The sequence below is a fragment of the Miniopterus natalensis genome, chromosome 13, assembly GCF_054644295.1.
Source record: "Miniopterus natalensis isolate mMinNat1 chromosome 13, mMinNat1.hap1, whole genome shotgun sequence".
In the NCBI taxonomy this organism is placed as follows: Eukaryota; Metazoa; Chordata; class Mammalia; order Chiroptera; family Miniopteridae; genus Miniopterus; species Miniopterus natalensis.
This window is the reverse complement of record NC_142093.1, coordinates 14,377,134-14,864,500: the sequence shown is the minus strand read 5'-3', so window position 1 is coordinate 14,864,500 and position 487,367 is coordinate 14,377,134. Positions and strand designations below refer to the sequence as shown.

The 487,367-nt window shown below is 38.5% G+C and overlaps 7 protein-coding genes, 2 non-coding genes and 3 pseudogenes across 23 annotated transcripts; 4 read left to right on the top strand and 8 right to left on the bottom strand.

Annotated features, from left to right (window-relative positions):
- The first annotated feature begins 15,598 nt into the window (after positions 1–15,598).
- On the top strand, positions 15,599–17,652 carry LOC107541757 (serine/threonine-protein phosphatase 4 regulatory subunit 3B pseudogene; annotated as a pseudogene).
- A 40,646-nt stretch (positions 17,653–58,298) lies between these two features.
- TTC27 (tetratricopeptide repeat domain 27) lies at positions 58,299–164,230 on the bottom strand. The gene is made up of 20 exons (XM_016218982.2): positions 163,979–164,230; positions 162,632–162,809; positions 160,134–160,263; positions 155,031–155,171; positions 150,300–150,402; positions 139,786–139,950; positions 137,743–137,876; positions 132,256–132,368; positions 131,150–131,216; positions 115,446–115,559; positions 103,426–103,521; positions 100,574–100,696; positions 89,962–90,189; positions 79,328–79,426; positions 76,415–76,467; positions 71,135–71,300; positions 64,973–65,170; positions 63,624–63,735; positions 59,760–59,860; positions 58,299–58,521 (listed from the first exon to the last, which is right to left on the bottom strand). The coding sequence occupies exons 1-20, from the start codon at positions 164,076–164,078 to the stop codon at positions 58,399–58,401; spliced, it is 2,544 nt and encodes an 847-aa protein (XP_016074468.2). The 5' UTR covers positions 164,079–164,230; the 3' UTR covers positions 58,299–58,398.
- Positions 164,231–169,237: 5,007 nt separating this feature from the next.
- Positions 169,238–322,078, bottom strand: BIRC6 (baculoviral IAP repeat containing 6). 11 transcript variants are annotated; one of them, XM_087823450.1, is made up of 74 exons: positions 321,739–322,078; positions 306,597–306,778; positions 303,803–303,940; positions 298,030–298,223; positions 295,174–295,285; positions 293,305–293,387; positions 292,050–292,272; positions 291,811–291,971; positions 288,855–288,913; positions 284,925–286,319; positions 280,180–280,329; positions 277,316–277,541; positions 275,673–275,833; positions 274,544–274,675; positions 273,931–274,062; positions 271,618–271,796; positions 270,066–270,199; positions 268,867–269,028; positions 268,649–268,780; positions 267,897–267,994; positions 266,086–266,233; positions 265,150–265,283; positions 260,231–260,377; positions 254,878–255,065; positions 253,731–254,087; positions 253,397–253,496; positions 251,454–251,668; positions 251,074–251,282; positions 250,395–250,741; positions 249,551–249,770; positions 248,951–249,084; positions 248,081–248,218; positions 246,070–246,197; positions 243,455–243,586; positions 241,480–241,695; positions 240,708–240,891; positions 239,863–240,018; positions 237,885–238,018; positions 237,093–237,246; positions 236,349–236,465; positions 233,956–234,110; positions 232,749–232,875; positions 230,486–230,596; positions 228,708–228,841; positions 226,729–226,856; positions 221,024–221,586; positions 219,873–220,048; positions 218,891–218,987; positions 218,556–218,750; positions 217,586–217,786; positions 215,948–216,227; positions 214,875–215,131; positions 214,516–214,624; positions 213,138–213,359; positions 211,311–212,091; positions 209,308–209,451; positions 208,734–208,863; positions 206,568–206,699; positions 205,439–205,606; positions 204,249–204,422; positions 202,781–202,977; positions 200,900–201,200; positions 198,382–198,599; positions 195,941–196,105; positions 194,576–194,744; positions 191,961–192,171; positions 180,410–180,555; positions 179,699–179,809; positions 178,688–178,929; positions 177,026–177,187; positions 174,805–174,882; positions 172,685–172,873; positions 171,992–172,126; positions 169,238–170,100 (listed from the first exon to the last, which is right to left on the bottom strand). In XM_087823450.1, exons 1-74 carry the CDS (start codon positions 322,061–322,063, stop codon positions 169,921–169,923), a joined length of 14,724 nt encoding a protein of 4,907 aa, XP_087679576.1. In that variant the 5' UTR covers positions 322,064–322,078; the 3' UTR covers positions 169,238–169,920. The 11 variants fall into 11 exon arrangements, with proteins under 11 accessions (XP_087679576.1, XP_016074443.2, XP_087679581.1 ...); XM_016218957.2 differs by having other exon boundaries at positions 178,688–178,905; XM_087823455.1 differs by having other exon boundaries at positions 254,977–255,065.
- Positions 234,504–234,638, bottom strand: LOC148091611 (small nucleolar RNA SNORA52). Its single transcript, XR_015715617.1, has one exon. It is a non-coding gene; the product is annotated as a small nucleolar RNA SNORA52 (small nucleolar RNA).
- LOC107541793 (small ribosomal subunit protein uS8 pseudogene) lies at positions 241,691–243,444 on the bottom strand (annotated as a pseudogene).
- A 23,091-nt stretch (positions 322,079–345,169) lies between the features above and the next one.
- Positions 345,170–362,408, bottom strand: YIPF4 (Yip1 domain family member 4). 2 transcript variants are annotated; one of them, XM_016218995.2, is made up of 6 exons: positions 362,305–362,408; positions 352,940–353,093; positions 351,738–351,909; positions 350,397–350,474; positions 349,214–349,327; positions 345,170–346,277 (listed from the first exon to the last, which is right to left on the bottom strand). In XM_016218995.2, exons 1-6 carry the CDS (start codon positions 362,381–362,383, stop codon positions 346,140–346,142), a joined length of 735 nt encoding a protein of 244 aa, XP_016074481.1. In that variant the 5' UTR covers positions 362,384–362,408; the 3' UTR covers positions 345,170–346,139. The 2 variants fall into 2 exon arrangements, with proteins under 2 accessions (XP_016074481.1, XP_016074480.1); XM_016218994.2 differs by lacking the exon at positions 362,305–362,408 and having other exon boundaries at positions 352,940–353,293.
- An 11,005-nt stretch (positions 362,409–373,413) lies between these two features.
- NLRC4 (NLR family CARD domain containing 4) lies at positions 373,414–391,748 on the top strand. Its single transcript, XM_016218926.2, has 7 exons — positions 373,414–373,642; positions 374,662–376,656; positions 379,979–380,071; positions 382,046–382,216; positions 383,381–383,473; positions 384,049–384,216; positions 391,456–391,748. The coding sequence occupies exons 1-7, from the start codon at positions 373,429–373,431 to the stop codon at positions 391,746–391,748; spliced, it is 3,027 nt and encodes a 1,008-aa protein (XP_016074412.2). The 5' UTR covers positions 373,414–373,428.
- A 586-nt stretch (positions 391,749–392,334) lies between these two features.
- SLC30A6 (solute carrier family 30 member 6) lies at positions 392,335–417,958 on the bottom strand. 2 transcript variants are annotated; one of them, XM_016218996.2, is made up of 14 exons: positions 417,903–417,958; positions 413,517–413,603; positions 412,643–412,727; positions 411,479–411,521; positions 410,384–410,449; positions 408,411–408,491; positions 407,888–407,923; positions 407,076–407,170; positions 403,690–403,738; positions 403,255–403,374; positions 401,882–401,984; positions 400,834–400,881; positions 399,799–399,867; positions 392,335–395,768 (listed from the first exon to the last, which is right to left on the bottom strand). In XM_016218996.2, exons 1-14 carry the CDS (start codon positions 417,903–417,905, stop codon positions 395,268–395,270), a joined length of 1,386 nt encoding a protein of 461 aa, XP_016074482.1. In that variant the 5' UTR covers positions 417,906–417,958; the 3' UTR covers positions 392,335–395,267. The 2 variants fall into 2 exon arrangements, with proteins under 2 accessions (XP_016074482.1, XP_087679575.1); XM_087823449.1 differs by lacking the exons at positions 403,690–403,738; positions 407,888–407,923; positions 408,411–408,491; ... (3 more) ...; positions 413,517–413,603; positions 417,903–417,958 and having other exon boundaries at positions 407,076–407,166.
- Positions 417,959–422,181: 4,223 nt separating this feature from the next.
- On the bottom strand, positions 422,182–463,634 carry SPAST (spastin). Of its 2 annotated transcripts, none has more exons than XM_087823447.1 (17): positions 463,090–463,634; positions 452,894–452,980; positions 450,340–450,423; positions 445,146–445,241; positions 439,633–439,820; positions 438,882–439,015; positions 438,293–438,386; positions 436,989–437,063; positions 435,917–435,988; positions 434,073–434,148; positions 433,742–433,833; positions 433,507–433,586; positions 430,704–430,746; positions 429,661–429,740; positions 428,217–428,287; positions 426,894–426,934; positions 422,182–423,564 (listed from the first exon to the last, which is right to left on the bottom strand). In XM_087823447.1, exons 1-17 carry the CDS (start codon positions 463,496–463,498, stop codon positions 423,442–423,444), a joined length of 1,845 nt encoding a protein of 614 aa, XP_087679573.1. In that variant the 5' UTR covers positions 463,499–463,634; the 3' UTR covers positions 422,182–423,441. The 2 variants fall into 2 exon arrangements, with proteins under 2 accessions (XP_087679573.1, XP_087679574.1); XM_087823448.1 differs by having other exon boundaries at positions 452,894–452,977.
- LOC107541808 (ret finger protein-like 4A pseudogene) lies at positions 441,835–442,686 on the top strand (annotated as a pseudogene).
- LOC148091610 (U11 spliceosomal RNA) lies at positions 454,763–454,897 on the bottom strand. The gene has a single exon (XR_015715578.1). It is a non-coding gene; the product is annotated as a U11 spliceosomal RNA (small nuclear RNA).
- An 8,253-nt stretch (positions 463,635–471,887) lies between the features above and the next one.
- On the top strand, positions 471,888–480,378 carry DPY30 (dpy-30 histone methyltransferase complex regulatory subunit). Of its 2 annotated transcripts, none has more exons than XM_087823446.1 (5): positions 471,888–471,976; positions 472,212–472,283; positions 472,367–472,414; positions 478,116–478,258; positions 480,036–480,378. In XM_087823446.1, the coding sequence occupies exons 2-5, from the start codon at positions 472,248–472,250 to the stop codon at positions 480,106–480,108; spliced, it is 300 nt and encodes a 99-aa protein (XP_087679572.1). In that variant the 5' UTR covers positions 471,888–471,976; positions 472,212–472,247; the 3' UTR covers positions 480,109–480,378. The 2 variants fall into 2 exon arrangements, with proteins under 2 accessions (XP_087679572.1, XP_016074492.1); XM_016219006.2 differs by lacking the exon at positions 471,888–471,976 and adding an exon at positions 472,051–472,111.
- Positions 480,379–487,367: the final 6,989 nt, after the last annotated feature.

Genomic DNA, 487,367 nt, shown 5'->3' with positions numbered 1-487,367 from the left:
GTGACCACCCCGCACTCTGCTGTGATCAGGGGCACAAGCGAAGTCCTCGAGCAGCACCTTTCGCGCACAAAATCATTAGTGCAAAATTTTTTAAAGGGTGGAGTACTAGGACGTCAGAAGGAAAGTGGTTTCAAGGGATAAAGGAAACGCAGATCAAGGGCGAGACGGAGGCAACCTGTAGAAGCTGCCGGGCCACTGTAGCCGGTGCCTCGCACCTAATGCTTGGTTGAAAACGAGAGAAGCTCATCAGGAAAAACCCTTATGTGTTAAAATATCTGACTTTGATCCACAGAGGATGGGAGGCAAAGCAAGAGAACTTGGACTGTTAACCGAAGCTCGGCCAATCTCACCTTGGCCATAGGTGACAGGCGACACCTGCTGCAGTGTAGCAGTGGCAGGAAGCAGCCTTGCATGTGGAACGGGACGCGAGACGACCGCATGGGCCGCACAGAGTGCCGCTCAGCAAGAGAGGAAGCAGGACAGAGTGACAGGAGAAGCAAGAGTCCTTCCCGGGGAGGGGTCCCCACGGGCGCCCGGCAAGATCGAGGCTTTCTGAAGGCTGACCACGCGACCACAAGCAAGCCGTCACAGGGACAGGGCTTGCACTATCTTTATGTCTGTTGGAGGTCGCCTTTGGCTAAAGTAGAGTCACTTATAAAAATTTTTAACATTCCTGGCGAACAATTTCGGGAGAAACTGCCATTCCAGATATAATTTTAACCAACAAGAAAGACCTGGTTTCTGTACAGAAGCTACAGGGACTTTGGGAGAAAGCGGCCATGTCCCTGGGGGTCCTGAGAGTGAGGGGGAGCGTTAGGTAACCGCCAGGGCGCTGCGACGAGGAGGAGCGTTAGCGACGAGGAGGGTAACTGGCTGCTGAGCCGGGGCCCGCAGAGAACCTCCTCGGGAACTCGAGCTTTTTAAAGGACAAGTTCACAAGCGCTAATGAGGGACACGTGCCGGAGGACAATACGAAAAAGGAAGGTTTTCAGCAAGGCTACAGCTCAGCTAACCGGGAGTCCAAGAAACACGAGCGATTAAAAAGGTGTCCCCGAAAGGTTCAGTTCAGAGAGACAGAGACAGAGAGACAGAGAGAGACCCAGAGAGAGACAGAGACAGAGAGACAGAGACAGAGAGACAGAGAGAGACCCAGAGAGAGACAGAGAGACAGAGACAGAGAGATGGAGAGAGACAGAGAGACAGAGAGATAGAGAGAATGGAGTGGGAGGGGGAGGGAGGGGGAGGGAGGGGGAGGAGAGAACAAGATATAATGTTAACAGACAACAAAATGTCCAAATTACCAAATACTCAAATCCCATCTTACGGAGCAGGGAGAATAGATTTTGAATTCTGAATGTGTAAAGACGACCATGAAAGGAGACAAATGGAGCCCACAACAAGTTAGGGAAGAAAAAAACCCTTGGCATAAGAAATGATTTCAAAGCTCTAGGCCCGGATGAATTATATTCCAGAGTGTGAAGAAAAAAAAATTGCAGATATAATCTCAGAGGCACTGGCAGTGAGTCTGAGAAGTCATGGAAAACTGGAAAGAGGCCAGAAACCTTGGGAAATGTTCTATTTTGCAACATGTTGGGGGGAAACCCCAACAGATCCTGAAAATGAAAAACCTATAAGCTAGATATGATCCTCATCAAGGGGGGAGTCCAACTGGCCTCTGTGGTGGTCAGAACACGCTTTTTTCATGAGGGATGTTGTCAAGCTGGAGCCTCCCAACAGAACGTGATCACTGCGGTGAGGACGCTGGAACCCATGCCATACACGGGGGGTGGAGAGGTGTACACAGCGCCGACATCAAATGACCCAGAAAGGTGGCAAAGATTTGAAATGGGATCGTGTATAAGAAGCTGTAGGATCGCTTTATGTTGCCTTAGGAGACGGAAGTAGAACCAATGTTGAAATTTCAGTAGGTGGCTTTTTCTGCAACATTTAAAAGTATTTTCTGTTCCTTCATTCGACAAGTGTTTGTTGAGCATCTACTTTGTGCCAGATATTGTGCTAAGCACTGAGGATACATGAAAAATGACAGATATTAAAATATTTTCAAAATATTATATTATCCTGTTCAAAAAATACATATGTGTGTGGTTCCTACGTTCATTGGACTTACAGTCTTATGGAAGAAAAAACAATAAAGTACCTGAGAAACATAATCACGGGTTATAGCAAAAGCCAAGAAGGAGAAAATAGAAGATTGAAAGTAACAGAGTATCTACTTTAAAGATGGTTTTGGGAAAACTTCACTGAGGAGGTCACATTGTGCTCGGACCCATATGACAACAAGGGTGGAATTATATCAACGGTTTGGGGCGGAGGGAACAGTAGGTGCAAAGGCCCTGAGACTAGAAAGAGTTTGACTTGTGCCCAGAACTGAAAGGAGCTAGGCTGAGAGAGCAAACTGTGAGACTGTGAGAACAGGTTGGAGATGGACAGGACTCAGGGAACGAGGTGTTGCCATCATAGGAATTTAAAATATCCTCTGAGAGATATGGGAAGCCATTGAGAGTCTGAGCAGGAAAGGCATGTGGTCTGACTGAGGTGCGTGTTGATGATGATTCCAGCTGCTCTGTGTTAAATGGATCAGAATGGGGCAAGCGAAGCAGGGAGAGCACTTAGAAGCCTGCTGCTGCGTTTAGATGAGGCCATAGTATGACTGGAGGGCGTGGAGTCAGGTTGGAGAGAAGTTCATTTGACATTTTTTTGAGGTGACAGAGACAGAATTTAATGATGAATTGAATGTGGAGTCAGAGGGATTGGAAGAAAAATGACTAGAATGATCCAAAAATGGACTCAGGTGGCAGGCGTTTACTGGCCACCTGAGAGAACGCTGTGAAATGGGACCTGGAACTGGGCTGATGGGCCGGGCTGGAAAGACTAGGGTTGCATTTGATTTGGTGATGACGACAGAACTCCTAAAAACAGGAGTTGAGTAGCAGTGCCGTGCTGCAGGTCTACCTAAAGCTCCAGAAAACAGGCTTTGCGTTTGGCACAATTCTTTTTTTTGAGATTTTTTTCCCTTTTCTATTGATTTTTTTTTTTTTTTTTTAGAGAGAGGAGAAGGGAGATGGGGAGAGAAAAACATTGATTTGAGAGCAAAACCTTGATCAGTTGCCTCCTGCATACCTGCAACCTGGATATGTGCCCCAACCGGGAATGGAACCAGCAACCTTTCGGTTTGTGGGACAACACTCCAACCAACTGAGCCACACCAGCCAGGGCCACAACTCTTAAACTGTAACTGGTTATAAACTTGACCACAAGCACCAATAAACCATTTCTATGGAAACTCACAGTGCTCCCACTGAAAACAAGAATATAAGAAAAATTGTATATATACTTTGCTATATGTATATTGTATACACATGTATATATTATATATACATACAGCTAATAAAATTGTAGATCTCTGCTCATAACTTAAAATATAGACAGTGCCCATGCTTTCAATGCACATGATGCACATTAATACTCAGCAAACACAAATACCACACATTTTACTAAAGACAGCGCAACATTCTCCTCTTGTTACATCATCAGGAGAAGCCATCTCTTGAAAAGAGAGGTCTTTCAAATGTAATAAAACCTTGAGACTTTTTCATGACAGACTGGATCCCCCAAATCAATCCTCTCATTCCTATTTCACTCCCAATAATCTCACACTCCACCTGTGGAAAAATTCCTACCTTCAAGTACCATAAACATTGGGTACAAACGGCAGAGCACATGAGAATTTAATTGAGGCAAGGATTCTCCTCTCGAGTATAGCAATCTTTAAAAGATCGGCCAGGCCCAAGCCATAGATAACTGCTGAGACTAGATCTGCTGTGTCCTTAGCCGTTGATGCTGCATCTGTCTGGCAATAATTAAACACCAGGGTTTAAACTCCAAATCACAAACAGCTTGACCTCGGCCACACCACTCAAGCTGCGTATAGTTAGGCCACCTAAAATATCACGAGCTGAATTAAGTTCATGTGGGAACCTCACCCTGGGTCCTTTTCTCAACATTACATTCATTTGCCATTTAATTTTCTTTGTTGAGAGAGAGGAAAACTCAGGCCTCGAAGTTGGCCAGCAGGTGGGATTTCGCATGTTTCTCATTCAGGGGCCCAGACTGTGGTTTCAACTGCAAAGGGCTGTTTTGTCTAACTGTCTGGGCTATAACGTGTGTTGTCCCACAAACAATTTGTCACACCGTGAGCGTTGCATATGTGGGGACAGAGATAGCTCAGACCATATGGCAAAATGCGCCACCCCTGTCAATTACGACCCTCGGTGGCAGGTGATTCCTTAGACTGGGCGTCATGAACTTGTCAGAATTCAGTGTCTATTGAGCGCTGGGTGATAACCTCTGCCCGGCAAAGTCCGCCGGGAAGACACGCCTGTTAAAAACCACAAAGTACAAATGGCTAAAGAACTTTCACACAGTAGCAACTTTTGGGTGGGTGTTTTCAGAAAAGGGTGTTTGAAAAAGGAAGATTTTACTAGCAGATGCAGGTTTTGGCATAGATAATCTTAACGATGTTGAGACAGGTCTTAAAAATGTCGACTTTTCATTTTTTCCCATTTGACATTTGTTTTATCCAGCTGTACCGATGAAGCATCCTTACAGAAAAGTGCACAATTTAAAAGATAAAGGAGGCGGCCAGTTGAAGGAAACGCTGGGAAACAATCCATCGGTGGTGGGCGGTGGGGCTGCTCTTTAAAAATCACCCTGCAGCATTCTGCTCACCTTCATCCGTGAGAGAAAAACAATGACCAGCTTTTGAGTGAATGTGAGAGAGAAGCCCAGGAAAAAACATGGGCCTGCCAGTGTGGAGAAACAACAGAGGGCAGGAAAGAGATCCGGAGGAGACGGGGGAGGAGCCAGGACATGGCTGGCAAGGTGGAGGGGCATGTTGAGAAACCTTTAAAAATCATCAGAAAGAAAGTCAGAAAATGGTAAAGGGAAAAATGGAAGAAAAGCAGCCTGGGGCCCCCTGGGAGCTCTCCCTCCTGAGTCATAAAACCCTCTGGTTTCCCCTCGTCTGGAATCGCTGTCCACAAGGGCTAGAAACAGTGGGTTCTTATTTTCAGTTTTGAAAAGACAAACCACCACGAAAACAATCTTAGGGTAGTTTTAGGACAGAGGATAGGAAATGTTCTTTGCGATGCTGAGGAAATGGGCAAAAGCTAGGGGGAGGGGGCCCAGCGCTGACCATGACGGGCTCTGGGTCCCCGCCGTCCATGGGGCGGTTAAGAGCATGTTCGCTTTAGAGCCGACTCCGCTGAACGAACCTGCTTTGAATCTTCATGGCCGCCTCCCCACAGACTCCGAGGGCTGCGTGGCCCAGGCAGATTTCCTAAGGCAGTGCCGACACTTTGATCTTCTGGGGGCTCTGACATCTGTTCCTGTTGTCTGCACATTCATCCGCTCGTATCAAAGCTCAGAGTGAGACCAGGGAACAGCAGTCTGAGGCCCCAGAATCTCTCCAGAGCTAACAGAGCCGAGATTTACACTTTTGAGATAATAGCATCTCACTAATGCAAGCCAAGAGGCAATCGGCCCGTCTGGATTATGAAATATTCTACGTGCTGCAGAACAGAGAACATGGTTTTAAAAATGAATCTGAAGTGGCCCAGGATTGCTGGCTCTCACATGTGGTATTATGGCCCAAGCTATAATGGCTTATAGGCCCCACATGGGACTTAAGCCAGCACCTCCTCAAAGGTTCCCCCAGTGAACAAAGGGGTGCTCGGGAACGAGACTCCCTCCCTCACTAGCTCTAGTCTCAAGCCTCTGTGAGGTGCTGGTGCCACTCAAAGAGCCTGCCCCACAAGGCCTGGCATCTCTGTGGCCCTTGGAATGATGGAGCTGGCCCGTGGATCAGGGAGGCTAGCACAGCCCAATGCCGGATCTTGTAGCCTGGGTCCAGAAGCCACGTGCTCAACTCAAAGATTCCAAGGCCTTCCATGAACACAGCTCCTTCATGTGGGCATGTGTGTGCCAGCCTACCCAGCTCGCTCTTTCCTGTAACCACCGGCTCACCCAGGCCTTCCCATTTGCGAGCTCTGCATTAAGCCAGGGGACTGGCTGCTGGTGGAATTGCAAGCACCACAGCAAGTTATGGGGAGGGGGGTGGTTTGAGGAAGTCAGGGAGGCCCACTCCCCTCTCAGATCCCTCTCTGCGAGGAGTTGTCTTCTCCATGGGAGCACTCCCCCTCAGATTCTTGCACGGCTGATGGCTCGCTCGGGTAAGACTCATGGGGTGAAGGCGTTCACGATGTACATCGAGATGGAAGGAGGTGTGGGAGTTAGGAGACATGGCTCTGTGCCTGTCATGATCACCCCCGGCTGGCTGACAGGGAGCAGTGACCTCACCTCTCCGGGCCTTGTCTGTAGAACCAGTCTCACCCAGAAGGTATCTTAGGTTCCTTCGAGCTCAAAATGGCCTAAGGATGGATGTGATGTTGTGACAGAACAGAGTCCATTTTCTGCCTTTTGATGAGAAAGTTTTATACATGTCAAGAAAGAAATGACAATTTTCTAAGTCAGGATTTTTTTACTGCATTTAAAGTAGACACAAGAACCCAAGAGAAATAAAAACACGACCACACAAAAACTTGTACAGGAATGCTCACAGCAGCATTCCTCGCAAGAGCCAAAAAAGTGGAAACCACCCAAATGCCCGCCAACTGATGAATGAGTAGATAAAATGCAGTGTATCCGTACAGTGGACTGTCCTCTGGCAATAAAAACAGTGACGCAGAGCATCTTATCATGTGCTCATTGGCCATTTGAATCCTGTAGAAGTGTTTAGTCACATCCTTTGCCCACTTTAAAAACTGGGTTATTTTTCTCTTTATTGTTGAATTGTAAGAATCCTGTATATATTCTGAACACTAGACCCTTATCAGATACAGAACTTGCAGATATTTTCTCTCATTCTTTGGGGTGTCTTTTACTTTCTTAATAGTGTCTTTTGACATACAAAAGTTTTTAATTTTGATTAAGTCCAGTTTATCTTTTTTCCTCCGGTTATATTGTGCTCTTGGATCATATCTAAGAAACTATTGTCAAATCCCAGGTCACAGAGATTCGCATCTATGTTTTCTCCTAGGAGTTTTATAATTTTAGGCCTTATATTTAGATCTTTGATCCATTTTTAATTAATTTTCATGGGTGGTGTGAGGGAGGGTTCCAGGTTCTCTTGTTTGCATGTGGATAAGCAATTGTCCCAGACCATTTGTTGAGAAAACTAGTCTTTTCCCATTGAATGGTCGTGACACTCTGGTTGAAAATCAGTTGACTGTAGGGGTTGTTTCTGGGCTCTCAATTCTATTCCATCGGTCCATGTGCCCATCCTATGCCAACACTACACTGTCTTAATCACAGTAGCTTTGCAGTAGGTTTTGAAAATGGGGAGTATGGGTCTCCAACTTTGTTCTTTTTCAGAGTGGTTTGACTACTCTGGGTTAAAAACTTTTAATATACCTTCGATCCATGTTGTGAAACTGGGTTCTCTCTGAGATGCCCCAAAAGAGAAGTAAAGAAAGAAAACAATGTCATTATGCCTTTGCCTGTCTACTCTCACTATACTATTTGGTCTTAAAATACAAAAGAATCTTTCTTTTCTCTCTCTACATTTCAGTCCACAATCCCCACGGACCTGTACAAAATTTCTCCATTTGTAAAACCCAGAATCCATGTCCATGTAAACATGGTAAAAGGCACCTATATTCCCTTCTCGCCAATGTCATGCTTCCTGGGCAAATTCCGTGATGGTTCTCAAAGGCTAGAATCCCTCAGAGGCCTGTATTTCTCATAAAGAACCAGTTCAGGGTCTTGCCCAATTATTCCCACTTGGGGTCAATGTCTCTAAGAAGCTTAACCCTTTCTGGAAAATGAAAACAAATAGTGTACAGCAGTTCAAAGTGAAAGCAAGGAGGAAATCAGGCACTTTCTATTTTCAGAGTCAGAGGCAATGTACATTTCTGCGGGAAAAATAGTTCAAGAACTTTAAGAAATAAAGTTCTCAAACAATCTAGCTTTCGCCGATAAAAGGTTATATGGTCATAGGCCCTGGAGGCGACCGTATGTTTGACGTACGTGCTTTGCAGAACATGAAAACAGGGAAATGTGCGTTTCTCTCTGAACTGATCTTGCAGCCGATACTCCTGCCCTTCTGGTTTCTGATAAATATAAAGAGGGTTTTCAGGGCTATTGCAGAAAACATTAGGCAGCATGCGTGATCTGCTGCAGGGGCACGAGGAGCGCCGGGCTGCCCTCTGAACGCCGTGTGTTTAACGGCTACGTTGGGGGCAATAGTGGCGGTCGTCAGGGCCTTTCTGCTTTAACTGGCTCCCTCAGAACGTGCAGGAAGCTGCTCCCACCGCAGGCCCACCGGGCACAGCGCAAGCCCAGGGGACCCCGCTGCTTCAGCTGCCCCGCCCCGGCGCCTGGCCCACAGGGCCCCTCCGGGAAGGGAAGCCGCTCTGGACGCGGGCCGGCTTAGAGGCCCTGAGCTCACCGGGCAGCTGTGGAGCGTTATCCCTTCCGTCCTGCGCAACAGAAACAGCTCTGGAGAGATTCTCAGCTGAAAATAACCTCAGCTGAGGACCTTCAGTTGGGAGAGACGGGACTGTTCAGGTTAAGGCAGGAGACTGTAGCCCACTCATGCGTGGGATCCCTGCACAGCTCTAACTTAGAGATACAGCCTTCAAGCACCAAGCCAGGTGCAAACAGGCAGAGACTAGCGTGAGACGGGGATTCAGGATTATTACCGCATCCTTGAAAGTGAAAGAAATAGGCGACACCAATGTTATAGTTTCGACCCCAGTCGTAAGGTTAGGGATGATTTAGAGGGGAAAACAGGTATTTTTAGATTCTGTTTCATAAGATATCCAATAATATGGCAAACACTGAGATCAGATGTGATGACAAATAACGCTGGCCGGGCGAAGCAGCAGGTGGTGCGATGCTAAACATGTTTGGGGTGTGTCTAATTACTAAAATATTCTGGAATAGCCGAGAGAGGTCAGTAGAGGTACTGACTATGTCCTATTTCATAGTAACTGTGTACACCTTGGGTTTGCTGCTCTGTGTCCATTTAAACTTTTCTGCCTGAATGTTTTTTCTACAGATCCTTTCTTCCTCCCGGCTTTGACCACACCACAGTCCTTCCTCCAAGTGGGGGGCTGGATTTCCCTCACAGATGGAACCCCGCCACCCTTCCAGCCTCTTCCCTACTCAGCTTCAGCCTGAGCTTCACCCATGAATTTTTTCCTTGCGAGTTTGCTTTCCTTTATCCTTTTGAAAATCACACTCCTGGAGACAAGGTCAAAGCCCCATTACTCCCCGAAAGCCAGCCCGCTGGGGAATGGCCTTCAACTGTGGGTGGTGATCACTATGGGGCCAAGGTAGCAGATTACACTCTTCAGAGCAGCAGGGGAACATCAGCATGAAATGGACAAACGCCACAGGGAGAGCATCCTAACAACCACCACGGCTTTGCTATCATGTTGCACAGGGAAGGTTCTAGAACGTCTCTCCAAACCACGGGCATGTAGTAATGGGGCCTATGAGGTTCAGAAACAGGCCTGTTAAAACGCATGGAAGGTCTGGAGCTGTGCCGTCCAGTACAGTGGCCACTCCTCATGCGGCCACAATGATTGGATTGAGGCACATGATTGGATTGAGGCACTGAGTTGTATATTTTATTCAGCTTCGATTAATTTACATTTTATTTTAAAATGGAAGCAGTGAAAAACGTTTTTCTATTACATACAAACTGGTTTTGGTGGGACGACACTTGGTTCTGTTACATCATGGAAGATATTCATGTTGTGGGGCTCATGTCAGCACATATGTTATTTCTAGTATTTTTTCATATTTTTAAAAATATTGTTTACATGTTGAAAAGATAATATTTTTGATATGTTGGGTTAAATGAAATATATTGTTAAAATTACTTTCACCTTTCTTTTTACTGCCTTAATGTGGCTACTAGAAAGTTTTACATTCCACAGGTGGCTTGCATTATACAGGGTGGGGCACAAGTAGGTTCACAATTGTATGTTAAACAGCTCATTCTTGTATTATTTATTAATTATTGCATTATTTCCCATACGAACAACTGTAAACCTACTTGTGCCCCGCCCTGTAAACCTATTGGATGGTGCTAACCTATGGGACATCTGAAGACCTTCAAATGTAGGAAGAACAGAGCTGAGACAGATCCGGAAGAAGAGGCTGGGAGAGGGGTGACTGTGCCATTATAGCTCTGGTTTTTATCCAAGGGCTTAATTTTTTTTCAAACAACTTGGAAAACTGAAAATGTTTAAAGCTTGAATTTTTCATTGGGTAACAATAATATTTAAAATGTTCATCTATTGCCAACTGGCCTTCTGCCCCTAAAATAAGTTCTTAAACTGGGGAACAGAATGACTTTCGTGTACAGTGATCTAGTGCAGGACTGTTTCACCTGTAGCCCCAGACTCTTGGAGCAACTTGGAGTTATTGCAAAGAGTCCCCAGATCCTTGCAGGCCAAGCACTGTCTGTAGATTGAATAAATAACCTCTGGCATTACAATTTTTCAAAAGGATAGTGTTGCTTGATTAATACGTTGTAAGTTCACCTTAGCGTTACTGAATTCAGAATAGTGCGGGATCATTGTATATTTTTTCAATCAACAGGATCTAACACTCAGCTATTCGCACCTGGGCCCTGTGGGGCAATGGGTGTTTTCTAGCTCATTCGGTGCTTTTGTGCAAATTAGGACAAGATATGCCAGGGACTCAAGCCCTGGCTCATCCCAAGGGCATGACCTGCACCAACAACAGCAAGCTGCAGCCCTGACAGAGCTTAATATTCAAAAAGTCCTTCAGACGTGAAAAGCCTTAACTCTATCCTAAGAAACACCCAACAACTATCAAATAAGAAATGGATGCTCCACCTCTGAGGAACTCTGCCCTTGGCCTTGTCCAGGGTCAGTGTTCATGCTTTGACCTGGAGGCTGGTGAGGTGTGCTCCTGTGGTCTTGGCCAGGTCTAGGGGCTAGGGTGGGCCCACTTAGAACAGGGTTTTTCAACCTCAGCTCTATGAACATTTTGTTAATTCTTTTTTGTAGAGCTGGCCTGCGCAGTACAGGATGTTTAGCAGAATCTAACCCATGAGATGCCAGTAGCACTCCCCTCCCAGTTACAACAATGAAAGATGTCTCCAGATATTGCTAAATGTCCCCCAGAGGGTAAAATTGCCCCAATGGGGAACCACCGATTTTGAATATCGAAACATCACTTGAGGCATTAGCTGATTTTCATAATTTCCATATCACAGCTGCAAGTACGGGGACTTTGGAATCTGACACATCTGAATTCCAATCCGGCCCACGCATTTCCAGCTGCATGACCTGGGGCAAGTTAATAACATCTCTGTGCCTCAATTTCCTCCCCTGTAAGATGGGGCAATGGCTGTGCTGTGCTCATAGAGATGTGAGGATTGAGAAGATAAAGCTCCTAGGAGGGGTCCTTAAGTAGCAGCTAGCACACTCCTTGCCTACTGGCCTAACACCAGGCATCCGGGGATTCGCTCTCGCGTGGTCTCAGTGTTAGTGTGGCAGCTAAGGACCTGGGCTCTGAAGTCAGGGCCCAGGGTTCACGCTCCAGCTAAGGACCTGGGCTCTGAAGTCAGGGCCCAGGGTTCACGCTCCAGCTAAGGACCTGGGCTCTGAAGTCAGGGCCCAGGGTTCACGCTCCAGCTAAGGACCTGGGCTCTGAAGTCAGGGCCCAGGGTTCACGCTCCAGATGTAACGTGGAACAAGCTGCTTAACTCTGAAGCCACAGTGTTCTCATCAGAGGGAGAGAGAGGGAAGGGGGGAGGGAGAAGCCCCTCGCAGGGCTGCTGTGGGAATGAATGACACGCACCGCGAGTAGGAGCTGCGAGGGCCCTGGGCCTGCGTGGGCAGCGCCGTGCGGGGAGAGCGAAGGGAGAGGTGCACTGAACTGCGACAGAACCAGCCGGGCTCTTCAGCTCCCTCCCCTGCCCCTGCCCCACGGGGGAACCGCAGGAGCCCCAAAGCCCCCGCCGCTCATTCTGGAATCGCCTAAGGGCTCACATCTGTCCCTCCCGCTACCTCTTGGGAATCCTCTCTGTGTCTGGAAGTCCTCTGGCCTTGGACTGCGCGCTTCCAGGTTCGCTCCCGTCACCCCCAGGCTCTCCCTGTGGTGCACGAAGCCACATTTCCTTCGGCCACAACCGTTTGAGGGGAGCGGCGCCCTCCCCCGCCAGTGCTGCGGTGTCTAATTCGGCCACAGGCTCTCTGGCGAGCCTCAGTCTCCTCGGCTGTGAAATGGAGCCGTCGGGGCCTCCCTTGCCCCAGGAAGCCTGGCCGCCCTCGGGCCGCAGGTGCCCCTCATTGGCGACAAGCCGGGCATTTCTCTCTCACGGGGACTCCACCCACTTTAAAATGAACCTGCCTCTTTCTCTAAACCTGAACTCCCCTGGGTCAAGGACTCTATCCTGCTCATGCTTACACCCACGACACAGTTCCCCCCGCAAGGCAAGGCCTCGATAAGCGTTTGTTGAACGAATGAGTGGGGGAGAGTGGGTTGTGTGATCACTTTAAACTCTCTAAGTGGCACAGGGCGGGGTTTCCTTTCCTTCCCCCTCCTCTGGCTCCCCCCACACACCCTCCACCCCGCCCTTTGTTGGGAAAATACCCTTTGTCAGACCAAGCAGCCCCCTCATCTCCCCTCTGGCATCTCAACCTCCTGTAGCCCCCACCCCACAAAGTGTTCCCAGCGCCAGCAAGAGGGGCCTGGAGGACGCCAGACGACAGAAACGCCACACGTGAATTCAGAGCCCTTGCACAGGTCCTTTCACAGGCACCCCCTCTACCGGCCCGAAAGGAAGCTGGCAGACTACACAACCAACATCCACCCCGACTGTAAAGCACCCATGACACTTGCCCAACTGTAATGTCAGGGGAAACGAAGGATAGTGACTTAGAATAAAACACGCTTCGCCGCCAGCTCAGGATCCTGCAGTAATGCGCACGGCCGGAGCCTGCACCAGCAGCCCAGGCGACTGTCGCGTCCACGAAGCAGAAAGAGAAAGCGACTCGTGGTAAGGCTCTGCAAAGACAAAACACAGGCCCCACTCCCCCGCTGATGAGGGGCTTGCTTTCCTGGAAAATTCAAAGCATCTATTAAAACCATGCCCCCCCCCAAAAAAAAAAATATTGTCTCTAGATAAAGCGGAATTAGGTCTAAGCTATGAGAGTCACCGAGAGTGCGTTATTGCTGCTCCCGCCAATTCCCCAGACGCCCTTGCTGCGCAGCTAGCCCCCCTCGGGCCCACTGGAGCTCACGAGCACACCTCCCTCGGCTCCTCACCCGCTCTGCGGCTGGCCGGCCTCCTACCCACTCGGGGCCTCTGCACTCACTGTTTCCCTGGGAGAAGCTTCCAGTTTCTCCCACAGACCCACGGGAGTCCAGTTTCTCCCACAGACCCACTGTGAGACCAGGAAGGCGGCGCTTGTGCTCCCCCTGACCCCAGGCCTGCTCCTGGCAGCCTTGCTGGCAGGTGAAGGCTCCCTTCCTGCTTGGCCAGACTGACCTGAGTTCCCAGCATACCTCCTCAGGGTCCCAAACCAATAGAGTGAGTCGATGCTCAATTTATTTGTTCTTTTTCATTGTACCTTGTTGAAGAGGGCAGCATTTGTTTACACAATTTCGGGTATGTTTGTTCAAAAATTAGAATCCTTACTTGATAGCCACACGATATGCCAGCTAATGTCTTTGGCTCTTGGTATTTGCTCTAGGCCATGAAACCTTGGGACTGATTGGCACATAGTAAATCTAGGTGTTCTCAATCATTCACATTCCCCTTCAGAGATCCTCTAAAGGGTCATACAAGCCCGACTACACAAAGGGAGGCATCTCTGAAGATATTCTTGTCTCCCTGAGCTGTCTAATTATGTTTCCAGTTGGCTCACTGAGGAACCACAGCCCAACATGAGATCAATACCTTATGAAATGGAGTAGCTACCTGGCTTTGGCAACTTTAGGCTGTGCCTGTTTCCATGTGCACCAGTTTGTTTAAATGTTTTGTTTTTAAATTTGAGTTTAGTAAAGTCATCTGATAGCTTAGGTCTCAATTGAGGCTGATTTGTATTTTTTTACTTCAGGCTTTTAACACTAAATTCATATTTTTCAAAGGGTGCCTGGGGACTCCTGCATCAGCATCATCTTGGTGTCTCCTGGTGTTTTTCAGAAATATCAATTTTATAAGTTCCTTGGATGATTTCAGATGATTTAAGAACCACTGCAGGTTTCTCTCCCAATTAGAATGTAGAGAGTTGTGAAAGATTGGTGCTCTTGCCAAGGGAGAGGGAATATCTATATCTGTGTCTTTAGTTATTTAAAGCCAGTGAACGGTGAAGAGCTATGGACACAAAGAAGGGTAAATGAACCACATTCCTGTGAACACTGAATACAAGGAAAAAAGCGCTAGAGAATTTGAATACAAGTCAATATAACTGATCTAAACAGAAGCACGAAGGAGGAAAAAGATTAAAAACAAAAATATTAGAAACTCAGGAGGCAATATCAAATAATGTAACATACATGGAATAGAAGTCCCAGGCAAAGAGAGAAAAAACAAAACTGGGCACAATAATTATTTGCAGATTTAATAGTCAGAAAGCCCTCAAATTAATTAAAGACATTAAACCACAGATTCAAGAAACTCAGCGAGGCCCCAGCTTTGTATGAATACAATGACCGACCCCTCCGAGGCACATCTTACTGACAAATCAAAGATAGGAGGAAACTTGTAAAAGAATCTTAATGATGGAATAAAAAACAACAAATGTCAACCTAGAAGTCTACATCCAGTGAAAATATACTTCAAAATGAGGGAGAGAATAAAAGGACATTTTCAAACAAACAAAATCTGAGAGACTGTGTTACCAACAGACCCAAAGCACAAGAAATGTGCTATTTTGTTTACATCACTATAATCTAGAGGTTTTTGTAAGCTAAAGGGAAGTTACCTCATCTGGAAGACTGAACCTACAGGAAGGAATGAAAAGCAGTGGGAAAAGTAAGTATGTGGGTAAATATAAAAGATTGTTTTTAATTTTTTTTTAATTTTTAAAAGATGTTTGAGTGTTTAGATAAAAATAATAGCAAGTATTGTGGGTTTGTAACATATGTAGAAGTAAAACACATGACAAAAAGACCACTAAAGAATGGAGGGGTAAAATGACATATAGTGTTTTCAGGTTATTGCTTTGTCCAGGAAGTGCTGTAGTATTTATTCAATGCTGACAATGATATATTAAGGTTGCATATTGAAATCACTAGAGCCACCACTTAAAAAATAAAACAAAGAAGCACAGCTAAGAATCAAAAGAGGAGATAAAAGAAATATGAAATAATAATCTATGAGAGGACAGGAAAGAAGGAACAAAGAACACATGGGACAAATATAAAACAAAGCAAGATGATTCATAAACCCACCCCATCAGAAATTATATCAAGATGGCACATGTGCAGTAGTTGCAGCAGGTGTCGGGGAGTGAAGGTCTGCACCTGAATGAAGACCTGCAATGGGCATGTCCCTGCCACTTACATAGAGGAGCTCAAGGGGATGTCGCTGCTGGTTCTGGCAGAGAGATCACTACTCTTGGAATCAAAGATAAATCCAAACATTGCATATCAGAAGCAACAGGATACATTCATTGGTCAGAAGCTGAAAACTGTGATCTGGCTCTAAGTTTTTGAGGAAAAAGCTGGGCTGTGATAAGATTTGGGGGGAAATTGGTCAGGTTCAAGGTAAGGATCCATCAGTACAAGTCACACTGGACCTCATCAATGAATGAAAAAAAGGTTTGAAGAAATGCCTGAAACCAGCCCTCTGGTTGGCCTGCCCACATGTAAACTCAATAAACTTGAAGAGATTACCTCAGTTCTCTCCTCACCTATCTGGCCTTGAAAACTGAAGGCTACGTTTAAAAACTACTGCAGCAGTTCCAAGCTTCTGAGAATCTAGAAAACACTGAAGGCTTACACCACTGTATGAAATTATTAGAGGAACCTTGTTCCTAACTAAGGCAGTTCTGTTCGAGGTAATGTTTTCTGCTGAGTGTAACGTGGGTGCCGTTGGATGCCCTGAGTGTGACCCTGTTTTGGCTCAGCCAAAAAGGCGTAGAGAACTCCTGACCAAAACTGCAAAGCTTAAGGAAGTCATACCAATAACCGACTCTGGACTAAGTTAGAAAGTGCATCAGACTTGCACGGTGCGGTACATTCAGGACATTGTTTTGCCTACACCATCCGTTTTTGAAGAGAATTTTCTTTCTACTCTTAGATCTTTTCTTTTCTTCCACAAAGTTGAGATTGTCAGCATGTTGCAGAAAGATGAGGAGTTTTTGTCTGAAGGTTTTGCACAATTAATGCGTGAGGTTACAGATGATGATAAAAGGTTTGAATTGACATTACCACCTCAAAAGAGGGATGCATTTTTCAAAACTTTGGCAAAGTTGGGGATTCTTCCTGCTCTTGAAATTGTAATGGGCATGAATAATTTGCAGGTCAGAGCAGCTGCTACAGATACATTTTCTTACCTAGTGGAGTTTTAGTCCATCCATAGTTCCAGAATTTGTAATTTAAAAAGCCCAGCAGAGTGACTATGATATTCTTCTCATTGGTGTAGTAATTGAACAAATGATCTAGGACATGCTGTTCAGTTAATGAGACTTTTTTGTACTCTAATTGATCCAGAGAACATGCTGGCTACAACTAATAAAACTGAAAAAAGTGAACTTCTAAATTTCCTCTACAACCATTGTATGCATGTCCTCACAGCACCACTTTTGACCAATACTTAAGAAGACAAATGTCAAAAGGATAATGCAGTTGGATCTAACAAAAACAGCATGGTTTATCCTGATAATTAGCAAACAGCACAGCTGCTTACCTTAATTTTAGAGCTACTCACATTTTGCATGGAATATCACACATATCACATAAAAAACCAAATTATGAACAAGGACTTGCTAAGAAGAGTCTTGGTCTTAATGAATTCAAAGCACACTTTCCTGGCCTTGTGTGCTCTTTGTTTTATGAGGCAGATAACTGGCCTTCAAGATGAAATTTATAATTGTTACATCACCAAGGGAAGTGTTATGAAACCAGTTGTAAGTACTCTCTGGGATAATGGAACTGGGGACAAGCTGTTAAACTGAGTTATTTGAATTTATAAGAATAGAAGATATCAAGCCTCTTATTTCTCATATAGTTGAAAATTTTATAAAGCTCTTGAATCGATTGAATATGTTCAGACATTCAAAGGATTGAGGACTAACTACGAACAAGACAAAGGCAGACAAAAGGAGAAACTGATCAGTGTACCATCTGCACTGCATAGTAACAGATTTCACAGAGAAGCAAGAGCCTTGGGAGAGAATGAAGAAAAGTGGTTTAACAAAGGTGAAGAGGAGGCGGGAAAAGTGGCTGTGGCACCAGTGGAAACATCTAAGCCAGAGGATGATTTTCCAGAGTTATGAAAAATTCACAGAGACTAAGAAAACCAAAGAAAGTGAAGACAACGAAAACCTTCCCAAAAGGACATCTTCTGGTGGCTTCTAATTTACTTTCGTCCACTCCGCCGGTGCTGCTGATGGAGAAGCAATACAGACAGTAAACCCGTAGTGGTGCCGACACCACCAGCAAGTTCCAATGGTCCTCTTCCAAAACTACACACTTGGCCACATCAGTAACAGCCACCAACGGAAGTCTGGTAGGTTTAGTGGATTATCCAGATGACGAAGAGGAAGATGGAGAAGAAGATACACCATCCAGGAAAAGACCTCATCTTAGCTCATAAAATATTTACTGGGGACCCTCAACATGTGGTCTAACTAAAATGCCTCAACTGTCAAATGAGCTGAACATCTGAATCAGAAAGCTTTCTCACTTCAACTTTTAAATATACAAGGAGTAGCAAAAGACACTTGGCATACCAGCTAGGAGACTTTAGTTCTGTAAAAAACCAGGCTTCCCAGGAACTTGATCGCTTGTTAGTATTTAAAGGGTCTGCTTTACAGGCTAACAAAAACAACAACAAAAAACGTTAAGTAACCAGAACCTGGGAGATAGCTTCTCAGCAAGGAAATTCTCAGGGTTTTGGGATGATTTTAGGGGAAGTACGAGGTTGATAAAATAATATTAATGCAGGGTTATCCATCTAGAAACAATTCTACAACTTCAGATGAACACCCAATAACATTACTTGTGTAACGGTGCTGGCCATGCTGTTCTTTCAATCAGTTGCCTCTTCTTAAAAGAAATTTTATGGAAAACAAATTCAGCTATCGTAACAAATGAAGTTAAGCTGTTGGGACCATTTCTTTGAAGATTTAACAGAAATTCAGCCTTTCTATGTAGTTGGAGGAAAGTACACCCTGCATTACCGCACATGTTGAGTTTTCTACACCAGGAATTTTCATATGTATTTTGATGGAAACAAACAAGCTGGATTCAAAATGGACAGTTTTGTTCATGTAAATTTAAGATCAGCACTTTTAGAGATAACATGCCAGGAATCAGTCCGGTAGTATTCAGTCCAAAATGGCTTTCTCTAGAAACAGAAGGAGATTGAACAGAATGCTTTCAACCAGTACAGGCTTTTGTGGAAGATACTTTGAAGTTACTTTCTGCTTTGTTAGTAAATTGCCTCTCCAGAGCTGCAGGCAATTTTAAAGCGTAATTTATAAAGACTAATATACAAAGAATCGTGCTGAATTAAGTGGAATTTAATATCTAGAGGCCATTGTGATCCAAGAAGTTACTTCACTGTCGAAGTCAGTATGCAGCACATGAAGCTTTTCCATAAACAAACAAGGGTGAAATAGGAAAGCTGCTTTTTTAAAAGAGTAAAAGCACATTCCATGCACGTAAATGAATTTAAAATAATAATTTGAGGCAAACAGTTAAGAGGTTTTATTTTTAGAACAAGCAAGTTAACTGTAAATATTTTAATGTTAGTTTGCTCATCTATGATCTGACATAATGCTGAGAAAAACATCCCTCAAAATGCATTGGGGGAAAAAGCTAAAAATAGCCATTCCAGCCACAATCTTCAGATCACCCTTGTAATATGTTATGCATCCATTTTTCTTGGAATAGCCTAAACTGAAGCAGTTTTCCCTTTTGGAGATTTTGTAGTTAATTTTAATTTTGACTGTTGCTTGGAAAAGATGGGTTGTCTGTGGTATAGTTTTTCAATAAAACAGATGTTTATCTTGTATTTAAAATACCACTGTACTTGTTTTATACCATTTGTATACATGTGGTGATATTAATGCGGAACTGTAAAACTTAGGAATTAAAAATGTGACCCTGTAAATGGTGATGGAAAGAGACATGACTTGGGATGGTGAACACACAATACAATATACAGATGATGTATTATAGAATTATACACCGGAAACCTAAATCATTTTATTAACCAATGTAACCCAATACATTTGATTAAAAAATATGACCCTGTAAAAATAAGAAATTATATCAAGAGACTAAACATTTCAATTAAGAGGCAGAGACTTTTAGACAATAAAGAAGTGACAGCCATCGATATAAGATATGTACCTCATTCTGCTGTTTGGGGGAGGAATATTGATAGTTTCATTCAGATCTTCTCTATCTTCATTTATCTTCTGTATTCTTACTGATTTTCTTTCTTCTACTTGTTTTATCAATTACTGAGAGAAGACTGTTGAAATCTCCAGCTGAAACTCTCTATTTCTCTATTCTCCTTTCAGTTTTTGTTTTGTCTTTTTCAAATTTCTGTTATTAAGTGCATACACATTAAGGATTGTTATGTCCTCTTGATGAATTCACCTCTGTATTATTATGAAACATTCCTCTTTATCCCTGGAAATATTCCTTGTTATAAACTCAACTTTGTCCCATATTAATGTGTCTGCACCAGCTTTCTCTTGTTTAGTGTTTGATTGGCATATGTGTTGTCATCTTTTTATTTTAATCTATGTCTTTATTTAAAGTGGTTTCTTACATACACAGCAGATACTGGATCTTGTCTATTTTTATTCCATCTGACGATATATGGCTTTTATTTGGAGTATTTAGGCCATTTACAATTAATAAAATTATCTATATGGTTGGGCTTAAGTCCATCATTTGCTGTTATTTTCTATTTGCCCCTCTGTCCTGTTTTTTCTTCTTCACACCTTTCTTCTTGTTATTGTTGCTATTCTACTAGCCTGATTATTTTAATTTTACTAAACTTTAAATTTTATAATCGTTTTACATTTCTAGAGTGTTGACAGGAAAAATGTGTGTCTCCTGAGAGCAGCCTCTTCGAAGACCACTTTTGAGAAGAGATTGTGTCCTCAAGGCCAGCAGTAATCTATGGAGCACAGAGTTGCTTTCACTTGGTTTGCTGGTTGCTTTATCTCAGAAGTCGGAAAACAGTGACTTGGGATGGCTGTGTCCTCAAGAACCGGAGCTGACCTATTGCCGTTACACTTGCCTTTTCTACTTCTGTAGCACCCTGAGCCTTTCAACCCCAGCTGTCCTCAGTGGCAGCTGGTTCCAGCACCTCCTCATCACAAAAGAGCCCATTCCTGGGATTCTCTAATGAATAAGTACTTTCCCAGCCAAGGCTGGGGCTAAAGACCACAAGGCACTGTCGTGAATGGACGGGATGCTCGGTGCTGCTGCAGGATGAAGGCAACACAGAGAACAATCCAGAACCCGCACGGAAGTGGAGCCAGCGCCCTGCTGTGCCTTGGGCCTGCCTGCATTGGGACTTGTGAGGCAAGATCATAAATTCCCTTGTGGGCTAAGCCATCCTGAGTTGGGTCTGTGGTCACTGCCAGCCATAAGCATCCTCACTAATGCACCATCCCCAAAGCCCCCTTGCTTTTAAGAGCATGTATGCTATGAAGCACCCCACTTCCCAGAGCACTAGCCAAGGAATTCTTCCACAGACCAATGACATCCTTGGTCTTCGTGGTCAAATGCTCTCTGTCTGTCCTTTCCTTTTTCTTACCTTTACCCCCTTAGACAACTACTCAGAGACACTGGGTACATTGAAATTGCTCTAGCATTACCAAAAGCTACGGGGAGACACTTGAAGAGAAATAATGCTTTGAACTAGCAGCGTGCTTCCTTGTGTTATTGAATAACATAGAAATAGAACTCGGTCATAGGCCCCACTGCCTCATTCACCCACCCGCTGCTTTGGTGAGTGCCAAAGTGCCTTTGGGGGCCTCCTGAGCACTTCTTTCCCTTCCTTGATTGCATTCAAAGGACTAAAAATAAACAAGGCATGTTCATTACTAAGGGTTATTCATTACTTTGTCCAAAGTCTCAAAGCTTGAAAGAATCAGAACAATTTAGTTTCTGAATTCACTCACCAGAGTTTCCCAACCAGCCAACATGGGGATGATCTTTAGTACTTGTTGAAAATGTCCTTTCACAGTAAACCGTAGTGTCCCTGGAGCAATGCGATGAGATCGTCCTGTGGGCCGGAGGCAACAATTAAGCCTTTTTCAAAAGATGTGCAGATAAGACTGCTTGGGAGTTCTGAAGCAGCTTCATTCTAGGAAGCCCAGCCAACTCTAAATTAACACGATGTTGACATTTCCTTTGCCTGCCCCTGAAGGATAGTGTCCCCTGCTTTGTTAATTCTATAAATTGTATTTATTGATTTTTGTCATAGTAGATCCAGGAAAAGTACAGAGACTAATAATGAAACCAACACCCATATAGCAGTTGTAATGATTTAACAAATGCTAACATTTTGCCATATTTCTGTTACATATAATTATAATGATGGATATCTCTATTTGATTCATGAGATAAATTGTTAAGTTAAACTAATTGTCCCATTTCCATTTTTCTCTTTATGGGCATTTTCAATGAAACCTTTCAATTCTGAGCTCCTTTGTAACCACGCTTTCAAAACAGAAGAGAAGGCTTCAGAAAGAGACCATAAATACTCCAAACAGGACTCCGACCGGGCTTTGCTCCCGCCGCAGCGTGGGCCGTGGCGGGGAGGGAGCCCGCGCGGGACCTTAACACGGGCCATTTCAAAGAGATAAATGCTCTGTAAGCACCCAAGTGGCCAGATCTGAAGATCTCGTGCTTTGGGGAGACTGCGGGTCTAAAACTACACAGGTCTATGTTTTGCTAATTTCCTTTTAATGCATGCCTATTCCAAGATTTCATTTTACAAGCATCTTCATTTTAAATAACATCCATGCACAATTTGAACTGCAGAAGTCTGCAAACGTAATTAACACACACAGTCCTATCTAACCTTTGGGGGCTTGGATAACTTTCCTTGCCTCATATATAAGCATCATAAAGTTCTCCTCGGCTCCTGTACCAGCCACACAGTCCTGCTGAAATCTCTTTTCAAAGCATTTATGGATTTTTGTAGCTTTTCCCCGATTTACAACCGTGCTGGAATAAAAGCGGAGTTCACACAAGGGTTACGCACGTCCTGTTGACGGACACGGGCATCCCTAACAAGGCCGCCTCAGTAATTGTCTTCGTTCCCAGGCAGGAACAAAGCAAACAATTGCTTATTGCTCCTCTTTAAAGCAACATCACGTCTCTCTCCTTCTTTCTGCCTAAGCATTGCATCTTGGAGAAGCTTAGAAAATTAGAAATTGAGCTCTGGAAACAGGCAGTGGTGATGGCTCCACCCCACTGTGAATGTGCTTAATTCTACTGAATTGTACATTTAAAAGTGATTGTAATGGTGAATTTCATTTTATATATGTTTTCCTACCAATTTTTTTAAAAGCAGGTCTCAGGACCCATTCAAGGAATGGTGGAACAATAGGCCAAATGAAATTGTAAAAAACTAAGCGTTTATCCCGCCTTTTGGGCCAACAGCAAGCACTGTCAGGTTGACAGGATGCGAGCCCAGGCAGCGTTCACAAGTACCACGTGCAGTTCTACTTCTCAGACACCCGTGGCCTGAGGTCCACTCGTGCTTTTTGCTTCCTAAACCAGGAAGAGAGCAGGATATCTGGTGATTAAAGCTATAAGCAATTCCAAATTTCAAATATGGTTTTACTCTGCTTCTGGACAAGACCCTCTCGGTTGCTTCCTCCTATCTGGACATCTCCAGTCACGGTCGCCCAAGTCCATATGGCATTATTTCATATTAAAAAACCACAGCTTGAGTCGGTGTTGGGTCATACTTGTTTATCGATAAGCTCTTTCTGCTGGCACATTGTGTGGGCCAGGTTCTGGTGGAAAAGCCCCAACAAAGCCGTGTACAAGTTTTGTGAAACATTTAGCATCTGTTTCCCCAAACCCACTAGCAAAGGACTCAAGAAAGGTAAGAAGATGCTCCGGTTCATTTTCCCACGACGGCCCGTTCCCAGGAAACGTGCGCCGTATGTGCCCCAGAAGTATCTGACCACAGCCCGCGAGGAAAACAGGCCATTAGGATTTCTCCCTGACGTGACCTTCGTTTACAACCAGCCAGTATATGATGAAAGTTTATGCTGCTTTTCCACATAAGTTATTTTTCCAACTGAAAATTGCTCCCAGCTGTCCTGCCCCAGATGTGTTGGCAGCGCACGTGGCGAGGGCCATTTCACAGGTGATGAAGCCTCAGACAATAAGGTCGACACAACTTGGATACAGCGGGTGTCCAATATACCTCTGCGCTTCCAACGCGGTCCCCTCCAACACACAAACAAAGAAAGCAGTGGCCTCCAGAGCTTCACCTGGGGCGCAGTGGAGAGATTTCAGTGCTGTAGGCCCAAACTTGTGTCAGACCTGGACTTAGGAAGAGTAAGATTAATTACCCAGGGTTTCCTTTCCCCTCAAGAATTCAGCTTGCGTTAACTGAAAGCCGATCCAGACCAGGCGAGAGTGATCAGAAAGTGTCCCTGGGCTCTGGCTTCCAGGAGAGCGGGGTTGTGATGCGCAGCGGAGCCCACCGAGCGGCCATTCATCTTCTCGCTCTACGCTGTGCTATGTACCAACCTTGCTCTTTCCTTCACATCCAAATGATAGGTCATTTTTATTAAGTAGAAGTTGTTCTAAAATTAGTTCAATATTATATTTCATCAGGAAGTCACAGGATAACCAAAGCAATGATGGGTAACCAGGGTGACCATGTGTGCAGGTTTTCCAGAACAGTCTTGGGCAGTTTAACATATATCAGATGCTTGATTTAAAAACAGACAAACAGACAAACAACAAAAACCAGCTCTGCCTGGGTGGCTCAGTCAGCTGGAGCATCGGCCGTACACCAAAAGGCTGCAGGTTGGATTCCTGAACAGGGCACATACGTAGGTTGTGGGTTCGAGCCTAGGTCGGGTACATACGGGAGGCAACTGGTGGATGTTTTGCTCTCAAATCGATGATTCTCTCTCTTTCTCTCTCTCTCTCTTTCTCCCTCCCTTCCTCTCTCTCTAAAATCAATAAGAAACAAATCAATAAAAAACAATAGGTAGAAAAGTTACTTGTAGTGCATTAAAAACAACAGAGCACTATTAATAATAATGGAATTAAACACACTGGGATGGGATTAGTTGTCCTCCACGTGACATTCCCAGCCTCCACCCATCCTGAACAGTAGCTATGAGGCACGTGCATAAACTGAGTTCTCAATTTTTCCTCCTGGAACAATCCGAAGGTTGAGCAGCAACGTCCTTTCTTTTCCCAACTGTTCCCTGATAAGGCACGACTACCCCTCCATCTGATGGACAGCATGGTAAAACATGGGGTGCCCGGCCATCAGTGCCTGGGGACGCGGTGGTCGTGAGAGAGCTTGCTGCCGTCACCTCTCACCTGTCCCGGCGGTGGCCTGGGAGGTGGGGGCCACGCGGGCAGGACCCGTGGGAAGCGTGGGGAAGCGCAGGGCAGGTGTAGGTGACACGCCTGCGGGAAGTGGGAGCTGAGCAGCCCTGCGGCAGAGCGGACAGACGGTGGTTTGAATATTCTTGCTCACCGTGGTTCTGTCATTTTCTGCACAGCGTATCTACAACTATTATTTACTGTATTGGGTAACATTTTTCTTTTGCAATAAATCTTTTAGCAGCAACCATCTTGAAAAGATCAAAACACGTTTTTAGGGGAGAATTAAAATATTAATGTTGTATTTAAATGTATATAACTTGCGTAAAATATTTGTTGACACCCAGCATCCAGGAAAACTAGAAAACACAAATTCACTAAGAAGCATCAAATTTACTTCAAAAGTTAGTTGTTTCTCTAAGTAAACCACACTCGAAAGTGATGAATGAACACAAGCAGCTGCACTAGGTATGTTTTCAGATCACTCTGTAGGGCCTAATTTTTCATTTAGATGCAATGACGGTTCTCCTAAACGAATTTTCTCATTTCCAATTCCAAATTTTCTTGTGCAAGCCCCAAAAATGAAGCATTCGCTGCTAGTGAGTCTCGGTCGGCAGAAGTTCAACCATGGAAATAGTGATATGACACCCACTTCATATCAGGGCCATCAGATGCTTCAAATGAGAAATTCGTTGATTCCAATAATGGTTGATTTTTTAAAAACCGAATTCATGGAATAAAATTAAAACTTCGGAAAGTTCCTTCTGTCAAAGGTGGGAAATCTGACATTATTCGGATTGCTATTGTATATCCAGTTTAAAAGTTCATCATTGGAGAAGAGCTTTGTTTTTGAGGTGATAAATGTTCATGACCGGAATCCTGGTAGAAACAATCTTGTTATTAAGAACCTGTGGAGCAGAAATGTACTTGGACTGGGTAGTGGAACATATCTAACTAGTACTTTTGTCCAAATAAGCTCTGGTTGCCTACCAATGGAAAAGGAAGCTGAATTGTCTCTCTCTCTCTCTCTCTCTCTCACACACACACACACACACACACACAGAAGTGGATCACAAAATTCTCCTTCCTGTCCACCAACTGATTTAGAATGTCTGAGTCTTTATGATGAGCTACTTTGTTAATACCAGCCTAAGTGTCCTACAATGCTCTGGATTTTAGCTGCATTTTGTTCAACATCATTTGGAAGTTGTCAACATATTGAGTGAATGACTTTTTTTTAATTCAGTTTTTGAGCTTGAAGCTTTTAGACAATTACAATTGTTGAAAACCAAGCTGACAAACAGGCAGGACCAGCTACATAATTTGCGGAGGCCAGCGCAAAATGAAAACTCAATCCCTTGTTTAAGAATCGTCCTAGTCAGTTTTGCTCAGTGGTTAGAGCATCGGCCTGGGGACTGAAGGGTCCCGGGTTCAATTCTGGCCAAGGGCACACACCTCAGTCACAGGCTTGATCGCCCTGGAGCCGGTGTGGGAGGCAGCCAATTGATGTGTCTCTCTCACGTCGACATTTCTCCCCCAACCCCCCTCTCTGCCTGCCGCTCTGTCCGAAAAAGAAATGGAAAAAATATCCTCAGGTGAGGGTTAAAAATAATAATGAAGAATTTAGTGTAGCCAGTGGTTGAGCATCGACCCATGAACCAAGAGGTCACCGGTTCGATTCCCGGTAGGGGCGCATGATCAGGTTTCGGGCTCGATCCCCAGTAGGGGGCGTGCAGGAGGCAGCCAATTGATGTTTCTCCCACCGATGTTTCTATCTCTCTATCCCTCTCCCTTCCTCTCTCTCTAAAATCAATAAAAATATATTTTTTAAAACCTGGAAAAATGAAGCATTTCAAGATAGCAACAGCAGGGCAATAAAGCAGGTGTGGAGGTCTTCCAAGCACTGGGTTCTGGGCTGCTGCACAAGTCACAAGCCCATAAAGCCAGCTCTGCAGACAGGAAAACTCTGAAATGTATCCTGCAAAGGGGGGGGGGAGGGGTTATAATGAGTGCTTTAATGAAGTATGAGATTTCATTTTGAAATTCTATAATTGTGCCCTGGATAATCTCAACCTGTGAGAAGAATATTTTGATGGAGCTCCTATTTTTATTTAGACAAATTTAGATTCTGTCCCAGAATTGGATGTAATTGAGAAGACCTACAATTTTGAATCATCTAAATTTGGGGAACCATTCAAAAGAATCATAAATAGAAACAACTTACTGGACACTTTATCATAAAAATATTTGTTAAAGAAAGGTAGTCCGAATAAAGGCCAAAATTACTTGGAAAATATTTAGACTGAATTATTTACACATTTCAATATTTTTAAAAATTACCATTGAGAATAGCCTTAATTGAACAGAATTGCTCTCAGCTTACCAAATACTTCAATACCTGGAGAGAGAGAGAATTTTCTCAATGAAATATACTGTGGTCTATAGAGAAGTCAATGAAAACACCAGTGATTTTAAATTTATTTAGCCCAAAATGCAGACAATTTTGTGGAAAAACTTAAAAAAAATAAAACTATCGAGAAATACATTCTGCATAAAAACACTGTGACAGATAGGCTAAAAAGCTGACTACAGTACATAAATACAGGAAGGGCAAAAGGAGTTTACGGTTGTGAGTATGTGAAACACAGAGTTTATTCTTGTACTATTATTTATTAATTATTGTATAATTTTCCATACAAACTGTAAACCTACTTTTGCCCCACCCTGTACCAAAAAACTTACATTCTGCTTAAATATTTTTAACATCCGGATCATCAGCACAAAGAAAGTTTTCAGATTTGCTTGAATGTCACAGATACATGTTCTTCTCTATCGTCAAAAGGATTCTATATTTGAAAACAGTTCCTGAATAGAACCATTTTATAGGTCCACCGATGTAAGAAACCAGTTTGTTGGTCAATAAGTAACTCTTTCTGAAAAGTTCTCATTCGGATTGTTTTTAGGCCTCCACTTCACTGTCAAAGTATCTCAATTTGGAAGACATTATGCGGTTACCCTGGTAATGATAATAATAGTCACCGTTTACTAAGCACCTGGGGTGAGCCGGACCCTTCTCAGCCGTTAGCTCATCTGACCTATAAAACGAGCCTTAACTGTTGAGGAAACTGTGCCTTAAGGTGGTTTGGACGCTTCTCCGAGGTCACGTAGCTGGGAAAGTATCTGAGCCCAGGCCTCCTGCCTCCCAGACCAGAGAGCTTTGAGCTACTCGTTAGATGAGTTCACCAGAGATTCTGATTTTAAAAAGGACAATTGCCCAGTGAAGTTTCCAGGAACGAACCCAGATCTCTGATGTAACCGTCCAAGTCCTCCTGCCTCTAATGGGACTAATTTGCAGTGCTCATCACTGCTGATTAGCTCATATCTTCACTTCCTGGCACCCTTCATGAGGGTCCATTCAGTCTCCAACATTTATTAATCATCAACCATATCTGTGCAAGACCCTCTGGGGATACAGAGGGAAATCAGATCTGGCTCCTGTCCCGCAGACCTTTCCCTCGAGTGAGAGGATGAGGGGTGATACGTGTCATTTAAGTCCCCTGCGGGGCTTGGATAGCTAGCCGAAGAAATGTGCTCCAAAGAGACTTAACAAATCATGAAAACATATTTCAGTTGTCCACCCCAAACTCATGATGTTGCACCAAACATGTCTGCTTTACCTTAACATAAAGTATCTTTCCCTTACAAAAGCAGACATGATACCGTGATCCTCATAGAACAATTGCCCTGGTCAAGCTGAGCTAGGAACCATCGGGATCTTTTTTTTTTTTAACACTTTGGTGAGCAACTTTATTTCTGAAGCAACTCTCTATTATAGTATTCAATCAAGTCATATACATGTTGTATATTATTTTTGTTTGTTTGTTTTTGTTTAAAATATTACAGATGTCCCTTTTTCTCCCACCATCAGGATCTTAAGCCACATCCACTGGGTACTTGAAACCATAATGTGCACTCAGGTGAGTGCTCTCAAAATTCCATCATTTATTCCGTCTCAGGGCGGCCGTGCATGGAAGAAGGCACAGAATGGAATCTTTCTAGCTGGAGACTCGGTGTCTCTGCTTTAGAAGCCCCCATGGGCCTTAGCTCGGCCTTCAGCTATTACTAAACAAACACAATTACTTTATAATGTCACTGATACCAACCTGTCCTTGGCAGGCCGGGAAGGGATTTCTTGAAAAGTCATTAAAAGTCTGCCTCTAAATCTTACTTCAAGGCGAGCCTTACGTAGGGCAGGATCGCACAAGACGGAGATCTTTGCTGGGACTGGCAAGGAGAGTTTTAGGAAATTCCCTGCCGCAGCTCTAAGGAAGAGAGGGATCTGTTGCTTTTTTCTCTCTCCCAAACAAGCTCTTCCAAAAGACGTCAACAGGAAAGGAAACAGCTTTTTCTGGAGTTACCAAGCCATGCATGTGTGCCTGGGCTTAATGCGGTGAACGCGCGGGGAGGATGGCAGACCTGTGGCTGCTTCCCCCGTGACTGGCCCCTTCCTCAGAGCCGTAATGAGGACAGTGACCACAGTGGAGGCTCTGATGCGCTGCCCACGTGCCCCTGCAGAGCGAGGCACTTTCCCGGGCGCAGGGAGGGCTGCTGCCGAAGGCTCCCAGCCGAGTGGGTCCTCAGGCCTTGCCCCTGGCTAAAGGGAGCCCCTGCCTAAGGCTACACCCCCACCCCACCCCAAGAGCCCCCTCCCGCTATAGTGAGGGTACAGGGGTACAAAGGCCCGCACGACTCTAGATGAGGGCCTGTGGGCTCCCCGTAGGTCCGTCCAACGGCCCTGCGCCGCAGCGGCTGTGTTGCAGCTCTTCCCGCCGCCCCGTCTGGTGTCTTGGGGCCCAGGGCGGCCCTGTGAGCGGCCTGGGCGGGAGGTAAGGCCCTGGCCATGGGGAGCGCCTCCGACAGGGCAGACCCTCCCGTGCTCGGTGTGTGGCCCACGCGCATCTCCACCGAGTGGGTGTCGCTGGTTTCCTTTTACAGGTGAGAAAGCCGAGCCTCGGAGAGGTTGCGTTCCTTACCTGAAACGCTTTAACGAACAATTGTTCTGGTTTTACTCATTAGCATTATAAAGCAAAGGGAAGGGTCCAGGCACAGAAGCTCCCGGGCCTGTGCCAGCTTCTTCCAATGGGCCAACGGGGCAGCTGCAGGGCCCCCGCCCACTGCCACCTCCTGGCGCGGCTGGCGGAGGTGCCGGCGCCACGCCTCCCCAGGCGGGAACAGGCCTGGGGCTTTGCTGCGCTTTACAGGTTATAGACGGTTTCTCAACCTTTCAAACCCACGCTCCCTTCTTTAACAGATGTAAATATCTCACACTTTCCTTTAATGTTATTTGAAATTTCAAAATTAATTAAATATTATGACAAAGAGCAAAGCAAAGCCGCAGGACAAAGCACCACTTTGTTTTCAAGCTGCCCGCGCGGCCCCCACGAAGCCCCGGAGCGCGTGCTCCGTGCTCCCCTCTGCTCCCCGCACCCCCCTGAGAAGCCTCGGTTTATAAATTACAAGCCTTTTCATTTCCTCCAAGGTTTTTGATGAGAGATTTGGGGATGCGGCCACCAGGTGGACGCCATGCCCGGCATTTACGAGCCAGTGGTCTGGCTTCCCAGAGGGATGAGGGACTAAGATGCAGACGGACCTACTTTGCTTCTAATAAAACCCAGAACTCCTTCCTTATTAAATAAGCATCATTTAATGGTAATAGCTCCTATTTATTGGGTGCCTCCCCTGTGCCACACACAGTGTGAAGTGCTCCCCTGTGCTCTGTCCCTCAGTCTTACCACAAGCCCCAGTGACGTGGATGGAGTTCCATCGTTTCTGCTGTATGGCCGGTGAATCCCAGGCCCAGCATCCTCAGTGGCCTGCCCAGGGTCTGACGACCAGGATTTAGAATGAAGACCCCAGCTGGGCTAGCCTCAACGTGCACGGCCACGAACTATTTGGCAGAGCGGCGATTTGAACCCTTGCTGCTCAACTCCAGAACCTCCGTGTGGGCACCTCCCAACTCCTGATCCACGGGTGAAAGTGACACCAAGAACCCCCAACCAGAAGGAACTCTAGGAGAGAGGGAGAGGCCAGGCAGGGGACCCCTGGCCCCGGTGCCATGCCAGGCCCTGGCTTGTCTGGGAATGAACTGTGATGGGGACCCATATGGTGGGGCCTCGAGCAGTGCCACTGGCCTTAGACACTAACGACCTGTGTGAGCAGAAGCCAAATGGCAGCAGAACTGGGGCCAGGCCTGGAGGGGGAACCTTCTACTGTCCCTTTCCCTTCCCCCACTCCGAGGAGGCTGCTGCTGTCCAGCAGGGCCTGACAACCACACTGTGTAAGCCACGGGCTTGGGCACAAATCCCATGTGACAGTGAGGCCGATCAACCAGCTCCTGGCCCGCAGGTGCAGCAAACCTGGGCGACGCTTTGGCCAGACAGCCCTGGGCATGGGCTGTGCACAGGGACACAGCCCCACGGTGCAGAGCAGTGCCAGTCCTCCTGCAGGTTCGCTGGGTCCAGCTGGAGCTCTGACTCAGAGATGAGACTGTCCCAGGAAAGGAAAGGTGATACTACGGTGGCCCAAGTTAGTGGATGGTGGTTCAGAATCCTACTATTAGATTATTTAAAGGAATATGACTTTCTTTGTCGCCTAAGATAATGAAGGGAGATACCTGTAAGTGGGTGTCTCAAAATGAATGAATGGGCACACACACACCCTTGTCCAGCGGGGGAAGGAGAAGCTCAGTCAGCTCTCCCGGTTCACGCAGAGGTGGAGGGTCCCTGCGGCCAGAAGGGCTGGCCTGAGGCTTCGGCGGCCCTCCCCGTGAACCAAGGGCCACATGCAGCAGCAGGGGATGAGCTGGCCACACTCCTCGAAGTCACATGGAACAGCTCCAGAGATGGAGATGCCACCGCCTGCATGGCCCTCCCCGAGTGTGGCGTTCATGGGTTCCTGCTGCCGTTTTGGTCAAAGACCTACCACCACACCACCTTGACATTAGCCCCAGGCTACAACTGAACTCCAGGTCAGGATGGGCAGGAAGATCTGCCCCCTCTGGACACTTATCCTTCCTTCCTTGACTTCTACTCCTTTGGACCCCAAACACAGAAGGGAAGCTTCTAGAACAATGGAGGGGCCCGCTCCTCAAACCCAGGGCAGCCATGCTTATTGTCTGGAAGGGTCTCTCACAGCCAGGTGGACTATTCTTTGTGACTTTGACAACAGAAAGCCTATTGGCAACCCCCTGGGAAGAGAGCTACAGTTTGCAGGGGTCAAGCTAGAACCTAAAAACCAAACACAATTGCACCACATGCCAGCTTCTCGACACATTTAGGAGAGTTAAAGAAATAAACACACACAGAAACAACTGTGTCACTCTCACAGGTTTTCAGCTGTTATAAATCATTGCCTAACGTTAGCAAATGTGAGTCATTCTCACTCCCTGCTACTCAAAGTGTGGTCCCCGGACCAACAGCATGGGCCTCCCTAAGGAGCTTGCTACAAATGCAGAATCTTGGGCCCCACCCAGACCTACGTCTTCAGAATCCACATTTTTACAAGTTTGAGAAGCGCTGCTCTAGCTCGCCCAGGCTCCTTTCTTCCTGGCCAGAGTGTTTCGCCAGGCTGACGCCACACACATTGCCCGGTGCCAGGTCCCCGATCCACATGGCCACAGATTTCCACAGACAACCCTCCTTGTCCTACACAGGGGCCCGCCCGTTTCCCGCACACCTGGAAAGCAATGCCCGCCCTTCACGGCCCCTCATTCCTCCTGTTCTCCTCGGACCTTCCTGATCATGGAAGGCCCTTCTGATCATGCCCCCACCTGAACATTCGGATTCACCCACCCCCACCGCCAACTAAATGATGCCAGGCTCCCTGGCCGGAGATTTCTTGACCGATTTATCATTCCCTCTTCATCTCACTGTGCTTCCCTCCCGTGCCCCGAACCCCATTACCCTTCTGCAGGTTTTTGCTCACACGTTTGGACTGCCTTCAACACCCTATAACACACCTCTGCTCTTCCAAGGCTTGGTGGCTAACGTGCTACCCCTGGGGTTCTTTCCAACTCGACATAATCTCAACTCCCCAGTCAGCGTTTTGTACCTGTGCCACTGGTCCCTTTCCACTTGCTATCAGAGTCATTAGTAAACACCCCTCCTGTCCCTGCTACATGTGAACACAATTAAAGCAGAAGTCATGCCTCAGTCATCTTGGCTTCTAACAAAAATGTTAGCACCGGGCCCGGCCGGGCGTGGCTCAGCGGTTGAGCATCGACCTAGGATCCAGATGATCGGGGTTCGATTCCCGGTCAGGGCACATGCCCGGGTTGCGGGCTCGATCCCCAGAGCAGAGTGTGCAGGAGGCAGCCCATCAATGATTCTCTTATCATTGATGTTTCTCTCTCTCCCTCTCCCTCTCCCTTCCTCTCTCTGAAATCAATAAAGACACATTTTTTTTAAAAAATGTTAGCACCCAGCCAAGGTGATCAGATAGTCAATCCTCAAACATGGAACACATAATTCAAGCGCCTTTGGTTTCCTAATTTGGATATTTATAAGAACCTCAAATATTATGACCATAATAAATCACCTTTATGGAGAATATAAAAATTTCTTTCAGTGGGGCTATCTTGAAAAATGTAGACCACGGGATCCCTGAGGAGACAGTGGTTGGTGACTAATGAGCGGAGGAGAGCTTGCTTTCCCTCAGCAGGGCGGCGCGCGGCCCTCAGGTCTCCGCTCTGCAGGCCGAGCTCCGAGGCGAGGCGAGCCGAGCGCGCCGTCTGAGCCCAGCGGCCACGAAAGCGGGAATTAGCAGGAGCCTCTCCCTCAAGGAGCCCCTGGGAAGTGGCTGTGCCCCTGCCGGCTGGCGGTCCCTTCTGCCGCTGAGCAGTCGCGCGTGCCCCCGTCAGACCCCAGCCGCCAGGTGCCGCGGGCTTTCCCCGGGCTGCTTACGCTCCGCCAGCACCAGCTGCCCCTGGAAACCAAGGCAATTCACGAGTGGGGGGCAGGGGGGTCCTGCGGGGGTGAAGGTGCGGGAAGCGCGGCCACGGGGCTCTCCCATGGACCACATTTCAAGTTCATATTTTGCCACGACCCTGTAGAAGAAGCGCCTGTGACCTGTGCAAGGGGAAAGGAAGCTTCTAGGCCTGCCGAAGCAGGGAGAGCTGGGCCCAGGTCTGCTCTCTCAGAAGGGAGCCGAGAGTGGTTCCTAACCTGGGGACAGGCTGGGCGAGGTGGCCCGTTACCCCACCTTGGAAATAGCTGGGGTCATGGGGCTGCCAACAGAAAGCTCGGGAACCCACGATCGACCCACAGGGGTTAGCAGACGAAGATATCAGACTTTCAAACTCACCCTAGTCCTAACAAAATAATGAAGTGAAAGGTATTGGCTTTATCTTTATTTTTTTTTAAAAGAAGATTCTTAAGATACTTCTCTTTTTAAACAATGTTGTAAAACTTGAATCTCTCTTAGCAGCCGATCGCCTGGGAAGAGCCAATAAACAAAACGCCTTCAATATTTTGTCATTGGGAATTCAGCTAGAAAAACAAAACTCAGGCAGTTTTAGTGTTTGGTCACTGAACAGACTCTGGTTTTGATTATAAACACCAGCCGTTTCAAAGATCTGTTTCTAGATGCCAAACGCATCCAGACCTGGGGCCAGGCGCCCTGGCAGAGTTTGCTTTAAGGAGCGTGATGAGCGAACCATGGTGCACGTATTACCTGCAGCCGGCTACCAGCAAACGGGGGTTCTGGGTAATTAGTGAGGAGTTGTTTCCATTAAAACCTTAATGACATTCAAATCAGCTAAATTGACATCCAGAGAAACAGTCACGACTAAATCACATTCCACTGTTTCCAATTAAGTTGGAAGCCTTGGGTGCGGTACCCACCAACATTACAAATTGGGAATCTCTGCCAAAAATGAACTCCTTCAATGTTTCTCAGACCATCAACAACCTTTGCTAATAGAATTAGTTCACTGAATGGGTGCAGAAAAACAGAGTGCAACGAGCCACTTAAAAGCATTCATTTCTTCCTTGAAATATTTCATGCCAAAGGCTGAGCGAGGTGGGGTAAGACGAAACACACCACGTAAGAAGCAGGCAGGTCTCTTGCTTACGGTTTCCGTTGCCAGCCCACGTGAGGAATCCTTGGCCTTCTGAAACCCAAGAGAAAAGCCGTCCGACTGGCCAATGACTTTCAACCCGTTGGCTCCTCTGCCGTTGCTGGTAGCTTTGGGTCACTGAGGCCAAAACAACTATGATGTCAATATTTATAAAGCAGTTTCCAAACCTCATGTGCTCCGTTCTCCAAGAGAAGCATGATCTCCGGGGAAAGGACACAATCTTTGTTCTGTAGTAAGTGTAGCTTGAGTGTCCATTAGGACGCTGTCAACAGACCGCGCTACAGAACACATTTGTGCTTTTAGGGGCTCTGATGCCCCCAAATGCATTCCCCTCCTGCTGGTACATGTCCAGGATTGGGCCATTATAGTTTCATGGCTTTGGCCTGAGGTTCCTCCTAAAGATCCCGTTGAGGAGAGACACCTGGCTATCATTATCTGTGAAGGACTTGAGCAGGCCCCAGTTACTATGGAAACTTGAACAGCGAGTGAGGTAAGTTTCTGACGCTGATCTTCCCTTCCAGCCTGCCCCACCCATCGTTCAATACAGTCCCTTTCTCCCCCACCTTGAGTGCCAAGGCTTCGAAATATCTCTTTTTATCACATCATTAAAGATCACGTCTCTCAAGTCCTTGGTTTGTACGAAGATGTAAATGGCTAATAGAAATTGTGTTACTTCTTCAAGGGACTTTTGTATTTATGAAGATTCAAAGCCTGAATGTGAAAAAGCTCTGGCCACAGATGTTTCAGGAAGCAGCCAGCTATAGGCTGAAAACTGTCTGTTCTTTTGGCCCATAAGCAATGTTGCAGAAGGTGGACTTTGGTACCTGGTCTCCACAGATGATCCCCAATGAACACCTGGTAGTCTCACTCTTGTGAAGTCCCATAGGGCTGCCTGTGATTTGGAAGAATTTGTGAACAATTAGTAATAATTCTTCTTTAAATGTCTGGTAGAATTCACCAGTGAAGCTATCTAGGCCTGAGTTTTTATTTGTAGAATTATTATTATTATTACTAATTCAACCTCTACTTGTTATAGGTCTATTCAGATTTTCTGTTTCTACTTTAATCAGTTTTAGTAGTTTGTGTCTTTCTAGGAATTTACCCATTTCATCTAAGGTATCTAATTTTTTGGCATACAGTTATTCACCGAATAGCCTTTCCTTACAACCCTTTTTGTTTATGTAAGTTTGATAGTTATATTCCCTCTTTAATTCATGATTTTATTAATTTTAGTCTCCTTTTTTCTTTGTCAGTCTAGCTAAATGTCCATTTGGTTGATCTTTTCAGAGAACCAACTTTGGTTTTGTTGACTTTTCTCTATTTTCTATTTCATTAATTCCTACTCTACTTTTCATCAATTTCTTCTTTCTGACAGTGTTAGGTTAGTTTGCTTTTTTGTTCCCAGGGTCTTAAGATTGAAAGTTACATTAATGACTTGAGATTTTTCCTTTTTCCTAACACAGGCAGTCACAGCTATAATTTTCCTGCTGACCACAACTTTAGCCGCATCCCGTAAGTTTTGCTACGTTGTTTCCATTTTCCTTTATCTCAAAGTATTTCCTAATTTCCCTTGCGATTTCTTTTGGACCCATTGGTTGTTCAGGAATATGCTGCTTCATTTTCATACGTTTGTAAATTTCCTAAGTTTCTTTCTGTTAATGATTTCTAAATTCATTCCTCTGCGGTTAAGAGTATATCATTTATATGATTTCAATCCTTTAAACTTATTGTTTTATAGCTTAGAATATGATCTGTTATGGAGAATGTTCCACATGCACTTGAGAAGAACCTATTCTGATTTTTTCAGTGGACTGTTCTACAGATGTTTTGTTCAATCTGGTAGGTTTTAGTGTAGTTCAAGTTTTTCATTTCTACGTACGTTTTCTGTCTAGTTGTTCTGGCCCATGATTGAATTAATCAATAGAAGGTGAGATGATTAGTTCTATTAAAGAACTTGACTAGGCCACAGAGTGCCCAGGGTGGGGCAAGAGTGAGCTTACAGTTGTGAGTACACAAAACACAGAGCCTATTCTTATGTTATTATTGACTATTGTATTATTTTCCATACAGACAACTGTAAACCTACTTTTGTGCCACCCTGTATCTGACTAATACTGAAGGTGTCAGAAGTGACTTTCTGAACCAAACATTAAGATGTCCTGGCAGCTTCCACTGTTGGCCTTTTAGGAGTCCCGAGCTACCATATAAGACCTGATGAGCTTGCTAGAGAGACCACAGGAGAAGAGAGGCCGACCCCATGCGGAGAGAGTGAGGCCCGCATAGGAGGGCGCCCCGGCTGAGCCCCCGGGTGACTCTGACTGCAGCAAACGTCTAATGGAAACCACATGAGATGTTCCAAGTGAAACGAGCAGAAGAACTGCTGGCTGAGTTCAGAACACACAGAATCACGAGAGAATGAAACAGCTGTCACTACGCCCCAAAAGACAGCAACACCAAAAAATCACAAATTACTATTATAATTACTATAGCCACATTCGCCAAGCTTTTTGCTCTCGATTGCTTACACCTCAGACTCCCATTTAGGATGCTCTTCCTTTCGGATAAAGCAGTCACGTGCCGCAGAACACGTCAGCCGAGGCTGGGCGGCGTATACAATGCGGGCCCCACAAGATTATAAAGGAGCTGAACATTTCTAGCACCCGCTGAAGCTATTTCCAACCGGTGAGCCTCAAGAATTTTTAAAACATGCAGTGCCTGACTGTTTAGTCAGAGGCACTGACCTCTTTCCCCTTAAATTGTCAAATAAAAAAAAATGACAACAGCCAACACAATAGCCGTCCGGTGTGAATGAATCAACATTATACCTTTTTTTTTTTTTTTTTTTGGTAAGATCGGCAAAGAACACAATATATTTTTGGGTGTGCTGCAGAATTTTAGTAATTGACTTATGTGTGCCATGAGCTGGAAAAGGTCGCGAATGTCTGCGACACAGCCTGGGTGCGCAGTGGGCGGCGGCCGGCATCTAGGGCTGTGTGCGTGCGCCCTGTGACGGTCGCACAGTGGTGAATTCGCCGAGTGGCACATTTCCCAGAACGCAGCCCCGTCGTTAGCGCTGCCTGACTGTATATTCTTTGGAATGTCTTTTAGTGCATCTCCGCTGGTGGCAAACCACTTTTTGTTGGTCTGAAAACGGCTTTATTTCACCATTATTCTTGAAGGATACTTTCGCTGGGTACAGAACTGACAGTTGTTTTCTTTTGGCACAGCACAGACATCATTTCACTCTGTTCTGGCTTCCATGCTTTCTGTTAAGAAGTCATTTCACTCACGACTGTCTTTTCTCTAGCTTCTTTTAAGATATTCTTTTAAAAAAGATTTCTGTAGTTCTGTTGATGGGTTTGGTATGAATTTATTACTATTGCCTTTCCTTTCTTCATTTGCTATTCAGCTTATTTTATTATTTATATTATTACTTCTTTATTTAACTTAGGATTTGTTTGCCTTCTTGAATCTCCTACTCTCTTTTTAGGGCTTTTTAGCATCTGTTCATCTTTCTCACACTACCCTGGATAGTAGTAATGAGAAGAGTGCAGTATTGGTGCAATAGTCAAGTAGAAGTAGACACAGAGACCCGTGGAACAGAATAGAAATCCAGAAATAAACACAATTACGTGGGCAGCTGATACAAAAACCAATTCTAGATAGTCCTAAAATAACTTTTAGGAGATAATAAAGGAGATTATCTTCCCATTGTTTCAAATTAGGAAGCACAAGATGTCAATTTGTTTCATTTTAAGTGACACTAATTTTTTTTCACTTGGAAAATATTCTGGGAACGCGAAGGCCCTACCGCTGAGACCAGCTTGAAGGGCAAACATGCTCCCAGCACGCCCACCGCCGGAGGTCAGAGTTTGAAGACGCATTCCCCCAGGAAAAAGATGTAGCTGCACCGGACAAACCTGGCCCCGTCTCGCATGGCCCAGGTAAGGTATTCAGAAAGGGCAGGGTAGAAATTTACGGACTTCACAGGAATCCTTCCAGCTATGCCAAGCACAAATAAACAGAAAGTGTTTCTGCACTTTGCCAACTAGCTCAGACAGAATTGAAGGGGGAAAAGTTATTAGTTAAGGTTGAAAGGAAACTGGCAAGAAATGTATATGGCCTGAGGCATCTTTGCTCAAGAGTAGAACTGAATGTCCTTCCAATTAGTATGCTTACCCCACAGAACGACCCTGCCCTGACGTCTTCTGTTTGTCTCCAGCTCACGCACGCTTAGAATCGGGCGTCTTGCTCGGCGCCATGCGGGGCTCTTCTGCTCGGCCCTCCCGGGATCTGCTCCCCTCCCGGCCGCACCGGGCTGCCCGCCTCCAGGGGTGCACCCGGCCCAGCCCTTCTCCAGGAGGCTTCGCTGTGGAAACAAGGAAAGGGGGGCAGCCCCTTGCTCACGGCGGAGAGTCAGACATGAAGCCCGGCCTCTCTCTCAATGGTTGTGTTTTCTGCTGGGTTAGAAATAAAAGCAAAAATCTGAAACTAACACAAAGAGAAAAGGAGAGGTGAGACTGCTGGTGGCCCGCCTGGCCCGGGGTCCATAGGCCAATCGCACGCTTCCCCCTGGAGGCTGGTCATGTGAGTCCCACACTTGCCCCTTTGCCCAGGCCGGCCAGGGTTAAATTTCTGTCCCCAGGGTTCTAACACATCAGACTCAGAGAAATCGGTGGACTCTGAGAGGACGCCTGGGATAGCCCTCTGCCTCCAGGCAAGCGGATCCTTAAAACGAGGCGGCCATCGTGCTCAAGACTCCCCAAGGAAACAAATCCCACTTTTTCTTTCATCTCCTTTCTTCAACAGTTAATTAACTCTAAGATGGAGCATGTCCTGGTTTTTCTGCTAGCCCTGTGTTTCCAAGCTTCCCCTCCAAAGCGGAACCCTGATTCCCCATCACCTGAGGTCAGCAGGTCGGCTCAGAAGTACCAATGGAACCGACAGGCCCTGTTTGCATGGGTCACGGGGCGAACCGCTCCTCAGGTCCCTCTCCAGGGCTGGGCTCTCGGGGCCTTCCCTTCGAACATATTCTTACTTATGCCCAGACGGCCCTACATGGAACCTCATGGGAGACTGGCAATAAAATCGTTTAATTAGCTGATAATAGAAAACAGATCGGCACTGTTTGTATAACCAGCCTTCTTTTACTTAAACACAGAGATTTCATTGTCCTGTGGCTTTCTTCCAAACACATTTAAACATCTGCATAAGACCTAATTCCATTCCTTTCTTTTTGTACTGTGTTTTTTTTTCCCCCTTCCTTCTTCCTTCTTTGGGGAATCTCTTTGGATAGTTTAATGTTTCTCAAAATATAGAGCCCAAACCTCGAAATGTTATGTGGGTGGGGCCTTGAGCGGTGGCAAGAGGAGTGGGGAGTGATTTCTCAACCCATATGCCAGGCCATTAATACTCCCCAGTATCAAGTTAGAGTTTAAAATAGCAGGGTGACCTTACCCTCCACTCTCCCAGGATTTACGTGCCCAGAGCTCCCTGACAATGTCTCAGGAGATGAGTGCCACCCTGTTCATAAAGTGGCCCTCGCAGCCCCTGGTCCATTCCCATTCGGTTCTCACGTCCCGATGCTACGCCCAGGGGTCAGCCCAGGACCGAAGCTGGCCATTCTTTCTGAGGCCCACTTAGGCCCGGGGCTCCTTGGGGCCTCTCTGATTTCTGAGGAGATGTGCTGGGAGCCTCTGGCAGGTTCCTCATTCTTTGGGGACTAGTCAGAGTTGGAATAGACCTGTTTGGGCAGCTGTGATCCCAGGGACATTAGTTCATCATTTCCAGTCAGTCAGGAATTTTCGATACATCTTTGAGCATCCTTTCTATGCCAAGACCAGGCCCTCCCTTGCTCCAGGGAAGGAAGGCTCCGGGAGCGTGAAAGAGATGCTGGTGTCCACAGTCCTTCCACCTCCTGTACCCCCGCTGGTTTCTTCCACCCTGGGGTCAAGGAGGCTCACAGCTGTCAGGAAGCTAAAGATGGTTCAGCTGGAAGGCTGGGCAGCCGTGGCCTCAGGCAATAAGCTGGTAATTATAGGACCTTATCTTGGTAAATGAAGTCAGCCGAGGATGGGGGTGATTTTAGTTGGGTCCAACCAGCAGGTTAAAAATGCCAGAGGCGTGTGTGTCTTTGACAGTGATCAACAAACCTACAACTACAAACCCCTTTAGGGACATAAGAGAAAACAGCGCAACCAGTGACCTTCCCAACCTCCCTGAGGGGCTGGGAGAAATGCAGTCTATCCTAGGGGCCTTCCATGACTTTTTGTAAAAATAATACATTTGATTTCCCACTTAGGTTATTTCTCTAAAGAGCCCCTGGGCAGGTGCGGGCAGGAAGCCGTTGGTAGCTCAGCCGCCCAGAGGGGTGTGTGGGGCCGGCCCTGGGAACTGGGAACCCCTCCCCTTGCTCTCTGCCCCCTGCTGCCGCCAGCCAGCGGGGTAAGCCCTCCTCGTTTATGATGTGAGTTTTCTATATTTGGAAGCACTTCGGGGGGAGATTTTCCACACTCAGTCGTTAACTCTGCGTCTTTAATACGTACATTCGTCCATGCCCTTGCTTTATGCATTGAAAGGTCTACTGTTGAGAATGTTCATTTTGGATACAGTGGAACGAAGGAGATGCGGGATGTCCCCCCTCCCCAGAGGTTCTGGCTCCTGGTGTGGGGAAGATGCTAAATGCAGACCTAAGGGGGTTTCCTCTGTGCCGTGGCAAGTGCCTGGCTCTGCCCTCTGGCAGGTCGTTTATTGTGACTTTTAGGGGGTGGGATGCAGATGGGGGGGCTTCCTTTTCAGAGGTGGAGTGAGTGTTCCCTGTGCTTCCACAGCCAGGAGCTGGGCGCAGACTCTGAAAGGTTTCTCTCCCCTCCCTCATGCTGGAAATGAGCAAGTCATACAAGGAAGTCAAAAGGAATTTTTCAAATTTCTTTCTTATTTCTCATGACAAAAGCAAGACATGTTAATGTCAGGAAACTACAGACAAGAAAAAGCAAAGGCACCCAGAATTCCCTCATCTTGGAGAAATCACCGATACCTGTTAAGGTGTGCAGCTTCCCCACCCTTCACCTGTGCCGCGCCGTAAATAAAGCAGTCACTTAGGGCTGCCTGGTTTACACCCATTATTCCACGTACTCTGCACAAGTCTACTGGTCACTCCACTGTGTCCCAGCACAGGGTGTGGACAGAGGGTGGGCTCCGGAGCCAGACCCCCGAGGGCCGAGCCCTGCTCTGCCCGCCACAGCTGTGTGGTCTCCGGCAGGCAGGTCAGTTAACGCTCCGCGCCCCCGGGCGCCCCTGGAAATGTGGGTAAGAACCGGGCCAGCATCCGACGGGCTGCCCAGAGGACGGCCGGAATCGACGGTGTGTTCACTGCTTGCTACCTGCGCGTGGTGTCGTGTGATGAGCTCCTTTTTGGAGATATGGAAACGTGTTCAGAGAAGTCAGCGACTTGGCTGGGGTCCCACAAGTATTAAGTGACAAAACCAGGTGTGAAACTTAAATCTTTTCTGAATCCAGGTTTTTATGATATCGTGTGTGTGTGTGTGTGTGTGTGTGTGTGTGTGTGTGAGAGAGAGAGAGAGAGAGAGAGAGAGAGGGAGGGAGGGAGGGAGGGAGGGAGGGAGGGAGGGAGGGAGGGAGGGAGGGAGACTGAATCTTCCCACTGGGCTCATTGTAAACATCTGTAAGTGACTGTACAATAAATACTCCCGTCGAAGGGGAAGCTGGGGGCTGGCAAGGGCCCGGCTTCCTTTGGAGCTGCTCTCCAGCTCTCACTGCACAGGAACCCCTGGACTCTCGCTAACATGCAGATTCGGGGTCCAGGGGGCCTGGGACTCTGCATTTCTAACAAGCTCCCCAGTGAGGCTGGTGGCTGCTAGTCTGAGAGCCACGCTGTAGCGAGGCTTTTGAGAATCTGGTCGGCAAATCAGCTTTATCCTGCGCCTTCCTCTTGTTCACACGAGTCACCTCCGATCTCCCCTCCCGTCCTGAGCCTGGACTTCTGAGTCTATAGCGTCGGGGCTCCTGAGAAGGCTTCCCCCCGGAGCAGGGCGCACCCACCGGGAGCGCTGAGTCCCAGTGTCCCAGTGTCCCAGTGTCCCAGCAAGCGACCAGTCTCAACCCCGGGAGGCGGGCTGGGGGAGGCTTTGCACAAACCCGCATTGTCTGAAACACTTCAGGGCTCACTTGTGTTTATGATTCCAGAGAAAACAAATGTTTACTCTGGGGCACGGCATGGACGTGGCAGGGAACACGAGGGCTGTGGGGGGCCCAGCTCGGCAAAGGGATCATCCACCTCCCACCACAGGCCCCAGGCCACTGTCCATCCACAGCCTCTGCTGTCCTGACATCGTCTCTCCTGCCCACAGCAACATGGGTCACTTTCTCCCAAGTTTTCCATCTGGTGCCATCTGCAAGCCCATCTCTCAGACGGGACATCCTTCCGAATGGAAAGAGGAAGTTTCCCTTGACCCCGCTGTGGAGATTCCAGGGAGTGGTCAGAGAGTGAGAGACCCACTGAGGACTCTGAGTGTGGCAACACACAGTAGGTGCTTATGTGGGAGGAACATCTGAGCCACCCAAGCCTTGGACCTACAGGAAAATTCTGTCTGAACAAGGCCTCTCGCTGCGCTTTTCTCACGTGTGGTCAGCTGTGTGTCCCAGCAACACAGCCAGGTCCTGACAAAACCTGAGTGTGGGGAGCACAGCCTGGGAATAGGCATTTCTATTCCCTTTCTCTCGGGATGCCCTGTCTCCACCTCAGGTAGTGCCTGAGGTGCTGGTGGAGTTGGCTGCTGATTTCACCATTTTAGAAGTAGCTCCCTCTCACTGGGGATTTTCCACGGTGACATAAATCTCTAAGCCTCACACAAGCAAAGTCTATTCATTGTTACCTCAATTAGAACAAGCAGACTGTCTGGAAATTCCCATGGCCTTGGCCAAGACCTTAATGGGGTGGGTTTAAAAAGTTCCGGATTCCCTTCTTCCTATGCCAGCCAAGGGCACATGTCCCCAGGACAACATCACATCCCCCTCAAAGTATCAGCTCATCGGGATGGGGTCCCTGCAAGCCCGCCCATTTCGGCCCTGAACTTTGCATAGGAAGACTCAAGGTACAAAAATAAGCAGAACTGCGAGGTTATTTATTAAGCCACGCCGGCCAGTGTTGGGGCAACTTCCTGTTATCAGATATCTGAGAATGGAGCCAGGCCTGGGCCCTCCAGCCTTATGATCAGGACACTGACTCAGAACCAGCAATCTGACCTCGGGCCAGAGCCCGCGCTGCAGGAAGAGAGCCTCGGGGAGTTCACATCAGGTCTGCCCTCCTGGCCCAGACCCTCTGAGCCAGTGGGGACAATGGGCCTGGCCAGGAGGCTCGGCTGGTTAGAACATCACCCCATACCCCAGAAGGTTGTGGGCTCAATTCCCAGTCAGGGCACCCTCTGTTGGGGTGCGTAAGGGAGGCAACTGATTGATGTTTCTCACATCGATGTTTCTCTCTCTCTCTCTCCTTCCCTCTCTCTAAAATATATCCTCGGGTAAGGATTAGAAACAATAAAAATAAAAAAAAGTGGGGATAATGATACTTGCCCCATCTGTTCTCATGGTGTATGGTGAGAGTAACATAACATATGTAAAAGAGACGTGAAGGCTGTTACTCCACGCCTAAAATCCGGGCTTATTAGGAAGATTAAATTCAATGAGAACATATATAAACACACACACAGTGTGTTCCAGTAAATGTTTAACAACTGGCTTTCTAGAGAGGAAAATGCCCAGATTTTTTAGCATTTGCCAATTTCTGTAGTGTAAACATTCCCACAGGGGCTGATTTCAAAGCACCAGTGTGACGTCACCGAAGGTCCCGTTGAGAAGAAATACGTGTGACTGGCTCTTACAAGCGCGCTGAGCCTGCCCAGGCACACCACTGGTTATACACTCTGCCCTCTCGCACACGAGGCACTGAGCGCAGTGCCCGAAGAACAGAAGCGCTGGCTCCTCCTGCTCATGACTCATTCCGTGCGCGGAGGTTGTCAGGTGGAGGAACAGCAGCCACGCCGTCTACTGAATCGCCATCGCTGGGTACCGCACATTCTCAAACTCCAGGGTGACTCTGATGCATGGCCCTGCCTGGGAACCCCAGCACCGGGATGCAGACTCCCCTGTGTCTGCTTTTATCCCCAGTTCTAGAACAGGGCCTGACACATCCGTTCCGTCTCCAAATGAAGTGATAGCAGCTCACTGTCTGCAGCTAAAATGATCCAGAGGAAGGTGAGGCCCGCAGAGATGTGCGAGGAGAGAGGACCTTGCCTACTGCCATTTGCACGGCTGCGTTTCTCTCCCCTGCCCCTCCTGTCATCCCTGCTGACCGCCTTTCTTCTTTCGGTTCCGCCCACCTGCCCCATCCTCGCTGCCCATCCTGGTTCTCCTGATTTCCTTCTTGGTCCTGGGGGCCTGCGCCCACTCACTCCACTTCTCCAAGGTATCGCCTCCAGGCCATCGGGTCCCAGGCCCTTTCCTTCTCCCTGCCCTGAGAGCCCCGCAGGCCAGATGCGCCAGGCTCAGACGAGGCATGGGGGGCGGGGAGCACGTGCCTGCCTCTCCCCACTGCCTCTGCCTCTGCCTTCTTTGTCTGTAGCTCTGTCCCTAGGACAGTGTGTGTCCAGGACAGGCCCTTGGTAAAGGTTCTTTGAGTTAAAAAAAAATAAAAAAATAGCCCAGCCAGGGGTGGCTCAGCAGTTGAGCGTTGACCTAGGATCCAGGAGATCACGGTCTGATTCCAGGGCACATGCCCGGGCTGCGGGCTCGATCCCCAGTCGGGGGCCTGCAGGAGGCAGCTGATCAATGACGACCCTCTCATCACTGATGTTTCCATCTCTCTCTCCCTCTCCCTTCCTCTCTCTGACTCAATAAAGATATATTAAAAAAAAAAAAAAAAAAAGTTACTGGGATAGGATTCCAGGAAGGGAGGAGAGGAAAGCACTCCAGGTGAATTAATTACTCCAGGAAAGACCTGAAGTAATTGGTGCTTCCTTGGCTTGAGTACAATAGCAAAGGAAACTTGATTTCTAAGCCAAAAATGCTCACATCTCCATCCATCACTGAATATGTGTCCCACCCACTTTTATGGGCTCTCTCTGAATTCTGCGTGCCAATGTAAACCACCAACTCCCTTGAGTTCCTCAAGGAAACCTGGAGGGAAATGAGAAGGTGGAATGGAACAAAAATGTCCAAATCACCTGTTTTAGGCACACATCCAATGACTAAAATTTTCTCAACCTGAACAGAATACTAGATACAACGCTTGCACATAGCAGGAGACATTGTAGGAAAATCCAGCTGTAAAAGCCACAATAAATGGTCCTGGCGGCTAAATTCCTGAGCTGAAATTAAATGTGCTTCTCACTCAAAACAAGTGCAACTTCCCTGATTTAAAGAAACAGAGGGAGAGGATTAGAATTCATTAAGCACCAGATACTATGCAGCCTTATGAAGGCTCTGTGCTCGGCACACAAGCACTAATTCACACCCGAATCCATGAACTGTATCTTTCTACCCACTTTAGAGACAAGGTGAACACCCACAGAGCCTTAGGAAATGTGTCCGAGGACACACCACAGATGAGCGAGAGTCACAACTGCCATGGGGTCTTCCTGGCTGCAGTCTCCGACGAACAGAGATTCCAGGGTTAGCTGCCATTGCTTTCCTGTGGGTCCTGCACTCACAGATGAACCCCAGGAAGAGTCGTTAAGACCACAAAAGGAGGCAGGCCCTCTTCATTTCCTTCCTTCCAATGACCCCTCACGGAAACGAAGCACAGAGCACGCGGAGACAGAAGGGAGGGTCAGTGTTTAAGGCACGAGGAGGTCACCAGGGACCATATAGAAAATCTTAAGTTCATAGCTACGAGGTCTTTAGGTCTATGGGCTTAACACCCAGAGGACATTTGCTCTTAAAAAAAAAGATTAAAGGCACGAAATGATTGTTTTAATTAAAGTTTAAGGTATTGTCTGTACACTGGCAACTGATCATACAGTCCTTGGATTCTTTCTGTCCCCATAATCAGTCCGGGTGAGCCTCACCTGACCTCTGCCCCCGCCACCCCAGCTGAGGGCCTGGAGGAAGGGAGTGTGCCCCATTCATCTCAGGACCCTTAGGACCTAGCAGACAGTTGCTGGCAGAGAGCGAATGCTAAAAAAACAAATCTTGAAATGGACTTTCTTTTTCCACCTTTATTCCCAGGGTGATCTTCTGGCACCTTCCATCTAACTCTCAGGCTAGGCCTCCCCTCCTCCCCGGCACCTCCCGCCATCCCTGCTCATGAACCTGGGCTAACAGGGCTTTAGCACTCACAGAATTGCATTAAGAGAGTCTGTTTATGTTCCTTTAGAGCAAGAACAGTTTGTTACCAAGCTCTGTGCCCTAAGCACCTAGCAGAGTGCCTGACCTACAGGAAATGCCTACTAAACATCCATTCATTAGGACTGACTCCAGCAAAGACGGTAAAAAGTGAGTCTCTCAACATCTGAAACGTTTCAACACAGTCTCTGCAACTCGAGCAGAAAGTCCCTTGAGGGCAAGCCAAACGAGCTATCAAACGAGGTTCTCCACCCAGCACAGGTGGCTCGTTCCTACATAGGGCTTAGGTATGTTTAGACGCCGAGTGTCCATACAGAGTACTGTTAATTGAGATAGTTTTGGAATCACCTGTGACTAAGCGAGGGGAATGAATATAGATGGTTGAAGATGATAAACTCACAGCCTTTCCAAGAAAAAAACCAAAGAACTGCATCGGCCGGGAGGTGAGCTCCAAACTGGCAGGGACCCTGTAGCCACCTGTCTAGGCTGCTTCCAACCTCCTGGCCAAGTCACCGCATTACAGAGAGCAGAGCTAAAAGCTGGGTGCCTCTTTCTTTACTGCAGGACTTCTCAGAGACTTTAATGATCTAATGTCTGTGCGGGCTCTTTGTGAAGGGATAGGGCACATCTTGTTCCCCAAACTTTTCCGGCCATAGAGTCCTTCTTCAGTAGAACTTCTATCGACACCCTCTGGGTGATGCGCCACATCCCGATTTGCCCTTCCTTACATTCAATTCCACAGCATCGGCGACCTCCTCCTCACTGTGCCCAGGTGATGTTCCAGGTGCAGAAGGACCACACGGAGATGACGGACAGCCTCTGCCCCGCGGGAGATCAAAGAGGGCAGAATCAGAAGGCAACCAGGATGAAGGCAGCACCTGACAAATACGCTAAGGAAGGCCGAGTGGTGTGGGGTTGTAAAGTGGGGAGACAGCACCCCGCTTAGGGGCAGACGTAGGGCCGGGGAGAGACCTCATGGAGGAGCTAGGTTTTCCACAGCAGACATGAGGAGGGGAGGGCGGAGCAGCACCACGAGGGCAGCAGGAGAGAAGACGCACACGAGGGGAGGGACAGGCCACAGCGCAGGCGCTGGCGGGGAGCCGTGGAATGGGGAGACCGCCTGGGCAGGTGGTTTGGGGTCACATTATCAATGTCACAAGAAGAGTGTGTATTTCATGGAGAACTCCAGAAGGTCTTTACACAGAGGAGTGACATAACTATAGCCACATATTAGAGCACAGAGGCTTCTTAATGCTAACCCCTGTACGATCTCTTAGTTCACAACAACTAAGGAAATGAAAGGGTTTGGCACAATATGGTATACAGGGAAAGCATGTAGAGTTTAATCTGTATGCCATAGGAATAACAGTGGGAAAGCTTTCCAAAGAAGACATATTTTGTGATTATTAGTGAGTACTATGGATTTATGTTACAAAAAAAATGACAGGTGAAACCTACTTAGTTATCTATTGTATGACACAGTGCAAGGCAAACTTAGCAACTCGAAGCACACATATGTTATGTCACAGTTTTTGTGAGACGAGAGTCCAGGGACGCTGAACCAGGTACTCACCTAACGGGAACCAAGGAGTTGGCCAGGGTCAGGTCTCATCTGAAGGCTCAGCTGAGGAAGGGCTTGCTTCCAAGCAAAAGTATTTTTGTCAGAATTCAGTTTCTTGGGGCTGTTGGACTGAGGGACTTCCTCAGATCCTTCCTTCCTTCCAGGCTTTGCTGTCAGCCCAAGGCCACCCTCAAGTCCCTGACCACAAGTGGACCTCCCAACGTGGCAACCTGATTAATCAAAACCAGCAAGGGAGGGAGTCTGCTAGTAAGACAGGGCCACTGTCTTGGGTAATCTAATCCTGGATGTGACATCCTGTCAATGTTGCCAATATTCACTGGTCAGAAACCAATTGTTCAAGGGAAGGAGACTGCAGAATGGCAACAATACCAGGAGGCAGAGATTACTGGGGACCATCTCAGAGTCAGCCTGACTCATCTACAGTTCACTAAAACCCTAACATCAATTTATGAGAAACTCTTAACACATGGTTTGCGGGTAGTTTTTATCGTGTGCTCTACTACCAGTCAACGTAAAACATATAAATACGTTTCCCACATACAATGTGTTAACATTTTAATAATTATATTTCAAAAGAGCCTATAGAACTTGAGGTCAGTGAAGGAAGCAGTTTATTTTGGAGGAAGGCCACAGTCAAGGATAAATACACCTATGTCAATCACTGACCCCCTCACAAATGGGGATTCCATTGTGTAAGAACAACTGTGGAGAGAGAGTGAAGCCCTTACCTGAGTGGACCCCTCTCCCTGCCACCGAGTCTCTGTCCCAGGACCAAGCTCAGCCCGTCTGTTTTCACTCAAGTCCTCAGACGCGTGCGGCTCTGGGGCAGGAAAGACACTCTTTTGTTCTATGCGGATGAAACAGGATACTCTTCACTCTGTCTGGTTCAAGCCCCTTCCTAGGAATGCCTCTTTCACACAAAGGATGTACCAGCTACATTCCTGAAGATGAGAGACCAAAGGCTGTCAGGGGTGATTTGTGATTCTTGTGATTCTCAAAAAAAGAGAGGAAAGCGATAGGTGGGCTTATCTGGACGTGTAACAGGGGAGGACAGTGCGATTGGCTGGGTCAGGAGACGGCGAATAAAATCCAGTGGCTTTGATCTGTAGGTCACCAGTTTACTTAGGGTCGCCCTGAGACATTCCCTTGAAATATGTGTTTTTGGAATTCTTCCAGAAAAGCTTAAAGCCCTGGGTTATCTTTTTCTCTTCTGCAGTGGTCTGGATTTTATCATCCCCTGTGAAGCTGTGGGTGAAATTTCACCTTTGCTCAGAAGCCATCCAGGCGCACATAAGCGCTCGCCCTGAAAGGGTGGTGTGGGGACCCTGCCAAGACACGACTGTCGGGATTCCCGTTACAGCCTCGAGGGAAGTCACTGCCCAGCCAGAGCCGTGAGGTGGAGGGGCCCAGGGCCTTGCTGTTCAACTTGGCCATCAAACATCAACAGGGACTTTTTCCATCAAACTACGGAGCCCAGAGGAAATGCCACAGGATATTAAACATGTCAACACCATGCTTTTCGAGAAGAAATGTGAGAAGCTGGCTTTGGTCACCAAGATGGCCACACTCTATCAATGACTCAGTGCTGGCCGGGTTCCCGAGGTCGGTGCCCACAGTCTACGCAGCCGGCAGCGTGGAAAGCACAGGACCTTAACTGTGTGAGACAGAAGGAATCAAGGCTTCCAGTCTAACGTCAAATTATCCACATTTCTGTCCTAGAGTTGTATGTAACACGTTATGTTTTGCTTAAAGAGGTGTTTGGTAAAGAGGAAGGTGAAGAGGAGAGTTAAAGTTACATGGGGTTAAATTTGAGTTTGCGATGCAGTTTCACGTCGAAAAGCGGTATGCGTTCTGAAGAGTCAGCTTTATGATTTGCAGGGAAAATTCCTCAAGGAGCTGGGTCTCCTCCAGAAGGAGAGGCCCAGAGACAGAAACACGTGAAAACCTGGAATGGGGAAAGCAAACGCTCGGCTCACAGTAAAAGTGGCTCAGCTGCTCCAAATATTTGAAGGTCTTTTCACTACAAAATATAATCCACATTCAGAAAAACGTGCAAAACGGAAATGTAGAGCTCGATGATTTGGCCAAAGAACAATGTTAACCATGACCAAGTTAACCAGTGATCCGGCCTCTGCCCAGAACCCTCACGCACCCTCCCGGTCATCCCCAGTGCGCACAAAAGTAACCACTGTCCTGTTTTCCACCGTAACACCTCCTCGCTTTCCTTTAGTGGCAGCGCCCAAGCGTGCATCACAGTGTAACCTGGTTTGACGTCATCTGCTTCCTGAGCTTCCTATTATATGTATGTTGGAAACCTGCAGCGCACATTTTCTTTTTTAATGCCTGACTTCCTCTGCTCAACGTACTGAGATTCCCTCTGCTGTTGCTGTGGCGTCGCCGTGGGAAATTCATTGTTGTTGCTACGTCTCCCTCCCTTGCACGGCTGTCCCGCCACATCACGTCCACTTACTGCTGGTAGGCATGCGGACTGGCGCTGCTCTACACTCGGGTGAGAGTTCGGTGCAAGCGTGCCGGCCTGCATCTGTGCCTGTGAGCATGTGCTCACCGAGGGGGAACTGCCGGGTCACGGGGAACATTTTGCAGAATGTTTGTCTGTTTATATTCCCATCAGCACTGTTTGTGCTGCTTAACGCCCCACCCTCTCCGGCACGTGGTGCGCAGTCATTTCCGTATCGGTCACTCTCGGAGCATGTGTCTTCTCGTCGTGACGTTCAGGGGCATTTCTTGGATGACTGTTTCTGAGTCTATTTTGTAGTTCTATTAGCCATTTGGTTATTTTCTTTTTGTGAGGTGCCCAGTTTCTTTGTTGGTTTTTTTGTGTGTGTGTTTATATGTGTTTAATTCTTTAGATGATTCTGATTCACAGCCATGATTAAAAATCCACCAGACCTTTTAAAAAAATCCACTAGACAACTCAATGAACACAGCTAGGGCTTGAATCCAAGAATTCTGACTCATAATTAACCACTCACCCCTCCCCTCTCTGAACTAATTTTGAAACCAATTAAGGTACAGGCGCTGGACTCAGATGGAAATCAAAATGTTGGTTTTATTATTCTGATGTGTTGTCACCTTGGGCCCCTGGATACTCCTGAAGTCTGGCTCTGGGGTTAATCCATGAAGGAAGACTTTGGGCCTGTAGAGCAAATGCACATCAACCCAGAACCACTGCCCGTGAGGGAGAAGAGACGGGGGGGTCTCCTAGACAAGCCTGGGCCTCGCGCACCTGTGCTGACATGGGGAGCAGGTGGGGAAGAGAGTGCAGCCTCTCTCTTGGCAGAAAAGTCTTGAGAGAGAGAGAGAGAGACAGGCAGGGAGTCAGCCTTGCCTGGTGCCTTAGGCCGCTCCACTGGAGTGGAAGGAGTGGAGGCTAAGTGGCTAAACTGTCCCTCCATTTCTTTTCCTTCCTGGCTTGTGGAATAAAATTCTCTTCTACAGAAATTGGGGAGCGGGGAATAAGTGTTCCTCCCCACACCTCCTGTATCTCACACCACTTTCCTATCAGTCCCACTCTAAAGCCAGGCAAAACGTGGCTTTGCGGTGGGCCTTTCAGTCTAAAAGGCCCCTCTGTCCCTCCCCCAGCACCCCTTGCTCACAGGGCCAGAGGGATGCATTCACCTAGAGCCTATACTACCCCACCCAGACCATGCTCAGGCACCTGGGACCCCCGAGCCCCCTGGGCAAAGGCCCAAGGCCTGCATCGTGGGGCGCCCCACGATGCAGGCCTTGGGCCTCTTCCTGGGACCCACGCTGCTGAGGGTAGCATGGCTGTTCCGTGTCCTCGCAGGTCAGGGGGCAGCTGGTGGCGGTGGTATGACAGACCTGAGACTTGCCTGCGGTGGGCCCATGTGCACATGCGCACCCCTGCAGGGTGGGGTGGGCTGAGGGGGGCCGATTTCCCTGCACCACAGTCTCCCAGCCTGGAATTCTGAGGTTTTGAGGATCCTAAATTAAAATATGGCCTCCCAAGTCAGTAGAAAGGAGTATTTGTCAAGATGAAAGCATAAAACAGATCTTATTGAACAGTGTCTCAGCTTGATTTATAGCATTCAATATTTAGATATGTGGTGTGTGGGCCTCCCTTTGTCCTCTAGCTCTGAGCCCCACCAGGTTAAAGACAGGCCTACATCCGAGTCCTTTATTAAAAGGCTTCATGAGTTTTCTAAAAGGCCTCTTTCTCTGACATACATATCTCAGTCTACAAGGATGTGCAGAAAAATGCTAACGTGGTTATCTTCCTCAGGGGTGGGATCTGGGGATTTAATTTTTTCCTTCTTGCTTATTTATATTTTCTACCTTTTAGACAGTGACCATGGGATGGAACACATGTGTAACTTATTAAAGGGGGAAGGTGAACATTAAGCAGGGCATACCTGTGAAAACAATAACCCTGTGTCCTGCCGGTTATGGTCAGGGAATTTGCTATGTGCAGCCACCCTAGTTCTGTACCTGCATTTTTTGTGAAAAAGAACTGTTGAGGCATAAGCAGGATGTTTTGGTCACACAGCTGTAAAAATACCAAGACGGCTTTAGCCGCCCTGGAACCAGACATCCTATAGGCCAAACTGATTTCAGTAAGGAGAGCAACAAAGGGCACAGGAACCTGGAAAACGCCCGCAGCATTGCTTCCCAAACCCCAGGGTTATAGCCCCCCGGGGATTAGGGAAACTGGAGCCAAGTGGCTGTACGCCCACCCCAGGGACTCCACCAGTCCCAGGACCTGAAAGACCATCCACAATGCCCTTCTCCTGATCATAACAAGAACTAATTGTGCCAGTTGCTCACAAAACCCTTCACACACATCATCTGATATGACCCCCACGGCAATTCTGTCAGGTCTGTAGGGTGGCTATTTGCATTTTATAGTTGAGAAAATTGAGGCCCAAAGAGACTCAGGGCTCAGGTGTGGTCATGGCTAGGAAGTGGGCATGAAATCCAGGTCTTCTAACCCCGCAATCATTCCAATCAACCAATTCCCATTTTGTCATTTTCCCACGGATTCTTCCGTCTCACCCTCCCTCTTCCCTTCTCCTACCACTAACCTGAGAAATTCCGATGGCAGGAAGTTGGTTTTCTTTCTCCTATACTCCATCAAAATCCATCACTGCCTGTTTCACCCCTTCCCCGCTCTGCACTCAGCCCAGAAACAGGGAAAGATCGCTAGAGTGAAAGTGCTGAGAATCATGACACTGGCCTCATGGCCCAGCAGCACTGAGTCACCCAGCTCCTGGTTGGGGAACAGAAAAGGTGTGTCAATGCTTATTACCCTGGGGTTTCTCAGATCTCTTACCTGTGTTTCTGTTCAAAGCACTGCTCATGCATCTTCCCCACTGATCTTGTTATAACATCTCTGCCCCATGGATCGCTGACAGGCTGCAGAGGGGTAAGGACTTCAGGTCCCGCAGTAATAGAGTCTTCAGCAAACACTTGTCTGGAGGAGCACTGTGTAGTAACTTCTGTCTGCCTATAGATACTGACGCTCATCTGGGCCCTCAGTCTGCAAAGTTAGCAGTGCACAGGTTAGCTCCTAACATGATTTACTGCCACCCACCCCCACATCCTCTTCTGGCGACACCACCACAACAGTTTCAGAAATGGCAGACGCTTACCGTTCAAAAGACCACATTTACCTAAGTTTCCTGCCTCCCAGTCCTTGGCAGGAGTCCCCTTCAGGGATCACAATGTTGGCACAGGGCCAAGAGATGGTGTGGGTGACTCACAGGTCACTGCAGTTTATGAGAAGTCAGAATAATAAAAGGGAAGGCAGGTCTGACATCACTGGCAAGGGACACGTTTGGGTGTTGTGCTAAGCGAATTAATTACAGCCAGCTCTGAATGGTGTGGGAGGAGAGAAGGCCTTGCCGAACAAAGCCAGGCCCAAGGAAGAGAAGGGCCGTGTAAAGAGTCCGCCCGCTCTGCTAAACGTGTGCAAATCTTCTCAAAATGGACATTAACTTGTTATTGATCCTAAAGTCAAAGGAAAAAACAAAATCCACTCAAACTCCTTATTCACCACTTTATTACCCAGGGTGAGAGAAGGTGCTTCGTGATAGTGAGGGCGCTCGCACACACATAATTGGTTTCTAAATTGGCTTTGCTGCAAGCTGCATGTTGAGAGTAAAAAGTACCTCTTTGTCCATTAGGCCCCTGCAATTTATAGAAATAAGGACAGAAAAAATTTCAAGATAAGCTCAGCATACAGTTCACTTGGTGAAAACCTAATGCAGCTACAATTATCCGCAGGCCTTGGTCTGTGAAAGACTCTCCAAGAGTTAAAAGCAAGTCAGCACTACCTTGAGCCCATAAGGGATTACTCTTTTATTAGTATAGTCTTGGGATTAGTGGGAATGTCTGTCTAATGAATGCAGCTACTATATTTGAGCACATGCCTGAATGAGCTACTTGTTGATTGAAACCTATCTATTTATAAGCACTTCTGCACGTCATGAAAACTCCATCTGTATCACCACAGCGTGGCGCCCGCCGCTGAATAAAGGCTCTTTGCCGGTTCACCACGGGCCTGCCGAGGGGCGGGCAGAGGGGAAGGGCGCTGCATCCACTTAACAGGTTTTATTCCTCACTCCTGGCCAGTAAAGCAGCGTCACCTTATCTAAACAGCGATTCAGATTGATGTGGATGTTATAAAAACAGAAATGGAAAAGAGAATACTTTTATTCAGACTCGCCCAGATGGTAAATGTAATAGATTTACCACGATTTGGGGAAATGGTCACCAACAGCCCGAACCGGCCACAGCTCCACTTATGTCACAATCTTTGAATGTCGCCTGGAAAGTAGGTGGGTTTACTCTACATGCTGGGTATCATTTTTTCTCTGCATTTCTGATGACTAGCACACTAATGGCATGTCCAACAGAAACAAGACCAGCACGCAGAGACGAGCCCTGATACGCAATTAAGCAAGTCAATGCTTTCAATGTTTGGGGTTCTCATTACCATCTGAGCCTCTGTTTGAGGGAAGGCCAAGCTCTCCAGGCCCAAACGAGAACCTCAGATTCTTTCTGGGGTTCTGTAGTTCTGCACCCCACCACTCAACTCGCCACCCTGACACCCCCCCATGGTTCTGCTTCCCAGACTCAATGCCACTCTCTAAGCTTCCTGGGTTTTGAGTGTGGGTGTAGAGAAGGGATTTATTATTCCATCAGGATTTATATTAACTCATTTATAGTTTGGGACTCCATTTACTATGCTACTTCTTCAGAAAAAAGGCTAACAAAGAATTTATTAATTTTTTTTTTAAAAGACAATCTTAACTGAGAGCTCCCAGAATTTCTCTCCTTGAAGAACCTTATAAACAATGACAGGCAAGTTTTCCAGGTACCCCACTGTGAGAAGACTGACGTCAGCTGACGTTTGGAAGTGTTTTTAGCCCCAACACAGCAAGGAGAAAGAATGCAGGAGTTCCTGGGCATTGAATTCTGGCCATTTCTCTTTCTAGAATCTGTGACCTTGAGTTTCCCGGTGGTATCACAGATTACCTAGTACACAGTGAGAACTCAATACTGTGTAACCATCAGCATCATAATCCATGAGAGGAACGCAGTAAAGATGGGAAGATCACATCTATGTCTTTTTAGCTGACAAAACAAAAAAAGTAATTTTGAAAACAAAAGTATTACTACTAGAAAACGAAAGTTGGAATTTATAAAAGGTAAGGCGTTTGGAAATAGCAAATATTTAAATCATAATGTAGCCATATGAAGCACCAAGGACGCTCCAGCAAATGAGATACAGCCGTGTACACAGACACTGTTATGGACTCTCAGGCTGGGTGAGAGGCTGCACGAGATTCAGAACCTGCTGGAAGCTGCTGCTGTCACCCCTAGTTTTACAGATGAAGGAATCAAGTTAAACATTCACATAAGATTACTAAATATAACTAATAGGTTGTGTCTTTAAAAGAAGACACCTAATAGTTCTCTCCGCTGTGAGATGGTTCCGAGAGAGAAGAGGGTGTACAGCTGCGTCCTGGAGACTCCGGCCCAGCACGGAATCTGACAACGGGCCTGGAAGGGGACAGGCCTTTCGTGACTCGGTCTGTCAGGTGCCTTCCTGCCTTGAACCCAAAGTTGAATAAACTGAGAACTGAAAATGAAAACTTGTGAGCCCTTTCTTCAATCACTTGTTTCCTGAACTCTTTGTACTCTCTAGTATTTATCTGTTTTCTGTTGGGGTTCACAACTAGGTACTGACAGAGTTCATCTTCAAACCTCGCTCCGCCCACCCACCCACCTATTCCCCAACAGCCGCCATAAAAGCCTGAGTGAACATTTAACGTTAACTCATGCTACCACCTCATTTCTTGGTCTTTCTCATAGTTATTGTGTCTCCTGTAAGAGAAACCGCTTTGGGGCATACGTTGACTTTTTTTAGGCTCTTATGAGATTAGAGAAGCGGGTGGTTAAGAAAGGGATGCCCTGGTAAACATTCATCACCAAAATCGTTGCAAGTTTTTAAAGACTGTTTTTTTTAATGTTCGGGATACTTATATTTATGGATTATGGATTTTTAAATTCCCAAAGGCAGTTGAAACTCTACAAAGATGCAAAGAACAGAAATTATTCACATTTTATAAAAAAGAACATGGAAAAAGGCAAGGGTCAAAAGACTTATGCATGGGACCCAAAATTCACCAAACCAGGCCAGGACTCAAAATTCCTCACTGTGACTTTTCTAGCAAGATTATTAAGCTCAGCTGCTGCCTTCAATACTTGTTTCCATAGACATTACTAAGAAAGCATTTTACTTTGGCATTTTTGTAATATGGCACCGTTTATAGCTGTCTTCACTCATAATACCCTTATTAAACAACCATCTTCAGGGCTGGCGGGATACACGATGAGGGTCGGCCTGGTTACTAGTGGCTAATGGCTGAGACAAAATTTAAGTTATGTCATTTTTTTCTTGCATTTTCTGGATTTAGAAGCTAAACCACGCCCATATTTCTAACTCGGCCAAGCCTGAATCTTTATGACACTGATAAAATCTCAAGAAGTATAAAGGTTTCCATCACCAGAGCTACTCTTCTATCACTTTTGGAGAATGAAGCACACAACCTAATGATTCCACAAACTTGTAGTGTATGATTTCTTCCTGTTTAGACCAAGTTTTTCCAAACAATGATCTAATTCATTTCAGGCTAAGAGAGAATAAACCCCATGCTAAGAAAGAAAACTACAATTTTTTTTGCTTTTTGCTGAAATACCTCAAGAATAATAAAAAATACTGAATTCAACTGTAACTAAGCTAAGGAAATAAGAGACTTTTCACTTACTGTACTTCAGGAAATTCAAACATTTGGAAAAATCACAAAAACAAGAATGTTAGCCATAAAAGAGAAATTTATTTAAAAATCAGTATCTTGTGTTTCAGGTAGAAGGGAAATTCCAGAAGGCGATGGCACCCTTTCCAGACCCAGGATGGTCAATACTGGTTTCGGAACTGGTTGCTTAGGTCTTGGAGGTCTAGTACTAGGGTGTCTAGAGCTGCTATCTCATCAGCTAAATCCCCGGAAAGTTCTCCACTGGCCACATCTGTAAAAAGTTGCTGCAGCATAAAGAACAAAGTAGAACTATCAAAACAACGAAAATCTCTTTAAAATAATATAGCGACAGTACAGAATGAAAGCTCGCTTTGCAGGATGATACGGCAACATTGTAGCAGCAATGGCAGTGTTTGCTCTGCTCACCCCCTGGAAATGTACAAGCTGCAACAAGTAATGGAGTAATTAACAACAGGCCTGAACTTGTAAATTCACATGAGCTCTGCCTTCAAAATTGGTGCTATGAATATTGATCAGTCAGTTCAGTGTCATAGAATGGTTTTTGGATGAAGAGATATTATCATCCAAACAAAACAAACCTATTCATTGTGTATACAAGCAAAAAATATACTTTATATTCATGGTCATATAAAAAGGACCCTTTATGCTAATTATTGGAAAATTAATTATAGCTTAGGATTCAGAGGCCACAAAGATGATCAAGATTTGGTAAAAGCAAAAAAACCCAGCAAAATGAAATAAAAATGAATGAGCCCCCCTCCTGTAAAAGGAACTGCCTTGGGAGGTGCACTGCAGCCTAGTTCCATATGCTCCACGGCCGCCGCTCTAGGATCTGCCTACTGAGCCCAGGAACTGGGTGATTTCCAGGCACCCCATGCTCCAGCCCCCAGCACCCACCCACAGCCACAAGTGTAAGCTGAAGGTATGCACATTCATTGTCAAACCTGAGTCACCCGTCTACCTTAACAATTTTTGTCAAATCCACATACAATCTACTTACTATTTTTTCTTTAATTTTCATATAATAAAAGTCTTGTTCAAAAGAAACATTTCAGCATTACTGCACATGAGAAATAGGCATGACATTCATGATACTGTTAAGTCTAATGTGCCAGTTATGCTTTTTCTAATATGCACTGAAATAAATATATATTAAAATCCTAAGGCTACCCAAGTGCTACCAGTGGCACATATGCCACACTTTGGGAAAAGTCATAATAAACTGAAGAGTACAGTTTTAATTTAATTTAGAGAAAGCATTAAGGGCTGGACTGTAAGTATTAATTTCTAAGAGTTCTAACTTACTCACATTTAGGGTGGTCTAGCCATTGGGCCAATAAAATCCTCACCAGTACAAGTAACTAACTACCTGGGGGTTAATATAAAAAATGTAACGTGGCCCTAAAATTACCCCAATGTAAAAGAAGATTTAGGAGCAGCTGGCTGGCACTAAAGCCTTTTTCTATAGGACAATCCTAATTAATCCACGTTCCACTCTCACCTTCGCTTTAGACGACAGGCCCCGTAAGTTGAGCCGAGCTGAGGAAAGCGCTTGCACAGCCTCTTGGGGGCTGGATTTGTTTTCGCTGCATTTCACAGCCACTGAAGACAAACACAGGGAAAACATCCATAAAAACTACTGCTGATCATTCAGAGGTAAGAAAAAAACAACTCCACAATTATTTATTAAGAGTTTATAATAACAGGCTTTAGAAACATTTCTCCATGGGAAGTTTTTAATTTGGAAGGAGGATATTAATTACGTGCAAAATTCTCCCCTTTAACTTTCTTTAAGAAGGACAACTTATTGGTAAAAGGAGAATTTTGAAGAAAATAGGTAAATGTTGGTGAGTTACAAGATCACTGGGAAGAGACACCCCCCAAACACACACAGAGAGAGTGAGAGAGAGAGAGAGAGAGAAATCAGGCAGAAACTGACAGATGGAATTGAACAGAAGTGCCCACAGATGCATCACTCTTGTGGCTTCCCCAGGACTGAGTCCTTAATGGGGACTCACGACTGCTGATGATACTCGTCCATGGAAGTGGCATGACAAATAGTCAGAGCTCAGTTCCTACTGCAGTTTCACACTCAGGGTTTACATCACCATCTGGGAGAACTGATCTCAACAACCTAGGTGCCTGTACTCAGGATGCAAACACAGCCAGGCTCTGGGATTGCTGAGCCTTGCCTGGCCCAGCATCTGCAGGGAGTGGGGGGGAAGGAAGTCCTCACCCCCAGGACTCTGCCTCCAGCATTCTGGAGAGCCCCTTTTCCTGAAACTTGAAATTATGAAGGGGCGTGATCCTCCCTGGCAGAAGACCAGCTATTAATGCTTTATAAAAACAAGAGAAGGGCTTTGTAAAAACATAATGCTGGTGTTTGTTTCTGTATGATCTGTTCTCATTTTTGTTGCCCTGAATGATGCTAACTATAAGCAGAACAATCACTACACTGCATTTTAAAACTACACTACAGCCTGTAGCTGCTGAAGTCTACTTAGTACTCTAGATCTTAGACCAGGGATAGGAAATGGGTTTCTTTTTGCATGCAAATTTTAATCATTTGGTGGAGGTTACCTGCGCCTGGCAAAATGGTTTGGTCACTAATTAATAATATCTTCCATGGCTTGTAAAAACTGGATTTAACATTACTATTTCAAAATAATGATTAGGCTTTGACATTTTCTCAGCCAAGGAGTGAAAGGATGCATGGTAATCGGCCATGTCAGACTCATTCCCAAAGGGCTGAACCCAGAGGTGGTGAGCAATACGATGTCTGTGTCCCTGAGCAGAGGAAAGCTGTAACTACCCCGGCTGAGGCATTTGGGCTGATTAATGCCTAACTGACATCAGAAACAGCTGTGATTCTTTTTTCAATCCTTTATTTTCATTCTGAGAAAAACAAAAATAGAGCAAAAAAACAAACATACACTCTATTAGTCCCGTTCCCCAAGCCTGTCTCCAAAAGGCATGTGAGATGGAGAAAAACAGACAGACAAATAGACAGGCAGATAGAGAATTAAAAAGAGAAAGAGAGAGAACCTGCTGTTCCAAATCACCAGGAAACCTAGGAGAGCAGTGTTTTTCCTCCAGGCAGATTTTTAGGTAAAATGAAAAACTATTATTTTAAAAGTTCCTGGATGGCAAAGAAAGACTGCACCTTTGCCGGCCCTGCCCAGAAACCGGAACCGCTGAGGCTGTCGGGGAAGACCCTGCAGACAGCAGACGGGCACACAGTGGCAGCGCTGCTACAGAAGGGTCTCAAGCACATAGAGAGGCGGCAATGTCTTATCAAGCTTTCTGAAGCACATGGCTACTCCTAAAAATAGCAATCCAACAAGGAATAAATGATGTGGTTTTTTAATGTTATATTTCCTTTTCAGAACTGGGTGGGTGGAGAGCAGCATTGGGGAGGTATAGTGGTGGAGAGAATGAGAGAGCCAGCTCGTCTCCCGCTGAGCACTGGACACAAGAGCCACAAAGAGCAGATTAGGACTCATCTTCGTAAATCTAAACTGTCACTAGAAATGAAAGCTGAGCACCCACACTCTCTGCTTACAGTGCTGCAGGAGCACCCACAATTCAGAGGAGAACTGAAAGGAAGAGAAAGTTGTTTTTCTCAAAGTATTGCTCTGATGGAAAAAAGTATCAAAAATAGTGTAAAACCAACTTTAAGATGCAAAATAAAGATTTTCCCTAGAGTACCCCTTAAGCTGCCTGTTTATATCTGACAGGCTTAATACCATAACTTAGTGAAGACAGAAAATATCTTGGCCTTAACTGTTCCACAGCCAGCCGTTCACAGAAATGCTTAGGGCTGGCAGGGTGACGTAGGTAAATTCTTCAAAGTAAATGGCACCCTGCTATGATTATGTATGTAACACAGCTGAGCATGGGTCTCCCCAGACACAAGGTCAAAGGCATAAGGCCTGAACTCCAGCTGAGCGCACCTGCCACGAGGCCAGCACATCCACATCCATTCTAGCCAGGCAGACGGTCCTCCCACTGGTCTCTCACAATTGTGTCAGGCTTTCTACACTGAATCTCAGCTACACAGCTACTCAGCTACACTTCTGCCTTATCTGTCAAGGTGTAGGTGACTCAGGAAACTGGATATTTATATATTTTTATCAATGATCTCAAAGGCCATAGTAGAATTATTAACTACTAAATCCATTTCTAGCTTGTTTGAATATTGTTACATCTTTAAAGGCAAGTTAAACTTTATCCTGTTCATTTTTCTCTTTTAGTCTGAGTCCCTTATCACACAGCTGAGATCTTCTGCCCCAGAAGAACCGGGGGGGGGGGGGGGGGGGGGGAGAAGCAAGGGATTAGCATTTAAACCATGTGTAAGATAACGGTAAGTATTTTTTAAATGTTATCTTTTTCATTTATGTTTGTGTTTTCATTTAATCTTCATAACTACAATAGGCTGGCATATCCCCTTTTTCCCATGAGAGCGCTAAGGCTCAGAGAGGTTAGGTAATTTACCCAGAGTTACCCAGCAAGTGTGCGGGAGAGCAGATCCTGGCACTCGGGCCCCCCTGATTCCGGAGCTCTGCCCTTTCCTTCGTCCCTCACAGTCTCTTACTTGCTGTAACTATTAGTTGCAGAAGAATTTAGAGGAGGACTTTAGGATGGCTTCACAGTGCTTGTGATTCAGTTCTTAACATTGTGGTGTCATCATTTTATTTGAACTGCAATCCCAGGGCATCATGCACCCATAATCAAATATAAATATAAAAATGCATCACTAAATTTAACTGGTATATTTTTCATTAATGCATACAATTAAAAACAGCCTTTATCTGAACTATATTTACCCCACAGGTATACAACTTTATATATAAGGTTGCTCCTCCCCTCAAATATCACCCACTACATTTCTCCAAGATATTTGATTATATTTTTAATTTCTTTTATATATGCAATAGCTCTTTGTATACTGCTATGTATCCCAGAAATCTACATATTTTATGAATAAATATTTTCATCTACAAAGGAAGACGATGAGTCAGGAAAATTTAACATATATCCTTAATACTATGTATCAATGCAAACAGACTCTGTGTGACATGAAGGTTAGAGTTGTAAAGATATCTCACATCTCTAAAATTTCTAATACCTATCATTTACTCAAATAAGTATTTAAATATTTAAGCCTCCATCCTATTTCTTCTTGTTGCTCAAAAATGCCTGCTACACAGTAGTTGATCTATAAATGTTTGCTGAATTAAATACAACAATTTCAATATAATGAAAGAATCTGAAATTATTTGTAATGGAACTTTGCTCTTGACTACTGCCTTATCAGTAAAAATACATTCAAATACAGCATGGATAGCAAATGTTATATCAGTACCATGTGCAAGTTCTAAGGCTCTCCGAACCAGCTCCTTAAATGATGCAGTGTCTTTCTCCCAACCACTGGACTGTGTGTCACACTTATAGGCCTTAGAGAGATACTTGAATGCCTGAGGAAAGAAAAAGAATAACATTCAGAACAACAAGCAGAATTCACATTTCAAACTGTTTCCTGGAACTAATTGCAACTGGAAAGCCAGTGTCCATGGGACACAGCACAGTCTCCCTCACTCTCATCAAAGCAGGGGCACGAAGCACATCCAACAGTGATCAGCACCGAAAAGAAGTGATGCATCTGGACAGAGACACCTCCCTGCACACAGAAATACACAAACGCCCAACGTGGAAATCTACAGGAAGTGTACACATGTGCTTACCATTCGTAGCCATCAGCTTAAGAGACCAGTTAAGAGGATGAGGTATGAACTTGGTGAAACTACAGAATTATTGGGAGGTGTGAAAACTCACAAGAGTTTAAGACTCTTCCTTTCACAACCCGGTTCTTGAGGGAGAAGTCACAGATGAAAGAATTCAGAGTACCCTAATTCCATACAGACAAGGGAGCACATAGTTCAGGAAGATGTGGAAGGACAGAAGGCGGGAGTGGGTGCGTGCGTGCGTTCCCCAGCTTAGAAGGTCCTGGGAGAAGGCAGCTGGGTGGACTGAGGGAGGAGAGGGCAGCTAAGGATCCCATAGATCAGCTGTGCTGTGGCTAATTCCAAACTCATGCCGGACTACACTTGATTTGTTGTGGATGTTTTGAAAAGAACACAATCATTCCAAACTTGGAAACCCTGGAAGCTCCAGCACGTTCTAAGCTAAGAGGCCAGAGGCATAACTGCAGTGTAAGCGGTGTGCCTGTGAGACCTCAGGGCAACCTCTGTCAAGGTTTCATGTTTAGACTCTAAAAGCTCTTCTCCAATATTCTTATCTGGCTCCTTTTTCTTTTTCGCTTTCATAGTCCCCATCTCAGATTTAAACACCCTTTTGTCCTGGTTCCCAATCTCCCTTCGTCCTTGCAAGGAGCCTGTAGAAAGGGTGCAGAGGAAACACTGAGCGCCAGCCGTTTGCCGCAGCTCTGATAGGAAAGAAAGCAGCTTAGCGATCCTTTGACAGGAAACAGAGAGCAATTATATAAGAAAAATTCATGGACAGAGAAAAGATGAATGCTTACAAGTCTTAACCTGCCCACAATTCAAAGTGCTTATGTTAAAGACTCAATCAAAACTGAAAACTTGAGCATATTAAACTTATCTTTCCAATCATTCAACTTTTCCTCCAACCACGAGAAAAGCACATCCACTACACACACGTCCAGACAAGAGCCAGGAGTGAAGGAGGACCTACCTTTTCGTTGTCATCAGGCATCTTGCTCTGCCCATTCCCATACACTTCGGCGTACAGCCTCCAGATTTCCCCGTCATTTGTCACTCTTGAAGTCACTCTGCCAAACAACTCCCGCAGCTTTCCTTTGAGGCTGGTTGCGACATCTCCCCTGCAATCAGTCATCCCATCAATCACTGCCCTCACGAGGATTTTAAGAACCTTAAAAAAATGCACAGAAGAAAATGGTAAGCTAGAAGCAACCAAACAATAACACAAAACAAAGGCAACCATCACGATCATCAACGACCATGACAAACCTCATGAGACCTGTTAGAACATCATCCTTACACTTTTCTTTTTTAAATATGTTTTTCTTGATTTCAGAGAGAGGAAGGGAAAGGGAGAAACAGAAACACTGATGAGAGAGAAACATCGATCGGCTGCCTCATGCATGCCCCCTACTGGGGATCAAGCCCACAACCCGGGCATGTGCCCTAACTGGGTATTGAACCAGCGACCTCCTGGTGCATGGGATGATGTTTGCTTAACTAATTGAGCCACACGGGCTCATCCTTACACTTCTTAAAAATAAAATTCAAGCCATCCTGAGCCACTCTCCAGAACTGCAAGCTGACTACCTCTCTGGGGTCCCTTTTCAGGCTCCCTGGAGTGCTCTTCTTTCATAGGGCACTGTGCTCAGGGCTCTTTTCTCCTCACCTTGAGTGCTCTGTGAATGGCCTGACCCACACCCGTAACTTCACATATTTTACCAAGTCTACCCGACAGTGTCAGCACAGCTCCAGCCTGACTCCTTTCCGGACTCCATGACGGTGCACCTCAAACCTTCCAGCATGTCCCATCAACATCTCACACTCCTATCCCAGAGTGAAACACAAATCCATCCCTCTTCCTTGACGAGGTCCTGGCTTTTCCTAACTGCTGAATGATAAACTGCTAACGCACCTGCATCAGGCATGCAGGGTACCCGGAAAGCATCTCGTCCTTCCAACTACCCCAGGGCCACTCACCACTTGGCAACTCCTTGTCATCTTGCTTTCATTTGTTTACACCTTCTGTCCCAGATGCTTAGGTGGGGACAGATGGGTTGAGTCCAACAGCAGGCTACATTGTTATGACAAGGCACATCTATCTACATTAGACAATGTATCTCAAGACAGCTTGCTAGAGGCATAGAAAGTGCATCCTCAATCATCTACTGCTGTGAGGGGGGGCCCACTGAAAGAACCAGCTTGACCTGGCCCACGGGCCAACAGCACTGGCAACACTCAGGAGCCTGTCAGCTACATATCCTGGATGGAGACATCAACCCATCTTGGGCTGAGATTCTGCATTTCTAACAAGCCCCCAGGTGATGCTGATGCTGATGGTCTGCAGACCACACTGTGTTCCAAGAGAGGGTGCCCGTATCTTTATTCGTACTCTGAACTTCAGGGAGAGGACCATGTTTCATCAGCTTTTATCACTGGGTCTAACAGTGCCTGGCACACAGTACTGACTCATTAAATACTTGTGCCTAAAAGAAAGGCTGAATGAACACATCTCTTTCAGAAAGTGTGGCTAACAGACACACAACCAGTGCATCACCCTGCTCATGAGTTCTGACCTATGCACGACATGTGGCAGAGGAAATGAAGCTCCTCTGGAGCGTGAACACTTAAGAAGGTGAGCTCAGACTTACGGTCCTAATTACATGCAGTGATAAAAGTGGACAAGAGAAGATTCAATTGTTTTTTCTTTCTTGTTTGGACAAGGTACATTATCTCTGCCTATAAATTCATATTATAATCCCACATGTGTAGTTTTAAATCTGAAAGGAATGAAATTCATATTACAATTCCATACATGGTTTTAAACCTGAAAGTACCAGTACAGAAGAAAGTGTATGAATATGCACCACTCATTTTAAGTGCTCATTCTGTAAACATTTCAAGAATTAACGTGCTTTGAAAGTGATAGCCTACTAAAATAATCACTAGCGTACAAAAGAAGCATACTAAATTAGTAAAATACTTGATTTTTTTCTGGGATCTCACAGTTGGCCCAACATCCCATCCCTCACTGTAGCCTACATGAGGAAACAGTTGGGGGGGGCTGCATTCTCCCTGAAAAGGAGCACCGCAGTTGTGGTGAGTCGAATAGTGTCCCCCTAAAATTCCTGCCTATAAAGAACCTCGGAATGTGAGCTTTATTTGCAAATAGGGTCTTTGCAAATTTCATTAGATAAGTTGAGGTCACAGCAGACTGGATGGGCCCTAAAGCCAATGACCGATGTTCACGCAGGAAGACGGGAGGACTCAGAGAAGCAGACAGTGATGCCACCACAAGCTGGGGAGCGCCTGCACCACCAGAAGCTGGGAGAGGCCTTCAGAGGGAGCAGTGGCCCAGCCCTCTCGATTTCAGATTCTAGCCTTCAGAACTAATGGAGAGAGTAAATTTCTGTTGTTTGAAGATATCAACACTGTGGTAATTAGTTATAGCAGCCTTAGGAAACTAAGTAGAAAGATCAAGACAAAATGAAATCACTGAAACAAACTCTCGCCAGGGCACAGCATGAATGGCTGTCACATCACAGCCTGCCCCTACAAAGGGCTATGACTTCCAGCATCCCACTCACTGGTCAGTCATTCTTTCCTCACATGCAGAAATTTAAAATATCAAGCCTCTCCATCTTTTCTTTAATGAAGTATGGCACTGTGTCATGACTAAAAATGTTTTCTCCACCCCCAAGCTCATAAAAATATTTACCATACTTTCTTTTAGTGCTTTTATGATTTTACTCTTTCATTAATGATGATAAAGACAGTGATGATGACAGCAGCTGCAATTAAATAGCACTTGTCTATGCCAGGCACTATCCAAGCCTTTTACATATATTATGGCATGTAACCCTCACAACCAGCCTGTGGGGCAGGTACTATTATCACCCCTACTTTATGAAAGTAAATAACAAAGCGATCGCGGAAACTCACCCCAGGCCATATAAGCTAGTGACTGGCGGAGGCAGGCGATAAGCCCAGGCTGCCTAACCCCAGAATCTATGCTCTTACTACAACAGAGGCCTGCTTCTCAAGGCATTTCAATTTAAATATTTTATCCATTTTCGTTTATTTTGGTTTAAGGAGTGACGCAGAGCTTCAGTTTTTGGTCCTAAATGCTTGGCCAACTATTCCAATACATATTGAATCCTCTAATTTTATCCCACAGATTTAAATGCCATCCTTATCACATACTAAATTCTCACACTTACTTGGGTCTGTTTCTGAATCCTTTATTCTGTCCCATTTCATCCCTATAGCAGATGTTAACTCTTTATATAACAAGGATATTCTTAGATTTTTATCTTACTATTTGTTACAAATATTTTTGTAACATATATTTATAATGAAGTCATAAAAATTCCTTTATGCTTCTTTTCTTGTTTCAAAGTTTAGAAAATTTGGTAAGTATCCACTTCTATTCCTAATTCTTCTATGAGATGAAAAAATAGTTCACATATATTTAGTCCATTTGGAATTCATTTGGTATATCACCAAATAATCTAAGCCTACTTTTGAGCCCATATGCTCAGAGGGATTTCATTTTTATCAGTATAAACAGCCCTGCAGTCCGTTGCATCCTACTTAAACCAATGTCACATGACTGATTCCCTGTAATGACTTCTGAATCCCTTACCTGACCTCTAGTTCATTTCGGTGATAAAGACTTTGTTTCATCTCTGTCCTGAGCCTATTTCTCACCCCCATCATAGACCACGCCTGGAGGATGCAGCAAGCAGGCCATAGTGGTGGGGAACCACCACTAGGCCTGAAGAGAGCTGACGTTTTCTCACATGGAGAAGCAATTCTCATAAATGCTGAAGTCTCCACAAAGAGAAAAGTGCAACTACCCTCTTCTCCAACACAAGCCTTGAAATCCTTGGCCAAGTCTCACCTAAATCTTGGCCTAAAGCACAAGGTGTTGGCCTTTGGTCCTGGAGGTCTTCAAAGCAGGAAGGAACTGGGTTGCCTCAGGTCTAGTAACAAAAGCGTCCAGGAGGGCCCAAGGCCAGAAACAAAGCCATTTCCCGCCTCCCAGCTTGGCTAGCACCCTGCTCCACTTGGACCGCTCCAAAGAACTTGCTCTGTTTCCTGGTCTGATAACCCTGACCCCTGCCTTCCCCAAACCCTGGTTATCAGAATGAGGTAGGCAGTTTAACATATTCTTTTTTATTTCTTCAGGGGAAAAAAAATTTTAGTGTGTGGAAAAGGTGTGCACAGGCTTTCGGGTAAACAGGCTGGACTCCAGAGTCTAAGGCTTGGCTTTTACCACTTGCGAGCTATGAAACATTGGCCTTACTAGTTCACCTAAGTGAGCATGTCAGCAGTAAAGTGGAGATAGTACCTACTCTACAGAGATAGTGTTTGTGTAAAGCACATTCCTTCCCTCCCCTCTTTTCCTTCAGGTAATGCTCAGCCACCACTTGTTTCAGGACTTCCGTTTGGTTGGCAACCTGCCCCAAGCACATCAACACCACCTCAATCCTTCCCCAAAGAAAACTCCACAGAGAAAGCCACACAAAGAGCATCGATATGAAAGAACACATAGTATATGATTCTATTTACATGACATTCAAGAAAGAGCAAAGCTAAACTGTGGTGACAGAACTTAGAAAGTAATGCCTGGCTGGGGGGAAGGGTGGTGGCTCAGCCGACTAGAAGGGGCTCTCGAGAACTTTCTGTGGTGATGGCAGCGTCCATATCTGTTTTGGGAAGTGGTTGCATAAGAATATGTAATGGTTCAAACACACCAAATTTACACCCAAGATCTGTGCATTTTATGATGTGCATTATACACCAATTTCTCATATGCACATTAAGATGATGGGGAAATGTGCTTTTTAACATAAATCTTCCCACAGACTTCAAGTCAACACGAAGAAGAAAACGGGCATGCCGAAATGTGATGTCTAGCTTCAGTTCCTACCGGCGGCCATAAGACTGGTCAAGCTGTATAACCTCCCTGGGCTACTGGTCACTGCTGTTAAATGAGAAATACTCAGTATCCTCCTCAAACACTCTATGTCCTATAAAAGGTCACCTGTGTGATGTTCTAAGAACATAGTAAGCAGTCAATATATGTTAACCCTCTTCCTGTCCCTTCTATTTATAAAGGGCAAGTGGGGTATAATAACGCATTGTTTAAATTCTTTACCAAAATGCCAAGTTATCAGAGGAGGAGGAGGAGGGGGAGAGGGACAGGGAGAGGAAGGGGCCGGGGGAGAACTGACATCAGAATCACCCTGAGGACAAGCATAAGGACAGATAAGGGCTGCAAGGAGCACAAGGATGCCCATGGCATTGTTTACAGTAGCAGGAAACTGGAACACTGAACAGGGACTAAGTAGGCAGGTACATGAAAGTTAGTTTTATGATAGATTAACAAAAACATGTATAATCCAGATGTGAATATAGATATGAACTATTATAGAAAAGCATTCTTAAGTTATACTAATTTATGCATTAGTCAAAATTAAGACAGATAAAAAAGGCAGAAAATGAAAAGGTAGTATATCCACTTAGTCTTATTACAAATAGTGGGGAAAAAGAATAATTTGTAGTTAATTTACCCTAAGTCTGTATTAAAATGAGTGTGAATTTACACACACACACACACAAATTAAAAGGACAATAATCGCATCTATAAAGAAGTAGAAAAAGGATAAAAAGAGAATTTTAAAGCAAATTAAAATAGAATGGGGTAAGGTGGTGTCAAACATAAGAATATCAGAGGTTTTTATGAAAGACACCTGTTGCTGAACTTATAGAGTCAAATTAGGTTAAATTTTTTTAGCCAAGATAAAAATATTCCAGACAATCTATCAATCACCTAGGTCCACACTGACTAGTTGTCATAAAGCATGATGACAGAAATGTGCAATGAAGCTATATATGACTGAGCTCATCACTAGCCATCAAGACGTTCCCTCAGTGATGACTTACCCACTATGGAGCGATCCTGCCCACTACTGCCACCAGCATCCTATGGTACTTCTAAAGAGAGTTATTAACAGGGCCTACTGTAAACTGAACATTTTCCTATTTATAATCAAGTAAACAATTTATATCCATTAATCAAGTATTAATGCCAAACACAAACTGAAATAACAAAATATTAATATCCTACCTGAACGTCTTTATATTTGTCTCTTAAGTCCAAGAGCCGGTGATAAGCTTTAATGGCTTCAGAAAATTCCCCAACATCAGTGCTTGTGAGAATGTAGTTTTCCCAGATCTGCCAGTGTTCATAGTTGCACTTGAGGGCTTCTTGTAAAGTTCTGAAAGCTTTCACTCTATTGAAGGTCCAAGTTGAGAGAGAACAACATGAATAACCACAGCTAAATAAGCCATAGCTAAGTGTATAAACATTAATGTGGACTTTCTGTCAGTCCTTAATTACTCATATTAATAAATTAGAGGTTCAAACAACTCCAAACCATCTCAAATTTCACTACAAATTTTTAAAAATTTTAAAAGAAGCAGGCAATTACAAAACAAAAACAGGTGGAAATAAAACAAGAATAGGGAGATGTGAATAAAAACAAACTAGAAATTTTGGAATTGAAAAAGACATGAGAACAAAGCCAGAAAACCTCAATAGGTGACAAAAACTAGACTGCATACAGTCAGAGAGAAAACAGATGAACTAAAAGATAATAGTGAGGAATTCACGTAGAATTCAGAATTAAAAGTAAGAGAGTAATAAAGAAACAAAGGACAGGATGAGAGAGGTAAGCCTCAAACATACATTTGGTAGACATTCCAGAACGAAAAAATGCAGAAAATGGCAGGATACAATATTTGAAAAGACATAGATGAGCCTTTTCCAGAACTTAACAAAGATCTAAATTCTATGATCAAAAGTATACTTTGCATACTGAGCATTATAAAGATAAACCAACACCTAGACATATTATGTGAAATTGCAGAACATAAAGTCAATCCTAAAACCTACAAAACAATGACAATTAGAGAACAGCAGATATTATCATTAGCAACAAAGGATGGTAGAAGACTATAGAATACTACCTTTGATGTGTTGAATGAAAGTAATTGTCGGCCTAAAATTTTACAACCAGCTAAATATACCACTCACGTGTAAATGCAAAAGCAAACATTTTCAGATATAGAGATTAAGAAACTTTACCACCTACTGACCCTAACTTAAAAACACTAATACAGGATCCTCTGTTACAAAAATAAAAGGAAATTCAAAGAGAACAAAAGGGGTACAAGAAGTTATCAATGTTGACAACAGAAATTGATTAAATATGCCAGTAAATTTAAATATGAGAATAAAAATTATGAGTTATTTGTGTTTTAAAAAAGTAACACTGAAAGTATATGGACCATATTCTTTTCAACTAAATAAGAAATCAACAGTCAATAGACAGTTTAAAAATTATATGCCTATCCAGCCGGACGTGGCTCAGCGGTTGAGCGTCGACCTGGGATCCAGGCGATCAGGGTTTGATTCCCGGTCAGGGCACATGCCCCAGTTGCGGGCTCGATCAATGACTCTCTCATCATTGATGTTTCTGTCTCTCTCTCTCCTTCTCCTTTCCTCTCTCTGAAATCAATAAAGATATATATTTTAAAAAAAAAAATTATATGCCTGGTCAGAGAAAGACAAATATCACATGATCTCGCTTATATGTGGAATCTAAAGAACTTAATAAACTGATGAACAGGATAGATTCAATGACATGGAAGCATGGATCAGACTGACGAATGTCAGAGGGATGGAGAAGGGCAGGTGGGTGGAAGAAGAGAGAGTAACCAAAGAATTTATATGCATATATGCACAACCCAAGGACACGGGCAATGGTGGGGAGAGGGACTAGGGAGGGGGATGGGACAGGGTGGAATGGGCCATTGGGGACAAAAAGGGACACCTGTAATATTTTAAAAAACAACAACAACAAAAATTATATGCCTGGAAACTTTAAAAAATGCACTCCTAAAAAACAAACCCACAGTGGAGGAAAACAAGAGATTCACATTAGAAAGTAGAAAATATTCAGAAATTAATGAAAGTACTATTTACCACCATATGCAGGATATAGCTGAAGCAGTATTCAGAGGGAAATTTATGCTCTTATCTGCATTAACTATAAGATATGAAAGATGGAAAATAAATGAGTCAAAACATTCAATTTAAATTTGGTGTAAGAAGAATATCAAATAAATTAAGAAACAAGAAAAGATAAAGAAGTAAAATAGTGAAGAATAGACTAATCAACTAAACCAAAAGCTGGCTCTTTGAAAATAACTAGTGAAACAGAAAAATATCTAACTAAATTCCATTTAGAATGAAAATGGCACAAATAAGAATAGTAATTAAAAAAAAAATCATGAGACCACATGGGCAAATCATACAAAATGAGCTAAAGAAATACAAGCCAAATAAATCAATAAAAATTACAACAGGATATGTAGTTTCACAGGCAAGGTTTGCTAAACCATCATGGAATCTTTGTCTTATACCAGCCACTTCAGAAAATAGAGAAAGACTATTACTTGTCATTGAAAAGGAAATCAAAAGAAGCTCATGTCCCCTATTCTCTCAGCAAACAAAAAGATTCTTAATGCTTTACTCTGCTGCCTGGACAAAGACTATAGTTCCCTTACAGATCATAAATGTTTTACTGGACAGTTACCTTTTTCAAATGTATGCTATCGATCTCCCTTTCCAATAATCATTTCTGAGTTTGCTAACTTAAGACCATATGGTCCACCTTACTTTCCCTGCTGAGCCTCAGAGTGTATCATCGAGGCCCCTCCCTCTTCATTGACTTCAAGGCAAATTTTGGAGGGGAGGATGGTGGTTCTTCTTCCCAGGCCATTGTTCTGAGTCACCCCCTTAAACATTTGCAAAGAAGTGTGCCCATGTCATCAGTAATTTCCCCCAAGAGTCACTGAACATACAAATCATTTGATTACTCTCTAATATACCTATGGTATCGATCAAAATAACTTCCTTACAATTAAGTTCTTTCAGACTTTTCGTAATAGCCAATCCACCAGTTTGGTTTTTTATTCTCTTTATTTTAAAAAAATCTACCTTAAGTTACAGTAACTGAACAGTTACTGCAACTGTTACTGGATAGTTACAGTAACCTTTTTCAAATGTATGCTATCACTTTCCCTTTCCAATAATCATTTCTGAGTTTGCTAACTTAAGACCATAGGGGCCACCTTACTTTCCCTGCTGAGCCACTTATCCCTGTACTGATTCATTTATCTCTTGGCCCACATCCTTTACAGATAAAAATGAAAGTATCCTTACACTAACACTTCTTCAGATTCAGCCACAATTTGTTCCTATGGGATTTTATTCTTTTTTTCTTTCTCTACTCCACTCTCTGTGCCCACTCCCATGTAAGAGCAGCTGCCTTCGGCAATGGTAATCTGAGAGACCCCAGTCCCCCACCCACATAGGAGTGGGGCGAGGCTATCCTCCTGGAAAAGAATTCAGCAAGCAGCAATCCACACCAGGCGGTAGATTCTTCCCGGTATGTCCTTCCATCCTCTAATCACAATTTCCTGGCCTCAAAATTTTTGTGATGAAATTCTTTTTTGGTAAACATGGCTTCTTTATAAGGAACTTCAAGTCAGGATTCACTTATCAAACCCACATGCTAGGAACACTGCATAATGAAAGTTGTGTAGGGAGATGGAAAATTTTCCCAAGGTCAGGACATAATGTGAAGGGGAATCAGATGAAACAGAGAAAAGAACTTCAATGAAGAACCTTGTGACAGCAAAGGGATAGACAAGATAGTTTAAAGAGTCACTTTAAGGCATGGATAGGATTCAAGAGGAACAGTAATAACACCCTTGAGTCAAAAATTAGCTCTTTCTTACAACCCCACTTTTACATAAAAACCTATTCGTGGAGTTGCATGAAGACAAGAAAGCATCACAAAGCAGCTGAGGAACAATGTGTAAAAACTCCTAAGAAGAAAGAATTCTTAGGACTGTTGGGCTGGAAGACAAGGTTGGGTATCAGGAGACTCACTACATGTAAAATTATCAGGGTTACTGGAAAAACCCACTGAGATCATTCCACAACTACAGCAGGGATTTCCTTCACCCCTTGCTTTCAATCAAAAGGGTCTCTAGTGAGTTTTAACACAATCAGTTGCAATCAAGAACATAATATTATTTTCTGAAGAGAATAGTAGAACAAACAGTCCTTTATTTTTGTAGACTGTCATCCAAGAGCAGCGGAAGCATTTCATGATCTCAATGCAATGTGGATTTAACGGTATCTTTAGAAATATCTTGTGAATCCACAAAGAAAAATTAAGTTAAGTCTGAAAATAAGGCCAAATGAAAGTAGAAATATATCCATCCTTTAATTCATTTACTACAATTCTGGTAACAGCAGTCCTTGTCTGCCCTTTCCTTCGCTTCCTGTAACCAGTCAATAAGCCCATCTGGTTGTCCCCTTTATAAACTGGCATCTGCCCCTTCTTTTTCCAGCCTAGTTATCTCCTGCCTGGATTGTTACAACAGCTGTCTCCTAACTGGTTTCCCAGCCTACAGTTTCCTCTCTAGTCTGTCTCACACACTGCCACCAGATAAATCTTCCCAAAAGCTTCTTTCTTCATGAAACTACCCCACTGAAATCTTGGCTTCTAATTCCAACAGAGTAGTCTCAACTTGTTATTCAGGCAATCAGAGCATCCTGCAATCTGACCCCAAATGACTTTTCCAACCTTACCACTCACTGCATCTCTCTGGAGTCTACAGCTGATTCTTTCACTTCCTCTCTGCTAAGGTGTCGCATTCAATCCTGTCACTCTGCACTGGATCAAACCCCTTGTCTGAGCATCTTTCCTCTGTGCCCTCTACCCATTCTTCAAATTTTAGCTTGATTCCAATATTCTCTCAGAAGCGTGTCTGAACCAGAATCATTACACCTGCTCTCTTCTGAGATGTCTGGCACAGAGTAAGTGTTCTGCAAATACCACCCACTATTATTATAGCCCTCTTAGTATTTCTCACTTAATGTTTACCACACACTATCTATATTGTTTATTAATTTTTAAAATAATATGGCATACAGTTTTATTTTTTTAAACCTACACTCCCCAAAGACACTGGTTCATATTTCTATTTCTCAATAATGTCTAGTAATCAATAAGAATCTGTCAGTTGAGTCAACCAACTAAAAAGCATGCTTGCTCTTCTCACGTAATGAAATTGTGGATGCAAAACCTGTAGCAAGGAAGGCTTCAAATAACATTTCTTATTTTATTACATACTAAAGGCTTTCAAGAAACAAACTATATTTAGAAGTCAAAAGACTCTAAGGCCCGATGTTCCAGTATTCAGTTGAAGAAAATCTCATTCACTTATTTTGGAAGCAAAGTTATTCATATTTGTCTGATGTACTTACTTTTGCTTTAGTCGGATATAGGAAGTTGATAAATTGTTCCAGGCTTCCGCGTTCTGAAACGACAGAGAACCCAGTTATAGACTATTCTCATTTAGGTAAAATAATTGCTACAACCAAAATTATAACGTATTTTCCTAGTCTAAGATGTGCTCCTTACAATCAGAATTTTCACTGAGGTATGCTTATAGGTGTATGAGAAAATGAAATAAATTAAATGTAACTTTTATAATTTAACATGAAAAAGTCACAAAAATTGTCAACAAGTTGATACAACTGTTAAGCACTAATTTGAAATTTAGTTAAGATTTTATTTCCAAATTAAGATTTACAAAATAGTGGGACAATTTACAACATACTTTACACAATATATAGATTTACAGCAAACCCAAGAACATGCAGAATGTTGTTTTTCCTATCTTAAAAGGCTCTGCTAGTTTACCATCATCCTTCATCAGAAGAGAATGGAGGAGCATGTGTTCTCCATTGCTATTCCTAAGTATTTTATCAAACGCATTTCTCTACCCATTCCTCCATCAATGGCAAAAATACATTAAAGCTTTTATGTAAATGCTGATTCTAACGAGAACAATATGAGTATGTTTGTTCCTCTTTGTTCTGCTTTTCATAAAATGTAGAGAATATAATTCTCAAGTTCCATACACGATTTAAAAATTACATGGCAATGGACCTCTGCTTGCAGACAGCACAGTTACTACCAGAGTAGCCTTATCACCATAAAAAGCTACAAACTGGACAAAACATAGGAAACTGTTTTCAAGAAGCTGGACAACTGGCTGGATCACAGGACTGTGATCCTTGAGGCAGGGTAAACAAGTGAGGTATCTTAACAATCAACTGAGGCTTCTAATTAGAGGTATTTCCAGAGAGGTAGAAACCAAACAAAGTACAGCAAGTCTAAAAGTTCAGGGCTGAAAAGGTAGCTGGAATTTGCAGGACAAAATACCAGGGAAGAGAAATCTGCACAGAGAATAAGCTCCAGGAATCTCAATAAGCATCTCATTGAGTTTTGGCTGAATACTGAGCTATCCAACCCAATTAAAAATGGGCAGAGGATGTGGCCCAGCCGGGCATGGCTCAGCGGTTGAGCGTCAACCTGGGATCCAGGTGATCAGGGTTCGATTCCCGGTCAGGGCACATGCCTGGTTGGGGGCTTAATCAATGACTCTCTCATCATTGATGTTTCTCTCTCTCTCTCCCTCTCCTTTCCTCTCTCTGAAATCAATAAAGATATATTTAAATAAATAAACAAACAAATAAATAAATAAAAATGGGCAGAGGATGTAAATAAACATCTATCCAAAGATGATACACAAGTGACCAATAAGCACACGAAAAGATGCTCAAAATCATCAGCCATCAAAAAAATGGAAATTGAAACCACAATGATATACTATCTACTAGGATGGTTATAATAAAAAACACAGAAAATAGTAAGTATTGACAAAGATGTTGATAAATTGGAAGCCTCATACATTGCTGGTGGGAATCTAAATGGGTGCTTTAGAAGACAGTCTGGCAGTTTCTCAAAATTTTGAACACAGACTTAACACATGATCTAGTAACTCTACCACTAGGTATATACCCAAGAGAAACAAAAACTTATGTCCACACAAAAATGTGTAAATGAATCTGCACAGCAGCATAATTCTTAATAGCCAAAAAGTGGAAACAGTCCACATGTCCATCAACTGATAAATGGATAAATAACATATAATATACCCACACAATGGAATATTACCTGGCCATAAAAAAGAATAGTACTGATACATGCAACGGGGGTGAACTATAAAAACAATCTAAGTGAAAGAAGCCAGTCACAAAGACCACATAGCATACGACTCCATTTATGTGAAATGTCCAGAATACACAAATCTACACAAACAGAATGTACATTAGTGGTTACCTGGGGCTGGGGGCAGGGGCTATGGTGGGAGGCAGCATGTGACTGGGAGAAATGGGGAGGAGCTACTAATGGGTACAGAGGTTTTCTTTTTATTATAATAAAAATGTTCTAGGGTGGAGGGGGGCGGTTGGGTGGGGGGGGAGAGTGGCCAGGGAATTTGTGTGCATATATGCGCAGCCTGGGGACAGGGACGGTGGTGGGGAGAGGGACTAGAGAGGGGCGTGGGGTGGGGTGGAGCGGGTCATTGGGGAGAGGGGGGAACATCTGCGATATTTTAAACAAAAATAAAATTTTTAAAAAAAAAGAATACCTATGCAACCAGAAAGAAAAAAAAAAGTTCTAAAATTGTGGTGATGGTTCACAATTTTGAATATATGAAAAAAACCACTGAATTGTACACTTTAAATGGATGAGCTATAGGTATGTGAATTACTTACCATCTCAGTAAAGCTGTTAAATATTAAAATATTGTAAACTAAAAGAGCTTTCTAATAATGTAATTAACAAAGGCAGTACATGTTAGTGAGTGACAAAATATATGTGCCACTTTATACTTCAGCAAAGTATGTTAAAAAATTGTTTTATCAAAATTATTTTCTAAAGGAAACCATGAATAACAGCCATTATGAGAAGACATTTATTGCTAGATTTAGAAATCATATGCCTAAATGTGTGACCTTCTGTCCAAGGTAGGCTTTCCTCCAACACAAAAAGAAATGCTGTTCTTTTTAACATACAATATAGAACAATTGAATTTTTTGGCCTTCTTTTTTCTATTTTTTTCATTGTGATGAGAACACATGATATCTTCCCTGTTTATAAAAATGCAAGTGAGCAATACAGCATGGTTAACGTGATACAATGTTGTACCGTGGATTTCTCCAACTAAACCATACACCCACAGGAATTACTAATTTAACTACAGTACAATTTGAATAACTTAAAGAGTACCAACTTAGAGCTGTAATAAGAAAACCAAACACACTTACATCGGGTTCTAGAGTCACACAACGTTGAAACGCCTTCGCAGACCCTCCATAGTCTTCCAAGGCCAAATAGGCACAGCCGAGAGAAAACCACACCCCGAGCTGTAAGACCGAAAGTCAGTCATTCGAACACACGGAGACATTTATAGGATGTAATCTGAACATTATTCAAGATACTATCAATAAACACTACTGTAAAGAACGCAGAGCTATATAATCAATATCTGCCTTACATTTCATAAGGAATGTACATGTATGGAAATTTTGCAAATGGAGATGAATTTTTCCATATAATTTTCAAAGCTAGTATGACACTGAAAGCATGTGCAATATCACTGCACATCTTTTGCTGAGCAAGACCACTCTCTATGTTAACCAAACTCCATGAATGCAATGGAGAGCCCTGTTTATAAACCCTGAAATTGTAAGTGTGGGATTAATCTACTGAGCACCAACTATGTAAAAAGTTTACAAAGTATCAGCAGATTCACAGATGATGAGAGTACCACAAACTTGAGGAAAGTTTTTGCTTTCATCTTTAGACCACAAGCAGTTTACTGCCTACTCTTACTACCCTAGTGTGTATCCGCTGAGGAATGCCTGAAAATAACTGAGGAAAAAGTAGGCTCAGAATCTCAAAATCTGAAGTCAATAAGGTTTGTAAACACAGAGATTTAGAAAACAGGTAAGTTAGGTAGTAGCTATTGAAATTACAAACGAAATCTTTACTTCACAGAGTTTCCTTAAAATTCAATAGCCTATATCAAAGTAAAGATAAAGCTCATAAAAATTCAATGAAATTAGTCAGAATGCAGCTGTCACAGTCAGTTTGCTTTCCTTTCAGATCTGGCCAGTAGAAGGCAGTCCACTTTCTCCCCGACTTCCAGGACAAAGGCAGTGAGCCAGCAGGTGGACTTGGTTGAACACCTCAGGGTGGGAGAGGAAATGAGGTGCTCGGTTATCTGTCCATAGCCTGCCACAGAGGCAGAGTGGGAGGCTACCCCCACATCCTTCCTCCCCAGCAACTCTCACAAAACTTGTTCCCTATGGCTAGTTGAGGCCTGAAAGTTCTTAAGCAGGTAAAGATTCTGAGCTGGTAATTAGAGATAAGGCTTAGAAAGCAAACATCCTTGGGCTGTTTACAACACTTTGCCTTGAATTCACAAGAGGCTATAAAGAGTTCTATGGAGAACAGATTCAGTTAGAGGGTTAGGTGACAGTTTAAAAGGGGGTGGGGGTGTGTTTGGTAGGAGGGGGGAGGAACAGAGGTACCAGGTTGAAACAGAAATTCACCTGTTTGAATGAAAGGACTTACGGCAACCTAAAAATTAGTTCATTACTCTTTGCTTTCGTCTGGTTAGGTATAGAATCAAATGAAGAGAGCTCCGATGCACCAAACCACACTCACTGAACATGACACAACCTGAGAGGGCCAAAATCTGACGCTAACTTACAAAACAACATACCAAACAAGGTCTCTAATTCTAACCAAGTTGGAAGTGTCAAAATCTGTGTATTTATTTCATCAGTTATAAAGTACACTATTAACAGTACTTAAACTATTACTACCAATAGACTGGCATCTTGGTTTGGGATGGTCATGCTGTTAAGAGGAGAACATCATAAAAGAAAAAGCCAAAAGAAACCTCAAAAAACCCCCCCAAAACCTCATGATTCCCCAAATTAGAGTTGTATATGCTTGAGCACCAAAGATCTCTATTTTCTGTCCCAGTGCTATGAGACAGAAACATCATGCTAGCCTTGTTACATTTTCTAGTAGCCACATTTAAAAAGTAAAAATAAATGGGTAAAATTAATTTTAATAACATTTAATAACACGAAACACAAGCAGGCCAACTACTTATTTTGAATGTGATAATATGTATATTTAAAATTAATTTTAATACCATTTCAACATGTTATCAATATACAAAATTATTGAGATATTTTACACTCCTTTTTCATACTATACACATTTTTTCATCTTTGAAATCTGATGCACATCCAACACACATCTCAATTTTAGCCATGTCTCAAGTGCTCAGCTGCCGCATGTGGCCGGTGGGCACCATATCGGGCAGCACAGTTCAACACAGTTTGTCTGAAACACTGGCACAGAGCCTGGCATACCCTGCATCCCTCCCTCCGTCTACAATAAAAAGCTAGCTCTTCTGGCTGAGCCCACCTTTGGGCTCCTACCTGTCACACACTACAGTGCCCTGTTCCTCTCTATACAGCAGCGACCACAATGATCAGCACTTAATGAGCATTTACCTGTGTGCCAAGCACTGGCAGCAGAGCTTTCGGTGCATCACCCCACCAATCCGCACAGCAGCCTCTCAGGGTAGCAACCATCGCCCTCCCAAGAGAGGAGGGCGGGTCAGCCAGCCAGCAAGAGGGTACAGAGATGTGACCGGGTCTGTGAGACTCTGGAGTCCGCATCTTCTCTGCATAGCCACACTGCCCCACTACCCTGTTCTGCCCCCCAGCCATGATTTATGGCAATACCACCCTTGTCACCGACTGAGGTGGGGAGGCAGTGAACAGCTGCTGGAAAACCGAGAAGACCAATTTTTTAAGATCCAGGGTATATCTACTTCCCCCTGCCCCGAAACTCTCGAGTAGGCAGGTGGACAAAGATGATACAGAAGATCGATGACATGTGTGGCTGGAAGGAAAAGCTGAAAGGCGAACCTCTCAGCAAAGGGACTGGGGAAGGACACAGAAAGGTCATCTGACAGAGGCTCTGTCTGAGGTTTCTGCAGGCTTATCTCAGGGCAAACTGGGAGGGCAAGCTGGTCACAGGCTGGGTGATCATCTCTACAAGCTGACACTGCAGCTTTCTTTCCTGAGGGAACCAGCACGAAACACAAGCAGGCCAACTACTTATTTTGAATGTGATAATATGTATATTTAAAGAAGGGTTTTAAATTATTTTAAAATAATTAACAAAGAACAGGAATGGTTAAGAACATGGTCTCTCTTTAAACTTCCCTCATAAATTTCCCTAGAGAAACAGTGAAATGGAAAGATGGATGCCTGGGATTCAAGAGGTTCTAAGTAACTATGTGACCTTGGCCATGTCACTTAACCTTTGCGACTCGGTTCCTCAATTTTTTTTTTTTAAATATATCTTAATTGATTTCAGGGAGAGGAAGGGAGACAGAGAGAGAGAGAGACAGAGAGATAGAGAGACAGAGAGAGAGACAGAGAGAGAGAGAAACATCAGTGATGAGAGAGTCATTGATCGGCTGCATCCTGCACGTCCCCAACTGGGGATGGAGCCTGCAACCCAGACATGTGCCCCGACCAGGAATCAAACCACAATCTCCAGGTTCATAGGGGGGTTGGAATAAACAAAAATTCCAAGGCTCCTTCAGACCGGATTCTGAAAACCCGGAGGTGACAGAGTTCAAAGGTACATTAGTGCCATCTAGTGGCAAAATAAGTACACTGGTTATGCAGATAGAACAGTATTAGGATCAGCAGGTGTGAGGAGGAGATAGGAGGGAATCTGTTCAATTAGAGACCTTAGGAATCAATCCAAAAGAGGCTAAGAGGAAGACAAGGCCTAGAAAGGAAGTAATTTACTCAAAGCCACACAATGGTTCCTGGTGTGCGATATGTGTGCTGAAGAGAGTGACTGCAATGCTTATGAACCCTCGATAATTAAAGTGGAAATGAAAGCTTGCGACTCTGAAGGCTAGCTGAGACTAAGCACCGCTACACAATGGTGTGGATTAGTTTCACAATTAAAAAGTTAATTTTTACAAGGGCATTTAAAGTACATCCGCAATAGGTGCCATTAGCCTGTATGTTACAATTTCCTCTCTTTCATTATGAGCCTCCTGCTCAAATTTCCTTCCTCCTCCAAGGTTTCTGCAGAATGAATGAATAATCAGTTTCCTTACACACTTTTTGCTAATTTTCCTTACAGGATTGACTGAATTTCTCTCAGGTCACAAATAATAAAGTTTAACATGCTTTAATGGAATCCTACAGCCAAGCTTCACGCTCCATTCTCTCCTTTCTACATCCCTGACTCATTCCCATGACCCCAAATGCAGATAAGTTCTTGAATGTGGTTTTGTTAAACAGGAAATGACCGTAGCCAAATCCAAGAGTGATATCAATGTTCTTTGGTAGCTTTTCCTAAAGTGGTGTGGGGTGCTCAGTTTTAAAAAATGTCTACCACCGACTCTTCTGTAACCAGACTTCTCATTTACTAAGCCACCTGCCAGCTTTTCTATTTCAGTGCCTTCCTCTAAACTAAAGGATCGGGGGAATTTTATGCACATGGTTTTCTTTCACTAGACAGGCTATTGATTGTTTAATGCCCTCCTCTTATTCCTGTCCTAGATTTGGTTATCCTGGTTCTTACATCTGCCCACTCTTTCCAGAGAAGGCATGGTGTGAGGTAATATAATACAGGCGCTGGTGTGTCATCCACATTTGAGACTCTCCTGTTAAGAGATGTCTCCCAACTTTTAGGCTCCAGATAAAGAGGCAACAATGATTTTCCAGCACCATTACTACCACACTGTAACAGGTAGGATGGGAAAATCCCACTATGTAACATCGATTACTGAGAACTTACTATGAGCCAGGAATTACATGGGATACTTGACATACCTTAGCTCTAGTTTTCCCAGCAGCAAACTGAGATAGGAATTATAATCTCCACTTTACAAATGAGGAAACTGAAGCCCAGGAAAATGAAGCGACTCACCTTTGTCACATTCCTTGGGATTACTAGGGTTCAGAACTAGGTCTACTGCAGCAAAGCTCCTGCCCTCCTCTCTACCCCCAGTCACAGCTACGGCCCAGATGTTATCCCAGGGCTTATATTTCTTGGCAGTTACGCGAGTTAGACCTTAAGAGTTTCATTTTTTTATTGCTTACCAATATGAGAAATGAAGAACAAAAAGGAAAGAATCTCTTTTTTCTCTACATATTATTCACATATGTTCATCCTGTCTTCTCCACTGGAATGTAAGCTCCAACCTCCTTGAGCCTTCCCACCACAACAAATACAAGTTCACAAGAGAAACTCTCTAATCTATTTCAAAAAACATTTTCTTCTTTCAAACACTAAAATGAAAGATAAAGCTAACCCCTACAAATCAAGAGGGTATAAGCTCCCAGGATCATTAAAGCCATGGAGTTATATCACAGAAGTCTGCTCTTATGTAAGAAGGGCTAGGAATGGCCACCTCAGTTTCTCTAAAATTCCCTGGTCTCGCAGAGACTCACTCCCTGTCATGTGCTGATCGTCCCCAAACACCAATAATCTTCTTTAGTTTCCATGAATCCCTCCCTTGGTTTCCTTCTGTCTCTCTGATCAAAACTCTGGAGCATTTTGGTTGACTCCTGTGTCCCTGGTGCTCTCTTCCCCGGCCTCCCACTGCTGGAGATGCCCCGAGTCGGGTTTTGCCTGGTGGTCTCTTCCAACACAGTTTCTGTACAGAATTCACTCACGCGCATGGCTGCGCCTCACTCCACAGAGAAGCCCAGTCTGTAGGCTTTGTTCTGGCCTCTCTAGGGGCTTCAGTGAACTATCAGAAATCTCTGCTTAGACACAGCAACATGTCTTCACAGTCAACATCCAAAATCACACAATCTTCCCATGCAAAAGGTATTTTCCTGTCCTCCTGAAGTCTCTGTATCTATCAATAGGGACATTTTCCTTTTTAATAAGACAACTGAGCACACTGACATCCTCTTGGATTCCCTCAATCCTGCCGGTTCAATGAGTAAGGCCTAGAAAGCTTCCCTTTACGATGAGGCTCCACCCATTCCATCTTTCCACCCTCACTGTCACAGTCCCTGGCCACTCACCCATGACACTCGTTCTCTATTTAAACACCCTATCATACCACTCTTGTCATTTCACTCTTTTATTCAAAACCACAACAGACTTCCACATCCAGAGGGTTAGATAACCCTGAAGAAAGGCATTTAAGACCCTTCCACAACGAGTTCTGTCCCTATCACTTCCCAGCGGAAACGCTCTGCTCCCTGCTGATAGTTTGACTCGGCCAAATTCGTTCCCACATCCATGCCTAGTACACAAGAGGATCGCGGTAACACGTGGTTAGGCAACCGCATAATGTACTGTTCAAACTGCAACATTTTTGAAAGGGAAACGGGACATTAAAAATAATTAAAATTGTATGACTTAAAAAAGATCTTATTTATTGGCCAACAAACTGTTGATAAATAAATTGGTTTTACTCTGTCAGGGATCTATATATGATCATTACATTTAAAAACTTTTTCAAAAGTAAAATTATTTTTGAAAAATAAAAACACTGTACATTAAAATTAAAAATGTTTTAATGCTGAATACCTGAACATTTAAAACTACCAAAAGGAACATTAATCAAGCTATCCATTTGTGATATCTGCACATTTCTGCAGTTTTACAGAATTAATATTACTTTAATTTTGCTTAGGTATTCATATATTTTAATCAGTTCCTTGGTCATATCTAATTCTAATACCATGTCACTGACATTTTTCTGATGAATTTCTAAGTGAATGATAGCTAGCTATCTCCAAAGCACAAATGCTGTAAATGGTGCACACGTCTTCTGGTTCTCTAACAAAAACACCATAGATGATGCGATTAGTTTTGCAGACCATCCCTGATATAAAAGACCAAACACTCATATTTTTATACCAATTTGATTTCAGAAAGTCATTATAATGCACAAAGGCCATTCAGCTATCACTCTCATTTTGCCTAAATTTTGTTATTAAACCTAACTGCACAGACATGTGGGAGAAGAGAGTAGAATGTTTTAAATTCGGTTTTCCTGTTTTCCGTTTATTCCAGGACTTAAAGGAGATAATAGCATGTAGGAGCTGTCCTTCAGAGACAGTTCAAACTTGGACCACAGTCAGAACAAGTCCGTGGTGTCCAAGTTCGCCTCTCGCAGTAGTCTGTACAACTGCAGCATCAAATGCCTGCACATCTTGGCATGGGTTCCAGCCTGCCTGAATTGGATCCATATGACAAACTGCAAAATATCCTCACATAACATCTGTTTGTACTGCTTTGAACAATTGTTATTTTTTGTCTCGCTAAGTAATTAATTCAAAATTATATAATAAGACGGTTAAGCCCTGTCAAGTCCTCCCTTGCAAATTCCCTCACACCCATCCCCTCTCCTCCTTCCCCGTCCACACTGACCAGGTCATGCTACACTGCCGCCGCAGTCTCCTAACCCTGCCCCATCCAGTATCCTCCGTGGCCATCGTGCTGCCAAGGCAATATTCCTAAATTACCTCTATGTGCACCACATTCCTTCATCCAAAACGAAGCCAAACATAAATCAGCCCTTCAGTGGCCCCTATCTGCCAAATAAAAAGTCAGAGAGGTTAGCCTCACATTTAAGACCTTTTGTAATCTGGCTCCAGTCTAGCTTTCCCACTGGAACTGCTCTATTCCCTTTGACTCTAAAAAACTAGCCTATTCACTTACCCCTCCATTCCTCCAACACACACCCCTTCTTTTTCTGTTTCTAGGGCTTTGCTCATACTGTTCACCTGCCTGGACTGCCCATCACCACTGCCCTTCCCTTGGCCTCTTTAAGTACTATTTGTCCTTTAAGGCCAAGTTCAACATCCTCTCCAATGTCTACTGAGGGCAGAAACATCCTCTGTGGCCTCTATATAACTAGTGCTTTACAAGTAATTCACATGATATTTCTTTGATGCCTCATGTAATTGGCTAGTTTTATCTGTGTTCATTTCACTAGACGGTACCAGAGGGTACAAGCAGAACTGCCTGGTGACCCGTTGTTACGGCTTCATCCTTTGGCGCAACACTGTGTGCACAGCAGACAATTAGTATATATTTCACTGAATAACTGGTTAAAGATATTATTTATTCACTCATTCAACAAACGTTTATTGAATACCTAATATGTGCTAGGCACTGTCATAGCACTAGAAAAATACAAATAAAACTTACAGGTAAAAATTTCTGCCTTCATGGGACTTATTTCTAGTGGAGGAGAAACAAAATTTCTTAAACATAAGCTCTACGTAATATTAAGGGCTCTAAGTGCTATGAAGAAAAATAAAGCAGGGAAGGAAATTAAGGAGTATAAGGCGGTGGTGTGATTTAAAATAGAATGATCACAGAGGGCCTCTCTGAGAAAGTGATATTTAAGCAAAGGCTTGAATGGGGCTTTGAAGCAAGGTGCACAGATATCTGGAAGAACATTCCAGGCAAAGGAAGAGCAGGCACTAAAACCTGACACAGGAATGTGCCTAAAATATTCAGGGGAGTACAAAGAAGTCAACATGTGGAGAGTGAGGGGGGAAATGGGAGGAGGGAAGGGAAGGAAGCAACAGGAGCCAAGCTGGGGAAAGCCTTGAGAGCCACTGAAGGACTCTGGCTATTGTCATCAGGTGATGGAGCAGAGGAATGACACATCTGACTCACATCTGAAAGGACTGATTTGGATGTTTGTTGAGGACAGACAGATGGGGACAAGCATAGAGACAAAGACCAGTTAAAGATAATATATTATTAGGTGAGAGACAGTTAGGGATTTGAATCAGAATGTTGGCGGTAGTAAGACGTAGTCTGATTCTACATGTATTTGGAAGTCAGCTCTGCTAAGATCAGATGTGTGGTAGAAGAGAAAGAGGAATCAAGGATGCCTCTAAGACCAAATGAAGCTGACCTTGGCAGGGAAAGTTTTCAGGAGGGAGAGGACAGTATTTCAGATATTGGAAGTGTAAGTTAGAGTAACAAATGGGGAAATTGGGGAAGCAGTTAGATACAGGAGTCTAGAATTCAGGGCAAAGGCTAGACTGAAAATAAACCTTTGGGAGTCGTGAGTGTAAAGATGGTATTAAGAGCTATGGACTAGATGAGCCAAGGGAGAGAGTGTGGACAGAGATAAGGCCCAACGACCAGGCCCTAGAGCACACCTAGGAAGCAACAAAGACGGAGAAAGAGCAGCCAGGGAGGCAGGAGGAAATGTTAATGCTCAGATGTTGGAAAGAGTGCTTGAGAGAATGACTCATGTCTGTGAGGTGCCTGGCACTGATTTAACTTAGACTATGGGAGGTTAAGGGGGGGAATTCTTTCCCCCCACTCTTTATGGCAGCTGTGGTTAGGTAACAGGCAGAGGTAGCTACTAAGATAAGCAAGGATATGATAGTTTCCCATAAACGTAAAATTTAATAGCACAATATTGAGTTCTATTTTCTACCAAAAAAAAGTCTAGATATAATCAACTTAGTGCAGGATTTTTCAACCTTGGCATGATTGACATTTCAGGCTGGATAATTCTTTACCATGCCACTAGAGCCCCCCATCCATTGCCAAATGCCCCCTGGGGGGCACAAGTATCCCCAGTTGAGAGGCACTGACTTAGAGCAATTTGTCAACAAAAACCAGCCCCTAGCATGCTTTAAGCATCCTTGCTGCCAAATGCAACTGTCAATTTCTGCTGATATTCTGTGCTTACACCTGTCCTACTCTCTTCTCCAGGCTTTTCCCAGCCAGCTGACTTGGAAGATATTCAATACTCAGAGTGAGGAAAGTAAGCAATTAGCTTAACATGTCATAAAAAAATGTACTTCTGATTTTTTTTCAACGTAAAAGACATGCTCTGAGCCTACTAGTTAAAAAATGACCACTTCTGCATACTCATGTTCATAGGAACATTACTCACAACAGCCAAGAGGTTGAAGCAACCTAAGTGTCCGTTGACAGATGAATGACTGAACAAAATGTGGTACATACATACAATGGAATTCAGCCTTAAAAAGGAAGGCAACTCTGACACAAGCTACAACACAGATGAATCTTGAGGACATTATGACAGTCACAAAGGGAAATAAACTGTATGATTCTACTCATATGAAGTACTTAGTCAAATTCAGAGGCAGAAAGAAGAATGGGTGCCAGTAACTAGAGGGAAGGGGGAAGAGGAGATTGTTTTACAAGATGAAAAAAATTGCGGAGATGAATGGTGGTGATGCTCACATAACAATGTGAACATACTTAATACTACTGAACTGTACACTTAGAAATGGTTAAGACGGAAAATTCTGTGACATGCTTTTTACCACAACTTAAAAGAAAGAAGTGCAGGCTCCAGAGTCAGACCATCTGGGTTCAAATACTGGTAAGATGTCCAATGAAGTGCCTCGCTCACAGTCCATGCTTGGTAAACATTTTCTCTTACAATAATCAACAACCCATTCTGTTACCCCATTTGTATAAAAGCTTTTCTTTCATTATTGATTTCAGCAATTCCTTACAGTCCTATACTGTCTGTAATTTTACTTCTGATACATTTCCTTCCTAACCTATCTTTCCAAAATGGAACCTAATTTTAATAGTTGCATTTGCCTTAAGGAAAACTAACAAGTAACAAAATGAAACAGAAAGTCACTAAGAGAAACACAACAGAAACTCAGTAAGACAGAAACAACATAAAGTCCACTTTTGCTGACAAATAAGAAGTGTATCAGAGACTAAGTTCTTAGCTCTCAAAAGACTATCTCACCAGCCATTAGGACAGAAAATGGGTACTCATTCCATAAGAATCGAAATCAAAGAAAACTGTCAGTGTTGAGAGCAGCTGGGGTTTCGTGAATTGTCTAACCTGCATGGGATTGATCTTCACCGAGTGCTCAAAGCACTGCACGCATTCCTTAAACTCCTTGTTTCGCAGGTGAAGGAGGCCTTTGGAGCGCTGAGCACGAGCACTGCGATGCTGGGACAGCTCCCAGGCCTTGTCATAGTAACGGTGGTCACGAAGGACATCTCCAAGCAAGCAGTACAAACTTGGCGTTTCTTTTTTCTGCAGCTCTTGCCTAAGGATTTCTTCTGCCTAGAAATAACAACAGAAATAACTAAACTGCTATTTTTTTTTAGGACATATACATCCTTTACCCCACATGATGCAAAATTTTATTTTAAAAGTTGGAGATGATCAGGTTATTTCATGCATCTAGGACACAGGCCGAACAAGAAAACAACCAAAATAAATAATGAAGTTTTAAAATGTTACCCCTATAATTCCTTTATTTGCAGAAAATACAAGTTATTAATGTATCTAACAATAACTGTAAGGCCACCTCTCTCTCTCTGAATATATATATATATATAGATATATCTCTCACATATATGTAGATATATTCAACCAAATTATGTGTGACAGACTGTAGCCTCAGCAGGACTTTTGCTGAAATACTCCGTGTACTTGAAGGCATTCTCTTGGCAGCGTGGCACTGAAACTTGACACACACACCCTCCCAGAAATTCTGAAGGCTAATTCACTTTCTTTCCTGCTTTAGTGGATTCTAGTGTTCTGTGGATTCTGTGGTCTGCAATTAAACAATGCCCATCATAGTAACTGGTTACTGAAGTGCTCATAGGCCACATACCCAGCAGAAAATGAACATTTGTGATTAGTTATCTAATCTGGTTGGATTTGAAGACAATGAGGATTCAGTGATCTGAGAGTAGAACACTGTTAGACCATGATAATCCAGTGATAACAGGATTACTTAAGTTACCACCTGTGGTTACATAGAATAAAGCACCCAGCTAAGGCAAGGCTTTGTGCTTTGAGTGATAAGACACTGTGAGGGAACACAGGACTGTGAGGTAGGGTGGCTGCTTCTAAATTCATTGCACAGCTCAAACAAAGGAAATGACGCTCAGTGTTTTATTTTTATTTGTTTGTTTATTTATAAATATATCTTTATTGACTTCAGAGAGAGGAAGGGAGAGGGAGAGAGAGATAGAAACATCAATGATGTGAGAGTCATTGATTGGCTGCAGCCTGCAACCTGGGCATGTGCCCTGACCAGGAATCGAACCCTGATCACCTGGATCCTAGGTGGACACTCAACCGACTGCTGAGCCACGCCCGGCCGGGTGACGCTCAGTGTTTTAAATCTTCACAGTCAGAGAACCAGGGAATTGCTATGGTTGCCTAAAAGAATTCTATTCCCTTGTAACTGTTAAGCTGGTATAGACAAAAGACAAATGCAGACACTACTCCTGCAGGACTGCTGAGTCACAGTATAGGATGACTTCAGATTCACCAGTTCTATGTGCAAGGTAAGCCATCTGATTGGGTTACTCAGGTATGTTTTAGTCATTCATCTTATCTTCTATATTGATAAAGACATTATCTCAGTTAATCCCTACAATAATTCTGAGAGGTAGATATTAATATGCCCATTTTTAAGACAAAGAAATAAAAGTTTAGATTCCTTGGTCAACTGGTCAGCCCCAAACCAAAGATACTAAGTTGAAAAACGGGATAATTGGATAGAACACTATACAGAGGATAGAAATAGAAGCCTTGAAAATGCTAAAAACCAACTAGACCTAACAGACATCTAAAGAGCACACCACCCAACAACAGCAGAATACACATTCTTTTCAGGTGTACACAGAACATTCTCCAGGATACACTGTTGTTAGGCTGTAAAACAAGTCTCAGTAAATTTGAAAGGACTGAAATATAGAAAGTATGCTCTTCAATCACAGTAAGATGAAATTAGAAATCACTAACAAAAAGAAATTTGGTAAAGTCACTAATATGCAGAAATTAACACACTCCTGAATAACCAATAGGTCAAAAAAGAAATCACAGGAAAATTAAAAACACTTTTGAGATAAATTACAAATATATATATATATAATTTATATATAAAATATGCCAAAACTTATGGGATGCAGTGAAAGCAGTTCTCAGAGGAAAATTTATAGCTATAAATGCCTATATTGAAAAAGGAAAAAGATTTCAAATCTACCATCTAATCTTCCACGATAAGAAACTAGAAAAAGAAGAGTAAACTGAACTCAAAGAAGAAAAAGGAAGAAAATAATAAAATTAAGGTGTAAAAAATAAAATAGAAAATAGAAAAACAAAAGAAAAAATAAACAAACCAAAATTGGTTCTTTAGACTCTAAAGTACTAAAATCTGAAATAAAAGATGAGAAATTACCACCCTCCTACAGCAATAAAAAGGATTGTAAGAGAATATTATACTCCATAGGTATTCTGCACTTAAAACAGGATCCGAGACTCAGAATATCAAACCATACCCTTAAAGCACCTGTAGGATCAAAAAATACCATTCTACAAATATTTATTCTACTTCTAATTGGACTGTATTATAGACCATGAAGATTCACCAGAGTCCAAAGACATATAACACATCTAGTGTTCGCAACCTTTGTCAAAGAAGACAAAAAATGCAAATGAAAGATTAAATAATCATGAGAAACTTCACATTTGGAAATGCTAAGGTAACTGAGGATTTCAGATACTTCCTCCACCAACTCATACCTACCTAAATGCCTGTAAGAATGAAGAACATAGAGAGTGGGTGGTAGGCAACTTCTTGTTACCAAACAACATCAATTCCAGGTATTTTATCCACTGGAAGACAGGTCTGCAGGGCCAGAGGGAGGCAGCTTCTAAAGGTCAGAAATGCCAGAGCAGTGACTTGGTCTGAACTGGCCTCTTCTTTCCTCAAATTCCTATCCCACACTTTCCTGTTACAAGTCAATTATTCCTCCTTGAGATCCTCCACCTCTTTGTCCTGCCAAGAGAATTATCTTTCCCCTGGGCAATGCTTGCAGGATATATATTTCCTTCCTTCAATTCACTGCACTGCATTCCTCAGTCTTCTTCACGCTCTCCAAATGCTCTCCTACCTCCTCCACTTACCTACTCCATTTACATAATTTATTATCTAATAAAAAATTACAAAAGATGTGCCTAGTGAACATAAATAAAGCACAGGGATTGTAATAGCACTTTTGCAATATTAAATATGGGTGGCCAGAAACCTTCGCAGGATGCAAAAGCTTTGGTGTTTATGGCTATGGGCTGCTGCTGCTTCCCTCTGGGAAAATACAGATGTGCACCCTTACAGGCTATGAGGTTATCACCTAAGTGTCTGTTAAACAGGACAAAAATACACTTCCAGACATACAAAGTCAGAATTACATGGGCAACTGGCTGCAATGCATCTGAGGTGCTTGCAAGAACCTTGTCAGCTGCAAACCCCAAAGATCACTGCCCTACCCACACACATATATATCTTATATATCTAGGCTGTTTCAACAATGTATTATTTTATAATTGTATGGAGCTAATTATTATTCTTAATACAAGTTTGGGGCTATGACCACACAGTGAATCTAAGTTTAAAATTAAGTCAGCCAAGACTTAAGGAAAACCTGCAATTATGGCTGGAATAAATTACACTCAACTTACTTTACCTGAGAAACCTGCACTGCTCACAGCAAGGGTCACACACTCACATGCCCAGAGATCTTTGCCAATTGCTGAGAATGAATAAAGCAGGCTGGTGAGTGAACATACAAAAGAGGAGCCACAGCTCAACTCCAACCAATTAGTACAATAATGTGGGAATTTGACCCAGTGTTTCCACATCAATTGATTCTTTAAGAGAAGCCAAGAAATCTAGATTTTTTAATGAAATAGCCTGAAAATGTTTACTCTGACTTTTTTCAAAACACTCTGTAAGCGAAACAAAATACCTCTTACAACTTCAGACCTGGAGCATTCAACTCCCACCCTACAGTGGACACCAGTTGCTCTTTTTCCCACTCAGCATCCCTTCCCTGATCTGATAACAGAACTCCTCTTGCCCGAAGAGAACCCCTTCCATGTGGTTCTATCAGAGGTGAGGGCACATGACCCCCTTCAGTCTTCAGTAGGACCTTTCTTTTAGAGCCATTGAATTGACTATTTTTCCATTGGGATTACTAAACTTGGGCTTTCTGGGCCCATCTTGTCTGCCTCATGGAGACAGCTACGAAGTCATGATGACATCATCTCAGCCCCTGGATGTAGCTATCACGACAGGTCTACAAGAATTTTCAGTTGCATGAATCAATAAGTCCTCTCCCCCACCCCGTTTCTTTGTGTGTGGGGTTGGTTTGTGTTTGCCTAAGCTAGGATATGTTGGTTTTCTTACAAGCAAAACAGTTCTAACATCTCCCTAGAAAACTGTTGCATAATCCATTCTAGTCTTCCAACAGTAAGAAGATCTGCATGGATGTAGGTGCCTTTAGTCAGAAAGGCACTTCAAATGCCAGTTCTACTACTTACTCATTATATGCCCTTCTTGGCTGTGATTTGTGCCTTGATTTTGTGAATTAGCAGAAGGAAATGAAAATTAATGTATGGTAAGAGTGGTGCTCATCTGACTTTGCCTCTGGTCAGTGTATAGAAATGGAGAATTGGCACACCAACAACTGTAAGAAGCCCTCCTGGCAAAGAATGAAGGGGGAAAATGAGCTCTAGACCCAGAGATGGTACTAACTACAAAGAGTGTCTTTGAGGACTACAGAAATGACAGAAGTGGGTTTAACAGCTAGAAGTTTATACCAAGGGGACAGAAAAATGGGCAGGTTAAAAATTTTTTTAAATAATATTTTTATTGATTTCAGAGAGAGGAAGAGAGAGAGAGAAACATCAATGATGAGAGAGTCATTGATCGGCTGCCTCCTGCACGCCTCCTGCTGGGGATCAAGCCCACAACCCGGGCATGTGCCCTGACCGGGAATTGAACCCCAAGATCTCCTGGATCATAGGTCGACGCTTAACCCCTAAGCCACGCCGGCCAGGCAAGGTTAAGAATTTAATGGAGCACTAATGGTCAAATATGGCCACCTGACAATAGCTTTAGGCTTTAAAAAGTGTGTGTGTGTGTGTGTGTGTGTGTGTGTGTGTGCGCGCGCGCGCGCGCACACTGCTAACTCAAACAGCTTGAGGCACATTTTCTAATTCCAGCATTCCTCCCTGAAGCAGGAAGCAAAGATGGATTCTGGTTTTTGCCAGAGTAGGGGCTGGTGCCCAGAGATGGAGACTGACCCCTGGAAAGGTGACCTACCATCCTTAGCACAGTGAGTAAGGCCCACAGGACAGAGCCAGGAGAGCACAAAGCACCTTCCACTCTGATGGTGCCCAGACAATCCTTCTAGCAGAAAGCAGTCTAAATTCTTTTCTAGGAGCAGCACTGAGAGGTAAAAAGTACAAAACACTCCACTCGGCCCCGTCGGTCATTCCCAGCTAGGCTTCCTCTGCGTGGCGCCCAGTCCTACTCACTCACTCAGCATGAACTGCTCCCGGACTGCTTCTTACATTGATGTGTGTGACGACACCAAGCTCTGGGGCTTGATTTTTCAAAGGCTACTTGGCAACATGAATATTCCAGGCCCAAGATAAAACAGAATAATTAAAAACAGGCAGAGTTACCCAATTAGCTGATCATCTCCTATTTATATTACCAAGTTATAGAGTGTTTTCAGCTACATTGCCTATTTTTAGCATTCAAGTGAGCCCAACAGGTTTTAACTGACAAATGGAATATCTAATTTTTTAAGGGTTAACAAGAATCATGATGGAAGGCAGGTATGGGGAAAAAGTGTGGGATTCAGAGAAAAGAAAGGCCTGAGCTCAGGTTCCAAACTCTGCAACGCACCAAGGCATGGTTTACCAACTCATACTTTATAAGTTGTTACAGATATTATATGACAATGACAAAATAATTATATAAAGAACAGAGTACATGAGAGGCACTCAAAAGCTGCACTCTGTAATAACAGCATGCTCACAGCATCTTTAGCATCTACTGAGCAAGATAAAAATTCTATTCTTAAACGTGTCCCATTTCTATTCCTAAAGTTAAAAGGTTTAACTGGGAGGGGAGTGGTCTCATAATTTGTTTTTGGAAAGAGAACACATGGAAGGGGTTGGAGAGGTATCTTCACCACACGTAAAGTCCATAAGGGGTGTCTACTTGGAGATGTGCTTCAATGCAATAACTATTCAGTGAAACACCTACCAGTCATTCATTTGAAAATACTTTTGAGTACTTACTACATGCTAGGCCTATCCTAGGTTTTGGGGAGATAGCTGGAAACAAGCTAGACGCAAGTCTGGTTGTTAAACAGCTTACAGGCTAGTAGGTGAGAGAAGCCAGCAAGTGGGAAATCAGAGTAGACAAGGTGTCATAGGCGCACACAGGAGAGCACCACCAACTCTGGGAGGGAGGAATCAGGGAAAATTCCCTGTAGAAAGTAGCCACTAAGGAGAACCCTGGAGAAAAGGAAGGAGTCAGCTGGGGGGCAAGTTCCAGACAGACAACAACATGTACAAAGGTCCTCAGGTGAAGCAATGCTGCAAAGTTAAGAAATTAGAAATGGTTTTGTCCTGCTGAAATTTTCAACACAACCAGGATGAGCAAGCACAAACAGGGGTGAAGCAGTGAGAAAAGAGTGGGGGACAATGCAGTTAGCACTGTAAGCAGGAGTCAGACCATCAAGCAGTGTACATTGTGTCACATAAAAGACTTCCATTCATGCTGAAGAGCTCGGACTTAATCCTGGAGAATGTGGGAATGAAATGACCACACTAGTCTTTTAGGAAAATCACTCTGGCTGAAGTGTGGGAAAATAACTTGTGGAAAATCTTTTAAATCATATACAGAAACTATGTTAGCAGAAAAAAACCAAAAAACCCAAACCAACTGCCAAAAGAATCCAAGTTGTGTCTGGCGGGTGTGGCTCAGTGGCTGAGCAGTGACCCATGCACCAAGAGGTCACTGGTTCAATCCCCAGTCAGGGCACATGCCCAAGTTTTGGGCTCAATCCCCAGTAGCCGATCGATGTTGATGTTTCTCTCATCTATGTTTCTATCTCTCCCTCTCCTTTCCTCTCTCTCTAAAAATCAATAATAATGTATTTTTTTAGAAAAAGGAGAAAAGGTGCAACAGTTGGTTCCTCATTCCCTTGAGAAAGTCTTTGTTTACTGAATATTTAAAAAAAAAAAAAAAAAAAAGATGTTAAAAACATTTACTTACAATTTAAAGAAAAATACTTTAAGAGCTCATGGCTACAGTGATCTGCAAATGTAGCATAATGAAAGAAAAGGCTACATAATCTCAGGTAAACCTTGTTTGCTAGAAACAAGAAAACAAGAGAGGTCCCAACCATTCTCTCTCCCTTCCCTTCACCCCCATCCCTTACAACCACCTTATGCCAACCAGTTCAGTCTTTGTCCTTCATTTAGGGACCAAATTTGCTCAACAAATTAAGAAGTTATCCATATGGCTTGGGGAAACTGCTACAGTATGCCAAGTAACTTTTAAAAATTACATGCTATCAGATGAGAACCAGGTCTGACCCCAAGGTCAAGCCAAATTAATCTTAACTGTTTTGCCAATGGTCATTAAATAATGAGAATTTCTGTAGTAGTTTCTAAATTAGAAAATCTGAGACCTTACAATAGCAAGTGCAAAAATGAGCACCAGACACAATGATTAGAATTAGGTAGTTTTCCGAATTTGCCTTTTAAAAAGAAATTATGCCAGTAAGCACTGAATTCGATGATTAAAATTTCACAAACTTCCAGTTAAGTCAAAATGTAGTGACAACCACTGGCACTTGACCAAATCTAAAAGAATCTCAGCTGTTTTAGAAATAAAACATTTGCTTCCAACTTGAAGCAAAACTTTTTAGGAATTATGGTTAAACTGATTTGCTAATATAGCATAAGAAAAACAGGTAAGGGAAGTCTTTTGTGGCAAATAAAATGCTAAAATCAACCTTTAAAATCAAGATTTTGAGAAATGTTTGGCTGTAACTCACAAAAGACTCAAGAAAAAGTAAATAACTATACATCACTAAAAATTAAAATATACGCATTTTCTAGAATAATTAGAAACATGGAAATTTATCATTATTATAAGACATTTCTTACAAGGTTATGTGCAAATTTAAAAAAAAAATAATGCCAGAACTACTTTAGGGACATAGTCAAATCTATTATCTGAAAGAGATGGATTCATTATATTTTTTTCTTCTACAGTTAGAGAAGTTCTCTACTTTCTATATTTTCTAAAAATAATTAAATGAATTTAATATTTCAAAATGGGCTTTGGGTTTTGTGATTCACCAGCTTGCTTAACTATTTCAAAAATTACTGTATTTTTATATGTAGTACTATTTATGTTTACTGACCAATGTAAAAGTCTAGTGCATTGAAGAATGATGTAATGGAAACTACATCAGACTCAAAGGGGGTGGTGTCAAGATATTCATTCGCTGATTCATTCCTTTGTTAAACAAATAGCTGAGTACTAATTCAGTGCCAGACAATGGGCCCTAAAAGATTTTTAAGTCCCGGAAGAAACATAATACTGTATTTCATCAAATTTGAGATGCCATCAATTGCAGGACTAACTCTTTAATGAAGAGAAAATGCTTTCAATAAAGACATACTGCTTGAATGAACCACATCAACCTTTTGCTGCTGTGATATTTTTTCAATCTGTTCGGGTAAATTTGGTAATTTTTCCAGCCTTTGTTCGATATATTGCTTGGCATTTTAAATGGCAGCCTTTCTTTATACATCTCAGTGCAGAACAAAATTCATTTGCTTTGGGGTGTCTTCCTTTCTTGGCTCCCACAAAGCAGTTAGTTGTTTTTTAAGGAAAAGTAAATGGAATTGTGAGGATTTTTCCAATAACAAATGTTTACTTCCCTAATATCAAATTTCCATTTCTCTACTTTGCTTCTGTCCTTTTCTGTGTGTTCAATAACTTTTTGTTTCAGTGCCAAGTTATAATGGAATCTTTCTGAAGAAATTTGAAATGGCAATTACATCCAACCTATGCAGCACTGACACTGTGCACATAATTCAATCAAAACGATGGCATGAAATACGGTTACAACTTAGCTTGTATAAGCACAGGCCATGACAACCTGGTCAGGTGGCCACCTGACTGACAGCAACTGGGAGGTGCCATCAAGTGCTAGATATATTCCAAATTCAGAGATGTTAAAAGGTGAAAAAATATGTCTTAGAATTGCAGCAGTAATAGCAGCAAACACTCATGTAGCACCATGAGGAAACCCCCACTCTATGTATTTTACATACATTATGTCATGTAAACCTGTAAGGTCATAGATTATCTGCCTCTAGATAAGAAAACCGGGGCATGGGGTAAGGGGATTAGGGGGGTGGTACTTTGTCCAATATCACATGGCTCGAATGGGTCAAGGCCAGCATTTGAATCAGGACAGCCTGGGCCTAGAGCTGTGCTTTTAACCACTGTGCCATGCAACCTCTCAAGTTAATGGTCAATAACTGGCCTTGTGACCTGAGGCAAATCATTAGAGACTCCCTTCCTTATGTGGAAAACTAGGGAACTGGAATAGGTAGTCATGAAGCTCTTTCCCAGGATGAAAATATTATAATTACATAACCTTCTACAGTAAAAGTTTATTCCCAAACTAGTTTTTCCTTAAGCCAATACAATTCAAAGACCTCCACTGCCATTAGTGGTTAGTGAAAGGAATGTAACTTTTACTACTACCCTAAAATTGACACACTTTAGAAGGTATTTGTGAAACAGGCACACATGTACTTGTACTGCTATTTCTCTTTTTTACCGTGAGGGGAAAAGGTTGACTATAGACATAAATGACCCAATTTGTGGATTTTACTCTCACACTGTACTTATGATAGAAATTAAGTGATTTCAAATTTTAATTCAAAATTAACATATGATTTCAATGTGCTGGTTTTAATAGATAGGCCCAATACAGAGCTCCTTATTCTTTTAAAAATCTTGCTCATTTATGAGGGGGAAGAACAATAAATTAATAATGGGTGCAAACAGTGCAACATTTTCCCTCCTGACTGAATTTAAAGTGGGATTAAATGTGCATTATACACTTAACCACTCCTCAGCCCCAGGATGGGGGGTGGGTCGGATTTTCTTCTACAGAACCAGCAGCTGCTCTCCTTCCTAGACAACCTTTCTTCAGGCCCACGGCCTCTGATCATCAGAAAAACCAGCAATGATGAAAATAATTCCTAATATTTCCCTGTGAAGTTGTCCTACAGGAGGAGAGTCAGTAAAGGAAAGAGATCAAAATCTGAAGTGTCTTTAAGCTTCAATTACTTGTTCTTAAGACATCAAATACCATAGCAACTTCGGCCGGCTTGTCTTTTATATATACATACCCATGCAGGCACGTAAACAGAAATCATTAAAAAGAAAACATTAAAAAGATTCCTGGGGGGAAAAACGTAGAAAAAGGAATATAAGTGAACTGTTGGCAAAAGTAGGCTTAAAAAACAAACCAAGTGAGAAGATGCTCAAAGACAGAGGACTCTTGCCAGCACACAGGATTTCACCATTACATACCTTCCCATGCTGCCCGGCTCTTTCATAACAAATGACAACATCTTCCCACATTTCTAGCTTCTCAAATATCTGAAGGGCTGAACTGGTACATCCCAACTCAAAGAGTAAACTTGCAAGTTGGCGCTAGAAAAATCAAATTAAAATAATGAACATTTTTTTATGTGAAGACAGATTCCTGTTTCACTTGCATGTTTATCCAATATACCATTTTAAGGGTCTGCTTATTGTAATAAATGCATAATTTATATAATTCAACCTCAACTAATTAGGAATTTGCAATGATTCAATACTTACCTTTACTTTATAGAAAGTAAAGGATAAACAATATAGAAACTGTTCAAAATACTCAATATATCATCCCCCCCCCCCCCCCCCCCCCAAGAACTCAGAAGAAATTAAAAAGTAAACTCAGGTCCTGGCCGGTGTGGCTCAGATGGTTGGGCGTTGTCCCATGCACTGAAGGGTTGCTCGTTGGATTCCCCGTCAGGGCACATGCCCAGGTTGTGGGCTCTATCCCAGTAGGGGGTGTGCAGGAGGCAGGTCACATATTGATGTTTCTCTTCCCCTCTCTCTCAAAATCAATAAAAAACCTAAATAAAATAAAAAAAACCTAATACAATGTTATATTTCATTATATCTGAAACTGGAAAAAAAATAAAAGGAAACTGAACTCAAATAAATAGATCAATAAATAATAAAAATTCCAAGCAGTCAATATAAGTGACATAAAATCTATGTATTAGCTCTTGTGTACTTTATTCATGAGGGCATTTCTGGCTCTTTCCCACTCAGGTCTACTTAGATTTATTTTAAGTACATTCTACAAAACTTAGCTACTCAATTTCCCAGTTTTTGACAAACAAAAATGGACAAATAGTGGAAAGGTCAGTGAAGGTTAAACATATTCAAAATAAAAATATTGTGGTTTATTACTGGGCCATCCAACAGGAATGAAAAAAAAATTAGAAAGGTTTAAACAGTAGGTGAGGCTCTTGAGTAAGTTACGGTCTCGTGTTAGAACTGTATTTTCTCTCTTTGTGCACTTTACTACCCTCTCAAAGTCAGTGCACATTAAGAATTAAGAAGCTAACGGATAAGGAAAATCTGGGACTGACAAATTGAAATAAACCTGAAAATTATAAGTTAATATGTTAACAAAATAAATAAAGGGGATGGTCCAATTCTTTTGCATCCCATGAAGTATAATAGAACTCGGCTACTTTAGGATATCTGACTGGACATTTTCAACAAACAGGCGTGGGATGTGGGAGGCAGAGTAAACCCAGTGCCCGTGCAGTTTAGCAGCTTAAATTTTTCATTTAATAAAGAAAGTTATGGCATCTAAGGATGTGGCTGGCTAGCAGCAGCAGAAAGACTAATTCTCTTTTTACAATAAGCTATGCTACTTCTTGATCTTTAAAAAGAATACATAAAGATAGTGCCACTTCCTATAATAACAGAAAAAATGATTTAATTTCATAATGAAAGAGAATGTTTATGTAACTGCCTAAAAATTCTAAAATCCACAACTTCCTAAGCAGATAAAATAAACATTTAGCCTAAATTCTACTTGAACAGTATTTAATTTTCCTAATGCTTCTGTACAGGAGATTAAAAGCTACACCCTCAACAGACATGTTTTGTCATAATAGCTGAGAGTCTGAGACGTTTATCTACCACAAACCACACAGTACAAAGCTCTTGGAAAATTTCACAGATCATGGTCAGCAACATGCCCAAAAGTTCCAGCTGTTAAACTTTCTTTATGAAGAAGCTACTCCTTCGAGACGATATAACAAAGCTTTTTAGGTGTCTACATTTTACTGGGACTCCCCTTCAATAGACAATGTGAACTCCAATGTGTAATAAACCCCCTGGAACCCCCTGGGCTTAGAATATAAGTGACTCTAAGAAATCTTACAATGGGGATTCTAAGCCACTGAATGGGGAGGTGGCATTTGTAACTCTAAAGCTGGTTCAAATGACAATAGTTACTAAATCATCTAGAAATTTCTGGCTGGCACCATTTGACTCCACCTAACATCTCTGCCAGAGCTCCTTACCTGTAAAATGAGGGTGTTTCACAAAATTGTTGCAATAAAATAAGATAATGTGTGTGAGATGCAGAACAAAATGCATGCCTCATACTAAGCACGTAGTCAAAGCTGGTTGTTATTAGTGGCTGTAATGAAGAGATAAGAAAAGGAGGTAACCTGGACTAAAAGTTGGGAAACTAGAGGTCTAGTTTACAAACAGCTGTGTGACCAACAGTGGTAAGGTGTACTTAATTGCACTGGGCTTCAATTTTCTTCTCTGTAAAATTAAGAAATTGGACCAGGTGCCTAAATCGCCTTCAGTACTAAAAATCTTACAAAATAGGGGGACCACACCTATAACATAGGAGAACTATGGATCAATGGGGAGGGGGGCAGAATCTCCTCCCCAACAAGGGGTGTTAGGAGGAAAGTAGTTCAGGGCCTCACAATGGAGTACGAAGTAAATGCTTTTTTTTACATTCTGCAAATAGCTTGGTTTAAATATTCATTCCCTGGCAGAAAGTCCTTACAGGGCTTTTAAATATAAAAAGTTACTTTGAAAATGAAAGCTTCTGTGGTTCTCCTATTATTTAATTTCAAGGATTCTGTTTATCTAGTTTTAAATTCTTTTTTAAATGTTTTAAAAGCCTAATATCACTTTAATCAAAATAGCTATTTGAAGTAACTGACAATCCCCAGCTATTTTTATTCTTTTCACCAAAATACTGGAAAACAGAGATAAATTGAAAACCATTCTTTTCTAATGCATTTATCTCTCAAATGCAAAGTATACCCGATAAGAAATAACAGAAGTACCTGAATGACCCAGTGAGGTGGTACTTGACAACAGTAGAAAATCTTCAGACGTTCCAATACAGATGTAGTCTTGTCTTCAAATTGGTCTGCAAGAGCCTTAAGAACAAACATCACAATCAGAATCTATATGTATAATAACTTTTTAATATAAACAAGATTTTGATTAAACATTATACAAATGGACACGTAAACAATAAAAAAACACTTTGATAAGGTGATGGATGTATAAATTTTTTCTTGAATTTCTATAAATGTTAAAATTTTGAAAAAACTTAAAATTAATCAACATTTATGAAAACATGTGCATTAAAAATTTATCAAAAAAATGTTTTTAGAACTAAGATTTCCTATAATAGTTCTTTCAAAGAACTATCCTTATTAATCAGCCCTTTTACTTTTTCTATGAAAACTGTCCTTTAGTGTATCTATTTCTCAACCCTAATGTCACTTTGACAAAGGCACTGTCTTAATATGAATCAGAGAAAAATTATATGGAGAACTTCATTTAGGGCTCTTTTCTCAGGAACAAGGTGAAAGTGAAAGGTGGATCCATTTGATCACAGGCAGTGAGCTTTCTTCCTCTTTGGGAACAGAGCTGTAAGGCTGGACATTCATTCATGCAAGACCACCCTTAGGGGACAGTGGACAGCAGCAGCTACATGCACTGAAGCGCCCTGGCTGTACTGAAACACCCCCACGGGTATCAATAGCTGAACATCCGGAAGCTACCAAGAAGACCAGGACGGCTGACTCAGGAGAGACGCCAGAGCCAACTGCAAAGTCAAAGGCCAGCACTATGCAGTGGTCAAGTGATCAGCCATCAAAAGAGCTCACATATTCAGCATCAAAGTGAATACAGACACACTCTGGAGTTCCTAAGCAAACACATGGACAACAGTCCTATTACCATGATCATCTTCACCTATCTCTTAATCTGTCATTCAGTTTAGAGCAAATATATATATATATATATATATATATATATATATATATATTTTCTGATATATACTTAGATCTTCTCTAAACTAAAAGCATTTTTGCAAAATACCATACTGAAATTTTCTTTTTTTGCCAGCTGACTAATTTTCACAGCCCTGTCTCATGAGGACTAGATGGTACCAATATGGCAAGGTTAATATTCTGGTGTTAATACACATACTACAGTTATGTAGGAGAATGTCCTTGTATTTGAGGATGGTGAAGTGCCATGTTGGCAACTTAGTTTCCAATACTTCAAGATACAAATGATAGCTGTACTGTTCTTGCAACTTTTCTGTAAATTTGACATTGTTTCAAGTTTTTACAAAATTAATTTTTAAAACTTAAATTCTAAGAAAGAGAGGGAGGGAGAGAAGAAAAGAAAGAAAGAAAGAAAGAAAAGAAAAGAAAGGAAAGAAAGAAAGAAAGAAAGAAAGAAAGAAAGAAAGAGAAAGAAAGAAAGAAAGAAAGAAAGAAAGAAAGAAAGAAAGAAGGAAGGAAGGAAGGAAAGAAAGGAAGAAAGGAAGAAAGAAAGGAAAGAAAGGAAAGAAAGGAAGGAAAGGAAGGAAAGGAAGGAAGGAAGGAAGGAAGGAAGGAAGGAAGGAAGGAAGGAAGGAAGGAAGGAAGAGAAGAAAGAAAGAAAGAAAGAAAGAAAGAAAGAAAGAAAGAAAGAAAGAAAGAAGGAAGAAAGAAAGGAAAGGAAGGAAAGGAAGGAAAGGAAGGAAAGAAGGAAAGGAAGGAAAGGAAGGAAAGGAAGGGAAGGAAAGGAAGGGAAGGAAAGGAAGGGAAGGAAGGAAGGAAAGGAAGGAAGGAAAGGAAGGAAGGAAGGAAGGAAGGAAGGAAGGAAGGAAGGAAGGAAGGAAGGAAGGAAGGAAGGAAGGAAGGAAGGAAAGAAAGAAAGAAAGAAAGAAAGAAAGAAAGAAAGAAAGAAAGAAAGAAAGAAAGAAAGAAAGAAAGAAAGAAAGAGAAAGAAAGAAAGAAGGAAAGAAGGAAAGAAAGGAAAGGAAGGAAGGGAAGGAAGGGAAGGAAGGGAAGGAAGGGAAGGAAGGGAAGGAAGGGAAGGAAGGGAGGGAGGAAGGGAGGAAGGGAGGAAGGGAGGAAGGGAGGAAGGGAGGAAGGGAGGAAGGGAGGAAGGGAAGAAAGAAAGAAAGAAAGAAAGAAAGAAAGAAAGAAAGAAAGAAAGAAAGAAAGAAAGAAAGAAAGAAAGAAGAAGAAAGAAAGAAAGAAAGAAAGAAGAAAGAAAGGAAAGGAAGGAAAGAAGGAAAGGAAGGAAAGGAAGGAAAGGAAGGAAAGGAAAGGAAGGAAAGGAAAGGAAGGAAAGGAAGGAAGGAAAGGAAGGAAGGAAAGGAAGGAAGGAAGGAAGGAAGGAAGGAAGGAAAGAAAGAAAGAAAGAAAGAAAGAAAGAAAGAAAGAAAGAAAGAAAGAAAGAAAGAAAGAAAGAAAGAAAGAGAGAGAAAGAAAGAAGTAGCAAGTCCAAACTTCCTCAGAAGGAAGAAAAGGACAAGAATCTAACATATCCCAGCAAAAGCACAAGACAAGGAGACCAGTTTCTGCGAGGAAAGTGCTCCTCAGTTGGGGGAATCTCTCTATTACTAGGTGGGAAATATATCTGTCAGCCTAAGAATATCCTGTAGAATGAGAAAATACTCATTACATCACTTGTTTGACAATCCAAGATGTTATTCAATCAAGTCAGTCAGAACAAATTGAGACATAACCGCACTTCTAAACTATCATGGTCAAAATATTTTTAAAACTTTTCTGGCCTTACTTCAGAGAAACTTAATAGCAAAAAGGTTGCATGCTTCTGCCCAAAGCTGTTTAGTTGTAGGAAGGAGCAAAGAGAAGAAAAACTTCTGGCTGAATACATATGGTTACAATACATAAATAAAAGATTCACTGAATTACTTCATCAAAAGGGAGGAAATTTTTCTTTTTATCAAATTTTTTTTCTTTCTCTGAAAGGAAAAAAAATAACCAATGCTTATTTAATAATAATACAAAAGCCAAAAGCAACATCACAGCACTTACTTTTATGAAGTCCTAATTACATGAAAAACATTTTATTTTCAAGCAAAACTCATGTTGTTTGCTATAGTTACTGCATCTAGCTAAAACATATTAAGCACTCAGTAAATACATCCTGATTTATTAATAAACAAATTTGTTATGTATTTCAGATACTCTAAGATACTTTTAGATGATCTCAGAGTAAGTGTCTCTGATAGTCTCAGATACTGTCCAAAGGCAAAGACCACAGGAGAGAGAGGGCAGAGAACCAACCCTCATTTGAGCCGGAGCCCATGAATAAGCCCCTGTGCAAGTACAGTCATGTTTCGTGAACTTGATCAGGCTATACGCATGATAAAGATTAAAAACAGGATTCTAACCTATTTTCTCTCCTGCACAAAATATACTTCTTTGCACTTTAAGCATGACAATCACCAAAGTAAGATCCACCTACCAACAAAACTAAGAACATTTAATTAATATACAAAAGAAAGGGCTGACGGTGTACATCCCCTACTGGATTCAAAGTACTCTTTTCTATTTGCAAATTAATTATAGATACAGGGGCATATTTATAGCACACCTCTAGATTTTTCAGAGATTATTTCAAACAAACTAGAATCCCATACAGGCATGGAAAATAATTTCATTATACAAATAAACTGGAGTCCTTTACAGAAGAAACAGTGCTGGTATGGATTCTGTTCTAGGTGTATCTCCACCGAGCTGTCGTTTAACCACAATGGCACTCGTCTATGAGGTGATTTCCTCCATGATCTCTGCAATTCCAGCATTCTATGAGTATATGGCTTTATCAAGAGTATTCTGTTTTATTTCAAGCACTTGAGGATGTTTGTTAGTTAGTTTTAGGTGCCCTTAGCTGAACACAAGTATCATCAAGTACCCAAGTAGTGTGGAAAAGAATGGTAGGGCGGCGGGTACTAGAAGAATGGGACTGAAAGAAAGTGAAGCCTCAGTTACCACTGTGTATATTTATGTTCACGAACGCGGGCGTAAACAATGGCTCAGGGAGAAATAAGCACTTTGCGAGCTTTCATATACACCCAGAAATTTAGGCAAATGGCCTCTAAACCAGTGTCCCACCCTTTCACCTGTCATTTTCTCTTTCCAGTTTCTAAATGTCATAAATGTTACACCTGAAAGTCAGAGGCACTGGTCATAGTTAAAGCTGGAGGTGGTCTGTAGGAAGAGGGAGAGGGAGGAGGGAGGAGGGAGGAGGGAGGAAGGAAGCAAACAGACCTTAAACCAATCACGAAGAACGGAAAGCAAGACAGTGTAGTCCAGGAGGGTGGCAGAGAGGAGGGCCGATGGGAGTGATGGTGAGCAGAGAGAGGGACTGTCTAGGGCTCAGTCCCGGCACAACCACTGGAACACACCAAGACAACTTCATGGTGCGTCACTGTTGTGATACAAGACTGTCTTCAAGTTTTAAGACACCCCCTTTCAAAAAGCTGTTCTCCCCAAACCTCACCTTGAAGCACTTATACTTCGAGTGTCCTCTGAGAAAAAGTTACTTGTGCACCTGGATTCCCCAGCCCTATGCAATAACAAACCAGCGTTCCAAGAGCCACAGTACACAGGTCAGAGGATATCACTATGAAAGGGGAACGAAGAAATAAACCCCAGAAAACAATGACGTGTCCTCTCTTCTTAATGCTCTGTTTTCAGTAGAGAGAGAGCTTTGCCCCAAAACCCAGAGAATTTCAAGACTGCAGTTTAAAGCTAGCACAGAGAGAATGATTTGGTACAGAAGGGCAATTCTGAACAAGGTCTAGTAGGATGCAGGCTTTGTGTGCTCATATCTAAAAGTATGGAACAACGTATCTTCAAAAGAACAGACCGACCCTTGCACTGAAGGCTACTCCTCATTGTTGCTAGCATGATATCAGTCTTTATCAGCTTTCTGAAGAGCCAAGCAGAAATTAGCCGATAATCTGAAAGGTATGACTGGTCTCATGCCGGAGCTGCTCAAGATTAACAGCGCGCCTCTGCCTAAAGCAGTCTTCTCCGAAAGTGTCCACCGTCACCGCCACCTCCCGGCACCGAAGCTGAGAGCTAGGCTGGAGAGCCCTATGTGAACAAGCAACTTGGAAGTGGTTTGCAGGTTCAGGCAAGTTTGGGAAATGTTGCATAAGGCTATTAAGATGCACACAGGGTGCTCTCCCAGGAAAGGTCAGTGCGTCAGTTCAATCAACGCAATCTGACTGTCCAAGAACTTCATGTGCCCCTGCCTGGAGCCTGACTGCCTTATCGTTTAGTGCCTTTGGGGGGGGTGCTTTAAGTGGGTGCACTTTACTCCGTCCCATTAGTAAATTCCTTGGCTATTACCTATTTTTTTCACTTTCCTGTAACTTACCAGGGTTTTTTAATTTTTTACCATCAATAATAAAGCTTATTTTGTGTTGTATATCACTTGTCCCACTCTTTTACCACTTACCTAAACCACTCTCATGAAGCTCAGATCCTGGATTCAGCCCATCAGCATGACTCCAGCAGCCTCCCCTTGGCTTCTGCGGGACCCAGTGTCCTTTTCCCACGGTGCCACATCCTGATATTCTCTGCACTGCAGTTTCCTCCCCAACCACCTAAATCGTAGGCTGAGAAGCTGAGTTCTGCAACCCAAACCCTTCTCACAGAAGCTTCTACTCACTTCGTCCTGCCTAAGCTCATTCAGCCCCTTTCCCCTAGATGGTGCTTTATACAGGTGATGTCTTATACTGATAGCTTTGTTCTTTTTTAAGCCAGTTTTCACAGCTTCCTTGGAATAATGCAGCCTTGTGGATAAAAGCACGGACTTCACAATCCCAGGTAGACCAGGTTTGAGTTCCAGCCCAGCTATAAGACCCTGAGTAAGTCACTTCAGTTTTCTGTCCTTCTGTTTCTTCATCAGTGAAAATGTAGATAATGCCTACTTACTAGGATTATTTAGCTCCTGGCATATGAGTGTTCAGTAAATGGTAGTTAACCATACACAGTTCTGAATAAACAGTAGTAGCTATAATTATACCAACAAATAAAAGCATAGCTATAGTCACATGAGTCAATACTTGCCAATAACTTTCCAATGCTGCACATGGTTATCAGTGCAGGTACAAACAGAACCAGAACGGAAGACACGTTTCCATGTCTCAGATATTTGAAAGCTCAATGGCATATCTCAGCATACTACACATCATCATCAGAGTGTGGACAGCACAGAGTCCATCCAAAGGTGATAAATCAAGAAACAAAACTATAGTATAAACTATAAAACTAAAGATATATAATAGCAGTGTAAATATTTTAAGTTATAATGGACACCACTAAAATAACAACAAAAGAATGTGCTAAAAAACAAACTGGGGTTCAGAGGAGAATTTATATCTTTCACTTGAGATTCTTCTGAGTGAACTAAGTTCTTTTTTTATTATTATGTGCAGTAATAAAGTTTTTTCTATGCAGTTTAAAATAAAAATATATTAGTTTAAAAGTACCATCAAAAATAGGGGATCGGTTAAATAAATTATATCAGCTCTATTTAACAGAGCGACATGTGACTGTTGGAGTGAATGAGCTAGATGCACAGGAACTGGCTCGCAGAGTTGATCAAGCTGTTATGTTAACAGGAAAAGGGCAGAGCGCAATCCAGACTGTGTGACTGCAGTGATGTTAAAGCATACTTGTTTACTTATGCATAGAAAGAGGTCTAGGAGGGTGCAAACTGTTGAAACTGGAAGGCAAGCGGGGGGGGGGGGGGGGGAAGCTCTTTTTACTTTCCATTTCTGTATTGCTTACATTTTTTCATAATGAGCAGGTATCATTTCTATAATTAAAACAACTAAGAACAGTGACATAGTTTAAAAAACAAAACACACTTTGCCACTACTAACCATATGCTTAGTCCAGATGTTACACATAATGCCCAGGAGAGTGTGGCATTCCATCCATATAAAAATAATCCAAAGGATCTCTGCCTCGAGTTATTCAAACATAAGTACAAAGCTCATGTATAAAGCCTGACAGTATGTTACTGTGGCCAGTTTTTCCCCCAATTAAGGCTTTTGTTATGACATGCCTTTAATCATTACTAAAAATCAAACAGCCGTATAAATTCCCAACTTCTAAAGAGAAATCTTTCAACCTACACAGGAGCAATAATCTCCACAATGGTACCAATCACCCAGGTCTGGGCCCCCTCCCTCCGATCATTAACCATGATAAAAACCTAGATTCTGCCAAAGACAAGTGAAGCTACAGTATCAAGAACAATTTTTTTAATTGCTTAAAAATTGTGAAATCTCGATTAGCTACCACAGTTAAGAAAGTCAAATTACAGTATGAATAGTCTCTAGTGACAGAAAATGGCTATAATCTCAAATTTCCAATTCAGGGCAATGTCCTCCCAGAAATCCAAGGGAGAAGGAATAGGTCCCTGCTAGGTTAACATCTTCAGAGGCAAAGCCACCGGGACATGGGCAGATCTTTCCAATTCAAATTAACAGGTTTAAGAGACAACTACATAACATTCGTGAGCAAGATTATTTGAATAATGAACATACAATAATCGCATAGTAACCCTCCATGACTGAGCTCAGTTTATCGAACACTAAATGAAAGCAGTTAATGTGACAGAAGACAAAGATGACATTTGGTTTGCACAAGCTTTTTGGCTTGGACATAAGAAAGATGGTCCCTTTGAATGTATGTGGTTTCAACTAATTTGCTTCGTATTTGGATTATATGTAGAATATACTGCTTTCACCATAATGAAGGAAAAAAGAAAGACATGAGTTTATGAATAAAGTTAGTATTTAGATTTGGATCAGACAGGGAGGGGAAGCTGAACGACAGTAGGGAATACAACTACTTCATACTCCACTGGTAAAAAGCAGGGTATAAATAAATATTGGACATAAATACTGTGATCTTATAACACTGATTTATTCACCCTGTGCTGCGATGCACCATTTCCTTTTTAAGTTTGATGTCTCACTTAGAAATCCCTTCCAAACCTGCCATCTTTAGGACCTGCCACTGGATCTTTCCATGCAACTGCCTGTCACTGTGTAAGTTACAGTCCAGACCATGTCATTAACCAGTCAGGCAACCTGGGGCCAGTCACCTGGCCTCATCACACCTGCATTTCTCCAACTTGTAATATGACAATTTTATCACTTTATACAGCTGAGGAAGGAAACAGATTTCACAGAAACAAAAACAGAAATTTTCTGAAACACTGTTTTATACACACATGTATTTTTTAAATCATTTTCCTCCTAGTCTTTAGGGACACAGTAACTTCGACACACACGGTAATATCAAACTCTGAACTAGAGGAATCGGCAAAAGTTCAGATTATGAGGTAAATGGCTCAACAATGATAGAAAATTAGACAAATTTCTCATCCATCTTGTTACATGATCTGGCTAATTTCCAAAAATTCTGGGTTGGAGAGTGGAAATATTTTGTTTTGAGATACTATGCTGCAGAGGCAGAAATAACAACTCCCTCATTCTGTTTCACAGGTTGAGAGGTACAACTCTCTCCATAATGCAGCATTCCAACAGCAAGATGAAGAGACTCCAGGTTTAGAAAGGCCGAGACAGGACAGAATGCTAGAGTGGAGAGATTCGGCTCTTCGTTTAAACCCATTTTCCCCAAAGCACATCCTTGTCCATTACCTAAAAACATAACCTGCACAGTTCACAGAATGATGCAGGTTTTGAATTGAAAAGATATATTATATACTTGTAAACAAATGTACTTCTGTACTTTTTAGTTTAATTGCTGCTACAATAGAAAATTGAATGCTGACTCGATTATTTTATATGCCAAAGTTAATGGGAGAGATGAAGACAAAGCCAATCACTTCTAAGTCAAAACGTCCTTCACTGATAGGTGGATGTATTCTAGTGCTTTGTTTCAGAAGGCCACAATTTTAAGACATTTAAACTGTTCCCCCCTCCAAAAAAAGGTATTATGTGACTTCCTTGAACAAGAAGTCATACACTTACCTTAATAAAATATGTACAGTTGGTCATTTTAACACTTTGGTCCTTTCGACACTTTGCTGTGTTACTGTGAAGTGAATTTTTAATAAGTGGAATTCAGCACAATAGGGGCAATTCATCATGAAGTCTGTAAGACGCTGACCATGGAACCACAGCTTCACCTCCCTTCTTGACTCTGTCTGAGGCCCAACTGTGGGGTGTGAGTCAGCCGACTGCCTCAGGCTCCCAGCTGCTGCCGAGTCCCCCCAGCTCCAGAGAGCACCTGGCCCGAGGTTTCACCTTAATCCAGTGGATGGGAAGGGAAGGTTGGAGGTAAAGGAGACAACGGGTGGGAAATGCCTGGGCTGTGCCGGGCCTGTACTTCAGCTTCCTCCCTATCCTGCTTCCTCCCAATTCTCTTCACAGGCATTGAACCCTAATAAGGCTGGCCCCCCTAGCTGTCTCACTATTCTGGAGACAACAAGCTGTGAGAGCAATATAAAGGGGCCTGAAGATGGTAATTAGTAAAAAGAGGTAAGATGACTACAACATGAGACAAACTATGAAGCACATGCTAAGGCCTCGCTAAAATGTTTCCTGATTCTAGCTCTGTGCAGGAAGAAAAGCAAATGGACATGGTAACTGCACAGTATTTTACTGAGAGTGCAGGGTCTGAGAGAGGATGGAGTAGAAAATAATTCCAAGACAAATAGCCTTGCCTCTAGAATGTAAGCTCCTTGAAGTCAAAGATTACGTACTAATTGTAACAGCTCCTATTCCACTATTCAGAACTAAGTCACATGGCCCCTCCTACCTGCAGAGCAGGATGGGAAGGCATCTACCAGATAAAACTCAAGAGGACTGTTATTAAAGGAAGGAATGGGAGAATGGACAATTGGGTACGATCAGCATTCTCTGGCACAGAATCCACTTCTGCTTTTACCATAGCATCCTGCCTGTGGATTTATTTTTAATATGGTAACAAATAATATGCTCTATTCTTAAGCTTATCTTGCTAACATGAACTAACATTCTGTCAAAATAAAAAGAGAAAAGTAGCCCAGCCGGGTGTGGCTCAGCGGTTGAGCGTCGACCTAGGAACCAGGCGATCGGGGTTCGATTCCCAGTCAGGGCACATGCCCGGGTTGCGGGCTCGATCAATGACTCTCTCATCATTGATGTTTCTATCTCTCTCTCTCCCCCTCTCCTTTCCTCTCTCTGAGAGCAAGAAAGATATATTTTAAAAAAAAAAGAGAAAAGTAAATAAGTAATGGTAGTATAAGAATACATCCCACTGAATAAAATAGAAATCCATGAGTCCACACTCTAATAAACAAATGAGTGGAGGAATAAATAAGAAGAGAAAGCTCTTTCCTACAGCACAATACCAATTAATATATCATTAAATAATTAGAAAATTACCACTTGGCAACCATCATGGTAATAACTTCCTCAGGCAGGAAACATATGCTAAAACTAGTGGGTAAAAGCTGGATGACAAACAGGATAATCTCAAAGTAACTCCCGCAAAATGCTTATTAATTACAAAGGGCAAATAGTAACTTAACACTGGGGAGAAGCCCAACAAACATGACCTTACTCAGGTGATCACATAGTATCACCAGGGACAGGACAAACCACGTCATGTGCCACCTGAAGGAGGTGCATAAGAGGAACACAACGACACTTCTATAAAAATGTCAAAACTGTATGAACTGAATCTAATCACAAAGAAACAGACCAACGCGAATTGAAGGACAGTCTCCAAAATAACTAGCGGGTAATCTTCAAGAACATCACACCCACAGAGGTCAAGAAAAGGCTGAGGGAACCTTGTGGACTAAAGGGGACTGTCGGGATGTGACAGCTACATGTCATGCTCGGACGCTCTTCCAACAAAATACATTATTAGGACCGTTACTAAAACCCAAATGGGGCCTTCTAGAAATGGATAGATGGGAGTCTTTGCGCTATTCTTACAACTTTTATGTAGGTTTGGAATTGTTTAAAAAATAAAAAATTTTTTTAGATATTACTTCATTAACCACATGAAATCCTACATCTTTTGCACAATTTTTAATTTTTCTTGCCAATTTGCATCACATGTAGTTTATCAGAAAATCAGTGACAGAAGCTGCCTGCTACTGAGTCACTGGACAGGAACAAACATTAGTACTGAATGGAGAACGATGCCCGAATGAAGATTAACTGTACATGTGATCAGTACATTAATGAATACTTTTGTGCTAGAATGAGTTTTATGTCCTTATACAATCTGTACTTGTGGAGCTGCCTATCTTTTTCAGTTAACTCTTACACTGTCTCTTTTAATGCTCACCATAAACCTATACTGTAAGTACTACTATCATTACCTTCTTTCAGAGGTGACGAAATGAGACTTACAGAAGTGATGTTGTGATTCCTAATAAGCCCCTTTCACCATCCCTGAGTTTATGCTAATGAGGTGATTCTTGGAGGATAGGGGTGGTGGTCAGAGGAACCAACACTAGAGTTGAAACTTTCAGCCCCACCCCCAACCTCTGGGGAGGTGAGAGGGCCTAGGGGTTGAGTTATGACCAAGGCCAAGGACTTAATCAATCATGCCTATATAATGGGGCCTCCATAAAATATCTAAAACAAACAGGTTCAGGGAGCTTCCAGGTTGGTGAATGTACCCAAGTGCTGGGAATGTGCCACACCCTAAGGTACATAAGCACTTAAGCTCCTGTGCTAGGGACCCTTCTGGACCTCGTCCTATGTTCCTCCTCATCTAGTTGTTCATTCATATCCTTCATAATAAACCAGTAATAGTAAGTAAAACGCAGGGCACCCAGCTAATGCACAAAGGGAAGTAGAGAATTCCTTGGTGTGGAAGACCCACACATGTGGTATCAAATTTTAAAATCCATGCTCTAAATAATAACCAAGCATTTGAACAAAATGAAAGCCATCTGACCCTTTCAGATTCATAACATATATGTGTGCTTACTGACAGCAGTAAAGAGTTAGAAGAAAAACAAAAATTGCCATGTGAATTCCTACCTGTGTCTGCCTCATTGCCCGTTCCACTCGGCGTGTGCTTCCTCTCTCAAGTTTTGTCCGCAGGATCAAGGCTGATGTCTGAATGGCCCAGAACTTTGGTTGTGAAAGCAAACACTGATGGGAGAGAAAAAAAATAAACAAAATAAAGACCACAGAAAGAAGGGATAAGCTGGGTGATCCCACTCTGAATAGAACGAAATTAATTCTTCCAAAAATATCAGCATACAGCTGAATGCAGATTTGAAAATCTCAGTGGAAAATAACAAAACGTGTGCTTTCCAACAGTTTTCTGAAGAATGTGGTCATTGGAGCAGAGTCAGTACTTACCTAGTTGACTTATTCTATTGGATAAATCACTTTAAGAATGAAGCAGAATCTTCCCATACTATCAGGTCAGAATATTTCATACATAGTTCTTTTTATCTCACAGATTACAAATATGTGAGATAATAAACTACATAAAAATAAATGTAGAGGGAAAGGGGGAAGGGGTAGTAAAGGGTGAAGGGAAACTGTTGAAGGGATAGCGGAAGAAGACGGGTAGACACAGAATACACAAAAAAGGGAGGAAGCTGCAAAGAACAGGACCCTGCTGAAGCGCGTTTGTTCACTAATTCACTGCTCAGTGCCAGGCAGTGTGTACAAGGCCCCAGGGACAGGGTGGCAGACAGGTCCTGCCCATGAAGCTTACACTCCACTGCCATGTCTACTAGGTATTCCTATTCTTCCATAACTGACTCTGCAAACCAAAATACTTTTATCTCCTTGAAATACACTTTACAAGGTTAGTGCACAACCTTGTTAGCCTCCATTACTTAAATCTACAAGTAGAATGAATTTACCAACATAATAGGTGTACATGGCACTACGAAGGCCTAAAGGGTAAAATAGAAGACATTAAAAGCTAATTCTTTAAAATGTGTAACAATATTTGACAGGTTTTATTATAAAATATGATCTCAAGAATTTTCAAAAGAAAGAACATTTTTCATTCAGTAAATCTGCAAACTGATTCTACTACCCACAGTGGGTGGTGCCACTGTCCTTTTGCTCTCCACCTTATTTGAAGGACTGTCACCTGTAAGCTCCTGACATAGGAGACGGAGCACTCAGGACAGGGCTCTTCGGAACAATGGGTAAAGTCTCCAGGTCAGGCAGAGCTTGACTGGAAGCCCAGCTCCACCAAGTGAGGTGATTAGCTGTGTGACCTGGGGAAGCTACTTGACCTCCCTGGTCTACTTTCCTTCTTTGTAAACAGGACTAGCCATGCCCATCTCTCACAGGGTTGTGAGGATTAAGAATGAATTGGTGACGTTTCACAAAGCCTCCCAGGTGCCCACACAAAGCACATGGGGCCCCTCCCAGATTTCTCTTCCTACAATACTTTCTCTCATCCTCAACAAAAATCATCATCCAGAGTGGGTACAGGTGATGGCACTTAAGTCTGATGGGGGATTCAGGACACACTACTCCCAAAATATGGCACCTTGGCACGTTGAAGATATATATATCTTTAAGCTAAAGCAGTTTCAGGAAGCAGAAGCAGGAAGATCCCTGTGACCCCGCCCCTGGCCTTCTCCCCTGAAACAGCTCATACAACCCTGACGTGAGAGGTGCCCTCTCTATAATGGGCAGAAAGGAACATCCCTACCTCTGAAGACACATGGGCGCTGAGAAGAATGTCAGCCAACAGGTCTCACTAAGACGCCCCGTCTCCCACACTTCCCTCATGCTCTCGGATGGCTCACACTCCCCCACAACTGCCCACTCTTCATCAAACCTCGCATAAAAATACTCAGGATTAATTGTTTCTTCGGGTTCTCATTTCTTTATGAGGCTCCCATGTCACACAAAACCAATACTAAGTTAATTTGTGTGCTTTTCTCCTGTTAATCTGTCTTCGTCAGTGTGTTCAGACCCAGCCAGGGACCCTAAGAGGGTGGGAGAAAAATTTCCACCCTTCACCTCCCAATCGCACCGATTACTTTACCAACAATGTCAAAATCCACAGATTGGCTCAGGGCTTGCCCAAGTTAAGGCCTGGCTTTCAGAAGGTTTGCACACCAAAGCGAGGAGAAATTATCCCCAGAAAAACAACCAAGTCAGACTGTTTTCTATGCTGGCACAAGAACAAGAGCGTGCCTGAGACTTTTATGCGGAGGTCAAGCAAAACATTCTCACTAAACACTAAAAGTAAAATGCAATCTGGCAAGTAGACATTTGAAAAGCTGTAAAGAAGGAGCTGACTGGATAACGATATCGCTGAAGAATGCATTTATCTTATATCCATTTGGCTGGGAGATAGAAAGACTTGGGAAAGGCTTTCTGAAGGGAGGTAACAGCAACTGGGCTATACTTCATACATTTTATAAAACACTGCTGCTCACAAGGTAAGAATCAATCACGATATAATAGGTAAAAAAAGAAAACTAAACAGGAGATAGATGCTATAATGCTAACCTTACTGACTTACAAAGAAAATTATATTATTTAAAATTTCCAGTCTAACAGTCCAGCAAGCAAACCCGATGGAGAGACCACCAACCCAACTACCTAAGCAGCAGGCCAGCCCCGCTGGCGAGGACTCAAGCTGTAATCTGTCCAGCTGGATGGGTGGAATTGATCCAGAGTCTCTAATGTGTCCCAACGAGGGTCGCTGCTTTAATTCCACTCAGTTTGGGACCTGAAAATGACCACTGCTGGCTCGGCCTCACCCTTCAGGTCTCGGCTTAAATGCCATCTCCTCAGAGAGGCTTTCTTCACCACCCCCCTAAGTGACTCCGTCTCTCCCCAGTGATTCTCTACGGCTGCATTCAGTTTGGAATATTATCCAGCTTCCTAAAGGAAGGAGGTTATGATACACACAGAAGACATTAATCTAAGTAAAATAAGCCAGACACAAAAGGACAAATACTTTTATATGATGGGACCTAGAAGAGTGAAACTCACAGAGACAAGAAGCAGAATGGTGGCTGCAGGGGCTGGGGGAGGGGGAATGAGATGCTGCTCAATAGGCACAGAGTCCCGTCCGGAGGGATAAAAGGTTCTGGAGATGGACGGTGCAATAATTGTACCTCAATGGGAATGTCCTCAATGCCACTGAACTGAACCCTTAAAAATTGTTAAAATGGTAGAATTTTATGTAATGTATATTTTACCATAATAAAAAAATAGCACATATGTATTACAAAATCATTACTGACCAAGCCCTTAAAAAGACAGAGCAACCTTAGTGTCAAGTTTAGTGTTGCTAAAACTTAAAACGGAAAACAGAAGGTGAAAATACAACTGTGCACAAACTTTCATTCTATTTTAAAGCCACTAATGATTTCTTGGATGTGACATCCTGTACATATATTCAACATCTTCTAAATTTCAGAATTTGTTTCCCAAAGGCTGGGTGATGTTAGTACATGCAAAGGTTCTGATATATTTCTAAGTCATTAAATTAGAGTGAACACTCTATTTTTAATCATCTCATCGATTTTTCCCAAAGAATATATTTTTAATAAGATATAAAATAGTGCATGTTTCTAATTCTTATAATTTATCATTTACTTCCAATAATTCACTCATTTTCCAAAAATACTCTGTAAATTTCTGAATATTTTACTCTAGACTGGTCCTGAATAACAGAAATTATTAAAAGGTTGATAAATGGAGACTTGACTTCTTGCTCTGAGGGAAATACACAAACTACTTAATTGCAAAAGCCTATAGAAAGTGGGGTTTTTTAAAAAATATATATCTTTATTGATTTCAGAGAGAGGAAAGGAGAGGGAGAGAGAGAGAGAAACATCAATGATAAGAGAGTTATTGATCGAGCCCGCAACCCAGGTATGTGCCCTGACTGGGAATCGAACCCCAATCACCTGGATCCTAGGCAGATGCTCAACCGCTGAACCACGCCAGGCCAGGCTAGAAAGCGGTTCTTAACCAGAATTCTATTCACCCACCCAGGGGAGCAAGCTGCCACCTTTCTGAAGGCACAGAGTACAAATCGCCCAAAATACAATTAAGCTGTGACCACTCCATGTGCAGTCCTCAACCTGCCGGAGCAGGGCTTAGCAACCTGCCCATGAGAAGCCATTGATGTTAGTTACCTTAAAGCCTAAAAATATTCCAATCCTGGTCAAAGTGCTTTACAAATATTAATGGTATCATCTGATTTTAAAAAGTGCTTAATATTAATATAGTCCAGTTTACCATTTTTTTGTTTTATGTTAGAGCTTTATTGTCCTGTTTGTCCAAAAGTCTCAAAAATGTCCTCCTATATTTTCCCTCTAAAAACTTTATAGTTTTCAATTGTACATTCTGGAATTGATTTTTGCATATATAGTATTATATAGGAGTTAAGATAGCTTTCTTCCAGATGGATTTAAACATCTAGTTTATCAAAAAACCTACCCTGTCCCCACTGTACTGCAGTGCCAACTTTGTCATAAGTCAGATGAACCATGCATGCATGAATCTGTTTCTGGACTCTCCATCTGTTCCGCTGATTGGCTTGTATTTCCTTATGTCAGAATGTCTTAATTCAGTGTTTCTCAAATTTTAAAGTACAAGAATAACCTAGAGAGAGTGTTAAAACATAGACTCCTTGGCCCCAGCCCCAGAGATTCTGATTCAATAGGGGTTGAGGTGGAACCAGAGAAACTGCATTTCTCACCAGTTCCCAGGTGATGTCTGAGGTTGCCAGTCCAAGAACCACCTTGGCACCTGAGCACCTTCTTAACTAATAGTTTCCTCACAGGGCTGTGACCTGGCAGTACTCCAGCTCTGTTCTTCAACTCTGCCATAGCTACTCTAGTCCTCTGCATTTCCATATGAATTTTAAAGTCAGTCTGAGTTCTACAAAACCAAAAGACAACAGTAACAACAACAAAAACAAACTGCTAGAACTATGTTAGGGACTACATTGATTATGTAGGTTAATTTTAGGAGACTTGACATTTTAAAATATTGAGTCCTCCATGAACACAGCATATCACTTCAAGATATGTCACCTGAGCTGACTCCAGGACTCATACTGAAAAAGGAACTGTGATAATCTAACATCTGAGGAGACTGTTAACTGCTTGAAATGAAAAGGTCAGTGAATATGCTTTACCTTACACTAAAAAGAAAATTTTAATATTATGACACACCATATATGTGTGTGTGAGAGTGTATGATTTAATTTAGCTAACAATTTCTGACTATATCCAACATAACTCACATTCCCAGAAAAGTAACAAAGAAAATTTTGTAACACCACCAAAGAAGATCTGGAGTGTTGTTTCTATTAAAAACAAATTTCCTTTTCATTCTTATCACTGTACATTTCACAGAATCTTCTTCTAGAGGTCAGTCGGGTCCTGTATATGACAGCCAGCCAGTCTGCCCCTTTAAACATGAAGGAGCTTTCAGATAGCTGCTTTTCCACACATAAATCAAAGCCAGCTCAGGGCTCTCCTTGTGGGTCCATGATTCTATAGCTATTACTCTAAAGCCAAATTGGATGATGCCCACCCAGGTCAGGCTAACCTTACAAAGCAAGGAGCAAAGAAATGCTATAAAGAGCAGAACCACTCCCTCTCTTAATAATCTTAAAGAGCATTTCTTGTTCAAATCAGGACCAAATGATAGTAAGTTTCAATTCTAGATTGAGTCTGTAAGTTATTCCCCGTGAAGTAGACCGGCACTCCAAATTCCCCATCCTTGTTCTATAGACCATTTAAAATCCGTCTCAAATCTATTTTCCCCAAGACTCATTATTGCCCCAAACAAATCTCCTAACTCAGCTCACTGAACCCAGTGTAGCTCACTCCTCCCCATGCCCTTCACTCCTGCTATCACTCCATCTAAACCCCACCTGTCTTTCAAGGCCTGACTCAAATCCCCGCTTAGCGAACAAAGCCTCCTTTGACTGCTCTGTCCCAAATAGGTTCTCCTTTTATGAACAGTTAAGGGACTTATTTACCTGTGTTACCAATTTGTAGTTTAAACTGCCTGATACTGCTCATTATGTTATAATAAGCTTATCTAATCTTGGCTAAATTAAAAATTCCATAAAGGTGAGTCCTGTTTTATAGCTTTACTTTTCCCACCATATCTAGTAGCATGTGTGACAAATCCCGAGATTCTGAACCTCCTTGCTAGTACAATGCTTTCAGAGCTCTTTTCTATGTTCCGCAAATTTTCATACAGAAAATCATGCTGAGAGATCATGCTGCTGGTCACTTGGCTGCCTCAAAAAGGCATATCTTCTGGGCGCTGGAGATGCCAGTTCATCGGCACTGCCAGAGGCACCACTGTTATGAAAAGCAGACCTTATTAAAACATATGTTATTTTCAAACTGAAGTTTCATACTTTAACACCATGTTAATTCATAACGTCAAAAGGCTGAGAGCTTTCGCTTTGATGACAGCCAAAGGCAGACGTACACAGCCATGAGTCTGAACAAGACGCCTTACTATTAAATGTACTGCCAGCTGACATAAGTCCGATGCAGCTCTCCTGTTTGCGGACCGCAGCCCCACTAAAGGCTTTCTCCTTTACCCGGCATGACCGCTCTCCATCATCACTGACTCTGCTTCTCGTCAGCCTGATGAAACACAGTAAGGTTCACTTTCAAAGTAAAATGTGTGCCATGAAATCAGTACTTTTTAATCTTTAAAGTGGCTTATCAAATAACATTTAAATGATCTTGCTATCGCTCAAAATAGTTTTTAATTTTATTTTTATTATCTGATATACAGAGATTAAAAGTAATTAAAATCTAAATGATAAGGTATAACAAAAAAAAACCTGTCAATATGGGACTGTTTTTTTGAAACTTACCATTACATTTATAAAATTCATTTGTGTTGTTGTTTATAGCTATAGTTCATTTATTCTCATTTCGCTGTTGTATAAAGTGTGACACAAGACACTTTATCCATTCTCCTGTCAACAAGCATTTAGGTTGCTTCTAGTTTGTTTGCCATTACAAAACATTGCTGGTATTGAACATTCTTGTCCGTGTCTTCTGATGCAGGTGCAAGAGTTTCTTAGGCATACTCCAAAGACTGGAATTTCTGGGATACCTGTTATACACAACTTGGTGTTTTACATCTCTCTGGTATGGATAAGAATGGATTACATTTTTTTTCAATCTGCTTTTTAATTTCAAATTATTTCTAGGCGTTCTATTTTCTCTCCCGAATCATAAAAGTCTAATAATAGAAGTTGTTCGGCTACCTTTGTAATTATATCTTTTTTTCTTTAAATGTTCTATACATAGCTGTTCTATAGTATGAATCAGAAAACTGCAACTTGTCCTTTAGTCTATTGATTGTATCTTTGACTCAATCATAGTGGCTTGCCTTCTCTTCTGTTTGCTGACCTTTAATTGTGAGTTCACTGCTCTATTTTAACTTGGGATTAGAGATGTTTTCTTCCAGAGACTGGTTTCTGCTGCCACAGCCAGGCAGCGCCATGATTGAGGATCACTTCATCATCCTGAGGGCCTTGGCACAGTGGGAGGTTCTGAAAGTGAGATTATTTCAGGTAACTCCACCCTTCCAGCTGCCTGCCAAGGTCCCAGCTCCCTGACTCCCATTTCTGGCCCCGACCCTAGCTGCTAATTTCTCTGTGTGTCTGTGCATACATCTGTGTACTCAAGTCAGGTGGGAAGACTCCTTGGATACCTCTTCCACCTCTTGGGAGACCTGCAATGTCTTAACGAGTGTACTTTCCAGGGGTCAGTTGTTCTGCAGCCGGTGGACCTCAGAGCACCTTCTCTGCCATAGTGGCAGAAGTGGAAGGCTCTGGTCTGGTCCTTGAGTCCCCTGTCTTTCTTTTCATCTAAGACATTAGGTTTATTTCCTAACTCCTCCCCATTTCCTTTGCTCCTAAAGACAATATGGGGCAAGACACAAGGTTGAAACCCAGTAAGAGACATAGGCAGATTGACAGACATTTAATGGTGGCCTGAGCACGTCCCAGATAACCTGCTTATATCTTCAACACAAAATTAGAATGATTATCTAGCCATGAGGCAATGATGGGCTTTCTAATTTTCTACATAGTTTTGTGCCAGAAGTTTCTTTCTTTAACTTTTTACTTTCAAATTTATTTTTTCTTTCAGAAAAATTGGGAGAGTAATACAAAAAAACCCCTGTATATACACCCTTTACCCATCTGTTAACATTTTACCATACAACCAACCAGTAGCTTCATCTCCAGGCCTGATACAGATTCTACTAAAAATGTCATTTGTAAATTTAAAATAATTAAATTCTACTAACTAGCTATTTTTATATCCATTAACACAAGACGTTGTTTGAAATCTTATATTAATACCTCACTTTATTTTAGATGTCAATTACCTATATTATTGTATACAGAGTTTCCTGACCTACGAACTCGTACGATTTTACACTCATCTTGGCTACTCTTCTGTTTGTTGTGTATGTTGACTCTTAACCATGAGGGAGAAAAATTCAACAAAAATTTTTAAATTGACAACCTGGTTACATGCTAAGGGTCAAAAGTAATCCACCTAGAGCTCTACACAGCATATTCCGCCACTTAAATTATGGAGTTTCTTTTGAACACAGGTTTCCAAAAATATTTGGGAAAAACTAGCCTGATTTTGCCCTTAAAAGGGAGTATGCTTCATGCTGAATGTGAAGATTGGGCAATTTCCTATTGGGAATTTGTTCTCCTCTGCATTCTTTCCACTTAACACAGTAGTCAGGCTGCGTGGTTGTGCTGTCCTTCTGAAACTAATGATGAGGACACCCAAAACTATGTAATAAACTAATCAATCTTACATATGAGCTCTAAATAATATGTATGCATTTCAGCCTTTAGGATATTCCTAGTGACTTTATTAAAATATAAGACAGATACAATAAAACAAAACCATATTTAGGGTAGTGTTTGAACTCTTGACAAATGTATACACCTATGTAACCACCATGAAATCAAGGTATACAAAATTTCCATCAACCAGAAAGTTCCCTTGCACCCCTCTGCAATGAATATGTGACCTATGTTCTAGCATTATGATTTATTTTTGCCTGTTTTAGAATTCCAATAAACGGAATTACATGATCTGTCTTCTTTAACTCAAAATCATGTTTTTCAGATTCACCCACACTGTTACATGTATCAGCACTTCATTTCTTTTTACTGCTGAGAATTATTTCTTTAGATGGATATAAAGCAGTTTATCATTTACTTGCTGATGGACATTTGGGCTATTTCCAGATTTAAACTATTATGGATTGAACAGCTGTGAACAATGGTAGGTTAGTCTGATAGATAAATACCTAGAGGTGGAACTGATGATTAGCTGCATGAGAAAATGCCAAACTGTGTTCCAAAGTGGTTGTACCATTTTACATTACATCTGCAATATATGAGAGTTCCAACTACCTCACATGGTATTATAAGTCTTTAAAGTGGGATCTTGTTGTGGTTTTAATTTGCATTTTCCCAGTGACTAATGCTGTTAAGCATTTTTCATGCCCTTATTGGTCATTCCTATATCTTTGGTGGAGTGTCTGTTCAAATTATTTGTCCATTTCTAATTGGTGTGTTTGTCCTATTATTACTGAGTTGGAAAGAGTATTTATTCTGGATACAAGTTCTTTACAAGATATATGTACTGTGAATATATTCTCCCAGTCTGTGTCTTGTCTTTTTATTTTAATAATAATGTCCTTCAAAGAGCAGAAGGTTTTAATTTTAATGAAGTCTAATTTATCTTTTTATCCAATTTTTCTTTTATGGTTCATGAACTTAAAGAGTCCTAGTTAAAATTGCTCATTACCCCAATGTTACAATTTTACTTTAAGGAAACATACGAAGATTGTTGTAACATTGGGGTCAATGACTTAGGTTAAAGGTTGTCTTTGTATACATAAATTTCCTTTTTGATTTTTTCATTGATCCACCAACTAAGTCTGTTGTTTAATTATTTGATTTCTAAATATGTCAAGATTTTATAGATATCTAATAGTTATTTATGTGAAATTTAATTCTGTTGTAGAAAGAGAATATATTCCTTATGATGTTAATTTTTTATCCATTGAGACTTGTTTTATTGGCCCAGCATATGTCTTGCTGAACATACCATGTATACCTGCAAATAAACATATTCAAGTAACAACTGACCCTCCATATCCAGGGGTTCCACATCTGTGAATTTGACTAACCATGAATGGAAAATATTCTTTAAAAAATGTTATCTTGCCCGGCCGGGTGTGGCTCAGTGGTTGACCATCGACCTAGGATCCAGGAGATCAAAGTTCGATTCCCGTCAGGGCACACGCCCAGGTTGTGCGCTCGATCCCCATCAAGGGTCATGCAGGAGGCAGCCGATCAATGACTCTCTCATCATTGATGTTTCTTATCTCTCTCTTTCCCCCTCTCCTTTCTTCTCTCTGAAATCAATAAAGATATATTTAAAAATAAAAAATGTTATGTTGTTGCTGACTTGTACTGTGTACTTAGACTTATAAGGGTTGTGTCTGTACTGAACATTTTCAGACTATTTTTCCTGTTATTACTCCCTAAACAATACAGAATAACTACTACTTCCATAGCATTTATATTGTTAGGCATTATAAGTAATCTGGAAATGATTTAAAGTATGTAAGAGGATGTGTGCAAGTTACATGAAAATACTATTTTATTTTATATAAAGGACTTGAGCATCTGCGGATTTTGGTGTCCATGAAGGATCCTGGAACCAATCCCTGGCAGATACCTAGGGATGACTGTATTATGAATGCACTGCTCTATAAATACCAATTAGGTCAAGCTGGCTGATAGTATTATCCAAATTATCTACGTATTTACTCACTGTTTTTGTCTACTTGTTCTATCAATTGCTGAGAGGAGTGTTAAAATCTCCAACTATGACTGTGACATTGTCTATTTCTCACTTTCATTCTGTCAATTTTTGCTTCATGTTATGTTTTGCTTCATGTTATGCTATTATTTGGCACATACCTATTTATGATTGTTATGTCTTCCTGGTAAATTTTCTCTCTCTCTTTTTTTTTTAATCCTTACTTGAGCATGCCTTTATTGATTTGAGAGAGAGAGGAAAAAAGAAGGGAGGAGAGAGAGAAACATCAATCAGTTGCCTCTCGTATGCACCCGATCAGGGGTCGAACCCGCAACCTGGGTATGTGCGCTGACTGGGAATCGAACCCAAGACCCTTTGGTCCTGAAATAGGATATGTACAAGTAACTCAGTTCAACTCCAGTCAAAAAATTTTTATTAAGCCTCTGCTTAGTAACAGTTAACCTACAAACTGATACAAGAAATAAAATATACCCATCTCCTGCTTTTTTAAAAGTGAGCAAGTTATAACCCAGAGGTAGCTACAAAGATCATTATCAATAAATACCTATTAAATTAAAATGTGCAGAGTAACATTTTAGAAGACAAGTATTCAAACCACAAGGAAAATCACAATTCTGAGCTATCCTGCATAATTCAGAACATGCCATCATGTAATGCTCACACAAACTATCAGAAGTGTTGTGGCTATCTCACAAAGTTGTATCACCTATCTTAAAAAATTAAAATTAAGAAATGAGTATGTTCTAGAAAGAAAAAAAAAGGTGATCATTTTAATCTGTAAAAGTGATTAGCAAACTATTTTATGTTCATTAAGTAAATATTTATTAAATAGCTTTAAAGTTAATAGCAGAAAGAGAAAATATATACAATATAATGTGTAACTTCCAGAGGACTTTTCCTTTTTTCGTTTCCAGGGACCTCGGGATTTCAGGCAGACAGTCAGAAGGCAGGTTGCCAATATCAATTCACACTTAAGCAAAACTTCAGCCAATTAAAACTAAAACACCTGTCTGAATTAACAAAATTGTTCTCATTTCCAACAATGAGAGGAAATGAAAAGCATTACTGAATGTCACTGACATGGCTCATCTGAAAGGAAATAAGGTAGATAACATAGCTAATTTTAAATTATCAAGCCAATATGACATAAAGGCTCTCTAAGACAGACCGGGTTATTTTTGCTATGACTTACTCAGTTTTCCTGAAATGTGCGAATATAATATCTCAGGAAAAGCACTACATAATGACAACTTAAAAAAGTAAAGTATTCCTTTTAGGACAAGCTTCTGACATTGCTGAATTAAAACATTTTCCCAACACATCGCACATATATTTCAACATGCTGCACCAACATGAAACACTGGCAAAAATTTCTCCAAAAAAAGAGACTACACCATCATTTTAATAAACTTCAGTACAGGTCATTAAAACTGAATGAAACTCAGGACCAATAGGTCATTCATTTATTCAATAAATATGTACCAAATGCCCAAAAACCCCGGTCTATCCCTCCAATGCTTACAAGTCTCTGGTGGGAGTATTAAGACTTGTGTTATACTTGCTCTTCTATCAGCAAAGGCATAGTGTTATACTTGCTCTTCTATCAGCAAAGGCATAATGTCAACGGTTCACAACCCCAGTCCCCAACCACCAACGCTGCTGCAGGGCAGGGAAATGGATGCCCAGCGAGAAAGGGGATGCTGCTTCTTTCCTCTCTGCTCCCTTCTCTCCCACAGCTATGGCCAATTCCAAACAGAAATGCTCCCCTCCAATAGCCCGGCCCTTCGCTGGAAGCGGCGGGTGCCTCTACCCCCCCCCCAAGTCCTTTCACACCCATCCTGTAATCTGATCCTGAAACAGCGCCGAGGGAGGAGCAGGTGGCTCCTCCCGCCCTCGTACACCAGAGAAGAGGAACCGCGTAGTTCTCCTTCCCCCTGGGTACGGATGCGCTAGGTAGTACAGTGGGTTAAAGCAGTGCTACCTAAAGTCCAAACTAAGTGGCCTAATGCAGCACCAAGCTGTTGAGCAGAAATAAATCCCATTGCAGGATTTTGGATATAGAATGGGGCAAAAGTCGGTTTACAGTTGTGAGTACTCAAAACACAGGGCTTATTCTTGTATTATTATTAATTATTGTATTATTTTTCATAGGAAAACTGTAAACCCACTTCATTTCATTCACTCTCTTCTTCTGCATACATTTATTAAGCAACAGCTATGAGTAAAGCCCTGAAGCACTGTACCAGGCTTCGCAGAAGACCCAGAGAAGAACGGAGCCCAGTTCCTACAACTAACAGTTTATAGTCTTATGGGGAAGATAGGGCATATACATAAATAGTTATAATATAAGCCCAAATATGACTCTTGTTAAAATAGAAGCACAGACAAAAATTCAAGAGTTCAGAAGTGGGGTAGCACCGAAATGTATTCCCTCTTGCCTCAAATACTCTTTTGCAGTTATAAATAATAGGCTATAAATAAAGGATACTTATATATAGGATATATAGTTATACAAGATATCAATGTCACTGAAATTCTTCATTAACTCCAGGAGTCACTTCTCATTCATCTTATTATCTGGTTCAGTATCATGTACAAAGAAGGGATAAGGGGAAGGAAGAGTTGACGAGGGCTGATCTGGGTTTTTCTGTATTCTGTATGCTTCCTTTGGGGTTAAAGAAAGCATGGGGTGGTAAAGAGCCCAAAGTGTGCACGGGACTCCTAAAAGCCTTCCTCACATAAAAGTTCCTCACCCCACTTCTTCCAATTAAAGATTTCCTTGGGATTCACAAACTCATCTCTTTAGGGGAAGTGGCCTAGCACTAAGCTCACTGTGACAAACAGCTTTCCCCCTAACGGAGATCAGCCCTCCGTCAGTTCTGATTTGGAAAAGAGCTGGAGGAGCAGAGAGAGCAAAAAAATTTATGTACGACAGAGCCCTTGGGGAAAAGTATGAAGCCTGAATTTATGACCTTCACTGAGAGCCAGGAGGGATGAGTTAATGAGCAGCAGAAGTTATCGGAGTTGATTCCTTCAGAAGTGCCTCACAATTCAGAGGAACAACAATGGGGAAAGAAATAACAATAATAATAAAGAATCAGAGAAGAAGTAGAAAAAGGTTGAAATGAGAATAAATATACCCCCACCCACAGGAAAAGCTAAAAAAGTAACTGTTTGCATGGAAATAGAGTATTTTAGTGTCTTTTCAGGATAACTGTGGACAATATATATACCACAATAAAATGCTTACGGACCCAGACTCGAGGGGATGTTGCTACCAGCCATTCCCCCCACAAGAGGCCACGGGAACACTTCCTATCATATGCTACATCCTGTTTACCTCAAAGAATCCCAAGTGTCCCAGTCATCATTTATCATCTGGACACTAGTCCCCATCCAGCTCAGCACTGCTCCAGAGCCCCGCATCCTTCCCTGTGCCTCACCTCACGCAGACCCGAGTTCAATGTCACCTTCCCACTGCAGCTTCCCACCACCATGTCTAACACCGAAGTCCCTGTCCCATGCTTATTCCCCACCCTGCTTTATATTTCTCCTGTGCACTTCTATTAAATATGTATTTCTCTCTTTGTCTACTGTGTATTTCCCCCACAAGGATGTAAATTGATGTAAACTCCAACAAGGAAAAGAGTGTTTTCTACTGTATCCCCGATGACCAGCACAATGCCTAGTACATATTAAGTATTCAATAGGTATTAGCTGCATAAATAAATGGCAAGTACATTTTTAATGTATCTTTTTAGAAACGTTTGTAACATTTTACTTATCAAATTCCTGATAGCATATGTAACGAATGAAAACATTTTTACATAGTAACCTCAACACAGACGTGCTATAATGATGAACACCCAAGATTTCTAACAAGGGGGGAAATAAAAGGCACCCAGAGGATCAAAAGATTAGCATCCAACCAGTTCCAAAACCACGGGCAGAAAATAGTAACTTGCAAAATTTATATGACAGTACAAAGTGAGTTTTTCTTTCTACCAGATAAAAATATTTTTTGCCTTATCTGAGAAATAACAAAGAAATAAAACACCAGAATTCTAACCTGGTACAAAAATGCCTTTGGAAAAAATTATGTATCTTAAGCCACTTGTGTTCAGCAAAGACGAGTGTATCTTCGTTTTCTCCCTAAAGCTGAAAGGATGCTGACGAGCTCTTCATCTTCTTGAAAAGCCTTCTTTGCTCTGAACTTTTAAACATCTGACTCTCTCCTTCCCACTGCCGATTTTCTCCAGCTGTGACATTTATCAGCTTTATTTCCTCTTACCCCATTCCCTCTTCCATTCTCTGGAATGACTACCCAGATACTCCACTGAAACTGTCCTTAGAGATAAGTGACGCATGCCAATTATCAAAGCCCACAGCCTTTCTCCTGACACAACTCCCTCCGCAGCCTCTATAGCCCACGCTCTCCAGGTTTGGCTCCCGGCTCCCTGAAGGCCTCTACTCATCACATCCCTGTAGGCACCACCCTTGCTCTTACAGAGGAGTTTATGCTAGAGTGGCCGCAGAGTGAGGATTCAAACGTTTGCTCCATCACTTCATTTATTCGATCAGCATTTACTGAGCACCTGTTCTGTGTTATGCTCCGGGAACAAACAAGGAACAAGAAATAATGGGTCACTGCCCTAAAAGCCAAGCAAGAACAAAGAAAAATACTTATGTCTAAATCAGCAGCAAGACAGATGCAGTTTGGAAACTAAAATGATGAGTTTTTGTTCCCTTTCCTTAAGTGGCAGCGTTTCAACGTGAGCACTTGAGGCAAGAATATACCCGAGGCAAAATATCAACAAGGAAAAAAATGAAACTGGAGAGAAAGGGGATACGACTCACCGAAGTAAATGCCAGCAGCTCCTCTTCGGTTAACTTATGTACTGGGTTATTCTTTTGCAAATTGGTGCTTTAAATTTAAAAAAGGCAAATTACTTCTAAAATGTATGTTGTATCTAATGAAATATAATTTTTGAAAGGCAAAGTAAACTTATTTCATATACTTGAAAACACATATTTTAATATTACCATATTATATACAAGTGTAACATGAGCCTGCCAAAGATAAGTACAGAAACTAGTAAAAATACTGACAAAATGTGGTTGGTGTACTAAATGTCAACGTAATTTATTTTACTAGGAAAAAAGAAACTGAGGGAAAGTCTACAAAATAAGTGGCTTTTAAGTTTCAAAAGTGTTAATATCACAGAAGTCAAGCAAAACTGAGCAACTCTTCCAGACTGACAGAAACTAAGGAGAAACGACAGCTAACAGCAATACATCTTCCAGGCTGGCTCCTGTGTACAAGGGAGGTTTCCGGGACCCTGGTGAACGTGAATGGAGTCAGTATTAAATGACAGCAAGTTATGAAGTCATTTCCCTGGTTTTGGTAGCTGTATTGTGACAATGTACAAAAACACCCTGCTCGCAGTCATCACACACTGAACTGTTTCAGGGAGATAGAGTATCATGTTGGAAAATGATTCTCTTCAATTCTTTGCAATGCTTTGCCCTGGCAACTTTTTTCCAAATTTGAAATTACTTCCAAATAGAAAAAACATATAAAAATAAAAGGAAAAACTATTTCTACTGTACATAAGTTCCTACAGTGTTAAAATAAGTCTGGTTTTTGAGATGTAAATATCCTCAAAGTTCAAAATACTCATTCTCACCTATCCTGAATACTTTATTAAGTATATCCCTCGCTAAAGCTAAACAAAGAAATTTTGCTTATGGAGGGAAAGGATACGAATGCCAACTTCCAGGAGATTCTGGAGATCCCTAATCTCTAACCTTTTCATTGGATGGCCAACTAGTGTTGATCTTCAGAAGCATTACAAGATTCCCTCTTCACCAAGAACTCCTGGGACCTCCTGAATAAAGATTTCCTAACACAAGAGAACCAACAGGCAAGGTGTTCAATGTTGCCAAGCAAGTCATTAACTTACCAGATTCCAAGGATAACAGCAAGCTCTTCAGCACACAGGTCGGGCATCTGAAACTGTTCACAATCTGCCAACTTTATCTCATTTAGAACAGTATCATCATTCAGCTCAAGATTCTGGTGGAATACAAAAGAAAATACTAAGACCAAAAATTAAATGTGATTCATTCAACAGACTGTATGCAATTGCCTGCTAGGGAAGGATAAGATAGCTTTTTGTTTAAGATTATGCAATGCTTACATATAGTCAATAGGCTTTCTTTTGTTTTGTTGTTGTTGTTTACATATATCTTTGCTGATTTCAGAGAGAGGAAGGGAAAGGGAGAGAGACAGAATCATCAATGATGAGAGAGTCATTGATCCGCTGCCTCCTGCATGCCCCGCACTGGGAATCGAGCCTGCAACCCCAGCATGTTCCCTGACCAGGAATCGAACCGCGATCTCCTGGATCATAGGTCGATGCTCAACCACTGAGCCACGCTGGCCGGGCAATAGGCTTTCTTTTCAAACATAGGTTTGGGGACCATTTGTTAGAAACAGGACATGCCACCTATAGTTCAGGAATGCACTGACAATATCGATAACAGAGTAACATCTATCACTGCCTGAGCCTACTGTGCTCTTTCTACTCTGCCTCTAAACTATAAAACATCAACAACTCTCAACTCTTCTTCTCAACGGGATCTGGAAGAGCAAAACAACTTGAAAAGAATAAAGTCTGAGGACTTAGAGTACTTGACAGAATACTTGATTTTAAGAATTACTACAGCCCGGCCAGTGTGGCTCAGCAGTTGAGCATTGACCTAGGATCTAGGAGATCATGGTTTGATTCCTGGTCAGGGCACATGCCCGGGTTGTGGGCTCCATCCCCAGTGGGGGCCGTGCAGGAGGTGGCCAATCAATGGCTCTCTCATGATTTGATGTTTCTCTCTCTCTCTCTCCCTCTCTCTTCCTCTCTCTGAAATCAATAAAAACATATGTTAAAAAAAAAAAAATTACTACAAAACAAAAATAGTGTGGTACTGGAATGAAGACAGATATATAGCTGAATGGAATAGAATAGAGTCCAAAATTTCAGATCCACATTATATGGTCAGTTGATTTTCAACAAAGGTGCACAGGTGATTGACCAGAGGAAAGTCTTTTCAATAAATGACTGGAACCTGGATATCCATTTAGGAAAAAAATGTCCCTCACCCCTATCTCATACCCTATACAAAAATTAAATCAAAATTGATCACAGACCTTAAAGTAGAAGCTAACAGTAAAAAACTTCTAAAAGAAATCCTAAAAGAAAAGTTTTGCAATACTGGGGTAGGCAGACACAATAAAAAACCTGAACTATCAGAGAAAAACTTAATGCTGGACTTCATCAAATTAAAAACTTTTGCTCTTTGAAAACATTGTTAAGAAAATGAAAAGACAAGCTACAGACTCAGAGAAGATACTCACAAAAGAAGTATCTGAAAAGGGGCTCGTGTATAGAATACGGAGAAGTCTTACAGCTCAGTAATAACAAGATAACCCAATATAAAAATGGACAAGTTTTATACAGATGCTTCATAAAAGAAGATATACAAACAGCCAACAAGCAACACAAGAATATCCTGGACAACAGTAGTCACACACATTAGAATGGATAAAATTTAAAAGACTGATAATTCTAAATGTTGACAAGGATCTGGAACTTTCTTAAAATGGTACCACGACAGAAAACAGTTTGTCAGTTTCGTACAATAAACACGCATTATCATGTGAGCTATCCATTCCACTCCTAAGTAGTTCCCCATGAGAAATGAAAACACATGTCCCCACAAACATATGTATTTAAATGTTCACAGCAGTTTTATCTGTAACAGCTCCAAACTGGAAACAACCCAAACGTCTGTCAACAAGCAAATTTTTAAAAATTATATATATGGTATATCTACCCAATGGGATTCTAATCAGCAATAAAAGAAACTAGTGACACACACAACCACATAAACTTCAAAATCATCATGCTAAGCAGGAGACCAGATACAAAAGAGTACATACTGTATGATTCCATTCATATGAAATTCTAGAAAAGCCAAATTATCTGTAGTCATGGAAAGCAGATCAATGATTGTTTAAGGCCAGAGGGGTGGAGGGTTAACTGAAAAGAGCATGATAGAACTTTTAGGGTAGTGGAACACATCCTGACTGTAATGGTTGTATATATTTGTCAAATCTCATCAAACTGTACAATTAAAATGGGCCAATTTTTCTGTGTGTAATATTTCAATAAAATTGTTTTTAACGAGTTATCAAAAAAATAGTAAAATCACAATGTGATACACTCAGAAGAATGGCAAAAATTTAAAAGACTGACAGTACCAAGCATTGGCAAGGATGTAGAGCAATTGGTGCCTTCATACTCCGATTATGGGAATGCAAAATGGTATAACCACTTTGGAAAACAGTTTGGCAGTTTCTCACTAAGTTAAAAATATACTTATCACATAACCCAGCCATTCCATTCCGACATATTTACCCATGAGATTAAAAACATATGTACATACAAAGACTGACACAAAAATTTTCCAAGCAGCTTTATTCATAAAAGCCAAAAACCAGAAAGAGTTCAATCGTCCACCAACAGGGAATGGATAAACACATTGTGGTACTAACTGAGCAATAAACAGAAGCTAACTATTGCTATCAAAATATCAATGACTCTCAAACATCAGGCTAAGTGAAAGAAGCCAGACACAAAATTGTCATACTGTATGATTCTATTTATTTGAAATTCTAGAAAACACAGATCTAGTCTGTGACAGAAAGCAGATCAGTGGGAGGGAAAGTGATTGCAGGAATATGCGCAGACTTTTCAGCAGAATGGAAACTGTTTTGTATTTTGATTATGCTCGTGGTTACATGTGTCTATTTACCAAATCTCATCAAAACTGTACATTTAAAATAGGTACATTTTATTTTATGTAAATATTTCCTCAACAAAGTTGATTTAACTTTTTTCTAATTTAATAAAAGCAGCTAAACCTAGGAAGACTTTAGGAGATAAATGGAGCTGAGCAGAACCTTCTCACACCCCTACTTCAGGAGGCTGAAAACTGTTTATGACTAAAATGTCAACCTCTTAACAGGTAATCTCTTAATTGATAACAGTCCTCTGTCCACATCACAGCCCAAAAAGACAGCTTTCCTTGTTTATCCTCAAATTCATCCTAACTATAGGTCCAGATCTATCTACAAGGTTTCAAGAAACAGTACAGCACCCTCAAGAACATCTAGGAACACAGAAATTGGTCTGCTTCTCAGTCTCCCGTGAAAAAATGCCTCTTCCTCCCTGACTGAGCATCCTTCAAAAGGCAGGGTTGGCAGGTGCACAGCACACCCTAGTGACCATCCATTTTCAACACAGGCCTTTCATAATTTTAAAAAAAGAGCTATGTATGTAATTTTAAGTTTTCTAAATGGCACACTTAAGGGATTAAGCACAGAAAAAAAAGAAAGACTCATGGACACAGACAACAGTATGGTAGTTACCAGAGGGAAAGGGGGTAGGGGGAGGTAGAAGAGAGTAAAGGGGGGATAAATGGTGATGGAAGGAGTCCTGACTTTAGGTGGTAAACACACAGTACAATATACAGATGATGTAGAATTGTATACCTGAAACCTATATGATTTTATTAACCAATGTCACCCCAATAAATTCAATTTTAAAAGCTTAAAAAATAAAAATAAAGTGATTTAACCTAATACATCAAAAATATTATCCTTGTAACATGTATCAACAGAAAATTATTAATTAGATACTATATATCCTTTTTTGTACACAGTCTACAGATTCAGTGTGCCTTTTACTTTACCACATCTCAGGTTGACCGACTCTCAAGTGATTAACAATCACACGTGGCTGATGGCTACCAACTGGACAGGTCAGCTCTAAAGAACCCCTAAACTCTCATTTTTTCTGCATCCTGATAGGGTTGTATCAACCTGCTGGTAAATTCCCTATGATCAGTAACACCTTTGTAGAGTGCCTTTATAGACACCTAATCTGATCCTTTAACAAAGTGGTATGGGGAAAACAAATGAGGAAATTAAGAATCTAAAAACTGTCCCAGGTTCTCACCCAGGGTGGACATTAAGGATGTGACAGGAACCCTAGTCTCCTCCTCCACCACAGAAGACCTGAGAATAGACATGTCAGTGTTAGCAACAGGGTATTCTCTATGTGCCAGGCACAATCAGGTGATCAAAACAGTCCTGATCTCCACCCAAGATTCTCTATGTTCCCACTCAGCTCTTTTTGAAATTAAAATGGGTCTACTGCAGTACCAAATCAATAAAGATATGTTTAAAAAATAAAAATAAAAAAATAAAAACCAGGCTGATGACAGTTAATCTAAGACTTAGGGAAGGACTTGGGTTACTTGCTCAAGAAGGAGGGCCCAGAATATTCTATGGAGGATGGAAGCAGTTATCAGTCTGGTTTCCTGACCAGCATCAACACAGCAGTGCAAATGCTCATTCAACTATGGCCCTGCCAACTTCAGGAAGTGTAGGGGGCACCCTGTGTAGTCTTATCCCTAAGCTTCTACATCTTTCCTTTCCTGCCTTCCTTTTCCTCTTATAACCAATTGCTGTTACTCCCTGAAGTTACTACAAAGCAAGCAGCATACTTGGAGCAATCCCAGGAGGTATGCGGTATCTCATCAAAGATATTCCTTGGGGCTCCTGACTGCTGCCATCCCTAGCCCCTACCCTTGGCATTATTTTCAGTACAAAATAGAATTTTGCTCAATGTATCCACGGTAAATGTGTCTGCAGGCTCTAGAACGAAGAGCAGGGAGACATGGGCTTCACAGGCAGTAACATCAACCAACGAACAACGAAAAATGATTTGGGGTCTCTGGGATAAGAAAATATAAATGCTAATGGTTTCTATGGAAGCAGCTGGAAAAGCCTATAAGTAGGTAAACTGACCAAGGGCCATAAATTCAAGTGTCAAAAAGAGAAAGCATTAGCCACATCAAGAAAAACATACTAAGGCAAGAACAAGCCCAATAACAGTAACAAGACAAATCGGAAAACTGGTAAAAAGGAATTCTGATCATGTACTTATATATTTAGAAGCTGAAGAAATTTTAAGTCTTAGTGTTCATAAATACCCACAGAAGGCAAAAATAAGGCAAGAAACATGGTAGCAGCTAGAAACATTAGTCTCTACTGAGCCTGCTTTTGGATTTCTTCAAGGGGGAGTGGCGGGTAACACACAACTAACTGCATTATTAATTCATGCTTACTGAAGAACGGAACACCATTCTCTCTCTACTTAAGGGTAAAAAAGGCATAAACATAGGGGATTTTTAACCCTCGGGCTCCTTAAAAAAGCTAGAGAGGGGACAAAACGCCTCTTCCCACTCCATTCAGTGTTTCTATGAAACTCACCTATCGAAAGTGTTAGACTTGGAGGCTAATTTAAATAACTCAGGATCCTACTCACCTTGGTTAAATGTTCCTGAGGAGTTGGGGCCGGACTGAATTCACAATGTGAAAATACATCCCCTCCCCTTCTTACAGTAAGAATAAGTTGCGCCACATAATTTTCCTGGAACCGTGTCCTTTTGCCTAAAGCCCCTAAAAAAAATATAAAATTATATTTATTGATTTGTCAATCAAATCTATGATCATAAAGAGCAATATTTTCAGAGTACTTTAGAGTTTATAACGTGTTTCTCCATTTCACAAAGAGAAACCTGAGTCCCAATGATTTTAAATGACTTGTAAAGTTATAAAGCCAATAAACCGTGGGGCCAGAACTCAAACCCAGGATTTCTGCCAACAGATTCCACATACTTACTTTTGCATCGCATTTCCTACTTCCTCAAAAGAATAACTCATTAAGTAACGTAGGTAGAAGAAATATTATCAGCTCCACATAACAGATGAAAACGCGGAGGTTCTGAAGAACAGAGTCACTTGCTCACGATCATGGGGCTTCTCAGTATCAGAGCCAGAGCTTAAAGCCAGGGTTTTCAGGTTCTAAATCCCAGTCTTTCTATCTGGCCTCAGGTAACACCAATCTTTTTTTCATTTTGTAACTGAAATAACTTGCTGCACAATAGCTTTAAGAGAAGCAAAAGTTCTCACATCCATCTTCTGGTAAGAGTCACATTACAAAGACCCTTGATAACAGACCAGTCTAAGAAGTCTGGACTTCATCCTGCTATGACTCTGGCTCTAAGTTATACATCAACCTTTTACACATTACACTAAAAACAGCTACTGAGATGGTCTAACACAACTTAAGTTTTTATAGTAAGGCTATCGCTAAATGGAAAAAGCAATCTGACTCTCACCTATTATTTGTGAATACCACACTTGTATTTAAGTTGCTCACTCTTAGCTTGGAAAAAATTATGAACACTAGGTAGTAAATACACCAACAGTTAAAGCTAACCATACATGGTACTACTGTACTGTTAGTTTTTCAAGTAGTCCAAAAAAGTCTCCTAAGTCCACAATATTCAAAATCACAATCTCTGAAACTAACCTCACAAGTTATATTACATATTTTCAACACAGACAAAACTCCAACTTATACATGACCATTGTTCCAAAAGTTGTAAACTGAACATTTAAAAATTTTCCCTACAAAAACAATAATAAAAGATGACTAAGATCCCAGACCAGGCCACAAAGTCATATTTAACTCATAATATATCTGAAGGATTTTATGTAGCTGAGTAAGAAGTATGGCGTTTGGAGGCTAAGAATGGGCTATAGAAATAGCCCAGGCCCAGCCTAGGGAAGACATAATAGGTTCAAGCATTTGAATACTCACAGACTGGGAGTTGCAGTCCATGTCCAGCAGGTGTAAACAGTGCAATCAGCTAATGATGTCTGACTTTCATTACTGTGTTCAATACTGAGAGCCACTTATATTGTGAGACACGAGGGACAGAGCAATACATGAAAAGAAACCAATGTTTCTTATTTGGTATTCAGAAGAAACACAGAGGTTTTAGAAGAAATACTGTAATTTATTTGTTCACTCATCAAATGTTTATTGAGTCACTACTATATGCCAGATAGTGTTGTAAGGCATTGAAGAAACATCTACACAAAACAGTCAAAAATGTGGTCTTAAGGAATACAAAAAAAGCAGGATAAAAGCCATAGATGGGTATTTACAAGAAAGGACAATGTGGGAAGGACAAACCAAACTTAGGAATCAGGAGGGAGGGGTCTTAGGAGACCCACATCCACAACCAAATGGTCAAAAGTTCCTTTGTGTTCTGCCTGGCTCCTATACTACTACTAGCATGTGTCTAACTAGATTAGAAAATAAATGGACGTCTTCAGGAATAAAGAAAACGTATAATTTCAAGTTTGTTGCAAAACTATAAATTTTTAAATTAAAATCTATTTTTGTAAAGCAAAAAATAGGAAACAGAAAAGCAAATATGCCCAAACAATATAACCAAACTGCCGATGTATATATTAGTTTTATGATAAAAATAAATCAAAAGATAAAAAGTCTTACCTGTCAAATCAATTTGTAATTTGCTGATGTCTTTAGCAATGCTGAACTGATCTTTTGCTTTCTTATATTCATAATAATATAAAAATATATATGCACATTCCAGATGGAATTGAACAGCCAAATATCGACCCGAGTCATCTACAAACAGATGCTCCAGCTTTATCACTGCAAGACAAAAGATGAACATTAAAAACTATGATGAGAATAAAATTATATTAATGAGTAAAATGTTAAGTCCATAATATGTGAAGTATACATTACATTAGCCCTGCTCTTAAAGAAATTTTAAATCTGGAATGTAAGGAACATTCGCTGAGCACTTGTTCCAAGCACGAAGCTAAGCATGTTAATATACATTACCTCCTTTTCTCCAAACAATCCTAGGAGGTAGGATTCATAACCCTGCTCTTTCTTGTTTTAGAGTACTTGTCTCCACCCTATTAAAAAAATATATGGCAACACAAGGTGTTGATACAAAGTACCAAATGAATCTATGAAGAGTTAAACAATACAAAAAATCTGATGAAGAGATCGGCTTACAATTTAAACTCATAAAGAATGCAGAATTTCTCCCTTAAAAAAAGAAAGCTTTTCCCAAAAGGGGCCTGACGTAACCTTTAAAAATGGTTCAGTACTCACTGGACCCAGAAAAACCCACAAAACTATGCAAACCAAGATGTTCAAATCTTTGTGCTTACTTTAAGAAGGCTCATGAAACTGCCCAGGACATAAAGGGCATGCGTATCCAAAAAGCCACCAAGTATCTGAAGGATGTCACTTTACAGAAGCAATGTGTGCCATTGTCATCACAACGGTGGAGCTGGTAGGTGCGCCCTGGCCAAACAGTGGGGCTGGACAAAGGGTCAGTGGCCCAAAGAGTGCTGAACTTTTGCTGCACATGCTTAAAAATGCAGAGTAATGGCTGAACTTAAGGGTGTAGATGTAGAGCCTCTGGTCACTGAGTACTTCCAGGTGAAAAAAGCTCCCAAGATGTGGCACAGAACTTACAGAGCTCATGGGCACATTAACCGGTACATGAGCTCTCCCTGCCATGTTGAGGTGATCCTTAAGAAAAAGAGCAGATTGTTCCGAAACCGGAAGAAACCGAACAACTGTAAACCTACTTTTGCCCCACCATGTATTACAGATACAAGTCCCTTGTCAGATATATATATATATAAAATTTCCAAATAGTTTCTCTTATTCTGTGGGTTGTCTTTTCATTTTCTTGATAGTATTTTTCAAAGCAAAAGTTTTTTTAATTTTGATGAAAGTCTAATTTTTCTTTTGTTGCTCAAGCTTTTCGTGTAGTATCTAAGAATCCATTGCCAAATATGACGTCATGAAGATTTACTTCTATATTTTCTCCTGAGAGTTTTATAGTTTCAGCTCTTTCATTTAGGTGTCTGACCCATTTTGATTTAACTTTTGTATATGAGGTAAGATAAGGGTCCAATTTTGTTCTTTTGCATGTGTCTACCCAGTAGCCCAACACCAATTGCTGAAAAGACTATTTTTTCCCCTACTGAAACATTTAATATGTAGACTAAAGCAAGTAATTATGTTAATACAGGTATCAATCAAGGATATAAACATTTTGCAAGGTTAATTTTGTTTTTTCAAACTATAAGAGAAAGTTTATTTAGAAAGTTACAGAGGTAGAAGAAGTGAGCCATAGAAGAAACTGGCTCAGGAAAGCAGTTACTCAGGCAAAAGAAGGGCCCTTGGAGCTTAGGGGAGAGAGAGAGAGAGAGAGAGAGATGGGCCTTGAGAGAGGAAAGGAAGAGGAAAGGAAGAGGAAAGGCGTGGGCTTGCTCTGGAAAAAGAGAGGAGAGCACGCCAGGTTGAATTTTAATTGGAGCTCCTTGGTCGGGGTCAGGGACTGCAGGCACGTTTGCTGGGGCCTGGTCTTGGTTTTCCAGGAACAACATCTCAAGAGGGGCCTCAGCTGGAGTGACTGCAGAGGCTGCAGACACGAGCTATGCATCTGCCAAAACCAGGACTGGTGGCTTGACAGGGGCTCATCCAGCAAGTCTGCAAAGCCCAGGGCTCACCCAAATGTTTGCTGGGACTAGACCAGTATGTCTGGGGTTAGGGTCTCAACTGGTGTTATGTGACAGGGCCAGGTATTGCCCAGCATTCAACAGAGCCTGGTCAAGTACTGAGCTGTGTGTTTCATGGGGCCAGGGCCAAGGGAACAGGCTACATAGTTGAGCTAGAGTTGAAGAAACAGTCTACATGGCTGGGAGATTCACTGCATAAAGAAAGATTGTAGCCTGGCCGGGTGTGGCTCAGGGGTTGAGCATCGACCTAGGATCCAGGAAATCACAATTCGATTCCCAGTCAGGGCAAATGCCCAGGTTGCGGGCTTGATCCCCAGTCAGGGGCATGCAGGAGGCAGCCGATCAGTGATGACTCTCTCTTCACTGATGTTTCTCTCTCTCTCTCTCCCTCTCCCTTCCTCTCTCTGAAATCAATAAAGATATATTTAAAAAAAAAAGAAGAAGAAGAGAATTGTACATCCACTGCAGATAATGGGAGCCTGGTTTTTCATTATCAGAGAAGGGAGTTACAAAATTGGAAGAGTAGAGTAGAATAAACCTTGTGATAATGAACTGGAACAAGAGATGATGTAAATTCATGCTTTTCAATATATAAATAGATACAGAATAGATAGAGATGTAAATATGTATGTATGTGTGTGTATATATATACACATACTTCCCAGCTACATCTGTTGAAAGGCTTTAAAAGTAACCAGAGCTTTTTGGAGAAATTACTGATTCTAGGGCTGGAGCAAGGAAATACAAAATGAGGCTAAGATATCTTCTTGTATCAGAAAATAAAGAAGTGCTCAAAGACATGTTGAAAGAGCACAGAAGTCAGTTTGAACAAGCTCCCGCTGGCCAAACCTGGGATACTTTGAGCATCAAAATAATAATAGCAATCAATTATAATCCACTGACTGAATTAGGGACCCATGAGTCCATACTAATATTAATATATAAATACATAAATTCAAAATTTGATAAAGGACAGCAACATGGTTTCTAAGTACCTCACCATAAACACTAATTAATTATAAAGAGTACAAGCCAAAAACTGGAAGTAGTCCAAATTTCCAACAACAAATGGATAAACAAACTGCTATTTCCATTTAATGGAACACTACACAGCAATGAAAAGGAATGAACTATGGTTACATGTCACTACATAGATGAATCAAAATAATTACATTGGAAATCCAATGTCCTAGTGAGCTAAGGTCTATCTACCCGTTCGATCTGCCACTCAACCCCTCATGCTCTGCTCCAGCAGTTCCCAACCCTGCAAGTCCCAAACACATAAAGACGTTTCAAGTCTCTGTGCCTCTCTATACATATTGTATACCCTCCAACTTCTCTGCCTAACAAATTCTCACCAATTCTTCGAAAGTCAGTTCAAGCATCAACCACTTTGTGAAGCCTTCTCTGATCTCTCAAGTTTAGTTAGACTAATCACATCCCTTCCTTCATTCCTTCCTCTTTATGCCCTTTTTCTTCCTATATTCTAGCACCTACCCCACTGAGTTCACTGACAACCCTAGCACCTAGCACAGTGACCGGAACACAGCAAGCATTCAAAAAAATCTTTTTACTAAATATCAATTTTGGCAAGCAATAGAAAGTCAAAGATAAAACTGGGAATTAAAGATTTTTCCTATTCAAAAAAAATGACATGATGAAACTGACATTTAGAAAAAACCAATGCAGTACCGAAGTACAGGGAGAAGGGACAAAGGCCAAGGAAAAGGTGCAGCCTTTCGGACATGAAGAGGTAATGGGAGTGCCGTAAGTAACCGGAGAGCTGGCCAAGCAGAAGGCAGGCTAGACCCACCCTGTCATTCTGGTGCTCCACAGCAGTGCTCTCCAAAAAGCATTGTGATGAGGTATTTTACAGCTGCACTCTCCAAAGTGATAGCCATTAGGTCCACCTGGTTTCTGAGCACATGAAATGTGGCTAGTGGAACTGAGGAACTCAAGTCTTCATTTCATTTATTTCACTTTATTTTAATTTAAATAGTCACATGTGGCTAGTGCCCACTATATAGGACAGGAGCTCTAGCTAGCAGTTGTGGCAAAATAGCAGATATTTTTAATTAATAATAGGAAGCAGTTTGTAGCACTTATGGATCCTAAAAATGAAATGGGCTCCCTCTCAAAGTCATTTTGGAAAGTGCCCAAGAAAAGAGGAGATGACTTTTTTGGATACAATATTCCAATAGATTCCAGCATTAGGATGGGTGGAAAGATGGCCTACAAAGAATCACATTATTTTCACCTGGAAAGGATTCAAAGATCATTTTTACGTGGAAGAGAACCTTGGTTTGTAAGTTAGTTACCTGAGGTCACGCAGGGAGTCAATGACAGAATAGCAACTAAAAGCCAGATCTTAAAACACTATGTTCTGTTAATCGTCTTGACTATGATAATTTCATGGGTATATGCATATTTAAAATGTCATCACTTGTACACTTTAAATGAGACTTATTATAGGTTATTTATACTTCAAAACAGCTGTTTAAAAAAAACACACTATATCCACCACTATACCATCCTATATTGACTCTCTAGCACCATCTCCTAAGAGTTACTGAGAACAGATTAGTTAATATACTTAAAGATTGGAACAGTGCTTGGTATGAACTGAGCACTATAGAAATGTTAACTGCATTATCACTATTAGATACTAGAGTTCTGCCCTACCGACCGGTTTGGAGAAATGTAATTTGGAGTCAGAAACTCCAGATCATAGTTCTGGCTCTTGGACAATCTCTCTGAGTCTCAATTCTTTATAAATGAGTTAGTCAGCTGGACAAAATCATCTCTACAGGGTCTTTCCAAACTAAAGACTTCAGAGTTGTAGAAATTGAAGAGGATGGGTAAGGGGCCTTGGGGGGAGAGCTGGTAAGAACTGGCTAGATATGCAGAACGAAGGAAAACTGAACTAACTATGAACACAAAGCTCTGAGCTTTGGATGACTCAAGGTTTAAATAAAAAGAAGAGCATGTTGACCCAATAGGAGTACATTTATTATTTTAACAAATCAGTAGGTACTCCATGGAAATGAATAGTCATGACCTTCTGAATAAAAATGTCAACCAGTACATTTAAAACATATGCTAAAACCAAAATCTGTTCTCATGAGATGTTAATGCTGTTAAAATGAAACCCCAATGGATAATTATAATTAGATAATCATATTTAGCATGTTTAATAACATTCATTCTAAAGTATCAAATTATTTAAAAAATCAACGCATATATCAGTCACCAAGAGACTAATCTCTTGAACTCTTTCTATGTGGGAACAGTCTAACCCTAGAGTCACACAACTGCCTATAGATGTCACAATGGAACTCTTCGAAAAAGCATTTTAACCTGTTTTCTCTTAGATGGTTACTTCTTCATGAGCTGGAACACATTTTTAGTATCAGATCCTAAAAGAAATGGCTGTGTATCCTTAAGCAGTCTTTAGAGAACCATGGTTTCATGAGTGTGACATCCAAGAGTGCCTTGCATCGTGCTGAGGAACACACTCTTCAAGATTCTAACTTACTCCTTTCATAGAAGTGATCAGTCCAGCAAAGTTAAGCTGACACTCTGATGGGCTCTATTCCACTACACTGCACTGATGTAACATTCCTGGACGAAAATATAAAGATCACAGTTGTTCATAATATACTTGCTCCATTTCATAGACTGAAAAAAATTCCTGCCAACTTTCTGATGATCCCTCAAGGGCAACATTTCAAATATAATATTCTTCTCTGGACACTGAACAGTATTTCAGTTGTAACTGACTGCTTGGTTAACACTTGGGTCAAATCCCAGAACAAAACATTTTCTTAAATAAAATTGTTTATGAAATGTTGCAGTTTAAGACTAACTACAGACCTATTTAGATATAGCCAAAATGGACCAATTTATGACTAGATAAAATAAAAAATGTCGTTGATTAGCCTAGAACAGCAACATAAAAAATTCTGATTTGCAAGGCGAAGCAAATTATATGCTGCAACACACTGCAGAGAGAAACTGAGACCATTTGGGGAATGAGTCACTTATAGTCATATTTCCAGATATCTTAACCCTTTCCTTCCTGTTTGGAAATTTAATTTTACCCCTTAGAATTCTCTGTAAAATACACCACTATGGTTCCTACCTTTACATATAATGGTGTATTTTACATATATTCCACATAAGGCCCTGGCTGGTGTGGCTCAGTGGTTAAAGCATTGACCTGCACACCGAAAGGTCGTGGGTTTGATTCCCAGTCAAGGGCACATACCTGGGTTGAGGGTTCACTCCCTGCCACATGGTTGGGGCCCATTCGGGGGGGAGGCAACCAGTCAATGTGTCTCTCTCAGATGGATGTTTCTCTCTCTTTCCCTCACTCCCTTCCACTCTCTCTGAAAAACAACGGAAAAAAAAATCCTCTGGTGAGGTTTAACAAAAATAAAACAAAATAAAAATAAAAAATAGCACATAAGGAAGGTATTTGCTTCTTTTCTTAAGAAAAGGTCATCATTATGAACATTAGTCAGCGATATGGTATAGAGATAGCCAATAATGCAGATTTACATAATATGGGATAAATCTGCATTAATGGCTATATCAAACTTCACTTCCTAAAAAAAAAAAAAAACTGCTAGTGATACCTTGCTTTTTGTTCATTTACCAATTTTCCATAAAAGTATAATAAAAATAGGAAACTGTATAATATCCTATGCAGAATAATGTAACTACCTTGTTTCAAAATTAAATAGTGGGCTGAATCCTGATAACCCTCCTCCTTCAAATGCTTTTGATATCCTCTGGGAAAAAATCAACTTTTAACCCATTTCTATCAATGATATTCAACTCACCCCTGGATTTCAAAACTTTACCCAATTTCATGAACTAGAAGCTTATCCCACTCCTCTTCTCCCTTGAACTAAATTTGTTTATAGAGTCTCTCACTTAATTTCAAAAATATGCGATGGCATGAATGGGGGAAGACTCAGTCTGCACATTTTCATTTCACTAAAAACAGAAAGAAGACAAGACACATCTGCTAAATGGGGCATTGGGCCTTCATTTTCTCCAAGTCCTACTTCGTATTCCATTTTGAAGAGAACGCCACACCCAGGCAACACTACTATGAGATGACTCAGTCCCACATGGTATCTGGGTAGGAGCAGTCTCCTCATAACTTCTATAATATTTCACTTTTTGAAAAGTTCTGGTACAGAAATTAAATTAGATCCAAACTGCAATCAAGATGGAGGACACAGAGAGTTCCCCCCTAAAAAGTACATGTAGAAAGGGCTAAAACAATGTTAGCTATCAGCCCTGGCCTGGTAGCTCAGTTGGTTGGAGCATCGTCCCGAAACACCAAGGCTGCAGGTTAGATCTCCAACAAGAATCAACCAGTGGCCCTGGCCAGTGTGGCTCCGAGGCTGAGCATCGACCTATGAACCAGGAGGTCACCGGTCAACTCCCAGTCAGGGCACATAGTTACGGGCTCGATTCCCAGCAAAGGGAGTGAAAGAGGCAGCTGATCCATGACTCTCTCTCATCACTGATGTTTCTCTCACTCTCCTTCCCTTCCTGAACTCTCTGAAATCAATAAAAACATATTAAAAAAATATTTTAAAAAAAAGAAGAATCAACCAATGAATGCACAAATAAGTGGAACAACAAACAGATGTCTCGCCAGGCTAGTGTGGCGCAGTGGTTGAATGTGTCGACCTATGATCCAGGAGATCAATGTTCAATTCCCGGTCAGGGCACATGCCCAGGTTGCAGGCTCAATACCCAGTGGGGACCGTTCAGGAGGCAGCCGATCAATGACTCATTATTAGTGTTTTCTCTCTCTCTCTCCCTCTCCTTTCCTCTCTGAAATCAATAAAGATATATTAAAAACAAAAAACAAAAAAACCCAAATAGATGTCTCTCTTTCTCTCCCTTCCTCCCTCTCTTTCTAAAATAAATAAATAAAACAAATAAGTAAATAAACAAACAACTACTCAGGTTTTAAATCTGGTCACAAAATAAATTTTTTAAACATACAAAGTTGAAGTTCAAAATAGATATTTTGTTATATAGACGAAGTTTAGTCTAAAATGCCCTTCTTTGCTTGTTCCATAACCTTAAGTTACTTAAAGTCCTGAAAGAATATAAACCAAGTGCTAATATAAACAACATAAATGAATCAATTATTATGTGCCTAAATATTTTCCTTATTGAATTATATATAGATGGCTCATTTATCTAATACTAGCATATACTTATGTATTTCTGTCCTAGAACAAAATAAAACTTGAGAAATTAATTTCAACTGATCACCTAGCTTAGTAATATTTATCACTACACAAATTAGTGTCCTGTCTAATGTACTCTGACCTACCTTGTTACTATACAGATGTAACCTTGAAGGAAACAGACTCCAGAAAGGTACAGGAGCATCTTGCAATTACACAAGGCACAAGCAAAACAATTATTTTATGCTTCATGGATGTGCTACCTCCATCAAGTACCGATCACTGCTTCTCCCCGCAGAGTGACGCTACCCACCACTCCCCTCAATCCTTACATGTACATACTCACTCTATCCTCTTGTGACAGGAAAGGGGTGTGAGCTTTGGAATCAGATACACCTAAAGTCAAATCCCTTCCCTGTAATTCAGAAGTGCATTACTAGGTCCACATTCACTTGTGTTCAAGTATTCCTTCACTATAAGAGAATTTGTTTTTATTTTTGTTTTGTTTGGCAACTTTTGCCAAGAACAATCATTCCAAAAGCCCAGGGAAACCAAGTATCAAGGTACCCAAGATTTTCCCTCTTTTTCAAAATGCTTCCCCAGGAAACATGGCAGGTGGGGGGTGGCATCTGTAACAAAGGCAGTGGGAGGCAATTACAGGGGTATGTGGGTTAAAAGTATGTGGTAAATTTTCCATTTATATTTTAGGCACTTTTCTATATGTACATTATATATTACAATAAAAAATAATAGGGGATGGAGGATTCAGCAGAAAAGGGGGAGGAGGTCAAGAAATACAAACTACCAGTTATAAATAAGTCACGGGGATGTAATGTCCAGCATAGGGAAGAGAGTCAGTATTGTAATAACTATGTACAGTGACAGACACTAGTCTCACCATGGTGATCACTCTGTAAGGTATATAAAAGTTAAATCACTATGTTATACACTAATACAGTATTGTATGTCAACTATAATTAAAAATCAGTTTTAAAAAGAATGAAATCTTGCCATCTGTAACAACATGAATGGACCTACAGGGTATTACGCTGAGTGAAATAAGTCAGACAGAGAAACACAAATACCACACGATTTCACTTACATGTGGAATCTAAGAAACAAAATAAACAAATAAGCAGAACAGAAACAAACACAGATACAGAGAACACTTTGACAGTTGCCACATGGAAGGGGGGATTGGGGAGCTGGATGAAAAAAGCCAAGGGATTAAGAAGTACAAGTTGGTAGTTACGGAACAGTCATGGGATGTAAAGTACTGCATAGGGAATATAGTCAATAGTATTATAATAACTATGTATGGTGTCAGATGGGTACTGGATTTATCGTGGTGATCACTTTGTAAGTTATATAAATGTCTAATTACTAGGTTGTACACTTGAAACTAATATGTCAAGTATAATTGAAAATAAAAAATGATTTTAAAAAATCAGTTTTAAAAGAAGAAAATAAAAATAAAACAAAATGTAAAAATGTCTCTCTATCTACTGTCATCCTCAGTAAAAAGTATTTTCTACCAAAAGTTAAAAAAAAGTTTTTCTTCATGTACTTAATAAGCTATAGGATAAATAATTTCCTATTCTGAAAGCAATTTGACACAATTTACTCCATCTTAAGTGAGTTAAGGATCTTTTTAAAAAGAGTTTACATTTGTTTCCAATGAGGCCTCTTAAAGAACAGAGAACATATTAAAATACCTTTAGGCAATTCATGATAAAATCATGGTGACCTACAAAGAACAAATCATTCCTTCTAAGTAGGTGACACAAGTGATAATGATTGCCTTTTTTAAAAACTCAAAGATAAAAAAATTCTATAATCTGACACCCTAATAATTTGTGATATTACACCTCCAGAAAAAAAAGACACAACCTCAAATAAAATCACTAGCACCTGTCACAGAATAAGCTACAAATGAATGTCTCAGCCAAGAAATTAAAATGGAGCCTGGCCGGGTGTGGCTCAGTGGTTGAGCATCGACCTAGGATCCAGGAGATCTTGGTTCAATTCCCAGTCAGGGCACATGCCAGGGTTCCAAGCTCCATTCCCAGTGGGGGCCGTGCAGGAGGCAGCCAATCAATGACTCTCATCACTGATGTTTCTGTCTCTCTCTTCCTCTCCTTGCTTCTCTCTCTGAAATCAATAAAGCCCTATTTTAAAAAAATAAAAATAAAAAATGGAGCTACACATCAAATAAAAAACTGCTACATACCTTGATCAATACAACTTTCAGCGAGAGCAAAAAGCTGAGGTGAGCGTTCCTCAAGCAACTGCTGGTGAACATTCACACACCTCAAAGTCCACCAAGGCAAGCTCTAGAAAAAGCAAGCACCATGTCAGTTGAAATAAAAGGACCCTTTAGAAAAAAGATTTGTACAATTAAAATTAATTTTTAGAATTTCTTTTTACATTTGTGAAATTGAATTTATTCAATAGCTTCCCGCCCACGGCTATGTCTTCGGTAATAATACTCAAATCCACTTCTCCATCTTCCACAAGAACACCCCTCTCCTCTGTTCTCAAAGCCTGTTTTCAGTCCGCTGGGCTTCCTGACACCAATTGGACTCACCATGCCCTCCGCTAAAAGTCTGCTGTAACCATCCTGCACCAACAACTCTACGAGGCCTCCCGCAGAACCTCCTGAGGGGGGATATTTTCCTTCCTCTGCACTCCAGCAGATATTTGTACCACTCTTTGCAAACACACTCCACTGTGACCCTGTACGTCACCCCTAATTTCAGGTGTTGTCTGCTGTTTACCCAACAAGATGAGAAGTCATGTCTGACTCATCTCTGTATCCTTCCCAAAGCAATATGCTCCGCACAAACTACCAAGTGAGAAATTCGCTAGATTCAGCCATCACTGCAGCAAGCCAGCAGTTCCCTCGCATGTTTGTGAAACCTCACCCATGAAGCCCTCTCCCACTAGTATAGCACACCCTGGTCTCTCACTTCTGAACGTCTACACTGTTCCTAGAAGTAAGGCCACATCGGACCGCTCTTGTTTCTCAAGTGTATAACTCTACCTAGTCTAAACATTTTTTTGAGGATAGAGACTGCATTTTATACAATGTCTTGACCAACAGGCTGAGAACACAGTGGCTTTTTCTCTCTTCTCTAACACTTGATCTTACTTGGTCAATACATCCTTATTTAAAAAACAAAACAAAACAGAAAAACAACAAACAACCTGCAATACAGAAGCAAACACAGTGCAGAGTGAAAGTCTCTCTTCTGCTGCCCCAATGCCACCCTTCTGCCTCAGAAAAATCCATGACGGAGGTTGAGATTCTTCTACATCTTCCTCTCTGCATGTTTGTGTGTGTGCAAGTTATATTTTTGATAAAACTCATTAAAGTATCAAGCATGATCATGCATTGAATCATCTAAATTAATTAAAACTGTTACTTTGAATTATATTGTGTGAAACTGTGAGAAATTAATTTTCCTTTTTTTAAAAAGCAGTATCTACTAATAGGGGATCATGCTTAATTACCAAACGTCTTATTTTACTTGAACTTAACCTCTGCATTTGATTAAGAGGTAAAGCTGCCACAACAGTTGCAACAATGACACAATCACAAATGAATTTTGACTCTATGACAAAGCGCTTTCTAATTATTAGTGTAGTTTCCTCAGTCCATGTAAGGAAAGGTAGAATTAATAGACGTTTCACATCATTTTTAATGTAATTCCCTGAGGTGTTGCCTCACTCTGTTCCTATCAGTAAAGCTAATGAAGTCATGGTACACATCAATTATCTGTCCCTTATCCTCTGTCAGCAATAAGTGAGTCAGGTTTGGCAGCAGATTCTTCCCTTTTCTAGACATGGGAATTTAGATAGATCCAAAGAGACTGCCCTTGTTAAAAAATCATACAGCATAAGATCAGATTTATAAACTAACTCTTAACCCAAAATCTTTACATAGAAGGGGGAGTGTGAGACAAATAAAGCACAGCCTATGTTCTACTAGAAAATAAAAGTGCTTTTTCTACTTGCCAAGAACTGCTTAATAGAAAATTTGAGTCATTACTAAAAAAGAAAAGTTGAAGCCTTGTTTTAGATGGTTTCTATATCCTGTCTCCTGATTACAGGACTTAATACAGAATGGTCTCACTGAGAAGCCACACTAGTCAATAATCTCCTAAAAGGCAAGGAGCATTCGTGTACTCAAAATACACCCAATAGCCCTGGCCGGTTTGGCTCAGTGGTTAGGGCGTCAGCCCTCAGACTGAAGGGTCTTGGGTTTGATTCTGGTCAAGGGCATGTAACTTGGTTGCAGGCTCGATCCCCCAGCCCCTAGTAGGGGCGAGTGCGGAAGGCAACCAATTGATGAGTCTCTCTCACAGCCATGTTCCCCTCTCTCCCTCTCTCCCCCCCCCCTCCTTTCCACTCTCTCTGAAAAGCAATGGAAAAAATATCCTCGGGTGAGGATTAAAAAAAAAAGATGCCCAATAAATGCCTGCAGACTTATTCCATTTTATAAATAAGGAAACTGATATTCAAAGACATTAACTAGCATAAGGTCACACAGTTGTTAAGTGGCTGAGCCAGGCTAACTCTGGTCTGACTTAAACACCAGGACCCTTCACTCAACATTGACATATTACTAATACCAGTCTACATATTTCACAGATTAGAGGGTTGGGGAAAATCATCTTTTACAGTTCTACAAAAATAATATTGCAATAAACAATTTGACACATTTCTTAGGAGCCAATCTATTCAAAATTAATTTAAAAGATTAAAATTAACTTGGATAAGTATGCTAGGCTTTTTAATCATTTTACCTTCACTTATTAAAGGAGTCCTCTTAAACATCATCATTTAGAGAATAATATATTCAAGACCCAAAGAAAAAAAACTTCAATGTCTCAATTGAAAGGCATAGAATGATCTTTGTTTTGCATGGTGATGTATGAGAAAATAGGGTTAAAAGCTGAAGTAAAAAGTTGTTAAGCATATGCCAAGAAATTCAGGTAACTTGTCTCTCCAACCCTACCAAGTATGACTTCACATATTAACTTGTCCTCCTAGTTGCTGATAGTACACGTATCTTTATTCAAGTGATGCTTCACACACTTGCTGATGAAAGTTTTCCACCAACAAAACTTAAAATTGTATCACTCATTCATTAATGACCATTAGTCTCACCAGAAAGAAAATACTGCCATCTGGCAGCCTCATTCTTGGTGATACTTTCTTCAGAGCCAAGTCCTAGTTAATCTATAGGACCATTTAACTCTGATCAACTTGGGAAACATTTTTTAATTCAAACTAATGTCACCAAAAAAAACAAAGATAAGACCTTATATCTGCTAGGACATGTTGAAACCCATCTATTAAAAACCCTTCTAGTACAACTGATTCCAAATAAATATCTGGCTCTCTTGAGAGTTCCCTTCTTGCGTCTTGTCTGTCTAAACTTAAATGCTCATGAAAGGAAGCCCTCATACAGCACAAACCAAGTCAACATTTTGCTCATAGAAATATTGTTTTTTAACATTTTCAGCCAACACTTAGAAATTGAGAGATCACATAAAATTTAGATTTACTACTGGCAATACAGGATCTGAGTCCCCAAGTTGCAACAATCAGAACAGGAGTAAGCAAGGTATGGATATGGGCCAAATGCAGCCCACTACCTGTATCTGTACAGCTCAAGAAGTCAGAATAGTGTTACACTTTTAAATCATTAAAAAATACAAAAGATTCCCGGCTGGGCATGGCTCAGCGGTTGAGCATCGACCTAGGATCCAGGAAATCAGGGTTCGATTCCCGGTCAGGGCACATGCCCAGGCTGTGGGCGAGGCAGTTGATCAATGACTCTCTCATCATTGATGTTTCTATCTCTCTCTCCCCCCCTCCTTTCCTCTCTCTGAAATAAAAAAATAAAAATAAAAAAAATTTAAAAAAAGGATAACATTTTGTAACATGAAAATATATCAAATTAAATTTTTTTTAATCCTCACCCAAGGATACATTTATTGATTTTTTTTAAGAGGGTAAGGGAGAAAGAGAGAGAAAGAGAGAGAAACATCCATGTGAAAGGAAAACATCGGTTGCCTTCTATATATACCCCAAATGGGTTATCAAACCCGCAACCTAGGTATATGCCCTAATAGGGAACTGAACCCACAACCTCTGGTATATGGGACAACACTCCAACCAACTGAGCCATCTGGCCCGAGCTAAAATTAAAATTTTAGTGTCCATAAATAAAGCTTTATTGGTACAACACAGTCACACCCATTTGTTCACATATAGTCTACAGCTGCTTTCACACCACAATGCAAAGCTGAATAGTTAAGAGACTTGAGTAGTTAAAACAGAGACTTCACAAAGCACAGCTGACACCTCCACCAAACCTCCAAAGACTCTCTTTGTATCTCTTGTGGTTTTTGTCACCTCCTACTACTGCCTGTTAGCCTTCTGTAAGTCTGAGTGCATCTTCTCACTAATCTATACATGACCTAAAGAATCGATGTCACAGATACTCAACAAATGCTCTACTAAATCCAACCCAAATAATGAAACAAGGCTGTGTATGAGCCAGGAAACAGTAACTAAGATCCGCTGCAATAGATCATGCTCAAGTCTGCCTACTGCTCATAATCTTACATGATTCATAAAAGACTAAGAAAGACGTTTTTAACCTATATTTCAGATTCAGAGAATGAACATTTATGCACATGCACACGTACATACACACATATATAAAATCCTATTAAAGAGGCTCAATATAAGCTCATTTTACATAAGATGAATCTCAAGAGGGAGAAAGTTTTGCATATTTTCATCAGACTTTAATGTTAAATACCTAGAAGGAAACTTAGACAACAAATATATCAAGATATTGTCAACATAACACCTAAAGTCTAATGCTAATCAGCATGAAAATCACACCTGGGTATGAATCTCCTGGCTCCTTTTCTTCCCTTACCTGAATTGCTGTCAGTTTATGTCTTATATTCACTAGGATAACTCGTGCTAATAACAGCAGTATAGGATTTGAGGTCAGGCTGTAGATTGATTCACCATCTAGAATGAGCAGACTCAGAACAACTGCATCCAGTCCTTTCTCCTGAAAAAAAACACACAACACTGTAAGCTAAGATGATATAATTTCACAAAATATCATTAATCTTTATATGTCTTGTAATTATACATATTTTCCAGTTACTCAGGCCCTGAAGCAAAGACACTGCTCTATTACACAGCAATTGGCACTGGGCAGAATCATAACATCATAAATGCCCTTAGAGATCTACAAATCCAGTCGGCCCTGACAGAGAGCCCCCACCTGCTTGTGCTTCAGAGGAACAGGGAACTCAAGACAATGCTAGTACTGAAGAGGTATCATGACTTTACAGATTTACCTACAACGAAATGTCACCTCAATAAAAAGCATCCCTATGTTAAAGTATTTACAGTAAACACATTTCACATATGCTTCCCCAGCTGGAAAGTGTCACTACAAAGCACGTCTGCTCCATAATTACTATCAAGCCAACAACAAGGTTTTATATAGCAAGTGCTGAGCAGGCACACAGCCAAGGAGCAGAGAAGAGAAAGCTGCAAAAAAGTGAGGCCTGTGAAAAATTCACCCCTTGACTCCACAGAGATTTCCCTCAATGGACAAGACCTCGTGTTTCTAAAATGTGACCTGCATAATTCTGCAGCTGCCACAAAACAGACAGCAGGAATACTTAACTGTCAGGAATATGGGCTCTAATTGCAGAGACACAGGATAGTGTCCTTTACCTGCTTATCAGTTTGTGGACAGATACATTTTTTAACTGAAGCCTTGGTTTCATCAATTATAAAATGAAATAACAGAAACCACACCTCATTTAATTCTTATAAGGATCAAATTAAACTGAGAAGTATAACAGAGAAACAAGACAACATAAATGACTGCCACCAAACTACACATAAAGCTTAATTACTGTTACCTCCACTAAAGGCAGAAGAAAACAATTTTTAATTCAAAAATTAAGGAACTATTTTGAAGTGATTTTAACTGCCTCAATTTTAGAAGTGAAGCAAGAGATGCAAGAAAGTTAAACCCAAAATCACACAGAAGTTAGGTTCTGAATAGAGATCAGAGCCCAAGTCTGCCAACTCCCAAACCAATGTCTTTACCACCACATGCTGCCTTTCACACAGATCTCTCTACCTCTTCCTGCCACTCAGCAAGGTCAGGACTGTGCTAAGTATTAGGTCTCAAGTTCAGGACCACGATCAGTCCTAGCCTTCGCACTGACATAACTACATGGTGGTGGGTGGGCAATGGAGATATGAACACCAGAAAAGGACCCAGTTTGGAGAAGAACCTCACCATGAGTTCAGTCTTGGACACGCTGAGTCAGGTATCTTGCAAGACCTCCAAATGGAAATACTCAGAACGCAAGTGAATATACTGATTTAAGAACTAAAGGGAAGAACCTGTCTAATGTGCCCAAACTAGTCCTGCCACCTCATTGAATCACCTTGTCATTTAAATGGATAGAATAATCTTTATTTCCTAAGGTCCAAAGCAAACTGGTGAAGTTCAAGAAGATATGAGATGCCTTTAACAAAAAGAATCCTTATTCTAATTACGTTGAGAAATATGTCCACCTGTTATAGCACAAATTTAGATCATTATTTTCTAAAAGGAATCCCTAAAGATAAATAACAAACATGTAATTTAATAGGGCAAAATAAATAATAAATTATACAGAGATAGCCCATAATATACCACCAGAAGATTATTAACTCTGATACTCAAAGGCAGGGGTTGTTTATTAAACCTCCCACCTATCCTTCAACCCAAAATTCTCTGGAGATGGTGTTAAGGCAAATAACAATGACTAAATGAGCGACTAAATGACTAAGCCATTAAATAAGTAAATTTCTCTCCCTAGCGCTAGCCTCGCCTCTTCATGACAAAATTAAATGCTTTTTTATGCTCTGCTTAAGTAAATCAGCCTCTGCCTGCCCATCGCATAACAAACACTCATATTCCAACTGAGTTCTAAATGTGCTTCCCGGGGTTTTGGAAAGTATCCATTTTTAAAAAGGCTTGTTTATATTTCAATAAAAATAGAAAGAAAAAGGTTCCAACTCCCTGAAGAGCAATTTCTCAGCCAAAAGAGCATTTACACATAAGAACACTATTTAACAGCATCACAGTGAAAAGTTCAACACCTGGAAGCCCAAGTTAAACTTAACAGAAAACCAGATTACCAGGAGAGCGCCTTTATGTGTGAGAGGTGACCTACTGCTCAGACATGGCCTTCAGCGCTAGTCCTTGGGGGCTGATCAGCACCAGAGGTCAGAAAACAGTGCTAGCAATGCCAAGGCTGTAAACTAGAGGCAGGAGAAATTAATCTGGCTTTGGTGACTAGAATCCATGACCATAAAGTATATTCACAAATACTTGTGCATTGCAAGAGCTAAGATGAATCAGTTTTATATCCCACATATGAGTGAAATCATATCGTTATTGACTTTTTCCATCTGACTCATTTCACTTAGCAAAATAAGAACTGTAAAACTAGAAGCAACAAATGAACAAACAAGACAAACAAAAACTCATGGCCACAGGCAACAATACAGCGGTTACCAGAGAGAAAGGGGGTGGGGCAGTAGAAAAGGGTAAAGGGGGTCAAATACATGGGAATGGAAGGAGACTTGATTCTGGGTGGTGAGCACACAATGCAATATACAGTTGATGTATTACACAAATGTACACTTGAAACCTATATAATTTTAATAATCAATGTCACCCTAATAATTATAATAAAATTTTAAAACAATAAAATAAAGCCATTAAACCTTTATAAATAAAAAGATTAATCAGCACAGGAAAATGACAACTAGAAAATACTGCCCAGTTTAAAATCTTCAATTCCGTCTCTCTTCCAAATGCTCAGATTGCTGGTAAAGAGTATAAATTGTATAATCCTTTTAAAACATCCTGACATCACCAAGGGAAGTAGAACATGTGAGGGCAAGAAACTCTACTCACAGACGCAACTTCAGCAGAGCTTCCCCATACAGTGCTGGCAAGGGTTTACAACTGTGCTGAAATATTGATCCCATCAGCCCAACTATAGCCTGGGGCCAGTAAAAACAACTCCTCCATTTGGAGCACTGCACCAAATACTATCATTTTTTAAGTCCACTGTGCTTTGAAATTCTTGCAAATGATATCCAGAAGATGTGTTCCTAATGGCATTGCACATAATACATTGCAAGAAATGGAAACAACCCATATGGCCATCAAGAATAAAACAGATATAAACTGAGGTACAATCACATAATTGGAATACTATACAACAGTAAAAATGAGTAATGGCATGATTTCAAAATATACCACTGAGCAAAGCAAATCACAGAAGAATACATGGTTTGTTTCATTTATATAAAGTTCAAAAACTGGCAAAACTAAGCACTGTGTTTTCTAGGGATACATAGAGAGGTGCTAAAACTACGGAGAAAAGCACTAGAATGATTCATGAGAGTGGTTCATGAGACAAGGGGGCCAATGATGCTATCAGGAAGCATACAAAGGGGATCTTCTAGGGCAGTATTTCCCAAGCTTGTCCAAGTCAGAGCACATGTAGAACATCTTCTACATGTGCGCTATGATCTGTAGCGCACACTACGAACTAGAGAAGGCTCCTAAACCAGAAGAGACCAGCTCAAAGGCTCTCACCAGCCCAGCCCCACACAGCCAGCACAATGGCAGAGGGGCTCAGCACCTGGGAAGAGCAGTTGGGAAGCTGTTCTACGATGACAGTTATGTTCTCTCAAGTGAGGTGGTGGGGACAAGGATTTTATTATTTAAACTGTACACCTTTTATATGCTTTTAAAAAATGTATGAGGTAGTTCTAATAAAAACCAAGGTCTTAGTCAAAGTTTCCTACAATCTGGCCAGTTTGTAGCTTCCCATCAAGTCTGACCTTTTACTGCAACTCCAACAGGCTCAGTGCATCCCTTTCCCACAAACATCACTCTCTTCTCTATAAATGTCTGCCCTTATGACTACACCTAGACGTATTTCCTCTTCTCTACTCTCCACCACCCTGCAGGTTCTAATTCACGGTCCACTCCCAGCTAAAAGGTCTTTGATCATTTAACCTTTCAATAATGATTTAGGGTATGATTTAGGGTCAGTATTATGCTAACTGATACACACGCAGCTCATTATAATGGCTTCAGGTTATGGCTGCTTTTGTACCTCTTCTCTTTCCACCTCACCACCAAATTACTAACTTTTATGTCAATAACTCCATTCCATTTGCTATTTCTAACTCTGAGAAACCTGGTTAACAGTAAACAGGTCCCTTTTGCTGCATAAGCTTTGGCTGCTAAGGGATCCTTTTTCCAGGCTGAGTGATTACTCATTGTGTTCAAGATCTCTGAGGTGGCTGGATAAGTCAACGTTACCATACTTCTTTTTGGAACACATCATACTTACCAAGCCCTAGGCATATGTGCTCAAAAACACCTGAGGAATTCGAACTGAAAACTCTACTGACGATCTACTGATGCAAGTCAATGATACTGTCTTCATATACGGATAATAATAATTGTTATCAACAGAGAGATCTCTGTGCCAGGCACTTAATAAAGTACTTGGAACATAAAGGAAATTGCCCCTGGGATCCATTTCTAAGCACTGCAGCAAAACTTACCTGCAACAGATTTCCAGATCTGCTGCTTTGCCAGAAAAGATCTTTATGTAACTGCAGTAGCATATGCATGCGTGTGTGTGTGTATAAAAAAAACAAACTGGTGCAGCTGCTGGTGTTTTAAAAAAACAGCAGCTCACAGGGCTCCAAAAAATGAGGACACATGAAGAGGAGTTTGAGACTAGCAATGAAACTTCTGGAAAAACGTGAAAATCTGATCGAGGAACAAGCATTCTTAGCAGGTTTTGTACAAGCTATAAAATCATGTTTCATTCCTACCAATTAGTAACTCCAGTTTCTAAAGTTCCTGAAGAATAAATAACACAATAATAACTACATATGGCATTTCCAAGAAGCATACCTCACTGAATTGCTGGAACAAAACAGATGGCAAAAACTCCTGAGGGTGTAAATCAACCAGAGGCCCCGTCCAGTTACTCTGAACAAAGAGTTGCAAACTGCTCACACCAATTAGAAATATCAGCTGTTGTCTACAAATAAGAATAGTTAAAGAAATAAATGTAAACTGCTACCACTGTATAACCACCAACATGTTACTTCACTTCAGTTTTATTAAGAAAAATTTAAGATATCAACCAACATTTACTGAGATTATCCTAGAGTAGTACAAAAAAAGAATTTCTGAAACCTACGCAACTGAGGTCTGCACTGTCTAATATTGTAATCATGAACCACGTATGGCTCTTTTAAATTTAAATTAGAATTAAACAAAATTTCAAATTCAGTCCCTCAGTCACACTGTCCACATTTTAAGTGCTCAAGAGCAAATGTGGCCAGGGGCGACCATACTGGACATAGATACAGAACATCTCCATCATCACTGAAAAGTTCTTTCAAACAGTGCTGGTTTAGATCCTCATCCCGCACTTGTAACTTTTCCTGCATTTTATTTAACAACTCTGACATTGCCAGAAGACATGTTAAACTGGTTTTATATGAAAGAAAACTGACAACAAAAACTTGTTTTTAAACAACATTTTACTGCCCAGCCAGCATAGCTTCAGTGGTTGAGTGTCGATCAATGAATCAGGAGGTCACAGTTTGATTCCTGGTCAGGGCACATGTCCAGGTTGTGGGCTCCATCCCCAGTAGGGGGCATGCAGGAGGCAGCCAATCAGTGACTCTCATTATTGATGTTTCTATCTCTCTCTCCCTTCCTCTCTCTGAAATCAATAAAAACATATTTTTAAAAAAAATAAAAAACATTTTACTAATCCTGTATTACCACGTGCTGGAACAAAAAGACCCCTAGAAATTTCACTTGAACATATCTTTTTCAATCCTGCTTTGGCTTGAGACACGGGGTGGGTAAACTTTTTCTGCAAAGGGACAGATATTAAATGTTTTAGGCTTTGTGGGTCACACATGTTTCTTTTTTTCCAACCCTTTAAAAATGTGAACACCATCCTTAGCCACTTTGCCCCATCAGCTGTAATATGCCAACCCCAGGATTAAGACAAAAATACATGGGGATTCAACTCTACCAAATAACAGCCAGAGGATCCTGAAGTTTCATGCCAAAGAGAAAGTAAAAGCTCTCTTTCCCTATGTCCCCTAGGCCCTACATTAAACAATTCTTTAAGAAAAAAAAAATCAATCCTACAAGCCTGTGACAGCCAGAATATAAAGTGCTGGATGCAGCACAACTAAGAACAGAGCAAAGAAAGAGTAGCACTAGAGAAAACAGGTGACCAAAGTGCCTGCTTGTAGTAAGAAGTTAGGAAACAGGAAAAAACAGGTGTGTAGCAAGATCATAAAGCCTTAATATAACCATCACAACCAAAAATCTAAATCCCTAAGGCGAACTGCAAATGCAGATTAATTTCAAATTCCTCAAAATGAGGCAACTGAAACCTCTCTTCTGAGCTCTATTGGCAAGCTGGAATTCAGCTATCCCAGTGAATAACGCGTGTATGTGCATGTGTGTTTTACTGTGCACTGCAAAGCCAGTTTCTATAATACCACACTTCAGACAGCTAAATAAGAATCAGGACTGTCATTACAGGAATGTAAACTGCTAGTAAAGCAAAAAAATTAAAAGGAGTAATATTAATCTTTAAAATAAAATAAAATGCCTATAGTAACATTCTTTTGTGAACTCCTTATGGATACAAATTATGTCTTATTCCTGTTTACATTCTCAACATCTACTACAGTAGCTGGTTTATCTGTTGAAGAACTAAGCAAAGCCATTCCCTAGAAATAATGGTAAAACAAAATTGTATGCATTTTGAAGAAAATTAAAGCTTGATGTGGATGCCAAGATAGTAAAGAAATAAGTATATTAACAAATTTACAACAGTAAGATTTAGGTTTCACTGTTGTACAACTACCTATTATACTTAATCCTATAAAATTACATAAACTTTAGTGGAAGAAGGTAAAACAAGGGTTCCATAAGTAACGCATAAAGTTTTCTGACCTCTAGAAAGTTAACAATCTAAAACATAATAAAAGTAGTTACAAGTATCACTCAGCAATCTAGAAATAGCAAGATGGACAGGGTATGCATTCAAGTTAAAAGGAAATAAGGTCTAAAGTCTTGCCTGTGGCTAAACCTATAAGACCTAAGCATTTGGAAGCTCAGTGGGTTAGCAGTTACCAATTACATGTCAGTTTCATAGACAAAACCCTTATATCCTACACCACTTTACTTTTTCATTCTGATGGTCCTCTGGACAGAAGTTCTCACATAGATTATTCAGTACATTATGAATCCTGACTAAATGTAAAGTAGGGTTTTTCAATAACTGTTAAAGTCAGTGCCTTACACTGTCAAAGCTCTATTAAATGTATTAAGAGGCTGGTTCCCTATAAAAACTTGAAATAAAATTCTACCTTTGGGTTTTATCCAAATCTGGTGAGAAATCCAGGAATGTTAATATCTGCTTCTCTAGGTAGCTGTCAATCTTTTCTTCAGTCATCTTTGTTGAATTAAAAATATTTTGAGTCAATGAATTTAAGAATATGGCTTCATAGTTCCCTTCTAGCAGCAACTGTAGGAACGGTCCACTCTCTGTAATATAAAAAAATTAGTCCAATAATCCAAAGGAACAATTTTTTTCATACTTGAAAGGATAGCAGTATTAGGTAAACCTACCATTTTAGTATGCAAGGAAAAAGCATACATTTAGAATGCTTCTATACATTAATCAAAAAGCACTGAACAAATTCGCACCATTCTACAAACATTACTTCTCCTAGAATTAGCCACTCGTCCATACGATGAGTAGTAGGGTAGAAGTTAGACCCTAGAATAATATTTCTCACTAATAAGTATTCTCACCCTTCTCCTGGGAATTCAAAGATTCCTACTGACAACAGAAAAGTTTCCATAGAGTTCTAAGACATTTCACAGGGTGGCTTCTCTTATCCCCTACCCCGCTCAACACACACTATACTCCTTGATGAAAAGTGGGTTCACTCATTGTTCCCCTAGTATCTCATGCACATTCCTGCCTTCACACTTTATACTTGTGATTTCTCCTGCTGAGCTCTTCTCCACTTGTCAGTCTTATCCTTTAATCCGAAACCAGCTCAAGTCTGACTTCTTCCATGAAACTGTTCCAGACCAGCCTTCAGAAACTACCTATCCTGAAGCACCTACTGTGTGCACACACACACACCCACTTATATACTGTCCTAAGTGTTACTTCTCTTCTGGTTCCAATCAGATGTGCCTATAGCCCACTAGTAAATGTGCCCTTTAATTCTTTATCTCTGCGGTAAATGTGCATTGCTCGCAAGAATTATATCTTTGTTGTCTGGTTTCAGCATTTCTTCTTACCAGCTGTGCGACCCTGACTAAATTACTGAACCCATCAGTAGGTAAATGTCTTCATCTGCAAACCGAACCTAAAGTAGCCTCTACCTTACGTGTCTATTACAAGGATTAAACGACTAAGTAAATGTTGGGAAACTCACTGATATTGCCATTGTCATTATTTCTGAACGTGGGCGGTGAGAAGTTTGGGGTAAAGACAAGCGGGGAACCTGACAGCCACGCCCAGCATGTGAGAGATGCGGCGACGGCCACCAGGTCAAGGACGCAGCGACCCAAAATCTTAATCCAAGATTTTTGGTAGGAGAAAAACTAAACAAGGAGGTATGAGAACCCAGCCACCGCCACCGCTTCTACTCACAGTCCCCACGCTGGCCTAAGTGCCGGGCCAGCGCCTCTCTCACCTGAGCCAGCGACTCCCTCCTGCTTCCACTGCTGCCGCTCAGCCTCCGTGGGGAAGCCCCTCAAGACAGCCAGCTCCGGGGTCCACGTCACCCCGGACATCGCCCCAGCCAAACGGGTTCCCAGACCGGTCACACAGGAGTCACAAAAGGAAGTGAAAGAAAGAGGGTCCAGAGGCGCCGAAGTCTGGTGGCGACAGTTCCTGCGGATAAACCGTAACTCTAGAACTTCATGCGCGGCTAACGGCCCAAGGAGGCAGCCATGACAGCAGCGCGGGGCACCCTGGGAAAAACACACAGACTGCGCCGGCTTCCGCCTAGACAACCAACCCAAGGCCAGGATATTGAGCATGCCCAGTGGGTTGCCCCGCCCCCACAGGGGAACGGCCGGGGCTGGAGGGCGCGGCCGGCCTCAACCCCGCCCCGGGGGGAGGCTGCGGCGGGCGGCGGAAGGCGTGGGGGGCCAGCAGTCTCTGCGCGGCGCGGGCTGGGGCGCGGGCCGGACGGTGCTCGCGGCCGCGCTCGCTGGAAGGTCTGCCGCTTCGATTCCTCAGTCTTTCCGCGTCTGAACCCTCCCGACTACCTGGTGAAAGACGCGGTTCTCTCCGCAAAGTGCACGTGGGCCCTTACTACCGACATTTGGGTACCACGTATGGAAGTTAGAGACCCTGTGCGGTGGAGTCCTTAACCCCAAGTTAAGAATTCCGGCAGCAGAAAAAAGTATTCTTCGAAGTGTAAGTAACGTACACGGTTTTGACGCCGCCGCTACAGAAATGATGCCCGCAGCCGACGCCGGGAAGGCGCGGAGGGCAGACGGAGCACCGCGGAGACCGGCCCCCTGCGTGCCTGCTGCCGGGCACAGGGCGCCTCTGATCTCCACGGTCGCGCTCCACGGGAAAGCCGAGCCCCGGATGCCCGGGCGAGGCAGGTGGGACTGTGCCCCGGGGGCTCGAAGCTGCGCGGTGAGTGTGCCATGCGCTCGCCGGGGAGAGCGGCGAGGTAACCCTGACCACGCGTGGGGACATTAAGGGCAAAGCCTTTCTGAAAGGACCCCACTCCAAGCAGGAAGCAAAACAATTCTTATTTTTCAATTAGTACAGTTTACATTCAATATCATGTTGATCAGTTTCAGGTGTACATCATAGTGGTTAGACAATCATATACTTTATAAAGTGTTCCCCGTATATGTCCGGTACCCAGCTGGCACTATACATGGTTAGTACAATATTGTTGACACTATTTCCTGTACTGCACGTTACATCTCCCATAATTGTTCTGTAACTACCAATTTGGACTTCTCAATTTCTTCACCTTTTTCACCCAGTCCCCCAACCCCCCTCCCCTCTGGCAACCTTCAGTCTGTTCTCTGTACCTATGAGTCTGTTCCTTTTTTGTTTTTTCATTTATATTGTTCTTCAGATTCCACATATAAGTGAAATCATATGGTGTTTGTCAGGAATGATGCCACTAAGGCTCACATAATATGGGTTTGATACAACCTGTCCTATTTTAGAGATGTGCCATTCCTCCCTCAACTCTGGGACTCTTTTTTAGATGTTTAGCACCTACCATAGGTGCTGTGCTTTTAAAGACCTTCATATATCACAAACACAATAAAAGAAGACCTGGGGGTTCCTGTCACTCAAGATCCAATGACACGGGGTGACCTTGATCAGCTGCTCTCTTGATTTACACAGCCCAGTTTCCAGAGAAAAGGCATCTCCACATCTTATCTATGTCCTTGAAACAAAAGGCTCCTGAGTGAAACGCTGTAAAGGTTTTGGGTTGTGCTGCAGGTAATGTGGGAAACAGGCAGATGAATTAGAAATACAGGGAGGATTTGAATTGCAGATGCTCCCTCTCAGCATGAATGCAACAGATTCTTGCAAAATTGCTATTTCCCAGTAGTGATGCACATCCACACACAGGAGGATATGTGAAGATGGTGGCAGAGGCTGGAGTGATGCATCCACAAGCCAAGGAATGCCAGCAACCACCAGAAACAGGAAGAGGCAGAAAATGGATTCTCCACTAGAGCCAGCAGAGGGAGCATAGTCCTGACATCACCTTGATTTTGGACTTTTTGTCTTCAGAACTGCAAATAAATAAATTTCTGTTATTTTAAGCCGCTGAGTTTGTGGTAATTTCTTACAGCAACCCTAAGAACTAGTGCAAGTATTAAAACATAAAATTATTTTGTAGAAATAAAGTTAAGATACATTTTTGTGAAATAAATATATAATAATGTTAATTATGTATGTCATTTCATTACTTATCCAACCAGTGCCAGCCAATCGATAGAATATTTCAACATGCCCAATAATTGAATTATTTTAATGACTAGAATTTCTATTTAAAAACAGTTTAACACGTTTTTAATGTTATGAAGGTACATCTGTCAAAGTAGGATGATAGCACATATATCACATTACATTTTGTTAGTTTGGTTACTAACCTAAATATTAGGCATATGGCATGTGTTTCTCCATTTGTATCTTGCCTCTTAGCCTGTAAATGCTATGGGCAAACTTCCATGTGACCTGACCCTTTTACAGTTTGGAACAAAATTAGAGAATTCTCCCTTCCAGCTCCCTTTCCTGTTGCCTCCATTACAGTTTGGAAGACATCTCTCTACCCGAGTGATCAATGTGACCAAGGTGACAGGTGCTTCTATGCATTAAAAGGAAAGCCACTTCAAAGGTAACATCAGGGCCATAGATAGCCTATCACAAAATTAAACATATATGGCATGGGGAGGGCTTTTCCCTCATGTAGGAAAAAATTGCTGAAGTTTGGAAAGAGCCTTGAGTTCAGGAGGAAAACTAGAGTGTTAACTATCACCATCATAAAACCCCTTAGCATTACTGAAACTAAGTGAGCCCGAGGCCCTGCCGTGTTCTGACCGTCTTGCCCAGGACCCAAGCACCACTCCAGTCCTCTTGTACCCTCGGCTGCCTGTTCCAGCTCTGCAGTCAGGCCTGTTCCCATGTGTAGGTTGATCCAGTGAGCGTCTCCTTCCATCTTGTAATCTTCGTCTAACCAGTCTCATTACCTCTCAAGATCTGAAGCTTGTTTCAGCAAATTGGTACTATTTCAGCACCTATCCAAGGACACCAGAGTGTTAACTTTTAATTGTGGAAGAGTATATAATATGCTGAAAAAGTGAAACTGTATAAGATTGTATATTAAATAATCAGCTCTAGTTTGGGAACCAGCCCCCACTTGAGACACTTAACCCAGTGCTGCTCAAGTCATGGTCTAGGGACTACCAGTCGGCAACAGGCAAAGTACAGAACGGAGTGAACAGTGTGGCAATGCTGCATTTTCATTGCAGTTTAGGATACACTAACTGAAGCATCTCACCTAACCATCCTCATCCTACATAATCTAAATTATAGGACATCAAAGAAAAGTTTAGTGCTTTCTACATGTCTTTGGAGATACTGGCCTTTATGCAAGAATGGTATCTAAGCAGTTTATTTTTGTACTTTTCTTTAGATATCACCTTCGATTTTATGAAAACAATTGGCTTTACTGTTTCCGAACATTTTCATATTCTCTGCCTGTGCTCGTGGACCCAGGCCACCCTGTCTGCTGGCCTCTGGTCCACCCTCCTCCCAAGGCCCTCGCACTCACCCTCCCCCCACTGGCTGGCTCCTCAGTCTGCAAACGTATCTAAGTTATTCTCACACCAACAAATTTGTATTTCCCCGAGTTGTCCGTGCCTCTGATTGGCCTAGCTTATGACCTGTAGAGTTGGCGGAATGATCTTCCTGAAATGCAATCTGACCACGTTGCTCTCCTAATTAAAACCTCGAGAGCTGTCCAAAGTGAGGATGTCAAGGCTCCTTCACAGGGCAAACAAGGTCTCACATGACCCTGCCCTTTCCGCCTTCCCGACACTACAGCCCACCTCCTGGTCCCTTAGGTCCAACCGCACCTAACGCAGCCGTTAACTCGCGCTCCCCTTACTCGGGCCTGGGGCTGGGGCGCTTCTCCCCGGCTAGTTTACCCTCGCCCTTCAGAACGCACGCCTCGCTGCGGGGAGCTTTCCCGGGCCGCATCACCGCGGCGCCCCCCAGCATCTTCCCTGAGGGAGGAGCCCCTCTGCGCCCCCAACAGGACGCGGTACTATGGCCATCGGCGCGCAGCGCATTGCGCCCACGCCGTTTCCAGGCGTCATTCAGCTCTCCGTGCGGGAACCTGCACGTAGTACAGAGTGAGTGTTCAAATGTTTGCTGGCGCCAAGTCCGGGTCAAGATGGAACAATTTTAATGTAACTGGTCTTAAATTTAGACTTTCGGGCCTTGGTTTTTTAAAAACATGAGTTGGACCTTATAGTACTGGTGTGGACTAATGGTGTGGAGAGTGTGACCCAAGCTCAATGATTAAAATCCAAAATTGGAGGAAAACAATACACTTCATAGCAGCTTTATCATCCATCCTAATGGGACCCTGACAGACCAAACAGGAACAACAAAGGCTAATGGATTGATGACTGTTCTTTTACCTTTTATTGCTGATAATTTTATACTTAGATTTTAGCTAGCATTAATGTCCGTGGTTACATTTAATGGACTCTTCTTTTTTATAAATGGACTATTTTCTCATTCTTGGTGTAGCTCACCACCCACCAGACCTAACACTATGTGTTCCAGAACCTTTGATTTTCTGGTCACAAACTGCTTGTCCCTCCTTTATTCATGCTTAAGGAGCTCTGTACCTTGTAGTTCCCCTTTTTAAACTTCGAAGAGCAACTCACTGTTAGAACAGAGCTTCTTCTGGTCAGCTCCAGATTCAGGGATCCCACGTGCCACTTTATTTTAAATAAATACTGTCAAGAATCACCTTAGCTTTTCCTTTGCGATAATTGGTCTTAAAAGTATCCTTTCCTTTCCCTTGCTTAGGTCTTGAAAGAGTTCATTTCTTTGTAGAAATAGCATTTCACACACAGCAAACTGTTTTAGAAAGAAGACATACTAACACACCTAAGTCTTTATTTATTTGGCTCTAGGAAGAATTTGCATGAAAATTAGCCTATATGGCAGGTACAGAATGTACTGGAACAGCACCAGAGAGGTACATCCTTGCTGCTCTACAGAACCTCAGTGTTTAATGCATACATGTGACTTTAGTAATAAAACCAGAGTCCAGGAAAAGAAGGAGCCCTTTAGGAAAAATCAGTTTAAGAGTGACTTTTCAAACTGACCATTCCTTTCCATATACTTAAATTCAAATAACAAATACATTCACAAGCCCAAATGTTGGCATAGAATAAAATCATGTTCATTTATTTTTCTGCATCTTAGAATTAGAAGGCATAAAATTAAATATGTTGAATGTAATAAATTCATCCATACAAGTGCAAGTCTCCAACTATAACACATTTTTATGGCAGGGTTATCATTTAAAAAATGTACCAGTAAATCAAAAAAGAGGGCGTATGTCAATTAACTTTTATTGAAGTGTGTGTAGGTCTTCAGAAATCAAATATGAGCATGAAGATATGGCCAAACATAAAATCTATCAAATTCAGTGAAAAGTTGCTGACTTCAAATAGCAGTTGTAAGAATGACCAATATATATTCTTTGTTAACAACCTCTCACTCTACAGTAAAAAAAAAAATAAAATAAACATTCAGTAAACATTCTTTCCTAAGGTAGTTTCCCTTATATATCAGTGATTTATCCATTTCTTTGTATACACAAATTTGTTCAACATACCAATCAGTGGTTCTCACAATTGAAAAATAAAAGCACAAAAAAGTTTACACTCTTGTACAGGTAAATAAAAGATCACCTTGAATTAAACTGGATCTCCTTAAGGGCATAGTATAGTTTCAGTTTCATTACCTATTACATAATTAGTTTCTTACATACAAATATTGACATATTTGGCTTGTGCTTCAAAGCCTCTGTGTCTATGAAGTCCATGTCAATGCAGCTCATAATTTGAAGTCACTGGGGAGTTCTTTGCTGCTGCCGGGTTTGACCTGGTCGTGCATGAGAGTCTCCTCAGCACCTGCTGTGGCACTGCACGTCTCCGAGGCATCATCGGCATCGGGGTCCAAGCCATCAGGACAGGGAAGTTTCAGCAGCTCTTCCCGGAGCTGAGCAGTGTGACGCTACACGGGGAAATGAGTGATGTTAGAATTGCAAACCCAGGGATTCTAACACAGTATCATTTGAGGGAAGAATTGAGTTTAAAACAAAATCTAAAGCAAAGACCTACAAATAACTATTGAGTACCTTTCTTATGCTAGCTACTGTAACAGAGAAAGGACAAAATTGGCAAAACATCCCTCAGAGTGATGTTGTTGAAAAGCCCTGCGTAGCATGCCTGTAGAGACTGCCCATGCCCCCAACCCTGTACAGAAACAGCATTACTGATGATTTATTTGCTACATATACTCTCTTAATTTAAAGAGTAACCTCTTGATGTGGAATACAGGCTTCCTCTGGCTAAACATTTTTGAAAAAAAGACAAGTCCATAAATTAAAACCATTGCTATTTTAGTGAATGAAAACAAGTATTTATCAGGTACTATGTCCTATGTAGAATCCTTGCAAAATGTTTCACACTAATTGTCTCACTTAATGCTCAGAACAAACCTTAGAGATAATTTTATTGTCAGAATTTTTTAAGTTAAGCAAATGAAAAAGATCTAGGGAGATTACCTAACTGTGTATGATCCCTTACTGCCATTTAGGGAAAGGTGTAATAAGAGAGTGGAAAATTGCCTATGAACATTTAATTATGGTTTCTAATTTTCTAGTGGGAAAGAAATGACTTCAAATATCACAGCAAGGGCTTTGAAAATTAGTTGTGTCAACAGCTGACTTTGAAAATTAACTAACCAACATATATACGATCATTCAGGAGAAGGGGAAAGAAAAAACACACTGAAAGGAAGAGAAGAGGAGGAGCCAGGACAGTCTCCAGATGAGAAGTACAGTAGAAAAGACAAACATTACACCAGTGTTATGAGTGTTTTAATAGGTAGGCATGGAGTGTTAGAAAAGCTTATACTAAAACCATCTAATTTAAAAGTCATGGCAGGTTTCTACGAAGAGAAATTTAAGCTGAAAATCTAATGAAAGTGAGCTAGAAGAGCACGTGAGAAGTAGAGAGAAGAGCATTTGAAAAGGCCTGGAGGGGAGAGAAAGGTGATTGAATAGAGAGGTGACACAGGGCCACTGGCTCTGGAGAACTGGAGAGTGTAACGTTGGTAGAATGAAAGTTAAATGGCAAAAGGTTAGTGAGAAGGCGGGGTTTTACAATGGAGGCAGAAGTGTTAACTGCTCTAGTTTAATAGTGAAAGAAGAGAGACAGTTTTATAATAATGAGGCAAAATAAAACTAGCTTTGGGGTGCAAGTGTTAAAGAGGAAAATAATTTTCTTTTTTAACGTTTTTAAAATGGAAATCTCAAAGTTAGAAGAAGCAGCAGAGAGGGAGGAAACTGAAGGCAGGAAGAGGGAGGACAACTGGTGGAGGAGGAGAGAAGCAGGTAGGAACAGGTGTTAGGAGGCAGCAAAACCTCCAAACCATCCTGTCCGACACTCCACTTCGTGAACGCCCAAGTTGAAAACAACAGCTCGCCTCCCCCAAACCAGGTGTGTATCACAGACGCTGCCACCAAACGGCTGCTGGAGACTCTACAGCTACCATCTCCCTCATTACTCCAAACTCTGCAAGGTAAGAGGCCTAGGAAAAGCTAAAGGCATAAGAAGTCATTTGTTGTCATCACCTTCAAACAACTGGATAAGCTCTGTTGACTCAGCTCCTGTACCCATTTTTTATTTTAGGCACTGCTGACTCATTGTCAAAATGAACATCTTACATTTTTTCTATAGACTTCTGGGTAGCAATTTAGGCCTCTGAACTTAAAATACATTTTACATTTCTTTGATTCCCTCCCACCCTTTACCATCAGACAGCCATAGTTCTGTCAGTGAATATACACAGCTCTTCTTCAAAAGCCACCAACAGGGCTCATGCTCAGCGGCTTACTCACCTTGAGAGCTGCAGCGTGATGAGACATAGTTCTGCCTACCCGCTTGTCACTGCTGTACTGCTGGATGTCAGCAATCCACTCCTCACACTGGGCCATGATCTCAACTCTTTTCAAGTAAAAATGTTTGTGTATAACCTTAAGAATAAAACATGCAAGTGAGTAAAATGTGCTTGGGTCAGAAACTAAAAGACAAAGTATGTAGCATTACACAGGAATGAAATTTAAAGGACACTGCTGTGTTTTTCTCTCCATGAAACCCAATTTGGTGACCTCTACATTATTAACAGGGAAGAATTAGGTTATGCCATCAGCGGGCACATGTTAAGTCGCCCAATTCTACAGCAGCAAATAGCACCCATCTCAATCAGATTCAAACAGTTAACCCACCCAGAGAGAATAAGGCGCATATAATGCGATACACGCAGAAGGCGAATGTAAGTGAACAAACGGCCAGGAGAAACGCATTGGAAAAGTACTGGCAACAGAAAACTGTCAAAATGTAGTCACATGTCTTGTAGGAAGTAGGTGGTTTTGCAATTCATCTACACTACATTATTACTGATGTTTTATTATTAAAAACTATAGCAAAGTTTAGTATGCCATAAATACACCAAGTATAAAGGCAACTACAATTCTAATAAACTATATCCTATAACATCTTTAATAAAGTATTCCATTAATTTACGAACATACCTCTTTAAAGCATGGCGAGGGGTTTCTGATTTGCTCTAGCATTGCCCACTTAACCGTTGCTTGTCGAATGTTTCCATCATATTCTCGAGAACTCTGTGTGCCACTGGGAGTCCCTCTAGACCGTTCATATCCTGGCTCATTAAAATAAGGCTCAGCTACTAATATAAGGGACTGAACAGACACCAACACCTGAGGAACAAAAAAATAAAAAAATAGTTATAATGGGAAATTTTGACTACCAGTAAACTGATATCTGCTTTATCAACCAGGAGATGATTGAGTGAGTGACTGATTGACTGATTGATTGATAGATTCATTCGTTCGTTCATTCATTCACATTTTAATATGTCTTTATTGATTTCAGAGAGAGGAAGGGAAAGGGAGAGAGACAGAAACACCAATGATGAGCAAGAAATTGATCGGCTGTCTCTTGCACGCCCCGCACTGGGGATCGAGCCCGAAACCCAGGCATATACCCTGACTGGGAATCAAATTAAAATTGTCTGGATCATAGGTCAATGCTCAATCGCTTAGCCATACTGGCCGGGCAACCAGGAGTTCCTTTTAATATGTCCTTCCACATATTATTATCAGCATAAAATTAATGTTAATAATTGTAACTCAAATACTTTATTATTAAAGCAAAATTAAAATGGGTAGAGTCTTATATAATATTTATGTATCCTGTATTTTCTATCCTTGAAAAATTAAAATAGATATGAAGATTTTATTTCCCGAAACTGCTATAAAACACGTTTATAAACATCACAAAAATTTTTGAAGGTTATATATCACTGAAAAGATTTCCAAAATACTTTGAAGAGTAACGTGCATTATTACAATTGCTCAGTTTCTTTATAGAGAAACTCTTAAAAGAATAATATTTATTTGTATAAGAATATCACATTTTTAGTCTTATGCCATAGGTCTCATATCTAGCTGTAACCTAGTCATCGTCTTGACTACTTGCATAATTTAAAATCAAAGTCATATTATTCATTAGAATTGTCACCAAGAATTACATTTTATCAGTAGCACCAAATTTTGACATTGCTTATGTAACTGGTTTTTAATATTGCTGTAATGGATATAATTCCTTGTGAACAGTTTGTTCTAGTTGGATGTTAATAAAGATGTCATATGCAAGAGGAATTAAACATGTTTAATGGTTCAGATAATCAACCATTTAAGAGTGATTATATACTTAACATTTATAACCATAAGATTATATTTAACATTTATAACTGTTCTTAAATGGCTGATTATCTCTATTTCATGGGATGCTGCAAGGTCTTTTCAGAGTCAAAAACAAGTGACAACCTAAAAAATTATATTTCATATCTTCTTTATCCTAATTCAAAATACGGATGTAGGAAAAGAATCCTTTCAGGGTTGGTCAACCTTAATAAATTTACCTAAGGATAATTTATGATGGTCTTTCTTAAAGTAAACACTGAACTGTATTATGTGAGTTTAAACTATTATTTAGCAATAATTTGTTTGTTTCCTTAATAAACAAGCAACAAAGTTAATTCGTGTTATTAATATGCTTACTTTCTCATTTCTTTGCTAGGATTCTGACCTATTAAGTATCAGCAAAAAACACTGGATGGGATATTATATAACATTTTATTTTATGTGCTCAAATGGTTTGTGGAAATTAACTTAGAAAATTTGAGACAGTACTTCTAAGCCTCAAATGAACCCCATTCTTCACTAGATTACACAAGACCTAGATCATAGAAATATGTAATACTAGTAGTTTATTAAAGTCTACTCACACGAGTTCAAGCCCCATAGTGACTGGGAGATGGGATAATCTGGCTTATCTTGTTGCATCACAGTATGCTTTAAAGGCAACTGAGGGATTTTTTAAAAGGCAATTTTGACAAAATGCAAATTCTGTCTTATTGTCCTAACTTAAGATTCTAAACTCCAGGTAAGATGAGACGCCACTGTACTAACTGCTCACCTAGAAGCTATTTAATATTTAATTCCTATTTCCTATAAATCTTTTTCTTGTTTGGTTTACTATGTTTATTCTCAGTCACTAAAATAATTTTTTCAAACATAAGTAGTTCTGCATTTTCTAAGTGAAACTGTCAGAGAAATTTGTTTACTTGCAAAAAGCTCGAGGTCTGAGGATTCCACTTCTCTTCTGGCCTGCCATGCCACGTATTTAAGATGCTTAAACAAACCTGAGGAAAAAGGAGAAGAGCACAGACAGCTTTAAGGAGAGCTTTTTAAATGCAACCTGGTGCAACTAAAAGTAAAAATGAAATGCTATTATGTCAAAGTATCTCAGTTTTATGTCCCCAATCTAAACCCTAAGGGCCAGTTTGTTAAAACAAATTAGCGTCTTCGGGTATGATCCAAATCTGTGTGACGTTACAATTTTGTCATAAGGAAAAATGTATCAGTACCTACTACTACACATTAATACAAATAAATTTTTAAATAAAAAATAACTTCCAAATAAAACAAAAGATCAGTGAGAAAAAGTGGTACTATTTTTCATTTTTAAAAATCTCTTTCAAAACTTGACAAATTTTGAAAATTGGGCATAACTTAATAGACCCTGACTTCACATCTGCCTCTGCATTCAATCTCCTGCAACAGTCTCTCTATTGTTTTTGTTGAAGTATATGGATAACATCTGGCCTCACATAAACATGAATTTGGAAAGGGGGGGACTTCACAGATCCCATGAAGGGGTCTTGAGAGTTCAACTTCAAGATATATACTTTTTCATTCAGATAGCAAGAATGAACTCAAATTATCTGCCAAACACAGTTCAATAGGTCACTTTGGGGGGGAAAAAGAACCAGGGACATTTTATCCCTTCTTATAAACTAACAGTTTCATATAATGGGTAACAGATTTGGAAAATAAGCAGTTCTTAAGAAAGCAGAGTAGTCCGTCAGCCTGCTATTCTCTCAATGCTCTGTGAAAGCAATAATGCAAAATACATTCATTCATTGACAGGTAAATTCATTAATAATTTTAAAAGACTGTGTATTATTATTTAAAGTACTGTCAGACACACTATCCCATTTGATATCTAGAGCATCCCTGTGACTACCAATGGCAAGTACTCTTATCCCTACAGATCTAGAACCCAAGGTTAAATGTTGTTACCAGTTTGTAATAGAAAAAACTATATAATTCAGGATACTGGACTCTCAAGCCCTTACCCTCTTCTCTATACCACTAAATCTTAAGAAAGTTATTTCTTAAATAAATTTTAACATATTACACTTAAACTCTATTCAGGTTCTAGTCTCTCTCGTGAGTAAAGTCAGCCTTGCTATTTCCTCTTCTCTGCTCAGCTATATAGGACCTGTTCTTTGCTTTCCCAAAGGAGGTAGGTCTATGTGTGGTTAAATCTCCTGCAATAAACACAAAAAACAAAATCCAGTTTTATGGCATGCGCTTATGATGAACACAAAATGAAACCTGTAAGCCCAGATCTAGGGCAGGCTGCACCTTTTGAAAATAGGAAGGCAAACCAAGGGAAAACTTGGGTCATCTTTAATATACCAATCAATTTCAAGTACTTGCTGTTTTCACATCATCAAAGTAGAGTCCGCAATGAAGTCTACAAATTTTTTCTAACCTTCTAGTGATTTTCAAACATTAAATACTCTCAGCATAGAATTTACTGTTGAAATTTCATCCAACTGTCCAAAATTACTTTGAAAAATGATGAGTGTTCTTTTGAATCAAATTTTAGAAGGTTTACGGTCATATGAAATAATTTTTATTATACCCATTTGCCAACTTTGGGGGGGGGGGGGGCTGGTGATAGGAATGCATTTTCCTATTTATAAAAAAATATAAAACATTTTAACATAAATTAAAGTTCACAATTATTTCTATCATAAAAAAATTGGATAGTTATGATAGCAAACGTAAGTTATTATATATAAAAAAGGAATATAGATGATAACACCAGGCTTTTACCATACATCTACCTTCAGATACTTGTGAAAAGATAACTGGAATTGGAGCTACGGAAAGTAAAGTGAGAGGCAAAGACAGACATCTGGCTCTACTATCTCCAGATTAGAGAAAGCTCTCAACTGGCCAAGGAACGTGTTAAATAAGTTAGTCCCTCAGTAACTTAAGATGGTAAGTGCTTCTTAACACTGCGTGTTTCTGTGCCGTTCGGTTCCTTCTCTCTCATTCCTAAAGCTAATCTTTGCACATAGGGTAGAGAAGCCTGAAGAAAGCTATGTACTCCAGAAATAAGATAACTAAAACAAAATTTTTGTTCAAATTACAAAGAACCTTTGGTCACAACACTTTGGCACTAGAAACAGAAGATTGTAATTACATTACCTTGCCATCATTATAAAGGTTTGGATTGAATCGCACACTATGACCACCAGTTGTTTCTAGATTCACAAGAGGGGGTGAACTGGGATAATCTTGAGGAAAATATACATCAAACTCAAAGCAGCCATTTGCGTAAGGGGTATCCGCTGGACCAGTTATCAGAACCTAGTATGCATATACAAACACACAAAAGTCTATGTTACTGTTCAACACTGCTATGTAGAAAAACACAATCCAACATGAAATAAGAACAGCCTACTGCTGACATCCTATATAACCATCTCTAGTAGAATTTGTTAAAAATGAGTACAGAATTAGGACTTAGGTTTAGAATAGGATAAAATTATTTGCTTACTTATTAAGTTACTTTTTTCCTGAGAGCTTTCCTTCATAACATTCTCTGTAGCATTTTCAACAATTTGAGATTCTAGGTACATTCATTATCATATCTCAAAGGTATAAGGTTAATTTTTTGCTTTAAATCTTCAAATAAGTTAATGTTTTAAAAAAATAACTTACTTTTAGTATTTTCCTCTAGGAAGAGACAAGTAGATAGCAGAAACAGAAGTTCTCATGTGACAATTTATGACAAAAAGATTTTAAGAGAATAGTAGGTATTCCCTTAGGATTTTTGGTAGTGCAAAAAATAGCAGGGAACCCAACAGTGTCACAATTATTTAACAAATTTCGTTTGAGCCACTCAATGGGTATTTACTGTGCAAGGCATAGAGCAGCAACACCTCTGGTTCTGAATAACTGTGTGTGGAGGCAAGTGGCACTAGTCTCCATCTGTGATAACTTTGGCCTTTGCTTTGGGGCTCCTTTTGGGATCTTTTATGTTAGGTACAACTTACTGCTTAACAGAGACAAACTCAGGAGTCTGAATTATGTGATCTATTCAGTGATAACATACTTGCCTAGGCAATCATCCAGTAATCAGTTCTATTGTTTTTAACAAGAAACAGGTAAGAGTGTGGCCAAATAGGCAAGATCTATGAAATTTCTAGTTAAAAAATATCCAAAGGAACAAAAAAAACCAGCAAGCAAACAAAAGAGCTTCCCCAAATCAATGAGTCAATAGTTTCAGCAGAGTATCTTAGGAAGACTGAATATTTAACCTATGAATAAAATCATAAATGTAAAGAAAGCCTCCTCACCCCCTGTGCCAAATCTTTTTTTTTCTGTGCCAAATCTTTAAATAACCAGTGTTAAAACATAAAGATGCAAGTTATTTATTATTGTACTAACATTATTAAATTCATAGACCTTATCAATCTGTAAGTATATAAATTTCCTAGAAAAGAAAAGAAAAAATAATTTTTGAAGTCTGATAGTATAAAACATGAGTGAAGTATCTTTGATGACAAGGAAGAAATCCTGTAACCTTTCCTACTGACCAGCATTAAACCCTTTGATGCTATGCCATGAAACTATACTATGCACACAGCCTTTGCTCAAGGAAGGTATTTTAGTATTTTCTTCTAAATCTTTACTTTGAACAGCAGTCTCCTCCTCATACTCTGAACATTAGAAAAGGGCTCCTTTCACTGACCTCCAAAATGTTCAACAGAATTTTATTGAACTTATTAAAATTCATGGTATATCTAGTGATTTGTATGACTATTTGAAGAGTCAGAGAGATTTGGAAAAAGTTGTTTTGTCTACCTTCATAATGTCAAGTCGCTCCTCATCACAGCGCACAAACACACTAGATGATGATGAAAGAGGCAGTGAGGTTGAAAGTGTCACAGCTTCCTGGGCAAGGCGGCGGGCTCTGGCAGCACTATTTGCATCATTTGCATTTTTCACCTGAGACATGTAGTGGTAATTTACTTTAAAACTCAACTTCCCATCTTCATCTTCAGAAACCATCTCAAATGTATCTAAAAAGAGAGAGAAAATAAAAACTGAAAAAAAAAAAAAAAAAGAACCAGCATGCAGGACAGTTGTTAAAATGACAAAAATCACAAATAAATCACTAACTCTTCTTCCACTCAAAATGGAAAGAACTGCAATGTGGAAGTATAGTAAACTATAAACGTTCATGTAACACCTACTACTTCATGGGCAGAATATGTAATGGAAGCAAAAACAAGAAATGACTTTTAATCTACAGTGGGGACACGCTGGTAGATTATATCAAGTAGCTAAACAACAATACAAAGTAGTAGATAATTTAGTCTTAAAATACATGATATAAACTATTTTTGCCAAAATAATTCAGAACAAGAAATTCCAGAAAGTACTATGTGTGACTACATTTTCCAAAGGTAAATCTCATGGAACTCTAAAATGGTAACAGTGACACACTTAGTTCAAAGACCTAGGTCTTGCCTTCTTCCAGGCCGGAATATACAGAAAGGGAGAGGTAAAGAAAGAAAACAACTTTTTGTCTGTTTGTTAGACATCTGGCTTTGTTTTTTTCTAGGTTCTACTGACTCATGATTTCCAAATATAACTATAAATATAGCTATGAATTCCAAGAGATAAAAAGATGATAAAATTTTGTGTGTGTCTGTATATATACATTGGGGGGGGGGGGGGGAGGACACTATGAATAATTCATGGTACAAGCAAATTTTTAAATCTTTAATTTATCAGAACACATTTCAACAGCACTATTTAAAAATGTGAAATGAAATCTTAAAAAAAATGGAGATTAAAATTTCAACTTACCAAACTGTAATCTCTTCATAACAGCCACATATTTTTCTTCAAGTGATTTCAATACTGATAAAGGTTTGGGTTTCATAGCCACCTTCTTTGAATATTCACCTAGTTTTTTTTCTGTTAATTTTAGAAGATTAAAACAAAAAATGATTAAATTCTAGATTTCAAATTTTGAATTCCAAAAATTTACCAAACTCTTTACAATCACCTTCCTATTATATACCATTTTTAAAATAATAAAAAATTCTTTCTATTTTATATACATAACTAATAGGGCTAAAAACCTCACCAACTTTAAAGCTCAAATTCTTGTAATGGTAATTAGGTTTCACCCACTCAGGCATGACAGCCGAAGTAAAATAGGTAATTCAGAATCATTTGTATCTTCTGTTGCTATTATGAACATGAAAGTGCCAATTTTAACCAAATTCTCACACATAGTTTTAACATGCTATCTTCTATCTAATACAATGGCATTTTTCCATTTCATGACTTTTAATGGGAGAAAAAATGTATGATGCATGCTCAGCCTACAAAATTTAGTGTTGGCAATCATACATAGTAGATAAATATTTTACAATTAAAGATTACTCATAATTAACTTGAAAACCTGACACAGAACAAAATTTTTAGGTAAATGAACACTATTAACATAGAGGAAAGAAAAAGGCAGTTTTCACTAAGTAATTACGTAGCATAAAAGAAGCATAGCCGTACCTTGGTTTGCTTGCCGCAAACTGGTAGTGGCTGCATAAACAATCTCTGCAGTCTTTTGGATATCTGGTACCAAAAGAGTAAGTCCTTCTGGTTCTTGATCAGAAGCATCTGGTTTTACTCCTGTTTTAGCATTTTCCCTTTTAGATCTAAAAGAAAAATTTTAATATGGAAAAAAAATGAAGGAAAATTAAGATTTTAGGACTGAAAAATAAACACCTTCATAAGTCAACAATAGTGGTTAAAAATCAAAATGATAGTGTACATTTCATTTGACATACACATGATATGTATCAGGGGTAGTTTAATTTAGATTTATTATTGCTTTTGAAGCTATAAGATAATGCCTAACTAGAATAAATGAAGTTTTGCGTAGGTTTTCCCTTCAAATGCAAAAACAAACAAAAGATAAACACTGTAGAAATGCCATACTGTAAAAAGACCCAGATACCTGATGTGTCCTTGAATTACACCTTCAAAAACATACTTACAGTAACAGTAAATACCTAGAAATACAGAAATCACTTCTATATCTAAAAGTCACAGGTAACTGTCACGTCTTCTAAGATTTGGGAATCAAAGAACCATATATACTTTTAAATTTCACTCTCTCTATATTTCACTCAGAGTATATTAATATCCAGGATGGGGGTAGGGGGAGAGATATTCCAGAGTAAACTATAGGTTCACTATTAATGTATCTTGGACATAATGTGCTTCTATATACCAAAACTTAATATAAACACTAAGTTCTAGGGCATAATCATTTACAAGATAATCCTGTTATCACCATTCAGGGTCTAAAATGTACCCAACCTTATATCAAACTGTATATCATAATAGGATGTGTTACGGCAAGGTTTCAGTGTGTAAGGCACCAAAATGTTTCTTTAAATTTTCTAGATGAATGTAGTAGTATTTTACTACAAGATTCATTGACAATAACAACTAAATATCAATTGCCTTTTTTCTATTTCAATTCTCAGCTCGTTATTCACAAATAAATGTCATTACACTATTGCTTAGATACAAAAGCATTTACATCTTTGTTAAATCATTAAATAATTTAAAACAAATGAAAATCACATGTAAATAAATGTTTAAAATATGTATGCAAAGGTATGATCTAAGCTACACATTATATTTCTAGTTGTATAACTACCAACAAAAGGACCTGACTACTAAATTAAAACAGTATTTCACAAAGTGGGCACGGAGCCTTAGAGAACTATAAATGACTAAGAGAAGGTAAAAGAGTCCTTAACAAAATAATTACTGTTATCTATGTACAAATGAACAGTTCTTTATCACAAAGACAAAAACCTGCTCAGAAAATAGGAGGTAAATTAAGAAGAGCCACTCAGTGGGTAGCAAGGGTAGACAGATCCAGTATTATTCATGTGTTCTGAATTGGCTCCCATGGTATCCACATATATTTGTAACCACAAGATACATCCTACCTCACATACTGTGTCACTGGGTTACTGTCTTTTCTCCTATGCTCTCTTCTCATCTTCCCTGACTTCTTATAAGAAGTCAGAGAGAAAACATGGCGAATTTTCCTTTGCCACTCAGGAACCACTTCACAGATCACATACCGTATACTATTTTAGTCCATCAACTTCTGTGTGTGCAGGTGTATGTAAACATATATGTTTGCATATGTATGTGACGAAAATACATAGTGAATGTTTTAAAATTGAAATATCATTTTTACTGCCAGAATCAAAGATAGTGCATCTTTTACAGCTATGAAATAAAGTTGAGACTATAGTTTAATAGTGAGTCTGAAAATTTTCTTACTAAAGATATGATTATGGTAGACAAGTTCAAACAGTCTCAATTACTAATAGCTATTCACAATCAGATTCAAACACCAAGAGTCAAAAAAAGTAAGTTTAAATTGCTTGACAGAACCCCCTTTGAATTTAAAAGGACTCTCTCCCCCCAATTACAAATAATTCCCTATCTTTATACCAGTGCTTAAAAAATTCTTAAGTAATAGGGCCACTGAACCATAACAGGAAAACAACAGTTTGAGAAAACAGAAGAGTCATGGTGATAGCTTTAAAAGATGGTTTCCTAAAAATCTATCATCAATCAGTTGACCCACTGAACTCTCAAATAAAGATTTCACTTAAAGAGACATATCTTACCAAGCAGAGAAGTAAGATCTGGGAGTAAAGCTTGTTTTCCAGAATTAAGGTATTTTCACCTTGAAGAAACAAGAACCTCTGGCATGGAGACTAAACTGTATCAATGCAATTTAGGGCAAGTTATCCTGGAAAACTACTGATTCTAAATTTCAAGCCCTATTCATGAATACCAATTTTCTAATTCATTTTGGAAAGATGCTTAGTAGGAGAAATCCCTATTCTTAAAATGGTACAAATAATTAGGATGGGAAATTCTATATTATGACTTTTTGACAACAAAATAAAACAATGAAAAAGTGCAAACATCCACAGAAGTTTAAAAAATATTTCTTACACCAAATGTGTAAGAAATAATCACATACATCTCATATTGAAGACAATGGTTCAATCATAAAGCTGATATATCTTAGACCTTTACAACCAGGTTCTAACGAGAAATTTCTACATGAATAGTCTTTCTGTCAAAAACATACAGGGGGAAAAAGGAATACTCTCCAAAAGGAAAGCAGTTCAAATATATGAAGAACACGCACTACCTGCCTACTGATGACTACAACTAGTCATTGTCTGACATTGAACTACAGCCAATAGTCTCTTTTCTATAAAAGTTGCAGGTTACTGTCAACCCATATGTAGGCCCAGCTCATGAAAAAAGGCCATACCTTAGCTCACATCCTGAAGTCTGTGTGAAAAGCTATTTGAGTTCAAGGCACCTAGCTGGAAGTAGGTCTTTGAGACTGACAATGGATCCAACATGGTAAAAGCAATCAGCGACGGCCGCTACCATGGCATCCGCTGCTCTGTGCATACGTTGAATCTGGTTGTGATCACTGCCCTGAAGAAATACGAGGAATCAACTGAAGTTTCTACTATTGCACAGAATTACCTGCAAACATTTTCCACTAGGCTGTGAATTCCAACTAAACAGCTAACAAATTAAGCATATTTTTGCTCTGTGACATAATCTGAACTAGGATGTGAGCAAAATGGGCAAATCTTTCTCATGAAAACAAAAGGGGGAGGGGAAAAACCCTGTAACTCAACATTCAGTTATATTCAACTGTCTCTGCTAATACTATCACCCAAATTAAGTTGGATATTCTAGGACTAAATACAAAATATTAGAAGTATGTTCTTTTATCATCTCTAAAATGAAAACAGCATAATGTAGCTATTTCTTAGAACATTTAAAAAGACCACCACTTCAACCCCTGCACTCCTAATTCTAAAGTCAAAACTTTCATGCAGTTGAAATACCATTTAAAAAGCAGAGCCATGTTGAAAAAGTAATATGGAGACCACGTCCTGAAACGTCCAGATTCAGACTATTAAGAATCAGCATTTTAGGGGAAGATTCTAAAACTACAGGAGAATGAAACTTCTACATTTACCTATGAAACAATGTGTCACATCACACTTCACAGTTCTAAAGCTCTTTGCTAGAAATTACATTTTAAAACAAATTAAAAGTAAGCAGAAAGATTTTTTTTAAATATTACTATGGACAATTATTTGCTTCTCATGTCTCCAGAAAACATGAAAATGATCACTGAAAGGCACCAGTAAATGGGGCAAAGACCTCTGTAAGATGAATGTTTTCTGTGATTCATTTAAATATTAGTTTTAAACTCTAGATTCCCTTTTGGTTTTGCTTAAGCTTTTTTCAAACAAAACTCACTTTCAGTTTTCAATATGGTTTAAAATCAAAGTTGAAAACAAAATCTTCCTTTTCTTGGGAAGCATTAATAAGCAGTATGAGGGAAGAAATATTCAAAAGAGAGGTATGAGAAATCTTCAAAAATAAAACCTTAATTTCTAGATCAGATAAAAATATAATAACTTCTAGGTCAGATTAAACATCATAAGACACAATAAAAGTACTGGGTGCAATGGAGTTGCCTCAAATAACATACTTCTCCAAAGGGCAATCAAACTGAGGCAAGGATTTTAAAATAAATGTTGGCATTGCTATCTCCATCACCCAGTAAAAGATGGATGAACAACTGAACTTAAAAAGATATGGCCACAACAAATGCTTCGTGGCTAGGAAGTCAGGCCCTTTTCACTTTGTAGGTTTTACAAGGCAGAGGAAAAAGAGAAGAAACTAGGAAAAGTTTTTCCAATGGAAACAAAGTAGGAGAACTGGAACGGAAATTCTTAACTGATTGAGCCCTAGATAACTAGCTTAAGGGAGTAAAAATAAGAGAGTTTGGTAGAAAATATGCCTTTGAAGAATTAGGTCAACTAATCTTATTGCTTAGTTAGATAAAAAGGAATTGGGCTTTTATTTCTACAAAAGAATCCTGTAATTTTAAAATATGATCAACATCTTTGCACCAGGAAAATGCTTCAAGATAGCCAAGGGCAATGGCAATAAAGAACACTTGGCTTTAAGTGTTCAATACCCAGAACACCTTACACTCAACACACTCATTTGTGTTGGGTCCTTATAACCATCTAAGACCATTTGATTGACAGCAAGTACCTCTTTCAAATTTTTGGTGAAACGATCAAATACTAAATATGATTACTTGCCTACTGGAGTCCATTACTTGCAACAGAAGATCAAAGGCAAAATAAATGCCTTTTTTCCTGCACCAAGGAAGCTATGAAGTGTGACACTTAATCAAAAGTGAAACCAAACTACTACGGCTGTAGTCTGACTTCATCTTAAGATAGCACAGGTTGGAATGGCCAACAGAAGATGAATTTCACCAGGATGGTACGTAAAAGCTAAGGGGTCATATTGTCACAGTGTGATTATTTTGTGGAAAACAGATAAATTTTCACACTAGACCAGCAATTTTCAACCGGTATGCTGCAAGAATTTTTAAAGCATGCAATATCTGACTATTTAGTTAGGGGCACTGACCTATTTTCCTTTAGATTATCAAATAAAAAATGACAACAGCCAGTACAACAATATTTTTACGTTACATGTACAGTTAAGGTATGTTTGCAAATGCTCTAAGACTAATATACAAACTATATATGATGCCTGGTGGATACTGGAGTATCAGGGGGAACACAGAACACTCTGTAAAGTATGACTGCCTTGTGTACTATGCTGTACACTTGAAACTAATACAAAATAACATTCAATATAAACTGTAATTGGGAAAAAAAAAGACTAATATACAAACTTGTCATATTTCGTTTAAAGATTTCCCCCAAAATGCTGATAATTATCTGTTTCAGACACAAGTTGGAAAGTGGTGAATGTAAAATTCTCTATTTTGAACTAATACACTTTTGCCTAGCCTTTTGTATTTCCAAAAGGAATGTTATCTCTGATTTACCTTAATTGAAATGCTCAGTAATAACCAGCTAACAGCAATATTAATTTGTCTACGTTAACTGTTAGACTCAATTAACTCTGCAGTTATTACTAATTGTGAATCTCAGAAGGATATAGAAGAGGTGCTGGATAGTAAAACCACAGAATCATGAGTAAAAGAATATTAAAACAGTGTCATCTTTAGGAAGCTCTTAATGCAATTTGTGTACAGTAAATATTTAATAACAGCCTAGGAACTGTCAACTTTTAAAAAACAGATGAAATCATAGCAAATCACTCCTAATTGCCACCTTACCATGTCAACAGGTTAATTTACCAGATAAGCCAGGAAAGATGAACATCATTAACAGGTTTATTCATTGAGTAATGCTCTGGCTTACTTACACTAACTACCAACCCCATCATAGTACTGCAATTATTAGTCACCAAACTAATCCTCAACCATAAGAGACGATCATTTCATTATTAAGGTATAATTATAATGGAGGGAAATTAGAAATGCCTTAGAGTGTATTACTTCAGAAATTAAAATTCAGCTCTTTTCAGATATATGTGTACATTGATATATACATGTGCATATAATTATATATCGCATATATTACTATATTATATAGAATAGCAAAATCTCAGTGGTAATTACAGAACTAGAAGGCTTAAAAGGCATCCCATGGTGGTGTGCACTGTGCCAACTCAAGGTCCTCCTCTAAGCAGTCATTCTCATTGAAGCCTTTGGATGTACAGAAAGGTTGGTAATATGATTACAATACTGACTCTATCTGGTTTAGTTCCCAGAAGACCACCTAAAAGGGAGCACAGCGTGGACGCAGCACAACGAATACGTCCACACTCCTTCACCCAAAGATTACCTGACTTATCCTTTATTTAAAACACAAGTGCCCCACTGAAAGGCTAAAGGGTCATCTTCTTCTTTATAGAAATTATGACAGTCCACCTTCAGGGAAATATTCTGAAATGAGGTGGGTCTTAAAGAAAAAGAACAGCAGGGCAAACCAGGCTAGAAAGTGTTCTGGCTAGAAGAGGGTCCAAAGAGGGCATGGGAAGCCGAGTACACAGGGAAGTGGAAAATAAAAAGAGAAACGTGTTAAGTTAAACCACGCTCTGTTTCACAGAACTTTTAAGGTGATGATGAAAGCCGCAATACCACTCTCCATTGCAACAACACGTAAACACAAAACTAGGCTGGTTTTGGTTGTCGGCTAACTTTAGTTTCTCCCATTTAAGTACAGACTAGAGGGGAGGAGAGCTAATGGACATCTTCCCATTTCATCTTTTTCTATTTCGCTTATATTTGTAAAACACATTTAGTGTTAGAGGACTTGTAGTATATTCTATTAAACAGTGTTTCCCGAAGTGTAAGAAGACATTGAGTAGTAATTAGCTACGCTATTGGACAACTGAACTATATTGTGAGAAAGCTAGTCCCTTTCCAATGAAAAGAAAGGTCTCAGTATACCTTTGGTATTTGCTAAATCATCTCTTTTAAACAGAAAACAGGTCTGGAGTCAGTCTAACTTTTTATTTTTGTTTATTCACTTTTACACTTATTTCTATTTATGGCAAATGATACTGGTTCTTCTGATATGGCAGTAGTTTGAAGTTTCTTCTTTAAATACAAGTGTTTTTCTTAAGTGTCAGTTGATCTAAAGAAAGATTTTAGCAATAGCATAGGTGGTGTAAGATCTGAAAGGTCTTCTTCGTGAAAGGTGAGGATCTTGCCCTGATAAGAAATTCTACCAAGAAAAATTTCCTGCAGTTTTCAATCATGAAAATTGTTTGGCTTATTTGATCAGATTAATAAAATCCCATTATTATATGAGTACTCTTTTTAGATTTAGATGAATTCTAAAATAATATAGATGAAAGTCTTCAGAAAAATTTTCATCTAAAACCTACTTTCCACATCTACAACTTTAGCTGGATAATAGCTTTAAGAAAATAGTAATCTATGAACATGTATGTCATCCCTGAGCCTTAAAATAGTCTCCGCTAAAGACCCTGAGGCTCTGGTAAGCCAAAAGATGACAGTTTTCTATCAGATTTTCATAATATGACAGTAAAATAACCTAGTAGAATTAGTTTTGGAAAACTTCTGCCTGGGATGACAGACTTCAGGTCGTGTGTGTGAACAAAGGAAACCATGCTCCAAGACCCATCTCTGCTATGGCACTTGCACTCTACTGGAGATCCGCGGGGATAAATCTGCAGTTTCCAATATTAACATACGCAGAACAATGCAGTTAATAAGTGATTTAAAGCCTGATTTACATGATTGCTTTTTTAAGTCAAATGTCAGGAACACAGAATGTATATTTACTTAGGAACTAACTTTCTATTAAGTCCATAATACAAGAGCCAAAATGCTAATGACCTCAAATCCTCAGTCCCCAGCAATGGCAGGATGGGGAGGAAACATCTCTACTGCTGAGATGGAAGGGATGAAAATCTCTTCCAGGGCAGTTCAGTCTTGTTCCAGCTCCCACCCCAACCATTCAGTTACACTGCAAGACAGTCTCTACAAGGAAACCTGATCAATCTCTGCTGAAAACCTTTCAGTGGCTCATCACCACATGCAAGAGTAAGTAACTGCATATGCCCCACTTCCTCTTCTAGCCCCTCCTTTCCTCTAGAGCCTCATCTCTTCCCCCCCTCCCGCCCCTCTGCACCCAGACACAGCAAACTAGTTTAGGCTTCCCTGAATCTGTGCTGCTCTGTTACTGCTAACATGTTTCCCGCAGCCCATATACCAGCCCCTGCTAGTTCCTACTTAATCTTCAGGCCTCCAAATCTGGGTTGATTCTCCAGTACTGTCTTCTACTACTAATATACCACAGACTGTGTTATTAAAACTGTCTAGTTATTATTTCCATCATTTATCACTCCCTCAGAAAAAGGATGCAATTTTCTTATTATGCTCCTATAAGCATTCAATAAATATCTATTAAGTGAATAAATCAGTCATGCTCTTGTAACCTGGCCAGATCTCACCTATCTAATTATAATCACAAATTTCTAATGCACAAACTAGCTAAAAGCAAGATGCCTGACCTGCCTTTACAGCTTCTCTTTCCTCTTACAGAGGTTTCAGGGTGGGGGAGAGTCCATAGCCTTCATTCTTTGAATCCTGAGATCCAGATTAGCTGAGTTTAGACAATGGCCTCAATATAGGATAATCTCAATTAGGCTATTCCCACCAGCAAAAATAAACTTCCTCTCAGATAACCAAAGAGTTAAAAATATATAAAACTTCATTTGAAGCAAAATATAAAAAATAAAAAACAATTGCATGCCTTTTGTGCATACTTGGTTTAAAAAAAAAAAAAAAAAAGGAACAAATGAAAAGTTAACAGAGGAAGAACCTAAGGCAGTAAGGTATATAAACATAACTAGTAAACTAGTACTTGCTTTGACTTACTTTAGAAAAATCCTGATACTAAATAGATGTACTTTATTCACCCTTACATTTCATATTAAAAGTGCAAAGACAAAAATAATGTAAAATTCTTCTAAGTTGGGGTACACCTACACTTTATTTTTAAACCATAACTTCAAACCCTGATAAAGCACTAAAGCATAGCCTCTAAGTGATATATAAACAGGACATACTTGCATTGACAACTCTGAGTATCCTGGGTTTTTTGAAAATTACAGATGGAAATGGGGTAGATGGGTGGGGTGAGGAGAAAGCTTTGCACTTTGAATCAGTGCTAAAATTGAACTTAGGCCACCCTGGCCGGTGTGGCTCAGTTGGTTGGTCATCCTGTGCACTGAAAGGTTGCCAGTTCAATTCCCCGTCGGGGAACATGCCCAAGGTTGTAGGCTCAATCCCGGGTAGGGGGTGTGCAAAAGGCAGCTGCTCTCACACTGATGTTCTTCTTCCTCTCCTTCATCTCTCTAAAATTCAATTAAAAAAATAACTGAACTTAGACCAATTTCTCCGTGTATAAGCGGTCTAGGAAGCTGGACTATACTGTTCACTTGATTTCAGCTCTATTATAACGAAAATATGAAAAAAATCTATCTTTAGTCTTGACATGCTGGAAAAGAACAGATTTTACCCTCTCTCTGTAAGGTGGAAAATGAATTCTCAATGTGCCAATACCTTAAAAGGAAAGTAGGGGTGTTGTATCATTGTATCATGTATGTCTTTGCTGGCTTCTTTTCCTAACAGAAGCTGTATAAGAGATATAAGTGATTTAGACTAAGAACCATATTCAAATTCTAATACAGAAGTCACTAGTAGTGTTCCTTCATCAGTAAAAAAACCCTATTATTAGAAATAGTTACTGTGCAGAGTCACCTTAAAGAAAAAATAACAAATGAGCTCATGCATGAACAGTCATTATGATCTTTACACGTTTTGTTGGTACAAAAGAGTTTAAAGTGTCATTTTTCATGTTGAAGGAAAGAATGTGAAGAATAATTTTTTCCAGGTAACCAAGTAGAAAAATAAAGAGCTCCAGTTAAATGAAATTCATTTATCCTCTATCTGAAATTAAGTTTTTACAGTAAATAATACATTTGTACTGAAGTCAAGTTTACTTTAAAAAAATTATACCACAATATGTTATTTGAACAGAAAATACATTAAGGAAAACAACCAAAAAGGAACACTTGATGCAAAAATTCCATTCACTGCAAAAAGCATCTTCTATAATTACCTTAGAACTCAATACACTGGAACCACATTTTTGCAAGATCAAATAGAAATTATAGCATAGGGAAATACACAATATAAAGACAGTTATTATTATTTTAATGGCCTTATTTTGACATTTATAACACAAACTTGTGATTTTTTTTTTAACCAGAGGTAATTATAACAATAGCCCAAGTCTTTAAACAATTTTTATCCCAAGAAATAAAATACTCCAGAGGGAAAAACACACTCAAAGTTTCATAAATCCTCAATTTTCTGTAATAAAGTACTACAATACATCTCAAAATAAAGAAACATAAGGTACATAAACACAGAACAGAATTCCTCCTAAAAATACACAGGGCAATTTCAAAGCTCTGTGTATTTTATATTAATTGCTCTGCTAAAAACTACATGTTTTGCCCAGCTGGGCGTGGCTCAGCGTTTGAGCATCAACCTAGGATCCAGGAAATCGCGGTTCAATTCCCAGTCAGGGCATATGCCCGGAGTGCGGGCTCGATCCTCAGTTCCAGGGTGTGCAAGAGGCAGCCAATCAATGACTCTCTCATCATTGTTGTTTCTATCTCTCCCGCCCTCTCCCTTCCTCTCTCTGAAATCAATAAAGATATATTTTAAAAAGATAAAAAGAAAAGACCACCGACAAAAGAATAAACTTCCACTGGCAGGCAGTATAAATGCCTTAAAAATCTTAAGTAGGCCATCTATAAGTAAAACTAACAACCACTGAATGGATTCTGCCAAAACAAAAGGTTTACTAGGTTATTTTAAAAGAGTTTTTGATAACAGAACTCATCATCTGAATCTAGTGAGGTGTAAACTTAAACCAAAGCTTCATTTAAAAATTCAACTTTCCGTGAAGATAAATACTTTATTGTAACTCCAAGAAATACTGAACCTCTGACTTCTAAAAAGGTTATAGAGTGAATTACAGCATATGTATCAAGATGAAACAGAAGTAACCCGTAATCCAGTAATTCCATGTCTATGAATCTACTATGCAGATTTCTACAAGCCCCAAAACATGCGTGTCTGAGGTTGTGATAAACTGGAAATAACCCAAGTGTCCACTAACAGATGGTTATGTAAAATATAGCATCTATATATTATGCATAATTAGAAGTATTAAGAACAATGTCAGCAATATTGAGTGAAACTAGCATCTATCTATATAATAGGTAGAATGTGCCGTATTTAAGAAAAACTCTATACCCATAGCAATAATATCACATAGGGAGATGTTAGGTAAGCAGATGTAAATAAACATTCCTGAGTGTAGAATTTGGTGGATACTTTTTCTTTGAAGTTTTATATATTGCCTGGGCATATTTGTGTTTAATTAGCACATATTGTTTAGAAAACCCTCAAAGCGATATAAATAAAAAGACAGAGTCAAGGACAAGAAAAATGAATAAAGTATAGTACCTTAACCGGTTGGTGTAGGTATCAACACAGGTCTTCATTTTGGCTAATAATGTACCAACAGAAGTTTGACACTCTGACTGCTCTTCTTCCTCTTCACCATTCTCTGTAGAAAGGGGTAACAACAGGGGCACCATGGACGTACAAGAAGCAATGGCTCGGAGCAACTCCAGCAGAGCTCGATAGAGTGGCACATGTCTTGCCATGTCGAGAACTTAAGAAGGAAGAGGGGAAAAGTGTAAAATGAGAACAAGTACAATATAACAGTGAGCTCACAGCAATATAGCTTCTATTTGAATCTTAAGATTAATTGGTTGGTTGGCAAATGGACTGATACCGATGTTTATAAAGCACCAATATGCCAAGGCAGAGGAGGTTCAATCCCTGGTCAGGGCACATACAAGAAACGAATGCATAAAGGCACACACAAATAAGTGGAAAAACAAATCAATCTCTCCTTCTCTCTCAAATCAATAAAAATTTTAAAAATTTAAAAAACAAAACTATAAATATGGATATAAAGTTAAGTGCTATGTATTATGACTGCTCAATAATTTCTAACTATTTGTTTCTCAAGCATGTGTATCAAGCAAAATAACTATTTCCATAAATAATGATAAAATTATATATTTTTATTGGTAACAAACCAGTATCTTTGCATGTAACAGCACTAATACAATTTCTAAGCCCTCTTACTGCCCTGAGGCATAAAAAGATGGGTTTCCCATTGTACACTTATTTTTAAGTAACATTTTAGTAATAACTTTTGGATTTAAAGAATGATCATATTTAAATTAAGACATCTGTCATGACAAAATTAACTTTATTCTCAAATAGTAAAACTGAAATCTTGACTTTGTAAGGAGTATAACCAAAGAGAAGATATAATAACAACTTTAGACACACAAATCCAGTGTGAGGAAAATCAGAAGGTGTAACAAAGGTTGCAATAATGGATTTTGTGCTACTAGAGCTAGTTATGGAACTGCCAAACTAATACTTCGAAAATGAAAAAATTTTAATACAAGTGTATCATTTAGCTCAGACAACCAGCCAAATTAATAGATACTTCATAATGTTCCCAATAAAAAAAGTCTTGCCCGGCTGGGCGTGGCTCAGCGGTTAAGCGTCGACCTAGGATCCAGGCAATCAGGGTTCGATTCCCGGTCAGGGCACATGCCTGGGTTGCGGGCTGCAGCCAATCAATGACTCTCTCATCATTGATGTTTCCATCTCTCTCTCCCTCTCCTCTCCTCTCTCTGAAATCAATAAAGATATATTAAAAAAAAAAAAAGTCTTATGCTTGTTCTTTCATTTCTACATTCCTCTATAACATATCATGTTCATTCTTTTCTCTTTTCCATGCTGACAAAATTCATTTATATCTCACCTTTGAATCTGAAAATATTTAAGTTTAATAATAGCCATATTACTGCTAATAAGCTAAACTTGGCCAAATGAATAAATTTTTTGGACTTCAATTTTCTCATTTGTTCCTTCCTAATCTGTAAATTAAAAGGGACTGAACTGGATAACTCTAATTTCCCTTTCACTCTGGGATGTATTTATATTTACCTCTATACTATGAAACTAGCACTAAAAAGATGTTAACACTTCAGGTAAAGGATTTTTAGCATGTTCCACAAAATCAATGGTAAGTGATTGAATGTGCTCAGTGGTGCTGTCCTTGAAAAACAGAAATATGTCATTTTCAAAAATGGAAGTGAGATGAGGTGAGGGTAAGGAACTCTAAAGTAACATTCTACATGTTAACTCACATTCATACATTTTTATGAACTTATTTCCAGCAAAGAAAGAGGATCACCATCTAGTGGCAAGTGGGGTTATCTGCAGGCTCACTAAATAATTTAGCATAATTGTGACAGTAACCTCAGAAAAATGATCCTTGTTTACAATGCAGCTTTCAGAATACATGGCAGACAAATGGAAGTCAGAATGTTGAAAGAGAGAAATTAAAATGAAATGAACACATCCTTTATGTGAGGCTTTTCATATCTACCTAAGAAATCTCTCCTGAAAGCAATTACTTTCTCTCTTTAAGGCTTATCATTCGTTTTAAGAATACTGGAGATAAAATATCCTAATAAATACATAATTCACTTATTTGTTACAGTTACCTACTTTGACGCTATGGCTGCAAAGTTTGTTTTTTTATAATTTTTGTAACAACTCTCTTAATCTTATACAAATAGTTTATTGAATTAAAATTTTTGAAGAAATTTTTTAATTATATATTTTAAATTACTAAGTTTGTTACATACAGTTGTCCAACAGTTAAGTTATATTGCTAATTTCATGTTAATCCAATGTGCTAAAACCAAGTAAGAACACTAAGAGATCTTTGAGGTCTTTATTTTATTCTGTGTTCTAGGACAGGTGACTACATAGTATCAAATTAGCTTCCTCCCTCCCTTCAAAGAACTAAATATTTCCAGAAAAATTTTTAAAAAATAAATCCATCACATTCATTCCTACTTATATAGGAGGAGAACAAATATTTTAACTGAGCCTTATTATTTAAGCTGATAATGACAAAAAAGTAAACAAAAGTACTCACCAACAAAGATATCTTAGGGGAATATTAAAATGTGATTTACCTGAATCATTTCTTAAATAAGATGACATGGCTGGGATGAGGCAGGACTGACTGAGAAGCTCTAGAAGTACAGAAGGAAGAGCATTACTGTTCTGTCCTCTGCTCTCATGAGATGACTGAGCTTCTCCATTTATCGCACCACTCATAGGATTTATGTAACTTGCAAGAACCTAAAAAAGGTAAATAAATAAAAATTTGCTGGATTTAAATTGGGTTTAAGCATCCCATACTTAAAAAGCAAATATTTTATGTTAGATATTCAGTCTGAATACCAAGAGTATATATTTTCAACTCACTCAATCTCTTGCACTATATGCTTTGAAATAAGACATTTTTCTTTAGACTTTCAAAAGAGAAGAATGTGTTTTGCATGAGGCGCCATACAAAGTGGGACAAAAGTAGGTTTACAGTTGTTCATATAGAAAATACAATAATTAATAAATAATGCGCGGCCGGGCGTGGCTCAGCGGTTGAGCATCGACCTATGATCCAGGAGATCGGGGTTCAGTTCCTGGTTAAGGCACATTCCCGGGTTGCGGGCTCGATCCCCAGGAGGGGGTGTACAGGAGGCAGCCAATCAATGATTCTCATCATTGATGTTTCTCTCTCTCTCCCTCTCCTTTCCTCTCTCTGAAATTAATAAAGACATAAAAAATAATAACAACACAAGAGTAAACTCAGTTTCATGTACAATTATAAACCTACCCTGTATATGACCAGACATATAGAAGCAATCCACCTAAGAACACAAACTTAAATCCTTAGTAGCAACTCTGATATTATTTATTTTATTGAATAAATTTACTATACAGTTCGAGGGTGATGGAATCTTAGACTTTTATACTAAAATGACCCTTTCACTTTAGAATTGCAGAAAACAAATGCTCAAAGACTTGAGTGATTTTACTCATTTGATTGGTGTACCTCCCCCTCTCATTTCTGTGGCATTAAAGATTTTCTCTACTAGTTTAACTTCCCTGATTCTAGAAAAGTCATAGAACAGTGTGAGAAACAAAGATATACAAAAACATATAAATAAATATTGTTTTTTTAAGAGTCCAGATTCAGCACTTTAGATGAGAAGATTACTGGAAAAAGGTAAATTTTCCAGTTGTTGAATAATTTTATTCTTGTCACTTTCCTCCCAGTGAAGAAATAATTGAGAGGGAAGAAATTTAGAGTTACGAGTAGGAAAAAGCAATCTTTGTCCATTGGTATCTTAAAAGAACTGAAAGCAGAATGCATAATGGGCTTCATAAAAGTTGCTGAAGATGAGTTGGATAGTCATCAATACTTAAAAAAATCAATAAAAATACAAAAAATAATTTAACTATTATCAATAATAATATCAACTTTGCAAATGTACCTGCAGAAGACAGGTAACATGTTCCTCTTCCAGCCTCTGTTTAGTTAAGGCTTGTTCCACATCCCATCCAGAAGCTGTAGAGCCTGTCCCAAAGCCAGTCCCTTTGGCCCAATATAGTTGCTGTTCTTCTGTTGATGTAGGGTTATGAGAGCTTGATACCTGAGGCTTATAACAAAACATAAAAATGTATTACTATTTGGTTTTATTTATCCTCAAAAGTATTTATCAGTAGGAATATTAATAGTTTAGTCGCTATTTAAAAAGTTTGGGAATTCCTCAAAAAATGAAACAAAGAATTACTTTGGGACCCAGCAATTCCATTCCTAGGTATATACCCAAAGAAATAAAAACTGATACTCAAATACATGTACAAACATGTTCATAGGAAGACTATTTACAATAGCCAAAAGTGGAAACAACCCAAACACCCATCAATGGATGAACGGATAAACAAATTGTGGTATATACATAAAATAGAATATTATTCAGCCATATGAAATACTAATATATGCTGTGTGGATGAACCTCAAAAGCATTATGCTAAGTCAAAGAAGACAGGCACAAAAGGTAACATATTGTACAATTCCTCTGATGTGAAATATTCAGAGTGGGTAAATACACAAAGACACATGGGCTGGTAGTTGCCAAGAGTTAGGGGAAGGAAAAAGGGGAACAAATGCTTATATTTAAAAACAAATAAAATTTAAAATATTTATTAGGAAAAAATGAAGTAAAGCACCTTAAGGCCTAAAGAGTCAATGACTCAAAACAGTGTCATTGAGAAAACAGTGAAAGAAATGGGGATGTGAACCAGATCTTTTAAGACTTATGGTAAAGGCATACATCAGGAGAATTCTACGATGGTGTCACGTTTTCAATCACAGTAAGCACGACTGCTTCTATTTAAAGAAGGAGTAATTCTTAATTCCTTTCTTGTTCAGAAAGTGACATGTAAAAAAATCTTGGGAACAGAGAACATATTAAAAATGTGAATGATAGATAGAAAAAAATGCCTGAGATCTCCTAGTTTTTAAAAAATAATCTCAAACTCTATAAAGATCAATTCTTTATTATTATGTCTGTGGATTGTAAAATTAATTCTGTAACATCAAACCTCCTTTAAAGAATTTTCATTAAATTTAGTATATTAGTATCCTCAAAACACTACAATTAAGTTTTACTTTAAAAAATAAAGGGAAGGATATTATGTACAAACAATACTTTCAGAAACTGATCTACAATATAGTTTTATGGATCTATGACTAAGGAATTCCATCTTTCAGTTTGTAAGATAAACTGTTCAATGAATCATAAAAATTTTATTATCATATAAACATTTACCAGTAGAATAATTAAGGTTACTGATAAAAACAGCAATTTTTTTAAAATTTCTAAATGTGAAGTATAATATATATACAAAAAGAACAAAAAACAAATAGATTAAATTTAATTAATTGCAAACGCTTATTTAAACCATGCAGGTCAAGAATGTGACCTCTGCATGTAAGAATTTGCCGTCATTCCATCTCCTATTCATCATACTCTCATGCCTCCTGATTTTTATACTCATTACTACCTTATCTTTTTATAATTTTAACCACCTAAGCACGAAACCCTAGTCACTACAGTTCCATTTTGTCTAATTTTTGAACATTATATAAGTGGAATCATGCTGTATATATTCCTTTATGTCCGGAATTTTAGTTATGCTTGTGAAATTAATCAATACTGTTATGTGTAGTTGTCTGTACCTGTTTTCTTTCATTACCTTACAGTATAGTATTCCATTAAAAAGTAGAAAATTAATTTATCCAATCTACTATTTTTACATTATTACAAATGATGGGGCAATATTTGTGTTGTTTTTCAAATTTTACACATTCTGATGGGTATGTATAATTGTAACGTATTAGAGGTTTTCTGATAACCAATGAAAGAGATCACTTTTTCACATTTATTGGTTATAAAGTGCCCATTCTAACCTTTCCCTATTTTCGTAGTGGGTTTCCTGCCTTTTCCTTTTGGAATTTTTGAATTTCTCTGAATATTCTGGATATAAGTTGCTTATCAAATATACATAAACATAGTGTCCCATTCTGTGGTTTCCATTTTCATCTCTTAGTAGTGCTTTTGATGAAAAAAGTTTGTAACAGTGTTTCTTTTTTAAAAAAGTCGTAATTTTGATGAACAGAGAGAGGTCTTACACACATTTTTCAGATTTATTCATATATATTTTCTACTTTTGCTGCTAGTCTAAAAAATATCATTAATGCTGGAAGTTATGTTGTAACTACTTTTTATTTATTGTACCTGTATTTGTATCCTCATAAAACTCACTTATGCCATTAACTAATTTGCCTTTCTGATTACTTCAGAAAAAAACTATACTCTGTTCTCTGTGAATCAGTTTTCGTAATCTGAAGATTTAGAGCTTAACCTACCTCTGCTTGATTAAGACTAGAGTTTGGAACTCGAGGGGCATGGTGGCTCAGAGCAGAGAGGCAGACAAGAATGAGGTGTAGTGCTCCGATTTCCAATGCCATCCGCCTCAGTAGCACACCGTCGTCAGTTGTCAAAGGTGTAGTGCTAAACAAACTACGAAGGACGTGGAAGGGAAGGGTTGGAAGCACATTGGCTGATGGAGATTGCAGAATATGACCTAGATTAAAAAGAGAACTCAAAATTAAAAATATTTAAAAACACAATAAGAAATAACATACAGGATCACAAATAATGACAATTAGAAAATTATGTCATATTTATTAAAAAACAACCCAAATAAGAGAAATATAATAGTGTCTAACTTAAAAATTAATAATAAACAATGTCTGAAAAAGTTCTGTGAGACATCATATATATAAACTACAAAAGAAAGTTGAAATATATTCATATGGTAGTTAATAATGAGACTATGTTAAATTTATTATAAACTAGAATTTAAACTAAAATCTAACAATTAAAAAAGAAACATTAAAAGTTTCTTACAACAGTATGAAAGAAATTGTTTGCCTTGGGAGCAGTTTCAACCTTGAACAGGTAATGAAAATGAAACTATTTTGTTTTGTTTGCAATATAGTTTTCTAATATGTTGTAGCTACAAAGGAGTGTTAAACGCAAAAACAAACACAAAAAAACCATAAGCCATGTGAATTTGTGGATGAGATAATCACTGCAGAAAGAGTTGTGAGAATTACGCTTTTTAATAAACACTCACTGTATATCAAATTAAAAAAATCTGAAATGCAGAAAGGCAATTCTTTTTTCTTTTCTGTTTAGTGTTACATCTACTGTCTCGTGATATAGAATTCTAAAAGACAATGGTTCTTACCCTTCTATCAACTTATATTTAAAAAATCAGATCAAGTAACTGTAAATTCCTGATCTAAAAAGCACATACAATTTATATAAGAAACCAAACAAGGACTATTTAGTATGTAGAAGCTGTAATTATTACAAAAAACATTTAAAACATGTTCAACACTTTTGAAGCATTCCATTAATATGAAAATACAAAAGAAAAAATATGTACTTTGAATATTTGATAGCTTCACTGTTACAAGATCCCACAAATAAATTCATACAGTTTTATTAATTATACTTCGTAGTACAGAGTCCAACAGCATATTCTTTCTAAATGGCATGCGAAAGCTATTACCTCTAATCAAAACCATGTGACTTTAAAATAACAAAAATGTTATCAATTTTCAAATTTAATAGTCATTAACTGAAAATTAGAGGCAAACCAAATGACAATCTACTTGCCAGGCTACCCTTACTAGGATTTTTGTTTCCTTCTATTAAATAAAATTACCCAGCCCACTGGAAACAATCACCATAGTTTTCTATTATCATCCTTTATTATTATATTATAAAATACATTATTATATATTTTCCTCATTTTGTTCTCTTTAATTTAAATATTGCTACCAAATTCACTTTTTAAAAAATTCTCATCACATCACTACTTTAATGTTTTAATAAATCTTCATAGCTTTTCAGAATAAAATCTGAAGTTCTTTATAAGCCTTTCCATGATGTTACCAATATCAGCTTTTAAAATGAGCTCCAAGTGCCGCTTTTTATGCAAATTTTCATCAGGTACCTTATAATTTCCCATATATAGGGTGTCCCCCCAAAATATATACATACACTTTGAATAATTATAAAGGCAGTGTTTATGAAAATACATTTCATTTTCAAAATTAAGCTATCAGCCGTTAAAGTATATATGCATTTTGGGGGGATATCCTGTATTGTGAGCATACAAATAGCGCTCAAACCATTCTTTCTTTTTAAAATAATACATCTCAACCTCAGTTGACTCTATCCTTCATGGTCCCACTAAAAACTGCTATGCCACTCTATTCACACCACTGGGTAGTAAGAAAATCATCTCACACCTAAGAGTCTCCACAATGCTGTACCTCTCTCAAGGCTTTTTTTTTTTTAAGATTTGATTTTTTTTTTTTTTTTGAGAGAGAGAGAGAGAGAGAGAGGAACATCGATTGGCTGCTTCCTACAGCTCCTTACTAGGGATTGAGCCCGCATGTGTCCTGACCAGGAATTGAACTGGCAACCTTTCGGTGCGTGGGACGATGCCTAACCAACTGAGCTGCACTGGCCAGGGCTCTCAAGGCTTTTATAACTTGTGAAGTCTGTATGTTTATGCTATTACTGGAGGATACCAGCTACTTGAAGGCAGGGTCTAAATACCTGCTTCATCTTTAAATCCCTCCAATGATGCCCAGCAGTTTTAGAAGCACTCAATAAACACATTTCGAATAAGCAAACAAACAAAGAAAGAAAGAAAAATGAAGATTTTAAAAAAGATTTACTATATCTATTACTGGAACTAAGTTGCCACCAACAAATCATGTAGTAGCTTAATTTTAAAAGAAATAAGTGAGGAATAATAGGTAATGATCTGAATAACTTTTACACAACCCACTAAATACTTACTTCCTTCTCCATCATCTGTCACTCCCAACACCAATCGAAGAAGGCACTGGGCATGTTTTCTCTCTTTCAGTAGCACTTCAGCATAGCCCGGAAGACGAAGAAATAATCCAAAAGCAGCCAAAGAATGGGCCGGAATAGGAGACATGGTCTGTACTGCTGACTTGATAGGTGGAGGTTCAGCCGCAATGGTTTCTGGTGCTTCATAAACTAATTCCCCTGATTGTTCAATGGTCACCCATTCAAACTGATCACTATCCTTTGGCTTTTCCTGAGTGGTGGATGTTACAACTGGGGTACTCACCTAAAGAAAAAAAATTTTTGTTTGGCTATCTGCATGTTTCAACACAAGGTTCAAATTAATCACTTGACTAGTAAAGGGATTTTTTTTTTTTTTTAAATAAAAAGCTTCCAAACATAGAGTTACATGATATCATGAGTATGGTGGTGTCTGCCAAGTATCTCTAAAGTTTCTATTTTATCCTTTGTAATTAGTTAAATAGACAGATTCTTTGAGACTATATAAACATCTTGGTTCTCACCAAACTCTGATCCATCAAAACTAGCGTTTTTATAATTCTTGCCTAAAACAATAATTACTACAGTGGTTGCCAAGAGGTGACTTTCTGATTCTTTCTTTCTACATTTATTAGTTGGTACTGAACTATAAACATTCCCTTCTTCCCCACCTATTTATTTATTCACTCATTTATTAATTTATGCCAGTATAGAGTCTAATGTTATCCTATAAGTTATAATACTCTATTACTTTATTTGATGCCCAAGTAGAATCAGACTTGGTCAGTGGGACCCTGTTAAAGTAGGCTTCTGTATCTAGGCTGGTTTTGTATATTCCCTACCCCAATCTTAGAATTTTTCCAAGGAGCCCAGGACCTGAGATCGCAACCTTAATCAGAAGTAGGTTCTTTTCTGATGTAATCAAGTTAAAATGAGGTCATACTGGATTAGGGTAGAGCCTAAATCCAATGACTGGTGTCCTGAGAGGAGAACAAGATACACACATGTCCATGTGAAAACGTAGGCAGAAACTGGAGTGATGCAGCTGGAAGTCAAAGAAGGCCACCAACTGCCAGCAACCACCAGAAGCTAAGAAAAGGCAAGAAAGGATCCTCCCCAAGAGCCATCGCAGAGCCAAGGCTCTGTTAACACCATATTTCAGACTTACAGCTTCTTAAACCTTAAGAGAAAAATGTCTGTGGTATAAGCCACCAGGTTGTGGTACTTTGTTACAGCAGCCCTAGGAAACTGATGCAGGCATATATAATACACTAAGTACATGACATCAGAGAGAATCATTTTCCCACCTTAGTCAACAAAGAGCTTTATATTTACAACTCTCCATGCACCACACTCTCCCCCCCATTAATAAAAGAATAACGGTAATATTAATGAACAGTTGAAGAGGTTAAAGTAATGTTTTATAAACCACCTAAAACAGAAATGGCATCTAAAAGAAAAATTAAACAAAAAGACAATGTATTTGGACAGAAGTATATACTACTATTTTACTCTCCCATTTGTAGTAAGAACCAGAAATTAATATCACACCTAAAGTAGCACAGAAACAAAAATGTTACTGTGTGACCACCATAAAAATCAAGGCACAAGCTATAGTGTAATGAGTCTGGCAAATACATTCAGTCTTCAACACTTCCTCAGTACCAACTAATTCACACAAAGATTTGTACAACACTCAAAGACTAAGTGAAAAGGTACCTCCAAAAGGTTAATATACATTAAAAAACAAAACAAAATATTTCTCAATAAAACTGAGAAAAAAACTTTTACTGTAAATGAAAAACCAACCAAAAGAACAAAAAGGGCTTTGCCATGGATAATACTCAATTAGGAATCTTATCTTACCTGTTGAATTACTTCTGGATACAGCATGGGTAGTCTTTCTGCAATAAGGGCCAGTCCACCCATTCCTGCAAAAACCTGTAATGGTGACTGAATGGGACAGGTTTCAAGTAAAGATTCATCCAATATCCCATCCATACAGTCATCACTTGGAGTGAGAGCCTCCTCTTCTGGACAGCTACCAAGTAAATCTCCATGATCTAGAATAAAATATAAAAAATAGGTAAGAAAGAATCTGTTTTCATAGTACTCTTTCAATTACAAAGCAGATAAGGGCCTATCTCTCTAATCAAAAAAAGAGCATAATATCTTAAACTATTCATACATAGCTAGATTAAGGCTACATGCTACAAAAATGTTTAAATGACTTCTGAAGTTGCATCCTAAAGTCTTGCTACTCAAAGTATGGTCCAGAGACCAGTGTCATTGGCATTGCCTAAAAGCTTTGAAATGTAGAATCTCCGGTCCACCCTAGACCTACTGAATAACAATCTGCATTTTAATGGGCTATAGGTAATTTATAATCATATTGAAGTTTGAGAAGCACTGTCCTTTAGGGCATAGTCATTAGTTGCATTCTATGTGAAAATTAGAGGCTCACAGCAAATAGTAATTTATGCACATGTTGGACTCTAAAGCATTCAATTAGGAAAAACTGAAAATGACAGACTTCTTACTGAAAACTAAAAATTATACCATATTGGTTCAGCTTTGCATCACTCACAAAGGAAAACCAAAAGGTTAGTATATTCACAATAACCAGATCATATAAACAATAAAAAAGACAAATAATCCTGGGCTAAAAAAATGTACTAAAATTTAGTAAAGAATACAAAGGACTAATAATAATTAAATGTTGAACTTTAATCATGGGAAAAACTGAAGTTAAAATAAGATGATACTATATGAACATCATGAAAATCACTGATCAAATAGCATTGATAATAGTAAAAAATTGGAAACAATCAGAATTTTTCAACAATTGGGGAACAAATCAATTTTGTTCTATACATATGAAAAACAGGCAATAATAAATGCACACTTAGAAATATTTAATGGAAAATAAGTAAAAATAAAATTATAAGAAAATGTCTTATCACACTTCTGTTTGGAATAAATGTTTATGAGTATAAAGTACTACTTTATCTAAGTTATCAGTAAATTGAATCCTGAACTGAGATTCTCACTTTGATTACAAAACGATAATTCACATGGCTCATGCAGAAATGTTAGAAATTAAATTACATGTGCTTATAAAGTAAGTGGTGCTATACGTACAAGGTATTAAGATTAATTACTAATGAAAACAATGGCAACTTTTCATATTTACAAATAACTCAGTCATAAAGAAAAATATCTTTATGGTAAGTTGATATAAGAAAAAACAATGGTAAACTAAGTCACCAGCTATAGAAATCCTCGCCTCCTCAGATTACAAACTATACTTTTTAAAGGAATATCAGACACATACCTTTCTCAGGGTGTAGTCTTTTAAAAGAATCTGTTTTTGACAAACTTGGGTCTGTGATAACTCTTGATCCCAATTTAACAGTCAGATCTATTGAGCGGTAACCTTGAGGAAGTTTTCGGTCATATAGGAGGGTTAAAAGTTGAGCAAGCGTCATTTCAGCAGGCAATGGCTGGCCTAAAAATGACAGAACTAAGTTAAACCTAGAATCCAAGTGGGAGACATTTACTAGATTCAACTTACTCAATTACTTAATGCTTTTACTAAATTATCAGTAGTAATTTGATTGACACCAAATTCAAAAGAATTTAAAATAAGTCCTTGGAAAGTTGACAAAAGTTAAAATCTGTTTCTGACACATGTAAACAATAAATAATGTCTGTAGAAAGTGTTAATTAGTCACTAACCAATCCCACCAGGATCTTCTGAGTGCTAGCAAATAAAAACAAAAAGCAGACATTCCTATAAATCTGTGGTTGGCAAATCTTTTCCATAGAAAGCCAAATAATAAATATTTCACTCCATGGAGGCCATAGGGTCTCTGCTGCAACTACTAACTCTACCACTGTAGCATGGAAACAGCTATGGACAAATATATAAATGGGGTTAGCTGTAATCTAATAAAAAAAATTTTTATAAAAAGCAGTAGCCAGTTCACCAGCCATAATTTGCTGACTTCTGCTATAAAAAAACCATGTAAAGCTGAGAAGGAAAACCCATTCAAAGTTAGTTGGAAATTTGATTGTAACAATACAGTAAAAAAATGGAGACAAAATGGATATCACCTTGTCTAATAGAAAGCACATTGGTCAAAGAATATGTTTTAGCTGGGGAGAAAATATTGCTTAACTAGTGATATATGTAAGAGTTTTACTACTAGAACTAGTTACTTAAAATTTGCCTCACAATGCTTCCTATATAACTTGTGAACTTTCTAAAACATTAATATTACTAATTATATTATGGCACATTGACAGCAAAATTTAGAAAGCTAGAACAGCATAAATGTGCAACATAATCGTGTTTAAGAGGTATGTTCTCACTTCTCTTGGAACTGCATGGACAAAGTCAGTAATTCATTTATCTCATCAATAGAACCTGATTAAACATGATTCTGGTAATTATATGTCTGAATTATATAGTTGTTTAAGATTTTTTAAATTTCTTAAATGTTTTATCACTGTGAACATTACCGGCCAAAAGTTTGTGGAACAGGTGAAACACTGGGACAGTAATTATTTTGCTGGCAGTGTCTGCTGCTGAGGAAGCACTTCCTATTTTATCAGGCACTGTCCTTCCTCTCCTGGATGGTGGGCGAGGTGGTGTAGCTGACACAGCACGTTTAGATTGGGATTTCAGTCCTAAAAGTAAAGATCAGTAAGATTCTGTATAGCCAACACATTAATGAAGTAAAAGTGCATTTTTATAATATTTTAATAAAGCACCACATTCCTAACCAATACCAAATGATAGAAATATTTCTTGTAATCTAACATCTGATGTCCCGATTCTATTTGTTCTTCATGAAACTCCATGAATAACTTTAGCTGCATTTGTAAATATTTTCCAAGAAAGTAAAAAATATTGTCAACTACTATATTCTATGAGATACAGATGACTATTCATTTACTATAAAATAGTTTTGTGCAAATATGTGTAGGAAATCCTGTGTTCTTAATTTTTTCTGATAGGATGAATAGATTAAACCAATACAGAGGTCTACTATTTAAGGAGTAAAGTGGGCTTTGCCTTTTGAACTAAAATCATCACACTTATGTCAAGGAATATATATCCTCCAAATTACCAGTTACCTTGGCGATTTTTTCTTCCTGCACCTAAAAGTAAAACTCATTTTTCAACCAATTTTCTTTCAATTATCTTTATTTTCTAATTTTATGTAAGGAATAAAGACTGGTGAATATTTTTTCATTTTGCTTTTGCTTTTTTAAAAAAACAGGGAGGTTATACAAAAATTCCTAACACAGTGGATTTGTAACAGTAGAATTCTCTGTACAATGTAAAGTTGAAATGCAATATGTAAACTATTTACACATGTTCAATATCTGATGACACATTACAAGCTTTGGACATAAAATAAGTTTAATAATTCCACTGCCAAAGAGTAACAGATTTCTGGCATAATAACTTTATATTTAGTATTAAGACATCATTATAAGTCAGCTTTTTTGCATTAATACGTTTTATTACATGAAGTTCCTAGAAATATAAATTATTATATTGTATATGAACCCAAACAAATACTTAAAACAATAAAGATTAAACCTATATATAAAAAGATTATAAAAAAAACAGAAAGCATACCTGAAGCAACAACAACACTATAATTGTCCTGAAATCCATTTTCTGCCTTAACTTTTTCTTTCTCTTCATGGTTTTTCTTTTCTTTGTCATCTTTTTGCTCGCTAATTAGTTTAGCAGTAATACTTGGTGTATCTGTAAAAAAATAATATGTAAAATACATTGCTTTTCAAAGTCATCAAGAAGGGATGTGATAAATATCTCAAGGAAAGATTATATAAGATTACATTATCACTAATTGTAGGTAAATGGATTTAGAAGAAAAATTATGAGACAAAAGTCTGATATTCAATCCTTGTGATATCAATGAAAGGGACCCACCACTGTTCTTAAATCAGCATACTTAAAATCCAATCAGTAGAAAATATTACATATTACAAAATATTACATATTACTTCTAGAGCCAAGAAAACCATTACCGTGAAAACCTGCTTTATTTTAGGTATAGTTCAATCTGCTTGCCACCTAAATCTAATTTGTTCCTCATAACATGCATATCAAGAAAGAATATTGTTTTTAAACTAAGGGAACAGCCTTGGCAAGGTTAGTGAAAACCTGTAAAGGGCAAATACAAAATTCAAGCTCCAGATTCTAAAGCATTATATTAGACTTCTAGTTATCCTACATATTTTATTAACAGAGATTTCTTGTTTTGCTATTTTTATTTAGTTAGAAATCTTACATAACAAAGTAATATGTTTTACTAGTACTTTAAAATGAAATCTAAGTACTTTCATAGATAGTTATTACTCTCTGAATATTTTCTTTCATTACTTTTGAATACGGCATGCTATTGAAAATCATGAAAAAAATAGAGACCATACAATGATCTGATTTAGCCTTTAAGAAATCCAAAGAGCTTGATGAACTTTTCTGATATTAGAAATGTTTTTCATTAAGTGGGGAGTACTCTTCCCCACTTCCTTCCTTCCTTCATTTAATTAATTTTTCTTTTTTTTTTCCCCTTCATCATAGAAGGGCTCTGTCAGAAAAAGGCCTGTAAAATCCAACTTTCAGAAAAGTAGCTACAACAAATAAGGCAGACATTTTCAAATAAGAAAAATGTTATTTATACATTTATATAGGTGTTCTATCATTTTATTGTATAACTTATAAAAAGATAAGAATTACAATTTTATGCACACACTTGTATTAGAGGCAGTAACTAAAACTAGAAAAGAATCTTTTCTACCTTATTTTCTCATAGTGATCACATCAATTCACATGGTTTAATTTACCATTTACATACAGTAACAATTCCCAATCTCTTCAACCCAGCCTTTTATTTTAAGCTTAGATTTGTATTTACAACTGATAAATAGACATCATCAACTTTTTTCTGACATACTAATTTCATTCAGTTATCAGTGTTGTTTAAAATTGAGGCACTCCCTTTAATGTATGGAAACATACTTATATTTACATAAAAATGTAAACAGTTAAATTTCCACCTTCTTTTTAAATTTGACAATATACATAAGATCATAAATGCCTTGAAGGGCAGAATATGTGTCTTGCTTACTATTACATCCCTAGTACAAACTATTGTGCTTACAAATAGCAGGTCCTCAATGAATTCATTCCACTGATTAGGATTGCTGAGGGGCAATAAACTCAAACCATCCACACAGTAGACTTGCATTCTGCCATCAAAAACTATGTTTTCAATAAGTTAGTAAATGTTGTTGAAAGGCACCATGTGAGAGCTTTTGAAATACAAGTAAGAAACAATAAGGTCACCAATCAATTCTACCTACTTATTTTCATCTTCTGAACACTCATTTATTCCCTAGATTTAGTAAATGTTTACTACTGTCATCCAAGCTAATACTCTGGAATTCACCTACTATAAAATAGCCAGATGGCTTATTGTGAGAAAATTCTATCAATGGTTTCCCACAGCTTGTCTACATATCCAATAATCCACTCTGTCATTACTACACATAACACACATCACACCAAAAGAAAGACAGGTGCTAAAATGTATTATACATTTGTCTTCTTTCAGCTATTCACTCACGCCTCTCAATGTGAAGATATCTTGATCTTTTCTAGCCATCATTAAATAGTTGCTGAGTGAATGAATGCATTAAAATAAAGTGATAAAAGTAATGAAATTCCAAATATATCTACAATAAGGTTAAAGAGAAATACTTAAATATGACTTGCCTGACACTCTGTCAAGAACTTCTGATAATGTTGTTGACACTGGCAAGTGAAGTGTCCGGAACTTGTGGCCCGCTCCATACATTGGATGCTGGATGACATGGCTGGTAGCATTTATTCTACCTTTGTACAGCTGAAAATTAATTCAAAAGAAATCAATATGTGATTTTTTTGAAATGCATATCATCAAAAAATTTCAAAAGCAAAATAAAAAATTCAACAATGCATACAAAATATAAAGGGCTTGTTTTATGTGCTTCTTTCAATGGGGCACATTTACTTGCCTATGATTTGTTGGTCAAGTTCTGCATTAGCAATATTGTACCTAATATTATGTTACTTTTCCCCAGATCAAGTTATACTATTCTAGGTAATGTATAATCAGGTTATTCCAGGCAGAGAGGGTTATCTGAAAGAGATTTTTAAGTCCTATCATGAAGTATAAAAGTTGTTCTAATTTCACTTTGCTTTATTAGAAATTAGAATGTAGATATCACTGCAAACTTTGGTGTGAAATTATAAAATATCTTTACAAACAGCTAATCACTAAAATTTAATTTAACTGTTAAATACTCACTGGACAGGGAGACTGAAGAAACATTGTCACTTTCTCATCCTCTAGCATCAACTGCAAAAACAATCTACGTATAAACCCTGAAATGTTCCCCGATGTAGGAAGGTTCCCTCTTTGAGGAGATGCCTGAAACAGTTCACAGAGAACCTGGCAAGGCAAGAGATTTAAAGTTAAATGAGGTATTTATTTGCAGCTTTGTATTTTAAATGAAAAATGAAAATTAAGAATGTGAATTAACAAGTATATTTGAATGCATCAAATCACAGCAATTAAATACATTATTGCATCTAAAATTACATGAATACAGAAGTAGATAAGAAGTTAAAAGTACAACAAAAATTTCTGTGGATAAGAGAAATTACTACTGTAGGGTAGTAATAATAATATATAATAAATACCCAGCATAACCAACTTACTTTTAACTTTGGTCAGTATCAATGTGGTTACAATACAATATATGAAAAACATATTTAACGTATAGAACCAAGCCATATCAAGAAGCTGAGATAATAATTAGGCCAGAAAGCAATGGGATACAAAGTTTCATGCTATCCAAAGGCACAAACCAAATTTTCAAATACCATATTCATGGCCTTGATTTTAACAATGGTAATTTAAGCATTTCCTTTTAATTAGGCACATTAAGCAGAAATAATTTCCCAATAATGACTTTAGACAGTAAAGTATCCTGCTCTTCATAAAGTTAAATCAATCAGTATTCTTGAAAAGTATGATAGCTATCCTTTTAAATATTAATAAAGTTTGACCTGAATAAGCACTATCAAGTAAAAAGGTAAATAAAGGAGCTGATGGCTACCATGTCTCAGACAGACTCTATGCTAGGTACCTTATATACAATAATTAATTCTCTTAAAAAAACTTTTCAGGGAGGCATTATTAACCCCATTTTAGGTCAAACAACTTATTAAAGCTAGAAACAATCAGACAGAAGCAGAAACTGGCAAAAAGCAACTAGAATTACTTTTTTATTTTAATTTTTTATTTATTTTAGAGAGAGAGAGAGAAGAAAGCAGAGTCAGACAGAGAGAGAGAAAGAGAAACATCAATTTGTTGTTCCACTATATTTATGCATTCATTGGTTGCTTCTTGTATGTGCCCCAACCCGGGATCAAACACGTAACTATGGTATACTGGGAAGACACTCTAATCAACTGAGCTACCCGGCCAGGGCCTAGAATTACTCTTGAAATGATTCTAGCTTTGGGGCCAAGATTTTTGGCCCCACAGACTTAATAGAATAGAATCATCTTTCACTTTTTTTAAAAAATATATCTTTATTGATTTCAGAGAGAGGGAGAGAGAGGGAGAGAGAGAGAAACATCAATGATGAGAGAGTCGTCATTGATCGGCTGCCTCCTGCACGCCCCTGACTGGGGATCGAGCCTGCAACCCAGGCATGTGCCCTGACCAGGAATCGAACCGTGATCTCCTGGATCCTAGGTCCATGCACAACCACTGAGCCACGCCCGGCTGTGCATCTTTCACATTTTTAATGTGATTTGTCAGAAGTCCCCTATGTTAAACCTACTATAATATCTCCTTCATTATAAGTGAACCAACACTTGTAGCAATCTGGTTACAACAAAACACAATGCCTCAATGCAGATGAGGCAGTCAATGACCACCTTCAAGTGTTCAATCCTGTTTCAGCAGCTAAAGTGTTTTTGGGTCTGTTCTTTATATTTGGGGTGTTTTTAAAAAGAAGGACTGTACGGTCTGTAGCTAGAATTACCGTGAATTTGCCCATTATCCCATCAAAAAGAATAACTGATAAATGCGACAGTTGAGGGGAGGAGGGAGAAGACATTATACTGTATTTTAATTACAGTTTAAATTCAAACCATTAAACATATCCAATCCCAAACTTTACCACCACCTGACCTTATATAATACATCCCCTTTCTTAATTAATTTCACTAGTACTATTTGACAATATATTAAAATAATGAGACATCTAAAACATAAGCCAGGTTTTCCACTATTACCTGTGCCATCAGCTTTTGATTATTCGGGTGGCATGAAATGCACTGCAGGAAGAATGCCACAGTTGCGTTCTCAATTGCCGTCCTCTGCTGAGCAGTCAATCCTGCTGCAGTAGCTGAAGAAAGAGAAGCTGATCTTGCACTGGTCTGCTGTGTACCTAAATTATGTCCTCCAGACGTGGACCCAGAGTGACACAATAAAAACAGAAGTGCTGTCCATAGTGGATTGACTTCCGACCCACCGAGCCAGTCTTTCATAATATGGCTATTGCCAACTTCTGTCAAAAACCTAAGAACAGGAGCAACCAGGTCTGCTGTGATAGGCATCTTATTACATTGCTGTGGAACGTGATGCCGCCTGAGTTTGTCCTGGGAAGCATCTATTGACTGAGCAATGCTTTCTGAGTAAGAAATGTGGCTAAAGCAGAAACTAGCCAGACTCCTCACAAGGAGAGAAGGCAAACCGGAGTCCAATAATTGTTTGATAGCTTCTGGAGATTGAGAAGAGGAAGCAAGAGTTGCCAAATGTGACTCAGTTAGTGCAAGAGGTGCTTGTGCGTTTTTAGAGTCATCTGTTAAAGATGAACTAAGATCTTGCTTTTTGCTATCATCTGTCATTGATAGTCTGTGGTGACACTGCATTGGGGGAGGCGTAATTCCCATCCAGCCCATCAGCAAAGAAAAATAACTTGGGTGTACGTGGCACATTGAGCAAAGTAGACTGTCAACAGCTTTCTTCAAAACCATATTGCAGGGAAGGGACATGGACCAATTAAAGAGTAACCTAGGGAATAAAAGATACCACGTTAACAATGTGTATGAATATATACATACATATATACATATAAATATATATATTTTAGAAAGACCACACTGTTCCAAATATTTCTTTTAGAGATCAATTTACACTCTGATGAAAACTATATTGTTTATTTGACATAAATATTTTTACATTACAGGATTTCAGGAAGATTGTGGTGTAGGTTATTTAAGTATTTAGGTAAATTAGAAGTTGGATTAGAAATGTAAAATGAGTAGAGAAAATTAAGAGATCTATATTAACATGTTTCTACCATTCTCTGTGTGACCTCAAAAAAGTGACAAAGAAACAATGAAAAATTATACCAAGGAACTGTTTAGATGGAATTTGATATGATTGATGGCTTAAATTCATGTTTGCAAATCAAAAACTATTAGTGAGTTTCACTAGTAAGTCACATATTATACCAACTGGTAAGGACAAATATGACAGTGACAGACTACAAGACATAAGGCCAACTTTTATGAGTCATAGGACTGTTCAAAAATAAATATAATATTCTGCTACAAACTTAGTAGTTGTCAGGCAGTAAGTTCAACAACACCTTAACTGAGTATGATGAAGAAATGTGGGTAGTGGAAACCACTTATCAAAAGAACAATCGTAACAGCTGTCTAAAATGTAGTAGTAAGAACAACTAATCATAAAAACTATCTTAAGTAGCAAGTCTTTCAAAATTTCTAGCTATACTTTTCGTCCACAGTTACTTAAACATAAAACAATCTAATGGGTAAACATGCAAATAGGAAAAACACTATGAACTGTAGGAGCATATACATTAAACATTCCAATTTTAGGTTGAAAAAACAGACAATGGCACTACCATATCTTCTTAAAATATGAAGATACATTACATTTTTTTGGTAAAATCTCACTTCAAAATGGTACCTGAATATATTTAACTACTACTTTCAAAATATTATTTTTATCCCAATAAGCATATAAAATACTGTTTCAAGTGAAAGTGATTTAGTATTAGGGGGGGAAGCGATTTTAGGAATCATACTCACTCAAAGAGCTCTCGGTCCAGCAGTGCTGGTAAATCATACTCTACAAGCAGCTCATAACTGTGCCACAGAATTGCTGCTACGCAGTGCAAATGAGAAGGAGATGGCATTAGAAGACCATACTCTATTGCCGAAGAGTTAGGGGACATGTAGCTCATCCTGCCACTTCTCTTCATAGCAGCCACTCTTGCAGAATCACTGACCCATTTTAACAAAGCCTGAATTCTTAAAAGAAGAAAATGAATTCAAATAACCAATTATATCATAACTGACATTTAATATATGGATAAGCATCACTGCTGCATGTAAGAAATGTATTTATGCCCTGGCCACTTTGGCTCAGTGGTTAGAGCATCAGTTCGTGGACTGAAGGGTCCCAGGTTCGATTCTGGTCAAGGGCATGTACCTCGGTTGCACGCTCAGCCCCAGTTGGGGCATGTGTGGGAAGCAACCAATCGATGTGTCTCTCTCAATCAATGTTTCTCTTTCTCTCTCTCTCCCTTCCACTCTCTGAAAAAGCAACGGAAAAAATATCCTTGGGTAAGGATTAAAAAAAAAAAAGTATTTATGAGAATAACATACTAATTGTTCTCATTAATTTTAATCTAAAATAGATGAGAAAAGGAATTATATAAGCAACAAGAATACAGTAGTTCTAGTTTCCCAATAACGTTACCAATCTTAACTGATGAAAATGTTTGAGATAACTATAATTCAACAAATAAGTGTTGACTAATTCTTACCTAATTTATAACAAAATATATAACTAGAATTATAGGATATATAGCTTAACAAACTCACCCTCTCTTCTAAATTTTCTCTCAAAACAAATCCATACACCCTAGAGCAGTAATCTGGGGTGCATTCTTCGTTGTGCAGAATCACATGCAATATAGTGTGTTTCATACTCTGGCTCCCATCCATTTATACTAGTAGTAGCCACCCACCCAACACATGTACTTTTTCAAGTGCAACCTTACACTCAATCTCCTGGAGCTGGGGACCACTAACTGAGAGCAAATGAATGATTAAAATAATAGTGATTTAAAATTTGTTTAAGAAACAGGTAAGATTCATTGCCAAGTTCTTAAAACACTATGTTTGTTTTTGTTTGCTTTCAAATTTCTATTTTAAATCATCAGATTCTTTTCTTCTGGGTAAAAGAAATAGGGTTAGGAAGGTACATATGAAAATTTATGCTTAATGCTCACAAAAATCTCTGAAAATTGCATCATATAAAGTATACAGGTGAGTATACACTATAATAAACAGCAGCCTTAACTTTTATAAAATGATCTAAAGAGAAAGAATTACAAATACATTCACTACAAGTGACTGTATGTTTGTGTGACCTTAATTTTAAAATGATATCATTATGTACCTCTCTTTTGTTCCAGGGTCCTGAGTTGTTCCAAGCTGATAAAGAATATCTATAGTCGAGTCAGAAGAGAGGCCATTCAGTCTTCCAAAAAGTAAAGGACTATTTAAATCTTGCAATAAAGAGCCAAAAGAAAAAGTTGTTAAATAAGCAAATGGAATGAGAAGATTATGCTCAATTTAATTATAAAGTTATTCATTAAAAATAACTCTTCTATAAACTCTAACAAAAAACAAACTCAAAAAATAATAAAGGCATAAATGGAAGTTAATTTCAGAAACAGAATTGAGCACAAATCGCACAGTTCAACAGTCAATGCTTTGCAAACATGTAAAAATTAAAACATCAAAGTTAATGGTCACCTGTAGGATCACTGCCTGATGCTGCACAATTTCTCAGTAGAATGTCTATAAGCTTCAGGCCAATTCTAGTGGACTGCAGGCCTATCTTTACAAGCACGACCTCAATGTTGGGTGAATGCATTCCACAGTACGGGGACATCAATAAGGCAGCACAAGTCTGTAGAAGATTAGCAGTAGGTGCAGCTGCACTTGCCATCATTCCTTCCAGATCACTTATGTGAGTAAGGCAATGATGTAATAACCGTAACCAACCAATACTGAAATACACAACACAGTGACTTATAAGATAAATTTATATAGCTCAAATTATTTCAGGGGTAAAACAAAACTTCTTAAAATGTTTTTATATATACACATATTTATATGCATAAATACAAACTGTATAGGATCATAGACTTGCAAAAATGTAAAGCCTTGGAAGCTTGAGAATAAAAAAAATCCTAAATTTTTTTATCAGTCAAAGCTTTCAGTAAAACCAGTCCATAAAATTTTCAGACAACAAAATATACCAGAAAAATGTAAATTAAAGAATATATTCAGTTCCTTGTTTGTTTGGTTAGTTTGTCTGGTTCAGATATAACCCTTCAGCTGATTGGCATTTAGAAATTACCAAATAAGACTACATCCACATATACCACACTGCAGATCATCTCAAGGATTAAATACACAAAAATCTCAATTTTAACCAGCCTCAGGGTTCTGCTTTTACAGAATTGTCTCTATTACACTAAAAAATCATGTTATTATATAGATACCTATGAAACAAAGAAATTCCTAAACCCTAAAAAATAAACCACAGCCCTAGCTGGTGTGGCTCAGATGGTTGAGCGCTTTCCCATGCACCAAAGGGTCACTGGATCGATTCTCGGTCAGAGTGCATGCTCGGGTTGTGGGCTCAGTCCCTGTAAGCGTACAGGAGGCAGCCGATGGCTGTTTCTCTCTTTCTTTCTCTCTCTCTCTCCTCTTTCTCTAAAATTAATAAAAACATATTTAAAATAAACAAAGAAATAAACAAAGAAATAAACCACAGAACAATTTCACAGAAAGCTTTTTTTAAGGAGAAATAAACGTACCTTGTTTTAGATACCTGATCTTCAGAGGGAAGAAAGGGATTGTTAACTGTTGCAGAAGAAGTGGTACCAAAAGCAGTGAGGCCCAGTAATTTAATTTGTGAAAGGCCTAATGTGCTGGCATCTCGTGGACGATGGAGTCTAAGGCAGACAGCAGAGGCTACTTCAGCTTTTACAAGCTGAATTTTTATGTAGGTAAGACCACTTGTGACAACAGGAGTGGACAAAGGTAGCATATTTATCCCATCGGCACTCACTTCAACAGACACTGAGGATGGGCAGGCTGTAGAAGAGAAAATCAAACAATTACTAAAGAAAAAGTAAACTAGCCTTCACACGTTAGTGGAAGTCCCAGTGAAACAGCAGCTTTCGGTTATATTCATTATGAACTTGTCAAAAGAACATTAATACACCAAATCATTCACTGACTCTCATCATAATTGATTTTGGAGCTATTTTCCAACATACAATATGAAATCCACAATATAATAAAAGTTGTATTTAAAAAATTCTAACATTCACTTCAAAAAAGAGTAAAGATATACAATCCACATGTACTCGACTTTCTATTACTTCTATTTTACTTAGAATTATCAGCAACACTATGGGTCATTTGATTAATGAAATAATTTGGGAAGAATGTAATTCTTAAAAACTGCTTTTCCACCTATTATCTTGCTACTACCATGTTGCAATGATTTTAAACATAGCTAAGTTTAGAAATGTCTTTGACCTCTTATCTTTTGTTTCCCTTTCAAAACTTAGCCAAAAATCCAGAAGAGTTTTTTAAAACATTTCCTTCTAAAATTTAAGGAGGCCCAATTACGTAACAACTGGCAGCTGCTATTGGAAAAGTATTTTTTCCTAACATAACATGAAAGCCCATATAATAAATTTATCTATCAACTACAACAAACTTTGAAACCTGATTTTAATTACGATTGTTAAATTAGGAAGTAACTTTTATTGTATGCCAATTACACATCAGGTTTACACTGAGAACTAGACAAGTCATATCAATTATTAAATTTAATCTCCATAACCTTTTGAGATAAGTATTATCTACATTTTACACAAGTTGACAGAGTCAAGGAGATTAAGTAACCCAAACTCCCATATTAACAAATGGCACATTTTACACTGTAGCCCATGTTTGATTCTAAAGGCTATGTTAATTCTACTGGAACACAATATATCTTCAATTTCTGCTTCAATCCAATAATAAAATAAAAATGTTTTATTAAACTCTCCTTCATAATGTTCTTCCTACATCAATCCCCATGTGCAACTTCAAAGCCACCATTTACATGAACCACTCTTTCTCCTTCCAAATAAAAGCAATTTCTTCCTCAGATTAAGTCTTACATTCACATATATTTTACCATATAACATAGTTATTTTTTGACCTGCTAAAACCCTGTGGATTAGTGTATTTTCCTTCTGCCATTTTATTCATATATCTGTTTCTATCTAAAAAGTGTGGATTCCACAACTATATTAGGGTATAATAGTAGTCTGATCTTGCAAATAAGTGAAAAATTTATTCTTCCAAATTTGCCAGGGATCTACACAATCTCCCATAGTTCTTTATGCAATTATAGTTTACTTTCATTATGCTTCTTTACAAAAAATATTACTGACTTGCAAGAGATGCAAGGTGAGGCTGGATATGTATCTCTTTAAGAAGCACTGCAGCAGGAAGGTGAATGGTAAGGTCACACCAAGCCTCCTCTGGCAGAAAGATGTAGGACCAAGCAGCAGAGCGAGCTCTTCTATGGGGTGGTGTGGCCTGCAAAAGCACCTCGGCTGGTTGGGCAGTAGGACTGCTAGATGTGATTGTACCTACAGAAGACATTTAAAATAAAAACTTACAAAAGAAATCCAATAACGCATCAGGAAGTATTCAAATTATCATAATTACACTAGAAAAAATAGTTAAAAACGTGAACATTTGATACTATGAATGTACTCAATACACTCAGCATGATTTTTCACAATATTAACAAAACATCACATCTAGCCAACTGGCAGGTGACAAGTTTATTTTCAGTTGCTGCCTAACCTACTTATACTCACATATCAAATGAAAACTAAAGTAATAAGAAATCTAGCACAATAACCCTCAAATAATTTAAAAAGCAATGTTCAATACAGCCTTCAACTTGAAAATAATCACCTTTATTTTAAGCTGGCAATGCCCATGAGTTATAAATACGAAAAGAAAAATATGAAAGAAACTATGTAGACTGGAAAAGAGAGTAAATAGCTAAACCTGAAGCTTCTTAAGAAGGAAATACCACACAAAGTGAGAAGGAATAAGCTCTTTAAAACTAACATTTATGAAAACTGACATATCTCTGTTATTTAGTTTTCTAACTGTACTTTTTGTTTAAAATCAAAATAAAAACAAATATTACTGCTAAAGAACTATTAAAAACTTCCCTCTAATCAGTAGAATGTTTAAAAACCCACTACCTTTAAAATCAAGTGTTTTTAATTAAAATGGTAATACTGTAACATGATCAACTTACTTCAACAACTATTTTTGTTTCATTACAGCTAATAAACTATATAAATTCATACCAATAAAATTTAATAATTATTTTCTCACCCAGAGGTGCAAAGTTATGAATCCCTTCTGCATTGTCAGGCTCAGAAGCTAGTATTCTTGTTTTCAAACTGCTGTCCATAGCTTTATTTGGACCAGAGTCAAGAAATTTCATAATAGTTGATACCATACTTCTTGCAGTGTTAACAATAGCTCTTGTACTAGTAACCATATTGTTGCAAATAAGCTGAACACCACCTAAATTGGCAAAAAAATATTAAAGTTATCTTTAAATGGTTTGACATCAAGCCAACTTTCACAGAAGACTACCAAAATGAGAACATAAAGTACTATCAAATAATTACATTTAAATGACAATTATTGGAATTTTATCTTACCCATATCATGGAATGCTTTCAAGGCATCACTAGTATCCAATACTCTCAAAATGAACCACAATAATGGTTCAGATAACTGGCAAGTAGCAAGGGAGCCCTTAAAAAAAAAAAAAAAAATTTACAGTGAATTAGGACAACTAAATTTCTTATTGAATAGAATATTCCTTTATGGTTTATTATAAAATGACAGCCTTAATCTAAGTCACTAAATACAAAATGTCCCCTAAAATATATAACAACTCTTACTAGAATCAAAAAGGAAGTGAACAGTCTCCTCTCTAAACTCAAGAGCATCTGTCTTTACCTACTGTTATAACTTTTACCTTAAATTAATGTGCACTGATTTGTTTTCCACTAGACATTAACTTCATTTAAAAATTAATCCTTCCCAAATATCTTTGTATCTTCCAATGAAGACATATATATGCAATACATACTTAAGAAAATGATAGTTACAAATTAGCATATAAAAAATTCCTTTAAAAATTATGTTTTAAAATCCACATTTGAAAGAATAAAAGTTAAAATAATCACATTTTAAAAAGGAAATATAAAAAGCAGTAATATTCTAACATTTTTCTTTTAAAATTATCCTAATCTCTTAATTAAAAGGAAACTAAATGTGCAATATAAGCTTGAAAAAGTACTCATTAAATTTTCATATGTAATATCTACAGACGACATTTTAGAATTCAACTATGCTATTTGGAGGGGGAGGAAAGAACTTTTTGGGACAATGGGAAAAAATTTAAGACTATGTTAAATGTTTTATTCTTGTATCACTGTAGTCGTCTTTGACAGTCATCACTTCAAAGAAACTTGACATTCCAACTTCTTTAATAATCTGTAGTTCTCATCTGTTGTTATTCATTTTCCAATATAGAATATGAATACTCTATTAATCTCTGTCCTATAAGTAATTCTCTACTCCCATTGCTAGAAACTACTTAAGTTACTACAACTGTTGCTGGATTGAACTTACTTGTCTGCCCATATATCCACAGGCCATATAGGTTAAAATTGGCTGCAGCATCATGTGGACTGTAGAAGCTTTTTTACTAAGGGTTGTCAGTATGGTAAATAGTCCATCCCCAACTGATATTGCATCTAATCCACCATGAAAGTTTTCATGTTTGGTGAGATGTAATCCACTTGCCCCTGGTTTAAATAAAAAGATTACACATTTTTTTTTAAAAAGTATATCCTTAAAAACCAGTAATAATTAAAATAGGCTTAAAGACCATTTTTCCTGAAACCAGTGAAGAATAGGTACATTAATAGCTGTCTGTGTAGGTGTATGTGTACATATACCTAGAAATTAAATTATCTATCATACTACTCAGTAGAGCATTTTTTTTTGTAATCTGAGATACATGAGATATCTCTATTGCTGGTAACAATACAAAGAAGTTGCTGTTATATGAGTGAGGAACATAATTCCACATATTAGCTATATATCAAGCAGAAAGAAAATGGAGAAAAATAAGTGATATTGTTATGTAACTATACTTCCAAAGAGCTAATGATTAACAGAACATGACTGTTTCCCTTACACACACAAAAAAAGAAATACCAACAAGTAAAAACATATCAGGAATGGATTTTGTCACAATTTACAAAAGTTCAATTATTTTTAAAAAAATGAACGTAACACATTAGCTTTCAAAGAGGTAGAAAAATTAAGCAACAATATATAAATTTTACATTGAGTTGTGTCATAGAAACTGTTTACACTTTGAATAAAATTTTATATTTCACTTTTTTAAGAAAATGAAAATAAATCTTACTGGTTCCCTAATAAAAAATTTGATGCGAAATGTTTCATCTTTAAAATGTTAGCTATATGGGGCTATATATTGTGGTACTTGCCTTAGGATAATATTTTTTCTTAATTTAATTGACGTTACTGTGTAATTTCCAATTTTTAAAAATTTCACTTAAAATTTTTCAATATTTCAATTTACTGATTGAAACATTCTATAAAAGTTTTCACTAATAAAAATCAATTATGTTAAGAAGTTTACAATAAATTATCTCTACAGTCTAAAGTAAAAAGAAAATGAATTCATATATTGCTAAAGAGAAGAGACAGGAAAGCAGATACAAAATAAGAGAAATATCCTCAATACGTACCAATTATCATTGCCATGGCACTACTATTACACAGGCCCAGAGCAGACAAAATCTGGCTCATAATCTGCTGGTTGGCTAACACTAAGTCAGCGACATATGCAGGTGGTCCTTGAGTACTGCTACTACTTCCATTACCATCTTTGCCGCCTGAAACTTTTTCTTCATCTGAAACACTGTCGGTTGTATTGGTGGCCACAGACACTCTTGCACTGTATTCCCTATTGCCCGAAAGAGGCAGCTGTACTAAAATGTTAACCAGTTTTAACAAATCAAACATGAGCTGATCTCTTGTCATTTCTCCACAAACTGCTTTTGCATCACCTGGACGAATGAGGTTGGCAAAGAGTCCCCCAAAGCATGCTCGAGCACCCACTGAGCTATCTGATCCACTTCGAGACGTGACTTTGTCAGAGCAAGTGATATAGTGGTGCACTAAAAAGGTGACAGACTCTATCACAGCAGAAATAGTACTAACTGAAACGACTTCAAAATTCTGCTCCAGAGTAAATTCTAAGAGCTTTACTTGGGCATCAAGAGGTCCTTGGCCTGTCTGGAAGGCACCCCTAGAGAAAAAGAGAAAGAATTAAAAATTAATCCATTTTAAGATCTTTAAAAAAAAAAAAAAGTAAACAACATAGAACAATAAAGCTAAACAATAATTAAACTCGTAGTATTCACTATTTCATTTTGTGGCAAATGGTTTCCATGTTTTCCTAAATCCTTCTTCTTGTCTCTATTTTATACAAAATAAAAATGACCTCCTTTAAAATAGAAAACTAAAGGACAAGTAAGAGGTGATTCTGAAGGTACAGACAAAAATATTTAAATATCACAAGGCACTCCTCATAATAAAATGAACTATTATGTTACAACCTCAAATATTGCTATTTAAATCATTCCCCATGGATTTTAATTTCAAAAATTAAGATTCAATCAAATAATTCTTATGCATCAAAACTAAATGCTCTTAACTTCTGCTTATGCTGCCCCCAACATAACAAGAAAAAGCTAAATTGACCATAAAGTCATAACTCTTCTTGAACCCATTAGATAGCTGAGGTCAAAGGGTACCAAAAAGCCTGATATCAATAAAAGGCGCCTCCAAGGAGAAGAATATCAGCATTGGTTTTCCTGTGGCAGAATTTAATAAAAAGAGACACTGACGATATATATTAGCTAAGGAGAATTGTGCTAAGATATTTAATAAATTGCTGAACACCAAGGATGCGAGAGTAATAACACAGAACCCTTGAAGTTCACATCCATTCAAAGGCATTCTCCTTACCCGCCACCCCTACACACCTTGCCCTACACATCAATTCCACTTGCAGATCCTGAATTATACACTTTATAATAAACTAGTAAACATAAGTAAAGTGTTTTTCCTGAGTTCTGTGGGTTGTCCTACAGAATTATCGAATCTGAGGAGTTGTGAGAACCCCTCAATTTGTAGCAAAACTGGACATAGTGTGGGTAACCTGGGGAACTGAGGCTTGCAACTGCCCTCTGAAATAAGAGCAGTCTTGCAGAACCGAGTAGTTAAACCTGTAAATTTGATGCTAACTTTTGGTAGTGTCAGTATAGGATTGAATGGTAGGACATCAATTGATGTCATATAAGAGAAATGGTACTAGAAAGACACTGGCATTTGGTGTCTGAAAAAAGAACAAACCCTCAAATACCATTAGCTGTTTTCCACCGCGTGGAAGGAAGGAAATGCTCTCCTTGCTCACAACAAAAGCTGAGGATGGAGCAAGAACACTGGAAACAAGTCCCCTATACCCCAACCCCTACAGAAACAGAGGAAACTACTTCCATTTGAAGCTGATGTAACATTAAAGGTAACCATAGCAACAACAAAACCCAAATACAACTCAACTCCTGAAAAGTGACTCAAATATTCACACTAATCTCCCTGGAAGAGACTTGTCTCTTTCCAGGCAAAAATACTACTCACTTCAGTATCTAAAAGATACAAGTTTATCTGAAGCAAAAAACTGTAGGAACATATTTTGTGTGTACAGCATAAGCAAACATTTGACAACTACATCAGAAAAGACAAGAGAAATATATTGTTGTAAAGTTCTGACATTTGTGAGAAATTGGAAATATACTGGTGTGATTATATGTAAGTTAAGGTAGACTGTGATAAAAAAAAAAGATGCATGATGTAAAGCTAAGGCAAACACTATGATCAAATTAAGTTATTAATAAATAATAAGCCAACAGTGGGAACAAAACGAAATCATCAAGAAAATACTTAATCCAAAAAGTATGCAGAAACTGATTATTAAAAGGGAACAAAGAATAAGCAGAAAACTGGCAAAGTGACAATTTTAGTCCACCGTATCAATAATTACATTTAATGCGAAATGGTGACCAATTAAGAGACAGATATTGTCAAATGCTTATATAAGATAAAAGAAACCACCCCAGTAAAAGTGGGGGGAGACAAGGAAGACAAGTTTTTGCATTTAAACTGAACATCACACTGGAGGTCCTAACCAGGATGATTAGGATGGTGGGGAGGGGACATACACAATGGAAAAAACAAGACTATTTTCACTGATCACATGACTGTGTACAAAGAAAAATCCCAAAGAGGCTACAACTCTTCACAAATAGATATATAGATTGGCACATTCTCAATCAAAATCCAGCATGGTTTTGTGGGTTGGTTTTTTTTTGGGGGGGAGGGGGTTGTAAGGTGGGTAAGAGGCAATAAGCTGCTTTAAAATTCATATGGAAAAGCAAAGGAGATAGAAAGCCAAAACAATTTTTAAAAGAACAACAAAGCTGGGAAATCCATTGCCAGATTTCAACAAATAACATAAAAGTACCAAGGCAGCCCTGGCCAGTGTAGCTCAAGGCTCTCCTCAGGTTCAATTCCTGGTCAAGGGCACGTACCTGGGTTGCAGGTTCACTCCAACCACCCCTGCGCCTCCCCACCTCAGGGTGCATGTGGGAGACAACCAGTCAATGTGTCTCTCTCACATTGATGTTTCTCTGTCTCTCTCTCTGTCTCTGTCTCTCTCTCTCTCTCCTTCCTCATGGGAAGATTAACAACAAAAAGGTATCAAGACAGTATGACACTGGAAAAGAACAGAAATAAACATCAATCCTATAGAAGAAAGTCCAGAAATAGAGCAAGACAAATATGGTCAATTGATTTTTTAAAAGGGTACAAAGAGAATTCAATGAAAAAATGACAGCCTTTTCACAAACAGTATAGGAACAAATGGATATCCATAGGCAAAAAAATAAACCTCAGCCTAAATGCAAACTTTAACATAAACCTAGATATAAAACCTAAAACTGTAAAGTTCCTAGAAGAAAACAGAGGATCATCTGTATGACATTGGGCTACACAAGGATTTCTTTTATGACACAAAATTAATGATATATAAAAGAGAAGGTTGACAAGACAATCAAAATTAAAAACTGCTTTCTGAAAGATACTGTCAAGAAAACTAAAATATAATCCACAGAACAGTAGAAAATATCTACAAAATGCTCATCTGATAATAATGAATGCCCTCTTCATATTATGACTGGGTATGTCCTTTCAATCTATATTATTAATTTAACTGAGGAGCTGCTGGCTAATTCAACAGGATTCCAGAGACTTGCTTCAAAACAAACATAACAAAAACTAAGAGTATTCGTAGGGGACAACCTTACAAATACAATTAAAGAAACTGCTAGAAAATGTATGGGGTTTGTGTAGGATGAAAGAGGGTAGAAGAGTAGCTGGGGGAAAAAACCTAATTAAGTTTTTGAGGACTGTAAAGCGATAAATATTCTCACTTAAAAAAGAAAACCAGCCTGGCCAGGCATGGCTCAGCAGGATCCAGGAGATTGGGGTTCGATTCCCAGTCAGGGCATATGCCCGGGTTGCGGGCTCGATCCCCAGTCGGGAGCATGCAGGAGGCAGCCGATCAATAACTCTTTCATCATTGATGTTTCTATCTCTCTCTCTCTCTCCCTCTCCTTTCCTCTCTCTGAAATCAATAAAGATATATTAGAAAAAAGAAAACCATGTAACTAAAACCAAGATTAATATTACTGTAAGAAATGTTAGAGTAAATGTACTGAATTTTCATATGAAAATCTTTCCTGTTATACTAACCTACATGACTGAACTATACTAAAGCCTATACCTAACGAATATGTTTAGAGGTCTCAACTTAAAAAGAAACACAAGCCTAGTTGAAATAAAAATGAAATAAATGGTAACTGATTTTGCTTGTCAGCTGATTTTATATATACCATCCAAAATCTCACAAAATATTCACGTTCTTATATTGCAAAATATATGCAAAAATGATAAAGGCATGCCCTTGGTTTTGTGACTGTCACTCCTCCTTGCCCCTATCCTTCACTATGTATATACTACAAAAAAGTTCAACTACAACCAAATTAGTATTTTAAAATTGTTATAAAGGAGGAAGTAAACACAAGTGAGGAAAGTAGCTATGAAATTAAATTTTCTGCAGCTATGTAAATATATCTCCATATACATTTTGCACATTAGTTTTTGTACTAGGCATTAAGCATTTTGTTTTATTTTTAAAACACTATTATAGCCTGGCCAGGCGTGGCTCAGCGGTTGAGCATTGACCTAGGATCCAGGCGATCGGGGTTCGATTCCCAGTCAGGGCACATGCCCAGGTTGCCGGCTCGACCCCCAGTCGGGGGAGTGCAGGAGGCAGCCGATCAATGACTCTCTCATCATTGATGTTTCTCTCTCTCTCTCCCTCTCCTTTCCTCTCTCTGAAATCAATAAAGATATATTTAAAAAAAAAAAAAACTACTATGAACAAATTATTTATGTTAAATTTTATAAACTATATCCTTTTCTGATTCCTAACATTTTAAAATTAATTTTTCAAAAATCATGTAATCTATAAATAATTTTTACCATTTCCTAATATATATATTTTTTCAGTTTTAAATTCTCTGGCACTTTCAGAATGAAAATAAGTAATAAAGATAGCAAATAGTGCCTTTAGTTTATCCCTGATATTAAAGAAAATTTTTAATATAACCAAATATGTGAGTTTGATTTGTTCATCATCTTGGGGTTTTTTTTTAATATTAAATAAGATGATACTGTTTATATTACATTAAAAGTTTTTATTAGAAAGTAATGTTAGGTTTTATGAAACGTCTATAGTATGATGAAAATAACTCATGTAATATGATGTGATACTGAGCCATTCATGCATTTTAAGAAGCAACCCATCATGGTCAAAGTATATTCTTTTAACATACTGCCTGATTTTATTAATAAATTTACTTATAACATTTATATGAAATTAGCATGTAATTTTCTTTCTCTCTCAGGTTTTCTTATTATATCTTGGTTTTAAATAAAATCATTGGTAGCTTTAATTCTGATTCTATATCCTAGAACAAGTTAAATGAATTCAAATAAATTTCCCCTACAGGGTTTATGAAAATAATCTATGAAGACATTAAAGGCAATATATTCCTTTTATAATTGAAAGTTCACAATCTGAGAGAGCTATAATGAAATAAAATGAAACAAATAGGGAAAAATCAATAGACTCTTCCCCCTTAATCTTAATATCCTACTGTTTATCTATTTCCAGACACACACCCCAAAAATGGTAAGGTAAAGTTCATTTAAAGAAATACATATTACTTACACATAAGAAATATATGCATACATTGAAATTTACCTTTCTGTTGAAAGTATATGAATTAGCTTGAGTAAAAATTCACTGAATATCTGAGGACATGTTGAAGAAAGATGCACTTGTAATCGGGTAAGAAATTCTTGCATAGCTTGTGTAGCTGTTGGCCCAACCTGGAAAAATGTGAAATTTCATTGAAAACTGCTTACTGATACTATTTACAGAACATTCATTTAAAAAGTAGCAAGTGTTAAACAAATGCTACAGTATTGTAACTTTTCATATGAAGAACAAAAATATTAACATTGATAGCAGGAAACCAATTAATTTTTTAGGTCTTAAATAAAAAATTATATTCTATTGTTAATAATGTTTCACTATGATTCAGAACAACTTATATTAGGTTTATTTAACTCAATACAAAAAAAAGATTCACCTTAATTACACAAGAAATATCTTCATAATACTTTCAAAAGTACAGAGAACTTATGTACTGATTTTCACAAACAACCTTATTAATATCCCATTTCAAAACAAAAAAACTAAGACTCAGAGATTAAGTAATCCACAAAAAGTCATACTTCTAATGACTAGCAGAGCACACACTAAAGTAAATGAAAAAAACAAAACTACAAACAAAAAACCTAAAGCTGAAAACAAACCTGCACCAATTTCTAAAAAACTACTATCCCAAACTTCTATCTCATCAATGAAAGAAATGATAGAATCACACTAAATAACCTGAGGTATGTTTAGGTGTTATGTAATACTTATACATATTATTTTATTCCATTCTAATTTGATATAATCATAAAACAACTGGAGCTTTGGAAAAATAAAATGTAATTTAATGCTCCAAAATATTTTAAAGTTAGATAAACTTAATTGTTAATACTGAGCATTATATATTGTAACATTCGTAACCAAACTTCCTCTATAAAACCAAGACATCTGTGGAAAGCTTTATTTTCAGTAACTTACTCAGGCTTAAAAAATATATAGGAAGGAAAAACACTATTTTATGCAGTGGCATGCTCCCTGACTCCTAGCTCTACCACTAACTAGCTGCACAACTGAGGTCAATGCAGATAATGCATGTTTTCTCATATGTTAAATAATTGAAGTTAGAATCATTGATGCCAGCATTGTCCACATTTCAAAATCATGCAATCTTTATATACAAAACCACTTGATAACCTGCCTCTGCTCTCACCAAAACTCTGACCCAATCTAACTGCAAGCAGTTCCTTCTTTTTCTAATTATTTTCCTTGTCTAATTTATTTTATTATGATCTACAAAATTAAAGTATATTCAGTATGATTCCACCAAAATTTACGCTCCAAGAAGGCAGAAACTTGGTCTTAGTAAATGCTTTTATCCTTAGCACCTAGAACAGTCCCTAGACCTAGCACAGAGCTAAGAATTGAAAGATAACACTGTAAGATAATCTTGAGTAACTTCATTAAAAAGATGCTATGAACACTAAATATATTTTTATATGAGAAGAAATAAAATGAAGTAGAAATATTTTTTTAAAGTAGTACTAATATAGCAAGAAATTAACATGATATAAAGGAAATACGTTGCAAAACTAAAACTGTTTATAAGCTCTGATACATCTTATTTTTTGTTAAATAAAATTTTTAACATTATAAAATAACTAAGTTAGGTGAATTGTCAATTCTGATGGAAGTCATTACAAATGATACATTATTTTTAAAAACTTAATTCCAAATTTTTTGAAATGCTTCCCTGACTTTCAGATATTTATTCAGAATATTGCTTAAATTATACAAAATTGATGCCAAAAATCCAACAGAAAACTTAATGCCCTCTATAATTCAGTTTTAACATAGCTATTATTATAAATAATTCAAAACATTTTACCATATTGATATATAAAAGGCTATCATTTAATACTGTGGCAATAACAACTTTATATATTTAGGTGCATTAAAGTTTTTCTTTACAAATGTTACATTTTTATAGAATGGGCCTATCACTGGTTTTCAAGTCACATTACCTGTGGACTGTGCTGATTTGTTCCATGTGGACTGGTGCCAGAAAGAAATTTCACTAAAACATGAATCAGGTTTGGATCAGAAACCAACAGATGGGCAGTACTGTCCTGAGTACCAATGGCACTGCTGGAACCAGCTATAAAACATTAAAAAACCAAAGTTCTTTAAAAAATGGACCCTGAAACAATGAAAATGTAGTATTTAAAACATCTTTTAGTTCCAAGGAAAACTCACATATTCCTGGTGTTACAGGTCATTAAAAGGGTATGAACTAACTGAGATGGATTCATTCTCTATTTTCATCTACCACCAATCTCCTTCCTCTCTACTACTTCAATTGTGAAAAATGCCCAGTTTTCTGAACAATCAAGTGGAAAATAAATAAGTAAATGCTTAATGTCCTTTTGATGAACCTAACCCTCTTCCAGAAATAGACATCTACTTTGCAGGTAAATTTTAACCCAACTTTTTAAGATAAATCGAGGCAAAAACTATTCATTTTTGCACGTGGGCTGTTTGAAGGTTGTACACATTAAATGATAGACGGGCAATGCACCAGTTTTCTGAACTGAATAAAATATCCTTTGGGTTAAATCTATCTTCAGGATCATATAGTAATACCTTTGATCTCCTACTTCGAAAACACATTCCAAATGAGAAAATTGAATTTTGATGCTAAGCAATGATTTAAATTAATATCTTATCAATGTCATAGAGCTTTCTATTTAATGAAATTAAGTCCAAACAGAATGGGGAAGAAATCCACTCTCCTGTTGTCGTAATCTACAAATGGAATACAGATTTCAATTCACCAATGGCTAGTCCTCGCCCTCTATCTAATATGAACTTTGATCCCTAACTCACAACCACCTCAAGAATGCCAGATAAAAACCTAGAATTAACCATGAAAATTAAAACCAATAAACACTATAGAAGATAATATAGGACAGTATTTTCATGACTTTTGAGACACAAAAGCCACAGAAAGCACTAAAAGTTCCTTTCTGAGAATTTCAGAAATTATTTCACAATCTTAACTAAAATGGAAAAAAAGGGGTGGGGTGTGGAAAGAAAAAAGCTTAATAGGACATCAGAATCTGAGAAAAGGTAATTATGTTTAGTTAATATAGGATGTGAAAAACAAAAACCGAGGAATCTAGTTATATATATTAATGAATATTATAGCCCAGCTGGCGTGGCTCAGCAGTTGAGCGTCGACCTAGGATCCAAGAGATTGCGGTTCGATTTCCGGTCAGGGCACATGCCCGGGTTGCGGGCTTGATCCCCAGTGGGGAGCATGCAGGAGGCAGCCGCTCAATGACTCTCTCATCATTGATGTTTCTCTCTCTCTCTCCCCCCCCTTCCTCTCTCTGAAATCAATAAAGATATATTAAAAAAATATTATAATGAATAAATCATTTTTAAGTACAAAGGCACTTTAATAGAATAACTAACATAAAACACTGATTAGTATTAAATATTTGACTTTCTACTCTAAAAGTAATCAATTTTATTTTAATATTATTAAGTTTTTAGTAGGTAAAAATATGATTTGAATTCGTAATGGTACATATATTAGAGTATATTATCAATGTAAAGAAGCACAAAGTATATGATATGTAACAACAAATTCAGAAGACACATATTCAAATAAGAAAATCATTTTCATAACTATACCACTTCTTAGAAAAAGCTTTTTAAAGACCCTGATAGCAAGAACAATGTATATGTCATAGATTTAAAAGAATAAATGGATTTAAAAGAATAAATTTTTACTTACAATTAAGCTGCATGTTCGTCATGATCGTTAGACTATGAAGTACAAGGCACCACGTCCGGAGCAAGGTATTGGGATACCAAGCTAACACTGTGAGAAAGCTAGTTATTGATGCTATGTAGAAAAAAGAAAAGGGAAAATTTCCACTCAGAAAAAGCAAATGTACACTAAGAATTAAAAGCAAAAAGAATGAATTCAAAAATACTTCCTTAAGTCAACTCACTACCTAGTGTCCCCAAAACATACAAATGAAAGAGTTCCCTATTAAAAAGTACAAAAGCATTAAGAGTCAATAACATTTTATGGCTAAGTATAAAGCTCAGCCCATGACACATAAATTAATGTTATCATTATAAATTTGTTGTCCTTTTCAGGCATTTCTATTGAAACAGAATTTGTATTTTACTAAAAATCCTCACATTCTGCAAAACTGAAAATAATAAGGCTTACTGGAAAAACAGGGATGGGGTAGACCAATCAAAACCAATGTAACTTCACAACCAAGCACAAACTACAACGGTAATCAGGTTGCTTGCAAGGCCCAGATAAGATAAGAAGCACCTGTACCAGCTGAAGAAGCCAAAACAGCTATTCAAAATGTACAAACATAATAGTGTGTCCAGACTGTACTTTTAAAACACCCTGTAAAAATGGCTCATTCTAGATCTTAGGCAGGAAATACAGAGTCTGGGGAATCTATTATACTAAAAGCTAACAGAAACATTTCTTTTTAAACCCCCCCATCCCCCCAAAACAGTAACTAAAAAAGGAGTATCTTACTGGCCATAAATAGCACAATATCAGCAACAATACGAATTTCAATTGTAACAGAAGCATAAAAAATATTTTTAATTCCATAAACTTATACAGATATTTACTAAAGAAACTTACACGTTATGAATATAGACTACTTGTGAAATGGTTCATTTTTAAAACTAATTCTAAAAAAGAAAAAAATTTCCAGCATTTTCCTGCCTTTATTATACAAACTATATCATAAGGTGACATAATAGCATATAAAAGGAAGTTTCTCTTTATGGGAGTATTTTACCTAATAAATAAAGAAGGAATGACAGATTATCTTCATTTTGAAACATCTAGTGAAATGTTAATGACTTTATGCATTAAGCATCAATATCTATTATCATAAAGAGAGACAACCTATGAAATGTCTTAAAAACCTCAAATCAGATCAAGCTTTAATTTACTACAGTTTATAATAACTATCAATTTACAGGAAATACACAGGACATCATGGAGATATAATCACTAAGAAATAGGACCTTGGAAATCCTGGAAAACATACAACCAAATTTCTTTGACAAATGATTTTGCAAGGGGACAAAAAAGACACAGAGGGAACCTACTGAGATTAAAAGGGATTTAAGAAACACAATTAACTACAATGTGTAGACCTTATATAGATTTTAATTCAACTAAACAAAAAATAATTTTGTTAAAGTTGAGACAATTGTTTAAATACTGACCAGATATCTGATGCTAGTAAGGAATCATTACTTTTCTATCAACTCTTTTTTAAAATTTTTCACAATAACAAAGTTTAAAAAAGCAATGGGAGAAAAATTTATAATAATAATTATTAATAGAGGGAAAAAATGAGAACCAATTAAAGTTAGGCTGGTCTTGCTGAAACAATGCAGACATAAGTGGAACTATGAGCCAATGTGGCTGTCACTAGGCTGAAAAGACAGGTGTGAGAGCTGTGCATGGTAAGGATGCCCCTCAATAGGGAGAAAGGACCAGGAATAGATCATTTTCACTTTTCTTAAAATACAACTAAAATAGATTCTTACAGTCAGACCTAAAGGCTAGTTCTAGTCCGGTTGAAGGTATTATTCCAGTTTCCACATTCTTGCATATGCCAAGAAAAAAATAAACACAACTTCTATGGCAAATTAATATCCTTCTCCAATTTATCTACTCCCCTAGAAGCAAATTCACATTTTAAAAAAACATTAATTGCAACAAAACAGCCTATGAACAAGACAATACTTTAAGGGAATCCAATGTAAAGATTAACAGAACATTGTCAATTTTAGTTGTACACAGGCATAAGATAATACAACCAAGAAAATAAGGGTCTTCTAGTCTCTTTCCTACTAATTATTAAGTCAGGGTATAAAAATATTTTTCTTTCACTAAAATATTATAACCCTTATGACAAAGTTTAAGTATATATTAACCTAATCATTACCTTGTTAGCTTATTATTTAGGCTATATGAATTATTTTCCTTCTGATATTACCTTGATTTAATGAAATGACAGGTATTCGATTAGCATTATATAAAAAAATTTCTGCTCCATTCTCTTTGTTTCCAGATGAACTAGAATTCAGGCTCAATGTGAGCCACAATTGGAGAAGTGATTCCAACTGAAAAAGAATGAAAATTGACAGAAAAAAAAATAGTATCTATTATATTATGAAATACTACTTAAACAAAATCTTATGTATGAATCCCTATGGTTAAGTCTAATTTTTCTATTAAATACTTCATCTGGTTACTTCAATTCAGTTGACAAGCAAGCAATCTTAAAGTTCTTGATGAATCAAAATTTAACTTAATTAAAATTTATAATTTACCGAATAGAAATGTTTTCCTAACTTAAAAGAGGTGATTCAAGTGTTTAAATACAAGTGTATTTAAACTATAATATATATACAGTTGACCCTTGAACAACACGGGTTTGAACTGCACAGATCCACTTACATGCAGACTTCTTCAGTACATATGTAAACGTATTTTCTGTCCCTTAAGATTTTCTTAGTAACGCTTTTCTCTAGCTTACTTTAAGAATACAGTATAGCCCTAGCTGGTCTGACTTAGTGACTGGAGTGTCAGCCCGAGGACTGAGGGGTCCTGGCTTTGATTCTGGCCAAGGGTACATACCTCCGTTGCAAGCTTGATCCCTGGCCCTGGTTGGGGCACGTGCAGGAGGCAACCAATCAATGTGTCTCTCTCACATCGATATTTTTCTCTCTCTTTCCCTTCCACTCTCTCTGAAAAGCAATGGAAAAAATATCCTCGAGTGAAGATAAAAGAAAAATTTAAAAAAAAAAGAATACAGTATAGAATACATAAAATATACAAAATATGTGTCATTGACTGTTATGAGTAAGGTTTCTGGTTAACATCAGGCAATTAGTAGTTAAATTTTGGGGTAGTCAAAGTTATATGTGAATTTTCAATTGTGTGGCGGAGGTAGTGCCCCTAACCTCTGCGTTTTTCAAGAGTCAACTGTAGCTGGATCTAATCAATAAAGCTTAGGATCATAAAAATTATATATGACCTATCACTGAGGAGCTGTGGTTATCAAAGCATCTCCAATATTTTTCCATCTGAGCATGATAAAGAAATAATCCCTGTTAGGTTGAGAATGATCTCCCCAGTCATTTTCATCTTTTATTAGGCTGGTAATGTCTAAAAATGTACCATTTCTCCTGAAGTCATACCTGAACATGATGGACTTGAAGCATGGAAAAAAGTTTGTTGAAACAAACATTTAACATTGGGACAGATGATAACTGTATAATAAGTTGGTTGGATTGGTTCGCTGCTTGTAAACCCCCTAGAAGTGAATCATCTGTTCCAGTGGGAGACTGTGATACTGAAAATTAAACACAATTATGATTTTATACACAAATCAGGAGAAATGCTAACTAGCTATTACTATGTATAGGTAAGTGAAGATCATTTTTGTAAAAAAATTAAAATTGCATTCTTTAAAATGATTCGTTATTATTTGAAAACTTGTTTTTACCACTTTACTTGAAAGTCGAAAAGACAATCAACAGAGAAGCTCCCAAATTCAAAGGATTTGTCCACCAAAGAAAAGGAATCTTACTCTCTAGCAATTTTTATTTTCAAAATTTTTCCTAATAAGAGGAAAAGGGAGAGAAAGAAGAACCTTGACTAATTCTTAAGAAGGTAGTTTTAGAATAATCTACAGTCTAGTCTATTGATTCTTTTTTTCTTTCTTTCTTTCTTCCACCCCTGCGACGAATGTCTAGAAGTGCCTGTGGCATGAGCCAACTGAAACTGTGCTCACTTCCCTGGGCGAGGCTTCTAGGGTACTCTGGTCCACAAGCAAAGCCTGGCAGGCCACAGGCTGGCCAGCAGGGATTAGAATGGATAATATAGTCTATTGATTCCTAACTCTGACTGCACAGTAAATTACCTGGGAAGCATCCAAAAATCCTGATGTCCAGGCCACCCCTCAAATGAATTAAAAATTTAATTCATGGGGAGCAGAGAAATATAGGGACTCTAAGAGCAGTTCTTCATATATTTAGAAAATTATGATATTAAAAGGGGGGACACAGTTCTGTACATGACAATAATCAAAAGACAGACTATATTAAGAGACGCAGAGCTGGCTGGTGTGGCTCAGCAGTTGAGCACTGACCTATTATCCAGGAGATCAAGGTTTGACTCCCGGTCAGGGCACATGCCTGGGTTGGGGGCTCGATCCCCAGCAGGGGGTGTGCAGGTGGCAGCCAATCAATGACTCTCTCATCATTGATGTTTCTATCTCTCTCTCTCCCTCTCCCTTCCTCTCTCTCTGAAATCAATATATATATACACACACACACATACACACACACACATATATATACACACACACATGTATGAAAAAGAGAAGCAGATACAAATTACAAAAGGATATTCTAATAAATGTTTGTTTTTAATGTCTATCAAAGAAAAGAGCTACTATGGGCAGTATTGAGATGTCTGTGGTGACAGAAAGGGGTCCCCATTATTATATAGGAGACAATATACAACAATATTAGTGTACCAATACTAAGATTATAGGACACCATCTTTTATTTTTATAAAGTCTGCAACAAAAGAATTTAATTTAACATAGGAAGATCTAATAACCCAAAGTTTTCTACGAAAATGGATGGTGAACTTCTCTTCATAGAGGGGACATGATGCTCTTCCTAGGTTCTAACTTTACCCCATTAATCACCATCTACCCAGAAAAGGTAAAGTGATTCATAGGCCTGGGGGGAGGGGGATGACGGACATGAGGACACAAAAAACATCCATCACCATTTTCTCAGCATATCTCCTCAATCTTTGTCTTTTGAGAGACAGGCTGCTATCTAAACTGTACTCACCTGACAGGAGGAGATTACCCAAGTCTAGCACTGTACATCAAGGGTCAGCAAACCATGGCCTGATGGCCAGACCTGGCAGGCCACCTGATTCTGTAACAGCCATGCCCATTCCTTTACACACTGCCTGTGGCTGCTTTAATGCTACGAAGTCAGAGTTGTGTAGTTGCAATACCCACCACATGGCCCAGAAAGCCTAAAATATTTACTATCTGGTCCTTTATTATAAAAAATTTGCCTTCCTTTGCGGAAGATAATCAGGTAGTAAATCCTTTAGATTCTGCAGTACAATTGGGCCCATTTGGCTCTCATCCTTACCTAGGTCTTTAGCCCTAGTCTTTAAGGATAATTAAGATGTTACTGAAACAAAAGCCACTTTATCAATAATTTGGATATAATGCAATAAACTCACAGGCAACTAGCTAATAGCCTAGGAATTTCCTTAACCTCACACTACAATAACAAAAACATGACTCAGGTTTTTGGTTTGAATTTAAGAGTACTACATGGAGGTATTTTATTCCCCTCCACTCTCCCAACTTGTTAATCTTTTGTCTTATTTCTCAACTTGCTTCTAATTTAGTGAGAGAGATGCTATATATTTAGCCCACTCAGACTCATACAAGACATAAAATTTAAAAATCTGTCATTGTTGAGTACACCTGAAAATAATCAACAGATAAATCATTTATTGCAATACTATAAGAATGATGATTTTCACTTACATGTAGGAGATGTATTTGTTAATGCCTGTAAAATGGAATCTGCTTCCAAGGTAGACATCATTTTCAACATCAGTTCTGCTTGCTGTTCAAGTCCAACTTCTAAGCGAGCATCTAGGGCTAAAAAAAAGCAATGGAAAGATTTTTTTAAAAAGCTATACGATAATTCTTACTCATGTTCTACACCCAAACCCAAAACTGGGTGAGAAATGTGTCCTCACATAAGAACAACCTGGCATGAGGCTGTCAGAGCCACAACAGGCCAGGGATAGGAGAGTGAATATGTAGTAAGAGGTGGATCAGATAAGTGAAGCAATGATAATGGAAACACTGAGAACCAGGTTCCTCACTGTCATAGAACAAAAGATGTAACTATACAAACGGAGACAACTAAAATGAAGCCTAAGGCTCGGCCGGGTGTGGCTCAGCGGTTGAGCGTCGACCTGGGATCCAGGCAATTGGGGTTCGATTCCCGGTCAGGGCACATGCCCGGGTTGCGGGCTCGATCAGTGACTCTCTCATCATTGATGTTTCTATCTCTCTCTCCCTCTCCTTTCCTCTCTCTGAAATCAATACAGATATATTTAAAAAATAAAAAAATTAAAATAAATAAAATGAAGCCTAAGGCACATCTGTGATATTAAACCCTGCTAGTACACACTCAGGCTCAACTTCTGAAGAGCAAAGAATAAACTAAAGACTTGTTGCAAGAACAGTGTATGTCTTAAAATATAAACATATACTTACCCTGAGACACTGAAACACTAACTGTCTGAGATCCATTCTTCTCTGTATTTGTGGGTGGCTTTGCTACAGGAATTCCAAGACCTCCAATGTAAGGGTTGTAATTGTAGGTGCCATAATCAGCACCCCAATAATCATACCAGGTACTGCTTATTGGCTTAAAAAAAAAGAGGAAAACATCCGAGGTTTATTTTTGCCTCTTCAGAGAGAGTGACATTATTATTTACATTATCTAAACAGGGCTACAAAATAAACGTTCTCTCCACCCTTTAAATTCCCCAAAACATATGTATAATCCTAATGATCTAGAGGAATGGTTGAGTAATATTCTCTATTTATACAAAATATAAAAAACACGTTATTTAAAACCTGTGAGATAACTACTATCCTTAATAAAATCTCTTATACACAAAAAGAACCAAAATAAAGTAACAGGGGTGTATCAGATCCTTTAGAAAAGTTGAGGCTAACACAGAAGTAAAATCTGCAATGAAGTTAGCTTGGATCAGATTAAATGCTGCTTGAAATGTTTATAATCCGTAAGTATACTTCTCCATGCTTATCAGTGGTTCTTATATAATATTAGTGGACATATTAACAATGATGTAAGTTTTCCTTATACTATCCATTTGGTATATAGTATAGTACCTATAGCAATTCAATGTATTTTTAGTACATTAAATAACGGGTTACATTTGGTGATAAATATGTACACTTTCTTCTTTTGAGTAATGAATAAACCTAAAGTATAAGATGAAAGGTTTTATGTGCAAAGAATACTATAGTGTATCATACCTTAAAAACTTTGGCTGCAAGAGGGTCCTTTTCCAAATCAATATCTAAAGGATCAATGTCAACTTCCATTAGATCTTGAAGTAGCTCAAGATCAATTTCTTTATCTTTTTCCAAAGAGGAAAGAGGAGGTGCACCTTCAAATAAATGAAAGTGATTTTAACCAGTATATTGCTTTCAATTACAGAAAAAGTTATTTTATTTGTACGTAACATGTTTCTGCTGAATAAAAATTTCTAAATTCTTATTCTCGAAAATTAGGCATTAATAGGTATGCAAATGTATCACTCTATAACACAATGAAAAAGAATCCAATGCAACAGTATTTGATTTCCTGAGGAAAAAGACCATGGCACTAACCCCTGTTGAATCAAGTTGCATAAAGTTTAAATACTACTAATTTTTTTTTACCTCCAATAAGAAGTTCATTATGTTACATCTAATTTTTCAGGAACTGATACTGGTAAAAAGCAAAAAAGATTCAAGTTGTAAGACTGCTATTCACCTTATTTTTCTATTGTGAATTATAAAGTATTTTGCTTTTAGAGGTCTCCAAATTCTTAACTAGCCTTCTATGCCATACAACTCTTATCCTCGCATCCTTCCCACCCTCTTATTCAACATATATTTATAGAATGCCTAGCAAATGCCAGCCTGTATTAGGGTTTGAGTATATGAAGATTCATAAAACAAATTTCCACCCTCCAAGAAATTAATAGAGGTTCAGAGGTGAGGGTACACTACAGACATTAAACCAACTACAACATAGTAAGTGCTATTAGAGAGAATCGAGTGTAAGGCACCACTAGTGGCAGTCTCCAACATGCTGGTCGTGATGGATGGAAAAGCTTCTTGGAAAAGGGCACGTATTATGTGAATAGTAGATAAGAAGTTCATCCTGCAAACAGGAGACACTCTGTTCCAGATAAAGGGAGTATCAGGTAGAAAGGGTAAAATTATGAGAGAATGTAAGATTAAGGAATGGCAAATGGCCCTGCCCTATGTGGCTCAGTTGGTCTGTCATCGTCCTGTGCACTGAAAGGTTGCTGGTTTGATTCCCAGTCAGCACATATGCCCAGGTTGTGGGCTCAATGCCCTATAGGGGGTTGTGCAGGAGGCAGCAATTGATGTTCTACTCTCCCAATGATGTCTCTTTCTCTCCCTCTCTCTCTAAAAGTCAATTTTTAAAAACTTTTTAAAAACAAAACAAAACAAAACAAAAAAGACAAATAATTGAAATGACCACACCATCCAACATATATAGGGTAGTAACTAAAATAGGCTTAAAAAGTAGGGAGTATCCCACAAATGATTGTGCAGGCTAAGTTAGTTACTTTTTTAAAAAGCAGGAGAAAAAAACAAAGGGAAGAAAAGAAGCAAATATACCCCAAAAGGTGAATCTTAAACAAGAGCCTTTAACCCTGTGTTCTTAACCACTGAACATCTTTAACAGTTTTCTAGGGTGAAATTTCTTCAACAAAGTCAAATCAAACCACATCAAAGTAACCAGGACATTATGAAAAGATAGCAGTTTATTATAATGAGCATTCATTCAGAGAATCAAAGCAAAACATAATCATTAGGAAAATAACTGATATGGTTACTAAGTCCAAAAAGACCTAATATAAAAATATAAAAATTAATTTTATACTTCACTTATATGTGGAATCTAAGGAACAAAATAAATTGACGAATAAGACAGGAATACAGACATGGAGGCATGAAACAGGCTGACAGATCTCAGACGGAAGGCAGGAAGGAGGGGGAACAGATTGACCAAAGAACTTATAAACATATGTGCACAGCCCATGGACACAGACAATAGACAGGAGAAAAAGTGGGGGGGGGGGGTGGAAGGTTGGGGGGGCGATTAAAGGGGAGAAAATGGGAGACATCTGTAATACTCTCAATAATAAGTTTTTTAAAAATAATAAACACAGCTACAGGATATTTGAAATAAAACATAATTCAAAGAATATACCTGCTATATCATGTGTCAAAGGCTCATCTATTGTTTCTAGCAACTGAACGGAAGACTGCTGAAGGCAGTCATCAGATTCGGCAGCTGTTGCACCAACATCATCACTCACTGTTCCTTCCTCCATGGCTTCTGCAGCTACTGGAGCCAGCAATTCTCCTATAAGTAATAAGACAGTTCTAACTGCTTGAATAATTTATCAATAGATATTCAAGTAGATATTCAAAACATATTAAAGCATATTCCTTCCTCCAGTATAGAGAATGACAGTATGTATTCACTACCAACTATAAAACATTCAGAGACAAATGACACCTCACCTACCTAAGGAAATGCTAGGACCCATTGCGTTACCCTCAATTTCTAAAAACAAGTAAGTAGGAAAAAACACAAAATGTGTAATGTGAATAAGGAACTGTTATAATCACTTTACATATATTAACTCCCTTATTCATCAAAACAACATTATTAGAAAGGTACTTTTATTATTCTTATTTTACATACGAAAAGACTTTATTATTACTTTTTTTTCTTCTAAATATATATGAAGGCACAGAGAGTACCTTCCTCAAGACCATAGAGAACTAATAAGCAGCCCACTGCTGGTATTAATAATGAAGCCGACTAGCTCCAATATCCCTGTACTTTAATAACCTAACTCTTCCAAAAAGACATTTATCACAAAGGTTAACTTAATTAAACAAAAGTAATTTAAATGGCTGTTAATGCTATAACATTAAAAAAATCTTTTATACTTTTGGGGGTTACAGTTCCCTTTAAGGATTACTTAGTCAAGCAATGACAAGCTAATTCTGACATACTCCTATGAAAAATAAGTCCTGACAAACCTGCTAAAATATCCTGTAGCATACAAGTTAAGGAATACTGAGCCCAAGCACCACCCCAAGATATGTCTCCTCTATTGAAGTCAGTTCCAACCAAAAGTAACAGCAGTCTTTCCAGCTGGGGCTCATTCACAATCTCACACAGATGTATAGTTGGCCTCGTGGCATTTGCAATGCGTGCAAGAACCTGTAATACATTTTATAAAATCATAAGCTTAAAGAGCAATTACATATGTTTTCTCCAAAATCAAAGATTGGAGTAGTAGTTTGCAATGAGATATGCTTTTGGTGTCAAAATAATTGACTGACATAGAATGAAAAAGAAATGTAATTTCATGAATCAAATATTAAAATCTGGTTAGAAATCTGGATTGAATTGTTAAAAATAATTTCTATGAACAATGAATATGCTACAGGAATGCCTTCAGGGCATTAAAACCCCCTCATTACTGTAATTTGACATTTATTGGTATATTTCCTATTTTAATTATTTTTAAAAGGTAGGTTCGAAATAGATATATCCAAATTACATACATTTCAAATCTACGTTAATTTAGTTTTAACTAGATTAAAATATAAATCAGGTCTCCTGAGAAATCAGTGACAAAATATTTTCTAAACTTTTCAAGGAACAATAAAACTGTATAAAAGGAAAACCAATAAAAGCACTATGACTTCTCTTAATCAAAAATCAATTAAAAACTGATTCTTTTTCCCCAATTCTATTTTACCCTATAAATATATAATTATAAATTATGCCTATTAGTTTACTTACCTTACAAACAAATAATAAAAGGTCTGCATGACATGTAAAATCCATGGAGAGGAGAAACAGGACAAGTTTTTGGACTACTGAAATACAGCGTTCATGGGCCAAGGTAAATGGAAGTGGTTCTATCTCTGGACTCTCTTTGGTTGTTGTAACTTCTGTGTCTAAATTAGAACGAGACCATTCTGCTGTCCGACGTAACCGAATTAAGTCCTTAAAGTGCTGTGCACAGAAACGTACAATATTTAAATCAATATTTACTGAATCAAAATTCTTCCAGTACAAATGTATTTATATGATGAAAATGTTCACTCAGAAAACTTACAACTGCTAAGGAACACATTTTTCAAAAATGTAAGTCTCAAAAAGTAAGATTTAAAACCTATACTAACCAATACACCTAAGGGCCTATTTTACAGTAAGTATAGGATACATAACAGAATTTCAGAAAAGTGAAATTCTACAGAAAGGCTACACTAGGTCAAAACTAACATCATAAAAATACATTACCAAAATATCCTAAACGCAATTCATAAAAGGTGGGTGGTAAAGAAACCTATATAATTTCAAGTATTGAGTATTAATTTATTTCAAAATCTGAGGGAATATCTATTTGTATTTATAGAAACATAAGAAACAAACTTGGTTGCTACATGTATGTGTTATTCTGACAAATTTAAAACTACATAAAGCTATTTTTTAAACTTTATTTACAAGTCATTGCACTTAATTATACTTAGAAAGAACAGATTAGGAAAACTATACGTTTCTTTGAGTCTTTTATCTTCAATTTACTGGAACACAATCCACTTTCAATGAAAAACACTACAGACGGTCCCCAATTTACAATGGTGCAACTTACGATTTTTCAACTTTAAGATGATGCAAAGCAATAAGCACTGATCTTTACCTGGGCTAGCAATATGCAGTACCATACTCTCTCATGATGCTGGGCAGTGGCAGCAAACCACAGTTCCTAGTCAGGCACACAATCACAACAAAGAACCAATACTCTACAATGTACTGTGTTGCCAGCATTTTTTGGACATTATGTTCCAAGCACACTTTAGGTAGGCTGGGCTAAGCGATGGCGTTTCATAGTTTAGGTGCACTCATTGCATTTTTTTTCATCGAGGCATTTTATCTGCACATATATATTACATTCCTACAAACAATAGTGAGGTGGAGGCCTAGGGAGGGGGCAGGAGAGGGTTGGAAGGGGTGAATGGGGGGGAAGGGGGACATCTGTTAATACTTTCAACAATAAAAATAAATTTAAAAGAAAAAAAATAAAAAGAATCCCAGGACTTTCCCTTCTGTGTGTGTTTGCCTCGCTTCTTCATGGTCCATTATGCCCACTGAGGTTGTCAGTACAATGAAACCAAACTGATAGGACAGAAGCAGGTTGTTCTGCCATTTTTCTAGATCTTTGAGTTGCACATCCATTCTGGAACTAATTACTCTACACTTGTTTAATCTGCCTGTGATCTTCACAATAATTTTCCCAGCTCTGTGGTCATCAATAATTTCAAATTCACCAATGTCACCACGGTTCATTATCACAGTGAGAAACAGGAAAATGACTTTTGAGCATGGCCTGAGAAGAACCTGGGCATGGTTCTCTCTTGTCAGCATTACTGATACTCTTGAGAGCATCAGCCAGGATATTTATGCATACCATTATGGCATCACAGAAAGACGCCAGACAGAGCAATTGCATTTTCAACCTAACAATGTTTTCAACTTATAACTGATTTATCAGAATGTAAACCCATCATAAGTTGAAGCAGATCTGTAGAAAAATACTTTAATTCCATATTTATTATGTATTTCCTTGAGTTAATTTTTCTGTTGATAAGCAGAATAACATATTTAAGTATCCTGATCATTATTAAAGATACTTAACTACTCAAGTAATTTAAAATACTAAAAGGGACAATGATTTTTCTAAGATAATTACATTGAAAATTAAAAGTCATACCTTTGAAGTAGCCTGCTTTAGTTTTGCTTGCTCTACCAGAAGTTTATATGATGATCCTTTGTTACTCTGTATTTTTTCTTTTTCCATCTGTTCCACCAAAGCCTTCTGTTTTGCTTTTAGTAGGTTAAGTTGCTTAAAAAAAAAAAAAATTAATCTCATAGATAGCAATGTTAAAAACAACAAAGCAAATTATTATACTCCTCATGGAATTCATACATCAAACTAATGGAATTAGTATAAATATTACGTTGTGGCTGACGCGCACTATGTGGTTAGGCCCACCTACCATGGTTGCATCTATACTGATTACAGACTTATTTTTCTTGTCATTATTCTCTAAACAATATAACTATTTGCACAGCATTTACATTGTATTAGGTATTATATGTAATCTAAAGATGATTTAAAGTATACAGTAGAACGCAGGTTATATGCAAATACTATGCCATTTTATCTAACAGACTTGAGCATCTGCAGATTTTGGTATCTGCGGGGTCCTGGAACCAATACTTGTGGATACCGAGGGATGACTATAATCCCCTGAAAGGCCTAATTTTAACTGTGTTGCTGATTTTAAAAACAAAACAAAATAAAACACATGCTGTAAGAGAAACAGGAAGACACTTTCAAAAGTAACTGCAGCCCTGGCTGGTGTGGCTCAGTTGGTTGGGTGTCATACCATGCACTGAAAGGTTGCTGGTTCCATTCCTGGTCAGGGAACATGCCCAGGTTTTCAGCTAGATCCCCAGTAGGGGGCATGCAGAGGCAGCTGATTGGTGTTTCTCCCTCTCCATCTCCCTTCCTCTCGCTAAAAATCAATAAAAAGCCCGACCAGTACAGAGTCCTTCCATGCACCAAGAGGTCACTAGTTCGATTTCCAGTTAGGGCACATGCCTGGGTTGCAGGCTCCATCCCCAGTAGTGAACGTGCAGGAGGCAGCCAATCAATGTTTCTCTCATTAATGTATCTCTCTCTCTCTCTCTCCCCGCCTCCCTTCCTCTCCTTTCTTCTCTAAAATCAATAAAAACAAATTTTTAAAAAATGAAAAAAATCTTTATTTTTAAAAAAGTAATTTTTAAAAATGTTTTTATTGATTAGAGAGAGAGAGGAGGGGAAGGGGAGAGATAGAACCATGGATTAGCTGCCTCCAGCACACCCCCTACTAGGACCCCATAACCCGGGCATGTGCCCTGACCGGGAATTGAACCAGTAGTGACTTCTTGGTGCATGGGACAATGCTCAATTCACTGAGCCACACAGACTGGGGGAGAAAAAAAGTAATTTTAATGAAGTACATCCTCATAAGAACCTGAGGTCAGCTATAAACTCACTTTCACAGAGTAAAATGAACATTAATAAATTTTATGCTTTATTTTCAAGAGAAATCACGTAACCAATTGAGATCAAAACCACAAGAATCCACAGATGTCCTACAATAAAATCACATCCTAACATACATGGATGGGGAAAAGTAGGTTAATAATAATAATTAATAAATAATAACAAGAATAAACTCTGAGTTTCAAGTGCTCACAACTGTAAACCTACTTTTGACAACTGTATACCCTTCTGTGAAAGAAAAAGTGAGTTTGTGTGTTCACATGCATTTGCACAATGAAGCAGAGATCTGTTTATATTTCAAAAATAAACAAAGAATAAGCCAAAAAGTAAAGGGTTTATCAACAGGAAAATGAGAAAACAAATTTTAGAACATTCGAATAATGGAATAGAAGTCATGGATAAAAAAGAACCACTAATACACTCAATAATATATATGAATCTCAAAAATATCATTTTGAGCAAAAGAGGCCAAGCATAAAAGAGCACACAGTCTGTATGATTCTTAATAGTACTTTAAGAAATCATTTACTCAGTGAAATACACAAATCTCATGTTCACAAAATAAAAGAATCCCTACCAAAACATATAATGAGTACAAAAGGAAAAATATGGGCTACACAAGGAACACATTATATGCAGTATTATCCTAATTTAGAAACCAGGGAAGACCTGAAAAATAAGTTATGTTATCCAAGAGAAAGACTCACATATGAGGTTGGGAGAAAAAACAAAATGAAAAAGCTTATTAACACAAGCAAAATCCTGTATGAGAAAACAGGTTTAAGTGCTCCAGGAACTCAAGGTGGCTAGACCAAAACTCAAACCTGAAAGTTAAGACAGAAGGGCAGATAATAGATGCCCTGAAGCCATGTTAAGGAGTTTGATCTTCACCAGGAGGTCAACTGGAAGTCACTAAGAATTAGAAAAGAGTGAGATGACAGAGTTTGTATTTTAAAAGAACTCCCTAAGGGCAGCATGAGAAATGGATTAGACCAGAAAGGCAGAGAGGCCTCTGGACTACGCAAAGGACAATGATGGCCTCAAAAATGGTAGTAACAGAGATATGAAGAGGTAGTCAGACTGTCTCAAAAACAACACAAAAAATCTGTAAACTACATACTGTTGCAGTCTTACAAATAAGAAAACTCAGTGTCAAAGTGTTAAATAATTTGCCTCTGTAGCTCTTTTAAAATCATACCGAATTCAAGTCTATCCCATGCAACCTCTAAAGCAATGCTCTCAAACATTAAAATAAAAAAGGTATTAAAAATTACCTGTTTATGATGAACTAGCTGCTTTCTGATTTTCCTGGAATATAATCTATCAAGGCTACTGCTGCCTTTGGAAGACCTATGTATGTTCTGAGTGTGCAGATTATTGTTAATAAAACTCCACTGGTTACCTATAGGACAAGGAAAAGTTTTATTAATAGTTCTGTTAAATGTAATTTTAAAGTACTTTTAGTACCCAGTAAACACAAAATTATAATGTGTCAATCATGACAATGCAGTTTTAAAAATTAAAACTATGCCCGGCAGGGCGTGGCTCAGCGGTTGAGCATTGACCTGGGATCCAGGCGATCAGGGTTCGATTCCCGGTCAAAGCACATGCCCGGGTTGCGGGCTCGACCAATGACTCTCTCATCATTGATGTTTCTGTCTGACTCTCTCTCTCTCCTTTCCTCTCTCTGAAATCAATAAAGATATATTTAAAAAAAAAAAAACAAAACTAGCCCGGCCGGGCATGGCTCAGTGGTTGAGCGCTGACCTAGGATCCAGGGGATCAGGGTTCGATTCCCAGTCAGAGCACATGCCCGGGTTGTGGGCTGTAGCCGATCAATGACTCTCTCATTGATGTTTCCATCTCTCTCCCTCTCCCTTCCTCTCTCTGAAATCAATAAAGATATATTTTTTTTTAAAAAACAACCACCATTGTAAAGAAATTGCTAACATTTTACCCTAGAAAGGTTAACCTAGACCCAAGTGGCTTTAAGACCAGAGTTCTGTTTCTAATCCTTCCTTTAAGATAACAGCCAACATTTTCCACAATTAAAATTAATCTCTGTACAATACAACTTTGAAAATGTCACTCAAATCCAACAAGAACAAATGCTTAATATTGCCTAAATTTCAAAATCTTATGTTTTTGTGCAGGTGCCCCCCAAAAACTGTACTCAATAACATGACATACTGACTGCAAAAATAAGGTCCAATAGGTCAAAATTCATGTTGCGTAGCTCTACTTAGTCTGTTTTTGGAATGTATCCAGACAATTCTTTAAGTGTCATTCTGCTCAGCTCAGGCTTAATCTGACACTTAACTCACCTTCAATTATTTGTTCATCTGACTAACCTAAAGGCATCTTTTTCCATTTGTCAAGTAAATCTGAATTCTTCAAAGCCTAAAAAAAAGACTGCCACCAATATGTTTCCTTAATCTCTGAATGATATAAATAAAAACGAGGCCCTCCAATACTCACTGTTATATTCCAACTTCATGTTACGGTCATGTTTAATTGTATGTCTTACACCTATGTGCTATAACTGAGTAAACTGGCCACTGATATAAATAGAGAAATTCTCTGTACAGGAAAAGAATCGTCACCCTCTTCCCAGCCTAATGCTCTCCACCATCTATCGGTTCACCTGTAAGACACCCCAAGGGGTCTTTTTCTAATACTAGGAACCTGACAGTGTTTAAAATTCCAAATTTTATGGCACTTGTTGGCTGTATGTAGCTATTTCAAATCCTTTATTAAAAGTCGTGTTAACTTGGAAGAGGGGAAGAAAACAATTAGTCTTGCAATTTGGTTTCCCTTCATTTTTTAATTTGTCAGTGCCTCAAGTTTATGAAGAAAGGCTAGGACAAAAAAAATCTAGGAATTTTTTGTAAGCATAAAAGCCATTTGTAATTAATTAGTAGAATTATACTTTATAATGGTAAATGGAATGACACTATACTAAAGTAACATAAAACTACAATAACTTTTCATAGATTTCCTTTTGGTAACTTCACTTATACATTATTATTATAAAATGTTTAAATGGGTAGGGGAAAACCTCATGAAAGACATGATTGTAATTAGAAACTAAAGTCATGTTCAGACAAGAAGTTTGTCCATCACATCCTTCAAAAATGAATTCTACCCTTACACAGATTCCTGGTAAAGTTAATTCTTATTTTACATAAACTGCATACAGCTGGAATCTCCGTGCCAACAGACAGTCTGGAACAACAGTGACTCTCTCAAAATCCCCACCAACAAATTATTATAAACTTCAGATACCTGTCAGAAACCTCTCCCTGTCTTTACCATTCAAAGGCTTCTTTGCAGCTGCTGCTTCATCTTCAACAGTTGCCACATAATCCAGCAACCTGGACACCAGCATAACAACCCAACTAATCATGGGAATATCTAGTACCCCTATATACAGAGATGAGAGGGGAAAAATAATCAGGTGACTCTGAAAGTCCTGATAAAGTCAAATAAAATAATTATAAGTTAAAACATTTTATAAATCCAAAACATACCATATCGTTAATAACACCAACATTTATTTATAATAAGCCTCAAAATTGGAACTTAAGACCACAAATCAAGTAACACATTAAATCTAATGGAAGACAAATGCTTCATAGTAAAACAATAGATTCTTATTAAATGTAGATTAAATCTAACAGATAAATTATAAACTATGAAACAAGGTATAAGATACTATTCTTAGGCTTACAGGTGACTGAAATAAAGAATCTAACTCTCAACTTACTATTAATAAAGTTATGAAGTTTTAAACTAATATGTTCTAAGGTTTTCATTTCAGTAACAATTTTCTCCCTCAAATGAAACTCATTTTCAATGACCACAATAGCAACAGTACTTTAAAACTTAAATAAGGTTTGATTTTAATTTTGATAGTATAGAAGAAACATAATAATTTCCAAGTTCAAAATTCAAATAATAAAAAGATTTAAAAAGCAGTAACTATATGGAGATCAATCACATAAAGGCTAGTCATCCTAAAAAGTCTACATCATAAAAATAGTAACAAAATGTACAGCAATGAGTATTTTAAAAAGCACTTCAGACTAGCCAATTTATAAAGTAATATTTACAGGAATCTTATGTTTCTACTAAAGACAACTCTTTAAATAATACCATCTGTCCTCCGATGCATGGGTAACTGTGGCTGAAGAGGTGACAACAAATTATCCAATAGATTAAGTAAGCTTTCTAATACTCCACTATTACTAAGTGATCTTTGACCAATGCAGGAAAGTAACATGAAGACCCTAAAAAGAAGATAAAAATAAAATACCCATTATGATTCAATTAAAGTATTCATTTAAAAAATAATTTACATTAAAATTTCATAGAGTAATGATAGACTATTTGGTTCTAAGCAAGCTATCAGTTGTATCTTCTAACTTTAACCACAAGAAATCAGGTAGAGAGAACTGTAGCATAGCCTCAAAAAAACCACATTTAACACATAAAATAACATGATGTGATAGGAAATACTTGTAAACAAAGATCTATAAAATTCACAGATTCAATAAGGAAACTAAAGAATATAGTCTAGTTATATATATCATGTATAATCTTCTTTGATATGCCCTTCACTGAGCATTCCCCAAACTCTGAATAGACATGCTTCACTTTTCCACTCAGTATCCATACATAGAAAATTTCAAAATCTGAACACAGATCGTGAGAAGTATAAATCATTAATAACAAGTGCAATATTGTCTGACCTACCTATCCTGTGGAAAGATGAGAAGCTGTTCTGAATTATATAATTCCTGAAGAACATTAGAGAGAAATTGACCCCACCATCTTTCACCACCACAGAGTTGAACAAGTAGAAGACCAGTATGTAACCGTATCTTTGGGGTTCCACTGATGCACAAATGTTTAAAAAGCTCTTCACAGGCCTGGGCATGAAATGTGCTCTGCAAAACTGCAGGTACAGAGTGTCCTATTACAAGAAAGAAAACAGTAAAATTTCCCATTTAAGTATATGCTGTAATATCAAAATCAGCATGCCTAGATATGTTTTCTTCTTTACCAGCAATCGATACACAATTACATAATTTTATTTTGCTATTTATTTATTTATTGACTTCTCCTATGTAGGATTTCAATCGCTAAATATTTGAGGAAGGGAAGAGTTAGCACTTAAATTCATTATATTTCTTATATGTGGAGCTTGGTGTATCAGATGGCTGTGTATGTGTGTTTTTATGTGCATCAGTAATAATAAAAAGAGCCCCTGGACAGAAAATGACAGCTCTATATTAGATTAGCAATTATTAAGTTTTCACTGCTGCACATCTAAACAATGTTTATTATTTTGCCAGTAACACAATTTGATGTGGCACATCAATGGCAGAAACTCAAGAAAAAAAATAATTTAAAAAATCCATTTAAGAAAAACAAAAATACAGGGGGACAATGAGTTAACTTAAAGAGCAGATTTCATCTTCACACTAGAAAGGATATCAAAATTAACACTACCTAGGAAATATCAAGACAACAACAAAATACTCAACGAGATCACATCAAATATTCTGTCTTTAAAATATTTAAGCCAAATACAAACCATTGGAAGAGTGAAGAAGGCTGAGCAAAGTGTCCAATAAATATCTGATGATAGTGCGTAACTGCTCTGTGGAAGACGTCTGAATTAAGTCTCTTGGATCTGATGTTTCATTCAACATCTTCCTACTTGCACCTAGAGCTACTCTGAGCCTCTGCACTGCATTATGAGCCAAATTTAGTTGAAGTTGTAGCTGAATACAATCCTGATAGGAGGAAAAAACTCTACTGTCTTCCTCGACTGCCTTGTCTGGCTTTCGCAAGAAGTATTGTGCGTTATTAGCACTGTTGAGAGGAGGAAGATCAATACTTTGCAAAAGAGTTTCCAGTCGATGACAAGCTAAGTTATACCTATAAGTAAAAAATAAATGAACAAAATCATTCCTGCAATGTTCTTTAATGTGCATGAATACACACTAAAAATTAAATTTCTAAAAATATGTTAATACATAACCATTAAAAAGAAGTAATCATTTAAGTACTAAATAGAGCCAATTTTTAAATAATACATTAATGCATTAAACATTATTATAACATGCTATTATCCTACTTCCTTCTGCTCTACTCTATACATTTATAAAAAGATATCACTTGGCAAATACATCACTTGACAAATATATGCAAGACATTATACAAAATATAGGGTTCAATAAGATTAAAATATTCTGCAGTTTCCTACCAACCTGCACTGTATGTCCTCCTGCAGAGCAGCCATCATTGCTAAATGCTGGTCAATCTCCGGCTGGTTTGCAGACTCCCCTTCTCCCCTCAGAGGGTCGTGCATTAACTTCAGTTCACTCTCCCAAGGCAAGATGTACGTATGGCCGTAGTAGAAGCCTAATGGGATTTTGGCTCTGGCATTTGTACTTCCATAACGTCCAATGACAGTGATCTGTAATGAGAAATAAATATATATACATACCCATCTTCAACAATAAGAATGTAAGTAATGTATTTAAAAATTTGATATAGTTATACTTTTTAATTCTATGTCTGAATATTTTTCATAACATCAGAAACATGGAAAGCTTATCAATTAATTTACTTTCTTGAAGTTCTTTACCTTCATGAATCTGCATACAGGAGGTGGTATCAAGTCATGAAGAATTAATGAATGGGTGCTTATATCAGTTGCCACTACCAATCGCCTCCCATCCACCTCTTCTCCTAATGTCCAAATGTCAATTGATAAGGAGGCCAGGTCTCCACAAGTGGGAATCAATACATCCGTCAACAGTATTGGTCTGCCAAAATCCAGGGTCACAAACCTCCTTGCTCCTATGAGAGAGAGAAAGAAAGAGAGAAGCAGTTGACCACATATACTCAAAAACAGTTCTTAAAAAATGAAATTAACTTACTAAACTACAAACAAATGAGAATAGTAATTTCCATTCAAGAAAGATCTGAAACCTCAATCTATGTTAGTCTGAACCCCTAAAGTAAAAAACATACAATAGTAAGTCTGTTAATATAAAGGCAATCAACTATATATTAAAAACTTAATTTAAAACATTAGATGAAAAAGTTACATCAAAAATAGTTATAGATTAAGTCTATAAAGTACTTATCTTACTCTTCTTTCAGTCATTTGGTCTTTCTTTAAAAATTTCATAACTAGATGCATTAATAATATCACATTGTAATACTTGATTTTCATTTTCTTAAGCCTTGTTTCACTTCTTATGGAGTTATATTATACACTGGGGTTAAAACGCAAGGTAAAACTATAAGGCTGAAATAACATGTAGTCATTACTACCACTAAAAAATCCCTTAGGAAGGTCCTCTAATGGAGACAGATACAGCTTATCTCAAATAGTGTTCCCCCCCCAGTACTGACACATCACTGTTTTTTGGCACAGTACCACATGAAATAGATGGTTTACTCGAATATTAAGGGCCACACAAAGAGGTAGTATGTGTGTTTTTGTGTAAGAACTAGAATCACACTCAGCATGAGATGCTCACACAAAGGAAAGGCAAGAATGATCTGAGAGGAATGGAAGAAAGCAGATTTTCATCGCTCATCTCACACATACTTCAGGATTAAGCTCAATTAGTGAAACACTAAGCAGAATCATTAATAATAAACTACAAAAAACATAATTCTCCTCCTTAGAAAGTGTATGTGCTACAGTCAATTCCACACATAAAAAACAAATCACAGTATAAACAACTGCTCAGATTTCATAAGATTGCACAACAAACTAGTTTCAATGTTATACACACTAATATTGTTACCAATGAATGATTAGTAGGGCAGAAAACACCACCATTTTGACTTTTGCTGCTTTTAAAAAAACTCTTCCAAAGAGGAAACAGCCCATCGCAATAAAGTAAATATGGTTCAACTGCTTACATAATGAAAAGTAATACAGTATGCACTACATTCGCTACCGCCTCCTATAAAACACGCCTAAGGCTTTTGTTGAATTCCACTGCTGCTCAAGCCCAACAAAGAGTTGGTAGGATTATAAGGTAAAAACTGCCTATGGCTTATTAGTAAACATGATCTAATTGAAAGCACCTATACCGATTACAGGTCTCTAGCATATAAGCAGGGTACAAGCTTAGATAGAATTGCCATTTTCCAGAGACTATGAAGTGTTACTAATCTTATTCGGTCATTATAATTAGCACTAATTCTGCCTGCTAGCCTCAAGAAATGGTTCCAATACCTGAATGCTAGTCTTAGGAATACTACTTCTTTAAGTGTAATTTCTACTGTAATAGTACTTGAACAGCTACAATGGAGGCAAGTATGTTAACCATAGTTCAACAGGCAAGATTCATACACAGATCAAATCCATTGTCTGGACAGAGCTAGGTAATCTATTCTGTAGCATCTGCCCCTTCACTGCGGTGAGCACCTATCTTGAGCCCTTGGTAAAGGGTACTTACCCAAGAGCAAATGTATTTGCAAAGAAAATTCAAACTACAGAATACTAAGTCTTCAAAAAGCCAACAGACTAGGCAAGAAAAATATTTTAAGAAAGACAAAGATTACCTGAATGCATTCGCTCTATAATAATGGACTGGTGAGGTGGAGGTTGAAGAAAATGTGAAGCATGAGAAATTGCAAGGGCGAGGCCAGAACCAAGTGGATTCTAGAAAAGAAAAAGTATAATTCTATATTGATATTTCTTGCTCTAGAAAAACTAATAACCATAATATCAAAACAAGTCTCATTGTCTAATGCACACTCTATAATATTTTATAAAAAATAATCAAATTTACTGTATCAAGTTGGTAAAATAAAATTTTGCCTTCTAAAGTTAGCATATATTTCAAATTCTTTTTAGATGTCTATGCAAACACCTATTTAAAATATAATAATTTACCATTCTGGACTTGTTGGAATTTTTGTTATGTGCAGCAAGATTGACTGTTGGGGGATCAATAACTGAGCCTGGGAAAAGCTGTGCAAGTTCGGCATTAATCACAACAGAAACCGCTTCATTGGGTGGTGTGAGTGGTGGAGTCATAAAAAGTGGTGTTGTTTTTGGAGTGGGCGGAATAACATCAGATGGATGAATGAAGAATCCAGGAGCTGCCACTGGGTTGGAAGGCACAGAGTTGTGAACAGGACCTACTGCTGCTACTGCTGCTGCTGCTGCTGCTGACGTTGCTGCTGCTGCTGAGGCTGCTGCAGCTGCTGCAGCTGTTGTCTGATGTAACTTGGCTTCCAGCTTTGCTTTCTGTAAAAGAAGTAAAAAAAACAAATATAGACTAACCCTGCCTAACTAAATTGTGGGGAATACTACACGGGTATATATTATGAAGATAAACATGAATAACTGGATCCCAGTTAAATAAAAATGAAATTAGTAATAAAAAGTAGACAGCATGAAAAGGGTACTTCTTTGCTATGTATACTTCATTAAATATTTGATATAAAATTTCCTGAATATTTGGGAACTAGGACTTTCTCAAATCAAAGATGAAAAGGAAGCAGAAAAATTAAACATAAATAAGAACACAAAGTTCTCCTAAAAACAAAATTTTAACAAGAAATGGACTCTCCTAAATTGCCTAACCTGGTATAATTTGTCACCTGGAATTGCATAGGTTGTGTTTAGACCATGATGAAATTCTCCAAAACATGCAATTATTACTAAATTTTAAATCACATTAATTTAACTGGTCTTCAAAATATTGTTTTAGGTTCTTCAATCCATATAAATAGTAAATGGTAACTGCAATGTTTGACTGAGAGTATGTAAGCATATACATAAGACTGGGTTTTACTCAAAGACTGCAAAACAAATTATCAACTATATTCCCTAAGATTTATATCAAATAACGTGTATTTATATAATTTTTTAAATTTAAATATATTGCAAAGAATTTACCTCAATTTTTGTAGAAAATGCTTAGTTCAGATCAGCCAACCTACTTTCCTTTATGAAAATAATGGTCATTTTTACAGTACGTTTCAGCTTTTGAAGTTTAGAGACAGCATGAACAAAGAGCCAAAGAGTCTCCAACCTGTTGCTGAAGCTTCAAAAGCTGCTGCTGTTTCTCTTGCAGCACCTGTAGCTGTTGCTCGGCTGAAGCCATTGCATGAGAGAGAGACTGCAAAGCTACCTGGGCTGCTGAACTCAGGGCTGTCGAAGCTTCCCCAACTGTCCCAGTTGATAGTCCACCTACTGCAGGAGTAACCCCGAAGGAACTCACTGGCACAAGACAAGGGGAGAAAAAACCAGGATGAAGACAACATTCAAAGGAAATGCACTCAGAGCACTCTACTGTCATGACACTAAAGCTATAGTTAACTTCCATCTGAAAGACAAAAATCTAGAGAGTGTAAACAAGAGAATCTTAATAGTAAAAGTCTATTGATAATAACAGTATTCAAGTTTAAGGGGCTCAGGAATGACTTCTAAATCAAATAAAAATTAGTCAGTATACATTTACGTTTAAAATATTTTCAGCATAGTCTAAAACAGGAGACAAAAAAGGACCCAGCAATTCCACTTCTGGGTATTTATCCAAAGAAACCCAAAACAGTAAATCGAAAAGACACATGCACCCATATGTTCACTGTAGCATTATTTACAATAGCCAAGATATGGAAGCAACCTAAGCGTCCATTAATAGATGAATAAATAGTCCGGCAAGGCGTGACTCAGCAGTTGAGCATCAACCTAGGATCCAGGAAATTGAGGTTCGATTCCAGGTCAGGGGTCAGGGCACATGCCCAGGTTGTGGGCTGGATTCCCAGGCGGGGGTGTGCAGGAGGCAGCCGATCAATGACGACTCTCTCATCATTGATGTTTTTCTCTCTCTCCCCCCTCTCCCTCCCTCCCTCTCTCTAAAATCAATAAAGATATATTTTTTAAAAAAGTAGACGAATAAATAAAGAAGTGGTGCATATATATAATGGAATATGACTCAGCCATAAAAAATGAAGAAATCTTGCCATCTGCAACCACATGGATGGACCTAGAGGGTTTTATGCTAAGTGAAGTAAGTCAGGCAGAGAAAGACAAATGCCAGATGATTTCACTTATATGTAGAATCTAAAAAACAAAATAAATGAACAAGCAGAACAGAAATAGACTCACACAGAGAACATTTTGATGGGTGTTAAATTAAAGGGGCTTTGGAGGAACGGGTGAAAAATGTGAAGGGATTAAGAACAAATCAGTAGTTCCAGAATAGTCAAGGGGATGTAGAGTACAGCACAGGGAATGCTGTCAATAATACTGTAATAACTATGGACGGTGTCCAGTGGATACTAGATTTAACAGGGTGATCACTTCCTAAGTTATATAAATGTATAACCACTGGGTTGTATACCTTAAACTAATAAAATAATTCATGTCGAGAGAGGAAACAAGATGGCGGTGTAGGTAACAGCTCCCACAACCACAACCACAACCACATCAAAATTACAACTAAAATACAGAACCGCCATCACTCAGAGCCTCCTGAAATCTAGCTGAACAGAAGCCCTACAACCAGGGAACTGAAGAAGCACCAAGACCGGTAGGAGGGGCAGAGATGTGGGCGGATGGGTCCAGAGACATTGACGCAGGTAACAGAGGATCATATTTCAGAGGAAAGAGGGAAGGAGGGTGGAGGGTGGGAAGAGATTAACCAAATAAGTTATATGCATATATGCATAACCCATGGAGATAGTCAATAACGGGGTGAAGGCCTGGGGAGGGGGTGGGAGCGAGGTGGAGGGGGTCAATTGGGGGGAAAAATGGGACACCTGTAATACTTTCAACAATAAAGATAAATTTTTTTAAAATTTTAAAAATTAAAAAAAATTTCATGTCAACTGTAATTGAAAAAAAAATTATTAAAAAAAATATTTTCAGCATAGAAATTTCATTTAATATGGCTAAAATGAAAATACAAAATGAGAGTGACCTTATCAGACAATTTGAACATAAGAAATAAACTGAAATTTGCTTTACTAAGATTTCTTACAAGAAACAACACTTCCTTCTCCCTCCCCCGACAAAAAAGCTCAAAAAACCCTCAATTATAAGAATATCATTTTAAAAGACTAATAACACTAACTTCCTCATTTTGAAGCACAGCCCAGACAGAGAGTGTGGTCTGCACAGAATATGTAAAACAGTTTCCTACCATATGCTACCCAGAACACTAATATGGAGAGAGGCATTGTCCCATGCACAGTGAAATAAGTAGGCAATATACTGCTTACCCATGAACATTACCATCATTAAAGGTCTATAAAATCCTACACGTAAAAAACTTCTTTGACTTTTCGCTTCATCGGGCAAAGTCACAGTAATTAAGACAATGAGGTCCTGGCACAGGCTAGTATAACCAAACAATGGACCAAAAATAGATGTGCACAGACAGTAGCCACATGACTTTTAACAGAGGCAACACTGCAGTAGAATGAAAAAAAGGGTAGGTTTTTTTTCCATAAATGATTACATAACAAAAGAAAGAACTAGTAAACTAAGACAAACTAGAAGATAATACCCACAATATAAGGAGAGATTTAAAAATTGAAAATTATGCCAATTATAGTGATGAGGTGTAACATGCATGAAATTAGACACAAAAAGGGAGAAGATATAAAATAGAGCAGAAACAATTATTGAACAGCTAATGGTTGGCACCTTTCTATAGCTGATGCAAGTAAGGATTCAAGAAGCCCTATGATTTTCAAGCAGGATAGAGAGATTGAATAAATACGAATGAATCTCACAGACAGCGTGAGTACTGACAGTGACCTTAAAAAAGGAGTAAGACAGGTGATATCTAACAAAAACAGTGTTATGGTAAGAAATAAGGAAATATTTACTTCACATCACTAGAAGAAATAATGGCTAACTTAGAATTCTATAATGTGAAAATATATTTCAAAAATGAAAATGACACCTCTTGATCCAAATAAACCAAATATAAAATGTTATTGCGATATTCAAATAAATTTAACTATGTACTGAAAATCAAATACCATAGAACTGATTATACTAATCTAATTAAGATAAATGTATCGTGACACATTACAGTTAACTTAGATGATTATGATAAAAACAGCATCAGTTATTAAAGTGGATATCCATATCGTTTAAGATACGTATGTGTTACCTAGAGGTAAAAATGTATAACATCTAATATCTGTTTTGAAGTACTTAAGCAAAGAAAAAAAAGAAATGTGGAAAATATCAATAATAATGGAATCTGAATAACGGCAATGTAGTTTGTTCATCTAATTAAACAAAAAATTTTGAAAAATTTCCAGTAAAACTAAGTTACAAGTAGACAAGTACAAAAAAGAGATCTTACAGAGCAGTCCTCAGATATAAAATCATACTAGATAAAAGCTCAAAAGAAAAATGAAAACGGAATTATGAGATAAATCCAAATGAATACTGAATATAAAAAAATATAATAGTAATGTATGAAATTAAAATACAACTAAAGTTAAAGTATAAAATCAGAATGCCATATAAATCGGGAAGATGATAAAATAATGTTCAAGATATTTGCACTGTATGGTAAAAACAGCAACAGAATTTCTAGATGTTGACAGTATGTCTACACTATGTATGGTCTCTGGGACAACTGCTAAAAATAGTAAAAAGTAGAAAAATAGAACAATAAAAATGTAATCACCAAAAACAAAAAAAAAGGAGAAAAAGATACATCTGGCAAGAGGAGAAATATAATAGAATGTATTAATTAAAAAAAAAATAACACAGTAGGTTTAAACACAAATATATCTGTAATTACACTAAATGTAAATTAAATATTCCAACTGAAAGACAGAATATCAAAATGATTTAAAAAGGGAACTAGCCCAGCTGCTGCGGCTCAGTGGTTCAGTGCTGATCCAAGAGCCAGGAGGTCAAGGTTCGATTCCCAGTCAGGGCACATGCCCTGGTTGTGGGCTCCATCTCCAGTAGGGGACAAACAGGAGGCAGCCGATAAATGATTCTTTCTCATCATTGATGTTTCTCTTTCTCTCTCTCTTTCTCCCTCTCCCTTCCTCTCTCTGAAATCAATAAAGATGTATTTAAAAAATAATCATAATTATAATCATAACATTGACCGGAAGGCAGGACTTTGCCCTAACACTCGATAAAAATCCTTCTGCAAGTGGTGGTGTCAGTCTGAACGGAATACAGTATAGGCATGGACTGCCTTTAGGAACACAAAAACCTGGTTCCTGCTTCCTCTGCAGGAGAGGACATGGTGGGCAACGTGAAGAAATACTTCTATTTTTCAAACGTAATCTTTTATTTGTTTTAATTTTTACAACTTCTGAAAGCATTGCTTAATTCAAACACATTTTCTTAAAATAAAAATCTTTGATAATTGTATGATAGTTTCAAGAAAGAGTCTAATTTATAATTAAAGAATATTCTGAAAGTTCAATTTCTTGTCATGGCATGTCTACTCCAGTGTAAACCATATACATTTGCACAAAAATGACTATAATAGTCCAAGAAAACAAAAACAAATAAATTTTGACCCTTTTGGCATCTCCATATAAAAGAAACATTACAATTTAATTTTAAGTTGAAACTATCATCATCACTACATAAGCCATGAATTTCACTTAGTGGTTACTTTCACAATTGAAAGATATAAGATGATTCTGTATAAAAAGGCACTCAAATAAAGAACTAACAAGTTTCATTTAAAACTTTTTGCCATTCCGAAGCCAAGAACAAGTTTAAATTTTTCATGACTTCTCTTGCAAACTGTTTTTACTTTCTGTTAAAGTGCTGAAGAAAATAAAGAAAGATATACAAAATGAGACTTCCCATTGACTATTCATTTAAAACATCAACAATACCACACTATTCAACACATTCAAATACTGGTTCATATATTCGAAGTTGCTTTAAACTAGCTGGAAAAATGTTATTCTCTCTTGATTCATCTCACCCTTCTCAAAGGCACTAGACCAAATATACTTTTAAATCAACTGAAAGAAATAAAACAGTATCATGCCAAAACTACACACAAGACTGGGCATCAATTGATGACTACTGAAGCTGGGTAATGGAAACATAGAATCTATTGTACTCCTCCTCTTCCCCCTACTTTCATTATGTTTGATATTTTCCAAATTAAAAGTCAACTAAATAGGCACACACATAAAAAAAGATTTAAAATAGTGCACTACAGGGTAAGGAAAAAATCCTATGAATAGACTTAAAAAAGAATATAAAACTTACGATCTTCCCCCAAAATGTCTACTTATGACCTTCCCCCAAAATAAATTTCTACTTAACAGGACAGTAAGAAACTTACATATACTATAAATAGATATTTAAGTACTTATATATCACTTTGTATTTATAACATATAATATATAATAAAAGAAGGTATATACCAGTAAACGTACTTGCATCATCCCTTTCTATCCTGGTTCCATCACTAGTTGACACACAAGTAAAGTGTAGGGGTTCAACTTCTAGAAGTCCAGTGAGAGATGTGAAACTACCCTCAGCAGCTGTGCAACTACTGACCTTTCCATTTCCTAATGCAGAAAAGAGACAAGTTTTATAACATGTGAATTAATCTTTAAAAGGCAACAGTCATATGTGAGTATAATGCTACTCCAATTTTAATTACAGAAGACATATAAACAAGCACACAACCCTTATACAGTGCTTCAACAATGGACATATTAAGAAAACTCACAAGCAGGAGATACTACTGTCCTTGCTATAAAAGCAGAGTTGCATAAAAGCAACTCAGTGGCCACTCACATTAACAAGAAACAATAACAAGTGATATAGATCTTAAGTGAGGAAAAAATAATAAACCAGCTACTTACAATAGCCACTGCCCAATCTGTTAAGTACGCATAAAATCAGAATACAGTCTATGACATTAACTGTACAAATATGACACTAAATAAAAACTAAAGAAACATTCCAAAGTATAAACAAGATTTATCTGTAAATGTTTCTTTATATTTTGTATATATTCTCAATTTTCTAAAACAAGGCCTACTACTTTATAATCATACAAATATAGTTTAAGTTAGCATATATAGTAGTAAAAAAATAAAAATTCACATGGTCACAACTATGTGAAAAATAAAAGCATAGCAATAAAACCACAGCAAGAAGAATGAACACAAAAGAATTAAGGGTGTAAGTGGTATGGGGGAATGGGTTATTTTTAGTACTTTCCAATTTTCTGGATTTAGCACTACTTTAAACAGAATTAACAGCTAAAGTAAAACAGAAACTCAAGATGGAAAGAATGGGGAGCTATAAAAACTGTTATCAACAATTGAAGGACTAAATTAAAAGCAAAACTAAACTGCCATCACCTTGTTTTCCAACCTTCCATCAGTGCTCAGCATAGGGCCTGATACGTTGGTTTTTTTTAAATTATTGAGCATTTAATATCAGAGTTAAAGGACAGGCCCCAGTTCTCATGAAATACATTTTCTGTGTCAGACGTTACTAGGCATAAAACAACTAATTGTACAACTGAACTTTTTTTTAAGTGCTATGTTTTATTTAAGGGAAGTTCAAAGGACTAATAAAGGGAAATCAGTCTAAGTCAAAGGGTAATAAAATATTTCCATGATGAGGTAATGAGATTAAAGGGGAAAAAAATAAAAAGATTTTTATGTATTTATTCCATTGAGGCAGGGGAATCCAGGCAGACAAAATTACTTGAATGAACTCTCTCCACTAGGAAGGAACAAGGCATATTACAGGAACTGAACTGAAAGAAGCTAAAGGAGTATTTTTCAATCCTAACACCATTCTTCCTAGCTTTAAAATAATTGAGAACTCCAACGAGCTTTCTTTTATGTTGGTTGTATATATACTGATACTTATCAGCAGAAATTTTAAAATGAGAAATTTTACATATTTATTTAATAGTGATAAACTCATTAGATACAAAATTGGCATACTTTGATGAAAAGTAACTGTCTTCTAAAACAAAAAGACTTAATGGGAAAAACAGCATGTTTTACATTTTACAAATCTCCTTAAAATCTGGCTTAATAGAGGGTAGCTGCATTTTCCTACCTCCCGCATTCAATGTGTCGTAATATGCTGTTTTTTTAGAAGTATATGAAGGAAATTCAACCCAACACAAATATGTAGTTGAAAAAGGAAGCAAGATTTTAACAGACTTACATATTCAAAAACTTGACAACTGACAGTTTTTTAAAGATAAGTTGTCCAGTTATTCTGATATCTGATCAGTGAACTTCTCAAACTCTATCGCACCAAGACTAATTGGTCTATCTTATACTTTTAAAGAATCTTTTACCCATTTATTTGGAAAATATTGGTTCACCACAATATACAGATCTTCCAAATGTTAATACATTTCATTATATAATATCAGAAAATGATATTAATATCATCATAACCCATCAGAAAAAAAGGCTGCATGTACTAGGAAGCTGTCAAGCTCACTTCGTGAAGGACACATTTTCCAAAATTCTAATTTTTGCTTAAAAGCTCTACTTTTAACACTGGCAACAAATACTATCAATTGGATGGATACAGATAGGCTCTTTCTATGAATCTGTGGAAAAACACTTCCAGATAACCAAGTTTGAATAAACATATTTTACAAATAAAAATGGGTTTCCATGAAATAAACAGTTAGTTCAGCTTGTAACTCAACCACACAATGTGTTTCCCCAAAACAGCATGGTTCTTCAGTATGCAGCAAAAGTGCCTGTTTCATGCATATTTCCCATCTCAGCATGGAATATTTAAAAGATGAGTACTCGTGAGTTCAAAACTTAATTTAACAATTTTTACTACTTCATTAAGGACATTTGTAAGTGAATGCGAAACTGGCATTTTTTTTTATTGCAAGTACCTAGTGAAGAACATCATGCTTTTGCACAAATGGTACAAATGTCAGTGCAGTTAAAAAAGCAGTAACATCATTCTATCATGAAAACAGTTGACCCATGGACTCCATGAAGCAATAATATCATTCTACTATGAAAACAGTTGACCCATGGACTCCATGAAAGGATCTCAGGAACCTTGAGGGGGTTAATGAATCACAAGGCAAGGGAAAGAGAGCCAGATCACACAAGACTTTACAAACTATATTACAGACTTTGTACTACACAGTAATGAGAAGACATGAAAAGTATTTTACGGAGAGGTAAAGTAATCAGGTATGCATCCAAAAATTATCATACTCATTGCAATATGGAGAATGTGCTGAAGTGAGGCAAGAAAAGACGCAGAAAGACCAATAGAAAAGCATTACTGTCCTAGCCAGTGTGGCTCAGTGGTTAGAGTGTCAACCCTCAGACTAAAGGGTCCAGGTTCGATTCCAGCCAAGGGCATATACCTCAGTTGCAGGATCCATCTCCAGCCCCGGTCGGGGCACTTGCAGGAGGCAACCAATCAATGTGTCTCTCTCACATTGATGTCTCTCTCTTTCTCCCTCCCTCCCTCTCTCCTCCTTCCACTCTCTCTGAAAAGCAATGGAAAAAATATCCTCGGGTGAGAATTCAAAAGAAGAAAATAAAACTATTACTGTGTAGTCCAGGTTCAAGATAACTGTTGTGGCCTGACCTGTCATCATGTGATCATGGGAGGTAAGAGAGTAGGCAGACTTGAGTTATACATTAGTGGAGAAACAGACAGGCTGTGGCAATAGCCTCCATGTGAAGGATGAGAAGGACAGAGGTATCAAGGATGACGTTCAGACTGGTTTTGCACCACTGATGCAATTAGCTGAGAAAAGGAACACTGCAGAAGAGCTATGGTAAGGAGAAAACGATGAGACATTCATATGGAGACATACTATGATTTCTTTTTTTAATCCTCACCTGAATATATTTTTTCCATTGTTTATCAGAGAGCGGGAGGGGGGGGAGGGAGAGGGGAGAAATCGATGTGAGACACAGTGATCGTTGCCTCCTGCATGAGCCCCGACCAGGGCCGAGGATCAAGCCTGCAACCGAGGTACATGCCCTTGGCCAGAATCAAACCCGGGACCCTTCAGTACACAAGCTGATGCTCTAAGCCCTGAGCCACACCAGCTAGGGCAACATATTATGATTTCTAAGTCACTTCTTCAGGGTCTTCTATACTGAGTGTGGCTACTCTTGCATATTTAACTCCTTTGGCTTTGCTAAAGCTTTATGGTCTTTTCCTTACACTCTCTCTGTAACAGATCTCTCATTCTATCCTAAGGTATACAGAAGTCATCTATATATCTAGTTCTAACCTCTCCTCTGAGTTCCACTCATAAATTAATGTGTTACTTTGGAAAAGCCAGATTGCCATGAAGTAGAGCCTAAATCATCAAAAAGAGGCATATACCCAAGGCAGCGTAAGTCTTTAAAAAGCAAGTAACAGGCCAATAATTGTAATGTGATCATTTTCATTAAAGCATGTACAGCAAACAAGTCTAAACAGCCAAACATCCTGTTAACACTAGTAACCTAAAAGGGTAGAGAGGTTGGAGTTAAGAAATTTTATATTTTACTTATATTTCTATATTTGATTTTGCTTTTGCTTTTTTCCACAATTCATGTTAAAATAAAATTGAGACTAATTCCCAAAATTTACTCATTTTAAGGTACTAATTATCTTACACTATGTTTACAAATAAATTTTCGTACATTTTGGTTTACTAGCAACACTTTCAGTTAAGTTCCGAAAGACAAAAGAAAATAAAAAATAAAATGGCCATTGCTTTACCTAGCAAAACAAGATAAACACCAAATTCTATCACTTGAGAAGATTATACAAAGAATGTTATAGTCCATTCAACTCTAAAAGCATATTCTTCAAAAATGTATACGAGAATACATGTAACACTGTGTACAAAGTTTTCCTCAGGAAAGTATAATATTAGGTGCAGAAAATTATTTTTCTTTCTGTATGTTTGCTTATTACAATGAGTATAATTTTACTTTTTGAAATATGAAATATGTTCTTTGATTTTTAAAGACAGCAAAAGCACACCAAATAAAAGTGAAAAGACTATGACAAATAATCAAATTTTAAATAGTCTCTTATGAGCATTAAAGTCACACTGACATGCAATGAAATATAAAAAACTAATTCACAGCTGTTTCATGGGTTCATGCTCAGCTCTTTCAAAAAGAACCTTATTATTAGGGGGCAGGGGATTAGGTAATAAAGACAAATAGTTTAATGATTCACACATGTCAAGTTCTAAGTTCTAGTTTTTAAAGATAAAATGTAATAACTATAATCTATGAAGTCAACAGTAGCTTAAATCCAAGATTTAAAATTCAGAAATTCCTTTAATAAAAGAAGTTACTACCTGAAAGGACATCCGACAAATCAATTTCATCTGACTGAACACCAATGTTGCTGTTGTATACATTTTTACAAGAAGAGCCACTCATCTCTAAATCAAAGAGGACTGGATCAAATGGCGAGCTATATAATCCGTATCTGAAAAACAAAATAATATCCTAAAAATTTTCCTGTCAGCCATATAATTAAGAAATTATCTATTTACTTCGTTTTAAAAGAAGTTTGACACAGCAAAAAAAATGATAACCAGATTTAACCCATTAAATTCAGTGACTCTCAGCTGTGTTCCCTGTAAACCTATACTCCAAAAGACATGTTCCAGAGAGACTCAACAAACGTTATTCCAATACACTGGCAGCTAATGAACCCAGACTGAATCTTCTTCTGTAGATTGAAGCATGGAAGAGAGATGAGGCAGCACTCCCTCACCTCAATCACTACATTGCTCAGCAGAAAGTACAAAGGCTTTTAGTAAAATTTCATCAAAATCAAGATTTCCAATTTAAAAACATTACAAAGCCACTGTGTAACTCTATTTCTTATTTCATTACGTTTAAGTTTTAGATAATAAACCAGCAAAGAATATTAGTTAAGGGCTGTAAGTGACTTACATAATTCCACCTACAAAGTTTTAACAACAGAGAAACAAATTACCTTAAGTCTTTCTTCTATTAGCAAGAAACAGAACTTTTAAGTATTTTAGTATCATTAGCCTTGTGAAAAACAATCGTCAGGACTCCCAAAATTGTTAAAGAGAATCATTTCAGGAAAAAACAGGGGAAAAGAAAACCTTAGGCTAATATCATTTGGAAAAAGGTTAGGTATAAGTTAAATATATTTTTGTAAGAAAAATAGCAAATGTATATATATGACAGTACTGTGCAAAGGTGGTCCTATGTCCAGAAAGGCCCAGTATTAGTCATTACATATATTAAAATACCTTGTCTGAAGTAAAGCTTCCATTGGTGTTAGCCTGTCCTGTAACTGTCTGGACACAGCAGTAAGCAAAGATGCACAAGCTGTACTGCACCCAGCCAAATCTTCATCTTTGACATAATTCAGTAAGACAAAATACCAATAGACAGAACCTGAAAACAACAACAAAAATCAGTATTTCTTTTCCTCGTTTTTCTCTAACAAAGAAAACTTCAGATTACATATTTATCAGTGTGTCCCCTTTTCCTAGAAAGACTTTCTACAACTTGCAACTTACAAAGAAGGACCAACTGCGTTGGATGACTCTAAGAGGATAGTGACAAAGAATTTCAAACATATTTTTTGAGGAGTGTATCAGGTTAACTAGTCATTCAGGTTTTGAATAACATGAGATGACTGTGAGGGACATTTTAGAATAATTGGAAATGTGTAAAGATGTCAGGGCCTTCAAACCATCCATCCTTGAAATAGTGTTTCTCTATAGTACTAAAATTTTCAAAAACAATGGATGGCATCATTGAGCTACAAATAACACACCTTAGCAAGTGAATGAAGTATAGTTATTCTATACTGCCAGTTATATGCAGACCAACATGGTTTAAAAGATGATCGTGGTGCCCAGCTGGGTGTGGCTCAGCAGTTGAGCATCAACCTAGGATCCAAGAGATCGAAGTTCGATTCCTGGTCAGGGCACATGCCCCAGTTATGGGAGCGGTCCCCAGTCAGGGGCATGAAGAAGGCAGCCAATCAATGACTCTCTCATCACTGATGTTTCTATCTCTCTCCCTCTCCCTTCCTCTCTCTGAAATCAATAAAGATATATTTTTTTAAAAAGGTGATCGTGGTGATGTATTTTCAGACTCTTTAATAAAAAGTGAGATATCTAAGTAAGTACACACCAAAATATAAGCATCCTACTTCTAAGACTACTGTCAACAAACTATTTCAAATACAGAAGACAATTAAAGTGATCAACCAAGTCCAAAATATCCTACTCTTTATAACACAGAGTTAAGAGTTTTATCCACTATAAGTTCAAGGTAAATATAAACAGATTATTTATCTAAATTAAGATAGTGGTAAAATACCCATTTACCAAATAATTTTGAGAAAACTTTTTTTCTGGTATACCACAAAGATCAAATCCTTGTGAAATATTTATCTCACTGAGATAACATGTTGAATGGGTTGGTTATTTACAAAAGAAAAGATAGCCAGAAATGTCTACAAAAAGGCAGCATTAGGCTTAAAAGGGCTAATCAGTATCCCTCCACAGTAACAACATAAAACAGCAAAAGACAGTAAAAACATTTTTTTAAATCTTCATTACCTTATGCATATGCTACTTTGGGGGATTGCTTTCTCAGTTGCTACTTGATAATTACATTCATTCTTGAATGATATTTCCACACTCTTCAGGTGCAGAAAAAAACCACTGGCCCCTTTTAGAGACTTTCAATTGACTATAGCCTCTACCAATCACACAAATTTCTGATCATTTACTGGCATTTTAGTTTGTGATATCTAATCTATAGTCAGTAAACAACCAAACAACTCAATGATTTTCATGAAATACAGAAAATGTATAAATTAAGATAACTTGGTATTTGTACTTATCTCTCCCACATTTTCCGAGCAATATTACTAAACAGAAAGTACCTGCCCACCTAATCAGAATATAACAACCACTTAAAAAAGATAAGCTACAGAAAAAGGGGGGAATAACAGAGAAAAAAAGTTACTAAATAATCCTAAGTACATTGTGAAATATTTCCTATGACAACAGTTACTAGTGATTAAATTAATTTCACATACCACCAGTTGCAGCTGCAGGTAAAAATGACATATTATCAAGTAAAGCCTTCAACAGAACAGATCCAAATCCTGGTTGACATGGGTCACATTTGCCATTACTGAAAAATTTTTTAAAAGAAAAAATTTAAGTACATTGATATTCAAGGTCCAAATTCAACCAAAACACATTGCAGTTCTTTTTAAAATCTTCAAAATGTATTCATACTGATCACAAGAAAAATCTGCCTTAAAGGCCCACAGACATGCAAAAGGATAGTAGGGACTAATACTAAGGGTCTTTGTAACTTCTTTCATTCTCTTTACCAAAAGGTGCTGACAAGCAGGTATGGTCAATATTGACTGTTAGCTTTTAAACACTTCCTAGATAGGTTGAGTCTCAAGATCTAGAGAAAATGATCTTGTCAATATCACAAATAAGACTGTCATAGAACAGGGAACAAAGCCTCAGGTGACGGATCCAAAGACAACCAGAGAGAATAGGAGTGAAGGTGAAGGAAAAGTTCCCTTACCAAACTCCCCAAACTGCTACTAATAGGCAGAGAAGTCTACTTATTGATAGATTTATTTAACATAATATTTCCCCCTAAAAACCCTAAATTCTTTCTTAGAATCTCAATAACCCTCGTCAGCTTTTGCAAATTCTCTTAAGTTACATATATTCAACAAGGATCACATACACCAGAGACAAGGTGTCACCTGCCAAACTGCAGATGCACTTGCAAAGTATACTTTCAAATTAAAAGAACACCAACCTAATGCACAAGGCTAGAAACCGGGCACACTTATGGGCTATACTTCGTCCTGCCTCAAAGAAACAAACACGTATGATATCTGAGAGACGTTTTCGTGTTTTTGAAAGCAGGCTCTCATTTCCCTCCTTTGAGCTGAAAAACAATAGGAAACATTTGAACTTCCAATTATAACATCCAAAGGGCAATCATCAGTGATAAGTAATATCTTAATTATTAACCTTCCAGGTCCATTTGAATGTACTCCTGCTAACCAACAAAGAGTATCCAACACGAGGCTCTGGGCATGTTCTGTGATTTGGCCATCATCTGCTTTTCTGCAAAGGGTGTTAAGAAGCTTCTCATGAAATTCTGAAAACTGTAACATGGCACATCGTTGCACTCTACAAAAAAGAAGATATAAATACATTAACAACCAAAATGAAACAGATTAAAGCTATCACAACCTAGTTGGTTACATGTTTCATTTTAAAACACAAATACTACAATTTTTTATATATATGAGAGGGAAGGAGAGGGAAAGAAAGAGAAACATTGATGAGAGAGAGAAACATCCATCAGCTGCCCCCTGCACACCCACTACTGGGGATCAAGCCTGCAACCCAGGCATGTGCCCTGACCAGGAATCAAAGTGGCAACATTCTGGTGCTCAGGACAATGCTCAAACAACTGAGCCACACCAACCAGGGAAAAATCAGGACTATTACAATTTTTTATTTATTTTTTAATCCTCACCTGAGGGTGTTTTTCCATTACTTTTCAAGGGGGGGGGGGAAGAAACATCAACTGGTTGCCTCCAGCAGGTACCCCAACCGGGGCCAGGGATCAAGCCCAAGGTGCCATGGGCCAGAACAGAACCCAGGACCCTTCAGTCCACAGGCGGACGCACTAGCCATTGAGCCAAACCGGCTAGGGTAATATCACAATTCTTTTAAAAAAACTTTGGAAAATTAAATATTACAATGAAATGTCAGTCTCTGAACTTAATTTTATGGTATTAAAAGGTTTAACATAGTAATGTAAGCAATACTTGGCTTGTGGAAAGTTTTACAAAAAAATGAAGTTTATAATAATGTATTATATTCTGACTGTGTGTTAGTATTTTACTGCAATTATTCCTTTGTATGTACTTTTATTACTATAAGAATAATAGCGCCCGGCCGGGCATGCCTCAGCCGTTGAGTGTCGACCTGGGATCCGGGCGATCGGGGTTTGATTCCGGTCGGGGCACATGCCCGGGTTGCAGGCTCAGTCCCCGGTCAGGGGCATGCAGGGGGTGGTCAATCGGTGACTCTCTCATCATTGATGTCTCTCTCTCTCTCTCTCTCTCTCCCCCGCTCTCCTTTCCTCTCTCTGAAATCAATAAAGATATATTTAATAATAATAAAAAAAGAATAATAGGAAAAGGAAATGAAGTTACCTCTCCTTAGAAATTGAAGTTTTCTTAAATCTTCGAATTGTGACTGAGACTTCTTGAAGTAAGTCACAACCCCGGAGGTTTTCAGCTTTACGGGTGCCACCTGCATTTTCATTCTTAACATTAGATGATTTTTCCTAAATACACAAATATAAATAATTGAATGAACAAATGATACTAAAAAGTCTTTACTATTAAAGTTTTCAAATAAAGAGCAATAACTGAATCACAACTATCAAAACATACATCTCAAATTAAAATGATAGCTTTTACCTTATATGCAGTAAATAACTAATTTCCCCCAGAATTATAACAGAAGAAAAAAAAGACACAGTTATTAAAGTTAACCCAATGATTAAAGATTACAAAGCGAGCATCCTGAATCCAAGTCCCAGCTACATCACTTAGATATGAGATATGCCAGCTCCCTAATCTCTAATGTTTACTCACTTTCCAAAAAAATTTTTTTAATCCTCACTGGAGGATATGTTTTGTTCAATTGATTTTAGAGAGGAAGGGGGAGAAAGAGAGAAACATCAATCAGTTTCCTCCCACACACAACCTGACTGGGGATCAAACATGCAACTTAGGTATGTGCCTTGACCAGAAATTGAAACTGCAACCTTTTTTGATGCACCGGAAGATGCTCCAACCAACTGAGCCACCCGGCCAGGGAGTTTCACTGACTCTCGATATGGAAAATGGAGATAATAGTAGCAACTGCTCTGCCTATCTCTTTTATTTTGAGGATTAGATCAGATAAAGTACACAGAAGTCCTTGAAAAAATTAGAAGATCTATAAAAGATGATTGGTTTTACTGATATTGCTACTGTTGCTTATGAATAATGATAATAGAGAAACAAAATCTCTAGACCTCGAGAAAATCCAAGATCAGACAACTATGAAGAGACTGCATGGTACACAGCTAGTTGCAGAAAATCAACCATGAAAATTACAATTTATCTCTAAAATCACTTCCCAACTTCTCTTCCTGCATACTCCCAAATGTTTACCAAATTAAAAAAAAAAGTGGTCGCCTGGCCAGGCGTGGCTCAGCGGTTGAGCATCGACCTAGGATCCAGGCGATCGAGGTTCGATTCCCGGTCAGTGCACATGCCCGGGTGTGGGCTCGATCAACGCCTCTCTCATCGTTCATGTTTCTATCTCTCTCTCTCCCTCTCCTTTCCTCTCTCTGAAATCAATAAAGATATATTTTTTTAAAAAAAAGTGGTGAGTTACCAGTAACAAGCATAGAATCAAACTCTCACACCTAAGGAAATAAGTATTATGACCTAAAATAATTGTAAAGGGAAGTACCGCCTAAGAATCACTCCCCACTAAGTATACCTTATACAAGTTACATAGTTTGCTTACAGTTCATTCAAAATATTTTCTTTATAATATTTTTGAAGTCACTGTAAAGAAAAAAATACAAACAAACCAAACTGTCTACTGAAAAAAAACAAAGGTTATACTACTTCCAATACTGTGTCAAATCTCATCTACAATGTTTAAAACAGAATTGTTAAAGTTCAAAATAACATTGTTTCATACCTTGCCTGCTGCAACTTTTGCCAAGAGTGAAGCAAGTGAATAACCCTTGTTACTCTGGTGTTTTAGGGATGGAAGTCTTACTACAGGACGCATACCGCCATTACAGATCTCATCTGCTCCTCGTTCATTCACTGCCTTGACATGGATTAAAAACGAACGATATTTTCCTCCTGCCATACCTAGAGAAGCAGCATAGAATGGGATAAATCACTGAATCACCAAAAGAGCAAACTGTTTTTCGTTCCTTCATAAAGCAAGTTAAAAAATTAACTCAAAAAAAAAGCACCCCACTATTCAGAAGTTTTACAAATTATACTGCTATATGAACATAATATAGTTGAATACCTTCAAGATGTTGGAAGCAAAAGAACAAAAAGCACAGGAGTTACATGAATAGCATAAGACAGAAATTTCTGACTAATTGTTATAAACATTTGGCATATTTTCCCCAAAAAAGTTATTGATTTTAGTAACATAAATTTTTATGAACTACAGTAAAACACAAAGAAAAAACTGTCATCAAGGCACTACCCATGTGTGTATCAACCCAATCCTTTTTATGCACCCATGCACACACGTACAAACAAGCATTAGAGTATTAACAGCTAGAAAAAAATAGGTTTTGGAGTCACTAGCTGGGTTTGAATAATGATTCTGCCATTTATAAGGCATGTGACAAATTAACCTCTCTGTGGTTCAGTTCCTTCCAATGTAAAATGAAAATAATAGTACCTACCCCAAAGGTAACTTAAACACATTACTGTGCATGGATCAAATTAATACACTCACCAGCAAACCATCAGCCTATTGCTGCACCAACAGATATTAAACCTTCCTGTGATTATGAAAGCTACCTTTGTTGTTTTCCACTGATCTGCGTGCCTACTGTGCTAGCACTACACTGTCACCCTCTTCTTATCGCTGTATTATTCTCTGACATCACTCACCCTCTCAATCTTCTTTTTCCAAATTTATTTCACCCATGTCATCCTTTTATTGTTGCATTAAAACTTAGCAATCATTTTCCCCAAAGATTTGGGGGAGGGGGATTTGATGAGAAAAATAATCACTTAGTAAATTCTAGGAAAATTAACACTTTAAAATTATAGCCTTTTGAAATATGTTGTGTAATTGTATCCTCCACTTTATCAAAGCCAACATTGTTATTTTCATATAAAAATTTAAGTTTTATACTCATTCAACAAAACTTATATTCTAAGCAATATGAAAGATAAGATTTTTTTAGTTTTGCTCACTACTGTATCCCAGTATGTAGCCTAACACATCATAAGCTCTCATAAACTTAATGAGATGTCATCAAGAGACCATATTAAAATGTGTGTGTGTGTGTGTGTGTGTGTGTGTATATTATATCTGCAACTAAAGGTAAATGTGTGAATATGAACAAACATTATGAAGGGAATGTATTTAAATTAATAGTTATCTAGATGGTCAGATATTTTCTTGGTTTGGGAAGGACCTCCACCCCTCACACAACCTCCAAATTTACTTTAATAATAGAGCAAGGTATTTTGTTTGTTGCTTTTTTTTTCACCCCTGGGATATAGAAGCTGAAATAAGAGTCCTGTACTGCAATATCTATTATCTATATAACTGCCAATTATTTTAAAATATACATTAATTATCATTTATGTTTATTTGAGACACTCAAATTGTTACATCTGATACTATCAAAACTCTTCTATAAAAACCCTCTTAAGAGAATATAACAATATACAATAAACATGCCAAAGACACAGAACTCTCTAAATTGATGGGAAAGGCAAACATACCAGAGCATGGTATCTGGTAACTTTCAAGAGCTTCGTTATGTCACACTAAAGTCACCCTGTGTTCACTTTCTTTGTGCTTTTTCAAAAAAAAGCACTAAAACCTCCATGACAAAGTAGGATCAGAGAATTTCACATAAAAATAGTTGTTGCCCAGCTGGGCGTGGCTCAGCAGTTGAGCATCGATCTGGGATCCAGGCAATTGGGGTTCGATTCCCGGTCAGGGCACATGCCCGGCTGTGGGCTCAATCAATGACTCTCTCATCATTGATGTTTCTATCTCTCTCTCCCCCTCTTCTTTCCTCTCTCTGAAATCAATAAAGATATATTTTTATAAATAAATAAATAAATAGTTGTTTATGAGAGGAAATGATCTCAGCTACAAGGAAACTGGTGGAATTGCTAATGAAAATCCCAAACAAAACAATATCTTACTTTTTTAAAATCAGATGTTTTCTTTTTTTGTCTATTTTTACAATTGTGGCATTATTTATTCTGCTTTGGTAAAATATGTTTACTTTACCTTTAACAAGTTTGGGGCTTGTTAATGTCAACATCCCAGCATGCCCTGATAGATCAAGGCCACTAGCAAGCCATACTGGCCCACACAGAATGTCTTCCTTATGATCTTCTAAAAATGGACATAATCTAAGACCTAAAAAGAAAAATATACATTTTCTTTTAAATTAGTTGATAACTTAAAATGCAATATTTAATAAGAAAATACCCATCCCATTTACATTTAATACCACCACACAAAATACCACACTTAGAATGTGTTCAAGTAAGAATTCACTATCATGCTAAGGAGCTATAATCAATTATCTGATATATTATGGTGTTTTCCATTCCCATTTTATTTACATTCACCTTGATTTTCAAAAATAATAAAGCCATGACATAATTTGAAATCCCAAGGTATTAAAAAACAGGAATGCAAGTAACAGCGCAGCTGTGTTCACAAAGATGAGCTGAAAGTTAAAGCATTTGGCCAAAGCAGAATCATAGGTTATTTTTTAATCATGTACTCAAAAACCAAGTTTTTGCAAGCCATAAGAAAATCTTTGCCCAACATGATGCACTTGGATCACTACTCCTTTTACTGTCATGGACAACAGCTCTATAATTTAACTCACACTGTGATTCCTCTACATCCATGTGCTGCATTTCTTCATTCAAATCAACCAGGGACGGTCTCCCATTTTGTTCCACTTCAATGTTAAGAGCTGGAGACAAAGGAAAGGTGATCTGCCTATCTACTGCTGTTTCTAGAGGATAAAAATATTAGCAGACTTAATTTTACTTAATACCGATGAGTTACATGCCTAAAATCCTAAAATTATTGTTATACTGGGAACTGCTGTGATTTTCATCACAGATGCTACAAAATGGTTGTCAGGAGGGAGAAAAATTAGATTCAATTAATTGTTGCATACACTCATCTCTTTTTTAATGGTAGTAAAATATTCACCTGAAGAAATAATTTGCTGGCAACTGAACTAAAAGTTCTTACCCTGGGCTGCAGAGTACAAGCACCTGCAGCATTTTAAAAACAGCAATGTCTAAACCCAATCAAATGAGAATCTATCATGTTTCTAACACATACACAAAAATTCACACATACATGCACAAACACACATATGTATTTCTGAAATGGGAAATTTTTCAAGTTTCAATGTTTTTAACCCCCTGGGTAAAGTAGCCATTTTACTCTAAAATTACTGCCTGCCTTTAAAATTAACCTATTAATTAAGACCCTGAGAAGTAACATCTAGTTCCCAATGTTAAATGTGTACAATCTATTTTAATAATTCAAAACATCAAATTCTGAATGTGCAGGAAAGATAAAGATGGGTGTATTTCCGGATGACATGAAAGGGTGGGTTTCACTAATCACCTTAAAAGAATATGTGACTCCACAACAAAGTTCTTTTCCCAAACGAGTCTCAAGAATAGTGATGTATTAAGTTTAGTAATGCTAAAAGTGAAACAAATTCACAAAGGAAACTAATTCCATTTCCCAAAAAACCATAAGTAAATTACTTCAGTTTATGCAATTCTGAACAATAGTGAGCTACTGAAGTCTAAAATGTTCCGGGGATTAACTTTTGTAAATAAAATCACCAAAAGTAGAGCAGGAAAATATTGGGGAGGGGAATGAGAGAGTGGGAGGGACCAGTAAATCTAGACAATCAATTGAAAATTAGTTTTTTAAAGAAACCAACAAGATAAAATCTTCAAATATATATTTTGATTCATTCTTACCATTGACTTTCCCTAAGCCCGGAGCTTTATTTTTCAGCAGTGTCACTTGTATCTGTGGAATATTGGTGATGTTTGAGTTCAAAACAAATTTGAAGTCCACATGTCCAACCATACAAGCCTTAGGAAGAACCAATTCAAATACATGCTCATCCCAGCTGTTGCTGTCAAATAAGGAAGAACATGCTAAATACAGCAAAACTCTTTCTCCAGCCATAACCATATTACCATTACTATCACAATTTTACACTCTGATTTTTAGCCTCCAACAAAACTTAATGCTTCTCAATGATATCAGGAGAGGAGACAAGCAGCTCCCAACACAGGGTAAACTTAGGGCCATGAATTACCTTACTTTAGGAATCCACACGCCTTAGAAACTGTACATTATAATAACCCCTTGTTCCTTAAAGTGTGGACTATTATGCATCAGAATTATCTGCAGATTCCAGGGCCCGACCCTAAATCTATGAGTAGGGTCCCAGGAATCTGCATTTTAAAACAAGAACTTCTTATACATGTGCATTCTGATTTAAATTCCATATACATATGTGCTGAAAAACAAAAACAAAAATCTCCAAATCATACTCCTACACTAAGTTCCAGGTTCATATCCAAATGTCTACCACACAGCTCACATTTATCATAAATCCCAACTTCACGATTATCCATTCCAATCTCAGTAAACAAAATTCCACTTTTCATCTAGCTCAACTCAAAACCTTAAAGTCATTCCTGACTCTTCTCTCACACCAGACGGTCATTATATCAGCATATACTGTTCCTTCTACCTCCAAATTATGCCCATGTCCAGACGCTGATCACTCTTTTCCCTACCGCCATCAACTATCAGCAAGCTACCATCACCACTTCACACTGATTGCCACAATAGCTTCCAAACTAGTCTCTGTTGACTAGATCTATAGTCAACACAGCAGTCTTACTATATCCTTTGAGTATGTAAATTATATCACATCACCCCTGTAACTCAAAACCCTCTAACATCTTCCCACCTCACTCAGCATAAAATTCTCACTATGGCCTATAAACACATTCATGAACTGATTACCAGCTGCCTTTCTAGACCTTGCCTCCTACCACTCCCCCCACGCTCCTGAACTCTGACAAAACGGTCTTCTTGCTCTTCCTAAAATTCATAAAACATACTCCTCAGGATCTTTGCATTGCTATTGCCTCCAAATTAATGTCTTTATGGAGGCCTTTCTTTGGCCTCATATTAAAAATATTATATGCATTTGCTCTATCTCATTCTCATATATATGTACACACCTAAAAACTATAACCATACTGTTTTAACATATTTCAATAGCTTTTATGATTATATGACATAGTATATATTTGCTGTCTATCTATCCCCACTACAATGTAAACTCCATCAGTCATAAACTGTCAAATAAATTTGTGGATTGAGAGACCAAACTAACAGCAATGGTGGATTACTCTCATTATTTTATTCTACAACTAAGAATACAGCAATTTCCAAAATTAAAGTGATGAATAAAAGAAACAAAAGCTATTAATTTAAAAAAGTTAAGAGAAACAGTAATATACTAAGAATTCTATGTTACCTCTAACAAATAATACAATATGGATTTACAATTAAATACCTTGGAAGAATATTTTACCTGTCAGTCTGTAACTTCCAAGTTCTCGTATGCTGAGCAGCATCTCCGTGATGTTGCTGATGCAAATGTTGAGGATGCCTCCTTTGCTGCTGTTCTTGCTGAACTTCTACCCAGCATGGAGGAACAGTAGCTGAAAACCGTGGAGTCAAAGTCTCAAAGCGGGTTAGCTCCACTAAAGATGTCAAGATGTCAAGGGTGAATGGCTGGTCCACCAATAAATCAACTCCTTAATAACAGTGAATGTAGAATTTGAAATAGATTTAAAAAAAAAAAAAAGTAGTTTTAATTCATGTTTTTGCCTACTCAACTGCAACACTTACTAAATACCCTGAAAATTAATAATATAGGTTGAGATATCTAGCAGGTCACTACATGACAAACATAAGAAAAATCCACCTTGAATATTTTAAATATAGGAAGGGTATTCATTACTGGAGAAACCCAAACTCAACCTGTTAGGAGAGTCCTGACTGAGCTTTAACTAGCCCTAAATTAGTAAGAGGAACAAAAGTAATGGTGCTAAAATGCAAGTCAAACTTACATCAGATCAATATTAATTTTTAGATTTTCTTATTCATGAAAACAAAATGCTAACCATCAGCAAGCACATAACATCTGCCGTTGTAAACAGTGTTTTTCCACTTCTGTGGTAGTTAAGAATATCATATATACATACCAGCATTTAAGAATAACAACTGGCCTCAGAATGATTAGTTTTTTTAATAAATGTATGTATTCACATTCGTGAAATGTCTAACATTAGACAAAGGTGAAAGGCTGTTATTCTTGTTCCAATTAACAAAAGCTTAAAGAAAGACTAAAATACAAAATCTGGTAAGTTGAAAATATTTTCACAAAGAAAATTTACACCAAGTTCCGTAAATTATTATAAGTGTACTTCAAACCACATTTTTTCTCAAAGCTTACAGCTTTATAAATCTGACTGAAACTGTATTAAATTGTTTGTAAATATTAATAATATCAATGTCCTTCCTTTACATTAGTCATGCACTGCTTAACAACAGGATACATTCTGAGAAAATGCATCAACAGGTATTTTGTCATTGTGCAAACACCATAGAGTGCACTTACACATACCTAGATAGTATAGCCTACTACACACCTAGGCTATGTGGTATGGCCTACTGCTCCTGCACTAGAAGCCTGTATGTACAGCATGTTACTGTACAAAACAACACAAGAGAAAATAATGCAATCAGGAAACATGGCAAACATGAGATTGTAGGAAGCAACTGCCAGTGATACAGAGCATACTGTTTTCTGGCAAATATTTTTGTAAGTAGAAAGAGGACTTGCTAAAATAATAATTAAAAATATAGAATAGTAAATACACAAATCTGTATCAGAATCAATTATTATCATTATGAAGTATAATGTACTGTACATAACTGTATGTGCTACACTCTACATGACTGGCAGCACAGTTGGTTTGTTTATACCAGCATCATCACAAACACCTGAGTAATGCATTGTAACAGTAATGTTACAACAGCTAAGAAGTCGTTAGGCAACAGATATTTTTCAGCTCCATTATAATCATACAGGACCACTGTCATATATGTGGTTCATCGTTGACCAAAACATCGTTATGTGGCACATGACTGTATTTCCTTCTTTATAATCTGTAATTCATAGCTTTTCTACCAAATAGTATTTTTATGAACTTTATGAAAATTCTTCATTATACCAATAACTTATAAAATATGAAACATTCAGTATGTTAGCTTTTGAGCCAAGTTGTATACTTAATCAAGACAATCAAGTATTGACTAATTATAGCAAGAGAAATGAGTCAGTGTATCTCAACCTGAGATACTCCCAAGAGCCAAATGGATGGGGGCAATTACGTGTGCTACTAGAATCTAGTAGGCAGAAGCCAGAGATATTGCTAATGTAGCACAGGACATTCCTCCCACAGCAAAGAATGATCTAGTCCAAAATTTCAATAGTACTGATGAGGCTGAGAACCCTAGTATATAAGGTAGTGAAGACTATCATATATTATTATGATAATCACTAAAGTTAACGTGTATTATATTAGCAATCACTAAGAGTTTGCCTACGATGCACAGGAGAAGGATCAAATGCCCAAACATTAGTGCCCATTAAGATCAAATACCAACTTTATGTATTATTTCTACTTAGAATATAATTAAGTTTAAACATACTTTTCACTACAGATTTATAAACTTTTAAATGCTAGATGCGGGGAATAAAATGTGCCGAGTGCTAAGAGTAAAACATAACGGCTCTATGGAAGTACAACAGGACTAACAGCATGCATAAAGGTTGGGGAAAGAGAGCTCAGTGGGGAGAGCATGAAACTAAATATACACTATTATCTAAAGTTTTGCAATGGGGCAATGAGGGTCTGAATATGCTATTCCAGGGAGAGAGTATTTTTTGGCTTTTCAACTCCTGTAGTAATATCAGTAATATTGGCCATTCCACTAACTTTACACAGTTACTTAATGGACTCTTCTCTTTTCCATGTTTTTTCTCCTCCCTTGCTAGACCAAAAGCTCCTTAATAACCAATATGATGTTTTTACCTTAGGTAAACCCTGAGATAGGGACAATTACTGACCAATATTGGTCAACCTACTCACAGGTTGAGACCCACTTCTTATTTTAATGTTTGCAACGTTTTCCAACTACTGGAAAAATAATAATACACAAAAACAAGCCTAGTAAAAGAATGCCAATAAGGAAATGAACGTCCTCAGCAAAGTAACCAAGAGTTGACTATAAAAATTGAAACAGTGTTTTAAATATGTAAGACAGACTCAGAAAACTCCCAACATTACAGGAATTCCCATTTTTATAAAACATTTAATATCATACCTGAAATGCCAGGACTTGAAGGATTTGATAAAGGTTTGGAACCTTCTGAAGATGGTTCTATTCCTTTAGAAAGAGATCCATCCACTAGTATATCAGCTTCATCAATATCATCACAGGTTCCTCCAATTTGGAGAAAATGAAGCTCACCACCTACAGTGTAGTAAAATTCCATCAATACAGATACATGGAAAATGGGTAAACATACAAGTGTACTTTATTTAGTTAAGAAAATTTATTTTAATATCTCTTGATAGTCAGATAAAGAAGGCTACTAAAGTGATATATCTCCAAGAATTTAGAAGTTAAACTGCCAAAGAATTACAAACTGGAAATTAAGAAAACAGCAAATACGCAAATGTGTGAAATTAGTTATTCATCGAGTACTTACTTCCTATGTGTAAGGTACTACTTTTAATGCTTAAATTAATTCATTTAGTCTTCACAAAAAAACCCTGAGATAGGGACAATTACTGTGGCCACTTTACAGATGAGGAAACTAATGCATTAGCTATAGTGGGATCCATAGGCCGATATCTTAATCCCAGCAGTAACAAAACAAAACAAAACAGAGGCCCTGGCCATTGTGGCTAGGCTGGTTGGAGCATTGTCCCATGCACTGAAGGGTCACACACTTCGATTCCCAGTCAGGGCACATACCCAGGTTGTAGGTCCGATCCCCCAGTCAGGGCACATACAGGAGGCAACTGATCGGTGTTGCTCTCTCACACTGATGTTTCTCCCTCTCTCCATCTCCCTTCCTCTCCCTCCAAAATCAGTGTGTGTGTGTGTGTGTGTGTGCGTGTGGTGGTGGGTGGGGGAGAGACTTTATAAAAACTCTTAATTTCACAATGAAATGAAATCAAATTGAATTTCTACTTTTTACATCTCTATCAAAGAAAAAAACTAAGAACTTAGCAAATATTTAAGACAAAAATGAATGAATAAAAGTATATTCTAAGAAGGGTTTTGAAGATTCACTTCCAGAATTACAGAGTAAGGAGGACCATAAAGTCTCTTCTTGAAAAGAATATATAAACTTGGACAAAACTGTCATTCAACCAGGGTGGGCAACAAACGAAGCACAACAACCATCAAAGTGGGGAAAATCAGAATCCAGAGTTTCTACAATGTTATTTAAAATTTCCAGTATTAAATTAAAAACTATAAGACATGCAAAGAAAGAATAATCCATGCTTTAAAAAAACAAAATCAATGAGAAATATCTGAGTGTCCCAGATTAGATTTGGCAGACAAAAACTTCAAATAAGTAACTGTAAATATTTTCATAAAATAAGAAACCAGGTAGGAGAATTAAGGGAACAAATGGAGAAAATGACTCATGAAATAATCTCAAGGACAAAAAAGAAATATTCTAAAAGAATAAAAAGGAAATTCTGGAGTTGAAAAGTAAAATAACTAAAATTAAAAGTTCACTTGAGGGGCTCAAAGCACATTTTCAATGGCAGTAGAAGGAATCAGTGAAATAAAAATAGGCCAGGAGAAATTAACCAATCTAAATAAAAGAAAATATTTTTTAAATGAAAAGCATTTCATTGACTTATGGGACAGAACAAATCTAACAGCATACATCTAATGGAAATTCAAAAAAAAAAAAGAGAAGGGCAAAGAAAAAATTTCTGATAAAATAATGGGCAAAAACTGCCAAGATTTGATGAAAAAAATCACGTGAAAAATCCAAACAGTTCAATTACTCTCAAGTAGTATAAACACAAAAAGATCCACAGATACACATACATTACAGTCAAATTGCTGAAAAACAAGTCAATGAGAAAAATCTTCAAAGCAGCAAGTTAAAAATAACTCATCACAGACATGGAAACTACAAGGGAAATTAACAGCTAACATCAGAAACAATGGAGGGCCCAGCCAGCGTGGCTCAGCAGTTGAGCATCCACCTAGGATCCAGGAGATCGAGGTTCAATTCCAGGTCAGGGCACATGCAGGGTTTGAAGGCTCAATCCCCAGTTGGGGGCATGCAGGAGGCAGCAAATCAATGACTCTCTCATCATTGGATGTTTCTCTCTTTCTCTCCCTTCCTCTCTCTGAAATCAATAAAGATACTTAAAAAAAAGAAAAGAAAAAGAAACAATGAAAGCCAGAGGAAATAGAATGAAATGTACAGAAGCAGTAGTCAACCACTAAATCTACATATACACAGCACTATTCTTCAAAAAAGAAGGTGAAATAGCCCCTTGCTGGTTTGGCTCAGTGGTTAGAGCGTCAGCCACGGACCAAAGGGTCCCAGATTCTATTCTGGCCAAGGGCATGTACCTCAGTTGCAGGCTCACCCCTGGCCCTGGTCCGGGGCATGTGAGGGAGGCAATCAATATGTCTCTCTCACATTGATGTTTCTCCTCTCCCTCCCTCCCTCCCTCTCTCTCTCTCCCCCCTACTCTCCCTGAAAAAGCAATGGAAAAAGTATCCTCAGGTGAGGATTAAAAAAAGTGAAATAGATATTTCCAGATAAAGAGAGAATTTTTTGCTAGCAAACCTGCCTTATAGTAAATACTGAAGAAAGTCCTTCAAGATAAAAGAAAGCGGTACCAAATTCACAAGAGAAAACAGAAATAATAATTGAGAACAAAATATTTTTTCTCATTTGTTGCCTTTTTTACAAGACAAGGATTTTATAAAATAACTTTTTTTTGGTTGGATTTATAACTTATCTAAATGTAATACATAAGACAATAGTAGCACAAAGGTAGGGAAGAAAAAAGATTACAGAAAAGTTTCCATGCTTCACTAAAATTAAGTCACCATTATTCTGAAGTAGATTGTGGTAAGTTAAACCACTAAGAATATAACTCCAAAAATAAGAATGATGACGGTCCTCAATTTATGATTGGAGTTACTTCCCAATAAATCCATCCTAAACTGAAAATACTGAAATTGCATTTAATACACCTAACCTACTGAACATCATAGCTTAGCCCAGCTGGTTTCTACTGAATGCATATCACTTTTGCACCATTTTAAAGTCAAAACATCCTAAGTCAAACCATCTTAAGTTGGAGAATCGTCTCATATATTTTTAAAATTATTAACACAGGCACTAGTGACATCATGCCAAATGGCAAATAAAATTGTTTTCAGTGTTTGAATCTTTCAGATTAAGTCTCCAAAAAAGTCAACACACGAGTCTTCAGATTTTGGTACATTCTGGCAGTATAACATAGTTATAATCACTCTGATGACAGACTGCCAAGTCTGAATGCTGACTCTGTCATTTATTAGCTCTGTAACTTAGGCAAGTTACTTAACCTCTCTTTCCCTCAGTTTCCTTATCTATAAAATGGAGACAATGATAGCACATATCTCATAAGTTGGTACGATGACTAAACAAATTAATAGAGGTAAAGCTCTAACAATAATGAACTGGCTATACATGATCAATAAATTCATATTATCCTTCATACTACATAGTATTTTAATGGTTTTTCTGAACTTTATTCATTCTAATTCAAAGTTTTATTAATCTAAAATTACTCTGTCTTGCTCATTTTTCAAGTTAACTCTGTTAGGTTTTTATGTTATTTGAAGATGTTTTCCCCATGTTATTTCACTTGATGTATTTCAAAGAAGGCAATCTGAACCATGACATTCACCATTATCCTTCTTAGCTAAAGTCTTGAAATCTTTTTTTTTTAATATATCTTTATTGATTTCAGAGAGAGGAAAGGAGGGGAAGAGAGAGAGATAGAAACATCAATGATGAGAGAGTTATTGATTGGCTGCCTCCTGCACGCCCCGGAATGGGGATCGAGCCCACAACCCGGGAATGTGCCCTGACCGGGAATCGAACCTGGATCGCCTGGATCCTAGGTAGACGCTCAACCGCTGAGCCACGCCTGGCTGGGCTTGAAATCTTTTTAAAGAGAGGAAAAACAGGTTAATTCTTACCAGAACCACATGAGATATATAACTCTTCTCAAAACCAATTCCTCTGCCAAGTATTGGCTATAGTTACCTAGGCTTCAATATCTCCTGGCCCTAAATTCCTACGAAACTATCATCCTGATATTGTCAGTAATCCTTTTCAAACATTGCTTTTTTGCCCAGCCAGTGTGGCTCAGTGGTTGGGTGTTGACCTGAGAACCAGGAGGTCATGATTCAATTCCCAGTCAGGGCACAAACCCCGGTTTCTGGCTCAATTCCCAGTGGGAGGCACGCAGGAGGCAGCCCATCAATGACTCACTGATTCACTATCAACCAGAGGTCAGAAGTAAATAAAATTTTAAAAATTGGCAAAAGTAGTAATTACTTGCTAAATATTTTTATTTCAGAGGGAAATAAGAACCAATGCCTGTGCCAGAAACTTTACATACATCATTTCATCTAACCAGCCTGGAAACAGGCCTTTTTATCCTAGGTTATAAATAAATAAACAACGGTGTACTGAGTTTAAAGTAACTTGCCGAAGGCCACAAATTTGAACAGATGCAGAGTCAAGACTCACAGAAACAACAGCAGGTTTTCTTGAGGTTAAAGGAGAGAAAAAACTTTCTGAGATACTTATTAACTTATTTACAATTAGAATCCTTATCTAGAACAGTAGAAAAGTTTTAAAAACAGTTAAAACAGTAGAAAGATTTACCACTTCATTATAAAAGAACAAATTTCTATCTGCATGGATCTAAAATTCATACAAGGTATGCACATCAACGAATGCAATGTACAGTAACTTTATAAGGCTTGTAGATGAACCAAACAAACCAATCGCTTACCTTTGGTGCATGCACACAGCCTGTCTGTGCCGGAGCAGTAAATGACAGAAACAAACATATCCTGTTCCTCAGTGCCCTCCTTTTTGGGAGGTTCCACTTTGGCCAAAATTTCAAAATTTGAAAGATCTAATATTTTTACATATCCTCCCTGAGTGGTTATTACCAGGTGTCCAAGAGTAGAAATGTCAGACTTTTTTTCTCTCTCAATGCCATTCTTTGAGGTTAACTGCATTTCCTCAATAGGTTCCTCACAGTCATCCTCTCGATTATCCAATATATCTGGTGGAAGCAAAATGAGCGAGGTAATTGTGTCCTGGGGATCTTTGATATGTTGGATTTTTATTGGCTCCTCTTCTAAAGTCACTATCCGAGTGGCATAATTCATTTTATAAAGTATTAAATATCCACCACTAACATTCCTCTGCTCAGGCTGAATTATCAAAGGACTCTGTACATCTGCTGGTGATTCGTGTTGGATTACACTAATATTTGCACCGTTCACTACAGCAAGATTGGACTCCAGCTCACCTTTCCGTCTATTACATAGCGCAGAATTTAATTTATTTAAATTATTCAAGGCCTCTACTTGATTTATTGCACTCAAGGATTCAACAGGGCATGTCCGCAGTCCTACCAACAAATGAATTCCATCAGCACAAGGAGTTATTGAGTCTATACAAAGATTCTCCTCCTCTGCAAACTTTGGCAGCCTCAAGCACTGAACCAAAGTCCCAGGCTTGGGAAACACAGAGTTCCACTTCTCAGAATCTGGAGAGGTAAGGTTGGCCGCTGCATCCGCAAATTGCTGAATATAAGTCACGGGAGGATCCTGCAACAACAACTGCTCCTGACTATCCAGTTCCATTTCAATAATCTGTGGAACTGTAAAACCGTCGTCATGCAAACTTTTACTCATTATGTTGTTCATCTGTGAAAAGATTTTTCCTGCTTTCTCATCAGATTCCTTGATGCTATAAAGCAGCAAAATGGGTAAAGTCCTCCTCACTAGAGGAGAATTTAATTCTGAATTAGTGCAGGATTCATTGTCAGTTGACCCTTGCTCTGATATACTTTCACCCTGAGTTCTACTTAAACCATCCAGTGACCTGTGAGAATTACTACTAATGGGTGAGGTAGCGGGAGATTTATATGTTAATAAACCTCCAGCCAATAAACATGGAAAGGGAATGTTGTGTTGTTCCTGGTGCTTTTCCTTTGTCTTTTCACTCTTAGAGTTTGTTAAGCAAGGATTTGCCCCAAGTTCTTCAAGATCCTTAACAGTATCTTCAAGCACATTTGCAACAATCTCCCACTGAAGTTTTTCTGGCTGCTGGAGAATGCTGAGTGCTGTTATATCAAGGCTCACTTCCATGGCTTCCTTTTGTGATGTATGCCCTTTGAAAAAGAACAATATTCATTAGCAATGGCCTTGTGAATGTAAATCAAAATCTCTAGTGTGAGGTTTTTGTTAATTTTTATTTTCACTCATCTAGTCCATGAATTATAATTGTATAAGTAGAAGAATTTAAAGTATTTTAAAGGAAATTTAATCAAATTGGAGATGAACCTACCCAGAAAAACCATAATGGTAACCAAGAAACTCAAAATCATTTCCAATTCAGAATATATTTACCTGACAATTTGTTAGCAAAACCTTTTTTTTTTAATTAGGAGAATAAGAGGGTTAAGGAATGAACACATCATTAATATGAAAATAATAGGAATTCTACCATTTAATTCTAAACCAGAAGCACTCAATACTATTTATGTATCTGTCACTTATGTACTTTGAATATGCATGAAACATTATTGTAATCTCAGCTCCCTTTCCTTTACCATTTAGAAGTCATAGCATCCTCTCCTCTCTCCTATCCCACCATACTAATTATCAATCGATTGTCATAGCATGAAATTTAATTCTAACCTCAGCTTACAAAAAAGAAGAAAAATGTTCCCAAAATGTGTCCTTTTTAAATTGTAACGTCTCTATATTATATGCTAATTTTTAGTTCATTTAAAGTCAACATAGTACACCTTACTGAGCTTTTATCTAGTCTATTCTCTTCAAGCTGTCCCCTTACAAATAGTACAAAAGTCATGTCTGGCTCAATGCTCCAAATGTGCCATCTCTGTCTACACAAAACCCTAGGATAGATATCAGTCAACCCTGAACCAGGTAAAAATCTCTTGATACCAAACTGAAAGTTTCAACCAATCTGTTTTTTTCTGAATAGAACAAACCACTATCACTCAGGCAACAACAATATAATGACCACTCTAGGTAACTTGTGGAAATACAAAAAACAAAGTAGAATTGGCCTTACAATTTTAGGCAAGTACACAGAAGAGTAACAGAAATATAAAATAATTCAAGGTGATTGCATGAAAGTTTGAATGCTGCCCAAGTAAAGGAATCAGCAAGAAAGATTCATGGAACATCAAACATTTAAGATATACTGAGAGTTCTGTACCATTTTTGTTTACTAACTAGTTCACTAACAGTTTCTTCAAAATGCTCACTGACAGCTTTATCTAGAATTTTCTGAGATTTTCTTACTTCACATAATGTCAATGTGACCACCTAAAACTGAAACCATTTCTAGCTAAGCAGAAGAAAATTTTAGTTATAAACTCAACAATTTAATTGTCCTAATGGAGCTGTTCATTTATTTACCATTCATTTGGCTATATTCACGTGCAGCCTGTATACTGCCATACAATATTTATATATTTACTCTACTAATTTACTAATCTTGACTTGAAATTAAATGTCAATAGTGAGACTTTTATAACACGTAGTACACCATAATAACTCTTAAGGATGCTCAACTAGTTTACAGAGAAAACACTGAGGGCCAGAGAGTTAAAGTGACTTGACAAGACCAAAGAGCTATTTGGTAGAAGAGATCAAGCTCTAACCAAGTTTCCAGGTGACCAATGACCAGTTTATTATTTATCAAATTCAGAATACGCAATAGTAGCCCTTTTCTGTTTTTGCAAAAGGACAACAAAGATGGAAAAGAACATTAACATCATAAGACTAAACGTGTTTAAATGAAATCTTAATTATTCAAAAGCTACTTACACAACTGTACCTCATTTAGGGCATTTTCCTACATCTTTGTTAATTTTCTTCATTTCTAAGAACTACCTCAAAAGACAACTACGGGTTAATCCAAAACCAGAGCAGTATTGTTTGGTGGATTTAAAAAGGATTTCATGACAAATTATAATTTAAGAAAGCACCTGCTACTCTATACTAACTATAACTTTTGACAACTACACATACAAAACCATGTCTCTTCTACAGAGATTTAACAAGTTATACATGTCCTTAATTCATGAGATTTGACATTAGAGAATAGCCACAATGTAATAATGGTAACTTTTTAAAAATACTGGCTACTTCCATTATCCCCAAAACACTAATTAACAGATGTTAGTATAACTATTTTATATATTAGAAAATGCTATCAGACTATAATTAAATGATAGATTTGAATTCTGACATAGTAAACTATTTTGAGATGCACTATTAGCCTTACCTGTACCATAACTACATTAAAATATGAAGCATATTCATTTGCTTTAGTATTTCATAGGATAACAAGGCAGCATTTAGTTGAAGCCTAAATGTCTATAAATTTACACTTAAAAATGCATTTTCTATTCCCTTGTTTTCTTTTGGAAATACAAAACCTTAATTTAAACATTACTTTTACTTAATAGGAGAATACATTAAGCAAATAAATTGAACATATTCTGGAGCTTAATGTCAACTCCCTGATATCTGTGACAAAAATTTGATAAAACTGTCCCTTTACTTCCTCTGGCTCAAATAGGTACCATTTAAAATTTAAGTATGAAACACTATATAATACTAATTCAAGATCTCTGATATAAACAGATTATCTAACATTTTTTACATACCTGTCACAGAATCTGATCTGGAATGCTCTTCACTGTCTGAATCCTCCAGTAAATCATCACTTAAAAGACAAAGTAAAAATATAATTTGAATTTCAAAAAATTGTATACATGAGAGAGGGGAGAAAAAAAGTACAATATTACAACAACCACTGCTTTATATCTGGAATATAAGCATCATAAGAACTATTAAAACTGGCTTAAATGATATATAAGTACTCTGAGATCATAACTGATTAACAATGCTGATAATATATCATCTTAAATCATTAAATAAATGTCTACCCGAAATAGGGTGTGGAAGACTCTAAAAATTTATAACAGAATTTGTGGGAATTTGAAGACTGTTAAGGTGTGACTAAGGATAGTTTGGCTAAATAAAAGGACAAAAGAGAGGCAGCTAATAAAATCAAGCACAAGCTTTTACTAGTAAAACTTTAATAATTATTGTATTACTAAATTCAATAAAGTTACCCTAAAACCAAACAGAAGAGTTGTATAAATATGTGAGTATATATGTACTCACACACACATGCATTTCTTTTTAGTTTTGTATTTGGTGTATTTGTTTTGGAAGAGCTGTTAAGAACTCCTTCACAAGCAGGAAAACTATTATAACACAGAAGTTAGGAGTTAAGACAATAATCTTTTGAAAATATTATTCTATGATAGAAAATTTCTCATACTATTATATGATAAAATCATAAGAGTAAAATCACTGAATGGTATACTTTTTAAAGGGTAAATTTCATGATATGTAATTATAACAAAACATTTAGAAACACACAGGTTAAAAAAAACTACACACACATTAAAAAACACACATAAATGTTAACATAACTAAATGACATGATAATGGGTACCATAAATTTCTCCAAATTATTAGTTATTTTCTAACTTTTCTACAATAAGCATGCATTACTTATGTAATAGCCACTGGATTTCCTAAAGCCTTTTACATGACACAAAACCTTCTACAAAAAAAAAAAAACATAAAAAATAAGATATTTGAATGTTTTAAATGTTTTAAAAACTTAACAAATTAATATTACAGGAGCACCTTAGCTTTGATATATCAATACTATAACCCTAACCCTAATCTAAGGTCACATGTTGGCCTGTGTATAATCTTAAAAGTATATCTTCATTCAATTTTTAATCCCCAAGATAAAATTTCTAATTAAAATTAGTGTTCAGAAAACATAATAATTTTACTATCTTCTATTAATTTTTCACTAACTTCTAAGAAAACCACAGAGACAAAACATGCTCACTAAGGTTAAATTTGGTCAGCTGTGGAGGTTCCCCCTGAAATGCAAGGGGTCCTGGCCCTACAGATGGCCCCCCAGCCCAGGGTTCCAGTTCTAGGAAGAGAAGTCCCATAACTTCTAGCTGTGAAAAACAGCAAGAATTATGGCTGAGACAGACGATTGCTGGAATTCCCAGTGATGAAAAGCCATGATTACTCTTATCCAGCAAAGCTATCATTTAGAACTGAAAGACAGATAAAGAACTTTCCAGCCCGGCCGGGCATGGCTCAACCTAGGATCCATGCAATAGTGGTTTGATTCCCGGTCAGGGCACATGCCCAGGTTGCGGGCTCCATCCCCAGTCCAGGGCGTGCAAGAGGCAGCCGATCAATGACTCTCTCATCATTGATGTTTCTATCTCTCCCTCTCCTTCCCTCTCTCCAAAATCAATAAAGACATATTTAGAAGAAAAAAAAACTTCCCAGACAAGAAAAATCTAAAGGAGTTCATCACCATGAACCCAATATTACAAGAAATATTAAAGGGTCTTCTTTAAGAAAAAGTAAAAAAGAATCAAAAGTATGAATAAAATATCAATAAATACATATCTATAAAAAATTATTTTAATTGTAAATAGATTAAGTGCTCCAAGCAAAAGACACAGGGTGACTGAATGGGTAACAAAACAAGGCCTTTACATATGCTGTCTATAAGAGACACACTTTAGATAGAAAGGCACACACAGACTGAGAGCAAAGGGATGGAAAAGGAGTTTTCACAAAATCTAAATAACAAAAAGCTGAGGTAGCAATACTTATACCACACAAAATAGACTTTAAAACAAAGAGATAAAACACAGCTCAGCAATTCTACTTCTGGGTATTTATCCAAAGAAACCCACATAGATCAAATAAAGCTACAGAAATCAGGAATCTGTCAGAAAAGCTGAATGGAAGAGAATCCAGCACAGAATTTTTAACAAAATGTTTCTATAGCAATAATTATCATGCCTAAACTCTGCTGGCTACTGATAAATTGTTTTAAATAATTAGGTCATCCTCCCTAGCCACAAGTTATGTCATTATTCAGGAGTATGTCTATAATTTGCAGTGCTACTGAAAAAAGGGGGAAACTAAAACCATTTGGTTCAATTGCCTTATGAAAAGATTTAGTAGAATGTGAAAGTACAAGTCTAATCCAAGGGTTTCATTTCGTTATTTAGACTACTTTCCAATGCAGCAATTATGTCCAATTAATTGGATATATTAATGTAGAAAATTAAGTACATTTTATAGACTATAGCATTTCTGAAAGAATCACACAGCTATTTCAGGTTTCCAACCAAACATTTATTCGCTAATCTGTGGACCTAATAATTTTTTTTGTCTCTTCAATTAGAATTAAGAAAATACACAATTTAGCCCAGCCAGGCATGGCTCAGCAGTTGAGCGTCGAACCAGGATCCAGGCGATCGGGGTTCAATTCCCGGTCAGGGCACATGCCCGGTTGCGGGCTAGATCCTCTGTTGGGGACATGCAGGAAGCAGCAGATCAATGACTCTCTCATCATTGATGTTTCTATCTCTCTCTCCCTCTCCTTTCCTCTCTATAAAATCAATAAATATATATATATATATAAAAAGAAAATATACGATTTAGGAAAAGAAAATACTTAACTTCTATAAATACCAATAAAACAAATTCACATACCTATCTCCTTCCAATTTTGGTATATCTGAGCAACTAGAGGAGTCTTCTAGCCACGCCAAAGTTGGTCTCCTTGATTCGACTGCTGAGCTTGGTTCTCCCGACAGAATAAGCTGTTGTACAATTGCTGGATCATATGCATTAATTTCAAACTTCAAGTGCACCTAAACAAATGAAAAGTCTAAGTTTATAACTGACTTTTTTTTAAACTACTAATCTGTTACTTCAAAATTAAAATATACCTTCATAAGTTTAGAAACGTCCCATATGCAGATCTTTCCTCGTTTCGTTGCAGCAGCTAGAAAATGGGGGCAGCTCCCCGATCCAAAGCAAGATATTCTGTCAGTTCCATCTGTACAAGGAAACTGTGCAGGACTTGTTGCGAGAGTGACTGACAATGGCACATTCTGTGTGTGCTCACCTTTCACAAAAGGGCAGTTTGGGGAATGTCTCTCGTGCTCAGACCTTTACATAAATTAAGAAAAAGTTTGTACATTAAAACAGAACAATGGTATCATCTTTTCTTTTTGAAAAAAACAGGTATTCCTTATTAAAAACACTCAAATACCAAATCATTCAATTTTATCAACATCACTCTAACACATTCAACCAGAGCTTTATAATAGCAGTTATTATATACTTTAATTCAATACAAATAGTCTCAGATGAAATGGAGGAATAAATGCGACAGTGTAAATTATGCTGTATTAACACACTGATAAAACTGTTTCAAGTTCTGATATTTCCTCACACTGGTTTCCTACATCTTTAAATGAGTAACTACTCTGTTTCAATGTAAAATTCTCATTTATGTACAGTACAGTAACAGTAGTTAATATTGTATTTTATATTTAAAGTTTGCAAAGAAGAACCATGGCCAGTGTGACTCCATTGGACATAGTCCCATGCACCAAAGGGTCACTGGTTTGATTCCCAGTCAGGGCACATACCCAGGTTTCAGGTTGGTTCCCCCAGCTGAGGCACGTACAGGAAGCAACCAATCAATGTTTCTCTCACATCGATGTTTTTCTCTCCCCTCTACCCCTCCTTTCCTCTCTCTAGAATCAATAAAAAACATTTCCTCAGGTAAGGATTAAAAAAATAAAATAAAATAAATTTTAAAAAAATTTTTAAACGTAAATCGTAAGACCCTCATCTGTAGGTTCCCCACTGACAGCCTGTCCTCAAGAGATCAATATTAAACAGCTGAAGTTAATCACGCTCTTTTCATTTATTTTATCATCATCTCCTGGTTTTCAGAGTCTGATGCTATTCTTTGGCACTTTCAAGTACAGATTTTAGGAAGTGAAAGACCTTAAAGATACTGTATGTCAAGTGATGTGAAAGAGTGCTACCTCACCCTCTCGGGACAAAGGCAAAAATATTGATGGCAGAAAGACATGAATATTATCATATCTAGATCAAAAAGTAAAATTTAAAAGTACAAAGTTTATAGAATTAATTTAGTCTGTTATGTCCAGAATAATCAAGACTCACCAAGGTTCATCAGTAGGTTCCCAACAAACAAGACATACACTACAAGTAAAACACATGGCTCTATCATCTCCAGATGAGGCAGGCTGCAAATTTATAAAGAAGACAGCCAAGGTTAATCAACATTAAAATAGCTTTGTAACAAAAATTCTTCTAAAAAAGTTAATAAATTCAGGTAAAATTCTATATTGAAAAAATGAAATTAGCCTCCACTATTAGGTTCCAGCAATACACTGAATCCCCAAATGTTTATAAATTTGCTGCTTTATTTGAAAAGTTGTGTTTCATCAGAAAATGGCAACTAAATCAAACATGGAAGCACACATGTAATCTCTAATTTAGCATTTACTGATTATATTACTAAAGTATTTGAAATACAGTTAAGACAGGAAATAGTCTAGCAGGTTTATTATTACAAACTGAATCCCATACAACCACACAAGAAAGGGCAAGTAAAAAGGAACTGCAAACTAGTGAACCTTAGTCATGTAATATTCTTCAAGACACATGGCACAACATGCTACATATATATATAAAATTATGTAACAAAACCTGAACTGAAACATACCTCTAAAAACAAGTAGTATTATTTCTGATCACTCACTCTAATTTGCAATTATTGTGTCTGCAGGTGCAAATTTATTATCTATTTTAGAAGATTAAAAATAGCCCCAACACAGGCAGAAGATTCCAGAAAACCTATGATTCGATCTCTTTGCAAAGATGGAATACAATAATAATTCAACAAGAAAAATATTAAGTCATCCCGTCACAGAGACTATTTTAGGAAATGACACCAAATAGGAAGATAAATTGTTAGGGAAAATGGTCCATATTTAACTCTTAATTTAAGAAAATAATTCAAGTGATTCTAATATTAGCCAGTCTCCAAATGATTCTAACTGAAAATCTGAAAAACGCTGAATAAAATATTCAAATATATATGATATTCTGATTTAATTTTAGTTAACATATTCTGAAACACTTCAAGATAACTAAGGAATAATCACCCTGCAGATTCTTAAGGGCAGTAACTTCAATGTACTTCAAAGTTTAGTTGAAATCTAAAATTAAATAAGCAAGCTTGATAAAAATTGACATATGTTAGATATCTTGTATTCTTTAGCAGGGGTAAAAACAGTGGCAAGCCAGTCTATACAGTACTCAGTTGGTGTTTATTTTAAACAGTATATTACCCATTTTTCTTAACTTCACTCTACTTTAGTTCAGTGAAGCTCTCCATAATGTCCTATTCTCATGTCTTTTTGTCACACTAATCCTTACAATGTACACCTGCCTCTTTTCCTACATAAAACTATGACTATTTTCCTTGACTAATTATTGCTCTTTCTGTGCAATGCTTAATCAATTTTTCAATACTTTATGGATTCAGGTTGCATTTTGCCACACACAATGTTGCTACTATAGTTATCTAGTATACAGGTAATTTATATCCCAAATAAAATTAGAATTTCAGTAGTAAATGTAATGTGTTGCTTTTATTAAATTACCCTAAGTAATTTCTCTATTATGAATGCAGAAGTCAAAAAGTGAAAATAAACACTCATCCAAAGAGAACACTTTTTAAAAAGTGTATCTGAAGAATACTGCCTACTTTCTGAAAGAAAATAGTTATGAAGCATTAACTCAGTTGTTAGTGATTTTTAACAATTTTTTTTTCTTTTCATACACAATACATGACATAGGAAATAGCCAGTCTAGATATTATGATCAAAGGTATAACAAGAACAAGAAAAACTCACATAAAGGCATACATACAAGTACACACCGAGGGTACACAAAATAAGTTTTGAAAAAGTTAAAAAAACAAACAAAACAAAAAAATGGTGTTTTTTTGATAATCCTTTTTACCTGATGATAAAATCCAGCTTGAGCCATGGGATCTGGTTGTGCCCATCTATAGCCTACATGAGGCCATGATGTAAATGTCTCCCGTCTGTTAGCTTCACTATACATTAATGACCTAAAAGTAAAAATACTTTATGTAACTGAAGTTAGACATCAAATGATAGTGACACTATTTCACACTAAAGAAAAAATTTTACTGGATTTTTAACAAAAATTGGGAATGGTCTAATGACCATGTTCAAATTCTTATTTTAAACTAAAAATGATCACTATAAGAAATTTCTCTTAAACAGGGTAGGAAAAAAGAAGCCTGATTAATGGTCACAAATGACAAACAATTCCAGGGGTAGATTTAATTAACCAATGTTGCATAATTATCAAGCAGAAAATACGAAATCTAAAAATGTAGAGGCAGAGAACTGTATGCTTTCATCATGTGCCAAGTTCTGTATAAGTGGACAAAATCACAACCAAAAGAAATAGTGGTTTTTATCTCAACCATACTGAGAAGGTATTTTCTAATTTAATATTTTTTAAGTAGAAGGTAGTTTTTTGTTCTTTCTCCAGAAAAATTCTTTTCCAGGAAAGTTGTACTCTCCACAGAATTATCAAAAAAGGAAATCGTCATATGTTTTCATATTAAAATATGTGAGTTCACCGAGCGTGAATCTGTAACATAGAGCGTTAGAGTATTTCTTTAAAGGATCATACCAAAATTAGAAAAAGTCCAAATGGCTTCAAGTAAGAAAGAACTGGTAGGCAAAGCTTACTCCTCCTAACACAAACAATAACTGATAATGGAAAGAAAGAAAAAAAAAAGAGAAAGTGGTAAAGGTCATCACAATGAGATCAGAAAAACAATTTTTCTTTAAATTAGTACATGACTTCCTATAATATTGCTAGTGATCTTAGGTTTAACTTATAGTTGTGTTCTGGTTTGGAAAAAAAAAAAAACAACACCATTGGGTTAGAAAAGCCTTTTCCTTTACAGGCTATAGATGTCAAGACTTGTGTCAGTCTTGGGAAACTGTCCCCTTAGTTACATTACCAAACAGAACAGCAATAACACCTAATCAAACCTAATTCAAACCTCCAACAGATCTAAGTTCATCAAGGTCCTCATAATGAAACAAACACAGACTACATCAAAATTAATGTTGATACATTTAACACCTCCAGAAACACTGAATATCCTGTCCAATCAACGCATTTCCTAAATTAAAATATTTACCACAGCTTGCACTGACTTCTTTAAAAATCCTGCTACTGTTTGCAATGAAAATAGCTCTGAGGTGTTTTATAATCTCAAGATAGTTATAGCTCTCAGACAAGAAACATTTAAGTACACATTTTCCCCCTCTCCAGATATTCCAAAGGATATTTTAAGGATAGCCACAGCACATTATCACCTAATAGCTATTCACATTAAAAATTAGTTTCTACATTTTGCCCAAAAGATAGAGATAACAATACTACTATGGAATATAAAAATTCTTTGCAAATTTTAATACAACTAGTAGGAGTATTATTTATATAATAAGATCACTTTTTTTTAAAAGGCAACTGGTTAAGCAAAGTTGCAGTTTACCAAGAGATAAACTACTAAATATTGCAAACTTAAGCCAGACTTAAGATAATAGAAGTTAAAAGTTAATTCATTCAGTAGTGCCTTTGCTAACATGAGCATGTACAATTTACAAATGTACTTCAGAAAAAAGCATAGGAAGTTATAATTCACATCAATGAAAATGTGAAAACATAAAATGCTACATGTGAAAGCAAATGTGAACTTAATCAAAACTGTTCAATTTAATATTTCAGTATAGCATTTTTAAACTTCATTTATCAGATTTATAAGAATCTTATAAATGTTATTTCAAATAACAAATCATTTATGTTTTTAAATGAATGCATTACTGGCTTTTTAATTAGTTTTAAACAAAGTAGAACCTCAGTAAATACTGAAGAAAATGATGGCTGAGGTATGATTTTTATAATACTCTTTAAGTAGAGGACAGGCAGCATAAAAATCTTACTTCAAAATTATCCTAATTAATTTTTTAAAAATATTTTCATTATTTTAAATAGAAAGTAATAGATAGCTTTTATACTTAAGATTCTGGTATGGGTTTTTTAGTTTATCAAAATTTATCTCAAAGGCCTTGGCAAGGTAGCTGAGTTGGTTAGAACATGGTCCCAATACACCAAGGTTATGGGTTTGACCCCGAGTCAGGGCACATACAAGAATCAACCAATGGCCCGGCCGGGCGTGGCTCAGCAGTTAAGCGTCGACCTAGGATCCAGGTGAGATCAGGGTTCGATTCCCAGTCAGGGCACATGCCCGGGTTGCGGGCTGCAGCTGATCAATGACTCTCTCATCACTGATGTCTCTATCTCTCTCCCTCTCCTTTCCTCTCTCTGAAATCAATCAAGATATATTAAAAAAAAAAAAAAAAAATCAACCAATGAATGCATAAATAAGAACAACAAATTGATGTTTCTCTCTCTCTCTCTCCCCCTTTTCTCTCTCTCTAAAATCAATTTTTAAAAATTTATCTCAGAGATCACAAAATTTCAATGAGAAAAATAATTCTTATACAGTGAATAATTATAGTATTTTTAAGTTTGAAAATATAGTTTTACGATCCCTTTAAATACCTTCCAGGTACCAAAACAAACAACAATTCAAGTGGCAGTTTACTTCACTTCAGCATTTTGATAGAAATGACAATGTGAATGGTTTTCAAAAACATTCTGAAAAATGTTTTAATCATCATCAAATTTACAGTTGCTCTTGGTTAATTTAAAAACTAATCAATTCAGTCTCAGTGTCATAACTCTTTATAAGCAAAGCTATACCTGTCCACAGAACGGCCTGGCCCCACTCCAAGTTCTGGACGTGCACTAGGTAAGAGGTAAGACAATCTGTCCATCACTGAGGACGCCACAGGTAAGGCAGCAACATTTTGATTTATTTTCTTGAGTTCATTCACAATGGCACTGGCAATGGACTTTAACACATGATGAGGAAGATGAAATGTAACTGTGGCCCACTGAAAGAAAATGGGGAGTGTAAGCAAAGGAAAATGTACTCAACAGTTTTAGCCAAAACCATAACATATACATTATAAAATAAAGAACTATTTATCAGTCTCAAGTCAGTTTACTCCAATAATTCACCAGTTAAAGCAGAAACTAGCAAAAAATGAAATCTCAATTAATCACCCTCAAAAACACAGTTTAGAACCAGATGGTAGCACACCTTCTCACATATCCCATCCACAATTAAGGATAACTAAAATCATCTGTAACTTTTAATATTCCTCCAGCACATATACAATGTTAAGCACAAACTAGGCACTCAAATATCTCCATTCATAAGAATATAGTTGTACAATTTATCACTACTGAGGTAGATGAGAAATTACTTTGGCTTAGCAGATTCTTATGCATTTATTGTTGTTGTCACCATAATCCAGCAAAAGTAACTAAAAAGCATAGATCTATAGTCACACAGACTTGGATTCTAAGCCCATTTTTACTATGGTACCCTGATCAAATTAACTTCAATCTCCTGCTTATGTGAAATGGGGAAAAACAAATACTTATTCATATAGTGTTCTCATGAGAATTCAAGTGAGAATTGGTACAGTGTTTTACAGAGTAGATATTTGATAAATGTTAGCCATAATTATTTAATATTAAAATAATTATTTAAAAGGTTAAACTGTTATGATAAGTAGTATTCCCCTAGAAGTCTATAAAGTAATTTCACCTTTATATCCTGTCCCTGCTCGCCTATGGTTCCCACTCTCTGAAATACACCCTAGGCAGCCTACTTAAATTATTACTTATTTATATAACTGGAAAAACTTGTGTCCAGAAATATGACTTGAATTGCTAAACAACAACAAAAAAAAACAAAGAGGAGGCCCTGACTGGGTAGTTTGGGTAGTTAGAGAGTCATCTCAATATGCCAAGGTTGCAGGTTCGGGCCCCACAACCAACGAATGCATAAATAACACATGAGTAAGTGGAACAAACTGATGTTTCTCTCTATATGTTTAATAAAAATTAATTGATTAAATTAAAATTAAAATTTTTAAAAGAGAGAATGAAAGCCTCTTTGTTTCTAGACCTAACCTGTTCATACATCCAGAGCCTCTTGGTTGAAAGGAGGGCTGAATCCCCTTGAGAAAGAATGCTACAACAATGTCTCAACTAATCAGTGTAAATTATAAGTCTCCCCCTCAAAAGCATCTGTGGGTATTCACTACAGTCACTGTACACTGGGGAACAGAAAACACTGTGATCTTTCAGGCATCACAAGACAGTAGCACAGCACTTCACTACACAGTGAGTGTAGTGAAGAATAGAAAATGTTGTGATCTTTCACAAATTACAAGATAGTAACACTGGACTGGCCTAAAACATCAGACAAATATCTATGCAATCAGAGCTATCCATCACGAAGTAGGTGTTACCTGACACACTGAACTGTAATACTGGGCACAAGACGATAAGTATCTTTCAAGTGGTTGTTTTTATGGTGTGTTTTTATTCATCCTCACCCATGGAAATTTTTCCATTGCTTTTCAGAGAGAGGAGAAGGGGGGGGAGGGGGAGATGTGAAAGAGACACATCAATTGGTTACCTCCCACACACACCCCAACCAGGGCCTGCCACCAAGGTACGTGCCCTTGACCGGAATCAAACCTGAGACCCTTCAGTCCAAGGGCCAATGCTCTAACCACTGAGCAAAACCGGATAGGGCTCAAGTGGTTTTTATGAGATCAGTCTTGAGAAAGCCCAAAAGGCAAGTTTTGGACAAGGTGAATAAGCAAGTAACTCAGACTTCTACAATACCTACTCTTGTCATAATGCCTCCTTCTCATTCCACATTGAACTCCTTATGATGAGGTAACTAAGGACGAAAACCCTTGGCTCTGATTTACAGATAGTTCTGCATGTTATGCTGGTACCACCCCAAAGTGGATGGCAGCAGCATCATAGCCCAATCAGGACAGTGGTGAAGGTAAATCTTCTCAGTAAGCAGAACTTCAACCAGTACATTTGACTGTTCTCTTTTCCTGAATTGAGAGTTAGAAATAAAGATCCTCACTGATTAATGGAGAGTACCTAATGTTTTGACTGGATGGTCAGGGATTTGTGCAGATCAGGACTAGAAGACTATTAACAAGGAAGTCAAGGGTAAAGGTCTACAGCTAGACCTATCAAAATAAAGAGTATGAAAATAACTGTGAAATACATGAATCCTCATCAAAAGGCATCCATTCCAGAGGAAATGGACAAATTATACACATTATAGGAATGTCACTCACCCTCTCTCCATAGCTAATCCAGTGCTTGCTCAATGGAGCTGTATGCAAAATGCCATCCCAAAAGAGATGGGGAGAGTATATACAAGCGCAATAATATGAACATCCCCTCACCAACACTAATCAGGCTACAGCTGTTGCTAATTGCCTAATCTGCAGATACCAAAACTGAGCCACCAATATGACACCATTTTCCAGGGGGAACAGCCAGCTATCTGATTGAAGGTTGATTATATTTCAGTTCCTTCCATCAAGGTCTGGGCAGCAATTTGTCTTCATTGTAACAGGTATGTATTCTGGATATGTATTTACCTGTTCCACCCACAATGCTTCTGTCATATTACTTCATTGCCTGTGGACTAAGAGAATGACTTATGCACCATCATGGTTTTCCACACAACTCTTTGCTTCTGACCAAGAAAGCACTTCAAAGGAAAGAAAAAAGCTACAACAGGCTCCTACCCATATAATTGACTGGTCTAACAGTGGTATCATCCAGAAGGAGCTGGAGTGACAAAAAAGTGTAATACCCTACTAAAGACTCATTTTCAGTACTAGTTGGGAGAGATGCCTGAAAGTTTGGAGTTCTACCTTACAGGATTATGCTTTAAATAAAAAATTATGATACAGTTTCTCCTAAGCAGGGTCAGTATTATACTTAATAACCCATTCTCAAACTTTGTTTTACACTTTATGCTTTGAAGATCTTATGTCCCAAGGGAAGAAGGTTCCACCAAGGTACAACAATGGTTCCACTGAATTACGTGATAATACTGCTAACCAGCATCAGGAAGAAAGGAAGTTATTCTACTGGTTGGTATGATTAAAACCAGCAAAGGAAATTGGATTGGTGCTAAATAACAGGGGTAAGGAGAACTTAATTAGAATCCAGGAGATTCTTTAGGATGCCTCTAAGTCCTTCTAGGTCTAATAGTAAAAGTGAATGGATGACTACAACTTAAACACAGCACCACTGAGGATTTGGATCCTGCAAGAGGAGACTTGTGTCACTCCATCATATAAAGACAACTGACCAGTTGCAGTGCTGGCTCAAGACAAAGAGAAGATGGAATAGGTAGTAGGAGGAGGAGGTTATAAATGTAAAGTATATCCTCTTCATTAAAAAATTGAGGGATAGAGCAGCTATGCGTATTTTTCTTCCCTTATTACACATTTGATGGGTAAATGGATGGATGAGTTAGATAGATACAGACACAAAAATATAGACAAATATATGTAGACTTATTATTTTATGTAGGAATTTTTAGTTATAGCTAACTTAGTCTGGGTAGCAGAACTCTATTACTTAAACAGTTGAGACTGTAACTAAATTTTAGGAGTAGTTAATATCTAAGGATGAATAAAATATCTGTTGGAAGCTTGTTTCTCTTTAAGGGGAATAGGGAAAGAGATTCTTCATTTGTAAAAAGAAACAATGCCTCTTGTTAAGTAAAAGCATATTTTTGTTCTATGAAAGTTCACATACATATAGATAATGTGTACGGAAATGCTGAGTAGGCAAAGGGTAGGCTATGCCTGTTATTAAACTACTGTCTCTAAGCGCCAGGCCTACCCTTTAGTTCTCTGTCATACTGGGGCTGGGAATCTACAAACTCTGTTTCTTCTTTGCCAACCAGTTTCTGGCTGATGGGTTCTCACAAAAGGAACACAGGATGGAAACTGGAAAGCATAAGGGGAGGAAAACTTGCTCCTTGCTACTACTTGTCATTGCTATCAGGATTGTTTCAACAAAGAACCTGATGGCAGCAGCTGATTCTTCCAGCAGTTTTTTGTTATTTTCTTAGCATTCCCAGAACTAGTCTCATAGAGCTCCTTCAGAGGTACTAACATCAGCGAAGGGACACCTCTCTTCAACTAGGAGTCTCAATTTCACAAGCTACAAGTTCCACAGGCACCAGATGGGCAGCAGCTCCTCTTCAGAAATCTGGGTCCTGGGACCACAGGGTCCTTTCTCTAAGTTTGTAGGGTCTGACAAACTTAACTTCTTGTTCCCCCCAGACCCAGGTGAGAGCTGCTTCCTGTAGCTACCATCTGTGTGTCACCTCAGCCAGCATTTCTTGTTCACTTTTTCAGTTCTCAAACACATGTTAAATCAATTCTTTACAATAAATTATCTGTTGGAATGCAGAGTATGGTTTCTGTTTTACTAAATAAAAAGTCCTATCAATGGAATAAGGGTTAATAAAATTATTGTAAATCTACAGAAAATTCAATATAAACATTAGAAAAAATGCAGCTAATCTATGAGGATTTATATGAAAAGATACTAAAGATACATTCTTAAATTTAAAAAAACAAGGTATAAGCTATAGTCGGAATGTTTGTGTCCCCTCTATCCCCAAAATTCACCCGTTAAAAGCCTAACCCCCAAAGATGATATTAGTAGGTAGGGCCTTTGATCCCTCATGAATGGGATTAATGTCTTTACAAAAAAAGGCTCCAGAAAGATCTCTTGCCCTTTCCACCATGTGAGGACACAATGAGAGGGCACCAGCTATGAACCAGGAAGAAGGACTTCACCAGAAGGCAACCATGCTGATTTCTTCGCCTTGAACTTCCCTGCATCCATAACTGTGCGCAACAAGTTTCTGCTACAGCAGTCCAAACAAACTAAGACAGTATATCACAGTATTCTCATATAATACTTGAGGCGAAAAACTTATAAATGCAAATTTTATTTTTCAGAAAATGGGTTTTACCTTCTGCATTATATCCTTCAGTACAGAAATTTTATAGGTAGTATAAAATTATAACTTAGAAAAGATCTTAAAAGAAAAATGCAAAAGAAATTAACAAAATATATCCAAGGATTTAATTCAAAGCACCATCTCCCACAGACATCCTAGTCATGCAAAAAAAAAAAAAAAAAAAAAAAAATATATATATATATATATACACACACACACACACATATACATATAGATATATTTTTTTCATTTCAAAGAAAGCCCAAAATGGTCCCATTTCCTAAGACATATTCCATTTCTCACCAAGGCTCATAATCTGACAAGGTCTCTTCCATCAGAACTCTCAACCAATCAAGCACAGAAGCTTTGGGAACAAAGGAAGCAAAACAGTTCACACAAACTGAAGTCAAACTTAAGCAAAAATAGTTTCAACTTTGAGATGACTTATAAGCACGTTTTTTAAAGCAGAGAGGAAATGTGCAGCTGAACTATTTCAGAGCAGGTGGAGAGAGGGAAGAGGACAGGGGGTGGGCACACGGAGGTGTTTCCCACTGTAGCCCAACAAGGCATTGTTTACTTTCTTACCTTAGCAACTTTGTGGTTTGCTGCAGTCTCGTGAGATGTATTTTTTAAACCATCTTTAAGCTGTGTGATGAACAAATCATAACCCTCCGTACTAGAAATATCTACCTTTTCTAAACATGCTGATAACAGCTGCTGTGCCTAAATGAAAAAGATGATTACAGAAAATTAAACAACAAAAAAATGTTAAATTCAGATCCTCATTCAAATAATTTAATTTGTAATGATTCTGACAGTTACTATACTAAAGCTTGCCTACTTTTACTTTTCTTAACAAATTTAATGATTTAAAGGACTACTACAAAATTAAATTACATAAAGCAGTGTATTCAGTGTATTACCACACAGTAAAAATTTCGATAGAAGCTATTATAAACCAAAACAAGATTAAAAAAAATAATAATAATAATAAATTGGACAAGCTGAAACCATGAACAAAAATAGAGGTGAAATTTTATTTTATTTTAAAACATATCTTTATTGATTTCAGAGAGAGGAAAGGAGGGGGAGAGAGAGAGAGACAGAAACATCAATGATAAGAGAGTCATTGATCAGCTGCCTAGCCCACAACCCGGGCATGTGCCTTGACCAGGAATTGAACCCCGATCTCCTGGATCCCAGGTCGATGCTCAACAGCTGAGCCACGCCCGGCCAGGCAAGGTGAAATTTTAAAGACATGAATGTATAGTCCTTCAATGAACTTTAAATACTCAAACTATGTAAAACCACACAAGAAGGCATTCATTCACTAGGTCGGCAGGTAATATACAAAAAGCCCTTTGCATTGTTGCCCATATATTCCATATAAACTACCTTAACAGAAATATATGGTTGATATATGAAAAAGAATACATCCGCATTAATCCAACCAAACGTAAGACCCCGTACTTCAGGCAAGAGAGTGACACACTAATGTGGTATAGTAAAGGATGCCTGGGATGTTGGATGGTCTACAAACAATATATTATGTGAATAAGAGTTGTAATTATTTAGGTAAAAAGAGAGAAATCCAGCAATGAATGGTAAGAATCAGCAAGGTCATGGAAGTGGTAGAAGACAGCTAAATACCTAGCATTTCAGTCAGTGTAATAGGAAAAATACTGACTTGGGGGTCTATCTCATATAAATGTTCAAATGTTTTATTGTGACTCTGTAGTCTTTTTAACAAAAAATTTGAACAATGATACCATCTTTCTTCCATTGTAAATATATAAATCCTTTATTAAGGCATCAGCTTTATTAAGATATCACTTGATCTACAAACTCCTTAAATCAGAAGAGGAGCCCGGCTGGGCGTGGCTCAGCGGTTGAGCATCACCTAGAATCCAGGAAATGGAGGTTTGATTCCCAGTTAGGGCACATGCCTGGGTTGCGGGCTCCATCCCCAGTTGGGGGCCTGCAAGAGGCAGCTGTTCAATGACTCTCTCATCATTGGTGTTTCTCTCTCTCTCCCTCTCCCTTCCTCTCTCTGAAATCAATAAAGATATATTAACAAAACAAAAACAAAAAAAAGAGGAAATCTGTTCAAAACAAGCAGAACTGTTTAATTCTCTGTTTAAAGATCTTAGGCATGCCCCAAAACCAGATATTCTAATAACAAAAAGATGGCTACTCTGTTTTCAGTACTCTAACTTCCAAGCACATGATTTTAATATTAACACATAATAGAAGACTGTGCTATGACACTAAATGTAAAAGCTAAGTGGATATGTATCAATATCTTTTTTTTAAATGCCTTCTAGAGAGAATAAAAACATCTAAACTGCACATTGGTACTTTTCATGTCCAAAATAGAAAGTACACTACATTGATTTTATCAATTAACCATATAAATCTCCAAATGCAAAACAATAATCAACAACTTGGTATGAAGACAGAAATAATATCTCACTTTTTTAGGGAGCACATTATAATCTTTTATATTCTATTTAAGATTATTTAAATTCCAAAATTTTTAAAAATGTATTTTCAAATTACATATGAACATAAGTGCACACAAAAAATTTTAAGTTGGATACTCTTACAAATTAAGTAATGAATATGTAACACTACAGAAAAATGCATATAGCTAAAATTTTAAACTGGGATTGACTAGAATTGTTAAGCGATATAATACATAGCAAAGATTACTGGTTGTCCACTAATATGTATGCTCCCCTTTTCTAACACTTAAAAAAAAACCAAAAAAACCTACATCTTTCCCAATCTTCTCAGTCTGATGTGGTCATGTGACTAAATTCTGGCCAAAGGGGTAAATGTGAAAAGGACATATGTAAGAGAGTTTGTGAAAGGAACAAGAAGGAATGAAGGAGAAAGAGACAGAGAGGGAGGAGGGAGAGACAGAAACAGGGCATGTGGGAGAAAGAAAAGGGAAAGTGGGAAGGTCATGTCACAATGTGCTCCCCTGGCCTTTGCCCTCCCTGTCCCTATGAATGGGAAATAATGAGACTTGGAGCAGTTGTCTTAGATTCACAAGATGGAAGCTATAAGTACTGAGGTAAACAAAGTTGCCCCTACATTTAGCCCTGCACTGTTACTGGAAAGAAACTATCCTGTTTAAGCCATTGTATTTTGGGGTCCCTGTTACAGTGTTTTAACCTATACAGTTCACACTTAAATACCACTTCAACAAGCATCAATTATGCATAGGAAAGACAAGTACTTAAATAAAGTTGAGATCAATAAGTTAAGTCTTTGTTCTTATCAGGATATATATATATCCTTCAAGGGCAACCTAATTTCATTAATAGGTCTGAGGTCATATTAAGTAGAAAAGTACACTGGTATTTTAACTTACCTCTGTAACAGGTAATTCAAGCTGAACCACATCATCCTGCTTTGAAACTGGAGTTTGCAGAGCAGTGTCTAACAACAAGATTCCATTGAGGTCCTTCCTACACCCTACTGCATAGTCATCCACAAATATAACTTTATCCACGGCAGAAATATACTGACATTTCACCTGTCCACCTGGTTTAGCTGTTAAAAGAACAAAAATTGAACACAAGATTTTAAGACCAATAGTCCAAGATAAATGTTTACATGGCAACTAAATACAATACAGAATCCTGGACTAGAAAAAAAATTGCTCTAAGGACATTATAAGAACTGATTAGATTTAAATATATACTGTAGATCAGATAAAATAACAGTGTGAAATTATCAGCTTGACAGCTACATTGCTGTTATAAAACAGAATATCACTATTCTTAGAAATAAACCGAAATAGTAAGTGGTAAGTATGATATACACAACTTAGACTCAATAGAATGAAAGTAATATATATGTATATGTGGGGGAATAGTAAGAAAATGTGACAAAGTATTTAAAATTAAAATTAGTTGAATGGGTAAAGGAAGTTCTTTGTACTATACTAATTTAAAATTAAATTGTTTGGAACAAATTTTTTAAATATTCAGTATTTTCAGTCATAGTTTGCAAAACTCAATAAGCACAAAGTCAGCAGAGATAGTTTCTAGGCAATTACCTCAAAAGTTCTTGAGGGCTTTTATATTTGAGATAAAATCATGCAAAAAGTTTATAAGCTAAGTTAAGAGAATTAATAAAGCCTCTAGTTCAACTACCACTGGAAAACAGGCAACAAATACTAAAGATCAATGTTTGATGAAGTTCCTGCTGAGTCAATATTAGAATAAAAATGGAAAAGTCAGTGAATATACTAACCATAAGATTTCTCAGAATAAGTTACAGTACAATTTCAAGAAGTCTTACAAAATACAGTAACAGTCAAAAACTTTAAATAAAGTACCAAAAAATGTTTGGAAAAAAAGATAACATCATATTTTTACATTTACATTTTAAAAGAGCTGTACAAGGAGATTAAAGATCTTGTAACATAGAAATCCACAACTGAAACCTATATGATACTATTAACCAATGTCACCCCAGGAGTGTACAAGGAGATTAATGTTAAGTGTTTGTGGCACAAATTCAAAGATTCTGTAAAAAGACTTTAAAGAATGATCGATGGTGAAATTTTACATTTTAAATATGTCTTTATTGATTTCTGAGAGAGGAAGGGAGAGGGAGAGAGAGAAACATCAATGATAAGAGAGTCATTGATTCGCTGCCTCCTGCACTTCCTTACAGGGATGGAGCCCGCAACCCGGGCATGTGCCCTGACCAGAAATCGAACCTCGACCTCCTGAATCCTAGGTGGATGCTCAACCGCTGAGCCACACCGGCCAGACAAACTGTGAAATTTTATTGCATTAAAAAACCTTCTCTGTGGACAAGCAATCCTGCTACTATATAACTCAATCTAAATTCCTACCACAACTATATAAAAGATCCCTGTTACCATTACTGTTATTGCCTAATAATACAAAAGCAGGAAAATGAAAATAAATCGGAGTCCTACCGTCAACCTCTAGGACAACTATAAACATGTTATAATCAATGACTATTAGTGTTGGTTTTCTTAATCCCAGGTTATTACAGATCCCTTGGGTTCTAATAAATAATTTGAGGGTATTACAAAACTGATTAGGAACTAATTCATCATCTATATTTTAAAAAAGGGAAAAATTCATGGAATTTCTACAGTTCAGCCCCAGATCTGGAGATTCACAATGTATGTTAGTATATAAGGAAAACCACCTCTATAACACAATAAAACAGGAATATATACCCAGCACTTCTAATCTCTAGGTAAAAAGCACAGAAAACAATACAAGTTATAGAAACTCAGAGTAAAATTGGGTAAAAACTTAGAAAGGTAGTTTCAAAACTCATTACTATAATTTTTTAAATAGACTATTCTTTTTATAGAGCAGATTTAGGTTCAGGCACAGAGGTTTCCTATATGTGCTTGCATATCCCTCACTTAACTGTAATTTAAAAAAACTATAGGCCCTGGTCAGGTAGCTCAATTGGTTAGAGCATCATCCTGACACGCCAAGATTGCAAGTTCAATCTCCAGTCAGGGCACCTACAGGAAGTAACCAATGAATGCATAAATCAGTGGAACAAATCGATGATTCTCTCTCCCCCCCCTTCCTCTCTCTCTCTCTCAAATCAATAAATAAAAAATAAAAACTACAAAGATCTACTTTATTGTTTTAGGATGTATAATTAGGCAGCAAACCATAAAAATCACCACACTATTGTCTGTGTCCATGGGCTATGCATATATTCATATAAATTATTTTATTAATCTCTCCCCACCCCACCCCCTTCCTTCAGAGATCTGTCAGTCTGTTCCATGTTTCCATGTCTCTGGACTATTTTGTTTGTCAGTTTATTTTGTTCATTAGATTCCACATATGAGTGAGGTCATGTGATATTTCTCTTTCTCTGACTGCTTATTTCACTTTGCATAATAATCTCCAGGTCCATCAATGTTGTCTCAAATGTACTTTCTATAGTTTTGAAGAACTTTTTAATATATTAAAACTAAACTATAATGTGATAAAATGTAGTATTCTCATATTTACTTTAATACAACTTGTAACAAAGATATTTTAGGTATGAAACTAGTGATCTGGTACAGATAACCCCAGCCTGCCCTGCCCTCCCTAGCCCCTTTTTACCTCCCCTCCTCTTGCCAGTTTAAGGTCACTGTCCTAAGCTGTAGTGGCATTTTAGTGGAAAAGTGCCAGAGCACTCAGTGGCCAAATAAATAAACAAACAAACCAAAACTGAATTACAGTATAAAAGGAAAAAATAGAAAGGAACAGAAATTGGGCCCTTGATAAATCCCTGCTCTTTCACACATTATTTCATTATATATTCACTGAATACAATTTAAAATACAATGAGATAGGTTTTATTAGCAGACCAACTAATTTGGGAGGTTTTTCTTACAAAAAGAAATTTAAGACAAAATAGTTATTATTCAGTTCAAATGAAACCTGTCTCTCATTTACCCCAGGCATATAAAAAAAATGTGCTTGTCTGAGTCCTAGTTAGTTTGAACCTCTAAACTTGGCTGCACATTAGAATCACCGGGCATGCTTTGGAGAAAGAAAAAAAAATATGCCTGGGCTGCACTCCAGACCACTTAAGTCAGACTACTGAGGCCCAGAGTATTTTTTAAAAGCTCCCCTGATGATCCTAATGAGCAACCAAGGTTGAGAACCACTGCCCTGTACCATCTCCCCAGTCTTACTTCTCTCCTACTTCATAAATCAAAGTAAAAGTAGAGAAACAAATCACAAAGATTTAAATTCCTGGCGCCCACAATAAATCTCAAAGAAGGAATTCCTATCTGCCTCAATACATTTCTATCATTTCCTAAGCATAGTATTTATCTCCTGTAAAATACATCCCTGATTTAACACACTCAAATTAGACCACACTACTTCTTTTTAGGAGCACTGTCCTTGTCACAATCTCTTTTATATAGCAGTTACTTTATTCTCTTTGTTATTTGTACATCCACTATCTCCTCCTCTCTATACTTCCTTCTTTTTATTATTTGTACCTCTCTTATCCCCTCTTCTATACCCAAGAAGTTTCTATTAACTTTTTTTATACCTCACATTTTTTTTCTTTTTTTTTTTTAAACATATCTTTATTGATTTCAGAGAGAGGAAAGGAGAGGAAGAGAGAGAGATAGAAACATCAATGATGAGAATCATTGATCGGCTGCCTCCTGCACGCCCCCTGCTGGGGATCAAGCCCACAACCGGGGCATGTGCCCTGACCGGGAATCGAACCCCGACCTCCTGGATCTTGGGTCAATGCTCAACCGCTGAGCCACACCCAGCGGGGCAATATACCTCACATTTTTTAAAGTTCAACAGGTTACAAAGAATTTCTCCATTCATTATCTTATCAGATATTAAAGTAGTCTGGGCAAGAATTACTAGCCCACTTTAAAGATAGTAAGTCAGAGAAGTGTCATGCCAAATGCACCACAAGGCTTAAGTTCATAAGAGGTACAGTGCACCTATTGGAGAGGTACCCCCAACCCACCTCCCCACTGTTCTTACATACTACATTACAGAAATCTATTACTGTTTACATTCCAGCTACAGTTATAGTCAACATTCCTAAGTACAGAGTAACAAATGTGCAATAACTTAGGTACAGTTACAACTACAAATTGCCAGTTAAACAACAAGATTATATAATATACTCACATTTATCCCTGCTCCCTCCCAAGCTCCCACTGCAAAGACAGCGAAGAAATAAAGAGGGCATTAACCAACCCCACAAAGACAAAAGGAACAAGGGAGAAGATGATAGTTACAAAATTTGTGAAGTTGGAGCACAGATGGAAGAGTGTTAACTGACTTGTTCCCTTAAAAATCTCAAAGCTAAGCCAGCCAAAAGGGAGTTAGTGTTAAATGATACTGAAAATGTAGCTCCTAATCAAAATAGGGCCCTAGATTTTTTTACCTTAAACTGGGAGTTCTTGTACTACTTAAAACTATGGGAGGTATAGCCCAGGAGGGCCAAGTCCAAGATCCTCAGGCTCTCTCATCACTCCTTTCTGCATGCTATGCACTCTAATGCCAAACTGCTTGTAACAAATATTACCAACTTTATGCCTCTATACTCTTGTTCATGTTGTTCCCTCTCTCTGACTAGTTTTCTTTCAAGTCTCAGCTGAGGTATCACCTCTTATAGAAAGCTTTCTGAATTTGGGGGTATGAGTGGCTTTCAAATTCACCTTATTACCTCAAATGACACTTGTTGACTGAACTATATAAATACAATTAAAAGCACCAAGACAGAAAGTAACATTTATTGAGTGCTTTGGTGGGTGGTTCAAGCAGTGTCTACACATATCAGTTAACTTAACCCAACAAGTTAGGTATTAATTATGAAGTGCAGAGAGAGGTTAAACATCTTGCTATGGGCACAGCTACTAAGTGGTGAATCACAGACTAGAACTCAGTCTGGCTCCAGAGCCAATATTCCTAACCACGAGACAAGGCTTTCTCTACAAATGACAATGCCTTCCAAATCTGCATTCCCAAATCTTCAAGCTTCTACCCTGAATTTCCAAATGCCTTCTAGATATCTTTATTTGACTGTCCTTCAAAACTACCACTAAAATCCTTATCTCCCACTTTCTTTTTCCAACAAAAGCTACTCAGCACACTTTCTTGTATAGTAGTCTCCCCCTTATGCACGGGAATGCATTCCATGCATATATTCCAGTGGATGCCTAAAAGCACAGATAGCACCTAACCCTATATATACTGTTTTTTTCCTGTGCATACATACTTAATGTGTAATTTATAAATTAGGCACAGAAAGAAATCAGCAATAACTAATGATAAAATAGAACAATTATAACAAAATACTATAAAAAAAGTTATGTGAATGTGGTGTCTCTCAGCAAACTAGCACAAATTTCTTTTCCCTTATTCACAACTTCAGATAGAAGATTCACTCTTACCACAGATCTTAGCAAGTTTAAGTCGAGAATTTTCACCTTTTCACTTAAAGAAAGCACTTTACAGCTTTTCTTTGGCATATCCAAATTGCCAGCATCACTACTCCTGTGCTTTGGAGCCATTATTAAATAAAATAAGGAGTACTTGAACACAAGCACTGCAATACCATGACAGCTGATCTGATAACCCAGCTGGTACTAAGTAACTAATGGGTGAGTATATAGTATCTATATGTGGGATAAAGGGATGATTACCATCCAGGGCAAGATGGAGGGGACAGCTTGAGGTTTCATCATGCTGCTCAGAACAGGGCACATTTTAAAACTTATGAATTCTTGCCCTGCCGGTTGTGGCTCAGCGGTTGAGCATCGACCTAGGATCCAGGTGACAGGGGTTCGATTCCCAGTCAGAGCACATGCCCGGGTTGCGGGCTTGATCAGTGACTCTCTCATCATTGATGTTTCTCTCTCTCCCTCTCCTTTCTTCTCTCTGAAATCAATAAAGATATATTTTTAAAAATTAAAATAAAATAAAAAAATAAATAAAACTTATGAATTCTTTACTTCTGAAATTTTCCATTTAATATTTTCAGATCACAGCTAACCACATGGGTACCTGAAACCATGCAAAGCACAACCATAAATAAGAGGGACTACTCTATTGCCTATTGGGGTTAATAAACACCATCCATTACTCAAAGTAGGAACCTAAGTATGAATAATTTTCACCCTGTCAATCTCTCTCATCCCCACATTCACCAAATTATGTTGTTCCTACCTCTCAAACAAACTTAATGCTGTTCTCATCACTTCTCACACCTGCGCATTAGATTCAACTCTTTCTAAAAACGAATTTGACCATGTCATAACCTAGAATGATTCCCTATCATTGACTTCTTAGCAAAATATATTATGGCCCAAGCCAGTGTGGCTCAGTTCTTTGGAGCGACGCCCTGTACACCAAAAGGTGGTGGGTTCGATTCAGGTCAGGGTATATGCCCCGGTTGCAGGCTTGATTCTCACGTCGGGGGAGTGCAGGAGGCAGCGAATTGATGTTTCACTCACATCTATGTTTCTCTCTCTCCCCCCCTTACTCTCTCTCTAAAAATCAATTAAGTGAGGCCAGTGTGGCTCAGCAGTTGAGCAGTGACCTATGATCCAGGAAATCAAGGTTCAATTCCCAGTCAGGGCATATGCCCTGGCTGGGGGCTCCATCCCCAGCAGGGGGCATGCAGGAGGCAGCCAATCAATGACTCTCATTGATGTTTCTCTCTCTCCCTTCCTCTCTTTCAAATCAATAAAAATATTTTTTAATCAATTAAAAAATAAAATTGTAATATAAATCCACTCATTCATTCTAGAAAAATGTTTTGCTAAAAAACAGCAAATCTTTGACATAAGATAGGGGATCATGTAGCATTACTAAAGTCAGTCAACTGGACCAAAGCCAATGTATGTACTCATAGCCCACAAAGAGATTTGCTGAATTTAATTTTTAAATAGAACTCATATAAAGACAAGACTACCTTCTGGGGCTATTGAAATCCCAACTCTAAACTGTGTTTATTACCTTTCATAGAATAATTGAAACTAGGAAGGCTGCATGTACCAAGGTTAGTCAGGAAACAGGAAGTGGTTTGAATCATTTACAATTTCCAAAGCAGAGACATAAAGAAAGATTTTGCATTTTATCCAAATTAATGCAAGCCAATTCAGAAGTAGTAAGAAAAATATTTCCTACCTCTAACAAAGTGTTAAGTATGAGCTCTATCCATAAAATGTACTTCTTGAGGACTATGCAGGTTAACCTAGTTAGTTTTCTATATCCCAAGACTTCCTCGAGCAGGCAGCTCGGGCTTTAAGTCTAAACAAGAAGCTGTCAAATCAGGACAATCAATCAATCAGTAAGAATTTACTCAATCTGAACTTTGCTGCAACTGGAGTCGAGTACAGTGATCTTTTTCTCATTTATGATCATTGCACAAACTTCAAATCAAATCAGTCAGTGTCTATCCAGGAAAAGGGTAACAGCAGAGACTGATAAAGAGACGTAAAACTAGAGTATCTAAAAACAAGGAACAGCTCTGCAGCTTCCCTTTTCACTGTGACAAAGACTCTGAACCCACTTCAGAAACTGAAGAGACATGAATTCATCTTACACATACACTACAATATCCATCAATTAACACACACATGTATTTTCACTTACTCATACATGTATGCTACATGAACAGTCCATATATATATAGAACTAATATTACAACAGACTAAACTTCATTTTGACAGCCACATCAACACACTGAAATATATTTGTTACCAATATTTGTATTTTCATCTACATTCGAATGATATCTATTTATCCTCTGAATATAAACACTGTATCAATGAACATTTTTTAAAGTAATAGTGAGGAGCATGGCAATGTTAAGCACCTATGAGCACTTAGCATCCATTGTGTACCTACTATATTATGCCAAGAAGTGTTAGGCACTTTATGTTTACCACTTAATCTTCACAACCATCCTATGAAATATTAATCTTTTTTTAATATATCTTTCTTGATTTCAGAAAGAGGAAGGGGGGAGAGGGAGAGGGAGGGAGGGAGGGAGGGGGGAGAGAGAGGGGGAGAGAGAGAGAGAGAGAGAGAGAGAGAAGCATCAATGATGAGAGAGTCATCATCAATGGGCAGCCTCCTGCATGCTCTTGACTGGGGATCCAGCCGGCAACGGGGCATGTGCCCTGACTGAGAATCAAACCACCATCTCCTGGATCCTAGGTCAATGCTCAGCCGCTGAGCCACGCCCCACCGGGCTGAAATATTAATCTTAATTTACAAATAAGGAAGCAGAAGTTCATGAAATTTAGGCAATGACTTAATGAGCTAAAGTTCAAAATTCAGGACTACCTAAAACATAAAAAGCCCATTCTCTCGCCACATGCTCTCAAAAAAGCTATAAAAACAATAAACAAAATATACTACATTTAGAGGGGGAGGGGAGCTATTTCAGGAACAGAAAACACCACCACTAAGTAATTAAATAAGAAAATATTGAACAAATTAACAGTACTTTATTTTTTTTTAAGATTTTTATTGATTTTTAGAGAGAGAAGAAGGGAGAGGGAGAGAGAAACATCAATGTGAGAGCAGAACATCAATCTGCTACCTGCTTGTACGCCCCCACCTGGGATTGAGCTCGCATCCTGTTTTGAGTCCTAATGCAGAATCAAACCAGCAACTTTTCAGTGCATGGGATGACACCCAAGCAAATGAACCACACTGGCCAGGGCAATAATACTTTATTCTTATATCAAAGCAAAAACTAGATGAATTCTTCAGGATAGTAAAAGCTGGTAAATCAGAAAAAACTCCTAAGAAGTTCAAATTTGTAGTTAAGTTCAAAAAATTTAACAGGTTTTAAGTAAAAAGGTTTAAGTAAAAAAGAACAAAAGAGGAGTATTTACAGAGATTTACAAGTCATAAGAGGAACATTTTCTGAACATTAAACACACTGTTTTAAGGACTTTATATGTATTAACACTTAATCCTCAAAGTTAGTACAATTATCATCCCCATTTGGGAAAGGGAAAACTGGAACAGAAATGTTAAGTAATTTAGTCAAGGCTACAGAGGTAAATAGAAAAAGAAAAAAAAAAGAAACGGATCTTACTGCAAGCCATCTGTCTCCAAAACCCGGCTCCTCCTAACTGATACCAGAAGTTGCAGGAACAAACAGCTAAAGAGAGGGACACATCTAGTAATATAAATAATATGGTCAGGTGGTATATGTAGAGCTATTTTGATTTTTTTAAACCCAAATTCCACAAATAAGCATATGAAAAGATATTCAACATCTTGTTATTAGGAAACTGCAAATTAAAACAATGATAGCACTATACACCTATCAAAACGGACACAATCCAAAACACTGACAACATCAAATGCTGATGAGGACCTAGAGCAACAGGAATTCTCAGTTTGCTGCTAGAATGCAAAATAGTACAGCAGCTTTGGAAGACAGTTTGGCAGTTTCTTAAAAAACTAAACATAAGCCTATCATATGACCCAGCAGTCATGCTCCTTGGTATTTAAACAAATGAAATGAAAACTTATGTCCACTCAAAATCCTGCAAACAAATATTTATAGCAGTTTTTTTATTCATAACTGACACAACTGGGAAGCAACCAAGATGTCCTTTAGATGGTGGATTAAAAAAGTGGTACATCCAGACAATGAAATAATTCAATGCTAAAAAGAAGTGAGCTATCAAGCCATGAAAAGACATGGAGAAAACTTAAATTCATATTACTAAGTGAAAGAAGTCAAATTGAAAAGGCTACATACTGTATGATTCCAACTATTTAACATTCTAGAAAAGGCAAAACTATGGAGACAGTAGAAAGATCAGCGGTTGCCAGGGGAGGGAAAAAGGAAGGGTGAACAGGGAGAGCACAGGGGATTTTTAGGACAGTGAAAACTCTTCTGTATGACATGTCATATATATTTGTCAGAACCCATAGAATGTACAACACCGAGTGAACCCTAATGTAAACTATGGACTTTGGGTGAATATGATGTGTTAATGCAGGTTAATTGATTGTAACAAACATACCACTGTGGTGCCAAATATTGATAGTGAGGGAGGCTGTGTGTGTGCACACGAGGTCAAGGTGTATGTGGGAACCTGCCTTTTCTGCTCAGTTTTACTATGAACCTAAAACTGCTCTTAAAAATCTATTTCAGAGCCCTGTCAGGTTTGGCTCACTGGTTAGAGTGTCAGCCCTGGTACTGAAGGGTCCTGGGTTTGATTCTGTCCAAGGGTATGTACTTCGGATGCAGGCTCAATCTCATGCCCCAAGGGGCCAGATGTGGGAGACAACCAACTGATGTGTCTCTCTCACATCGATGTTTCTCTCTCTTTCTCTCTCCCTTCCACTCTCTCAGAAAAGCAATACAAAAAATAGCATCAGTAAGAATTAAAAAAAAAAACTAAAAATAAAATAAAAATTTAATGTATTTAAGGGGAAAAAAAGCCAAAGAAGGGGTTTATTTAGCCCTAGCCAGTTTGGTTCAGTGGTTAGAGCATCAGCCCACAGGCTGAAGGGTCCTGGGTTCAATTCCAGCCAAGGGCACATACCTCAGTTGCGGGCTCCATCCCTGACACTGGTCAGGGTGTATGCTGTATGCAAGAGGCAACCAATCGATGTGTCTCTCTCATGTCGATGTTTTGTTTTGTTTTTTCTCTCTCTCCTCCTTCTACTCTCTTTGAAAAGCAATGGGAAAAATATCCTCAGGTAAAGATGTAAAAAAAAGTGATTATTGAGCAGTTAAGGAAGCATCCATTTACTATGCTTATTAATTTACACCAAATCAAAAATATTTTGTATTAGGCATCCTGGAAAGGGATATAAACAAGCAGACAAGGTTCCCTTCACAAGAAGTTTGAAATATAGGTAAACAGACATCATATACTCACAAGAAGCTAAACAAAATGGAACTTAAATAGTTTAAAACAGAAAACATACCACAAATAGTAAGTTGCCAAATTACTAAAATAGCACCCAGCCAGGCGTGGCTCAACGGCTGAGCATCGACCTAGGATCCAGGAGATCATGGTTCAATTCCCAATCAGGGCACATGCCCGGGTTGTGGGCTCAATCCCCAGTCAGATTCCTGAGGAGGCAGGCGATCGATGACAACTCTCTCATCACTGATGTTTCAACTCTCTCTCTCTCCTTCTCCCTTCCTCTCTCTGAAATCAATAAAAACATATGTATTTTTTAAAATTACTAAAATAGCTATTAATCGGCCAATACGTACTTAGGGGTTCAGTGGATCACTTCAGACTAAAAGAATCAGAAGTTAGGATCTGCTCTGGGTCTTGAAAAATAGATTAGATCTAATTGTCTGGAGGGAGTTGGTGCATTCCAAGAAAGGACAAAAGTACTGGAGTTAGGAAAGGAAATTAAATGAACCAGTTCCACAAAACAAAACAGGGAAACAAACAAGACTAGAGAGACTGGTAGAGACCAGATCATGGAGGTCACTTAATGCCAGGCCAAGGAATCAGAAATCTTAACTCTTAAACACTAATAGGGAATAAATACTTGCCTAACCGATATAGACACACAGCTCCTTAATCTAATGAAAATATATTTATAAACATTTCATGTCAGAATACAGATACTTTGAAAATATATACTAGTAGACACAGTCAAAAATTCACCATTTTTGCCACCCAAATGAATACGTATACATACAAATCCTGCTCCCATCTTCCAATCTACACTAATAGGCTACCCATAATGCTATAAACTGAACTCATCCATCAGACACACTACTCTGTCACCAATAAAACTATATGGGATTGGTTAAACCACTCTTTATTCCTTCAAACAAAGATATCTTTCCTCTGGGGTAGAAAAGGGGGAGGGGGCCAAATATACACATGCAATAATAATGTAAACATTAAAAATTTCTAATAAAAAACAAATTAAAAAATAAATTTAAAAAGAAGGTAGCTCTCTGCCCATGAACTGGAAAGAGGGGTCATATTAGGACCATGGTCATTACTGGCACCTTCTCCCCATTATATTTATAGGACTGTAACCCTCTATTAATCCTTAAAAACAAACCTACTAAATACCTACATATTCCAGGAAAAACATAAAATGCAGCACTCCCTCTGAAATCATCTGAACAAATGACATATGCATGACCCTATACCACTTCTGGTGATTATGATTAATAAACTGCACTTCTCTTAGATGAAAACGTTTCAGAATTTGTTCATTGTCCATTTCAAATTTTCTGTAATCCTCTTATTTTGTTTGCCGTAACTCATGTGTGCGTGTGTGTATACATACATATAATCCTCACCTGATGACATGCTTATTGATTTTAGAGAGAGGGAAATGGAAACATCGATGGGTTGCCTTCCTAGATGCCCCAATTGGGACTGAACCGCAACCTTTCAGTGTACCGGGTGATGCTCCAACCAACTGCGCCACACTGGCCAGGGCCTATATATTTTTATTTACATATTCAATCCTCAATGTATGGGCATCTGCAATTGTATCCAATCCCATTCTTTTCTAATTAACAAATGCCCCAGCAAACCCCAATTAAGTCATGCCAAATCAGTGCTAGGTTTTATGTATCTACCTTTACACTTATGTTATGTACCTAAAACCCTCCCCTTTAGTAATCTACCATTAGAGTGACTATTTTTTTCCCTCTCATGGACAGGCATACACATATATATGTCCAATTTCCCCAACCACTTATAACAAATTCTAGCACATACTACTTTTCTCAAACATGGCCTCCAGATATTATAAAACTCCATGAGACTCCTCTTTCTACTGAAAACATTTAAGACTTCTGCTAATAAAGTTTTTATAGAAATCCAAATACATATACTATGAGATCACTTATTCAAAGTTCAAAATCATGAAAGACAGTATGGAATATTGTTTAAAGATATAAGCATATACTAAAAAACATAAAGACACGTATGGAATGATAAAGCCAAATTAAAAATAATATTCATGGAAGAGTGAAGGTTGCAGGAATACAATCCAGAAGAGACACAGAGGAGGCTTCAACAATCTTTGTAAAGTTTTATTTCTTAAACTGAGTTGGGGATACACCATAATTATTCTTTATACCTTCTTGAATTTGAAATATTTTGTAAGTTTAAGAGGATATCAAATTACTAATGAGTATCTCCTTCTCTCAAACAAGCTGTTATGTCCAAGTTGCTGTAACTGCTCATTGCTACATCTAGAATACCTTCAAACAAAGATGTCTTTCCAAGAAAGGAAAGGAAAAACTACAAGCCTACAACCAAAAAGTTTCTCTTAGACATATCTTAGATATGATCCAGGTTTATATTCTATAACTATAAACAGTCCATTTCTCTCACAACTCTCACGTCAACAAAAATTAAATCCCTAAGTGAAATGAGCCAGTTGGAGAAGGACAAGTACCAAATGATCTCGCTTATATGTGGAATTTAATAAACAGAATAAACTGATGAACAAAGTGAATCCAGTAACATAGAAGCATGGAACAAACTGAGGGATCTCAGAGGGAAGGCTGGGAGGGGGGTGTGGGTGCGGAGAGATTAATCAGGGAACTTGTATGTTTATGGGCATGGCCCATGGACATGCACATTGGTGTGGGGAGGGCATGGGGGTGGGATGGATGTGGGGTGGAGGGGATCAGTGGGGTTAAAAGGGGGACATCTGTCATGGTCTCAACAATAAACATAAACAAACATTAAAAAAAATAAAATAAAATAAAATAAAAAATTAAATCCCTTACTTTACCTTTGTATCCCTAAATTTCCATTTACTTAAGTGCCTTATCACTCACATAGTAAACTAGAATAAAGACCTTTCCTAATTTGTCTGTTAAAATACAAGTGAATTGGTAGACCACGTTAACTATTTCTACTTGGCTAAATGCACAGTCGTATATATTATAAATCTGTGCATGAGTCTAACTCACTCATATATACTCAGTTTTCAATCTCAATTTATAAATCAAAATTAAGTCGCTCATTAAACCGCACGTGAAATGTCATCTCAGCCACACGTAGGGTGGCCAGGGCAATTCCAAAACACTCCACTCGGTGCACGAACGTTCACCTCACGCCGACTAAAAGTCCGGTCCGTGGACCAACGTGCACACCACCCAGAACTTCTCTCCTCCCTTGGTGAGACTCGGTCATACATCCGAATCCCAACTTTCGGCTCACTATGGGGGAAAACAAATAGAAAGAGCCCGAAGTTTCACCTCATTACGAACCCCAGGGAATCTGCATTTCCTACACCGCAGGTTCCCAGTTTCTCGCCACCGAGGGGTAGAAGTTGGAAGTCCCGAGCTAGGGGACAAGGTCTAGTCTTCCATGGCGTCCGCCAGAGTCCTCCAGTTGCCGACGGAACAGTGCAGGCAGCGAGCCCACCTACTTCCCTCCCTACCCCCACCCCGGGTCCGAAGCCCGCGGCAGGTCCCAGCACCCGCAGGTCCTAGGAACAGCCGAGGACCCACTTCTATCCTCAAGAAGGGGCAGCTAGGATGCCGGCAAGGACGCTTGCCTCCGGCCACCAGCCTCTCTCTTCGCGACCAACCCTTCGACCCATTCTCTCTCTGATCTGCCCGAAGGCAGTACCGACACCTTCTCCGGGACCTAGCCGGGGACCTGGCCTTCTCCCGGGTCGAGATCCGAGGCCTCCTCACCTCTCCCACAGGACCAACCTACACCGGACGTTCCAGGCCCGAAAGGCAACTCCCACCACTCCCCAACTCGCCCGTCCTTCCTTCCCAGCTGTAGCGCAGAAACAGCCAAGCCCTCCAGTCCTCCCTCCACCGGCTTCCGGGCCCCCCTTCGCAGCCAGGCCTGAGCCCCCAGCCCTGCCCTCCCGCCGCCCCGCTCCCGTTACGCCGCTTCCCCTCCTCCGGAGGCCGAGCCCCGGGGCTGGGCGGCTTCCTTCCCCGGCATCCTGCGGGCCCGGCTCCTCCCGCAGCGGACCCGGCCCCCGCCCGGCGCGCCGCACACTCACCGCTGAGCGCCGAGGCCTGCAGGGTGGCCCCTGAGGTGCCGTCGATGACTTTGATGGTCCCGCGACTGGTGACGGCCAGGATGGCGTTGAGCGCCGGGTGGTAGGAGAGGCTGTGCAGCCCGTCGGTGTCGCAGCGCATGCAGCCGTCCCGCAGCACCAGCCACTCTGAGACCCCGGCCGCTCCCGCCCCCGCCGCTGAGGAGCAGCCCGGGCCCGAGGCCGCCGCAGCGGCAGCCGCCATCTTCCGGCCTCCGCTCAGCACAATCACACTGGGAAGCGGCTCAGTGACAGTCCCGGGAGGTGCAACACCACCGCCAGTCACCATCCGGGGCCAGGGGGCAAGCGGAGCGCTTCAGCCGGAAGTGAAGTCAGGCGCCGGCACGCACGAGGAACGTCGGCCGCGCGCCCGGAGGGGCCAAGCTCCGAGCGGCCGGGCTCCGAGCGGCCGGCGGAGGGGGGACGAGGGGGCGAGGGAGAGAGAGAGGCGGGGCGGCGGGGGGCGGACGGGCGGAGCATGCGCGGGAGGGCTGGCGGGTGCCACGCGCCGCGGGTCCGGCCAGCTCCGCGTCCTCAACGTCCCAGATTCTCTCAGCGAGCCCGGGGCGTGGCTGCTGCCGGGCCCCGCCCCGCGCCGCGGCTCCTCGCGGCGGAGGTTGGGCTCGCGCGGGCTTCCGCTGGGCGGGGGCCGCGGCCGGGTCTACCTGCCCGACGCTCCGGGCGCTTAGCTCCGAACCGGCCGCGCCGAACGGCCCCCGGCACGCGCGGCGCAGCTCCTCCCGGTGGCCGGCGGGGGACCTCAGGGTCCCGGCCGAGCCCTAATCGGAGAACGAACAGCCTGAAAAACTCATGGTCGGGATGTGGAGAAACTGAACGGCCTCCCCGGGCCCGTGCCAATTACAACGCCCCCCGCCCCCCCCCAACTTTTGTTGAACAAAAACGCCAGCCGAGGTGCTGGAAGCGTGTAATTAAGTCTAGTTTCTCGGTCCACATTCCACTCGGCTCCAGTTACGTGCAGTGTTAAGTGTGCGTGGGTCTTGTGGGGACTCCAGTCAAGTAAACTTACAACTCATCCCCTTTGGAGAATTAACTGCTTTTTGATTTGTTTTTTAACTTTTCGAATTAATTATTAGATTCACAGTTGCAAATATAGTACAGACCTCTGCGGTCTGCCCCCCCAAAACCCACGAACCCTGTGAGAAAAACACCGGGCAGACCCAGACTGAAGGGATCGCGTGGAATACCTGACGGGCGCTTCTCAGGACACCACCGGGAGGTACAGTTTCCCCAGTTTCCCCAACACTTGCATAATTTTACAAAAGCAGGGGGTTCACGTTTATATGATGTGTGTTTAGTTCTGTGTTACTTTATCACGTGAAGATGTGTGCAACGAAGTCAAGATACAGAACTATATTTTGGGATCATTATTTTATCTCGGAACGCCTCAATCCCTTTTTCTTAAAACCCAATCAAAGTGCTGTTGTGAGAATTAATAATCACTGGTAAAATGTGTAAAATGATAATTTTATCATTACTTTCCTTGCTTAGGTTTGTTACAAGTACATGTAAAAGTGCTTGTAAACTGTAAAAATGTAAACACAGAGAGGTTAAATGGCTTGCCCAAGGTCTCCCAGCTTGTGAGGAAAGGATAAATGTAGTTTGATTGCAGAACCCATACTCCTAACTTAACCCTCCTGCTCAAAACTTTATTGCCTTCAGGTAAAGGGGTGCAAATAATCAAATCTAAATGTAACTGGGGTGTTTTTTTTAAAATCTAAAACGTTTTTTTAAATCTCAGGACATATGCAGAAACTGTAAAAACTGCCACTTCAAAGGGTTTTTCTTCTCTCAAGACCCATTTGGGCCAAACTTTAACATTAATCTATGCTATCCATTAAGGTGACACGCCAATTTTGAAATACAGAGAAATACAGGAAGGAAGATTCCAGGTGTCAGCCAATGGCCAGATGCTGTGCAGGGGTGCTGAACCCAAGAGTAAACATTTTTCTGTGGTGTTTACAATCACTATGGCTTTGATTTGCTTTTAACTATTAATACCTTATTGGTCCAGTTTTTCTCTTTTCAGAAAACTTATTTTGTGAATAGGTAATGCATTCCTCTGGTTCACAATTTGAAAGGTTCACAAGACTTTACAGTAACTGTCCCTCAGCCTTCATATACTGTTCTTAGAAGTAAGCAATCATCTCTTTTTATGTGTATTGTTCCACAGATATTTTACATATAGCAGGTATATACGTGTATCATACTCTCCCCTCCTTTTTACACAATGATGGCCTTTATGTGCACTGCTCTGCACTATATATATTTTTTTCACTTCCCAATAGGTCTGGAAGATTATGCAATATCACCACAAAAGAGCCTCTCCATTCTTATTTACAGATGCCTAGTACTCACTGTAGGATTACATACCATAATGTATTTATTTAATCAGTCCCCTATCAATTGATGTTTAGATTGCTTCTTTTGCTATTACAAATAATGCTTCAAGAAATAATCTTGTACACATGCCATTACATAAGTCTGCAGGCACGTCCATAGGATATTCCTAGATGTGGAATTGCTGGTATTTTCATTATTTAAAAAGAACATGGACTAGAAATGATGAGGTAGACCCAGAGGCACTCAGGCACTTCTGTAGAGGAGGGTCACCCTAATGTGCTTAGATTTGCATCACCCTGTGGTGGATCCTCTAGGACTTTCATTAGGACCTTGTGAAAACCAGGTTTCATTTATCTGCTTGTCCCTAAAGCCTCCAATTTACTATGATCAACTTTTCCTTTAAAATTAAAGTAAAATTTCCTTTTATAAGACAGTTTAGCAATATCTATCAAAATAAATAATACATATACACTTCACCCAGCAATTCCACTAGAATCACTCAATATCTAGCAGTAGGGCCTAGCTAAAAAACATTGTGGTTCGTGTAGTCAGTGGCTTACTTGTTAGCTGTGTAAAAGAAGCAGGAAGTTGCCTGGCCGGGCGTGGCTCAGCGGTTGAGCATCCACCTAGGATCCAGGAGATCCCAGTTCGATTCCCCGTCAGGGCACATGCCCGGGTTGCAGGCTTGATTCCCAGGGAGGCAGCCGATCAATGACGACTCATCATTGATGTTTCTCTCTCTCTCCCTCTCCCTTCCTCTCTCTGAAATCAATAAAGACATATTAAAAAAATAAATGAGGAAGATCTTTGTAAACTGATATGGAAAGATCTTCTAGAAACATCATTAAGCAAAGAAGCAAGGTGCAGGTAACTGTATAATGTGCTTTTAATTGTATGACGATAAAGAGGATATACATATATATTAATATTTGATTGTAAATGAACATTTAAAATTTCTGGAAATGATAAATACAAAACTAGCAACAGTGATTCACCATTAGTGGAAAGGGAGGAAAGCCAGGCAAATGGAAGACGGAAGAAGGAGAGAAAAGGAAGGAAGAGGAGAGAGGATTGTTTTTTGTTTTGTTTTTTAAGAAAAAGCATGAAATAAACTTTAAGTAAAATAGTCCAGAGGACAATATACTGGGAAACCCAACATTCCTCCAAAACCTCTGGAAATTCCTGTGGTGCCCACGTGCTTTCTGGTTGCCCCTGTCTTGGAGTTCTTGCTTCTGCTGACTTCCCTTTTCTTCTCTGCTCTTACCTCCCATGGGGTGGTGGCCCTGTGCAGTCACAGCTGTGCATCAGGGTGATTTATTCAGTTTCCAAAGCATCACCACAGCCTGTATGTAACACACTTTTACTCAACGGAGTACATTATAGCACACTGTGGCCCCACAAACAACCTCAACTTAGATCCTGTTCTTTAAAAAGTTCCTCAGCCACTCCATCCTTGTGGCTGCCTCTCCACAAAGAGCCTTGTAGCTGGGTACTTATCTCCTCTTCGACCTTCTCCCCCTGTCCTCTAGTGTCACTCCCAAAATTCCTCTGAATTTCTTAGGCAATGCAATTTGGCTCTCTTTTTGCCTCTCAGTCCATTCCAAAGGACCTCAACCAACCTTTAAAGGGTGTGTGTGTGTGTGTGTGAACACTTTATTTTGAAATAACTTTAGACTTACACTAAAGTTGCAAAACTAATACCTAAAGTTCCTGAATATCTATCACCCAGTTTTCCCTAATGTTAACATCTTGCATAACCATAGTGCACTTATCAAAACCAGGAAAATCAGCATTAGTAAAATATTATTAACTACATGACAAACTTTGTTTGGATTTCATCAGATTTTCTGTTACTGGCCTTTTTCTGTCCCAGGATCCAATCCCAGATCCCACATTGCATTTAGTAGTCATGTCTCCTTAAGCCTTCTCCAGTCTGTGACAGTTCCTGTCTTTCCTTGTCGTCATGACCTTGAAACTTGAAGACTACAGTTATTTTGTAGAATGCCCCTTAGTTTAGATCTGTCTGGTGTTTTTCTCTTGATTAAATGGAGGTTGTGCATTTTTAGCAAGAGACTTTAAGGTGAGGTCCTTCCCAGCGTGTCATATTGGGGGCACATGACACAGATAAGCAGTTTCAGAATAGCTAATGCATTTGCCTGTGAGAAACAAGTTTACTAACTGGGTTGCAGTACTTGGTGCAGTCATTTTCTTCTTGAACCTACAGTATACAGTCAAAATACTGTTTTCCGAAGTTATGTAGGTTGGTTCTTTCCTGCTCCACTTCCTTCAGTGTGCTTATGCTAATTTGTAATACAGTTAAGTTTCTTTGTTGTAATTTATATTCCATTTTAGCTTTCAGTTTTGTTGATTTTTTTTAACATCAAGATGTGTTTAAAACAAAGCATATTCTCTTCAGGATAAAGATTCTGTGGGCAGCTCTTAAAGCAGAGGCCCAGCTACGTTAGGCCCAAGCATGCAATTTGTCCACACCGAGCCATTTTTTTGTTTTTTAATTCCTTGCCAAATTAAAAAAATGTGAAAGATTTCACATAAATCCAAGTGGACAGCTTTGCTTAAAAGAATCAGATCTTCCTACACCGGTCCTGCTTTTCCATATGGCAACAATTCCAACTCGGAAGGTCTGTTGTGCAGTAAGGAAATTCCCCTGGAGTCCTCAGTGCCCCTAGAGAACTTTAGGGACTCCTGTGGTTGCGAACTACTGCTCAGGGGGACAGAGTGAGGGGTGCCAGGAAAAGTCAGGATTAGATCCCAGGTTTTCTGACCCAAGCATTCCTCTCACTACACCGTGTTCCCTCTGAGCATTAATATCAAATTAACAAAATTATATCCTAGGAAGGGTTAAATATAAACAGGGACTCATTCCTGAATAGGAAGAGATTGTAGTCAAAACGCTTCCAACCATGGCTGCTATCAAACAGCATGAGGGGTAGTGTAAAAACATAGATTCCATGAGATTCTAATTTTATAGGTCTAGGGTGGAGCTGCAGAATGACTCTGATGCCGCCAACACACAAAATGACATTTGGAAACTGCCGATTTTGTCCAGTTTTATAATTTAACACAGGAGGCGACTGAGTTAGGAAGCTTTAGCAGCTTGCTCATAGTCACTAGATAGTGACAAAGCTGCACTAGAAAAGAATTATTTTGGAAGGAGGTGGAGAGAGATTATAAGTGTTACATTTTATTTTTTCATTCTGGTATGCACTTTTAAAAAACATTTTATTATGAAAAATTTCAAACATAAATGTTGAAAGACTTCATAGTAAACATCTGTATACTGACAACTTAGATTCCACCACTAACATTTTTTATACTTGCTCATCATATATCTATCCATTTGGATTCATCCACCCACCCACCCATCCATCCATCCATCCATCCATCCATCCATCCATCCATCCATCCATTTTTTGTGGATGCATTTCAGAGTAAATTGCACATCAGTACATTCTCCCAAACAGTGCATCATATATATGAGATCATCTGTTGATTTCTCATTTTATAGCGTAGCCCACACTTAGTATAGGAAAGGCAAGAAAACCATGAGGATAGCAGAAGTAAAAACAAAAACAGTAAAATCATGTAAAAGAAAGCTATTAAGAAACATTGGCACATTTGAAGATGATTAACTCCAGTTTTTGTGTACAAAAAACCTAACATACACCTATTAAGTTTATGCAAATCACTACAGAGAGTCATTTTCTCCCCCCATCCCCACAACATTTGTGGCCTTTTTTTTTTTTTTTTTAATATATCTTTATTGATTTCAGGGAGAGGAAGAGAGAGAGAGAAACATCAATGAAACATTGATCAGCTGCCTCCTGTGCACCCTCCACTGGGGATCAAGTCCACAACCTGGGCTTGTGCCCTGACCTGGAATCAAGGCCGTGCACAGGATGACACCCAACCAACTGAGCCACACTGGCCAGGGCTCTGCTGGGTAGTCTTCATTAATTTCTCTCCTGCCATTATGACTAACTCTCACTGGCCTTCCACTCCTGAATGCAGTTGGGTGGTGGTGACTTCAATCTACAGAGAGACATTTTTAAAAAACAATACCTTCTAAATATGCATGAACTTCATAAGTCTGATCTTTTGCACTGCATGCAATATTTGGAGCTAACATGCTATTGTTCCCCCTGACAGCATTTTCCTCCTGTAAATCATCAGATTCACATCCCAAACATACACATCCTGCAACAGCCCTAGCTTTGGCCTCTTTCCAGGACACCAGGATAGCAATGATATGAAACAAAACTGTATCTAGAAAAATTGGGGGTGGGGAGAGACTAATCCCTTCTTAATGATGAGAAACAAATGTGGATTGTGTTCCTCTTTTATTCTGACAGTGCATTTTTTTAATATTTTTTTAAATTATGATAAAAATTTATCATTCTAATAGACTTTACTTTTTAGAACAGTTTTAGATTTACAGAAAAATTGAGCATATGTTACAGAGAATTCCCATATACCCCTCTTCTTGGACTCATTTTCCCCTATTATTAACAACTTGCACTTGTAGGGCATATTTGCTATAGTAAACAAACCAATACAGATACACTATTATTAACTAAAGTCCAAAGTTTACATTAAGATTCCCTCTTTTTGAGTATATTTGACAAATGCATAATATCATGTATCCACTATTATAGTATCACACAGAATAGTTTCACTGCCCTAGAAGTCCTGTCTTCCACCTATTCATCCCTCTTTCCTTCCCACAAACTGCTGGCACTACTGATCTTTTTACTGTCTCCATAGTTTTGCCTCTTCCAGAATGTCATATAGTAGGGCTCATACAGTATACAGTCTTTCAGTTTGGCTTCTTTCTTTCACTTAGCAATATGCATTTATGCTTCCTCCATGACCTTCACAGCTTCATAGTATATTTCTTTTTATCACTGAACAATGATCCATTCTATGGGTATACCATAATTTGTTTCTCCAGTCACTTATTAAAGGACATCTTAGTTGCTTCCAGGTTTTGGCAATTATGAATAAAGCTGCTGTAAATATTTGTGTGGGTGCAATTGAGTAAATACCCAGGAGTGTGACTGCTGGATCATACGGCGAAACTATGTCTGGCTTTGTAAGAAACTGCCAAACCGTCTTCCAAAGGAGCTGTACCATTTTGCATTCTTACCAGCAATAAATGAGAGGTCCTGTTGCTTCACAGTTTTCCAGCATTTGGTATTGTCAGTTTTTTGGATTTTAGCCATTCTAATAGGTATGTAGCAGGTACCATCTTAACCATTTTTAAGTGCACAGTTCAGTGGCAGTAAGTACAGTCACATCCATCCACAGAACTCTTTTTATCTAGCAAAACCGAAACTCTATCTTTTGAACAGTAACTCCCCATCCCTCTCCCTCCCCTCCCCCCCGCCCCAGCCCTTCCAAACACAATTCTACTTTCGGTCTCTATGAATCTGACTACTCAAGTATGTCATATAAGCAAATCATCCACACTGCTATTGATAAGACATTTGGGTTCCTACCATACTTTGGCTACTGCGAATAATACTGTTCTGCACATGGGTGTACAAATATATTTGAGACCCTGCTTTCAATTCTTTTGAGTCTAGACCCAGAAGTGGAATTGCTGGATTATATAGTAATTTTACTTAAAATTTTTGAGGAACTGCTATCTATTGACTTTTTTAGAGAGAGTAGAAGGGAAGGAGGGAGGGAGTGGTAGAGAAAGAGAGAAAGAAACATCATGTGAGAAACACACATCAATTGGTTGCCTCTTGCATGCACCCCGACCAGGGAATGAACCTGCAACCCAGGTACATGCCCTTGACCAGGAATCAAACCGGCAGTGGTTCAGGCTGACTCTCTAACCACTGAACCATACCAGCCAGGGCAGGGCCTAAGAGTAAATTTTAATGATACACATACTGACTGTCAATATCAGGCCAGATAGTAGGAATTCCTAGGAGATCAGCCTTTCTATTAGTAATCATTAGAACTTCATCAGGTTCTGCTTTGGGACAAAGCCAATCTTGCTGTAAACTTAAGTAGAGAGGTTTTAGGGTGATGATTTCTAAATTTTTTTTGTTTAGAGATTCCTTCATTGACATAAAAGTTTTTCCTCCCTAAATTTAGAGTCCCTTACTATATCAAGCATTTGTTTTATGCAATGTTTGTATGTGGCTCAAGTATGTGTGTGTGTGTGTGTGTGGTGGGTTTCACTGGAGTGTGTTATAAATGTGTCCAGATTCTAGCTCTCATGGCCTGACCTAAGCCACCCAATCAGAGTTCCCCTAGCATTTACTAGGGAATTCTTAGGATAGTGTTTTCTCTGTAAGCTCCAGGATCAGTTTTGCCTCTTTCTCTGCTTATTGTTTTTCCTTGCCTTGTTGCAGTGACTTCTGTTAAGTTCCAGAACTTCCCATACCGTGTTGAAAGGTAGTGAGAATGGATGTCCTTACTCTCATCATTGATGTTTCTATCTTCTCTCTCTCCCTTCCTCTCTCTGAAATCAATAAAGATATATTAAAAAAACAACAACAAAAAAAAAACAGACGTCCTTGTCCCTGATTTTAGAGGGAAAGCATTCAGTTTTTACCCGTAAATATGCTGTGAGTTGTAGGCTTTCTTGTAGATGCTTTTTATCAAGTTGAGAAAATTTTTAGTTTGCTGAGAGGTTTTTTTCCCCCCTTGAATGGATGTTGGATTTTGTCAAATCCAACATGTCAATCAGGCCTGCTTTCTGAATCCACATTTCTGATTCCAGCAAATTCCTCTTTCCAGAAAGATTGTTGGTGAGAATTTGTACTTCCTTTAGACCTAAAGGCACATCACCTCACCTATGCCCAAATGGTTTGGCAGGAGACTTCCAAAAGGCCATCACTTCAAAATAGACTAGCCGCCCAGCCGGGCGTGGCTCAGCGGTTGAGCATCGGCCTAGGATCCAGGTGATCAGGGTTCGATTCCCAGTCAGGCCACATGCCCCGGCTGCAGGCTGCAGCAGATCAATGACTCTCTCATCATTGATGTTTCTGTCTCTCTCCCTCTCCCTTCCTCTGAAATCAATAAAGATATATTAAAAAAAAAAAAAATAGACTAGCCATGAAAATTAGCATGTTTTCAATGTCGGAAGTATTTGCTGTCAACTCTAAGTGCAGAAAGACATCAACAAACAACACAGTTGATGTTGAACTTTATCTAGTCTTGCCCAGTTTCATTTTTATGATCACTCTAAAACTAAGTCAAGGAACCTTAACCTGGGTCCTGAAATACTTAACTGCAGTCTTGAGGTCTCAGCAAGTACTCAAACAAAAATACATATTCACAAAAACAAGCAACAAGTTACACTAAAGTGTGCTCTTTGAAACTTACTCAACCTACCTTCTCCCCTCCTCCAGGGTACCTTCCTGTACTGGAGAGACATTGTAGGCACAGCTCTGGATGTGAATTGGCTTCCACCAATTAGGCACATTCAAGTGAGACTTGATAGGAATTTTTCAGGTGGAAGCTATTTTCCTGTTTCTCTTGCCTATTTTTCTGCCACAGGTGAGGTCATGCAGGTGGGATTTACCTTTTACAGTAGCACATTCAGTGTTCCTTCTATAGCTTCCTAGAGATTGGGGTGCAGTTTCTGTGGCAACAGGAACCATGTTCCATTCCTGAACCCTGGAAGGCATTCATGGTATTGGGGTCTTGAACTCAGTCATCCCAAGTAGTGAGCAGCCTCAGATGGCAGTGTCCTGGTGAGTCAGTCAGTCCTGTATTGTTCTAGGAGTTGTTCCTAAAGTCCCAACCGAGAACCTGCTCCTTCAACCCTTTCAAAGATTTTCTAAGCACATAAATCTGTACAATAAATCCCTCTAATGGTTCAAAATACTTCCAATGGTTTCTGTTTCCTGCACTGAACCCTGGCTGATAAAATCAATAGATTTTTACCTCCCTTCCCCCATTCCTGGCGCCTTCCCTTCATGAAGGTGATTCCAACCCTGACCCCAGGCTAATAAGATATGCAGAGTACGTGTTCAGTAGCCCTCTGGCTTTGCTGCTCATCCTGACCTGAACTTTGTTCCAAGTTTCTCAGCATGTGGCATAACTTCCCGTCTGGAGCTAAATTTTTACATTTCTGACTCAGTTTTATTTTGTTTTGTGTGTTTTTTTAAAGATTTTTAAATTGATTTTTAGAGAGAGAGGAAGGGAGTGGGAGAGAGAGAAATATCGATGGAGAACAAAACATCAATCAGTTGCCCCCTGCATGTCCCCTACCACCAGGGATCAAGCCCGAAACCTCGGCATGTGCCCTGACTAGGAATCGAACTGGCAACCTTTCAGTGCATGGGATGGTGCTCAACCAACTAAGCCACACCGACGAGGGCGTGACTCAGTTTCTGAAGAACTGGATTTTTGAAGGGAGTTCCTGCTGTAGATGGTTAGAACATTATCTAGATATTTGATCTCGGCAAGCATTCATTTGTTTTAGATTCTAGTTTCCACTGATGTCCAAGACTTTTATCATTCTGACAGATCTCCTCGGGCTGATTACCCTCATCGGCTCCTGTCTTGTAGAAAAGACTTGTGGGACAAAGAAACATGTCCCAAATGAAAGAAAAGAACACAACTCCAGAAAAAGAAAGAAAAGAGAAGTAATATACCAGATGCAGAGTCCAAAACACTGGTTATAAGGGTGCTTAATGAACTACGGGAAGAGTGGATTAACTTAGTGAGAACTCCAACAAAGAGATAGAAAATATAAAACCAGAGAGAGCGCCCTAGCGGGTTTGGCTCAGTGGTTAGAGCTGCGGACTGAAGGGTTCCGGGTTTGATTCTGGCCAAAAGCATGTACGTCAGCCCCAGGTGGGGCATGTGCAGGAGGCAACCGATCAATGTGTCTCTCTCACATCGATGTTTCTCTCTCCCTCCCTCCTTTCCACTCTCTCTGAAAAGCAATGAAAAAAATACTGTAGGGTGAGGATTAAAAAAAAGATAAAAAAGAACCAGTCAGAAATGAAGAATATGTTGTAGGGAATGAACAGTAGAGAATCAAATCAGCGATTTGGGAGGTAAGGAAGCACAAAGCATCCAATCAGAACGGCAAGATGAAGAAAGAATCCAAAAAATGAGAGTGTAAGGAGCCTCTGGGACAATGTCAAGCACACCAACATTCACATCATGGGGATGCCAAAGGAGAAGAGGAAGAGCAAAACACTGAAAACCTATTTGAAAAAATGACAGAAAACTTCCCTAACTTGGTGAAATAAACAGACATACATGTCCAGGAAGCACAGAGTCCCAAACAAGATGAACCCAAAGGGACCCACATCAACACATATCATAATTAAAATGTAAAAGGTTAAAGACAAAAAGAGAATCTATTTTATTTTTTATTGATTGATTTGAGAGAGAGAGAGAAAGAGACATCAATTACGTATTCATTCATTGGTTGATTCTAGTCTGTGCCCTGACTGAGGATCAAACTCACAACCTAAGTGTATCAGAATGACCCTCTAACAACTGAGCTGCCTGGCCAGGGCCACAGAGAGGATCTTAAAAGCAGCAAGAGCAAAGCAGTTAGTTACCTACAAGGGAGCTCCCCTAAGACCATCAGTTGATCTCTCAACAGAAACTTGGCAGGCCAGAAAGGATTGGCAAGAAATATTCAAAGTGATATAAAGTAAGGACCCACAGCTAAGATTACTCAACTCAGCAAAGCCATCATTTAGAATCAAAAGACAGATAAATAGCTTCCGAGACAAGAAAAAGCTAAAGGAGTTCACCATCATCTAACCAGTATTACAAGAAATGTTAAAGGGTCTTCTTTAAAAATAAGGGGGGAAAGATTAAAAATATGAACAATAAAGTGACAATAAATACATATCTATCAACAATTGAGTCTATAAAACAAAATAAACAAACAAGCAGAACAGAAACAGAAAAAAGAAAAAGAAAAAAAAAAAGGCCCTGGGATTATAGATCCCTTTGAAAAGCCTCAAACTTTACATGCCTTTAGTCCCAGGCTCCTAAATCAAGCCTATTCTAAGTTATATTTACATATATGTAAACTTTAACATTTTAAGAAACAGTATTTTTAAAACATTTCAATGTTAAAATTGCTTAAATTCTTCAGGCTAAATAACAATTTATCTCATGTCCATTATTTAAAAATAAAAATTTTGTTTATAATTTAAGTCTTTTCTTTACGTAGCTGTAATGATTGTATCAACACCCTTAAATTGAGTCAATCTATCATTATTGGAAAATACTGTTAAAGATCATTTGACAAAATCAATCAGGCTAACCCTCCATCTCTGAAAGTGGTGGCAACTTATATGCTGCAAAATATATATTAGGTTTCTTCATTTTATTTAAATTATTATCCCACCAAATAGAGAACCAATGGTTGCTCTAAGTTAAGGAATTCATATTACACCTACCTTAAAAAGCAAATTGGAGCTTTTCTTGCACAGAATACAAGAAGGAAGTTGGAAGTTAAGTACAAGAAATTCACATGGATGCGTATCACTTTTTTTTCCCCAGAAAGAGGAATCAAGAAGATGATCTCCATTAGGATACAGGAACACAGCAATCGACCAAAAGCCCAGGGGAAAGGAAAGCCAAGATGACGCAGAGCTGGAGGCCATCCCTCTCCCCAGGACAAAGTCAGCAGGGCCCACGGAGCATGTATTCAACAGTGAGGATGGGATGCGTTTCATGTAGATGGGTAAGGGAGGCTCATATTTCTTCTTTTCGGTAGGGAAAAAGAAAGGCAAATGGAATTTGTAAGAAAAACATCACAAGAAAGCCACAGTCCAGATATGAAGCAAACTAAAATATGTCTCGATTTTGAACAACTAATGGAATTTAAGGAAAGCGGCATTCTCTCTTGGGTGGCAGAAGGGTCAAAAAGTGGACCCATGAACGAGGAAATGTTTTCCTGGGGCAGCACCGGTCTCTGCACTACTATGTACATAGTGATAGTAAAGCAAATGTTGCCTACTGCCGTTCAAAGTTCAGAATCATAGACAAAACACTGGATGTTTATGTATAGCTACAGATCAGTGTCGCTGTCACTAACCTTGATGTCATAAAAGGAAAAGACAGAAAGCAAAAGTGAAGCCTGCAGAGAACAGATGGAAGAGGCGGCGAGAAGGGAAGGGTGGCATGATAATGGCTTCATCCTACATCGGGGAGACAAGGGCTGACATAAAAAAGTTGATGAACAAGAAACAGGAGTAGCCGGGACGGTGTGGCTCAGCGGTTGAGGCCGACCTGTGAAGCAGGAGGTCACGGTTCCATTCCAGGTCAGGGCACGGGCAGGGGTTTAGGGCTGGTCCCCGGTGGGGGGCGTGCAGATCGATGACTCTCTCTCATCATTCACGTTTCTCTCTCTCTCTTCCTCTCCCTTCCTCTCTCTGAAATCAATAAAAAAAAACAACAACAAAACCACAACAGGAGTATATCTTAAGTTATGAAGACTTCCAATAAAATAACAAAAGATTATAGAACTACCAAAAATGGATAGGAGAGAGGATAACGTAAGCAGTTAAATCCTTACATTTCAAAGGTTGGAGTAAATGTCTATAACTGATACAGTAAGAAAACAAAAACAAAATGAGTTGCCCCTGAGAGGCAGCACTGGGATGAGAGGTGAGAAGGAATGGCATTGGGCTGTGACATTTCAAGTCCTCGGGATCAGCAATTTTTTTTTTCTTTCTTCTTCTTTTTTTTAACTAAATATTAATCTAATTTCTTAAAACAGCTAATAAAAACAAAAGAACCAAGTTGGATTGAATTTAGATGTAATAATTTTTTGTCTCTAGCATATCAATCAGGATATTTTAGAATATAGTAACCAATTAAAAAACATCATAATCAAATACATTCAAATAACTTGATAATAGTTTCTAAAGAGTATGAATACTTTCGCTTTTTTCTCTATTGTGTATCCTAAGCAATTAGCACCTGTGTCTCACTTCAGAGATTTCTAGACAGATGAGGCAAGTCACTGAACATAACACGTTAACATGACTTCGAACCAAGCAGCCAGCCCGAGGTTCTGCCAGGCTGATGAGCTCTGTGGAGCTGGGCGGTTCACAGCCTCTGTCGCAGCAGGGGCCACGGCGCACCTTCAAGAGGACGTTCCGGGGAGCGAGCAGCGATGACTTCCTGCCACGTCATTTTCCTCCAGTGCAAAACAAGCAAGGATAGGGACAGACTTACCCTCTCCCAGTCGTCAGGGTAAGTGGTTACGGCCTGAACAGCATGGAGATTTGTAGTGAACCATTGCAGGGCTGAAGTCTTAGTCATGTTTTAAATATCATTTGAATTTTTTGTTTTTAACGAAATTGCCTAATAAAGTCTTTATTACATTTAAAATTCTTTCATACTAGAAGACACAAAAATTGATTCTTTCTTATTCAACCTCTAGTGAATACTGGCTTTCCCCCACTTTCTAGAAGACACAAAAATTGATTCTTTCTTATTCAACCTCTAGTGAATACTGGCTTTCCCCCACTTTTCTGTAACCTAGTTTATCTCTAATTTTGTATAAAAATTCCTCCCTTTCTATATTTTGAGAAGAGGGTGGACTACTTATGAGGCAGGTAGTAATGAAGTTCTGGTCCAGTTTTAGTACATATATAAATGAAGGTAAAACCATACAAATACTCATAGGAAAAGAGCAGCACAGATTTTTGATTGACTCAACAAATATCTATGGAGTATATATTATGTATAGGGAGTAGGATGGCTGATAATATTCTATAGCAAGACAGGACTAGAGCCCTGGACAGTTTGGCTTAGTGGTTAGAGCACTGGCCTGTGGACTGAAGGGTTCTGGGTTCAGTTCTGGCCAAGGGCATGTACCAAGGCCCCAGTCAGGGCAAATGCAGGAGGCAACCAATCAGTGTGTCTCTCTCACATCAATGTTTCTCTCTCTCTCTCCCTCCCACTCTGTCTGAAAAGCAATGGAAAAAATATCCTCAGATGAGGATTTAAAAAAAAAAAACAAAACAGACAGGACTAGAAGCATTATCCCATGCCTAGCAGCAATTTAACTGAAGTTTTGGAAAATGTCTTCATTTAGTGCAAGATTTCTCAACACTGACACTACTGACATTTTGGATCAGATAATTCTTTGTGATGGAGGACTGCCTGCGTATTCCAGAATATTTAGCAGCATCCCTGGTTTCCATCACCAGATGCCAGTAACATGCCCTCTCCCTCCCCTTCTTTATTTTTAAAGAACTAAAATTTAATTTCAGAGATACTACTACACCGACCTTGCCTATTTCTCATGTGATTAACTTGTCTTGCACACCGCTGAACATTTGAACTTGAGAACTATAAACCACAATGGACTCTGATTCCTAGGTAAGATAAATGGGGTCTTCAGCAGTGCAGCTGAGTGCCATTTTCAATGAACTCATAAATAGCAGAGCAAATATGACTTGATATTTTTAGCTTAGGCAGGGCTGTCTTAAACCATGCATGGCTGATATAAATGTGAAATCTAAGCTCTTAGGATTTCTCTTGAGTTAACCAGATGGTGTGCTTATGATCTGCCTACAAAATCTTTCCATTCTTGTCAAATAAAAGGCTATTTTTCTACTTTCTACTTAAATATCATATGCTTTTAGATTTTTTCCAAGTAAAAAAAAATCTAGGCTACATTAGACACTAAAGTAAACTATCACGAGCCGGGGGATTCCTGGGACTTGGGTAATCTAAAGAAAATGTCCCTTACCGTCATGTTCTTTACTTCACCTTCTAATACCGTCATGTCACCTGGGCTTCTCATAGCCTTACAGCAACAGCAAACACACATACACTCATTATGTGACAGGCACGTTCTAAGCTGTTTAACATATATTTAAATTTTTTTAAATTTCCACTTTACTGATACAAAAAAACTACACATATCTACTGTATACAATTTGACAAGTTTGCACATATGCATACACCTGTGAAACCATCATGACAATGAAGGTAGTCTTTGGAAAAACTACCACAGAAGCGATGCTTCAGGAGGCACGTAATATCAGTTTGTCCCATTATTAGTGATACTATTTTTTACATTGGTTAAGGTGGTATCTGCCAGGTTTCCCTGCTGTTACTAGTTTACCCTTTGTACTTAATAGGTATCTGGTTACTGTTATTCCTCAAATTTTCACCCACTAGTTTTAGCATCCGTGATTATTACTATGATGGTTGCCAAATGATTTTCTAATTCCATCATTTCTTCTACATGGCTTTCTACTTTAAAAATGTTTCTCTCTCTCTCTCTCTCTCTCACACACACACACACACCGTCTCTCACACTGTGGTCCTATTCTTCACTCAATAGGTTATATCCCTTTGCTTTCATTATTTTGATGTTCAAATTGTTACAGATTTGGTCAATGAGAGCTCCTTCAAATAGGTTCCTGTGGCTTGGACACAAAAAGATGTTCCCAGCTCCCTTTGTATTTTCCCTGCCCCAGTCCTGGAAGCAACCATTTCTTCCAGAAGTCCTGGAAGACACTTACAGAACAACAGGGCCTACTAGATGGAGGAGGGCCTTCCCCCAGCAAAAGCATTCTCTAGTAGGAAAACTCAATAAACCACACCCCATCCTTGACACCTGCTAAGGTCAGAGGTTCTCTTAGGAGCCAATGAAGGGGTTAGGGAATCCCATTTTCCACCCATATTGCAAGTTCCTTTAGCCAGGCCCAAGGTAGCTCAGGTTAGAGTTAATTTAACTTAGAAAAACAGAGAAATGTGATGTTTCTTGTCCGTGAATGATTACACGTTAAATTATAGCTATAATACAGAACAAGCAAAGGCTAGGGACTATTAGAAACAGGTCCAAATACAGAGAAAAATAGTACGATATTAGTAACAGAGCTAGGAATCTCTTTTTCCTGTCTTCCCGAGGAAAATAATCTCCAAACTAATGAGGCAGACCAATAGTAAAATAAGGAAAGAAGTTCCCAAATAAGTAGCTTTGTACAACAGAAGCGTTAGAGTCTTAGCCTGCAGGCCTTTGGACTGGAACTACTCCAGCTTGCCTACTCGCCTGCTTACCTCGAGACTTACCAACTTGCATAACCACGTGAGCGAATTCCTCATAATCAATCTCTTTGCATATACTTCCTACCCATTCTGCTTCTCTGAAGAACGTTAATACACCTTTTTTCCTATGCATAGTCTTAAAACATGGTCTCTGCACAACAGAACCTATAAGCTAAGCCAGCAGTGTGATTCAGCTTCCAAGAAAATAAATCCCACAGCAGACTGCACCGACGAGCTTACAGGGTCAGGTCACCATGAGACAGTCTAGTAAGCCAGGAAAAGTGGAATAGGGAAACTGAGATAGACAGTAAAACAAGCAGTTTGCAGCCGTCTAGTAAATCCTATCTTCCCTAGACCAAGGACACTTAACTCTTACAGAAAGTCTTGGATCCCCTGTACTTTAAAAAGGTAAATATTTTAAGACCATTTTCTCTAACATAGTTTCTGAAAATCAATGAGCACTACAGTATACTTAGAATAAGACTGTACAAAAATTACTTAGATAAAATGTCCATGTTTTAAGACAATGCATAGGAAAAAAGGTGTATTAGCATTCTTCGAAGAAAGAGAATGGGTAGGAAGTATATGCAAAGAGATTGATTATAAGGAATTAGCTCACGTGGTTATGGAAGCTGGCAAGTCCCAACGTAAGCAGGGTGAGGGAGCAAGCTGGAGTAGTTCCAGTCCAAAGGCCTGCAGGCTAAGACTCAGGAGTCAGAAGGCAAAAAAAACAGAGATGTCCCAACTTGAAGGCAATCAGCCTGCAGGAGGAATTCTCTTACTGGAGGAGGATGGGGCCTTCAACTAATTGGCTGAGGTCCACTCATTTTAGGGAGAGCGATACGTTTCACTCCTTTTAACTATTTAAATGTTAATCTTATCCAAAAACACTCTCACAGAAACACCCAAAATAATGTCTGATCAAACACTGGGCACCACGAGGCCCAGTCAAGTTTACACATAAAATTAGCCACCACAGAAAGGAATATATAAAAATTCCTTATCAGCCCTGGCCCGGTAGCTCAGTTGGTTAGAGCATCATCCTGATACGCCAAAATTCCTAATCAGACAATTTATTAGATCATAAATTTCCCTTGTTTTAATGGCATATTGCACTTTCTTATCTTAAATAATTCCTTTTTCTTTTTCATGCTTTTAGTTTTATATGTTCAATCACTTTCAGTTCTAGTCAAATTAGTTTATGAACCTTAATTACTAAAACACTGCTCTTTGGAAAACCTAAACAGAGAATTGACATCTTTGCTAAATATTCTTAATAAGACCACACATCTAATATTTTCATATTCTAAATGTTTGGTCTTACTTCAAGTTTCTAATTATACAAGGCTAAATTGATATTATTTCCAAATTACTTTTGTACTTCTAGCACTATAGACTGCCACTGAGACAAAATATAATTCCAATTATTATCATCACAATTGACTCCTTCAGATATTGACTTTCTCAGAAAAATTTTAACTGTAATTGCAATAATTTATTGGGAAAATACTTGGAATTCATTTATTTACATATGTATTGCATTATTTGAATTCAAATTATGTGACTTTGTGCCAAATTAAAACATCTGGAAATCTTTCTAAAACTTTGACTAAAATTCCAAATTTCTTCCGTAGCACTGAGTAGTATTTTCTGTCCGAAACCCAAGTTTTCATGTAGTAGTTCTACATACGAATCATCTAGATGATTGAAATCATCTTCCTGAACACCTGTAATAGGGTTTCATATCTTCTCTAGATGATCCCTTCAGTTCCACATCAATGAAAGTCATTAAACTATTTTAAAAATTGTGATATTTTGCCTTTTAATTAAGACACTTTTATGTGTACCAACTGAAGTTTTGCAGTAATGACTGAATATTTTGCTTTGTTTTTTTAAAATAATATCTTTGATTTCAGAGAGAGGAAAAGAGAGGGAGAGATAGAAACATCAATGATGAGAAGAGTCATTGATCGGCTGCCTCCTGCATGCCCCCAACTGGGGATTGAGCCCGCAACCTGGGCATGTGCCCTGACCGGGAATCGAACGCCGATGGCCTGGATCCTAGGTGACACTTAACCGCTGAGCCACGCCCGGCCAGGCCAAATATTTTGTTTTTGTCAGATATGTTTTACAAGTGTGACCATAAATCTAAATGGCAATAAATCTGTATTAATAAGTTTTATTAAATATTTCATACCTAAAAATCCTGGATTTTATTTAACATTAACAACACAGTAGCCCGGCCGGGCGTGGCTCAGCGGTTCAGCTTCAGCCTAGGATCCAGGAGATCGAGATTCAATTCCCAGTCGGGGGTGTGCAGGAGGCAGTCAATCAATGACTCTTTCATCATTGATGTTTCTCTCTCTCTCTCCCCCTTCCTCTCTCTGAAATCAATATATTTTTAAAAACACAAAAAAAAACAACCCACAGTAGATGGTGTTGACAATTTGTGGGGGGTTTTTTACTCCTCACTCAAGGATATATTTTTATTGATTTGAGTGAGGAAGAGAGAAACACTGACGTGAGAGTTTGATTTTAGAGAGAGAGGAAGGAAGACAGAGGGAGGGGGTGAGAAACATCCACGGACGGGGGACTGAAACCACATCATGTGTATATGCCCTGACCAGGAATCAAACCCGAGACCTTTTGGTATCCAGGATCATGCTCCAACCAAGCCACACAGGCCAGGGCAATGGCGGTGACTATTTAAATGGTCCTTTAAAGATATTTTTTGTTTGGCCAATTGAAACTCTTAGGTGAAATATATAGAAGTTATTATTTCAAATTCTTTGTTATTGAAAATTATTTATATCCTCTTAGTTTTCTCATTGATAACTGCACATCTGTTTGAACCATAAACTTCAAGTGAACATGATTGCTTTTCAGGTGAAACATGAGTTTAGTGCTTTCAACTTTCAATACTACAATTTTGATCACTGTTTGAATTCAATATTCATATCACTTGCCATAGGTCATGTTTTCATTTCAGAAATAAAAATCATATTTTATTTTATATAAAATACTTGCCCAGTATCAAAAGACACTTCAGGATGTTTCAAGATATAGTTCATTACCATTTTCTTCCACAGTTTTAGAATATGAACACTTACGACATTTAAAAGTAATGATAAGAAGCTTATCAACACTTTGCTGACACTTCGTGTTTTTTCTCTCCAATTTACAACTTTTAACACAATATCCTTAGAGAAAGGTGTACATGTTACAAGTAGAAAGCTTAATAAAATTTCACAAACTGAACACATATTTAATAACCACATGAAGAAACAGAACATACTAGCATCCTAGAAGCCCCAACCCTGGTACTCTCTTTCAGTTACTTCATGCCCACTCAAGAGTAACCAACATCCTGTTTTTGTACTTGACATAAATAGATCCATAAAGCTTGTATTCTTTTGTGTCTGGCCTCTTTTGTTCAACATTAGGCTTCTGAAATCATCCATAATCTTACATGCAGATCTTTCAATCTTACTGTTTTCTCTTGTGACACCATAATTTGTCTATTTGGGTTGTTTCCAACTTTAGAGATTACTAATGATGCTGCTATGAACACTCACTGCTCTGACCAATACGGTAGCTACATGTGGCTCTTTAAATAAATTAAATTGAAAATCAATTCCTCAGTTGCAGTAAGCACATTTCAAGCACTCCATAGCCATGTGGTGCTACTGTATGAACAGCAAAGAATATAGAGCACTCCCATCATTGTAGAAAGTTCCATTGCCCAGTGCTGAATTCATGTGTTGGTGAACATAGAGAACTGCTGGGTTACAGGGTATGCATATGTTCCACACTGATAGATAGCAGATAGTGTCAAACAGTTTGGGGATGCTCATTATTAATATTTTGTTATAAAGTCTTCTACTTTAAAATGTTCAAAAACTATTTATTTTTTACCTAAGAATTACAATACACTAAACGTAAAACCAATTTAAAAAAAAAACTATTCAGAAGCAGTAGCTATGTTAGGTCACAGAATGCTTCATAGGTAATGCACAATGCAGCAACATCATTTACTACGACATGGGACTAGCCAACAACATGTTGCAAATGTTTCTCAGACTTCCTTCAGACTGCCATCCGTGCAGTCGGAAAGAACTGTAGAACACAAGCCTAAATCCTGCAACAGGTCATTTCTAACACTCAGACACACCCTATGCTTCCCCATGGTGTGCGTTGTTCTCCTTTGCTGCAAAGAACAAAACAATAAACGCAACTTGTTCAACTACCAGAAAAAGAGAGAACTGCATAGAAGTAAGATATTTTAACAAACGTGTCACACACACACACACAAACAAAAAAGGCAAAACAAATGTGTCACAATTCCCTAAAGTCTAAAACTAACTAAATATGCCTTAATAAAAATGTAAAAGGTAAATAACAATCACTTAAAAATATTCAATTAGTTTTGTTGATTATGAAAAATATTCTGTTTTTATTAGTTTGTAGAAGAATTATTTTATTCAATGTTTAATTACATCAAATTTTAAAAGAAACTAAATTTTAAACAATATTTAAACAAAAATATCTACCTCACTTTAAGTCAATGCAAATTTTCACTCATTTAGAACTCTGTATTAGCAAATTAACATTTGGGGAATTTTGGAAAGATACATTATATATAAAACTGTTTTATAAGACCTTAGGAATAAGAAATGGTTCATAAAACTTTACAAATCTTCCTAAATTGTTTTTAATACAATGAAAATTATATATAGACTTTTGTTTTGAGGGTTAACATTTATCAGGATTACTATAGCTGATAACACCTAAAACATACACACACATAAAACTAGAAGAGGCTATCTAGCTAGTTCTGTTCTAGAAGTACTAATGAACTATTAGGTTGGAAATCATGATTTAAAATCAATATGACTTAGAAAATATTATCATATAAAAATTCAAGGAGAAGAAATTGTTATGGTCATTTTAGCATTATTAGTTGTAGCAGTACTGTATCTTGTACACATTTACAAATCATGTTTTCAAACTGACAATGTCTTTTCACTGCTTTACTTGTTAGCACATGAAGATGTTGGCTGAGCTTGAAACATTAAAATTGTACTTATATATACCCTAAACAGGGCAGTTTCCAATACTGAATGCTGTTATTTTAAAATACCTTTTAAAAACACAAATACCTCATTTTATCTTACGTCATTATGAATAAACATGATAGCTTAAAAATATTAAACCACAGTTTTGATATAGTTGGTCCTAAAGTGCCTTGACTTATTGCTTAGTGAAATTCTATCCCCTAGTATGGACCCTCAAGCTTTAGGGAAAAGATTCTAGGGTCAACAATATGAACATCAAATATAATAATCCACCGTAACAAAGTATTGGCCCTCAGGAACTCCTTAGGTATGACAAGTATTTACTTTACAGTTACTGCTTCTGCAGTTATAGATCTTTCCTCATTATATCATATCATTTTAGGTTCTAGAAGTTCCATCCCTCTTGTGCTTCCAATCTGTTTTCTTAAACTTGTTTAAAAAATCAGCACATGAAACTTTCCACATTATTCTGGTTCCAAGGTAGATTCACACTTTTCCTGCAGCCTAAAGTAAGTTTTTTCTTTCTTTTTGGGTGGAGGAGAGGGTAGGAGGAAGAGAGATGGGCTTGATATCTTGATAATTTATAGGCTAGCTTCAGAGTTGCTGGATTTTTCCTGATGGATAAGACTGCTAAAGGAATACATACCAAGAGGTGGCCACGTTATCATATTGAGGACAGCAGTTTAACCCTTCCAGCTCAGAACAGAACAAATAATACAATATTTTGCTAATAATTAGGCATTTTCTATTTTATAAACATATTTTATCTACAAAGTAATATTAAAGGTACATATAGAGTCTATGTAATTATTTGCAACAAAATTTCACCAGCTAAAATTTCTTACTATTTCCCTTAGCAAATATTGTACATTTGTCAGAGTACCTGATACTTGCTAAAATATCAAGTAATACAGGACAAGGTGTTATAATGCAAAACACAGCTGGGAAGCATTTTATTTTTTTCTACTTCATATAACATTGTTCAGGACCACAAGATTTTGTAGGTCTCTTTTGAGCAACTTTTATGACTTAGGAATACCACTTAAAAATATTTACTGATGCTATAAATATCACTGCTTTTCTACATATTGACAATTTTAATGAATGTCATATCCATTGTACCTTTTGCTCCTTTGGTCAGAAAGATAAACAGAAACTTTTAATGTTTAGATATTAAAAATGGTTTTTAAAAGCACCCAAACAAACCAAATCTACACCAACAAATGTCAAAATTTGTTTTAGTTGTTATTAAGAATTCTTAACAAGGACATACTGAAGCATGTATTAGATTTTTAAAATTATATAAAATTTAAAAAACAAATTTAAATTTATAAATAAAAAGATTAATGGCCAAATTAAAGTTTAAGCATCAGATTTAAAATATCTTAATTTTTGGCTATTCAGAAATATATTTTGTGAATAAGAATTATTTCATAAATATATACGTATAAATATAAATATATATCTACAGGATCTGCAATGCAGGAGAAACCCTTTAAAGAAAAAAATTGCACTTTTAGATTATCAGGATGTTGTCTTATTTACCCTTTAAGTGAAGTATAATTACCATTCCAGGTGCTTTTGGCACAAATTTTTAGGAGAAACATCAACACAATCTTAAAAACACAATTCTTTTATATTTTATTTACTGGAATATGAAGACTCAAACAGAATTTAGAATTCTGACCAAAAAAAAAAAAATCCAGATAATTGCAATTGCTTAATTAAATATGAAAAAAATAATTGGTTTCTAAAAAAAACCCTTAAACCTGTCTTTACATCTGGAACATGTAAAATTTTATCAGCAACTGGTTCTCTTCAATCCCTTCAGCAAGAATTCCCAGCCTTCACACAAGTGTGGCACTGTCTTTTTCTGCTTATACATGACTTAGCTCACACCCCAGTGTACAAGGACAAAAAATAGATGTACAACAGAAAGATTGGGTAAACCAGGAGAGGCTTCTTGGTCTTGAATTCTTCACCCACTAACAGTGAAGCGGCGCTGTAAGCCGCCCAAAACACACCGAGCAGCTTTAAAACAGACAGAGAAGACACAGAGCAGCAAATTAGCAAGTGCATTCACATTCTGTGTATTACAGAGTAAAAATAATATTCACAATATTGTTTAAAACAACCTTGACAACCAACTGTGGTAAACAATAAAACTTATGGAGAATGCTTAAATCTTATGTTAGTCCTTGCTCTGCTCCCTGACTTCTGGAACTGAAGCGTTTTATCATCAAACTTGTCTCATCAAAAAGAATCACCTAGGGTGCCTATTATAAAAGGAAAATCCTGAGATTCACTTTAGTTCTGATTAATCAGAATTTCTAAGAAAAGGGTCTAGTTATTAACTTTTTAACAAGTATCCCTGGTGACTTAAGATAATGCAACTTCTAGAAAAACTATTATTGGGCCAAATGGTTAAAATAAATTTGTTCACTAAAGAAAACTGACACAGGAAGGCACTTTTTCCTTTACTTTCTTTTCTTCTAAGAATTAAGAAAACAGATTAAATACAAATTTTATACAATGTTTATTATGTATCCCAGCATTTTCCCAGGAATAGGGAGAAGTATAGAATTAAATAAAATGGAGAAAAATAACATTTTGGTGAAGACTTTAATTAAATAAAATATACTGTGGTTTTCAAAGTATACACAAACCTAATTTTAAATTATTTCCACTGGAAATTTATATACTGATATAGTTACCGAAGCCATTTTACAGATTAAAAGGAAAGAAAGAACTTCAAGGGTAGAAATCAGGGAAAGTATGATAGAAACAGACTTGGCACACAGTAACTTTTCTTGACCTTGTACTATTGACATTTTGGGGCTGGATAACTGTTATGGGAAGCTATTCTATGCATTGTAGGATGTTTAGCAGTATCCCTGGTCTCTACCTACTATATACCAGTAACATTCCACCACCACCCCAATTTGTGACATCCAAAAATGTCTCCAGACATTGCCAAATGTCCTTGGGGGGAAAAGTCACCCTCAACTGAGAGCCACTGGTACAAAGGTAAAAAATAAATACTGGCAGACTGATTGAAAATGTATTTGAGATGGTCCAATCTTCTACTACGCTTTTCAAGATAAAAACACAAAACAAACCACTTAAATGTTTTAAGCCTACAAAAAAGTACAGAAAATATATAAAATAAAATTATGATCAAATTGCATTTGTATGTCATGTTTCAATTTTTATTGTTGTAAATAAATGGTTAATGATTGATACAATTATAGAGATTTAATTTTTTAAAAATTAGTGGTTGTAGAATAAATGGTATTCTAATGCTATAGTTAAATGATGAGAGTTCTGTAACATATTCCTCAACAAAACTTGGACTGAAACAAGGAACATGTTTCACTTCACTACACAGAGAAGATTAAGGGATTAGGAAAACAAAGTTGGCAAAGAAAAACGTGAATTTTAAAAGCAACTTTATCCTAAATTTTTAATGCCATAAATAAGATTTTCCATTTCATAATAATATATTCGTATGTTCCATAAAGAATATTAAGGACCAATTTTTCAGTTGAACTTGATGACTAAAAATGACCAGAAGACAGTTTTAGCAATTTTGGGTGTAGTCTCAGCAGTATTCAAACAGGCTTTAACCCAAGTTTAAACAAAACAAAACAAAATAAAAAAAACAAACAGGAAGTGACTCTGAGTGAGTCAGTAAAGTGGTATGTTCACTAAGGCTAGATAATTAAATGCCAGCGTGGGTCTAGCTCCTACACTACAAGACTTTTAAATTAAGTGCTATAAATGCCAATTAAAAATTTTTTTAGGATTAGAATGTAGAGGAAAGAAAGATCTCCTTGGCCTCTAAAGTGTTCAAACATACAAAGATGTTTTCAAAATATTCTTTTATAATATTTGTAATAATAGCTACCACTTGTGTGCCTACTCTGTGTCAAGCACTGTACTAGGCATTCTACATACTTTAAAATCTTCATAACCCTAAACAGCAGTTGTTAGCATTCCCATTTTGCAGAGAAGGGTAAGAAAAAGTATCTCTCCAAGGTAAACAACAAGTTAGTGGCAGAACCAGGATCTGAATTCAGAAATGACAGGTTCCAAAATCCACATTCTACTCAATACCTAACGCTTATATAATGTCACTATTGTAGTAGCCTGTAGTTACCCAATTCTAAATGAAATAATTTCTTTTATACTGGAATGAGTAATATACTTTAAATAAAACTAAATACCATAAAAATTAAGTGGTACTACTTAAAAACAAATACTTTAGTGTGGAGGCTACATAATAGCAGTTCTGAAAGTGGTGGTCTTAAAAAGTTCTATTTTTCATGAAGAAGAAAAAAGTCACATTCACTGTGTAATACACATACATGTGCTAACTGTCATTTATTCCCCAAAGTTGTTCAAAATTAATAAATGCCAAAATTTAAGTTGTATTACTACGGATTAATACTTAATATTATCAGTAAATGTTTAAAATGGGTGTATATGTTAATGTAAATTTAACACAGCTTAATGTCCTCCTTACCTCTGCAATACAGAAAAACGAATTTATGAGAACCATGTCTATCATATCTGATAAGGAGGCTATTATTCAAATAGGAATAACAGTTATTAAATGACCAGTGGACTTCTAAACAAGTATTTCCCACAAAATTTAAGTCAGGTAAACTTGTATTATAAGCATAAAGAAGAAAATCCAACAATAAAAAAAATTATCTGAGTGTAATAGACTGAGGCTTGATTTGCTCTTTGTTCTTTATCCCCCCAGACATACATTATAATCTCTGATAATTAAAGGGGAAAATAAAAGAAATACCATTGGTAAAATCAGTGAGTAAGATCATTGTTCCAAAATACTATTAATTGTTTGATAAAGAATTATGGATTATGATATTCTCAGCCAGAGAACTATTATGCTTTTGTTACTGGAAAATAGTAAACTACTTTTTATAATACATACTACTTACTTTTATAAGTGTAGACACCACTTCAAATGATCCAACCACCAAAAGTAGAGGGGCTATTACAATGAGAGGAAGTAATGAATATCCTATAACTCCAAGAACTTGGCCATATGCAACCTGTGAATTTTTAAATATTTAAATAAATGTCATAGAAATCAAGATACTCGTTTAAATCACTATTGAACATTATGTATTCTTTGTTATACTTACAGAAATGTGAGAATTAAGAAGAGATCATGATATATTATACCCATTATATTTCAAATTACCATATACTGTGCTATGTTTTTTCCTATGCATACATACGATAGTTTAATTTGTAAATTAGGCAGAAAAAGAGATTAACATCAATAACTAACAATAAAATAGAATTATTAACAATACTATACTGTAATAAAAGTTATGTGAACGTGGTCTCTCTCTCTCTGATAACTGATCTGATACTCTAGTACCCTACTAAGTGAGTAACAGGCAGGTGTATACAGCATGGATACTAAACAAAGGGATGAATCCACTCCCTGTACAGGATGGCATGAGATTTCATCATGTTACTCAGAATGGCATGAAATTTAAAATTTATGAATTGTTTATTTCTGGAATTTTCCATTTAATATTTTTGAATGGCAGCTGCTTGCAGGTAACTGAAACCGCAGAAAGCAAAACCGCAGATAAGGGGGAACTACAGTACTTGCAAAAATGTAAAACACTACCACTCTTCTCACTAACTTCTTTGTTTTGTGAAATAGTCATTTTTCATTAAACTGTATTATTTATGTTAAAGTGAATCTGGTTTATTTTTTAGTTTTAAATGAATAAATATATATTAAAATTTTGATTTTAATTTATGACATAGTAAATATGATAAATATAACCTGCATAAATAAATTGCTTTGGGAACCTGAGATCAAAAAGTTTGAGAATTGTTGTAACAGAGAATAAATTGTATGCTTCCCTAAAAAGCTGTCAATTACTTATGAGTGGAATGGGATATTCTTTCTACTTAATTTCTCATACATTATTGAATATGTACAACACTAATATGTTGATCCTGTTAAAGTAGCACAACTTAAAAGCAATTCTAGGACAAGAAACATTTATGATGAATATAGCCACTGATGGTATCTGCAGTATCAAAAATAAAGCTTCCCATAAAAAACAAAGGCTATTTTCAAAATTAACCACTTACTTCTCCACCAAGAACTCTGGCCAGTAAGAAAATTGTTAGTGAACCAAATATCCAAATAGTTATAATCCATGATACCACCTAAGGGGAAAAAAAATTCATGCAATTAATATCCTTGTACCAAATAAGCTAGTAAGTTCCTAGGAACTCAATTCTCTGCCATACTTTGAAATACCCAATTTCAGGTCATAGAGAGTTTGATTGGGTTCCCAGGTACCTTTCCAAAACTTAGTAAGAATACAGTGTAGTAATTTTACATCCAAATTGAAAATTTAGTAACAATCAATTGCATAAGGAAACCTCAGTATTTCAAGAACTATCATAAAAGATTACTGTAAAAAGAGAACAAAGTGTTTATTCCAAACCCCCTGGGTTACACCACTTGCACAGAAAATTCATCCCTGAAACAGGCTAACAATCTTCTCAGGAGGTCTTTAAAGTTTATTACTTACACGTTTACCCAAGTAATAGAATGAAAGACATTTCAGACAATTTTAACTCCTAAGATTTAGCATAATAATGATACCTGCATATATTTCCAACTTCTGTCTACTTGGGAGTCTAGAATTGATGACACCCCAGCAGCTACATAAGTATGCTTATTGCTCAGGTTCTGGTTTCTAAATATCATTCCCTAATAAAAGGAACTAGGATTCCTTACAAAAATGGGTGATTCCAGGGCTGAGGCAGGTAAAATAAAAGTCCAGAACACTTTGTAGAGTCAGAAGAAAGAAAGAAAGTGCTCAAAAAAGGATGGGAATATGTTGAAAGGGCACAGAAGCTAATCTGAAAGAGCTTCCAGTAACTAAAGCTGAAAGAGTAACAGGATGAGAGTGATTTGTATATATTGAGTTTTGATGATAAAGATAAAGCCCCTGAGAGGAGGACAAAGTATTACATAAAAACAAATACTGATGGAATCCCTACAATTATTTATTAAAATGTTTATTTTAAAAAACAGAACTAAAAATGAATAAAAGGTAAGAACATGATTATAAGTTTTGTGTTTCAAACTCTTCATCCCTTGGGGAAATCAGTAAGGGCATGGGCAGCCCTTTCGGTCACTTCTGATCAAAAGGGATTAGTTCCATCTATTTACCCCAGTCATTATATGAATATGAATATTTTCTATGTGAATGGTGATGTGGGAAAGTTTGGAAAGCATTAATCTAAGGTACTCCCCACATATTAAAGAATAGCTCTAGGGATGAACAATGAGAAATAATGGGTAGAGGTAAAGCATTTCTCAAATGTAGTATAATATAGTTATTATAGTTAATATTTGGCTATCTTTAATTTTAAAACTCTTCCAAATGTTTAGAATTTATATAAAGGTATACTTACCCTAAACTGTCCATATAATGAAATCATGGAAAAGAAAAGAACAACAGCCAGAGGACCCCAAAAGTCAGGATTGTCTCTCACCACTTGTCTATTAAAACCAAGTGATGGCATCGGCATCAAAACACATCGGATTTTGTAGTAAATATCCTTTAGATCGATATCCAATTCTTCCCTGTAATTGTGAAGTAAAAATTCTTAAAAGGCACACAACACTCATGAATTCTGAGACAGTTGTAGAACTTAAATTTAAATATAATGGTATAGTCTCTATAGGTCAACAAAATATTTGCATTAGAAGTACCATATATCACTGATTCCAAGGTGTATATTTTCAACATTTCAACATCTCTAAAGTTGGGATGAATCTCAATCGCTGGTGTCTTACAATTGCTATCAGCCTGAAGGGAAGCCAAGTGCTCCCAAGATCTGCCTTTCCTTTTGCCAATCTCCTGAAGGTACTACCAATTTGGGACTTTAAATAAAATTCTCTGCTTGAGACTTTTTTTGATCATACTGATAACTAAGACTGCAATCCTATATGAGAACTGGTATAGGGTTTACATTCTCAGGTGAAAATTTTCTTCCAACACCTATCCAGTGCCAAATTGAGACAAATAAACCCCCTTACTATCTTTTTTGTATGTTGAATTATTTCTCATTTATCCTTATACCAACGAGATAGCCCTTTGATGTCCTAGCTTTATGCTGTTTTAAGCACTTTTTCTTTCTTATTGATAAATGTAAAATAATTGCACCTTATAATCCATAGTGTCTTAGATTTGATGAAATATGGTATATTAACATAGAAATAAGATGTTTTAGCACCTCATCTACCACTAATTACTACAGAGAATAACTTGGTAATACCTCAGTTTTATAAAGCTATAGGTTCTTCTTTTCAAAACTGTTAAATTCTTCAGGTTTTTTCCAAGTGATAAGTGCCCTCACAGGAGACCAAACCCGAAACTTAGGTATGTGCCCCGACCAGGAATCGAACACGCAACCTTTAACTTTTGCAATTTACTACGTTAAAAATATTCTCTCATTATTTCAGTCTTTCTAATCACTAGTAAAACTGAAAATAGCTAAAACTTTTGACCAAAAAGGTTAGCTTTTCCATACTTATCTTTAAATAATAATGAAAGAATATAATCATCCCACAGACTAGCTCTAAAAACCAAAAAATACATATTTTTACATACAAGAGTGGCTTGTTATCTTCAGGATCATCATCTTCAACTTCCAAAAGCCAGCCATATCCTCTCTGTCTCAGAAATGTAGTAGCTGTAGATTCTTTGATAAAATCTCCACCAAGGTTTAATTTGACATCTGGGGCTCCTATTGAACCACTGAGCTCTTGGGAGAAAACGGGACAAAACTGTAAACCGAGGTAAAATGTGTGAACCATAACTAATACAAGCGTAAGTTCAACCAAGATAATTATCATTTGAAGACCTGCAATTACATACAGTCTTCATATTTTAAAGCTACAGAGATCTAAATACCACCTTTTATTTTACAAGAAAATGAAAGATGAGTGAGGTGAAGACATATGAATGGTCTCACAGCTAACTAGCGGGATTGGTACTCTAATCTAGACTTACAACAATAAGTTAAAAAAGTTTTCAATGCTTATGTTTCATTTTATTTATTTTTTAAATTAAATTTATTGGGGTGACTTTGGTTAATAAAATTATATGGGTTTCATGTGTGCAATTCTATGATACATCATCTGTATAATGCATTCTGTGCCCACTACCTAGAGTCAAATCTTCCATCACCATATATCTGACCTCCTTTACCCTTTACTATTCCCCAAACCCGCTTCCCTCTGTGTTGTCTGTGTCTGAGCTTTTCTTGTTCATTCATTTTGTTGCTTTCAGAATAACTTTAAATTTGATTTATTTATTTATATTTTAAATATGTCTTTACTGATTTCAGAGAGGAAGGGAGAGGGAGAGAGACAGAAACATCAATGATGAGTCATTGATTGGCTGCCTCCTGCACACCCCCTACTGGGGATTGAGCCCACAACCCGGGCATGTGCGCTGACTGGGAATCGAACCATGATCTATCTCCTGGATCACTGGTTAATGCTCAACTGCTGAGCACACCAGCCAAGCAACTTTAAATTTTAAATGGAAGATATATACAAAATATATTACATAAATCTTGGATTATCTTCATTACTATGTACATAACGTGCTTCAGAACAAATTGACTATAAATTCTTTTCAAAGGCATTACATATATATATACACAAACCCTCAGACATAACTTATCGGCTAAAGTAAAACTACAGATAATTTTTCTCTACTTTTAATGTACTGATTCATACATTCTTTCATTTAAATAACCAAATATCTATGCTAAGTGCTTCATATGTTAATGATTAGTTCTGGATAAATCTGACTAGAGTTCCCTGCTATTTCAGCTAACTTTTTTCTTTATATAATTACGTCATTCATCTTTAGTTTTGGCAAAAATAAAAGGTTTTCTAGGTCAGTTCTAAAAAAAAAGGTGAAGAGATTCAGTTACTCAGATTACAAAATAAATTCCATTCATAGTCTGCACAGTAGCTTAGAGGTTAAGATAATCACAGTAGTACAAATACCACATATTCTGGTCAAAAAAAATTGGCAAGAGTAGAGGACTTGCTTGAGGTCATACAGGAGTTAAGAAGAAAAAAACACATCTGTAGAACCAGACAATATGCACTAGTAAACAACCATCAATGTTGTTAACTAGAAGCTGCACAACTATAGTGGTATTTTAGAAAATAACTTTGGCAACAGAAAATTCAAACATTCTTAACACAGACATGCCTTCTCTGGAGAGCATATATAGTGTAAAAAAAGCTTACTTTTAACCTAAATTTTAGGTTAACTTTTGGGAATAGCCATTAGAATTTTGGCTAAAACTTCAATCAATGAGTAGATCAATTATGAGTCACATCCTGATCTGGCTGTGACAACTGCAATTAATTACAGTAAAATGAAGCTAAGTCCTAGCTTAGCTACTAATTAATACAGCAAGTCGTTAATGTCCTCTGGTCTCCAGTTCCCTATTCTAAGTTCCTTTCCAGGTTTAACATTATATGATTTTAAAAAGGTTTTATAAGGGAGTTTACTCAGCTAGAGATAAAATGCAAGTACTTTTGAATTCACTGTTCTTTCCTACTTCAGGTTTAAAAAGAGTCCCTGTAGATGTCACCACAAATCTTGTAATTAAAAAATATTCTCTCAAAATTACTTTCTGCCTCTTTGTCTTAACCTCCGTTGAAAATGAATTAAAAATTTAACTGAAACTCCATTTCCTCTAGGTACAAGGATTGCTTTTCTTGATTTAACAAGAGGAAGATTTAGATCAGGAGGTCATTAGTACAGCAGTGACATTAAAGGTTTTGGAATTATGAGGCAGGAAAGGACCTTAACAACTGTTTCCTGGCCTGCAGAAGGGACTATACTTAAAAGTTCTTAATCTAAACCAAAAAAAGGATCTATAAATTATAGTGCTAAGGAATACTGATAAAGAATTATATGTTTGGCAGTTTGTCATAGCGTGGATGCCAGAACCTCCAAAAGACACCTTTAGCTTACAATTTTGTAGTATTTTCCATTCCATGCAAAGTGGGACAGTATCAGGGACATATATGTAGGAATGCCAGTGACAGCAGCTTGACACATCCTCCAGTACCCACAAGACACAATCAGTGTGAGAACAAAAAACCAACAGAAAAGTCCAAAAATTGGTAGTTAGCCTAACATGTTAGCAAACTAAAACAAAAACATCAAAAAACAAAAGGAAAAAGATTCCAAATCAATCCAGGAGCACAGCAGTCTTAAGTTAAACCAGAGTGAGGACCAGCCAGCTTGGTTCTCAGCTTTAGGATAGGTCTTCAGAACTTAAAAACACTAATTTTAAATTAATTCTTTCTTACTACACTACGTAAAATATTGTCATTTTCAAAGTAAGAAAAATGTAAAAATAATAATAAATATGTGGATTTATGCAAAAGGATCTCTTAAAAATGTTTCCACTGCTGTTTGGGCTCAGAGTGAGGAAGAATATCAGTAAGTTTCAAGTTTTATTATAAGCCACCTGGGAAAACTGCAGAACAAAATTTAACAGTAATTTTCTCTCCCTTTCAATTCAAGCGTATGAATGGGTGAAGGATCCTTTTCTGGATTTTCTATTCAGCCTGAGAATTTCACTTTGAAAGATAAGGAAGAACTCGGTCAAGTATAGTATGATAGTATATTCAGAATAAGATTACTAATCTGCCCCTAGATAAGTTCTAGATTTCTGTGAAAGAAAAATATCCTACAATGAATAATGAACATTTTGTGGGCACTTGCCAACTTTTTATATATGTGAAGAAGCTTTTCCTTATTTAACATGCAATAAGAACAAAGACAAAAATCATCTCATTTCATTTGAAAATAAAATCCATGTGTGCACCCAGCCGGGTATGGTTCAGTGGATGAGCATCGACCTAGGATCCAAGAGATCGAGGTTTAATTCCTGGTCAAGGCACATGCCTGGGTTGCGGGCTTGATCCCCAGTCAGGGGCAACAGGCAGCCAATCAATGACTCTCTCACATCACTGATGTTTCAACTCTCTTCCTCTCCCTTCCTCTCCCTGAAATCAATAAAGATATATTAAAATCCATGTGTACTTAAATCAAAACCAGAACTGAGAATTTGTGCAGCAAAACAAAAGCAGCACGTTTCACAGTGAAGGGATAAATTCCATTGTTCCATTTTAGTTTTAAAAACATTTTAATGCATATATAGGCCAACGAAAGATAATGATTTTACAAGTGCTAGACATATAGTATATTGGAGCTTGCTTGATCACAACACAACATAAAGAAATTTTTTAAAGCCTTGTATAAAATTGTCTCTTAGGTTATATTTTATTCATATTGTTTTGGTTTATGGTTTTAATTACCTTACTATTCAATAATGTCAGTAAATTTTCATAATGTGCATGGTATTAATTAAAATCAATTAAAAACTCCTAAACCTATCTTTAGAAAAATTAAATCCCATTTGGCATAAACCAATTATTTAACAGAAATTTCTTTTATTTGCATTATGAGTCTTCTTATTTTGAAATAATTATAGATTCACAGGAAGTTGCAAAAATAGTACAGAGAGGTTATATGTACCCTTCACCCAGTTCCCCCACAGCACCACTTTATGTAACTATCAAAACTAGGGCACTGAAAGATCCTCAGATTTTACCAGTTTTACATGTATTTATTTGCATGTGTGTAGTTCTATGCATTTTTATCACATTTATAGATTTGTGTAATGCCTTATGAGTTTAAAATTTATTAAAAGAAACAGATTAACTTTTGAAATTGTTAAACCTTGCTTAACTACCTTTTTCTCTCCAAGAAAGGTTAGCTAAAAAGTCATTTTCAATTTTCAAGTAGGAAAGAAAAGCTATTCGTGCACCCATTAAATACCATATATTAGCCCTGCTAGTTTGGCTCAGTGGTTAGAGCATCAGCCTGTAGACGAAAGGGTCTCCGGTTTGATGCCTGGTCAAGGGCACGTACCTAAGTTGCAGGTTCAATCCCCAGCCTTGGTCAGGGCCTGTGATTGATGTCTCTGTTTCTCTCTCTCTTTCCCCCTCCTCCCTCCCTTCTACTCTCTCTAAAAAATCAATGGAAAAAATATCCTCAGGTGAGGTTAAAAAACCCCACCATATATTAAGCTTCATTAGCATATTAGAGAAAGTATTTGTGATAATACCTATATGGATATAATTTTTTAAAAATCAAGTAGGGAATTTTTAAAAAAGAAAAACAAAAGATTCCTCTATTTATACTACTAACTTGTATTAGTAGTGATATCCTTTCGGGGGGGGGGACCTCATAAAAGAGCAGGCTAGATGTTTGGTCACCTTAACATATAAACAAAAAATTATCACTCAAAAGGGCACTGGCAATAATTACTGGATTATTACGTCTACAACTACTGATCACAATAATGTACTATGAGTTGTAGATACTATCATTTTTATACAGGACTGTCTTAGTCTGTTCAGGCTGCTATAACAAAATTCCACAGATTGGGTAACTTATAACCAATAGAAATTTATTTCTCACAGTTCTGGAGGCTGGAAGTCCAAGTTCAGGGTACCAGTTCTAGTAGTACAACATCTTTATGTTAATCAAGAAGTAACATGTAGTCATTCATCAAACATTACTGAGTTCCTACTATGTGCCAGGCTCTGTGCTAGGCATTGAGTATGATACTGGTAGTAAAGCAGTTTTTAACCCTGAAGAGCTCATGGTCTACATTGGTAATCTTTTAGGTCTCTGTGGATTGAGAACGATAAAATGCAGGAGCTGCCTCCATCAGTTATTTTACTTGCATAGTTCTTTGGTGTTGTTTTTTTTTAATATATCTTTATTGATTTCAGAGAGAGGAAAGGACAGGGAGTGAGAGAGATAGAAACATCAATGATGAGAGAGTCACTGATCAGCTGCAGCCCACAACCCGGGCATGTGCCCTGACCGGGAATCAAACCCTGATCACCTGGATCCTAGGTCAACGCTCAACCGCTGAGCCATGCCTGGCTGGGCAACTTGCATAGTTCTTAAGTGAATGCTCTTCTACCTTTTCAATCTGAAAAACTCCTATTTATCCTTCAAAATATACCTCATCTGTCCCTGAAGACTTCCTTGAACCCTTCTTGTACAATTAACTACTTCCTCCATTTAACCATATTTTTATAGCATTTATTATGTACAGTGAAACTTTTAAAAAAGATTTTTTATTGATATTTAAAGAGAGAGGGAGAAACAGAAACACCGACATGAGAGTGAAACATCCATCAGCTGCCTCCTGCACGCGCCTGAAGGAGGATGAAGGCTGCAAACTGGGCATGTGCCCTGACAGGGAATCACACTGGCCACCCTTCGGTGCATGGGATGACACCCAACTAACTAAACCACACAGGCCAGAGCTGTACAATGAAATTTTTAAATCTATTAGACCATTTGTTGTAGTCAGGGATTTCCTCACATGCAGTCCCTTGCACATGAAGGTACTCTCTCCATCCAATGCATACAAAACATTATCTAACCTTCAGAGTTTGCAAAATATCACCTCTATCAAATTGTCCCTGATCACTCAGCTAAAATAAAATTCTTCCTCTTCTGATCTTTTGTAACATTCTAAATGAGTACTTCTCAAGCTTTAATGTGCATATAAATCACCTAAAGATCTTGTTAAAATGCAAACTATGCGTAAGGCAGGGTCTACAGTACTAAGTGCCCAAGTAAAGCCAATGCTGATGGTCTGTGGATATAAACCAGGCAAAGAATTACTATTTGTATGATACAAAATAAATTCAAAAGATTGCCTTAAAGACTTTTATAGTAGACTTTATATAATAACAGTATCACTACATTCTTGCATTTTTATATACATGCATTTTATTACTGCTTTTGGATATAATTTTATACCATATACCTGAATATTTGGTCTGTACTTCATTATTCATTTATACATTCATTTACTGGCTTATTCACACACAGCTCATGTTCTTTCAACTCTACTAATGGACCTTGCTTTTATACACATTAACTTCAATAATTCTCACAATATTCTTATAAGTGGTGTACTTTTCATTTTATAGGTGACAAAATAGATGCTTATAGAAGCATCAATAACACATAGCTACTATAAGAGTTGGGATTTTAATTGAAGTCTTCTGGCTCTAAATTAAGTAATTTTTAGTTATACCATCCAAAATGTGCTACGTTTTGTAGTCACAAGTATCAATATCACATGAGATGAAAGCAGAAGTCATTTATTCCTGTAACAACCAACAATTTTGTGATGTTTATATTTTGGGTGCTGTGGGTAGGTGCTGGGGTATAGAAAAGATTAGAGAAGTTTCTGTTTCTGTGCGACACTTAAGCAAAGTTTCACCAAGGAAGGAGCATTTGAGTTCAGTCTTAGGTGTCAACTTGGGATAAGGAGGAGAGTAGCATTTTAAGCATGAGGACTAGCATATGCATAGATATGGAGATTAACATCAAGGCAGATTTTTGGACAAAGGATATGTGTGGTCAAATAGTAAGGACGGGTATCATTAAGAAAGAGACATGTAGGCCCGGCCGGGCGTGGCTCAGGGGTTGAGCATCGATCTAGGATCCAGGAGATCGAGGTTCGATTCCTGGTCCAGACACATGCCTGGGTTGTGGACTCGATCCCCAGTCAGGGGCCTGCAGGAGGCAGCCAATCAATGACTCTCTCATCATTGGTTTTTCTATCTCTCTCTCCCTTCCTCTCTCTGAAATAAAAAAAAGATATTTTTTTAGTAAAAAGTGTTGTGGAAAGAAAAAAGGTATACATTGAAAATATCTATGAGCCAAAAATATGCATGATTAAAGACACAGCATAAAAAAGGGAGAAGCAAGAATATACACGATATGCTTAGGAATCAGAGAAAAGACTTTGAGTTGCAGAATAAAATGTTCATGTTGGAGAATAAAAACTAAATGTGGGGCTAGTTAATACTGAAACCCAAGCGCCAGCATCAGTGCTAACATGTACTGAGCACTTAACTCTGCCAGATACAGTAATAAGTGCTTTGCATCTGCAAAATATTTGAGCACTTGGGTATTAATATTCCCATTTTGTATATAAGAAAAATGAGGTTGAGAAGCTAAGTAACTTGCCCAATACCACATAGATAGTAACTGGTATGTCTATATATCCTTGGATATACACGGAGCCTATATATTCTTGAAGGCTATATGGAAAATTTTGAATAAGCCTTATGGGTTTTATTATTTCAGGTTTCTTGATTTACTATATAGAGTCAATGGCTTAGCTCATTATATTATTCTGTCGGATTTCTTAGGTGTATATTTAAGAAAGGAAATTCCTGGGGGGAGGAAGGATATGAATATATACACAGATAGAGGAATTTGAACAAGCATCTGGTTCTGATACTCAATGATGGACTTTTAAAAATTTTTATTTATTTATTTTTTTCAAAATATATCTTTATTGATTTCAGAGAGAGGAAAGAAGAAGGAGAGAGATAGAAACATCATTGACCAGCTGCCTCCTGCAGGCCCCCGACTGGGGATCAAGCCCACAACCCAGGCATGTGTCCTGACCAGGAATCGAACCCCAATCGCCTGGATCCTAGGTCGACATTCAACCACTGAGCCACGCCCAGCTGGGCTAGACTTCTTTTTTTTAAAGCCTGGAAAATTAAAACTGGCATTCCTCGCTAAGCACTATGCTAGAAAATGTAGATGAAACAAACAAATATTTTGGGTTGCTATATTTGATCAAATATAGGAGCTGGAGAACTGGGTGAAAAAGGTGAAAGGATTAAGAAGCACAAATTGGTAGATACAAAATAGTCACAGGGATGTAAAGTACAGCATAGGAAATATAGTCAATAATACTGTAACAACTATGTACGGTGTCAGATGGGTACTGGGAATACTGAGGGAACACTGTGTAAAGCGTATGACTGTCTAACCACTATGCTGTACACCTAAAACTAATACAAAATAATATTAAATGTAAACTGTAATTGAAAAAAGAAATGTATCAGTTACATTCTTTATGGTAGATTAAAACTTTATTTTACATTTTAAATTATAACCAACACTATTGTTATTTTTTAAACAATACCAACCAAAAAGCAAAATAAGGGGACCAGCTATACTAAATGATGCACTATGAAACCGCATTCTGAGAAAATACTATGTTCTTCTGTAGACTGAAATCTCTATACCTAAGTATAATTTATTTTTTTCATATGAGGCAAGTCTGGTCACTGGAAAATCACTGGTGTATGTACAAAGTATATCAGAACTAAAATTTGAAAATGACTAGCAGAGAAAGATTCCAATTTCAGGGTCTGGTAAGGAACAGAGAGCAGAGGAGGAAGACCGAACTCTCGGTGCTGTAGAAAAACCTCTCCAGCACAACTGCCTCGTCCAACAGTGGTCCCAAGGAAATCTGCAGAAGCCATTGTGAACACCTCGCGGGGTTACAAAAAGTTTCAAATCTACCTGGATCTACTTCTCTGAATATCAGGTCAACCACTAAAAAACAGGAGGAAACTAGGCCTGAGGCAGGATATCAGATTGCCTGTAGTTGCAGCGTCGAATCCAATCCCAGCAAAAGCTACCGACTGATAAATGAGAGGAGCACCGCTCTCCCTCCTCGTTCTCATCTGACACCTGCCCTGGCCAAGCTGACCCTCGCGTCTCTGAGGAACAGCAAGTCATTCCATTAAAAAATCTTCGGCTCCCGCGGGTCCACTTGAGGTGGGCAAGTCACCCAGAAAAACCCGCCCCGGATGAAGTGGGGCAAGCGGCGCGGTCCGAGACCCTCGGGGAGCTCCCACACCCCGACCTCCGCCCCACGGGCCCGCGCCACAGGCCCCGCAGGCGCAGTCGGCTTTCGGCCTGTCCCCACCGGGCGACAACCGCCTCGGCCGCAGAAAGACCCCGCCGCGAAGGGCCCGGCGTGCTCGGAGGTGAGGGGCCCTTCGCGAGCTCAGTCTCACCTTCCGCGTCTGCTGAGGAGACAAAGGTGAAGTCCCCGTTGGTGGGGGAATAAGCCGGGGGCGGGCCCGGCGGCTGCATCTCGCGGCCGCTCGGCGCCGGCGGCGGACGAGGCTGCTGCTGGGCCCTGGCCCCGAGGCGGCCGCGGCGCCGACCCGCTCACGCGCCCTACGGTGCGGCCCGCGAGCCGGGGAAGCGAGGCTGGCGACGAGCGCAGCGGGGGCTGCCCTGAGACTGCCCCACCAAAGTCTCCGCGGTGGCGGTGGCGACCGCCCAAGCACCACGACGCCGGCGCCCTGACAGGACCATAACAGTGACAGCGCCGCTGCGATTGGCTCTTTGTAATCTGCTCTCCTATTGGCTCCTGGAGAAAGGTTCTGATTGGGTCGTCCTATGGTTGATCCCGGAAGTTTCCCCGGGACAGGAAGTTCACTTCTAATTGGTGGGCCGGTCTGGCTTCCTCCTAGCTCTTGGCTGTTTGTTTTCCTTAAGTCTCATCTATTCTGGCCTTGCTTTTACCTAGCTCCTCCGTTTTTGTTAACTGGGTGGGTTAAAGAATTTTAGAACTAGGAACGTTTCTAGAGGGCAGCCCCGGTTTAGGATCCCAAGATTTTGCTAGGGGATAGGGCAAAGGCAAGTGAAAATGCCACGAAATTGCCTATCGTTTTAAGGGTAACTTTTTCTTCAGTGAGTATTCATATGGTTGCTGTAGACCTTTGTTTCTGAGAGCTCTTATGAAGTTAGGCCAGCCAGTTTATTTCTTTAACTCCCCACTTCTATTACCCCCTTCTTTTTTTCTTTTTTTGTTTTATTATTATTTTAAATATATCTTTATTGATTTCAGAGAGAGGAAAAGAGAAGGAGAGAGAGAGAGAGAGAAACATCAATGATGAGAGAGTCATTGATCGGCTGCCTCCTGCACGCCCCCGACTGGGGATCCAGCCCGCAACCCGGGCATGTGCCCGGACCGGAATCGAACCCCGATCGCCTGGATCCTAGGTCGACGCTCAACCGCTGAGCCACGCCGGCCGGGCCTCTCTTCTTTTTTTTAAAGTGTTTTTTTCTCTCTCTCTCTTTTTTTAAACAAAAGAAAGTAGACAGATACATGTTGGTAAGTGCTAACTGTCCATATTCAGTGTAATCTCTGAGATGCAGTGTAATCTCTGGGCCCAATATACAGAGAAAGGAGAAAAAAAGAATTCTATGCACTACTAGTACCCTCCAGCTTCCAGCAGAGTTAAGGGAACAGAAAAGGTTTTCTTTTTTCCCCACAGAGCATGGTGGTATTGATGCCATAAAGTTTTTGTTGAGACAGGAAGGGATAAAAATGTATTTGGAGCCAGGCCAGTGTGTCTTAGTGGTTGAGCAGTGACTTATGAACCAGGAGGTCACTGTTGAGTTCCAGAAAGGGCACATGCCTGGGTTGTGGGTTCGGTCCCCAGTAGGGGGCATGCAGGAGGCAGCTAGCAATGATTCTCTTTCATCATTGATGTTTCTATCTCTCCCTCCCCCTTCCTCTCTCTGAAATAAATAAAAACATTTTTTTAAAAAGAATGAAGCTTGTAGATTGAATCTTTGCTCTTGGGTTAACAAAGGTCTTAAATATGATACAAAAAGTACAAATCATAAATGACATAAATGAGTTGAACTTCATAAAATTTAAAAACTGTTGAAGACATTGTCAATGAAAAGACAAACCATGAACTGAGAGAAAACATTCACAATCCGTCTATCTGACAAACAGTTGATCTTTAAAATACTTAAATACTTATATCTCATTGTCATTACAACATGGACAAAGGATTTGAATAGATATTTCACAAAAGAGGAAACTCATTTGGCCAATCAGCACCTTATGGTGCCCAACATCATTAGTCACAATAGAAATGTAAATTATACATAACCACAATGAGATACCACTACAGACTCCTTAAAACAACAATATATAAAAAACCTGATAAATTTACCATACTAATATATTAATAATAGGAAAAGTAGGTATAGGTGTATATGAGAACTCTCTGTACTATCTTGACAATTTTTCTGTAAATGTGAAAATGTTCTAAGAAATAAAGTTTATTTTAGCGGTGGCTGGTGTGGCTGAGTTGGCTGAGTGCTGAGAGGTAGCGGGTTTGATTCCAGGTCAGGGCACATGCCCAGATTGTGGGCTTGATCTCCAGTAGGGGGCGTGCAGGAGGCAGTGATCCATGTTTCTCTCTAACACAGATGTTTCCCTCTCCCTCTCCCTTCCTCTGTCTGAAATCAATAAAAACATTTTTTAAAAGCAGATTAGTGGTTGTCTGCACCAGAGAAATTGCCTACAATAAGTTTGAGGGAATGTTTTAGGGCCATGGAAATGTTCTATGTTATGTTTTGAATGGTCTTTATCAAAACTCATCCAACTGTACAACTTTAAATAGGTGTATGTTCATGTGTATAAATTATAATTCAGTAGAGTTGATTTACAAGAGAAGAGGCAAAACAACTTTTAACAGGCAGTTTATACAATAAAAACTCAGAATTGTCAGGACACTTGTGATTGCGTTTAGGGCTCACCCAGATAATCCAGAATTACCTCCCCAACTCAAGATCCTTGGTTTAACCACATCTACAAAGATACTACATTTACAGGTTCTAGGGTTTAAGACCTGATATATTGGGTGGCCCACTACAACCACATTTTGACGTTTTCCCCTTTTATCCTGTATTACATCATTTGTTATTACAAAAGTAATAGGTGTTTGTAATAGAAAATTAGACTATCAGATAAGCAAAAGAAGAAAACAAAGTTACCCATAATCCTACTTGCAGAAATCAGCACCGTTAATATTTTGGTACCTATCTTTACAGTTTTTTCTCTGTGACTGTACATTTACATGTAGGTCCCACTAAAGTTTTAAAAATCCGGCTGATAACACAGCCCTTGACTGGACTTCACAGAAGTGCACCTCGCAAGTTGGGAAACACTGCTGTTATTCCCATAGAAAACCTAAAAATGCAGAAATTTATTTAAGGGAAAACTTCCTCTGTGTCAGATAGGTTAATGTCAGAACGCCCTTTTTGAAATAAGAAGTTAAGTAACATAAAAAAGCCTGTGGTCATTTGTGCAATGATAGGGGAAAGAATATGCAAGAATGTCATTCTCAAGAGAAGTGCCAGGAGATTTCTCCATTTCCAGAGCTTAGGGTAAACTGGCCTCCTGGAATTTGTGAGCTCAAGCTTTGAAAGTGTGTGTGCCAGTGGGAGGCTGTGGCTCTTTGTGTTTGGGAAAATGCATCACCAGTGGAGTGGACTGACAGTGGTGATCCATTTGTTCTGTGCTAACCTTGCCCGGGACCCTGGCGACAGAGAGTATGCATTTGCTAGAAGTCTGCTGGGATCCAAGGTACAAGGTGGTAAGCGTGACTTTGACTGCAGCAGCAATGTGCTTTAACCAGCCAAGCCGGCTCATTCTTGAACTCTGTTTCTCTCTCTCTCCCATAAAAATTAACTCAAATTAACTGTTCAAAACACATTGCTTCATTTTAAGCTATAGAATAAGCCAACAGCAATAGGACATAAATGTCATGAACAAATGAGTAATTCCTTTCGAATGTAAATTTCTAGCTTTTGCATCTTTAAGCCTCAAGTTTCACTTCTTTGGCTACTTAACACTCATCTTCCCTTTCTGAACAGTAATACTTGTTTCCAAGCCATTCTTACTATGCTTTGGGGGGGCGGGGAAATGAGAACTTGTCAGTGTTTGCCTGTACAATCCCCGGCAACAGAAGAGACCTCAGAGCTACAGGACACCAGGCCTCACACTGTGAAACAGAAAGCAAATGAAAAGAAACTTTATTTTAAAAGCATTTGATCCACCAAGAACAGGGCAACTGGATTGTTCAGCCAGGTAATGCGGGGAGAGAGAATGAGATTTTAAATGGGTTTTGGAACCAAATATTAAAATTTCAGTTTACATTTATTTAAACTTGTGCCTGGGGTATAAAAGTCTTAACACTGAAGACTGTGGGTTTTTGTGGCTGGATTTGCCTGCAGGGGAACTTTTAGGGGTGGTTAGTCTGGGCTGGTGGGGTTTCATTAGGTTCCTTGGAATTGATGTGTAAATGTACATGAAGTCAGAAGGATGCATTTGTGTTTACTATGGGATAAAGTGAGGGAAAGAACTTTGAAAATACTTTTTGGGCTTATAGGAAGGAAACCTACTTTTGTTTCTAAAACTGTTGTTAGAATCACAGAAGGTGAGCTGAAAAGACCTGGGGGACTACTGAGTCCATCCAATCCCCTGCACTACTGGTGAGAAACCTGATTCTAGAGCAGCAACTTTCAACTGGTGAGCCACAAGAACTTTTAAAACATGTGATACCTGACTATTTAGCCAGGGGCACTGACCTCTTTGCCCTTAGATTGTCAAGTAAAAAAATGACAACAGCCAACACAACAATAGCTGTCCGGTGTGAATGCCCGGTCTTCAACTTTAAATATATAGGTCATATAATAGAGTTGCATCTTATTGGTCAAGTTGCATAATAAGGTTGTGTCTGATTAGTTCATTTTTTAAAAATTGATTTTAGAGAGAGGAAAGGATAGAGAGAGAAACATTGATTTGTTGTTCCACTTATTTATGCATTTCTTGGTTGATTCTTGTATGTGCCCTGACCCGGGGTTAAACCCTCAACCTTGGTGTATTTGGGATGATGCTCTAACCAACTGAGCCACCTGGCCAGGGCTCGTTGATTCTTGGTACCAGAAATCCTTATATACAAGTATAGGCACCTGATTTTTGAAAAAAACACTTTTGGAGCAAAAAAGGGTAGGTAATTACTTTTTTTTTTTTTTTTTTTTTGTAAATCAAAATTATACCTATCTTTTGGTCATATCAGCAAAAAATATATCTTTTGGTGTGCTGCAGAATTTTAGTAATTAGTTTATGCGTGCCATGAGATGAAAAAGGTTGAAAATAACTGATCTAGAGAGAAGTGACGGACACCTATTGATAATGGGGTCTTTACATACTTTATCTCAATTAATCCTTATAGCCGTGGCTTAGAGGGGTGGAAGATGCGGTGATTACCTGACACGTTTCAGGTCTACAGAAGTGGGATGGAATCCGTCTCCTCTCATTGTTCTCTTACCAGTTCAGCCCACTTCTATAATACTTTGTACTGGTCTGCTCGGGCTGCCGTAACAAAATGCTACAGACTGGTGGCTTGACCAACAGAAAGTTATTTTCTCACAGTTCCGCAGGCTAGAAGTCTAAGATAAAAGCTTCCACAGGTTTGGTTTCTCCTGAGGCTGCTCTCCTTGGCTTGCAGATGTCTGCTTTCTCACTGTCTCTCCTCTGAGCTTGCATCTCTGGGGTCTCTGTGCACTAATCTCACTGTCTTGTTAAGGACACCAGTCAGATTGGATGAGGGCCCAGCCTAATGGCCTCATTTAAACCTAATTACTTCTTTAAAGGCCCCATCTCCACATACAGTCATGTCCTGAGGGGTTAGGGCTTCAACAGGACCACAGTGCCACCCACAACACTAATGTTAACAATAATATGTGAGATTTCTGGAGCCTATTGGAGATCTAAGAACATTCTGGTCTTGAGCTTTCTTATTAGAAAGGAATACCGATAGCATCCACTGGTCATCTCTGTCCCAATCACTTTCCCATTTAATCTTCACAACAGTCCTAGGAGATGAGTACTATTCATGTCAGTGTTTCAGATGAAGAAAACAAGACTCAGGCTCAGCAGGAGTGGCTCTGTGGTTGAGCGTTGACCCAGGAACCAAGGGGTTGGTGGTTCGATTCCCGGTCAGGGCACATGCCCAGGTTGCTGGCTCCATCCCCAGTGGGGACATGCAGGAGGCAGCTGATCAATGATGTTTCTCTCTCGTTGATGTTTCTATCTCTCTATCCCTCTCCCTTCTTCTCTCTCCAAAAATCAATAAAAACATTAAAAGAAAGAAAGAGTCAGTGAGGGAAGGGTACCCATTTAATAAACTGCGGAGTGAGGATTTGAATTCAGGACTGCAATGTCAATGCTCACACATACTTTCCGCTTCTGGGTGCTGCCTCTCTGATCCCATTATGTATGACTTTTCCCTCATTTCATCCCTAAGTTGTAGGGTGAATCCATAGATGCGGGCTATATGGCTCCAAAGGAACTTAAGTTCTCTAAGGAACTCATGTAAACATTTAGAATAAAATGTCCATTTTTTAGAATTACTGTAGTTCTAAATATTATTTTCCAAAGTACAAATGTAGGAAGACGACTTCTTCAGTGCAATTCAATTACTTACTGAACAGCTTGCTTAAGAAGATGGGAAATGTTCAGAGCCATGGCCCGATCCTGGGCAGCAAACTCGTCGCACCCTGTCCTTTATGACAGTGGGTACCTGAGAGTGGACTACCTGAGCTTCAGATTATGGGTTGATTTTATTCTCAAGGATAATGAATAGTCGATTACCTTTGACTTGGTTCTCTGATCTGGTGACAGACCTTCTCTCTGTGGGTAGGAAGAATACTACCAGTATCCAAATTGAATATGAATTACTGGCATGTTCAGAATCAGCCGAGATTCCTGCCTGATGGTCCATGTAGCAATTTTAATTGATTATTTTAGCGGACAAAGTGACTACATGGCCAAGTCATGGCCAGAGACTACTCTGTTCAAAAGTGAGTATCAGGAACTTCTTAGATCCTTCCTCTATCTTCTTCCTCTTTTCTCTGTTCTCTCTTAAACTCTGACCCAGTTGGTGGAGGTCCAATGCCTCTCAGACATCCCTTTTCTGGGGGAGTGGAAAGGAAGGGGGAAAACTATAGTAGCTGCTATTTACTGAGTATTTTCTGTGTGCCAGTCAAAGTTCCCAGCTTGCCAATGGTAGAGCTGACATTTGAACTCAATCCTGACACCAAAATAGGCCCTTGCTTACACTCCTGGGTGGTCCCAATCCTGGCTTTCAGGCTCTTTCCCCATGGCTCCTGCCCTATGCTGTGTTCTCTGCCTAGAAATAACCTTTCCCCTTTACTGCCTGGCGAACTTCCATTTCCTTTGAGAACAAGCTGAAAGCCACCTCTTCCAGGGAGAATTAAATATCCCTCTGTGGGGGTTACCCTAGAACACTGACCTTCAAACTTTTATTGACCTCAACCCATAATAAATACATTTACATCACTAGGATATACAAACAATTGAAACAAAACTTTTATGAAAAAAATATATATAGTGCATTCCAATAGTTTTAGTTCTATTTAATTTCTTTAAATATAGTAATTATAACCCACTTAAATTGATTTCATGACCTGCTGAGTTGACCAGTTTGAAAAACTGCCCATGTGGGGGTAGGCAGAAAGGGAAAAGGGGGGATAAATGGTGAGGGAAGGGGTCTTGACTTTGGGTGGTGAACACACAATACAATACACAGGTGATGTGTTATAGAGTTGTACACATGAAACCTATAGGATTTTATTAACCAGTGCCACCCCAATAAATTCAATAAAAATTCAAAAAAAGAAAAACTTCCCTAGAAGATGCTCTTTCTTCCTTTGACAGCTTTTGTTCCTCTTACCTCTGAAAGCCTCAGATTCTCTGGCCCCTCAGGAAGATGCGCTGGGACCCAGTTCCTCGGTGCCCCATCCAGTAGCCATCTAAGAGGAAGTTCCAGTTTGATCCTATTTACTTTTCCAGTGATGAAAAGGTGGCCTTAAGAGCATGACAATTTGTATCTTGGCTGGGTATACCTAGCATATTTGACATTTAAGAAAATCATTTCAAACACTTCCCTCCTTTATACAACATTATTTTCAATAATAATCATATAACAAAATTAATAATAGTAATGATCATAAAAGAAAACCAGGCATTAACAATTTTTTAAATTGTAAAATTTAGGTTAACATAAAATTTACCATCTTAACTATTTTTAAGTGTACACTTCAGTAGTGTTACGTATACTCACATTATTTTGTTGTACAATCAATATCCAGAACTTTTGCTTCTTGCAAAATTGAAACTCTGGCCCTGGCCGGTGTGGCTCAGTTGGTTGAGAGTCATCCTGTGCACCGAGGGTCACCAGTTTGAAGCCCGGTCAGGGCACATACCCAGGTTGTGGGCTCGATCCCTGGTTGGGGTGCGTGCAGGAGGCAACTGATTGATGTTTCTGTCTCACATTGCTGTTTCTCTCTCTCTCTCTCTCTGTCTCTCTCTCTCTCTATATATACACACACACACACACACACACATATATTTCTCTTCCTATCCCTTCCCCTCGCTCTAAAATCAATTAAAGCATGTCCTAGGGTGAAAATTTAAAAAAATGACACTGAACAGGTTTTTTTTAAGCTTAAAAATATTTATATTACCTTGGTAATACAGTATTTTTATTTCAGTCTTTTCTCTGAGTATGGGTTCTTTGATTGGAATTCTGTATCATCTTTTACAAAACATAATGTGTGGTCTACAAATTTCAGTTTCAGACTTTCTGAAAGTAGAGTAAAATTTTAAACATTTAAGAAGTAATTTGTAGACTCCTATACTTTTTTCATAATTTTTTTTTTGCCTCTGTCATCTGCCTTAATGAGGCTGATTTTTAAAATGAGGCAGTTTAATACTTAACTAATATGGAAAGGTCTCAAAAACTATAGTAAATGAAAAAATAGCATCAGGCGCTGAACATTATGCATAGTGTGTCCTTACTGGGTGTGGAAATGAAAGGAATGAGTACGAAAGTGACTGTGGCCGCTGCCCAGTAGCTTCTGATTCTGTTTTGTTAATTTCACAGAATGAGGAGCATTTTTACCGAAAGAAGCAGCCAACACCGGGACCATCTTTGACCTGTCCACTTGGAAATAATACCATCCACTGAGCTATAGGAGGGGGGAAAGCTTTTATTCAGGACAAGTAAGTATACTAGGAATAAAATCTGTCTGATTATATAGTGTGCTACCAGAGCTGATGATTTTGACTGGAAAATCAATTCATGCCTTCCCCTGACCAGTTATATGTGGAATTCCCAGTAAATATTCTTCTGTGGTTTTGAGAATTCAGTTATAAACATGGCATCCCATGATAAAAGGCAGAACCACAGATGGGATAGGACTTACACAAACAGTAATCACGTGTATACTTTAAAATACTGGTCCCCTGCCATCACCTATTAGCATAGCCTCCCAGCCCAACAGCAGAAATTTTTTCCTAACAAGTGAATTGTGAAGAAACACGGTGTAGATCTAAATGGCAACCAAAATGTAACTCTTTGCACTTTGATTACCGGCTACCAATGCTACCAATGTAGTGGCCACTAGCCACGTGTCTATTTAAATGTGAATTTAAATAAATAAAAATTAAATAAAATTTAAAATTCAGTTGCACAGGCACGCTATCTACAGTTCATGTGCTCAACAGCCACGTGGCTAATGGCTATGCTATTGGACAGCAGAAATATAGAACATGTTTATCATCTCAGAAAATTCTGCTGTACAGTGCTGGTCTAGACAAAGAGACATTCGGATAAGAATGAAAACTGAATGAATGAAAGAAAGAATGAGTGAATAAGCGGCATTGTTTTCACGTAGCTACTTGATAAGAGAGGAGTATGGTAGTCCACACGTTAAGGTATACCATGGTCAGTAATAAGAACATCTTCCAGTTACATAGCAGTACACTTTTCAAACTTTAAAACATTTTAATGTATGTGACTTCATTCAATCTTTTTCATGAGTCTTTTAAATAAAGTCAATGTCTTAATTTTACAACTGAAGAAAGGTAGCATCAAAAAGGCTAGTCTTGTAACCTTGCGGAGGTCTCCAGGCCTTTCTAAGGCAACATTTCTTCAGCTGTAAAATGAAGATTGTGACTAGATCCAGACTTAGAGGTTATTTCTCTACAGAGGATGTAGAAGCCAGAGAACAGGTAACACCCCAGGGGAGAGAGATGAGACTCATGAACAGGACATGTAAACAGGAATGTGGTTAGTAGGAGAGATTTGTGACTGAGAGAAAGGTGGGTTGGGCTGGGATCCTCAGGGTCGGAGTGCCTGGTGGTGCATTCTGGACCAGAGAGGCCCCCGGTCCTTTGGGAAGAGCATATTTACTTGGATGAGTCAAGAAAGATTTGAAAACCAAGAGCAGCCTAGCCCAGGAAGAAAACTAGTACAATTAGTCGAAGAATGAAAAGCCAGGGAGACATTTCACTGAGCTGTCATGGACTGCCTGGGTGCAGCGTGGTCTGCATTTGAGAGTTAGAGCTTGGAGAGCTATACACAGAAATGACATAGCTCCCCCGGGGACTACAAGAGGCTAAGTATTTACGTTGGATACAGAAACTTTCCTGCAGTGCTACTCTCCTGAAAAGACCAAATTCTATGGCAGATAAAATATGCTGCTCCTTTGAGTGATGACCGCTGAATAATGCCTAAAAATAGTGGCTAATATGTATTGAGCTATTACTTTGTATGAGATACCATACATGAATGCTAGCATTTTCATAAGTTAAAAACTGTTCTCAACACCATTGCAGAGATAAGGAACCAGTGGTGTACTGGAGCTGGTTCTTACTGTTTTGTGAGACCTCCTTGTTGAATTTTCATGACTTTTGTTACCCAGTTGACATACATTAGCCTGAAATCGACCAGGGTGGGAATATTTATAACACAGAGATTGCTGAGTGCTACGAATTAGGGCCTTTACCCCAGAAAGCCAGTGTGTTCAACACTAAACAGCACAGCACTGAAATAGACTCAAAGAGGTTTAGCACCTTGCCGAGGTTACACAGATGGTAGCGACCGGCAGAGCCTAGGCCAGTCTCACCACTCTGAAGCCCACTATGACTTCACTGGGACCCTCTTATGTTAGGGAATAGGATCGTTTGCCTCACTGTATTACCAAAGAAAAACCGTCTTGCTCACCAAGGGGTTGGGGATAAGAGGCTTTGCAGGGCTTTTCTTGAGGGCCGGGAATACAAGCATGTGCCATTTCCGTAACTCAAGATGGGTCTAAAGGAAAAAAGGTCATGACCCTAATGCTCTGGCAACATGACATTCATGTTTTATATAAGTGAATAAATGTGTATATATTTCCCCACCTCCTCAGTGAATTTCATTAAGGAGAACAGTAAAGCCCTCATTCAAAGGCTGGGAATGACTGTTACAAAGCAACTTGCGGATGAGCTCTTTGTGTGGAATGTTCTGAATTTTGAAGAAGTAAACATCATTTGCTCCGAGAAGGTCGAGCAGGATGCTGCGAGAGGGATCGTTCACATGATTCTGAAGAAGGGTTCAGAAGCCTGTAATCTCTTTCTTAAATCCCTTGAGAAGTGCAACTATCCTCTGTTTCAGGACCTGAATGGACAAAGTAAGTATCAATTTGCTTTGTATCTGTTCCACAAATAGACTAAACCATGGTGAAGATCCACAATCCCCATGACAGAGCCTCTGCTCTCCTCCCTCTTCATATCCGCGGGTGGTGGACTTTGTCCATGGTAAGGAAAAGCTCAGGCCCTCTCAGAAAACGCTCCCATTAGATCGCTTGATGGTGAAGCCTATTGGTAACTCCAGGGCCAGGAAATAGATGACTCAGCCTCACTTCAAAATCAGACTGGACAACGAAGGCACTAAGAAGTCCATGCAGTCGTGGTTCTTAAGTTTCTTAGTCTGATGAGTGGCCCAGCTGACTACCTGCTCCACGAGAGCCTGGCTGACTAAAGAAGCATGATTCTGCTTTTCATGAAATATTTAGTTTTTTATTTCAATAAACTGATAAATTATTTCATGACAGATTTTTTTAAAAAAAAAAAATGTTTTTATTGATTTCAGAGAGAGGAAAAGCAAGGGAGAGAGAGAAACATCAATGATGAGAGAGTCATTGATCAGCTGCCTCCTGCACGCCCCCTACTGGAGATTGATCCCTAAACCCGGGCATGTGCCCAGACACGGAATCGAACCATGATCTCCTAGTTCCCGGGTCAACGTTCACAACTACTGAGCCACGCCAGCCAGGCTCATGACAGATTTTAATCAAGGTTAAGGCTTGATCTGCTGAAAGTGACCCCTCACCATCATTCTCAGCCATCTCCTCACTATTCTCATGCACTTTTAAAACCCCAAACACCGGCTCCTCCCATTTCCCACCCGCTGCTATGAGATTTGATGGTGGAAAGGAGGAGACAGAAGGCAAAAGGGGAGGAAGGGTAAAAGGTGACAGGGAAAAGCAGGAGTGAATATTTGGAGCCCCTTGTGCCAGCTGAGAACTGGGGAAGGAAATTAAAATCACCAGTGGAAGATTCTCAGCCTCACTCCCCCTTCACTCTCCTAAGCCCTAGGCTCTGGGGAGACAGAACTGGGTCCTCCTTAATCTCACCTCTTCTCTCACAGGCCTTTTTCATCAGCTGTCAGAAGAGGACCTAGAAGACTTGGCTCAGAACCTAAAAGATTTATACCATTCCCCACCTTTTCTGAACTTCTATCCCCTGGGTGAAGACATTGACATTATTTTTAACTTGAAAAGCACCTTCACAGAACCTGTCCTGTGGAGGAAGGACCAACGCCATCACCGCCTGGAGCAGCTGACCCTGGGCAGCCTGCTGGACACTCTCCAGAGCCCCTGCATCATTGAGGGGGAGTCAGGCAAAGGGAAGTCCACTCTGCTACAGCGAATCGCCATGCTCTGGGCCTCAGGAAGTTGTGGGGCTCTGACCAAGTTCAAATTAGTCTTCTTTCTCCGCCTGAGCAGGGCCCAGGGTGGACTCTTTGAAACCCTGTGTGATCAACTCCTGGATGTACCTGACACGATCAGAAAGCCGACTTTCATGGCCATGCTGCTGAAGCTAAGGCAGAGGGTCCTCTTTCTCCTCGACGGCTACAATGAATTCAAGGCCCAGAACTGCCCAGAAATCGAAGCCCTGATAAAGGAAAACCACCGCTTCAAGAATATGGTCATGGTCACCACCACGACTGAGTGCCTGAGGCACATCAGGCAGTTCGGGGCCCTGACTGCCGAGGTGGGGGACATGACGGAGGAGAGCGCCCAGGCCCTCATCCGCGAAGTGCTGGTCAAGGAGACTGCCGAAAGCTTGGTGCTCCAGATTCAGAAATCCAGGTGCTTGAAGAATCTGATGAAGACCCCGCTCTTTGTGGTCATCACTTGTGCGATCCAGATGGGGGAAAGTGAGTTCCACTCTCACACACAAACAACGCTGTTCTGTACCTTCTATGACCTGCTGATACAGAAAAACGAGCACAGACATAAAGGGGTGGCTGCAAGTGACCTCACCCGGAGCCTGGAGCACTGTGGAGACCTGGCTCTGGAGGGCGTGTTCAACCACAGGTTTGATTTCGAAGCAAAGGACGTGTCCAGTGTGAACGAGCATGTCCTACTGACCACTGGCCTCCTGTGCAAATACACAGCTCAACGGTTCAAGCCCAAGTACAAATTCTTTCATAAGTCATTCCAGGAGTACGTAGCGGGGCGCAGACTCAGCGGTTTGCTGGCCTCTCAGGAGCCAAAGGAGGTGACCAAGGGAAACAGTCATTTGCAGAAAATCGCTTCCATTTCAGACATTACATCCAAGTATAGCAACCTGCTCCTGTACACGTGCGGGTCATCTGCAGAGGCCACCAGGACTGTCCTGAAACACCTCGCAGCAGTGCGGCAACACGGCAGCCTCCTCGAGTTTCCCGTCCGCACGAGGCCTCTCTGGAGGCAGGAATCTATGCAAAATGTGAAAAGCACTACTGTGCAAGAAATCCTGAAAGCCATAAACATCAGTTCCTTCACAGAGTGCGGCATCAACTTATTTCACGAGAGTATATCCGAGGCAGACCTGAGTGAAGAGTTTGAGGCGTTCTTTCGTGGTAAAAGCTTATATATCAACTCAGAGAACATCCCTGATTACTTATCTGACTTCTTTGAACACCTGCCTAATTGTGCAAGTGCCCTGGACTTCATTAAACTGGACTTCTATGGGGAAGCCACAGCTTCGTGCAACGAGACCACAGAGGACAAGAGCAGGACCCACAAGGAAGAGTCCTCTGGAACCTACATTCCCAGCAGGGCTGTGTCTTTGTTCTTCAACTGGAAGCAGGAGTTCAAGACTCTGGAGGTCACACTCCGGGACTTCAGCAGGTTGAATAAGCAAGATATCAAATACCTGGGGAAGATATTCAGCTCGGCCACAAGCCTCCGACTGAACATTAAGAGGTGTGCCGGCGTGGCTGGAAGCCTCAGTTTGGTGCTCAGCACCTGCAAGAACATTCATTCCCTCGTGGTGGAAGCCAGTCCCCTCACCGCAGAAGACGAGCAGCACATCACATCCGTGACAAACCTGAAGACCTTGAGCATCCACAACCTGCAGACCCAACGGCTGCCGGGTATTGTAATCCTCAGCAGCTGAAGCTATAATCGAACCTGGCTAAGTACCGTGGAAATATTAGATATCATATTGTTTTGCTTTAAATTTTCTAATAGCTTCTACCAGGTGTCAGGATTTGGAAGAGAGGTGGGAGGGCTGGAGGGGGATTCATGTGGGGGGAAGGCTGTCAGATTGGGAGGCACTAGGGAGGGTTTCCAGAGCTGAAGTTATACAGTTTGACTGAATCGCTATAGAGTTTATAGAGCAAAGTGTGTGTTTGTGTGTTTGTGTGTATGTAATCTGTGTTTCATGTACTGTCAACTGTAAACCTCCTGGACTGCCCCCCCCCCCCCCCCCGTGGTTAAGTTTGTCTGTAGTGAACTCTCCCCTTTCTCATCTCCATCTCCAACCCACCATCCACTGCTTCCCTGCCGGTGGCTCCCCTCCCCCCTTCATGTCTGGGAGGAAATCCAGCCTGTAAAGTAATCACCTGCAGGAGCTAGTGGCTAACTGTGTTACTAGATTCTCATCTAGGAAATTGCACATCTCCACCCCAAGTATTGTTCATTTTGAAAAAAGATTTTAACATGAATTTCAGGCTTCAGGCACACACATGCAGGGGCAATCTTTTTGGGTAAAGGGGAGTGTTCCCCAAATTCAAAATAACACTAAAGATGAGTGTCTGCCCTCCCCTGTAGATCACCCGGTTGCCAGGGGCAGGGGCTGCTGTGTGGTGTGAAGCTGTGGCGGCCAGGAGCCTCGCCCTGCTTGTCTGTGATTTCCCACTGTGCTCTGCCGCACTTGTCACCGGCAGAGGAATTTTGCTGTGATTTAAGAATCTAGAATCTTTTGTACAGATAATTTTTGCAACCTCCTACTCAGTGCAGGAATCCTTTCTATATGATTCTAGAGAGTCACCCGGACTTTATTAGACTACTGTCTGTGTCAGGAAGCTCACTATCTCCTCTTCGTGGCTGTTCCTTTGTAAGGATCCTGCACACTGGTCGCCTGTGTGCTGAACTGGCCTGCAGAGTGTTTTCTTTTTAATGTTTGCCAATATTTTGTTCTTAATTTTTAAAAAAATTTTGTTTTGAGTAATATATTCACAGGTCCAAGTTATAAAACAATCTACAGTGAAAAGTCTCCTTCTCCTCCTCATCCCCTAGCCATGACTCTTCTTCCTAAAGGAGTTGCCAGCTTTTTGAAATTGGGAGATATTATGTGAAAATACAAGTTTTTCATTTCTCTTAAAAATTGTCAATTTGGCCCGGCTGGGTATGGCTCAGGGGTTGAGCGTCGACCTAGGATCCAGGCGATCGGGGTTAGATTCCCGGTCAGAGCAAATGCCCGGGTTGTGGGCTTGATCTATCTGTCTCTCTCCCCCTCCTTTCCTCTCTCTGAAATCAATAAAGATATATTTAAAAAAAAAAAAAATTGTCAATTTGGCAGGGCCAGTGTGGCTCAGCAGTTGAGCATCGACCTATGATCCAGGAGGTCACGGTTTGATTCCTGGTCAGGGCACAGGCCCTGGCTGCAGGCTCCATCCCCATCAGGGGGCGTGCAGGAGGCAGCCAATCAATGACTCTCTCATCATTGATGTTTCAACTCTTTTTCCCTCTCACTTCCTCTCTGAAATCAATAAAGACATAAAATAATATTGTCGATTTGACAACTGAGGGCCCATGTCCTCATTTGGTAACAATTTATTAGAGCCTCATGATCTGCTCCTATGCTCTTTGGACAAGACACAAAGCCTTCAGCTGGGCACAGAGCCCAAGCGCTCTGCTTCTCGTAATACTAACATTATCTCCCTGACCCTTTGTGACAGTTGGGTTTGGATCAGTGCTTATTCTTTCGTACGGCTGAAATGCACTTCGCTGACCTTTATGCCGAAGGTTGGTTTTCACTTGGCCCTGCAAGTCTCTCCAGAATCCTGTAGTTCATCTCTTTTTACTCCTGACCAGGGCTCCATCACATGGAGGCACCCGTCTGTCCGTCTGTCTAACCGCACGGGAAGGCGTGTAGGTGAGCCCCAGCCGGTCTGCCTCGGCGCTTAGGGCAGCGGCCCTCGGGCCACGCCGGCTAGGGCTACAATTCAATTTTCTTAATCGTTTTATAGGACTATTCGGGTTACCTATGTCACGCTGGGTGAGTTTTCGTAGTTTGTGGTTTTCAAGAAATTGGGCAATTTTATCTATGTAGTCAAATTTATGTGTGTAGATTTGTTTATATTATTTTCTCTCATCATCTGCAGTCTTCGTGTATCCTCTCTTTCACTTCTGATATTGACAATTTGTTTTTCCTCTTTTTTGTCAGTCTTGCCAGTAATTTATCAATTTTATTGATATTTTCAATTTTTTTTCACTGATTTTTCTCTCCTATTTATCTGTTTGCAATTTTTATTGATTTTTGCCCTGATCTTTATTTTATTTATTTATTTGTTATATATCTTTATTGATTTCAGAGAGAGGAAAGGAGAGGGAGAGAGAGATAGAAACATCAATGATGAGAGAGTCATTGATCGAGCCTGAAACCCGGGCATGTGCCCTGGCCGGGAATCGAACCCCAATCGCCTGGATCCTAGGTCGATGCTCAACCACTGAGCCACGCCTGGCCGGGCTGCCCTGATCTTTATTAAGTTTTCCCTTCTTCTTGCATTGGGATTATTTTGCTATTCTTTCTATAGTTTCTTAAGTAGTAAGTTTAAGTTATTGATTTGAGGCCTTTCCTTATTTCTTTTTCTTTTTCTTTTTTTTTAATATATCTTTATTGATTTCAGAGAGAGGAAAGGAGAGGGAGAGAGAGCCAGAAACATCAATGATGAGAGAGTCATTGATCTGCTGCAGCCCGCAACCTGGGCATGTGCCCTGACCGGGAATCGAACCCTGATCTCCTGGATCCTAGGCCGATGCTCAACCACTGAGCCATGCCTGGCTGGGCTCCTTATTTCTAATATAAGCATTAAATACTATAAACTTCCCTCTAAGTAATATGTTAATTGTAGATTTTGATATTTTTATTCCTGTATTTTTCAAAATATTATCTAACTTCCCATGAGACTTCCTATTTGGTTCATGCTCATTTAGAAGTGTGTTGCTTAATTTCCAACCGTTTACAGATTTCCCTCTTATCTTTCCGTTATTGTTCTCCAGTCTGATTCCATTATATTCAGAGAACTCGCTTTTAGCTAAGGAAGATGCCATTTCTGACCAAAAGCCACACATTTTTGTGTCAATTTCATGAGCATTTCTTGCCCGTGGTGACAACTAAAGTCTTTTCATTGGTCATAGAAATTTAGTAAATGACAGCTGAGCACAGTCCAATTTCTTTTCTTTTGGCAGGTGGCCTGACTGACAGCTTGGGTAATTTGAAGAACCTTATGAAGCTTGTACTGGACAACATTAAGATGAATGAGGAAGATGCTATAAAACTAGGTTAGATTTTTCTCTCTAATTTTTAAATTAATATACATTTGATAATAAGAACAGCTAACTCAAGGCTCGTGGGCAGAGACCGTATCTATTCAAGGCAAGGGTGGCCCCTGTCTTCGAGGTTACACTGGTTTTCCCAGGCATGTCTCTCCCAGCCTCTTCTGATCTTTGGTCTTCCGCAGGGTTTTGCGCAAACCAAGGCCACTCTATTGTAACCCTTTGGAGACCATAAGTCGCGACACGTTTTATCTCCCTGGCTGATTGACGCTGCTCGTATTTAAGGCATAGAAACAATGTAAATGTTTAAACTGTGGTTTCATAATTAAGTAAAGCTTCATAAATTATTGTCTATATTTGTATTTAAAGCATATAAACAATATCTAAAGGTTTACATGGTGGTTTTACAATTAAATTAAACCTCGAAAATGGAATGGAACACAGGAAGGAATGTGGTTGAAGAAAACTTCAAAGACACAAGCAGAGTGTGTGATCTGCCTCCTGGGACAAGCAGGTTTCCTTATTGAAGCTATTTTTCAACAGCTTTCTTGGGGGCACGAATTTTTTTCTTTATTTTATTGGCTTTATTTTCCTCCTGTTTGAGACCTCAGTTAAATACTCTTCAGCCCTGTTCCTTGTCATTCTGTTTGCCTAAAGAAAACCCTACCCTATAATTAAAACATGACTGACCATTTTTTCACCATATAACCTACATGAGAATCATCAAATTAATTCAGTGTTTGACAAACATTTACTGTGTGCCTATGGGTTACTCAGAATATCAGAGCTCAAAGGAGCTTGAGAGCATCGAGTCTAACTCTTTCATTTTACTGCTGCTGGAACCTAGAACAGTTTATTGACTTGCCCAACTTCTCACCAGTTAGTAGAAAGGGTGCAGAAACACCTACCTGAGACAGTCCGGTTCTATTATTAAGGAATCAAAGTCTGGGCTTGAATAAACAAGTCTAAATTGACCATTCATCAAAGAGTTACTGTGCAATAGGTTAGACACTATACCAGGCGCTTTGACATACTTCTCATCGGATCCTCACAACAGTCCTAGTGCATAGGTATAATTACTCCTAAAACCACAGCTAAAAGGTTGAATATCTTGCCCAAATTTACACAGCTATTAAGTACGGGATTCAGGAGTCAAACTGACTACAAAGCTCACGTTCACAACCTCTATGCTATGTCTACTCCTCCCAAGACAACAATTAATACTCACTTTCTATGTGCCAGGCACCATACTAAACACATTACATACATTATCTGCAATCTTCCTAAAGCTCTGCAAGGTAGCTATTATTAAAACAGCACATTTCTTCCCTCTAGGTTAGAGTACCATCAAGATAAAGAACTACTTTAATAACACAAAGGCATGCCTAATCAACCCAAGGAATATCTTAGAATGTTTTCAATTGTACTATTGATATAAGATAAATCTTTCTCCCGGTGAAGCACGCTGCATTGGACGCGGTCTTCATTGTAAAGCACCAGGCAGGCCCCGTATCATGCAATCACAAGCAGGGCTCTTTCGAGGCTGTGAAGAGTTGCACTAGAAACACACCAAGGAACTCAAGTCCCACGTTGCCCCTCGGAATTCAGCCTCCACCCCGTCTAAAATTTTTGAAGGGTTTAAAGAGACAGTGCTCACTCAGAAGACTTAGTTCTATGAAAAAAGTTATGGTAAAAGTGCACACTGATATCCATTAAAATACTACACATTCACTACAGTTTTTCTCATGCTACTAAGAGAATGGCCTCCACATAAGTGACTATATGGTCCAGGAGACTGGCAAATGATAGTTGAAAGAAAATCTACTCTCTGGCTTTTTATAGCTCCAGGTCTCTACAGAAAGAGCATGACAGGGCTCTGTGCAGTTGTTCTTTGCCTTCTCTTCGGCCCATTAACCTATGGTTAAATAAAATGAACTTGAACTTGGTATCCTAATGCATTTCCTTTCCATCTTTTCGCAGCTGAAGGTCTGACACACCTGAAGAAAATGTGTTTACTTCGTTTGACCCACTTGTCTGACATTGGGGAGGGAATGGATTATATAGTAAAGTCTTTGTCAGCTGAACCCTGTGACCTTGAAGAAATCCAATTAGTCTCCTGCTGCCTGTCAACAAAGGCTGTGAAAACCCTAGGTAACCGTTGCCTGCATTGACCGAGAACAGTGTAAGAGAGCATGTGATCCTTTCCCAGTAATTAATGCATGTTAAGTGTCTCAAGCAGAAACTCAACTTCTAGAGAAACTGGAAAAGATAATTAAGACTTCTAGGTAATATCTAGTCTGTTTTTAATTATTTTCTCCACGATTAGAATGAAAATGGATTATAGATGGATAATAGAGACTAACTGAAGATGTTATAATTTTAAGAGAAGGTGAAGAGGGGAAAAATAAGAAGTAGGTGCTTGATACTTGGCACATGTCCTGTGATATAATAACAGCTTACTAAACATTTGCATGAATGGATAAATAAATGATTGAGAAGCAGACAGAGGGATTTCCTTAAAGGTTCACAGGCTTTCCAATTCTTACCCATTGCTCTGTTAAGAGAGTTAATATGCATTAATATTGTAATTGAGTTTTTTGAGTTCCCAAAGAGTGTGCATACCAAGTGTGAAAAACTCTTTGCATATTAGTGGATAATCTAGATTATGTTCAATTCGGATGTTTTTTAAATTTAGATTTTGGAGGGAAATGGCATAACCCTTTTAAAAACAGAATATAAAACTGCTGGGAGTCTGTAAGAATTACTGAGATTACGTCTTAGCTAGAGTGATGGCATTTTATGACTAATGTTCTTATTAAATTTTTATTATTAACATCACACCTATAACATTAACAAAATCATCTAAACTGAGGTGCACAAGGAACAGCTCTTCCCATCAGTTATTGTTCCTTCGTTTCTCCTGCACGATAAGAGCATTAAAGAATTGGAAGCAACCTCACGATTAACCTAGTTCATCTTCCTCATTCCAAAGATGAAGACATGGAAGCTCCGAGAAATGGAGTGACTTTCCCAGGGTGACTTGATGGCTGCATTCCATGCCGCTCTGGGCTTTACCTGAGCTGACGTCTATTAGTCAGAACTCGGGGTGACGAAGTATCTGTCCATTTGGTCACAGTCATGGGAGTTGGGGTAAAACTATCCAGAGACTTTTGGGAATAATTAATCAGGTCAAATAATGATTCATCTACTATCAATAAAGAAGGCAAGGGCTCAGAATTCTTGTAGGAATATTTTTAAAATGCATATATAGTTCCCTGATAGTCTTCCTATTTTGGATTAAATTTTTTTTTCCAGCTCAGAATCTTCACAATTTGGCCAAACTGAGCATTCTGGATTTATCTGAAAATCACCTGCAAGAGGATGGAAGCGAAGCTCTCCGTGAACTGAGTAAGAGTGACCACTTGGCCTTATTAGATGCACCTTAAGGAAGTCATGCAGCCCTTTCTTAAACGGCCCTTAAGGAACACGGGCCCTTGGCTTCTGAATAACCAGTTTTCGCCTGCTCATTGCACCTGAGGCACGCTCCTGCTTGCCTCCTTCTAGGGAGCTAGTGTCTGGGAGTAGGTGATGTTTAAGACAAATTTGCTTAAGTAGTTAGTAATAAGATTTTAAAGATGTGATAACAATACTGTGATTATGTTTAAAAAACAAACAAACAAAAAACCTGGTACTTACTGTCTGAGACTTGCTTCAAAATAATACGGAAGGGTAGGAGCTTGATGAGGATGAAGCAGGACTGTCCATGATTTTGGTGTTTGTTGAAAGCTGCTTGTCAGTACGCACAGTTTCGTTACACCATCCTGCAGTGTTTGTATATCCTTCAGCACTTCCCATAAAAACACTAACAAGAAAACCAGTCAATTCTCACTGCACGTTGAGCAGACCACTCTCCTCCCATAGTCCTTTGTCCTTCATCAGTTTCGAGACGGATCCAGTTCCTGAACCATCTCTGGTTTTTCCAGTTGACAGGCTGCGCATCTTGGAAAAGCTCACTGTGCTGATGCTGCCCTGGGGCAGTGATGTACGAGGCAGTCTGGCCAGGCTGTTGGGGCAACTGGAGGGGGCCCCACAACTCGTCAAACTTGGGCTGAAAAACTGGAGACTCACAGATGCAGAGATTGGAATTCTAGGTAGGTACACACACAGAGCCAGGAGAAAAGAGGTTGATCCTAACAAAGTTCTTAAGTTGACTTTCCCCTCCCTCCCTCCCTCCCTCCCTCCCTCCCTCCCTCCCTCCCTCCCTCCCTCCCTCCCTCCCTCCCTCCCTCCCTTTCTTTCATGACTTTATTTATTTGCTTCCTCTTTTTTTATACAAATATATTTAAAGAGAGCTGATATATGTTAAGGAGTAAAACGATTTAAAACACTGGCCTGCCTTCAGGTTTTTAAGCATTTCACCTAGTATTAAAGGAAAACCAGTTACACTATTTGACAAGGTGCATTATGTGGAAATTGCTCTCAATAGCCTTAACTGTCTGAAATTCAGCAATGCCCCTGTAACCTTGGGAAAACTTTTTAAGTCACCTGTTGGGTATTCAAAACATATAAAGGTAAGTGCGACTTAATCTACATGAGGTCACAGAATATCTGTAAGTAGCTGTGATAGAATCCCAGGAACAAGGAGAGATATAAAAATGACTGAAGACACCACCAGCCTCAGGCAGCTGATGAGGGATCCTTGTGCTATCTGTATTAGGTATTAAGCTCTGTGTTAACAGATTACCCTAAAACCTAGTAGCTTAAGACAACTATAGACATTATTTCACAGTTCCTGTAAGTTTGGGTGCAGCTTAGCTGGGTGGTTCTGGCTTAGGCTCTGTCGTGAAGTTGACATCCAGATGTCGGCTGGGTCTGCTGGAGGATCTGCTTCCTGGGCAGCTGGCTCCTCACTTGGTTGGCAGGTTACTGCTGGCTGCCGACTGCACGCATCAGTTGCCCACCCCTGGACCTCTCTATAGGCTGCTTGAGTGTCCTCACAACATGGCGGCTCTGCCCCCAGGGCAAGAGATCCAAGAGAGAACCAGTTGGAAGCTGCAACGTCTTTTATGATCTAGTCTTGGAAAGGTCATTTCTGTTGCATGCTATTAATTACCCAGGTTCGCTCTAGCCAGTGTGGAAGGGGACAGTGTAGGGGAGTGAATTCTAGGAGGTGAGGATCACTGGAGCTGTCTTGGTGGCTATCATACTATCTAAAGCAAAGGATTAGTGAGAACAGCCTCGCCTGCCTCCTTCAGTCCCCCACGGATGGTCAGAGTCTATTTGCAGTGAACATATGTTCAGTGTACGGTTCACTGGCATTAACTACATTCACATTCTTGTGCAACCAACATCACCATCCATCTCCAGAACTTTTCATCTTTTCTGAATAAAACCCTGCACCCTTTAAACACTAACTCCCCACCTGCTCCTCTTTCTAAAACCTTCTCTCTTAGAAATGTGTGTGTCTTCAAGTCCTTCATGCTGCCCAAGCATTTTGCCCTCCCTAAAGTTGCTTCAAGTTTTGGGTTTTCCTTCCCTTAATTCCTAACTACACTTCCATCTCCTCTACCTATTCCCTTAACCCATCAAATCATATCATCCTGGGTGTCATTCTTCAGGCCCCTCCTCTATTCTGGGTGATAGTGGAGGCAGGTGGCTTCTGTGACAGACTCATTAGTTAGCTATTAAATAGCCCCTCTCAGGTAACCTCATGCCTTAAGGGAGCTGGAAAGGGTGTATCTTTTCAAAGAGGCCAGTGGGTAGTGTGTAGAATTAGCATTACAGGTGACGGAGGCATTTTTAGGTAGAGACCTTTTAGCATCTTCCAAATCTTTAAGCAGGTAGCTGCCTAATCTGCCTCCTTCCGAGGCTGGCCTGTATGACTAGAGAGGGAGATGGTGTGTTTAATGCAATAAGAAGTGAGCTAGGTGGTAACGGTAATTTGACTTTAATTGCCTAGTGCCTTATTGCCTCCATATGTAAATGAGAAAAATAAGCATAACAGGAAGCCCCCAGTATAATTATGGATGTAGCACACTTACTGAGCGCTTGTGGATCATTGTTGGGATTACATGGTAGTTCTGAATGGCAGATTAATTAAATTCAGTGTTGGCCCTTCCACATTCTCAGAGACATGCCTGACCATTTCTGTCACTCCGGGCTCCAGCTGCCTGTTAATGGCTGTACCCTCTTCCCACCTCCGCCTCCTCCAGTCCCCCATGAGGCTCTCCTGGCCCAAGGGTCAGCAGTCAATTTAGGCAGTGACATTGAGTGATGGATATGTGTAATGGATGCCGTAGTGAAATGAAGAAAGTGTAATGAGAGGCAGTCTCTAATTAAAGAAAGACTACCTAATGAGATGCAGCAAGAACATGAGATGTGGATGTGAGGTATGAAATTAGATACAGTGGTTGGGATGTGCTTTCCTAGGAAAACTCCAAGCCTGGATTGGCGCTAGCTTTCCACTTTTTCTGTACCTACACTCAAGCTACTGGGGGAAAATCACACAATTTGGCAGATAGATACACTACAAGTTCATAGTGACAAATTTCAATAAAAATATTAAAACCAAACACTATATATCAAAACTTGTGGCATGCAGCAAAAGCAGGGCTTGAATAAAATTCTCATAACCTTAAATACTTATGTTAAAGATGAAAGGTTGAAAATTAATGTGTCTAAGTTAAGAAGCCAGAAAAACAACAGAGTAAACCACAAGCTAATATACATAAAAGTACAGGCGTACCTCATTTTATTGCGCTTCGCTTTACTGTGCGCCACAGATGTTGAGTTTTCACAAATTGAAGGCAACACCTTCTACCAGCAAAAAGGTCACAACTCGCTTTATTGCGGTTGTCTGGAACCACATCTGCAACATCTCCGAGGCCTGCCTGTATAAAGCAATGAAACAGAAAACAAGAATAAAGATTAATCAAGCTTAAAATTGGTTCTTTAAAAAAGAGTAACAAAATAGATAAAAGTCAAGCACATGTTTGTCACAGTTTTACTGAATATTGCCCCAAACTGGAAGCGATTATGTCCTCCAGCAGGCGAATGGATGAGCACGCTGTGGTGCACCATACAGCAGGGCATCATTCAGTGGAGAAAGAAACGAGCTATCAAGCCCTGAAGAGGCATAGGAGAAACTGAAATACATGTGGCTAAGTGAAAAAAGCAAGTCCTAAAAGGCTACAGAATGTATGCTTTCATTTATATGACATTCTGGAAAAGGCAAAACTGAGAGAGTAAAAAGCTCCGTAGTTGTGTGGGGCTCGGGAGGCGAGGAGGAGGCGGGGTCAAACAGATGCAGCTCAGGGGATTTTCTTGGGCAGGGAACAACTCTGTACGATACTGTAACTGTGCATACATGACACTATGCATTTGTCGAAACCCATAGAACTTTGCAGCACAGAGTAAAGTTCAAACTGAAAAAAAAATTATTTAGGACTGGGAAACCCAAGAACAAAATGCAGAGCGCGAAACAATCTAACCATATTACGAACTGTGAAGCAATTTCACTGCAGGGAGTGAGGGGTCAGGAAATGGACCTAAAGGACTTTGGAAACAATAAGTAAAACTAAAGGCAAAATAAACTGTCCAGAAGCGCTGATTCGATAGTTATACCCAACTGGGGTGCAGGTGAACAATTCTGATACTGCTGCAATTTACACTGCAACTGAACAGTCAAGTACATAGATGGCAGGCGGTGGAAGCCAGGTCCCTCAGTGCTGGGGCAGGGACTTACAGCAGGAGGAAGCTTCAATGATTCATGGTGATAAATTAGAATTGCAGACAGCAGTATGAACTCATCTCATGTTTAGCTCAATTTAGATAGTTACATATAGAAATATATATATATACACACTATATATGCCATATATATAGTATAAATAACCTTAAATATCCCCAGTAATGAATGGATAAACAAAATGTGGTATATCCACACAATAGAGTATTATTCAGCCATAAAAAGGAATGGAGTATTGGAACATGTTACAACATGGATGAACCTCGAAAATATCATACTAAGTGAAAGAAACTAGTCACAAAGGACCACGTTGTATAATTCTATTTATATGAAATGTCCAAAATAGGCAAATTTATAGTGACAGAATGTAGATTCATGGTTGCCAGGGTCTGGGGTGGTGGTGGGGGGGGGGATTGGAATGACTGCTAATGACTACTGAGTTTCTTTTATGAGGGTGATTAAAATGTACTGGACACTTTTCAAAAGTGTTTAATTTACTTGATCCCTCTGTAGAAGTTGACTCTGAGCACTCCCCTCGATTTCAAAACGTTCTCTTGACTTCCACGCCACCTTAGCTACTTCTCAAGTCTCCTTTGCAATGGCGGTTCCTCTACCCAGATATTAAATGCTCCCAATGACCCCTGGCCAGTTTGGCTCAGTGGTTAGAGCATCGGCCCTTGGACTGAAGGATCGCGGGTTTAATTCCGGTCAAGGGCACGTATATCGGTCGCAGGCCAGATCCCTGTTCCTGGGCGGGGCACATTTGGGAGGCAACCAGTTGTGTCTCTCTCACATCCATGTTTCTCTCTCTCTCTCTGAAAAAGTAATGGAAAAAATATCCTTTGGTGAGGCTTAAAAAAAAAGTAACTGCTCCCAATTAGACCTTGGTCCTAGGCTCTCTGCTCTTCTTCCTCAGGGATTGCATTCGATCTTAGAGCTTTCAACTGCCATTTTTAAAAATTATGACTCACAAAATTTTGTTTCTAGTCCATCAGCAATCTGGGACTACCAGAAAGAAATTGTTACTAATTCAGGGATCTATTTTACCTGATATAACAAAACCCTTTTTTAAATGGCATCTTTCCATTTAAATGTTTGAGGCTGAACTTTATTATCCAGCCTCTTCTCAAAAAGAGAGCCATCACATCTGAACTCCATGATCCAGTTTGTTCTCCACAGAAGCACCATTGCAAGGTCCACTCACGTCCTAGAAGCTCTTTGGTAAGTCCTGGACCCAGTTATTTCGCCATATGAATCCTGATATCACATTTTATTTTCCAAGAGCTCTTTCTTCTCCTCCAATTGTAGGTATTTTTGTTGGGTAGATACAGTACTTTTTTAGCGCCCCTAAAAGTTTTGAAGTTTGTTTTTCCTGTTCCCTATTTTACCTCATCTCTTGGGAGTTGTTTGGCTTTCAGTCCATCTTCCTTGTTGGAGGCTGTTCTCAAAGGTCTGGTGTTCCTGTGTTCTCTTGACATTTTATTTTAATATTTTTATTGATTTCAGAGAGAGAAAGGGAGAGGGAGAGATAGAAAGGGAGAGATAGAAATATCAATGATGAGAGAGAGTCATTGATCGGCCGCATCTCGCACCTCCCTCCTCCCCCCGCCGGGGATCAAGCCCACAACCCGGGCATGTGCCCTGACAGGGAACCGAACTGCGATCTCCTGGATCATAGGTCGATGCTCAACCACTGAGCCACGCTGGCCGGGCTTCTCTTGACGTTTTATAGTGAGATTCAAGCTGATAGAAGCTCTGTGCCTGAGGGAGGGGGTGAATTTTCAACAGGTTGGCTTCGCTGTGGGTGATAGGAAAGAAAAATGGCTCTTCCTTTGGATGCCTTCTCCTAGAGGCAGTTCCATTTGTCTGGAGAAGTATCCTTCAGTTTTCCTCCCGGAGCATGTAAGCCCAATGCCGTTGTTCTGGAAACAAAGTGGGGCTGGAAGGCTTATTGCCTTTGTGTGCTCTCAGGGCACCCTGCCTACCGCAGCACCTAGTACCCACCTAATTTATAATGCATGTTTTCACAGTATGTTGTAAGCCCAAGAAGACAGGGACTACATCTGTCCCAGCCCCCAGAACAATCTGTGGTACATAGTAGGCACTGAGCAATGTTTGCTGAATGAAAAACTGGTAAGAGCTCTGGCAACACTAGAATTTTGTTGAGGATGCAGGAACCCTTCGAAGATCAGAATCCTCCTACCCAGAGCATCTGAGATTCTGCCTGGAATTCGGATCAAGCCACTTCCATTCTCCATAGCCCACGTACAGCCCACAGCTCTAAATGTCAGATCCCTTCTCTCTCAGGACCAGCCTGTTCATGGTGATGACAAAAGCACTGCAGATTAAATGAGTGGAATGCACGTTTCTGCTCGGGGGCGGCCGCGGTGCTTGCTCTCGGCCCTGTGCTTGCTCACTCTAACGGCCATCCAGGCGCTCCTACTGATCCCTGCTGAAACCTCGGTAGACGGCCTGAATAAACAGCTCGCCCTCGGAGGGCGGAATGGGTTTAAATTCTTTTTTAAGTTCCTTTTAGGTGGTGAAGTCTGTCTGGTCTGCTAGTCAAGGAGGAGAAAAGCAGTTGCTCTCTGGGGCGACTAACAGACACTAACTGACAACCAGCATTTTGACTGCGTGCTTGCCACACTGGGAAGCACGTGAAAAAGGCAGCAGCAGGAAAGAAAGAGCAGGCAGAAGGCTCTCTCCCTATAGGCCTAAGGGCTCTTCATGGGAGGGAGAAATGGAGGGGACAGTGAAGCCCTGCGTATGAGTTAGGCGGGCACAGGCGAGGCTGGTGTAAGGAGACCCACTCCAGCAGGGCTTACAGAGGAGAGAGCTTATTTCCCTGTCCTCCAACAGTCCGGGAGCGAGCAGGCACGCAGGAGGCGTTGCTCTGCGTGGTCTCACACCCGAGACCTACCCTTTGTATTCCTCTGTTCCTTAGCGAGCCATCTTTTACTTCATGGTCATGGCTAGAACACCTACCTCCCCTTTGCAGGAGGTAGAGGGCCCTGTTCTGTAAGGAGCGGAGGAAGTTCTTGAAGAGTCTCGGGAGGGTTAAAACAACCCCCCCCCCCCAAACCCAAATCTTGAGATACTGAAGGCGGCTTACTTACTCAGGTTTACAGTGAGGGGCATTCCATACCCAAGAAATAACAGGTAGTGTTTGCTTCTCAGGGGAGGAAATGACCTACGATTGCTGGGAGTTTGACTCCAGTTTTGAAAATAAGTACTGACAATTTAATAGCATCTCTCGCCTCAATTTTTAAGCAATCTTCCATTTCCTGGAAGAATCAGAAAAAGGGAAAAATATATATAACTTATTTATAATGGTTTGCTAATATAAAGGAATTATACTAATTAAACCAACTATATATTATAAATTATATTGTCATTTTAAATATTATAAATTAAATCAATTATAATTACATTATTTAATTATACTGATTAATTAAATGCTAATTACTATTTATCGGATTCCCTTACACTTTGGGAATAATTTGCAAATACAATGGGCCAGATTCACAATCACTGCCCTGTCTTTAGAGAATTCCTAAAGCAAAGCACTGGTCCAAACATGGCCATTTCTCTTTAATACATTGTTTTGCTTCCAACTAACATACTAATTTCTATTTTTTACCAGGTGCATTTTTTGAAAAGAACCCTCTGAAAAACTTCCAGCAGCTGGATTTGGCGGGAAATTGTGTGAGCAGTGATGGATGGCTTACCTTCATGGGCATATTTGAAAATCTTAAGCAATTAGTGTTTTTTGACTTCAGTACTAAAAGATTTTTGCCTGATGCAGCATTAGTCAGAAAACTTGGCCATGTGTTATCTAAGTTAACTTTCTTGCAAGAAGCTAGGCTTGTTGGGTGGCAATTTGATGATGATGATCTCAGTGTTATTCAAGGTGCTTTTAAACTAGTAACTGCTTAAAGGGCAGCCCGAGCCCATGAATGCTCTGGGGACTCCAGTACTCTCAGCCTGGGGATTTAAAAATCTTTGCTCATATAGTCCAAGGGCCTGAAAGTATATGGCAATCTGTTCTCCACCTAAAAATTATCCGTGTCAGCAGTGTCTGCCCAACTCACCCCTCTCAAAGGTTCTCTTCCATTCCTGGTACCAGGATGACGTGTGGTGTGCCACCACCTCTTTAGCTGGCCTCTTGCACGGAAATCTACTTTCTTAGTTTCACCATTCAGGAAAATGAAGGTGCCAGGCAAATGAGACCAAAGGAGAGAGGAGGGGGAGGGAGGTTACTGGTGACCCGGGCGGTACTTCTGTCTCATCCCTCCTGCTGGAATTATCAGCTATTCGAGAGGGACTCACTCTTCCTAGGTTCCCCTGGTCTCAAGAACAGCGGATCACGAGAACCGATGTACTGCACGCACACCGACTTAGTACAGTGCCTGACCTGTACTGGGCTCTCAACAAGTATTTGCTAAATATGAGATAATTAAATTACTAACAAATAGCTACTGAATAAAGAAACAAGCCAAAATTACTTAAAACCACAGAAAACTCCATTTCTGTTCTTTATTAAAAAGTTTAATTCAAACAATTTGGAATGTGAAAAGCATTTTCTTATATAAGCAGTCAGATTCCCCCAAAAGATTGGGATTCTTTAGTCAAGCAAAAAAATTGGCAGTTTACAAGCAGCTAAATGACAGGCTTGAAATTCAGGTCCTCCCCAGTTGCTGATACATGTAATTACAACTGTGACTTCAGAGATGAAGGAAGAAATAAAAATGCACCCCATTCTTTCATACCCTACGGAAGCTAAGGGTACTCTGTCCTAATCTTTTCTCCAACACCCCGCAAAAATAATCTTTTCCCACAAAGAAAGACGACTAAGAAAAATCTGTTTAAACAGATTTAAAGATTTATTCAAGGCAAGTCTGAAATAAACAAAATCCTAATTGGTGTTAGCCTGCAGTCACCTTCTAATCTCATGGCACCTCAAATTAATGGCTTGGGTGTCGGTGTAGGTAACACTTGGCCTGTACATTGAGGTAGTCACTGGAAAGAAATTCTGGGCACAATATTTTGTTTAGCAAGTGGGCATATATTCTATAAATTTAGTCATAAAATTTTAGAGCTGATAGTTTACAGATCCACTAATTCATTCCCCACCCTAACTTTACAGATGAAAAAGCTCAGGGAAGTTAAATTGCCTTGCCCATGGTTACAAAACTACTTACACAGTGGCAGTATCAGGATTGGAATCCAATTCTTGTCTTTCAGTCCAATGTTTTTTCCATCACAAACAGCGATTTCTTAAACAGGGTTAATCACACTCCATGAAGCTTGCTCTTAATCACAAACCATGGGCCAAGTATTTAATTTGAACTTCCTCTTTTTTGTGTCTAGCTTCAAGTAACTCCATGGCAAGATTTAGTAAGGCTACTGTCTAAAGGCCTATGCTGGCCAAGTTTCTTATTTTCATATCCAAAAGCTGGCCAGAGCTTGGCAAATGAGACTTGTTTATATAATAAAGCATGGACAAAAGTCACCCATGGCAGCTGGCATTACTGAATTTCAGCAAGTAGAGCCAAATCCTTCAGAACCCACAGGCAACTTCAAACAGTGTAGGTGGGCATGAAAGCACCTTTGGTGGGACAACTGCACAGGTGTTGCTTCTGAATGGGTGTTGAGGAAGTAGGCATTTAACCTCACACAGAACTGTGCTCAGCACCTGGACACTGAAAATCCCATAGGGATGGAGATGTGCATAGGGTGGCAGCACATACCTCTGAATCATCACTGAGTACATGACAGTTCTTCAGATTTCATGCATGACCCGAATTCACATTTAGATGAGGTCAATGGAGGAATAATCACCCTGTGATGGTAGACCAATAACAGGCATAGTACTAGTTGGAGAACATAAGACGAAGGACAAGAAACAGGTTGACTTATTACAGTTTACAGTTTCATTTTCTCCAGCAGTCAAGGTAGCGTGGCCTCTAATTCTTCAGTAGGTCAAATGAGTTAACAGGGTTGCAGATGTCAAGACAATGACCAACTCCTCACCAGACAAAAGGTATTTGGGACATGGCCATTTATTGTCACAGGGTAACTACAGTTCTGCTTGATAGAGATGGCTTCTTAGATGTTTGTAATTCCACAGTGAAGAAATAGGATTTAGAACTGTTGCTCGTATTTAAAAGAGGATGAATTGATTGAAGAAACTGTTGCAAATTCTACAGAAACAGAAATCTTCTCTAGATAGCTGGGTGATGGCTGGAAAAGTCATGAATCTCCAGCAGTCACTGGACTCCAGAAAAATTGAATCCATTCTTAAAATTCCTTTTTAAAACCCTAACCATAAAACTCATAATATAATGGAAAAAATCTCATAGGTAATTTGTGACTGCTACTTATAAGTAATGCTGGCCAAACTGGAAAGTCCTTAACATTTGCACTTGGAAAATAATTAAAAAATAATCTATATAATTCTCACACTTCATCATGTTAATAATTCACTGTGTTTGACAAAGCAAAACAAAGTAAGTTAGAAACTGCCTGTAAGCAGATCTGAAAATACTGTATTCTATAATATAAGGTCCATAATCTTTTGGTAAAATTATGTAATATAATCTCAAATTGATTATGCAACTTTGAAAAGATATCAAATCACATATTATACCATACATGGAATTCCATATTATTTTGGTAACATATTTGATATGTTTTGTTAATAAAAGAGGAAATTAAAAAGCCAACCAAAGAAAAAGTGACAAAGAAGATAAATTTCATCATTACATATCTGATTGTGTGTAAAACAGAAAACTGGGATTCCTTTATTGCACACCACCAAAGGACTTGGAACTCATTAACCAGAATAAAACACTTTGAGAACCATGGACTATTTACAAATGTATTGAAATTTTTAAATGACAAAAACTAGGTAGTAGAATATATTCTAAAATTTTTTCTGATAAAAATTTTTGCTTTTAGTTTGCAAAACATAATTCAGGAGGATCTCAAAGAAAAAAGTAGCAGTTAAGTTTGGAGAAGCTATGGAAAGAGACTTTTACTTTTAGGACAGACCTTCTCCTTTCCTAAAATGAGTATCATTACTCAAGAAGGTTTATAAATTTCACTGAAGAAAATATAATGTGCCAGATCCACTCCATCAAATGGTTTTCTTGTAAAGGTAATCCCGTATCACACTGTGGTCAACTACAAAGCCAAAGATAGCAAAATTCGAATTGAAAGAAATACACTTTCTAAAGGAAGCCTATTTAAAGCCTACAACATCTAGAAGGTTCTCACTATTCTAAATACATTTTACAAAAATATAGTTTCATTGGTTTCATATAATGTGAACTAGCCTACTATTCTCTAACATTTACAACAAATGATTGAACAGTCATTGCAAACTTGGATTACTAAATAAATTGGAAGTCAAGGAGTTAATATTCCTCATAAAATAAATTAAATCACAGTATGTCATGGTCTTGGTTGTCCAACTCTATTGTTAGTTCCATACCTACTTGGTATATTTGTAAAACCAGTCCTGAATCCTTGGGTTGCTCCAATTCTTGGAACTCCAAGTCCTTGATTAACCATGTTGCTATAAGGTATGTGTCCATGATTGAGACCCAAACCGTAAGGTCTTGTTTGTGTGTTTAGAAGAATAACCGGATTCATATTTTTTCCAGGGGTGTTAAACGAAAATTCTGGAGGTGGACTACTGGGTTTAGTTGGAGTTGATGTGACAGGGTTCGACTCATCAATGCCCTTTAAAGGAGGCATTGGGATTATGTGATGATCTGAAAAATTTAGGACATTAGCTGCAACAGGCCCAGATGGTAAGACAGGCCTCATCCAGTCATCCTTGAAAATTTGAACAGTCAGAGTAGACACTAGAGTGTACAGCCTGTTGGTCACATGAGCAAGAACCATTTGTTCATTTGCATCTCGTCGGATTCTTACATGCACTGATCCAGCCTAAAAGGGGCAAAATCATAAGAAAGAGACTGCTTAGAATTACACTACTGAAAAATCCCACTGGAAATGAACAGTTTACTTATGAGTTTGTTGTAACAATACTTGGTATTTTCTTTAATACAAGAGAAAGTTTAATGTCTTGATATTCCTTAAAGACTACTTAGTAGTGATTATCAAGGTAAAGAGCTAATGAAATAATGTGTGACTCTTTAAATAAAACATGATCTTTTAAAATATCCATATATATAAAGGAAGATAACTCCAGGTAGGTGAAGACAGGCATATTATAACATAAGGCAGAATATAAATGAAGTATATAAAAAATGCAATAGAAAGGCAGAAAAGAGAGATATTAATTCAAATTGAGGAAGACTTCAAGAAAATATGACATTTGATGATCTAGGGTTGATGGTTAAATGAAATTTCAAAAGGTGGAGACAGGCTTAGGAAATAGCAATTAAAATGCATGGCATGTTTAAGCAAGATTAAGCAATATCACTAATATATCAAGAAGTACAAATATTTCAGGAGGCAGAAAAAGAATAAAAGAGAGAAAACAAAGGAAGACAGGAGGAAAAAAGGAAACAAAGAGTGAACAGAAAGGAGGAGGGCAGACAATGGGGTGAAAAAGGAGCTAGAAGAGGCATCTAAATAGCATCATAATAAGTTTTAATAGTGACAATAAAACAGCAATAAAGTAATAAGAATTCAGAAAAATACAGGTATGGATGATTGCCAATTATGTAGGGAATGGCTGCAACTGTCCAGGTTAAAAATGAAGAGGTCTGAGACAGGACAAACACAGTGGGATCAGAGAGGGATGGATGGATTCATGATATTCCATGGGTTAGTGGAGGACTTGATACCCAACTGGATGTAATCGATGAAGAAGATGGGCTCATCAAAGACAATTCAAGGCTTCTAGCTTAGGTTACTAGGACAGAGAGCACCAGGCATTACAATGAGGGTTAGTGAAGAGATTAGCCAAAGAACATACATGCTTCTGTGTGGCCAGGGCTGTCAGTGTGTCAGTGGCTTGAGCATCCCCCCACCCCTCACCCACCTACTTGGGCTCCACCTGGACCTAATGCACCACTTACTCTCAGGAGAGGCACAGGTTTAATAAGGGAGAGGACGGCCACCACTCAAATGGGGGTTCTGAGTGCCCCAGCTCACTAAGCACTGGGACACACTACTACTGAGTCCTCCACTGACTCCTATTCACAAGAAATAGGCCCCAGGGCCTCTTGGCCTTGGCCTTGAGGCTGCCTAAGGACAGATACATGCAGCTCAGGATGATCTCAGACAAGAAGGGGTCTTTGGGTGTCCAGCCATTCCAGGTGGACTGTGTGGTGTAGATCAAATGAGGTGATGTGGGTACATCTGTTCAGGCCCACCTCAGGACTTGAGCTGGTACAGGGACCACCATCCCCCACCTCTTTTCAGAGAAAATTTATTTCTGGAGGCTGGGAAGCCCAAGATCAGAGTGGTTGAAGATCAGCATGGTTGGATGAGGTCTCTCTTGCAGTTAGTTCTCAGATTTCTAATTGTATCCTCATATGATGGAAAGCCTAAAAATTAATCTTAAGGAATAGTCATGAGTATATACAAAGATTACACCGATCAATCTCAGCCAGTTTACATGGTAATAATGAAAAACAACTAGTCCAACAGAGGAATGATTAAATAAATTATGGCATATAATGAAAAACTCTGTAAAACATTAAAAATTATGTTGGTATTCTTGGAAGACAGCAACAGTAGTGGCACTTTTTTGAAATGTCCTAAATATCCCCATAAAAACAGAGAAATTAAGACAGCAAATCCAAAAACCTATGTGCAACATCTACAAAACACTAGCTTACATGGTTCTACTAAGAAACCTCAAATACAAGGTATACACCTGCAAGGTATCCGTTTCTGTGGAGGAGGAAGCAGCTGGGCATCTGACTGACCTAAAAACTCCAAGCAGTAAATCGGTACTTAATGGGAATCTAGGACAGTGAATTTGAGAAAGGCAGCTAGGTCTGCAATAAGATATGAAGAGCTGGACTAGTCTGAACCCTAGAACTCTCAAAAGTAACCAAGCAAAACCCACATTAAGAAGAAGCTGGGAACAGAACCCCATTGAGCGGCACAGGAGAGACAAAGGATAAAGAAGGTTCAGACACAGATGGAAGAGGAGCGGAGCCAGGGGCAGAAACAACTCTCACTTCACAGGCTCACCAGATGGAGGAACTCCAGAGCCATGAATTCACACATTCTACCTAGGACACACCTTAGTTTTTAGTTCAGGAAAACTAATTTCAGATAAAAAGGAGCCATACAAAAGGACTGAATCCAAATCCCACACAAAGTTATTATAAAAAAAAAGAAATACAGAACAGATTAGAAGATCACCAGAAAGATTTACCTACAAAACTGATGAGAACTATACCTCACTTTATCAAATTGAGCCAAAAAACATGAAGCAAGAACAATATAAATCAAAACCAGAAAACCTCAGAAATGAGATGGTAATTAGATATAATATAATGAAAAAAAATCACTTCAGAAATGAAGGCTAAACTGGAAAGAGTACAAAAGCAAGTAAACATACAAGTATATGAGAAATGAAAGGTGAAAAGAAGGAAAGTTCCAAACCTCAAAAGGAAATGCAGACAAAACACACACACAAAAAGGCAAAAATCCAACATGATTATAATAGAAGTTCCCCAAGAAAAAAATCAAAGCAAGAGACCAGAATAAATATTAAGAATTACAATTAAAGAAAACTTTCCTGAATGTTTAAAAAATTTGTTTTTGAAATAACATTACTGAAAGGTATACTCATACCTGAAATAACTGACCCAGAATGACCAACACCAAGACATTCTAGTAAAATTACTAGACTTAAAAAAAATTTTGCGCATTCAGGCAAAATGATCAAGTCACATATAAAGGGAAAAAAAATCTAAAACCAGAGTATGAGTCATCAGGCTTTTATTATTACGGCAATGCTTTATGCCAGAGGTAAATGGAGTGTACATTTAAGAAACTCAAGGAAACAAAACATGTGCTCAGGATTTTATATCCAGCCAAAATGATTTCCAAGTAAAATGTCCATGACTTTTTCCAAGATTCAGGAATTTAGGGAATGTTGTTCCCCAGGGCCCTTCCTGAAGAATTTACTAGAGGATGAGTTTTAGACACCCAAAGTGACTAGAGGGGAATGCAGGGGAAGGTAGAGACAAGGCAGCCATTTTTCCACTGAAAGAGCATAAACCTGAAACTAAAAACTGCCATGTGGATGCTACCATTGAGCTGCAAGACCAGCTTTCAACTGCCTACCTCTGGAATTTGTGTTATGTTAGAAAAATCAAATCCTATTTGATGTTTTTTAGTTAGAAGAGTAATATTTAGTGATATGAAAACATGTTCATGGTATGTTAAATGAAAACAGCAAATTATCAAATAGCATGATCTCATTTTCTATGGAGAATAAATGTATAAATATAAATACAAAAATATCAAAAGCAATTTTCTCTACATGAGATGATTTTCGGTGATTTAATTTTTTTCTGGGTACTTTTCTTAACTTCCTCATCATTCCTGATGCAGAAATTTGAAAGCATGCCATAATAAAGTCTCTCTGGTAACAAGGTCCACATTGGATTAGAAAACATGGAATTTTATGTTGCAAGTTGTGTTATTATAACTCTTTAACATATTCACAAAATCTCCAAAATTAGAACTGCAATTAAAAAGAAAATAACTGCACCTTTTACTTTTGCAACATTTTCATACTTAGGAATGTGTGACTATGAATTTGTCTTCTCTGGACAGTTCAGTATTAAGATGATTTGGTTTGAAAGAAAAAAAACATCCCTCCATCAATCTCAACTAGGTTTCTGAATCCATCTACATTTTAGACTCTATTCAACAAAAACGGAAATTGAAGGCTCTATAAAATCTTTAAAGAAATATTTTTTTCAGTTTTGAAAATTATAAAGTATGCTATAAACTATAACTTAATATGTAGAAAACATACCAATGAGCCAAAACCTAGGGTCCAAAAATGCTCATTTCGTACTTCCAAAACTCCATCCAAGGTAGATACCTGATCGAACACACAGAAACAGGGTTGTTTGCACTTGACAAATCCAACATGGTTCAGTCACACTGTGGGCTTGCTCTTAGCCTAGAAATGACTCGGCCAAATCCTGCACGAGGGCACTCATTAGCTGAGAGAAGTCTAGACCATGCACTTAAGATACCATTACTGCATGTTCAGCAGAGCCAAGGTCTTATTTCCCCAGTTTCTTGTCTGCACCAATCCTTCTAGAGTCAGGTTTTTACACCCCCACCCCCACCCCCACCTTATTCAAGAGTGTGTGGTTTTTTTCTTTTTATCAATATGGCATATACTTATATCCAGCACTTATGCTATCAGTTTTTTTTCTTCTCTATCATCTCTTTCTCTGGATTCCCTTTTAACAAATGTCTGTACAATAGACAATGTTATTTGAATGTGGGCCAAAAGGAAATAGTGTGTGGCCCATTGGTGCAGTGGCAAAGGCTCTACCAGCTGAGACAAGTAGCCAGCTATATTGATAAAAGTGGCCTTTGTGATATTGACAACCAATAGTTTAAAATACTCTCTACATCCAAATAATTCGGTTATCTTGCTCCTTCATTAGTTAACAGGTAGAAATTTATAACAATACAAAATCTAAACCCACAAATCTAGATGTTAGATGGTGAAGCAAACAACAGATAAAAATGAGCTTTGACTTAATCAAACCCTTAGGTTTGAATACAGAATCATAAAAGTCACAGCACTTATATAGGTAGGAAGGTGGTCTTTGTACCATTACCTTCCACATTTATTTCAAGTGAATTTGGCTTCCAGACTGAGTAATTCTTCAGTCTTTCTACTTTTGCCACTATGTTATGTCTCCTAATGAGTTAAAAACACAAACTCCCCTAAAATTCTAGATAGGGTTGGGTTAAATAAAGTATTATTTGTACCTACTCTTTGTATTCTTAAATTATAAATTTAAATGATTTTATTATTCCCCCTTACCTCTCTGATAAGTTTGTCCAACTGACCAATAACATGGGGTGGTGTTGTCTGGGGAAAAAATAAAACATGCATCAGGGAGATAAAAATTTTTTGCAACAATGGTCCAGAAACTTCGTTTGACATATGCCCTATCATGATTTAGGAAAGAGAGGTTTCAAGTGGCCCCAGTAGTGGGGCAACATCAAAAATCAGCTCATGCTCACTTTTTATCTTACAAAGAAGCTGCTATCTTTAGAATCAAATAAGCCTTTAAAGAACCAACCAATCAACAAAAAATCTTTAAGAAAGTAACACTTTGTATAGAGCATAGCACTTTATAAATAATAATTATCATATTGTTATTACTGATCCTGGAGATGAAGATATTATTAGTTTAAGACAAGGCGTGAGGTACAGACAGAAAGAAAAACAGTGCTTACATACATACACACCCAGTCCTGAGAAACTCTCTCTTCATTCAGGTACTTGTCTATAGGTGTTCCCCTTGTTTTAATAAGTAATAATTTGTCTTTTTCCCCCCCTTCTTAATGAAGCAAGATTAGCACAACTTATTAGAACTTGACCCAAAAGACTGTCCTGTATTACGTTGAGTGTTATCTCAAAACCTTGTTAAAACTGTGATTTCTTTGATAATTTGTCATTTTTAATTTTAAGTTTGAAATTTAAAATTCTCACTGATTCAATCATAGGAAAAAAAGAAAATCATAACCAGATTATACAATGTATTTATACACATTTATCAGAGAAAAATAAATATCTAAAAACTTTTTTGAAGTAACATTGTTTTCAGTTGAAACATTATTAGAAGCAATTTTTTAAAACTTATGATTTAGTTTTATATTACAAATATAGGAAGATTTTTACCTATTTTATGGGCCAACGTAATTTCATCTAGTTCTTACAAATTTCATAGATTATTGTTTGGTTTCATTTCTCATAGGGCCCTCCAATAGCTAAGTTTCACAGTTTGGTAGAACACATACAGTTTTATGATCTGGTAGAAGAATGTGGTTAATATTAAGCATGCACAGTGAAAGAAGACCCTTACCTGGAGCAATACTTTCCCACTGTACACGCTCATGGGATACATAGTGCCAAACGTCATCAGAGCAATTGCTATGGCAGAGGCAGTATCTACAGCAAAGTAATTACTAAAAAGAAAAAACAGTTCTAAATCTTAAATACATGCCTCATTTGGCTTCCTACAATTCAGTCTACCGAACATTAATTACCTAAAGCAAAGAGACTATTTTATCACAAGTGGCACTACTGACAATGGGATCATCTCTAAGGGAAAAAAAGTTTTCTGAATAATTTCTCGTCAAAGTTTAGTGGGGGGGGAAACTTAATAACATGAGCATTTCCCTACTATCTGTTTTCAATCAATCTACTTGTCAACTAGGAAGACTTAATGTATGTTCACTTGTTGCAACAAATAAAACCTTCCAATAGTAATTTCTGTTACAGAGACACTAATGGATTTCATCAGTGATTCTATCAATTTTCCTGTAAACAATAACTTTCCAATAATTACTATTAAAATTTTTCAAAATTCCTCAGGAATTTTACAAGGTGAGTTCTACAAAAATCTGTTACCGCAACATTGTGACTGAGGTGCAACATCTCAACAATAGTTCAGACTGTTCTATTAAGACAGACCAAAAAGCCAATAGTTACAAGCACGCCTTTTAACTTTCCCCACATGCTGGGAATAGAAACGTGAGATAAGACATAGTTCCTGCCTTTGAAATAGCAGGAGATACACATGTGGAAAGCATAATAAAGCCCTCTGTGTGCAAAGGAGTAGTCCCTACAGAGAATCATGAACGTCAAGGAGTGAGTGTCATAGCTACTAGGGTAGAGACAATCCAGAAGGACTAAATATAAAAAGAGGAGACATTTGAACTGAGCCTGCAAAGAAAAGACGATGGAAGGAAGATATTGTAAACAGTGAAAGCAGCATGTGCAAAGCCCTGGCCGGGTAGTTCAGTTGGTTAGAACGTAGTCCCAATACGCCAAGGTTGTGGGTTGGATCTCTGGTCAGGCCAGATACAATAATCAACCAATGAATGCGTAAATATCTGGAAGAATAATGTTTCTCTCTCTCTCACACTCTTTTCCCCTCTCTCTAAAACCAGTAAAAAAACAATTCATATCCTTCAGTGAGGATTAAAAAAATCGCTTCACACCTACTTGCTCTTCTCTTCCCTCTCTCAGGAATAGCAAGCTATTGCTTATTTCTCTTTTAATGCCCTCTTTTTGTTCCACTCATCAGATGAAGACACTTGAGGACAAGACATGACCAAAGTTACATAGGTCATAAGCAAATGTGCTATAAGCTTAACCCCATCCATCCCATCGATGCCCTTAACAGTCAGGTCCCAGGAATGGAAACACACGACAGAAATAAAAAATACTTACTTAATTTCAATGAGCATATATGTAATACAAAGAGCAAATGCTCCAGCAAGATCAATCAAAACAAATGGATTCATTCGGGGAAGGAAGATACTGCTAAGTCCTGGAATAATTCCACACACGCTATGAGTAAAACAAAAAGAGTATTCATTAGCGGAACTCATGTGATACAGATGAAAACCTTATAAAAGATGACTTGTATTTTAGTATCATGTATCTTTTAAAGAAAGCAAAGAGGATTTGGGTACACAGCTCACTCATAAAGGTCTCTCTTGTATCATCAACTAAAAAGTAGGAAAAAGTAAAGGAAGGATGAGAATCTGATCTGTGAAATTCATGTATTAACCTCAGCAATGAATCGTGTAAGTTCCCATGACACACGCATTTCTTGTGTATTCCTTTAAAATCACGTATATCGTGAAACCCATAACACCTTACCTGCGACTAAGATCTGCAACATGCTCTTGAAGCCAACTCGTACTAGCAGCTTTAAGAAGAAAATACTTAAATTATCTATACAGCATAAATCACTAGCAAAAATTCTTGATTTCTTTAAAGTTCAAAATAAGTTTGGCAACAACCCACATAACATTACAAAAGGACATGTTACTCCTCAAATATAGAACTTCTGCCTCTTTTATACTTTGAAGATAATAAATCAAAAGTAGTTTCAAGAATTAGTGAAACATATATTAGTTTCAGGAATTAGTGAACTTACATATATCATTACTTTTAATTTGAAGTTTTCAAGGCTCTTTATACTGTTAAGTGGAGTTTCCTAACCAGTGTGCTGAGAATGGGTTATAGGTACACCAATTATTAATTCCTTCAGTGCTCAGAAAGGCCAGGTGGGGGCCTGGCTACAATCAAAGACATCTAATAGTGTCCCTGGACAAGTAAGTAGCCTGCTTCCAGGCTCAAGTGTCCTCTTACATTTATCCCAGTTGCCGGGAATATTCATTTTTTTATGTGCACTCTGATTAAAAAAAAAAATTGACAAGCCTTACACAAAAGCCAGTATAGTAGGACAGTTAAGAGTTGCCTTGGATGCCAGAATACCTGACTCAAATTCCATCTCAACCCTTAACTAGATGTGAGGCTTGGGGCAAGTGACTTAGTGTCTCAGTGCTTCAGTGTAAAATAGGGAGCCCGGCTAGGTGTAGCTCAGCAGTTGAGCATTGACCTAGGATCCAGGAGATCCGGGTTTGATTCTCTGGTCAGGGCACATGTCCGGGTTGAGGTCTCGATCCCCAGTCAGGGGCGTGCAGGAGGCAGCCGATCAATGACGACTCTCTCATCATTGATGTTTCTCTCTCTCTCCCTCCCTCTCCTTCCTCTCTCAAAAATCAAAAAAGATATATTTAATAAAAAATAAAATAAAATGGGGATAATAAAATCATTTACTGCCTATGGTTATAGGGAGAATTAAATAGGTTATTCTTTGCAAAGCATTTAGCACAATGCCTGGCAGATACTATTTCCCACTCAAGTTTCAGCTAATGGCATAAATCTTGATGTTTCTGAGAACTTTCATTTCCAACTAATGAAAATATAAACTAGAAACCTTTTGGAAATAAATTTGGCAATATATTTATCAAAGCCTTAAAAATATTGTATTTTTAATTCATTTATAATTTCTTCTTTGGGAATTTATCATAAAGAATCATAAATACATACAAGAAATTTAATACAAAGAAGCTGATTAGAGAATTATTTGTAAAAACACCCAAAAAAAACAAAACCACCCTGGGAATGTAAAAGAATAGACTAATGCTTAAAAATATTCATATGACAAAATATTATGAAAGCATTTTGTTCTTTCTTTTTAACAGGAGAAAACAAAAATTTAATACATATGCATGGGGAATTCACACAGACACGATAAATCCATGAAAATTCTAAACACAGAGAGGCAACACTGGGTATATGACATTTTTGGACAAAGAAGAAATGTGGTATTACATTTCAGAAGTGAGAATGGGCAATTTACAGACAGTTGAGAAAGAAGAGAACACAGGTGGTATGCAAATCCTTGCTAGGTGACTCAGAAACAATAGCTGGAAGCCCTCTTATTTACCATATTTAATTCAAATTAGGCTAAGATGACATCCTAAATTCTCCTACCTGAAGCAGGTTTCTCTAAATCTTTAGGGCAGAAAAGAGGGGAGGGCCAAAGGTTCTTTCTGAGTCTTTTGTTTCTTCATAAACAGCTTAAATCAATATCCCAAAAAGCAGTGAAGCATTTTTTTTCCAAAGTATTTAATGAGGCAATACTCCAGACACTATTAATTGGCAAAAAAAAGATATAAAATTGTAAATGCATACAATTTTAAGTATGCAAAAATATGTATGTAAATGTGCATAAAAAATAAAGGGTAAGCCCTAGTTGGTTTGGCTCAGTGGTTAAAGTGCCAGCCCACGGACTGAAGGGTCCCAGGTTCAGTTCCGGACAAGGGCACATACCTTGGTTGCAGGCTCAATCCCCAGCCCTGGCTGGGGTGCCTGGGAGGCAACCAATTGATATGTTTCTCTCACATCAATCTTTCTCTCTCCCTTCCACTCTCTCTGAAAAGCAACGGAAAAAATATCCTTGGTGAGTATTAAAAAAATAAAAATAAAAGGGTAAAATAGAAAGGTTAGCAGTTGTTATTTTAGTTCATGATATTATCAGTATTCTTTTTTATTTTTTTATTCTTTTTTATCTTTATTGATTTCAGAGAGAGGAAGGGAGAGAAAGATAGAAACATCAATGATGAGAAGAGTCATTGATCAGCTGCCTCCTGAACGCCCCTGACTGGGGATCAAGCCCGCAACCTGGGCATGTGCCCTGACCAGGAACTGAACCAAGATCTCCTGGATTCTAGGTCAGTGCCCAACCGCTGAGCCATGCCCGGCCGGGCTGTATTCTTTTTTTCTTGTATCTTTTTTATCTTTACAGAGATATTGTTTCCAAATCTCTGTATCTTTTTAAAATATCTGGAGTGAGCATTATACTATTTTAACAATTTGTAAAAATTTTTCAAAATAATTCTGGTCATCACAATATCATTATTTAATTTTCGAGTTCATGCAGTGAATTCTTAAACTCTCAGTCATACAAATATAAATCATACTTTGAGACACGAAGTTGTTTAAACTCGAATGGGCATTTCAGAAAGTTTTCTTCCCTTGGTTGTCCTGGTGTTTAAGTCAGTGAGACCTAAAAAGACCCTCGACCATCTCCGACTATCTGGGCTTCAAAATGGAGCTCTGTGCCCACAGCCCACTCTGTTTCTACTCTACTTCTTCATCAGTCACTGGTAAACCCTTTGTGGGTTATACTTCTGAAGTAAAAAAATCAGTCTGAATTTGTAAAGACTTGAAAATAAAAGAATATTTGAAAAGAAAAAAGTTTTGTTACTTTCAAATATATGCCTACCCACAATGCCAAAGACAAGTACCTGGAAACTTATTTAATTAACAGAATTCTATTCTTTTCAATGAGCACATCAACTATTCTAAGTATCCTGAAGCATCTAAAATGCTTGTAATAGACATTTTGTAGGTAAGTTATACATATTAAATTTCATTCATGTTATTTGGTAAATGTAATTTTTCATCACATCTAATTTAATATATGTCAGTCCTACCTGTTTATAAGTACTACAGCTTGAACTAATTAGATTTTGTTTTATAATTCTCTGCTTAAGGATGACTTGAAAACCTTTGGGGTAGTTCTCTCTTCTCTTCAGAATATATTTTCTCACTGATTTATAAGTTAACGAAACAAACAAAAGACTTGTTTTTATGAGAGTAATTAAATTTTTTATTAATGACAAACGTACCTTCAGAGACATAAGCAAAAGGTTTATTCCGAATAGAAAGCATTGTGAATAGGTTGAAAGAAAGAGCCACAAAAGTACCAACTAATAATCTTCCCCTAAAAAAGAACAAAAATAACATTCACCATTATTTTCTTCTTGGTAATATCAATATGTAATTTCAGCATGTAGAGAGACTAAGAGATGGGAAGGCAGAGTGGTCTGCTTCTATGGTTTGGTATTAGCAGAGCCAGGATCTAAACTTGGTTTCCAGCCCTATAACCCATGTCCTATCTACTGTTGCTCCATCTTACACACGGCAAAAAAAGACTCTTAGCATTAACACTGTCTTCTTACAGGTAATTGCTGTATAAATGCTAATGGCATGTGGTTTACAGTACACTGGACAGGTCAGACTGTCCTGAATTAAACTGACCAAATAGGTGAAGTCCATATAGCTGGCAACTATGCAGAAGGTAATAACAATTCCATCTTTTCTATAGGTGCTACTAAAAGATTTTGAGAATCAAATTTTAAATACAGAAGATCAGACGGGGCTGGTTCAGTGTGTTGACCTGGGCCTGGAAACAATGAGGGACCTAAATTCAGGGTAGAGAGGCCTTCCTCTGGAGCACATGGGATTGGGAACAGTTAAGAGTGAAGAGAAGGAGGCTTGGGATTTGGAAATTTTGTTTGTGAAATATCAATGAAATGTACATTGCCACACTCTGAACTCTAATATTGGCTAAAGTAATAGTTACTTAGTAATACAACAATTAAGTTTGGGAATTAAACTTAATAGTAAATTATATGTTATGTCAAAAACAAAATCTTACGTGTGTATCTCGGGCTGCTCCAAAAAGCGTTCTACACTAATAGAAAGAAATAATGTATTAAAATAAGTCCTATAAATTATAAAGTTAAAAAGCTTTATTAAACATATAGTTAACCCCATAAATTCACAAAATCTTTAATATGATAAACAATTGTTGCTTATTAGCAGTGATAGGGCAAGGAGACTTACAAATTATCCTCTATACATAATGTCAATCTATCTCTACCTAACCTGTTTCAATGGATTTGTAGTACTAAGCATTACAACATATCTCATTAAATCCCTTTCTTTCATTCACACCTACGTATAATTAAATGGAGTGGCCTCAAAGAAAGTAATAAAAGAGGGTGAAAAGAAGGGAGAAAAGTCTAAAATATAAAGAACTTGTACTATCAAAACTCCAGCACAGCTCATCTTAATTTGTATATCCTACAAACCAGAAGTGTCTCTTACTGGATTCTTTATGTTCCCAAAGGTGCCATAGGTGGAATTTAGATTGACAGTAATATCATATACAAATGTACCTTTCTTTTAATATAAAGAGAGCTCCCAACTGTGCCAAGACTGTGGAGGCAAATACAGCCAGGACTTCTAATCTTTCAAATCTGAAATCAGAAAGTTCATTATGTTAGAGGCAGAAGTAGAATAGTGGGGACTAGCTATAGTTATAAGAAATATTAATCATGCTCTGTTAACCATTACTGTTTTGTTCTGATTAGAGAAAGCACATTCTAACCTGGCTCAGAGTTGTACGCTCTGGGACATGGGAGTTAATCTTGGAAAAGTCCGTTATCCTTTTCTTAGAACTGCCTATCATCATGGAAAGATTAACAACCTTGTTCCTGAAATAATGGAGTCCAGAGGTGTCTGGCCTGCATTGCCTGTAACCTGTTAGCATTATACCTTGCTTACCACCCCATGCCTGTAATTCCTACTTTCCCATGTAATCGTTTCCTTCTACCCAACATAAGCAGTTGGCTTATGAGGGCAGTAGAGCAGATTTTCGAGGATGATCCATTGCTCTCCCATGCTGCCGGCATTACTGGAATAAACGATAATACACAATTCAACCCTGTCTCAGCTTAATTGGCTCAAGTAGTGACAGGCAGCCTGGACCCATTCATTGTCTGGTTTCAGTTAGATCAGCATAATTCTTTCAATTCACAAACCAGTACCTATATAACACATTTACTTTCATTTACTCATTTATTCAATATACATATCTGCTTACTATAAGCCAAACACTGTTAGAACAGACTACAGAGTTTCAAGAATGAATATCACAGAGTAAAAAGAGTGCCTATTTGTACAACATATATTACCAGGACTCACTTATGGTTCTTGTTTTTCTAGAAATAACCATTATCTAATTAACAGCTAACACTTAATTGACTCATCTTGTGTTAGATACTGGTCCAAGTGCTTAATGTATTACCTCATCTAAACCTCCCAACCCTTATGAGGGTTACTTTATCCACTTAAAAAAAAAAAGAGAAAAAAAGTTGAAACACAAAGAAAAAAGGTAACTGTTTAGAGTCAGATGACCAGCAAGTGGAAGAGTAAGGTTTTTAACTCAGGCACTCTGACTCCAGAGTTCATGATTTTAACCGCTTATTATACTTAACTGCAGTTAATTATGAGCATGTCTTATAATCCCTAAACTATCAACTAGAGGTCAGGGGCTTTTGTCTATTCATTTTGTTTTTTTCCAAAACACACAGTTTAATGGCATTCCATACTTGTGGTAAGTATAAATGTTTAAAATTTCTCAAAGAAATAATTATCTTCAGCCCAGCTGGCAGAGCTCAATGGTTGAATATCGACCTATGAACCAGGAGGTTCACGGTTCAATGCCTGGTCAGGGCACATGTCCAGGTTGTGGTCTCGACACCCAGTAGCGGGCATGCAGAAGGCAGCCAATCAATGACTCTCTCCCACTGATGTTTCTCTCTCTCTCCCCCTCTCCCTTCCTCTCTTTCAAATCAATACAAATATATTTTTAAAAAATGGGTAAAATACTTTAACAAACATTTCACACAAAAAGGTCAACTGAATGTCTAATAAACATATGAAAAAGTGAAGAAGAAAAAAGACAATACCAACCACTGGTGAGGATAGGAAGCAACTAGAACCCTCATATACTGCTAGTGGAAGTGTAAACTAGTAAAATCACTCTGGAAAACTGTTTGGTATTATCTTCTAATGATAAACTGAGTAATTTAACTCAAAGATATATATTCAACATAAAGAGAACACATGCAAACTAGAAGACATGTACAATAATGTGCATAAGGAGTTTTATTTATAATAGCTAAAGGCTTACCTACCAAGAGCGGAACTTAAGAACAAACTGAAGTGTATTCCTATAATGGAATACTAGAGCAATGAATAAGAATGAACTGCTATATGTTTTCTAGAACTACTATAGCCAGCTCTTTATTGCCTAGTACAATTATTACTTTAATAGCAGTATTAGCAGAAAATAATTTGAACTTACCCAAATGAATAGGCAGGGCTAGGTTTCCTCATCATTACCCAGTAACTTATTAAACATGTCATCAAACTAAGTAAAAAGAAAAATAAATTTATCATTAGATATACAGCTAGAAGAGAACATAACATGTAGGAAGAAATTAAGTTTTCAGAATCCCTAAGTTGCTGAAAGTTATCAGTATTTATACAGACCAAATTAATAACTTATTAAATAATTTATAATTTATTCACAATGAACATCCTAATAAGTGGCAGTTTTAATATGTGGAGAAATTGAAAGAGGTTGATACATCATCAAGTTAGTTAAACAGAACATCAACCCGTATTTTCTCTGCTCAGTAAGTTATCCACACTAAATGGTTTCCACAACTGAGCATGCAAAAAATGACACAGTAATAATGGTAATATATTTCATTTTAGGCATAAACAATAAATTTTAACTTTCATAAACTTTAATCTTTTATAAAAATTAAGCAAGATATTAATAACACCTTGACAACATTCTGGATAGGACAAAATGATGTTCATTTTCTAAGTATAGTGGAGATGGACTCTAAAACAACTTACTATGTGTGAATTTGAGGTAATTCAATTCCGATGGTTTTAGACCAATCAAGTCGATTTAATTAGGTGATTAAAGACACCCTTATGATGTACTCATATGGCATAGACCTTGAAGATATCAAGGTATTTTCCAACACTTAAATGGAAATATGAAAGGCCCCATGAAGCAGGGAGCCATAGGTTGTCTTCCTAGCTCACAATTACTTCTCAGTTATTCATGCCCCCTCATTTGTTTCTCCATATACAGTTACAGTGGGAACTGCTATGTTCTTATGTGACCCTGCTCCCTGGCCACAGCTAACTCACCCACAGGTAAGCACCTGAAGCACCTGAGCCAGGATATTATCTTTTCTGTTGCTGTGTAAATGAAATACTTTCTTCTAGTATATATGATAATTTATTGTTTGCATATATGCTCTACATTGACGATTTTACTTATTTCACAGATTACTTTCCTTTAAGCCAAGAAAGCTTCATAAAAACGGGACAAATTCTTTATTAGCTTCCAAATATTAGGAGATTTTTAAAAACTTACCTAAATAGATCAAAAATGGTCAGGTAAGTATACGCAGTTAAAGCTGCAAAACAGATTGGTTAAAATGTTACTGAATCCATTGTTAGGAAATATAGCAAATCACAAAAATTGTTCGTACCAGGGGTACTCATCCCCCCCCCCAAAAAAATGAGTCACTGATTAACCTCGTATGTTGGCAATTATTCAGTAAATTTGATTACTATATGTAGTCAAAGTTGGTTAGTACAAAAGCTTCCTTTAGGAACTTATTTCTCTCTTTTTTAAAAACAGTACGTTTTTATTGATTTTAGAGACAGAGGAAGAAAGACAGAGAGAAACATCCATGTACGGGGAACACTGACTGGCTGCCTCCCACATGTCCCCTTCTGGGAACTGAGGCAGCAGCCCGGGCACGTGTCCTGACTGGGAATCAAACTGCCATCTCCTAGTTCATGTATCAACGCTCAACCACTGAGCCAAGCCTGCCAGGGCAGAACCTTATTTCTCCATTGGAAAAATAAAGCAGTATGTGCTCAAAAGACCTGTGACCATATTTTTTGCCTTCTTATGTCATCTGAGAACTATTTTAAATATATTCATTGAATAGCAGGATGTAAATAATAGTACATAAAAATATAGGAAGTCAAGACAAAAAAATTACAGATTTCCCTTTTCAAAAAAATCCAACAAATCTCAAAAGTCTACTTATAAACTGCATAGACAGAAGTACTAATATATCACAGGAAAAAGGAATCATAGTTTTCCAAATAGATTTAAAGATTTAAAAAAAAAAATAGTTCATTCAAAAAGATAATGCCTAATAATTGAGCAAAACTTTATAGATTTCAAGGCACTTTTCAAATTGATTTTCTCATTTAAATCTTTTGAGTTATATTTCAGAATAATATATTCTAGGTAAAGAAAGCTGTACCTTTATTAAAAATTCTTTTTACTGTGATATATTAGCCCTGGCTGGGTAACTCAAGTGGTTAGAGCATCATTCCGATATGCCAAGGTTACAGGTTTAATCCCCCATCAGGAAACATATAAATGAACAACAAATTGATTTATCTACCTACCTACCTCTATCTCTCTCCCTTCCTCTCTCTAAAATCAATTAAAAAAATCAGAATAGTAAAAGTAAAACTAATAATTAACACAGTAAAAATAAGAATGGTGACGTACCTATACTGTTAGTGGAACTGCACCACATAAGCAGGAAGCCAGTACATGTTAAGTTTATTGCACCGAAGAGCAGTATCTTCCAGGACTGTGAAAAAGAAAATCATTCTTATTTGCACAGTGCTGATAAACTTTGCTGAATATGTTCAAGTTGCTATAATTCATACTTTCAATATTTAAAGGAATAATTATAACTTCCTTCAAAAAGTCGGTGTCACATTTTCTAAATTTATCAAAATTACCATCAACCAAGTTGTTATTATAATATATAAATGTAAAAGAATAATTCCAAAAAAAGAATTACTCAAGGGAAAAAATAAATTCTGACACATAAATTCAAATATCATTTTGTTTCCATAAAAAAATGTATAGAGAGACAATGAGAAAGCAAATGAGGCGAAAATGTAAGCAACTGGTGAATCTGAGTATAGGTATGTGCCCTTGGCCAGAATTGAACCCGAGACCCTTCAGTCTGTGGGCCAACGTTCTAGCCACTAAGCCAAACTGGCTAGGGCTATATCTTTTTATTTTAGGTCTCAAAGCACATTTTTTCTGCCTTACATTAAAAATGAGAAAACATGGCTTCAGATTACATCCATTTATTTCTTTTAAAAATTATTAACACAAGGCAGTCACAAAATAATTTTTAAGACTCTTTAAAGTTAGGAAAAAACCTGAAGCCTAGCCTCCTCCCAAGCAAAATAGCTGTATGCTGAAGTACTAAAGTTGTACATTAAAAAATTATTTATCCAAAATAAAAAATGAAAACAGGGTGGTAGGATTGAGAATGATTTCTATTTGCCTTAAAAATTACTGTTTTTTCAACACCATGTTTGTGCAATAATTAAAGTTAGGTTAAGGAATAAAAATAACTTACCCTTCGGTCAGATGCTACAAGTCCAAATTCCTGTAATAACTTGCCAAAAAAAGATCTTTGTGGTTTTCGAAAGAGATGAATTGTCCCCTTTAAAACAAACGAAAATATACAAATCAGTATATAAGTATCTATTCTTCATAGTTCCTGTGATGTCATGTAGAAATAACAACTAACATTTATTGAAAGCTCAATACATGCCAAACACTTATTCTAGACACTTTATACATATTTATCTATTTAATTCTCACAATAATCCTATGAGGTGGAAATAATTTTTAGTAACTTTTCCAAGGGCACAATGATAGTAAATGGCTGAGCAGAAATTCAAACCCAGTCATTTTAGCTCCATACCACACTTCATTTTTAAATGGGTAAGGCAAATTTGAACCAGAAGAGCAAAAAGTTTGTTAAAATGCTCTACTGGAAAGAAAATATTACAATTTACATAACCAAAGCTTTATGTATGAAAGGTCTGGTAACTGTTACTGCAGTAAAGTCTCTGAGGTTCTCTCTTAGGCATTCAAAGTACCTGACATCCATGGCTCCTGCTAGTATGTGGTATAAAGCTAGCAGAAAAAGGGCCTGGCAGTAGGGTTACCAATCAGAGAAGAGACTGAGTAGTGACTAGAGTGGGATTTGCTCTTCAAGATCAGAAAACCACATGAGAAAGCCTTAGAATAAAGGAGAGTTCAAGCATGTATGGAAAATTAGCTTATGACTATGGTAGTATCCAACATCAGTGGGAGAAAATATGAGTCAATCAATAAATGGTGTTTGGAAAAAGGTAAAACTGGATCCTTTCTATACTCCATACTCTAATTTTTTATTATTTTAAATTAAAATGCAAAATTATAGAGTACTTGAAGAAACTACAAATGTTTAATTTTATAAGCTTGGAGTTGGAGAAAACTTTTCTTAATAGAATATAAAACAAAGAGGCTAGGAAGGAAAAAAATTTGATCAATTTTACTATATACTTTCACATTGGGAAGACAACAGCCTAAAAATAAACAAAAACCCAGGAAAGATAAACTGTGAAAAAAATCAAAAGCAAAGTAACTGTCTCTAGGGGAAAAATTTCATAATTTTCAATGGTCATACATAATTCTATTGCTAAGTGTGATGTTTGCGTCTTAAGTTTAACAAAATACTTTCCTAGATGGTAAAGGTAACAGTCACCGTAATAGTCATACTCCATTTCTACATTACTAAAGTTGTCCAATTTCAAACACTGAAACTCCACAGAAAGCAGTGGAGCTGGGTATCAGATTAAGATTGTGAAAAACTTTCAGATCCAATTCAAGCAGAGGCATAATTTTCCTACAGTTAGCATCTAGGAACATCTCACTGTAGAAAGGTAAAGCTTATTTCTTCTAAGCATAGACATGCCACTGGTTACAGTAAGTTAAGATTCAGAGACAGAAAATAAGACTGAGCATTAGAAATCTGGCATAAGAAAAATAGCAGAATGTTAATCATTGTTGAGGAAGAGTAATGGCTACATGGGGACTCATTATATTTTCTCTACTTTTATGTATGTTTGAAATTTTCCATAAGAAAGTAATAAAGTAAAAAATGACTTTAAAATGTAAAAATAATGTATCAGAAAAGTGTTACTAATTTTGGTATCTAGATAAGGACCAGTGTACATGTGTAACCCTAAGGTGCTAAGAAATTTATTTGAAAAGAAACAATATACTATTTTCCTTTGTGATGGTAATAAATGCTAATGTTAATCAGTATACTTTGTTCTTAAAGAACTGGATTTGGGGCCCACTGGCCTGGCTCAGGGGTTGAGCATCGACCTATGATCTCTGACTTATAATCCAGGAGATCAAGGTTTGATTCTGGGTCAGGGCACATGCCGGGGTTGTGGGCTCTATCCCCAGCAGGAGGTGTGCAGAAGGCAGCCAATCAATGACTTACCATTGATGTTTCTATCTCTCTCTTTCCTTTTCCCTTCCTCTCTCTGAAATCAATAAAGATATATTTAAAAGAAAAAAAGAACGACGTGTGGGATAGTCTGGTCCCAAAGGTAATTCTGATTACTACCATTACCAATGGGTATCTTCTAACTTCAGCCCACCTACAATTATTTGTTACTTTTAAGTTTTAAGATAAGACAATAAGGAGTTTTTAAAAGGCAGGGGGCCATTTCTAATGCCAATCTGATATTAAAAATAAAACAAAAATCCTAACATTCATGACACTCTTTCCCAAATTTATTGGCTCTCCATTGCAATCAGCATAAACTCCAAATTTTACAATCTGGAAATCAAAGCTTTCAATGGTTTAGCCTCAGTTCCCTTTCAGTTTTCTCTCTTGCTCCAAAAGGGGAATCCTCAACTCCAACTAGACTGGTGTGCCTGTGTCTGATCATTATACCACTCTAGAGTGAAAGGGCAAGACTTGTCCAACCCAAGCTCTAATAGCCCTATAACATGTAGCAAGTTTCTTGACCTCGGTTTCCTGATCAAATGAGAGTAATGAATAGTGATTAAGAGTATGAGAGTAAGGCAGGAAGTACTCAATTGCATGTTTAACTTCCTACATGAATCCTTTCTAGATTATTCAAACCTCAGTGTGTTTCTTTATGCTTACTTTTTACTTAACCACGGGATAGCCTTCATCTCGTCATTTTGCATTGTAAGTTATTTTTTTAGTAACTTCACTATGACAAGGGTTATATTTCCTTTACATTTTCTAAGACAGCACTGTGCTTTGCATACATAGTATGTTCTTAAATAATACACGAGAGACCCATAAGATCTTTCTTCCCCAAAACTTTAAAAATAAAACTTAAATGCTCCTATTTCCCTACATTACTGTTTCAAGCATAAAAACTTAGTGTCATAGTTATTTCGTCAGTGTTTTTGAAAACTTCCTCTGGACAAGGCACTATAAAAGGCTCTGGGAAGAGGAGTGAATACATAGGTCCTGCTCTCAAAGGGCTTACAGTCTAGGAAGAAAGGCGAGTAAATACCCAATTTTAACATAGTCTGGTAAGGCCTATAGATGTCATGGGTACAAAATCCCAGGTTATCATGGAAGCATAAAGGAGGAACCTAACAGGATCTTGACACATGGCAGAAAGGCTCACGAAAGAGACTAAAGAACATGTAAGGGTTATACTGATAAGGATGGGGGCTAGGAAATGGAGAATGATTCTGCCAGATAGAACAGCATGTACAAATTAGGTGCAAAGGCCTAATTCTTAGAGAGATCTGCAAGCAGCTCACTGTAGCTGGATGTATGAATGAGTAGTAGAAAGGCTGTAAAGGTAAGAAACTTCACTGCAGGTGGCTTTGTAGGCCATGCTAAACAGAACTTATCTGAGGGCTATAGAAAAAAACCTTTAGAACTTTTAAGCAAGGGAGTGGCATACTTAACTTTGATAAATTTAACTTTGGCTGCACAGTGGTGAATGTTTTAAAGAGCGCAACTGGGAGCTATCTGGTTAGCCAAAAAAGGTAAACTTTACCCACTGTCTGTGTGTAAGAGGGATTACAGGTAATTTCCAAAAGATAGAGTACATGAACAACATTTTTTCGACCATATCCATTCAAGGAAAAATTTAATAGAGTGACAATGGCTTAGGCACAGAAATGCAGTCCTTTTCTCACATGTAGGCTACCCACAAGAGATGAATTTTTTTGATAAAATAATTTGTACTTCTTTTGACCCTAAAATCACAAACTGCGTATCTTTAGACAAAATTCAGAGAACTATGATTTCGACGAGAATAAAATGACGAGTCCCTCTAACAAAATTTAGATTTAACACCACATCCCCCAAGCCATAGGGATACTGGGATCTACAATCACAGGAAAGAGCTGCCTGCCATAAGATGCTCCACCAACACCTTGACTTTCTCCAGTCACTGGCCTTCTGAAAGTTGCTGCCAGATCAGACTATGTGGCACTCGATAAAGCCAAGTTGCAGAGTGGGGTGTGCGCCTCAACATGCTGCCCATAACCCTATTTACTTATGACGGCGTTAGCATCGCTGCTGTGAACACCACTATTACGGTCGTTGTTGATGTGCACTTGTTTTCAGATATTTTGCTGGTGCTGCAGACGCTGACGCCGGTAGACTTATTTCTACATGAAGGGAAACCTCGGCAGTGGGAAGCCGCCAGCTGTCAGGAGCTGACACCTTGGCCTGGAGCTGCCGGGGAACGCCGGGGGCCAAGGAACGAGGTGAGGGAGAGGGGGAATCAGAGCTCTGAGGGAAATCTTTCGGGCTCCAGCCGCTTCTCCCGCGGGGCCCGAGCACAACTCCGACGACCCCTCCTCTGGGCGGCTGAGGCGTGTCAGGGCCGCTTCAGGACGAGAGAAGGTAAGAGGGAATTATCTGCAGAAACCCTCTACCCCCCGGCCAACTCACCATGATAAGGAGCGGCACAGCTCCCGCCGGAAGACGCTCTGGGAGCTGGTCTTTTTCCTAGAGCGGAAGGGGTGGAGCGTCAGAGGCCGATTGGCTGCAAGCAACGCGGGGACGCAAGTGCGTGCCCTGGCTTCCGGTTTCCGCCCCACCTTCTCGGCGGCCCTGGTGTTCCATAGAGGCGAAGGAGCCGGCTAGAAGGACTCCGAGCCGGCCTTTCAAGCGGAGGGTGGTTAAGATCGGAGAAACAGGGGCCTCAATCACAGGTTGCATTTAGTTGTTCTGTTTAACCCCTTCAGCATGGAACGTTTTTACTTGATTTTCATGACCTTGCCACTTTTGAAAATCACATGCCAGTTATTTTGTAGCATGCTCCTGGAGTAAATTCAGGTTATGCATCTTGGACAGGAATGTTACTGAGGTGATACTGCATTTTTCTCGTTGAACTATTATGTGAAATTTGGCCCATTAATGATAATTTTCATCATTAGATTGAGGTGGCATCTGCCAGGTTTTTCCACTAAAAACTCCTTTCTAATATTTTGTGGAGATGTACTTTGAGACCATGCAAATATCTCATTCATCATCACACTTTCAATTTGTTCTTGTATTTAGGATTTATTTAGCCACATTGACTCCTGGTTTATTTTATGATGGCTTATAATCCATTACTATAATTACTTATTTTAATGTTCAAATTTGCCCAGTGGGAGCCACTCCAGTGACTCACTCTTGCCAGTCTTTTTTTTTTTAATCATCATCCAAGGATATTTTTTATTGCTTTTAGAGAGAGGAAGGGAGAGAGAGAAACATCGACTGGTTGCCTTGAGTCTGCACCCCGATCAGGGATCAAACCTTCAACCTAGGTATGTGCCCTGACCCGAACCAAACCCGACCCTTCAGTGCATGGGAAGATGCTCCAGCCAACTGAGCCACACCAGCCAAAGCCATCCTCGCGAGTCGTTGGGCACTTTCTTCTTTTTTGGCACAAGATATTCCAAGTTCATCATGTACAGGAGTGGACAAAAGCAGGCTTACAGTTGTTTGTATGGAAAATAATACAATAATTATTAAATAACACAAGGATAACCCGTTTCAGGTACAACTGTAAACCTCCTTTTGCTCACCACTGTATGTTCTCTGCCTCAACCCTGGAATTGGCCATTTCACCAAGGAACCCATGTTCCTTTAGTGGCTGTTATGGACTGAATTTTTGTGTTCCCCATAAAATTTATATGTTGAAGCCCTACATTCCAATGTGATTGTATTTGGACATGGGATCTTTGGGAGATAATCATGGTTAGATGAGGTCATGAGGATGAGTCCTTCATGATGGGATTAGTGCCCTTTATAAGACTCCAGAGAACTTGCTGCCTCTGCCAGGTGAGGACACAGCTACAAGGTGGCTGTTTGCAAGCCAGTGAGAGCTCTCACCAGAAACCAAATAGGCCAGCAACTTTATCTTGGATTTGCCCACCCTTCTGAAATGTGAAAATAAATGTTATTTAAGCCACTCAGTCTATGGTAGTTTTGTTAGAGAAGTCCAAGCAGACTAAGATATTTTTTTTTTAAATATCTTTATTGATTTCAGAGAGAGGAAAGGAGAGGGAGAGAGATAGATACAAACATCAATGATGAGTCATTGATCAAGCCCACAACCGGGCATGTGGCCTGACCGGGAATCGAACCCCGATGGCCTGGATCCTAGGTCAATATTCAACCTCTGAGCCATGCCCGGCCGGGCCAGACTAAGATTTTGATACCAAGAAGTGAGGTGCTGCTTTTAAAAACACCTAAAAATGTAGCAGCTGTAGCGACTACGACAGTGAAGAATTTGGAAGGCAAGACATGGGTGTTGTGTGTGTTTTGGAGGTTGTAACTGCTCCCAGGCCCCTTAATGGAGCAAACTAGGGAATATATGTATATGGATACATACACACATATGTACATTCACACACATCTACATTTCATCTATTTTTATATATCTTAAATCATGAATTCATACTCTTAAATCCAATCCCAACCCAACCTCACAGGTTTCATTTTAGGTTTTGCCCTTTTTCTATTCATAGCAACTTTCTCTGACAGTGAAAACAACCTTTCACAGCATCCAGGTTATAATAACCTGGATGCTGTGAAAGGTTGATTTTAAGCTGTCACAGTGAGCTTCCCGATTTTGCCCACAGTCCAGTCCTTAGTTCTAGGATGTCCTTCCTCCTAAGGTATTGCCCTTTTGGTTTCAATGGATATCCTGAAGTGTAAACTCCTCTTAGTGGAATTTGAATTTCAAACTCTATTACCCCAGCAGTGGCTACCTCCACTCAGTTCCTTAGACTTTGACTATTGCTTTCTGCTGGGTTCCTCTGAATTATCACATTGCACAGGTACAATTTGAAAGGAATTTGTAGGCAGATTTTGGCTTATATATTTGAAGCTCTCTCCTTTTTAAGATTTCCTTCCTAATTTCCAGCTGTCCTAGAAGACGCTAATGACCCCTCAGCTGAACAAGACGGTCACATTCTGCTTGAATTCTAAAGCTAGTGAATGTGGACCTCTCCTAGTATATTAGTTTGTGCAGTTGCTGCCTGTTTGATTACTCTATAGAGTCTTCTAATCATTTTTGTATTTTATTCTGAGTTTATAATTGCTGTTGGCAAGAGAGCCCAATACAAGCTACTCCTTCATTACCAGACTGCAACCTCTGAAATCTAACAGAGTTTCAAATAAAAAAATTAAAGGCAAAATAAAGTTTGTAATTTATTTCCAGTCCATTAGGATAAACACCACTTTGTGCAGCCAAACCTTTTAATTCATTTCTTGTGAAGAAAAGTACAAAAGACCAGATTAAAATTGAGACAAGCATTTAAAGGAAAATCCTTGGACTCAGAGTCCAAAAACAAACTGTGAGTAATTCATTCTACCAAAAGAATTCTTTGTACAAAATATAAAGAATTTTACACTATAAACAAAAACTGCTGTATATTTACATGTTAGAATTCTAGCATCTGCTTTGCCTCCAATTCTTTCCAAGCACAAAGCATATTTGCAGGTCAGGAATCTGATAACCTCAACAGGCAAATTGTCTTAGCATAAGCTTTCACACTTAAGATATCTTGAAAGATAGTATCGGTTCTTTCCCTTGGCTTAGAGTCCAGTACATCAATAAGTTTTAATTTAGTTTACAAAACTCTGCCATATTAACATGAAGAGCACACTAAAATTTAACGTTTAAGCATTACCTTTTAGGAAGTAATATGACACAGAGCTCAATGCAAAATCTAAAAGGTTACAATCTACGTCTAATATTAATTCAAAAAACCTCAGCAACTTCTATGTTGAAAAAGACCAAACCAACCTCTTACACATCCTACTATTATTATTCTCCTATTTTAATGGTCCTTCTATGAAAGAAACACAGCTGAAAATAAAACTTGGTCATAGTAAGTCAGAAAATAGTTCTCTAGCACTAGGCTCAACTTCAGACTTGATCAGGAAAGTAAAACCACTTCTATACACAGATGGATATTCATATATCTGACTCAATGTTTATGATAATAGTAACCTGACTTTTACATATTTTAACATTTGAAATTTTTATTTAAAAGCTTTCCCAATAAAAGTGACCTACATTAAATTATTGCTGATAAATTATAATTTTAAAGATATTTTAAAAGTTGAGCTTAAGCACATAGACCTTTAATATGACTAACCAGTTATCCAAATTTCAATAATGTTAATCCTCCTTTTCCAAATGAAAATACAAAATGAAATTTTGAGTTTTGTTGAAAATGTTTTATTTTGGGATGTTTCCAATTCTTGTCATCATGTATATTTCATCATCTTTGATCACCAATTTTATAATGGATGCTTTAATGTTTGACACCTTAAAAAGATGCATGGTTCTGGCTTACAATTTTTTTTCTGTTTATCTCAACCCTAATTTTTATTATCCAGGGAGTTCAAAAGTCATGACTAGAAGACATGTTGATTTAAATTATGTCTACAAACCCCATATGATGTTAAGAAACCATACATCTATATTTAGATAAACCTTTAACAAGAGCAAGATTAAAATGAAGAATGTAAAAGAACAAAAATAATAATAATGTATATCATCATAAAATTCTTATCTAGCAAGGGGCAAGGTTTTAACTTTAATGTGTTCTCTCAAAACCAAAGATATTTTTCCTAAATGAAAAAATCTTTGTTCCTACTGTAAAACTATTCTTTTCACCCATGACATTTTACATAAAAGCACCAAATAAAATTTCTGTAAACAAACTTTTAACCAGTAAACTAAGGGCAAATATCCATTTGCCTTTATTACAACATTTAAAAGGCTGTAATACGAATCTCTACTTCCTACAATGACATTTTTATAACAAAAAATCAGGCATACTTATACAAACAAGAAACAGAATTACTGTACATTTTGGAGGAACAAAAGGCAGATTAACAGACTACAACTTGTTTGTTAACAAAGTGAGCACAAGAAACCTATAAAATTATGCAATTTATAAAAATTCAGTAACTTTTTAAAGTTTCATTGAAGGGATTAATAATTACTAAGACTAAAAGATGGTAGATCCACTGGCTTATCCTTATCCTGTAAACAGTAAGAAAGTAATAAGCAATAAATTAGAAATGTCTTAGCTCCCAGTACTTCCCTTTTCTCACACAGGAACCACTTTTACAGCTGTTAAAATTGACTTTCTTAAATATTAGAGTAATTCTAGCAAAAGATAAATTCCATTAGGAATAAGTTAACAGTCTACAACAGATTTCTAACAAATGTATTAGAAAAAAATACTGTGGTCACACAAAGATTGATCTACATGTTGTATGACAGAGTGACTCAAAAACTTCCGAATTTCTCTTTTACTAGACTTGTTTTGTTACTTTCTAAATTGTTTGGTAGGAAACATACTAGGAAAATAAAAAGTGAAAAGAATACAATTGTTTAATGTCTGTAGATTTATGGAGGAAAAGCCTTCAAAATCCTTTTTCCTATTACTGTTACACAGAAAAAAGTTTCATTTGGCACACAATTTGTAGAAAGAAAAGGAAACTTAATGTTTGGCATTCCAATCACCCATAGTAAAGACAACAGTAGGAGAGGAAAATAGGTAAAATTTCTATTTTAAAAAAGACGTCAGAAGACAACCAACGGCTGTTGTATCTTTTTACCATTTACTGTCTCTGAATACTTTCATCTGCAACACAATATACAAATTATTATTTACATCTGATTATATTGGTAAAGAAGGCTGGAACCAGTTTTTATTGTGCTCTAACTTACAGTGCCCATCAGGATAACCATGACCATCAAGGCAAGAAGGCCTTGAATAAAATATTCCATTTGTGTTGTATATTTTATTTTAATTTGTTTTATGGTTCATCTTCTGGGATGCTCAAATAATTTTAAGACTCTGAAAAGTCCTGTAAACTTAGGCTGAGTGTCTGTAGCTGATAACTATTCACTGAAGATGGTGTGTTTCTCTCTTGGTATGAAAATGTTCTGCAGGCTTACAAAGGTATTTGCTTAAACAGTGGTATCTCCAAAGTCCTTGTTCCAACGTACATATGCTTCTAAGGTTTGAGGGCCCACGCTGCGCTTTATCTTTTTCAAGGATTCAGTGAAGTCAGATAATCGAATATTTCTCATCTAGATTTTAAAAAAGCACATGGCAATACAAATAATGAACACATATACAGTAGTTAACCCAATAGTGGATTAAATGATGTTTATTCATGTTATAAATATATATAGATGAATTCCTAAAAAATCATGCCAATCATCTTTTTTTACATATACACGGTGGGGTAAAAGTAAGTTTACCATTGTTCATATGGAAAATAATACAATAATTAATAAATAATAATAGAAGAGTAAACACTGTTTCCCGTACTTACAACTGTAAACCTACTTTTGCCCCATCCAGTATATTAGGAAAGACTGCCATATAAGAAAACTTATACAAATGCTACACTAATATAGTTTTATTACATATGTTTAGTTTCTTAGGTATTAACATTTAAATCATATTTTCCCATTATCAAAACAAGAAACAATCATTATAGAAAATTTGACAAAATATAGACAAGCAGAAAAAGAATCACTCACTCACAGTTCCACCATTGAGATATACAACCACTCCTTATCTCTTTCCAATTTTTTCTGTATATAGGTTCACAGAATTTTACATTCTCAAGTCTCACTCACTACATACTCTAGCTAAAATTCATGCTAGGTTTACTAGAAAGGAAAGGGGGATTATAAGAAGCATATAGGACTTTTAAGAAAATGTCTTTAACTATAACATGTATGATGCTTGTATGTGAAATTTTCTAATATTAATTTTCTAATATTTCTAATATTAATATTGCTTATAATGTATTTTTATATTACTTGGTCTTATTTTATGACACTGTAATTGGCTTTGAGAATGTAGAATAAAACAATGCTGAATTAAAACATATCTGTATTTACCTAAGGATTTTTAAAAGGCAAAATGGAATTTGGCACAAAAGACTAGTATTAAAAATTGTCACTAACCTTGGCTGGGTAGTTCAGTTGGTTGGAGTACTGTTCTGTACACCAAGAAATGGCAGGTTTGTAGGGGTGCAGCCAGGAGGTAACCAATCCATGTTTCTTTCTCTCTCTCTCTCTCTCAAAATCAATTTAAAAAACCAAAACATATCCTTAGGTGAGGATTAAAAATTTTTCACTAGTAGATACATGCATATTTTGCCCCAAAATAAGAAGTTAAAGGAGAATTTGAGACTAAGCTTGAAAAAAATCTTATCTGTCTATAGTCTTTTTATTACTCATAAAACCCAGTCTAACTACTTGACATCCTCTCCGGTATCTCCAAAAGCACAGAGAAAGAAAATCACCTATACTTGTAACTTGTAGCCTAATCTGGAAAATCTTAGTCAAAAAGAAAAAGGATATATTATTTCCACCCAATCACCAGATAGGCCCTGTATGTTTCTTATTTAACTGTAAAACACACACGGGCTCTCCCTAACGTCAAAAGCATAGAAGAATGGCGAAATGTAATGTGGGCATTATCTGTGATAGTTCCTGAAAACAATCTGTTACATAAATTAAGGTTTTAAATGCTTCTGATGAAATTCTAATTTAAGTATGTAATTTGATGTATACATATGAAATTTATATATGGTTATTTAAAGTTAGTAAGAGACTAATGTATACAATAGGAAAAAGCAACTTTTCTAGTTTAGCAAGCAGTCACCTACTTGCTTTCATAAAATTATTATAAGATATTAATGTATCAAAGCATTCCATTTTAGGTACAAGCAAGCTGCCTTCCTAGTGGATCTCCATAGGAAATGTCATGGGGCTAGGAGCTTGAGACAGAGTGCAGAACACTTGCAGATGTGGGGATGAGTGAATTTTGCCTGTGAAGTCAACTGAGAACTTGCAGACTACTTCTTACTAAAATTTGCCAGTTGGTGGTATTAGCTCATTACTGCCTTGATTGGTCCCTTTATTTGTATGGTCTTTCCAAGGGACAAACACAGAGGTCTAAAATGTCACACAATGGGCCCTTCCTCAACTTTAATCTAGGGGGCCAGAGTATGAGATATCAAGTTTACCTGTCCTGGATCTGAGTCAGGGAGTGGTGCATGGAGAAGAAATAATTCATGCTTGATGCTTACTTTTTGGGTAGAAAAGTTCTATTAGATCTATGCTATAAGAACATTTAAAAAATAATGTATTTGTGGGATGTTGTTAATAAATTATACTTAAACTATTAAAAAACCCCTAAGAGCCTGGCCAGCAAGGTTCAGTGGTTGAGCACTGACCTATGAACAAAGAGGTTATGGTTCGATTCCTGGTCAGGGCACATGCCGGAGTTTCGGGATCAATCCCCAGTAGGAGGCATGCAGGAGGCAGCCAATCAATGACTCTCTCATCATTGATGTTTCTATCTCTCTCTCACCCTCTCCCTTCCTCTCTCTAAAATCAATAAAGACAGCCCGGCCGGGCGTGGCTCAGCGGTTGAACATCAACCTAGGATCCAGGCGATCAGGGTTCGATTCTCGGTCAGGGCACATGCCGGGGTTGAGGGCTAGGCAGCTGATCAATGACTCTCTCATCACTGATGTTTCTATCTCTCTCTCCCCCTCTCCTTTCCTCTCTCTGAAATCAATAAAGATATATTTTAAAAAAATAAATCAATAAAGACATATTAAAAAAAAAATCTCTGACAGGTAAGTTACAAATATAATTTTATTATTTTTTATTTACTTATTTTTTAAAATATATCTTTACTGATTTCAGAGAGAGAGGAAGGGAGAGGAAGAGATAGAAATATCAATGATGAGAGGGTCATTGATCGGCTCCCTCCTGCATGTATTCTACTGGGGATTGAGCCTGCAACCCCGGGCATATGCCCTGACCTGGAATCGTTGAACTGCGATCTCCTGGATCATAGGTTGAGCCATGCTCAGCCCATTTTAAAAGTTTGTTCACACAGTTATGATCATTCTGCATTTCCAATTTTATGTTTCTTAGGCAGGCAGTAGTTTTCAAAAGAAATTCTTTAGTATCTCATAAGAGGGACTACCATATTAAGAAAATATAATAAATTACATTACAATGGTAACTGTATTATTTTTATAAGGAGGAAAACAATGAAAAACTAACAAAATAGAATATCAAAGGCTTAACCTGTTACAAGTTATTTTCAAAATGTATAAAATCTTTATTTCCTACAATTTTCTTGTTTAGTATTTATGTAATATGAATCGTTAGAAAATGACTTAATCACTGTGTACAGTATTTCTGTTCAATACCAGTGAACAACGTAAGGTATTGTAATTGGCTAGGCCTCAATATTTTGAAATGAAACAGTTATTTTTTTCTAGTTTCTAATTAAATAAACTATAAAATCCAGACAAAACATATGTCTTATAATACAGAGGACCAAAACCAAGAAAAGGTAATTGTAATATGGTATATACCTCACTGGCAGACATATTCTTCACTTGTTCTGGTTTCAGTTCTGCAAAATATAAAAGGCAGCCACTTAAGAAAAATTTTTGAAGTTTAAACTGTTGAAGAGTAAAACCAGGTACAATGACCTAAAAGTATGTGTTCAATATAAATCATTATGTTAAAAAAGATATATATTAGAGCACATGCAGTATATACATGCTTGGAATAATATTCCTTTTTAGGAGTAACTGGAAGGCATTCAATTTCTTTGGATATTGTACAAAAACCACAGATTTTACAAATTTGAGAGTAAATTTAAAAGAAAACAATTGTTCTTTGCAAAAGGCATTAGCTTTTATTTAAATCTAACAATTTTTGTCTGCTTCAGAAAATAGCCAAAATATTCTAAAACTACAAATGATTTATACTTTAGCTATTGTTTGCGTCCCTATCTGAACAAGGCTTGCAACAAGAAAGTCTGACTAAAATGCTTTATTCAGTGTTTCAAAATACATTCTCAAAGTTACACTTATTACTCTCCAAAGCATCAGTTCTTAACCAGGACCTTGTTTCCCTGTAGGAGATGTATTCTGGAAGTTGCATGTTCCATGTTCTATTTTATCATCATAGCCAGTAATCTGAGTGTATACTTGTCTATGCTGTCTGTGGAAAAGTAGCTGAGAACATCTACTCTAAAGTTATAGTGTAGTGAGTTTAACCTAACCTGAAAATGATCAGTTGTGGTATTTCAGAATCAACAAATTACCCTGAATCAAAACATAATGCATGATATATTTTGCTGCAAGTCCTCAAAAGTTAATATATAATGATAAAAGTATAAATAGTTATATCAGTTCCCTTCGACACATTAATTTCAAGTGACATTAGAATAGTGAAATGAAAAGCACCAAAAAAACCCATTTTCCATTTATCATTCTGTTTTGCTTGCTTGAAAGTTTCCTCCTCTTTGAGTTTTCTGCTGCTTAGCTACTATCAACAAGTGAAACCTGTTGTCTAAAACAGAATTCATGGTCCACTGACCCACAGACTACTGTATGGTCTGTGAGCTGAAAACAGTTTCACATTTTTGGGTTTTTTGTTGTTAATAAAAGAAAAGAATATGCAATGGAGAGTTTATATGGCCACAAACCTAAAATACTTACTATGAGGCCCTTTACAGAAAACTTTGCTGACCCTAAGTCTAGAAAGTACATTATTTCAAGTTTTCCAATGATACAGCTTTACTGCTTTCCTACTAATAAAGAGCTCTCAATAGGGAATTCCTATAAATTTCTGAAAGTGGTCTAATGAAGAGGTGGTATAGATGTTTCAGGCTCTTGTATACCTACCTCGAATAGGACCCAGAGCTGCATCTTTTGCCAAAGCTGTTAGATCACTTCCTGAGTATCCATCAGTCATTCTAAGAATGGGAAGAAAGAGCAAATTATTTTCATCTTTGCAGAGTTAAAATCTCCATGTACTAAGAGTAAAACCTACTTTGCGTTTGTCATTAAGCAGACTGCTGTATGATTTAAGGGCACAGAAAGGCCCACTTGCTAAAAACAAACAAAGCCGTCTACTGCTGGCTCCTTCTTATAATGCCTCAAATTTTCATCATTATAACCATTCCTTTAGATTAAGGCACACTATATCTCCAGGAGGCTCCATTAAATTGTAAACATGTCTCCTGGAAATGTAACATCTATAAACCATTGCTAGCCAACTGACACGTAACCACATTTACTTCTCTATAAGTTAATGAGTCATTGTCTTGACAAACAGCACTGACTTGATGGAATGAGGGCCAAAGTAGATTTTAAATTTTATTTTATTATTTTTAAATTATTTATTTATTGCTTTTATTTATTTTTATTTTTTAAGCTTTTTAATTGAATTTATTGGGGTGACATTGGTTAATAAAATTATATAGATTTCAGTTGTATAATTCTATAATACATCACAAAGATTTCTTTAAATGTAGGACAAACGGGTTAAGGAAGGATCTTCCGTAGAAGACATTGGCAAAAATAGGCACACCTGAATGGGAAGCCACAGTGGAGAACCCTGGGCAGCCAAGAGATTGCCAAAGGGAACTAAGAACTAGGGAGGCAAAGGGGAAAAGGAAAATAAAACAGGGCAGGAAAACATTTACTTATTGTGTACTACGTTAAATAGCTACACAGAGCAAACGCTATTAGCAGAATTCTTTATTGGAATGAAAAAGAAGGATCTCAATATTTCAAAGTAATGAGTTTGCTCTTTTTTCATAGTTACCTAGGAACTCAGTGTTTACTAAAATTACTAGCTACTCACATAACTTATTGAAGATTTTATATTACTTTATATTTTTTCCAGTGATTAAAATTCATGAATGCATCTCCTATATTCAGTTTCTACTTAAGTGTACCATTCATAAAAAAAAAGTTAAAGATGAAAAAGTTAAAGAAAATTATGTGTAATGCAAAAGAAGTTTATATGAAAATATGTGTTGGTATGGACAGATATGAGATACTTTAAATTTTTAAAATTACTTTAATACCACTTACAAGTTTTAACAAATTTATAGAAAGAATATTGTACTATCATAGATATTTAGGTCATGTCTTGTATCTAAAAATTGAAATTTAGATATCATATGTATAAGAATAAGAGATAAGAAAGAAGGTAAGGAAGCAGAGGATGAGACAAGTTTTCTAATACATTACTCATTTTATATTTGAGCTTACTTTAAGCAAAACAGAAAAGGGTTTCTTAAAAAAAAAAAAAAGCCGTAACACAGACCAAATTACTCACCTAGCAAGCTGTGCTAGTTCTTTTTGGGTCAATGGGCTTCCCTGTTTACATAATAGATTTTTAAGTAAAAGCAGTCGTGTCTGAAAAGAAAAGTTAAAGAAATATCAGTCCTTCTAAGAATTAGCTTCATAAAATACCAGGAATCAAGTTCAAATCTTAACTCTCATTTAGGAACTGAATGACCTTACACAAATCACTCTTACCATTTAGTGCCTCATTCATGTCCTTTAAAACTACCATTTTTTGAGAGTTCCTGAGAGAAGTAAAGATAATCCAAATAAAGCACTAAGGAATAGCTACTGTTACTAACAAGGATGTTCAGGGTCTGAGCTAGACAATGTAATTAAAAAAAAGAAAAAAATTTTATACAAGTATAAATTCATATAACATGAATCTCACCCATTGTAATTCAATGTAATTCAATGACTTAATAAATTTAGTTTGCAACCATCACCATAATCCAGTTTAGAACATTTTTATCACCCCAGAAATTTTGCTCATGCTTGTTTGCAGTTAATTCTCACTCTCACCCTTAGCCTTAGCAAATCATGGATCTGCTTTGTTTCTACAGATTTGCCTTTTCTGAACATTTCATATAAATGGAATCATAGTGTGTAATATTTTACATCCAGTGTCTTTCACTTAGTATAATGTGTTTGAGGTCCATCCACATTATAGCATATAAAAGTAGCTCATTTCCTTTATTGCTAAATAATATTCCATTAAATAAATATACCTCATTTATTTATCCATTCACCAATTGACAAATATTTTAGGTTCTTTGCAGTTCTTGGCTATTATTTAAAATGATGCTATAAAAATTTTTGTACATGTCTTGGTGTATATATATGTTTTCATTTTTTGGGGGTAGATTTTTAGGAATGGAATTGTTGGGTCTTATGGTATTAATGTTTATCTTTTTAAGAAACTGCCAAACTGTTTGTCAAAGTGGCTGTACCCTGGATTGGAATACTCAATATTGTCAAGGTGGTAGTTCTTGTTTCTGCTTTAAAAAAAAAAAAAAATCACAAATAGATACCTACCTCCTCATTTGGCAAAGACACGTATACCCGTTTGATGAAACGCCTAAAAGAAGGATTCAAGCAATTTAGAAACATAGTTTTGAATGTAAAGGTACCTCAGTTTAAGTAGCAAATGACAAGGAAAACGCTTTAAGTATAATGCTCAAGTCATGTGAATGCATTTTAGTAATTAATGTAAAAAATTATTTTTAGAGTTACTCTTTTAAAACTCTCTAATATTTTAAAATCCTTAATTCAATACTGTTAAAATCAAGTTAACCATTTAGGTATGTGCATGTTTTTAAAAGCAGTAACACTGTAAAACAAAATATCTGATATAAGAATTTCAACAAAGACATCTTTGCTGTCTTTTTTTTTTTTTTAATGTTTTTATTGATTTGAGAGAGGATGGGAGAGGGAGAGAGAAATGTCGATGAGAGAGAAACACTCAGCAACTGCCTCCTGCACGCCCCAGACTGGGGATCAAGCCCACATCCCAGACATATGCCTTGACTGAGAACTGAACTGATGAGCTCTCCGTACACAGGATTATGCCCAACCAACTGAGCCACACAAGATAGGGCTTTGCTGTCTTTTTAAAACTAAAAAAAACACCCAAAACTAAAACCAAGAAGGCAACAGAAACAGAAATCTAAACTCCATCATAAAGAAACTAGGTAATGCCATAGCTGGTTTGGCTAAGTGGTTAAAGTGCCTGCCTGAGGACTGAAGGGTCCAGGGTTCAATTCCAGCCAAGGGCACATACCACGGTTGCAGGCCATTTGGGGCATGTGTAGGAGGCAATTAATCGGTGTGTCTCTCACATTGATGTTTCTCTCTCTCTCTCTCTCTCTCTGCCCCCCACTTGCACTCTCTCTGAAAAGCAATGGAAAAAAATGTCCTGGAGTGGGGGAGAGAGGGAGGGAGGGAAGAACTAGGTAACATTTACAGAATGTGAATGTATGAGGGTTGCCTAGGGCAGTGAAAAGTACGCTGATGAAGGAGGGTACACACTGGGGATCACAGACATGCATGCCAGGGCAGTTTTCCAGAGGAAACAGAGAGAGCATACTCTGAGGGGTAATAAAGCCAAACCCCCCACACTTAGACAAGCATGTGAAGACTGGCTCCGTAGATCATGTGAACTCTCATCAATAACAGGGCAATGGCAAGGGAGGCGAGACTGAACAAAGAACTCAAACACACATTGTCTTTGTAAGAAGACATCGGTTAGTCTGGCAAGATGATAAACTGTCTTACAGTGACCAATCTTTATTAGTGAAAGACTTGATCAACCCAATGTCTTATTTACACACACACACTTGTTTATCAAATAGGGGTTTACTACTGAACTAGGGAGACTGTCAGTCCAGGGTATTCATAGGACAACTCAAAATACTTGCTTGGTACCCTTACTTTTCTAGCTCCCCTCCTACATTATCCTTCCAAAACTAGTTTTTTAAGAAAATTCTCCTTATTCAAATAAAAATAATAAGCAAAACAGGTAAAAGCACAAGACTTATTTTTTAAAAAATACTGTCAAAAGCCCTGGCCAGTGTGGCCAGGTTGAGCACTGTCCCATTCACTGAAAGGTGGCCAGTTCAATTCCTGGTCAGGGCACTAAAAAAAAGGGTCAAAATAGGGAAAAAGAATACAATAAAGCATAGATAAAATGGAGAACATGTACAAGAGGATTCTGCCACAGAGTGAATTAAACTTTTAACCAAATATCTTTCCATGAAATATAATAATTTAATGAAAAAAATCTTCTATGAAACAAGAGCTCATTGAGATATAAGGGCTCAAGAAAATGACATATACAAAGGCTCAAGAAAAGAAGACAGTGGAAGATGAAAAAATGGACCACAGAGATCAGGAAACCAATGAGAAGGAAAGCAAAGACCACCAGAGAAACAAAGGTTACAAAAATAGTAGCAGAAAGGAAATTAGACACTAACCCAGTAAGAAATAAGGACAACAAACGGGAAAATAGACAAAACTAAACAAAAAGACCTAAACGTTCAAAAGAATTGGAAAGGAAATTACAGATATGGAAGAGAAAAAGATGCAACATAATGCATAAATTGTATATAGAAGAAAAAGCAGAAAAATGAACCAGGGGGAAAAATTAAAGGTAGTATTCAAAATAACTTTCCCAAAACAAAGGAGGTTGCAAACTATCAACTTAAACATCAAATCCCAGGAAAAATAAACACAGATTAGTCAACATATTTTTCAAATAACTAGATTTCAATAGTTGGAAACTGTATCCAGTAAGAAGAGAAAAATTTAAGTTAATCCATGAATGTGAATAAAAGTAGGCTGCCTTCAGACTTTTACACTGCAACATCTAATCCTAAAAACAATGAGGCAATGCTATAGACCCCTCAGGAAAAGAAAGGAAGGCTCAATAATTTTATGCTGAGTCAAACTGTCCTCCCAGTAGGAAGGGGACATTTGTTCTAACACATGAGATCAAAGAACATGACATAGTTCCCATGAAACCTGCTTTTATCAGCTTCTCATGAGGCCCAATAAAAGAGGGTAAGAATGAGTTTTGAAGTTTTAAGATAATTTAATCCAACCCAGAAGAAATAAGCAGTTTACTTAAAGCCATAAAATGAAGAGCAGTTTTCCTGATATCCTGCTGGCCCTGTCCTCAAAATCTTTAGTTGGTAACAAGAGGCCAGAGCATGAATATAAGGAAGAAAATAATGAATTTAGCTTTTAAACGGAGAGTGAAGGAAATAAGAAATATGTGAGATGAACACATGACTAAACAGATCTGTAATAAATGCGTGAGTTTCTACATATATCTTCTTACCTGAGAACAGCCTCATCAAGCTCTTGTGGCCTGTTAGTTGCACCCATTACAAGCACTCGGTCATCCCCAGCAGACTGCACCTATAAGCCAAGCAAATTTTTTTTCAGTACTTTCAAAGAAAGCAATAACAAAGAAAAACATAATAAAGATATCTGTATTTCTAATTTAGGTCATTTAATAGGAAAATATATACATTAAATGTTACCACATTAAAAATATCATAATCAATACTTACACCATCAAATTCTATTAGAAATTCCGTTTTTAGACGTCTGCTAGCATCGTGTTCTCCTTCTCTTCTTTCACACAATAGGCTATCAACTTCATCTAGAGGAAATACAAGGATAAGACTTGAATTAAAAGCCACGCTATATGAATTATCTGAGCTTAATCTAGTTTACTACTTATTAATACAGTGGGTCCTACTCAATTCATTAGATAGTCTTTAACTTTGTGCCTCTTAAAAACTTCTTCCTTTTGAATAACCTTTCCTATAATACCTCATATATTTGGAGAGGGAAATTTCACAAAGGTTCAACTAGCTTAATTGGTAAACATGTTCTTACCTATAAAAATTATAGAAGGTTGAAGCTCTCGAGCCACAGCAAAAAGAGCTCTCACCAACTTCTCTCCTTCTCCCACCTAAAACAAGGCATTTTGCATTATCACTTCATAAAATACAACATTATTCTAGCTTTTAAATTTTCACGACTGAAAGTCTAGAACCTAGGAATTTAATTTCCTTTCATTGCAATAACCAATGACTTGATTTAAGGAATTGGGAAGAGGGTACTGAAGTTTACTGAAATATCCCTTAAAATTTTATAAAATTGACCGTTTATTATTTAATACAGTCCAGTAAGTACCATAAAAAAATAAAATATATCTGTTTTGCATGACACTGCATTCCTAAGACTCGAGAATGAAATAGCTATTAGTCAATGGTAAAAGTAGTGGGAAGAAAAACTACGAGGGGAGAGAAAGAGATGCTGTATGTATTCCTTTGTCCTAGGTTGCAGGGTGTTTTTATAGAAGCAGGTAAATTAGAAAGTGCTCTACTGAACAAAACATGCTCTGTTAAGAACACCTTGAAAACTTATTCTCACAATATCACTGTCAATAAATAGCAAAATATTTCTAGGTAGTCCAGGAAGTCTAGGAGCACCCCTTGAGACATCATACTAAAACCACTCTAACCTGACCAAGCGTGGCTCAGCGGTTGAGCGTCAACCTAGGATCCAGGCAATCAGGGTTCGATTCCCGGTCAGGGCACATGCCCAGGTTGCGGGCTCGATCCCCAGTTGGAGGCGTGCAGGAGGCAGCTGATCAATGACTTTCTTAGCATTGATGTTTCTATCTCTCTCACTCTCCTGTTCTCTCTCTGAAATCAATAATGATGTATTTAAAATAAATAAACAAAGCCACTCTATGCACCAAAGCATCTTATGAAAGGGTCATGAGGTTTGGGGTAATCTACTATAAAAACTCTTTATCTTCTAGATGGCACCTATTGTTTTTATTAAAAATTTCATTAAAAAAAGAAAGAAAAAATAACTGGCCCCAGATTTAGAATCATCAAAACAAATATTCTCAGAGTTGGAGGGAACTGCAAAATATCACCTCTATGACATCAACACTTTATAAGTAAAGTAAGGCCTGAAGTGATACTTTCTTAAGACCTGCTCAGTATATAAAAGTTAGGCTGGAATCCCATTCTTCCAACTTCCAAGACAGTGTTTTCCATTATACTATGTGTATAATGTGGATAAACCTACATTAACAACAATTTTACTTATAAAATTTCATATAGGAAACAAAATGTAACCAGGAACAGAGGTACTGTTTTATAGTTACTTTTAATTACTTTACAAAATTGAGAAACCTGCCAATTTCTGATCATGGATTTCTAGCTTCCAAAACTTTTAAGACAATAAATTTATGTTGTTTAAGCCAGCCAGTTTATGGTACTTTGTTATACAGCCCTAGCAAAGTAATTCAGTATTTGACAGCACAATTCTAATTTTAAAAGAACTTAACAAAATGAACATGACTTTCTACTCTGAAGAGTGATATTCCTTGTCTCTGAATGATATAAAACTCACAAATATTTTTGTGTAATGGTATTACCATTTACACTTAACACTAACATTTATTTTATTTATTTATTTATTTTTAAAAATATATCTTTATTGATTACAGAGAGAGGAAAGGAGAGGGAGAGATAGAAACATCAATGATGAGAGAGTCACTGATCAGCTAGCCTGCAACCCGGGCATGTGTCCTGACCGGGAATCGAACCCTGATCGCCTGGATCCTAGGTCGATGCTCAACCGCCAAGCCACGCCCAGCTGGGCAACACTAACATTTAGACAGTAACTTAAAACATTACTATACTGGAAAAAATACTTACATATTTTGAAGTTAAACTTGCAGCACTTATATTAAAGAAGGTTGCATTAGATTCTGCAGCTACTGCTTTAGCCTTTAAAAATCACAAAGGCAAATATTATATTAGTTCAATATCTTGCTTTAAAAAGATAAACACATTTGATCAACTTATGTACAAGGAAAGAATTTCTAAAAATATAAGGCCAGTAAATGGCAATGTGTTTCCTTCTCAGTAATGAGAAAAAGATCTATGAAGAGCTGTGCTGCTTTCCACTCATGTTTTTTTCTAAGAGAGAATGGATAGGGAGAGGTTAAAAAAAAAAATGAAAACAGAGTATTATTCTCTTCCTATCTAGTTTTAGAAAGATAACCAGTTAGAGAAAAATAAACAATTAAGGAAAAAAGTTACTCTTTCCTGATTTACTTTTTCCCTCTAGAAGAGCTATCCAGGAAAAAGAGGTATACAGATCCTAGTAAAAACTTGGCAAAAGGATATTAGAAAAAATAATCTGTTGTATGTCAATTATACTTCAAAAAAAAAAAAGAAAAAATATCTGTATCATGCTGATTATTTAAATAAAGCTGTTAAGATAATAAAAAAAATCAAGGGTTAGGAAGATAATATAAGGTAAGTTCTTCTAAGGTAAAAATTTTATTTTTTAATTTGGGAAAACAATAAAAATTACACTGTTAAATTTATCCCAAACTTATGACTGAAATTAACATATATGGTTTTCCATCTATTTTGTCATTGAAAACTAGTTTAAAAATTTAAGAAAAGTATATTATATCAAAAAGCAAGTCATAAATAATAGACTCAGGGACAATGGAAAGCTGTTTTTTAAAAAATTATTATCCCTAATATCTTACACCTTGCTGACTGATCACGAGTTTACAGGTGTTTCTATTCTGAATGTTGCTTACTGATCATGAGATAACTTGTGTCTGCACTTACATTAACTTAAGTATTTTAAACACCTTGCTGACCGGTCATGATGGAAAAGTAGCTGGCTACATGGGCAAGTTCTGGCTCAAAATAGCCACCGGTCAGCAAGGTGTTTAATAGAACATTCGAATTTAAAAGGAATTCTTACCAGCATTGTTTTCCCATTTCCAGGTGGGCCAAAGAGTAATAATCCTCTGGCAGGAGCTCTAAGCCCTGTGAACAACTTAAAAATATACACACAATTATGATTCTGGAGACACTTTTTTCCAGACATTTTAAGAATTATTTGTCATCTAAAAAGCACCATTTTCAGTAGCATCCTCCAAAACGGCTGCCCAGAGCTCTAAAGAGAACACATAACCAATAAACAAGTATAATTACAAAAACCAGAAGAAAAAATAAAATATAACCAAATCCTCACTGATCAAAATGAAAGCAGAAAAAAAGCAGGGAGGGGAATGAAAGCAGAGCTGTTGAAGCAGCCCTATTACTGAACATAGGTATGCTTCTCTACTTCCTTTAGAAATCTCACCAAAATAATAGTGAGTAAAAAAAAGATAAAAATCTTCAAAACAGAAAGAACAGGAAGACAACATAGAACACAATAACTTTTTGTAGATGGAACATTGATAAATTGTGGTGAATTATTTAGCAGAGCTGAGAGAGCTAAAATCTAAGTGCCTGCTTGTGAAGGGACACCTAGATACAAGGAGCAAGCTAAAATGAACTTAAAAACCTGGAATAGCTCAGGAAGTGGAGGCATCAGGTACCAGAGAAAGCACCAGTAAGGCAGGCAGCCCAAAACAGATGAATAGTTTGTATGAAGAACTGAACCTATGATTCTGCGCCCATAACTCCACCACCAAGAGTACTTAGGCAAGTACTCCTCTTTCACAACCAAAGGAGGCAGAAGTTTTATTCTAGAGAAATTAAACCAGAGTCTCCAGACTTAGGGACATCGGGTGTGGCAGGAGACAAGGGTGAAGCACCAGACTGATAACACTTTACTTAATAGTGAAGGTGTATGAACTTTTAAGTTGAACCATTTGAAGTGAGTGACCATTTGAAGTGAGTGATATTCAACTTTTAAAAAATACTCTTTAGTGGTTTTAGGTTTACAGAAAATTGAATGGAAAGTACAGAGAGTTCCCATATAACTCCTCACCTCCCATTTCCCCCAGTATGAACATACTGCATTAGTGTGGTACATTTATTTTAACTGATGGACGAACACTGTTAAATCATTATTAACTAAAAGTCTGTAATTTACGTTAGGGTTCACTGTCTCATGTAATCCACTATTACAGTATCATGCAGAATCATTTCACTGCCCTAAAAAAAATCTACCGTTACGTGAATTAATTGTTCTAGCATAGCTTTAACATTTCTTTACTACTACTACAGATTTAGTAATAGATGATGTTATAGAAAAATGATAATATACAATCCTACCTCAGGTCTCAGAGAAGGAAGGATGACAATTTCTTGCAATGCTTGTTTTGCCAACTCTTGACCAGCTATATCATCAAATTTAACAGCTGTTCCACTAGGAAACAGAATTTCAGTTATCTCCACAACAGAAATATGTTTTAATTGTTATAAAATTAAGTCTAAGCTTATGAAACGTGGTCACTTTTATGTTAACTGTGAAACTATAGTTAAATCAGTAAATGATTTTCTATCTGTATAGTAATTAAAAACCATAATAAAAATTAAATAAGTATATTAGACAAGGTATTATCTATTTCACTCATGATACATTTTATAAATAAAATTCAAAAATAAAAACTGTAGCCCAGCTGGTGTGGCTTAGCAGCTGAGCATGGACCTATGAGCCAGGAGATAGCGGTTCGATTCCTGGTCAGGCCACATGCCCAGGATTGGGGCTTGATCCCCAGCATGGGGTGTGCAGGAGGAAGCAGATCAATGACTCTTTCATTGACTTTTCTCTCCCCCTCTCCATTCCTCTCTCTGAAATCAATAAAAATATATTAAATAAATAAAAACTGTAAAATAAAACACTTTAGATGGCAAAACTTACTTGTCCACAATTTCATTCATTATAAGGTTAGCAAGGTTGCTGTCCACGTTCCTAAAATTCTTCAAGTCTTTCTTTTTACGAGCAGCAGTTGTAGGGGTAGAAGGTTTATTCGTTCGATTTGTTTTTGGTGTACTCTTAAATGACACAAAAATTTAATGTGAAAATACAACCTTACATTTACACTTTTCACAAGTGAATGAACTTTAAAGTTCATAGAATTAAAGGTTTAAAAATAGGGAAAAATATAAAAATAAAAAAAAATGTATATTTACTCTAAGGTAAAATGATATTCACTATAGAGCTACATTTGGCACGAAGTGGGTTCATAGAGGGTTTTATCCATAGAGATTTAGTTACTATAAGATAAAAATGCTCTATGACAATGTAGTCATATAATTTTGATCCCTGTTAGAATTGTAACAAAACTCTAAGTACGTCTAATGTTACAAAACATTTACACAGATAAAAGAATAACAAATTTAAAATGAACCACATAGCTTTATATAATACTGGATAAGCAAACACTATAAAATAAAAACTAATTAGGTCCAAAAGGAGGTGAAATAAGATATGCTTTTTAATAGCAAGTTCCCCTTATAGATTTAAAAAAAAAGAAAAATTATATTCAATTTTATGGAAACTTATCAGTTCTTTAAGGTATTATAAAATACTTGTAATAAACTAAAGCAAACATATCATGTTCAAATTTTTCTATTTGCAAAATCATAGTATTTAAATTGTCTCCAAATACCTTATGAGTGGCAGTTGCAGGACCAGGTCCCTGTCTCACTCCAGAAACCATGGATAAACCACTGCAACTCGGTGCTCTGTGATGGCCTGAAAGACCTGTGGATCCAGTTTTCATAACTGTCTTTGAACGAGGCAGTGAATTACTAGTGTGTGTTAAGGGATCTTTTCTTTTTGGAACTGCTCCACTTTCTATTAAGAAAATAATAAAATCATTGTAGTTAGAAAATTGTGGTTAAACATCATAAAATAACAAAGACCAGTACAAATTTGCAAAACTAAGCTAAATTTTTTTAACTTCAGCAATATTTGAAAATAAGAATTCAATCAGAATACATACTAGGGTGCTCATAGAGGCTGTAACTGGGTGGATGAGATTATGGTTATTTAGTTTTTTTCCCTTTCTTGATGTATATTTTAATTTTCTTATAAAGAATATGTATTTGCCTGGCTGGGTGTGACTCCTGGTTTGATTCCTGGTCAGGGCACATACCCAGATAGTGGGTTTGATCCCCAGTTGGGATCTGTATGGGAGACAACTGATCAATGTTTCTCTCTCACATCAATTTTTCTCTCTCACATTTATATGTCTCTCCCCCTTCCTCTCTCTAAAACAAAAAATAACATATTTTAAAAAATGTATTTGTAGCCCAGCTGGGTGTCGCTCAGCAGCTGAGTGTCGACCTAGGATCCAGGAGATCTTGGTTCGATTCCTGGTCAGGGCACATGCCCGGGTTGTGGGCTCGATCCCCAGTCGGGGGCGTGCAGGAGGCAGCCGATCAATGACTCTCTCACCATTGATGTTTCTCTCTCTCTCTCGCTCTCTCTCTGAAATCAATAGAGATATATTTAAAAAAAAAAAAAGTATTTGTAATAAGAGCTTTATTTGTGGGGCAGGAGGAGGATATGAAAAAGTTACCAAGCAAATAAAGTTACCAAATAGTTAAAGAAAATATAGTCTGGGCATTAGGGATACGCTGTACAGAGGGAGAAAAGAGCACTGCATTACCTTGGGTCCAAACTTTTAAGACGACAAAATAGTAAGAAGGTCCACAATCTGTGCCCACCAAAAGAGTTCTTAAAAATAATCAATTTTTAATGGAAAGAGTATAAAGATGTGGTTTTTAGTAAGCCAACTATTTTATGTTCTATATTGTATATATGTAAATAAATATGTACAGAACACCTTCAATGAAGTCTTAAAAGATTACCTGACTTACCTACAGTTCTCTTCTAAATTAAAAAGAGGCTTTTAAATGTTCAAATCTCACTGCTTCCAAATAATATTTTTATATACAATGTTTACTCTGCAGACAAATGTTAAATCAGCAAATTCAGTAGCCTAGAGAAAAGACAAAAGCCTTATTTTTGCTTTTGTCATCAAATCCCTTAATATGGTTTAAGGAAATGCAAAAGAAGAAAGTTCAGAGTAGACTAAAGTGATCAAGAAGTTTGATTACGTTTATTTGCAGATGAGTGTAAAGTTCTGAACCACATATTCAAGGAACTAATGGATAGTGATTCTAAGGGTAGGAGCAGGAAGGCAACTGAGAAAAGGGAATGACAATAAGCAAAAGCAAAGATGTGAATAAAAGCAAGATCTGTCTAGGGTGAAGATAATCTTCATTTCCGAGGAACAAAAAGGAGACAGAATTTCTCCAGACAAAAATATATAGTCCTGAGACTACAAATGGATAGAAATTTCCACATGGAACTATGATAATGACAGCAGACTCGCTTTTCATAAATAAAGGTCAGTAGGCAGTATGTTCAAAATGCTGAAGAAAAAGAAGTGTTAACCTACATCAATTCTATATGGGTGACCTATCACATAAGAATGAGGGTATTTTCAGACATTAGAAAGACTGAGAGAGCTCAGTTGGTCAGAGCATCATCCCCATACGCCAGGGTTGTGAGTTTGATAGCTGGTCAGGGCACATACAAGAATCAACCAATGAATGCATAAATAAGTGAGACAACAAATCAATGTTTCTCTCTCTCCCTTTCCCTTCCTCTAAAAATCAAAATCAAAATCAAATTAAAAAAAAGACACAGTTTACTGTCTACAAAGCCACATTAAATGAACTACTAAAGGAGGTTTGGGGGTTTTTGTTGTTGTTGTTAAAAAGCAAATAATCAGAGAACTGAGTTATATGGAAAACAGTCAAAGGCCAGAAGAGGGCCTAGTGGAGGAGAGACAGTGGCCATGGCTGAATACTTTAAAGAAGCACGTAAATGTCCTGTCTGACTTATTTTGAAAACCCTGTGAACCTGAAATGCGGGTATGTCTGCTGCCCATGTACTGTGCTCCTTCTGTTCCGTGGTTTCTCAGGACATCAGATCCAAAAACCAGCTGGGCAGATTGGTTTCAAAAGTCAAGGAGTTAGAGCTTCAGCTAAGAACTATTCTGCAGATGAACCCATGGATGCAGAAGTTCCACGTGGATATGACTTTGCATGTTGACACAGCCAACAAACTACATCATTTCTGAGGACTTGAGGAATGTTCCCTCTGGGTGCTTCAAAGAGAACTGGAGGGCTTGTGCTGAGAGATTCAACTATGCAATTTTTGTCCTGTGCTCTCCTCGGTTCACCTCTGGTCACCGTTACTGGGAGGACAAGCAAAGAATGGGATGTGGGTGTTTGCAAAGAATCTGTTCATTGACAAGGGGTAATTCTACTGTCTTCATAATTTGGCTTCTGGATCCTGGGTTCAAGGAACAGAGGTATCTTCTCAGCACTGTGCCTTTGACTGTTCTCATCGTTAGCCCTGCTTATATTGAGTGGGGATTTTCTTGGATATGAATACGGGGACCATTTTTTATCACATTGGTGATGGATCCCATGTTTTTCCATCCCCTAAAATTTCTGCTATGGAGACACTGTGTCCATTTTTTGCTCCTGCAAATCCGATTAAGGATAATCAAGGCTTCCTGAGAATCTGTCCTGTGATGAATCCAGGGACTGCGGTCTTCCAGCGATTCCTGGGCAAGGCAAATGAACCTCTGACTACAGAAATATTTACACGTATGGCACAAAAGTGTAGCAGAAAAATATGAATCATATTTTGTGTTCATGAATCATAAACACAAATTAATTATATTAGAAGTTTCTTTTCCAATATTAAGTATTATGGTCGTTTCCTCTGGGACTTATCTGGATGTGGGGAAAAAGTAAATAAACATAGAAAGGAGCAAAAAACTATAATACAAAATTAGAGAACAAGGAAAATCACAAAACTGTGGGTAGGGAAAAAAGGAAATATAATTAGAATATACTATTTGGTTTTGGGAAAACTATTTACTGTCTTAATAATGTTAAATATGATTTTTAAACAACTAAAAATAGCAACATATGTATATATCTGTATCTAAATCTATCTTATATCTATGGTGACAAAAGGTGGCATAAGAGAATTAAACCTCCTTCCACCTGAATAAGAAGTCGATACACACCAAAACCTGAGAGATTAGGAAAAGCATTTAGGAAATACAATTTGATGAGTTTATAGGATGCCTATAACAGTGAAAGAGCCACTAAAATCAGGTTACAAAATGTTTCCACCAGAGCGAAAAGTCTTCTTGTATCCATTTGCACTCCATCCCTTGCTGTCCCTGGCCCTAGGCAATCTGCTTTCTGACAGAATAGAAATCATCTGATTGAGTCATTTCTATTGACCGAGGTTCACCTGACTGAAACCTTCATTTGACATCTCCAATTTGCTGTTGAGGCAATCTAGCAAATTTTTATTTCAGCAGTTGTACTTTTCAACTTTAGAATTTCCATTATTTTTATTGTGTAGTTTATATTATCTACCGAGATTGCAGGTTTTTAACTGATGGTGTATTTTCTTTTACATCTTTGAATATATTTATAATTACTGTTTTGACATCTTGGTCTGCTAAATTCAACATGTGGGCCCAGTCAATAGTTCTAAAGGTCACACTTTCCTGTTTCTTTGTATGTCTAGTAATTTTGGGTAGAAAATTGGGCATTGTAGATAACACATTGAAGTAATAGACTTTTCCTAAGAGAGATAAGTAGCTCATTCAAGTGAAACATCACAGAATGTTCCAGAAGTGGGTGCATTCACTAGTAATAAACACCAGTGCTGCATAGATTAGCTGCAAGTCAGTATTTTCGCCCAACCAGAAAACAGAATTAAAGAACAGATAACTTACTAGGGTTTTGATATATGATAGTTTTGTTATTTTAATGGGTTCCCAAAAGAGAAAGTTACTTTTTAAAAGTTTGTGCTTGGCAGAAAAATACAATGGGATCACGCAAGTGGAAAGAAGTATAAGAGAATCAAGATAACAATGGGAAGGCATACAAGCTCTTCAAGGCTAGAAAATTTTTGCTGTTTATCCTGCATTATTAGGATCTCAAATTTATATTTTGGAAGCTTAACTATTTAATATGTGGTGCATTCTTAGATTTCTTTTTTTTCAAAAAGTTCCTTATGAAAATACCAGTGTTTCACTGCAGCACTAAGAGAAACAGGCAAAATATTTGTCTCTATACTTGAAATGGTATTTTAAATCAGGTACAGGGAGAAATGAGAAAAGGAATATAGCTACTGATGTGGAGCTCTGTACTGGAAAACCAAACCTAAGTAAGAAATCTAAGGGATAGCTGAAGCCACAGGGAAGGATTTCATTAATGACCAACTGTCTCTTTCATCCACAGAAATCCGCTTACACTAACTTCTCTCTTTTGAAATCTTAAAAGTTTTGTATTACATATGAATACAGAAGGCAGTGGTCTTATAGTCTGAACTAAGGGATTTTTTTGTTTGTTTTGCTACAATTTAAACAAAGCAATATTTACTTCAATAAAATTTAAGCCCTGGACATAAAACTAATGCTGAAGAAGTCACCAATAAAACTGGCCAAGATGTCAGAGAACCTAGGAAATTAAGATTCTTCCCACCCAAACAAAATAAAAAAAGGATTTAATGTTCTGTAAAAAGTTCATACCCAAAAGTTCACAGAAAACAAATTTAACCTATAATAAATAATACTACTCTAATGTTTTCTCCTCACTTTGTGAATTTAGCTTCAAATTTTTTCTAACAGGTATTACATTCATGTATAGTATACATGAAAATTGATACATGATGAAAGCTGATATATACCCAAAAAAGAGAAAATTTCTCTTAAAAAATACCGTTTCATAAAAACCTCGTTTAGCTATCCATGAAAACCCCCCCACAAAAGCTGAAAATACAATAGAAACATAAGACTATTTTAAACTTAGAAAAGTGAACCTTCAAATTTATAATTTCAAAAATCATAGGCTGTAAAATATGCAAATAAAGTATGTTGAGAATGGCTATACCTTTTTACATGGTCTTATACTATGAATGATAGGAATACTGTATTTTCAACATAGCTCTGTGCAAACAAAAACCAATCGAAACTATCATTATAAAACCAAGTCAACATTATCAGGTTAAGTGGGACTTTACTTTGCATGCAAGCTTTATTATTTCACACGTTAATTAACCTAAACCCACCTGACTGGAGATGTCCGTTGCGGCATGTCAAGTTAGTACTGTCATTATAGACGTCTGTTTGTGACTTGGAAAATTGCAAAACTGGTTGCAGCTTCTCTATGCAACAGAGGAGGGGTATGAAAGAACAAAATAAACAAAAAGAAAAAATATATAATGAAAAAAGGTACACGTGAAAATGAAAAATGATTTAAGGTGTTACAAGGTTGTTACATGATGAAGCGTTTTACAGTTATATAACATCAATAACATCTCCTAAAAATATAATTAGTAAAAACTCAGACATTAAAATAGCAACAGAAGTTAACAAATGAATGGCTATGTTAAAAATATGCCTTATTCAGGTTTGGTAACCTAAGGCAGTTCCATATCACTGTTATCACCAGCAAATATTTTCTGAGTATCTAGTATGTCCAAGTCATTGTGTAGAAAGAGAAGCATAGAGATAAATAAATGAATGTTGTCTGTACCATCATATGCTTATTAAATTGGCAACTTACAACACAAATATTTTTTTTTTTAAAGATTATATAGCACAAAAGAAATAGAACATTAAAAAGGCTTTACAGAAAAAGTGGGTTGTGAGTTGGCTAGGATTTGAAAAGATGAAAAGAGAGAACACTTCAGGAAAGAAGAACAGCACTTAAAATGACACAGAAGGAAACTATAAGGAGTGTCTAAAAAATGCCATATCAGGTACTTTAACATATGGCAAGCAAAAGATAAAGGCAATAAAGCAGAATGGAAGAAGCATGCTTCAAAACTGTGTGTACAGTACCCTACCATTTATTTGTGCACACTTGTATACAGTCGTCCCCCTTTATCTGCAGGGGATACGTTCCAAGACCCCCAGTGGATCCCCGAAACTATGGATAGTACCTAATCCTATATATACTATGGCTTTTCCTATACATACAAACCTATAATAAAGTTTAATTTATAAATTAAGCACAATAATAGATTAGCAACAATAACAAAATAGAACAATTAAAATATACTGTAATAAAAGTAATGTGAATGTGGTCTCTCTCTCTCTAATGACTGATCTGATAACTGTGATGGCTAAGTGACCAACAAGCAGGTAGCATATATAGTGTGGATACGCTAGACAAAGAGATGATTTACATCCTGGGTGGGGTAGAGTGAGAAGATGTGAAATTTCATCATGCTACTGAGAACAGCATGCAATTTAATTATACAATGTTTATTTCTGGAATTTTCCATTTAATATTTTTGGACAGCAATTGACTGCAGATAACTGAAAACCATGAGTAAGAGGACTAGTACTGTACACAAAGATTATCTTTAAAAAGGATCCAAAGAAACTGGTGACAGCAGCTGCCTCTGGTGATGGGAAAGGAGTAGCCAGGGCATAGTATGGGATGATTGCTTTTCATACATAAAACTTTAAAAATTTTGTGGGATGTGCCTATATCATCTATTTTTAAAATTAACCAAAAATTTTAAAGGATTATTTCACCCCTATCCCTACTTCAGATAACAACACATTTTCTCATCATCTAGGTCTCTAAGTCTACTTAGCACCTAAAGCCCAAGAAGGCAGCCGTCTGAAATTCCTTGCCACTCTACATCACTGCTGCGCTCTTTTCCCCCATTCAAGTCAATCCATACTGCTAGCTGACAAACACCCTGCTCCACCACTTACTCACTAGCATGAACTTGCTTTAGTTTAGCTTCAGTTTGCAGATGGTCTCAAGGATTAAAGAAAATAATATACATAACGTACCTACTCTATGCCTCATTCACAATAGAAGCTCAATTTTTACATTAATATTGTTGAAACATTCCAAGTTGTCATAACTGATTATTTTCTTTAATACTAGAAAGTCAATGAATACATGCAAAAATAAAGCACATATATACTAAGTCTCCTAAACTTCCATTTCTAAGGTCAGACAAGCAGGCGCCATGCTTGGTTTATGGTACACCACACACGCCTTTGGGACAGGTTAAATAGCAGCTACCCTTTTTGCACAAAGCACAAAGTACTGCACAGCTTTTGTATCCTAGAACCGGCTGATACAATATACCTTGGAGCTGGGATTTTTTTGTTGTCGTTGTTAGTTAACAGGTAGGTCATCTGATTTTTCTCAATGATAATACTATTCAAATCACCATACTGAGAAAGAAACCATTTGTGTTGGCAAAAGATATGTATTAGAAAAAAAAAACTGACATGTCTTCTTTATCAATTAACACTCTCTTCAACGAAATGTAACAAAAATTCACATAAACATTCATTATTCAGAAAAAATAAATTAAATCCTTAGTTTTGATAATAACTAGGAATAAAAGCCATAGAACTTGTTTTTTTTAATGTATAGGGCTTAGTTTCATATGCAGGGAAACACACACATCCACAGTAGCAGTACACTATTAATGTGAACCTGCTCCTATTTATTTTTGTTCAAGAGTAGAAAGTTAGTTTCATGCTTCTTTTTAGAATGACTAAACATTATGTAATTAATAATTTAAAATAAAAGTCACCTTGCTTCTTGATCCTCTAACATGCAACCCCCATATAACCATCTACTTAAAAGGAAAATCTTGTGCTGGCTGGTGTGGCTCAGTTGACTGAGCACAGTCCTAGGCACCAAGAGGTCACAGGTTTGATTCCTGATCAGGGCACATGCCCAGGTTTCAGGCTTGATCCCCAGTAGGGAATGTGCAAGAGGCAGCCAACCGATGTTTCTCTCTCCCTTCCTCTCTCTCCCTCTGTCTCTAAAAATCAATAAAGACATATTTTTAAAAAAAGAGAGAGAAGAAAGCGCTCTAAGGCTTCTCTTTGGCATATCCAAATTGCCAGCATCATTACACTTGCACTTTGGGGCCATTATTAAGTAAAATACTTGGTGCATGGGACCACACTCAACCAACTGAGCCACACCAGCCACGCTTAAACCGCTTCCTTTAAGTGAAAAGTGAGTACAGTTCAATACAATATTTTGAGAGACCACATTCACATGTGGTCACCACAAACTTTATCGTAAGTCTGTATGCATAGGAAAAAAACAGTATATATAGTATACATAGCATTCGGTACTATCTGCAGTTTCAGGAATCCACTGGGGATCTTGGAACATATTCCCTGTGGATAAAGAGGGACTACTATATATAACATATATGAACTCTTCCCAACTTTATCAGAAAGACCTCATCCTCTCAAATCAGCCTGTCTGGGGAACTCCCAGTATCATTCTCCTTCTAATTAGATACCTATTTGGCATCCCACTTCTGAAAAGCTCCATTTCTTAACCAGCACATAATACACAAATTTGCTCTACTGTGCACTTGTGCATAACTCTTTTTTACTGCTGTTAATATATATAATCCCAGACTATCTGAGTTCTGAGAAGACAGGAATATGTTGATGCATTCTATCCCACCCGCTACTTTTGAAAGTAACATCTTTCAGCCCTGGCCAGGTATCTCAGTTGGTTAGTGTCATCCCCATAAGGCCAAGGTTGCAGGTTCAATCTCCAGTCAGGGCACATATAAGAGGGCAACCAGTGAGTGCATTAATAAGTGGAACAACAAATAGATGTTTCTCTCTCTTTCTAAAATCAATAAGTTAACAAAAAAAATAATATATTTTACTAATGGGTACACAGCACTTTTGAGGATGACAAGAGACAACAACAACATCCAAAATACTAATTCTTGGCCCTGGCCAGGTAGCTCAGTTGGTTAGAGCTTGGCCCTGATTCACTCACTAAGGGTGCAGGTTTGATCTCCAAACAGGGCACATACAAGAAGCAAGCAATTGAATGCATAAATAAGTGGAACATCAAAGCTTTCTCTCTTTCTCTCTTCCCCTCTCTAAAATTCAATAAATAAAAATGTTTTTAAAAATTAATTCTTTTAATGCCTAACTTTTACATCAATCAAGGCTCTATATCCAACTATCAATTTACAGGGCGGACAGTAGAACATATTAAAAGATACCATGAAGATCCACACAGCAAGTCATACTGTAGGAAACACCATGTGGCAAAGATCTGGTTCATTAACAAATAAACTCCAAGAAAAATAGACGGACTTTTATATTAAAATAGATACACTGTATGGGTTTGTTTTTTTTTATACTGTGTTGTGTGGCCTGAGGAGAGGGCTGGAGGGACAGCCACCAATGTCCTATTCTGAGTCCCTCTCCCACACCGCCACAGACACCATGAATGGATCTTCTTGAGATCCTGACTTAAACAATTATAAAAAAGTAGTAAGGCCCAGCCAGGTGTGGCTCAGCGACTGGGCATCGACCTAGGATCCTGGAGATCATGGTTCGATTCCCGGTGAGGGCACATGCCCGGGTTGTGGGCTTGATCCCCAGTTGGGGGAGTGCAGGAGGCAGCCGATCAATGACAACTCTCTTATCACTGATGTTTCTCTCTCCCTCCCCCTTCCTCTCTCTGAAATCAATAAAGATATATTTAAAAAAAAAAAAAAGTAGTAAGGTTATTCAATTACGAGATACTGACTGGATATTATGTTATATATTATACTTGAATTATATTTAAACACTGGCCATTTTTGGTCCATTTTTTTTAATATTAAAGGAAATGACTAGCTACTTTTAGGTGTGACAGTGGTATTTCAGCGATTTTATTTTTAAAGCACCTTTATCTTTTAGAGATACAATATATAATGCCTATATATGAAAAGATGTGAGAATTTGTTTCAAAATAATATAAAGTTGGAGAAAGTGTGTAGGAATATAAACAGGGGCTGACAAACTTTTTCTTTAAAGAACCAGGTGTAAACATTTAAATATTTTTTAAAACTACATCTTAAAAGCCTTTGAGAGTCATATGATCTCTATATCAACTATTCAACTCTGTCACTGTAGCATGAAAGCAGCCATACAATACATAAAGAAACAAGAGTAGCTGTGTGCCAATTTATAAAAATGGGCAGTGAACTGGGGTTAGCGCATGGGCTGTGGTTTGCAAGCCCCTTGGTATAGATAAATCAAGACAGACTATGGATTGGTAATTATTAAAGCTAAGTGATGGATAATTATCAATATACTCTTCTATTTTGTATGTTAGAAATTTTCTGCAAGAAAAAAGCCTAGATCATATTTTCAAGATCATTGATCTATTTCCATCTACATTACAAGTTTCATTGAGCACACATTTCAGATACATCTCATTCCAATTATATAATTCATTGATACCTAGAAGTTGTAAACGGTCCTTGGCCATAACCAAATTAGTCATCATTTTAGCTTGAAGGCGTCTAGCTCTTTCACACTGTTCACCTGAAAAAGAACAGAAAAAGAAAAAAGAATTAAAATATCTATATTTCGCTATTAATAGTGCTTCAAGATAAAATATTACCCCAACTAATCTCATGGGAAGTCATAGTCTTTATCAAAAAATTAAGAAAATATTATTTTCAAGTAATTTCTTTAAAAAAAATAAGCTACCCGGCCGGGCGTGGCTCAGCGGTTGAGCGTCGACCTAGGATCTAGGAAATCGGGGTTCGATTCTCGGTCAGGGCACATGCCCAGGTTGCGGGCTCGATCACCAGTCGAGGGCGTGCAGGAGGCAGCCGATCAATGACTCTCTCATCATTGATGTTTCTCTCTCTCTCTCCCTCTCCTTTCCTCTCTCTGAAATCAATAAAGATATATCTAAAAAATAAAAAATAAAATAAATAAAATAAAAATAAAAAAGCTACAGTTCCTTATGCTGGTTTCAGACCTACTGAGGGCAGTATTCCATGGATTTTCAGACATCCTTTTCCCATTTTAAAATCTTTGAAATTGGGATGTGTTTTACAACCTGTGCCAACTTATGACTGCTATCAGCCAGGCTGCAGTCATAACATAGTTTGTCACTGCCTGTGCATGTACCACTTTGGTAATAGATATTAACACTGCTGTCATAGCTATGTCTAAGTAAGATAGGACAGCAAATTCAATAAGGTTTAAAATTCAAATTCTAAGTGATAAGAAGAGAATGTGTCAGTTTAACTGACATTGTTTTTTCTTTGTGGTAGAATTGAAAGCATTTTTGATTCAGAGAAATACTATTCTTATAACCAACTCATTTTCTTCAAACTCTTCTATGTAATTGATAAACAGCAAATATATTTTGTACATAATTCACTGTCATGCTCATAAACTCATAAGGTCTCCAAAGCCCAACCATCTATATTTACTTGTTCTATTCTGCTATCTTTTACGCAGGATACCAGTAGCTAGTGAACCAGTCAAAATAAAAGGGGACAGAAAAAAACATGGCAAATATTGGATGCATTGTACTTATTGGAGATTAGCTGATATAAGTATCAGCCAGCCAGACAACAAACATCCACTGGGTGGATTGATCCATAAGACTGATTCTTAGCCTACATATTATTATTTTTGCTTCTAATTCTATTTTAGCTATGATAAACTGAAGTATTTCACCTATTTAATAGTGGTACCCATGTATTACACAACAGTCACAGTACAGTAGTACTTAAGAATTCAGGCTCTGAAGTCAGACTGCCTAGGTTCAAATCCTGACCCCACTATTTGCTAGTTATGAGGCCTTAGGCAAATTACTTAACTTCTTTGTACTTAAAATTATGCATCTGAAAAATAATGGTAACAGCAGCAGCATGAGTGTGTAGGGTTGTAGTGAAAATTAAGACATAATATAGCTCAGCTGGTGTGGCTCAGTGATTGAGCATCTAGCCTTGAGACAAGAGGTCCCTGGTTCCATTACCCATCAGGGCACATGCCTGGGTTGTGGGCTCCATCCCCAGTAGGGGGCGTGCAGAAGGCAGCCAATCTATGTTTCTCTCATCAATGTTTCTCTCTATACATATCTCGCCCTTCCTCTCTCTCTAAATTCAATTAAAAGCCCTAGCCAGTTTGGCTCAGTTTAGAGCATCAGCCCATGGACTGAAGGATCCCAGGTTCTATTCCAGCCAAGGGCATGTACCTCGGTTGCAGGCTCAATCCCCAGCCCTGGTGCACTCTCGAGCTGGAGGCAACCATGTGACTATCTCACATCGATGTTTCTCTCTTTCTCTCCCTCTCTCTCCCCCCCTCTCTCCCTCTCCTCCTCCCTCTCCCCCACTTACACTCTCTCTGAAAAGCAATGGAAAAAATATCCTCAGTGAGGATTAAAACAGAATAAAATAAAATCAATGAGAAAAAAAAACTTTTTTAAAGAGATAATACATATGAAGCATATACAATGATGCTTAGGCACACAGTAAATGTACAATAAGTGTTATCTATATATTTCAAGATAATAGTAGACTCTTAATTTTTTATTTGAGGTGATAAGAAAGTAAAGATAATAAATAACTGCTTTGGTTTTAAAAAGCCAAGTATGAATCAAAGTAAGACATTTACAGCTCATATTCTAACAGGCAATCAAACAATACTCACAAGTGCAAAGGGGGGGTCTATGGATTAACCACTCCTCCCTGCCTCAACAATGAGGAAAGGACAGGTTTCAAAAATATGGCTGAACATAGGGTAAAACATCCAAGAAAGACCCAAGTAATATACTGGTTTTGCCTGACTGCTACAGGCAATCAATCAAGTTTGAGCATTTCTGGTTATACCTTCATTTTTGGCATAAGTAGTAACACATTAACTGTAAAGTATACATTAATAATTACATTTTAAAAACTTTTAAATACTTTTGTTAAGACAAATGGATCTAAAATCAGGGCAATCATGTGAATATAATTTGGCTCCTAAACAAATGTAAATATAACCTTACCTTGTCCTGTAACTACAACAGCTATTCCTTTTTCTAGTTCTTCAATACCTTTCTTATACCATTCCACAGCTTGCTCCTTTTGTCCTGCTTTAAAGATAAATAATTATTTGTATATATTACAAGTATAAAGAATACACTAAACATCTCCCAAAGCCTGCTGTTATTAGGTGATACATGAAAAAGAGAGTTGTGATCAAATAAATTTGAGAACTATTACTACATGATTTCTTAGTATCATTAGCATCTTAACATATATGTGAATCTCCAAGAAGGGGACACAGACTTCAATGTTTCTCAAAATTTTAAGGCTGTGTGTTCTTTATTTATCATTTCATGGTATTGATGCTTATAACCACTGAAATGAAGTATAGAAGAATTTCATTTAGGGAGAACTTATTTTAAATAAAAGGTTTTTAAATATAAACATGATTTCAATACTATTGAGGAAGGGAAAAAAGCACTGTTTAATCTAATTGTATTACAATCTGATGTAATATAGTCATTGTTGGGTGCCTCCTTTCTAGAATTAGTTTTTATTTAGCAAATGATTTTGCATCATGAGAGCTGGTATATGAGATTACAGATGTGGCATTTAGTAACACACTTCTATTTTCTTTGAAACAAATGACTGGTTTACAACATTAATTCTTAATTCCAAGCAGAGCTTAAAAAGGATCTAAAAATTCAGCACAATCAAAATGTGTGTAGGATATTTCTGTAAACTGGTAACAATTACATGCAAATCTCACTGGGCTTTTTTTTTTGCATTTCTTTTTAAATTGTATTAATTGGGGTTACATTGGTTATTTAAATAGGTTTCAAGTGTACACTTCTATAATACTTCATCTGTACACTGTATTGTGTGTTCACCGCCCATAGCCTTGTCTCCTTCCATCACCACTTATTCCCCCTTTACCCTCTTCTACCTCTTCCACCTCTTCCACCCCCCTTCAATCTGGTAATCGCCATATTGATATCAGTCTGTGAGGGTTTTTGGTTTTTGTTTGCTTAATCTCTTCACCTATTTCACCCAGTTCTCCAGCTCCCAACCCCGACAGCTGTCAGTCTGTTCTCTGTATCTATGAGTCTATTTCTAATTTGTTTATTTTGTTCCTTAGAGTCCACATATAAGTGAAATCATATGGTATTTGTCTTTCTCTGACTGGCTTATTTCACATTCACTTAGCATAATACCATCCAGGTCCATCCATGCTATTGCAAAAGGTAAGATTTCCTTGCTTTTTTAGGGCTAAGTAGTATTCCATTGTGTAAATATGCTGCAGCTTTTTTACCCACTCATCTACTCATGGACACTTGGGCTGTTTCCAAGTGACACTTGGCTATTGTAAACAGTGCTGCAATGAGCATAGGGGTGAGTATATTCTTTCAAATCAGTGTTTTGGGTTTCTTCGGATATATTCCCAGAAGTGGAATCTCTGGGTCTTAAGGCAGTTCTATTTTTAATTTTTTGAGAAAACTCCATGCTGCTTTCCACAGTGGGTGCACCAATCTGCATTCCCACCAACAGTGAACAAGGATTCCTTTATTTTCACATCCTTGCCAACACTTATTGTTTGTTGATTTATTGATGATAACCATTCTGACAGGTGTGATATCTTGTTGTGGTTTTAATTTGTGTTTCTCTGATGATTAGGGACACTGAGCATCTTTTCATATGTCAACTGGCCATCTGTATGGCCTCTTTGGAGAAGTGTCTATTCAAATCCTTTGCACGTTTAACTGGCGTGTTTTTTTGGTGACAAGTTTTTATGAATTTTGGATATTAATCCCTTATCAGATGTATCATTGGCAAATACGTTCTCCCATTGAATGAATTGTCTTTTCATTTTGTTTTTTGTTTGTTTTTTCATGGGCGCCAGGACAAGCGATCACTAGGCTGCCCAGATACCAAAAAATTATGCTTCTAAAATTTCTTGTTGTCGATTCCACATGTAGAGCAATCAAGCTGTCTTACGTGTGTCAGTCACAACAGAAGCGCTTTTTGTTATCCTTCCATTTTGTTGGTTTCTTTTGCTGTGCAAAACCTTTGTAGTTTGATGTACTCCCATTTGTTTATTTTTTCTTTTGTTTCCCTTTCCTGGGGAGATATATCAGAAAAAATAGTGCTACAAGAAATGTCTGAGATTTTATTGCCTATGTTTCCTTCTAGGATTTTTATGGTTTTGGGTCTTACATTTAAGTCTTTAATCCATTTTGAGTTTATTCTTGTGTATGGTGTAAGGGTCTAGTTTCATTTCTTTGGATATATCTGTCCAGTTTTCCCAAGACCATTTACTGAATAGACCGTCTTTACGCCATTGTATGTTTTTGCCTCCTTTGTCAAATACTGACCATAAAGGCGTGGGTTTACTTCTGGACTCTCTATTCTGTTCTGTTGATATATATGTCTGTTTTTATGCCAGCACCATGCTGTTTCAACTACTATGGCCTTGCAGTATAGTTTGATATCAGGTGGTGTGATACCTCCAACTTCGTTTTTCTTTCTCAAGGTTGCTGAGGCTATTTGGGGTCTTTTGTGGTTCCACATATGTTTTTGGAATATTTGTTCTAATTCTGTGAAATATGCCATTAGTATTTTGATAGGAATTGCACTAAATCTATACATTGCTTTGGGTGGGATGGACAATTTTATTGATGCTAATTCTTCCTATCTAAGAACACAGTATATGCTTCATCTTATTTGCATCTTCTTCACTTTCTTTCTTCAGTGTCTTATAATATTCGGAGTACAGGTCTTTTACCTCCTTGGTTAAATTTATTCCTAGATACCTTATTTTTTTTCCTTACAATTGTAAATGGGATTGTTTTCTTAATTTCTCTGACAGTTCATTATTGGTGTACAAAACTGCCACCTATGCCCTAACTGGTTTAGCTCAGTGGTTAGAGTGTCGGCCCTCAAACTGAAGGGTCTCGGGCTTGATTCCAATCACGGGCATGTACCTGGGTTGCAGGTTCGATCCCCACCTCCCCTCGCAGGGCGAGTGTGGGAGGTAAACAATTGATGTGTCTCTCTCACATCATTGTTTCTTCTCTCTCTCTCCCCTCCCCTCCTCACTTCCAATCTCTCTAAAGATCAATGGAAAAAATATCCTCACTCTTTGGGTGAGGATTAAAAAAAAATATATATATATATAGTGTTCAGCACTGGCCAGTGTGGCTCAGTTGGTTGAGCACTTGTCCCATGGGCCAAGAGCTCACTGGAATGGCTCGATTCCCGGTCATGGCACACGCCCGGGTTTCGGGCTCAGGGGAGTATAGCAGGCAGTCAATTGATGTTTCTCTCTCTCCCCCTCCCTTCCTGCCTCTCTAAAATCAATAAGAAACATATTTTTAAAAAATAGTGGCCAAAAGATTGAAACATATACTTTACCAAAGAAGAAACATAAATGGCAAATAAGTACAAGAAAAGATGTGCTCATTAGTTAGCGAACTACAAATTAAAACCACAAGGTACCACTGTTCACCTAATCTAAAATGCAAAATAAGTTACAAGCTAAAGTATAAATGAACCTCTCATATGTTTCCAGGTATAAATACAAAGTGGTACTGCCACGATGGAAAAGAATTTGCTAGTTTCTTATGACATTAACATATATTTACCACATCACCCAGCAATTCCTTCTTCTAGGTGTTAACCCAAAGAAATGAAAAGATCAAAGACCTGTATGTGAATATTCATAACAGCTTTATTTATGAGAACTAAAAATTGGAAACAACCCAGATGTCTATCACTTAGTGAATGAATTAAACTGTGGTACATCAGTACATAGAATACTACTCAGCAATATAAAGGAACAAACTACAGATACATGTAGCAACATGGATCAATCTAAAAAACATGCTAAGTGAAAGAAGCTAGACGCATAAGGCTACATACTGTATGATTCCATTTATATGTCACTTGGTGAAGACAAAACTATAGAGACAGATCAGGCCAATGACTGCCAGGGGCTAAAGGGAAGGACAGGGGACTGACTACAAAAGGAGCACAAAGGAGCTTTTGGGGTGATGAAATATTCAACATATTCACTGCAGTGAAGGTTACCCAACTGTTTGTTAACATTCATTGAATTACACACTCCTATTTACTGTACATAAATTAAACTTCAATAAATCTGCTTTTTAAAAAGTACAATACTACAATATTTATGTATAAAGATATTTGTTGTAGATTGGATTATACCAGAACTAAAATTTTGATTACAAGAGTAAGATTAGATGAGAAAAGCTAGAAAAACATTTTTTTAAATATCTGTTTCAAGGATAGGAGTTTTCAAAACAGTTTTGGACATTTTCTTTAAACCTTAAGAATGTCAATTAATTTATCTTCTTTGAAGTCTTTCATATTTACTATGGGCAGTGGGTAATTTTAATTTCTTCTGTGCATTTTTTGTATTTCCTGAATTCTCTACCAGGAGCTTGCATTATGTACACATGAGTACAAAAATTTCATTTTATCTCTTTTGTAATAAAAAGCTAGGATACTAAGAGAGGAGTGAGGTTAGCAGGAGACTTCCCTCTTTTTTTTTGGAGCTAAGAGTCACAATTAGCAAAAGTATTTTTGTATCATTCTTTAGTGATTCTTCTTCCCCAAATCTCATTTACCCTGCTGTTGTTTCCTTAAAGGGATTATATAAACTAGGCATCAAGGTTTAACAGTGTTCTAATATAACCTCCAGAGGTTGTAATCTTTAAAAAGGATTGTTGAATTAATAATAATATAGTTCCAATTTTCTGAGGATCTACTATGCACAGACACTAAGCATTTTAAAACATTATCTCAATGTAGTAATTTGTCCAAGATCCTGTATAGTTGCAACTCAAATGTCAATCTAGAGAAGAGGCACTACAATCTTGAAAGGATAAAATAAAACCCTCAAAACTAAGAAAGAGAAAAGTAGCTTGACATCAGGAGCTGGCCTAGTACTATCAGGCAGGCCTTGGTGCAACTATGAGCTGACCCGGCATTATAGCTAGCCCTTGGTGTTTGTTTTGTTGAACATAAACACTTTCACAGAACATCAACTTCACACAAGGCTACTCTGTGCCCATAACGGACTAAGACAAAAACAAGACCACTCTATAATCATGTCTAAACACAGAAACATGAACAATGTCCAAGCCACAAAATATCAAACATCCCTCTGCTCAGGCTAAGGAGTGCTTCTTAACCCATTATAACTTTAGCCTCACTCTAGTCTTCCCTCTTTCTAGATCAGATTTTTAAAAATACTTAGAATTATACCCAGTTCCTGACAGCATCCAATGCAGAGAAAAACCCTGCTGCCTTAAATCCTCTTCAAAAATCACCTAACATAGGCCCAAGTCCTATAAAAAGTTCTTTCCAACACCCTTTTCCTGAGATACACTGCAGTTTCCTATGGTATGTGTTCTTCTTGGTTAAAATAAGTAAAATAAATCCCACTTGTTCAACCACAGGTGTGTGCGTTCCTAGTGATGGCTGACTGAAAGGCACTGATGAAGCCCACATCAGAACAACAGTTAATTCTCTCCCTCTCTATTGTAGCATAAAATATCTGCAGAACAACAGAAGAGATATGTAAGTATAGCATGTCTATACTATACCTATGTAGCCATTAAACATTTAACAGTCTCCAAAGAAATCACAAATTTTGACATTTTTCTTCCCTCATGTACCAGAATGAACAATTGCTGAGATGTGAGTGTGCTCAAAGATGTTTTATTGCTTAGAATGTCTAGCATGAGCAGTTGTTAACAAATCATAAAGCAAAAGAAAAAAGGGTACATTAACATACTAATACCTTCACTGGTATCATATAGGTCAAGGAGAGGAAAACTAGTAGAAAAGGAGAGAAGCTATACTTTGCCAGAAGTAAAAAAATCCAACTATTACTGGGTGAGCAGCTACTAGTAGTTGGGGAAATAAGATAGTGGGTTAGGGAAGATTCTTCTTCAATAACTTAATATCCATTTACTGACAATCCCTTACTTGTCATCAGAATGACTAACAATAATCTTAGGAATCTAGTCAGCAGGTGGGCTTTAGAGGGTTTAACTAAAGAAAAATATAAGCTGCAATAAAAATTAATACACAGCTAAAAACAGAACAAAGGATAAAGTTCATAACAGTGGCTGCCTTTCTGTCTCTTTAGTGCAAATGCCACTAAATATTCTTGAAATGTGAAATGCTTATTGTGTATTTAATAAAAGGTAATGTTACTCTCTGGGAAAAGTATATTATTATTTGAATGTCCATCCATTGAATAATTATTTCCTTGTTCTAATCGTGGAAACTTTAAAGCAGAATCATTAGGCCCAAGAAGATTATCTGAAATCAATACTTTCAAAATGGTGTCTAGTAGTTTTTAGAAGTAAAAGAAATTATACCAAATCTGATTTCTACTCATTTTCCCCTTCTGAAGATAGATATGGATAAACAAGTATTTTGTGTGTGTTTTAAGTAGTGCCCAAGGTTGGATTATATGGAATTACGAAATTATACGGAAATTAACTAATTAATTAATGTATTTATTTCTAATCCTCATCCGAGAACATTTTTATTGATTTTAGAGAGAGAGGAATGAGGGCGGGGGGGGGGGGGAGAAAGGGAGGAGCAGAGGGAGAGAAACATCAATTGGTTGCCTCCAGCATGCACCTTGGTCAGGGATCGAACCTGCAACTGAGTATGTGCCTTGATCAGGAATCGAACGCACAACCTTTTTGGTGCATGGGACGATGCTCAGCCAACTGAGCCACCCGGCCAGGCTGGAAATTTATTTTTTATAAAACCGGATATTTTAATATAAACTAACGAGAAACAAATAAAAAAATATTTTATTTAGACAATTTCTGTCCTTGACGCTAGATTCTTCAGTCCTACAACATCCTGAGAAACTGGAGCTCTCACTCTGATACAACCTTTAGGGCCCATACTGTCAAGTCCTAACATATTGGGAACCACACCTAGACAACCTGCAGCACTGTATTATCCAAAAAGTCTCAGGCTTGTCTTCCTGCGGGAGCCATGTGAAACATGTCAGGTCACGTTCTGGTTAATTCAAAGAACCACTATTACAACCACTTCTTTTCCCCCAAGTATCCAAGGGGTCCAATATTACCATTACAAAACAGAACCTGCTTAGTATAAAACAAAAAGTATAAAATTATGAGTCTGTTCACCTAACCTCTGTTTCTGGTTCTGCTAATGCTGAATTCACTCTTTAAATTTCAGTTTCTCCATATATACAATGGATGTCATAGGTTATCAGTTTTCCAAGGATGTTCAACAATTTAAGAAAATATCCACAACCCCTGGCCAGGTAGCTCAGTTGGTCAGAGCATTGTCTGGATATGCCAAGCTGCGGGTTTGACTTCTGGTGAGGGCATGTACAAGAATCATCCAATGAATGCGTAAGTGGAACAACAAATTGATGTTTGTCTCTTTCTTTCTCTTTCTCCCTTCCTCTTTCTCTAAAATCAATCAAGCAATAAATTTTTTTATATCTTAAAAAAAATATATCCACAAAACTCCTTGAAAAAAATGAGGGATATATAATATACATGAAAATATATACACACTTATTAATCACATAACAAACGTTGCCTTAACACATCTCACTGGAAAGGAAGTGTTTTTTCCTCAAGTAGCATCTAGAATGCAGAGCTGTGCAAATTAACTGGTATCCAATAAATGTTTGCTTTAATGAATAGACCTCACATAGCCCTATATTAGGTAAACAGAACTTACTGTGCTATTCTCTATTTAAAATAGTTTGGTTTCAGGCAAACTTAGGCCTTTATAAAAATTCAGTGTCAAAGTTGAGTATTCATAAGAAAGAACAGAATTCAAAATGAACATAGTCACCATGTTAACCACATTTATACACTACTTTATTAAAATAAGATTTAATTTGGTCTTTATTTCAAGGCACCATATGTTTTAGTTAACACCACTACAGTCTGAAATAATCCACTTGACCTGATGAAATAAAGTGGCTCTCAGTACATTTAGAAGCTAAGTCAAGTTGCTAAAGGGAATGAAAGTACATGACATCATAAGCCCCTTAATGGTTTACCACAGTTAGGAAACCTTGAAAGGCTGCATATCAAATTCATTTCTACTCGTTCATATATATATTTCAATGCAGTGGGAAAGAACGAAATTCTCTTGGAATTAAGTTTTACATTGTTTAAGAAGGCTGAGAGGCAAATAGACTTCAAATGTGAACTCTTACACTACCGGATTAAGGCTAAAGTACACAAACTTTCAATATGCTAAAGGAAAAAGATAGAAAAAAACCATGACACTATAAACGCAGTTTTACGTCATTTTTAAAGGGAAATGAATATATAACTAATTTATTTTAGCATATGATGCATCAGTTGTAGAATTCAAACTAGTTATCACAGCCCATTCTGATGTCCACTTTAGAAACTAAAGCATAAATAAAGCAAAAACCTTTGAATAGGTTATCAGTAAAAAGAGGGTGAAATATGGGGTACACTGATGAAAATATTTATACTTAAAACATTACGATGATTTAAATATAATAGATATAGGCATATATGTAATACTCCAAGATAGGTCACTAACAGGGAACCCAAGGTCTGAATTCTACTTCTGGAACTTATCCCTCACACAGGACTGATTTCTCTTTAAATCTAAGTGCCTAGGTTCCTTTCTTTCATACCTAGGTTTTCCTTGACCTCTCCTCTTATCATACCTCCCAACTCCCATCACCCAGTGTTAAACTAAAATTTCCTTGTATTTTCTGGCATTCTCTTCCTAAACACAGCGAATCTACCCTTAAACATATTACCTCTATTTTAAAACATCTTTGACTTAGACTAGTAAAATTCAGAGGACCTATTTGAATAGGCTACTGAAATAAAACAGTGCTTCTCTAGGAAGGAATGATGGTACCCTTCTTCGTTCTCCCCAAGAGATCCTTCCATTCCTAAGAGGCGGTCAAGAATGAAGCAGTTAACAAAACACTTCCTTACACAAATACAGGGCATTCTTTTCTTAAATGTGTCTCCTTCCTTGAACTCTCTTAACCTTCACTCTGTCCTTATGCTCTAAAACCATGAACACCAGCCTCTTTCCTTATAGCCTACTTCTCACTCTCAGGCCTCACAAAGGAAATAGGTTTCAACAAAACTGAAATTCTAGAACAGTTTCTGGAGTTGGTAGTGGAGAGATAAACTACAAATGAAGTGCGGATTGCATTAGGATGAAAGGAGAGATTTTCAAAATGTTGTAAGGTTCCTGCTAACTTTATCATCTTCCATAAAACATTTTCATTATCAATTAGCAAAGGTCTGGAATGACTTGCTTTAATCTTTTAAGCCTCAGTTTGTTCATCTGTGAAGTGACACTAACAGTATTTCACCTCACAGGATAATTGAGAGGATTAAATAGATAACACAAGCAAAGCTAAGAGCACAGTGCCTAGCACACAGAAGGGCTATCATATATTATTCTAAAATCTTTAAGTTTTATTGTAAAATGATATGTATAAGTTTATCCTATTCATGCATTTAACATTTCAATTTAGAAACTTAGAGGCTACCTTGGAATACTAATTTAGATAAAATCAAGTTAACCAGGGGCAAAAGTTTTATGCTAAAATAGAACTTTACTGAAAAATACTTAGGAGTCATTACACTGATAAAGTGACTGTCAAGAAACTTAAAAAAAAATGCAAAGTCAGCTGTAATCATATGCAGCTGTTCCTTTCAAAATTAAGTCACTATTTGTTCTTTTTTTTTTTCTCTGACACTACACTCTGCTTTCTTTAAAAGCCTTTAACAAGTCACAGCCTGTTCCATATCAAAATCTTTCGGAAACCTGGCTCGGAGGAAGCCACACACTGTTTACAGCGCTAGGAAGGATCCGTGTGGTCACTCTAGGACAACTGTCACTGTCACCAGCGCGTCTGGATGTCCAATAGGGACCTGGGTCATGAGAAGTGTAAGGGAAGGCCGGTGTCTGAAACAAAGTCGACAAGCAGGGTGCCCTGAAAAGGGAGAGGTTCTAACTGAGAATCGCAGAGCACGAAGGGCTGACTGCGGGAAGGCAGTCTCGCGGGGAGGATCAATTCCGGGGGCGCACCGCCCGCGCCGCAGGGCAGGGACGCAGGTGCAGCCCTCCCTCGGCGACCCCAAGGTTTTCTCCCCAGCCCCCCAATTACCTTTCTCGTCCTCGTCGATGCGCAGGGCGATGGAGATATACTCGAAGGCCTGCTTGTGGAAGGCTCGGACGCGCTCGGCCTCCGCGCCCGGCGCAGGCACCGGGGGCGAGGCGGCGGCCGGCGCGGCAGGGGAGCTCCTCTTGGCGGCCATGAGGGCGCGTGAGAAGCGCTGGCCGAGCCACACGAAGAGGAGCCCCAGGTGGAAAGCGACTAAACGCAGCAGCGCGAAGCCTGCGAACAGCGGGTAAGAGAAGTAGTACAGGTTCCGCTTATGCGGCGACTCCGGCGGAGGGGCCGGCCTGGGGGCGGGCCGCGCTGGGGCCGGGCAGGGGGGCGGAGGCCTGGGAGGCACCGGGCTGCTGGGGCCGCGGGAGCCTTTCTTCTTCCCTCGTCCACCGGGAGAATTCATCCACAGCTCCCACTGCCGCCGCCGCCATAACCCGCCTCCCGCAGACCGACGGCGACCAAGGGACGGCAGCGGCCACTGGGACGGCGAGGGCCACAGACCCCCGCGCGCCGGCCGGTCCCGGGAGCTCGGCACCTCCGCGCACTGCTCGCCGGCCCCGCCCCTTTCTCTTCTGGCGGCCAGGAGCACAACCCCTTCTCGTCTTCCTGAGGTCTGTGGCTTCTGCCCCTCCCTCTGTCCGTCCTCTCGAGCTGCCTCGAGTAGCTTAGAGCCGCGGCCGCGCGCGCACGCCCTCCCGTGTCTTTTTCCGGCGCACGCGCGCACGCTGCCGTCTTTGTTGCCCTGAGCTCTCAGTGCGCGTGTGCAGCGTCCGCCGCTCGGTCCCTTCCCGCGGAACTACAGTTCCCAATGTGCAGTTCGGCTCTGCGTCGTCGTCGTCCGGGGCCGTCGCCGGCGGACCTCAGCCCCTGGGATCCTGACCCAGAACCTTGTTGGCCAGTTCACAGAGGAGGGCGGCTGCGGTGTGGGGTCTCCGGGCTTGCTCGAGGGTTTCTGTCTCGGCTTGTCCATGTTTTCATATTCGTATCTCTTTAAGTATTTTCTGCCGATCTTCCGCAGACGATAATTAACCTGCGTTCCATCTCCGAAGCAGTGGGCACCCACCTGGGGATTACCTGAGAGGGAAGCAGTAGTGGAGACTCACGTTTTAGGGTCGACAGAACGAACATGTCGGCTCAGTGGGATGAAGTCAACGGTTCCATACGTTTAACTAAATTGATACGTGTTTAGATGAAGAATTAACTTATTTGAGTAAGGGAATTCTTAAATTGTACACAGTAATTGTCCCATAGTTTACTGAGGAATCCACGCTGGACCTTTTTATTTAAAAAAAAAAAATCTACTTGACATCCCTTCTTTTGGGGACCTACTCACCTCTGCTGCCCGTATCCTAACAAGCTGCAAGCACAGAAGATCACAGGGAAGGAGGTGCCAGCTCAGTCATCCTGCCCAGGACCTGGACCCGTGGATGGAGGCGCCCTGGAGAGAAGGTGGTCGGAGCCGAGCGCACCGAGGCCCGAGCGCCAGGTTCCTGGACCGGTTACTTGATACTGTAACCTACCCAATAAACTGTTCAATCTATTTCTCTATTTCTGTTCCTCTTTTCCCCTTTCTCCTTCTCTCTCTTCATCCATCTCCCTCTTTTCTGTTTTGTTTTTGTTTTTTTTACTTTGGTCAGCCATAATTGTCTTTTGTTGTTGCCTAAAACTAAGGATCCTAAGGATACAAAGTCATCATTGTTTACAGCGTGAGGTTTACAAATAAAGACTTCATGGCAGCTTCCGAGAATCTCTGAATCTCTGGCATAAACTTTATATAATTTTTCTCCATCACTGCTCCCCTACAAGTATAAGTTACTGCAAAAATTACTTGTTCCCTGTTCCCCTAGTACTTCTCCCTCCCCCTTTCCCGCCTCCCTGCTTATTTTCGGTCCTCATTGTGAAATGCCCTCTCTTTAACATCTTGATTCATTTCAATTCCTGACTTCTCTGTTGAACTCCATAGTACTTTTTGTTGTTGTTGTGTGAAATCTATTATATTTATACATATAACATGTAAACAAGATGAATATAACTTATATGTATAAGTTAAAGGGAAATAATAAAACAAACAGCATCCAGTTTAAGAAAAACTAGTGTAACCAGTTCCTTGAAGCATTCGGTGAGGCCCTCCCTAATTTCAATCTTTCTGCCCCTCTACAGAAAGCCACTATCCTGAACTATGTCCTCATCATTCTTTGTCTTTCATTTTAGTTTTGCATATATGTATGTAGTTATCTTTAAACAATATATTGCATAGTTTTGCCTGTTTTTGACACAAATGTAACCATGTATTCTTAATTAGCTTTTTCTGCTTAATGTTTAAGTGATTGAGATTCCTTCTTGTTGATTTATATAGCTATAGTACATTTATTTTCACTGCTTTATTCCATTATATGAATTTACTACAATTTATTTTAGTTCGGTGCTAGTTTTTTTGTTTCTTCTTAACTTCTTAACTTGGCCAAGAGGTGGCCCAATAGTGGAGTGGAGACTGGTTGCATTCAGATCCCTGCTCCACCACTTTCTGTGACCTTAGACGAGTGACTGAGCTTCTACACCTGTGTTTCAGCTCCCACATCTATTGCATAAAATCAGAGAAGTAGGCAGTGCCTGGAATGAAGTTGCTACTTGCTATTTTTTGAATGAAGAATGGCTCTCTCACAGCTATACATATACTATAATCCAACTAAAAAGAACCACTGGCAAGTTTCTGAGCATTCTTTCCCATTTCCCAGGACCACAGCTATCCTGATGTCATTTTTCTTTTGCTTACAATTGCTTCTCCTCCTGCCTCCACTGTAAGAGTCCTTCAAGGGTTAACTCTAATGTTATTTTCTTGATTAATTCTTCCCTTATCACCTCCAGCAGAAACAATCCTATTTTCTTCCTTTTTATTGAATTTATTGGGTTGACACTGTTAACAAAATTATACAGGTTTCAGGTGCACAATTCTACATCATTTGTACCCTGTATTGTGTGTTCACCACCCCAAGTCAAGTCTCCTTCCATCACCATTTATTTCCCCCTTACCCTTCATCACCTCCCCCCCCCCACAATGGCCACACTGTTGTCCTTGTCCATGAGTAGTTCTTTCTTTTTTTGCTCAATCCCTTCACCCCTCTACCCCGCACCTACCCACCCTCAGCTGTCAGCCTGCTCTCTGAGTCTGTCACTGTTTTACTTGTTATTTTATTTTCATTAGATTCCATATATGAGTGAAATCATATGGTACTATTTTTATTTTATTTAAAAAATATTTTTATTTTATTATTTTTTAAAATTTTTATTTTTAGAGAGAGGAAGGGAGAGGGAGAGAAACATTGATGAGCGAGTGAAACATTGGTTGGCTACCTCCTGCACAGCCCCTACCAGAGATTGAGCCCACAACCCAAGCATGTGCCCCGATGGGGAATTGAACCAGAAACCTTTCACTGTACACATAGAAGGATGCCTAACCAACTGAGCCACACCAGCCAGAGCAATTGATTTTTAATTCTTATGACAATATGGTTGTGTTACTCTATGGCTCTTCTCATATATTCACTTGCATGATTGTTATTTAAATATTTTATCGCTTTCTGATAATAGATTACAAACTTACTTCAAGGCCGTGGCTCACTTTCTGCAGGATGCCTTGATTTTGGTATTCATTTAATAAAGATTAATAATTTGAAAAATAATTCAAACATAGTGATTATTGCAGATCTATGTTGCTGTGTAATCAACCACTTCAAACTTACTAACTTAAGGCAACAGCCATTTATTTACTCACAGTTTTTCTGAGTCAGGAATTTGGGCTGGGTTCAACTGGGTGGTAGTTCTGATGGCTTGACTGGGGCTGAGTGGCCTAGCTACCTCACTCACATGTCCAGATGCTGGTGGTGGCTACAGGCTGGGGCATATGTCTCCAGCAGGGTATTCCAGACTTCTTTACATAGGATCTGGCTTCCAAGAGAATATAAGCAGGAGCTGCAATGCTTCTTGAAACCTAAACTCCAAAGTTTTACGTCATTTCTGTTGCATTCTTTTATCAAAGTACGTCACAAGGCCAACTACAGTGTAAGAGATGGGAAAATAATTTCTACATGTTGATGGAGTGGCTTCCCACTTGCTAACTCTGCTATCCAGTTGTGCTTAATATTGACTGTGCTTTTCTGTACCTTGACCATTTTTTTTTGGTATGTTAAAAATATGAGGTTAAGAGTCAGAAAGACTGGGGTTGGTATTCTGGTCCTGCCACTTATTAGTTGTGTGATATGGAACAAGTTCTTTAACTAGATAACTCCTTTGTAAAATGGAATAAGAATTACAAAATGAAAGAATACATCTAAAACCTCCAGCACAATACCCTTAATGTAGGAGGGCTCGATACATTTTGTTTTTGTCTCTTACAACTACAAAACCATTCCAGAATTCAGAATCTACTGGGATCTCGATTTTTAGTAACCCCAATCCACATTTTCTGCCTCTTGGAGTTACATCCCAGTCAAACTCATTTCCTGAATGAACATCTTTCTAAATTTGTCTCAAGGGAAATAGTCTCCGGCAGTTACTCTGGTCTTATAATCTTCCTGGACTGAAGATCCTAACCTTCTCAGCTATTTAACCTACAGTTTGACAGCCTCCCCGTTTTCAGATGGTGAGAACTTGGAGAACACTTAATCTTGAACGGAATCTGGGCCAGTTTCACCAGGACAAAAAAGAGGAGCTGAGTACTGCTCTAACTAATCCAGGACATTCAGTCACTTTATCACTTTAACCCATTAATCTATTTACAAAGTGACTACCACCAAATAGGGTTTTTTGTTTTTATTTTATTTTATATTTTAGCTCTACTTCTAAGGAACTCCTTAAACCTTCAGTTTGAAAGATGCTAGATTATTTGAAGTAGGGACCAATGACAGATACTGAAGACCTCTTTTAAATAAAAAAGAAAAGTAAAATAAAATGGCACACCTAGAACCAACAGGGGAGATGACTGATTCTGAAAAAGGCATAAAACTTGAAAGAAAAAATTAAAAGTCATAGTTGAAGGCGAAGGATGGGAAGAGCAGAGTAACAATGAGGTGATTCTTATCCTGTGTCTGTGTTAATAAGCAAAAACGTAACTGTGGACAATTAACCATTTTCCTGTATTGAGTACACATTATGGTGCATATTATTGATTCACTTGTTCAAGAAATAGGTATTAAGCATAGACAACATGTCTGGCAATGAGGAAGGTGCCAGGATTATAGTAGGGAATAAGATCAAGTTTACAGTCTATTGCAGTGGCCAAAAAACTCAAACAACTAGCACCAGTGTTCAGACATAGCATATGGGTGTGAAGTTCAAAAATCCATATATGGTGTGAATGATGAAAATGAAAGAGGAGCACCTCTTTACGCTGATTTTTGCCTTTCAGGAATGTGTGGTCTACTGTTGCCAGATTTTAAAAACATTTTGAGAGAAACCAGAATTCTGATTTTTATGTGAATCTATTGCTCAATTGATATTGGCTCAAAATTTAAAAACCAAAACAAAACAGAGACACCAGTTTGAGATTCTCTAGTTACAGAGGATTTGTTACTAGTGAAATGAATGAGCTCATGGTTTTGAAATAGTAGTGGATGTAGAGTATAAATTGTTACTTAACCTGCTCAACTTGATTTTTAAAGCTATGATTCTATGGAAGCATAAGCACAGTCAGTTGATACAGAATTATAAATGAATGCCCTAAAGTGGCAGTCTAGATTATCAGAGGGTGTATTCAATTACTCTAAACAAAGTATTTGGGTATATATTTCTTTATTTATGGTGGGCAGGGTGTGTTTACTCCAGTGCACATGGAAAGCAGAGTAATGGGAATTGTTAGCACAGCATAAATGTTGGAATATAAAAGGCGTCGTCTATTTTCAAGGGTGTTCTCTACCAGCTGCAGTGGTTTCGGAAAGTTTTATCTTTGAGACCCTCCTCCTCATCTTGTCAGATAAGCTCATTTTTATTACGCTCATTTCTGAGATCATGTCTATATTATAAAAATCAGAAGAATGCACTGTATTCATGCTTTTAAAAAGCCTAATTTGTATGTTCCCTGATATGCAACATTTCTGAGATGGGGATGGTGGTAAGGGTGCTTGGGTATGGGGTTTCATAATGGAGACAGGGGAGCTACGGGTTGAGTAGTTGTCTTCCTATATTAGCCACCAAAAGATACTTCCTTGGAAAGTGATTTATGGAATTGGAATATATATTTCTAGGTCTTGAGAGGTGGCTGGTGTCCCCCCAAACTGTGCTCAGAGGGGCCCATTTACATTCAATAAATTCTACCATAGTTTCTCTGCAAACACATCTGTGTGTGTGTGTGTGTTTTGAATCACATTTTTTATTTCTCTGAGCACCTTCTTTTCCACAAATTACTTAAAAGAAAAAGTAGAAGCAACAACAACAAAGATTGAACATTATTGTAATATTAAAGAAGTTAGGTATAGATAAAATAGGTAATTTCAGTTTAGGAAGCAGTTTCTTCTATCTTATTTCATTTGATCCTCTCAGTGAAATAAGAATTGTTACCCTAATTTTAAATGTGAAAAAAACATGAAGCTCAGAAGAGCTAAACTATTTGCTTAACTTCACATGGCAAACAAGTGAAGAAACCAGGTTTTAATCTTTATTCCCAAATCAAGTGTTTCTCTACTACACACATTGTATTATTTCTAAATAGGTATTGCCTGATAGGTTAATGTTTTGTGAATGGAATTTGCACCAAGTATGTAAAAAGGGGGTCAAGCACAGTCGTTTTCCTTTACGATTCTAGGTTCTAGAATCTCTAATTACTATCTTCTTAAAAACCTCAAGAAAGACAGGACATCTAGAGAGTAGAACTTTGGTGCAAGTGCTTGCTTTCCCTATATAGTCACTCCTTTTGAAAGTGTATTTACAGAATAAACAAATGAATGTAAAGATGAATATAATAAGATCTTTGTCTTTGAAGCACTCAAAGTCTAATTGTGTTTAACTGTAAAGAAAATACGAGGCAGAGTAAGTACCATAACAGAAGCAGATGAGTCTTGAACAAAATTTGATACGAGTCCAAATAAGAGTTAAACGTTCTTATCATTCTTATAATATATTGCTCTCTAGACAGTACACATCATTGAAAAGTCTCTCATAATCATGGTTCCCAGGGCCTAGTCTTTAGAATCTTTAATTCATATCAAAACTCAGCATTCTGCAGTACCTTCCATTAACTTCCTACTTCCTACTCCTTCCTTGCTAATTCATTTACATAATTTCTAGCTGTCAGTTTTTCCTGCCCTTCTCTCCGCTGCAACAGCTTGTTTTCTGACTCTTTCAATTAGTAAGTTGTAAATGTAAAAACTTTGGTGAAGTTTTTTTTTTTTTAACCACACTATTAATTCTTCTCTAGGTTGAGAAAAACCTGACTGATACTTAATTGTTCTGTGCTGCTCCCTTCAGTAGTCATTTTTACATTGTCTTTTTTTGTGTTTTCAGAAGTTTCAGTGTATATATTAATATCCAATTTTGACTATGGATCAACTCAACACAATTAATGTGCATCTGCAGTGTACCAGGCACTGTGTGAGGTACAAAGATATGTAAGACAAGACCCCTGCTCTATAGGAGCTCAGTCTAGCTTCCTACTTGACGAAAACTGTCAGCTTTTAGAAAATGTAAATTAGCAGGTCTTGGTTACTTTCTGGAATTTGGTAATATACATTGAGAGCCTACTACGTATTGGGAAGTGTATGGATATATTATAGTGCACGTAACTATTTTCCTGAGTTTCCCCAATTATTCTCTGGTCTTACTTGCTCTTATTTCCCACTCCTGAAAAGCACTTAACCTTAATTTGAGTTAATATATGTCCTAGTCAATTTCTATATCCTGTACCTATACATCCACATCTTTGCATCAGTGTCACATGAAAAATCCTCAAAGTGACATATGGTGGCTGTCACTCAATTACAATACTCATGTGTACATTATAAAATGACACTTTTAAAACACACAAGTTTAGCTCCTAAACAGATTTTGTTTACTTTATATCTTTATCCATGCAGTTTTTACAATAGCAAAATGAAATTGTCTTCTACCTCCTTTTAAAAAAAGTTATAAATATATTTCCATATTTCTGGAGTCATGACTTTGAATGGCTGAAACTTTCATATGATAAAGTGCAACTACAAATGAGATGATTGAGTCGAAGGCAGGAACTTGAATGACTTGTTACTTATAATTACATCAAAATACATGGAATTTATTGGAATTAAAGCAATCCCATTTACTAGATCCTGTTTGCCACTTACAAATTATGTGTCGGAGGCAGACTGTCTTTTGCATTTTTTACAAAAACAATAGTATCGATAGTATCACGGCTCGGAAAGGCAGCTGCACCTTGCTAACGTTAATACAAACGCAAGGCCGCATTAACATCTCACATTCACAGGTTTACGAACTGGAATAAAAGCCCACTGCGCCACCCCACGCCCTGCTCCGTCCGGCTCCACGCCGCGACCCTCCGCAGGCGCGAGCTCGGCTCCGAGATTTTCCAGCTACAACTACCCAGCGAGCGGCGTCGGTTGCGCGGGGAAAAGCCGGGGCAGCAGCTTTCCGGCGGCACGGCGGGGCGGGCCGGGGGTCCGCGGGGGCGCGGGAACGGGCCTCCCCGCCGCGGAGGCCGGGCGCCGCCTGGGACGCTCCGCGAGAGCCCGGCCGGCGCGGGGCAGCCCGCTCCGGGAGCGTCCGCACCCCAGGCCCGCGGGCGAGTTCTGCGCACGCGCGGTAGTCGTGCGACAACCGTCACTTACGGCGGAAACGGTTCGCGCTGGGAGTTGGTGGCGCGCCGCGGGGCTCTCGGGAACGGACGGCGCGGGCGCGGGTAATCTGCTCCCCTCACCCCTTCCACCCCCTCTGGTAGGATCCTGGGACCGCGGAGCTTCCGGAGCTGATGCGGGCGCCGGGGCGGGACGGCCGCACCCCGCTCCTCCGCTGCTCCGGGCGATCCCGCGCCCAGGTGGGGGTGAGGGGCGGGGTCGGGAGCTCGCCGGGACTCCCTCGCCGCGTCCCCGCGCCGAGACCTCCCGGGTAACTCACGGTGGTTCTTGTTTTCCAAGACTGGTATCCGGGGACTGTGACTTGCAGGGCCCGCCATGGAGCCGGAGCAGATGCTGGAGGGACAGACGCAGGTACCCGGAGGCCCTGGGTTCAGGGTGGCGGCGTGCAGCCGGGAAGGGTGGCCGCTGGCTCTGACCTGGGTTTTGTTTTCTAGGTTGCGGAAAATCCTCACTCGGAGTACGGCCTCACGGACAACGTGGAGGTAACGCGCCCGGTTCCCGTGCCGTTCTGCGCGTCTTTCAAGAGCCGGAGAGAACTCGGGGTCCATTTTTACTAGGTTGCTTTGCATAAGGGGAAACTTTTTCGTCGTGAAGTAAATACTATCAAATGATGGGTGGCTTGTTTTATTAGCGGTACTAACACTTCGTGGTATACGGACGTATAAATTAGTTTTGAATCAGGTTGAACTTGTGAAAGGGATGTAAACAAACATATATATACATCGCTAGTGGAGACTTAGGATTGTTTTGTTTGGTGGGCATTAATGCATCTGTTGGGGCATTGCTTTAGAAAAACGGCACATTAAGATAACCCCATTGTCTTTGTAGCAGAATTATGTTGGTGTAGCCAGCATTTAATAAATGTTGATTTCTTTGCAGAGTTCAGTAGTTAGGTGCCATTGGAAACTATAACATACATAGTAGACACTGTTTTTGCCTTACATGGTTAAGTCTGAATTCAGAGAGTACATGTGAAAAAAACACGGAAAGGTAACTTTTAGAGAGCTTTTTAGTAAGTGCTAAGAGGTTATTGTGTAGAAGAAGTTACTTTGTAAATGAATGAGTAAATGCTGGAACAAATGAATTAACTCAGAGCTGGGTGGAATTGTTTAGGAAAACGGAGGCTTCCTGAAGGAGATGTGTACGTATTACTACAAAAAGAAAGACATTACTGGTGATTAAGTTCGAATAAATGAGGGCAGGAGCATTTCTGAGGAGAGTAATAATAGTAACAGCTGCAAATATTTCCTTAGTCCCTATACTATGTGCCAGGCACACTTCTAAGTAATTTGTATATTATCTTCAGTTCTATAAGACTTACAAGTTGAGTAACTTGTCAAAGGTTACCAGGAGGTAAGTGGAGCTGTGTTTTAACCTAGGCAGGTTGACATTTTTAAAGTACAATTAAATTGTGTTGATGATCTTGACCAACTCCTAGAGTTTGCTGGCACATGGAATGACTACTCTGTGCCTATAAAATTGCTAGGCAGGTTTATAGCTTTGATATCAATACTGGTAAGAGAATCTTTCTCTCCCCAATGCAGTTTTTAGTTGAACTTTTCCTGCTGAATCAGGTGAAGATACTCTCCACCGCTTTGTTTTCTGGTCACTTTTTTTTAGACACCAGCAGTCTTTTCTTGATGGTGCTTGTATATGAGGCCAGAACCATGCTACTGTAGAGCAGTGATACCCACATGCTTTTTCTTAAACCCTCAGACCAATTTCCATGGTAAAGTGAAAAAAAATAAGAGTGGAGTGAATGTTTAATGATACATTATTTGGTGATTGGTCTTCCTCCTTCTATAATTGTAAAATGCTTGTTCTTTTATAAATTAATAGTGATAGTAAAATAATTATGTTTCTAAGTTTTTACTTGGCAAAATAGAATTAACCCTGTTAGTTTCTTCATTTATTGTAATATTTTATTTCTAATTGTTTGCAATATATAAAAGTCTGGAAACCACTATTCTACAGCTGCTGTTTTTTCTCTCATGATAACATTTTATATTCTTTATTGCCTTACAATTTTTGTTAGGTGTTTGCGTTAGGGTTTATAGTATGCAAGTTTAACTTACCTTCAAGTGGTAGTATATCTTTTCATTTATAGTATAAGGACCTTAGAACAGTAATCTTCCATTTCCTTTATATCCTGGTCTTTGTACTATCATTATCATATGTTTTACTTCTACATATTATAAATTCTACAATTCATTTTTTAAATTTTTTCTTTAAAAAGTCAGTTACCTTTAGGGAGATTTAAACAATAAGAAAAAGGAATAGTTCACATTTACCTGTACATTTACTATTTCTGGGCTCTTCATTCTTTTGTGTAGATCCAGATTTCCATCTGTTTTCATTTTCTTTCCACCTGAAGGGTTCCCTTTAACATTTCTTGTAGTTCATGTCTGCTGGTAAGGAATCCTATGTTTCTGAATGTGTGAAAAGGTCATTTTGCTTTCCTTTTTGAGGTATCTTTGCTGGGTGTAGATTTATTCCACTGGCTTCTAGCTGACATTGTTTCTGACAAGAAGTCTGCTATCATTCCTATCTTTACTCCTTCATATTTAACGCCTTTTTTCTTGGTGCTTTTAAAATTTTATTACAGTCCTGCTGGCGTGGTTCAGTGGTTGAGTGTCGACCTGTGAACCAGGAGGTCAGTTTGATTCCCGGTCAGGTTGTGGGCTCCATTCCCAGTAGGGAGCATGCAGGAGGCAGCTGATCAATGACTCTCATCATAGATGTTTCTATCTCTCCCTCTCCCTTCCTTTCTCTGAATTCATTTAAAAAATTTAAAAACTACAATTTTATTACAAGTTTTAAATCATTTGATTATATTCTTGGTATACTTAAAATTTTTTTTTTTATGTTTCTTGTGCATAGGATATATTGAGTGTTTTGGATTTGTGGATTTAGAGTTTTTATGAAATTTTAAAATAATTTCAGCCATTATTCAAGTTATTTTTGAGTATTTTGTTTAACTTACTTGTGCCTTCCTCTATATTCTTGAACATATGGAAGGAATGTCTTATAACAACTGGTTTAATGGCATTGCCTGCCTATTCTATCATTTGTATCATTTATGGGTCTTTCTGTGAATTGATTTTTCTCCTCATTATGGGTAGTATTTTCCTGCTGCTTTGCTGCCTGGCAATTTTTTTCCTTTTTATTAATCCTCACCTGAGGATTTATTGATTTTAGAGAGAGAGGACGGGGGAGAAACGGGGGGGGGGGGGAGGGGGAGAAACATTGATTGACTGCCTCCTGCATGTGCCCCGACCAGGGATTGAACCTGCATCCCAGGTGTGTGCCCTGACCTGGAATGGAACTCCCAATTCTTTGGGATGACAGTGCAGCCAACTGAGCAACTTGGCTAGGGCCTGCCTGGCAATTTTTTTTTGGAAGCTGGGCATTTTAAATTTTATCTTGCTGTGTACTGGTTATTTTTTATTCTTTCAAACATTTTTGAGCTTTGTCCTAGGGCATAGTTAAGTTACTTGGAAACAATTAGATTTTTTTTTAGGTTTGAGCTTCCTTAGGTAGGACCAGACCAGGCTTTAGTTTAGGCTTCACTTCGTTCTTCTTTCATATTCTACTCAATGCTTCATGTATTACGAGGTTTTCCCATTCTAGGTCACAGAAACATGAAGTACTCCTGGCTTGTGTGAGTGCCAGGGATTGTGCCACCTGCTCCTTCCATGTGGTTTTTTTCCCTGGTCTTCGGTAGTTTCCTCATACCCATGCACTGATAGGTGCTCACCAAAGGACTGGAAGGCAGTCTCTTTAGGTGTCTTTCTGTGCAACTCTCTCCTCTCCTTGCAACTCATCTTCAGTACTCTGCCCTGCTAATTCTAGATGGCTTTGTCCCCTGAATTTTCAACTTCTCAACTCAGGGAGGTTGCTGGGTTCTGCTTTGGTTCCCTTTTCCTGTACTGCATCCTGTAAGTTCTCCAGGCAGGAAGCAGTAAGTTAGGGCAATCATAGGCTCACCTCATTTTTTTTTCTTTTTTGTGATCACTATTCTAAACTGTTAACATTTTATTATATTTTATAATAGTTTGCATATATATTTTTAGATTAATTCACGATTTAAAAAAAATATATATCTTCATTGATTTCAGAGAGAGGAAAGGAGAGGGAAAGAGAGATAGAAACATCAATGATGAGAGAGTCATTGAACAGCTGTCTCCTGCATGCCCCCTACTGGGGATCGAGCCCACAACCTGGGCATGTGCCCTGACCGGGAATCGAACCCTGATCACCTGGATCCTAGGTCAATGCTCAACCGCTGAGCCACGCCTGGCCAGGCAGGATTTTTTCTTAACTAAAATTAAGCATAGTAACTTGGCACATAGTGAATATTCAGTAAATATTTGAATGAAACGAACGAGAGGACTTGTCAAGGAGTTTATTATAGTATTTATAGGAGTTGCGTAGGCATTGCTGTTTCTTACTGAAGGCATTGGAATGTCATGTAACTGACTAGTTTTTGTCATATATATAGGTATTATCTGTAGAAATCTATTGACAACCAATAAGTCTATGGACAAATAGCTATTTTATTAGGTATAGAAATTTTCTTATTAAAATTTTTTTTTGATATATTTTTTATTGATTTTAGAGAGAGGAGAAGGGAGAAGGATAGAGAGAGAACCATCAATGAGAGAGAGACTTCTGTTGGCTGCCTCCTGTGCGCCCCCTACTGGGGATCAAGCCTGAAATCTGGACATGTGCCCTGACCAGGAATTGAACCAGAGACCTCTTGGTAGATGCTCAACTTTATTAATTCCCAGAATTAGATTGAGAAATCATAAGCAAAACTAGAATAGTTGCTTGACACAGTTGTGGGAAGTAGCTTTAGAAATACCATGGTATAGTAGCTATGCTGTTAAAGTTTTTTCTCACTTTTTACAAAATGAAATTAAATCTAAGAATATTAAATGTAGAAAAATGTGTTTTTTTGGTGGTTGATTTATTCATATTCAGTGAGTATGTTTGGAGCAAAAGTTGATTTAAATGGAAATGCTCTTAATAGTGTTTTGTATTTTAGATAACCATGTATTTCTAAATTTCTAAATTGGTAAAATTTCAAAAGAAGGCAAAATTTTTCACTAAAGTATTTTATTTATGCACTGGATGTCAGGTGAATTTGTGTGAAAGGCCTCAGATTTGGGGTTACTTAGGAGTAGAAAGTCTAAGTCATTGTTTCCTGAGCATCATTCGAATATCACATTAATCATCTTTTTCTTATTAGTCTTTTTCCGTTTCCCCCCCCATTTTTTACTTACTATTTTTATTCAATTTTTTAAAAAAATGTTTTTTTATTGATTTTTTGAGAGAGGAAGGGGGAGGGATAGAGAGAAACATCAATGATGAGAGCGTCATTAATCAGCTTGCCTCCTGCGCGCCCCTTACTGGGGATCAAGCCTGAAACCCAGGCATGTGCCCTCACGGGGAATGGAACTGTGACTTCTTGGTTCCTAGGTTGATGCTCAACCACTGTGCCATGCCAGCAAGGCTCTTTATTCACTTTGAAAATCATACATAAATTTCTTTTTTTAAAAAAAACAAACATGGAAAAAGCATTCTCATTGGATAGAGGGTAATTATAAAAATGAAAACCGAATATTAAACAGTGGTAATAAATTTTAGCTGGATTCTGTTGCCATTGGAAGGCTCTGAGCCTGAGGTCTACTTGCTCTGTGAAGAGAGTTAAGCAAGTGTTACAGAAGTGTTACAGACATATTAGCACCAAACTGAAACTTTGTCCTTGATATTATCTGTGATGAAAGAATTGAAATAGGACTAGTTTTCTCACTGTGATTCAGTGCTACTTAGTGTCATGTCCAGATTTTTTGAAGCACACTGTAAGAAGGTAGTCTAATGAAAAAAGAATAAGGACTTGTATTTACTTCTAAAAAGGCAGAGGAAAGTGAGAAAGAGTAGGATCTGAAGATATGACATTAAAAGAAAGAGATATTTATGGTGCTCTCAGAGAGGAGAAGCTTGAATGCATTTTAGAGATGGGTCTGATTTTATTTTGGCAGAGAGATTTGCAGTTTAACACCAGTTTTTAGTCAATGGCTTGTCTTTTCTATTAGTGTCATGTTTCCATTAATTTTTGTTTAGCACTCAAAATAACCTAAGTATTTGTAATATTCGTGCATGTTTTTTTGGATTCACTAGAGGATAGTAGAAAATGAGAAGATTAATGCAGAAAAGTCATCAAAACAGAAAGTGGATCTACAGGCTTTGCCAACTCGTGCCTACCTGGATCAGACAGTTGTGCCTATCTTATTACAGGGGCTTGCTGTGCTTGCAAAGGAAAGGTAAGAAAGTAGTGTCTGCAGAAGGAGTTACCAGAGAAAGACTTTTCTAATTGAAATATCATTAGTTATATATAGTTTTTTTCCTATATAAAGAATTTATGGATATTAAAGATATATATATATATTTTTAATCCTCACCCAAGGATATTTTTTCTATTGCTTTTCAAGAGAGAGCAGGAGTGAGAGAGAGAGAGAGAAAGAGAGAGAGAGAGACATCGATGGGAGAGACACACGCCAATCGGTTGCCTCCTGCACATGCCCTGACCAGGGCTGGGGGATTGCCGTTGGCTGGAATCAAACCCCGGACCCTTCAGACCCAGGGACGATGCTTTAGCCACTGAACCAAACTGACTAGGGTGAAGATTATGTTTTAGTCAAAGAATAATAATATGAGTACTAGCAGTCAGATGTAACCTTGATAAGGAACTTGATGGAATTATATCTTACAATTAGGTTGATTTATTGATTTAGAATAGTATATTAATTTGTTTTTGTAAAATTATAAACATTAAATATTTTACATTGTTATATTTATAAAATAGGATTTATTTTTGGCTCTACTACTGATGACAGTTGAAGTATTAACATCTTTTTGTTCTTTCTCTAAAAGAGGCTAATAATTAGAAATTCTAAATATTATTTTACGAGCTAGAAGAAAAAATTTGAAGTAGTTTAAAGTAATATGCTAGTAGTAAATACAATTTTAAAGTAGGGAGTCTGGCAAAATGATGTATCAAATCTTGAAAAATGTTGTCTATGTCTAGCCAGTTAAAAGACTATTTAACATGCTAAGGGAATATTTTTTGAGATCATTATAACTCAGTTCTCAGTATGCCTTTTCCTACTAGGGTTTAAATTGGTGTTTCCCCCACTTTTCATCTTTGGACTTATTTTCTCAGCAAGAATAATTTATATAGAAATGATAAATATAAAATAATACCTCTTAATTTTAAAATATGTTTAACTTCTCAGGTGTGTTGTGTGGTGGCAGTATTATTGATGTAAATTATTTGAAGATAGAAATGACTTTTTAAAAAGAAACAAAACAGAACTTGTTCAAGTGAATACTGCTTCCTTTGATTAGTCCCGTAGGGAGCTCATCTGCATGCACCCCCTAAGTGACGGCTTAGCCATTTTCCTATACTGTATTTTTGTATTCTTATTGAAGATTAACACTTGTACAGAAAATTCAGAATATCATAGGTGTACAGCTTGTGAATTCTCAGAAACTAAGCATGCCTATGTAACCTGCATTCAGAAGCCTCAGTTTGTGGTCCCTTCAAGTCATTATTCCCCTGGGGATCATGATCCCATTGTCAGTACATTTTTCAAACTTTTTTTCTAGAATTGAGTTCATAAGCAGATTTCAGTCATACAAAAATTTCAATCTATACTGCATTGTTGGCTAACCTGCTTGCCTATCTCATTTACTATATTTACTACACATGGCCTTTGAGTGTAAAAAGACAGGTAGACTTTAAAAGATGTATTTTTGCCTGGCCGGGCGTGACTCAGCTGTTGAGCATCGACCTAGGATCCAGGCGATCAGGGTTTGATTCCCGGTCAGGGTACATGCCCAGGTTGTGGGCTGCAGCTGATCAATGACTCTCTCATCACTGATGTTTCTATCTCTCTCTCTCCCCCTCCTTTCCTCTCTTTGAAATCAATAAAGATATCTTAAAAAAAAAAAAGATGTATTTTTATTATGGAATAATATATTTAAATGAACACATCTAGAATATAAATTGCTAAATTTTGGATTTCTTTTCCTTTACAGACCACCAAATCCCATTGAATTTCTAGCATCATATCTCTTAAAAAACAAGGCACAGTTTGAAGATCGAAACTGACTTACTGGGAAGAACAGAAATGTTTGGTTTCTACTGTAGATTTACTGATTAAGAGGCAGCTTTAATTGCCATGATTTCCCCCCCAGCCTTTTTGGAAGTATAAGAACCTTCAGGACAACAACTTGTTCTTGGAGTTGCAGAAGAAAACTTATTTCCCTTATTTTGATTTAATCACCATACTTATTTAATGAGTGTATTATGTGCAATTTTTTCTCAGATTGTCTTTAACTTTGTTTTTAAAATGACCTTCAAAATAAACTGTTAAATGTCGTTATTGTAGTTTTTGTTCTATGTGGTAAACAATTTATGTGGTTCAGTTACTTTTATGACTTGCTTTTGTGTCTTAGAATGCAGCAGAGTTTTACAACAGCAAGAAAATATATCAGAATCTAGTATAATATTAAAAAATCTCAGTTTTCTTCAGTGTTGTTCCTGTACCTCTTGGAGGGATCTGGGTATCTTCAATGTTGAACAACTCTCACAGCTGATTCTAATGCACAATAAAGTTGGAGCACTGGTATAAGCACTACAGAGGGTGTACAATATCCTACCATGCTAGCAACCTTTATGGTAATAATGTAATAACCACCATTGCAGTTCTACTACGTGTCAGGCACAGTACTGTTTTACTTAAATTATTCTAATATAGCAACTCTGCAAAGTAGATATTGTTATTCCCATTTTGCAGATGAGGCAACAGATTTGGAGAGGATAAGTGACTTGCTCAAGACCACACTGGTAAGTGCTTGAATGGGCATTGAAACCCACTTCTACCAATATGTTGCTTATAGCTAAGTGAGAACTACTTGTGCTAGTTCACATCATTGCTGCTTTTTACAATAAAAAAGAGCCAGTCCTTTTTTGGGGTTTGCTCACTTTGCTCACTTTGTCCTGTCTGAAGAAATTGAGATAACTCATTAAGAAAAGGGAAAACTGAAGAGAGCAAGGCAGGAAAAACATTCCTTAGAGCAGTAGTTCTCAGTGGGGAGTGATTTGCCCCCCTCTCTCCAGAGGATATTTGGCTATGTCTAGGAACATAGGAACATTTTGGTTGTCACAATTGGAGTAAGGTGGGGTTCTACTGGAATTTAGTGGGTAAGGGCCAGGGATGCTGCTAATTATCTTACAATGCACAGGATAGCCTGTGTGCTCTACACCTCCCTAAGAATTATCCAGGTCAAAATGTCAATAGTGCTAAGGTTGAGACACCCTGCTTTGGAAGTATATTAAAGACTTGTGTCTGACCTAAACACATGAAGACAGAAAGTTAATGCTGATGAGTTATGTCCTTACAGTTCTCTTTAATACAGAAAAAACATTTCAGTAGGAGTGACACTTGCAGGGTGATATTATGGTTTTGGTTTACATCTGCAACATATATTTGAACAGGAAAACCTGGAAATATATATATTTTTAAATATATCTTTATTGATTTCAGAGAGAGGAAAGGAGAGGGAGAGAGAGAGAGAGAAACATCAATGATGAGAGAGTCATTGATCGAGCCCACAACCCGGGCATGTGCCCTGACCGGAAATCGAACCCTGATCGATGCTCAACCGCTGAGCCACGCCCAGCTGGGCTGGAAATATTGAGATCTACGTATAAGTAGTTTTCTCAAGCATTCCATCAAATTTATTTTGGTTATTTGGCTAACTCATATTTTAATCTGCCCAAGTTTTTTTTTAACAGTTGAATAAGTACAATTGGGTAATCTTTTATTAAAGTATCAATAATTTTATCTTCTTAACAGTTCTTCAGCGATTTACATCAGAGCCACTTGGGGAACTTAATTTTTTTTTCCTGGCAGCTTGAACCTTTATTTTTAGTACTTTTTAAAAACACTTGGGGGAACTTTAAATATGTACATATAAAATAAGTACATGTATTATGTGTAAATATATATCTGGGCCCTGGAGAGCCTGATTCAACTGGGATAGAGCCTGGGCTTTTGAACTTGACAAAAACTAAGGTGTTCTCATATACACCTCTGGTTAACAATCACTTAGAAATAATATAGAAGTACTCTGCCTCGTGCTGCCATTACTTCTAGTGTCCTATTGAATTATCTTTGAGATAGGGCTTAAATTAATCTTGAAATTGATACTTTTTTTTGGTAAGGGCTGAGAATAGGCATGTCTTTTGCTGGCAGAGCACATGGCAACTAACATGTGCCAGGCATCATGGTAAATACTTTTCATGTGAATTGTCAATCTTCAAAACCTTGTGAGGTAGGTTTAATACTTCATTTTTTGATGAGGGAAGTGAGATTTGTTTAACTAAATCACTGGGGTAAGCATCACTTACCCCAGTAAGTTGTTTAAATAGAAATCAGTTAAAGCTTTTACTATATCTTGAGGTTTTGTGTTTTTTTTAATCCTCACCGAGGATTTTTTTCCCCATTGCTTTTCAGAGAGTGTAAGGGGGAGAGAGAGAGAAACATCAATGTGAGACACACATCGATTGGTTGCCTCCCACTTGAGCATCGACTGGGGCCAGAAGTTGAGCCTGCAACCGAGGTACTTGCCCTTGACTGGAATCGAACCCAGGATCCTTCAGTCCGCTGGCTGATGCTCTAACCACTGAGCAAACTGGCTAGGGCTTGATGAGGTATTTTATAAGTAGCTAGCAATTATAGAAACAGTTTTTACCCTTTGACCGCTTAATTTAATGGGGAAGATATTGTTTGGTAAACAAATACAGAAATAGAGTAAGAAGTACTATATTCTATAGTGAATTCTTGAATTATGTTGCTAGATGGGTTAGTGAGAGGACTGGTAGAGTAAATCAGAAATAGATTCCTAGAGGAAACAGACCTTGAATTGCAAAAAAAGAAATGTAGTTTGGATAGGAGATCCTCTACTTAATTCTGATGAGCCTACAAGGAAGAATGTTGGACCTTTGTTTAAATCCCATTTAGAAGGTATAGTAGGATTTTAAGATTGATAACTTCTCATTAGAAACATGTTAGAAAGGTGGTAGGGATAGCATAAAATATTGTAGCCAGATATTTTCCTGTATTGGATTCCAGAAACGCATTAACAAATTTGAGGCCTGAAACAAGGGGCAAACGGTGAAAGCTGTAAATGACTATCACTGATAATCTGCTAATTTAAAAGTCTCTGGATTTAAATTAAAAAAGTAGGAAAGGACAGGGATGGGCAAAAGTAGGTTTAAGAGTCCACTTTTGTTGGCTGTTGGTTAAATTAGCAGCCATCATTATCTAAAAGATATAAGGATACGAAATAATGATAATAATTTAAGAATACAAATAATATAGTAATTAATAAGACAAGAATAAACTTTTGGGTATTCACAACTGTAATCCTACTTTTGCCCAACCCTGTACATAGTAGTGGAAAATAGGTCACCAGAGATAAAAGAGAAAGTCACTAAAAAAAAAAAATTGTCAGCCTTTAAAAAAAACTTTAAATCTTTTGACTCAGTTATTTCATTTCTAGGAATCCTAAATAATATAATACATTTTGAAACAGTTTTAGGTACAAAATTTATTCCAAAAAATTGGAAATGAACAAATTTTCATCTTATAAGAATCATTAAATATGTAAGCACTTAGCCCACTGTAAGGTACATAAATGTTACTTATGAAGTTTTGTTTCTAAAGAAGAAAGGCAAAGTTGACTAAGCTGGAGTACCAGTTTTTAGTGAAATCAAAAGGGCATCTTTATGCTAAACTTTTCTCTCAACCTTTATTTGTTCAAAAGATTGGTTAAACCTTTGGTATTCTAGGATATTTTTCTGATACAGAGTTTTCAGGAATTAGGGGGATCCTAAAGCTGTCACCTGTGGATGAGTAAAATCTAAAATGGTCAATTTAATATTGCCACATAGATTCCAAACATCAAGCCTAAAGATGTAAACAAGTTACTATTTTTTGTATAGGTAGTATGTTTATGTGACACAAAATTCAAAAGATACACAAAGCTGTACATTGAAAAGTTTAAATCTTTTGTCTATTCTTGCACCTCAGCCATCCAAACAATTACTGTTAGGTTTGTTGTGTATCCTTCATGTATACACAATAGATGTAACAGTATTCATGTATATACATATACAAGTGTATGAGAAAGTACTCATTTTACACAAATGGCAGCATACTTTGCATGTTGTTCTGCAATTTGCTTTTTTCATTTTTTTTTTTTGAGCTCTTTCCATACCAGTTTATACCCCTCCTCATTCTTTTTAATGGGTGCATATGTATGGATACATCCTAATTTATTTATTTTTATTTTTAAATATCTTTATTGATTTCAGAGAGGAAGGGAGAGGGAGAGAGGGAGAGAGAGAGAAACATCAATGATGAGAGAGTCATTGATCGAGCCCACAACCTGGGCATGTGCCCTGACCGGGAATCGAACCCCGATTGCCTGGATCGTAGGTCGATGCTCAACCCGAGCCACGCCCGGCTGGGTGATACATCCTAATTTAACACCTCATACTGATGGACATTGTGGTTGTTTCTGGTCATTTGCTAGTACAGACTGATGCAGTAAATATCCAACATGCTATTTCAGAAGATGGACTAGTGGCACCTTATTTATTGAAGGTCTGTGCTTCATAAGGAAGCCTTCTATTAATGAAGATTTGCTTCTTGCCCTTTCCTATGAATGATGCTTATGCAGTGTCAAACCCAAGTCCCTGGGGGATATAATGGAAATTGTTAGTAACATAGGAACTGTACAGTATTGCCAAATTCACTTCTCCTGGTATTCTGCATTATATGGATCTTTCTTAATTCAGGGGAGGTGGGTAAGTGAATAGTTTCAACTTATTTAACAGTCCACCCTTGAATAAGATGGACAGGAGAGTAATGATGGGATATATTGAGAGCATTCTAGAGATAATAGAAGTTCCTCTAACCTTTCACTTTGCTTGGCAGTGTGGTATTTGCTAAGTTTGACCAGTAAGAAAAACCCTTTGGGGAAAGAAGCCTCCAAATGAGTATTTTAATAGGATGGAAGCTTAATTTTAAATTAGATTACTAGTTTAGAATGAGATTTAGGATTGTTGTTAGGAGCAGAGGATAATGATAACATGTTTGCAAAGAAGAGCTTATAAATTGTTTTCACATACCTCGATTCTCACAGCAAGCCTGTTAGATGTTACTGCTGTTTACATTTGACAGATGAGAAAACTGAGGCTTGAAAATGTTAAATTACTAGATGCCAATGATTACACAGTTGAGTGACAGAGACAGAACTCAAATCTGATTTTCCAGCCTGAAATATGAAGCTTCATTGTATACAGTGCCCCCTCCCTTTTTTGGGCCATATAAACCAAATCAGCAATAATTAACTTCAAGAGCTATCCCCTGTTATCAACACCATATCAACCATATCAACAGTTTACTTTTCTTGAAATTTACAGTGAAAAGTTTACCATTTCATCAGTTTTCATGGAGTTTTGGTACTCCAGGGAAGGGTACCACAGAATCAGAGCTCCAGTCCTACTTCAGTGACTACTTGGCATTTACATTTTTTTTTTTCATATCTTAATATGTGGGCAGGATAGTGGCGAAGTGAGAGGTCAAACACTGAGTAAAGAAATATGTATATAGATTCAGTGGAGACATGTTAGCCTAATAACTAGAAAAAGGTTTGAAAGTCAGAAGTGGTTTAGTAATTGACCAGGCTTTAGGGCTTGGATCTCACACAAGACCTTGGTCCTTAAAGCTGAAAAAGGTGGGAGGTGTAGGAATAGGATAGAACATTAAAATACATATATATTACTATGGCACTAGGGAAAATTGACTATTAGGCAGCTTGAATATTAGCTAGTTGTCTGCTTTGGACTCTACCAAAGATCTGTTTGCTGTGAAATTCTGATAAAACAGCTTTATGGTTTCTAACCCCAAATCTTTCATTGAAGATATCCAACTTTCTCTTACTGTCTTACCAATTTGGGAATGGTTTACTTAGTAAGAACACTTCCTTGGAGGTCCAAGACACCTTTACTTTCTGTGACTCTTCTATAATTTTATCTCATTTTTATTTATTTTGAAAAAAATGTATCTTTATTGATTTCAGAGAGAAGAAGGGAGAGGGAGAGAGAGAAACATCAATGATGAGAGAATCATTGATCAGCTGCCTCCTACAGGCCCGGACTGGGGGGCCTGGGGCCCGCAACCGGGCATGTGCCCTGCCCGGGATCGAACCGCAGTCTCCTGGATCCTGGGTCGATGCTCGCCCGCTGAGCCACGCCCGGCCAGGCTCTTCTATGATTTTAAAGGGATTCTTTGCTCCTGACCCTTACGTGAAATACTGCGGTTGATAAGTAATGGAGGGTTGGAAATAACGTTTGCTGTTTGCCTACTGCCATGCTCTATATTAACTCATAACCTTAGGGACGCCCGAGTTTTATCACCCCCATCTTACAGGTGAGACAGGCTAGCTCCCCCACACTTCAGTCTAGGTAGGGGGTAAGACATGCACCTACGTAAATGTACCACGAAACGAGGTCAACGCTTCCAGTGTGAGAGCCAAGGCTAGGCGGTCGGGCTGGCCTGCGGAGCGGCCCAGCGCCGACCGGGCCTCAGGCGGACACCACGTACCTGCCCGCACGCGGGGACTTCTCACCGGGCCGCGCTCCGGGCCCGCGGGTGCGAGCGCGGGAGGCCCCGCGCCAGGGCCGAGGGTTAGGGGCTGCGCTCCCCGGGGCCGCCGGGGGGGCGGGGGGCTTGCCTGCGGCTGCGTCCCGCTCCCCTCCCCCCGCCGCTGCCGCCTCTAAAGCCCGGAGCGCGGAGCGAGCACGTTGGGCTCCCCGGCGGGCCCGGCCGCGCTGCTGGGCATGCTCAGTGGGCAGGCCCGTCAGAGCGGCGCGTGAGGCAGCGTCGGCTCGGCTCCGGGCTGCCTTCCCGGCTCAGGCCCGGCGCTGCGCTTTGTGTGCGCGGAGCCGCGGCCTCCGCTCCCTCCTCGCGGGCCCGCGCGACCCCGGAGGCCGCCCGGCCGGTCCGGTTTCCGCCTTTAGCGTCGCCGCGCGGCCGGAGGAGGGGCGGGGCGGGGCCGCAGGCCGGCGGCCGCGCGGGCGGCGGGGCCCGCCCGGGGTGGGGGTGGGTGCTGGGAGTCCCGCGGGGGTGGGGGGAGGGGGCGGGCGCGGAGTCTCGGGGGTGGGGTCACCGGCGGCGGCTCCGGGCGGCCGACCGCGAGGGGCGGGTTCGTGGGGGCGGCTCGGCGAGAACCAGCCCCGCCGGGGAGCAGCGGCGACCCCGGGGGCCGGGGCCAGGGCTTTCCGGGCTTCGGGGA

What these genes read in the sequence shown, in the direction of transcription:
- DPY30 (XM_087823446.1), top strand. Translation starts at nt 472,248, where the DNA reads ATGGAGCCGGAGCAGATGCTGGAGGGACAGACGCAG. An exon ending in GCCTCACGGACAACGTGGAG is followed by an intron (nt 472,415 to 478,115) that starts GTAACGCGCCCG and finishes TGGATTCACTAG; the next exon opens with AGGATAGTAGAAAATGAGAA. An exon ending in GCTGTGCTTGCAAAGGAAAG is followed by an intron (nt 478,259 to 480,035) that starts GTAAGAAAGTAG and finishes TTTCCTTTACAG; the next exon opens with ACCACCAAATCCCATTGAAT.
- NLRC4 (XM_016218926.2), top strand. Translation starts at nt 373,429, where the DNA reads ATGACTGTTACAAAGCAACTTGCGGATGAGCTCTTTGTGTGGAATGTT. An exon ending in GCAGACCCAACGGCTGCCGG is followed by an intron (nt 376,657 to 379,978) that starts GTATTGTAATCC and finishes TTCTTTTGGCAG; the next exon opens with GTGGCCTGACTGACAGCTTG. An exon ending in TGCAGAGATTGGAATTCTAG is followed by an intron (nt 384,217 to 391,455) that starts GTAGGTACACAC and finishes ATTTTTTACCAG; the next exon opens with GTGCATTTTTTGAAAAGAAC.
- BIRC6 (XM_087823450.1), bottom strand. Translation starts at nt 322,063, where the DNA reads ATGGTGACTGGCGGTGGTGTTGCACCTCCCGGGACTGTCACTGAGCCG. An exon ending in AGCTAGTTCATCATAAACAG is followed by an intron (nt 243,587 to 246,069) that starts GTAATTTTTAAT and finishes TTTTTTTTTAAG; the next exon opens with CAACTTAACCTACTAAAAGC. An exon ending in AGACCTCGAGCTTTTTGCAA is followed by an intron (nt 172,874 to 174,804) that starts GTAAACAAATTT and finishes TTTGTTCCTCAG; the next exon opens with GTGTTGGTGTCTGTTCAGTC.
- SPAST (XM_087823447.1), bottom strand. Translation starts at nt 463,498, where the DNA reads ATGAATTCTCCCGGTGGACGAGGGAAGAAGAAAGGCTCCCGCGGCCCC. An exon ending in CAAGTTTAACTTCAAAATAT is followed by an intron (nt 434,149 to 435,916) that starts GTAAGTATTTTT and finishes GCCTTGTTTTAG; the next exon opens with GTGGGAGAAGGAGAGAAGTT. An exon ending in TTCTAATAGAATTTGATGGT is followed by an intron (nt 433,587 to 433,741) that starts GTAAGTATTGAT and finishes CTTGGCTTATAG; the next exon opens with GTGCAGTCTGCTGGGGATGA.
- TTC27 (XM_016218982.2), bottom strand. Translation starts at nt 164,078, where the DNA reads ATGTCCGGGGTGACGTGGACCCCGGAGCTGGCTGTCTTGAGGGGCTTC. An exon ending in GATTTGGATAAAACCCAAAG is followed by an intron (nt 160,264 to 162,631) that starts GTAGAATTTTAT and finishes TCTTATTTGTAG; the next exon opens with ACAACAGCTGATATTTCTAA. An exon ending in TATATCCGACTAAAGCAAAA is followed by an intron (nt 71,301 to 76,414) that starts GTAAGTACATCA and finishes GACCTTCAATAG; the next exon opens with AGTGAAAGCTTTCAGAACTT.
- YIPF4 (XM_016218994.2), bottom strand. Translation starts at nt 353,184, where the DNA reads ATGATAATTATCTTGGTTGAACTTACGCTTGTATTAGTTATGGTTCAC. An exon ending in CATTATATGGACAGTTTAGG is followed by an intron (nt 350,475 to 351,737) that starts GTAAGTATACCT and finishes TTTTCCCCTTAG; the next exon opens with GTGGTATCATGGATTATAAC. An exon ending in CCAGAGTTCTTGGTGGAGAA is followed by an intron (nt 349,328 to 350,396) that starts GTAAGTGGTTAA and finishes AAAAATTCACAG; the next exon opens with GTTGCATATGGCCAAGTTCT.
- SLC30A6 (XM_016218996.2), bottom strand. An exon ending in TTTTGCTTATGTCTCTGAAG is followed by an intron (nt 403,739 to 407,075) that starts GTACGTTTGTCA and finishes TTCTTCTTAAAG; the next exon opens with CTGCTAGTACGAGTTGGCTT. An exon ending in CCCTAGGTTTTGGCTCATTG is followed by an intron (nt 395,769 to 399,798) that starts GTATGTTTTCTA and finishes TGCCCCTTTTAG; the next exon opens with GCTGGATCAGTGCATGTAAG.